This window comes from Diabrotica virgifera, chromosome 10 (assembly GCF_917563875.1).
Source record: "Diabrotica virgifera virgifera chromosome 10, PGI_DIABVI_V3a".
NCBI lineage: Eukaryota > Metazoa > Arthropoda > Insecta > Coleoptera > Chrysomelidae > Diabrotica > Diabrotica virgifera.
Genome location: NC_065452.1, coordinates 69,409,292 through 69,877,151, shown reverse-complemented (window position 1 = coordinate 69,877,151; position 467,860 = coordinate 69,409,292). Strand labels below are relative to the sequence as shown.

The following is a 467,860-nucleotide window of genomic DNA, read 5'->3' as shown; positions in this document are numbered from 1 at the left end:
ACAATAGAACAAGTTCATAGAGTGGTAAATCAAATCAATAAGGACCTGAATAGTAAAAGATATTGTTCAGCAGCTTTCCTCGATATATCTCAGGCTTTCGACAAGGTGTGGCATGAAGGATTGCCAGTTAAACTAAAGAAGCTATTACCCCATCCCCACTTTCAACTTCTAAAATCATACCTGACAGATGTCAGGTATGATTCCATACATATGGACTTAAAGATATTTAAATGCATTAGGTCAGAATCTGATTGTGAGGGTTTGCAGAGAGACTTGGATTCTTTAGTACATTGGTGCCAGGAAAATAATCTTAGATTGAATGCTTCGAAATGCTCATATATTATTTTTTCACGTAATAAGACCACCAGTGATTTTAAATACAAGATAGGAGATGTGGATTTATCTAGGGTTCAGGTAATTAAGGATTTAGGTGTGTTACTGGATAGTAAGCTAAGTTTCGTGGACCATTATGATGCCATTATTGCGCGTGCTAATCGGACATTAGGGTTAGTCATCAGAATGTCATATGATTTTAATAATTTGTTTGTAATTGTGAGATTGTTTTTGAGTTATGTTCGTTCATTACTAGAGTATTGTTCAGTGATTTGGAGTCCAAGTTATGAGAATCACAAATATCGAATTGAATCGATTCAAAATAAATTCGTTAGATATCTGCGGTATAGATTAGGTACTAGAGGAATGCAATTGAATTCCAGTCAGGTCATGCAGATGTTTCATTTGCACCGTCTAGAGGATCGCAGGCGATACTTTGACCTTAATTTCGTATTTAAGGTGTTAAATGGTATTATTGTTGCACCTAGCATTCTGGGTCGAATAGATTTTTATGTTCCAGCTAGGAATTTGAGATGTCCCTTGCTATCCGCTAGATCGTGCAATACACGTCATGCAGAAAATATGCCTTTAAATAGAATTGTTTCTAGTGTAAATGAGTTTCCAAATATAGACTTTATGGGAGTCACACTAAATGCTTTTAAAAGGACTATTTCACGTGAATTATTTTAATTTGATTTTAATTTTTTTTTATGTCGTTAGTTTTATTGTAAGTAATGTAAGTTAACTTGTGTTCAATGTTTAATTTTGACTTTTAATTGTAATTGTAAAATGGAGTTTTCCGTCAATAAATATTAATTTAGTATACCAAATATCATATATTCCTAAATAAAACATGGAAGTGAATATACAGAGCTGCATCCAATAAATTCAGGAGTTTCACAAGGAAGCGTACTTGGACCGATTCTGTACTTATTGGATACTGCAGACGTGCCATCAACACGACTTACCACTGTTGCGACATTTGCTGATGATACAGCCATTTTGGCGTCCCACACTGACCCAACATCAGCCTCTAGGAACCTGCAAACTAGTCTAGACAAGGTCCAAAACTGGCTAAAAAGATGGCGTATGGATTGAAATATATATAAAAGCAAATGGATTGAAATCAACACATGTGACGTTTAGGCCTGGTTGTTTAAACGCTAATCAAGAAGTTGATTATAATTAAGTCCCCTTAACAACCATCAAATAACAACACCCCTCGTTCGTACGTCAATCAGTTGATTGTAATCAATGATGTTAATTATCATTATGATAATTAACATAATTGATTGATTAATTAAATGTTAATTATTAATTAACATAACAATTATTAACATAATTGATTAATAAATCTCATAATTGTAATCAATTATGTTTTCAGCAACCCAAAACAAAGTTGACATTGACAGTTGGTGACAGTAATTAAATATTTGATAATGATCAGTTGATTCCATTTTTGATTAGCTGTTCGAACAACCGGCCCTTACCCTCCACAGAGAAACGTGCCCACCTGTTCAATTTCCACAATCTGGTGATCCAGGTGAATGCACCTGGATCGACGACTGACTTGGACAAAACACATATTCACTAAGCGCAAGCAACTTAGCCTCAAATTAAGAAACATGCTCATCGGTCGCAGATCAAAACTCTCCATAGACAATAAAATATTATACAAAACAATCTTAAAACCTGTGTGGACACGGCATCCAGCTGTGGGGAACTGCTAGCAACTCCAACATATCGATCTTGCAGAGGTTCCAAAATAAAGTACTACGAACTATTGTTGATGCTCCCTACTACGTCAGTAACGAAATCATTCAGCATGCGGCCCAACTAAACGTGCGAGATGCCAATGAAATCGGTAGGCTAAAACGAAAACGTCTACTGCCATCCGATCTATCTATATCACACAGACTTTAGTTTTTTTAAGGCAAATTATTGTAAAATCATACCAACAATGTTTAACTTCGGTTTAGATATATTTAAAAGAGATTATTCATTGGAATAATACTCTTCATGTCATCAGCTTCATTGTCAAAAAAAAACGCTTATTGCCTAATAGGCAGATTGCAGATCGCTCAAGGAGTTAATAAAAAAAAACTCTGGAAGCAATTATTCTTTCTTTTTTGTGGTACAGTCAAAATTGCGTCTTTGAATTATTAATAGACTGTATTTTCCGATGACTGGAATCCGTGGACATCTAATCATTTTTCGACCTTGGAAATATTATTTTTATTTCCTGAAAAATAAAAAAAACGTTGAGACGGGTCGGTACTTCGGGGAGGATAGTTTAATAGTTCGACATTTTGTTAAGTCAAAAATTCGATTGTCTTGCGAACTGAGGTCGGATTTGCATTATCTTGTTGGAGGATGATTCGTCGTTTCAAACAAATGATTTTTGAAAAAGACTAGTTCACAGATTTAACTTAAGAGCAAAATAATTTAATATGATAATTTCATCTCAGAAAACTAAAACAATAGTAATTAGCAAAGGACCAATCAGATGTAAAATAGAAATTGATGGCATCAGTATTGAACAAGTAATATAAATAAAATACCTTCAAATTACACTGTCCAGCTATGGATACCTGGACAAAGAAGTGAGTATCAAGTAAAAAAGCAACTAGACTGGCAGGATGCCTTAATAACACTGTATGGCGAAACCGACATATTAACACTGAGATGATGAAGTCAAGAATTTATAAAGCCAGTGTAAGACTAATAATGTCATATGCATCAGAAACAAGACCCGACAGAGCAACATCACAAAGACTACTGGAAACTGCAGAGGTGAGAGTACTGAGAATAATTACAAGAAATACGTTGAGAGATCGAAAGAGGAATGAACACATTAGAAGAAAATTTAACATACAGTATACAGGGTGTCCAGAAACTCTACCGGCAAACGAAGACAGGAGATTCCTCAGATAATTTTAAGACATTTTAACCCAATTCATCTAGTCCGAAAATGCTTCCTAAGGGAGCTAGAGCTCTTTGAAGATGGCGTCTTGTAATCAGTTTTTCTTAAATACCTCCAGAACGCTTCTATTTAGAAAAACAAAAATTGGTATGCTTATTTTTCTTCCAGAGATAAATCGATTCCATCCATTGCGAATTTCGAGTACCGGTCATAGGTGTCCATTTTGGGTAGGGCAACGGTTATTTTATCGCATAACTTTTTTGTCTTTAACTTTTAAGCATTTTTGATACTGGATTATTAAATTGTGAGATATTCTAATACTAAAAGGTACTCTTGATTTAAGTCGGTAGGTAGAACACCGTTTTCTAGAAAAATCGATTTGAAAATTTTTCAATTTGAAAAAAAAAATTGAAAAAATTTTCAAAAAAAAACGGTGGATTTTACCAACTTAATGCAAGAGTAACTTTTAATACTAAAATACTTCATAATTTAATAATCTAGAGTCAAAAATGCTCAAAAATTAAAGACAAAAAAGTTATGCGATAAAATAACGTTGACCTACCCAAAACGGACGCATATGACAGATACTAGAAATTCGCAATTAATGAAATCGATTCATCTCTGGAATATAAATAAACGTACCAGTTTTCGTTTCTCTAAATGGTTTTTTAAAAATTTTTGTTTGGAAATTCAAAAAACGAAAAATTTTCAAATCGATTTTTCTAGAAAACGGTGTGACCTACCGACTTAAAGCAAGAGTGCCTTTTAGCACTAGAATATATTACAATTTAATAATCCAGTATCAAAAATGCTTATAAGTTAAAGACATAAAAGTCATGCGATAAAATAACCGCTGCCCTACCCAAAACGGACGCCTATGACGGTACTAGAAATTCGCAATAGATGGAATCTATTTATCTTTGGAAGATAAATATGTGTACCAATTTTCGTTTTTCTAAATATAAGAGTTGTGGAGGTATTTAAGAAAAACTGATTACAAGACGTCATCTTCAAAGAGCTCTAGCTCCCTTAGGAAGCATTTTCGGACTAGATGAATTAGGTTAAAATGTCTTAAAATTATCTGAGGAATCTCCTGTCTTCGTTTGTCGGTAAAGTTTCTGGACACCCTGTATAAACGAGAGGACAGTAAATAGAAAAGAAAATAATGGAATAACCACATAAGCAGAATGGGGAGGCCCGTGTGGTCAAAATAGCAAGAAGTGAACAAGCACACTTGCTTATAAAGAGGAAGAAACAAATGATTTTATATAAATCAGCAGTATTAGTTCTTTTTTGGAGAAACGTCGGGAACACATTACTTTTGTCGGCTTTTCTTTACTTTGGAATAGCCAAGCAGACAAATCAGGAGCTTGGAGGAGTAAGGGCGAACTGCAAAAATGATGTTTAGGGAAAACTGAGTTAAAGTTTACAAACATGTTAGAATAGTAAGGGCGAACAAGTGATGCTACTAGATTATGCGGTTTATCGTCGCATTTCTACTATAGCGTGCGGTCTACCGAGAGATACGGTGTATATTCTGTATTATTACAATGCCAAAAAAATCTTTACACAGTGAATAAAACGTGTAAATCTTAGGAATTATTATTTTAATTTTACGGCTTGTTCCCAACTAAAATAGTAAATTGATATAATAAAGTATTACCTTATAAAATTACTATAATAGTCCTTCTTATTTATGCCTTATATTCACTTTGTAAAGATGGTTTTTGTCGGTGTCACGTTCTATCGATACATCGGCTCATTACTACAATCTTTTCTCAGAAGCATTGAACAGCATAATGAAAGGCGCTTTTGTAAGCGAAAAGTTTATCGCCAAGTATTAATAAAAATTACAATATACAATAAACTTTATGCAAATTTAGTTTCTCTACTATTATGCAAATTGCACCCTAATCTTTCGGTATGGAAATCCTTTAGGCAGATCTTAAAAACTTAAGAGGATTTTGCAAGATTTTTATGAAATAAAAAAAGAGGTTTAATACTTTTTATTTTATAAAAATAAACATCCCTAGTGTTTTTAATAAAATTCACAAATAAAGCTTCAGTTGAATTCAATTTGATTTCCATCGTCTACGGTTTCTTCGTCTTCTGTATGTCACTGTATCTCACCAATTAAAGCTACTAAGCTACAGAATTACAGAAACACCGGTGCGTTAACAGAGAAGGGGCGAACCTTGAACTGAAACGCAACGAAAGCCTGTGGGTTCGCCCTTACTCTTCTAGACGATTATGCAGTTCAGTTTCTGACATGAATGGATTGGTATATTATTTCTTACGAAATTTTAGGAGTATGAAGGGCAAAACATGCTGTTATAATATACAGACGCATTAAAAGTATCTGAGGAAGATGAGACTGTTTTTGAAATGACCATTTTTCGGGTTCGCCCTTACTCCTCCAAGCTCCTGAAATGTCGTTTAATTTTTGGCTCATGTAATTAAATTCACTACTTTCATGATGTTCTACACGTTTTTTGCCTTTCCTGCGCCGAAGAGGTCTAGAATTTTTTCGGTATCTCGGTATCTAAGGTGAAACTATTTTTTTTAAACTTCCTCTAAAATTTTTTGAATTGGGGTCTTGAGTCACATGTAGATCTTGTAAATAACTTTGCGCATAGCATCGATATTTTTCTGAGTGGTTACCGTTTTTGGTGCACCTGCTCTTGGCTAGTCGCTAAGACTCTGTTTATATGTTAATTCTCCATGCCAATAAAAAATTGTAGACTGATGTAATGCTCTAGTGCAAAAAAGAGAAACCAACTCGTTAATTCATTATTTTGCCAATAAAAAATTGTAGACTGATGTAATGCTTCATTGCACAAGAGAGAAAGCAACTATTTTTAGTTGGGTCATTCTTTTTGAGATTATTGACGTGTAAAATAAAAAAAAATGGGCGAAAATGTTCACGGTTCAATTCTACATATAGTTTCAAAACTTATGCATCACCCCTCGTATTCGCGATGTTTACGCTTTCATAAATCCGTATCTTTATCACATATTTAATGGGCCTTTTTTTATAAAAAATATACCTTTTTTGGTTTTTTATTTTATTTGAATAGGTACCCATTTAATTGACCTGGTTTTGACAAGGTGTCAACATTTGAAAAATTTATTCTGATGAAATTTTTAAAACGTGATTAAAAATGAATCGTACTTTAATTTCTGAGTTGGACCGTATAAGAATAATTATCGATTTATTTGAAGAAGGTCATTCACAGCGGTTCGTGGCGGAAAGAGTGAGCGTTTCTCAGAGTGATGTCTCACGGATATGAAATAGGTTCCTGGAGACAAACTCGATACGGAATAGAGCTCGGTCTGGTAGACCGCGAGTTACCAATGATCGACAGAATGGATATATCAGAATTTCCATCCGTAGAAATTGTTCTATGTCTGTACCAGCCCTCCAAAGAGAATTCAGGCATGCTACAGGAGTCAGATTATCGTTGGCTACAATAAGAAGAAGAATTTTAGACTCAGGTTTGAGGAGTCGTCGACCAATAAGAGTTCCTCAGCTACAACCTAGACATGTTTTGGACCGCCTGCAGTGGGCTTAAGAACACATACAGCTCCCCCAACAGTTTTGGAATTTTGTGCTTTTTTTAGACGAGACCAGAATCTGTTTAAATAGTGATAACCGACGAATTCGTGTGTGGCTAGTTGTGCAGCTCTTGTTGACTCTCGCCACACACGAATTCGCCGGTTGTCACTATTTAAACAGATTCTGGTCTCGTCTAAAAAAGCACAAAATTCCAAAACTGTTGGGGGAGCTGTATGTGTTCTTAAACCCACTGGAGGCGGTCCAAAATATGTCTAGGTTGTAGCTGAGGAACTATTATTGGTCGACGACTCCTCAAACCTGAGTCTAAAATTCTTCTTATTATTGTAGCCAACGATAATCTGACTCCTGTAGCATGCCTGAATTCTCTTTGGAGGGCTGGTACAGACATAGAACAATTTCTACGAATGGAAATTCTGATATATCCATTCTGTCGATCATTGGTAACTCGGGGTCTACCAGACCGAGCTCTATTCCGTATCGAGTTTGTCTCCAGGAACCTATTTCATATCCGTGAGACATCACTCTGAGAAACGCTCACTCTTTCCGCCACGAACCGCTGTGAATGGCCTTCTTCAAATAAATCGATAATTATTCTTATACGGTCCAACTCAGAAATTAAAGTACGATTCATTTTTAATCACGTTTTCAAAAATTTCATCAGAATAAATTTTTCAAATGTTTACACCTTGGCAAAACCAGGTCAATTAAATGTCCATTAAATATGTGATAAAGACATGGATTTATAAAAGCGTAAACATCGTGAATACGAGGGCTGATGCATAACTTTGGAAACTATGTGTTTTTTTCGACTGCTTCTAAACTTTGATAGTTCGTGATATCTACAGCCCTACACATATCGTAATAAAATGTAGGTACCATTCTGCAAAACTTAAGGTACCACTCTGCAACAAGCGACCGAGATAGGCAACAGATAGGCGAGACCGATTGTGGTCTCTCCACGTCTGCTCTCAATGCAATTATATCAGGGCCGTTCTGTAGCCCGCGACCGAGACAAAGCTACAAACGACTGCCGCTTGTCTGTGTCTCTTCGGTCTCCTACAAAAGCAGTAGGGAAGTCGGTCGCTGCGCGACACTTCTATTGTAGTACCGATTTGTGCATGTTTTTTTATTAAAAATAATAACGTCCGAAATAAAATTTATTGGTGAGGAAGACCAATTGCTAATGGAGTTAGTAGCTAAGAGCCCGAACCTAGAACAATTTCTACGGATGGAAATTCTGATATATCCATTCTGTCGATCATTGGTAACTCGCGGTCTACCAGACCGAGCTCTATTCCGTATCGAGTTTGTCTCCAGGAACCTATTTCATATCCGTGAGACATCACTCTGAGAAACTCTCACTCTTTCCGCCACGAACCGCTGTGAATGGCCTTCTTCAAATAAATCGATAATTATTCTTATACGGTCCAACTCAGAAATTAAAGTACGATTCATTTTTAATCACGTTTTCAAAAGTTTCATCAGAATAAATTTTTCAAATGTTTACACCTTGGCAAAACCAGGTCAATTAAATGGGTATTCAAATAAAATAAAGAACCAAAAAAGGTATATTTTTTATAAATAAGGCCCATTAAATATGTGATAAAGATATGGATTTATAAAAGCGTAAACATCGTGAATACGAGGGGTGATGCATAACTTTTGAAACTATGTGTATTTTTCGACTGCTTCTAATAAAAATAATAATAATAATAAAGCCACAATTTTAGTTTGATATTAAATTTATTTGACGTTTTGACTTCCACTTCGGAAACCGAAGGAGATCGTTATCAAAATACATATTTTGATAACGATTTCCGAAGTGGAAGCAAATAAATTTAATTTCAAACTAAAATTGTGGCTTCATTCCCAAATAAAATAGTAAATCATATACTGAAGTATAGACGCACATTTCGCGATGTCGTTTGTCTCGGTCGCGTACTCATTTTAAGGAGCGACAGTTCGTTTGGTGTCTCGGTCTCGTCTATCTGTCGCTTGTTGCGGAATGCTACCTTCAGTTTAAATAAAGATGGAAAGTTATTTTTGGTAGTGACATTTAAATAGGGGCCCAGTATACAAATTATAAAAGATATGTCTCGTATATTCTTGTATAGATAGTGTAGGTATATAAGGTTCTTGTTACGATATTTGAGGTCTTTAATTATTTACCTTGTGAAATTTAAGATATTATCTTAAATTTCACAAGGTAAATAATTAAAGACCTCAAATATCGTAACAAGAACCTTATATATTACTTATTAAGTGGTTTATGATAAAGGCCACTTTGTTCAGTGTTGAACTTTTCTCTATCGTCAGAATCAGCTGTTACATACTGTAACGTTATAAACGTCACATTTTTGTTATTTTGTTCAAATGATGATTTTATTCCAATTTCTTTTGATTTTATTCGTTTGTTAACTTTCTGTTGTTTTTTTCCAAAAAAATTGGCGTTGATTTTCTATCAACTAAATACTGTTATGAATGTGAAAAATACATTCAGTATTTCATTCAGAAGTGACAGTATCTCTGTATTAGCCATAAGTATATTTTTACATATTTTATTGTAAAGATTGGGTAAGATTTTCCCACTAAATATTTAATAATTATGACTACATATTACGAATGTTATAACAGAACAAGAAATGAAACATGCATTTGTAACAAGAATTAAAAACTAGCACTGGAACGCATGATTTTTATGGTTTACAAAAAGAAATGTGGCGCTTTATAAGAGGTCAAAGAGCGAATGAGAAGGAATTAATAGACCCGAAATACATCGAAAAGGATGTATGCAATGATCTAAAGAAATTATATACAGAGGAACAATAAATGCTATTAAAACCACAAACACCAGAAATTACAATAAACGAAGTTCACATTAGCAAGCATGAATTACAAAAAAACACTTGAAAATTTAAAGAATAGAAACAGGTAAAAATGACGGATAAGTTGACAACATTAATTAACAAAATTATAAGAGATATAGAGTACCAGAAGAATGGAGAACAAGCGAACTGCGAACTGATCTTATTATTCAAAAAGAGCGATAAGATACAACCCGAAAACTACAGAGGTGTCAATTTGCTAAATAAACTTACGTGCATAGAAATCGGCCCACTTAAAAATTTGGTCATTTTTGATGTCTCATATTTCCTAAACCTGTTGGCCGATTTAAGTGATTTTTTGAGCATGTTATAGCCTGATTCTTTAACAATACCACTGTAATAATATTGTTGCTAAATAGGTACATTTTCATTGTATACCGGGTGTACCAATCAAACTGTTTTTTCTCAAAGTTCGCATCACCCTGTGGAATATTCTAGCATCTATAAAATACTGAAATTAAAACCCAACTATAGCCTGAGGTTTTCTTAACATTCTGTTTTTTGATTGATTCGTTAAGTTGGATAATAAAAAATGTATGTGCTTTAACAACTATACATGTTCTTCATCAATACACGGTGTTTCTAAATAAGTGCGACAAACTTTAAGGGATAATTCTGCATGAAAAATAATTACAGTTGGCTTTATAAACGTATGTCCACAAATTTTTCGTTTCCGAGATACGGGATGTTGATTTTTTCTTATAAACTGACGATTTATTTTATTGCTATAAAACCGGTTGAGATATGCCAATGAAATTTGGTGAGTTTTAAGACGCAGTTATTTCACATTTTTTGACATACAATTAAGAATTTAATATTCACCATTAGCGCGCATACGTTCAATATGACCGATCATATTACCCGTATGCACGCTAATGGTGAATATAAAATTCTTTTTATGCCAAAAAATCCGCAATAACTATCTCTTAAAACCTACCAAATTTCATTTGCATATCTCAACTGGTTTTAAAACAATAAATAAATCGTCGGTTTGTTAGAAAAAATTAAACATCAAGTATCTCGGAAACGAAACATTTGCGGACGTACATACAGTGCCTACACTTTCTGCCAAATATGACATTTTTAAATAATTTATTCTTTATTTAACTTTCTAAGAACTATGTGTGTCCGGTACTAACTATTTGACATATCCTTATGATACTTGGCAGAAAGTGTAGGTACTGTACACCCTACTAAATTATCTTAAATAATCGTTTCTGGTTAATACCAGAGGCGTACGACAGGGGAAAGTGAATGGTTGACCCTTTCCAAATTCTACGCCACTGATGAAACTGCTATTTTAGCATAATTTTTAGATTCTCCAATACTTTCTATGCAAATAATATACTCTTCATTCGTAACGATAAAGTCATTAGTTTTCGAGATATTTGAAGTTAAAAATGAAAAGGCACACTTATATTTTGATTAATGTATTATGCTCATTCGTTTTTAGCTTAAAATATCTCGAAAACTAATGGCTTTATCGTTACGAATGTAGGGTATGTTATTTACATAGAATGTATTGAAGAATCAAAAAATTGCATGAAAATAGAAATTCCACCAGTGCCGTAGAATTTGGGAAGGGTCAACCATTCATGTTCCCCCGTCGTACGCCTCTGGTAGTAGCAAGAAACGTTTGTTTAACATAATTTAGTAGGGTGTACAGTACCAGCACCACTTACCAAATTTCGTGTTGTTGTCCCATGCCTGTCAGAAAATATTCAAAAATAAATAAAATAAAAGTTTAACTTTGACACCCTGTATTTCGGTTATTATCAACTTTTGTACTAAGATAAGTTAGCTTAAATCGACCTATTTTAACCTCAGGAATCTAAGGTTAAGCTATGGCCCATTCTTTACCAAACACCCTGTATAGGTACTATTAGTGACACTTTCCAATCTTCCGGGATTTTTCTTCATTTTTCCATATTTTATTCATTATTTTTAGTAAAATTTGTTATTCATTTTCCCATGATTCTTATAATCTCTGTTGTTATTCTATCTACTCTAGGAGCTTTTCCGTTTATTGAGTTTTGTGTCATCTTCCAATGTATTATTTTGTTTATTTATTTTATTTATTTATTTATCCACGGGAAAACCCCATTAACAGTAAAAATACAATAATACAATAAAAAATGAGGTACAATCATTCATTACAATATAAATAGTAAAAATAAGAAAAGCAAAGGCTTGAAAAATCACCAGGCAAGATATTCAAAACATAACAGTTAGAAAAATAAAATATAAAATGTACACATGTAACTGAAACAAATCAATAAAATTATACAAAGCACAAATACAATAATAAAATACAACAACATTGCAAGATGAGACCTAATTATCACATGGCAAGAGATCTCCTCAGTTGGCCCGGCTTATATTAAACAGATCCATATCAAAACCGTTAAGGAAGCACATATATCTATCTAAAGGCATGTTACTACCGTAGGATGTTCTGTGAAAGGCAGTGTTAAAGGTAATATTGTAGCGTAAACCTGGATATGGAACATTAAATCTTATACTATCCAACAAACTGGGACAATCAATAAGTCCATTAATGATTTTGAAAACAAAGACACCTCCCGAAATATCACGCCTAACACTAAGGGGAGCTAATGATAAACGTTGCTCAATCCCAGTGTAATCATGGTTCTCAATATAAGTCTGAGTTTTATAAGCACAGTATTTTAGGAACTTATGTTGGACTTTTTCAATAGTGTCAATATGAATTTGATGGTACGGAGACCAAACTACCGAATAATATTCTAATACAGATCTGACTAGACAACAATAGATCAACCTAACAGCATCAACAGAGAAATATTTAGAGTTTCTTTTAACAAATCCAAGTAATTTAGAAGCTTTTACGGATAATGAATTGATATGTTCGACAAATGAGAGCTTTTCATCCATGATAACACCTAGATCTCTAATAGACGAGACATATATGTCTCGTGATAGTGATGTGTCTCGAGAGTCTATGTGATAAGCAGTATCAATTATGTTTAACTTACGGAAAAAACTAATATAACAACACTTCTCAACACATAACTGAAGATTATTGCAAATGCACCAATCAAATAAGCGATCCATATCAGCCTGTAAAAGTTTCTGATCCTCAATATCATTCACAACTCGCCAAAATTTTACATCATCAGCCAACATTAAACATTTACTATATAAGAAGCAATTAACGATATCATTAACAAATAAGTCAAAAAACAGGGGAGACGTATGCCCACCCTGTGGAACACCAGAACTTACAGTAATAACATCAGAAAAAAGACCACCCACTTTAACTCGTTGGGTACGACCAGATAAAAAGTTTTTAACCCACTCAACAAAATGGACATGAAAACCTATGGATGCTAATTTATTAAGGAGAATTTGGTGATCAACTCGATCAAATGCCTTACTGAAATCCGTATAAATAGCATCAATCTGCTTACGATCTTCCATATGCTTTAAGATATCAGATTGGTAGCAAATTAGATTCGTTACTGTAGATTTTTGTCTGCAAAAACCGTGCTGAGATTCAGAAATCAGACCCCTGCACACCCGCGACAGCTGCTTAGCTACCAAACTATCAAAGAGTTTGGGAATTGCGGATTGAATGCATATACTACGATAATTTTCTATGTCATTCTTCTTACCTTTTTTAAATATGGGTACAACAAAACTCTCCTTCCAAGCACCTGGAAATGTAGAAGACTGTAAGGATTTATTAAATAATAACAGTAATGACCCAACAACAGTGCAGACACATTTTTTTAACAGGAAATTAGGAACACCATCTGGACCGCTGGAAGTTTTATTTGGAAGAGAACATATACCATCAAAAATATCAGTGACAGTAAAGTCAGTGATATTGAAGCAAGCACCGATGTTGCTATCTAAATGTGCACTGGGTAACTTGAGATAGTTATTACTGGGTAAGTAAACAGTCTGAAAGAAATCTTTGAATAAATTAGCAATACCTTGTCCATTAGAAGCTGACCGTTCATTATAAAACATCAAATCAGGAAGGTTGTGACTAGACAGTTTATCCCTAATATATTTCCAAAAAGAATAAGGGTTATTCTGCAATTCAGCATCTAAACCTCTAATATACAGGGAAAAGCATGCATCAGACAACCGTTTACATTCTGAACGGAGGCGAGAGAAATTGGAATAATTAACAACAGACCGATTCTTCATGTACAGAGAGTGGGCATACTTCTTTTCTCTAGTCAAACATCTAAGATCATGAGAAAACCACTTAGGAAAAGTAGAAGATCTATAGCGTTTCAAACGTTTGTTCTTCATTAATGTCGTCTTGGTTTATATCTGTTATTTCCTCAAAGTGTTGTTTCCATATTTTAACTATTTCTTTTGTTTCTGTTATTCATTTTTATATTTCATGTTTTTTTTTTGTGTTCTTATCGCCTTCTGGGTTCTGTAGTTCTAGTTACTTTTGCTACCTTCTTCCATTTTATTTATGATTTCTAATTGCTGATTCTTTATTTTGATGTCTGTCTATATGTTATAATAAAACAAACAAATATTTTTCAATATTCAATTTATATTTTATTTCATGTAAACTAAGTGAAATTTAAAAAATAAATATACAACTTTTAGATATTAGGTACGTTTATCACTGGAATATGTTCTGATATTACGTATTACCATCTATTTACTTCATATAACATTTAACTAAATCATTAATTAGAGTTTTTTTAATGTAAGAAAAATATTTAAACATAATTGTAGCTATTTATTTGGAGGGTGAATTTCCATTGTTTTGCAGACCCATCCTGCGATATCGACATCCTCCGATTCAGTTTTCCTGATCCAAGCGTGATTCTATAAACAAATAGATATAAAATTATTAGAAATACTCGCCATAATGTGTCTACGATGTGCTTATAATTTAAAATTATACTTTAATTACTGATTCGACATTTTTTCCATGTTGTGTTAACTTGAGAAAAAGTTATAATAAATAAACCTAAAATGATTTTTATGTTTTATTAATCGTTGTTTAGCTCAATGTATGTACATGGAGAGTGTTAGGCTCGATGTACATTTGCGTCTTTTTAAGCCGTAAGGAGCATTCCTGTTTCTGCTACGCCGTCACGTGTACGGAGCTTGAAAACAAGTCAGCAGTTTGGCAGTCTATGCTGAGCAATCAGTGAGTACACGTTGACCGCGCGATGGATTTCAACGTAGATACGGATCTGTTTATTTGTGGCATGTATTAACGCAGAGAAACCGCTCAAATGTGTATTGACGGGAAACTTGGCTTGAAAACAAGCAGCGTGCACGCAACTTGAAAACACGCAAGTGTGCATCGAGCCTTAGTAAATAAGTACGAAAAACTTCAGGGGACGATTCTGCATGAAAAAATAATGACGCTTTGCTATGTATGTCCACAAATGCTTGGGTTTTTCTTGTCAAAAAGTGACTATTTATTTATTACTCTGAAACCGCTTGAGATATGCAAATGAAATTTAGTGGGTTGTAAGAGGTAGTTGTAAGAGGAGTTGCACATATTTTTTGACATACTGTTAAGAATTTTATATTTATCATTGGCGCACATACACGTAATTGTTTCAATGTTTTTGCAACTCTTCACGCATATTTTTCATTTCTGTTATACATTATCAAGAACTATCTTAATTCGATAACATTAAACCAGAACAACAAGAGAAAAAGAGAAAAGCTACAACAAATGTTCAAATGATCTGCTTTAGACGTGACACAAGATTGAACTCTTCGCCTCATTGATTGTCGTATTGAAGCAAATATTGCTCGTGTATTTCTTAGTGGTCACCAATGTATTTTAGGTAAGTTTTACAGAAAAAAGTTTTGATCACTTTGTATAAACATTTTTTTAGCTGGTAATTTTCGGTTTTTGTATTACATTTTTGTTATCTTTCTTAATTTTCTTAAAAATAAATAGTTTATTTCATTTCTAAAGTAAAATAATTTAGTGCATTTTAAAGATTACATCCTAAGCTTTAAAAAAGCACTTATAAAACTGTAATAGATCTGTTCACACTTGAGTAATGCCGTCTTAAATTGGTGGTAATTCTATAAAACTACGAAGATTTCAAAAATTACGTTTTTTGAGACATTTTATCATCTGAATTAAATTTTTGAGATTTTTTTTTTGAACGAAACATCATTTAGCAAGATGCTTGAAAGGTAAGTTGTGCAAAATTGAGAGTTTTATAAGAAAAACTGTATTAGTTACACATTTTTAAATCATTTTTAAACAAAATTCATGTAAAGCTCAATTTCCGCCCACACCGTACTTATACCCATACATTTTATTTCTTTATATTATAACCATAAGATAGCTTAATTATTCTTCTTTCATGTTCACTTTGTAAAATTTCATTTGATCCATTAGTTAAAGAATTACATTAAAATAACTCAACCGTGCACTTCGCCGTACGTTAGTTTACAGTGCGCCAATGTTTGTGAGAAGGGTGACTTTAGCGTTCTTCTTCTTCTTCTTTTGCCCTTTAATTCGTCCAATTTTGAACATTCCCCAGTTCCACATAGGCTTCCCCCAGTTTCCTCCATTCGCTTCTGTTTAGTGCTTTCTGTTTCCAGTGCGTTCCTCCTATCTTTTTAATGTCGTCTCCCCATCTCACCTGGGGTCGTCCTCTTGCTCTCTTTCCTGTCCATGGTCTCCATTGTTGTATCGTGCTATTCCACCTATTGTCCGTTTGTCTAGCGTTATGACCTGCGAAGCTCCATTTTAGCCTGGCTATATGTTGGCCTGCGTCTTTGACTTTTGTTCTATTTCTGACCCAGTTGTTTTGCTTTTTGTCTGTCAATTTTACTCCTAACATTGCTCTCTCCATGGCTCTTTGTGTCTTCATTATTTTATCCATGTTTGCCTTTGTCAAGGTCCATGTTTGGCATGCGTATGTGAGAACTGGGAGTATGCACTGGTCAAACACTCTTGTTTTTAAGTATTGTTGTATTTTTTTATTTTTTATGACCCATTTTAATTTTCCAAATCCTGCCCAGGCCAATCTGACCATTCTTTTTACCTCCGCTGTTTGGTTTTCCTTATTTATTTTTATCATCTGTCCCAAATATATATAATCATTAACCGCTTCTATTGTGGTGTCGTTTAGTATTACGTTTCTATTGTCTTGTGTGTTTGTCATTGTTTTTGTTTTGGCAAAATTCATTTTTAGACCTATTTGTTCGGATTCATTTGCTAGTTCGGTTAGCATGGTTTGTAGTTCTTCAAAACTTGATGCTATGACTACTACATCGTCTGCATATCTTAGGTGGTTTAGTTTCTTTCCATTTATGTTTATTCCCATGTTTGTCCATTCCAATGTTTTGAAAACATCTTCCAGTGCTAATGTAAATAGTTTAGGAGAAATAACATCTCCCTGTCGTACTCCTCTGTTAATTGGTATGGGTTTTGTGGTTTCTTCCAACTGTACTGTCACTGTTGCTTTCTTATATATATATATATATATATATATATATATATATATATATATATATATATATATATATATATATTATGTATTAGCATTCTGTATCTGGAACCTATTCTACAGTTGTTTATAGCTTTTTCTATTGCCCACATTTCCACGCTGTCAAATGCTTTTTCGTAGTCAACGAACGCTAAGTGCAAATCTATATGGTATTCGTTGGCTTTTTCTATTAGTGTCCTAATTGTTAGAAGATGGTCAGTGGTGCTATATCCTTTTCGGAATCCTGCCTGCTCTACTGGTTGATACGAGTCCAATTTGTGTGTTAGCCTGTTGTTGATAATCCTCAATGAATAGTTTATACGTTTGCGACAGCAGTGAGATGGGTCTGTAATTTTTTATGTCCTTTCTGTCGCCTTTCTTAAATAGCAGGATTGTAAGACTTTCGTTCCATTCGTCGGGTATTTCTCCTTTATGTAGACACTGATTAAACAGATTTCTTAATGTTTGTAAGATTTCTTCTTTCCCTTCTTTCAACATTTCAGCAAGGATTCCATCTGGTCCTGGTGCTTTGTTGTTCTTTAATTGTGATAGTGCTGCTTCTATTTCATAATTTTCTATTTTTGGTAATGTTTCTGAGTTTACATTCGTGATTGTTTTCTTGATATATTCCTGAGTGTTGAAGTTTGCGTCTTTCTTTGAGGTGTATATTTATAAAACCTTTCTACTTCTTCTGATATCTTATCTTTTCTCCTCTCTTCCCGTCCTGTTTCATCCTTTATTGAAATGAGTAGTGGTTTCCCTAAATTTGGTCGTAAGCATTTTAGGCCTTTATTTCTCTCAATTACTTTCTCGATTTCATTTTCAGTGTGTTTTCTTAGATCCTCTCTGGTTTTTCTCCTAATAAGTTTGTTCAGTTCCACGTATTCTACTGTTTCTTTTGTTTTCGCTTATTAGTTTTCGTCTACTTTCCATTAATTTAACTGTCCCGCTACTTAATCTATTTTCTTTTGTTGTTAGTTTTTTGGCAGTTTTCATTCCCGCTTCCAAGAGTTTTTCTTTCATTTCTTCATTAATCTTATTAATTTCTGACTCTTCCTTTGCTACTTGTTGTTTATAGTTTTCCCTTAAAGTCTGTCTATATTCTTCTGCGTTTTGTCTTATTCTGCTATGGTCAATAGCCGTTGGTTTTCTTCTAGATTTCTGCGTCTCTAGTTTGCTTATTTCTATTTTGGCTCGTAGTATGCGGTGGTCGCTGCCAGTTGAGAATTTATTCAGTGCAGTTACGTCTTCGAAGATTTGTTTATTTTGGCAGAGGAAGTAGTCTATTTCATTTTTTGTCACCCCATTTGGGGAGACCCATGTCCATTTTCGGTTTGGCTTCTTATTAAAGTATGTATTTATTGCATGTAGGTTTTGTTGTTCCAAATATTCTAGTAGTCTTTCACCCCTAATATTCCTTGATCCAAGTCCGTAGTTTCCTATTTTGTTTTCTGAATCTTCCATTTTCTTTCCGATTTTTGCGTTAAAATCTGCCATAACGATTGTTGTTTTTATATTTTTGTCTTCCATTGCTGTGGTGATGTCATCATAAAAGTTATCAATTTCTTCCTCATCATGTGTTGTTGTTGGAGCATATACTTGTATTAGTTTCATTCTTGTCTTCCTGTTAATTTCTAGTATGATATATCCTACTCTATCTGATATGCTCTTATACTCGATTACGTTTTGTTTAATTTTCTCTTTGATCAAAAATCCTATTCCTCCATATGTTTCGTCCTCCTTTCCTTTGTAATAGAGGCGATTTCCTGATTCTAGTTCTATACACATTTCTCCTCTTCTTTTGACCTCTGACAATCCTACAATGTCCCATTTGATTTTAGTTAATTCCTCTTCGAGTTCGTACAGCTTTTCATCTTGAGCCATGGATCTGATATTATATGTCGCTATGTGTATTCTGTCTCCGTTCCATTCCTTCTTTTTCCGTTTTCTCTGATTCGTTCTTGTCGAGCTTTTGCCTCCCCCAGAATCCATGAGGCAGATCGGTTTCCCGATGTGGGACTCCGGATTTCTCCTACCCACCTGGGGTCCATTTTCGCTTTGTTGTAAGTTCGACATTGTTAGTTTGGGGAAAATAGCCATAAAACACCACGCTGGCCAGGCGGGTTGGTGAGTTGTAGGGATCACATTTCCTTGACTCCCTGTAACTGTTGTATGGTTATTCCGCTCATACTCGGTCGCCAGAGCCTCGTCTGTTATGTAGCACGAGGCACCAGGTAATTATAGACTACCAATCGTGCAGGTGAGGTTGACTTTTGGATCGATTGATGTATTGTTGTTAAGTCCGATCCCTTACCTCCCGACTTTAGCGTTATAAATAAAAAATTATAGAAGATACAGATTTAATTTTAAAAAATTCTTTATATAAGGTTTTTTTGTAAAGTTTTCTCAATTTTTTAAAATGGTCAAGTCAGTTTTTTTCTACAATTTATATTTTCGGAGTTATTTAAAAAAAACATCTAATTTTGTAGTTCATTTGTTTAATAAAAAAAGGAAGCACCTACTTCTCGAGTAGAACTTTTTGATATGTTGTTTATTAAACATTTCTTAATGAAATTACAAAAAGTTCTATCTTGTTTGATTTTTTCCGAAGTGAAAATCTATATGCACTCCGAAAATGATTGTTTTCAATACTTCCACAAAAGGACACTGCACACATCTTATGGAAAATATTAGGTCACTCAAATTAAATAAAATTTACATGAATATATCGGTTTCAAAATTACAATCATTTCATATCTAGCGCCAACTCTGAATTTTAATTAATAACGGCTTAAATTGTAATTAAAGTGTATATAAATCATATTTTTTAATTCCATGAAACTGTCATTCATAAATAGTGTCCCGAATAAAGTACATGGATATATTGGTTTCAAAATTACAATCATTTCATATCTAGCGCCAACTCTGAATTTTAATTAATAACGGCGTAAATTGTAATTAAAGTGTATATAAATCATATTTTTTAATTCCATAAAACTGTCATTCATACATAAATAGTGTCCCGAATAAAGTATGTGCCTCCTAGCGGCGAGATACGGGTAACAATACATTGGCTTATAGGGCAGTCTTTACAGTAGGGATCCTGGCCTATACAGAAAAATGCAGGCGGGTGTGGGGTAATACTGCACTTTGGCTGCATTGGTGGTGTATTGGCTAAACGTGCAGGGCAGATTCAGGCATCAAATATCCAAACGAAATCTTTTCAGGCCATAATAATGAAAAGACCTCCAATGATATAAAAAACTTATACTGAAATGATGGCATCTCCTGAGGTAAAATGTGTCGGAAGTAAAATGAGCCTCCGTTCGGATTTCCGGGTGAGGACTATCTCAGGGGGAACACCATTGCAGGTTAGAAAAATCAGGATAGGATCGTGGAATCTTGGTAGTCTTACAGGTAAGAGTCTGGAGTTAGTGGATGCGCTCAAACGAAGGAGAGTTCAAATTGCTTGTATTCAAGAAACTAGGTGGAAAGGACAAAGGGCAAAAGAACTAGGTGAAGGATACAAATTGTGGTATGCAGGGAGTAGTAACATTAGAAATGGAGTTGGTATAATTGCTGATAGTGAAATGAAAGATAACCTAGTGGAAGTTGTAAAAACGAGTGATAGAATGATTTCAGTGAAATTTGTAATTGATAAAGAGGTATTGAATGTTGTGTGTGTATGCTCCTCAAACAGGTCTGGGTGAGAATGAAAGAAGAGCTTTCTATGACCAATTAGGAGACGTCCTGAGTGATATTCCGTCAAAGGAGAAAGTTATAATAGGAGGTGATTTCAATGCACATGTGGGCCAAGCCAAGGCAGGATACGAAGCAATACATGGGGGATTAGGCTTTGGAACTACAAATGAAGCTGGAGATGATATGCTTGAATTAGCAACAGCACTAGATATGGCGATTATTAACACATTCTTTAAAAAGAGAGAAACTCATCTTATTACGTACAAAAGTGGACAACATCAATCCCAAATAGACTATTTCATGATAAGGAAAGAAGACATACGTGAATGCAAGGACTGCAAGGTAATAGTTAGTGAGACAGTAAGCCAACAACATAAGCTGCTTGTTCTGGACATCGAAGAAAAAAGTGAAACTAATCCAAAATATCGGAGAGGACCACAAAAAATCAAGTGGTGGATGCTAAAAGATGAGAAAGAAGGCCTATTCATGGAAAGAATAGTAGAGAAAATATGTTGGAGCATGAAAGGAAGCCCTACTACAATTTGGAGAAAAATGGCCAGTAGTATTAGAGAGATTGCTATTGAAATACTTTGGAAAACGTCAGGAAAAAAGTTTGAGGATAAAGAGACTTGGTGGTGGTCAAACGAAGTTCAAGGAAAAATAAAAGAGAAGGGAAAATTATATAAAAAGTGGCAAGAAACCAGATCCAACACAGATCTTCAAAACTACATGGTCGCGAAAAAGGAAGCGAAAGTAGCAGTAGTAAAAGCTAAAGCAGAAGCGTATTCAAACCTATAGGATCAACTTGATACCAGGGAAGGCGAAACAAAGATATATAAAATAGCCAAACAAAGAGCAAAGAGAGCAAAAGATTTTACTAGTTTACGAAAAAGATGTCAAAAAGAGATGGAGAAAGTACTTTGACAGCTTATTAAATGAAGAATTTGACAGACAGCCTGTGGAGTCAACGGAGACAGTAGCAGCAATTGTCACCAAAATAACAAACGAGGAAGTGGCTCAAGTGCTTCAAAAAATAAAGAAAGCAAAAGCGATAGGACCAGATAATATTCCTAGGGAAGTATGGAAAGCATTGGGAGAAACAGGAACAAGGTGGCTAGCAGGTTTATTTAATATAATTATGGAAGTTGGACAAATGCCAGACGAATGGAGAAGCAGTATACTAGTACCTGTCTACAAAAACAAGGGAGATATACAGCAGTGTACAAACTACAGGGCTATAAAACTGCTTAGCCACACCATGAAAATATGGGAGAGAGTAATTGATAGACGGATACGTGAAGAGACCGACATATCCGAGAATCAATTTGGCTTTATGCAGGGCAGATCAACAACAGACGCAATTTTCATTATAAGGCAGTTGATGGAAAAATACAGGAGTAAAGAAACAAACGCTCATACGGTATTCATTGATCTTGAGAAAGCATATGATAGAGTTCCTCGAGAGATTCTGTGGTGGGCACTCAATAAGAAACGGGTCCCTGGTGCATATGTAAAGATTGTGAGGGATATGTATGAGGGAGTAACGACTAGTGTTAGGACAGGTGTGGGAGAGACTGATAAATTTCATGTGAAAGTAGGATTGCACCAAGGCTCGGTGCTTAGTCCGTATTTATTCTCATTAGTTTTGGACCAGATAACAGCGAAACTACAGGGTAACATTCCATGGTGCTTAATGTATGCTGATGATGTCGTGTTAGTAGGAAATAGTGAAAGAGACTTAGAACAAAAACTGGAACAGTGGACACGAGCTCTGGAGGAAAAAGGTTTAAAACTTAGTAGGACAAAGACAGAATATTTGGAATGTTCATTTAAAGATGGAGTTACTATAAATAAAATGGTATCTTTGGATGGTGAACTGATTGTAAAAAGCAATAGTTTTAAGTACCTGGTATCGGTATTACAGAGTCATGGAGAAATAGATGGAGATGGAGATAAAACAGCCATAAGACCGGCTATGATGTACGGAACTGAATGTTGGGCAGTGAAAAAGAAAGAGGAACAACGAATGCATGTGGCGGAGATGAGAATGCTTAGATGGATGAGTGGAGTGACAAGAAAGGATAAAATTAAAAATGAGTATATTAGGGGAAGTCTAGGTGTGGCACCAATTTATGCCAAAATGAGAGAGCATAGGTTGAGATGGTTTGGTCATGTTCAACGTCGAGACGTTAATCATCCAATACGAAGAGTAGCTGAAGTGCAGATTCCTGGAAGGAGTAGGAGAGGAAGACCAAAGAAGACGTAGAGGGAGACGATTAGGCAGGACATGTTGGTAAAAGGGATTAATATTGATATGACCCAAGATAGAATTGTGTGGAGAAATGCAATTAGGGAAGCCGACCCCGCGTAGGGATAAGGCAAAGAGAATGATGATGATGTCATTCATAAATACTATTAGTTTAGTGGCTACTGAAAAGAGATTGCCCCAGACTGATCTAAGCCGATTCGAGCAAATATCTGCCTTAATACCCTATGAAAGATTTATAAACTGGCGATTCACAAAATCTTTTTCTCTCTTTGACTCACGTACATTCCCATTTGATTTTAGATTTATTTATATCAATTTACGCCGATATTATTCAAAATTCAGAGTTGGCGCAATGATATGAAACAATGTAATTTCGAGACCAATCGATTTATGTAAATTTTATTTCATTTGAGTTACATGTTCCATAAGATGTGTGCGGTGTCCTTTATTACAAATTAATGTCACTGCAGCTTTTTCGTCAGAGTGCCTTACTCAAGTGATGTGTTTTTGTCTACACTTTATAGTCTTTAACTGAATAAGTTGAGGAGGGGGGAGTTGTTTGTCTAGTTTTTGTTGATCATTTAGAATTTTATCTGTATTTTTTAATTTATTAATTTCCATTGATTCTAATAAGGATAGCTTTATATTATTACAAGATAGCCTTTATTATCCATTCAAAATAAAGGCCTTAAGCTATCCTTATTAGAATCTATGAAAATTAATAAATTAAAAAATACAGATATAATTCTTAATGACCAACTAGACAAACAGCCCCTCCTCGACTTATTCAGTTAAAGACTATAAAGTGTAGACGCATAGTAAAAACACATCATTTGAGAAAGGTACTCTGAAAATATAGACATATACAGCGTGATTCACTAAGAATGTCCAATCTCTGAGTTGTAGATTCTAGACCTCAAAATATTAAGATTTAAACCAGATCACTTAAATAAAATGTGGCTCCTTACTAAATTACAGGGTGTTCTATTTAAAAATTTAAATAAACTGGGTACTATTTGTGCCCAGTACTTTAAAACTATTTGATGTATGCTTATCATACTTGGAAAAAAGACTAGGTACTGTACATCCTACTAAATTATGATATATAAACATTTCTGGCTAATACCAGAGGCGTACGACAGGTAATAGTGATTGTTTGACCGTTCCCAAATTCTACGCCACTGGCGGAATTACTATTTTAATGCAATCTTTCGATTCTCAAATACTTTCTATGTAAATGATATACTCTTCATTATTAATGATAAAATCATTAGTTTTCGAGATACTTGAAGTTACAAATGAAACGGCACAGTTATTTTCATTAATGTATTGTGTCGCTTTATTTTTAACTTCAAATATCTCGAAAACCAATGATTTTATCGTTACGAATGAACATAATATGTTTATTCGTTCAAACTGATGTTTTAATCATTCATTAGATAGGTTATATTTTCTGTACTCTACTATACGTAAATAACACTGGTTAAAAATGGGTTGTCATGAGATAACACTAATAATAAAATACCTATACAAGAGAAGAAGGGGGAATGTCACGGTGTTACCGGTTAATTAGGGGTAAAGTCAGTTGTGAATCACGCAGAAGTAAGTGAAAACACATTGTTTTCGTGTGTTCCAACAGAGTAGATTTTCCAAACGTATGATTTTGAAAAAAAAACCATCAAAACATATCAATAATATTAGTCTTATAACTTTGAAAATGCTCTGCTGAAAAATTCAACAAAAGTGACATTCCTCATTTCTTCCCTGTAACCTTCATATACGGTGCGCTGGAATAAGTGTTACTCCCCCTTATTAACTTATTTGGTACTTATTAGCACATAAGCAAAACACTCGTACAGGTCGATTTTTAAAATAATCATAGTATATTATAGCATCACTTTAATTTTTTTAAATGGGAAAGTACATCATGTGACCTCATTTAAAAGCTTTTGATATACTGATTACAAACATGCATAATACTTTAATCCTTTTTGAGAGCGTAGGTGCAATATTTCGGTCGAATTCTTTTTAAACGCATTTATTTTTTTCGAATTCTGAGAAAACTAAAAAATATTTTTGAAAAATTTAAACGCAGAATGAAAGATTACAATATTACCGAGGGCTGACAGTCCCTCGGAATAAACAAAAAGTTTCTTTTGAATGATATATTTGAAATTAAAAATCAGACTAAATTTTCTCATTTTTTCACCCCTGCGAATTATTAAAATAAACATTATAGGAGTTCTCAGGGACTTTCGACCATCGAGAATACTGCAAAATATTTATTAGTTTACTCAGGATTCGAAAAAAATGAATGCATTTAAAAATAATTCGACCCAAATTTTGCGCCTACTCTGTCAAAAAATAATAAAGTATTACACATTTTTGTAATCAGTATTTCATAAGCTTTTAAATGAGATGTCACATGATGTACTTTCCCATTTATAAAAATCAAAGTTGTCTGTCACCTGAAGAGGGATTGCATAAAGTTCGAAAAATTGATGCTATAATATACTTTGATTATTTTAAAAATCGACCTGTCCGAGCGTTTTGCTTATGTGCTAAAAATAAATAAGTTAATAAGGGGGGTAACACTTATTCCAGCGCACTGTATAATTTGCATAGAAAGTATTGCAGAATCTAAAAATTACACTAAAATAGCAATTTCGTCAGTGACGTAGAATTTGGGAAGGGTGAACCATTCACTTTCCCCTGTTGTACGCCTCTTGTAGTGGCCATAAACGTTTATTTAACATAATTTAGTAGGGTGTACAGTACCCTAAGATACGTCAAATAGTTTTAAAGTACTGGGTACAAATAGTTTTTCAATTTTTAAATAAAACACCCTGTAACTCAGTAAGCAGCCACATTTTATTTGAGGGATTTGGGTTCAATCTCAATATTTTGAGGTCTAGAATCTACAACTCAGACATTGGACATTCTTAATTAATAACCCTGTATATCACAATAATAACGAAATACAGAACTCTAATCAAGCCGGTCTTCACTTACGCGTCAGAAATGTAGACGATGACAAAAAGTGACGAATCATGTTTAGGTTGTTTTGAACGTAAAATCCTCGGACATATGTATAAAGGCGTGTACGAAAACGGATTATGGCGTAGACGGTATAATTTCGAGCTTTACCGCCTTTGCGATGAGCCTAGTATTAATAGGTCCATCAAAATAAACAGGCTATTTAATAATAATAATAATAATAATAACACAACAATAATAAAACAACGAGTTGCGCGATAGTCTAGCAAACGAAATGGCTCGTGCCGTACAAGAGTTTAATGGAACAAATCCACTTAGCAGACCACCGCTACCACGAATAAACTCTTGTAAGAAACTAGGTGAGCTGTTACAAATTGTGAACACTGAAGTCCTACCCAATTATGTCGTAGAAGCCCACACATTGGAATATCTGCATATGCTAATCTACTGTGCAGCAACAGCAATTGCTAATGTAATGGGCGTTAAGATCAGAACACGACGGAGTACTAATAACGGAAGGACTGGTAACAGAATTGCACCCTGGGAAAAAAGACTTCTCGGAAAAATTGAATTACTGCGTAGGGATATTGGTCAAGTCACAGAATATGTAAGAGGTGTAACAAGTAGAAAAGTCATTAAGAGAGCTGAAGAAATAATGCGGAGCACTGCAAGACACTCGAGATACGATCCAGAAAATAACACAGCCCAACAGTGTCTGGATACATTAAAACAAAAACTCTCCGTCTATTCAGGACGATTAAGAAGGTATAAAGTTAGTAACAACCGAAAATGTGACAATGCACTTTTTGAGAACTCTGAGAAGGCGTTCTACCGAAAACTGAATTCCACCGTAGAAACTGTAGACAAGTCTTACCCAAGCCAGGAAGAGATTCATGAGTTTTGGGGAAATCAACTTTCCACACCAGCTGCTCTTAACAACAATGCTGGCTGGATAGAAGATACGACGCACAACTGTCACCACTACGTCACAGCTAACTACGAACCATTCACTACTGAAGAGGTCTCAAATATCATCAAAGAGCTTCATAACTGGAAATCTCCTGGACCAGACGGAGTCCAGAACTTCTGGCTTAAGAAGTTTTGGAGCATTCATGATTGCTTATCAACATTAATTAATCATGTTATTTCTAACCCGCAGGAAATACCATCATTTCTAACTCAGGGAACCACTTATTTAATACCGAAGGATCAAAATAACACCCAAGATCCAGCCAAGTACCGCCCAATTACTTGTCTTCCAACTTTGTATAAATTGGTCACATCCTGTATAACCCGGCGTATCTACCAACACTGTGCTCTAAACAATATCATAGAGCCTCAACAGAAAGGATGCGCTAAGGGTTCTATGGGTTGTAAAGAACAACTTATCATCGACTCAGTCATTTCTAACCAGGCATTCACCAAAAAAAGGAACCTCTTTACTGCCTTTATTGACTACAAAAAGGCCTTTGATTCAGTGCCGCATGAATGGCTTATAGATATATTAAGAATATACAAAGTCGATGATAACATAGTGACTTCTTTAAGGCATATAATGACAAGTTGGAAGACTAAAATTCACCTCCACATACCTGGTGAAAACAATATCGAAACGGAAAATATCGCAATCAACCGGGGCCTGTTTCAGGGAGACTCGCCGAGTCCATTGTGGTTCTGTTTGGCTATGAACCCTCTATCACAGCTATTAAACTCCACTGACTCAGGTTTTAGCATTAAAAACAACAATACTGTACTAGCGAAGCTTAATCATCTGTTGTATATGGATAATTTGAAATTAATGGCTTCTACTCGAGACAATCTAGAGCAGATGCTAAAAACAGTAGAAACATTCTCTAATGATATTAATATGCAGTTCGGCCTAGACAAGTGCCGTGTTTTGAATATAGTCAGAGGAAAGGTACAGCCCGGTGGATTCGATATGCAAAATGGCCAGAACATCGAAGCCATGGGTGAAAACGATATATACAAATATCTTGGAGTAAAGCAGGCGCGGAAAATTGACCATAAGCAAATGAAAACTGAAATAACTACTGAGTTTATACAAAGGATAAAACAGCTGCTTCGTTCACAGCTTAACAGTAAAAATTTGTTTAAGGCACTAAACACCTACGCTTGTTCCGCACTTAGCTATTCATTTGGTATTGTTAAGTGGACAAAAACAGATATAGAAAATCTTCAGCGAAAAGTACGAACACACCTCACAAAGGCACAAAAACACCATCCTAAAAGTGCAGTAGAAAGAACAACATTACCACGGAATCTGGGAGGAAGAGGACTTATGGATATAGGTGAGCAATTAGATAAACAAATTGCCAATTTAAGAACTTATTTTCAGATGCAAGCTGAGACATCTACTCTACATCAAGCTATTTGCGCAGTAGATGACACAACACCGATCAAACTGAGGGAACCAGAAATGCGCATAAACCACCTCACTAAAGACGAAAAACTGCGCACCTGGATGGGTAAACCTCTGCACGGGCGACATCCCAATGAGGTCAGCCAAGACTATGTCGACAATACAGCGTCGAACTATTGGTTGACATCAGGAAAGATGTTCCCTGAAACGGAGGGTTCATTACTGGCTATTCAGGATCAGGTTATACCAACCAGAAATTACCTGAAATATATCATCAAAGACCCTCAGGTTCAAAACGACAGATGCCGATATGGATGTCAAGCCCAAGAAACCATCCAACATCTTACAGGGGGCTGCCAGGCATTTGCTGCAACTGAATACAAGGAACGGCATGACGCAGTGGGAAAAATCCTTCATCAAGAGATAGCTATCAAGCTGGGACTTCTCCAAACGGATCATCTCCCGTATTATCAATACGTCCCTGAGAGTATGCTTGAGGATGGCAACTACAAGCTATACTGGGACCGCACTGTTCTCACAGACCAAACAGTGGCACATAATAGACCAGATCTCGTACTAGTTAATAAATTAACAAGACAGACAACACTAATTGATGTGGCGATACCTAACAACAATAATCTACGTAGTAAATTTACTGAAAAGATCGCCAAGTACAGAGATCTGGAAATTCAAATACGAAGGCAATGGAGAATGCAAAGTACCCAGACGATACCAATTATTATCTCTACTACTGGAGTCATTCCGAAGACCCTCTTCGAAAGCATAAAAAAGCTGGGTCTAAATGAGCACCTTTATAAGACCATGCAGAAAGCTGTACTACTTGCGACGACCAGATGCGTACGAAAATTTCTGGGAGAAACTCCAGCATACCAAGTCACCTAGGGCTCGAAAACACGGAAAGAGTCCCACCAGAGCTCAATCCTTTTGATACCGTAGGTATCTGGGATGAGTCAATTTTCCCCTTAGAGGGAGTGTGAGCCGTATGGCTAAATCTGGAATAATAATAACAACAAGAACAACAACCACAAGCGAGCCAAACAACAGCAAGAGCTCCACTCGCTGAAGGTGCTGCGCCGGAACATCAGCCGGCGCTCACTCAAGCGGGACGACCGAGGCAGCGCATGAAATGGACTGTGTCCATTAACGATAGCATTTTGCGCTTCTATTATAAGGTGACAAACCTCGGTCAAGAAACGATCGGCTACAGACAACAGCTGTATGCCGAATTTTGCAGGGAGTACCCAGATATTCAAGTATCGGAGCAAAGAGTATCAGATCAATACCGGGTAATCGTAAGAAACAACCTTATCCCAGAGACTAGACGCAATACGATCAAAAGCGAAGTCGAACGGGAGATTAATAACCAAGAGCTAGTTTTAGATCAAGTCCCTAATGAAATCCTTGATGAGCAGATTCCTGAGATTCCCATACCAGAAACTCAACCTGACAATACACAGCAGGAAAACAACGAGTTGCGCGATAGTCTAGAGAACGAAATGGCTCGTGCCGTACAAGAGTTTAATGGAACAAATCCACTTAGCAGACCACCGCTACCACGAATAAACTCTTGTAAGAAACTAGGTGCCCTGTTACAAATTGTGAATACTGAAGTCCTACCCAATTATGTCGTAGAAGCCCACACATTGGAATATCTGCATATGCTAATCTACTGTGCAGCTACAGCAATTGCCAATGTAATGGGTGTTAAGATCAGAACACGACGGGGTACTAATAACGGAAGGACTGGTAACAGAATTGCACCCTGGGAAAAAAGACTTCTTGGAAAAATTGAATTACTGCGTAGGGATATTGGTCAAGTCACAGAATATATAAGAGGTGTTACAAGTAGAAAAGTCATTAAAAGTGCTAAAGAAATAATGCGGAGCACTGCAAGACACTCGAGATACGATCCAGAAAATAACACAGCCCAACAGTGTCTGGATACATTAAAACAAAAACTCTCCGTCTATTCAGGACGATTAAGAAGGTATAAAGTTAGTAACAGCCGAAAATGTGACAATGCACTTTTTGAGAACTCTGAGAAGGCGTTCTACTGAAAACTCAATTCCACCGTAGAAAGTGTCGACAAGTCTTACCCAAGCCAAGAAGAAATTCATGAGTTTTGGGGAAATCAACTTTCCACACCAGCTGCTTTTAACAACAATGCTGGCTGGATGGAAGATACGACGCACAACTGTAACCACTACGTCACTGCTAACTACGAACCATTCACGACTGAAGAAGTCTCAAATGTCATCAAAGAGCTTCATAACTGGAAATCTCCTGGACCAGACGGAGTTCAGAACTTCTGGCTTAAAAAGTTTTGGAGTATTCATGAGTGCTTATCAACATTAATTAATCATGTTATTTCTAATCCGCAGGAATTACCATCATTTCTAACTCAGGGAACTACTTATTTAATACCCAAGGATCAAAATAACACCCAAGATCCATCCAAGTACCGCCCAATTACTTGTCTTCCAACTTTGTATAAATTGGTCACATCCTGTGTAACCCGGCGTATCTACCAACACTGTGCTCTAAACAATATCATAGAGCCTCAACAGAAAGGATGCGCTAAGGGCTCCATGGGTTGCAAAGAACAGCTTATCATCGACTCAGTCATTTCTAACCAGGCATTCACTAAAAAAAGGAACCTTTTTACTGCTTTTATTGACTATAAAAAGGCCTTTGATTCAGTACCGCATGAATGGCTAATAGATATATTGAAAATATACAAAGTGGATGATAACATAGTGACCTTTTTAAGGCATATAATGAGAGATTGGAAGACTAAAATTCACCTCCAAATACCTGGTGAAAACAATATCGAAACCGAAAATATCGCAATCAACCGGGGCCTATTTCAAGGAGACTCGTTGAGTCCATTGTGGTTCTGTTTAGCTTTGAACCCCCTTTCCCAACTATTAAACTCCACTGACTCAGGTTTTAGCATTAAAAGCAATAATACTGTGGTAGCGAAGCTCAATCATCTGTTGTATATGGATGATTTGAAATTAATGGCTTCCACTCGAGAACACCTAGAAGAGATGCTAAAAACTGTAGAAACATTTTCTAATGATATTAGTATGCAGTTCGGTCTAGACAAGTGCCGTGTTTTGAATATAGTCAGAGGAAAGGTACAGCCCGGTAGAATCGATATGCAAAATGGCCAGAACATCGAGGCCGTGGGCGACAACGATATGTACAAATATCTTGGAGTAAAGCAGGCGCGGAAAATTGACCATAAGCAAATGAAAACTGAGATAACTACTGAGTTTATAAGAAGGGTAAAACAGCTGCTTCGTTCACACCTTAACAGTAAAAATTTGTTTAAGGCACTAAACACCTACGCTTGTTCCGCGCTTAGCTATTCATTTGGTATTGTTAAGTGGACAAAAACGGATATAGAAAATCTTCAGCGAAAAGTACGAACACACCTCACAAAGGCACAAAAACACCACCCAAAAAGTGCAGTAGAACAAACGACATTACCCCGGTATTTAGGAGGAAGAGGACTTATGGATATAGGTGAGCAATTAGACAAACAAATTGCTAATCTAAGATCTTATTTTCAGATGCAGGCTAAAACATCTACTCTACATCGCGCTATCTGCGCAGTAGATGACACAACACCGATAAAACTGAGGGAAGCAGAACTGCGCATAAACCACCTTACTAAGGACGAAAAAGTGCGCGCCTGGATGGGTAAACCTCTGCACGGGCGACATCCCAATGAAGTTAGCCAAGATTATGTCGACAATATAGCGTCGAACTGCTGGTTGACATCAGGAAAGATGTTCCCTGAAACGGAGGGTTCATTACTGGCCATTCAGGATCAGGTTATACCAACCAGAAATTACCTGAAATATATAATCAAAGACCCTCATGTTCAAAACGACAGATGCCGATATGGATGTCAAGCCCAAGAAACCATCCAACATCTTACAGGGGGCTGCCAGGCATTTGCTGCAACTGAGTACAAGGAACGACATGACGCAGTAGGAAAAATCCTTCATCAGGAGATAGCTATCAAGCTGGGACTTCTCCAAACCGACCATCTCCCATATCATCAATACGTCCCTGAGAGTATGCTTGAGGATGGCAACGACAAGCTATACTGGGACCGCACTGTGCTCACAGACCAAACAGTGGCGCATAATAGACCAGATCTCGTATTAGTCAATAAATTAACGAGACAAACAACCCTCATTGATGTGGCGATTCCTAACAACAATAATCTACGTACTAAATTTACTGAAAAGATCGCCAAGTACAGAGATCTGGAAATTCAAATACGGAGACAATGGAGAATGCAAAGTACCCAGACGATACGGATTATTATGTCTACTACTGGAGTCATTCCGAAGACCCTCCTCGAAAGCATAAAAAAGCTGGGTCTTAATGAACATCTTTATAAGACCATGCAGAAAGCAGTACTACTCGCAACGGCCAGATGTGTACGAAAATTTTTGGGAGATACACCTGCATACCAAGTCACCTAGGGCTCGATAACACGGAAAGAGTCCCACCAGAGCTCAATCCTTTTGATACCGTAGGTATCTAGGATGAGTCAATTTTCCCCTTAGAGGGAGTGTGCGCCGTATGGCTAAATCTGGATAATAATACTGCTGTAATAAACAGGCGATTGACCAGCAGTTGACGCCGCGGTTAGCCGACGTTTGTATCTTAAACATGAGAGCGGTTGACTGGCGGTTCCATTCCTCCCCTAGTTAACTTACAACCGCTGCGGTTTGACGACGGAGCGGTTGCATGTGTACGGTTCCATTTGTTCCTTGGCAACTTCAACCGTGGCGGTTAAGTTTTTCAGGTAACCCGCGACGTCGACTTTGGCAAACCGCCCTCATGTGGACAAGCTGTTAGACATAATGAACGAGATGGAGCAGTCGAAATACATTTATAACCAAAGACCAGATGGGGTGAGTAGAGGCAGACCCAGACCGACGATTTAAGGACCAGATGAAACACAACTTAAAGAGTGCTAAAAAACCAAGGCGAAGGATAAGAAGGAATGGATACTTATTCTACACCAAGACCCAGCATAGGTTGTAGATCCAATGATAATGATGATGGTATTTTATTGCAATTTGGATTAAGAGAGAAAACTTATCTGTTTTTCTCTTTGTATCTACTATCGTAAATTGATTTATCTGAAAATAAATAATCGTTATTTATTTTAAGATATAATCGTTATTTTAAGAAATATTAAAGCCGAGGACGGAGCATTTGCTCCGTCCTCAAGGTGTTGAGGACCTCAACACCTTCTCAAGGTGTTGATTAGAATGTACAAGTATCCAATTTGACAGTGTCGTCCTGTTTTTATGAAAATGTGTAAACAGCTGGAGACAAATAGTTCCTCCCCCTCAACTTAAACAGTTAAAGACTATAAAGTGTAGAAGCATAGTAAAAACACATCACTTGAGAATAACAATCTGCCGAAACAGCTGTAACGACATTAATTTGTAATAAATTTTGTAGAAGTATTGAAAACAAAAGTTTTCAGTGTTTTATTGTTAGATAAAATGAACTTCCATCAAGTAACAGTCGAATTCATCACTAATTTAACTTAAGCTATTTCATGCTGCTAACATTCAAATATTATGACTTACCATTAGAGTTTTGAGGTCTGCTCTTTCATCCGGATTCTTCCTTAAACATCTGTCTACAAAATCCTTAAAATCGTCTGTAAAGATCCCAGATGGCAGTTTAGGTGGAGGTTCATTTACAATGTAATCTAAGAGTTCAAATATAGCCATAGGTCTGGGTCCTTTAGTATGATCTGGCGAATCACTATCATTATGAGGCCCGAATATGGATGCAAGTGTTTTTGCATCTGGAGGAGGAATTGGATACATTCCAATAGCCATTTCAACTAGTGAGAGTCCCAAAGACCAAATGTCACTTTGTACTGAATAGTGGGTTCCTTGTAACCGTTCTGGCTGAAGAAATACCAAATTTAGTAAACAACTTTGTCGTACTTAACTACATAAAACTTACAGACATGTAACTCCTGGTTCCAACAAAAGAATTGGCCATTGAATCAATCAGTTGACCGGATACTCCAAAATCACATATTTTGATTTCTCCTGAACTATTTATGAGTATATTACTTGGTTTCACGTCTCTGTGCATTATTGCATGTTTGTCTCTTAAGTAACTAAGCCCTTTTAGAACCGCAAATGTTATTTTACCTAAAACAAATAAAGTAGTGGAGTTTAATCTCAAACATTTAATTTTCATATTCGCTATTTAACAATCTTTTATCACCCTGTATATGACACTAACGCAATTGTACATATATTGTATGACCACATATTGCAAACATGTACGGGCTATTTAATTAGTTTAATTATTGCAAATCATAAACAATATTTTTGAATAGGACATACTAATTGCCCTGACTAAATAAAAACCTTTGTTTGTTAGTCGCGTGGGCTATGACCTAATTCAGATTGCCGCTAAGATTAAAATACCCATTCATTAAAATAATTCTTTCGAGTCAATTCGAAGAGACAACATAGTCTCATAGGATTATCAGTTCAACCATCAAACGAATCGGTCAGTAAAGCAGCGTCATTAGGTCTCCCGGGATGTTAGTGTAGTTTACAGAAATAAAGTATCATCTTTAATTTGGTGTTTCTCTAAGGGCGATAGATCCTACAGCTGAGCTGAAGTTTTTTATGCATGGTCCTATTCGAGAAAAAGAAAACATCAAGGTGGCAACATCTCTAACAAGAAGAGACAAACCACAGATCGACCTAAAACTACAGTCCACACCTAACAACACCATTAACAGCTAGACGACACTGGGCCCGGGAGACCCAACCTATAGATCCAGAGAGCCACTACAGAGCCAGAGATCGACCCACAGATCCAGAGAGCCACTACAGAGCCAGAGATCGAACTACAGATCCAGAGAGCCACTACAGAGCCCGAGATCAACACACAGAGCCAGAGATCAACCCGCGGATCCAGAGAGCCACTACAGAGCCACCACAGATCCAGAGAGCCACTACAGAGCCAGAGAGCCACTACAGAGCCAGAGATCAACCTACACAACCATGGAATTTCGAACAGGGTCGGCGTAAGGCAAGTTTAAATACTAAAATCTACTCTGAGACACCCTGTATAAGGTGTTTAAAGAAATATGGGCTAAAGAACAGATTCCCATATATTGGAAGGAAGGGATAATTCTGAAATTGTCTAAAAAGGGGACCTCAAAAAATGCAATAATTGGAGGCCAATAACACTATTACCCACAAACCCACAGTGTCAAAAGTTGTTGGAAAGATGGATAGCTAACAGATACAGAGTTTCATGCAGTACAGTGCAACGTGTGTTTGCTCGTTTTATAGAGACAGGAGCTTACATCTTGAACAGATCCCCAGGGAAGGACTACTCATAGAGACGATCGTTTTATGGTATCTTCTAGTACTAATACATCGTCATTACACTTCTATAGAGGTTACTTCATCATGTCAGAAACGTAAATATTAGCGAACCAAGCGTTAGAAGACCATTAAATGAGGCTAATCTGAATGCTTGAGGACCCGAACTTTCCAGGGAACATCGTGTATTCAGATTACATTTCGCTAGGTATCACCACAATTGGAATGTAGATGTCTGGAGAAATGTGATGTTTACCGATGTGTTCAGATTTTGTCTACGTTCCCTAGACGGTCGCGGTAGAATCTGAAGAAAAGATGGTGAACGATATGCCGAGTGCACTTTTAACCCTAGAGTAAGTTTTCAAGGGGGTTCAGTTATGGTGTGGGCTGGTATACCTTCGGAGGTGCATACAGAATTTATGTTGTCCCTAAAGGATCTCTGACCACTGAGGTATATAAATGAGATACTGCAACATTATGTTTCTCATATGCACTATTTCGTCGGCTTACTGCCAAAACCAACCAACTCCATTTTAAAAGTTTTGGGAAATCTACCTTTTAAACTTTAATTTGAAATTGAAAATCGACTGAATTTAAAAAAATTATTTAATAACTGAAAAATATTTTTTCCACCTACCTCTACCGAAAGTATACTTTTCCGGACCTGATTGTAGGGAGCAAAGTTGTACTTTTCCTCCCTAGGGAGGAAAAGTAAAAGTGACGTCATGGTATTTCATTCATGAAATATAACTTATTGACGCCCTGAACGATATCTACTTTCTATTACGTAAGTATTTATACATTTTAACGTTTATTTATAAAACACCCTGTATTTTGCAGAATGGTAAAAAACAGTAAATTTTTATTTTGATTTAACAACGGGCGCGTTCACCAGATGCAGACGTTGGCAATCAGTTTGCGCTTTATACTTCTGAACGACTTCCTAACGTCAAACATGTTTGTAAAGCGGTCGCCATTTTTGCAAGCATGAAATATTTATGTTGAACTTTGCAAACGTGTTGACAATTGAAAAATTATATATATATATATATATATATATATATATATATATATATATATATATATATATATATAATAACGGCTACTGAAGACATTCAGCTTCGTTATTATCTATTAAATCCATTTTCTTCCTTCTCTTAATAAAAAGAATAATTTCAAAAATTTATTTATTGATAAAATTATTTTTGGTTACGTTCAAACCAAACAAGCAAAATGTCAAACTTTAATCTAAACAATAAACCGTTCAGCTCACTGCCAACAAGTTTAAGAATCAAAACGCAAACTGTTATGAACGTGATTGCATCGTTTGCATCTGGTGAACGCAGTCAATGTTTACATTAATAATTTGACAGTTGACAGTTATATTGTACCTACTTGTTAGTTTTAGTTCTAATAAATTTTGTTGGTTAATTACATCACAGAATAAATAACCACACAGAAGCGAATCTGTCTGTCGTTTCCATTGATTTTGTTGGGACCGAAATATTTGACCTTGTGCACCAGTTACAGAATAGAACTTGATGTTCTAAGGAATAGACCATTCCAAATTCTTCTTCTTTAAGTTCCATCTTCTATCGAAGGTTGGAAATCATCATAGCAATGCGGACCCTGTTGACTGTCGCTCTAAATAGCTCTGCACTACTGCATTCGAACCATTCCCGTAAGTTTTTAAGCCAGGATGTTCTTCGTCTTCCCACATTTCGCTTTCCTCGGATTTTGCCTTGCATAACAAGTTGTAATAATGAGTATTTTTGCCCTCTCATCACATGTCCCAAGTACTCAAGTTTTCGTCTTTTGATAGTTAGTATTATTTCCGGTTGATTTCCTATCCTTCTAGTTACTTCCACGTTCGACATTCTTTGAATCCATGATATTCGTAGGATTCTTCTGTAACACCAAAATTCAAAGGCGGCCAACTTATTCAAATGGACTTGTTTCAACGTCCACGCTTCCAAGCCGTAAAGAAGAGTAGAGAACACGTAACATCGAAGCATCCTTAGACGTAGTTCTAACCTTATATCCCGACAACAAAGAAACTTTTTAAGTTTAATGAATGATGCACGTGCTATTTCAATACGTGTCTTAATTTCTTTGGTTTGGTCTACATTTGATGTTATCCATGTTCCTAAGTATTTGTAGTTATCCACACTCTCAATCACAGTATCTTCAATAGTTAATTGGATGTTTACTTGTGCTGATTTAGTTATGATCATGCATTTAGTTTTCTTTAAAATCATCTTCAGTCCGTACTCATGACAGCGTTCATTAAGGCGTTGCATAACGTTCTGTAAATCATTGTTGTTATCTGTTATTATTACTGTATCGTCTGCAAAACGTAAGTTGTTCAAAACTTCTCCATTGATAGATATACCTTCTATTGAATTTGAGAGCGCTTCTTGAAATACCGCTTCACTGTAGACATTGAAAAGTAGTGGAGACAGCACGCAACCCTGACGGACTCCTCTATGTATTTTGATATCTTGGGTGTCCTGGCCGTCAACTCTTACCTTGGCAGTTTGATTCCAATATATATTAGATATAATTTTCATGTCACGACTGTCAATATTTTTGCTTTTTAATATATCTACAAGCTTTTTATGTTGAACTTTATAAAATGCCTTTTCAAAGTCTACAAAGCATAAGTACATATCCTGATTCATGTCCATGCATCTCTGGGCCAGCACATTCAAGCCGAACAAAGCAGCTCGCGTGCTCATACCATTTCTAAAGCCAAATTGTGTGTCACTGATTTCATATTCGAGAGTTTTAACAATTCTACTATGTATTATTTTCAAAAATGTTTTAAGTGTGTGACTCATTAAAGATATTGTTCTGTGATCCGAGCAGGTTGTTGCACTTGACTTTTTGGGAATTGCTACAAAGGTCGATTGCAGCCATTGTTTGGGGATTGCGGCAGTCTGATATATTAGATTAAAGAGTTCAACCATTACATCAATACCATCTTCATCAATCAGTTTTAATAATTCGATGGGCACATCATCTGGTCCAGTAGCTTTACCCTCTTTCGTGTTTTTGATGGCATAGATGACTTCGTCTCTTAATATTGGTGGTCCAGTATCCTCTGTGATTTCTAATGACAGTTCTCCTCTTTCATCATTAAAGAGTTGTTGGATGTAATTGGTCCATTGACACAATCTCTCCTTCACGTCAGTAATAATATCCCCTTTATCATTTTTAAGGGTATTCGTTCTTGTGCTTTTTCTAGAACCTGTCATTTCTTTGATTTTTTTGTGTAAATTAAAACTGTCATACTTTTTATCCAGGTCTTCTATTTCTTTGCATCTGTCGGAGAGCCACCTCTCTTTTGCCTCTCGAATTTTCTTTTTGATGTTTCTCTGAATTTCTTTGTATTTATTCGGTTCTTTTGTTTTATGTTTTCTTCGTTCTTCCATAAGTTCAAGAATTTCTACTGTCATCCAAGATTTTGTTTTTTCTCCAAGTGGTTTGAGGGTTTCTTTTCCAACTGATACTAAGGCATGTTGATTTTTTCCCCATTTTTGGTCAACAGTCAGAGTTTCCCCACTATCTTCTTTGACTTTCCTTAAGTTCTCGTTTATTTTAAATTTCGTTTCCGCATAGGTCTTGTCTTGTTTGAGCCGCCTTGTATCCATGATTTTATTGGAGCTAGGGCTCTTTATCGTCTTTAGTTTCACTCTCATAGACAAAACAACCGGGTTGTGATCGGAGGATATGTCCGCTCCTGGATAAGTTTTAGATGATACTATAGAATTTCTATATCTTCTGTTGACGATAATATAATCTATTTGATTTCTGACTATTTTGTTGTTATTGTCAGCTGGTGACTTCCATGTATATAGTCTCCGTTTAGGAAGTTTGAACAAGGTATTTGCAATTATGAGTTCCTCATTGATACAGAAATCAACAAGCCTATCGCCACGTTCATTTCTTTCCCCGAGTCCATATCGCCCCACACAATTCTCCACTTCTCCTTGACCGACTTTAGCGTTCAAATCGCCCATTATAATATTTATGTCATGTCTTTTAGTTAGCTTTAAGACATTGCCAATTTGTTCATAGAAGGCCTCTATGGTGTCTTCATCCTTGTCTGCAGTGGGTGCATATACTTGGATTATATTTATTTTACGATTTAAATGAGAGTTGAGAGACAGCATTAATACTCGATCAGAGTAAGGAACAAAGTTACAAACGGCTTTCCGAGAATTGTTGTCACCTATAATTCCAACTCGCTGTTTGTGATTGGGGTCGTTGTTTCCGGAATAATACAGTGTTCCATTTCTGGTGCCATTTTCCTGATCCGGGCCATTGTATATCGCTAAGGCCCAGTATGTTAATCTTCATTCTGCACATTTCCGACACAGCGTTATCGAGTTTGCCTGATTGGTATAAACTTCTTACGTTCCATGTTCCAATTTTCAATGCTATAGAGTTATTCTTATTTCTTTGACAGGGATTTACCTTGATGACGACCTGAGAGGCCCTGTCGTCTAAATCTGATCGTCCTCCCCTGCCGGATCTTGGATTCCGAGCTCCATGATCATTAAGTAAATTATCAATTAGTGGGTCCATGATGATTGTTACTAAGGATATCCACGCGGATCTTTAATGTGGTAGTCATCCCGTGGCTTTCCACATCTCAATGCCGTTGACTAATTTAGCTCTTCCGCCTTCGGAGTTAATTTCTCGACTCCAGGACAATGAAGTGCCCTACCACGTATCGGTTCTTCCACCCGTAGCTGTTGACCAACAAGTGGGTGATTACTTATACCGGCAATCGTTCGGTTATTCTAACAGCTCCAGTATCGAATAATAGACCGATCCAGGATCATTTCCCTTACGCTCTATTTTGGTTCTGAGGCTGCTGTCTGACAGAGTAGGATATGGAAAGGGAAACTTCGGTAATTAGGTGGGAGAATGGGTTTAGGACATAATTTCTCCCAGGTACCAGGAGATTGGGAGATAATTATGGCTCACGTGGGCAGCATCCCTGAAGTAGATCTATCTTCCACCGGAGACATAAAAGAGTATCTACCCGCTACCACTAATTAGTGGCTCTACGTATTCCAAATTAGGTAATATTTTTGACAAGTAGTTATTAATTATATGAAAGATAAAATTTAACATAAATAAAATATAACATAAAACATATATAAATATAAAATTTAACTATAAACAACTGTCACGTCAGTCGCAAAAGTGAGGTTGCACCAGTTACGTTGACACATGAGCATGAAAATTATGTTACCGTTTTCGGCAGGAGTTTCGCTTCTGTGTGGTTATGTATTCTGTGGTTACATAAATAAATTAAGTAAAAATGAAAAAATTACTTGTTATTTGAGGAATGTGGAAAAACCATATGTATAACATGGGAGTAAAGTGCCTTTTCCTCCCTTGAATGATTACTGCCCTCCGCTACGCGTCGGGCAGTAAACTACATTCTCGGGAGGAAAAGTAACACTTTCCTCCCTTGTTATACAAATAGCTATTGTCATATATTTTTCAATTATTAAATCATTATTTAAATTCAGACGATTTTTCGTTTCAAATTAAAGTTTAAAATGTAGATTTCTCAAAACTTTTAAAAATGGAGTTGGTTGGTTTTGGCAGTAAGCCGACGATTTATTAGAGAAAAATTCACACTGATGCATGACAATGCACGCCCTCATGCCGCCCGCTTTGATAGAGAATACTTAAATGAAGTTGATATTCTCTAACAAAAGATTTGATAACTCGAAAGTGGCTCTTTAAGAAGAATGAGAAGCAATCTCTTTTAGAAGAAGAAGAATGGAGTTTTAAACTTAATTAACAGTATTCCCAGAAGAATGAATATCATTATAGAGGCTCGTCGGAGTAATATGAGGTATTAATTAAATCGGTAATATGTAAGTATCTAATTTGTATAGGTTTCCTTGTTATTTTTATTTTATTGCTGAAAATAATTGGAAAGGTGCCAATTTGTTTTATATTATTTTCTTCTATATTAATTTGTAAATTTGTGTCGTTCTCTTTAAATAAAGGTTTAAATAATTGGAAAGGTGCCAATTTGTTTTATATTATTTTCTTCTATATTAATTTGTAAATTTGTGTCGTTCTCTTTAAATAAAGGTTTTCGTATACATGTACAGGGTGTTTGGTAATCAATGGGGCATATCTTAATCTTAGATTTCTGAGCTTAAAATAGGTCGATTTAAGCCAACTTACCTTAGTACGAAAGTTGATAATAACCGAAATACAGGGTGTCAATGTTAAACTTTTATTTTATTTATTTTTGAATATTTCCTGACAGGCATGGGATAACACGAAATTTATTAAGTGGGGGTTTTTTTGGGACGAGAAACCGAAATTCTCTACCAAAAATTATATATTACCCAGAGGGCGCCCACATACATCTTTCAGCGCTCATTTAATACGTTCAATTTTTTATCCCCCACTTTACATAATTTTAAGACCAAAACTTTTATTCCACTATTATTTTTACTTAAAAAAGGTATACTACATTCATCTCGCTAAACTCAAACCATTTTTGAGATAAACGCATTTGAAATCTACAATGCAAAATTCAATTTTTTGCATTTCATTGTAGTTACGAAAAACAATTTAACATATCCTTGTCATACTTGGCAGCAAGTGTAGGTACTGGACGCCCTACCAAATTATGTTAAACAAACGTTTCTGGCTACTACCAGTGGCGTACGACGAGGGAAAGTGAATGGTTGAACCTTCAAAATTTTTTCCAAACTGGCGGAATTGGTATTTTAGTGCATTTTTTGGATTCTCCAATACTTTCTATGTAAATAATATACTCTTCATTTGTAACGATAAAGTCATAAGTTTTCGAGATATTTAAAATTAAAAACGAAGTGGCATCATACAACAATTAAAATAACTGTGTCGTTTCATTTTTAACTTCAAACATATCAAAAACTAATGACTATGGTTACGAATGAAGAGTACATTATTGACATAGAAAGTATCAGCGAATCTAAAAATTATGCTAAAATAGCAGTTCCCTCAGTGGCGTAGAATTTGGGAAGAGTCAACCATTCACTTTCCCCTGTCTTACGCTTCTGGTAGTAGCCAGAAACGATTATTTAACATAATTTAGTAGAGTGTACAGTAACACACCTACACTTTCTGCCAAGTAGGATAAGGATAATATGTCAAATAATTTTAAAGTACCGGGTACACAATAATAGTTCCTGAAGTTTTAAATAAAAAAGAAATTATTTAAAAAAAATAATACCTACATACTTTAAAACTATTTCACATAATATCCGTGTCATACTTGCCAAAAAGTGTAGGTGCTGTAGACCCTACTACATTATGTTAAATACAGTAGAACGCCGCAAATCCGAACTAATTAGAGGGACAGCCTGTTGGGATTCCGAAAAGTTCGGATTATCCGAAAGATAGCCTAACTAATAATTCAAAGCTTTCGTTGTCGTTGATTTTTAAGTCACTGCACCTGTCTCACTCTGTCCCTCTTCTACCCATCTCAGATTGATATCACTGATGCAGAGCCAGTGTTATTATTTGTGTTTAGTCGCTAACGTGCTGGCTAGATTTACAATTTGAAAAAGTTCAATTTTTCCACACTCCAATACAAGAAGACCTCGTAGAAGTCGTACAACAAGATGAGAAAACGAAAAATAAAGTGCAATTACACAATGGATTGAAGCTGAGGATAATGGGCACCAAGAATTTATGGATGAAGACATTGTAGACTTGGTTCAACCTCAAGGCAACCCCAATGAAGATAAAGAAAGCGAGGAAGAAGTTTCCCTGCCATATCGAGTGTCACACGCAAATGCCACTAAAGCTCTGGGTGTGGGCTCTACGTTACGTGGAGCAGAACTCTGCTGCATTACCAGTCGATTATGTTTATGCGTAATGCTTTAACATGGCTGCGTCAATTCGCTATACCTTCATGCGTCAGAAAAAAGTGACCGACTTCTTTACGAATCCTCCTTAGGACTGCAAACGTGTTCGCACGAGTGTGGACAATATTTATGGACTCAAATTGACTACACGAGAATCGACGTATGCTTATGTTTTTAGTCTGTATAGTAAACATTTTTTAAATTTTTGTATTGAATTTTTAAATTTTTTTCACTTTTCGTTTGTTCTGATTTGCCGAACGTTCGGATTAGCGGGGTTCGGATTTGCGGAGTTCTACTGCAATCGTTTCTGGCTACTACCAGAGGCGTACGACAGGGGAAAGTGAATGGCTAACCCTTCCCAAATTCTACGCCACTGACGGAACTGCTATTTTAGCATAATTTTTATATTTTCCAATACTTTGTATGCAAATAATGTACTCTTCATCTTCATTCGTAACGATAAAGTCATTAGTTTTCGAGATATCTGAAGTTAAAAATGAAACGGCACAGTTATTTTGAGTAATGTATTATGTCCCTTCGTTTTTACTTCAAATATCTCGAAAATTAATGACCTTATCGTTACGAATGAAGAGTATATTATTTACATAGAAAGTATTCGAGAATCAAAAAATTGTACTAAAATGGCAATTCCGCCAGTGGCGTAGAATTTGGGAAGGGTCAAACTTTCACTGTCCTCCGTCGTACGCCACTGGTAGTAGCCAGAAACGTTTGTATAACATAATTTAGTAGGGTGTATAGTACCAACACTTGCTGCCAACTATGACAAGGACATGCTAAATGGTTTTTAGTAACTACAATGAAATGCAAAAAATCGAATTTTGCATCGTAGATTTCAAATGCGTTTATCTCAAAAACGGTTTAGCGAGATAAATGTAGTACATATACATTTTTTCAGTAAAAATAATAGTGTAATAAAAGTTTTGATCTTAAAAGAGCCCTGAAAGACATATGTGGCGCCCTCTGGGTAATATGCAATTTTTGGTGGTTAATTTAGGTTTCTCGTCCCAAAAAAACCCCACTTACCAAATTTCGTGTTGTTATCCCATGCCTGTCTGGAAATATTTAAAAATAAACAAAATAAAAGTTTAACTTTGACACCCTGTATTTCGGTTATTATCAACTTTCGTACTAAGGTAAGTTGGCTTAAATCGACCCATTTTAACCTAAGGAATCTGAGGTTAAGCTATGGCCTATTCGTTACCAAACACCCTGTATAAAACATATCTTAAAACCCTATATCAGAGCATGCCAATCGTCAATTTACTCCAGACGCATATGTTTTGAGATGGATGTTGAGAGTAGGGCTTACAATACCGGCATTCCGGGATCCCGAATACCGGAATCCCAGACGATTTTTGTCCGGTATTTATGTAAAAATACCGGTATTTTGGTATTAAATTAGTTAATAAAAATTGAATTTATGCACAATATAAATCTAATTTTAAATAATAATAATTAATTACAAGAAATTTTTTTTAAGATAAACAAGCAATTTCGTTGTATTAAAATCTATATCAGGCATATTTATTACACATACCGAGCCAAGTATGGCACCATCAAGAAGCGGCGGGGTCGGCAATATAAAGCGATTGTTTATGTTTTACGTCTACTACCCAATGCCACATTTTCTTGTGAAATGCCACATTTCGCAAGAAAAAATAACCCGATGGAATTTTGGAAAAAATACAAATCCGCTTTCCCTGAGCTTTATTATTTGGCTATACAATATTTTTGTCAATACTTTCCATATCAGTACCTTCCGAAAGAGTGTTTTTAAAGACTGGACAGTTAACAAATCTAAGAAGAAATAAACGTTTATCGCACAAAAATTTGGATGCCACGTTTTTTTATATCTATCTACTCCTACTCTCTATGTAATAAAATAAATAATATCTACTCATTTCACAACAATATAATTTATTGGATTTCATATACTATTTGTTTAACAAGTCAATATAACAACTGAGGTAAGTAATAATATAGCTAGTAAATTTTTTATTAATAAAACCGGTTTTAATACCGGTATCCCGATATTTCAAATTTCAAATATCAAATACCGGTATTTAGATTTTAGTTCGGTATTGTAAGCCCTAGTTGAGAGATGACTCATATTTTTTGCAGAACTTACTTGGAAATAACTAATATAATAATAATTGAGTTATCCTCATACTCAAGGAGGTCCGGAACATTGTTGAAATAATCAAAATGTCAAAAAATAAAGAAAAAATTCGATGTTTTCTTCGTTTTTCGATTATAACTTTAAAAGTATTCATTTCCGAGAAAAGTTGCAAGGACATAAAAGTTGCGTAATTAAATTTCCTACAAGATAGGATTGGTTAATAATTTTAAAAATTGTCACCCTTGTTGCAAAATAGCAATTATTGCGAAAAAAAAACATAAAAACAAGTATTCGCATTTTACTTTTTTCAACCATTCATGCTACACTTAGGACCTTCATATTTTACCCAGAAAAACTTTATGATATAATAAAACAACATTGTAAATTTCATTAAGATCGGTTCAATAGATTTTGCAAAATAATTTTGCAATCCAGCTTTCGCAAAAGAAAATGAACACAAATTAAATATTAACAACAACCCATTTGTTTGTCCACAGCCGCAATATTCGATCATTTTTGACCGGTCCTTGGAATGCCCAATCAGAACAAATGTATCAGCTGTCCTGCGCGTAGCACCAAAAATTAATGTTTATTTAAAAAAAATTCATTTGTAAATTGCAAATGAAAGGTACAGTGTTCTTCTATAATAAAAAAAAAAGTTCAACTTGCTATCTGCTTTATTTTCAGTACCGCAAAATTTCGAAAAATTGCATTTTTTTGCGAAAGCTGGATTGCAAAATTATTTTGCAAAATCTATTGAACCGATCTTCATGAAATTCACAGTATTGTTTTATTATATCATAAAGTTTTTCTGGGTGAAATATGAAGGTCCTAAGATTAGCATAAATGGTTGAAAAAAGTAAAAAAGCGAATACTTGTTTTTTATGTTTTTTTTTTCGCAATTATTGCTATTTTGCAACAAGGGTGACAATTTTTAAAATTATTAACCAATCCTATCTTGTAGGAAATTTAATTACGCAACTTTTATGTCAGTGCAACCAGAGGTATAACCAGAGAAGGTTCCCATTGTTTTTCAATCTGGTGGGATGTATAGTAATATTTTTAATATTGTTTTATGTGCTATTAGATTGAAAACTTAGTCTTTTGCTAGCAGTTGCCGCTAGGGCATCCCTGCCATTCGTTCGTTGCAATCCGTAACTGCACTTTGTCCTGGTTGGGTCAGAGAGAGCAGCATATGTGCCTCCTGATGAGAGACTAATAAGTTTCGAAACCGGTAGAGGTGCTTGCTGCACTCTCTGATTGAACTAGAATATGGCGCGGCTGTAGTTTCGTGTTGCAACGAAATTGAAAATGGTTATTCATTTTCAATTATTATTATGTGAGTTATTCCCAAGCAATTTCTGCAAAAAAATATGAGTCACCTCTCAACATCCAAATGTACTCATATTTTTACAGATGCGCCCTGGACTAATTGGTGACAATTGTTTCGACAATTATATCAAAAATTCAAGGGTGCCCGTTTTTCGTGACAGTGAGTGTACATATAAAATTTTATAGTGGGCTAAACATGACAAATGAAACAAAACCATTATGTACATTAGATAATAGCATACCTAAAATATTTTCCGGGATTCGGCCAGCTCTCTTCAAAATTAGATCGAGAGATCCTGCATCCATATACTCCATACAAATACTAATTTCACCGTCACTATAAAATGCTCCATAAAAACCAACAATATGTGCGAAATTGCATTTGTGCAGTACTCGTAATTCTCTAATAATTTGTTTTTTTATTGCAGGTTTTACTTCCAGGTGAATAAGTTTTCTTGCCATTATTAATCCACTGCCCTTGTGACGGACTTTGGTAACAACACCTCCATTGCCAGAACCAAGTTCTCCCAATTTTTCGAAATCATCATCAGAAAACTCTCCTCCAATTTTTTCTTTTTGACAAAGGAAAACCTCTATTCTTTTACGCTGGGTATCATCCATTTCAAGAGTTGAATCAAGTTCTTCTATACGTGCAGTTAAATTTTCAATACTATTTCCCCTCACAAGGTTACTTGCACTAAAAACAAATATATTTATTTTATATACTTGATCAGAAAAGACTGTTACAGTAAATATTACATAGGTAAATAAAAGGGGCTAGTACAAATATTTAAATTCTTACAAAGAATAAATATATACTTAATTGAGAATATAAATCAACTAATGTTTCAATAATAAAAATACTAACAATGAAATAAATTTTAATTGCAACATAAAGTTTTATAATATGAGAGGATTGCCATTGGGTTAATGCAATATCCTGACTATTCGAGCATATAGATTGTTGTTGCTGTAGTTTATGGCTTTTTTCCTAAGGGCAATTTGCCAGTTAACTTCCTTAAATCGTGAGTTTGTTTGGTCTTTGATTTCTCAGTGGAGCATCCATGGGAGGGGGTTGGGGGGTTAAAACCCCTCCCAGGGCATATAAAAATATATAAAGAATAGTAGGAAAACCTAACTTGTCTTTCACAAACAATACAAAATAATTAAATCGGTGCCCAAGCCAACCCCCTCCCCCAGAGGAAAATTCTGGGTGCGCCACTGTGATTTGGTAATTGACATATAAAACATACTTCATGCATTATTGTTCAAGATTATAAGTAGACTTCCAATTATTCAACTATACTCCGTCCCATCTTGACTTTACAGTATAACAGTACATATAAGGAACATAGGCAATGCAGTCCTTATGAGAGTTTTTAGCGCGGTGATGCCGATTTTATCAAAAAGAATTTGTAGTCGAACATTAGAGAGATTAAATTAAAACAGTTTAAATTGGCAGTCTACAATTTTAGGATTCATATGCGTTTAAGTTTATTTGATATACTATAGTTATTACGCATATGCATCCTAAAATTGTAGACTGCCTATCTAAAACTGTTTTAATTTAATCTCTCTAATGTTCAATTATAAATTCTTTTTGATAAAATCGGCATCACCTCGCTAAAAAGTCTCATAAGACTGCATTGCATATGTTCCCCATACTGTAAAGTCAAGGTGGGATGGACTATACCTAGTATTCCAATTGACTTAAATTTTCTGATAATTATGTGCTAGCTAAGGTATGTAGTACCAAAGAAATCTATGTGTGAATGTTTTGATCACACTACATAAGACTACTTTAACATGTTCGCTATTAAGGGGGTATTTAAGTTTCGTCCTCATAGGCCATATCTATTTAAATTGCCATTATGTGCAGTGCGATCCCTGGCTCACTGGAGGGCAATGGTTATTTTATCTCATAACTTTTTTGTCTTTACCTTTTAAGCATCCTTTACACTGGATTAGTAAATTGTGAGGTATCATAGTACTAAAAGATACTCTTGCTTTAAGTTGGTAGGACGCAAGGTTTTCTAGAAAAATCGAATAAAAGTTTGTTTTTTGAATTTGAAAAAATTTTCAAATAAAAACGGTGTATTTTACCGACTTAAAGCAAGACTAACTTTTAGTAAGTACTAGAATACCTCATAATTTAATAATCTGGTGTCAAAAATGCTTAAAAATTAAAGACAAAAAAGTTATGCGATAAAATAACTGTTACCCTACCTACAACGGACGCCTGTGACTGGTACTAGAAATTTGCAATTGATGAAATCAACCTTCGCAACCTGAGAGAATGGTACGGATGTACATCAAACAAACTTTTCAGAGCAGCCGTCTCCACAGTCCGAATAGCTATGATGATTGCCGACCTCAGTCACGGATGGCACTCGAAGAAGAAGATATATCAAAAATCAGTTAGAAGATATTTTAGTAACTGTCATAAATTTATACATAAAATTTATTTTAATTTTAATTAATTAATGTCATCAGTTTATATTCTAATGGTTTATATTCTATAATATATAAAATATATGGTAACAATTACTGTTATTACTCATATTTTTTATTTGTTATTTTAAAAGAACATAGTACCCATGCAGTGAAAACTTTCACACATGATAAGTCACTGTTACACATTTCAAAAATATTTCAGAAATGATTTTAGTTGTTATTAAAAAATTATCGATGGTTTAGGCAAAATAGAAAATTTCAAAATTTGGTAAGAAGTTTCCTTGAATACTTTTTTTAAACAGGACAATTAGGTACCTATTCAATGAAATAATTTCGAAAATGTTCTAAAAAGTTTGACTAAAAAAGTCTTGACAAAGTTGAAATTTTTGGTCGAATGTATTTTGAATTTATTTAAAAAAGTTCTGTGGATGATTTTTTTGTGCAGGAATAAATTACATATAACAAAAATTTACTTGCCAGTTTTTCGTTGTGTTGGAACAAAATCATTTTTACATAATTCAAAAAGTAATGAAATTTTATTTATATACTCAATTGTTCTCTACGACAAATAAAAGTAAATATTTGTCACATTTAAACTCTTCTTCTATTTGCGTCTATATTCGTTGCTTCTACTTTCATTTAACATAAGCAGAATGGCCCTATCTTCGTTATACTCTGTCTCAGGTTATTGCAAAGCAAAGGTCTCTGGGATAAACAAATATAATAACTTAACTAATTAATGGATGGGTCTCTTTGAGGTCTTTCAAATTATAACAAAAAGTTACTTGTCGGTTTTTCGTTGTGTTGGAACAATATCATTTTTAATTCAAAGTAATAAAATTTTAACCAAAGAAAGTATTCCACCTGTTGTCAATCTGGTGGTACGGAGGCGATATTTATTGTCGTTTTCTGCGCTGCTTCGATTGATAACTTAGTTTGTTTTCCGGTAGATGGCCCTAGTTCATCCGTGACATTTCTTTCTTTGCAATTCGGGAAGGCCCTAAGCTATGGTAAATGGTTAAAGCGGAGAGAAGAGGATATGGGTTTACTGATGAGGGGAAAAAGATCTCCGAAACCGGTATAGACTCTTCCTGCACTCTCCGCTTTAACCAGAGTATTATGCAGCTGCTGCATTTTCGTTTTGCAAAGAAATTGAGAATGTTTATAAATTTTTAAAATTTTATTTATTTGCAATAAAAAATTAAATACTTTTAATATTGAAGTTTCCGTACCTTTTTAAGTTTTTAAATTATAAATGCAACAATTTAATATATTAAAAATAAAGATTTTATTGTGAACAGTTTGCAAATCAATGGCATTGAAATTTTATTTGATCTGGATGCAAAGTTAAATTGCTTTGTTTGTATTCCTTTTCCACTTTCCCCCAGGCCTAACAATAGTTTATGCTGTCGCACCGTTGGCTATGGTTTGAGTTTATGCAGTTGTTCTCTACACAAGTATTTTGAAGTGACAAATAAAAGTGATCATTTGTCACATTTAAACTCTTCTACTTGCGTCTATATTCGTCGCTTCTACTTTTATTTAACATAAGCAGAATTGCCCTATCTTCGTTATTTTCTGTCTTATGTTATTGCAAAGCCAAGGTCTCTGGGATAAACAAATATAATAACTTAACTAAGTAATTAATGGATGGGTCTCAAATTTTGAGGGTTTGTACCTAAAGTAAAACATCAAAGTTTTTATAGTTTTAATAAAAGTTGAAACAAATTGCTTTCAAATTGATTTTTAAGCTTTTTCAATGTGAAAAATCCAATTTTGTAATTTTATGTCAACTATTTAGCTTTTTAATGGGGTGCAAAATATCAAAAAAAAACAGGCCCCAACTCTAGGCAGGAAACAGGTAGGTTCTCTTCCTATATCACCGCTTTGCAAGAACGTAGGCTTAAGTCAAAATTTGACGAAATTGACTTATTAACGCAGATCTACTAAAAATAAAAGTATCTATCGCATGAATAAAGACCTATGTCGTTAATAATAATAGTCGCTAAGAGATGGCAACAAGTGTCTATATTTTTGTTTAGCGCGAAATTAGTTAAATACTTAACATTTTCGTATGAATACAGACCCAGTTAGTTACGCCGCAGAATGGCGCACAATTTGTGCGCTTACTTCTCGTCAAGGACAACCGATCTTATACTTATAATTAGTTTTTGTGAAAATTCTCTCTAAAATAAGGACCCTTTTTTAGTTAGGTCAGAGTTTTAACAACGATGAAGTAAATGTTTATGAGGAAAAAAGACCCAAATGTAATAGGGGTTAACAAAAACACTTTATAAATTTATCTCTTTACCACAGTTTGTATTTAGATATATTTCTAACAAAATTGTATATAAGTAATTTCCTTTTTAAGAACCCTTCATTATTTAACCATCACATCCCCAATCATACCCGTCACACAAGAGCTCTAAACCTAACTATCCCTAGACACAGGCTTACTCTAATAGAACGGAGTCCACTATATGCCTGTATCAAATTCAACAACAAGTTACCATCAGCGTTAAAACAAGAGATTCAATTTAAAAGACTTAAAAGAGAGTTATTTAAATATCTGGTCATTGTAGAACCATATACTGTGGTGGAATACCTGGAGTATTAGTTGTTTTGTTTTTGTAACATGTTTATAATATATTAACTTTTGGTATTCAATGTTTTATTCCACAGAAAAAAATTAGAACATCCAGCTATCCCTCTTACTTCTCTAGGGAATTAAGAGAATTGATATCACTAAAAAAGAGTAAACATAAAAAATATAAGCTGTCTTATAGTGAAAGGGACTATCATGAATTTAGTATGTTGAGAGCACAATGTAAACGATTGAGTCAAGAGTGTTACAAAAATTATCTGTCATCTGTAAATGGGGATTTGATTAGTAATCAAAAGAATTTTTGGAAATTCATTAATGGTAGGAGAACATCAAGTAATATTCCAAAAAACATGGTTCTAAATAATTCAGTTGCTACCAATGGTCAACAAATTGTTGACTTATTTGCTAATCACTTTTCTACAGTCTTCTCAAATGCAAAGGCAATGCCTCCTGAAAAATCTTATAGCCAAATTAACATAGATTGTCCTGTGATACGTGTATCTGAGGTTTTCGAAAAGTTAGGGACTCTTCCTAATAAGCTAATGATCGGTGCTGATGGCGTTCCAAATCTTGTTTTGAAACAGTGTAAATATTCATTATCTCAGCCATTGTGTTAACTGTTTAATTGGTCTGTATCTACTGGAATTTTTCCTCATATCTGGAAAGAAAGTTATATCTCTCCTATATTTAAAACAGGCTCCAGAAATGATGTTAAGAACTATCATAGTGTATCCATACAATCATCTATCCCAAAGTCAAAGTTATTTGATAGTCTCATGTATAGTTATTTGAACTGGCATTGCAAACAGATAATTATTGATGAAAAGTATGGTTTTAGAAGAGGTCGTTCCACAATGACCAACTTACTTTTATACCATGGTAAGTTGTTGGATGCCTTCGAGAGGGGGTATCAAGTTGAGGCTGTGTATACTGACTTCTCCAAGGCATTTGATAAGGTCAATCACTTATTATTAGTTGAGAAGCTGGGAAATATAGGTTTCTCTGATAGATTGGTGGAATGTGTGCTTAGTTTTTTGAGTGATAGAAGGCTAGTACATAGTTAAAATCGGTAACTTTATATCTAGAGTGATTGAGGTATGTTCAGGGGTTCCTCAGGGAGCCACTGCTCTCCTTTGTTATTTAACCCTTTAACGCTCTGTGGTATCTATATATACCATAAGCTATTAAGGCTTATTTTGTCATCAGAGTTGCGGTGAAAACAATCTTTATAGGTGCAGTCGATACACTGAGAATGTTTGCTGGTAGGTGTGAATACCGAAAACCTGTATGCGGCGTGGTAACGACGTGCTTTTCACAAAACTGGTATGATAAGCTACCAGCGCGCCTTTCTGCAACAGTCTATGTAAAAAATCGTTCAATTTTATTTTTGTTTTTTGCACAAGTGTCATTTGGAATAAACTACTTGGACAAAAATTGAAGATAAGTGTCAAGTGTACTTTTTTTTATTATTTTTAACTAGCAGATAATTCTTTAAAATCACTGGAATAGTTATTGCAAGCATAAATATGTTTTATGAGAATTCTAACCCCAAAATGCATTGTTTTTATTTATCTCGGCGTACAAACAATTTTTATTTCTTAGGTTTGAAACTTATGCCAGTTATTAAACAATATTGTGGCAACAAATTTCTATAAAAATCTTGTTGTTTGACATTAGCGATAGGAAAATATTTTTAATCATTTTGAGGATTGTACCAAATAAGAGGTTATTTTTTCACATACTAAAGCAACAAAATCTCGAGATCGTAGTTTACGCACAATACTAAATTTTTTACGGATACATTAAAGCAAAGCTTAGTATTTATTTGCAAGTATTTATATTTATATTTATATTTGCTTAGTATTTATCTACAAGGTTCTATAAGACTTCAAATTATTTATTAGGCCTATTTGTCATTACAATTTTTCTAGTACATTATTTAGGTTTGGTTAGATGTCTAGAAATCGACGCTTACAGAAGCTGAACTCCAGTATATAGTAGACCATCTAAGTGATGAAGAGTATTGTCTTTCCGAGTTTGATGGCGATGACAATTTCCCTGAGACAAGCTCAATTTCCAGAACTCCGTCACAATCCTCGACTACTAGTATCGACAGCCAGCCGACATGTTCCAGTACATCAGTACAGCTCTTGAAAAGGGTGCGCCAATGTACTAAAGACAAAAATAATTCTAGCGGAAACGAAGATTTTGGTGATTGGGATCAAGATCCTGACTTTGATCCAGATGACGGATTTGGTTTCAAGCACAACAAGTTGGCTAGGTTATTTCCTAAAAACATTTTTCTGATGAAGACGGCGAGGATGAACAACTGTTAACATTACCTCAAGCAACAAATTCCCTAACTCCTGCTGATAAAGATGAGAATGCGGAACAAGCTCCTGTTCCTTCAAATTAATCTTTTGTGTGGTCCAAGAAAAACGACCCCAATCTTCTTTTCGAATCATTTGATTTTACTGAATCTTCAAGCGTCAATGTTGACATTCGAGTAAGCCAATCAACAAAGAATCGAACCTCTACGCTACCCAGAAGAATTCAATACCACTGATGCAGAAACTACTGGAAAAGACAACTTTTGCTTGTGGCACTGTAAGGCAAACAAGAAAATATTTTCCAAAACAAATATTAAGTGTCGATAAAGAGATTTCCCAAAATCAGTCAGATTCAGTTAGTTCTTGGGAAATATCTGTTTAAAAGTGGAAAGATTGAGGTGTAAAATGTGTTAGTGTTGTCAGCAATCTACATAATTTTCAACAAAAAACTCAGGTTTTGAGAACATGCAATGTACCATGTCCTCAGGCAATAGCAGATTATAACAAATACATGGGTGGAGTAGATCTATTCGATCAATATCATGCTAACTACTCCACCTCATGGAAATCAAGACGTTATTGGTGGGTAAAATATTTTACTACCTTTTAGACGCAGCAATAGTAAACAGCTATATTTTATATAAGGAGACTCTGAAAAAAAAACTCAAGTGCTAAGCCTATGACTGCATTACAGTTCCTAGCATTACATTGAACTAGCTGATAATTTGATTAGCACTTTTACTTTCAGAAAAAAGTCTGGACCTCCATCAAACTCAACTTTGAATGCTGGTTCACACTTACCCACCAAAGGAACATAAAGGCGCTGTGCCCTTTGTGCTTCATCTAAAAAGAATCAAACTCGCAGCAATTTGATTTGTCAAGTTTTTAACGTTGCTCTATGCAAAGACTGCTTTGCACCTTACCATAGTAGATAGAAAGTTCTTAGATAATAAATTTAAAATATTCCTGTATTTAGTTTTTTTTATATTTTCAAAATAAAGTATTTTTTTTTATAAATTTTTGTAATTGTTTTTACCGGTCGCTATATATACCATTGCCCACAAAGTATTAGTTGTTTGTCAAAATGCACACTGGTAGCTATATATACCACCCTTTCCAGCCCTTCTGGCACAGAAAAAAATTTTTAAACATTTTTTGTCTTACTAATGATGCATAATAAACTACTTTTACTATTCAAAAGTATAGTTTTACAAAAACAATATTTCTGCCCGTTAAAGGGTTAACCTGTTTGTTAATGACCTCAAAAAAGTCTTGGAAGTATTGTGACTTTCTCAAGTTTGCTGAAGATCTCAAATCATTTTTAACTATACGTAATAAACTTGACATTATTTTACTACAAAAAGATCTGGATAGTCTTTCTTAGTGGTGTGAACAAAATCTTTTAGATCTTAATATTGATAGATGCTTTCAGATTTCATTTCATAGGAAAAAAAATAGAATACCATCATTTTATTCTATAAATGGGCAAAATCTTAAAATAAATGAGGTAGCTAAAGACTTGGGTATACTATTTGACTCCAAACTGAATTTTAGTGATCATATAGATGGATTAACAGTAAAAGCGAACATAATGTTAGGTTTTACTCTAAGAAATTGTAAAGGGTTATCTTTGGAGGCAGTGAAGACAGTATATTTATTTATTTATTTATTAACGGGGTACCACCCAATTTAATATATACACAAAATATTATAATTATCTAGTGATACAATAAATATAAAGATATAGTATATGTTGGATTGGTCAGATCACAGCTTGAATATGGGTCAATTATCGGGTCTCCTCAGCATAATGTCTATAAGTCATTACTGGAGAGTGTGCAACATAAATTTCTACAATATTATAATTATATGTTCAATCTGAATATGATTTCTGAGCACAACTATTCTCATATTTTAAAGTATCTTAAACTGGATACATTGGAGAAGAGAAGAACCATGTTTGATATTTGCTTTGTTTTCAAACTATTGAATGGAATTATATCATGTCCAGAAATTCTATCACAAATCAAATTTGCTGTTCTGCAGAGAATGCTACGACAAAATAATTTATTTTTTATTGGCTTTCATGCAACAAATTATGGTAAACACTCATTCATGCATCGATCCCTAGAGTTTTTGAATAGAGAAGATAGATTGGATGTGTTTAATAACTCTTTGCAGTCATTTAAGAGAACTCTTTTGGAAATATTTTAATGTTATATTGCTATTACTTATGTACCAGTTTACTAGTAATAACTTATGTACCTAATGGATTTATTATGTAACACTTTGACAATCGACGTCCAGTATACTGGACATAATGGTTCCTTAGTTATAGCCCGCGTCCAGTTAACTGGACACAATTTAAATTTTAAATAGAGATTTCTGTGATTTCAGATATTTGCGCTACATGAGATTCGGTTTTAGTTTGTCGATGTGGTGTATAGTTAAATATCAATTCGTTACATATTAAATTTCATCATCAACTCGTTACATATTAAAACTATTCATAACTTTACATTGGCTAAAATTGAACGCAGGATCTGGAGCAGGTTTTCTCCATTGCTACCCAGTGCACAAAGTGTTAAGTAACTTATTGTTAATTTTGTATATGTATATATATGTACTGATATGCATCTTTTAAGCATTTCTTAATTGGATGCTATTTAGACTAGTTTTGATATAGCCTTTAATCAAAAATGTACTATTATTTTTTGTAATGGGGGTTTCCCGTCTAATAAATAAATAAACATGCAATGTTGTCTAATTTTCAATTTTAATTTTAATTATGATAATTGTTCTATGTACTTTAGATTTATACAATCTCTTTTTTTTACTTTTACTTGACGTTATTTCCTCAAATATGTAAAAATTGTATGCAAATAAAAATTATTCTATTCTATTCTTTAAAGTAACAACTTATTCGGAATTATGCTCATAATCATATCCAAACAATTTTAAAATGCCTCTCCTCTAAAATTGTCTTTTTTGACTTAAGCCAATGTCTTCCAAAGCGGCGATATGTCTACAATAACTAAAAAAGTTATCAGATACCTGGATAATTCAGTGGGGAACATGGTTTATGTTTTGCTTATTTTCCTGGAGTAGGTGTATAGTGACAATCTACATAATTGGTAATAGTTTTTATTCATTTTTTTAACTTGTTTTTGAATAAAGTTGTAATAACAATTATGTTTTTAGTTATAATAAATCTATATCTACATAACTTACACTGGTGTTTCTTGAAATGATGATGTTGGTGTTACCGCCGGTGTTTGGTCTATTGAACCAGGAGGTAGTGTTAGGTTTAATTTATTTTTTGACATTGTAAATATTTCAATTACATTTCTACTGTAGAAATTACTGCTATAATACCTAACAACCAACACATCCACGGAGGAAGCTACAGCTACCTGAGAAAAGTAATGCCAAACGTTTAAAACGTTTTAAAATCAAACAAGGAGAGGTTAACGCGAGTTAATAGATATCGGCATGGCTCGCAACAATGAAAATACAAAATATGCATAAGATGGAATGCAACCACAGACACGTGTTTCTGACTTATTAGTCGTCATCAGTATGGTATAGCCAAACAGGAGCAACGCAACCAACTTGTGGCTGTAATGTTAGAAGACCCTCAGAATTAGAGAGCAACAACCAACACATCCACGGAGGAAGCTACAGCTACCTGAGAAAGGAAATTGAACACTATTGCAGATCTCTGACAGAATTCATATATAAAAAGGAGACACATTTAACTAGGACCCAAAATTTTTGGATAAAATCTTCAATGTCACCGATGGCTAATGACAATTGTCAATTGACAGCTGAGCTGACAAATGTGACAGTTGGCCAGGGTTGCCAGATTGGGGTATTTTCCCACAATTTTGGGGTAATTTGAAAGCGTCTAGCTAGAGCAAAGAATACATATCTCCCAAGAACCGACACAAACGGATTATATATGAACTAAATTTTTATGCGCATGTGCCAGATCGGCCATTTCTCAATTTGCCTGAATAGCAAATAATTTTGGTGACATTTGTCTTGTACAGGATCGGCATCGGCGTTTGTTGTTTGTTTGGCTTGGCTTGGCGTTAGTATTTTGTTTTTGTATCAGTTTGTAGCTCGTAATATTTTGTATAGACTTATTTTCTAGGTTTTAAGTTTAGTTTTTATTTTATTTGTGTATAGTGTATTAGTTTATTAGTGTAGTATTTATTCGTGTGTACATAGTTAAGTTTGGTTAAGTGGTTTATTTACTGTTGGAATGGCTGCGAAACGACCAGGGTTTTCTTGTATATTTCGTGGCTGCCAGACAAGAACAGGGGATGGTTTAAGCCTATTTTCAATCCCAAAAAATGAGGAAAGATATGTAGCAATTTTGTTATATGCCCTATTCCACGAACATACGCCTGTTTTGGATTACTTCGACAACGAATATTTTACTCTGCAAAATAAGAAGAACGAAAGTAAATTGCAAATTACATTGTTGTTTATTGGAATAATTATTAGCGCCATTTACTTTCGTACTTCTTATGTTGCACTGTAAAATATTCGTTGTTCAAGTAATCCGAAACAGGCGTATGTTCGTGGAATGGCCCATACCTTATTCTTTATCGATAGAGAAGTTTGTTATATATACATAGTGTGACCAACTCCAATTCAGTCGAATTCGGGACAAGGCTAAAAAAATATACCTAAAATCCGGGACTTTTCAATGAAAATCGGTCTATTTTTTTTTAAATATATCTACAACATTAATATCATCATTTTATTGATTATTTAACATTTTTAAGTTGACAATTTTTTTTACGGGATGGGTTGTAATGATAATTACATTTTTGTTAGTTTTTGACGTTTCGACTTCCAATCCGGAAATCGTTCTCAAAAAAGGAAAAAATTAACTGTTTGGATTTCCATGTAAATAGAACCTTAGGTTAATATAAAAATAAATATAATTATCATTATCTAATATCCATGTTTTTGAATCGTCTTTTCCATAGACCATAATTAAAATACATAAACGAGACGGACACGTACAGAGTTTGAGTTTTCGTAGAACTATAATACCACGATATAAAATGTGGATTATTTTACGAAATAACGATCCACAATTATTGGGATCAAAGCTAGCCGTGCAAAAAATTACGTATGTCTTGTTTTAATCTGAATTTATATCATTGGTTTATCAATTATTAATTATAAAACATAAAAATTCAGTCAAAACCTTTACACAGAAGAATAACACTTAATTCATACCCACATCACCTCATTGAAAACACCTTCAAGTCACGACTACATACATTTTACAACAACAAAAACAACAACAAAAATAATAAGGAAAAGAAGAAATATATGTCTTTGCCTTACATACAAGGGTTATCTGAACAACTTTCGAATCTCCTAGCCAAGCATAACATTACAGTTGCTCACAAAGGATGCTATAATCTCTTGAAAAGGAATTTTACTAAACTTAAAACTAAAACCCCGCAATCAAAAAAATCACATGTTCTATATGAAATTCCTTGTTCAAATTGCGATGGTGGTATATATCGGACAAACCAGCCAGCTACTAAACTCTAGAATTCGGTCTCACAAATATGACAAAAATAACACTACAGCCCTCACAAAACATGAAAACGAAAAGAAACACAAATTTGATTTCGATAAAACTAAAATCCTAAAAAGTGAACCCAACAAAAAGAAGAGGGAACTGCTAGAGTCGATATAAATTTAAAAAAATAACAAAGCTGTCAATGATAAATGGGATGTCAAAAACCTTAATAGGGTATATTTCAACTTAATCTAAAATTAACTATATAATATTTCAGCACGCCTATGAGACGAAGACAACTATTTTGACACAGTTCATTACTCTCTTAACGCAATAACTTAGTGGGTCCGTTCCTATGTTTTCACATTTTCACATTGTTTTAATTGTGACGTCTATTTGTGTACTTGTTTCAAAACTAAATTTACGATTGCATGTTAAGTCGATTTTCTTTTAAATTGTATTGTAGCTTTCAATAAATGCTGTTTTAGTCAATCCTTGAAAAAGGCATGGATTTCCTGCCAAAACGTCGGATAATATATCAATAAATATGGTCATAACATCATAGACAAGCTTTTTTTTATGAACCTAAACCCAAGAAACATTGGTAAAAAAATATATCGAAGGTTCAAGAATTAAACTCAAACTATATATATAATAAATAAGCAAAATTATTGGCTAATACTCGTAAAGTGAATGTGAATTTAGTTGGAAAGATATAAAATGATGAAGGGTCATCATTCCATAAATTTCTGTGCAACTATGTACACCGGTGTTTCGGCCTATTTGGGCTTCATCAGTATACTGTAGCAAGTTAAAAAAGTTGTATGTTAACTTGTAAAAGGATTACTACAGGAGCAAGGTTACCATTTTTGGTCATATTGTTAGAAGACCCGCATATCGCAAGGCTACAACTAACACTGCCAAGGAGGTAAGGCTACCTGAGGAAATGAAAAGCCATAACATTATTAAATAAAATGATGTTGGATAATCGAGTACAAATATGAAAATAAATAAGCAAAATTATTGGCTAATACTCGTAAAGTGAATGTGAATTTAGTTGGAAAGATATAAAATGATGAAGGGTCATCATTCCATAAATTTCTGTGCAACTATATACACCGGTGTTTCGGCCTATTTGGGCTTCATCAGTATAGTGTAGCAAGTTACAAAAGTTGTATGTTAACTTGTAAAAGGATTACTACAGGAGCATGGTTACCATTTTTGGTCATATTGTTAGAAGACCCGCATATCGTAAGTATTAGCCAATAATTTTGCTTATTTATTTTCATATTTGTACTCGATTATCCAACATCATTTTATTTAATAATGTTATGGCTTTTCATTTCCTCAGGTAGCCTTACCTCCTTGGCAGTGTTAGTTGTAGCCTTGCGATATGCGGGTCTTCTAACAATATGACCAAAAATGGTAACCTTGCTCCTGTAGTAATCCTTTTACAAGTTAACATACAACTTTTTTAACTTGCTACACTATACTGATGAAGCCCAAATAGGCCGAAACACCGGTGTATATAGTTGCACAGAAATTTATGGAATGATGACCCTTCATCGTTTTATATATTTCCAACTAAATTCACATTCACTTTACGAGTATTAGCCAATAATTTTGCTTATTTATTTTCATATTTGTACTCGATTATCCAACATCATTTTATATATATCTATATATATATATATATATATATATATATATATATATATATATATATATATATCAAACAAATGAAATAGAGAATGTGGAAAAATCCCCTTACGAACAATTCACACATCCACCATTTTATATATATATATATATATATATATATATATATATATATATATATATATTTATATATATATATATATATATATAATATAAAATATATAAAATATATATATATAAAATATATATATATATATATTTTACATACCAAATAAATGGTGTAAGATCAAATCGTTAAATCCTCCGTATATCAATGTGTACCAATAGAATAGACTAGTTTCGCGATGCCTCGCTCGTCAGTATTCGGCTAGGTACGAATTGATACACCGACGGTTCAACGATGTGTCTTAATATTTCGCACCTCAGGTGCCTAGCTACAAAAGTGCCATCTACTCTGATGACCAAGAAGTAGAAACACGACTCGAAAAGAGAAGTTTTCCACAATCTTTTGAGCTGTATTAAAAATTGCCTGCATGCAGGGCTTCGGCAAAAGCTTTGCCAATGCTAGATTTTACATACCAAATAAATGGTGTAAGATCACATCGTTAAATCCTCCGTATATCAATGGGTACCAATAGAATAAATTAGTTTCGCGATGCCTCGCTCGTCAGTATTCGGCTAGGTACGAATTGATACACCGACGGTTCAACGATGTGTCTTAATATTTCGCACCTCAGGTGCCGAGCTACAAAAGTGCCATCTACTCTGATGACCAAGAAGTAGAAACACGACTCGAAAAGAGAAGTTTTCCACAATCTTTTGAGCTGTATTAAAAGTTGCCTGCATGCAGGGCTTCGGCAAAAGCTTTGCCAATGCTAGATTTTACATACCAAATAAATGGTGTAAGATCACATCGTTAAATCCTACGTATATCAATGGGTACCAATAGAATAGACTAGTTTCGCGATGCCTCGCTCGTCAGTATTCGGCTAGGTACGAATTGATAACGCTAGTACGCCTTTTAATACAGATCAAAAGATTGTGGAAAACTTCTCTTTTCGAGTCGTGTTTCTACTTCTTGGTCATCAGAGTAGATGGCACTTTTGTAGCTCGGCACCTGAGGTGCGAAATATTAAGACACATCGTTGAACCGTCGGTGCATCAATTCGTACCTAGCCGAATACTGACGAGCGAGGCATCGCGAAACTAGTCTATTCTATTGGTACCCATTGATATACGGAGGATTTAACGATGTGATCTTACACCATTTATTTGGTATGTAAAATCTAGCATTGGCAAAGCTTTTGCCGAAGCCCTGCATGCAGGCAACTTTTAATACAGCTCAAAAGATTGTGGAAAACTTCTCTTTTCGAGTCGTGTTTCTACTTCTTGGTCATCAGAGTAGATGGCACTTTTGTAGCTCGGCACCTGAGGTGCGAAATATTAAGACACATCGTTGAACCGTCGGTGTATCAATTCGTACCTAGCCGAATACTGACGAGCGAGGCATCGCGAAACTAGTCTATTCTATTGGTACACATTGATATACGGAGGATTTAACGATGTGATCTTACACCATTTATTTGGTATGTAAAATCTAGCATTGGCAAAGCTTTTGCCGAAGCCCTGCATGCAGGCAACTTTTAATACAGCTCAAAAGATTGTGGAAAACTTCTCTTTTCGAGTCGTGTTTCTACTTCTTGGTCATCAGAGTAGATAGCACTTTCGTAGCTCGGCACCTGAGGTGCGAAATATTAAGACACATCGTTGAACCGTCGGTGTATCAATTCGTACCTAGCCGAATACTGACGAGCGAGGCATCGCGAAACTAGTCTATTCTATTGGTACCCATTGATATACGGAGGATTTAACGATGTGATCTTACACCATTTATTTGGTATGTAATATCTAGCATTGGCAAAGCTGCTTTTGCCGAAGCCCTGCATGCAGGCAACATATATATATATATATATATATATATATATATATATATATATATATATATATATATATATATATATATATATATATATATATATATATATATATATATATGTTACACTTGAAGTTTCCGCGGGACCTATATGTGCTTTCTGTTGTTTTCCGGGTTTGACTCCGCGTTGAATAATTTTGGTTTTCATTATCTTGACGACGTTTCGGCAAGATCTCACTTGCCATTGTCAAGTCAGGTAGTTCCGCTTCTCGCTGCTGCTTGAAGTAAACTGAATTCTTACTCATGATACCGTCATTTATGTAGTTGATCCTGATGCTGCTGCTGCTTGCCCTGCGCGAACTCGGGCTCTTGTTATTGGTCCGGTGTAGGTTGCAGTCGTCGGCAGGATGTTACGCTTGGATGTTGCGTCCTGATTTATTTTGGTCTTTTTCTTCAGTACCGTTTTCCATGTTGTAGGAAGCCGTTGCGCATCATCTCTTTGGTTTAAGCCGTTGGGATTTCTTTCAATTTCTATCGATTCTCTGATTCCCGTTTTCTTTTTACTTCGATGTTAGCTAACATCGTTGTTTGGTTCAGGTTTATTGTGTGTCCTGTATTTGCGACATGTTGAGCCAGGGATGACGTGGTTTCTCCCCTTTCGATAGCATTTCGGTGTTCTTCTCGTCTTACCTGGATTCTTCGGTTGGTCTGTCCAATGTACGACTTTCCACAATCCCCACACGGAATCTCGTATACACCTTGACTTTCTAACGATATTTTGGTTTTTGGTGTTGGTAAAATAGTTGAGATCTTTCTGTCCGTATTAAATATCGTTTCTATGTTGTGTTTTCTCAGCACTCCCCTATTTTCTCTGTCGTACCCTTCACATATGGCAGAATGGTTTTGCCGATCGGTTTATTGTCTTCTGTAGGGTCCTTATCTCTTCTTCGAGCATTTTGAGCTTTTTCGATGTTGTATGTTGAGAAGCCGTTTTTTCTTAACGCTGTTTTCACGTTATGCATTTCTTCATTTTGATGTTCTTGGTCTGTCAGTCTTTCGGATCTTGTAATCAAGGTTTTGATGACTGAATGCAATTGTTCAGGATGGTGGTGTGAAGCAGCATTTAGATATCTATCGGTATGTGTCGGTTTCCGATACACTGTATGGCCTATGTGTCCGTCTTGTTTCTTTATTATTAACACATCTAAGAATGGAATTTGATCGTTTTCTTCCAGTTCCATGGTAAACTGAATTTTATGGTGGATATTGTTGATGTGTTCTAAAAAAGCCTTTAGTTTTTCTTCTCCGTGGGTCCAGATGATAAAAGTGTCATCCACGTATCTAAGCCACAGTTTGGGTTTGTATTCAGCTGTTTCTATTGCCCGCTGTTCTATTTCCTTTATAAACAAGTTCGCTATTACTGGTGACAGTGAGGAACCCATCGGTGCTCCCTCAACTTGTTTATATCTTTGTTCCTTATAGATGAAATAAGTGTTATTTATACAGTGTTTGGTTAGGTTTAGTGTATCCGGTGATATTGGATACTTTTTGCTTATGATGTCCAGTGTTTCATCTATAGGAATATTCGTGAAAAGTGAGACTACATCGAAGCTGACTAGCAAATGTCCCGGCTCAAGAGTCACACCTTTTATACGCTCGATGAAGTGGCTCGCGTTCTTGACGTAAGAATCCGCTTCTTCCGCGTATGGTTGCAGCTGTTGGGCCAGAAATTTCGCCAGCAGTTGTAAGGGAGATCCGATGGAGCTCACAATTGGTCGCAGTGGTAATCCTGCCTTGTGTACCTTGGGTAGGCCGTAAAATTTTGGGCATCTAGATGACTTCTCTCTAGGTATGAGATGGACCTGTTGTTCTTTATTGATATTTGAGGCTTTGATCTTGGCTTTTGTTATTTTCTCTAGATAGGTTGTCGGGTCTGACGAGATGCTTTGATATGTTGTATCATTTAAGATGTCGTTTATTTTTGTTTCGTAGTCTTGAATATTCATCACTACCGTAGCATTGCCTTTGTCAGCTGGAAGCACGATGATTTCTTTGTTGTTCTTCAAATTATGTAAGGCTTCTTTCTCTTCCCGTGTTAAATTTCTTTTTGGTGGTTTAGCTGTTCTTAATATTTTTGATACGTCTTGGCGTATGATCTCGGCTGTTTCTGCTGGGAGATTAGTAATTGTAGTCTCGACCTCAGTAATGATGTTTTCTACGGGAATGTATGTAGGTGCAACAGCAAAATTGAAACCTTTTGTAAGAACACTATTCGTGGCTTCATCCAGTGTCAAATTTGAAAAGTTATATACTAAATTGTTTGGCAGGATTACCACTGTAAAAGTATACAAGGCAGGATTACCACTGCGACCAATTGTGAGCTCCATCGGATCTCCCTTACAACCGCTGGCGAAATTTCTGATCCAACAGCTGCAACCATACGCGGAAGAAGCGGATTCTTACGTCAAGAACGCGAGCCACTTCATCGAGCGTATAAAAGGTGTGACTCTTGAGCCGGGACATTTGCTAGTCAGCTTCGATGTAGTCTCACTTTTCACGAATGTTCCTATAGATGAAACACTGGACATCATAAGCAAAAAGTATCCAATATCACCGGATACACTAAACCTAACCAAACACTGTATAAATAACACTTATTTCATCTATAAGGAACAAAGATATAAACAAGTTGAGGGAGCACCGATGGGTTCCCCACTGTCACCAGTGATAGCGAACTTGTTTATGAAGGAAATAGAACAGCGGGCAATAGAAACAGCTGAATACAAACCCAAACTGTGGCTTAGATACGTGGATGACACTTTTATCATCTGGACCCACGGAGAAGAAAAACTAAAGGCTTTTTTAGAACACATCAACAATATCCACCATAAAATTCAGTTTACCATGGAACTGGAAGAAAACGATCAAATTCCATTCTTAGATGTGTTAATAATAAAGAAACAAGACGGACACATAGCCAATAAGTCATTTGAAATTTTGTTTGGGGATGGGGCAAGCACTATATATATTATACATTAAATATGATGTTATGATGAATATTGATGTATTTTTTGTAAATTTCAGTCATTTTTTAGGGCTAGGGGGTGCAAATGCCCCCCCCCGGATGCCCAAATGATGCCCCTGCGAATGAGCGTCGAATAATATATCACTTGTGCTATTGCGGTGACTTTAAAAGAGTACTTCCGGTCGCATTTCTAAAACGGGAAGTCCTAGGTCAAATTTCTCACCTTTAGTACCATCCTTGGATTATGTGATTCGACACCTCATTTGTGATTCTACCTGGTATGTGACGGAGGAGTTACATTTGCGGTCGGACGGACAGACAGTCTAGGTCAAATTTCTCACCTTGAGTACCATCCATGGATTATAAGCTTGCATTTGACACCTCATTTGTCATTCTACCTGGTATAGTGACCGAAGGAGTTACATTCGCGGTCGGACGGACAGACAGCCTATTAGGTCACACCAAGTCGTTCAAATTCTCACCAACTTGTTCACACTTTTTCAAAATTGGTGAAAACAACAAATTATATTTTGTATCGTTGTATCAATATAAGCCAAAAAGAATAATTAGTGAATGTCACGCCACTATAATATATTTTATTATTGATCTTTCAATGCTAAAATCAGGATCAAAAAGGTATTTTATCATGGTATATGGTTTTAATCAATATAATTCTCACCATTACTTTGTGTTGTATTTGCAACCTTTTGTAAATCAAAAATAATTCTACCATATTAAGAATGTCAACAAAAGCCGGCCCTGCATGCAACCTTTTTCTCAGTGCAACTAAAATTTTATTGATACACGCCAGAAAAGTGCGAGACTTTTCTCAGTGTACTCGTGTGTGCTCTTGCCAACTCGATACTAAAATTAAGTACATGCTAACAACAAAAGAATCGCCGTCCGTGTCGATTCTTGTGGGAGATATGTATTCTTTGGTCTAGAGTCTCTTAAGGCCGCGTCCCACCATCAAATAATTTGATCAAACTGGTTTGAGCAAACTGAAAGTGACAGTTAGTGACGTCACATCCTGAGTGTTCATTGTGGATACTAATGAAAAATTTTAATTTTAAATAAAGTACAAACAAGTTAGACAACTCAATACAAAAAATTTGATCAAACTAGACTTATAGTGAGAGCACAGATTTTTAGAATTTCAAAAAAACTGCAATTGTGACGTCACGTACTTCCGGAGTTTGTTCAAACTGTTTGATCAAATTATTTGATGGTGAGACGCGGCCTTTAGAGTCAGGAGAATTTTTCTAACCAGAAATCAGAAATGGTTGAAGGATTTTGGGGGGGATATTATGGAGGATTTTAAGGCAACGGGTCATGGTAAATTAAATTTGCGATTTTACATAAAACTTATACTCTCATATAATCGACGTTCCAGAGCCCTCTGTTGATAAGTAGTTTGGTTTACTGTTTACTGGTTTACTTTTACTGGATAAGATTTTGGTTTACTGTTTTAGCTTCGTTCGCGGTAACGATGCTGAACTAGTCCAGGATTAGTTATGAATTCTCTTAGTATTCGGTTGTACGCAAGCGCGGTTCAGAATCAGTTCACGATTGATTTACACCACGAACGAATTTAGAACTACAGTCGAACCCGCTTATTGGAATAGCCTTCGTGTTAAGTAAAAGTATTCTTATAAGAGGGATATTCTAATAACCGATCATTAGTGCCTCGTAGAAACATTACGGGACCGCAAATGTCTATTCCTTAAGCAGATGCCGCACTGCAGGATGCTAGATGGTCTCTTGGAGGGCGGATTTTAAAGGTGGATGGTGGAGGGGCGCTGCATCCTGGACGCAGTGAAAGAGTGAAATGAAGTCGGTTAATGTGTTTTTTATGTTGTTTATATTTTTTACTAGTAAAGTGATAAATTTACGAGTTTTAAATATATTTACATTGTAATTTGCTATTTTTACTCCCGAGTTGCGTAAAATATTTTTCATAAAGTTTTAAAGCAAACAAAGTGAAAATAAACTTTATATGTAGCAAAAGTGCTAACCGAAGAGCGGAAATTTAAGCATTTTAATAAGTAATAAAAAAGTAATTGGATTTTTTTCTAATAATTAAGTGTAGGTTACTATCTGATCCGACTTCGAGGGCTGCCTGTTCCCACAGTGTAGTCAATATTTTAGAATTTTTCCGTAGTGGGTCTGCTGGGTCCCAAATTGTCCTTCTTTTATACACAGCACTTATTACGCTTTCCTCGGATTTATTATCAAACACGACTGATTTGGGTGGATAGACGCCTGGCGAACCACCGGATGGTTAGATGGTAGTGGGAGGCCACTGCGGCTACCGTCGTTTTAATATTCGTGGTATAAGTAGCTGGATGGTCGCCGGGCAGGTATCTACTACCATCCACCATCCCACCAAACTTCCTGCAGGGCGGCATCGGCCATAAAGCGGGAGATTCCTTTAACAGGTATTCTAATAAGCGGGTTCGACTGTATAACTAAATTTACAATCAAGATGTAGTAGAAATAAACAAACCAAACTTTGGAAATCATGATTTTCGATTTTCGATTTACAATGTATATACATTGTAAATTATGATTCGGGAGTGCTCCTAGTAGCATTTAACGTGTCTTCATATTCTACGTTCTACCTTCATATTAAAAAATGATTTATTTGTTTATGATCATATTACTGTAAAAATTATACATCAAAGTATGTAAAAAAGATTTTATTGAAAATCAATAAATTTCTAAACTAAACAATACGTTAATAAAATAAACAATAAGTGCGTTCGCGGGTGCCTGTGGCGACTAGTCAGCGACAAATTAGCAGCAAAACGCATGCGCACTTTAAAATGATATAGGTAAATATCGTTATTAATAGATACATATGTAAATTTACTTTTAATTAATATTAATAACTAATTATTAAATTATACTAGGTAAATATCCCTTGTATATTATCTATTAATAACGATATTATTTACTATATTTACCTATATCATTTTAAAGTGCGCATGCGTTTTGCTGCTAATTTGTCGCCGACAGGCACCCGCGAACGCACTTAGTTTAGAAATTTATTGATTTTCAATAAAATCTTTTTTACATACTTTGATGTATAATTTTTACAGTAATATGATCATGATATGATCATAAACAAATAAATCATTTTTTTAATATGAAGGTAGAAAATACTGTGGGTCTCTTTAAAGTTAAATATTTATTATTAATATACCGTTAAGTAAAAAGATAAATAAACAAGGTATATTTACTTTTAATTAATATTAATAACAAATTATTACATTATACTATATACTAGGTAAATATACCTTGTATATTTATCTATTAACGATCATATCATTTTAAAGTGCGCATGGGTTTTGATGCTAATTTGTCGCCGACAGGCACCCGCGAACGCACTTTATTAGAAATATTTTGTGTATTTTAAAATTCCTACTGCGCATATTCGGACTCGGAGTTCGCTTCATCCCAATAAGGCAGGCTTGCCATGTCTAGGGATTTTCCCCGAATCTAGGGATTTTTAAAGCTTTTGGAGCTCTCTAGAGGGATTTCTTTTGAAATCTAGGAATTTTTTAAACTGTGCTAGCGCCATTTTTTGTTGCTATTAAATATCTTTTTGTTCAATTATTATTATTATTGTCATTATTTATTGTTCCCTGACATAAATATTCCTAAGTAAACATTAAAACATTACCTAATTAATGATTAAAGTGGATTAAACATAGTGTTTAATAGGTTATAAATTAAATTGACAGCTGTCAATTTCTTTTTTTAAAGGCAAAATTAATAATCGGAAACTAATTTAGGGATTTCTAGGGGAAATTGAAGCTCCCGTCTAGGGATATTCTGAAATTTCACCTGGCAATAAGGATCTGTGTATTGGACTGGTATAGCAACCATACCAACAACGAGAGTCAAATCTCTAATAATGAACAGGGTTACCAGACCTAGGGAATTTTGAGCCAGCTTAGGGAAAAAGGGAATTTTATTCAATTCTATGAAAAATCTAGGGAATTCTTAATATTTTTCAGACGATTTTAAAAATCAGTTGGATTTTATAAACTTTACAAAATTGCTTATCGTATTATTGGGGAATTCGGGGAACCACAGCGATGCGTCAAAGTTAAGAAGTGAAGAGAATATGACAGATATCTATTCAGATCGATTTTTACGATTATTCCCCATTTGTTATGCAGGCCAACAAACATCAATAAGATTATGTTATAAATCCATAATTAATCAGGGTTTCTGGGTTGTAAGATTAAATTATTGTCCATATAATATGAAATCCACGAAGAGATTTCTCTGGGATTGCGTTCTACTGTATAAACAATGATGTTGACGTAAAACTTCGAGATGCTAGAATCAATTTCTATAGTTGGACTATCATTATTTATATTTTAGTTGGACACAATATCTTATCACATTGTTGAGTCGAAAAAGAACAACTCTAATACATAAATAGAAAATATAAAAATATTAGATAACCACTTCGAATCGATCAGCATTTCGATCATTTTTAATTTTGACCATTTCGGATATTGTTCAGTTTGGGAGTACAATGCTAGAAGTGTACTACCTATATTTTCCATACAATGCTAGGATTGTCCAATTTCGGGTTTTGCTTGTAACATACACAAAAATACTAGTTCTACTCGCGGAGCACATCCTGAACGTACCCAGAGGAAGAACGCCTGCGCATTAGCTATTCAGAGGGAAAATTCGACCTATCTGACGCCCAGTTTTGTAATGCGCATGCGTTGCACCTCTGGATAAGTTCAAGATGTGCTCCGCGAATAGACCTATTGAAAATATATAGGGAAGTCTAGGGTAATAATCGTGTGCAATAATAAATAATTGAATAATAAATTTCTTAAATTTTGTACTATATTTTTTCCAATGTACTATAATAATCTCACTGCTCCTACTATAATAGCTTCCAATGGAGTTGGCAACACTGGACCTGGTTCCGAATGGACCGTGATAGTGTGACGTCAAAACGTCAAATTTTTTCCAAACACGTTGTGTCTAGGTATGCGCTACCGTGTACGCAAATAAAAAAGTTAGGTAGAATTAAACGTCATAACAAATATTTTTCTATCAAACAAACACTAAACATATCAAAATAGCGTGTATCAAAATATACAGTCACTGCCCACGCTAAATAGTCACTAGCTTGATGAAGTTTAACTTTTTTATTTGCGTACATTTTAGCGTGTACCTAGACATAACGTGTTTGGAAAACTTTCTTTGACGTTTTGACGTCACGACTATCATGGTTCATTCGCAGTTCGGTTACCGCGAACGACAAATCTGACAAAATCCCGGACGGACTCAATAGACCGTGATAGTCGTGACGTCAAAACGTCAAAAAAAGTTTTCCAAACACGTTGTGTCTAGGTACACGCTAAAATGTATGCAAATAAAAAAGTTAAACTTCATCAAGCTAGTGACTATTTAGCGTGGGCAGTGACTGTATATTTTGATACACGCTATTTTGATATGTTTAGTGTTTGTTTGATAGAAAAATATTTGTTATGACGTTTAATTCTACAGTGCACTTTACATCAACAATAAATTGAACAATAAATTGACCAAGTTATTCAAGGCCAAATTTGACGTGTTCTCAAAGCACAATTTGACATCCAAGTTTGTTCGTTATTAACTTGACGCCAATAAATTCGTGAATTTCTTGAAAGCAAAATTTTCTTGTCCTCAAAAAAATTGAAGGAACTTGGAATAAATGTTGTAAAAATGTCAATATTTTCAGTAGTACCAATGCAATGATTTTTTTATTAGAAGCTTTTGAATGTCGTTTGTTTCTTTGTTTGAGTAAAGTGTTTGATTTGAAACAGAATAGAATAGAACAGATTAATAAAATAAATAAAATAGAGAGATAGATTAGAATAGATATATAGTATAAAATAAACTGAAATAGAATAGAGTAGAATATAATAGAATAGATGTAATATATATGTAGATACTTACTAATAAAGTATTTGATTTAAAACAGAATAGAGTAGAATGTAACAGATTAAATGAAATATATAGATAGATTAGAATAGATATATAGTATAGAATAAAGTAAAATATAATATAATAGGTGAAATGATTGTGAAAAGCAATAGTTTTAAGTACCTAGGATCGGTATTACAGAGTAATGGAGAAATAGATGGAGATGCATGCAGTAGAATTAGGGCTGGATGGATGAAGTGGAAAGAAGCGAGTGGTGTGTTGTGACAGAAAAATTCCAATGAAGCTGAAGGGAAAATTCTATAAAACAGCCACAAGACCGGCTATGATGCGCGGAACTGAATGTTGGGCAGTGAAAAAGAAAGCGGAACAACGAATGCATGTGGTGGAAATGAGAATGCTTAGATGGATGAGTGGAGTGACAAAGAAGGATAAAATTAGATATGAGTATATTAGGGGAAGTCTAGGTGTGGCACCAATTGATGCCAAAATGAGAGAGCATAGGTTAAGATGGTTTGGTCATGTTCAACATCGAGACGTTAATCACCCAATACGAAGAATAGCTGAAGTGCAGATTCCTGGAAGGAGTAGGAGAGGAAGACCAAAGAAGACGATAAGGCAGGACATGTTGGTAAAGGGGATTAACATTGATATGACTCAAGATAGAATTGTGTGGAGAAATGCAATTAGGGAAGCCGACACTGCATAGGGATAAGGCAAAGAGAATGATGATGATGATAATAGGTGTAATGTGTAGATACTTATATAGAATAGGTTTGAAATAGAGTAGAATATAATAGAATAAAGATACTATATACCTACATCCCTAATAGCACAAGGATGTCCTTCACAGACTTTAGGGAGGTCCGTTTTCGTCCAAGGAACGTCCTATTTTGGTCCAAATGTCGCGCTACCGAATGTCTGTTGGACGTCCACTTAAGGTCCGAAGGGACGTACATTGGACCTTAATCGGACGTCCTAGGGGACGTAAATTGGACCTTAACAGGACGTCCTATTTTGGTCCAAATGCCACGTTGCCAAACGTCCAATGGACGTCCACCTAACGTCCGAGGGGACGTTCAGTGAATGTCAATTGGACCTTCATAGGATGTCCCTGTTTGGTCCAATGTCTTGCTGCCGAACGTCCATCTAACGTCCTGAGAGGACCTCCGGTGGACGTCTAGCATCGATATTTAGACCTGTGGAGAATGTATGGTGGGAAATAAAAAATATATTTTTAAGGAACTTATATTACATCTTATATTAAATTACAATTATTGGATATTACATTATTTACATTAAATTACAATACACTTCTCCAAGAAATTAACGCACCACCTTAAAAATAGGGCATTTTTGATGTCTCGAATTTTCTAAACCTGTTGTCTCATCTAAGTGATTTTTTTATAATATAGCCTAGGCTATAGGTTACATCCTTAAGCTTGTCATGCACTGGTAGCTATACTGTAATATATGTATATTATATCATATCGCTCTCTATAGTAATGAGTGAGCCTGCAGACAGGGAACTAATGGTTCCGTATGTGCAGGCTCACTCATTACTATAGAGAGCGACGTGATATAATATATATTACAGTATAGCTCCCCGTGCATGACAAGCATAAGGCAGTAACCTATAGCCTCAGGCTATATTATTATAAAAAAATCACTTAGATGGGACAACAGGTTTAGGAAATTCGAGACATCAAAAATGCCCAATTTTTAAGGTGGTGCGTAATGCACTGTATATATAGGTAAACTTATATACAGGCTGTAACAAAAATAAAATTTTTGTGTTTATTTAGTTGGCTATCTATTATAGTGTACAATCATCTAGAATATTTTGAACAAACTAAAAACATGAATATATCATCGAAAAAATAATAAAAAGGTCTTAAAATGCTTGGTTAGATATTAAGATCTAGTTAAAAAGAAACCAAAAACTGTATATTTCATACAGAACGTAGATTATGAATTTTTAAGCCAGCTAATCCCATTTTTTATACAGGGTGTCCCGAAAAGATTGGTCGTAAATTAAATCACATATTCTGGGACCAAAAATAATTTGAATGAACCTAACTTACCTTAGTACAAATATGCACACAAAAAAAGTTACAGCCCTTTGAAGATACAAAATGAAAATTCGATTTTTTCGAATATATCGAAAACTATTAAAGATTTTTTATTGAAAATGGACATGAAGCAATATTATTGCAGTAACATCTTAAAGAAAAATTATAGTGAAATTTGTGCACCCCATAAAAATTTTATGGGGGTTTTGTTCCCTTTAACCCCCCCAAACTTTTGGGTACGTTCCAATTAAATTATTTCTGCGGTACCATTAGTTAAACACTGTGTTTTTAAAACTTTTTTACCTCTTTCTATTTTTTCGATAAAGCTCTTTTTATCAAGATATGGCTTCTTTTTAAAATGGTTCAAAATATACCTAAAAATGTAAATCATAAATAAATTTTCATATTATTAGTCTCTACAATCGTACTTAACCATATACAAATATGTGGTGGATTTGACAAATATTCAAAATATCACGATAAAAACTGACTTCAAAAAAGTACTAAGAGGCAAAAAAGTTTTAAAAACATTGTGTTTAATAGTACCACAATAATAATTCAATTGTAACTTACACAAAAGTTTGGGGGGGGGGGTTTAAACGAACAAAACCCCCATAAAATTTGTATGGGGTGTCGGGTGTCCAAATTTCACTATACAGTGGAACCTCGATTATCTGTCTCTCTATTAACTGTTAACCATTTTGTAAGAGAGACTAAAAACTTTTTTTACAGTCACCTCCTGTTTTCATATGATATTTTTTGACATGTTTTGTAGTAAATTCAATTATCTATTTACTACAAAACATGTCAAAATTTACATGTGAAAACAGATGACCCTAAAAATGGTTTTTCGTCTCCTACAAAATTCATGAAAAAGCAGATAGGAGGTATTGTCACATCACCGACGATATACCAGAAGTATATGTGGCCATACCAAATAATACATCCTTGATAAATATAAACATTTTTATTGCACAAAATATATATATTTCTATATATATATATATATTTTTTTCCATAATCATCACTACGATGATGATTCATTTGTATTGAATTGTACATTGCAATTCTCTGATGTTTGGGAAAAAGGGCTTAAGTCAGAATTGCACATCGGTAATGTTTTGATGATTTCTGGACCAGAAAAATCGGCTCTTTTTATTGGTACATACAGTTTAAGTCTGCAACACTTTTTTTATGGTCCAGAAATCATCAAAACATTATTGATGTGCAATTCTGACTTCAGCCCTTTTTGCCAAACATCAGAGAATTACAATCTGGTCATAACTGACCAATGAGCAATTTTAATTTAACCTAAATTACTACTGTTCCTTAAAATGAAGAGCTTACCCTATAGCGTCTCTTATCTAATCTAACAAGATCGTGCACTATTCTAACATACACAGGCACACAAGCACTACGCTCTGCTTTTCACTATCACCTATCACTCAAACTAGTTCAAAAGGCTTTGTCCTCTTCAATCTTCTAGTTTGTCCAGTAGTAGATATCGAGGAGCTGGATTTCCTCAATATTCTCATACTTATGAAGTTGTTGTTGCTCATGACCTCCTGCTATCTTCTTGATGACTATATTATCCAGGTTCCATTCCTAGGTCTTGATATTTGTTTATAAAGTAATATCTTATTATGCATCGACAATGTGGAGTTTCTTCCAACTAGTCAATACACTTTTTATAGGTATCTTTCTTTTGCCTTTCATAGCCACAACAAGGCTATAATACGTTTCCTTCCTGGTTTTTTTGTAGACCACTTTCAGCTGATTCTAAAAAATTAAAATGAATGGTAATTTTTCTATTCTTTACAATTAAAAATCAAAAGAAATAGGAAATAGGTACTACTATTTACAGGTAATAATATGCATAAATAATTCGTTTCCTAAAGAATACAGAAAATTGAAAACGTTTTTATAATACTTACATAATTGTTTAAACAAAAGAGACCCAGCCAGAGCAAAACTAACACAGAACTGCAAAAAAGCCACTAATTTCCATTTTCCCACCCCTTATCTTATATGCATTTTCCAATCAAAATTTTTAGGTTGTCATGAACATGAAAGACTCAACCTCAACAAATAATAATAAACAAAAAGCTCTACAGCTCTACTTCCACTTCCCGCCAAATGAACACAGGTTGGTGACACTGAATTCACGCCAAATAAATGAAAAAATAGAACAATTTTCTTTTTCGTCAATTTCTTCACGTGAAGTTTATAACGAACAAACTTACATGTCAAAGTGTGCTTTTACACGTCAAATTTGGCCTTGAATAACTTGGTCAATTTCTTGTCCAATTTATTGTTGATGTAAAGTGGACTTACCTAACTTTTTTATTTGCGTACACGGTAACGTATACCCTAGACACAACGTGTTTGGAAAAATTTTGACGTTTTGACGTCAAACTATCACAGTCCATTACCGCGAACGCTCTTTTTTAAAGTGCGCATGCGAAGTAATCCCTGGACTAACTCAGGATAGTTACCGCGAACGATAACAACGATACTTTTTCATTTTTGTTGACTAAAGTAACAGATGTTTAAAAACTGACATAATTTTTGATAGTGCCAAAAATGAATGATCCCTCAAAGAAAGTAAAAAATCCGTTGTTTAACATATCGGTAACTGGAGGAACCTTTGAAGATTTTACTCAACATGCTATATTATTACCCGCAAAAGAAAAACCACCACCTCATACACTAAATATATCCCATGGTAAGTTTTTCTTTTTTGTATATTAAAATGTTGATACTAAGGTTTTAAATAATCTATTGGTGTAAGGTTAATTTAAATGAAACAAATTTAATAATATGTAGGATTGATGACGATCCCGTAAAAAGTTCAATCCAAAATACTTAATTTTTTTAAAAAATCGTTTTTATGTAGATGGTGGAGGCTGATTTAATAGTCATATTATGGTTATAATGTTAATTAGAGTAAAAAGATCAGAAAAGCCTACTGTTTGAATATAATATAATATATTTTATAATATTCTCCTAAAATCATTTTTATTTTTCTATTTAAATCCCCTGAGGATTGTGAAAAACTGCAATATGATTTAAATAACTTGCTAGAGTGGTGTAAAAGAAATGACATGGAACTTAATTCAACTAAATGTAAAACCATGACTTTTCCCCTTTCCAGAAGTGCTATTGTTTTTGACTATTATATTGTTCACTATAGGTAGGTACTCTTGAAAGAACTTCCCTTTTTAAAAACTTGGGGGGTCACCCTTGAAACAAACTTATAGTTTTCTCATCTAGATAACGTTGTTAATAAGGTTTTCCAGATGCTTTGTTTTATTAAGTGATGTACCCAAGATTTCACAAATATTACAGCTTTAAAAACCCCCTACTGTTCCTTGGTCTGTCCCCATCTTCAGTATGCCTCCTGTGTATGGTCTACTTTCTATGGAGTTACACCTGCCACGTGGCTTTGCAAGGCGCCAACTGCCACGTGGGGTGCTCACAGCCCCCCTTAAAAATTTTCTGTGATCTACTTGTTTAAAAAACAAAATAATGTGTTGAGTAACACAAGAATATAGAAAAACATGTTTTATTAACTTATTAGCCACTAATATGTTATAAAAGTTAAAAAAATAAAATGAAAAAGGTGTTATAAGCAAATTAGCAAGCACCAAGCCATAATAAATGAAGTCAAGTAAAATATCTAAAAATTAAGAATTTAGTGAGTAAAGAGTCTATATTAATAATTTAAATCAGTTATTGCAATAAAAAAATGTAAATTTGACCTGTTTATCAAACATACAAAAAAAAATTAGAACTTAAAGTATCAGATGATGACACCCCAATTCGACTTTAGAGCTACAAGTTCAGAATGACACTAAATAACCACTTCAAACACTAACACATGTATGCTATATAATATTATAGAAAGCTACTATGACGCACAGCCTGGTTACCAAACTTGAAATACCAAATATTTGATAAAAATGTGTTATGGGGTGCTAGTAGCACCCCACGTGGCATGTGCCGGGTTAAACATAAATTTTTAAAACAAATTAATTGCATATAAACTTAACTTCTTGGGTAACTACAATTTTCATTACCCAATCCACTGTACTAACTGTGGTCTTAACAACCTTCTCACCAGAATTACCAAACTAGCAAACCAGCACCTTAACATTGACCTTTTTTAATCTTAAAGCAAATTCCCAAGTAATGTTTTAGTAAATAATCAAGACTTATTATTAATTATTATCATCCATGTTCTGTGATTGTTATTTAATTTGTTTAACATAATTTGGTATTACCCATGTTCTGTAATTTAAAAGTTGAACACAAATTGTAATTGTGTTTTGCCCCTTCATAAATAAATAAATAAAAACCAGTAATGGACTAATATACCTGTTTTGTCCTTTGTATTTTTCTATGTGTAGGTTTTTCTTGTATTCTTGGTCGCCCATTCTTCTTAGAGATATACACTGTGAGTCATAAGTTAGGGATATAGAATAGAGTCATTGTTATTTGCATAAAATTTTTACAAACCTATTTGAGCAAATAATGTCAAGTAAAAAGTAAAAAAGAGATTGTATAAATCTGAAGTACATAGAACAATTAGTATAATAATTATAATTAAAATTAGACACTACTTAAAATTAGACACTACATGTTATAAAATAGAACAACAGGTTTACAAATAGAACAAGTCATGGAGTTTAAATATCTAGGCATCACACGGAAAGCTCGAAACAGAAGTGGAAGATCAGGTGAATAAAGCAAACAGAGCCGCAGGTTGCCTGAATGAAACAATATGGAGAAATAAAAACATCGGAAAAGAAGTGAAAGGCAGAATTTACAAAACAGTCATCAGACCAATAATGACATATGCGGCAGAAACATGACCTGATACAGAAAGGACAAAAAGAATGCTAGAAACAGCAGAGATGAAAACATTGCGAAAAATCGATGGTAAGACGATGTGGGATAGAGCTAGAAGTGCAGATATACAAAGGAGATGCAAGGTGGACAACATTAATAACTGGGTGAAAAGCAGAAGAGTAGAATGGAACGACCACATAAGCCGAATGACAACAAATAGAGTAGTAAGGACGGCGAGAGACGGTTCCCCAATAGGAAGACGATCAGTGGGAAGACCACGAAAAAGATGGAATGACAACTTACTGGAGGCACATTGAAAAACAGACAGAGTAATGTCTATATAAAAAGAAGAAGAAGAAGAAGATGTTATAAAATAAAACAACTAATACTCCAGGTATTCCACCATGGTATATGGTTCTACAATGACCAGATATTTAGATAACTCTCTTTTAAATCTTCCAAATTGAATCTCTTGGTTTAACGCTGATGGTAACTTGAGCTGCAGACTCTGTAACAAAGAACCTGAAACAGTCAACCATATCTGCATGACTGTGAGGCATTGGATCGGAGGCGTCAAACACTTTTCGGGGACATCGAAGTGACCCAAATATATATGGTACCCACCCACTAGACCTGTATAAGCTGGTACAGGGTTCCAGAATTCTGGAATGGGTTTCATAAAGGAATGAAAGCTAAGAATGTACAATAAGCTAAGTGGCTGCAGTACGACTGGTTCACAACAGACGACTTCCAGGAAAAAAAAATTACGGTACTACTTGAGATAGGTAACGAACTCAATGACCACGTGATAACTAGAACCCCTGACTAAGAGTGAGAGTGTATCAGGTATACGACCTTCCTATTTATATCTATTATAGTTAAAAACAGTGTTAATATACAGTGCGTCCATAAAGTAACGCATAAATTCATTATTTCGTAAACCGGAGACTTTGAGGAAAAATACCGAAACAGGTCGATTTTTATTTTTAAATTACGATTTTTTGGCATACATATCATACTAGTGACGTCATCCATCTGGGCGTAATGTCGTAATCAATGATTTTTTTAAATGAGAATAGGGGTCATGTAATAGCTTATTTGAAAGGGTACGTAATTCTCTATTCAATAATATAAACATTAATATAATTATTTATACAGGGTGTCCAAAAAATGTTTTTTTTAATTAAATTAATTGGTACAAAAAGATGAATGTATGTAATTTGTTTAATTCTAAATATATTTTATTGGTGCCAGAAAACATAAAAATGTTTTATTTAAAAAATAAACATTGATTTTCGCTTAAGCGTAATGTTAAACTTCCAAGAGGCAGTTGGGTGGCAGCTCTAACATTGAATTTAAGCGAAAAGCAATATTTATTATTTGTCAAATAAACATGTATTCCTGTTTTCTGACAAAAGTAAAACGAATTTTGAATTAAATAAGTTACATACATTCTTCTTTTTGTCTCAATAAATTTAATTAAAAAAATCTTTTTGGACACCCTGTATAAATAATTATGTTATTCTTTGTATTAGTAAATAGAGAATTAAATACCCTTTCAAATGAGCTATCACATGACCCCTATTCTCATTTAAAAAATCATCGATTACGTTATCAAGCCCAGATGGATGACGCACTAGTATGATATATATGCCAAAAAATTGTAATTTGAAAATAAAAATCGACCTGTTTCGGAATTTTTCCTTAAAGTCGCCGGTTTACGAAATAATGAATTTATGCGTTACTTTATGGACGCACTGTATATATTAAAATATATGGTAATGTACTACAAAAGTGTAGTAAGAATGACATTTGCTTTCATTGCATTCTTTCAATAGATTCAATACTTTGAACTTTGCTACTGTCATAATAAGTTATACAATTGCAATTACACTATTATGACCTTATTTTTATAACAAAGGAATTGGGAAAGTTCCTTGAGGGTTCTCGTGTAATACCATCACAATATGTCTTGCAAATCCATTTTACACGCTATTCACAAAGCACACTTTCTTTCCATGATGACAGTCGCCTGCAGAGGATGATAACAGTCACTCACTCTCATGCTCGTACATATACGGGCATATTCACGCTACTTGGAGTCGTGCGGCTACCCTTCCAATGGACGAAGAGCCTTAGTACTAGTATATCTGTTTTGCTACTTGCCAACTCTAGGTTCCTTCATCCACCTATTGACTTTTCTGTAATAACTTGTCACCATACCTTCAATGTCCCCGTTCATGTTAGGTTCTATTAGGATTGCGAGGTCGTCTGCATATGATATGGAGTAGGTGTCTTGATCATAGTCTATTTCTAATACCCTGTTAGACAGTACATTCCATAGCGTAGGTCCCAAAACGGACCCTTGTGGTACTCCTGATGGTAATTTTATGTCTTCTCTTAGTTATAGTAGTTCTTTCTACTTGTGTTTTACTGATTTGGTATTTGTCTAAACAAAAATGGGAAAAGCTATATTAAAAAGTAAATTCAATATCCCTGATGATAAAAATTTTCCTGGGTTGATGGTAAAGATGCCATGTGTTAGCTTTTCAATTTTTTAAGTATGCATGTTCTGATTTTTTAATTTTGTTTATCATTGTTATAGTGAAATCAGTATAGTCTAAAGCGCTGGTTTCCTCGAAAGCGGTGCCGACAAATTGCGACCGTAACACTGCGATGAATGACGTCATAAAAAACTGTACCATGTAAAACAGGGGTGTCAAACTCAATTTTGCAGAGGGCCATATATTAAATTCAGAATGTGTCGGCGGGCCAGATTCAAATAAAAAAAAAATGTACTGAATTATTATAACATTTTATTTAATAGTATACTTATAATATACGGTTGTTAAAAATCATATCAAAGTTATAAAAGAGGGTAATTATTTTGAGCTCGAGGATCCAGATACCTGACTTCTCTTGTTTTTGACAAGCTCATTGATGTCAGGTATCATATTCGTTGTATTTATTTTAAGAATTGATTGGAGATGTTCATTTGTAAGTCTTGTGCGATGTTTGTTCTTATTTATTTTCATGACGGAAAACATCTGCTCACATAAATAGGTGCTACCAAACATGCACAGAATGCGTGCTGCATGCTTTTTTAATTCCGGGTAGTTATCCAAACTCTTGAAATATTGTGTATAAAATGTAAGTGCGTTAACCTCTTTAAATTTTTCTTTCAAAATACTGTCCGATTGAAGATCTATCAACTCCATTTGCAAATGAACTGGTGCCTGTGAAGCTTCAAAATTGAATGGATTGTTGAAAATTGGGAATTCCATTTCATTCATTTTGTGGAAGTCTTCAAAACGATTGTTGAATTCCGTGATAAGATTTTGCAGAAGTTGAGAATATTGATCCAATTTTTTTTGATCCACTGTGCCAAATGATTTTAAATGAGGGAAATGATCCAAAGTTTGATTTTTTACCTGATTTTCCCACAGCCTCAACTTTGTTTCAAAGGCTTGAATACATGAGTACATTTGAGTGACAATCAGATTTTTACCCTGTAACTTTACATTCAGATCAGTCAAGTGTTTATTCATATCTACCAAAAAGGCACAATCAACCCACCAGTCATTGTCATAATCAATTGGGTTGCCTTTTTCTAACATGAAAGCTTGAATAGGGTCACGTAATGCAAAAAATCTTTCTAAAACTACTCCTCGACTGAGCCAACGAACTTCGGTGAAATAAGGGACATCAGAAAACTTTTCGTCCAAATCTTGTAAAAACTGCCTGAACTGTCGGTGATTTAGTCCTCTGCTCCTTATAAAATTTACTATTTTAATTATAGGTTGCATGACATGGTCCATTTTTAAATGTTTGGATGCCAATGATTCCTGGTGAATTATACAGTGAAATCCCACAAAATTTCCTGATGTTTTCTGTTTTAATTTAGTTACAACGCCCGAATGTTGGCCAACCATGGCAGGAGCGCCATCCGTAGTTGTGCTGCTAAGTATATTCCAATCGAGTCCATATTCTGCCATCAAATGCTCCAATGCAGAATAAATATCATTTGCTGTTGTAGTACCTGTCAATGGAACGCACTTTAATAGTTCTTCAGTTATTTCAAAGTTACTGTTAATACCTCGTATAAAAACAGCAAGTTGAGCTGTATCAACAGTATCAGTGCTCTCATCAACAGCCAGTGAAAAGTTTGTAAATTCCTTAATTTTCTCCTGCAGTTGAAGAACCAAATTTTGAGATAAATCATTTATTCTTGAAGCAACAGTGTTTCTTGACAGCGAAATATTTTGAATTATTGACTTTTGAAATGGAAATGAAACATCGGCAACTTTCAACATAGTCTTTAATAAAATCACCATCAGTGAAAGGTTTTGATCTCTTCGCGATTTCTAATGCAATAATAAAACTTGATTTCAGGGCATCTTCGCTCTCAGTATTAGCTTTAGTAAACATCGATTGTTGACCTTGAAGTTTAGATTTTAAAGATGACAATCTGTCCATTCTTATTTTTTCAGTGTAACAATCGAATTTTGATTTATGATTCGTATCATAGTGTCTCTTCAAGTTAAACTCCTTACAAACAGCAACTGTTTGATTGCAAATCAAACACAGTGGTTTACCTTTCCATTCTATGAAAAAATATGCATTTTCCCATTTAGATTGAAAAACTCTACGTTCACTATCAACTTTACGTTTTTGTGACATTATGCCGAAATCGTAACAAATATGGAACTCGACACAATTATGGATATCGCACACGCACGACACAAACAAATGTACAATACCTTCTCAACCACTACTTCGCAACTGACTCACGTGACACGTCGACGCACTTCTTTTATATCGATAAGGAAGGTTCTAGTCTAGACTTGAAGCGCATGGAAGATTCTATTGTTCTCAACAAAAATAATAGGGTGTTTCCGCTAAGAGATGGTGTTACTGTCTATCTCTCTCGCTTGTCTAGGCACGCGCTGCCTTTGAAATGACTTATAAATGTAGTGTAGTGTACGCATTTTAAAACTTCCGTAGAGCAATCGAGTGAAGTCTAAAAGCTCTAAAAAACATGATTCTTCTTTCTGTGACACATTGCGATCGCGGGCCGTATTGGTATGGCCCGGGGGCCGGATGCGGCCCGCGGGCCGTATCTTTGACATGACTGATGTAAAATAATAGCGGTGGTTTCCAAGAATGCGTTGGAAGTCACCGCTTGCTGAGTTTGCACATTCCATTGCCGCAGTGAAGAACCTTGAATTTTTCATCGTAATCTGACGTAATTCATAGCAGTGCTACGGTCGCAGTTTGTCGGTGCCGCTTTCGAGGAAACCAGCGCTTAAGAGCTAAAGCCGAAAAATCATCGTCATAAGTAATATGGAGTTTGGCATGTAAAATGTGTCTATTGTATATTGATAATTATGACCCCTTTAAGGCTGACACCTCAGTGGATACAGGAAGTAGCAATAAGGGATGAAAGGGGAAAGTTGGTGCAGTCATTAAAGGTTTTCACCTCCTATTTTGTTAAACCTCCATCGATTTGCATGAAAATTGGTGGCTAGTTAGAGCATACATCAAGAAACAAAACTAATTTGATGGCAACTTGCACTTTTACCTTGGGGGGTGGATACCACCCCTTCTCAGAGGTGGAAACTATTTTATTAAGAATAACCCCACAAATCGATAGTGGGACAAATTTTAAGTAAAATTTGTTATATCATGTTATTAAAATAAATCAATACTTTTTGAGTTATTAAAGATCAAAGGTTTGAATTTTTCGTGAAAAAATGCATCGTGTAAAGCGGTTTTTCATATATAACTCAAAAACTATAAGTTTTACCAAAAAAGTTATAATTATCAAAATTGAAGATAATAAAAAATAAAATAGATTTCTCATTCGAAAAACCTTTGAGAATTAAATAAAAGTGAGTTATAGGTGATTAAATGTATATATTTTCGGCTAGTACTAAAATCTAAGTATTCAAGCTTAAATAACGGGAAAACGATGCATTTTATAAAATATATTTACTTAACACTTGTCAAAGTAGTCAGAAATATGTATCAAATGAGCTCCCGGAGAAGTTAATCCATTAAACATTATGCTACAAACATTTTTCAAAGTTTAGGCTCCAATAATTTGGAGCTTAATTATTATATTATTTATATACCTAATTTTTTTTAAATTGTTTTAAGACATTTATGTAAAATTTAGCAAAAATGTATTCCAATATGTCAAATGTACCCATTATTCGACACCCGCAATTTCGAGACATATTCAGTTTATATTGATAGAAACAATTAAATTAAATATCGAAATAATATAAAAATAATATTTTACTATTATTTTTTTACTTACAATTAATTAATAATATTATTTTCTTTCTATCATCTGTAACTTCACGCATGTGCTCTTAAATATACGCTATTGTATAGGTTCTTGCTACTGTCATTTCGTAGTCGGCGTTTGTATTGAATATTATATACTCCAAAAAATATAACTGTTTTCAATATGACAAAAATATGAATTCCGCTCAAGAGTAAAGTACCTTTCTTTTTCACAATATTGTAAAAATTACGAAAAATTGTTTGGAATTAAAAACTATGTTCTAATATATGCAATAATTGTAATTATTATAATTAATTAATTAATAATTATTATAATAATGTAATTATTACATTCTTCTAATGAAAAAAAATTTTTTTTCTCAAATTACAGATACCCATGCCATTTTCATTTATAACTCTTTTATTATTAATTTTACGAATAAAATGTATTCTTCATAAAAAGATCTGCATGGTCTAAAACCCAAGATGCAATCATCATATAATATATAAAATTGTATCGATTTTAATTCTAAACAACTTTTCATAATAGCAATTTTCCATATTAGGAATTTTTTTTTATTACATATTTTAATTTACAATCTGCTTCATCGAAGCTATAAGCAAATAGTTTGAATGTTAAATACATGAGGGAGAAGCTGCCCTGTGGCAACCCTCCTATTATAATTTTTACATTTGATAACAATATGTATATTTAATTTATTAAATCTGTTGGCCATAGTTTCTTCAGTCGTCTTGCGAATTCGGGAGGAGTGTTCAGCAGTCTTGCTTCATCATTTGGATGACTTCTCAGTCCATCAAGGTAGCTCTTTGTGATCCTTGGAATTTCTTCCTCTACCAAGGGTGTAGCTGAGTCCTCGTGTAGGGTTTTATTGCTTACATACCAGGGTGCGTTGAATATCATCCTCAATATTTTTGATTGGACTGTTTGTATTATCTTGATATTTGATGGCTTTGAGCAACCCCAAAGTTGAACACCATAGGTCCAAATTGGTTTTATCATAGTTTTATACAGGAGCAGTTTATTTTCAATATTAAGTTTTGATTTTCGACCAATAAACTTTGTTTATTTATGTACTTATATTGGGAATTTAAGTACATAAATAAACAAAGTTTTCGTTATAATAATGCTCGCATTTTTAGCTTGTTATATTTGAATTGTAATAAAACGAACTTGATAATTTAATTATTACATTATACCTAATCCTAACTTCATTCCCGAAATTCTTTTGAAAATTATTCTGTTAACTAATTTCAAATAAATATATAAATAGCGTATGTTTTAATTTTCACTTTTTCCTAAAAAATTCGAAAGGGATCTCTTATTTTCATCACCACTTGCTTAGCATTGATGTTATCAACTTCATCTAGAGCTCACTTGATAGGTATTCTTGAGTACTTTGACAAGTGTTTAGTAAGTATATTTTATAAAATGCATCGTTTTCCCGTTATTTAAGCTTGAATACCTAGATTTGAGTAGTAGCCGAAAAAATATATATTTGATCGACTGTAACTCACTTTTAATTAATTCTAAAAGGTCTTTCACGTAAAGAATCTATTCGATTTTTATCTTCAATTTTGGTAATCATAACTATTTTGTTAAAACTTATAGTTTTAAATTATTTATGAATAAAAAAATATGAAAAAATTTTAAGAAACGCTTTTCTTTAGTTACGAGTGACTAAAATTAAAATTATTATAAAAAAATCAACTGAAAAGCAAAAAAAAATAAAGAGATTGAAAAAATCTAACACATTCGTCAAAGAAAAGCGTGGCGCGTCTTCATCGAATAAACGGTTTTCGCCCCACGCTTTTCTTTAACGATGTGTTAGATTTTTTCAACTTTTTTTATTTTTTTGCTTTTTAGTTGATTTTTTTATAATATTTTTAATTTTGGTCACTCGTAACCTAGGAAAAGCGTTTCTTAAATTTTTTTTATTTTTTACCTTTTAGTCTCACAATTTTTAAACATTAAAATATATCGTCATGTGTATTAAAATATGTATAAAACATATGATGTACAAACATGAAAAGTAGTCGGAATCGGCAAAAGAACCTTTATTGTTTATTTATGAAGCATAACGTAAACAATTAACGTAAAAAGTGAAATTATGTATAGTTCATATCATTAGCTACAATCCGTAAAAGTTTCAAGTTTCTACATTGTAAAAAACAAGAGAATTTAAGCATTTTCCGTTAAAATCGTTTTTTTGTTTAAACAATTAATAAACATAAAAAAAATTATTGACTATTCGTGTATGGTTCCCGCGAATGCATATGGCTGCAAATTTTTAGTCATTTGCATTGAAGAAAAGGCAGTCAACTTAACGTCCAAAGATTTGACCCAAACGATTGAACTAAAGAAAAGCGTTTAATTAATTAATACGCCAAAACGAATTCTAATGTTAATTGTAGCACAAAATGTCTCTACCGGTGGTTTTTCTAAGACACGAATTTTTTGAATTCGAGTTTTGGTTGAAGTTTTGTTTCGTATTGTATTGAAATTTGACACGAATAGGCGCCGATTTTTATATAAACAAATATATGAGCGTTCAAAATTTGAAACTTTATTGTTTATTTATGAAGCATAACGTAAAAAGTGAAATTATGTATAGTTCATATCATTAGCTACAATCCGTAAAAGTTTCAAGTTTCTACATTGTAAAAACAAGGGAATTTAAGCATTTTCCATTAAAATCATTTTTTTATTTAAACAATGAATAAACATAATTTTTTTATTTACTATTCGTGTATTGTTCCCGCGAATGCATATGTCTGCAAATTTTCATTCATTTGCATTGAAGAAAAGGCAGTCAAATTAACGTCTAAAGATTTGACGCAAACTATTGAAGTAAAGAAAACCGTTTAAAAAGCGCTTTACACCATGCATTTGTTTCACGAAAAATTCAAATCTTTGATCTTTAATACCTCAAAGATTATTGATTTATTTTAATAACTTGATATAACATATTTTGCTTAAACAGGGACATACTGTATATATATATATATATATATATATATATATATATATATATTTTATATCACTTAAAACTTTTTAGACTTTTTAAAAAATATTTTATTTTGAAAATACAAGAAATAAAGTTACATGAATGAAATCTAAATTATTACGAACAACAAATTAAAGCCGACAGATGGTTTTATACAATTAGCAAAATGCTGAGGTTGTGAGAAAGCTTGGACGTCGTTGATTCCGCTGACATTGACATTGATACTGGATGCGTCGGTTCAGATGGCTGACACCTGATATCTGCTGATGGGAAATAAGTAGGTACTTCATTATTAAGGTTAGTTGGTAAAAACGGATATAACAACTCCCCCTTTAAGATGGAAGTTGATGCGTGGAAGCAACTTTCAGACTGTCTGTTTGTTGCTATTCAGTTGGATCTGCTCCTCTTTGTCTCTGGAGTCACTTAGCTGGATACTGGGTTTTCATCTTGGAAGTGATGAAAGTGATTGCAGCAATTGAATGGAATTTGAACTGGGTGACTTTTGTACGTAACATTGTCATAAGCATTGATCAATTTCTGGGAGTGTACTCTTGTACTACCAATAAAGGCATCGCACGTGGTTGGTGTCGATGATATCTCTGGATTCGCATTTAATGGAAATGGGCGGTGGTTCAGAAACTGTTATGAGCCAAAGGTTCATGCTGATCTTCTGGACGTTGTGGTCTTTGCATATACTACGGAATTCTGGCATGTTCTGGGAAGACGTTCTTGTCGCTTCAGAAGTTAGGCTTTGCATACGGCGTCGCTGTCGATTGGATCGTAACAGATCTTGGTTCTGGCTCGAAGTGTTTTGCATGACTCAAGACCATTTATTGTAAGGTATAACAAAGAATCATCGTTTCGCGCAATATATTTATGTGTTTTTGTTAAAATTGAATGTAAACCTGTTCGATTATCCAGTATTGGTATTGGATAGAGACTATATAAAGTATATTGTTCTGCATCAGTTAAAGGAATATTTAAGACAAACACAATTCTTGTGTCTAATTGATAGGCCTGTAATTCGATAATATCGAGATATTGAGGGAGATTTGTAGTATAGATTGATAGGGGAAGATTATTTTTCTGTAATGATTGTGATATATGCCTAAGCGATTCAATTAAATCAAACGGGGTAATGATTGAACTATGTAATATTTTTAATCTAGCAAAAGTTATAGCATTTACTATATCATTTAACGAATCTTCGATAAATGAATAGCTTTCCATTAGCAATTCACAAAAGTTCAGCATATCGATTTGAGATTTATAGAATTTGAATTGGTCAGAGATATTCATTATTGATTTTCTAATTTCTTTAATATTATTGTTGAAGGTTTCCTCATCTATTTGTAATTTTCGGATTGTCGCGTTGAACCTCTTAATGAAAGAAGTGGTAACCGATATTTGAATTTTTAATAGGTTTTCGATTTGATACTCATCGCGGGGTATCTTATTAAATTTATACATTCATTGAAATATTCGCCATCTGACGAATCTGAGTTTCCGGTTATTGTTATTGATTTCCATATTGAACCTATACCGTTAATAAGTTCAAGTTTTTCTCGGAAAGCGTATTGTTTCGTATCAGCCATTATTTCTGTATTTTTAAGATTAACGGAACTAGAGGTTTGAGGAGACTTATGTGAGTTTAGACTTCAGATTTGAATGATTCGAGGTATATTTTATTTAGTGGTATCTAATAAATTGCCTAAGATTCTGTTATTTTTTTTGTCGATAACATCTTTGATTGGTTGCATGTCTTTGTATAAAAAGAAGGTCCATTTGTCGTTCAAAATTTTGAGATTGAAAAGATTAAGTGAAAGCGTAAAAAAAGCAGTGTTAAATATGAGTAAAGAAACATAAGTTAAAGCTAATAGAAAACAGAAAACAAATGATTTGTGTGACGAGGGAATACCAAAAAATAGTAGAAGCAATTAGAAAAATAAGAATAAGCATTTAACAATTAATAGTGATTATAGTAGACAAGAATACAGAGAATTGAGGAGAATGATGAAAATAATATGCAAAAACAAAAGAAAATACAATGAATATATACTCAAAGAGGTCGAAGAAAGATTCCATAAAAAAGGCATTAAATCCTTTTATCGGGAGACAAGAACAACGGAAAGAGGATATAAGAAAAATATCCCATACATGAAAAATGATGAAGGTACATTAATAAATGAACCAGACAGTTAATGAGAAATTGGCAAATTTACTTTATGCAACTGCTATACGAAAATGAAGAAGAAAGGAGAATAATCCATGAAATTGAATATGACCTTATAGTAATAGAAACTTCTACAAAGGAAGAAATAGAAAATGATATAAAGGGAGAAAACAATAAAAGTCTAGGAAATTTGAACGAAAATAAAAGAGCAGAAAATTTATCAGTCTTTCAACTAATAACAGAAATATCGGCGGAAATAATAAAAATAGGAGAGAAAAGGCTACCCAAAGAGATACATAACTTGATAAAAGCACATGGGAAACAAAAAAATGTCAACAGAGTGTGCGATAGCAGGGGTATGTCCTATACACAAAATTTGACGAAATGAAAGGTGAAAACTATTATAGTAGAGACAACTATAATAGAGATATCGCGCTGTTATAAGTAGTTAGTTTAGACAATCTTGACACAAATCATAAGAAAAAGCTAAATCAATATAAGGAAAATAATATTGGTCGAATATCAGGCAGAATTTAGAAATAATAGGTCGACGGCAGACCAAGAGTTTGCGCTAAAGGGAATCCGCACTACGTGCTACGAATATAAACATCAGTATTATGTCCTGTTCGTTGACTTTTCAAGTACGACTAAGATAAGGTAAAGTGGCAACAGATATACGATCTAATGAAAGAGATAAGCCTACTAATTAAAATCGTCATAATGGAAAAAAAATGCCTATGGATAACAAAATAAACGAAATAGCAAACAAGGGGCATAGGCATAAACCAAGCAATTTTGAAACAAACGAAGGATTACAGTAAGGGTACAAATTATCAATGACTCTTTTTTATTTGAATCTAATACTAGAAGGAATAATCATAAAAAGTAAAATAAAGATGCAGGAAATATTTTCTTTTAACACGGCCATCAAAGTATGGCAATGTATACCTAGATTTGACACTATTAATGACAAGTAAGAAAGAACTAAAAGGATTAATGAACAATAATATAATAATAGAAAAGAAAAGGGGTAAAAGATTTAGTCTTCTAATAAATAAGGAAATAGTAATAAATAAGGACAAAATGCATGATAATGGGAGAAAGAGATAAAAAGGAAGATGATTTCTCCTTAGAAAGAATGAGAAAAATGCCTATTCGAATGAGTTTCAGAGTTTACTCAGGTGAGTCTGAAATTATGTGAAAAGGGACAAGACATAAATAGCAAAGACATAAGGAAAGATAAAGACATAAATAGCAAAAGGAAACAATAAGTATAGAGTGTTGCGGTCATTAATGAAATTCGAATATGTCTCAAGACAAACACCAATTATAATCTGCAAAACAGCTATCAGACATACAGCTACATATGCATGTGAAACATGACAAAAATCAGAAATAGACTTTTTAGAGAGATGAGAGAGAAAATACAAGAGCGATATAAAGAGGTGTGAAAATAAATTAATAATAGAGTAGAAAGAATAATAAGATACTTTTTTTTTATAATAGCTTTGGCTTAGTCAATTAGCCAGACTATTTGTTTTTGTATGGAATAAGAGACTTAAATAACGAGTCAAAATATTTATGTCAATCAGAGCATATGGAATATGATATTTAGGACAAATTGAAAGAATGGGAAAGGAAAGAATGTTGAAAAATAGTACTATCACGAAAATCAATACATCAAGAAGAAAAGATAGACCAGGAAGGATATTAAATGTCACAGTATATGAAGACTTACGAAAAAGTAATAAATATCAAGAATTGGAAAGAAAAGGCTTTAGACAGAAAACAATGGAAACAAGTAGTTAAGAAAAAATGTATGGAAAGACTATATAAGATTTGTATGTCGTAAATATTTAATATTAAGTGTGGTATTAAGTGTTTAATAAAAATAAATTTAATATTGTCTATAGTCTATATTATAGTAGTACCGTGTAGTATTATTATGTACTTAATAGTAATTATGGGGAAAATAAAATTTCTCAGCTCTATGCATTCAAGGGTTCTTGAGCTTAATAAATAAAATAAATTCTTCAAGAAAGTAGATTCCAATGGTGTTGTTGATTAGGGTTAACATATACTGGGAGTGGATGACTGAAATGAGTCTCAAGGAATTTGAAAGAGAATTCATGGTAGATGAATTTATCAAAATTTACTTTGATTGTTCTATTGGATTTGGTATTTAATAAAGTAACAGAATTTACGTGGGTTTCTTGGGTTTCGAAAGGGACAATAATTTTAATTTGGGTTTTCCTTTTAGGATTACCTAAGTTCCTAAAGTACTTTGATATAAACAAATTTACATTAAAAGGTATTTCGGGTGGTCTAACAGAAGTATATCGAAACAGGAGTTCGTACAGTATAAATCCGTGAGTTTTTGTATTATAAAATATTTCGGGTGGTCTAATAGAAGTATATCCAAAAATGAGTTCGTACGGTATAAATCCGTGAGTTTTCGCATTATAAAATATTTCGGGTGGTCTAATAGAAGTATAACCAAAAATAAGTTTGTACGGTGTCAATTCGTGGGTTTTGTTTCTTGTGTTATTGGGACAAATAACTGCATAGGACAGAACATTGAAAGGATGTTCATCGGAATTTTCAGATTGAATGGTTCTTTCGTTTTTATATTTTAAGCAAATATTTGTTACTCGTTCTTCCTCGTTAATATGTTCTGTTCGAAGTCGAGATTTGATATTGTTGTTTCGGTCACTTTTATCAGTGCAATAATTTACCAAGTCATCGTTTGACTTAAAATTTAGGATAGGGTGATTCGAAGAGGGTTTAATTTCGGTATCGGAAAAATCGATAATTTTGGGAATTGTTTTTCCGTTTACTATGGGTGACAGAAATTCTTCTTTTTTATTCACGTATTCACGTGTACTAACGCGTTGGGGGTATGGACTTTATCATTTTCTTTTTTATACAAAATTGCATCTGTATTCGACAGATGACATGTTAGATTAAATATTTGCTCAGACCTGGGATCTATTTTAATTTGATTAGGAGATTCATTATTGTTACGCGAATTAGTTTCTACTTTGTAGAGAGGTAATGTTTTAAAATTCGTGATTAATGTTTTGTTCTTGATGTCTATTGAACATTCGTAATGTTCAAAAAAATCGAGGCCTAAGATTCCATCAAAATCAATATCTAGATCATAAATGAATACCTTATGGGGGTTTCCTTTTTGAAACGGGACTAAAGTTGATTCAGTGACAAGAAGTTTTTGGTCTGTAATACCTTGTATGGTAATACTTTCGGGAAAACGCGGTTTGAAATTTTTCGCGGTATTTTCTTTAAAGATGGAGATACCAGTACCGGTATCGATAAGTAGTTTAAATCTATTTGATGCGTCTGTTATATAATAAAGATTTTTGGAGTATACAGCATGGGATCTCACAGAAATTCCTGATCTGGAAAATTCAGAGACGGGTTCATGTCGTCCAAATTTAGAGTTTGGATCTGATTTTCTATTTGAGACAAAGGTTCGCTGATTGAAATGGCATTGTCTGGTGCGTGGTTTTGATTTGGAACCGTGAGAAAATCCTGATAGTCTTGGCTATCAATTAAGTCCGTTGATTGATCGAATGAATGGTAATAATTAGGAGATGGATAATTGTTATAGGAGAAATCATCATAGTGATAGTTTTCAATTGGATCTGAGGTATAATCATTAACATAGTCAGGTTCATAGTTAACGAAATAAGCTCTCTGTCTATCGCTCGAAAAATTTGGATTCTTATGAATTACAGAAGGGCGTATGTGTGGGTTATTTTGATTGAACTGAGGTCTTTGTTGGTCGTTAGGTCTAGTGTTTTGATAGGTATTATTCGGGCTGAAGTTTTGCCTCTGAAAGCCATTATTTTGGGCATTATTGAAGTTTTGATAGCTACTTAAATTTCGAGTATCGTTAAAATTCTGGGAATTATTTTGGGAATTTTGTCTAGAGTGACATTCGTTGTTTGAGTGGCCAATGCGTCCACAAAAGGTGCATCTAGGTGGTTGAAAGTTTGGTCTTCTAATGGGTTGATTATTTTGATTGGGTCTGGGAGGATTGGGGTGATTGGTTTTCTGTATTTCGAAATAGGATAATTGTAGCTCTCGTCTGATGCGGATCTGAGCTTGAAGAAGGTCTTTTGGATTACTAGCACGAACAATATGTGCAATTTTTGGATCGAGGCCGGTCAATAATGTATTGAGCGCCATTGATTCGATTAGTACGATTTGGGCTTGTTTCTCTTCAGGAGTGAGGCCAGATTTCTGGATATTGGCATGCATTTTTGCATTAAGGACTTGGACACGATTGAGGAATGTAAGAGCCGATTCATTTGGAAGTTGTTTGACTCTTTGTAAATCTTGTATGAGAGAAGATAGGTCTCTAGTGTCTCCAAAGTGGGAATTAAGAAGTTGTTTGATTTCAAGATACGATAATGGATTTCTAGAGCTTATGAGCTGCGCTGCTCTTCCGCGAAGTTTATTTTTTATGTGAATTACTAATAGCTGTTTTTGATCACGCGTAGACATATTATAGGCATAATCACAAGCATTTAAAAAAGTTTGTAAGAATATTTGATCGCCTTCAAATTCGGGTACGATTGAAAATATTTCGGATAGTTTATAAGGTTCTACTTCGGGTTCATTCTCGATATGAGATACGGGGACTGCGGGACGAGAAGTATTACTGTTGTCAGTCATGATGATCAAATAAATTTAAATAAAACAGGTAATCAATATATCAAAAATAAAAAATGGTCAAATAAAACAATTTAAATATGAAATAATCAAAATATCAAATAATAAAAATAAAAATGGTCAAATAAAACAATTTAAATATGGAATAGTCAATATATAAAATAGTAAAAATAAAAATGGTCAAATAAATCAATTTAAATATCAAATAATAATCAGAAATAATAAAAAATATCAAAAAATGTTTTTGTAACAACTGTCTGATTAGCGAAATGTGCGTGTTTCAGACGTGTATATAAGAACAATAGTGAAAATAAAGGAATGACGATTAACAGAATAAACGTCAAATAGTTAAAAGATAATCAGAAAAATATTTAGTGGTTGTATTTAGTATTTAAAAAAATATGTTCTTATAATAACTGCCCGATGAGCGAAAAGTGCGTGTTTCCGGCGTTTTATAACAACAATAAATAAATAAAAATTGACGATTTACAGTATAAACGTCAAGTAATGAGAATAAATATGTAGTTGTCTTTATTGATTTTCAGTATAATCAATATTGGAATATTGAACAGTATTCAATAATAATAATAATAATAATAATAATAATAATAATAATAATAATAATAATAAGAGCTCCACCCGCTGAAGGTGCTGCGCTGGAACATCAGCCGGCGCTCACTCAAGCGGGACGACCGAGGCAGCGGATGAAATGGACTGTGTCCATTAACGAAAGCATTTTGCGCTCCTATTATAAGGTGACAAACTTCGGTCAAGAAACGATAGGCTACAGACAACAGCTGTATGCCGAATTTTGCAGGGAGTACCCAGATATTCAAGTATCGGAGCAAAGAGTATCAGATCAATACCGGGTAATCATAAGAAACAACCTTATCCCAGAGGCTAGACGCAATACGATCAAAAGCGAAGTCGAACGGGAGATTAACAACCAAGGGCTAGTTTTAGATCAAGTCCCTAATGAAATCCTTGATGAGCAGATCCCTGAGATTCCCATACCAGAAACTCAACCTGACAATACACAGCAGGAAAACAACGAGTTGCGCGATAGTCTATCAAACGAAATGGCGCGTGCCGTACAAGAGTTTAATGGAACAAATCCACTTAGCAGACCACCGCTACCACGAATAAACTCTTGTAAGAAACTAGGTGCGCTGTTACAAATTGTGAACACTGAAGTCCTACCCAATTATGTCGTAGAAGCCCACACATTGGAATATCTGCATATGCTAATCTACTGTGCAGCAACAGCAATTGCTAATGTAATGGGCGTTAAGATCAGAACACGACGGGGTACTAATAACGGAAGGACTGGTAACAGAACTGCACCCTGGGAAAAAAGACTTCTCGGAAAAATTGAATTACTGCGTAGGGATATTGGTCAAGTTACAGAATATGTAAGAGGTGTAACAAGTAGAAAGGTCATTAAGAGAGCTGAAGAAATAATGCGGAGCACTGCAAGACACTCGAGATACGATCCAGAAAATAACACAGCCCAACAGTGTCTGGATACATTAAAACAAAAACTCTCCGTCTATTCAGGACGATTAAGAAGGTATAAAGTTAGTAACAACCGAAAATGTGACAATGCACTTTTTGAGAACTCTGAGAAGGCGTTCTACCGAAAACTCAATTCCACCGTAGAAAGTGTCGACAAGTCTTACCCAAGCCAAGAAGAAATTCATGAGTTTTGGGGAAATCAACTTTCCACGCCAGCTGTTTTTAACAACAATGCTGGCTGGATAGAAGATACGACGCACAACTGTCACCACTACGTCACTGCTAACTACGAACCATTCACGACTGAAGAAGTCTCAAATGTCATCAAAGAGCTTCATAACTGGAAATCTCCTGGACCAGACGGAGTCCAGAACTTCTGGCTTAAAAAGTTTTGGAGTATTCATGAGTGCTTATCAACATTAATTAATCATGTTATTTCTAATCCGCAGGAATTACCATCATTTCTAACTCAGGGAACTACTTATTTAATACCCAAGGATCAAAATAACACCCAAGATCCATCCAAGTACCGCCCAATTACTTGTCTTCCAACTTTGTATAAATTGGTCACATCCTGTGTAACCCGGCGTATCTACCAACATTGTGCTCTAAACAATATCATAGAGCCTCAACAGAAAGGATGCGCTAAGGGTTCCATGGGTTGCAAAGAACAGCTTATCATCGACTCAGTCATTTCTAACCAGGCATTCACTAAAAAAAGGAACCTTTTTACTGCTTTTATTGACTATAAAAAGGCCTTTGATTCAGTACCGCATGAATGGCTAATAGATATATTGAAAATATACAAAGTCGATGACAACATAGTGACCTTTTTAAGGCATATAATGAGAGATTGGAAGACTAAAATTCACCTCCAAATACCTGGTGAAAACAATATCGAAACCGAAAATATCGCAATCAACCGGGGCCTATTTCAAGGAGACTCGTTGAGTCCATTGTGGTTCTGTTTAGCTTTGAACCCCCTTTCCCAGCTATTAAACTCCACTGACTCAGGTTTTAGCATTAAAAGCAATAATACTGTGGTAGCGAAGCTCAATCATCTGTTGTATATGGATGATTTGAAATTAATGGCTTCCACTCGAGAACACCTAGAAGAGATGCTAAAAACTGTAGAAACATTCTCTAATGATATTAGTATGGAGTTCGGTCTAGACAAGTGCCGTGTTTTGAATATAGTCAGAGGAAAGGTACAGCCCGGTGGATTCGATATGCAAAATGGCCAGAACATCGAGGCCATGGGCGATAACGATATGTACAAATATCTTGGAGTAAAGCAGGCGCGGAAAATTGACCATAAGCAAATGAAAACTGAGATAACTACTGAGTTTATAAGAAGGGTAAAACAGCTGCTTCGTTCACAGCTTAACAGTAAAAATTTGTTTAAGGCACTAAACACCTACGCTTGTTCCGCGCTTAGCTATTCATTTGGTATTGTTAAGTGGACAAAAACGGATATAGAAAATCTTCAGCGAAAAGTACGAACACACCTCACAAAGGCACAAAAACACCACCCTAAAAGTGCAGTAGAACGAACGACATTACCCCGGTATTTAGGAGGAAGAGGGCTTATGGATATAGGTGAGCAATTAGATAAACAAATTGCTAATTTAAGAACTTATTTTCAGATGCAGGCTGAGACATCTACTCTACACCGCGCCATTTGCGCAGTAGATGACACAACACCGATCAAACTGAGGGAACCAGAAATGCGCTTAAACCACCTTACTAAGGACGAAAAACTGCGCGCCTGGATGGGTAAACCTCTGCACGGGCGACATCCCAATGAGGTCAGCCAAGACTATGTCGACAATACAGCGTCGAACTATTGGTTGACATCAGGAAAGATGTTCCCTGAAACGGAGGGTTCATTACTGGCCATTCAGGATCAGGTTATACCAACCAGAAATTACCTGAAATATATCGTCAAAGACCCTCAGGTTCAAAACGACAGATGCCGATATGGATGTCAAGCCCAAGAAACCATCCAACATATTACAGGGGGCTGCCAAGCATTTGCTGCAACTGAATATAAGGAACGGCATGACGCAGTGGGAAAAATCCTTCATCAAGAGATAGCTAACAAGTTGGGACTTCTCCAAACGGACCATCTCCCATATTATCAATACGTTCCTGAGAGTATGCTTGAGGATGGCAACTACAAGCTATACTGGGACCGCAGTGTGCTCACAGACCAAACAGTGGCACATAATAGACCAGATCTCGTACTAGTTAATAAATTAACAAGACAAACAACACTAATTGATGTGGCGATACCTAACAACAATAATCTACGTAGTAAATTTACTGAAAAGATCGTCAAGTATAGAGATCTGGAAATTCAAATACGGAGACAATGGAGAATGCAAAGTACCCAGACGATACCTATTGTTATATCTACTACTGGAGTCATTCCGAAGACCCTCCTCGAAAGCATAAAAAAGCTGGGTCTCAATGAACATCTTTATAAGACCATGCAGAAAGCTGTACTACTTGCGACGGCCAGAAGTGTACGAAAATTTTTGGGAGATACACCTGCATTCCAAGTCACCTAGGGCTCGATAACACGGAAAGAGTCCCACCAGAGCTCAATCCTTTTGATACCGTAGGTATCTGGGATGAGTCAATTTTCCCCTTAGAGGGAGTGTGAGCCGTATGGCTAAATCTGGATAATAATATTGTAAAATAATGTAATAATAATATACGAGATGATTCAATATTAGACTTACACTAAATCCAAAAACATCTAGTCGTCTTGTTCTCGACAGCGTCTCTACCAGGGGCTTCACCAGGTGTTCCTAATCCGCAGATATCTGCAAAGTGATGACGGCTCTGCCTTTTGGATGGTTCGTTTCTGAATCAAAGGATTGGAATTCACCGTTGTTAGTTAGGCTTTTCCGTGTTCTAACAACGTTTCCAGATCCTACTGACTGCGCCAATTTTTATATCACTTAAAACTTTTTAGACTTTTTAAAAAATATTTTATTTTGAAAATACAAGAAATAAAGTTACATGAATGAAATCTAAATTATTACGAACAACAAATTAAAGCCGACAGATGGTTTTATACAATTAGCAAAATGCTGAGGTTGTGAGAAAGCTTGGACGTCGTTGATTCCGCTGACATTGACATTGATACTGGATGCGTCGGTTCAGATGGCTGACACCTGATATCTGCTGATGGGAAATAAGTAGGTACTTCATTATTAAGGTTAGTTGGTAAAAATGGATATAACATATATATATATATATATATATATATATATATATATATATATATATATATATATATATATATATTGATAAGGGGTACCTTGTCGCCTCAGAAACGGTGAATCGGTAGACGTTGTCGCCTCACTTTGGTGAGGCGACAACGTTTTGGGCTGAAAATTTCAGGACAGCTTCCCAACCACCTTATGAGTCGATGTGCAAAAAATAGTTTTGAGGTGACAACGTACCCCTTTTCACTATTTTTTTGTTCGTTAGTTCGGCAGTATATCACTGGCGCTAGTATCGGCATTGCAGCAGTGACTGGCTGTATGTTATCGCCTCAGCATATAAATTCTACTTTTTGGTTAACAACCGGTACCTTGTCGCCTCAGATTTTGGCAACGTCGCTTTCAGTTTGCATTGGGTATTAGATCGTGAAATATAAAAATATGCGCCGTCGGTACCGTAACAAGGCAGCTAAAAAGTTTTTGATATAAGTTGCAACTTACGATTTAAAATTGTTGCCTTATACAGGGTGTCCAGAAACTCTACCGACAAACGAAAAAGGAGATTCCTCAGATAATTTTAAGATAATTTAACCCAATTCACTTAGTCTGAAAATGCTTCCTAAGGGAGCTAGAGCTCTTTGAAGATGGCGTCTTGTAATTAGTTTTTCTTTAAATACCGCCAGAACGCTTCTATTTAGAAAAACGATAATTATTACGCATATTTATCATCCAGATATAAATCGATTCCATTCATTGTGAATTCCCAGTACCGGTCATAGCCGCCCGTTTTGGGTACGGCAACGGTTATTTGTTATTTTATCCCATACCTTTTTTATATTTAATTTTTAAGCATTTTTGACTATGGATTATTAAATTGTGAATTATTCTAGTACTAAAAGGTGCCCTTGCTTTAAGTCCATAGAATATACCATTTTCTAGAAAAATCGATTTGAAAATTATTCGTTTCTTGAATTAAAAAAGAATTAAAAAAAAACTATTTAGAAAACAAAAACTGGTACGTTTGTTTATATTCCAGAGTTGAATCGGTTTCATTAATTGAAAATTTTTAGTACCGGTCATATGCGTCCATTTTGGGTAGGTCAACGGTTATTTTATCGCATAACTTTTTGTCTTTAATTTTTAAGCATTTTTGACACTAGATTATTAAATAATGAGGTATTCTGGTACTAAAAGTTACTCTTGCTTCAAGTTGGTAAAATACACCGTTTTTTTAAATTCTTTTCAAATTCAAAAAACGAAAAGTTTTCAAATAAATTTTTCTAGAAATCGATGTGTACTACCGACTTAAAGCAAGAGTACCTTTTAATTCTAGAATACCTCACAATTTAAAAATCCAGAGTCAAAAATACTTAAACGCTAAAGACAGAAAAGTTATGCTATAAAATAACCGTTGCCCTACCCAAAATGGACGCCTATGACCGGTACTTAAAATTCACAATGGATGGAATCGATTTATCCCTGGAAGATGAATAGGCTTACCAAATTTCGTTTTTCTGAATAGAAGCGTTCTGGAGGTATTTAAGAAAAACTAATTACTAGATGCCATCTTCCAAGAGCTCTAGCTCCCTTAGGAAGCATTTTCGGACTAGGTGAATTGGGTTAAATTGTCTTAGGAAAATATCTGAGAAATCGCCTGTCTTCGTTTGTAGGTAGAGTCTCTGGAGACCCTGTATAAACAAATTCTATAAGAGAGAGAGCATGCCGGAATAAAAATATGTTAGCTGGTCGCATAGGAATTAATAAAAATTACAAACAGAATATTAGTAATCATGGAGCGTATGTCATACTTAAGTAGTTATTATAATATGGAACTGAACAAGTCTATGCCCCAAAGGATCATGAAGATGAAAGGATAGGAAAATTCTAACCAATCATTAATTTAATCCTAAAAATAAAAAATTCATTATATTATGTGACTTTATTACAAAAGTAAGAACATAAATGATTTTTTCTGTAACCGCAGTAGGAAAAGAAAAATAACAGTTATGACAGAGGATAAACACTGATATACTATCGAAATTACAGAAAGTTGAAAAACACAAAAATGAACCTGAATGGCTTAACTCAAATAAAAAAAACTAAAACCAAAATAAATATCTTTATGTGAGTGACATGCAAAGTGCATGTGAGTGAACAGTTTCAAAAATCTCAAAAATGAAACAACAAAACACTATCCAACATCAGAAGTTTACTACTTCTGCTCTGAAAGAAAAACCCGTATTCTGACATTAAAATGTTTGAATAGAAATGACAACAGTAATATTTCAAGCAAAAAAATATAGGACGATAAAATGAGAAACTAACAAAAATAAATTGACAAGACATCCAAAAAACGTTGTCCCCAAATTAAATGTCAAGGAACAAGAGTCTTCGACAAAACGAAAGATGTATAGCATTTACATTTACGTTAATTTTGGTAATTCTTACTTAAAAAACCATAAGAGAGAGGGTATAAACTATGCATGTAGTGGAAGAATGCGAACCCTCTCTATATTTCTTATTAAGTATAGAACGATGGTAAATAATAATACGATTGCTTTAAAGCATATTTTAAGACCCAAAAATTTTGACGATCTCAAGTGTTCCAAGAGTTTTATATGTCAAAAATGAATAACCATTTTCAATTTCGTTGCAACGCGAAACTACAGGCGCATCATATTCTAGTCCAATCAGAGAGCCCTGCAAGCGCCTCTACAGGTTTCGAAACTTATTAGTCTCTCATCAGGAGGCGCATATGCTGCTCTCTCTGACCCAACTAGGACAAACCCCGGCGTGCAGTCACGAATTGCAACGAACGAAATGGCAGGGATGCCTTTGCGGCAACTGCTAGCAAAAGACTAAGTTTTCAACCTAATAGCACATAAAACAACACCAAAAATGTTGCTCCACATCCTACCAGATTGAAAACAATGGGCACCTTCTCTGGTTACACCTTTGAGGCTTCTAAAATTTCCAAGCCATAACGGATGCTGAGACTAAGGAAGATGAGGGAATTTTACAATTTATAATTCAGTCTCATCTGCTCAGCGCGGTAAAGTTCCAACGAGAATGGTTTCCTTCGTACTCCAATCAGAGTAAACATGTAAATCAAAAATGAATAACCATTTTCAATTTCGTTGCAACACGAAACTACTTAGTCTTTAGTTTTATATGTATATAATAGTTTTAAAAAGACCTTCAGTTCTCCTACTCGTATTATCGCATTGCACTTGGGTACGTATCTAAAACTATGTTGCTATGAACACCTCCATTTAATACTAAAAGGATCAGCTGATTTTACGTTTTCAACAGAAAGACAAATACAGGAATTGGCCAAGGGCTATAAATACATAATTTGAAAACGTTGCTGACAAATCGTTGGAGTTTGGAAATTGCTTCTCTCGCTAACAAAGATATTCAAGAACAAAAATTGCCAAAGCTAGTACTATTTGTAAGTGATATTAAAATATTCTGAGAAGAAAGTATTAAAATTGGTGTGAAGTGTCAGAAGACGTTTGAGAGCAATATTGATAATTTTGAAACATAAAAATTTAGTTAACTATGCTCTAGCATTAGCCATTATTTTTAACAGAAGACGAATAGGTAATGTTCAGTATTTAAAAATTCAGCACTAGTAACGAAAGGTAAACGGACTTCAGTGATTTTGAAAATGTTTTAACTGAAGGAGAAAAGGCACTTACGAGAGGACAAAAAATTCCAGTGTGTTCTGGTAAAGGTTCTTGAGCTGTTGTTATTTTACTTTCAAAAATGTTGCAAGGTTTCATAGAAACTTTAATAAAAGATAGACATAAATACATGTCTGACGTCGTCCGACGTTAATAACTATATGTTTGCAGTTCCAGGCAGTAAACTAAAATGGGACAAAGGGGATGTTTCGATCCGTAAATCGACAAGCAAAATGAATTTAACAAACCCTGAAGCTATATCAAGCAACAAATTACGCAAAAATATTGCAACAGTAGCACAAATTTTAAGTATGTCCAAAAATTAAACTAAAGAATTTGTCAAGTTTATGGGGCATGACGAAAAAATGCATGATGAATGATATGAATTACATGCTGACATTTATCAAACCGTAAAATTGTCAAAATTTTTAATAATAATGGAAAGGGATTCTCTTCCTTTAGGATATAAAGGAAAATCGCTTGAAGAACTAGATTTTCACCACGATTTAGAAATGCGGAAGAAAATAAAAAAAGCAATCTTCAAAATATAAATATTAATTTTCCAAGTATTGCAGGTATGCAAGAAGTTAAAAAAAGTAAAGCGTTGGTTGCAAAAGATAACGTTCTGGCTCAAACAAATAATAATTTAAAACGGACAGTGACGATAAGTACTAAGCAAATAAAAAACTACTCAAAGCATCAAAAAACCAAGCAAGGGAAGATTCCGAATGAGATTCATATGAGATTCATATGTGCCTTATTCATGTGTGCCAACACTTTTCAAATTATATTCAATATGGCGTATATCCATCTAGATAAAAAGGTGAATTCCAATATTATAAAATCAAAAATTCAACATCTTATAAAAATAAAATATTTATGGCATATGTAAGTTTTTTATATGATGCTTAAGTGAAAATATAGAAATATTTTATTTTATAAAGAGATATAATAAACATCTAACCAACGCCTCAATTAAAGGTTTTGACATTTAAACAAAACATAATGAAATCATTTTTGTAGAAGAAAAAAATTAAATAGGTACCTAAAAACCTACCTTTGAATTTTTCTCAAGATTTTTTGAGATTAGGATAAAAAGACCACTACACAAATTGTAGATTTTTTTATCGCCCACAGCTTTTGCGTTGAATTTTTTAAACGATGCAATGTTTAGCTAGAAATTTCAGAAAACCATTTTCGCCCTTAAAACCACCCCACCTTCACCACCTTATGGATTATTTTCGTACACTTTGCTGTAAGAATACGTTTTGATGGAACATTTTTACAGCTATGTATACTAGTTCACTGGTTTTTAATTAAAATTTTTAAATAAACCGTTGACACTTTTTTCTGTGAGATAGGTAATAATATGTTTACTGCAAATAATAAATTATATCGTAAAGAGCCTTTATAATTTTACTGTATGAGAGCAATAATTCACACAAAATAATTTGGCTTAGCTTAATTTATTGCAAAATACTAGCTTTGGAATATCTACTAATAAAAAAATTTTAAACATATAATCCAAACAAGCCATGTTCATATCTTAAGCTTATTTAACCTTCCGATGACCAACCTTTTTCTGTTACACGGATGACCAAGGGGGGGAAAATTACCCCAGGTTAAAAAGTGACAATTAACAAAAAAATATAGTTTTTTTTCTTGAGTTTTTTTTTGGCATATATTTTATGTCATTCAGCCAGTCACAACATGAGTATTAGTGTCATGTGTAGTGTGTATGTTGAGTAAGTGTCTTGTTACTTTGCAAAGTCGACGTCATTAGCGTAAAACTACTTGTAATTTCACATAATAGACGCCATTTTACTAAACATCAACTTCAGAATATATTTTTTATTCGTAAAATATAGGGAATTTTTTTTATTTCACAATATGAGGATATCTAGAATGATATTAAAGTCAAATAAAAAAATAATGAGTTAGAAATTGAAAATACTTTTGAATTTATTAAAGAAAAACATACGCTGGGGTCACAATTTCCCCCGCTTGGTCAGCCGAAGGTTAAAATATCAAAAATAACCATCCTTTATTTTTAATGTAAACAACAATGGAACATGTGAACAAATTCCCACTATTTCTTTACCTATATCCGTAATAAATACCTATACTACCTCTCGCTGTGCACCAAAGTTCGACCCACTCAATCCTTTATTCATTTTCGAATATTTGGCAACGCCGTCTGAGGCAACAACGTACCGGCTTTCATTCTTAGTCATATATAGTTGTGAGGCGACAGCGCATTGGATTTAATCGTAAATTTATATATAAAAAAACATTTAAAATCGTTTCCCCTCTTCAGAGATTCCTAATTAGAAAGTTCCCCTCATTGTATATATGCATATATTTTTTGAAAAAAAGAACTACAAAAGGGTGAGGCGAGGTCGTCATAGTTTTCACCGCGAGGCGACAACGTACCTTTTATCGATATATATATATATATATATATATATATATATATATATATATATATATATATATATATATATATATATATATATATATATATATATGTTACACTTGAAGTTTCCGCGGGAGCTATATGTGCTTTCTGTTGTTTTCCGGGTTTGACTCCGCGTTGAATAATTTTGGTTTTGAGAAAAACCATTATTTTGACGACGTTTCGGCAAGATCTCACTTGCCATTGTCAAGTCAGGTGGTTCCGCTTCTCGCTGCTGCTTGAAGTAAACTGAATTCTTACTCACGGTACCGTCACTTATGTAGTTGATCCTGATGCTGCTGCTTGCCCTGCGCGAACTCGGGCTCTTGTTATTGGTCCGGTGTAGGTTGCAGTCGTCGGAGGGATGTTACGCGTGGATGTTGCGGCCTGATTTATTTTGGTCTTTTTCTTCAGTACCGTTTTCCATGTTGTAGGAAGCCGTTGCGCATCATCTCTTTGGTTTAAGCCGTTGGGATTTCTTTCAATTTCTATCGATTCTCTGATTTCCCGTTTTCTTTTTACTTCGATGTTAGCTAACATCGTTGTTTGGTTCAGGTTTATTGTGTGTCCTGTATTTGCGACATGTTGAGCCAGGGATGACGTGGTTTCTCCCCGTTCGATAGCATTTCGGTGTTCTTCTCGTCTTACCTGGATTCTTCGGTTGGTCTGTCCAATGTACGACTTTCCACAATCCTGACACGGAATCTCGTATACACCTTGACTTTCTAACGATATTTTGGTTTTTGGTGTTGGTAAAATAGTTGAGATCTTTCTGTCCGTATTAAATACCGTTTCTATGTTGTGTTTTCTCAGCACTCTCCCTATTTTCTCTGTAGTACCCTTCACATATGGCAGAATGGTTTTGCCGATCGGTTTATCGTCTTCTGTAGGGTCCTTATCTCTTCTTCGAGCATTTTGAGCTTTTTCGATGTTGTATGTTGAGAAGCCGTTTTTTCTTAACGCTGTTTTCACGTTATGCATTTCTTCATTTTGATGTTCTTGGTCTGTCAGTCTTTCGGATCTTGTAATCAAGGTTTTGATGACTGAATGCAATTGTGCAGGATGGTGGTGTGAAGCAGCATTTAGATATCTGTCGGTATGTGTCGGTTTCCGATACACTGTATGGCCTATGTGTCCGTCTTGCTTCTTTATTATTAACACATCTAAGAATGGAATTTGATCGTTTTCTTCCAGTTCCATGGTAAACTGAATTTTATGGTGGATATTGTTGATGTGTTCTAAGAAAGCCTTTAGTTTTTCTTCTCCGTGGGTCCAGATGATAAAAGTGTCATCCACGTATCTAAGCCAAAGTTTAGGTTTGTATCCAGCTGTTTCTATTGCCCGCTGTTCTATTTCCTTCATAAACAAGTTCGCTATTACTGGTGACAGTGGGGAACCCATCGGTGCTCCCTCAACTTGTTTATATCTTTGTTCCTTATAAATGAAATATGTGTTATTTAAACAGTGTTTGGTTAGGTTTAGAGTATCCGGTGATATTGGATACTTTTTGCTTATGATGTCCAGTGATTCATCTATAGGAACATTCGTGAAAAGTGAGACTACATCGAAGCTGACTAGTAAATGTCCCGGCTCAAGAGTCACACCTTTTATACGCTCGATGAAGTGGCTCGCGTTCTTGACGTAAGAATCCGCTTCCTCCGCGTATGGTTGCAGCTGTTGAGCCAGAAACTTTGCCAGCGGTTGTAGGGGAGATCCGATGGAGCTCACAATTGGTCGCAGTGGTAATCCTGCCTTGTGTACCTTGGGTAGGCCGTAAAATTTTGGGCATCTTGATGACTTCTCTCTAGGTATGAGATGGACCTGTTGTTCTTTCTTGATATTTGAGGCTTTGATCTTGGCTTTTGTTATTTTCTCTAGATATGTTGTTGGGTCTGACGAGATGCTTTGATATGTTGTATCATTTAAGATGTCGTTTATTTTTGTTTCGTAGTCTTGAATATTCATCATTACCGTAGCGTTGCCTTTGTCAGCTGGAAGCACGATGATTTCTTTGTTGTTCTTCAAATTATGTAAGGCTTCTTTCTCTTCCCGTGTTAAATTTCATTTTGGTGGTTTAGCTGTTCTTAATATCTTTGATACGTCTTGGCGTATGATCTCGGCTGTTTCTGTTGGGAGATTAGTAATTGTAGTCTCTACCTCAGTAATGATATTTTCTACGGGAATGTGTGTAGGTGCAACAGCAAAATTGAAAACTTTTGCAAGAACATTATTCGTGGCTTCATCCAGTGTCAGATTTGAAAAGTTATATACTAATTTGTTTGTTTCTATTTGTGATTTTTCTTTCTTTTTTGGCCGCTGTTGTAGTAACAAATTTTTAAACTTTTTAATTTGTTTGGTCTTAGTGAGATCAGCATCTGTTTCTGCTCGAAAGTTTGTCAGTTGTTCAAAGAAATTCCATAATGTTGGATGGATTGTGTTACTTAGTTTAAGATGCAGCTGTAATGATTCTGAATTAATTTTGTCGATGTCTCGTCTGGTATCATGGATCGCTTCTCTAATAAGCGCCAGGCTTGCCCTTCTTAAAATGTTTTTCGTTTTATAGTTGTTTTTGTGAAAAGTGAGCTTCATGCAAGTCGGTATAATGCTTTCGTCACGGCAGCGTTCTAAAAACGTAAGGTTGCATAACAACGTCCTTCGTTTCGATCGTAGTTTTTCGTATCTTCTGATGTCTGGTAGAATTTCCCTCCCGTAGAGGTTAATTATGTTACACTTGAAGTTTTCGCGGGAGCTATATGTGCTTTTTGTTGTTTTCCGGGTTTGACTCCGCGTTGAATAATTTTGGTTTTGAGAAAAACCATTATTTTGACGACGCTTCGGCAAGATCTCACTTGCCATTGTCAAGTCAGGTAGTTCCGCTTCTCGCTGCTGCTTGAAGTAAACTGAATTCTTAATCACGATACCGTCACTTATGTAGTTGATCCTGATGCTGCTGCTTGCCCTGCGCGAACTCGGGCTCTTGTTATTGGTCCAGTGTAGGTTGCAGTCGCCGGAGGGATGTTACGCGTGGATGTTGCGGCCTGATTTATTTTGGTCTTTTTCTTCAGTACCGTTTTCCATGTTGTAGGAAGCCGTTGCGCATCATCTCTTTGGTTTAAGCCGTTGGGATTTCTTTCAACTTCTATCGATTCTCTGATTTCCCGTTTTCTTTTTATTTCGATGTTAGCTAACATCGTTGTTTGGTTCAGGTTTATTGTATGTCCTGTGTTTGCGACATGTTGAGCCAGGGATGACGTGGTTTCTCCCCTTTCGATAGCATTTCGGTGTTCTTCTCGTCTTACATGGATTCTTCGGTTGGTCTGTCCAATGTACGACTTTCCACAATCCCCACACGGAATCTCGTATACACCTTGACTTTCTAACGATATTTTGGTTTTTGGTGTTGGTAAAATATTTAAGATCTTTCTGTCTGTATTAAATATCGTTTCTATGTTGTGTTTTCTCAGCACTCTCCCTATTTTCTCTGTCGTACCCTTTACATATGGTAGAATGGTTTTGCCGATCGGTTTATCGTCTTCTGTAGGGTCCTTAACTCTTCTTCGAGCATTTTGAGCTTTTTCGATGGTGTATGTAGAGAAGCCGTTTTCTCTTAACGCTGTTTTCACATTATGCATTTCTTCATTTCGATGTTCTTGGTCTGTCAGTCTTTCGGATCTTGTAATCAAGGTTTTGATGACTGAATGTAATTGTGCAGGATGGTGGTGTGAAGCAGCATTTAGATATCTATCGGTATGTGTCGGTTTCCGATACACTGTATGGCCTATGTGTCCGCTTTGTTTCTTTATTATTAACACATCTAAGAATGGTATTTGGTCGTTTTCTTCCAGTTCCATAGTAAACTGAATTTTATGGTGGATATTGTTGATGTGTTCTAAAAATGCCTTTAGTTTTTCTTCTCCGTGGGTCCAGATGATAAATATATATATAAAGATGATATATATATATATATATATATATATATATATATATATATATATATATATATATATACGTCTTCATATCAAGGCGAGATCCGACTAAATCGAGGACAACCCGAGATCCACCAATAGGAAATTAATTATTGGAGTATATTGTTCATAAGTATCTTTATAATTAACATATTAATCATGGCACACTTAGAGGGGAAAAGATTTTTGTACTTACATTTTTCTGATAAATTTACAGCGAAACGAGATCCGTCGCTGAAAAGTAAGGGGGAGGACTTATATACGAAATTTTAGATATTTACCGTTCAACGCAAGATCACACACTGATGCCAGCTCTAAAGAGTATTAGTCGAGCGGTTGGAGCTCGTGTTGTATTGTATATTTCCCACGATATAAAGATATATAATGGGCGTAACTTTTAAGTATCGCTTCTTTTGTGTCTTTAAAGTCTACGATTGACCTTTCAGAAAGTCCCTTAGTTTTATTACATACATAAGGGTGTGAAAAAAGAAAAAGAATACTTGACAAATAATAACCATTTAATAATGATAATTATTTGCAATACAATATTTTAAAACTATACATTAATATTCTTAAAAAACACTTACTACGAAACCAAAATGTAATTATTATATTCTTAAATAATACAAATTGTTACAAAAGAATTATTTAAATGATTGCTTGTTTTAAAAATACATTACAAGAAAGTAAAATTTTTTATAAATATTATTAAAGATTAAAAAATAAAATAACTCAATATGTAATTATTATTTGATAGTTAAAAGATGATTTTAAGTAAAATGATTTAAAAGATAAAAAGAAACACACATAATTTTCAGGGTCAACTCCTAATTGCATGAAAATTTGGATTTAGATTCTACCCATCCCCCACTTCAAAGTTGAATTTGTGCCGTTGATTGCTTTTACTTGGAGGGTGAAAAAATATACGTTTAAAATAAGTCCGGAAACAGATCTGACTAATTTTAAGCAACTTTTGTTCTATAGAGTTTTGTTAACTTAGGTACTAGGTTAATTTAATAGTAGGTCTAATTCTTGGAAAAAATGTAGCATATAAAAAAAACGAAAAAATGGTATATTCTTAGTCTATAGAACCAGTAAAAGTAAATTTGTAGCTCATAAAAAAGACGATCTTATCCTTCAAATTCCAAATCAAATATTTTAACGTGATACATAGTACCAAAAAATGAAGCTCTTTTCGGGGAAAACCCATTAAAATTTTTTTAAGGTGTTAACAAAAAGCTTTATTTTATTTTATAAAAGTTATATACGGGTAGGAGAGACAACGGAACGAATTTTCGAACGTTTAAACAGACGACATCCCAGATTTACCAATTTCTGGACAATTGATCCAAAGGCTGGATTCTAACAACGAAACAGTTGTGGATTTTCAAGTTTTCAATGAGAGTTAGAATGAAAAAACATTAGTGACCTCAAGTATGATGGTTTGGAGAATTTGGCTGGTTATATCTGCCATAAATTGAAGGACTCCAGTATTCAATCCGAAGATGTTTCAACGTACACGTGGGTTGATCATTTGAGTAAGTGTGGTTTATGTAAACCATCAGACACTCTCTTGTCATATATTAAGTAACTGGAGACAATTTTTTCCTTCCACATGAATGGTGATTCCATTTTGGTAACTAAAAATTATTTAGAAAACCTTATGTCCAAAAGTGTAACTGTAGACTGTTCTAACAAAGCCAACAAGTTATTTTTTAGGTCTCGAATGTACTTCCGAATTAAAGAATTAAACAAGTCTCTTAACAACCTGACATTGCGTAAAAGAAAAATTATGAAAACTGCTACATAGTTGCTGTATGTACGTCTATTTCACATGCACAAAATTTAAATAAAGTGCATGGCATGAAAACTGTAAAACTTATTTTTGTCTTTTTCAAGCCTCTTACTTAAATCTGATGAAATACATTATTTAAAAAGTAAAAAATTTTGTTTTTTTATCAATCCATTAAATTTATGGTTTTATTTTGGGGCTTTTCTTCCCCTTGGTAAAAATTATATTTACTAATGTGTAGGCCACTAATCAATTTTTGCCAACTAACGAAATATAATAATTTTAGTAGAAATATAATATAATCAAGAAACTGGGAACTTTACAAATAACTGAAAATCAATTTAAATAAAAGTAAATAGTTTAATAATTTTCCTCTAAACTATAAAAATCACTTAGTTTCTTTTAGTCATAATTCATTCATTTCTACTATTCTCAAATTTCATTCGCGTTCGTATTACGAACGCATAGACGCGACTATGCTTTACTCTGTTGTTAACGTCATGCGCCAATCGGACGAGCTTACGCAACTAGAATATCAGGGTGTGCATATTTCCGGGTCCCGGTGAATTCGTATCTATTTTAATCCCCATCCTAATTACAGACCAACTGGCAACTCTGGTGCGCAGGTAATTTTTAAATAACGCATTAACTACCGGTGAATTGGTAACTTTCATTTTTTAAGTATTGTTGATAATCTAATATCGGTATTCCAGGTATTTAGCGCTACACTCCTAGAAAATGGAAAAAATGTCACAGGAAGTGAAACCGAGGATGAAACGAAACGCAAAAGAGAAAACTTGGATGATTGTTTTAAGTAAAATTAAAAAACGGTCACCAAGCAAAGCAGGCAACGAAAACAAGGAAGACATGGAAAATGTTATGATTACAATAATGAAAGAGCTAATGAATAAAAACGATGAAATGCTTCAGGAAATAAAACCAATAAGTAAAGAATAACAACAAACCAATAAAGAGTTAATGGGTGTAAAAGCAGAGAAACAAAAACTAAAAAAAGAAGTAAAACAGCTACATGAATGAATGGAGCAACTGGAGAAATTTAGCAAAAAGAAAAGCTTGATCGTAACTGGGTTGAAAGTAGAAACAAATGATTATAAGAAATTAAAAGAAGAAATGGAAAATTTCAGAGCCCAAGAGTTGCAAATACAAATAAAACTAAGAAGTGCAAAAAAATAGGAGAAACAGTATGCGCAATAGAAACAGAAGCCCTCACGGATAAAATGGAAATCCTAAACAAGAAACGTAAACTAAAACAGCATAAAGATCGTATCTATATAAACAACGATTGGACATCGAAAGAAAAAGAAATACAAAAGGAAATAACTAAAATAGCAAAGGACGAAAGAAGCAAAGGTAAGCAAACGAAAATCGGCTACAAGAAATTAATAGTGAATGGCAAAATCTAGATATGGGACGAAGAGAGAGAACAGCTGATAGAAAATTCAAAAAACTAATAAACGAAGAACAGCGGCTGAAATATGATATTGACATGGCAAAAAAAGACTCGGAAATGCAAACGGTTAACGAAAACAAAATAACGCACACAAAATAAAGAAAGAATCTCAATAAGAAGAAAAGAACAAAACCCATTAGAATGGGCTCTTGGAATATTAGAACCATGCTGGCAGCAGGTAAGATGCAATAAATAGCTCTTGAAATGAAAAAATATCAACTAGAAATCCTAGCCGTACAGGAAATACGATGGAAGAAAGAAGGAAAAATTGAGAAGAAAAACTTTAGCATGTATTATTCGGGAGAAAACAAACAGGGAACGAATGGTACGGCATTTATGGTGAACAAAAAAATGAGGAAAAAACTGATACAATTCAAAGCAGTTAATGAAAGGATATCTTCATAAAAAAATAAACAAGCCCACATCTCGATAGTCAATTGCTATGCACCCACCGAAGAAGCAAACCAAGAAGATAAAACAGAATTCTAAGACATCCTGGAAGAGACCTGTGAAAATATTCCGAGGAATGACATATTAATAATATTGGGTGATTTCAATGCAAAGATCGGAAAGGAGGACTATAATCGTAATGTAGCTGGCAAAGAAACCATTCATGAAACTACGAATGATAATGGAGGAGAAATCTGCAACCTAGCAGCAGCAACAAATACATATATAGTTAGTACTGGGCATAAACATAAAAAAGAAAACAAAATAACATGGATGATACCAGGAAGAATGGATGGAAACCAAATAAATCATACTATAATTTCGAAAAAGTGGACACAAATAGTACAAGACGTAAGGTCATATAGAGGGGCAAATGGAGGCACTGACCACATATTGTTGATAGCAAAACTTAAGATGAAAATAATCAAAGCAAATAATCATAAGGAAGGAAAAAGGAGGAAATGGAATATAGCCAATCTGAAAACGCAAGAAACAAAGCAACAATATACAGAACAACTGGAACAGAAATTGGGTCAGTACGAGCACATAGAAATAGAAGGAGAATGGAAAAACATAAAGAACAGCATAATAGAGACAGCAGAACAAATAATAGGATTCCAAAAAAAACAAAGAATCGAAAGAATGGTTTGATGAGGAATGTCACCAAAAAAGTCAACTGAAGCATCTCGCAAGAAACAAATGGCTACAAAGTGCCGAACAGGAACAACTGGACCAATATAGAAAAGAAAAACAAGAAGCATTGAAACTCTATAGAAGAAAGAAGAACACATGGATCTCTGAACAAATGCAAGAATTAGAAACGAATAATAAAGACAACAAGAAATTGTTCGAATAGATAAAACAACAACACAGTACCAAAAAATCTGTCACAAAAATAAACAAAAAAAATTGGGAAAAACATTTCACGGACCTATACAAAAACGACAATAAGGCATATTCAGAGGATGAGGATATAAGAGATAACAGAGATGAAGAGGAAGTCGCACCTACTTATTAGGAATTCATGGAGGTATTAAAACAACTAAAAGTAAACAAAACGCCAGGGCCAGATGAAATCAACAACGAACTGATCATCAACGGCGGAGAGGAGCTCACGAAGCGAATGCACAAGTTAATGGTTACAATTTGGAAGGACGAAAGCATGCCCATAGAATGGAAAAACGGACACATCGCACCAATCTTTAAGAAAGGAGATCCAACTAAGTGCTGCAACTACAGACCAATTATGCTACTAAATACAACGTATAAGATATTGACCACAATTATAAGAAACCGACTAAATCAATACACAGAAAAAATTATAGGACAATATCAACAGGGTTTTAGAACAATAGATCAAAGGAAGATCAACAATAGATGCAATACACGTACTGACACAAACAATTGAAAAAAGCTATGAACATAACATAGAAGTACACATACTATTCATCGACTTCCAACAGGCCTTCAACAGCATATACAGACAACAATTATTAAAAGAAATGAAAAAAATGGAGATACCGGCAAAATTAATAAGACTAACTAGAATGACAATAAAAGACTCAACAGCAAAAGTTAAAACAAATGAGGGCGATACAAATGACATCAAAATAGAACTTGAAGTAACACAAGGAGACAGTCTGTCAACGACAAACGACACTATTTAATATCGCTCTAGAAGGAGTAATTGGGGACACAGGGCTGAAAAAGGCAATTATTCAAAGCTCAACACAGCTCATAGGATATGCAGATGAACTGGGACTGGTAGCACGAGATAAAAAAAGACTAGAAGAGGCACTTTTAACCCTGGTAAGAGAAGCAAAGACGAGAGGACTAATAATCAATCAGAATAAAACAAAATATCTTATAAGCACACGAGACAATGTAAACAGAATAGCAGAAATAAAGATAGGTGAAAATACATTCCAGAGAGTAGATTGCTTCAAATACCTGGGGGTGATGGTGGACGGCAAAAACGGAAGGAGTATTGAGATAAACGACAGAATTAAAGCAGGTAATAGAGTATATTGGAAATATCACCAACTACTCAAGGAAAAAAACCTGAGCAAAAAAAACAAAATCAAAAATATACACAACAGCAATCAGATCAGTGATAGCCTATGGAGCAGAAGTAATGTGCCTTACGAAAAAAGACGAAGAAAAGTTAAAAATAATTGAGAGAAAAATTAGGATACATGGCCCAGTAAAGACAGAAACAGGGGAATATTGAAAGCTGATGAACCATGAAATAATAAATATAAATAAAGGAGAAGATATAGTAAAATTCATTAAAGCACAAAGCCTCAGATGGTTTGGGCACACACAAAGAAGAGGGGTAGAAGAACTGATCAGGAAGATAATGAACTGGAAACCAGTAAAAAATAGACCAAGAGGAAGACCAAAAATTAGATGGGAAGATCAACTGCTAGACGACATATCAAAGATGGAAATTGCAAACTGGAGAGAAAAGATTCAGGACCGGAGAGAGTGGAAGAAGATAGTAGAGAGGGCAAAAAAACATCACAACCTATGAACTAAGACCTAAAGGAAAAGCGGACTAATTTACCGCGTGAAATGGATTAAAAGAGCTCATATTTGAGCGAACTATACTCTAACAAGAGTGAACGGTCCATATAATAATTCCAGGTATGTACCTGTATAAATTACCCTCCTTGAAGTTGGTGTAAAAGGTATTCACCATTTATGTATTGTCTTTTGGAAGGATTACTAGAGAAAATCCAAATAAATTTTGAAAAAATGGCTGAAATCGCTGAAATTCTTGTAACAGATTCCGTAATGAGTGTACATGGGTGGTAAATGATTTTAAATTTCACTTAAAGAAAGTGCTAAAAAGTCTAAAACATTTATGGTACTGTTCTGCATCTGGTTTCCAGGCAACCTGTTATACCGACGGTTAGTTTTTTTAATATTTTGAGTAGTAACTATGTTGGTTATCAACAATTTGATGTCAAAAATGCACATTTTGCCATTTTTTGTCTACCAGTAAGAAGAAAAACATTCAAAACAAAATTTAAGATAACCGCATTATAGAGCATGTAAAACAATTTAAACAAGGTTTTATAAATTTCGCTATACTTAAGTGTTGCTTATAAAACTATAAATTAAGTCAGTTTAACGTTAATATAACTTATGTAAAAAATAAAACTTATATCTCGATATTACGTGAAATAGCTCAAAGAAATGAGTAAAAATACACGGTTTTTATGACACTCAGTGTAACTACGTAACAATTGTTTTAGTTTCTATATGGACGGAATAACAAAATTTATGTAAATCTGACCAATTTTTTCTCAATTTAATTATTTATTGACAATTTAAATGAAAAATAGCCGATTTTAAGAATTTTCGTCTATAAGTTACAATGTTTTACCAAAAAACTGAAAAAAGAACCGATTAGTTTATTGAAATAGCCTTAAAATGAGTTGAAGTAAAATAGAATTGGAGCTTTGTTTATCAATAAACACTAACTATTCAAATTTATTTCTTACGTTTTAAGCTAACTACCTGAGGTACCCCTAAACCCTAAAAATGTCATCAAAACGACGATTTTGAAGCTCTTCCGACTGGATTAAAGAAGCTATTATCGGTTCAAACAAAAGTTGTGTATTTTTAATTCTAAATTTCAACTATTTAATTAAAAATAAAGTGTTTCAGTTGAAATTTCAAAGTTGCTACACCCACCGCTTTCGCAGGCAGAATAAGAACCCTGCTATTGCATAAGTATATAGATTTTGAAAAACCATTCAAAAAGCATTCCAAAGTTTTTTCGATATGCCGTCTAGATCTCGAGATATTTGACAATCGCCTTTCTGGACAGAGCCCTTAAATAATGTAAACATTCTTATACAAGCTAGACATAAGCCGAGTGAGAGAGCTGACCGTGAAATTCATTTGCGATGTTTCCAAATTTACCGGATCTCGGGTTGTCTGCAAAATATATATTTACCATATACACAACGGATCGCGCGCGCTGCCCTCTACAGCGGATTTAGTGGAACCACTGCAATATAAAATTCACCAAAAGGGGTGCAAAATGAGGTCCAGGCAAAAATCGATTTCCTTGTACCCTAACCATTGTTACATCGAGATGTCACTATATACACGTGAATACAAGGTGAGATCCAAAATCGGATCTCGCCTTGCAAAACGGATCTCATCTTGTATAGCTTATGATACAAACGGATCTCGCCTGGATATGAAGACATATATATATATATATATATATATATATATATATATATATATATATATATATATATATATATATATATATATATATATGTTACACTTGAAGTTTCCGCGGGAGCTATATGTGCTTTCTGTTGTTTTCCGGGTTTGACTCCGCGTTGAATAATTTTGGTTTTGAGAAAAACCATTATTTTGACGACGTTTCGGCAAGATCTCACTTGCCATTGTCAAGTCAGGTAGTTCCGCTTCTCGCTGCTGCTTGAAGTAAACTTCAAGTTTACGCCAAGATATTTTGGCGTCTCGTTGTGTTCCAGCATCTGACCACGCCATTCCACCTCCAGCGGGCTTCGGGCATGCTTGTTTCTAAGGTGGAAAGCACATACCTGAGCTTTTTTGGGATTGGGTTTCAGATGGTTTTTATCGTAGTATATAGCTAAGTCTCCCAGGGCGTCTGTCAGTTTCACTTCGAATTCATTGAAGGTTCTTCCCTGAGCTGCCACAGCTGTACCATAAGCGTAAATAAATTGTCTTGTTTGTTGGTGTATGGGTTGGTCGTTGGTGTATATGTTGTATAGAATCGGCGCGAGGACACTTCCCTGTGGTAGCCCATTTTTTTGGTCCCTCCACCGACTGTTCTTGGACTGGAGCGTTAAGTAGAAGCGTCTATTCTGGAGGAGACATTTCACTAACCTTGTTAGTCGGAAATCCTTTGTAGTTTCGTAGAGTTTAGCGAGTAGCCGTTGATGGTTAACTGTGTCATAGGCGGCAGTTAAGTCTATGAACGTTATTCCTGTTATTTCTTTCCGTTCAAAACCATCTTCTATATGTTGGGTGAGATTAAGAATTTGACTGCAGCAGCACTTTCCGGGTCTGAATCCTGCTTGTTTTGGAATCATTTTAGTCTCCACATATTCAGCGATACGGTTCAGTATAATTCTTTCAAATGCCTTGAAAAGGTGGCACAAAAGAGAGACAGGTCTAAAACTCTTTGTATTCGCCGGATCCTTCCCTGGTTTTAAGAGGGCTACCACTCTAGCTTTCCTCCAGATTTTGGGTATTTATAATGTACGGATGCAGCAATTCATCATTTTTACGAGCCACTCTTCGGTTTTTAGTCCAAAGTTCTTTATTTGTTCTGCTCGTATATCGTCCAGGCCAGCCGCTTTATTATATTTCATTTGGTGGATCGCGCTTCTCATCTCCTGTACAAAAAGAGGTACCTAGAACATCTCTAAGCAACAACATAGATGTATGTAGTAATGTAAGATGTAAGTTAGCTTAAGATTTAGTAACAATAATGCCTTAAATTTGTTAATGCATAAATAGTGAAAATATACTTGAAATTATCAAAATTTTGTAAAGATACATTCAAAATTACAAAATTCTGCATAATTCTGCGACTAATGTTTCATCATCATTCTCTTTGCCTTTATCCCTATGCGGGGTCGGCTTCCCTAATTGCATTATTCCATACAATTCTATCTTGGGTCATATCAATATTAATCCCTTTTACCAACATGTCCTGCCTAATCGTCTCCCTCTACGTCTTCTTTGGTCTTCCTCTCCTACTCCTTCCAGGAATCTGCACTTCAGCTACTCTTCGTATTGGATGATTAACGTCTCGACGTTGAACATGACCAAACCATCTCAACCTATGCTCTCTCATTTTGGCATAAATTGGTGCCACACCTAGACTTCCCCTAATATACTCATTTTTAATTTTATCCTTTCTTGTCACTCCACTCATCCATCTAAGCATTCTCATCTCCGCCACATGCATTCGTTGTTCCTCTTTCTTTTTCACTGCCCAACATTCAGTTCCGTACATCATAGCCGGTCTTATGGCTGTTTTATAGAATTTTCCCTTCAGCTTCATTGGAATTTTTCTGTCACACAACACACCACTCGCTTCCTTCCACTTCATCCATGCAGCCCTAATTCTACTGCATGCATCTCCATCTATTTCTCCATTACTCTGTAATACCGATCCTAGGTACTTAAAACTATCGCTTTTCACAATCATTTCACCATCCAAAGATACCATTTTATTTGTAGTAACTCCATTTTTAAATGAACATTCCAAATACTCTGTTTTTGTCCTACTAAGTTTTAAACCTTTTTCCTCCAGAGATTGTCTCCACTGTTCCAGTTTTTGTTCTAAGTCTCTTTCACTATTTTCTACTAACACGACATCATCAGCATACATTAAGCACCATGGAATGTTACCCTGTAGTTTCGCTGTTATCTGGTCCAAAACTAATGAGAATAAATACGGACTAAGCACCGAACCTTGGTACAATCCTACTTTCACATGAAACTGATCAGTCTCTCCCACACCTGTCCTAGCACTAGTCGTTACTCCCTCATACACATCCCTCACAACCTTTATATATTCACCAGGGACTCCTTTCTTATTGAGTGCTCACCACAGAATCTCTCGAGGATCTCTATCATATGCTTTCTCAAGATCAATGAATACCATATGAGCGTTTGTTTCTTTACACCTGTATTTTTCCATCAACTGCCTTATAATGAAAATTGCATCTGTTGTTGATCTGCCCTGCATAAAGCCAAATTGATTCTCGGATATTTCGGTCTCTTCAGCCATCCGTATATCAATTACTCTTTCCCATATTTTCATGGTGTGGCTAAGCAGTTTTATAGCCCTGTAGTTTGTACATTGTTGTATATCTCCCTTGTTTTTGTAGAACAGTATACTGCTTCTCCATTCATCTGGCATTTGTCCAACTTCCATAATTCTACTAAATAAACCTGCTAGCCACCTTGTTCCTGTCTCTCCCAATACTCTCCATACTTCCCCAGGAATATCATCTGGTCCTATCGCTTTTCCTTTCTTTATTTTTTGAATCGCTTGAGCCACTTCCTTGTTTGTTCTGTTGGTGACCATTGCTGCTACTGTCTCCGTTGACTCTACAGGCTGTCTGTCAAATTCTTCATTTAATAAGCTGTTAAAGTACTTTCTCCGACTAATGTTTATTAATCTTAAAATAGTATATAGTAAGAAGATACAGAATCACTTTGGTGGAGCTGCCTATGCATTGCTGGCAGTTGTTTGAATACAAAAGTGGGAAATAAAGCATATTGCATGATTCTGGCGATTGTTGAGCATGTATGGGTAGTTGTACATAAATAATATGTTTTGAATACTGTACTTCAACAAAAACTGTACTGTAACAAAAAAGAAGAACTTCTGTTGGAGTGAAAGTAAAGAGGACGATAAACTCCAACAGAAGTAAGGAAAATGCAGATAACTAGTGGAATAAGAATGAAGAGAGAGTGAGGTAAACTGAATGGAGTTGGCTAGCAAGAGATGCAAGAGAACAACTTGACACTCAAGGATGGATACGGCTCGTTTGCATGCCTGTCAAAGAACAGTAGCTCAAAGTAGATAATGATAACTAGAAAGGGTATATACTAAGATAAGAATAATGTTCTGAAAATAAATAAAGGAAAATAATTGCTAAAGAAGAACAAATTAAATAACACTAACAAATCATGGGCGCCAATGCCTCCTGTACGCCCAGGTGCCAAGACGAAAATTGAGCTGGAACGCTCCCATAGCTTGCTCCGTCTGATAAACCTTATGAGTCATGCAGTAAAAGCCGTATTTAAAAGTAGTATAATATAATCGAATCTATAGAAAGTGCGAAACAATTTATCGGAGACGATCAGTTTGGATTCAGAGCCGGCAAATGCTACGACCAACAGAAAGATATATTTATATGCTTTATAGACTTCGAAATACCATTTGGTAGAGTAAGACACAACCTACGATTAAAACGTTTGTAAGAAGTCGGTTTAGATGGAAAATACATCAAATTACTAAAAAAACTTATATGTACTGGAACCAAAACGTCAGAGTTAAGATCGAAGGTTCCATATAAGGAAAATTAGAAATTAGAAAGGGAGTTAGACAAGGATGTGTTTTGTCATCCCTGCTATTTAATCTTTACTCCGAGTTTCTATTTAAAGAGGCACTGGAGGATTCCAAGGATGGAGTCAAGGCGAACGGTGTAAATATCAACAGCATCAGATACGCCGATGATACGGTGTTGATTGCGGATTCCGATTTGGGTCTACAACGACTCATCGACAAGGCCAACTCGACCTGTGAGCAATTTGGTATGAAAATAAATATTAAAAAAACATATAAAAAAGAAAACTTTTCAACACAGTGAAAGTTAGAAAAACGTACCTAGGCCATATACTGAGAAATAATAAGTACCAATATGCTCAACTTATAGTGAAAGGAAAAATCGAGAGAAAGAGAGGACTAGGAAGGAAAAGACTATTGTGGCTAAGAAACATCCGACAATGGATAGGGCTAAATTTTGAACAGCTAATAAGAACAGCCGAAGACAGAGAAGAGGTTGCAAAATTGTAGTAGCCAACCTCCACTGAGGAGAGGGCACTTTAAGAAGAATAATCTTGAAAATTATTTGATTATTGTAATAATTTAGTGGTTTGGTTATAGAGGAGTTTGGAGTGTTTGGTTATATCTGTATCGTTATTTTCTAGTAAGTATATGGAGTTTGATTGTTGAGCTTTGGAATTTTCATATCCACAAGGAAGAATTTCCTTGTGGTTTTTCAACGTAATGACCTAATTAAGAGCCAAACCACACGGACCACGCTGCAGCGCTACTCTGTGGATCCACAGAGTGGCTGACGATGATCGTGTAGAGTGGCCGGCGCACCCCACACGAGCGAGTGTAGCCAACCACAGACGCTAGTGGCGTCCACTAGTGGCAAACCCAATTCAGACGGACCACTTTTGTAGCCGCCACAGATGTTTACGAGAGGTTATAGGGTGAGCACCTAAAATGAATCTCGATTCAGAACGGTTTTTGATTGAAGTGCAAGACAGGATATAATATGTGATACAAGAACCCGAGGGCATATTTATAGGTCATTAAAAGGAAAACCGTGGGACGTCATCTTTGAATTATTTGTTTCTGATTTTAAAGAAGGTCCTATCGAAAAGAATAAATCCCATAAGCAATGTTTTCTCTATTACATATTTATATTTACCTACATTTTATTATACATTGGATGCATTTGAACTGAACAAAACAAATAAGGACCAGCACATACGGTGAAACGCAAATGTAACGAAACTGCAACCCCCAGTTACTTTTGAGTTTATGCCATAGACGTCTATGAGAAACCACATATGATGAAACCATTTTGACCGTTTCAAACCGACGATTTGAAACGCATACAGATCAGTTTCATTGATTGGCAGCCACAGACCCACATACATATAATTGATATTCTTCTCAATGTACTATGTAGGGATGTATCTGTTACCGGCCAAACCCGATTTCAGGACAAACTAGTTTGGCCTAGGCCAAACTAGTTTGTCCTAACCGCCTTAGGATAAACTATTATGGCTTAGGCCAAACTAGTTTATCCTATCGCGCGTAGGCCAAACTAGTTTATCCTATCGCGCGTAGGCCAAACTAGTTTATCCTGATATAAATAAATACACTTCAGGCCAAACTAGTTTAGCCTGATATAATAAAGATTCACACTTCAGGATAAACTAGTACGGCCTTCTTCTTCTTCTTCTTGTAGTGCCTATCCGTTGCGGATGTTGGCGACCATCATGGCAATCTCTACTTTTCACACTGCTGCTCTGAAAAGACTTTAGTGGTTGTGTTGAACCACGTACGTCGATTTTTCTAGATCTTTTTTAGATGCGTCTGTAAATACGATATGATGATTTTTAAAATAATTTTCTATGTCTGAATTAAACATCATATTTCTCGCGCGCGAAACGCGCGCAAAATGCACCAACAAGGCGCGCCTTATGCGCGAGTATTGCACGCCTTATGCGCGCCTTACGTGCGCCTTTTGCGCACTTTACGCGCGTTTTGCGCACTTTATGCGCGTTTTGCACACTTTATGCGCGTTTTGCGCACTTTATGCGCGTTTTGCGCGCCTTACGTGCGCCTTCTGCGCACCTAATGTGCGCGGTTTGCGCGATTTATACGCTAGTTTTGCGCGCCATATGTGCGGTTTGCGCGATTTATACGCGCGTTTTGCGCGATTCATAAGCGAGTTATGCGCGCGTTTTGCGCACTTTATGTGCGCATTTTTCGCATTTTATGCGCGCGTTTTGCGCACCTTATGCGCAGGTTTTGCGCATTTTATGCGAGAGTTTTGCGCACCTTTTGCGCGCCTTACGTGCGCGTTTTGCGCACCTTTTGCGCGCATTTTGCACGGTTTGCGCGATTTATACGCGAGTTTTGCGCGCCTTATGCGCGGTTTGCGCGATTTATACGCGAGTTTTACGCGCCTTACGTGCGCGTTTTACGCACTTCATGCGCGCGTTTTGCGCGCGAAAAATATTATGTTTAATTTAGACATAGAAAATTATTTTAAAAATCATCATATCGTATTTACAGACGCATCTAAAAAAGACCTAGAAAAATCTACTTACGTGGTTCAACACAACACACAACCACTACAAGTCTTTTCAGAGCAGCAGTGTGAAAACTGGAGATTGCCATGATGGTCGCCAACATCCGAAACGGATAGGCACTACAAGAAGAAGAAGAAGAAGGCCGTACTAGTTTATCCTGAAGTGTGAATCTTTATTATATCAGGATAAACTAGTTTGGCCTGAAGTGTGCGTCTTTATATCAGGATAAACTTGTTTGGCCTAGGCCAAACTAGTTTGGCCTGCAGTGTGTTTATTTATATCAGGATAAACTAGTTTGGCCTAGGCCATACTAGTTTATCCTAAGGCGGTTAGGACAAACTAGTTTGGCCGAAATCGGGTTTGGCCGGTTTTTTAAAGTACCCACAACGACACAAAAACACGAAACCCGATAAAAACACAAGTTTCCTGCACACCGGTTTCAATGAAACTGAAATATATGCGTTTCAAACGGCCGGTCTGAAATGGTCCATATGGTTTCATCATGTGTGGCCTCTCATAGGCGTCTACTGCATAAACTCAAATGAAATTCAAAAGTAACCGACAGTTTCAGTTTCGTTGCATTTGCGTTTCACCGTATGTGGTGGGCATCAAAGTTATTTAAGTATGACATTTTATAAAATGTTTAAAACTATGGACATTACAAACACTGATTTTGACGAACACACTTTTTAAAAAAATATATTAGCCGGCAAGTTTTTAATCATTTCAACAAACTTTTTTTCTCACCCATTACATTACCCGCCGCACCCTTCCAAATGATCCACTTCGCAGCGTAGTCGCCGGCGTTAGAAAATCGCCTGTTTCAGCCACTCTGTGGATCCACAGAGTAACGCTGTAGCGTGGTCCGTGTGGTTTGGCTCTAATTATTACCTAGCAACCCACGTACCACGTGTGGGAGTCATATGTTGCCCTAAGGCTATATCCATCGTGCGGTACATATTTTCAATATGATGCAAGTCTTCGGCGACGAACAGCAAGCCTCACTGGTAAAAATTTGCGACGCACCAGCTGTTCGTCGCAAATATTTGCGTGCTCGATGTAAATTGTGCTAATGTGAACGTGTTCGACGCATAAATCGGACGCAAGAATTTTCGACGAACATAACGCATACGCTCCATCGGTTGCCGGTTTTTAAGCCGCGTCCTCACTGGTAAATTTTTCGTGCATATTGAACTTATGGTTCGTCGTAAGAATTTGCGTCGCAAATTTTTACCAATGCGGGTGAGGACCCGGCATTAAATATTATTGAAACTTAACTTTTATTTTTACTGAGAAAACTAATTAGTATTTTTGAAATATTTAAATGCAGGATAAAATATTATATTATTACTGAGGGCCGAAAGTCCCTGAAAATCTTTATAATTTTTATTTGAATATCAAATATTTTATTCAAAAGAAACCTTTTGTTTATTCTTAGGGACTTTCGGCCCTCGGTAATAATGTAATATTTCAATCAGCGTTTAAATTTTTCAAAAATATTTATTAGTTTTTTCAGGATTCGAAAAAAGTGAATTCATTTAAAAAGTATTGCAAGCAAATTTTACGCCTATGCTCTTAAGTAACATTTACAAAAATTATAATTTTACCCTTCTGACTTTAATTTTGGCAAACTTGTCAATAAGATTGGTGTAGTCTAGTGGGGATAGATAGGTATAGCAGCTAGTGAGAACTCTATTGAAATAAGTGTTAATTTTTTTAGTTTTGTTCTTATGGAGCTTTGTAAATAGTATTTAATTTGAAAAAAAATTCTTAGTTTACAACTAAATCTGGGTATAAAGAAATTAGGTAATTTTGGCACAAATAGTTCAAAACCTCTAACTGTTTCATGGAGTAGTTTGAAATATATTTCGCAATTCTTTTAGAAGATCATTATATCATCAGATTTTTTTCTTTTTGTATTCAAAGTATTGAATGAAAATTGACACAATAATATTTCTGGTGTTTCATCATCTATTTCCCTTAATTTAAAAATATCATATAAAAATTTAAAAATTTTATTATGAGTTTCTAGAAGCGAAAATCGATCAATCAAAGAATTAACGGCAATGTCTAAAATATAGATGAACAAATTTATTTTAAATTTAGCTTGATCTGTTAAGAGCTCGTCCACAGATTTTTCGTAGTCAAATAAACGATTTTTTCTCCTGGCTCGAATTTCATTTTCAGGTGAAAATTGGGAAGTTATATGGAAATATTCTGCAATTTCATTAACTTTTCCTTTGGTCATTAGCCATATTGTCTGTAACTTTTCATTTTTTCGATAGTTTCTGACAATATTTTTACACAATCACGACAATTTTTTGAAGTTATACTTCTTTAGGCACGAGGGTGAATTTTTATTTTCCTGGGCGCATGCGCACACCGACAGTGTGCTATTAGTCGCTCAAACGTTATACGGGATCTGATTGGGTGTTAAAATCATCTGTCTCTTAATAACTGTTCAATATGGAGATTATGGATAAACAAAAATGTTGTGTATATTAGTTTTATTGTTGTGATGGCAGAGAAAAGCAAGCTTATAATTGTAGTGACTTTTTAAATAGTTTTTAAAAGCGACAGGTACGTAATAATTGTAAATGTTTCAGTATCCTAATAAAAAATTACATAGTTACCTACCTACTTGGAAAATTTAAAATGAACCTACCAAAATAGTATGTAATGCTTTGATTTACGTAATTTGATTACCATCAAAATTTCTACCAATATTCACCTAATATATTGTTATTATACAAAATATTCCTTTAATCCCACAAAAATCAAACTAGTTTGATTAAAAAGACTAAGAGACTAAGTTTTCACTCTAATGGCATATAAAACAACATAATGCTATTCTACATCCCACCAGAATGAAAACAATGGGAACCTTCTCTGGTTACACCTTCGAGGCTTCTACAATTTGCAAGCCATACGGATGCTGAGACTAAGGAAGATGAGGGAATTCTATAATTTACAATTCACGTCCCATCTGCTCAGCGCGGTAAAGGGAAGCATTCTCGTTGGAACTTTACCGGGCTGAGCAGATGGGACGTGAATTGTAAATTGTAGAATTCCCTCATCTTCCTTAGTCTCAGCATCCGTATGGCTTGCAAATTGTAGAAGCCTCGGAGGTGTAACCAGAGAAGGTTCCCATTGTTTTCATTCTGGTGGGATGTAGAATAGCATTATGTTGTTTTATATGCCATTAGATTGAAAACTAAGTCTTTTGCTAGCAGTTGCCTCTAGGGCATCTATGCCATTTCGTTCGTTGCAATCCGGGACTGCACGCTGGGGGTTTGTTTTGGTTGGATCAGAGAGAGCAACATATGTGCCTCCTGATGAAAGACTAATAAGTTTCGAAACCGGTAGAGGTGCTTGCTGCACTCTCTGATTGGACCAGAATATGGTTCGGCTGTATTTTCGTTTTGCAACGAAATTGAAAATGGCTATTCATTTTTAATTTGATTAAATTCATATAAGTAATAAACAACTGTCAAAAAGTTTATGGTGTAAACGTTCAGTTGGTGTATATTCCCACATGACAGATACGCGAAGGTGGCGCAATGGGAAAGCGCTTTGATTTTCGATCGACGGGTAGCGGGTTCAATTCCCAATGCAAGTTACAATTTTTTTTATTTTTTTTTATACATTTTATGATTGTAAGTATATTATTATATAATGTTTTTTAGAAAATACGTAATTAGTTAAAATTTTTGGCAACAATTATTGTTGCAGAAATAATTTCTTTGTGGCATTTTTCAATGTGTTTGGTTTGTGTGTGTTTTATTCTTTTATTTTTTTAATTTTTGGCATTGTTTTAATCAAAATATTTAAATTAAATATAAATAAACTGTTTAAAGTATGTTGATTTCGTCGATATCATATAATAGAAGTATAACTTCTTACGTGCGTACAAAGTAAACACATTCTTTTTTTATTTTACTGATTATGCCGCCCCCCTAGCCTCGCTGCATCATAGCACGGCACGGCTCTGATTATATCCATCCTTTGGATTTTATAATGTATCCATTTATGTAAGAGATTTAGTCTATTTTTAAAACGTTTTAACCTTAGTATTTTTGGGTGGCTTAGCATGATCTTGTAACACTGATGATGTTCTTTTTAAAGAGCAAAAACGTTTTGTTTTAATATTTGTGGCCCTGTTATGGGCTTTTTAAATAAATATACCTTTTACCAGGAAAAAAAATATTCAATAAATTTTACTTTGAAATTTTATTATTTGTTGTTCTCTTGTAGGATTTCGTCCATTATTTTCATTTGTTTGGAAGCTAAAGTTGCTGTCTGATTTTTTCAGATAATTATGTCTAAGTCACCTAAAGGGGTTGATGGATTCGAAATTTGATGAGACTCTTAAGCTCGGTCGGTTAGAAGTTCTTCTAAATCGGATAAAGAACTGGGGTGATTGATCATAGGTATGATATGATAATACAGTATGTCCCTGTAAGTTGTATCCATATGGAAAACTTTTTTATTATTAATTTTACGAAAAAAAGTTATTCTTCATAAAAAGCTCTACGTGGTCCAAAACCTAAGATTTAACCATCAAATATCAAATTTTTTGAATATTATACGAGGTATGTCAAAAAGTTTGTATTTCACTCAAGAGTAAAGTAGCTTTATTTTTCACAATATTGAAAATTGCTTTTATTAAAAGTACATCCTTCTAATTGAAAAAAAAAATCTTTTTTGAAAAAATTATGGATAACTATTATTTTCAGTTATATCAATTCAGATAACTCTTTTATTATTAATTTTACGAAAAAAAGTGATTCTTAATAAAAAGTTCTGCAACCATCTTATGTCAAATGTTATCAATTTTATACGAGGTATGTCAAAAAATATGAATTTCGCTCAAGAGTAAAACACGTTTATTTTTGTTAAATTAATTTGTAAAATAAAATTGTTATTATAAAAAGTTATTTAGAATTAAAAACTATGTTTCATTATGTAATTACATCTTTCTAATTGAAGTATTCTGAACTATAAAGGTACTTTACTTTTGATCTAAATTTATCTTTTTTTGACATACCTCGTATAAAATTGATAAAATTTGATATAAGATGGTGGTATTTTAGGTTTTAGACCATCCAGAACTTTTTATTAAGAATCACTTTTTTTCGTAAAATTAATAATAAAAAAGTTATCAGAATTGAAATAACTGCAAATAATGTTAGTTATTCATATTTTTCAAAAAAAAAAATGTTTTCAATTAGAAGGATGTAATTGCATATTAGAATATAGTTTTTAATTCCAAACAACTTTTAATAATAGCAATTTTCAATATTGTGAAAAATAAAGCTCCTTACTCTTGAGTGAAATTCAAACTTTCTGACATACCTCGTATAACATTTATAAAATTTGATATCTGTTGGTTGAATCTTGGGTTTTGGACCATGCAGAACTTTAACTTTTTTTTTGTAAAATTAATAATAAAAAAGTTTTCCATATGGATACAACTTACAGGGACATCCTCTATACAGGGTGTTTCATTAATAATTGTCCATATAGTAACTGGAGAAACCTTAGCACAAAATACGAAGATTTAACCTAAAACACTTTAATAAAATGTGGTTCCTTACCGAGTTACAGGGTGTTTTAACTAAAAATTTAAAAACTATTTTTGCTCAGCATTTTAAAACTATTTGACATATCCTTTTTATACTTGGCAGGGAGTATAGGTACTGTACAAAATACTAAATTATGTTAAATAAACGTTTCTGTCTATTACCAGAGGCGTACGACGGGGGAAAGTGAATGGTTGACCTTTCCAAATTCTACGCCACTGGCGGAATTGCTATTTTAGTTTAATCTTTGGATTCTCCAATACTTTCTGTGAAAATAATATACTTTTCATTCGTAAAGATAAAGTCATTAGTTTTCGAGATCTTTGAAGTTAAAAATGAAACGACACGGTTATTTTAATTAATGTATTGTGTCGCTTCATATTTAATTTCAAATATCTCGAAAACTAATCATTTTATCGTTACGAATGAAGAGTATATATTTACATAAAAAGTATTGCAAAATCAAAAAATTACACTAAAATAGTAATTTAGTCAGTGGCGTAGAATTTGGGAAGGGTCAACCACCTACTATCCCCTGTCGTACGCCTCTGGTAGAAGCTAGAAACATTTATTTATCTTAATTTAGTAGGGTGTACGTACAGTACCTATACTTTCTGGCAAGTATGATAAGGATACGACAAATAGTTTTAAAGTACTGGGTACAAATAATTTTTAAATTTTAATCATATGAATCCCTATCATAAATTAATCAAAATAACTGTACCGTTTCATATTTAACTTCAAATATCTCGAAAACTAATGACTTTATCGTTAACAATGAAGAGTATATATTATTTACGTAGAATGTATTGGAGAATCTAAAAATTCTAAACCATTCACCATCCCCTGTCGTACGCCCCTGGTAGTAGCTAGAAACGTTTGTTTATCATAATTTAGTAGGGTGTCTCGTAGTTGCACTTTCTGCCAAGTATGAAAAGGATACGTCAAACAGTTTTAAAATGCTGAACAAAAATAGTTTTTAAATTTTTAGATAAAACACCCTGTAACTCAGTAAGGAATCACATTTTATTTAAGTGTTTTAGGTTAAATCTTCGTATTTTGTGATAAGGTCTCTTCAGTTACTATATGGACAATAATTAATGAAACACCCTGTATATCATTGTCGTTCTTTTTTGATAGGGAGTTCTATCGTTTCTTCTACGCTATTCAAATCTTTAGTGTAGATTTCGACACGGAATAAAGCATCTGCGTTGGTTGGATTTGCCTTTTTTATATAGAACTTCGAATTCACATTTTTCCAACTTTAATCTCCACCTGACAAGCTTTGAGTTTAGATCTTTAAATGAAAGTAGCCATTGTAGTGGTCGATGCAGTGCCGGATTTACCACTAGGCTGACTAGGCCGCGGCCTAGGGCCGCAAGCAAAAGGGAACCGCAGCGTTTTGCAAAAAAAACTTTTTTGATAAAAAACTTTTATTACTAATTGAATTGAAATCAGTAAAAAAATTTTCAAATATGTAAGAGAATGGCTATTCTACTAAATCCGTGGTACTTACGACATTTTACAACGTTTTGACAAGAGTAGCAAAACATTGCAAAAACAGCTACAGACTTGAATGTGACTTGCAACATACAAATCTCTAAAGAAGTACGCATTGAGTCTGAGAGACAACTTTGATCCCTATGAAAAAAGGGAAAAAGTGTTGTCTAAAAATGAAAATTATATTCTTGAAATAAAAAGACGCCCGAAAAGAAAAGCTCTCTCAGGCTAACACAAAGAAGATGAATCCATTGAACCCCGCTTTAATGGCAAAGAAGACTTAAAGATTAATACATTCAATGTCGTAATTTACACGCTTTAGAATTGAATGAAAGGTCCTAAGTTTATTTCAGTCTTAATGAAGAATTTGGATTTTTAAACAACTTATCGTCAATTTAAAATGAAGAAAACAGGGTAAAAGTTTCTATTTTGACTAAAAGTATCGAATCGACATTGGATTATCAGGAGTATCTGAAAATCATTTATGAAAAACAGTTAACAACATTATTTCCGAATATGGACACGGCTTTGCGCATTCTACTATGCATGATGACATCTAATGCATCTGGAGAAAGATCATTCAGCGTGTTGAAAATAATCAAAAACTACTTGAGGAACTCGACTTCTGACGAAGATTCTAGATTGTGTCGTTTGGCTAGTTTTGTTTCAGATGCTGAGCTATTTCAAGCCTTAGATTTTAAAAATTTGATTAAAGATTTTGCAGCCAAAAAAGCTAGAAAAGTGAATGTTTAGAGTTTAGATATGATATTTTATTATGAGTATGGAGTGGAGTGAGTGTCAATGTTAATCACTAATCCAACTTTATCCAAATTAAGAACATGAGATTGACGTTTTTCAGTATAAGAGAATAATGAATAATGAATTGAACGATCTAGAAGTTTATTTGCTGTATTCTTAAATATTTTGATTTTTCAGTACCGTAGCCTGTTACTAGTAGAGTTCATATTATTTTGCTTGTTCTTTTACGTATGTCTTTTCAACTCTGCTTTTTTTAGTATTTTGTTGTCATCTGTACTTTTCCCTCCGAATGAAACAAATGGTATTTAATTTTAACAATAAACTACAATACTAATTTATAATATAATAATTTTAGCAATATTAATAATTTTACAAATAAATGCTGTTTGCTTACAAACAAATAACATTTTGAATTATATATTTTCTATCTTCTTCTTAAAGTGCTTTCTCCATTATTGAAGGTTGGCTATAACTACAGCGAATTGCTCTCTATCTTGAGAGGTTCTTAGTATCGAATGTGTGTCCATGCCTGTCCAGTCTCTCACGTTCTTTAGCCAGGAACATTTTCTTCTTCCTGAATTTCTTCTTCCTTTCACTTTCCCTTCCATTATGAGTCGTAAAAGGTTGTATCTTTCTCCTCTGTAAATTATGTCCTAGATAACTCGTTTTTTCTGTTTTTTTTTTACAATATTTAGGAGTTCGAAATTGTTGTTAGAGCTGTTTTGGGGTTTTAGCCAAATTTGCAAACCAAGATTATTTAATAATTAGTGAATACATTTCAACCTATTTATGTACGTATTCAAATAGAACATTAGTGGCATGTCTATTCATTATGTTATACTTTGTATTACGAGTTTTAAAAAGTAAAATTAAAATAAAGGTTTTAATTATTATTATTATATTATAATAATCGTGAAGTTATCGGGTATCGGGGGCCGCTCGGGGTAATTTGGCCTAGGGCCGCAAGTACCCTAAATCCGGCACTGGGTCGATGGTCGGATCAAATTTTGAATTTTCGCCCAACAAGGTATGGGCGGAAGTATTGGTAGCCCAAAATAATTGCTAACATTTTTTTCTATAGTAGAATATTTAGAGATATTTTATATTTTCTTTGTGTATAGGTGACTTCTTAAATTGATTTAGTGTCATTATCACGAACCTAACATTTTATTAGCCATGAATTAATTTATAAATTTCTTGACGCAGTGATTCAGTCATGTTGAGAGGAAAGTACTCCCATCATGACCCAGTATGCTATTATTGTGGTTTTTAAATTGGATCTGTGGTTTAGTAAGATTTCAAAGGTTCATAGAACTAATTATGCAAGGAACGTAAATAAGCTAGATAAAGTAACAGATGTTTCTACATCTGCAGCATGCCATGTTTTGACAGATATTTAAAAAAAATGATAGCTTTCTTACATATTTTTAACAGTACATGATCAATATTGACTTTCCAAGTTAACTTTCTCAAATTAAAATAAATATATAGAGAAGGCTCATTCCCAAATATCCAATATGCTTACCAAGGAAGCTAGGACAAATAATCCCCAGACAAAAAATCCCCACAAATAAACCCCAGACAAAAAATCCCCACAAAAAATTCCGGACAAAAAATCCCCAAGAAATATTTGCTGCCGAATAGTTCTCAAAGGTTTTCCAGTGAACGCAGTTGACGCAAATGTTTTTAGCGTCAGTGTATGAGAGTGTAGCAATCGACATGAAATCGCTTAATTTTCGGTACGAAAATAATGATTAGCAATTAAGGTTATGCATGAATTGCAATCTCGATTACCAAATTTCGAACTCCAATTCCATGCCGAAAACTTTTTCAAAAATCGTGGAAAATATGGAGAATGAGTTAAGGCTGTGGGAATCATGTTGCAGTTATTCGCTTAAATATTTTGCTTACTCTGCTTTGAATGGCTCGTGTTCAAAATATTGCCTATTCGTGACGATAACTGCTGGTCCTGAAAACGATAATTTTGATTGTAATGCAATAAAACCTGTTCCTTTTTGCATATTTAACGTCAAAAATATTTAGTCATCAGTTTCAATTCAATGCAAGTGGTTACTTCGATTTAATGGACTGTAGTAATCGCAAAAATAAATACTTTATTAATCAAATTTACTTGAATAGTATTGAATACATAAAAGCTTTGTTCCAACATGAACTTTTGGACGGCCCACGACGATCACCGTCCTGCGCAGTACCATGGAACGTATTATTTCGTTCCCATGGAACCCATAGAATGTTAATTATCTAGTAACGAAACGGTAATCTGACGGTTCTTGGTCGTGTTGGAACAAACCTAAAATCAAACATTTAGTTTTTGCAAATGCACATGGCTTCGTTTTTCAGGTTAAATCAGACCATAGATAAATAATATAATCAGACAGAGAATCTTCTTTTTCGTTGCACTGCACGTCGTTGTCAGTTCGCGAGAGACAAAGTTGCCACCCCGCACTGGCGCTGTCAATAATATGGAACGCATTGCTGCCACGTTTAACACTTAAGTTAAATTCTAAATTGTACAAAAATATAAACATAATTGTTCAGCAAGCAAAATCTCAAAAATCTGCTTCAAAAGCTTCCAAAGTTTTAGAACTTTCGACAGCAAATATTTCTTGGGGATTTTTTGTCCGGAATTTTTTGTGTGGATATTTTGTCCAAACAAATTTGTGGGGATTATTTTTCCGGAGTTTTTTGTGGGGGAATTTTTTGTCTAGGAATAATTTTTGGGGATTTTTTGTCCGGGGACCGGAACCCCTTACCAAGTTCGCTAAAAACTCAAAAATGCCATAAAATAACATTTCACAAAATTAATAAAACCCGTTGATTCTTTATACTATATTGGTGGTAAGTTGTCTGAAATAGGTAGAATAAGGGATTTATGGATAAAATTTGATAATCAACATTTATTAATCATATTAGTACAGTACAATATTATTAAGTACAGTACAGTATTATTAATAAAGTAAGGCATCAAAGATGATGGGATTGGTCACTCATCATGTAAAGAGGATTCGTTTTGTATTGTGCATTGATAATGTATAATTTATGTATAAGTGTTCTTTGATGATGTGGTCAACAATTTTGAAAGAGTTCACGTAAATCGCCTGTATAGATGTTAAAGAAAATATGGCTAAAGTCTCATACCTGATGCATATTACATCTAGAAATTATTTGTTTTAATTAATGGACATACATAATCATATGCTACATCAATATCCAAAAAAGCCTGTAAATAATTTATTTTTATAAAAGTTTGTTTGGATATCTACTGCAATAGTTGGCAGAGCATCTAATGTGCCAAAGACTTTTTTAATTCTAAGCTGATTATTTGGTAATAATTTATTTATGAATAACCACCATTTGAGTATTGTTTTTCGTTATTTCCAAGTTTTTGAACAAGTAACAAAGCAGAGAAATCAGTCTGCGAAACTCAGATCCATTTCAGATTTTAAGATCAGGATAAAAAGCATATTTTTAAAGTGTTTTAAATTACTCCTTTAGGACAATTTTTGTGTTCATATTCATATTTTTTTTTTGTAATTTCGTAACTTCTACTACAATTTTTTAACAACGTCTGTAAGTAGCCTTTGTGGATGATTGCCTGTATAATTTAATGTATTGTCTATTATTTACAACTCTGCTTCATTCCTACAAAGGATATGGTGCCTGACTTTTATTAATAAAAATTAAAAAATGTTTTTTCAGCTTCCTCATTTATAATTTTAACAAGAAAACTTCACATTCATGTTATCAAATTTTATGCCTTTTTAAAATAATTCTAGAATATTGTGTGTAGATTCTATTAGTTAGGTATTTTATATTCCATTTACTTTTAAGTATAATTCTTTTATTTAAAATAATATTATTTGTATTTTTTATTAAAATATCACAAAAAATATTTACTTATCTGGTCTCCCGGAGTCAGAGTTAAAAAAAATTGGCGACTCCGCTTGTAGGGTTTCTGAATCAAAAAACAAGTCTTCATCACTAGAATCACTACTACTTATTGTATCACCGTCAGGCTTCATGTTTTTAAAACTAGCCATGGCGGAGGTATATTTAAAAGACTTTACTAATTTTTAATGTTTAAACAAAATCACTCAATAAAAAAACACTAATTAAAGACTTATCGATGCTAGGCCGGTTATTCCTCGAGCACCTACTCTGTGCGAAAGTTTATACGGAACTGATGATTTGGTTTCGCCACTACAGTATTGTTTTTTGATGCTAAAACCAGAGTCAGTGGAGTTCAGTAGCTGGGATAGAGGGTTCATCGCCAGACACAACCACAGTAGACTTACCAAGTCTTCTTGGAATAGTGTCCGGTTCATTGGGATATTTTTAATTTGGATATTGTTCATCTGATATATTTATTGGTAGCTGAATTTTAGTATTTCACTCCGTCATTGTATGTTTTAAAAAAATACAATATTATCATCGACTTTATATATCATATGAATGATAGCTTAGCCATTTTTTGAAATGCAGATCTTGCTTTCGCTCCTACATTTGATTTCTAGAGAGTTGTCTCAATTTTCATTGACGTTCGTACCAAGGTAGGTGTATGTTTTTACTCTTTCTATTTGTTGACCGTTCACACTGATTCGTCCAAATTGCTGTTCGTTCTTAGATATTATCATACATTGTGTTTTCTTAGTGTTTAGTGAAAGTCTATATCGCTGACTTACTTCTGAGATTCTAATCATTAATTCCTGGAGGGCTTCATAACTGTCAGCGAATACTACCGTGTCGTCTGCGTATCTTATGTTATTGATACATTCTCCGTTAATTCGAATTCCGGCGTCAACATCATCCACTGCTTCTTGAAAGATTTCCTCTGAGTATAGGTTGAACAGTAGTGGTGATAGAATACATCCCTGACGGGCCCCACGTTTGATTTTGATATGGTCGCATTCTCCTGATAGACGATGTTTGATTCCAGTACAAATAGCTAATAATTCTTAGTTAACATGTGTTTATTCCAATATTGGTTAATATCTCCATCAGCTTCTTGTGCTTTACCGTATCGAGCGCTTTATGGTAATCAATGAAGCATGCATAAATATCGCAAATTTACGTCTCTACATCGTTGAAATAGCAGTAGTAAACTAAAGAGGGCCTCTCTCGTACCCACAGTAGTCAATATAGGCAATAAAATGGGTTCCTTTTTTAGTGCATGTCTGGTTAGAGATGACTGAGTCGATTATAAACTGCTCTCTGCAGTCCATGGAATACTTAGAAGAGATGCGCGCTAGGATGGGCAGGATGTGACTATGTAATTTGTACAAAGTTGAAAGACAATTGATTGGGCGATAATTGGCTGGATCGCGAGTGTTGTTTTAATCTTTCGGCATCAAATGTGTTGTTCCCTGAGTAATGAATAATGCTATTTCCTATGGATTAAAAATTATTGATTAATTAATACTAGTATAGTCAGAGAACGAAATAGTTGTCAGTGATTCATTTCGAAGTTCGTGGATCATTACGGAATTTGAGGTGAAAGAGGAGTAATTTCAGTGGTGTGTAAAATTATAATACAGTGTGTCAATTTTAAAACTTACAATGGCTATATCTCACGAACAAAAGCTGATATCGAAAAATGCTTGAAACCGTTTCTAGGATAGTAAGGGGGAACTAAAATGACATGAAAGAGAACTCACCCCCATCAACCCCCTAGGCCCCACCCATCACAACCAAAAAAGTTTAAATTGCAAACCCCTACTTGTGATACATCATTGAAAAGGCTATAAAAATGCTATTCAATGGTATAAATAATAATTATACAGGGTGAAGCAATAATTGTAAAACTTTGGCTTAAATGAAAAATTTAATAAGGTTTTGTTGAATTACAAATTTATTAAAAATGTCAATTAAGTAAATATTTAATGTGAATTCCGTTGTTTGGTAAACAATAATACAGCCTATTTTCAAATTCTGCACGAAATTTAGCAAATGTTCTAGTAATAGGGCGACATGCTTGAGTAATTCTTTCTCGCAATTCCCCAAGTGAAGCAAGTTGAGTTTTATAAACAACTGATTTAGGGTAACCCCATAGAAAAAAGTAATATACTATCCTACTATAAAAAGTACTATCCAATGGTATAAATAATAATTATACAGGGTGTTAATATCAGCTGGCTTACTATGACTTTTGTATTTGTAATGCTATCTCCCGGACTATTATTTTAAATGGTAAGTGTCCGCTCGTACCTTTTTTTTAATTAAAACTTAATTTGCCATTTTTGCCTTAAATCAGTTGTTTATAAAACTAACTTGCGTCACTTGGGAAATTGCGAGAAATAATTACTCAAGCATGTCGCCCTATTACTAGAAAAACATTTGTCAAATTTCGTGCAGAATTTGAAAATAGACTTTATTAGGTATTGTTTACAAAACAACGGAACTCACTTTGAACATTTACTTAATTGACATTTTTATCAAATTTGTAGTTCAACAAAACCTCATTAAATTTTTCATTTAAGCCAAAGTTTCACAATTATTGCTTCACCCTGTATAATTATTATTTATACCATTGGATAGCATTTTTTATAGCCTTTTCAATGATGTATCACAAGTAGGGGTTTGCAATTTAAACTTTTGGTTGTGGTGGGTGGGGCCTAGGGGGTTGATGGGGGTGAGTTCTCTTTCATGTCATTTTAGTTCCCCCTTACTATCCTAGAAACGGTTTCAAGTATTTTTCGTTTTCAGCTTTTGTTCGTGAGATATAGCCATTGTAAGTTTTAAAATTGACACACTGTATAATTTTACGTGTATAATTCTATAATTTTATAATTATACTATCATTTTAGTAAGCAATAAGTAACATTTCATGCAACAATTTCCTGTCTACTATTTCGTTGATTGAGTAATACTGGTTAGTACTTTTCATATTCATTAGCCAGAAGTTGTGAACTTCTGTAGTCTTCTGTTGTGTTCTTCTGTAATGAAGGGTTCGCAAAGAGTATGACTGAAAGGAGTATCAGGGTACTCATCACTATTTCTTCAGCTCTTCACCTTTTTATTTCTAAGATATTCGGTCATTTGTCCAACATCTCTTCGCAATAATTCAATTCTGTTTACTAATAGTTTTTCACAGGGATCGTCTTGAAATAAATCCGTTCGATGTTAGATATTGGTACGACTTTGATGATCGTAATAATTTCTAACATCGAACCTAGTTTTTTAGAAGAGTTTATTTTTAGTAACGGTGGTCGGTTCAGTAGATAGTTAGGGATAGTTAAGTTTAGGGATATGCTCGGATATTTGACTGTGGACTTGATCTATTATTACCTGCTGCTTACTAGTTTACCTTCGCTTATGATTTTAATGCGTGCAGTTTCTGAGATCAAATTATTTCTTATAATTACTCGGTATTGGTCTGTTATTATCTATCTGGACATTTGAACATGTGGTGCTTTCTGCAGAGTTTGACAAGCAGATGTTGTCGATAGTCGATCGACATCCCGCAAGCTGTCACGCTTAGCACCGACTCTAGACATGGGCCTTCCTTTGATTCCTATCAAAGGTATTCAATGGATGTATTAGTGTCATGAGCCCTAGTTGACTTGGTATATTGGAGTTTTTCTCACAAACTGACTCACGTAGACGTAACGAGCAGCATCGCGTTTTCCATTATTTTATAAGTCCCAGTTTTTGTTATTCTTTAGGAGGCTCTTCGGAATGATACCAGCAGCTGAGACGATAATAGGTATTGTCTGGAGTTTCCATTGGACATTATCTCCTTACTTGTTTCTGAATATCTGTACATTTGGCTATTGTCTGGTTGTATTTAACACACAGATTATGTTGTTAAGTATCGCCAAACCAATTAGCGTTATCCAAATTTCAGCCATACGGTTCTCACTCCCCGTAAGGGGAAAATTCACTCAGTCCAGATATCTATGGTCTCAAAAGGATTGAGATTTAGGGGAATCTTTTGAACCTTAGGTGACTTGGTAATGATTACTTTGGAGAAGCTTAAATTTCCTGGCTAGCTCCTAATGAAATACTTTGCCTACTCGTCATATCGTTCTTTATATTCAGTTGTAGCTAATGCCTGGCAACTACCTGTAAGATGTTGATGGTTCCATGGAGTTCACATCCATGTCAGTATTTGTCGTTTGCACTTCAGTATCTTTGACGCTATATGTCAATTAGTTTCTAGTTTGAATTACCTGATTCTAAATGAATCGTGATGAAGATGATGAAGATTATGAAGATGATGATGAATGATTTTGCAAACTTTTGAAGATACTGAATAAGTTTATTTCATCTTTCTTGGGAAAAATGTGCCTAAGTTTAAAGTATAAAGGACCTTATAAGACTTCTTATGGAAAAGTGGTATCGGTCAAATTTAACGAAACTTTGGTCAATGATAGTTCTCAGTGAGTAGATTAAAAAAACCCATGGCACCTGGGTCTGGAAAACGATTATTCTCGAGCTACAGCCTTCTGAAGTTCTTACATTCAGGTACTCGGTTTACGTTAAGCGCACTAATTCACGGTCAAGTGAATGAAAATATTTATTATTTAAAGAAGAGAGACTCATTTTCTTCATGCATGTTTGCGTGTTGCACATGAATTCGTGGTTAAAAATACATCGTATTTTAGTTTTCAGAAAATCTTGGAAAAGTACTCAGAAAACTGAAGAAGTGCGATAAAAAATGTGTTACTACAGCGACATAAGAATTATCATGTTTTCATGAATGGTTCAAACTTATCCAATACCAGCATAGCTGGAGTAGCTGAGAATAGGGTAATTCCCCTCCCCCCGCATGGGCGCCCATATAAAAATTCTTAGGGGACGCAGACGTGAAGATGTTGCACATTACATTTTGTATACTTTGGATGACAATATATAGTTTACAGCAACCGAAAAGCCAGGGGGAGCACGGCCCCCCTACCCATGGGTATGGGTGTATATGTTCCCCCCGTAACACGGTCCAGAATTAAAGGAAAAAATTTTTAAACATAAAAAAATATATTAGCTGACATGAAACTTACTACTACAGACAAATTTAACCCAATTAACTAGACAGTTAGGAAAATTAACGGAACTTATTGCACATGTTATTATTTATGTCTTGTAGTTTGGGTTTATCTATTGTATGTATTTAGTGGTTGGTGTTTTATTGGAAGTCGCCCCCTGTCCCAAGGCAAATGTTCCGCCACTGCCACTGAAGCGCCTTCAGAAAATTGAGGAACAACCACAATAAGTGCTGCTAGAGCAGAACACGACATCTCACGTTTTCACGCATGCAGAATAGAGTGCCTCTAAGAATCATTAGATATGCTGACGAGGCAGTAGTTTTTGCAATTAGCTTAAATGGTTTGCAAAGAATAGTCTTCAGCATATCAGATATGAGTAGATTAATAAATGGACTTGATCTCAATTCGAAAAGAAAAAACAAAGTACATACATAGTAGTAGGTAAACCCGAAATATTAATAATTATAATCTTCTACGTAAGAATCGTGTTTATGTCATCTTCGACTATCTGTACGTTAAGATTGTGCTGATTTTGGTTAGATGCATCAAATTTTATGTCGTGTTAACTAACGTCGTATTAGGATACTTCAGTAACAATTACGGAACATTTGCCTTGGGGGAGGGGGGCGACTTCCAATAAAACACTAACCCCAGAATATATTAAATAGATAACCCAAACTACATAAAATACATAGGTAATAACCATAGGTTGAATTTGTCTGTTTGTAGTAAGTTACACGTAAGCTAACATATTTCAACGTGTAATAATCATGTTTAAACAATTTTTTCTTTAATTATGGACCGTATTACTAGGGGAATTCCCTATTCCCCCTAAATCCGCCGATGTTCAGTAGTTTTCTAAAGACAAGGTGTAACTGCAGCTATGCTGGTATTGGATAAGTGGGAAGCATTCATGAAAGCATGATAGTTATGTCACACTATCAGCACATTTTATATCGCACTTCTTCAGTTTTCTGAGGACTTTTCGGAAGTTTTCTGAAGACTAAAATACGATGCATCTATTTTTGACCACGAATTCATATGCAACACGCAAATATGAATGAAGAAAATGAGTTTGTCTTCTTTCAGTAATAGATAGTTTCATTCACTTGACCGTGAATTAGTGCACTTAACGTAAACCGAGTACCTGAATTTAAGAACTTCAGAAGGCTGTAGCTCGAGAATAATAGTTTTTCATACCCAGGTGCCATGGACTTTTTTAATCTACTCACTGAGAAACTATCCAAAGTTTCGTTAAATTTGACCGGGATCACTTTTCCATAAGGAGTGTTGCGGGGCCCTTTCACTGATATTTTTCTATTATCAATTATATCAATTAACTCTTTCTAGTATTGTTTCACCCGTTGTTCTTTCTACTTCGATTCTTGGATGCAAGCAATTTGAACTCTTCTTCTTTTCCGTGTATTAAGTATTTGGGATATAGTACAGTTACAGCAATGAAAGTAAATATGTATATATTTACATATATCTGGTGCCTACCTAAATACATATACAATCAAAGATAGCTTACAAATTAAAAATGTATGGTCAGTATTTTAATATAGGCTTTCACGGCCTTTGTCGTGTAATGATACATAGGTTTCTAGGATTATAGACCGCCATCTGAAATTATTTTTTCCTGCTACAGTCAGCGTTTATTCGTCTTAAGGAATATTTTGATAACGTTTGCTGCATAATTACATGACCGGCGAAATAATTACAAACCATGGCCTAAACGCCCGGAAACTAATATATAATTATATTATTCTAGTACCAAAATTTTTGTTCATCTCTAATAGAGTTGATTAATTGTCATATACGTCCTCCTCTGTATGTAGGAAGATCATATTGTTTTCGTTTTTTCACACATTTTACAATTAAATAAATAACTAGTGCTACTAAAAGTAAAAAGAGCAAAATTCCTAAGATTAATGCTGCTATTTGTCCTGGGCCCCACATTGCACCTAAAAATAATTTTTATATGTAAGTATTGAAAACAATTGGAAATATATATTGTTAAATAATATGTGTTTCAACATTATAGGTGGGTAAGAATTTTCTAAAAACAGGCTATATAGTTTTTTTTATTTGTTTGGTGGAATGATTCATCAGCAGTTCGTTCAATTCTAGTTCGCATTTGTTTTACTATTTTTGTTTATTTTTTTTAATCTGTTTTTTTTTGAAAAAACACATTTAGTTGTTTGTTATAAACCTTATTCGGCATCAGCGAATACTTGGAGTTCCTTCTCAGTAAGCCAATTGGGATTTATAACTGGAATCTGATTGCATGATAAATAAAATTACTAATAAAAAAATGTTTGAGATGTGATTTTTTACATGAGAAAAAGTATTGTTTACAAAGAAAAATATATTTTGTGCCATAATGACTAAAAAACAATTGAAAGATGTACTTATATTACTATAATCGTGGCGTATATTGTCCACCACTTGAAATAACAAATATAAACTGTAAATTACGATCTTTCCAGAACGCCGATTATAACGAAACTAAAACTAATTGTAAAGCACATTCCAGTGATAGGTTGGTTAGAAAGATAAACAAGGTCAAGAATTAAATTTTTAAATATATTTGCAGTAGAATTCTTATATCTGGCGTACAAAATACGCCAGCGCGTGTAGTTAAAGGTTAATAGAAGAACAGATTTTATATTATTTTTAAAAGAATTTGGATGTGATTTTATTAATTGTAAAGGGTTTTTACACCCGAGATCTGTGGCTAAACAACACATTAAAATGTATAGATACTGGGCCAATCTATACATTTTAATGTGTTGTTTAGCAATTGCTCTTCTATGAAGGATTTATACCTATAGGACGATGCTCTGATGATGGCACGTGCTGTGCTGAAAGTACTTAGCTAATTAATACATTTTTTTACACACTATCAATTTTTTTGAGAACATACACCTGTTTGCCGGTTTGACATATACAGGGTATTTGGTAAATAATGGGCCATAGCTTAACCTCAGGTTCCTGAGGTTAAAATAGGCCGATTTAAGTTAACTTACCTTAGTACAAAGTTTATAATAACCGAGATACAGGGTGTCAAAGTTAAACTTTTTTTTATTTATTATTGAATATTTCCTGACAGGCATGAGATATCAACACGAAATTTGGTATGTGAAGTTTTTTTGGGACAAGAAAACTAAATTCCCTACCAAAAATTATGTGTTGCCTAGAGGGCGCCACATACGCCTTTCAGCACTCATTTAATACGTTCAATTTTTTTTATCCGTCACTCCGTATAATTTTGACATTAAAATTTTTATTCCCCTATTAGTTTTACTTAAAAAAGGTATACCTCTTTCATCTCCCTAAACTCAACCGTTTTCGAGATAAACGCATTTTAAATCTGCGGTGCAACATAATTTTTAGCATATCATTGTGGTTACACCAGAAAAATAACTTAAAACCATAAAATTATCCAAAAATGTATCGCAAAAAGTGGAATTTGCGATGAATTGACATAAATTTGAGAACTGGCACAATTATTATGGTTTTAAGTTATTTTTGGGGTGTAACTACAATGATATTATGCTAAAAATGATGGCGTATCGCAGATTTAAAAGGCGTTTATTTCGAAAACGATTGAGTTTAGGGAGATGAAAGAAGTATACCTTTTTTAAGTAAAACGAATAGGAGAATACAAATTTTAATGTCAAAATTATACAGAGTGGGGGATAAAAAAATTGAACGTAATAAATGAGTGCTGAAAGGCGTATGTGGCGCCCTCTGGGCAATTGATAATTTTTGGTAGGGAATTTAGTTTTCTCGACCCAAAAAACCCCCAAATACCAAATTTCATGTTGTTATCTCATACTTGTCAGGAAATATTCAATAATAAATAAAAAAAAGTTAAACTTTGACACCCTGTATCTCGGTTATTATAAACTTTGTACTAAGGTAAGTTAGCTTAAATCGGCCTAATTTAACCTCAGGTTCCTGAGGTCAAAGTTAAACTTTGACACCCTGTATCTCGGTTATTATAAACTTTGTACTAAAGTAAGTTAGCTTAAATCGGCCTATTTTAACATCAGGAACCTAAGGTTAAGCTATGGCCCATTCTTTTCCAAAAACCCTGTATAGTAAGAACTAAAAATGGATACCAAATGGGAGAAAAATTTAACATGTTAATGTCCCCACAAATGATAAATTGCATGATTATAACAACAAAAAATAATCATCCGGGGTACAGTTTACCATCAACCAAAAAGTAGTAGAACGTGTGCCAAAATACACGTACCTTGGCACTACATTAAATGAGCACTGGAACCACTCCCAAGAAATAAAAGCTAGAATAGAAAAAGCAAGGGCAGCGTTCATCCAAATGTCCAAGCTGTTCAAATCACACAATTTGAATTTTGAACTGAAACTCGGACTCCTCCGATGTTATATATTATATTCTCCATCTTATTATATTATGGAGTAGAGTCTTGGATTCTAACGGAAGCAATAACGAAGAAACTGGAAGCGTTTGAAATGTGGACGTAAAGAAGAATTCTTAATTAATTAATTATGTTGGGATATTGAAATTTAGAAAATTTAGTAGAATATAAAGAATTTACTTACGATAAGCGTTAGCTGTTACGGTTTTTCGATTATTTAGTCTATCTGTAGCAATAAGTTGTATGTCAGCGTTGCAACATGAGTCGCTGTATGTTCCTTTAACTTCTTCTTTGGTACCTGTGGTGAATCCTTCTTGAAAAATCAAGCCTTTTGGATTTGATGTTAATTGTAATAGACCTAGAGACAGAAGCAAAGTTGTACTATACACTTTAGTAAAAACTATTAAAAAAATTAATCGAAAACCTAAAACATAATAGAAAATACATACTTACATATTTATACACATTCTATAAGGATTTACATTACGGTAATTGAATCATAAGCCGGTTTAAAATCTATAAAGATCTGATGTATGTCTTGATTTTACAACACTTTTCAAGCATTTGTCTATACTAAAATCACAATAAAGATGCACTAGTATGTGTGTCTGTGTGCTATCGGATTTCTTGACTGTGGACTTATCCATTAGCCGAACTAAAATTACTCTTATGAAATATCTTTTATACTCTCATTGTATTTTTGAATATGAATGACCTATTTGATAATAATGATTTACAAATATAAGTACTTATCTATTTTAATGATAGCTTTTTTCCATTCTTTTTTTATTTATTTTTTTTTTAATTTTTGATGCACTAGTAATAAACAAACCAAGACACGTTTAACCCCTTTAGCGCCAATGGTGCGAAAACGCACCATTTTTTTGTAGAATTTTTTTTTGACAATTCGTTAATTTTTTTTTAAATCTTTGTATTTTTTAAGCAACCAGAAGATATCAGTGTAACTAAATTTAATTTTGTTTAATTTCCAAACTCATGTTTTCATCACAAACATATTTTCTAAATGTCCGACATTTTCAATCCTTCGACACAACTTTATTTTTACTGTAGTAATTTTATTGGCATAACACTTTTGTGGTCAAATAAATTAAAACATTATTTTTTTAACCTATTTGTACATCAATTGTTATAAAAATACAAAAAAAAATTTCTGAGTCATCAAATCTCGTGTTTGAAAAAAATGGTTCGATAACGAACCATTGGCGGAAGTCGACTTATAATCCTGTCTGATCAAGAATTTCAAGGTGACTCACAGGCAGTAATTTGTTGGGATATTTCTTTATTATGTGTAAAAGCACGTATCCACTATGCTTGCGCTCCGATCTCCTGCAACTGCTCCACATATTGGATACGTTTCGCGCTCCCGGACTGTGCAATTGTGCGCACTCTGTCTCGGCGCTCCAATCTGTGGCGGTTTATATGTAAGGGAGCGCATACGCGGAGCGCTATGTGCGCTCCGCCTCAACGGTCCAATAGGTGGCGGTTTATATGTAAAAGACCGCATGTTGTCTCGATGGGAGCAGTTGCAGGGAGCGCGGAGCGCAAGGGGTTTGTGAACATAGTGGATGATTGGCGCTACCGGACCGTGTAACACTGCGCGCTACGCCTCGGCCTTCCAATTTTTGTCGGTTTATATGTAGAGGAGCGCATACCATATCGATTTGAGCAGTTGCTGGGAGCGGGGAGCGCAAGACGTTCGTGAACATAGTGGATGGTTGGCGCTCCCGGACCATGCAACAGTGCGCGCTCCGCCTCGGTGGTCCAATATTACGAACATAGTAATAAAAAATAAAATTGTGTATGTATTTCAATTTTTATATCTTAGTCCCGCCAAAGGTTCGAAAACGAACCATTTTGTTGTTTTGATACCTGTCATTATCAAAGTGTAAAACAATTTTTTTACGAATGTTTAAGTTTATTTTACGTTTAGTTTACGGCGAGAAGTACGTATTACTTAGGTTAATTATGCAAGGGAAGATACAAGGGAAGAGAAACCCAGGACGACACAAAATATCCTGGCTAAGAAATTTGAGAGAGTGGTTCGGTTGCAGCTCATTAGAATTATTCAGAAGTGCGGCCAATAAAATTAAAATAGCGATGATGATTTCCAACCTCTGATAGGGGAAGGAACCTGAAGAAGAAGAAGTTTATTTTACTCTAGTTAATCAAATGTATTACATATTATTGCAGTATTTCTTTGCTTGGCGGTTAATGGGTTAATGTTACTTGGAGCACTCTTGAATCATGATTTACAGTGTATATGGATTGTAAATCCCAAATCATGATTTACAAAGTTTATACATTGTAAATCATGATTCGGGAGTGCTCCTAGTAAGATCAAACGTGTTTTGGTTTGTTTATTTCTAGTGCAGCTTTATTGTGATTTTAGTATAATGGTAAATATTTTATCAATAAATGTCGATCTTCCAAGCCTGAAGCTATACTAGTGGTAACCAACTATTTTTCGGCGCATGGAAGCAATAATAAATTATAATAATAAAAACCAATATTTTATACATATATGTAGTATTGATTATTAAAATTACTCTATAGTTCATACATGCTTATGTATGAGTCCTTGTGTCCTTTCTTATGTATTGGCAAGTATTGGTACAATAATAACAGAAAACGGAATCACCAAAAAATTTATAGAAGTAGAAATTGGAGTACGGCAAGGCGAATCTCTATCAACGTCACTATTTAATGTTGCTATAGAAGGAACAATCCCAAATCATGATTTCCAAAGTTTATACATTATAAATTATGATTCGGGAGTGCTCCTAGTAGCATTTAACGTGTCTTGGTTTATTTCTACTGCATCTTGAATGTAAATTTATTATAGAGCTCTATAAGAAATTCCTTTATAAAAATAGTTATACTGGGTGACACCTGTCAACAACGAATGAAAACTGCTCACCTAGATTAGAGCCCGTGAGAAGTACAAATAGGGGCTGGTCAAGACTGAGGCGGAAAGATGGTGTAGACCAAAACGCGAGGAAAATTAGAGCGTCAAACTGGTAACAGTTGGCAATGGACAGGAACGATTGGCGAAACAGACTAGGGAAGATTGAACTTCAGCTAGGGCTGATAAAATAATAATTTTAAATAAAATCAAAATTTAATACTTCTACAAAACTGAGTCAAGTATATTGATTCTTCTTCTTAAAGTGCCCTCTCCACAATGAAGGTTCGCTACTACAATTGCAAACTCTTCTCTGTCTTCAGCTGTTCTTATTAGCTGTCCAAAATTTAGCCCCGTCCATTGTCGGATGTTCTGAGCCACGATAGTATTTTCCTTCCTAGTCCTCCCGTTCCCTTGATATTTCCTTTCATTATAAGTTGAGCATATTGGTACTTATTATTTCTCAGTATGTGGCCTAGATTGATGTTTTCCTAACTTTCACTGTGTTGAAAAGTTGTCTTTCCTTGCCTATTCTATGCTATAGCACTTCTTCGTTTGAGGTATGCGATGTCCACTCTGATCTATTTACGGTTTATGTTTTAAGGGTCCATGTCCAACTGCATAGAGAAGAGTCGACCAGACGTAGCATTTTGATAAACGTAATCGAATTTCGAGTTTTATTCGAGAATCACAAAGTAGATTGATACTTAAGTATTAAATGAAAACTTTTAAAATCCAGAATACAGTCTAGTAAATTACGTCTTATTGACCATTATGAGTTAATGGAAATTGGTTAAATTAAATTTATAAATAATGATACTTTATAAAAAATTATTTACAGTTGTTTGCAACAGACCTTTATTTTTTCTTTCTCATTTTCTTCTTCTTTCTTTGGCCGATTACATTCACGAAACCCGTTTTAACTATTCATTTTGTAACTCTACTTACAAGATTGCAATTTTGTCAAGCTTCTTAGACTACAACGTTTTATTATGGTACGCCAGGGAAATAAGGCAAAAGTATACCATGTTCGGGACACTTGAGCAGCCAGGTTGCAAATTGGTTTCTTGGGTACTATCTGCCTAATACAATTTAAATACAAAAATGCCCGTCACAGTTTGGACGAGAAATTTAGTTATTAACAAATAAGGGTCAAAAGATGGTAGTTTTTCGTTTAAATCGGTACAGGTAAAAATAGGGCAATTAAATATCTTATTTATAATATTTTTCTTTTGGTAGATGAGCCTGGGTTTAAAACAGCGCTTTTTGAATTTTGGTCCGATCATTTGTTGCTTCGGATATTGCAAAATAAAACTAAAATTTCTAAAATAAAAAATTTGCTATAACTTTTGCGAAAATGAATTTAAGAATTTCATATTGCCGAAAAGTTTAGTCAAACAGTCCACACAATGCACAAAATTTTTTAAGACAATTCGTCAATTAGTTTAAATTTTATTCAATTTGTTTATCCCAAAGAGTTTTTTTTTTTTTTCGAAATGTTATTGTCCAGAAAATAATACATAATGATTATAGCAATTCTGTGAGAACATCATGAAAGAAGAATAGTCATATTTTCAGCGCATTTAAAAAATCATTAAAAAGCCATTTTTATCACTCCAAAAATATTTTACTAAAATATAGCCATTTTTGGCGTATAAACAATTTGAATAACTTCGTTAATATTGACTTTAGGCTAAAACTACAATAGGATTTGAGAAACTGGTATTTTTATACGAATTTTCAAAGAAAAATTTTTCGCCTAGGTTAATTACGGTCAAAGTTAGCCACATTTTTTATTTAATTGACGGCTACTTTGTTTATAATAATTAAGCAACCTAACTAGAGCCATTTTGAAACTGAAGGTATAGTTTATGTGTAAAAGTTTGAGTAAACTTTGAACCTCAACAGAGTGGTTAATAAAGTTTTAAAAATGGAGTCCTAACGGAATGGATTCGTGGTCAGTGGAGGGAAATTATTAAAATCCGTGCACTCAAAAAATGAAACTGATTCTTCAAACATATTATGCTGCGATTAATATCGCCGGAGCTTGTTGATGGACTTTGATCATAATTTTTGTAATTTGTATGTATTCGTAGTCTTATAGAGTACGTTATGTATACACATCCCCACCTAACACCTAAGACCTACCGAATATACATATATAATTTCATAAAAATCGGTCAAGCGGTCTCGGAGGAGTATGGAAACTAACACTGTGACAGGAGAATTTTATAGATGTAAATATATAGATGGCTATTAACAAATAGGGGTTTGTGATAGAAGAGTGAAAATTAAGGGTGGTATATTTTTTAATTCTACATCATATAACATTAAGGTAGATATGTCTAAAAAAATTAAAAAAAAATGTTAGGGAGGCAACCCCCCTTATAACTTATGGATATAAAAAATAGACTAAAACCTATTCTCCATCCTATAGGATATACGTATACCCTATTCCACGAATATACGCCTGTGTTGTATTATTCCGACAACGAATATTTTATTGTGCAAAATATGAATAACGAAAATAAATTGCAAATTACATTGCTGTTTAATGGAATAATTATTAGAGCCATTTACTTTCGTACTACTTATGTTGCACACTGAAATATTCGTTGTCGCGATAATCCAAAACAGGCGTATGTTGGTGGAATGAACCATATAAAATTTCATAAAAATCGGCCAAGCGGTTTCGGAGTAGTATGCTAACTAACACTGTTACAGGAGAATTTTATGTATATAGAAGGTAACTGTGAATTAAATAATAAAAGTGGCTAACTTTGACCCTAATTAACCTAGACAAAACGTTTTTTCTGAAAATTCGTGTAAAAATACCAGCTTTTGAAATCCCAAAGTAGATTTACACTATAGTCAATATTAACAAAGCTATTCAAATTGTTTATAAGCCAAAAATGGCTCTATTTTTGTAAAATGTTTTCGGGGTGATAAAAATGACTTTTTAATGATTTTTTTAAATGCGTTGCAAATATGACTATTCTTCATTCATGTTGTTTCCACAGAATTGCTATATCATTAATATTTTCTGAACAATAACATTGCGAAAAAAAGCTCTGCGATAAACAAATTGAATAAAAATTTAACTAATTGACGAATCGTCTTAAAATTTTTTTGTGCATTATACGGAATGTTTGACTCAACTTTTCATGCAATATGAAAGTCTTAAGGCCATTTTCGCAAAATTTATAGCACATATTTTATTTTTGAAATTTTAGTCTTATTTTTTAATTTTCGAAGCAAAAATGATCGGATCAAAATTCAAAAAGTGCCACTTTAAACCTTGGCTCACCTACTAAAAGAAGAATATTATAAAAAATATATTTAATTACCCTATTTTTACCTATAGCGATTTAAACGAAAAAACTGCCATGTTTGACCCTTATTTGTTAATAACGTAAGTTTCTCGTCCAAACTGTGACGGGCATTTTTGTATTTATAGTGTATTAGGTATATAGTACCCAAAAAATCCATTTGCAACCTGGCTGCTCAAGTGTCCCGACAAAAACCTTATTTCTCTGGACTATGGTTAGTGTTTGGAAATAGACTTGTTATCCGTAGTTTTACTTTCAAAATTGAGAGTCTCTGCGCCTATAAAGAAATGGCGTCAAAACATGGTATGGGATTTAAATTACATTTAAAAATTGTTTATTTTACTTATTATTTAAAAAGAAAATTCTATCACTAATATAACTCCGTTATAACTTTTATTAAAAACCGATTTACCGATTTTTTATTAAAAATATTTTTTAGACATGCAAGTTTGCTGTTACTATAACTTAAATATAAAAAACATTTAAAAATCTTTGGATACTCTACCTACAATAATTTCATTTAACACTATAAATTTATGTAGGTTGACTTATTTTTTATATAAGTAAATGTACTTATAACATTCATACATGACCTTAAAGGTCGTAATACAATAACAAGTAACTTGTTATCTATTTCTACGAGGATTGTTCAATAATTACGTGACCGGATAAAGAAAACGCAAGTGTTTCGAAAAAAATTTTTTTAGTATTAGTGTCCTCTGCGGTCCAAATGGACCAGTAAACATAATACATGTATGTGAAAAATCATTGATTTGGTCTAGAAATCTTATACAGGTATTTGAAGGTTCTAAATAGTCAATGGTATGAGGTAGCTCCCGTATGAAAAATTTTCCGATTCGTTTTCTTTACGGATTCCTGTCTAAAAATGGCCCCTTTAAACAAATCTAACATTTTTAAACAATTTTTTAAACAATTGCCTAAAAACACCTTGTTTGCCCCGGAAAATATTTTTTTATGCTTTTGGATCATACTAAATAAAAAAGGTCTCTTGTCATTTTTTTCAAGAGTAGATAGTTTTTGAGTTATAAAAGATTTAAAATCCAAAAAATGCGAAAATGCGATTTTTGAGGCTTGCAACCTCATATGTAAGTTATTATTTTTGGGGTTGTCGAGTGCCTAACTTGAGGTTTAAACATTCAGTTTCAAGATTCTGAACAGTAATTGAGGCGTATTTCAATTTAGGCCGTTGTTTTTTAATTGTGAATTATGCGCGTCCACACGATTCTTACCGCCGCCGCGGCGCGCTCCACTATACGGCGCATCTTTGTAGCACTTATACATATTATACGAAAAATTCCCAAAAAATACTTGACATTTATTAAAATTTTGTAATTTATTATTAACATAATTTTTTTTTGTAATTCATTTATATATTAAATTAATTATTGTCAATGTGCTAATTAAATGCGCCAATCATCACAATATAATAAGCGTATTGTTATATACTTATCCACTTATATACTTATGTATAATAAAATACTAGTGCGACAGAGACTCAGCATATAGTGCGGCGTGCCGCGGCGTGACGGCTTAAAAATTGAGTGGAGGCGCATAATTAACAATTAAAAACCAACGGTCTAAATTAAAATAAGTCCCGATCACTTTTCATAATCTTGAGATTTAAAATTTAAGCTTCAATTCGGACAACCTCAAAAATAATAATTTACATGAATTCTTAAGCCTCAAAAATGCGTATTTTCGCGTTTTTCAGATTTAAAGTGCTTGTAACTTGAAAATTATCAAAAATGATGAGACCTTTTCTGTTAAAATAACCCAAAAAATCTAAAAAAATATTTTCCGGAACAAAAAAGTTGTCCAAATTGTTTTCGAATTTATTTTAAAAAAGTGTCTAAAATATACAGGGTGTAACAAAAATACAGGTCATAAATTAATTCACATATTCTGAAACCAAAAATATATCGATTGAACCTAACTTACCTTAGTAGGTACAAATGTGCACATAAAAAAAAGTTAGAGCCCTTTGAAGTTACAAAATGAAAATCGATTTTTTCCAATATATCGAAAACTATTAGAGATTTTTTATTAAAAATGAACGTGTGGCATTATTATGGCAGGAGCATCTTATAAAAAAATTACAGTGAAATTTGTGAACCTCATAAAAATTTTATTGTGGTATTGTTCCCTTGAACCTTCAAACTTTTGTGTACGTTCCAATTAAATTATTATTGTGTTACCATTAGTCAAACACAATACTTAACTTTTTTGCCTACTTTTTGGATAAGCCCGTTTTTATCGAGGTATTTTGAATATTTGTCAAATCCTCCACACATTTGCATATGGTTAGTACGATTTTAGAAACCTGGTAATAAAAGGAAAATTTATTTATAATTTACATTTTTAGGTATATTTTGAAACATATAAAAAAGTAGCTTCTTCTTCTTCTTTTAGTATCATAACCCTGGATGGGTCTTTGCCTGTCTGGCTATGTCCTTCCATTCAGATCTCTCTTGGGCCCTTCTCCTCCATTGTCTTAAAAGTAGCTCCTCCATAAAAAAGTAGCTATATCGAAAAAATGCTAAGAGGCAAAAAAGTAGAGACCGACCGAATGTGATTTTTTTGGCCGAAGCCGAAGCCGATGCCGAAGTTCGGCCTGTAGGATACCTTCGGCCGAAGCCGAAGACGAAGCCGAAGGTGACTAAAAATATATTGTAAGTCGATTGTCGATGTTTTGCCATTAATATTTAGGTAGTCAAAATACCCGTAATCTTGAGTTTTAACAAATACCATAAAATTATTATAGTTTCTCAGAATTTTACTACGCCTACGTGAGAAATATTCAAATGAAGATCTTTGAGACATCTTGGCCTATTGTTAAAATTTATATCCTACCTAATTACCTGAAAGTTTGTAAAACATTTTAGTTTAGGTTATAAAATACATAGGGTGTAAATAATATTCAAATTATCAAAGACTCGCCGAAGCATATTGTTTAGATTATTTATATAGTATAGTATACTGACAGAGCATTTTATTATTCCACCTTCGGCGAAACCTTCGGCTTCGTTTTGGCCGAAGCCGAATGTTGGCCGAAGGTTTAAATATTGGCCGAAGGTGGCCGAAGCCGATGCCGAAGCCGATTAATCGGTCGGTCTCTACAAAAAAGTTTTAAAAACACTGGCTTATCGAAAAAATACTGAGAGGCAAAAAAGTTTTAAAAACACTGGCTTATCGAAAAAATACTGAGAGGCAAAAAGTTTTAAAAACATTGTGTTTAACTAATGGTACCACAATCATAATTTAATTGGAACGTACACAAAAGTTTGGGGGGATTAAGGGAACAAAACCCCATAAAATTTTTTTGGGGTGTACAAATTTCACTGTTATGTTTTTAAGATGTTCCTGCCAATAAAATGCCACATGTCTAGTTTCAATAAAAAATCTGTAATATTTTTCGATATATTGAAAAAAATCGCTTTTCATTTTGTCACTTCAAAGGGCTGTAACTTTTTTTATGTGCACATTTGTACTAAGGTAATTTAGGTTCACTCGATCTATTTTTGGTCCCAGAATATGTGATTCAATTTATGACCTGCATGTTTGTTACACTCTGTATATTTCGCTCGGTACCCCCCATATTTGTTTAAAAGGGACATTTTTGAACAGGAATCCGCAAAGAAACCGAATCAGAATAATTTTTGCACGACTCTGACTATAAAGGTATACTTATTAGGGGTAGCTGAAGCAAAATCCGTGAAGAGGTACAGCTGATTTGGCTTTGTTTTTTATTAAACAATCTTACTTACGTATTTTTTATGGGAAATAAGCCACAATTTTACTAAAAAATGAATTTATTAACGTTTCGAAGCCCAAATCGGGTTTCGTTGTCAAAATACAAAATACTATTAAAATAAACAAACATGTTGTTGCTAAGTAAAAAAAAATTCTTCTAATAATTTATTTAATCTGACTCATTTATATTGGCAATTCAGACGTATATTATACATTTTAAAGTAGAAGACTTTAAAATGATATCGCCAATATTTATGAGTTGCGTTCCTGGGACGACTTTACTAAAAGATAGTTCATTCGATTACATGAAATCAATCCCAACTCAAGAATATCCGTCGCAAAAAAATCATAGCATGTGATCTGTCTTTAAAAAGACAACCAAATGCAACGATGACAGTAAAATTCTCGCGTTAGAGATTCCATAGTAAATCACGAGGGAAAACCAGGAAAAAAACCTCGTGATACTATCCCGACATCGTAAGTATTTGGTCTTACATTTAATCTACCTTCAAAAAACTAATACCAAATTCTGGCTTTAATATGTTTAAATTATAAATAATATTAATATTACATAGATATACAATAAGTAATACTAAAATATAAAATTTGTACTAACTCGATATGTTATTGACTTACTAATCGTGGTATTTTCTTTCTATTGACTTCCTCTTTCAGTATGGGTAACCATATCCTACTGCATTCTACCGAGGAATTTGCGACACAAATAATCGTTTTCATTTTGATTCAATTCGATTCAATTTCTTTTCTTTTTCATACCTTACTCGGTTTAGAGTACAAAATGACCACGTTTCATTAAAGTAATCTGAGACGCATTATTGGAGTGTTCTCCTAGCGGCGCCGCTTGGTACTATTGTATCTCGGTTAACAGATTACTGACTCGTGGTCGAAATTATTTTCACTCATTTCGTCATTCCCCGTTAGAGGACAGTCTAACCACACTGCGCTGCAAATATTTTAATATATGCAGTTCTTCTTCGTTTCGTTATGGTTCAATTCAGTCTCCTTGCATAGCCTCTTTGAAAAAGGGTAGACCCCGAAACACGGTGTCAGAGGATGGCAAGAGACTCGAATTGAATCAAAACGAAAACGATTAATTTCTTTTCTTTTTCATACCTTACTCGGTTTAGAGTACAAAATGACCACGTTTCATTAAAGTAATCTGAGACGCATTATTGGAGTGTTCTCCTAGCGGCACCGCTTGGTACTATTGTATCTCGGTTAACAGATTACTGACTCGTGGTCGAAATTATTTTCACTCAAAATGAAAGTTGTATATCATAAAAAGTTCTTTAATTTTCAGAGTTTCCATATTAAAATATTAATATTAAATATTGACCGAAATAATAATTGCAAAAAACCCTATTTTTGCAATAATTTATAAATGTTAATAATTTTGTTTTTTTTTATTACGATATGTAATGTAACTTCTCACAATTATGACCCTTAATGAGTTATTAAAGTGTAGTAAATTTCAAACTACCAATCCAAATACACTTACTTCTCCAATAAATTAACGCACCATCTTAAAATTGGGACATTTTTGATGTCTCAAATTTCCTAAACCTGTGGTCCGATTTAAGTGATTTTTTAAAATGCTATAGCCTTATTCTTATTGAATAACGAATAGCGAAGAATATCGCTGTAATAATGTTGTTGCTAGACAGGTAAATGTCATTGTATACCGGGTGTAACAATCGTACTGTTTTTTTTTTCAAAGTTGAGGAACATCCTGTGGAATATTCTAGCATTTATAAAATATTAAAATTAAAACTCAATTGTAGCCTTAGCTTTCTTAAAGCCGGCCACTTACGGTACTGCGGTGTCGTTTGCCAAAATCGTCGATGATATTAATTCTGAAGTACTGCAGTAGACAGGACAGTCTCTCTGTAGTAAAATTGTAACGATTTTGTTGGATGCACGGTCACACACGATCAAAATTTTTGTCAATTAGTCGAATTCGACAAAATTGAACGACGCCGCAGTATCGTGAGTGGCCGGCTTAACATTTTGTTTTTTTATTCATTCAAAATATATATGTACTCTTATATTACAAATCGTCCCTATCATTTCCAACTATCGAATGTGAATGTGAAAAATCGGGTTTTTCATATTAGATACCTTGTCCTCGTATTATACGTGATACATCTTGTGGCAAATTCTCGTTATTGTAGCTTGATTAGGAGCGCGGGAAATATGCTGTTTAAACCATCGAATATGAACATTTTCCATTTGGTTGACTGCAAACTGACGAAAATGGTATATTCGATACTTTTGTTTTGTATAAATATAACTAAAAGGTATATTTTTGTACAACGCTAAATGTCGAATGTGTCACATTCGTTAGTTTGTGTTGTAATTTATAACAGTTATTCAATAATTATAATCTGAAGAACAAAATGCACGTGTTTACAATTTGTGCGAATTTTGTTTCAGTATCGCTTCCAAGAAATTCTTGTGAGGCAGTTTATGATTTCATTTTAACAGATTTTCATTATTTTGATTATACAGGTATTCGCTATTATACATTCGCTACTTTGAAACATCGGACCGAAACAAATCTTTGATTAATACAAAAAGCAAAGTAACGAATGTGCTTTTTTGGAAAGAAAAAAATGATAAGGAGTTCAAATTTATTATCAATCTAACAAGGATTAAACATTACATACAAAAAATATAAAACATTTTCCCAATTGTCAATGCGCTGATTTAGGAGTCTCTAAAAAAGAGTTATTTTGCTCTCCTGAAAAGTACCACTTTCCACATTCCATAGTTGGAAATGGCAGGGACGAAACGAGGTATGCTATTTGGTCTTGATCAATATCATTCCAAATCTGGAGAGCTACTGTTTCTACCTTTTGTAAGGTTCTAGGAGGTGGCAAACGCTGTCGTAGTCTTCTGCCAATTATGTCCTACAAATTTTCGATCGGGTTATGATCTGGACTATGCGGTGGCCAATTCAAAGTCCGAAGATATACTTGTTGTAAATATTGGGTTACAGTTCGTGCAACGTGACGTCTTGCATTATCGTGCATTAGCAAAAAATTGTTATCAATATAAGGAGCTGATAGCATGGTAGCTAAGTGCATCGCTATGTAAGATCACTGCTTGAACACACTCATCGCGGGTCAAGTTCTTTGTAGCGCGCAGTGGCGGCTGGTCAGGGTCGGCAGTGCCGACCCACACATTTATGGACACATTATAGATTTTTTTAAATATATAAGTTAATCTAACAATAAAACACTGAAAACGTTTGTTTTCTATACTTCCACAAAATTTATTACAACTATGTGACTACAGCTGTTTCGGCAGAGTGCCTTTCTCAAGTGATATAGTTTACAATGTGTTTGCCTTTTTAAGTCTTTAACTGAAGAGGTTGAGGAGTGGGGAGCTGTTTGTCTCGAGTTGGTCATTCAGAATTATATCTGTATTTTTCAGTTTATTAATTTCCATAGATTCTAAAAAAGATAGCTTAAGGCCTTTATTTTGAATATGCAGAATTTGAAACTCTTCATTGAAAGAATGATTATGATCTAGAAGGTGAAGTGCGTATGTAGAAGTGTCCTATCCTACACAACACAAATTAGCAGCCTACCATAGCATGATATATAGACTGACAGAAATTCCCATGACAAAAAATAACTTCGAGATAAAACTAAACATCATTAAACAAATAGCAGTAAACAACGGCTATAACGAACAAACAGTTAACAAAATTTTAAACCAAAAACTCCATAAGAAAGCCCTGAAATTAGTGTATCCACCACCACAGAAAGAACCCAGTACCTTCTGCTCTCTCACATATACTGGCAAGATAACAACAAAAATAGCCAGATACATAAAAAAGAAAGGAATAACACCAGCTTTCAGAACTAACAACAACTTAAGCAAATATATTAAGAACAATAAAAGTCGAAAGAGAAAGCAACTACAGAGTGGTGTGTACAAACTAACTTGTGGTGACTGTCCGAAAACGTACATCGGTCAAACTGGCAGAACGTTTGACAAACGGATAGCAGAACACAAAAGGGCTTTCAACAATAGAAAAACAGACACTTCTACATACGCACTTCACCTTCTAAGATCAGAATCATTCTTTCAATGAAGAGTTTCAAATTCTGCATATTCAAAATAAAGGCCTTAAGCTATCTTTTTTTAGAATCTATGGAAATTAATAAACTGAAAAATCCAGATATAATTCTGAATGACCAACTCGAGACAAACAGCTCCCCACTCCTCAACCTCTTCAGTTAAAGATTTAAAAAGGCAAACACATTGTAAACTATATCACTTGAGAAAGGCACTCTGCCGAAACAGCTGTAGTCACATAGTTGTAATAAATTTTGTGGAAGTATAGAAAACAAATGTTTTCAGTGTTTTATTGGTAGATAAAATTAACTTCCATCAAGTAACGGTCGCATCCATCAATTATATAACATAATGAGAGTTGATGATACTCGTTTCTGTGAAATAAAAAAAATATCTGTGAGATAATACAGACTAAATTTTATTCATCGTTTTTAAAAGAATTCGATCGATCCGATACGTTAATCCCTGTGCGCTGTGCGTAAGAGACTTTTCAAATTAATGATCCTAGCCATGCACCCGATTGCGATTGTGTGAATTCTTATAAGGCCCGCTTCGGCAAGCCGTCCCCAGATTGACCATTTGCTTTTAATAAGAAGCTATGGTATATTAGCCGATAGGCAACCAATTATACATTCCCCGTATGTATTTGAATGGCAAGTACGGCAGATAAACAATCTGCCGAGCGGTGATCTGCAAACGTCAACAAGACACGTTACCTATAAACCAGGGCGCATCTGTAAAAATGTTAGTACATTAATTTGGACGTTGAGAGGTGACTCATATTTGTTTGCAGAAATTGCTTGAAAATAACTCATATAATAATATTTGAGTTATCCTCCCACTCAAAAAGGTCCGGAACATTGTTTAAATAATCAAAATGTCAAAAAATGAAGGAAAAATTCGATTTTTTTCTTCAGTTTTTGATTATAACTTTAAAAGTATTCATTTTCGAGAAAAGTTGCACTGACATAAAAGTTGCGTAATTAAATTTCCTACAATATAGGATTAGTTAAATTTTTTCAAAATTGTCACCCTTGTTGCAAAATAGCAATAATTGCGAAAAAATCATAAAAAAACAAGTATTCGCATTTTACGTTTTTCAACCGTTTATGCTACACTTAGGACCTTCATAATTTTACCCAGAAAATATCATATAATAAAACAATACTGTGAATTTCATTAAGATCGGTTCAATAGATTTTGCAAGATAAATTTTGCAATCCCTTTTTCACAAAAAATTCATTTTTTCAAAATTTTGCAGAACTGAAAATAAAACAGACAGCAAGTTGAATTTATTTTTACGTATAGAAGAATACTGTGCCTTTCTTCTATATGTAAAAAAAAATTCAACGTGCGATCTGCTTTATTGTCAGTACTGCAACATTTTGAAAAAATTAATTTTTTTTGCAAAAACTGGATTGCAAAATTAATTTTACAAAATCTATTGAATCGATCTTATTGAAATTTACAGTATTGTTTTATTATATCATAAAGGTTTTCTGGTTAAAATATGAAGGTCGTAAGTCTAGCATAAATGGTTGAAAAACGTAAAATGCGAATACTTGTTTTTTATGTTTTTCGCAATTATTGCTGTTTTGCAACATGGATGACACTTTTGAAAATTTTTAACTTATCCTATATTGTAGGAAATTTAATTACGCAACTTTTATGTCAGTGTAACTTTTCTCAGAAGTGAATACCTACTTCGAAAGTTAAAATCAAAAAACGAAGAAAAAAATCGAATTTTTCTTCATTTTTTGATTATTTAAACAATGTTCCGGACCTTTTTGAGTGGAAGGATAGCTCAATTGTTATTTCCAAAGAATTTTTAAAATATCTATTAGACAAGTTCCTTAAAAATTATCCATCATTCTTTAATCAAATAAAATAAGAAAATGGATTAACAGGTTTTATATGCTCATCTAAATATTTTCGGAAGGTGGGATAAGTTACAAAATATGTTTAATTTTATATACAGCAATTCATTAGGTATAACAAACTGTTCCCGAAATTAATAAATTATTGTGCTCAAATGTGGGCAAATTCACCTTCAAATGAACGGGATTTATCTTTTCTCAAAAGAGTCAAAACGTATTGTCGAAACACCATGAAACAAGAGAGAATGTCAAACTTGTCTCAAATGTCAATAGAAAAAAACTTTTAAAACCTCTCCGAAACAATAATAAATTTTACAATGACGTTATAACCCATTTTGCTACTTCGAAACAACATAGACTAGAGTTAATTTATAAACAGGTTTAGGTTCTAAATTTATAGGAAAAAACAAAAAAAAAAAAATAAAAACAAACAAAAACCAAAAATCTTTTATGAAATTGAAGTCTTTTAATGATGGCATACCTATCTGAGGAGACAAAACCTTGCCGACCCTGTCCCTAAAGCCACGAGCCGCCACTGGTAGCGCGTTCGATTTCCACCAAACAACAAAAACATTACTTCTTAATTGAAACTTTAAATAATAAATCTACTTATTTTCGCAACAAACCAGAAACTTTTTAACTGTCCATGTGGCATTTATCAAATTGTTAATTTCTCATAGCCTACTTTAGGATTGTTTATTAAACTAAGCCGAAAATTAGGATATATTAATGAAAAATATGGCTAGTTTTTAAAGTACCTAACTTTTTATTATCCAACATAAGCGAATGAATCAAAAAACAAAATTTTAGGAATACCTGAGGCTATAGTTGGGTTCTAATTTCAGTATTTTATAAATGCTAGAATATTCCACAGGGTGTTGCAAACTTTGAGAAAAAAACACAGTTTAATTGGTACGCCCGGTATACAATGACAATTTACCTGTCTAGCATCAATATTACAGCGATATAGATAAAGAATAAGGCTATAACATATTGAAAAAATAACTTGAATCGGACAACATGTTTAGGAAATTCGAGACATCAAAAATGAACCATTTTTAAGGTGGTGCGTTAATTTCTTGGAGAAGTGTAGTTTATAAGTTTTTCAATTTGTTTATCTCGGAGTCGCTATAGAGGTGTTTTATAAATCTCATTCGATTCGTTGAGGTTTCATTTTTAAGGTATAATATTACAAAAACTATATTTTATTAAATTTGTCATTAAAAACAGTTTGAAAGTAGACTGACTTTCTATCTCATAAACATTTATGCTAACTTTGACATTTTTTATGTCGCACACTTGTAAGTAGATTTAATCAAAAGCTGGTGAAAAACACACTTTTCAAAAAAACATAACCTATGATCAATAGGAAACAAGATGGCATGTTTTTCTTTCTTGGTCCTATAAGTCATATAGGAACAAAGTTATTAACATTTATAAATTACTTTAAAAAATAATAACGGTTTTTTATTAAACGCTTTTATTTAGTTCAATCGTTTGCGTCAAATCTTTAGACGTTAATTTGACTGCCTTTTCTCCAATGCAAATGAATGAAATTTTGCAGACATATGCATTCGCGGGAACAATACACGAATAGTCGATCAAAAAATTTTTTGTGTTTATGAATAGTTTAAATAAAAACAAAGGATTTTAATGGAAAATGCTTAAATTCTTTTGTTTTCTACAATGTAGAAACTTGAAACTTTTACAGATTGTAGCTAATTATATAAACTATACATAATTTCACTTTTTACGTTAATTGTTTACGTTATGCTTCATACATAAACAAAGTTTCAAATTTATCCAGTTTCTGTCCGATTTCTATCCAGTTTTCAGCGAAAAAAAGTTATGGCACCGCAGAGAGACGAATTCTGCCCAGAGAGACGAATGCTGCCATTAGTATTGTCGTGGGCTTCGACTGTCTATAAAACGCAAGGTTTGACTGTTGACTACGATGTTGTGAACTTGGGCCCGAAAGTGTTTGCGTAAGGACGGGCTTTAAAGCCTGTATTAAGCCTACAAAGCTTACGTTGCATTGAGCCGAGTGCGATCATTAAGGTACGTATCCATACAAGGGTGAACCCCGCTCGGTGTGATGTAGCTGCTCAAATGGATACGGCATGCGCTCCTCTACATAAACCGCAAACCGGTTGAATTGAAGAGGGTAAGCGCCGAGCGGCAATCACCGACGTATCCACTATGTGGAGCTACTACACCGAGCGAGGTTTACCCTTGTATGGATACGTACCTTTAGACGGCTTGCGCATCGAAGAACTGCAGTGCGAGAAATTAACAGGGTCTACACCGTGCAATAGGAAAGTATTAGAAGAGATGGAAAGACTGCGAAAACTTTAATAGGTGTAAATAATGATTTTGATTTAAGAAATGTATGAAGAAATTACAGAAAATGTACAATGTATGCATCAAAAGTTGAAATAAATGCAAAAACTGTATCTGTCATATACTTACATCCTTTTTTTAAACATGACCATGACGATATATTTTAATATTTGAAAAGTGTAAGACTAAAAAGTAAAAAATAAAAAAATATGAAAAAAAAAATTTAAGAAACGCTTTTCTTTAGTTATGAGTGACTAAAATTTAACATATAAAAAAATCAACTAAAAAGCAAAAAATAAAAAAATCAAACTCGAAGGATTATTCGAAAAAAACGTTCGTTAAAAAAATGAAAAAATCCAACACATTCGTTAAAGAAAAGCGTGGGGCGCGTCTTCATAGAATAAACGGTTTGAGGATAGCGCCCCACACTTTTCTTTAACGAATGTGTTAGATTTTTTCATTTTTTTAACGAACGTTTTTTTCGAATAATCCTTCGAATTTGATTTTTTTTATTTTTTGCTTTTTAGTTGATTTTTTTTATGTATTTTAATTTGGAAATTCTCAATATCAAAAACTTTTTATGATCTACAAGATTTATTTGAACTATTTTTCTCTGATAAGTACAAGGTACAAGAAACGTTTTATAGGCAACGGCCAGTTTTTGAAACAAAAGACAATCGCGTTTTGACCAAATCTGGGGAATAGAACGAATAAGATGCTGTTTAAAAACCCAATTAATCAATTTTGACTGTTGCAGTCGTAGACGTGTAGGTAGATCCGAACCCTGGTTTCACACGCTAAGAATTTGAACGTGCGATGGTTGGAAACGCACGTTGACATTCCAATAGGGACTGGAGCAATCCTATGGTACCTTTCCATTACACGGCGGTTAGAACGTTCGGTGTAATGTGAAAGTTACCATGGGATTGCTTGAGCCACCATTGGCATGTCATCGTACGTTCTAGCGATCGCACGTTCAAATTCTTAGTGTGTGAAAGAAGCGTTATTGTGATGGTAAATCACTTTCTCCTTTGCCAAATGAAGCCGCCTCCCTTTGATTTTGTTTCTTTGAACACCATAGTAATCACGATATTGTGCTTTTTACTTTTCTAACTGTTTAACCAAGATATTGATTATATTCAATGATCCAATGATGATCTCAAACACAAAGTTTTCTGCTAAAAAACTGTTTTTGCCATCCTCAGTGATGGCAATTTTTGCTTATCCTTTATTTGGACTCTCAAAGTAAAGCCCAATTCTTGAATTTTGACCATCGCAATCGTAGACTTCTAGGTAGGTCCGTTATTGTGATGGAAAATCACTTTCTCGTTTGTCAAATTAAGCCGTGTCCCTTTGATTTTGTTGTTTTGAATGGCATAATACTCACCAAATATTTTTTATTTTTCTAACTATTTAACCAAGATAACTGATTATGTTCAATGATCCAATGAAGATCTCAAAACACATAAACCTTTCTGCTGCTAATCGTTTTTGCAATCTTTAGCGATGGACAACTTTTACTTCTCCTTTGTTTGGATTGATTTTTGATTTTGGGAGCCGCGTTTGCAAACCGTTCGTACTGCAGCCAATTGGTCTATTGTAGATTTTTTATTTAGTCATGATATCCTTTCTAGAATTTTGGAAACCAGTACCATCTTGTACGTATGTAGGAGATGGGTACCATATGTTTTTGGAATATCTTGGTAATCTTCAGAAAGTCAATAAGTGACTGTTTCATGTTCTCGGCTACAGATTCCGCAGCTTTAGTCTCCATGAACAGACCCATTTAATAAATATGTGCCTTGACTGGCGCATATGTAGTAAGGAAATCTGTTGGAGTTTAGCTTGTTTTCCGCAGCACTTCAGACCTATTAGAGGGCTGAATTAAATATATATATATATATATATATATATATATATATATATATATATATATATATATGGATCCGCTTAAGTCCAAAGCCCTCATGCTAATGTCCCTGCATAGATTGAGTAAATCTCTGTCTATAAGACATCGGCATATTCTCTTATTGGAATATAAATGTTTACATTTCCACCACTGATCTGAATTCCTGTACCCGATACTTCTGAAGTTGTAGACCTGTCGGTGTATTAGGTGTAAGTCCTGGTTGTGTGTTTTTCTCCGCGCCATCCATCTAGTGGTCAGATGTGCGCCTGGAAAGGTACTTTAGATCTGTATTTTGGTATTCCTAATTTCATTTATTATGTTGCTATGTCCTGATCTAACCATTACGTTCCTCAGTTCTTCTAGTCTATAATATCCCATTCTCCTCTCCTATATCGATGTGTAGAAGAGTGAGGACCAGTAGAGCTTTCATGTGTCCCTCAGAGCACCTCATCTATTATTACCTTAACGAACTTTACTTCACTCACCACTTTAAATTCCTCCTTCTGGTACATTTCATGATTTTGGACTTTTGGGGGCTTATGTTACGTTTGAAGTTCATTCTGTGCCTACGGTCAGAGCATGTTGCATTGCATCTCTGACTGTGCCATTAAATTTGTCGTAGGTTAAGATGACCAGGTCATCGCATAGCCCAGGACATGATAGTCTGTCGCTAGTTTTGAAATCAGTAAAAATCGAACCAGGTATTACCGACCGTTTTGAAAATCCTTTTCTGTTTTGCCTCGTTTGCAAAAAAAATCAATACAAAAATACAAGCAGGATCTTTAGCTGTGTTTTCTATACAGACAAAAACTTAATGAAGAACTGGTTATTGAATCGTGAACCTGAGTTAAGGATCTACAAAAGAGTTTGTATGTAAGCGAAACGTGAACTCTCAATTCGTTGTTCTGTTGTCGCTGAGGAAAGAAATATGTAATACGTGTAACCATTAGAGACTAAACATTTCCAACAATATATGAAAAGCAATTTGTATTGATAAATAACTTAAATTAACCTTTTAATTGGCATTGGTATATTTTCTGATTATATTCTCACCATCACAACCTTAATATCTATGTACTCACATTTCATACAAAATGCAAAATTAAAAAAAAACAATAATAAAACAGGCAACAATATCATTAGATTTTTCCAATGCTTAATGTAACATTTGCTAATAATCATGACTTTTTACCTGATCCTTGATCTCTAGCTCTAGCCTCTATAGTCCAAGTGCCTTGATCACAACTTGAAAAGATTACTTTGGCACAATCACTAAGGTATGTATAATCTAAAGTGGGTTCTACATTGTCGTTCGTTAGTTGTGATCCCACATCAACTATCACTCTTTTCTCAACATACTCTGATCCTACAGCTGCTGTAAATGTTATTAAGTCTTGATAAATTCCGTATCTTATGGACAAAATGAGAGTAACGATTGCTGTTGCTTGTGGACTAATAATTGTTCTGTAAAGAATAAGGTAACACATTAATATACTCGTTATTCATTTGCACAACTTTATATGGTGCGTCTAACAGCTCGTCCACATGAGGTCGGTTTGCGTCGACGTCGCGGTTTACCTAAAAAACCCAACCGCCGCGGTACAAATTGCCAAGGAACAAATGGAATCGTACACATGCAACCGCTCCGTCGTCAAACCGCGGCAGTTGTAAGTAAAAGGCCTCGTACATATAAGGGCGGTCTGCCAACGTTGACGTCGCGGTTTACCTGAAAAACCCAACCCGCGGTTCAAGTTAACATAGAAACAAATGTAACCGCCAGTTTACCAGCGTTTAAACTGGTAAATCGCGGCGTCGACGTTGGCAAACCGCTCATATATGAACAAGCCTCTACTAGGGGAGGAATGGGACCGCCACTCAACCGCTCTCATGTGTACGATACAAACGTCGGCTAAGGCCTCGTACATATAAGGGCGGTTTGCCAACGTTGACGTCGCGGTTTACCTGGAAAACCTAACCGCCGCGGTTCAAGTTAACATAGAAACAAATGCAACCGCTCAACATCGTACATATGCAACCGCCAGTTTACCAGCGTTTAAACTGGTAAATCGCGGCGTCGACGTTGGCAAACCGCTCTTATATTGACAAGCCCTAACCGCGGCGTCAACCGCCTGCATATGTACAATAGGGTGGATCGGTGTTATATGGAGAAAAATAAAATAAGTATTTTCACACACGCGGGGAGAATCGATGCTCCTGTGGGAAAGGATTCAAAAAGTTAATTGTCATTTTTTTTATATTTTCACACTGACATCTGCCCCAACGTGATTTTAATTTTGAAATTTGAAAAAAAATTTTTTTCATTTTTATAAACTGGAGTGAGGTATTAATCCGCTTCTAGGATATGAATCGAAAACTTCATTAACACTTCTTGCTATTTCCATCAGAATAACTGCCCCAGCGCTACTGAAATCGATGTTGCTCGATGTATTTCATCATTTCTAGTGGTGTTGTTTTATTAATCCAACTTTAGATAATGGCAAAACTTGTAATGAACGTTCTGCTTGAAGAAGAGGATGACGAGTTGCTATTGCTCTATTATGATAGCTTAAACAGGAAACCTGTAAACCCAATATTTAAAAGTAGAAATGACGAAGGATTCTACCGCATTTTGATTGACAGACATTTGAAATAAGATGAAGAGAAGTTCCGCAAGTTATAAAAGAGGATGCTGTGCTACCAAATTAATCAACACTTCGTCGTCCATTTCATTGAACGCTGACGACAATACTGAACAGGTCGACACACGATCGCACACGACGCACGACTGTACATTAGATGTAGACCGAGCGCGTTTGTCTCGTAGTACTCGGAAGCGGTGCTATGGAGTCTAATGTATTATGTATTGTCGCCACAGACACACAGCGACCGATTGCATGCGTCTGTCGCATGAGTCGCTACCCACGGAACTCTACCTTAAAAGTCAACAATCAACAGCTCCAGAGGTCGACTGGACATGTCCCAGCAGTCCGTGTATGGCTGCCTTTAAATTTTCTGTTGGAAAACAATTTATATTTTTGAGTAGCTTCTTCTATGAGAAGATACACAATTTGTATCGTGTAATTATCAGATATTCATATTTTTCTTTTATTGTGTTTGATCTTCAATACTTTTGCATTAAGTACCGACATACAGTTGAGTCCCTGAATCTTTACCCGTGCGTGATCATTTAAAGTTTAAAGCATACGAAATAAGTCGATGATAAGTCGAAAATTGAAATTTACTAAACGCAACAGCAAGTGACAGTAAGTGACTTGCTGTTGCGTTTAGTAATTTTTAATTTCCGATTTATCATCGACTTATTTCGTATGCTTTAAATGATGACGTACGGGTAAAGATTGAGGGACTCGACTGTATTGTTCTTAGTTCATTGAAAATATCCTCATTTTCCTTTAAATTGTTTCTATCAATTCTGTCAGATTAAATTAAGTTAAAGTCTAACAGCAATTGAATAAATCAAAATTCTCTCTTAATTAAGACCATATTCTAATAAGGAACTCTTTATTTAAATTCAATAGCGTACCTCACTGGAGTCTAGCTTTTCTATATACATACGTGTTACAAAAATGAGTTTTCCATTGTTTCCAATCAAAATTTAATGTATATTTTATAACTATTGAACTAGATTAGTCAACACATGATCCGTCTAAAAATAATCTCAGAATCTCAATTTTTTCATATTTAATTGGATTTCTAATCTTGTGCAATCGCGTTCACATATTTCCATCTATTGTAAGGCGTTCATATTTTACCTGTGAATTTTTCTATTCTAGTATTTTTGTTCAATATTTAAAATTTAACTGTTAAAAACTAGGTAATTAGTTATAGCCAAAATATCTCTCAAATGAGAGGCACCCTTGTTGTAGTGGTGGACTCTTCTTTTCTTCTTCATGTACCATGTCCTTTCAGAACGTTGGTTACCGTCATAACTATCTTAATTTGATTCACTGCCACCCTAAATAGCGTGTTTGTATCAATACCATACCGATCTCGCAAGTTCTTCAACCATAAAATCCTTCTTCGTCCTGGACTGCGTTTGCCTGCTATTTTCCTTTGCCTAATATTTTGTAACAACCCATATTTGGGACCTCTCATTTTTTTATTTATTTAAAAAGCTCAACAGGCCTTGGAGACCTAGGGCTAAAAATACAATTGATATAATACAATAGTACAATAATATAATATAATACCATGTATTAAAACACTTGTATCAAGTGGGGTGGCTTCTTGTCCAATCATGTTCCTTGCCTACTAAATCGACTTACAATTCTCTTCTATTCATCCCTGTTTGTAACTCTTTCTTTCCAACAAATAACTCCTTCATTCCTGAGATCTTCCTGTACAATATCAAACCATCTTTTTCTGGGCCTTCCTTTCCTCCTTTACGTGATTGGGCCCCATTTTAGGATGATCTTTGGCATCCTCTTCCTTTCCATTCTCATCACGTATCTCATTAATCTCACTCTCTATGCTTTTATAAAGCGACTGATGCTTGGTTCGTTATACAGTTCTTCTAATTCCCTGTTTGTTCGTGTTTTTCCCTCCATATATAGCTCTGAGCATTTTCCTTTCCCATCTTTCCAATTTCTCCATAATTGCTTTTTTCATTGTCCATACTTCGCGACCATACGTCACTGTGGGTCTTATTACCGTTTTATATATCCTTAGCTTTGTTTTTCTCGATACATATTTGGATTTTATCAGTGATCTTAGGCTTCCCATCTTTTTATTTCCCTTTGCTAATCTGCCATTCTGTTCCCATTCTTCCTGACCGTTCTCCTCTATAATAACCCCCAGATACGTAAAATGGACCACTCGCTCGAAATTATATTCCCTTGCTTCGTTAGATATGAAAGTTAACTGTCCCTCTTCGTTTTGCTCTGTATTTCCGAGCATGATGTATTTTGACTTTTCCTGGTTTATTTCTAAATCAAAATATCTTGCCTCCTTTTCTAATCTTTTCATAATGTTTTTTAAATATTTTCTTGTTTTCGCTAGAACAGTAAACTAAGACCTCTGTTCACTTCAGATTTGCTCCGATGAGAAACCTCTCCATACTACATGATTTCGTGTGCCATCTAAAGTCATTCTTACTAACCTAATCAGTTTTGCGGGTATACCCAAAGAGAGTAGTGCTTCATACATTTTAATCCTTCCTATCCTATCGTAGGCTTGTTTAAAATCTAGGAACAACGCATGAAGGGATATTTTATATTCATAGCAGGTAGTCTTGATTTCTTTTAGTGTGAAAATCTGATCACTGATCTATTAACTCTAAAACCTACCTGATATTTACCTAGTTTATCTTCATCAAAACTGTTTAGTCTCTCTCTTAGCATCCTGGCTAATATCTTGTAACAAGTATCTAACAGAGCAACACCTCTCTAGTTTTCACATGCCAATCTATCTCCTTTTTTGTATATGGGGCATAATAGAGCTTTGGTCCAATCTTTGGGTAGATTTTCATCTTCCCATATCCTCTTGATAAGGCTATACATCCTTTTTTGTAGTTCTTCTCCATTCTTTATCATTTCCGCCGCTATGTCGTTTTCTCCTGGTCTTTTGTTATTTTTTAGCCCATTTATTATACTTTTAATTTCTCCTTCACTAGGCAATTCTATTATTATGCCATCATCCTCTATAAGGAAATTTTCATTCTTATCTGTATTTTCCCCATTCAGTAGTTCATTAAAATGTCTCTACCATATACCCATCACTAATTCTTTTTCACTCGTGGTTTCACCAATTCTTCCCTGGTTTCATTTGTCGTTTTTGTAGAATAATTTTATCATTTGCTCTAGTTATCGCCTCTCCTGTAGTTTGCCACATTTGCTCTATTCCTAGTCTCTCTTCGTCTTCCTGGGTTACTAGCCCTTTATTTATTTCATTGATATACTTTCTTTTTATTTCCACTTCGCTTAGTTTTTGTATATCATATCGAATCATTTCTCTTTGAACTTCTTTTTCCCATTTCTTTATCTTTTTACACCATTCTGCATATAGCTCTAACCAGAAAGTGGTCCTAATCCATTTCGGCCCCTCTCATACTTCTTATATTTTTTATAAACCTCATGTGGTTTCTTTCCACCAATACGTGATCAATCTGGTTAACCGTCCTTCCATCAGGAGACATCCAGGTTCCCTTATGTATTTCTTTTCGTTCTAACTGGTTGCTCCTCACTACCATATTTTTTCCATCGCAAAACTGATTAGTCTTTGGCCATTACCATTTGTTACTTCATGCTTGCTATTTATTCCAGCTACTGTGTTATACATACCTTCTTTTCCCACTTTTTCATTGCAATCGCCGATTACTATTTTTATATTATGTTTTGGTATATGCTCATATTGATCCATTAGTTTTTCGTAGAATAGGTCTTTTTTCATCATCCTTTTGCTCAGATGGGGCGTGTATGTTAATTATACTTATATTCCTTTTTCTCTCTTTATTCGTAGTACGCACATTCTGTCTGAGATAGGTCTGAAGGACATAACTTTCATTTTTTCCAACTGCGAAACCTCTTTCCAGCATCCTATCATTCCCACCACTCTTTAAGAGGGTTATGCCTTCAACTTCTGTTATTTTATTTCCCATTTGTTTAGTTTCTTGCAAAGCCAAAACGTCTATGTTGTACTTCTTTATCTCATTCGATAGCTCTTTAAAGGCTCCTTCATAAAAGGACCCTCTATATTCCAGTCGCTAGTGTCATCTCTTTTGTCCATTTTTTTCTTTTTAAAGTCCTCTATCGGTTCTCTTGTTTCCTCTTTTGTATTATTTTTCATATTTATACTTTCCAAGCCATTATAACCAGTAATCATTACCTTGTTCCTGGCTTGGGTCGTTTCGTTTATATCATCCCTATCAGCCCTTATCAGTTTTTTGCTTTTTCTAATTTTTCATTTTCTGTTCCACTTCCATATTCCCCTTCTATTGATATCTTACTAAAGCCCGTTTGTACTTGTTTTCCAGTTTTTCTTTCTTCGGTTGCTCTTTGTCTTATTATGCTCTGCATTTTCCTTTTCTTTTTACTCAAATCGTGGTTTGTATAACCTCGTAAGTCTTTTAAACTTTATATATATATATATATATATATATATATATATATATATATATATATATATATATATATATATATATATATATATCACATAGTAATCAAAATAACTACAAATGTAAATAAATATTGAAATGTAAATCATTTTTATCACGGTAGATAGTATGATATAAACCATAGTCAATGTTTGTAAATATGTCTCTAGAGCAAAATAAGTTCGGCCAATGGATTAGCGCGCGCGCGCGCGCCCTATTCTGCATTATTTTTTCTTTTTCGGAAACATCTTCTATCTCTATCAGACATATATTTCCATTTTAATTTCTTTAGGATCTTTAAAGTCCATTTTTAATCCATTACCTACAATGTTTTTATCTCGTTTTTCTTTTTCTAACCACTCAATTGTTTTCTGTATTTCTCTTAATTCTGTCTTCATTTGTTCATTTTCTTTAGCTATTTTCTTATAATTCTGTAGTTGATTTTTATTACATTCTTTAAGTTTTTTTACCTCATCCTTGAGATTATGTTGCTCTTTCCTTTGTTCTGCCATATATTGCCTCATCTCTTTTATTTCATTTTTTACATCCATCCTCATAACCTCCATTAATTCTAACAATTTATCTAATTTTGCATCCTTATCTTTTTCTGTTTCCTCCGGTAACCTTATCGTTCTTTTACTATTTCGGAACCCTTCTTTTTCCTTTTCGTTTTCATCTTCACTTCTTCGCCTTTTATTCCACTCATCATTGCTATCACTAGCCATAATTCCAAATACACGCCGCAAAAGTCACCAATCCCGGGTCCATCCCTCAGAGGATTAATGTCTATCGGCGGTATTCGAATTTACTCAGTGAATTAAAATTCTAATTTCCACACTAGCATTTCTCCGGTAGTTATCGTTTTATTTTTAAAACCGGCAACGCCGCATAAAAATTTAAACTGGCTTTCGCGTTATACAGGTCCAGCGAGCTTTAAACGAATCATAGCAAATACATGTATTTCGACTCTAGGCGGTTGGCCAGCAAAAGGTTTTTAAATAATTATTATATTATAAAAGTCCAATACTTCAGTCGACTGCTGGATTCTGAACTAAGCTACGCAAATGCTTCCTGAACTAAGCGCGCGTCACATTTACCATTTCAGTCTGTTTTAAATCAGCCGAACGAGTCTAGAGGTGGGCTAATGCGATACAGTGATGTTTTATTCATTGTGATTTTTGTCTGTAATTGTGATTTAACAGAGCAACGAAATATTCGTATGTTAAACTCCTAATAAAAAGTGTTACCACTATGGACCATCGTAAAATTCTACACGTGTTATAATTTTGTTTAGGTCACTATTATAAAATTGGGTTTGCTATTTGAACGCATACCATGCCACCAGTGCCAACCAAAAATAGAAAAATTTAGTAGTTTATGCAATATTTGTAAAATAAAGCTGTCTTATAAAACTTGGAGAACGTAGAAAACAAAATTTTAATACAATATTGTTTCCTATAATGCACAAAATGTTAAAGGTGGTATACAAAATGATATAAAAATGAAACATTTTGGATGCTTTGCACACATAAGCTTCATTGTGAACGATGGCTTAAAGGATGAGGAAATCAGCCACAATTTAACTTAAAAAATGATTTTATTGACGTTTCGACTTCCACCTCGGATGTCGTTATGAAAAATGATATGAGGAAATCATTAAAAATTTAACCAAAATAAAAAATACCATAAGCCACTTTAAAAAGAGTTCTACAAGCAACTGTTAAACTTTTAGATTTTCAAAAAAATCCAGGAAATGGGAATCCTCTCAAATTACTGCAAGATGTTTCCACACGTTGTAATTCGACATTTTATATGTTGGAAAGATTTATTCAGCTAGAAGAAATTGTTAAGGCTATTATAAGCATAACAAATATGTACATAAACAATAATTCAACAATGTATGAGTGGAATTTTATTAAACAGATATCCCAAATAATAATATCCTGTCGATTTCAACTTTTCTTGGCACAATAAGGTTTCGACTAATTCCTTTTAAGGATCCAACAAATGCGGAAATAGCAAAGAAAATAGAATCGCTCTTATTGCAGAAAAACTTGGAATTGAACAAAAAGATAAAGGAACTGCGACTCAAATTTTATTAGAACTTGAGAAAACATCTGCAGATCCGGATGACATATGAGATCGCAGGATCAACCACGAGGCACTACGACAAGCAGAGCAATAATAGAAATGCAAAGATTTAGGGAATGCGATCGGTTGCCGCGAAATGAAGCTCCGTTAAAATGGTGGAGAGAAAATAAATATATTTTTCCTTATCATGCACAAGTAGCTCAAGAACGCCTTAGTGTCATTGGAACGTCAGTGTCTTGCGAACGGTTATTTTCCAAGGCTGGTCTAATTATTTCTGATTGAACAATGTGGTAGGAAAATATGGAGAAGAGAGAATTAACGACAATGGGATAAGATTGATTAATCTATGCGAGGAGTATTAACTTAAAATATACAACACATTCTTTGAACATGAAGATATCCATAAATTTACCTGGTACCAACATACACGTGGACTTAAGTCAATCATTGACTATCTAATCTCGAGACAAAATGCAAAATTTAGCGTCCAGGATGTTAGAGCTTTCAGAGGGGACTGCTTAGTAATCGGTAAAATGTATGTTCCATTTGTACCGAAACAAAATAACTTAGAAGAAAAAGAACATAAAATGAATTCATATGATCCAGAAATAGAAAAATATAATATTAACAGCTTACAACATGAAAGTACACAATATCTGTACCGTAACAGACTTGAACAAACACTAAATCAAGAACAAAGAACAACCGAAGAAGAATATAATCACATAAAAACATGCATAAAACAAGCAGCACAAGAAGCACTAGGAAACTTAGAAAACGGAAAGAAACCAGAATGGTGGGATAAAGATATGGAGAAGAAAATAGAGAAGAAAAAACAACTTCACCTACAACGTCTACAAAATCAGGAAAACATTGAGATTCAACAACAATACAGGGACCTAAATAGAGAAGTAAAAAGAGAAGTGGTTAAAAGAAAAAACGCAACCTGGATAAAAAAATGTGAATACATATATCAACAATTAGGAGGAACTAGGAGTTCAGAAGCATGGAAGGTGATAAAAAATGTCAGAACATCACATACAGGCGGGCCCACAATTAAGAGTATATCTTATACCGAGTGGGAACAACATTTTAAGAAATTATTAGTAGAAAAACGACCACAATACATAACAAGAATATAAGAAAAAGAGAATAATATACAGAGAGAACACGAAATAGAACTAGATAAAAGCAAAGTTGAAGAAGCTATTAAAACTATGAAATCCCGGAGCTGGAGGAATTAATCCTGAATTAATAAAATATGGACTACCCAAACTATGGGATATGCTTAAAAAACTTTTCGAAAGATGTCTGAATGGAGAAAAAGTACCAGATGAATGGCTAACATCACATATTACTCCCATACATAAGAAGGGGCCTAAAAATAACCCCAAAAACTATAGGGGAATCGCAGTCATCAGCACGATTGGAAGATTATACTTCAGGATATTCAGAAATGAAGTAGAGCAAGAAATTCAAGGAAAACAAGCTGAAGAACAAGCTGGCTTTCGTGCGGGACGTTCAACGGTAGACAATCTCTTCACTTTAAAAATAGCACTAGAAAAAGAATACAGAGAAATCAGGAAACCCACTTCGCTCTTATCGTGTTCCCATAATAGAACTATGGAAGTCAAGAAAGGCATCGGTATCGAAGGAAAACTCATAAAAGCAACTAAAATGTTATACGAGACCACTAACACCAGAATCAAAAACGGCAAAAATTTCACTGGAGCATTTAATACTTCAAAAGGCCTCCGACAAGGATGTTGTCTATCTCTCACTCTCCTTAAAATATATCTCCGTAAAATACTCCAATCCTTAGAAAGGTAGACAAAAGCAGTAAAACCGATGGGACTGAAAGTGGGAAACGACTCCCTATTTACATTATACCTTGCGGACGACCAAGTTGTTATAGCCCAAGATCAAGATGACCTAAGCTATATGATACAGAAGCTAAATGAACATTACCAACAAGCAGGAATAGTAATAAATATGGATAAGTCAGAATACTTCATAGTGGGAAACGAAGACATTGAAAACCTACCATTGGAACAAGGACATATTGTTGGTGTTAAACAATGCAAATATCTGGGAGCTATATTTAACAAACGAGGAAATAGTGAAGATGAAAACAACACAGGATCAATAAAGGTAGAAGCATCACTAGATCCCTCAATTCAATTTTATGGAACAAAAAGATCAGGAAGGAAACATAGAGAAGGATATATGAAAGTATAATGAAGAGCGCTACAATCTACGTTGCAGAAGTTTGGGACATAAGTGCAAGAAATAAAAAGAAGCTACTTAGTACAGAAATGGACTTTTTGAGGAGAAGTTGTCAGGTTTCGAGATTGGAACATGTAAGAAATGAAACAATTAGAGAACGTATGAAGGTGGAAAAAACTATAATAGACGATATTGAAAAGAGGCAGCTGACATGGTTCGGTCACGTTAAAAGAATGAATGAGACTCGCTGGCCGAGAAAAATATTAGAGTGGGTCCCACTGCACCGGCGAGAAGAAGAAGAGAACTTCCACGGAGAAGCTGGAGGGACAATATTCAGTTGGCAATGGATTCGAGGCAGTTACATAGATGAAGATATGTGTTACGATAGAAAAAATTGGAAGCTGGGTATGGAGAGGCGGCGACAGCCGTAGAAATCCATTATGTATATAATGTGGACTCGCTAGTGATAATATTCTATCATGGCTTCAAAACTAAAAGTTTCTCTGATTGTCTGATTACCACGATTTGTTTCAAATCGTGGCAATATGATAAGTATTTGGGGAGCAGGAAGCAAGAGACAGAGAACAAAAGATATTGCATTCTCAGTATATGGATATCTGGAAGTTGCGTTGGTTATACGGCTATGCATGTAGAAAAAATTTCTATATCAAAATTATAAGGCATTCGTTTCCTAGGATCATGTGATCATTGCAAAGCATATCCTCTAGTTGTGACAGAATTTTCCCATTTTTCGTTGAATCGTGTTTTCTGGTGTATCAGTTAACTGCAGTTGTACAGACTACCTACAACTTTGTTGTAAATTATAAATTAATAAAATATTAATATGTTAATTAAAATTAAAATATTCTTATTTTACCTGTAAGGCTGCATACTACCAAGAATAGACTTCTCATCTTTACAGTAGAATCGGGTGTCAGCTGCTGAATTTCTCAAGTTCGTCACTTCAAATGTAATTACAGCCGTTTTACTATTAGGGATGATAAGCTCTGAACTTACTCCTACATCTACTGATAGCACAGGTTGAGGAAATATATTATTTGAACTGTAGTCATTCACATAGGTTAACCGAGAAAAACGATTGCCTTAAAATAAAATAAATATGCATTTTTTAACTTTTTGAAATGTACGGCCGGACGAAAACGAAACAGAAGCAATGGGAGTTGAAATAAGATAATAGGTTTGATTCCCTATAAATTAGTCTTTAAATTTTTAAATGCGGTCCAATACTTTTATTTGATTTATTAAGAAAATACATTTTAAAATTAATAGTTTTAGCTGGTTACTTATTTCTTAGTTGACCAAATGGTGAACCTGATGACCTCGGTCATCCCTAAAATGATAAAGGTTTGTTCGAAACATTCTTCCACGTTCCGAAGGATTTGTGGAGTGATTCGTAGGTGTTCGTTGACATTTCATTGACGTAAATCTTCCAGAGGTACGGGTGGTGTTCAGAACGCCTGCGAATGAGGTGTTCAGGCCAATTTTGTAATGCGCAGGCGTTCTCCCTCTGGGTAAGTTCAGGATTTGCTCCGCGAATACACCTATAGATTTTACTTTTAAGGTTTCCCCGCAAAAAAATTCAGGGCAGGTCAATCTGGTGACCGAAGAGTTCATTCGATGGTGCGTCTTCTCCCAATTCAATGCCGTGGAAAATTTTGGTCTAAATATTGACGAACAAGTTTTTAACGTTTTCTTATATTATTTCACTATCTCATCTATTTAGCTATAAAAAGTACTAGGCTTAAACTACATCCTTATGTAACTCCTTGCGTTGTTGCAGATGATTGCGCTTGCATATTTTGTGTTCACCTTGTATTTATTGTTTTCATATAGGTACTCAAGTTGCTTCTATCAGGTTTTCGTTTACTTATTCCTTTTTCAGGCTCCCCATAGTTTTCCTTTCGATTGAATCAAATGCTTTTCCATGTCTATAAAACTCATTTATACTCAGATAAAAGGCATTATATTTAATTTCGATTCAGAGATCATTACCATCTTTCTATGGACCATTTCGAACTCTTTTGTTCTCATCAGGAAAGCACTGTAATGATGCTCTGAATCGAAAAATAAACACCCTTGCCATTCATGCCAATTACAAAATATAATTAACATTAAGACGCGATAGCGACCTCTATTAACAAAATGTCGAAACCCAAAAGATTCCATTTTCAAACAAATAAATGTTTAAAAATAATAAAATCTTTGGATTTCTTAATTCGGAAACAGATTCCCTCTTATACCTATTCCCATCCTTCTAAAAATTGCAAGGAATAAAGGGTGATGAATGTAGAGACATGGGGAGTCTACATAGTTGCACTCCACAACATATCAATTCACCGAGGTAAAGATCAACAAATCTGCTTCCTAGTACTCAATACGTGAGTAAAAACGCAGGTAGATAAAAGGCATTATATTTAATTTCGATTCAGAGATCATTACCATCTTTCTATGGACCATTTCGAACTCTTTTGTTCTCATCAGGAAAGCACTGTAATGATGCTCTGAATCGAAAAATAAACACCCTTGCCATTCATGCCAATTAATTACAAAATATAATTAACATTAAGACGCGATAGCGACCTCTATTAACAAAATGTCGAAACCCAAAAGATTCCATTTTCAAACAAATAAATGTTTAAAAATAATAAAATCTTTGGATTTCTTAATTCGGAAACAGATTCTCTCTTATACCTATTCCCATCCTTCTAAAAATTGCAAGGAATAAAGGGTGATGAATGTAGAGACATGGGGAGTCTACATAGTTGCACTCCACAACCTATCAATTCACCGAGGTAAAGATCAACAAATCTTCTTCCTAGTACTCAATACGTGAGTAAAAACGCAGGTAGATAAAAGGCATTATATTTAATTTCGATACAGAAATCATTACCATCTTTCTATGGACCATTTCCTATGGAGAACAAAAGAGTTCGAAATGGTCCATAGAAAGATGGTAATGATCTCTGAATCGAAATTAAATATAATGCCTTTTATCTACCTGCGTTTTTACTCACGTATTGAGTACTAGGAAGCAGGAAGCAGATTTGTTGATTTTTACCTCAGTGAATTGATATGTTGTGGAGTGCAACTATGTAGACTCCCCATGTCTCTACATTCATCACCCTTTATTCCTTGCAATTTTTAGAAGGATGGGAATAGGTATAAGAGAGAATCTGTTTCCGAATTAAGAAATCCAAAGATTTTATTATTTTTAAACATTTATTTGTTTGAAAATGGAGTCTTTTGGGTTTCGACATTTTGTTAATAGAGGTCGCTATCGCGTCTTAATGTTAATTATATTTTGTAATTGGCATGAATGGTAAGGGTGTTTATTTTTCGATTCAGAGCATCATTACAGTGCTTTCCTGATGAGAACAAAAGAGTTCTAAATGGTCCATAGAAAGATGGTAATGATCTCTGAATCGAAATTAAATATAATACCTTATATCTACCTGCGTTATTACTCACGTATTGAGTACTAGGAAGCAGATTTGTTGATCTTTACCTCGGTGAATTGATATGCTGTGGAGTGCAACTATGTAGACCCCCCATGTCTCTACATTCATCACCCTTTATTCCTTGCAATTTTTAGAAGGGTGGGAATAGGTATAAGAAAGAATCTGTTTCCGAATTAAGAAATCCAAAGATTTTATTATTTTTAAACATTTATTTGTTTGAAAATTGAGTCTTTTGGGTTTCGACATTTTGTCATTTATACTTCTTTATGTTTCTTGCTTTCTCTATTACTTGTTGTTTACCTATGTCCTGTAATTTATGTTCTATTTTTATCCTAATTTTTTTTTTCTATTATTATTTCGTAAAATTTTGCTGCACATAATAGGGATAAGCCTCTACAGTTATGACAGCCTCTTGTGTTTCCCTTCTTGCCCTTTGGTACAATTATTGCATTTGACCAATCTCTAGGCATTATTTTATTCTTCCATATTAAATTTAGGATGTATAATATCTTTTCTTTAATTATCTCCTATATATTTCAACATCTCTGGATTAACTTCACCGCTCTCGGGAGTTTTGCATTCCTATTGCTCCCTCTAGATGTTCTTCCTGTATAACTTCTGTTTTCTCTGTGTTTTCCTCTGATCCGCCAATTACGTTGTTTTCATTTTCCTTTGCTTTTTCTTGCTTTCCGTTTAACAGTTGTTCGAAATGTTCTCTCCGTCTTTCCATTATATCTTTGTCATCAGTTAATATTGTCTCGTTATTGGTCATTAAATTTTATTTCTTTTTTTTTATTCGTAGGTTTTTCAGTGTTCTATAAAACAATTTTAAATTTTCTTTACTGTTTTCTTCCATTTTTTTTTTCTCCGAATTTGTCCCAGCTTTTCATTTTCACAATTTTGACTATTTCTTTGGCTGTTATTCCCTGTATTTTTCATATGTTTGTTTCGTTTTGTCTTGTAGGTATTCTTTCTACAATTTTTTCTTTTCTTTTATTTCGATTTTTACCTCCTTATTCCACCATGGTGTCCGTTTCTTTGTCCTATTATTTATTGTGGCCCTATATACTAGTTTTGCTGTATTTATCACAGCATTTCTAAATTTTCCCCATTGTTCTCCTACTATTTCTATCTTTTCTCCTTCTTTGTCCAAATTACATTTTATAAATCAATTTAACATACTGCAGGTCCTTTCTCACTTTTCTACTATTACCTTTCCACCTTAAAATTTCGTAAATACTTTCGCTTGTTTACTTTCACATATTCACTAAAAATTTTCAATATTAGACAACATTCTATTAAAATAAAATGTATTGCAGTTACCATAACTCCCAAATATGTCAAAATAAAATCTGTCATTTCCCAAATCAATGTTCAAGGTAATGTTAAACAAATTTAAATTATTACTCTTATAGTTGTAAGTAATGAAATATTTAACGGTTGTGCATATCTAAAATGAATAAATTTACAGTTTTCTCCGGAAGAAGTCACCAAATAGTGACGAAAGTTAGTAGTTATTCAAAAATTACTATTTAACACAGTACGGTCTCTGTAAATTTAGCTGCCGCTGGATTTTTCAAAAATTTAGTTTCTGATAATGACTGTATCGTTTTCGTTCGACCACTTGTATATATATAAAGATAATTTCATTATGTAACAGATAACTGGAACTTGATTGTGGAGATCACGATAATCTGACGGGCTTGAATATTATATAGGGTGTCAATTTAAAAAGTTGCCACCCCTATAATTTGGTCCCTATAGAAAATCTAAAAATATACAAAAACACGTCAAATTTATTTGTGAGGGAGACATTTTATAGACCAGTTTTCAACTAAATTACACTAACCCTCTAGCGGGGGCGGACACAACCCCCAAAATCTTTAATGGAAATGGGGGTTGAGTGATACCTCATTTTAAAGGTCGTTCGATTACCTTTTCAAAAATACCACATACATTATATTTCTTTTCAGTAATTTTAATTTTTTTATAATTAATTTTAATAAAATTAAATATCGAGTTCAGAACTCCAAAATTTTTTTGGAGTATTGAACTCCAAATTGAATTTTTTTTTGGGGTATTTTTGGAAAAATCAAGTAAAACCGTAAAGATATTAAGTATAGAGTTCAGAACTCCAAAATTTTTTAGAGTATTGAGTCCAAGATTTTTCCAAAAGTACTGAAAAGAAACATAAGGCATGTGGTATTTTTGAAAAGGTAATTTAATGACCTTCAAAATGAGGTATCCCTCAACCCCCTTTCCACTAAAGATTTTGGGGGTTGTGTCCGCCCCCGCTAGAGGGTTAGTGTAATTTAGTTGAAAACTGGTCTACAAAATGTCCCCCTCACAAATAAATTTGACGTGTTTTTGCATATTTTTAGATTTTCTATAGGGACCAAATTATAGGGGGTGGCAACTTTTCAAATTGACCACATTGACACACTGTATACCTAATAACAGTTAATAAATTTTATACCTTTCCCATCAGTTCCTTCCACTTGTACTTGGAACGATTTTTGCGTTACATTGGTGAGTTCAATATCTAGTTGTTTGCGTTTGTTGTTTTTTATGACTAACAGATTTTTCATTATAGTATATTTTAGATTGTTGGACAATATTCGTCCATCATTACTGAAAAAACTAATATTTTCAACTGATCCTAAATCTCCGGTAAAATCCAACTTCAATATTTTCATTTTGTTTTGAGGTGCGTTATCTGCGAAACAGTAAAAATTAATTAGTAATAATTTGAATGATAAATTAATTTAATAATAATAGTATTTTTAGGAAAATAAAATTGTTTTTCATTATTTGTATTTGAATGAATACATCTATATTTGTATGATTTCCAAAATTTGCAGTAGCACGAGACTACTTGGATACAACTTGTTAATACGTTTCCTTCACATCTATATTTTTGCAAATCAACCAGAAAATGGATATGATTAGTAAATTTGGAAGCAATTGTGGAAACAATATGGAAGAAAACTTAAATTTATCTTTTTCGTCACTCCACTATTCCATCTACGCTTTTTTATTTCCGCCACATGTCGTGGCCCTACTAGGAAAATCCACTAACTCCATTTTTTTCAATTTTGACATTTTAATACCATTAAATCCACAAACATCAATATGTTAACAGGAAAAATCGTATATCTCCAAATTCGTCATCCACCGTGCTTAAATCGGTACATTCAATGGCAAAGAAAATCAACTAACTCCATCTTTTTCTAAGTTTTAATGAATAAAATAATGTTTTTTCAAACATTTTTATGTACATGTATGTGCACACCACCTGTGGTTAACATCCTTCAAAATCATATCCAGGTACCAAAACTTAAACAGCTAATGTAACCGATTTTTAAGAGGTAAGCCATAAGGTATAATAATGTTTAAATGCGTTTTTCTCAAAACTTTACTTTTGTGAGTTAGTGGATTTTCCCAGTACGCCCACGATGTATTCGTTGTTCGTAATTTCACCGTCCAAAGATATCCTTTTATTTGTAGGATCTCCATTTTTAAATGAACATTCCAAATAGTCTGTTTTGTTCTACTAAGTTTGAAACCTTCTTCCTAAGAGCTTGTTTCCACTATTCCAGTTTTTATTCTGTTCGCTGTTATCTGATCCAAAACTAATGAGACTAAATAAGGACTAAGAACCGAACCATGGTGTAATCCTACTTTCACATGAAATTTATCAGTCTCTCCCACACCTGTCCTAACACTAATTGTTACTCCTGCATACATATTTCCTACAATATTTACATATTTACTGTAACTGGTGATAATATCCCCATATTTTCATGGTGTGACTAAGTAGTTTTATAGCCCTGTAGTTTGTACATTGTTGTATATTATATCTCCCTTGTTTTTGTAAACAGGTACTAATATACTGATCTCCATTCGCCAAAGACAGAAAATTTTTTAAAATATATGGTTATCAACGTCCATGGGGGAGAGAGTACAAAGATGAAGGTGATGAACCAATTAAGTAATAACGTTATTTTAAAAACCCATGAAATTATAGTCGTTAAAAATGCAACGCAATGTTGGTTTTACTCAGATTTTACATACAGTCCTTGTAATATTCTCAAAACACTGATATTTTCTATCATACCAGTCCGAGTGTTGTGTTCGTTTAATTGAATAACATTGCACCAGAAATACATCAATATTTAGAGTATATATATTTTCAGATATAAATTTATCTGAAAAGAAAGTTACGTCAGAGTTAAATTTTTATTGGAATTATATAAAATTGTTAATATAAAGGTCATATCTTTAACACAAATCAGAGGCGTAATGGGTAATAAATAATATGACACATTGTGATAGTGTACATTTTAATGTTTGCCCATGTTTTGCCTCATATTTATTAGTGGATGATATCATATATTATATTAATGTAATTATGTTTTTATTATTAACTACTTTCCGGTTTGGGTACTATTCTCACATGTTTCCTTATATATTTAGGCCAAAATCTATGACCAACTTATACAGGGTGTTTCATTGGAAAACGGAAATACTTGAATGGCGAATAGAGTCACTGAAGCTGTTCTAGATAATATACAACATTTATTACCCCACCGATTTTTATAACAGAGTTAGCGAGTTTATCAATTTTGCCCATTTCTTTCTGGGTCCTCAACTTTAGAACTACCTTGTATATTTTTTTGATATTTGGTGCACATAATATGTCTCATGTAGAACCGAAACCACTCAACTACTGATCACAAGAAAAATCCAGGTCTGGATTAACAAAAAGTATAAATTAATTGTGACCTTGAAATAACACCCTGTATATCGAAATTTTCAAAATTCGTTTGCAAATTTGAAAAGAGCACAAAAAACTAAGTTTAATGGTTCGCTTCAATTTTTTGGCCAGACAATTTAAAGACTTTAATTTTGAAATTATACTAAAATTTTTAAGAACTCTTAGATTAAAAAGCCGGTTTAATTAAATTAATGAATAAATACTCATTTTAAAAATAATCAATACTTATTTACTTCATTGGACCCACTTAGTAATAACACGAAAATCCAGGTCCGGTTAACAAAAAAATATAAAGTAATTGTGACCTTGAAACAACACCTTGTATATTGAAATTTTTAAAATCCGTTTGCACATTTGAAATTAGCACAAAAGACTAAGTGTATAATATGTTAGCTTTAATTTTTTGCACCGAAAGTTTAATAACTTTAATTTTGAAATTAAATATATTGAAATTTTTACAAACTCTGATGCAGGTATTATTACCTTTTAATAATAAAACATTAAAGTAAATGAATAAATACTCATTTTAAAAATAATCAATACTTATGTACTACATTGGAACGACCCGCTTACCAATCACAAGAAAAATCCAGGTCCGGATTAACAAAAAAAATATAAAATAATTGTTACCTTGAAACAACACTGTATATTGAAATTTTTAAAATCCATTTGCACATTTAAAAAATGCACAAGAAACTAAGACATTACTTTTGAAATTAAATCGAAATTTTTGTTAGTTATCAGAGTTCTTCAAAATTTCGACATAATTTCAAAATTAAAGTCATTAAATTGTCTTGCCAAAAAATTCAAGCGAACCATTAAACTTAGTTTTTGGTGCTCTTTTCAAATATGCAAACGGATTTTGAAAATTTTGACGTTCAGGTTGTTGTTTCAAGGTCACAATAAATTTATATTTTTTGATAATCCGGACCTGGATTTTTCTTGTGATTAGTAGTTAGGTGGTTTGCGTTCTAAGTGAGACATGTGTGTACCAAATATCAAAAAAATGTACAAGGTGGTTCTAAAGTTATGGATCCGGAAATAAATTCGCAAAATCGATAAAACACCCTGTAAGTCGGATATAAAAATCGGTGGGGCAATAAATGTTGTGTATCTATATCCATATATGTTATGTATCCATATAATACATTATATTATATTGAAGATTCACATTTTCCTAAGATCAGTGTAGGTTTCGACTATTAGCCTAGTTCACCTCTGATATATGTTTATATGACGCACTGGTCAAAGACTATAAACTTGCTATTACCGGGCATTTCCTCTACGAAAACATCAGTTGTGTGTTGATATTGAAACATATATGTTCAAAATAATTCTATAGTGAATATAGTGTGTATCTATAATAAAAACCGGTGAAAATCTATTCTGAACGGTGAATTCTGAAGAATGTCAAGGGTAAGGAAACATTACAAGTTTATTCTTATAAAGAGGCGTGCAATCATGACAGTTGCTTTTATTTTGGAATAGGTTATTAAAGTTGTGCGAAACAAACAATGCGAGAGCGATCTTACATGAAGACTTTGGACGAGGAGTGTTGACCGTCTACTCTACATGAGATTAACAAATAATAAGTTACAATATTTTGACAAGTTTTTAAATAATATATTCACAATTCGTAAATATTATAATTCAATATTTGCTTAATTTTACCATTATTTTTCTTTTATAAGAAGTTTCCTTATTCGTTTCAAGTATGTTTAAGGAATTAAAACCGCTATTTAATTGAATTTCTTGTCTGGGAGTCCTTTATAGACCGGGGCATTTAGCACTAAAAACCCCCGAATAAATCTATTTTTAAATACAGCCTCTACTAGAGGCTTGCAACTTTTTGCATTGTGTTCAGGAGGATGTCAGGAAAAGAGTCTACTATAGAAAAATGGGTGAAAATGCATAATTGCATTTTAAAGTGCATAAAATGCATCCAAAATAGCGTAAACATGTCAAAACAAGCATATTAAGGGATTTTGTTACTTGGGGGGTTTTTGGGGTCGCTGATCACGACTATGCCGTCAGATCCGACCCCCGGAGCACCTGGTACCCAGGGTCACTGGTAAGGCACGTCATCTGAAGGTTCGAGGGTTATCGGGACTAAATTGATGCAAACAGATTACTTGGAGGTTCTTGGAGTCGCTGAACACGAATACGCCGTCAGAACCGATCCTCGGAGCACCTGGTGCTCAGTGTCACTGCTAAGAAACGTCATCTTCTGGAGTTTTGAGAGTTTTCGGAATTAAATTGATGCAAACAGATTTCTTGGGGGTTTTTTGGGGTTGCTGAAAACGAATATGCCATCAGAACGACACCCGAAGCACCTGATGTCTAGGATCACGCCATCTGCAGTTTCGAGTGATTTCGGCGCTAAATTGATGCAAACAGACTACATGGGAGATTTTCGGGGTTGCTGAATACGAATACGCCATCAGAAATGACTCCCAGCGCACCTGGTGCCCACGGTCACTGCTAAAGAACGTCATCTTCTGGAGTTTCGAAGATTTTCGGTACTAAAATGCATGCAAATAGATTACTAGGCGGTTTTTGGGGTTACTAAATACGAATACTTCATTAGAACTGACCACCGGACCACCTGGTGCCCAAGGTCACTGCTAAGGCATGTTATCTTCTGGAGTTTGGAGAATTTTTGGGCACCAGGTTCACCGTGGATCGGATCTGATGATGTATTCTTGTTTAGCAACCCCAAACCCCCCCCCCCAGTAATCTGTTTGGATCAATTTGGGTACCAGGTGCTCCGGTTGTCGGTTTTGATAGCGGATTCGTCGTCAGCGACCTCAAAACCCCGCGAGTAACAAAATCTGGTCCGTGATACACTTACTTTGACATGTTTATGCACTTTAAAGTGCAATTATGCATTTCCACCCATTTTCCTATAGTAGACTTTTTTCCTGGCATCATCCTGAACATAATGCAAGCAGTTGCAAGTCTCTAGGTGCTGTATTTAAAAATCGATTTATTTTGTGCTAAATGCCCTCGTCTATTATTCTGTGTATGTAATGTGCTTATCTCCGTAAATATTTAAAAGCTCTTATTAACAACATTGCGACACTTATTTTCAAATTCGTTTACTCTCAATATTTATTCTGTTTATTTTATTCTTTCCACCCACTTGCGCTCAATATTTCCTTGGGTAATTAGTTAAACTTTTCGTATCTTGATCAAGTTGAGCAATTCTCTTTCAGTATTTGCCCTTCTTCAGGCTTCTTCGTTTCTCGCCCTATCCGTCCATGGTATGCAGAATATTCTTCGCGGGGTGCACGTTTTGATAGCCTCCAACTTAATGGAGGATATCACTCTTGTGATTAGTAGTTAGGTGGTTTGCGTTCTAAGTGAGACATGTGTGTACCAAATATCAAAAAAATGTACAAGGTGGTTCTAAAGTTATGGATCCGGAAATAAATTCGCAAAATCGATAAAACACCCTGTAAGTCGGATATAAAAATCGGTGGGGCAATAAATGTTGTGTATCTATATCCATATATGTTATGTATCCATATAATACATTATATTATATTGAAGATTCACATTTTCCTAAGATCAGTGTAGGTTTCGACTATTAGCCTAGTTCACCTCTGATATATGTTTATATGACGCACTGGTCAAAGACTATAAACTTGCTATTACCGGGCATTTCCTCTACGAAAACATCAGTTGTGTGTTGATATTGAAACATATATGTTCAAAATAATTCTATAGTGAATATAGTGTGTATCTATAATAAAAACCGGTGAAAATCTATTCTGAACGGTGAATTCTGAAGAATGTCAAGGGTAAGGAAACATTACAAGTTTATTTTTATAAAGAGGCGTGCAATCATGACAGTTGCTTTTATTTTGGAATAGGTTATTAAAGTTGTGCGAAACAAACAATGCGAGAGCGATCTTACATGAAGACTTTGGACGAGGAGTGTTGACCGTCTACTCTACATGAGATTAACAAATAATAAGTTACAATATTTTGACAAGTTTTTAAATAATATATTCACAATTCGTAAATATTATAATTCAATATTTGCTTAATTTTACCATTATTTTTCTTTTATAAGAAGTTTCCTTATTCGTTTCAAGTATGTTTAAGGAATTAAAACCGCTATTTAATTGAATTTCTTGTCTGGGAGTCCTTTATAGACCGGGGCATTTAGCACTAAAAACCCCCGAATAAATCTATTTTTAAATACAGCCTCTACTAGAGGCTTGCAACTTTTTGCATTGTGTTCAGGAGGATGTCAGGAAAAGAGTCTACTATAGAAAAATGGGTGAAAATGCATAATTGCATTTTAAAGTGCATAAAATGCATCCAAAATAGCGTAAACATGTCAAAACAAGCATATTAAGGGATTTTGTTACTTGGGGGGTTTTTGGGGTTGCTGATCACGACTATGCCGTCAGATCCGACCCCCGGAGCACCTGGTACCCAGGGTCACTGGTAAGGCACGTCATCTGAAGGTTCGAGGGTTTTCGGGACTAAATTGATGCAAACATATTACTTGGAGGTTCTTGGAGTCGCTGAACACGAATACGCCATCAGAACCGATCCTCAGAGCACCTGGTGCTCAGTGTCACTGCTAAGAAACGTCATCTTCTGGAGTTTTGAGAGTTTTCGGAATTAAATTGATGCAAACAGATTTCTTGGGGGTTTTTTGGGGTTGCTGAAAACGAATATGCCATCAGAACGACACCCGAAGCACCTGATGTCTAGGATCACGCCATCTGCAGTTTCGAGTGATTTCGGCGCTAAATTGATGCAAACAGACTACATGGGAGATTTTCGGGGTTGCTGAATACGAATACGCCATCAGAAATGACTCCCAGCGCACCTGGTGCCCACGGTCACTGCTAAAGAACGTCATCTTCTGGAGTTTCGAAGATTTTCGGTACTAAAATGCATGCAAATAGATTACTAGGCGGTTTTTGGGGTTACTAAATACGAATACTTCATTAGAACTGACCACCGGACCACCTGGTGCCCAAGGTCACTGCTAAGGCATGTTATCTTCTGGAGTTTGGAGAATTTTTGGGCACCAGGTTCACCGTGGATCGGATCTGATGATGTATTCTTGTTTAGCAACCCCAAACCCCCCCCCCAGTAATCTGTTTGGATCAATTTGGGTACCAGGTGCTCCGGTTGTCGGTTTTGATAGCGGATTCGTCGTCAGCGACCTCAAAACCCCGCGAGTAACAAAATCTGGTCCGTGATACACTTACTTTGACATGTTTATGCACTTTAAAGTGCAATTATGCATTTCCACCCATTTTCCTATAGTAGACTTTTTTCCTGGCATCATCCTGAACATAATGCAAGCAGTTGCAAGTCTCTAGGTGCTGTATTTAAAAATCGATTTATTTTGTGCTAAATGCCCTCGTCTATTATTCTGTGTATGTAATGTGCTTATCTCCGTAAATATTTAAAAGCTCTTATTAACAACATTGCGACACTTATTTTCAAATTCGTTTACTCTCAATATTTATTCTGTTTATTTTATTCTTTCCACCCACTTGCGCTCAATATTTCCTTGGGTAATTAGTTAAACTTTTCGTATCTTGATCAAGTTGAGCAATTCTCTTTCAGTATTTGCCCTTCTTCAGGCTTCTTCGTTTCTCGCCCTATCCGTCCATGGTATGCAGAATATTCTTCGCGGGGTGCACGTTTTGATAGCCTCCAACTTAATGGAGGATATTTTCAACGTCCATGTGTCCATGCTGTATAACAATATGGACCATACCATACTAGCGGTTTAAATTTAACAAAAGTTTGTCCTGCTTTTTCGGTACGGTATTTTTATTTCTTGTTGAGGGTCCCTTTGGTCGTTCACGATCATTCCCAAGTATTTTAGTGTTCTCACTTGCTCGAGTATTATTTGCAGTTGTGCTGTTAAAAGTGTCGTGTTTTTTATTGCCATGTATTTAGTTTTTCCTGCATTTATCATCAAGCCGTATGTTTTTCCTACATTATTTCTTTTATTTAGCATCACTTGCATATCATGTTCGTTCTTCTTCTTCTTCTTAGCCTTCTATCGTCCACGTTTGGACATAGGCCTCTCCCAACTCCTTCCATCGGTCTCTATCCTGAGCAAATTTGTTCCGGCTACTCCTTTAATATCATCAACCCATCTCATCTGTGGTCTTCCTCTCGGTCGTTTACTTTGGTAAGGTCTCCAATGTTGTATCGTTGCATTCCAACGTTGGTCTTTTTGTCTAGCAGTGTGGCCTGCGAAGCTCCATTTAAGTTTGGCAACTTTTGTTGTTATATCCTTGACTTTTGTTTTTGATCTTACCCAGTCGTTCCTCTTTTTATCTGACAGTCGTATACCTAACATTGCTCTTTCCATATCTCTTTCTGTTGCGGCTAGTTTATTCATATTTGCCTTGGTTAGGGTTTGACATCCATGTCATGATAGGAAGGATGCACTGGTTGAACACTTTGGTCCTCAAATATTGAGGTATTTTGCGGTTCCTAAGTATCCAACCAAGTTTTCCAAATCCTGCCCATGCTAGTCTTGCTCTCCTAATAATTTCTGCACGTTTTCTTTGTCAAGTTTCAGGATTTGGCCTAGGTAGATATATTCCTGGACTTTTTCTATGTCACTGCCATTTATAGTTATACGTCTGGGGTCATCTGTGTTTGTCATTATTTTTGTTTTCTTCATGTTCATTTTCAGGCCGACGTATTGGGAGCTGCCTGCGAGTTCCTCCATCATAATTTGCAGTTCCTCGAATGAGCTCGCTATAATCACAATGTCGTCAGCGAATCTGAGGTGGTTTAGCTTCTTGCCATTAACGTTAAGCCATAGGTTGACCAATTTGTCTTTTTGAAGACGTCTTCTAGTGCTAGGTTGAAAAGCTTTGGCGATATTACGTCTCCTTGTATCACGCCTCTCTTAATAGGGATGGGATTTGTACTTTTGTCTAGTTGTACTATCATAGTTGCATTTTCATATACATAATATATTATATTATCTATATCTGTTAGTTGTCTATATCTCGAATCTATTCTACAATCATGTTCGTTATATGTGAGTATTCCGGAGTCGTCGGTTTAACGAATGTTATTTATCGTATTCCCGTTGACCTTTATACCACACTCAGAGCGTTTAAGTGCCCCTCCAAAAACATTCTCAATTTAAATGGGTCTTGGTGCTTTCTTGGCCAACGAGAGATCCAAATCTCAATTCAACTCTTAACTTTTGCTTCTAGGATTTTATAAAAGAGAACGGATATTATGTAGTAGCAATTATTGACGAACAACAACCGAAAAATATAATCATTAAGACGCAAATCATCATCATCATCACGGTGCTAAAGCCATTAAAGGGCCTCGCCAAGCTTTTTTGGCTCAAGCTTTCTGCACCATTCTACTCTATCCCTTACTTGGATTTTTCATTTGGCAACACCGATCTTCTCAGCATCCGTGTTATGCCGTCTGTCCACCTTAGTTTGGGCACCTCCCGTCTTCTTATTCCCACCGGCTGCGCTGTTAAAATTCTGTTTATCATTTTGATTCGGATATTTAGGATATTTGGAGGCAGGAAATTAACGGACGTAGGCTTCTCAAATAGTCATAACAGATGACGTAATAGTGACAAATGACGTTACAGAGCAACTTTGACCGATAATTTTAAATGGGACCTTATTGCAAGTGATATCTCGTTTGAAATTCCTCACAACCTGATCTTTTTAGGTTATTATATAACCTAAAAGATCAGATATTATACAGGGTGTCTCATTAATAATTGTCAATATAGTAACTGGAGAAACCTTAGCACAAAATACGAAGATTTAACCTAAAACACTTAAATAAAATGTGGTTCCTTACTGAGTTACATGCCCGATTTCACCAACAATACCTAAATATTTAAGAATTACCTAAGTGGGTTTAGGTACTTCCTAACTCTAAAACGGATTTCACCATACGATAAGAATTGCCTAAACCGCTTAAGCATTACCTTACGTTAGGATACGGATTTCGATCTCCCTAAACTTTAGGTATTACTTATCGTTGACAGTCGGGTTATATTTTTACAATTTTGACTAATGTACTTGTGACGTTTGTCAATAATTTGTTTCTTACCTTAATTTTTCTGTTATTCTGTAATATTAGGTATATTATTAGTTGTAATTTTGTATTTTCTTTTATATTATTAATATAATATGTGTTGGAAAATATAGAAAATCCTTTGGAGTTTTTTACAGGTCTGTTGACAAAATTATGTAGTCTACCTACTACCTAACAAACTAGTGTTGTGTTTCAAAAACCCATTTATGATATAACTAAAAGTGTGCCATTAAAAAATTAATAATAAAAAACAATTTTCAGCATATTATGTATTTTAAAATTATTTCAATAATGGCAATTCAACTAACTTAAATTTTTCGTCATATGTGAAATTTACAACTCTTTTCTTTTCCTCCATTTCACTGTACATATACAAATAACATACAAGACTATATTTATTATATACAAACTTAATGCACAAATAACTAACTGCTAAATAAAATAACTATAACAGTACAAAACTGAATAAAACCAAATTGGCAAACAAACAATAATGACAAATAATCGAAAAAGTAAGAAAATGTCATCTTTTTCTTCTTTTTATTTATCAAAAATTGTTCAAACGTACCCTAGGTGATACCTAGGAAGCATTTCCTAGATAAGCAGTTTTTTTAGTTGTGAAATGCGATTGTTCCTAAGTATTGACTTAAGAAGATCCTATCGATAAGAATTACTTAATAAGGCAACTGTTTAGGTATCGTTGGTGAAATCGGGCAACAGGATGTTTTATCTAAAAATTTAAAAACTATTTTTGCTCAGCATTTTGAAACTATTCGACGTATCCTTTTCATACTTCGCAGAAAGTGCGACTACTATACACCCTACTAAATTATGATAAACAAACGTTTCTAGCTACTACCAGAGGCGTACGACAGGGGATAGTGAATGGTTAACCCTTCTCAAATTCTACGCCACTGGAGGAATTACTAGTGTAGTGCCATTTTTAAATTTTTTAATACTTTCTACGTAAATAATATACTACTCATTGGTAACGATAAAGTCATTAGTTTTCGAGATATTTGAAGTTAAATATGAAACGGCACAGTTATTTTGATTAATTAATGATATGATTCATATGATTGAAATTTAAAAATTATTTGTACCTAGTACTTTAAAACTATTTGGCGTATCCTTATCATACTTGGCAGAAGGTGTAGGTACTGTACACCCTACTAAATTAAGATAAATAAACGTTTCTAGCTACTACCAGAAGCGTACGACAGGGGATAGTGGCTGGTTGACCCTTCCCAAATTTAACGCCACTGACGAAATTGCTATTTTAGTGTAATTTATTAATACTTTTTATGTAAATTTATGTAAATATACTCTTCATTCGTAACGATAAAATGATTAGTTTTCGAGATATTTGAAATTAAAAATGACGCGACACAATACATTAATCAAAATAACCGTGTCGTTTCATTTTTAACTTCAAAGATCTCGAAAACTAATGATTTTATCGTTACGAATGAAGAGTATATTATTTTCATAGAAAGTATTGGAGAATCCAATCCAAGTATATTGGAGACGAATACTACGAATTCCTTGGACCGACCATAGAACAAATAATTCAATTTTAAGAGAGCTAACAGTTAGCCAACGACTCTCCAGTAAAGTCCATCTCCAACAATTAAAATACTTTGGACATGTTATGAGAGCCAACACAGAAAACATGGAAAGACTCATTATACAAGGAAAGATGGAAGGCCGAAGATTACGAGGAAGATCCCCAACAAGATGGATCGATCAAATTACAGAAATATGCAAAAGACCTACGCATGGGTTGAAAAAAATGTCCAGAGACAGAGATCTTTGGAGACGGACAATAAACGACATCACGTGGACCACTACACTCCCTCCGGGGGGTCAGGATTAAAGAGAGAGATTGGAGAATCCAAAAATTGAACTAAAATAGCAATTTCGCCAGTGCCGTAGAATTTGGAAAGAGTCAACCATTCACTTTCCCCCGTCGTACGCCTCTGGTAATAGACAAAAACGTTTGTTTAACATAACTTAGCAGTTTGTACAGTACCTATACTTCCTGCTAAGTATGAAAATGATACTTCGAATAGTTTTAAAATGCTGAGCAAACATAGTTTTTAAATTTTTAGATAAAACACCCTGTAACTCAGTAAGGGACCACATTTTATTTAAGTGTTTTAGGTTAAATCTTTGTATTTTGTGCTAAGGTTTCTCCAGTTACTATATGGACAATTATTAATGAAACACCCTGTATAACCTAAAAAGATCATGTGAGGATGTTCGCAGAATTTCAGACCTAATTTTTCTTTTCTTAATTTAATGATGACGATTTCCAGAGTGGAAATCGAAACGTCCAACAAAATGTAATTTTCATTACACCAACAATTGTGGCTCAATCTCATAAACACAATACTAAACTCAACACTTATTAAAATACACATCATACAATACAACATAATTTGAACTGGAGGTTGATCTTGACAGCGATTGCCGAGATCTGCATTATGTTACATACGTACCAATATGGTAATCCTGTGTGAGTGATGCATTTGGTCTATTCGTGCAGCACATCCTGAACATACCCAGAGGGAGAGCGCCTGCGCATTACAAAATTGGGCGTTCGATAACATTATATTCTTTGGTTCAGGATACGTTCGGGGCATGCTGCACAAATACGGCTATTGAATCTCAAGTATCGATATATGTGCCGATATATCGAAAGTTGAATATCGATATAGATATATCGATACAATTTTAAAATACATATATCGATATATTTAATGTATATCGTGGCCATCCCTATGAGCCAATGTCCGCTCCAGGATCAATATTTGAAAATCGGCAACTGATGTGCTGCCGTTTAAACGTTTTCCTGCCTATATATACGATCGAATATCTTTTTTACCTGTATTTTCCCTCACAAAATACGCCTGCGCCGTCAGCCGTGTGCGTGCATAAACCTTCACATTGCAGGGAATCGAGGACGATGTTCTGACGTGGAGACTCCAAACTCCGACTCCTTGCGTCGCATCCAGAAAAATTTCTCGGTGACCTCGTTCTGTAAAGCCGAATGATCCAGTTCCATACGATGCAATGTCATCGTTGTCCGTTAATGTCACGCGATGTCCTGAAAAATGCATATCTTAAATGCCACTGCAACTTTGGAGTTTGACAGGTCAGTCAAAATATTTGTATGAATTTGTAAGGTACGGTCTTAGGACCAAAAACAATACAACAAAACAGTTTTTAGTATTATTACTTTAAAATATTCGAAACAAAAAGACGAAAATAGCTTTGGTAGACTGATAGATATTTTTTTAGTCTTATAAAATCTTTTTACCTGTTGAAGTTGTGAGTGTTCCTTCAACATCTTCAGGAGTTAATATTATGTGTATAAAAATGACTTCCGAATCAATGGGAAAATTGAATGTTGAATCTTCTGTGATATTTGATTTTGCAAATATAATCGACTACAACAAAAATGTTTATATTAAAAAATACCAGTATAAACACAATCTTTTGTATTATGTATTTAAGGCGTAACTCTATATCGTAGAGCCTCCATATATGGACTGCAAAGTGCGGTCACTGCAAGCAGCATCATGCGGTCGCCGTTGGGCGATCTGCAGTTTCAATACAAAATTATCATTTCGTAATGCACGGACTACTCATGCAGTTTAACTGCAAAAATGCAGTTGGCTTGCGGTCTAGTTTCGCCTAAAAAGTGGTTGGACACATTCCACACGAACCGCATGGATCAGTGTGCAGTCCGGCCGCATATTTTCTTTCGAGCAGTCCGATTAGATCATTCATTCATCGTTGTACCACGATACAGTATACTATTGTTGTGCTTGCTTTCAAGAAAAATGCAAAATATAGCTGATTAGGATAACAGTGCTGAGCTGAGCCCCCTCCCCCCGCCCCAACTTGCAAAAATTAAAAAACAAATAGCGCTGTGAAATTGTTGAAAAAAAATTGTTCTCGCAGTAAAATTTATTCTTAAGCGTTTCTATCTTGGTTATTTTGATTCATACAGAAATAAAAAGGCAAATAAACTCTTTGCTAATAAAAAAACTCCAAATTTCGTCCTCTATAATTTTTTACGTGTATCGAGTATTGTTGGAGTTATTATTATCAACAAAAAAATTACGAAAATTTGAAAAATTTTGATTTTTTTAAATCATATATATTTTATATTTTGTAAAAATATGCATTCTAAATCGGTCAAAATGTTTGTCATTACTTATGCTAAATCTTATAGGGATTGCTAAAAATTTTTAAATTTTTTGAAAACTTCGTATGTTTTATTTTTCCTATTTCCTAAAAAATTCTAAAGGGTCGTCTTATTTTGATTGTAACTTGCTATAATTTAACGATATCGACTTCGTCCGTAGCTCACTTGTCAAGTATTGCTGAGTACTTTGACAAGCGTATATTAAATATATTTTATAAAATGAATTGTTTTCTCGTTAATTAGGCTTGAATAATTAGATTTGAGTACTCGCCGAAAAGAATACATTTAATTACCTATGACTCACTTTGAACTAATAATGTTTTAATAATAAGGTTTTTCAAAGCTTTTTGGTAATGATACTTTTTTGTAAAAATTTTACAGTTTTTGAGTGCTTTACGAAAAACCGCTTTAAAGCATGCATTTTTTTCACGAAAAATTAAATTGATTGATTTATTTTAATACCTTTATACAGGGTGTCCAGAAACTCTACCGACAAACGAAGACAGGACATTCCTCAGATAATTTTAAGATAATTTAACCCAATTCACCTAGTCCGAAAATGCTTCCTAAGGGAGCTAGAGCTCTTTGAAGATGGCGTCATGTAATTAGTTTTTCTTAAATACCTCCAGAAAGCTTTTATTTAGAAAAACAAAAATTGGTATGCTTATTTACTTTCCAGAGATGGATCGATTTCATCCATTACGAATTTCTAGTACCGGTCATAGGCGTGCGTTTTGGGTAGGGCAACGGTTATTTTATCGCATAGCTTTTTTGTCTTTAACTTTTAAGCATTTCTGACACTGTATTATTAAATTGTGAGGTATTCTAGTACTAAAAGATACTCTTGCTTTAAGTTGATAGGACACACTGTTTCCTAGAAAAATCGATTTGAAAGTTTTTCGTTTTTGGCATTTGAATAAAAATTTTTTCAAAAAAGAACGATGTATTTTACCAACTTAAAGCAAGAGTAACTTTTAGTACTCGAATATCTCATAATTTAATAATATAATGCCAAAAATGCTTAAAAATTAAAGACAAAAGTTATGCTATAAAATAACTGTTGACCTACCCAAAACGGACGCCTATGACCGGTACTAGAAATTCGCAATTAATGAAATCGATTCATCTCTGGAATATAAATAAATGTACCAGTTTTCGTCTTTCTAAATAGTTTCTTTTTTTAATTTTTTTTTGTTAGTCAAAAAACGAAAAATTTTGTAATCGATTTTTCTAGAAAACGGTGTGTCCTACCGACTTAAAGAAAGAGTACCTTTTAGTACTATAATACCTCATAATTTAATAATCCAGTGTCAAAAATGCTTAAAAGTTAAAGACAAAAAAGTTATGAGATAAAATAACCGTTGCCCTACCCAAAATGGACGCCTCTGACCGGTACTAGAAATTCGCAATGGATGGAATCGATTTATCTATGGACGACAAATACGCGTACCAATTTTCGTTTTTCTAAATAGAAGCGTTCTGGAGTTATTTAAGAAAAACTAATTACATTAAGCCATCTTCAAAGAGCTCTAGCTCCCTAGGGAAGCATTTTCGGACTAGGTGAATTGGGCTAAATTATCTTAAAATTATCTGAGGAATCTCCTGTCTTCGTTTGTCGGTAGAGTTTCTGGACACCCTGTATAACAAATTTTCCTTATAATTTGTCTTTCTATCGATTTGTGGAGTTATTTTTAATAAAATAATTTTCACCCCGAGGAGGGGTGGTTATCCACCTCAGGGTACTTACTCAGGCGCAAGTTGCCACCATGTCACCTTTGTTTCTTGAGGTATCCTCTAACACTCTAACCACTCACCAATTTTCGTGAAAATCGATGAAGGTTCACCGAAATGAACAGTCGATTTTTACCGTCAGTGACTGCACTATACAAAAGAAATTGCAATTTAATGATCTAAATGCGCGTATTTTGGGAACTCATAAATTATTAAACTATATGTAGTCGCCAAATAATTAATTTAATTCAAAATAAGTTATCAATCGAAGTAGCACAGAAAACGACAATAAATATCGTTTCCATACCACCAGATTGACAACAGGTGGAATACTTTCTTTGGTTACAACCTCCCGAGATTTTCACAAATTATAAATCATAAAGGATGCCGAGGAAATTAAGATGAGGGAATTTTAAATAATTCACGTCCCATCTGCTCAGCGTGGTAATAGTTCCAACAAGAAAGATTCCTTAGTACTCAACAAAAGAGTAAATGAATGAGAGAAGAGGATATGGGACTACTGATGAGGAGGAAAAAACCTCCGAAACCGGTATGGACTCTTCCTGCACTGTCCGATTTAACCAGAGTATTATGCAGCAGCTGCATTTTCGTGTTGCAAAGAAATTGAATATGAAATTGAATATTAAATATATGAGCACCGAAAGCAAAGTCCGCATTTATAAGACATGTGTTAGACCCGTACTGACATACGCAGCTGAGACAAGGGCCGAGACAACAAAGACCAAACAGATAATGAGAACAACAGAGATGAAAACCCTAAGATCCATAAGAGGTATCACACTCAGAGATAGAGTACGAAACGAAGACACATTGAGAGAGCTAGGCGTTCAGGACGTAGTGAGATGGACAAGAGCGCGACGACGCATGTGGAGGGACCACGTAGATCGGATGGACCCTGAACGTATGGCGCATTGGGCGAAAACACAGAAGCCCAACACCAAGCGACCCATAGGAAGACCCAAAAAACGATGGTACGAGAGTTGGAGCTCCGGATCGCAGCAAAGACTGTAACAGAAGAAACAGGACATAGTCCTATTACAAGAAGAAGAAGAAGAAAGAAATTGAAAATGTTTATACATTTTTAATTTAATTCATTTTAAGTACAACTCTCTTAAGCCGGGAAGATGGGGTGGTTTTCTTGCGAAGCGGTTGTAGCTCAATAATCGAAATGCGCGTGATTTAAGAGTTTATTCTTAGAGTGTATACGCTATACCAATTATCTCCGCGATACGATATATTTTAATTTTTCTCTTAAGTTGAATCAATTAAACGGTTGTTTGGGGTGAAGGAAATGAGCTTAAGAATCGAAACAACTAGATCACTTCGAAAGCTCTTAAATAGCTCGTAATTCTGCCACAAAGATCGATTCAATATCCCTATTTTTAAGTAGTGGGGGTGGCTGACCCACTAAAATATTAAATTCCTGTCCAGTGTAACAAGCTCAAAATTTTTAATTTGCGGAATATAAAAGTTCATAAATCAGCGCCATTTTTTAAAAATTATTGCAAGTGGGGGGGGGGGGGGGGGCAGCTCAACACGGGCGATTTGGATGATGACTTGAAATATTCCATTCTGCTCTCTAGGTTGCCATATAGCGTGCAACCCCCGTTCTACGACGTCTTCTACGCATTCTCTTCATCCGAATCCTTGCAACTGATTGAATAGGTGCAGTCGCATACGACTTCAACCGGACAGCTGGGTGCAATCGAGTCCGCAACACGACCGCACTCGTGCAGTTGGGTCTCGACTACACTTTGCAGTGCGTATATGGAGGCCCTTAGTCTAATAGGGGACTATTTTTTTTTTCAGTAGGTATAGTCTATAATATTATTGCCCCATTATGTGCCATATCTGTAGGTGAAGTTATTTCACCGGTTTTATGGTCCTGTCTTTGTACAATTGCTTTTGTTTTTTTAGATATAATATGCTTTTATATTTCATAACTAACTTCTGAGATTGTTCACCGCTTATTTGACAATATGGATGTGTTGTTTTCTGCATTCCGAGATATTCGGATATATTCATTTACTTATTTTTCTTGTGGTATAATCTTTGCAATGGAATATCGTTAAACTCTTCACAAATGACCCAAATATAATACTTTTCTTTGTTGTGCAGTATCTAAAAGCGGTCTCTTTTGCCTGCTCTTCTCCAAATATCTTCGTTCATAACGTGGTCCGTCCATTAAATGCCATTAACTTGAGTATAATCCACATCTCAAAGCTTCATTTGCGATTTAGCTTTCTCATCTTTAGTGATTGGTTTCTGCACCATTATTTTTTCATGTTTCTCGAACGTTATTTTAGGTGTGTCGATTGGTGTTAACAATATTTATCATTATTTCGCATTGGTTTTCCAATTTCGTACTCTTAACATTCGTAAGTTTTCTTCCACCTAGTCCTTAAATCGTGCTCTGGTTCTTCCTCTTCTACTTAGTCCATCCGGTCTTTGGTTATAAATGTGTTTCGATGGCTCCATCTCGTTCATTTTCTTTAAGTGGCCTAGCCACCGCAACCTGTTTATTGTGATGGACCTACCAATACTAGGTTCGCTATGAAGGCGGTAAAACTAAAAATTATAGCGTATACGCCATAATTCGTTTTCCTGCACGCCTTTATAAATATGCCTGAGGATTTTACGTTCAAAACAACCTAACCATTCTTAATTGCTTTTTTTCATCGTCCACGTTTCTAACGCGTAAGTGGGGACAGGCTTGTTAAGAGTTCTGGTAACCCACACTGGTATTTGCATATTATGTTTTAACAATATGCAGATAGTCGATAGTAAAGAATGGAGTCCAATATTTTGTAGGTCACTTTTAAGGAGGTAATTCCTCTGTAGTTAAAAAACTGTTAGATTTCCTTTCTTGTGAATAGGTACAATTATACCTACGTTCCAGTCTTCTCGTAGTTGCACCTGCTTCCAAATCAGTTCTACTAGCCTACATATACTACAGGTGAGATTGTTTGCGCCATGTTTTAAAAGTTCAGAAGGAAGGCCATCTGCTCCAGGAGCTTTGTTTTCTTTCAATTTGTTTATTGCTTTGATGACTTCTTCCTCTGTTGGGAGAAGTCATCAAAGCAATACAAAAATTGAAATTAAACAAAGCTCCTGTAGCAAATGGCATTCCTTCTGAACGTTTAAGTTAGTTAGCAGTAGTAAGTTAGAGATAGTGCAAACACTCCTGACCATGGAGCTGCGCGAAGGCGGAAATTTTCACGTTGAGTACAGTGCGTTTCACATGGAAGTGCGAAATTTCGTCTACTGCGCCGTGGTCACGAGTGTTTGCACTACCTCTAACAATATTAGAATCTATTAAACTACGAAACTCGTTAAATTGGTTATCAGCAGGTTTTCATACTTATCTAAGTTCATACCAAACCCTTCTTTCAGTCCGTCAACGATAAAATGTCGAAATATACTAACCTAGAATGACAATTGTAATTTTACCCCTTAACATTGTGAAAGTATGCAATTATCCTTCCACGAATACATAATTTTCTGAGTTCTATATATAATAATCATGATAGAGAGAATTCGGTTTGGTGTGAACTTTACGTATATGTTTATTAGTTTCGGTAACAGAAGACAACATGGGTTAACTCCTTTTAGAATGTCAAATGGTTCCATCGATAGATCGTTATTAATATTCACCTCGACCATCTGATTCCAGTATATTTGAGCTGAGTTTTTTGTGCTTTCCATACCGATTTCTCGCTGTCTTTGTATCAGCTAGTCGTGCTTGACATATACGAAGAAATGCCGTTTGGTACTGTTTAGGTTTTGATCTCTTTTAAAATGGTCAGTCCTTGATTTTAGCCAATCGTCTGGTATTTGACCTATAACAAATATTTTTAGATTCATCATCATCATCATCATTCTCTTTGCCTTTATCCCTATGCGGGGTTGACTTCCCCAATTGCATTGCTCCATAAGTTTCTATCTTGGGTCACATCAATATCAATCCGCTTTACCGACATGTCTTGCCTAAGCGTCTCACCCGTGTCTTCTTTGGTCTTCCTCTCGTTCTCCTTCCAGGAACCCGTAGTTCAGCAATTTTTAAAACAGATATACAGTCGAACCCGCTTATTGAAATAGCCTTCGTGCCAAGCACAGTATTCCTATAACCGGGATATTCTAATAACCGATCATTGGAAAGAAAAGTTTCGGGATCTCAAATTTCTATTCCTTAAACCGGCATATTCCTATAACCGGTATTCTAATAAGCGGGTTCGACTCTATTTTGTATTTACATGTGTCGTCACTTCTGCGTAGACATCGTTATACTTGCATGTATAAAAGATTAAGTGGTTGCTGATATTAGTATTGTTTTATACTTACAGTGTTCAAATCTTGTGGACTACCACTAATGAAATTTCTGTAATTGTAACCTGACAAATCCTTAATATTATTAAATAAAAACAAACCGCCAGAGTAAGAACATAATTCTTGTAATAAACGTTCTTCACTGTTTCTTGTTGGATATGGTCCTCCCCAAATGACATATACCTGAAAAATATATTTAGGTATATTTGATTAGAAAAACAAATTAGTTTTTTTTATTTACATACTCTAATATTTTTCTTCTTGAAAATGGCTGTGTGTCCTGCCAAGTCTTCATCGTTAATTTTTCTGTCAATGAAAATAACTATGGCGCTATCTGTAGGTAAAGCTGCGGCAGCTTGTAGAGTAGCGAAGAAAGCAACCGCTCCCAAGGGCTGTGGAACTCCTAGTTCCAGGTTTTGATCTCTGATTTTGTAAGAAATAGCATCGTAAAGCTGCTCTGTATCACTACCTTTTATTTCCAATATTGGCGCGGAACCTAAAAGTAATTAATATAAGAAGATAATTAGATTTAAAATAGACGTTTTATAAGTTTTTCATTGTACCTACATATACATAATCGTTCGACTATTTCGTTCTAACTTGTTTAAGTATTCTTGTATTACTCCAGGGAAATAAACTAGAAATAGACCATGTTCGGGACACTTAAAGATCCAGGTAGCTGACTACTTTTTTAGTTATTGTAGACCTGTAGGAAGAAAACCTACCTGTTTCCTGCCTAGAGTTCGCGTCCGTTTTTTAATTATTAACAATTTAGTGCAAAAATCGATTTTTTTAGATTTTTTGCACCCCATACAAAGCTAAACAGGTGAAACAAAACTATAAAATTTAATTTTTTTGAATATTGGAAAACCTTCAAAATGCCGATTTTTAAAAGTTAAAAAGTTAATTTGTTGCTACGAAAACTGCAAAATAAGTGAAAATCGTTATTTGTTAAATATTATTATTATCCCGGTTATTTATAGCGTTCTTCGCCTTCCCCTTCCCAGTTTCCAGCTTCGTCGGTCGTTCCGTTCGCCAGGGCAAAGATTCCTTTCCGACATTATCTTCTGAATGCCGCCTAGCCAGGATTTTTTGGGCCTTCCTCTCTTTCTTCTTTCCCTTGGTGTCCATTTTAGAATTTGTTTTGGCAGTCTGTCGTCGTTCATTCTTTCTACATGGCCATACCATCTACATGGGCATATTTGTTAATAACTTTTACTAAAGCTTATACTAAAACTACTTTAGAACTTTAGTGTTTCACCCAAAGTTGGGTATTGGGGTAAGTACTTAACAAACCCTCAAAATTTGAGACCGATCCATTAATTAGTTTAAAAGTTATTCTATTTGTTTATCCCAGCCTTTATTTTGCAATAACATAAGATAGAAAATAATAACGATAGGGCAATTCTGCGTAAGAAAAAGTGATATGTACTATTAAAATGTACTAAAAAAAATATAAAAAAATATCTAATATAGTCAAAAATCCTAATACCAAATTTTTGAAATTTTGTAGTGTACATTTAGAATAAATTTAAAAATATTGTCCGTAGAAAAAATCATTTTACATATTAGAAAAGTTGGTATTTTACACGAATTTTTAAAAATGTAGTTCAATTGGTGACTAGTCGTGCCAAGTGAAAGGGGAGCTGGGAGCCGACAAATGCACGAGTTCAAAAACTAAAAAAGGCAACTTAAAACTTTTCTATATCTCGGGATCTACTGAATATATTTTGATCTTTCTTTTTTTAATTTGTATGTAATTTTTCTGTACATTACAAATATGCAATTTGTCTATTTGCGATTTGACATTTATTAATTAATAAACAGTCTAATTTGTTAAACAATTTTTGAAAAAATCATTTTTTCCCAAAAATCCATGTTTTTAATCATACTGTCATTATTAATCATAGAAAAAGTTAAGGTATACTTTAATGTAACAATAAATAATTATCTAATAAAAATAATTTATTTATTAAAGTGTAGGTACTTTAACTTTTTCTATGATCATTAGTGATATTATGATTAAAAAAATAGACTTTTGTAAAAAATATTTTTCAAGAATTGTTTAAACAAATTAGACTGATTATTAATTAATAAATTTATAAGCAAATTGCATATTTGTAATGTACGTAGAAATTAAATACAAATTAAAAAAGAACGATCAAAATTCATTGAGTTGATCCGGAGATACAGAAAATTATATTACATAGTTTGAAATTGCTTTTTCGGTATTTTAACTCGGTGGATTCGTAGGTTCCCATTCGTAGGACAACATTTTTAACGTTATTCTAAATTTTTATGGTAAGACCCCATTTTAACAGTCCCCGTTTCAGCGGTTCTCGATTCCACCGACTCTTTTCAGCAGTCCCCGGTTCAGCGGTACCCATTTCAGCAGTCCCCGTTTCGGCGGTTCTCGATTCCACCGACCCGTTTCAGCGGCGCGGCGTTTGGTTCTGCAGCATGCCGTTTGAGAGGCATCGTTCAGGAAAATGAGTAAAAACAGGACCCTCTTGGGGACAGTAGTTTTAACAATAAAAAATGAACATATAAAATTATTTTTTCTTTTTTTATATGCATTTTTTCATCAGCTTTTCATTGAGCCTACATACAAGCACGGAACATAAAAAATGTCTAAGTTATTTTAATTGTTTATAAGCTAAAAGTCAGGTCTTTTTCAAACAGTTTTTTTAATAACAATTTCAATAAAATGTTAAAAAAAATTTAATACGTCTTAAAATTAAAGTCTCAAATAATCGACTGCGATCTGCTAAATATCTCACAGAGTCACTGTAGGGCAAGAACAGTTGTATAAACATGCTCTCTGGGATAAACAAATTGAATAACTTACAAACTATTTGGTCGATCTGGTTGAAATTTAGCACACTTAAATAATTCAATAATTGACATAATTTAAAGTCATTAAATTTTACGTCATTGTGCAAAAAATAAAGTTATTAATATTTATAATTTACTGCAAAAATGAGGGTGTTTTGCAATTATCTCGGTCAATTGTTTATATATTACAATATGCTTACCACCAAATTAAAGAACTTTTTAAGATCTACATTTATTTGAAACATTTTTCACTAAAATGTACAAGAAACGTTTTATAGTCAAAAAACTGCTTTTTTCATTCTTTGCAATTGTTTAAAAAAAAAAGCAAAAACAGCTGTACGTCTTCACGGAATTATCATCAGTTATCCCTCATCTAACGTTTAAAACTTTGAAAACCCTGTAGAACATTTTTACCTGAAATCGATGATTTTTTTCCCTATTAACTGGGGTATATACCAAATACTTAGATATTACCTGTATATTTTCAAACAAGAATAGGTTAAAATAATATCCTACAATAAAACTAATTACTTATCATTGTCATATTATTATTTTCTTATTGAGACCGCTCTATTGGGGACCGCGTTTATGGAGACCGCTGAATCGGGCACCGCTGAATCGGGGTACCGCTGAAACGGGGACCGCTGTATTGAGACCGCTCAATCGGGGACCGCGCTTATGGGGAACGCTGAATAGGGGTGAAACCATTTTTATAAACTACAAAATTTCAAAAATTTGGCATTCGGATTGTTGATTATATTATTTTTTTATCTTTTTTTAATACATTTTGATACTATCAGTCTTCTACTTTCATTTGGCATACTCAGAATTGCCCAATGGTCATTATTTTCTGTCTTATGTTATCGCAAAATAAAGGTCTCTGGGATAAACAAATAGAATAACTTTTAAACTAATTAATGGATCGGTCTCAAATTTTGAGGATTTGAGTACCAAAATACCCAACTTTGGTTAAAACCCTAAAATTCTAGTTAAATTTAGTAAAAGTTATTAAACAAATATCGATTATCATTTATTTTGCAATTTGCGAAGCAACAAACTAACTTTGTAACTTTTAAAAATCGGCATTTTAAAGGTTTTTCAATGTTCTAAAAAATTAAATTTTGTAGTTAAATGTCAACTGTTTAGCTTTTAAATGGGGTGCAAAAAATCGAAAAAATCGCTATGTTTGCACTAAATTGTTAATAATTAAAAAACGGACGCGAACTATAGGCAGGAAACAGGTAGGTTTTCTTCCTATAGGTCTACAATAACTAAAAAAGTAGTCAGTTACCTGGATCTTTGAGTGTCCTGAGAAAATCATTATTTTTCTGGACTATATTGCATATTTATTGGCTATGGTCAATAGGGAGGAATGTTGTTCGTGGACATTTAACTAATTATATTTTTTAGTATTAGTTATAACTCCTAATTATTTTTTAGTATTAGTTGAATAATTTTGGTTTTGAGAAAAAACATTGCTCCTGTACATTGCTCCTGTACAACTCCAAAGTACAGCTCCTGGAGCGAACCATGGCCAGTGAGAGAAACCCTGTCTCCGTAAAGATTAGGTGGGTGTACGACCGACGAGAGCGTCTGTCATCGGCCATGATTCACTCCGCTAGTAACGCTTCTGGCCGGTGCTTGAAATAACATGATTCTTTATTTCTGGGGTTGAACTTGACTTGTCCCTGTCTAGGATTTTCTCTCTTCTAAGTCTCTTTGATACAATATGCGAAACAGGGCCTATACCAACAGACTGGCTACTGTCAACATTGGTCATGATACCAAAGAAAATAAACGCCAAAAAGTGTAGCGATCATCGCACTATCAGTCTGATGAGTAATGTACTGAAAATTTTCTTAAGAATACGGCATTCGATAATTTACAACAAAATAGAAGAACAACTAAGCTAAAACTTTAAAAAGGGGGTAAACCCTGTAGTTGGCTGTATACCTTCAATATAACAACGTGGAATGAAGTAAACACTTCTGTTGTGTTTATGAATTTATTAAAATTCTTAAAATTTATCCACAAGGGAGTGGAAGTACAAAACGTTTTCATGGATTGGATGATGGTCAGTTTGACCGAAAACGTTTTGTACTTCCACTCCCTTGTGGATAAATTTTAAGAATTTTAATCAATTCATATGCCTACATACAACAGAAGTTTTTACTTCATTCCACGTTGTAATTAAGCTAAACACAGTTTGGTTTCAGAAATAACCTTGAAACCAGAGAAGCATTATTCAGTTTGCAGGCCATGGTTCAAAGATCTAGGGATACACAACAACAGGTTTACATGTGTTCTATTGATTTCGAAAAGGCGTTTGATCGAGTAACCCATGACAAACTGATATGGGTCTTGCAACATGTGGGAATTGATGACCAAGACCTCCGTATTATCAAAAATTTGTATTGGTATCAATGTGCAAACATACTAATTGGTCAGAACACGACGGAAGCAGTGGAAATACGACGCGGAGTGAGGCAAGGATGTATTTTATCGCCTCTACTTTTTAATATCTACTCCTAATTCATTTTCAAAGAAGCCTTAGATGAAGATGTAGGCATTAAAATCAACGGAATTAATGTCAACAATCTTAGATACGCAGATGACACGGTATTGATTGCCTCCAATGAAGAAGACTTACAAGGACTAATAAACAGGGTGATCGAAGCATGTGATGAATATGGGCTAAAGCTTAATATTTCTAAGACAAAACTTATGGTTGTCAGCAAAACGGAGTTACAACCAATGAACAGCAGAGCGTATGGAATAACGTTAGAAAGAGTCAACAATATTACCTATTTAGGCACCAACGTTAACGATAACTGGGATATAAGTAAATAAGAATACGCATTAAAAAAGCCAGAGCCGCCTTCTATAAACTAAAGAAAATTCTTATTAATAGAGACATCACGTTAAACCTTAAAATCAGGTTAATACGCTGCTACCTACTCTCCACATTGCTGTGGATGGAGAGCTGGACCCTTACAGAGACACTATACACCAGGGAAATAAGGCAAAAATATACCATGTTCGGGACACTTGAGCAGCCAGGTTGCAAATGGGTTTTTTGGGTACTATATACCTATACATTATAAATACAAAAATGCCCGTCACAGTTTGGACGAGAAATTTAGTTATTAACAAATAAGGGTCAAAACGGGAGTTTTTTTCGTTTAAATCGCTACAGGTAAAAATAGGGTGTTTAAATATCTTATTTATAATATTTTTCTTTTAGTAAATGAGCCAAGGTTTAAAATAGCGCTTTTTGAATTTTGGTCCGATCATTTGTTGCTTCGGATATTGCAAAATAAAACTAAAATTTCGAAAATAAAAAATTTGCTATAATTTTTGCGAAAATGAATTTAAGACTTTCGTATTGCATGAAAAGTTGAGTCAAACAGTCCGCACAATGCACAAAAAAATTTAAGACGATTCGTCAATTAGTTTAAATTTTATTCAATTTGTTTATCGCAAAGAGCTTTTTTCGCAATGCTATTGTTCAGAAAATAATAACGATATAGCAATTATGTGAAAACAATATGAAAGAACAATAGACATATTTTCAACGCATTTAAAAAAATCATTAAAAAGTCATTTTTATCACTCAGACAGTATTTTACTAAAATAGAGTCATTTTTGGCTTATAAACAATTTGAATAACTTTGTTAATATTGACTGTAGGCTAAAACTACACTGGGATTTGAAATACTGGTATTTTTATACGAATTTTCAAAGAAAAATTTTTCGCCTAGGTTAATTACGGTCAAAGTTAGTCACTTTTTTTATTTAATTGACGGCTGCTTTGTTTATAACAATTAAGCAACCTAACTTGAGCTATTTTGAAGTTGAAGATATATAGTTTATGTGTAAAAGTTTGACTAAACTTTGAACCTCACCACAGTGGTTAATAAAGTTTTAAAAATGGCGTCCGAACGGAATTCGTGGTCGGTGGAGGGGAATTAATAAAATCCGTGCACTCAAAAAATGAAATTGATTCTGCAAACATATGCTGTGATTAATATCGCCGGAGCTTGTTGATGGATTTTGATCATAATTTTTTTAATTTGTATGTACTCGTAGTCGTATAGAGTACGTTATGTACTCACCCACCTAACATTACAAAATGTTAGAGGAAACTCCCCTTATCACTCAGGGATATGAAAAATAGATTACGACCGATTCTAAGACCTACCGAATATAAGCGGTCTCGGAGGAGTATGAAAACTAACACTGTGACAGGAGAATTTTATAGATGTAAATATACAGGGTGTCCCGGAAAATAGTGCGTTCCTTGAAGGTATAGGTAGAAGGCACCATGTAGAACAAAAAACTCTTATAACATTTTTTTCTAAATGCAACCGTTTGACCAAAAAATTAAAATGTATTTTGGTATGTAAATTTAAATCTGACAACTATGTGCGGTACGCAAATTTAAGCATAGACAGTCCCATGTAAATAGATAGAAGATACTAAGATACATAGTAAACAGGTAGTTTTAAAGAATCCTGTTTAGTGTTTAGTGTCAATGCGAAAATGTTTTCGAATAGTGAGTGTATTACCTATTATGTTATTACCTATGAATGGTGTTTGTGAAAGGTTACTTGAAACATCTATTCGGTATAATAATTATTTTCAAGTAAGTACAACTTAGTTATTTCAGTTCACAAGTAAACAAATTACTGAGACATTATCTGGTGTATTTAAGTTCCACTGTAAACTATTAAAACTATGTAATTCAGTTAAAGCCCTCAGGAGTACTCAGCATTCAACCCATTTAAACCTTACTAAATACATAATACTAGTTTAGTTAAAAGACGTGTTTTTATGTTAAAAGATGTGTAATTCGTTTAAAATTATGCAATAGGTATTTCAATACATTTCAAAAGAAAATAATTTTAGTAAACAAATCGTAAATACATAAGTATTACCTACTATTAGGTTGGATTATTTTAAATACTGTTAATCACAATCACAAACGAGTTTTTATTATGTTATTATTCCGTAGTGCGTTCGATGTTGCCAGTTTATTAAAATTTCCAAACATTAAAATACAGGTATATGGAAAACAATGTTAACTTTTTTTTGGAAACGGCTAACTTTAGAAAAAAATGGTATAGGACTTTTTTGTTCCAAATTGTGTATTCTCTCCATACCTTAAAGGAACGCACTATTTTCCGGGACACCCTGTATAGATGGCTATTAACAAATAGGGGTTGGTGATAAAAGAGTGAAAATAAAGGGTTGAGTGTATTTTCTAATTCTAGATCATATGAAATTAAGGTAGATAATTTTGTCCAAAAAATAAAAAAAAAATGTCAGGGGGGCCTTATAACGTATGGGTATAAAAAATAGGTTAAAACCTCTTCTCCGTCCTATAGGATATACGTGTAAAATTTCATAAAAATCGGCCAAGCCGTTTCGGAGTAGTATGGTAACTAACACTGTTACAGGAGAATTTGATGTATATACAGGGTGTCCCGGAAAATAGTGCGTTCCTTAAAGGTATAGGTAGAAGGCACCGTGTAGAACAAAAAACTCTTATAACATTTTTTTCAAAATTCAACCGTTTGACCAACAAACTATAAAACATTTTGGAATTCAAATTCAAATCTGGCAACTCTGTGAAGTACAAAAATCTAAACGTAAATAGTCCCATGTTTATTAAACAGATAATTTGGAAAAATCCTGTTTAGTGTCAACGCCGAAAATGTTTTTGAATCGTGTGTTCATGAGTAATATTATGATATTATGTTGTTTATTTATGGCAGATCAATAAATGGAGAGACATAATACCTACTAAAATTCTTTCAAAATGTTTTGCTGGAATTTCTCGTCGTATGAGTGCATGTTACTCATGTGTTCGTAATTCATGTGTTCGTGAAAGTGGTGGTTCAGTTAAAATATGTGTTTTTATCTTAAAATATGTAAGTATAATTCGTTTAAAATTATGCCGTATTTCAACTACATTTTAAAAAAAATTATAGTAAACAAAAATAGTAAGTATTAGGTTGGATTATTTTAAATACTGTAAGACACAAACGAGTTCTTATTCACCAGTGCGTAACATGTTGCCAGATTATTTAATTTTCTGAAGATTAAAGTTCAGCTATATGGAAACCATTGTATTATTTTTTTGGAAACGGTTAACTTTAGAAAAAAATAGTATAGGACTTTTTTGTTCTAAATTGTGTATTCTATCCATACCTTAAAGGAACGCACTATTTTCCGGGACACCCTGTAGAAGTAACTGGTAGGCAAATTGTGAGGTTGATTAACGTCTGTTCCGTGAATAATCCAATTTCCATTGGAATTACGAATAGATAAATCGCCAAGTTAACACAGTGTGTAAATAAAAGTACAAGTGCACTAGTGAGTGAAAATAAATCGTCCAAAGCATCGAAAAAGTAAGATCTCTCCATTATTTACTGTAAACAGGTATTTTAGATGCCAATAATTATTCGAACAATATAAATAAAATAAAACCACTGATAAGAAATTCAAGTTTTGATGGGACAAACAGACTTGATTTCTTTTCGCAGTGCAGAGTCGGACTTAATAAAATAAATCTAAAATAGTGCGAGAATTAAAAATCAATAATTTTTATTTTTACGGTGATTACGAACTGGCTTAAAGTTAATTTCTAAATTAAGTTTATAGATTGTGTCTAATATAGGTTTATTTTTAACTAACCTTATATTTATATTGTATTCTATACAGATTTTTCTAATTGTAACATTTAGCGGGGCACTCTTAGAAAATGGAAAGAAAGGATAATGACACAGGAAGTGAAACCGATGACGAAACGAAACACAAAAGAGAAAACTTGGATGATTGTTTTAATAGAAGTAAAATTACAAAACGGTCACCAAGCAAAGCAGGCAACGAAAAAAAGGAAGACATGGAAAATGTTATGATTACGATGATGAGAGAGCTCATGAATAAAAATGATGAAATGCTTCAGGAAATAAAACAAATAAGAAAAGACCAACAACAAGCCAATAAAGAGTTAATGGATGTAAAAGTAGAGAATCAAAAACTAAAAAAAAAGAAGTAAAATTGCTACATGAAAGAATGGAGCAACTGCAGAAATTTAGCAAAAAGAAAAGCTTGATCGTAACTGGGTTGAAAGTACAAACAAATGATGATAATAAATTAAAAGAAGAAATGGAAAATTTCATAGCCCAAGAGTTGCAAACACAAATAAAACTAAGAAGTGCAACAAAAATAGGAGAAACAGTATGCGCAATAGAGACAGAAACTTTCACGGATAAAATGGAAATCCTAAACAAGAAAAGTAAACTAAAACAGCATAAAGACCGTATCTATATAAACAACGATTGGACATCGAAAGAAAAAGAAATACAAAAGGAAATAACTAAAATAGCAAAGGAAGAAAGAAGCAAGGGTAAGCAAACGAAAATCGGCTACAAGAAATTAATAGTAAATGGCAAAATCTGGATATGGGACGAGGAGAGAGAGCAGCTGATAGAAAATTCAAAAAACTAATAAACGAAAAACAGCGGCTGAAATATGGTATTGACATGGCAAAAAAAGGAATAACGACTTTGGAAAATGAGGAAAAAAACGATACAAATAAGGAAAAACCTGAGGAAATAATAAAAATTGGAACCTGGAATGTACGAAGTACGTACGAAGAGGGTGCCTTAAAAAATTTAGATAATATTATGGAGAATTACAAAGTAGACATCCTGGCCTTACAAGAAACAAAACAGTTGGGAACTGAAATAGTCAAAATAGGAAAAAGAACATTTTTTAAGAGTGGCGGGACAAACAGATATTTTGGAGTTGGATTTATGGTGACAGAAAAAATAAGTAAATTAGTTATAGACTTCCAAGCAATATCAGATAGAATATGTTATTTAAGAATAAGAGGAAAGTACAGAAAAATTAGCATCATTAATGCACATGCCCCCACTGAAGAAAAAGACCTAGAAACCAAGACAGAGTTCTATGAGAAGCTAAGTAATTTGATGGATAAAATTCAGAAATATGACATAAAGATAATCGTAGGAGATATGAATGCCAAAATAGGAAGGGAAAAGAAGCAATATTGAAGCAAAAAAATAACAAAAGCGCAGGAGAAAGCGGAATTCCGGCAGAGATTTTTAAAGCAGGAGGAGAAAAGCTGCAAGAAAAAATTTTCCGACTAATATTAACAGTCTGGCAAAAAGATGAGCATCAAGTTAGCTAAACACCTATCACAAATCGATTCGAAAGTAGGTGGATAATTTGCCGCTAATTAGTCGTTAATTAGTTGTGAAAATACCGATTTTGTCGTTTCTTTTTTTTTTATTTTTTTAGGTGCTTTGCTAACTTGATATAAAGTTAGCAAAGCACACCTCCGAAAAATGACTTTAGAGCGTTCGTAGGAGAATCGGAATAGGATTAGTTTTTGCCGCTAATTAGTCGCTAATTAGTTGTGAAAAAATTAATTTTCTAAATTAATTTTTTTTTTGTTTTTTTGGGTGCTTTGCTAACTTGATATAAAGTTGGCAAAGCACGCTTCCATAAAATGATTTTAGGGATTTCGTAAAAGAATGAAAATAGAATGAGAATTTGCCGCTAATTAGTCGCTAATTAGTTGTGAAGAAATGAATTTTCTAAATTAATTTTTTTTTGTTTTTTTGGGTGCTTTGCTAACTCGATATAAAGTTGGCGAAGCACGCCGCTATAAAATGATTTCAGAGTTTTCGTAAGGGAATGAGAATAAAATGAGAATTTGCCGCTAATTAGTCGCTAATTATTTGTAAAGGAATTTTATTCACAAAAAAATTTTTTTTTGTTTTTCACGGTGCTCCGCTTACTCGATATAAAGTTGGCAAAGCACGACTCCATACAATCATTCTAGGGTTTCCGGAGAAGAATAGCAATGGAATAAGAATTCTTTGCTAATTAGTCGTGCATTAGTTGTGAACACACCAATTTTGTCGTTTTTTTGTTTTTGACGGTTCTTTGCTGACTTGATATAAAGTTCGCCAAGCACGCATCCATAAAATGATTTAGGTTTTTTTGTAGTAGCATGAAAATAGGATCAGAATTTGCCGCTAATTAGTCGCCAATTAGTTGTGAACAAATTGATTTTCTAAATTAATTTTGTTTTTGTTTTTTTGGGTGCTTTGTTAACTTGATACAAAGTTGGCAAGCACACCTCCGAAAAATCATTTTAGGGTTATCGTAAAAGAATGGAAATAAAAAAAAAATTTGCCGCTAATTAGTCGTGAATAAGTTGTAAGAATACCGATTTTGTCGTTTATTTATTTTTTTTTTATTTTTTTAGGTGCTCTGCTAAATTGATATAAGGTTAGCAAAGCACAACTCCAAAAAATGACTTTCGAGCGTTCGTAGAAGAATGGGAATAGAATGAGAATTTGCCGCTAATTAGTCGCTAATTAATTGTAAAGAAATTAATTTTTTTAATTAATTTTTTTTTGTTTTTTTGGGTGCTTTGGTAACTTGATATAAAGTTGGCAAAGCACGCTTCCATAAAATGATTTTAGGGATTTCGTGAAAGAATAAAAATAGAATGAGAATTTGCCGCTAATTAGTCGCTAATTAGTTGTGAAGGAATGAATTTTCTAAATGAATTTTTTTTTTGTTTTTTAGGTGCTTTGGTAACTTGATATAAAGTTGCAAAGCACGCTTCCATAAAATGATTTTAGGGATTTCGTGAAAGAATAAAAATTGAATGAGAATTTGTCGCTAATTAGTTGTGAAGAAATGAATTTTCTAAATTAATTTTTTTTTGTTTTTTTGGCTGCTTTGCTAACTCGATATAAAGTTGGCGAAGCACGCCGCTATAAAATGATTTCAGAGTTTTTGTAGGGGAATGAGAATAAAATGAGAATTTGCCGCTGATTAGTCGCTAATTATTTGTGAAGGAATTTTATTCAGAAAAAATTTTTTTTTGTTTTTCACGGTGCTCCGCTTACTCGATATAAAGTTGGCAGAGCACGACTCCATACAATCATTTTAGGGTTTCCGTAGAAGAATAGCAATGTAATAAGAATTCTTTGCTAATTAGTCGTGCATTAGTTGTGAGAATACCAATTTTGTCGTTTTTTCGTTTTTGACGGTTCTTTGCTGACTTGATATAAAGTTCGCAAAGCATGCATCCATAAAATTATTTGGGTTTTTATGAAAAAGCATGGAAATAGGATCAGAATTTGCCGCTAATTAGTCGCTACTTAGTTGTGAAGAAATTATTTTTCTAAATTAATTTTTTTTTGTTTTTTCGGGTGCTTTGCTAACTTGATATAAAGTTGGCAAGCACACCTCCGAAAAATCATTTTAGGGTTTTCGTAGAAGAATAGGAATAGAAAAAAAATTTGCCGCTAATTAGTCGTGAATTAGTTGTGAGAATACCGATTTTGTCGTTTATTTTTATTTTTTATTTTTTTAGGTGCTTTGCTAACTTGATATAAGGTTAGCAAAGCACACCTGCAAAAAATGACTTTCGAGCGTTCGTAGAAAAATGGGAATAGAATGAGAATTTGCCGCTAATTAGTCACTAATTAGTTCTGAAAAAAATAATTTTTTTAATTAATTTTTTTTTTGTTTTTTTGTGTGTTTTGCTAACTTGATATAAAGTTGGCAAAGCACGCCTCAATCAAATGATTTAAGGGTTTTCGTGAAAAAAAGAGAATAGAATGAGAATTTGCCGCTAATTAGTCGTGAAAAAATGAATTTTTTAAATGAATTTTTTTTTCGTTTTTTTGGATGCTTTGCTAACTTGATATAAAGTTGGCAAAGCACGCCCCCATAAAATGATTTTATGGGTTTCGTAAAAGAATGAAAACATAATATGAATTTGCCGCTAATTAGTCGCTAATTAGTTGTGAAGAAATGAATTTTCTAAATTAATTTTTTTTTTGTTTTTTTGGGTGCTTCGCTAACTTGATATAAAGTTGGCGAAGCTCGCCTCCCTAAAATGATTTTAGTGTTTGCGTAAAAGAATGAAAATAGAATCAGAATTTGCCGCTAATTAATCGCTAATTAGTTGTGAAGGTATTTCATACATAAATTCTGTTTTTTTTTTTGGTTTTGACGGTGCTTTGCTTACTCAACATTAAGTTCGCAAAGCACGCATCTTTAAATTGATTTAAGTTTTTTCGTAGAAGCATGGAAATAGGATGAGAATTTGTCGCTTATTAGTCGCTAATTAGTTGTGAACGAATTTTTTTCAGCAATTTTTTTGATATTATTTTTGTTGTTTCAGGCGCTCCGCTAACTCGATATAAAGTTAGTAAAGTACACGTTCAAAAAATGACTTCAGAGCGTTCGTACAAGAATGAGAATAGGATTAGTTTTTGCCGCTAATTAGTTGTAAAGATATTAATTTTTTCAATCAATCTTTTTGTTGTTTTTTTGTCGTAAGTGTTATTGTTGAAAATGTGTAAAAATTTGTATATATGTTGATAAAAGTGTAAAAAAAGTCTAACTTTTGTAAGTGTAATTGTTGAAAGTGTGACTCGGATGATAGAATGCTATTGATAAATTCTACTTTTATCATATGAGGCGTTTATTTTAAAATTTTCTTTTTACGGGTGCGTTTGTCATTTGATATATCTTTAGCAGAGCAGGCAATAAAAAAAAACTTCAGAAAGGGAACAAACAGTTGGAATTGGATGGTGACTTGCCGCTAATAAGTTGCTAATTAGTTGTGGAATAATTGATTTCGTTGTTTGATTGTTTTTTTTTTGTTGTTGTAATGGTTGGTAATGCATAATATAAACAATGGTTTAGACTTGTTAATATTGAAGTGCAGTTTGAACTACAGAATGGTGCTAATTAGTTGTTCTTGAATGTTTTTGTTTTATTTTTACGGTGCTTTGTAAACGTGATTCTATATTCCGTGAAGTAGGATTTCGAAAAAAATTGTGACTTGCAAAATAACTTTTCTTTTAAAAAATGGCAAAAATTTTGAGGCATTTGACTATTACAAGTCGAATAAGTTTATCGTGTGGTGTTTACGTCGTTTTCATATTAGATAGGGACATAGTTTCTGGAAACGGTATGCTGACAAAATAGTTTATTTAGCTGACAAATAGTAGGTAAGTCATTTGTTTCATAATTTCGAATAGAACAATAATTCAACTTTCATTTCAGTCATAAAATCATTTTATGGGGGCGTGCTTTGCCAACTTTATATCAAGTTAGCAAAGCATCCAAAAAAACGAAAAAAAAATTCATTTAGAAAATTCATTTTTTCACAACTAATTAGCGACTAATTAGCGGCAAATTCTCATTCTATTCTCATTTTTTTACGAAAACCCTTAAATCATTTGATTGAGGCGTGCTTTGCCAACTTTATATCAAGTTAGCAAAACACCCAAAAAAACAAAAAAAAAATTAATTAAAAAAATTATTTTTTTCAGAACTAATTAGCGACTAATTAGCGGCAAATTCTCATTCTATTCCCATTCTTCTACGAACGCTCGAAAGTCATTTTTTGCAGGTGTGCTTTGCTAACCTTATATCAAGTTAGCAAAGCACCTAAAAATAAAAAATAAACGACAAAATCGGTATTCTCACAACTAATTCACGACTAATTAGCGGCAATTTTTTTTTCTATTCCTATTCTTCTACGAAAACCCTAAAATGATTTTTCGGAGGTGTGCTTGCCAACTTTATATCAAGTTAGCAAAGAACCCGAAAAAACATAAAAAAATTAATTTAGAAAATTAATTTCTTCACAACTAATTAGCGACTAATTAGCGGCAAATTCTCATTCTATTTTCATTCTTTTACGAAATCCCTAAAATCATTTTATGGAAGCGTGCTTTGCCAACTTTATATCAAGTTAGCAAAGCACCCAAAAAAACAAAAAAAAAATTAATTTAGAAAATTAATTTTTTCACAACTAATTAGCGACTAATTAGCGGCAAAAACTAATCCTATTCCGATTCTCCTACGAACGCTCTAAAGTCATTTTTCGGAGGTGTGCTTTGCTAACTTTATATCAAGTTAGCAAAGCACCTAAAAAAATAAAAAAAAAAGAAACGACAAAATCGGTATTTTCACAACTAATTAACGACTAATTAGCGGCAAATTATCCACCTACTTTCGAATCGATTTGTGATAGGTGTTTAGCTAACTTGATGCTCATGGCAAAAAGAGGAAATGCCGCAACAATGGAACAATGCACTCATCTGTCCAATCTACAAAAAAGGTGATGAAACAAGTTGCGAAAATTATAGAGGAATATCGCTATTAGAAGTGGCCTATAAAATACTTGCAAAAATCATCCGAAATAGATTGCAAAAGGAGGTAAATAAGATCATTGGAGAATACCAAGGAGGTTTTAGACCAGGAAGATCAACAACAGATCAAATTTATTTATTAAAACTAATACAGAACAACAGCTACGAACAAAATTTGGGACTACACATGTTGTTCATTGACTTTAAACAGGCTTACGACTCAGTAGACCGAGATATGCTATATGAAGCAATGAGATCCTTGGGTATTTCAGGAAAGCTGGTTAAATTAGTGAGAATGGCGCTCAACAATACAAAAAACAGGATAACACTGGAAGGAAATTTTTCAAAACAATTCACAGTGAATAAAGGACTGAAACAGAGTGACCCTCTATCTACAGACTTATTTAACTTGGTACTAGAGCACATAGTAAGAAGGATAAAAATTAGTACAAGCGGTACCATATTTAACAACAGACAGCAGTTTATAGCTTACGCTGATGATCTAGTCATCCTAACACAAACAAAGGAACATCTCCAAAAAATATTCCAAAAGTTCGAAGCGGAAGCAAAAAGGTATGGATTAAGAATCAACCAAGGAAAAACACAATACTACATGGTAATGAAAGGAGATATAAATAAAGAGGATAACTATATAAAAATGAAAGGAGAAGGAGATGAATATAAATTTAAGGAAGTAGCAGAATTCGAATACCTGGGAGTGACTGTAACCAGTACTGGAAGGGAAGAAAAAGAAATAGATAAAAGATTATTGAAGGGAAGTCGAGTTGTGGGTGCCTTAAACACGATATTAAAAGCAAAAAATGTATCAATAAACGCGAAAATCAGAATGTATGAAACGATAATACGGCCCACAGTGTTGTATGCGAGCGAAACGTGGGTAATGAATCAACAAGAGGAGAAGAAGATACAGATATGGGAAAGGAAGGTCCTGAGAAAAATTTTTGGAGGTATACAGATAGCGGAGAAAACCTGAAGAATGCCCGAAACTAGAAACGTCAAACGAATATTGAATGACAGAGCATTGGGAAAAAGGAGACGAGGTCGCCCAAGGAAGAGATGGTTAGAGGCTGCAGAGAGGGATTTGGAAGAAATCGGGGTGAAGGACTGGAGAAAGAGTGCAGAAGACCGAAAAGAATGGAGAAATATTATCCAGAATTTAGAAGCCGTAGGCCTATAAGGCCTGTTAGCGCTGTTATATATATATATATATATATATATATATATATATATATATATATATATATATATATATATATATATATATATATATATATATATATATATATATATATATATATATATATATATATATATATATATATATATAGAAGTAACTGCGAATTAAATAATAAAAGTGGCTAACTTTGAGCCTAATTAACCTAGGCAAAAAGATTTTTTTCTAAAAATTCCTGTAAAAATACCAGCTTTTGAAATCCTAAAGTAGATTTACTCTATAGTCAATATTAACAAAGCTATTCAAATTATTTATAGGCCTAAAATGACTCTATTTTACTTAACTTTTTTCGGAGTGATAAAAACAACTTTTTAATGATTTTTTTCAACACTTTGAAAATATAACTATTCTTCTTGCATGTACTTTTCACATAATTGCTATGTCATTATTATTTTCTGAACAATAACATTGCGAAAAAAAAGCTCTTTGCGATAAACAAATTGAATAAAATTTAAACTAATTGACGAATCGTCTTAAAAAATGTAATGCATTATATGGAATGTTTGACTCAACTTTTCGTGCAATATGAAAGTCTTACGGCCATTTTTGCAAAAGTTATAGCACATTTTTTATTTTTGAAATTTTAGTCTTATATTGCAATTTCCGAAGCAAAAAATGATCGCACCAAAATTCAACAAGTGCCATTTTAAACCTTGGCTTATCTACTAAAATACAAATACTCTAAATAATATATACAGGGTGTTTCATTAATAATTGTCCATATAGTAACTGGAGAAACCTTAGCACAAAATATGAAGATTTAACCTAAAACAATTAAATAAAATGTGGTTCCTTACTGAGTTACAGGGTGTTTTATCTAAAAATTTTAAAACTATTTTTGCTCAGCATTTTAAAACTATTCGACGTATCCTTTTCATACTTGGCAGGAAGTATAGGTACTGTACATACTAGTAAATTATGTTAAACAAACGTTTCTGGCTATTACCAGAGGCGTAAGACGGGGGAAAGTGAATGGTTGACCATTTCCAAATTCTACGCAACTGGCGAAATTGCTATTTTAGAAATTTTTGGATTCCCCAATACTTTCTATGAAAATAATATACTTTTCATTCGTAATGATAAAGTAATTAGTTTTCGAGATCATTGAAGTTAAAAATGAAACGACATGGTTATTTTGATTAATGTATTGTGCCGCTTCATTTTTAATTTCAAATATCTCGAAAACTAATCATTTTATCGTTAGGAATGAAGAGTATATTATTTATATAAAAAGTATTGCAAAATCAAAAAATTACACTAAAATAGCAATTTCGTCAGTGGCGTAGAATTTGGGAAGGGTCAACCAGCCACTATCCCCTGTCGAACGCCTTTGGTAGTAGCTAGAAACGCTTATTTATCTTAATTTAGTAGGGTGTACAGTACCTACACTTTCTGCCAAGTATGATAAGTATACGCCAAATAGTTTTAAAGTACTGGGTACAAATATTTTTTAAATTTTAATCATATGAATCATATCATAAGTTAATCAAAATAACTGTGCTGTTCCATATTTAACTTCAAATATCTCGAAAACTAATGATATCGTTACCAATGAAGAGTTATTATTTACGTAGAAAGTATTGGAGAATCTAAAAATGGCACTAAAATAGTAATTTCTCCAGTGGCGTAGAATTTGATAAGGGTAAACCATTCACCATCCCCTGTCGTACGTCTCTGCTAGTAGCTAGAAACGTTTGTTTATCATAATTTAGTACGGTGTCTAGTAGTCGCACTTTCTGCCAAGTGTGAAAAGGATACGTCGAATAGTTTTAAAATGCTGAGCAAAAATAGTTTTTAAATTTTTAGATAAAACACCCACACCCACACCATTTAACTCAGTAAGGAACCACATTTTATTTAAGTGTTTTAGGTTAAATCTTCGTATTTTGTGCTAAGGTTTCTCCAGTTACTATATGGACAATTATTAATGAAACACCCTGTATAATTACCCTATTTGTACCTGTAGCGATTTAAACGAAAAAATTGCCATTTTTGACCCTTATTTGTTAATAACTAAGTTTCTCGTCCGAACTGTGACGGGCATTTTTGTATTTATAATGTATTAGGTATATAGTACCCAAAAAATCCATTTGCAACCTGGCTGCTCAAGTGTCCCGACAAAAACCTTCTTTCTCTGGACTACTAATGAAACAATTGAAGGCCTTTAAGATATGGATCAGTTTGGTTGATCGAATAAGAAATGAAACAGTCTTACATCGAATGAATAAGAGCACAGAAATAACAAAAACAATAAAAATTCGAAAGTTACAATATTTCGGCCATGTAATGAGACATCCAGAGAGGTATAACCTTCTACACCTCATCATTCAGGGCAAGATAGTCGGAAGAAGAGGCCCAGGCCGAAGAAGAACATCCTGGCTCCGAAATATCAGGGAGTGGTATCAAGAGACCACTGATAATCTGTTTAGAGCTGCCGTAAACAAAGTCATTATTGCCAATTTGATCGCCAACGTTCGATAATCGGACAGGGTACTGAAGGATGAAGAAGGATTTTCTCTTGAGGGTTTGAGTTGAGTTGTGTTTGTTGTACAAAGCAAGACCAGTGCCTGAAAGAGCCGATGTGGTAGTTGTTGGCTTGTGCCTGTAGTAGTGAGCACAGAGAAGGCCGGTAAGATGTAGTGGACGTTGTAGATTCCGAACCATAAAATCAGAAAAATTCGGTTTGCTAGAATTTGGTGTTCTTTCAACACCGTTTTCGATGATGTTGGAAGCTTTTGAATATCATCTCTTTGGTTTAGATGGTTGGGATTTTCTTTTAATTTCAACGTTACTAGCATCGTCGTATGGTTTAGGTTTATTATCTGTCCTGTATTTGAGAGATGTTGTGCAAGAAACGACGTTTTTCAACGAAAACTTCGTTTTCGTTTATAAATTCGCAAAGTCTGTTCGTTCATTCGTTCGTTTGTGCGTTGCCGCCCCTGCAATACTTTGGAGCTGATCTACCGATGAATTCCCATGTAGTTTTGTCTCCTGAATCCAAATCTTAAAACGACATTTCGATATCTCGAATCATCTTCGTGATAACCGACTTCAAAGTCGAAAAATCGAATTTTCGACTTAAGCCAATTGATATATCATGTAAATTCAAGGTATATATTGTATATAAATTTTTATACGCATTTATATACAGAGAAGTCCTAAATTATGGAATAAATTCATTTTCTCTAAAATGGACGACTGTAGAGAAAAATTCCGAAACAGATCGATTTTTATTTATAAATTACAATTTTTTGGCATATATTTCATACTAGTGACGTCATCCATCTAGAGTGATGACGTAATCGATGGTTTTTTTTAAATGGGAATAGGGGTAGTGTGGCACCTCATTTGAAAGGGCGTTTAATTCTCTATACAGTAATATAAACATTAATATCATTATTTATACAGGGTGGCCAAAATAATAATTTTTGAATTAAATTAATTGACGAAAAAAGAAGAATGTATGCAATTTATTTAACTCCAAATACATTCTGTCGCTGTCAGAAAATAGAAAAAATGTTTATTTGGCAAATAAACATTGCTTCTCGCTTAAATTAAATTTTCAAACTGCCAAAAGGTAGGTGGGAGGCTGTTTGTGATTTAATTTAAGCGAAAAGAAATGTTTATTTGTGAAATAAACATTTTTTTCTATTTACTGACAGCAGTACAATGTATTTTGAGTTAAATAAATTACATACATTCTTCTTTTTGGATCAATTAATTTAATTCAAAAATTATTTTTTTGGTCACCCTATATAAATAATATTATCGTTTATATTACTGAATAGAGAATTGAACACCCTTTCAAATGAGGTGCCACACGACCCCTATTCCCATTTAAAAAATCATTGATTACGTCATCACACTCAGATGGATGACGTCACTAGTATGAAGTATATGCCAGAAAATTGTAATTTAAAAATAAAAATCGACCTGTTTCAGGATTTTTCTCCAAAGTCGTCCATTTTAGAGAAAATGAATTTATTCCATAATTTGGGACCTTTCTGTATGTATATATCAAGGGTTGTCTACAGCTAATGCCGTTTCCCTTCCGTCAGCCAGGACTTCCATTTTTTCGATCTTCCCAGTCTCCGTCTTCCCATCCTTTCTTGGACATGTCTTCGTCGACTTCATTTTTCCAAGATCTTCTCGGTCGTCCTCTTCTTCTTGTTCCTCTTGGGCTCCATTCTGCAACCTTGTTTATCCAAGTGTTTTCTGCTCTGCGTACGTGGCCATACCATTTTAGTCTTCTCTCGTCTATATATTGCAAGGCATCTTTTTTCACTTGCATTCTTCTCCTTCTCCTCATTTGTTATTCTGCCTTTTTTGGTGAGACCACATCAACATCATTTATATACGCTAAATTGGCTAAATAGTGATATTATTATACAAATATATAGTAATATAGAAATGATGTTTGCTAACCGTAAAAAAAGTTTTCGTTATGATAATCCTCGCATTCTCAACTCGTTTTTACGCTAATTTCGATGGCATTTTGATGTTGTTCTCGTCTAACATGGAGTCTTCGATTGGTCTGTCCGGTGTAAAATACACCTAATGAATTTAATGACTTCTTCACTAATGTCGCATGTAACTTGCAAACCCAGATTCAACCCTCCTTTTTCAATCCCTTGGATTTTGATGTCACCATGTTTGGGGAAGAATTTTTCTTCCAAGAAGTTTCTCTCATTGAAATCAGAGACATTTTAACAAATATGGTGAACAAGAAAAGTAGAGACTACTTCGGATTCTCAGTTAACATAATAAAAGGAGTGAAACATCTCATTGCTGGTCCATTAACAACACTTATAAATCACTGCTTAAAGGAAAGCATATTTCCTGATCTGCTCAAAAAAGCAGTGGTGGTACCGATCTATAAGAAGGGCGACAATGATGACCCATCCAATTATAGGCCAATATCACTCCTTCCTATAATATCAAAGGTATTTGAGAAATGTATGGCAGCAATGATTATTAAGTACTTTGAATCCAAAAATTTGTTCACAAATTGTCAGTTTGGTTTTAGAAGGGGTCTAAATACGACAAAAGCCATCATGGACTTAGTGATGGAGATTCAAGAGGCTTTTGAGTAGAGCTGCTATCTGTCGGCTACATTTTGTGGCCTGAGTAAAACTTTTGATTGTGTTTCACATGAACTGCTTCTCAGGAAATTGGAGAGATATGGGTTTGGAGATAGTAGCATTGCAATGATCTCCAGCTATCTCTCCGATAGAAAGCAGAGTGTGCAGGTGGGTAGAGCGAGGTCGGCAGAGAGAGCTGTAAATATCGGATTACCTCAAGGGTTAATATTGAGACCACTTTTATTTCTAATTTATATTAATGATCTTCCACAGACAGACCTTACTAGTTCATTTACTCTTTTTGCTAATGATACTACTATTACCTGCAAAGATTGTGTTTGTAATGCAGCAATAGAGGCATCAAGACAAGCACAAGATAAGGCAGAACAATGGTTTGCAGCAAATATGTTGCTTCTAAACATCAATAAAACCCAGTCTTTGATTTTTTCAACAAGACAGCTTCCATCCGGAGATGCAGACAAACAAATTTTTGGGGGTTTACTTGGATGCAGGACTATGTTGGAAGGCTCATACACGGTCCCTTGTTGCTAAGTTAGGAACTGCAACTTTTCTGATTAGAAGACTTTCTGAGTGTGTATCTCAGTTCATTTTACAACAGGCCTATTTTGCACTGTGTCATTCACACATCAGCTATGCAATTTTGTCATGGGGTTACAGTGCTGGAGCCAAAGATGTCTTTCGTATTCAGAGAAGAATAGTAAGGATAATTGCTGGCCTGTCCTATCAGAAAGAATGTCGGCAAGCATTTGTTGCACTGCACATACTAACTCTGCCTTCGCTATTTATTCTAGAGAGTCTTGTTCATGTGAAACAAAATATAGATTGTCATCAAAGACATGAGGATGTACACCGATATGAAACCAGAAATAAGCATGCCTTAATACTGCCCTACACCAGGCTCCAAAGAAGTAGAGACGGACCAAACTCTTATGGTGTAACATTCTACAACAAGTTGCCTACTGAAATTACTGAATTGCTAATTTTACAATTTAGAAAACAACTAAAGAATTTTCTCATATGTCAAGCATTTTACAGCAGTGATGAATTTTTAAATTTTAACTTTAATGTTTGGAACTGGGTTGTGAATTGTTGAATTGTACTTTGTTTATTCTTAGGAACCCAGAAAGTGTTTGTCTTAATTGATGTATGTATTATTTCATATTATGCCTTATGTTTTTATATTTGTATTTTATATCTGAGAACCAAAGTTGTACACTATTTTTTGACGTATGTAAGTACTTTATATTAACATGAATAAATGACATGACTTGACTTGACTTGACTACAATTTGTGTACTTCTTGATTATCTAACGATATTTTGGTTTTTGCGCAAAGTAAAATAGATTTTTGTTATCGGTATTAAATATCGCCTCTATTTTGTGTTTTCTTAGCACTCTTCATATTTTCTTTGTTGTGTCCTTTATGGTAGGATGGTTTTTACAATTGGGTTTTCGTCTTCTGTTGAGTCTTTAATTCTTATTTGAGCATTATTGGCCTTTTCGATGGTGTATGTTAAGAAGCCTTTTTTTCAACGCTGTTTTTAGATTATGAATTTCTTCATTTTTATATTATTCATTTGTCTTTCTTTCGGATCTTGTTATTATGCAGGAGGGTAATGTGAATCAGCGTGTAGATATCTGTCGGTATGTGTGGGTTTTCGTTATACTGTATATTTATGTATCCATCCTCCTCCGTTATTATTAACACATTAAGAGTTACTAAAATCAATGTTATTAGGAAAAACCAGTATGTATATAAAATTAGTAGAACCACAATATAAGATATAGGATGATGAGTGGAAAGAAAGACAAGAAAGAGAAATTGTCAATCTAAAACAATTTGCATGCAGTATATTTATCAGATTATATCAAATATTTCATTAAAAATAAAAGCAATTGAATTTTGAAATAAATTTGGTATTTTGCTTTTTGTATTCCAGATCGTAGCCCGTTGGCTCCAGGCAACATTTAATTTTTCAATTAAATAGACATGTTGTTTTGCTATGTTGGAAAGACAACAAACTAATTCTATTTCATGATATGATTTTTTTCTGTGTATAATCCTTGGCGAAACCAGTTAGACAAACTTTTGTTTTAATTAAACCGACTAAATTTAATATTTGTTTGCACGTTAACATTATAATTAGTAAACATAATTGTATCGGTCTCATTTCTCTGACAACTTGAGCATACACTTTTATGTACACTGCGCATCATTAAAAATAGAATAGAATAGAATAGAAATATGCTTTATTGTCACTGAAAATTTTTACAATTTTATGGACAAAGCTTACATACAGTCAAAAGAAAAATAATATCAACAAGAAATAACAAATAACAACTACAATTCAATAAAATTAGATAAAAGAGTCCAACTAGAATTTTATAAGAATTCTTCAATAACTAAGTTTATACAATTTATTCAATTGTGACTAAACTCCCACAATGCAGAAACACTTTTAGCGTCTTTTAGGCACCGACAAACAGTGCCGATAAGTCAATTTTAAGGGTAATAAGTTTGCAGAATTGATATCAGTTTTACGACTTCGGATAATGCACATGTTATTTGTGCCTTATTTTTCTTGGAAAATGGCTATTCTGTTTTTCAAAAATCTTTCACTACTGTACAGTTGTTCAAAGAGTGAACTTGTGCAATTTTTAAATTTAAAACTATGGCTGAGAGATTTGCTAGATATGTTCAAATTGTTACTTTGATTGGTAATCGAATGAGTCAAAGAGAAGTGGCCAGACAGCTTGGAGTCAGTCGTTGTATGGTCCAAAAAACTTACCAACGATTCGTAGAGACTGGATCTCACGAACGACGACCAGGATCAGGCCCGAGAAGAATCACGACGGCCAGAGAAGACCGTTCTTTACAACGCACTTCTTTGCAAAATCGGTTCTTTACGGCTAGAGAAATCCAAACCCGTTTTCAAAATGCTCACGCGTGGATATTAAGCACTTCTACCGTGAGAAGAAGGTAGAGGAAATTTGATCTAAGGGCTCGCTGTCCAGCAACAGGACCTTTGTTAACAGCAGCACATCGACAACGCCGACTACAGTATACTAGGGACCACGAGCATTTGACGATAGAAGATTGGAAAAATGTTTTGTTTAGTAATGAATCCAGGATGGTTCTTTATGGCTCAGATGGTCGCATCAAAACATACAGAAGACGCGGGGAACAATATTCTGCTTGTGTTCGACTAGCTCATGTTGTTTTTGGAGGAGGTTCGGTAATGTTTTCGGCAGGCATTTCATTCGAAGGCCGTACTGATCTCATATTTATTGATAGAGGAGCGTTGAATGCTCAGCGATACATTACCGAAATTCTAGACGAGCATGTAATGCCTTTTGCTGGGGTTGTGGACGAAAACTTTATTTTCATGCAAGACAACGCTCGGCCACACGTAACTAGGATGGTAACGCAATACCTGGAAACCTCGGCCAAAAATGAATCTTAAAGTCCAGATTTGAACCCGATTGAACATGTTTGGGAGCAAATCAAACGAAGAGTAAGAAACAGAATATCTGCTCCAATGAATCGTGAGCAGCTTCGGTTGGCGCTCATGCAGGGGCGGATGGGCAAGTAAAATTCTACCGGGAGAATAAACAACGGCGGCCCAAAATTTAAATATATATATATATATATATATATATATATATATATATATATATATATATATATATATATATATATATTATATATATATATATATATATACACATGGGAGTTTTTTTGATTTTTTTAAACTATAGAAACTTGGAATCTAAAATACAAAGTTTGCTCTAGAAAATTCTATATTAAGATATTTAAGATATATAAATAACAAATTAATGTGTTATAAACTATAGGTGAATGAAATATCGTTTTACATATATAGCTATCACTAAATAATGGTTACCTATTATTTATTATATTAATACATTAAAGCGTCCTTCATTAATTTGGTTGTTTGACCCAAACGATTAATAATTTCATCATTGTTGATATCGCTCAGTATATCATTTTCAATATTCATCAGCATGAACGACTCGAGTCTATTATCAGACAAGGAGTTTCTTAATCTATTTTTGATAAATTTTAAAGTTGAAAACGATCGTTCACATGCCACTTGCGAGATGGGCAATGAAAGTATATATTGATAAGCCAATACCAGCGTGGAATAAGCCCCCTTAAACAAATTATATTTTAAAATTGAACCGTAGCAACAAATGACACAGTTCTGACATTTGTTAGATTCGATGCACACCCTTGATTTTGTACTCTGTTTTGTTATACAGTCATCTTCGTCTACATCTGACTGTGCAGAAGAAGAGTCGTCTAACCCCACATCAAGTCTAGCATAATTTATTTCATATGAATCTTCAATTGTTAATTTAATATGTTTCCAGTTGCTTGCAAAGCTTGCTAACTCTTCTTTCAACTTTGCAGGAGTTGCAGAAGAATCAAACTGTATTAATTTTTCTGACAATATTTTTAGAGAATTCTCAGGTAGCTCACCTTTGGCGATTTCTTCAAAATTATTTGGATCTAAAATGTTCAGATCCCTACATAATTCAGCGTTGTTTGCAAATCTTCTACTGATTGATTCTACTGCAGTATCCGCAATAACGTTAAAAAAAACAATTCTAAAATTTTCTTTTGGGCTTACTGGGATTTCATCAGAAGTTTTCTCATCAAAGAATTTCTTTTTCTTTTTTGATCGAAACTCGGGCAATTGTTCTTCAATAAAAAATTCGAAGTCTCTCCTTTCAAAAGAGAGTTTAGCCCACCCTACAAATTTATCTGCAGATGCTTCAATGTCTGGAAAATTTCTTTGCATTTTTTTTAAACTCAGTATAGAATCATTAACCATAAAGTTACATTTTAATAAATCTAACCCTGTTGTCTGAATATCTTGATAAAGGGCCTGTTATAGAGAACAGTTTTCAGAATATGTGCCCAATTAAAATATTTTCGTATTTCAGTAATTGTGCTTTGTAATTTGCAGCAGTCGCTCTTGCATCTGGCTTAATTTTTTGTGAATTTTCAATTGTATTAAGAATGTCAATTAAATCAACGTACAGTGCTTTATCAGGTTCATTAAAATTACCAAAAATTTTACTGAGCGCTGCTTCCTTTGACCACCAACGAGTTTCTCCTATCAACTGAAGTTTCTGTGATCTAGCATTGTTGCCAATGTCCAACCAGTAACCCATGCGTTGATGAGATTCTTTAAAAAATGCTGCTATACAATTCAGTAATGAAAAAAATGATGCGGCCTTAATGTGGGATTTAAAAATGTCTGTCAGAACAAGATTTAAAATATGCGCATAACACCAAACATGAACATGATTTGAATTTTCCTGGACCATGAAACTGGAGAATCCCGAATATCTCCCTTGCATATTAGCCGCCCCATCAGTAGAGTCAGCAATACAATTTTTTTCATCCAAACCATTTTTTACCAGTATGTCATGAATCATGGTATGAAATCCCTTCCCTGTTGAATTGTGACAAGGAACAACTGCAAGAAGGCGTTCGTGAATTGTTCCGTTGTAAACATACCTGAAATAAAATAAAATAAGCAAAGGTGAAGATTTTATTATACTTACAATTTAACATACCTTGTTACAACTGAACATTGGTCTGTTACTGAAATATCTTGAGTGCTGTCTATTTCTATAGAGAACATAGTGGCAGTCTGTATCTCTGAAGAAATCTTCTTTAGAATAATTTCTGTGATTATGACAATGATTGAATTTACAGTAGTTTTTGACAAAAATGTGTAGAAATTTCCAGCTCGACGTTTGATTTTTCTATTGTGATAACTTTTGCTTTTTTTAACAATGGCGTCCAAATGTTTCTTCAAAATAACATCAAATTTCGATAAAAGTAAGATTATTTCCAAAAAATTACCATGATCTAGGTTTTCATTTTCTAGATTGTATGCAGCTTCATTTGCTGTGCCCCGATAAGAAAGTCCTCGTTTGCCAATTAGTTTTATAACATCAATAATAACATCCAAAACGTGCCGATTGCTTGCAACTTTTTTATTTCTCATTTCAACAACGTTTCCAAAAAGTATTTTTTCAATTGTTTGATTTTTAATATACATGAAATATGTTTCGCAGTTTTTTCCATGACTGATTGAACTTTCATGCTCATTTATTCGCTGATATACATGTTTCCAATCAGACATACCTCTTGCAAAAGCAGAACTTTGATCTTTATTACTCTCAACTGAATAAGCAAGACAAATTGTGCAGAAAAGTGCCTTTCTTTCTTCACTATAGCTCAACCATTTCCTTTTTGTTTTATTATTACGCGTAAACGCTTTTTCCACATTGAAAGGTACATCTTTTTGTGCGACAGGTACCTTTGGATGGAATTCAAAAAATAGCTGTAATTTATTGGGATCGGGACGGTCGAAGAAATTGCCAGATTCTGTCTCTTCCGGCTGTCCCAGCTTTAGTAGCGCCTCTTCGTCTTTAAGTGCCTTTTTTACATTAGCTTCACTATCGCTTTCATCACTTGTCTCTATGTCGTCGTCCGAGTCCTCTGACAGCTTTAACTCAGTTTCAAATTTAGTTTCTGAAACCGGTAAATTTTCTTCGGATTTTTGCTCTTGCTCTTGTTTTTCCGTGTTAATATCACTTTCTACCCCTGAAGTTGAAGGAACAGAATAACTATTGAGCAAATTATCCAAAGAGTGACATTTTTTTGCTATTTCACATCTTTTTTTCTTCTCCCTTTCTAGTTTTTTTTCTTGTCCTCCTTTTCGTTTTGGTGGCATTGGTATTTGATTTTTTATTCACTTAGTATATTGGTTCTGACGGCTATCATACAAGCAGTTTTCGTCCTAACGTAACAAATTTCATAATTATTGAACAGCTAGAATAGGCGCTTTTTGAGCATGTTTATACAGAGTATTTCATAACTATACCTACAAACCTTTAAACGTGGTAGGAGACATCACAACCAACATTCTTGCTTTATAAACAAACGCCCAAAAACGATTTGTTTGCGAATTAGACGTAAAAAAACACTTGAAAGCAATAGATTTTTACAAATTTTATAGTTTTTTACAGAACTTAACAATACTACAAAACACTAAAAGTAAGTAAATTTTTTGTTTGGGAAAGAAGATGAAACAGAGTGTACGAGAATTTATTTTAATCGAATGATTTAAACAGAAAGCTTGCACCTGCCTAATTTATTAATGTGTTTATTTAAAAAAATACGAACTTTTAGTACAGAATAACACCTTGTACTGTTTATCCGCGACTTTCCGGACACGGTGTATAGTGTTGAAACACCCTGTATAGTAAAAATTATTTTAAATAATTATTTCCTACCTTAAACTTTCACTCTAATAAATCGGCTTAAGTAATATAACGTTATTGGTTAATTTAGAAGTAGGTAAATGTTTATTATTATCCTTCTACGCCACTATTCAACTAATCCCGAAGTAAAAGCGCACGTCACATAATAATTCGTGTCTTTCGGAACCGGAACTAAGTGATAAGGCGTTAGTTAATCCAAAAGATTTCTGGCGACGCGACGGACGTAGAATTTGCAAACTCGCACAACCGCTGTCTCAAATAACGACAGTCGTCGACAGTAATAAACAAACTGTAAAACGAAAAATAATCCTTAGGGTCTCAAGGTCAAGGGGCTTCCTTTACTAAGAAAACAATAACTACGATGACTGATACAAACTGTAAGCCGGGAGTGCATATTGTCCGCAGATGTTTTTAACATAGGCCAGTGCCAGACACACATTGTGTTTAAGTTTATTTTCGTGTTTCTTGCTGGGTAAATTTTAATACAATAATAGCTTACAAAAATAGCAGGTAGCATTTAGCAGGTATACGCTGTTTGAGGGAGCTTAGAAAATAACATAATCAGCGCTGGACCAGTCTTTAAAGAAAGTATACATCCTGTTTACTTTTGTTGAACATAATTTTTGGTTCTTTTCTTACTTTTATAGTCTAGTCTAGGTATTTGCTAGGTCTAGGTGCAACCGTATCAGTATTTTTACATCGATTTATAAAAATCAAGATTCATGCAGTTGAAAAATTAAGGGTTTAGGTCCGCGCGTGGCAGCCCACAAACGACGGCCCACCGGGAAAATTCCCGGTATCCCGGTGGGCCCATCCGCCCCTGCGCTCATGGAAGAACGAGCTTTTCCTCAAGACAACATCCAGAATTTGATCAATTCAATGCCAAATTAATATTTAGTTCTTGAAGCACGATTTGTACGATGTGCTGTCCATTTAATTCGTAATATCCTCCTGTATACCTACATTTCAAAGGCTTTAATTCGATTTGCGGCAGTCCACGTCTCAGAGGTATACAGTATGGTGCAAATGAAAAGAATAAATTAATTTTTTCGTGAATAGGCGATTTTGGAAATAAACCCCGAAATAGGTCGATTTTTCTTTTTAAATTATGATTTTTTTGCATATATATCATACTAGTGACGTCATCCCTCTTGGCGTGATAACGTAATCAATAATTTTTTTAATAACACTAGTTTACAACCAATTTGCGACTGGAATGCAAAATGGTGTTTTTTGTTAATTTATGCTCTCTAAATATGATTATGATGGTAAAAAGTTCCCAACACGTAAGATTTTTGAGTTATGATTTTTTCAAAAATAAATGAGTTATGATTTTTAAGTTATGAGTATTTTACTAAAAATTTTTTAAAATAGTCATTTGTAATATATCGGGGCGTGATCTTATCAAATTAACGTTTTTCCTAAAAATTGTGAATAATTTGGCCACACTGGGATATCTAATGTCTACGAATAACACATTAACATTTAAATAAAGAACAAACCAAAGGTAGTCCTTAATCAGTAAACCTAACCATTTAAACTTATATACATAGTTCTAAACCATTTTAACGACTGTTACTCTTGCATGACAAAAGTGTCTGGGTTTTCAAGGAAGAACAAGCATAAAATTAAATATCCAGATATTACCTCAGCAATAAAACCGGTTTTTCATGGAGAAGATTTACCAGTTCTAGGACCTCGACAAATCAGGAGAAAGATTTGGAAATGTATGGTGACAAAAGTGAATCTTGATGTATCAGAAAATAATGATTCTTATTTACCCGAAAGCGACGTAAAAGCACCTTATTGCATCCAAAAAGCCGAATTACATGATTTAGTTCGAGACCTTCACTTGTCCAAAGGACATGCTTAACCCATAGGCTCTATATTACAATAATCAGTGCTGTTTTTGTAACAATAAAGGTTCCGGTACGCAATGTTTCGGGGGGTCTGTGGAGGGTTCATAAAGGGGGTCTCTCCCCGGGAAAACTTTTTAAATTTAGCCTCAATAAGGGCGTTTTAAAGCTATTTGGGAGCAAGGAAAAAATTCAGGAATTTGTTAATAATTTGGTTGTTTTTTTAATTTTTTGTCCCAAAAGGTGCCGGTACGGCGTACCGGCGCGTACCGTCACAAAAACAGCACTGACAATAATGGATTTTTTTAATGGAATTTACTAGCCAGGACAACTTATAACATTTAAGAACTGTAACCAGGAACTATCCTCGTTTTTTACTATGCAGGATAAAAGTGTGTTTGTGTTAAAAATTGTGTACAAAAGAATTAATATAATTTTTGTTTCTAGTAGTGTTGAACTTATATGTATATAGTATATAAGAATTTTTTATAATAAACAGCCATATTTGATGCATTCTATAACTCCAAATATAATATTTCACACGACCAGACAATGTACGGTGGACGCATAAGCAGAAATGCGCGGCGCTTTAAGAAGAAGATAACTCAAAACATATACGTGGTGGAACATTTTGGTGTTTGAATTCGCATTCAGGATGCTTCAAACTCCCCGATACAGCCATTTTAACATCAGTCGCAGCTTTTGTTTGTTAATTTGTTGACTACTGTAATAGGGGTCGTGTGCTAGCTCATTTGAAAGATTATTCAATTCTCTATTCAGTAATATAAACAATAACATAATTATTTATACAGGGTGTCAAAAAAAATTTCTGAATTAAATTAATTGACACAACAAGCAGAATTATGTAATTTATTTAATTCAAAATATATTTTAACGCTAGAAAACAAAAAAATGTTTATTTGAAAAATGAACATTGCTTTTCGCTATAATTAAATGTTCAAACTGACAAGAGGCAGGTGGGTGGCATCTTTAATATTGAATTTAAGCGAAAAACAGTATTTGTCAAGTAAACATTTTTTCCTGTTTTCTGACAGACCATGCAAAACTTTTTATGAAGAATAACTTTTTTTCGTAAAAGTAATAATAAAAAAGTTTCCCATATTATGTCTCCAACTTAAGTAGACACTCTATTCAGTAATATAAACAGTATCATACTTATGTAAAAAGGGTGTCCAACATATTTTTTTATTATTAAATTAGTTGACACAAATAGAAGAATGTATGTAATTTATTTAATTCAAAATATATTTTACTGCGCTCAGAAAACAGAAAAAAATATTTGTGACAAATAAACTTTGCTTTTAGCTTAAATTAAACGTTCAAAGTGCCAAGAGGCAAGTGGGTTTGAACATTGAATTTAAGCGAAAAGCAATGTTTATTTGCCAAATAAACATTTTGCTCTATTTTCTGATGGAAGTAAAATATATTTTCAATTAAATAAATTACATACATTCTTCTGTTTGTGTCAATGAATTAAAACATGTTTGTGAACACCCTGTATAAATAATTATGTTTTTTTAGTTTACTGAATAGAAAATTAAATATCCTTTCAAATGAGCTAGCACAGGACCCATATTCTCATTTAAAACAATTATCGATCACGTCATCGCGTCCAGATGGATGACGTCACTAGTATAATATATAAATATGCCAAAAAATCATAATTTAAAAATAAAAATCGACCTGTTTTGGGATTTTTTTTTAAATCTCTCATTCATGACAAAATAATTTATTCCTTTTTATTTGCACCATGATATGCTGTATGTTGCAAAAGGGAATATCAGTGCACATGCAAGGCGAAGTTGCGTGGCTTGAGTTATGCCGGTGTTTTTCCAGATTTTTCCAAAATACTAAATATCTCTGTATCTAAAAGTAGGTGTGGAACCTTAACATTAGATAATGGTAGAATAATAACAAAATATCAAGACAATCTATCTGGGAGTCAATTTTTACTCAACTGGAACGGGCAACGAGGAAATGGACCGTGATAGTGTGACGTCAACACGTCAAAAAGGTTTCCAAACAAAGCAAAGTTTGACGTCTCTTATTTGATTATACACGTGATTTGTGTAATCATTTTTAATTTTATTTAGTTTTAACAATCATCTGCACATTTTTTCCAAAGACACAATCCTTGTTAGTCATATCAATCATATTGCTTTTAGTTTTATAAAAAATGTCCTTACACAAAATCAAGGATTTACAGTTACACACTACATAGTACTTACTGCGTTTCTTCAGGTTCTTAACCAGTCCTATTTGGAAATATGGTGGGAAATATACTATGAGCATTGATTACAATCACGGGTACCCAACACATTACCATTTTGTAAAAATTAAACATCCAACAAGCAATATATTCCAATTATAAAAACGAAAACAAACACCACGTGTGAATTTTTTACAGATTTTTGCTTTCTCAATGCTATGAACAGAAATGCTATTTCAGAAACATAATGCTATTTCAATGGCATTTCATGGAATAAAATAACAAAGGAAAGAAAATGTAATATAATGAAATTTTAATAAAAAATAGTTTATTGTATAAATCTGAGAATTGTAGATTAACAGAGAAATATAAACAAAGATTAGTAGCTGTTGAAATGGATGCAATTAGAAGACCACTCAGGACTCCGGATTTTAAGAAAAAGTGTAGTTAAAAATGGCAAAAGATGATGGTTATTGAAGGAACCATTATCGATGACATTGAGAAAAAACAGTTGACATTGATAATACTATCGTATGGCATTTTTGCCAGGGAGATTTTTTCGGACAGGTTCCGGGGCTAATTGCATATTTATTAATCCTTTTTCAAGTAGCTAGTAATGTCGATACACACTAGCCCAGGGGGACCGACGACTCTACGTGCCCTCCGAAGCACGGTGACCGGCTCGTATTATTTTTAGAAATGAAAATGTTGTTGGTACCGATATTCGATTTCGTGCGCTCTGGCTTAGAAGGCCAGTATCTTGCCGCTAAGCTACGGCCGTCACTGACGTGGAATGGACACACAATAATTTATACCAGAAACAAGCAAATAATTATCTTGCAAGAAACAATGTCGAAAAACAGGAAGGCCAATTGGACGTGACTAAAGCAATGAGTGCAAGATAAAAAATTCGTTGGTGGAACGATTTTTTTTCTTTTTAGTTATATCTTTATCGTAACTTCCCTTTTCTTGATTTTCTCTTGATGAAAAATGAGAATTAGTTATTGCTGGATAAATTATTGCGAAATTTTCATGCATTACAACAGTTATTTAAACTTGATTATTTTTGTTTAAAGTGCAATTTGATAAACTTGGATTTGTTTACTCTTACGCTAAGTAATTTGTTTTATTATATATCATTAACACATTTTAGAGGTACACAAGGCAATTAACAATTTTTAAGTATTATCATGCAGTACTTTGTGCTTGCATATAGCACTTTGTGCTAGCATATATTATGGAACTAATTGTTTGATTTACATATACTATTAAAACACTTACGATATTGTGTCTTAATTGTTCACAAATGTTTTTACAAGTCGAAGGATATTGGTTTATTATGTAGGTACAGAGTTAAAGTACCCTCCGGAAATATATCGTCCGTTAAAATTCTATGATTATGCTGTTTCCATGATAAAATGTAATTACCCATTACTCCTTGCAAATTAGTAATTTTTATCAGGTAATAGGAATCTTCAAATAAACTGGCTAACATGTACATATTAGTACATACAATTAATAGTTATTTATGTACCAAGTCAGTAAAGTGACTCTTTATCGAACGAGTCTTGATATTACGAGAAGAGCGTAGCGAGCGAGGCGAGTAACAGACGAGTTCGATAAAGAGTCTTTACTGACGTGGTGCATACAAAATTTTATCGCCAACATAATTTGATTGGAAATCAACATGGAATTTGCATTCCGATGATTCGCACCTTAAAGTTGTCTACGTAAGAGTTTGGGCTCTGTAATTATTTAAAAATAATATAAAATTTATAAAATTAATTGAATAAAAATCTGTCGTTTATCATCTTATTGATGTTTACCGTGGAAAATCATTATTGTGGGATCCTCAACAAAGGACCATTTATTTAAAAAACAACTTAAAGCCGATATCTGAAGGGAAATAGAAGCTGAAATAGAAAATATACATGCGGACAAATGTAAAAAAAGGTTATTTCATGTCAAGCTTACTTGACGTTTCGACTTTCACTTTGGAAATCGTTATCAATATACGAAAAACATTCATAAATTAAAAATTTAACTTTGTTTCTGGTGAAGCAACGCAGTTGGAGCAAGCAGATATATTATAATTGTGTCACCGGAAAGCGAAAAAGGTAGTCCCTAAAATTTTCAGGACTGAAACAATCCCTTAAAATTCGAGAATTTTTACGATTTTGACAAGGTAAACATTTGGTCTTTGGCCGCACCTACATTGGATCCGTTATTCTCCGATCCGATCAGGGCTTTTCATTCACAGTCATTTTTTTCGAGTTTCTGTCATATGTCGTATAATCCGTGTATATTAATATTATACACAGATTATACAACATAATATGACAGAAGCTCGAAATAAATGACAATCGATGAAAAGCCCTATTGGATCCGTATTTCTCCGATCAGATCAGATCCGATATAGACCGATTTTCCGGCGAGGGTGCCTACATTGGTTCCGTTAACTTTCGACCACCGACAATGAGTTCCGATGAAGATGTGTTAAGGAGATGATGACATTGAATATGTTTAAACATGTTAGCTTGCAACCCCCAACTTGCAACCATGTTGCAACCAACTTGCAACTCAACTTGCAACCAATCGGAATGAAACCAAACACTTCTCGATGAGAATAGGAGAAGCTACTCCCGACGTCGGCCGATATCGGATCTGATCTGATCGGAGAAAAACGGATCCAATGTAGGCACCCACATTTAATACTAATTATCTACAATTACTAAATGTTCGTAAGTTTCCTCTGGATCGAGGAAGGTTCGTCAAAATGAAAAATTTTAACGAACATTAACCGCGCCACGAACGCTAACCGCGCCACGAACGCGCGGCGCTCACACGGCGCGGAGTTCGCGGCGCGGATATGTATCTCCGCCTTAACATAATTTAGTAGATTGTACAATACCAGCACCACTTACCAAATTTCGTGTTGTTGTCCCATGCCTGTCAGGAAATATTCAAAAATAAATAAAATAAAAGTTTAACTTTGACACCCTGTATTTAGGTTATTATCAACGTTTGTACTAAAAAAAGTTAGCTTAAATCGACCTATTTTAACCTCAGGAATCTATGGTTAAGCTATGGCCCATTCTTTACCAAACACCCTGTATAAAAGAAGAAACGAAACTTCCGGCCAGATTTAATTTTAAACATGCGTTTGTTATGAAACATTACCTACAAATCCTGTGTGAATGTGATATGCTGACATGAGGCTGGCGTACAATCAAGAAAATAAATATTGAACTCAGAGAAAATCTTACATCTCTCCGTAATAAAAATGCTTATAAGAATCCTTTATACAGGATTTCTTCATCATCGTGTGCCAGTATTTTCCATTTTCTTACTCCCATTTTCTCCAGATCCTTTCTGACTGCATCTTTCCACCTCTTTCTAGGCCGTCCTACAGACCTTCTATCATCTGGTCTTTTCCAAAACACACTGTTTACAAGACAATTGTCGTTACTGCGTATGACATGTCCTTCCCATCTTAATCTATTGGTCTTTATTATCTCACTCGATTTTCCTTTCCTAGGAAATATTCTAACTCGGTGTTATGTTATCTCTGCAAGGGCCATATATCACTCGAAGGATTTTACGTTCTCACACCAACAATTTATTTACTTTTCTTACATAGGATTTCTTTGTGCAGTTTAATGAAAGGGAGGGTTTGATACAAAGGTCTCAAGACAACTGAAAGACAAGTACTGTCTCGCTAGACGTAAGAAGAAATATGTCTTTCTTCAATCAATTGCTGTTGAATTTTCCGGCGGGTGTAATTTCCTCACCAAAATAATCTTTTTCCTGCGTTTATAAGGGTATGTCATAATCCCACAGGTATTTTCCTCACCAAGACCAAAATGGTTATTTCAGTTATTTCAGGTAGATTTTCTTCTTCTTCTTGATGTGCCTATCCGTGACGAATGTTGGCGATCATCATGGCAATCTTCACCTTATCTGCAGCAACGCGGAAAAGCTGCACAGATGTTGTGTTGAACCAGGTTCTGAGGTTTTTTAACCAGGATGTTCTTCTTCTTCCTGGACCTCGCTTTCCAAATATTTTTCCTTGCAGGATGGCTTGTAGGAGGGCATATCTGGATTCATTTCGCATAATGTGTCCAAAGTATTCCAACTTTCGAGATTTGATGGTGGTTAGTATTTCTCGGTTCTTCCCCATTCTTCTAAGAACCTCCTCATTTGTGACCCTATCAGTCCATGGGATTTTAAGAATTCTCCGATATAGATAGATTTTACTAAAAGGTCCATGGGATTTTAAGAATTCTCCGATATAGGTAGATTTTACTAAAAGGCATTCAATTGAATTATTTATCTACTAATAAATTACAGTAGGTACCTCTAATTATAATAATTAATTAATTAATTATAGTATTTTATTTTTAAACACAATTGGAATTTTGACAAAAATGGCATGTTTAATAGAAAGTGATCGCGGTAAACCTTACGCGGTACCTATTGGTATTTGAAAATTTTATTTTTTATAAAGTGAAAGTTTTAAAAAGTGAAGAAGTGTTCTGGAGGATAAAACAACTTGTAGTGCGAAATTTTTTACTATTGGTGCAACTTTTACAATATCTAGAAGTAGCAGACAACATAATCATGAACCAGATTGTCAGAAGTTAGATCGAAAAATTGTTTCTAACTATTGTAAACGTAGAGCCGTAGAGAATTGAAAAACCAGCAAAAATTATACGCCAAGCACTTGCAGCTAATTTGTCTGAAACAACTACTACGATTGTTGTCAGTTACATAAGAAAAAAAATATATAATTATCGACGAAAAATGATGCCTGGTCGACTTCCTTCCAATATTGATGAGGTTCAAAAATTTGTGACGGGGTGTGCACAAAAAACAACCAAGAGGGAAAATTTTCTCTTTATAAACTGTGTCAAAAGTAGGATAAGACTTTTAGCCACATTGAATTTTATTATATGGATGGCACATTGCAATTATTCATTATTCATGGGCTAATTAATGGGCATTATATTTCTTTATTATACTGTTTACTGCCAAACACATAAACAGAAATTTACAACAATATTTTTTATTTGTCAAAACCAGAAATTTTTAAAGCTCTCAAAATTGAGTTTATTGCTAGTAAAATTTTTGAAGATTTTGAAAAGGAATGCAATCATTGAAATGTGTCCGAACACTGAAATACATGGTTGTAAATTTCACCTACACTAAGCTTGGTATAGAAATGTCTTGGTCTCTTGATCTAATATCAGAATATAAAAATGATTCTGAAAGAGGCAAGTGGCTCAAACATACTTTTGGCCTTACATATAAAACCAGAAGACGTATCAGATTGTTTTGTGTTTGATTTAATGTCATGCAAACCAGGAAAGGCAGTGTTCAAGTATTACGTAACGCACCTTGGGGGGAGGGGGTCTTGCATAACGTTACGGCGCGTTACATGGGTGGGAGGGGGGTCAAAAATCTTCAAAAACTGCGTTACGTAATACTTGAACGCCCCCAAATGAAATTTAAGATATATATGTTGATTATTTAGTTTAAACTTATATACATAAACGAAAATGCCATATTCTCCCCATATTTGTGGACAGAGGCAAATTCTTGTGTTATTCGTATTACGAATGCTTGCGAATCTTTTCATTCGCATTTTAATTTATCGTTTTGTAATACGCATCCATCCATATATATTTTCTTTGAAAAAATTAAAGAATTTCAGGTAGATACGTAGGTATGTTAAAATTTAAAGTTTGCATATTGGAAAACCTATCAAAGATAAACAAGTTAAACTGAAATTGAAAAATGTAGTAAATTTATTAATAAGATATCAGTCTAATCAAATGACTAGAATGGATTTTGTAAAGTGTCTGTCTTATTATAGTAAATATTAAATAATAATTTATACGTCTTGCATATTATCTATATTATAAACTATTATTATAATTTAAGGAAATTAATGTCTTGTATTCGGATTTCGGATGCTTTCATAATAGACATTCTTAAATTAAACCTATATTTTTATTTTATTACCTGAGTGAGTTGGTGAGGAAAATACCTGTCGGATTATATGTTTTTACTGGTTGGGGAGGAATTTACCTCCGCCCGAATTTTCAGATTCGGAATTACTTTAACCAACGAAAATGAATCATCGGTAGTATTCTGTGGCTAAATCACTTCAACGTAAGTCTATGATCATTTTCTTTTCGATGTTTCTTACTTCTTTTTGATATTTCAGTTAATGTGTAGTGTTTGGATTCACGTTATTTTGTCATATAATTGTACAAGTACCAAGAGAAGATCGACTCTCTATTTTTGAAAGGATTCAAGTTTTTCAACGATTTGTTGTTTATGTTCTAATTGATTAAGCCCCAAGCCAAACTCCTCTCAATCTTTCACTACAAATACACACACTACGCGCTCGAAATTTGAGAAGCATTGAGTATTCCACTGTGTGCCACTGTTATCGATTTTTTAGACGTGCCCGTACCATCTTAGTTGGTTGATTATGATTTCCTCTGTTATTCTTTGTTTAACGCTCACGACTTATTAAATTCTCTCGTTTCTTTGTCTAATCTTGATTTACCGGCCGCTCTCATCCACTAATCCATTTCTGTTGCTTCATTGTTTATTTCCTTTTGAAATTATTGTTTTCCGCAGAATGTTGTTCAATTGTCGAACTATTTGTTTTCCCTTTTTATTTTTGTATTAAATCTCTTCGTGTATTTGTATTTTTGACATTGGTTTTTTTGTTGGTGTTGCTCTTCCACAATTAGATTTTTTTGTTTTTCTCCACCTATATACATATATTTTGTTTTTTTATGTTTACTTATAAACCCCATTTTTTATATTCGTGAATATGTTTACGGGTTATATAAATTCTAAATCTTCGTAGTCCTGGCCAAGACCATTAATTTGGTTGTCTGCGCGAGGCATAATATAATATCTATAATAGTCTAAGAGCTAGTGAACCCTCCGACTAACGGTCTTCCTGTAAGGCTAGAAATTTGTATAGTGATAATTCATAGCACACCAAGGCTAAAAACCATGACCTGGCAGGCATCAGCCCTGCACGTGTATCTACCAGGTGAATCGAAAAGTGCATAGTTTAGGGGAAAAATAAACTTTCTCCTGTAAAGTTTAAATTTAAGTATGTGTTTGAGTAAGTCATTTAGAAGAAATGTGTATAATGCCAGGTGATTCTGAACAGCATAAACCTTGCCAGGCGAGGGAAAAGATTAGGCTTTTTTCCTAAAATTATTTTTTTGCATCGACCAAAGTTTTTTTTAGATGCAAAGTTGTTCGATGCAAAAAAAATAGTTTTAGGAAAAAAGCCTAATCTTTCCCCTCGCCTGGCAAGGTCTTATGCTGTTCAGAATCACCTGGCATTATACAGGTTTTTAGCCTTGGTGTGCTATGAATTATCACTAGACAAATTTCTAGCCTTACAGGAAGACCGTTAGTCGGAGGGTTCACTAGCTCTTAGACTATAATGTGGTGTCTGTTAGAGTGATTGCCATACCACTACATTTACTTTTCCACGTCTTCAGAGCTAAAAGCTCTCCATGTATATCAGTAAATTTCTGAGGCCTCCTAATGATGTCATCGTTGCAGGGTATTAATGCAAATACATCGGCCTGGCACACTGTAGTGTTATCCCAAACTTTAGCATTCGCAAAGAGTACTTTTATCTTTTATTGTTTGTTTGAAAATGTTTTTATTTAACTCTATCATATAATTTAAAGTGTCATGTGTGAACATGACGAGTAAAATATATTGTTTTAAAAGTTGTTTTTATAATTTTACGTTTTTAGATGAAACGTTTAGAAATGTCGTATCTAATAAGTGTTTAAAATTTATTATACCCTACCTACTCGGAATAAAACCTACTCACTCAAAATAAAATCGTGTTGGAAAACTTTTTAAATATAATATAGATTTCCGAAAATAATGCAAAAGTTGTGGCATGACATAAAGATGGTCACAGTGTACGTTACATTGCAAATCATTTGAATATTGCCAAAAGTACTGTCCATGATGCTCTTACGAAGTATCGTCAGACAGTAGAATACACTAAATAGAAGACCAGGATCAGGCAGAAAAAGGTGCAGAGACCATCTGAGATCAAAGGAAGGGGCCATCATAAAAATTACTGCTAAATAATAAGCTTTAGTGCAATTGAATATAACTTTTTACTCACCTGTGCTATTAAATCTTAAAACGCTGAAAGTGATTTGCTTAGCACCAGCAGCGACCTTGAATATGTTTTTCATGAAACCTGTAGCCGCCACAGAACTTTCTTTTGTATCGTCTACTAAAAGACCAATGGGCCTTAATGAATTGTAGCTTTTCAAAAATCTTCTGAAAGGTTCGTTTTTATTCGGAAAATTCTCAATTCGTCCCATAATTTCCGGAGTGTTTGAGAAAACCTCTACTTCGTCACTGGGGAAAAAACTTTCCGTCGCAAAAATGCTTTGTGACGCTAAGACACACGGTATAGCAATCAACACTATTATTCCGAACATTGTCTGTGATTGTAAGAGAACTGACTAATTATAATTAGTGTTTGTACTTTTGTAGATGAAGGTGACAAATTTGTGGGTAAGGCAGGATATTGTTTAACTTGAAAGTGAAAATATTACTGATTATTTTTCTGGTGATATGAATGGACCTACATAATTTGGATAAATTATTTAGAAGAGCCACATGATTACGATTATCAAAACCGCAAGTGTGAAGGAGTACTTTTCGTTTTATCAGGAATATATGCAAGCAATAATTCTAACAATTTTTTAAATGAGGTCAGGGTGGCTCCATTTCAATTGAACACATATGAGTAAAGTATTTCTGTGGCTTGGTTCTAAAAGGGCCAATGTCAAATTTTTGTTTTTTTGTACAGCTTTCTTTTGAATTTAATATTGACCAAGCAAAATGCAAAAAATTGACACTGACCCTTTTAGCATTAAGCCACATTATGTGACTTGATGTTAAAATGGACAATTTCAATTTTTTGCATTTTGTTTGGTCAATATTAAATTCAAAAGAAAGCTGTACAAAAAAACAAAAATTTGACATTGGCCCTTTTAGAACCAAGCCACAGATTTAAGGTACTAATAATAATCATTAAACATTATTGAGATTATGTTCCATTATCGAAAATAAAAGAAGTGGCAGTAATTAGTCAAATAAATAGGTTTAAGATCACATGTGATAATTGCATGAACTATTTCATATTTTCCTCTTTCTATGATGATGTCATGAATGGTCAATTTTTATATGTACATACATTCTTCTCTTCAGCTAGATTGTTTGGTTGTCTCGACTTATTCTAATCTCATAGCCCAAATATGTATAGGACTCAACTGGCTCGATCTCCTTGTCTTCAACTGAAATATTTTTTCTATGGACTAAATTGGTCATAAATTGTATTTTTGAAAAATTGATTTTAAGACCCACTCTTTTCGTGGCAGTAAGGAACACTTAGTTAGAACATTATCTACGCCTCTTCAAAGCTTTCCACAATGAGTACGATGTCATGAGCTTTCCACAATGAGTACGATGTCATGGGCAAACTTAAGGTTATTTAAAAATTTTAAAATCACATTGATGCCCTTTTCATTCCAATCTATTGTTTTACAGGCGTATTCTAGCAAAGTTGTAACCAATTTAGGAAACATATCTCCTTGCCGAACGCCTTTATCAATACGAATGGTCCCAGTATCCTCATTAAGTCTTATACAAGCTGTATCATGCATGCTCTTATACGTATTTGATGAGGGATCTGTATGGATGGTCTATTCTACATTGCGATAGAGCATGGAACATTTTACTTTGGTTGACGATGTCAAAGACCTTTTCAAAGTCGACAAAGATAAGTATCAGGGACCTATTATATTCAGCCGTTTTTTAAATTAACTATTTGATGGTTTGCAAATGATCATGTTCCGTAATCAGTCATGATTGAAGTCTAGTTAGGGTATCATCTTTTAGTTATTATCTTTATAAACAACTTATAAATGTGAGATAAGCTAATATATCTATAGTTCTTTAGCTCTGTTATACTTTCCTTTTGTGCATCACTATACTATAATAGCTTTATTCCACTGAGATGGTTGACGGTTCTTTTGACAGGGTTGAGTTATATAATGCATTAATGCCTTTAATATTGTCTTTCCTCCTGCTTTAACTGCCTCAATATCGATTTAGTCATCACCAGCTGCTTTATTGTTTTTTTTTTCTTTCTTATCTTTTTCTCTATAAAATTGTTTACCATAATTATCTTGTATTTTCACGTTATTATTTGTTCATTTCGATCTGCTAGCTTAATATTCTTCTTACTTGGAGCTGGACTTATTTTCAGCATCTTCTATTTTCTTCTTCTATATTCAGAACTTCTATTTTCCTCGACAACCGTTGTAATCTTTTTGGTGTTGTATTGTCCTAAGTCCTTTCTCACTGCTTTATTAATATCTTTATTAAGTGTCGTAGTACGCGTGCATTCGCATCGTTTTTGTTCTTAATTTCTCTTCGTGTCTCAATACTTTTCCTCCATATCCTTCCTATTTATGTTGCACGTTTTCTTTACGTTCTTAATAGTTTTTATTAAAATATAATTTATTGTTTCGGCATCCATATTGTCTATATTTGTTGTCTCCAGGGCATCTTAGAATTTTCTCTTTGAAGGACATAGTGTTTTCGATTGGATTCCATCTTTTAAATTCGTTTAAAAATTGTTACCTTTTCAATTATGAACACATATTTCGTCTATGAGTAACAGGTATTCTAATTGATTATGAGTTAAAAACAACAGTATGTGTGCAAAATGATTTTTTTGTTTATAAAAATTGATGTACATTAAAAGTAAAAGTCTTCGCGTTCTATACGGAGAATTACCGGATTGTTTCACTTCTTTAAAATCGATTTATTTAACACCAACAATATTACAATACTCAATGACAAAATGACAACTATCAACTTCAAAAATTCAAATACTACTGTTTTTTGTAATTTTTAAGATTCTATATTTATGTACGTATTCTCGCGTTCCAGATATTTCGAGATTTTTCGATGACATCTCGAATATTCTAGATTTCTTTAATACTCCTTTTTCGTCGAGGGATTTTTGAAGTGAAAACTTCTTTAGAGATGTTGTGCACTTTTTGAATAGGGAAAAAAGCATTGAATTCGCGACCGTCGTCGCGACCGTCATTGCTACCGTCATCGCTTATGCTATATATTATGTGTATGTATATATAAATTGTGTAGAGGTATTTAAATTTAACATAAATGTAAAACATATTTTAAGATGGGGAAAAAGGATTTATTTCGCGACCGTCATATCTTCGGCCAAATAATTTTTATACGTCTATACATTATGTGTATATAAATTTTATAGAAGTATTTAAATTTAAAATAATTGTAAAACCTATTTTTGGATGGGGAAAAAGGATTTATTTGGCGACCGTCATCGCGACCATCATCTCTTCGGCGAAATAAATTTTGTACCTAGATATATATTATGTGTATGTATATAATATAAATTGTATGGAAGTATTTAAATTGAAAATAAATGTAAAAAATATTTTAAGATGGGGAAAAAGGATTTATTTAGCGACCGTCATTTCTTCGGCGAAATAAATTTTGTACGTTTGTATATTATGTGTATGTATATATAAATTGTATAGAAGTATTTAAATTTAAAATAAATGTAAAACCTATTTTTGGATGCGGAAAAAGGATTTTTTTGGCGACCGTCATCGCTTCGACGAAATAAATTTTGTACGTATATTATTATAATGTACGTTTAATAATAGTAATATTGTTGAAGTGAACACTTCTTTAAGGACGTTGTGCACTTTTTAGATGGGAAAAAAGCATTGAATTCGCGACCGTCATTGCGACCGTTATCCCTTCGGCGAACTAAATTTAGTACGTATATGTATATTATTATGTCTATGTGTATGTATATAAATAGTGTAGAAGGCAAGCAACGCGTATATAATATTGGCATAACACCTATTTTTCGATGAAGATATAAGAATTGATTTCGCGACCGTCATCGTTTAGTCGAAATAAATTTTGTATGTATACAGATTGAGGCAGATAAAGGGCCTATTAGAAATATCTCGAGAACTAAAGGTAAGAAAATCACGAAAATTGTTATATAGGGGTTTTGAGGTGTGAACTATTTAATGAAAATATTTTGGTCTCTTTGCTACTTCCGGTTATACCGGAAGTTGATTGTAACTTCGTTTTTTTAAATGGGACACCCTGTATATTTTCACATTTTTTAATTCTCCTCGATTTCTTCTTTCTTTAAATATAAGGTTTTGTAATATTATACAGGGTAGGTTAAAAGATAATTACGTTTTCTTATTAATTTCGTAGCAACATTCACACCCTGTAGGCTTGTAGTAGTTTGACATAATAAATTCTATTTATGTTCAAATGATTTTTAATATAGTCTTCTATTGTTAACAATTATTAGTATAGCTAAATTTTTCGTTTTAGTATACAGGTTTGGTCGAAACACGGAATGAGTATTTTCTGAGTTTTCTTAAATGGAACACCCTGTATTTTAGTATTGTAATGAAATGTTGTTTTATGGTACATTTTAATTACTTAAGCACTCCCTATACTTAACTGCTTTAATTTGTGAGTTATTGGTGATTCAAACAAAACATTAATTGCAACACAAAATATGTAAAATTGTATTAGGTTTGCCGTGAAAATATTCAATCACAAATAATTTTTTGGAAATAAATACATATTAATCTAGACTGATACTTAAAATTGCCAATAATGGTTGAACTGTCAAAATACCATCGAAGTTAAGATTGTTGGTGCGATTAACAATTAAGCACAAATTAAAGCAGTTAGGTATAGGGAATGCTTAAAAAATAAAAAAGTACCATGAAATATCATTTCATTACAATACTAAAATATAGGGTGTTCCATTTAAGAAAACTCAGAAAATACTCATTCCGAGTTTAGACCCACCCTGTATAATAAAATTAAAAATTTAGCTATACTAATAATTGCTAACAATAGTAGACTATATTGAAAATCATTTGAATATAAATAGAGTTTATTATGTCAAACTACTACAATCCTACAGGGTGTGAATATTGCTACGAAATTAATAAGAAAACGTAAATATCTTTTAACCTACCCTGTATAATGTTACAAAACATTATATTTTAAGAAAGAAGAAATCGAGGAGAATCCAAAAATGTCAAAATATATAGGGTGTCCCATTTAAAAAAACGAAGTTATAAGCAACTTCCGGTATAACCGGAAGTACCAAGTAGATGAAAATATTTTCATTAAATATATCAGTCTTCAAAACCCCATTATTCCAGTTTTCATAATTCAGTTACCTTTAGTTCTCGAGATATTTCTAATAGGCCCTTTATCTGCCTCACCCTATATACAGGGTGTCCAGAAACTCTACCGACAACCGAATACAGGAGATTCCTCAGATAATTTTAAGATAATTTAACCCAATTCACTTAGTCCGAAAATGCTTCCTAAGGGAGCTAGAGCTCTTTGAAGATGGCGTCTTGTAATTAGTTTTTCTTAAATACCTCCAGAACGCTTCTATTTACAAAAACAAAAATTGGTACGCGTATTTATCTTCAAGATATAAATCTAATCCATCCATTGCAAATTTCTAGTACCGATCATAGGCGTCCGTTTTGGGTAGGGCAACGGTTATTTTATCGCATAACTTGTTTATCTTTAATTTTTATGCATTTCTGACACTGGATTATTATATTGTGAAGTATTCTAGTACTAAAAGGTACTCTTGTTTTAAATCGGTAGGACACACCGTTTTCTAGAAAAATCGATTTGAAAATTGTTCGCTTTTTGAATTAAAAAAAATTCAAAGAAAAAACTGTTTAGAAAGACGAAAACTGGTACATTTATTTATATTCCAGAGATAAATCGATTTCATTAATTGCGAATTTCTAGTACTGGTCATAGGCGTCCGTTTTGGGTAGGTCAAGAGTTATTTTATAGCATAACTTTGTGCCTTGAATTTTTGAGCATTTTTGACACTAGATTATTAAATTATGAGGTATTCGAGTACTAAAGTTACTCTTACTTTATGTTGGTAAAATACTTCGTTTTTTGTTGAAAAGTTCTTTCAATTTTTTTTTAAGTTCCAAAAACGAAAAACTTTCAAATCGATTTTTATAGAAAACGGTGTGTCCTACCGACTTAAAGCAAGAGTACCTTTTAGTACTAAAATACCTCACAATTTAATAATCCGGTGTCAAAAATGCATAAAAGTTAAGGACAAAAAAGTTATGCGATAAAATACTCGTTGATCTACCCAAAACGGACGCCTATGACCGGTACTAGAAATTTGCAATGGATGAAATCCATTCATCTCTGAAAAGTAAATATGCATACCAATTTTCGTTTTTCTAAATAGAAGCGTTCTGGAGGTATTTAAGAAAAACTAATTTCATGACGCCATCTTCAAAGAGCTCTAGCTTCCTTAAGAAGCATTTTCGGACTAGGTGAATTGGGTTAAATTGTCTTAAAATTATCTGAAGAATCTCCTGTCTTCGTTTGTCGATAGAGTTTCTGGACACCCTGTATATTATCTTTTTCTCCAGCCTGTTTGCATTAACTCCTGGACAAAGGCCTCCCCATGAGTTCTCCATTTTTATCTGTTTTGTGCTATTTGGTGCCAGTTTCTCCCCATTTTTGCTTTGATGTCATCTAGCCATCGTTTTTTTTTTAGCCTCTACTACGACTCTGCTCGCGTGATCTGCAATGTACAATGTTTCTCGCCCACGTTTCGATGTTTTGTCGTGCCACGTGTTCTACTCAGGTTCGTTTCATTTGCATTTCAATTCTTCCAATTACATATTCCACTTTCGTCCTTCTTCGCACGTCCTCATTTTGTATATGTTCCCTCAACCCCTAACATAGCTGGTTTGATCGTCCTCTGTGTCGTTCTAAATCTATTGGCTGATACCTCTGTAAGTGTCATCGTCTCCATTCTATTATAGGTCATAATTGGTAGAATACAACTGTTGAATACCCCTTTCTTTAGATTTATTTGTATCTTTTTGTTCTTCAACATATCACTGAGTCTTGCTACTGCTGCCCAAGTCATTCGAATTCTTCTGGTTATTTCTGCCGTTTGATTCTGTTTGCCTAGTTTGATCGTGTGACCTAGGTATATATACATACTTTTCGACACTTTCGATATCACTTTCATCTATGTCGATTGTGATATATTGATTTGTCATCACTTTTGTTTTATTTGTTTTTGTCCTCTGTCTATGTTCTCTCTCCGTTCTTATTTTGCTTGTTTTTAGACCTTCTGATACATTTATTTGCATACTTGCATTGTCGTATATGTATTTGAGGAGTATTCAATATCTAGAACCAATCCTTGCGTTATTCATTCCTTCTAATACGGCCCAGGGTTCTATGGAATCGAATGCCTTATTGTAATCCACAAATTCCAAATGAAGAGTTTCATTGTATTCGTTACACTTTTCGATAAGTGTCGTTATTGTCTGTAGTAGGTGTTCTATGGTACTATGTCAACAGGCTGGTAACTATCGAATTTATTTGATAGCCTTTTAGTAATTATTTTGGTAAGCATTCTGTACTGTACGGATGCGGCAACAGGCTTATTGGTTTGAAATTTTCGCGTTTGTGGTACCTACACATTAGGTGTATGTATATATAAATAGTATAGGACGCAATATAGGTATAGAACTTCTTTTTGGATTGAGAAAAAACATTGAATTCGCAACCGTCATCGCTACAGCGAGATATTAGTAATTTGTATACTATAGGTTGAATTGCTTATGTATAAGTTCGAACGAAGTTATATTGGTTGGAGGAGGGATAGAGTGTGTACCCGAAGGAGCTTGCGAAGCAAGCGCATAAGGGGCCACACGGTCCCTACTCCAATCATTATAGTGATTAGTGTTTAAAGTATTTTTGAAGTGAAAACTTCTGTTGCGATTGTGTGCACTTTCTGGATGGGGAAAAAGCATTGAATTCGTGACCGTCATCGCTTCGCCGAAATAAATTCTGTACGTTTATGTATTATGTGTATGTATATATAAATAGTATAGGAGGCACCCAATGGGTATATAATGTAGGTACATCACTTCTCTTTGGATGGGGAAAAAGCATTGAACTCGCGATCGTTATCGACACGGCAGATATTAGTAATTTATACTTATACTATAGGTTGAATTGCGTATAAGTTCGACCGAAGTTATAATGGTTGGAGGAGGGATAGAGTGTGTACCCGAAGGGGCTTGCTTCGTAAGAAGTTTTCACTTCTGTCGGCATTCCCACGAGTGCCCTAATTTTTTTATATGGAATATATCTCACAGAGCTGCCATAACACTGCTCCCTCCTTTATAATTATTCGTCTCGAGTAACTGGTCTATCCAGGACCGATTGAAGGCTATGGAGCTAATCTCTCCATATGAACTACCTTGGGTTTACTTCTAGCTAAAAACTGGATGCGGTAGATTAGATCGTTTATTTTTTGTAGGACAGTGTAGTGATGGGTTGCTAAATAGCAGACTGCTTTTTTAACTGCTATCTCGTTCTTAGTAACTGCTATTACTACCGGCTTCGAAATTAGCTGGTATTTTTGTACAGTCGATTGGGCTGTCATGAACCGAGACTGAATTTCAAGTTGGGTGGGTATCGATGATTTCGACTATTTCAAGTTCTGCGAACTTCTATTTTGATTGACTATTACTATGATATTGGGAACAGTGTGAGTGAACGGTAATTTGGGTTCGAGCCAATTGAACGTTTAATAATTTTAAATTGACAACGTTCAAAAACTGTATGTCCTACAGTACTCACATACTTTTCAGTACTATTTTACTTGCTTTCTATTAGGAAAGTGCAAGGCATTGCTATACAGGGTGTTTCATTAATAATTGTCCATATAGTAACTGGAGAAACCTTAGCACAAAATACGAAGATTTAACCTAAAACTCTTAAATAAAATGTGGTTCTTTACTGAGTTACATGGTGTTTTGTATAAAAATTTAAAAACTATTTTTGCTCAGCATTTTAAAACTATTCGACGTATCGTTTTCATACTTGGCAGGAAGTATAGGTACTGTACAACCTACTAAATTATGTTAAACCAACGTTTCTGGCGATTACCAGAAGCGTACGACGGGGGAAAGTGAATGGTTGACCCTTTTCAAATTCTACGTCACTGGCGGAATTGCTATTTTAGTTCAATTATGGGATTCTCCAATACTTTCTATGAAAATAATATAATATTGTGGCTTTTTACCAGTTAAAATAGTAAATTTAAATAAATACTATAAATTACAACCACCATGTATTTTATTGCAATTTTTTTTTGACATTAAAAAAATGTCCGTACTTTTATGGATGTATTATTTTAGCAACAACAATTATTATTTTTTTATACGAACGAAAATGCTTTTTGAAACACAAACAAATAATTTTATAGCTTTTGTTATAATATCATCATAAAAGCGTTGAATAATGCTAAAAAAGCCACTACTATTAAAGTGGCAGCTATTTTTAACTGCTATTTTCATTTAGCAGTAGCATAAGCAACTGCTATATCAAAATAGCGGGACGGACACATATCTAGGACAGTGTACGGGTTTTCCGAGTTTCGTTGAAGTTTCGGTCAATATCGCATCCTACATGTGGGATTGCGTAACCATACTGGGTCACCTCTTTCGAAAGTTGTACCAGTAGCATGCGTGTCGAACTGGCTTCTTTATCACTTTGAAATTTCAAACTTTTACGAGCAAATTCATCGACTTCTTTCAAATTTTCGATGTATGTCATTGATGAACGTTCTTCTTCGCAGGAAGGCAATCTTCCGAAAAGAAGATCTTGAGGGAGTTTAATTTCTCTTCCGGTGATAATTATCGATTGGGAATAATATATTATATTATTATTTTAACGTGTTTTATGAAAGTCCTATGTGCTATCCTGAATGTTTTTTAATTTTTTCACAACATGTGCTCAGAATGCTACGAAGTTCTTGCATCTCACTTTTAACGTGTGATTTTGGCAGTACTACTTGTTAAACTGTACGTACTCTATCAGCACTTTCTCACTTCCGATATAATAGACCATTGCAGTACGCCTTTATTGTTGGTTATTTCCTGCCAAATAGGTCTTTCATTTTTAAGCCATTCTGGTATGATGTTTAAGTCATTCAGTCGTGTGATGGATGACCTAGGTTAACTTTAACGTTTGAGTTAAAGTTAAGATAACTCTCAGGACTAACGATGCCCATAACTATTTAGGTAAAATTCGGTGTGATGTATCGGTCAGAGTTATGCGATAGTTATTTGATCAACGTTATATTAGAAATAAGGTTTGAGAAAAAAAGGTTGAAGTAACAAAGAGAACCTTATGTAGACATAGTACAAGTTGGTAGTGAGCGCAAGAGATGGTTCGGAACATACTACAGGATGGGTAGATGACCGTAAAAGTAAGTACCCATCGTCGGCCACCGTCGATGACCGAACAGTGCCGAACAGCAAACAGCTGTTCGGCTTCGGTGGTGTTATAAACGGCAGATAGAAACAGGGTTGCCAGGTTGGTGTATTTTCCCACAATTTTGGGGTAATTTGAAAGCGTGGAAATTTTTGTAAGCCGAAATTGTAGTGGGATTTTTTGGGGGCGGAAAATTATGGAGGATTTTAAGGGGTCATGGTAAATTAAATTTGCGAATGTACATAGAACTGCGTATATTATACCGGTGATTATACTCCCATAAAATGAAGACCATATTAGGAACTATTAATTATTTCCAGGGCCCTCGTTGATAAGTAGTATAATTTTGGTGTACTGTTCTCTTCATTTGACTACTAATTTATTAAAATGCGGCAAAAATTTAAATGTGGGGTATTTGAGCTTCAATTTGAGGGAATTTCAGTTTCCAAGTGGGGGTTTATAAAATATCATCTGGCAACTCCGGATAGAAAGCTCAGTAGATACTTTCAACTTATATCTTATATCTTAAATTTCAACTTATATCTCTCGATTTGATTTTTGTATCATTTTTAAAATTGTATTACCCTTCTATTCTTATTTATTAAATTATTAGCTTCTAAATTCACTTGATTTCTGTCTAAAAACAAGTCAAAAGATGAACCTAACCTTACATATCCTTACATAACTACAAAGTTATCTCATAACTTGAGGTTTAACGTCGCGTTATAAAATGACAGTTGATATATCAGATAACTCAAGAACTGTCAAGAAATAACGCAAGTAGTTAAGTTAAGTATTATACATCACACCAATTCGAGGATTATAACATAACTACAGGATAACTTTACGTTAACGATAACTTCGGTCATCCATCACACCGCTGATTATCTTTCTTTTGACTCTTTTTAACGGTTTCGGGGAAGTCTAATCATTCTGCCCTGTGATGGATGACCGAAGTTATCGTTAACGTAAAGTTATCCTGTAGTTATGTTATAACCATCGAATTGGTGTGATGTATCATACTTAACTTAACTATTTGCGTTATTTCTTGACCGTTCTTGAGTTATCTGGTCACTTTATAACGCGACGTTAAACCTCAAGTTATGAGATAACTCTGTAGTTATGCAAGGTTAGGTTCATCTTTTGACTTGTTTTTAGACAGAAATCAAATGAATTTAGAAGCTAGTAATTTAATAATTAAGAATAGAAGGGTAATACAATTTTAAAAATTATACAAAAATCAAATCGAGCGATATAAGTTGAAATTTTATTTTAAGTACCTACTGAGCTTTCTATCCAGAGTTGCCAGATGATATTTTATAAATCCCCCACTTAGAAACTGAAATTCCCTGAAATTGAAGCTCAAATACCCCAAAGTCCCCAAATTTAAATTGTTGCCGCATTTTAATAAATTATTAGTCAAATGAAGAGAACAGTAAAGCCAAATTCATACTACAATATCAACGAGGGCCATGGAAATAATTCATAGTTCCTATCGTCTTCGATTATATGGGAGTATAATATACAGTTCTATGTACATTCGCAAATTTAATTTACCATGACCCCTTAAAATCATCCATAATTTTCCGCCCCCAAAAAATCCCACTACAATTTCTGCTTAGAAAAATTTCAATAGACGTTTTCAAATTAACCCAAAATTTTGGGAAAATACACCAATCTGGCAACCCTGTTTCTATCTACCGTTTTAAGGCAACTTAGAAACACCAAGGAACCCAAACAGCTGTTTGCTGTTCGGTCATCGGCAGTAGCCGACGACAGGTATGTTCGGAACAATCTCTCGCGCTCACTCCAACTTGTACTATTTGTACATAAGGTTCTCTTTGTTACTTCAAAATTTGTTCCTCAAAACTTCTTTCTAATATAACGTTGATGATATAACTATTTCATAACTGGGAGCGATATATCACACCGGTGCTAGCCACCGAAGGAGCAACACGTACGAGCGGAGCGGAGCAGAGCAGCGACAACGCCAAAGAAGTGGGAGTGGCTTGACTGGGGACTTATTAGTTCTGCCCTGAATGTAAGCAGGGTAAACAGTTGAGCGCTTCTTACTCTCTGAGGCGAGAAGAGTACGAGGAGCCAAACGGTGGACGAAGTGTACGATTAGCAGGAATTTTCATTCCAACCACGAATGTAAGCGTGGTAGCGAAATCGTGCACTTCTAAGCCCTAGGCTAGAAGCAGAGGCAAAGGCCGTTCTACTGGATGTGGTGAACTTAGGGAATTTGATTTTATTGGATTTTCTGAGACGCCACAGCTAGAGTTCGGTCAGCAGAAGAAGAAATAGTGGGCTCGACGTGAGCCCACTACGGGATACCTACTGTGCCTCCGTAAGGGATGGGTGCAATTTAAAACATTGCACCTCGACACTGCATAGGTGTTGTTTATTTATCAACACTGTTGCAGCCCCGGCCCCTAGGTCAGTAGGTTGAGAACAGAAAGTGGAACCCGTACCTAGTTCTGTCTGGGTACGTGAACAACCGAGCGTGGTGCAGGGAGCCAACCCTGAAGTCGAGCTGGCGTCGGGCCAGTCGGCAGAAAAAAAGGCTTCGTCAAAACTAGGACAGTTCGCCCCCCAACCCCACAAGATTGATAGAGCTAGGTCTCAATCATTGCCCCGTTCTATGGCACATTCCCTGCCAATATATGAGGGCTCACGCAAAGTGGGCCCAAACCCTTTTCAGGAAATCAGCTCTGACACTGAGGGATACTCATCCGTGGATGATGCGAAAAGCGAGAAAGATGGCTTCAAACTCCCCAGGAGCGAGAGGAAAAAGGAGAAATCCAAAAAGAAGAGAGAGGAGACTAAGAAGGGCGGCGAAGAACCCAAGAAAGACGGTAAAAAACCAGAAGTAGAGCCCATGGTAGAAGACGAGGCCGTGCAGGCAAACAGAGGCACTACCAAACGTGCCAAAGAGAGTGACAGCGAAGATAAAGAAGACAAGAAAGAGAAGATAAAAAAGAAGAATGGCAATGAAGACACTTCAACCTTGATAGAGATGCTGAAAAAGATGTTGGCAGATCAAGAAGTAAAAAACGAGCAACTCACAATCGAAAACGAGAGACTAAAATACCAAATGATGGAAATGTCAAAAAAGATGGACGCCATGATGGAGCTCATGAAGCAGTCAAAACAACCGACGCCAGCCCCCGAAACCACTAAGCCAAAGCTACAGCCACTCCCTGAAGCATTAAAGCCAAAACCATCCGCAGGTGAGAGACTGACGAACATTCGAGGTGCAAAACCAAAAACCAAAGAAGATTTCCCAAAATTGAAATCCCAAATTTCAAAAGAAGATGCGACGTCATGGGAAAACCAAGCAAAAAATGCCATGAGGGCTGCTTCCCCCCCAGCACAAGATACCTACAACCTGCCCCGAGGTCAAATCCCACCAATCCATCCAGCCACGAGCGCAGGTGGTGGTGCGCCTCCGCCAAGACGTCCCAGTGTCTCAGAGTCGGAACAGATGGTAACAAACCAAGAAGAAGAAGCTGCCGTGTTGCCTGAAAAACAGGCAACATACCAACGTAAGCCGCCTGTAATAAAATTACAGAGCGTAAGCGAGACAGGGGCAATCCTAAATATAGCCCAAAAGCAAAATGTGGTCACGGTAAACAGGATCTCCAAGAGTGGTAGGGAAACCCTCATCCAGGCGAAAAGCCCGGAAGATTACCGCAAAATGACCCACATAATAGAGGAATATGCGAAGTCCATGAAAGACAGAAGATTACAGTGGATAGCCTTCCCATTTGAGGAAGAAGTAAAACCCAAAGTGGTAATAAGAGGGCTACCCACAAATACCACAGAGGCAGACATAAAGAACGAAATGGCAGCTCAATACAACATTGACTGCCAAGCAGCCAAAAATATGTCCTCAAGAACCGGACCAAGAAGACAATTGCCGATGTTTGTTGTGACTCTGAGCCAGGGGGACGTCGAGGCGGCGAGGCGTATAACCAACCTGTGCCACATGAAGGTCGTGGTAGAGGACCTACGCAAGGCAACAGGACCCACGCAGTGCTTCAACTGCCAAGGATTCCACCATGCCCAGAACGCGTGCCATAAGGATCCCAGGTGCGTCAAATGCGGCGAAGACCATTCCACAAAGCAGTGCCAACGTGCCAGAGAAGACAAAGCAACATGCGCCAACTGCAAAGGCAGCCATCCAGCCAGCTACAGAGGATGCCCTAGGTGCCCAACATGGGGAAGACCACCACCAAAGAGGCCACAGCAACCAACACAGCAAAGACGACCACAAGCAACCGGCGTCTCCTACGCCCAAGCCACCCAGAGTACGCAGAACAACATAGCGATCCCCCACGACGAAGACTACCTAGTCAACTTGGTCACCAACATAGTGACTAAGGTAGTCAAAGAAGTGATACTGGGCACCAGGGAGGCACAGAAGTAATGCTGGCAGACAAGGGATACTTGCGGATAGGCTCCTGGAACCCGGGCAGCATAGCAACAAATCAAAACATCATGGATGAACTCGCCAACAGATACGAGATGGACATCGTAGCAATCCAGGAGACCAAACTGACAAACAACTTCAGTCTAAAGTTCCCTGGGTACGATGTATATAGGAACGACCTCACAAGAAGATCAGGAGGAACGGCCATCCTAGTCAAGAAGGGAATCAAACACACCAGATTCACGACCCCACCACTGGTAAACATGGAGGCAACAACAATAGAAGTGAAAATGAGGCAAGGCGCAGTCAGAATAACATCAGCCTATGTAAGACCGCAAGACCCACTAATGGACGACGACCTCGATGCGTTCCTAAACATCGCTGAGACATCCATAATAATAGGAGACCTAAATGCAAGATCCCCCAACTGGAACGATAGAGCTACGAACAGAAACGGACGACTACTAAATAGCTACATAGAAAATAACGAAGATACACTGGCAATGGGCCCAGAAGAACCAACACACTTCCCAGGAAATGGACTTCCCACCCATATCGACATCGTTGTGGCCAAAAACCTAGGACTACAAGCAGAACTAATCACGCTGAACGAAGGTACAACAGATCACAACCCCATTCTACTGGAAATAGGAACATGGGAAGAAACAAACCCGCCGAAAAGAATAAAAAAGAAAATAAAGTGGACAAATTATAAAAGATTAGTGAGTGAAGGAATAAATATAGTGCCAGTTATAAATGACCCGCAACAAATAGAAGAAAAAGTCCTAGAACTAGAAAACATCATCCAAGAAGCAATCAGAAACAGCACAACAGAGGAAGAAGTCGAGATCCACACGGGAAGGTTCAAAGACATACCACAAGAAATACAAGACCTGATAAGGGAAAAAAATAGAGCGAAGCAAATAGCCAGAAGAACAAGAAACCGAGTAGACAAAACCTGGGCAAATACACTAAACAGAGAGGTCAAAACGGCTCTGCAACACCACCGCAGCGAAAAATGGGACAACTACGTACAAGAGATGGAAGAACTAGACTCAAACATGAAAAATGTTTGGAAGCTCCAGAAAATGATGAGAAGCGACAGAAAACCCATCCCACCACTCCATGGAGAAAACGGCATGGTATATAAAATTGAGGAAAAAGCAGAGGTGATGAGGTCCACGCTCGAAAGAGAATGCAGGTTAAATTTCCACCAAGACGAAGACGCAGACTTCCTGGAAGAAGTCGAAGAACAAGAAGAAAGACCAGAAGACCCAGAAGACATCATTCCACCAACATCACCGGAAGAAATTAACGAACATATTAGAAACTGTTCACCGAGAAAAGCGCCTGGTCTAGACAAAATAACAAATAGAGCCCTAAAGTATTTGCCCAGGAGAGCCATAGTGTACTTTACAAATATAGTGAACGCGATATTAAGATATAAAATATTCCCAAACAGATGGAAAGAGGCCCATGTCATCATGATCCCAAAGCCTGGCAAGAACCACACATTCCCGCAGAACTACAGGCCAATCAGCTTACTTCCAGCGATCAGCAAGATAGTGGAAAGAATCATTCTCAGCAGACTGAAAGCGGAAACAACCAGATTAGATATAATCCCAGAAGCTCAATTTGGATTCAGGGCAGAGCATTCCAGCGAGCTACAAGTACTCAGACTAACTGAGTACATAGCAGCTGGATTCAACGACAAGCAGTACACTGGAGCAGCATTCCTGGACGTAAGCAAGGCTTTCGACAGAGTATGGCACAAGGGGCTATTATACAAAATGCGGGATTATGGGTACAGCGGAGCGATGACGAGGCTAATCTCGTCGTACTTAGGCGACCGGTGCTTCAGGGTTCGGATAGGACAAGTCCTGTCCGACCTCGGAAGCCCGGAAGCTGGAGTACCCCAGGGAGCGGTCCTGTCACCTCTGCTGTACACAATATACACCGCCGATGTACCTAGAACACCAGGAACCCTTATGAGCCTCTACGCCGACGATACAGCGATAGCGGCCAAACACAGAAATGTAGACATAGCAGTGACCAACCTGCAAACAGCGCTAGAAGACATCGAGGAATGGAGCATAAAATGGAAGATAGCCATCAACTCAGAAAAGACGCAAGCGGTACTATACAAGAAGGGAAGACAACAGCCAGAAGAACAGCTAACGGTACAGGACACCCCCATCGAGTGGAAAAATGAAGCAAAATACCTAGGAGTTATCATGGACAAAGGATTAACCTTCCAAAAACACGTAGAAGCCACAGTCCAGAAGGCCAACTTCGCGAGAGCAACATTAAGAGGACTCACAGGCAGAAAAAGTAAATTAAGACTAAAAACAAGGTTAAGACTAATAAACAGCATAATATTACCGGTATTAACATACGCATCTCTCGCATGGGGACAAGTATGTAAAACCCACAAAAAGAAGATACAAGCAGTCCATAACAACAGCCTAAGAGAAGCAGCCAGAGTCCCAAGATACGTAGCAGAACGATTCCTGTTTAGAGAACTGCAACAGGTGAGAGTCACCGAAGTGATGACAGACAAGGCAAGGGTCAAATTCGCGGATCTGGAGCACCACCCAAGCCACATACTGCGAGAGATGCTAGGGTATGACGCGTTCCACCGATGGAAGCACAGACGTCCTAAACAACAAATAGTGAACTAAAGCGATAAAGTGAAAAATAAAGTAAAAGTGATAGTAGTCAGTTCGTAGCTCGAAACTCCAAGTGCCGAAGAAAACACGAAACCCAAGCGTAGGTCCAACATCACGATCAGGTAAGTAAACCAGTAGAAAATTAGAGGAAAAGGCGCAAGCCAAACAAAAAAACATAAAAAAAAAAAACAAAAAAGGCGTAAGCCAACAAAAAAATCACACAAAAAACAAAAAAACACAAAAAGATCTTGGGCTCCGAGCCATTGTACCGAGCCCAGTTGGGCCTGGTGCAATGGCTTGGGCCCCAAGCAACCAAGCAATTTTAGTTCCCGCGGATAAGTAAATAAGAGGATAAAGGCATAGAGCGCATCACGCTGGGCCTAGTTTTTGCATTCGATTAGGGCACCACAATGGAATCTTATTACCCAGGGTTCCATTGTGAAGAGCATTTGGCTACGATAGTTGTGCCCCCATCGCGCATCAGCGTGCTATGGGGGGGAAAGGGATGGCCTGGGGCATTGGAGCGAGGTGGGGTGATCCCTGTTTTACACTCGGGTCAAAACACCTCGCCCCAATGAATTGTTACACCCGAATGTACTTTTTCGATAGGGTGGACATCTCCCACAGGTCGGGTTTAATCAAATTGCTTGCTTGCTTGCTTGCGATATATCACACCAAATTTTACCTATACTGTTATGAGCACGTTATTCCTGAGCGTTATCTTAACTTTAACTCAAACGTTAAACTTAACTTCGGTCATCCATCACACGACTGATTATATTCTTCCTGTTTAACTGTGGTTATCTGGAGACTTATTTCTTCGGTTATGTTCTCTTTATCTTTAAGTATTTTACAGTAGTATTTGCCGTGCGAAACAGGGTCGCCCAATTCTAATTATAAAATTATGTTCTAGTGCTTTAGTAATAGCTAGGAGCCCTTTTCTGGTAACGCAATAACTTTTTTTTGTCCTCCTGTTCTTTTGATAATACGGCGCCAATACCAAGCTGAGATGCATCACAAGCCAACATAATTTTGCCATCTTCTCGTGGAGAGGCTAGGTTAGGTGCAGTTGTAGATAAGTCTTTTAAATCTACGAAAACATTTTGACAATCCGGTGTCCAGTCAAATTCAATCTTGTTTTCGGTTAGTCGATAAAGGGGTTTAGCAATGCGGTTAAAATCTTTACTATATTTTCGGTAATATGAACAGAGTTCAAGAAAACTTCTAATTTCCTTTTTATTTCCTGGTTTAGGACAACCTTTAATAACAGATCTTCTCTGGATCAGTTTTAATTTCTTCTGCTTTCTTTTTTTACTTACTTTAGCCGTCCCCATATACCTTACGGTGTCGAGGACAATTCTACACTTCTGCAGAAAACGTATAGGATTTCGTACTATAGATAGATATTAACGGAAAAACTCGTCAAATACTATTGCAAGTCCTGAGCACGCTTAAATTTTGTTTATTTCCATGGAGTTGAACTTGAAATGTTGTACCTTTATAATATAATATTCCTCATCATTATTTTAATATCAGCTTTACCTGTATATAAATTATATAAATACTTAATTATCTGCCTAATTTGTACCTACGTTATCTAGGAATTACACATATTATGCCCTAAGCAATATGTTATGTATTCTGTATATAAAAACATGAAAATAAATATTTAAAGCCGGATGCCACACGCCTTGCAAACATTAAACTTATCTCGGGATTTTTACTTAATAATAATTAACATTGTTTAAAAAAATGAATAAACCTAATCAGTGACGTCTGTGTTCGACTTTGTTTGTTATACCGTATTCTTACTGATGCCAATCGAAAATCCTTATCAAACTACATGTTATAAAAACAATATAGTTTAATATTTACGTTTTACATTGTTTTAAATACAATTTTTATATTATGTTTATATTATGCAATTTTATATTTTTTATTGGTGCATTTTCTGTACTATGGGAAATTATTTTTATTATACTTGCAGGTTTATATTTAGGCCAGGGTAATAAGACAAAAATATACCCTGTTCGTGACACTCGAGCAGCCAGGGTACTGAAGCGTTTTTTCGACAGGTAATACCTATGAGAACAAATTGTAACTATTTCCTGCGTAGGATCTGGCGGCTATTTTTATTTATAAACAATTTAATGTCGAAAAACGGCATTTTTTCCGTTTTTTTTTTTTCAAATCAATGGAAAACAGTGTACCTTGTGGTTACATTAGTACAAACATCTTCGTGAGCATGAAAAAAGCTTTAAAATGACGTATTACACAGATTGATATACTTATTTATTGCTAATATAATTGAGAAAAAAGGTCTAAATTGCAAAAAAATTAATTTTGCAATAACTATTGTAAAAATTAGTGTACAGCTTTGAAATTTTTGTCAAATGAGGGTTCTGTAGTGCGTAATATGTGACAAAAATGTCGAAGCGATTTATTCAATTGTTTATATTTTATTCAAATTGTTTATCCCAGAGAGCTTTTATTTGCAATAAAATAAGTCAGAAAAACAGAATGTTAGAACCATTCTGCAGGTGTCAAATACAAGAGCATAAGCTAAACTTTTAAACTTGCTTAAAAAAAGTTAATAAAAATTGCATTTATTAGTAATAAATAATTATGCAAAAGTCTCGTCAATTTTTCCTTATAAACAAATTTAATAGCTTTTTTGTTATGGCCGGTACAAACATTTCTTTACATATTCTACAAGATGGTATTTTTTCACGAACTTAAAAAAAATAATTTAGCCTAGGTCAATTGGGGCCAAAGTTAGCAACATTTTTTTAAAAATTTACAGCTAATTTGTTTATAATAAATAAGGATCGAAAATAGCGCTTTTTCACTTTTAAAAACACGAAGTATTCACAAAAAAATTTTGGCTCTATATGCTTTTCAAGGGAGTCGTCAATAAAGCTTCAGAAATGAAGTATGTAAATCCATGCGACCTAAAATTGAAATATTAACTTCAAAATCCTACAGTTTTTTGTATCTTGGGAACCAACCAATGGATTTTAATGTTTTTTTTAATTTGTATGTACTTTTAGCGTACTTTACAAGTATGGAGTCAGTTGATTCATAAATTATAATAACCAATTTAATTTATTTAAACAAAAAAAAAACAATTTATTTAATTTTTTACCGTATTTTAGGTGCACAACTACCAAGTAATGTTATGTATATAATAATTGATAAAAAATTGTTATGAATATATATAATAGATACAGGGAGGAGCTAAATTATGGAAAAAATTAATTTTCTCTAAAATGGAGGATTGTGGAGAAATCCCGAAACAGGTCGATTTTTATTTTTAAATTACAATGTTTTGGCATATATTTCATATTAGTGACGTCATCCACCAGAGTGTGATGACGTAATCGATGATTTTTTTTAATAGGAATAGGGGTCGTGTGATACCCCATTTGAAAGGGTGTTCAATTCTCTATTCAGTAATATAAACATTAATATCATTATTTATACAGGGTGGCCAAAAAAATAATTTTTGAATTAAATTAATTGACGAAAAAAGAAGAATGTATACACTTTATTTATCTCAAAATACTTTCTATCGCTGTCAGAATATTGAAAAAAATGTTTATTTGGCAAATAAACATTGATTTTCGCTCAAATTAAATGTTAAAACTGCAAAGAGGTTGTTTGTGATTTAATTTAAGCGAAAAGAAATGTTTATTTGTGAAATAATTTTTTTTTATTTACTGACAGCAGTACAATGTATTTTGAATTAAATAAATTACGTACATTCTTCTTTTTGCGTCAATTAATTTAATTCAAAAATTATTATTTTGGTCACCCTGTATAAATAAATATATTATTGTTTATATTACTGAATAGACAATTGAACACCCTTTCAAATGAGGTGCCACATGACCCCTATTCCCATTTAAAAAAATTAACGATTACGTCATCACGCTCAGATGGATGACGACACTAGTATAAAATATATGCCAAAAAAATTGTAATTTAAAAATAAAAATCGACCTGTTTCGGGATTTTTCTTCAAAGTCGTCGATTTTAGAGAAAATGAATTTATTCCATAATTTAGCCCCTCTTTGTATATATATATATATATATATTGTTATATTTCTATTTGATATGAAAATTAAAATTAGATAATTATAAACAGAATTCAATTTAATATAAAATATTTTCAATTTTCTCAACCACGGGCATATAAATTTAGAACAACCTGTATACAACAAATTGTTATATTTAATTTTAAGAAGTGATTAAATAAGACTCAAGTGAAATCGTTAATAGGTCATTATCGTCGTTCGCGGAAGGATCGGTCATTAGCCGATGCTAAATAAGACGAAGTGGAAATAGAGAATAGATCATTAAAATTTGTATATAGTAGAAAGTAATTTTAGAATGGGAATTAACTATTTTCTTTGAAATCCATTAAGCATATTTAGAAAGTTTAAAAATTGGTTTTGAGGAATACTGCGAATGAGAGTTGGTGGTGGAATTTTGATTTGTGAATCTGGAAGGGATATTTAGAAAGTAGGGGAATGAATGACAAATGGAGAGCAGAATGTTTTGAGCTGTCGAGAAGTGAAGTCGAGTAGTAGACGGTAGTGTACGGAGAGTGAGAAAGCCGGTGTAGTTCCGTGAGTGTGGAGTATCTATCGTAGAACGAGAGGTAGGCCAGGTTGAGAGTAAAAGAACCTCCTTGAGCCAAGAGTTCCCGGTAGCTGATTGCAGTTTCGAAAAAGGTAGAAGACAGCATCACGACAGAAGCAGGAAACGAGAGCTATACGAGCTAGTTTCAGAGGAGAACATTACTGGAAGCCAGGACGAGGTTTTGATTGCAGCCAAGGATAGCAGGAAACGGGTCTTGTGTGAAGACATTCTCAGTGCACCAGAAAAAGGTCAGTCTCATTTGTTTGGACATGAATGTATGGGTTTTTCGTAGTAAATACCACATTTAAAATAGAAGAAACATAATCAATAATATCAGAAAAGCTTCATCAAACTTAAATAGAATTGTTGCTAATAAATCATAATAGTTAAATGTTAATAAAAACTTTCAATTGGAAATCAAAAGGAAATAAGATTCCCATGTGTAAATATTATGTTTAAGAATAATAAGATATAGCCAATATTAAGCAGTGAGTGCCATTTAAATAAAATAAACAATATTTTGATTACAATTGTAACCCATATGTGTTATTATTTTACTCTTTTCTTTCCTATCCCGATTAGGAACCATTAAGAAATACTTAGAAGCCACGTATGTAAGTAATTAATTTATAAATAGCCCTGAGATTAAAAACATATTGATATGTGATCTGGTAAATTAATTAGATTATTAGTAATGCATTGATTAAATTAAATGACATATAAAATTATCATCTCATATCAATAATCAAGATCACATCAATATATATAGTGAGCACGTAAAGGTTGGAATAAATTCATTTTCTCGAGAATGGATGATTTTAGAAAAAAATCCCGAAACAGATCAATTTTTATTTTTAAATTAGGACTTTTTGGCATGTATATCATACTAGTGTTGTCACTCATCTGGGCGTGATGACGTCATCGATGATTTTTTTAAATGAGAATAGGGGTCGTGATAGCTCATTTGAAAGGTAATTCAATTCTCTATTCAGTAATATAAACATTAACATAATTATTTATACAGGGTATCCAAAAAAAATTTTTTTGGATTAAATTAATTGACATAAAAAGAAGAATGTATGTAATTTATTTCATTCAAAATACATTTTACTGCTCTCAGAAAACTGAAAAAAATGTTTATTTGAAAAATAATCATTGCTTTTCGCTTAAATTAAATGTTCAAACTGTCACGAGGCTGGTGGGCGACGGCTTTAATGTTGAATTTACGTAAAATGTATTTTGAATTAAATAAATTACACACATTCTTCTTTTTGTCAATAAATTTAATTCAAAAAAATTTTTTTGGACACCCTGTATAAATAATTATGTTAATGTTTATATTACTGGATAGAGAATTTAATTATCTTTCAAATGAGCTACCACAAGACCCCTATTTTAATTTAAAAAAATCATCGATGACGTCATCACGCCCAGATGGGTGACGTCACTAGTATGATATATATGCCAATAAGTCGTAATTTAAAAATAAAAATTGACCTGTTTTGGGATTTTTTATCAAAATCTCCATTCTCGAGAAAACGAATTTATTCTAACCTTTACGTGCTCACTGTATAATAAAAGAAAAATTTCTATAAAAGTGCGACTTTTACTCTATAAGTTTGCTTACAGTTGCAGTAATTTGAATTTTGTGATTCATTGTTTATCAAATCATTTTTATGTCTTAGATTTTATATTTATATGAATAAAAAATATAAAGTTTTTTTCAATTACAAATTTAAGAAGATTTTTTAAAATGTACCTATAGAGTAACTATTTATACGAATTTTCTATTAAAAAACATTCCATGTGAGAAGAACTCATTTGGAAAGTATGTACAACAGCTACTATTAAGTGGAGACATTTTTTACTTTTTTGTAAAAAGTACATGTAAACATCTATTTATAAGCTAATTTTTGAAGTATCCGAATATTTCTTTTCTTGTAAGAGTCGTAAATAAAAACACTGCTTTGAAGGTTTATTTAATTAAACATATCAAGCGCACTAAACTAAAAAAAAAACAAAACAAAATTAACAACAAAACGAAACAATTCAATAGTGAATATGTCCATCTCTTCCAGCAACGACTTCTCGCAATCTGTTTGGCATCGAATAAAGGTGTGTTAATATTGCCTGGGGAATAGTCCTATATTCCTCTACCAAGGCCATAACTGTACCAAATTTTCTGGAGGCCTGGGATAACGGCGAATAGCTCTTTTTAATTCATCCCATAAATGTTAACAGGATTGAGATCTGGGCTGCATGCGGGCCATTCTAATCTTATCAATCCAACCTCTATTTTATGAGTCAATCAGTGTTTTACTTACAAAAAATGATACAGCTCTTACAAGAAAAGAGATATTCGGATAATCCAAAAAACAAAATTTTAGTGATGTCTCTGGGATAATATGACAGGACTATGACACAAAACGAGCCCTTCCGTTTTTCCACAGAATTTTTTAAAGTTAGTAGAAAATACAACGCTTCCATTCACCCCTGTATAATGCCATGCAAACAAATTTTTTTTGTTACCGGAAAAAAACGAAACGATATCAATATATGTATCTACAAATTGGTGCAAGAATCTTAAAAATCGGAGCACAAATAATAAAGTTATAAACTATTCAACTTAATCAAAAATTTTGGGTGGCCGAATTTTGTGCCGGTGAGTGTAGTAATAATATATTTATTACAATTTCTTATCAATTATTACATACATAACATTGTAGTTGTTCACCTAAAATACAATAAAAAAAATATTTAAAAAAAAATTTTTTTTTAGGTAAACAAATTAAATTGTTTATTAAATAATTTATAAATCAACAGACTCCATATTTGTAAAGTACGCTAAAAGTACATACAAATTAAAAAAAACATTAAAATCCATTGGTTGGTTCCCAAGTTACAAAAAATTGTAGGATTTTGAAGTTGATATTCAATTTTAGGTCGCACGGATTTTATGCTTCTACTTCGTCGGTAGCAAGCAGGTCGCGTTTGTACTTCATTTTTGAAGCTTTATTGACGACTCCCTTAAAGAGCAAATAAATCCAAAAATTTTTCTGAATACTTCGTGTCTTTTAAAATGGAAGAGCGCTATTTTGGATTCTTATTTATCATAAATAAATTAGCTGTGGATTTTTAAAAAAATGTTGCTAACTTTGGCCCTAATTTGACCTAGGCTCACTTATTTTTTTCTATGTTCGTATAAAAATGCCATCTTTTACAATGTGCAAAAAAAATGTTTGTACCGGCCATAACAAGAAAGTTATTCAAATTGTTTATAAGGAAAAATTGACGAGACTTTTGCATAATTATTTATTACTAATAAATGCACTCTTTATTAACATTTTTTAAACAGGTTTGAAGGTTTAGCTTATGTTCTTACATTTGACACCTGCAGAGTGGTTCTAACATTCTGTTTTTCTGACTTATGTTGTTGCAAAAAAAAAGCTCTCTGGGATAAACAATTTGAATAAAATATAAACAATTGAATGAATCGCTTCGAAATTGTTGTCACATGTTAAGCACTAATGAACCCTCATTTGACAAAAATTTTAAAGTTGTACACTAATTTTTACAATAGGTATTGCAAAATTAATTTTTTTGAAATTTAGACCTTTTTTCTCAAATATATTAACAATAAATTAGTGTATCAAACTTTATAATACGTCATTTTAAAGGTTTTTCCATGCTCTCAAAGATTTTTGTACTAATGTAACCACAAGGTACACTGTTTTCCATTGATTTGAAAAAAAAACGGAAAAATGCCGTTTTTCGACATTAAATTGTTTATAAATAAAAATGGCCGCCAGATCCTACGCAGGAAATAGTTACAATTTGTTCTCATAGGTATTACCTGTCGAAAAAACGCTTCAGTACCCTGGCTGCTCGAGTGTCATGGAAAAAACCTTATTACCCTGGACTAATTAGAATAATAGAGAAATAATATAGTTAGTCCATATTGTGAGGCCACTCCCGTATGAAAAAAAATTTCTGATTCGGTTTCTTTGCGGGTTCCTATTCAAAAATGTCCCCTTTGTCAAAAACAAATCTGAAGGGTACCGGGCGAAATTTTTGGGCAGAAAAACAAATTCAAAAGATCACCTTTTTGCCCCCGAAAATATTTTCTTAGAAATTTTGAGCCATTTTAAACAAAAAATGTCTCCTGTCGTTTTTCTATAAAGTTGATAATTTTTTAATTATAAGCGATTTAAATTCTGAAAAATGCGAAAATACGCTTATTCGAAGCTTGAATATGGCATATGCAAATTATTATTTTTAAGGTTGCCAAGTGCCTAAATTGAAGTTTAAACATTCAATTTCAAGTTTCTGACGAGTAATCGGGGCTTGTTTCATTATATTCTACCGGTGTTTCTTAATTATGCGCATCCACGCGACTGTTACAACGTCTAGTTCAGGGAAATATGGATTTTCTCAGCACACTGAATAATCCAGGTAGGTGACAACTTTTTAGTTATTGTAGACCTCTAGGAAGAAAATCTACCTGTTTCCTGCCTAGAGTTCGGAGCCGCTTTTAATTATTAACAATTTAGTACAAAAAACGCGACCTTTTCGATTTTTTGCACCTGAAAAAGCTAAATAGTTTACATGAAATTACAAAATTTAATTTTTTAGAACATTGAAAAAGCTTCAAAATGTCGATTTTTGAAAGTTAAAAAGACAATTTGTTGCTACGCAAACTAAAAAATAAGTGAAAATCGTTATTTGTTAATAACTTTTAGTAAAACTAGCGTAGAACTTTGGTATTTCACCCAAAGTTGGTATTGGATACCTACCTAACAAACCCTTAAAATTTGAGCGCGAGCCATTAATATTTTAAAAGTTATTCTATTTATTTATCCCAGATATGTTTGTCAAATCGTTTGCAAACAATAATATTATATGGTACACTATCAGACTCAATGAAGTCTTCTGTGGGAGAACCACAAGGTTCGGTACTTGGTCCTCTCTTCTTTATTGTTTTTATCAACGATATCAACCAAGTTTGCACTACTCCTAATCAAATTATTGAATATGCAGATGATACAAGCTTCATTATATCACATCATTAGTTTGAACAGCTTGTTAGCAAGGGCAATGCAGCATCTAAGGAATTTAGTAAGTATTGCAATGACAACGGCCTTAAATTAAATATGTATAACAAAAACCAGCTTCATGAGATTTTGCTAAGCTGGGAAGATCACATAGATAAAGTAACCTCGAAACGAAGTAGTCGTTGTTATGTAATTAGAAATATAAAGGATACTGTATCCTTCCATATATTAAAACTAATGTACTATGGCTTGGTGCAGTCAGCCGTTCAGTACTGCTTAATATTTTGGGGCTCATCTCCATATATGAGTAGAGCTTTTAGCTTTTATATCTCAAAAAAATACTACGAACTATATTTGAAATATCACCAACTACATCGTGTAAGCCACTATGTATAAAAGCTAACATATTAACTCTTCCTAGCCTGTATATTTTACAACTAATAATGTAGGGATATAAAAACATGAGCAAACATTCCTTAGGAACTTTGATCTACATCCACATAACACACGCCTAAAGGACAGTAAAGGATAACATACATCAGCCTTTTTCCCGCCTGGGAGTCGCACAGCATGCTCCTAGCTACATTGAGGTCAAATGTTTTAATAAGTTCAGTGACATGTCAGTGACACATGAGATGCATCTTGGCACTATTAAATGCTTTGAACAAAATCTAAACACATTTCTAGTTAGCCATGATTTTTACTGTATCGAAGAATTTTTAAATTTTCAATGTACTTTTTGTAATGTAATTTTTTTTTCAATGTAATTTTTAATGTACTAAATTTTTAATGTTTGTATACATTATGTGTATAACATAATATTTTTTTGACTAGTCAGATAAATTTGTGCAATGTTGTATACATTGTGTAAATTTCTAGACGAATAAATTCTTCTTCTTCTTCTTCTTCTTCTTCTTCTTCTGCTCCAGAGACCCCTCTTTTGCAAAAACATAAGACAGAAAATAATGAAGATAGGTCAATTCTGCGGGAAATTTTGTAGTTTATAAACATTTAGAATAACTTTAAAAATATTGTCTGTAGAAAAAATATTTTTACATATTCGAAAAGCTGGTATTTTAGCATGAATTTTCAGACAAAAAATTGACCTAGACCAACTTGAGGCAAAGTTAGCCATTTTTTTTCACAACTAATTTGTTTATAATAATTAAGGAACTTTATTGATGCCATGTTAAAGAATGGGATTTGTATTTTTTGTCAAAAAATTTGCACAAACGTTGTACCTTCACAGGACCCTTTACGAATTTTCAAAAATGTTGTTCAAATAGTGACTAGGGGGAATCTACAAATCCACCGTGTTCAAATGCCGAAGAAGCAATTTCAAACTACTAAAATTTTCTATATCTCGATCTACTCAATGGATCGTTTTTTAATTCTTTATATTATATGTAATTTCTACGTACATTACAAATATGCAATTTGTTTATAAATTGAAATAAACAGTCTAATTTGTTTAAACAATTTTTGAAAAAATATTTTTTCCCAAAAATCTATTTTTTTAATCATACCTACTATCATTATTAATCATAGAAAAAGTAGACTTTAATCAATAAATTATCTTAATAAATAATTATTTATTACACAAATTTATTATACAAATTTTTTGTTTGAAAATTCGTGTAAAATGCCAGTTTTTCGAATATGTAAAAGATTTTTTCTACGCAAAATACTAAGTTATTCTAAATATTTATAAACTACAAAATTTCAAAAATTTGGCATTAGGATTTTTGACTATAATAAATATTTTTTTTTTTACCTTTTTTTAATACATTTTGATGGTATCACTCTTCTACTTTCATTTGGCATACGCAGAATTGCCCTATCTTCATTATTTTCTGTCTTATATTATTGCAAGACAAAGGTCATTGGGATAAACAAATATAACTTAACTAATTAATAGATTGGTCTCAAATTTTGAGGGTTTGTTAAGTACCCTAATACCCAACTTGAGTGAAAAACCAAAGTTTTACGTTAGTTTTAACAAATTATTATCTAACAAATAACGATTTTCATTTAGTTTGCAGTTTGCGAAGCAACAAATTGCCTTTTTAACTTTCAAAAATCGGCATTTTGAAGCTTTTTCAATTTTCTAAAAAATCAAATTTTGTAATTTTATGTCAACTATGTAGCTTTTTGAGGTGCAAAAAATAGAAAAGGTCGCGTTTTTTGCACTAAATTGTTAAAAATTTAAAAAACTGCGAAGAATTCTAGGCAGGAAACAGGTAGGTTTTCTTCCTATAGGTCGCCAATAACTAGAAAAGTTGTCACCTACCTTGCTTATTCAGTGTCCCAAACATCGTCTACGTATTGCTTATTTTCCTGGAGTAGTCTGTATGGTATGTGGTGACTCGTTGTCGCACTTATACATATTATACGTAGTTATGCGAAAAATTTCCAACAAATACTTGGCATGTATTAACATTTAAAGGGTCATAGGGAAAAACGATGAATGTCAATTTTTGTAAAACTTACAACTAAAATTTTACAAGACCTAATCAATCAGAGGATAAGTTTAGCAGATGAACAACAGGGTTTTCGTACTGGAAGATCGTGTACAGATGCAATATTCGTCATAAAGCAGATTACTGAGAAATCACTAGAGTACCTATAATAGACCAGTATTTCTATGTCTGATTGACTTGAAGAAAGCATTTGACAGAGTAAGACTCAAAGATGTAATCCATCTTCTGTTTAATAGAGAAGCCCCCTAGATATCATAAAAACTATTGAAAACATCTACCAAAACAACAAAATGGAAGTCAGAATAGATAGACAACTTACAGAACCTATAGATATAGGCAGCGGAATAAGACAGGGAAACTCATTGAGTCCTGTGCTCTTCAATTTAATCATGGATGAAATAATCAAAAACGTCAACAAAGGAAGAGGATATAGAATGGGAAACAAAGAAGTAAAAATACTCTGCTACGCCGACGACGCAATATTGATAGCCCAAGATGAAGATATTCTGCAAAAATAAGTCCACAGATTTAACATAAGAGCAAAAAAATTCAATATGACAATTTCATCTCAGAAAACTAAAAAAATAGCAATCAGTACAGAATCAATCAGACGCAAACTAGAAATTGATGGTATCAGTATTGAACAATTAATGGAAGTAAAATAAAAAGACTAAGTTTTCACTAATGGCATATAAAACAACATAATGCTATTCTACATCCCACCAGAATGAAAACAATGGGAACCTTCTCTGGTTACACCTCCGAGGCTTCTACAATTTGCAAGACATACGGATGCTGAGACTAAGGAAGATGAGGGAATTCTACAATTTACAATTCACGTCCCATCTGCTCAGCGCGGTAAAGTTCCAACGAGAATGGTTCCCTTCGTACTCCAATCAGAGTAAATGTAAATCAAAAATGAATAACCATTTTCAATTTCGTTGCAAAACGAAAATACAGCCGAACCATATTCTAGTCCAATCAGAGAGTGCAGCAAGCACCTCTACCGGTTTCGAAAATTATTAGTCTCTCATCAGGAGGCACATATGCTACTCTCTCTGATCCAACCAAAACAGTCCCCAGCGTGCAGTCCCGGATTGCAACGAACGAAATGGTATAGATGCCCTAGCGGCAACTGCTAGCAAAAAGACTAAGTTTTCACTCTAATGGCATATAAAACAACATAATGCTATTCTACATCCCACCAGAATGAAAACAATGGGAACCTTCTCTGGTTACACCTCCGAGGCTTCTACAATTTGCAAGCCATACGGATGCTGAGACTAAGGAAGATGAGGGAATTCTACAATTTACAATTCACGTCCACAGGAAGTACAGGAGTAAAGTTACAGGAAGTAAAATACCTTGGAATTACATTGTCAAGTTACGGAGACCTGGACAAAGAAGTGAGAAATCAAGTACAAAAAGCAAATAGACTGGAAGGATGCCTTAATAACACTATATGGCTAAACCGACATATTAACACTAAGGTGAAGTCAAGAATTTATAAAGCCAGTGTAAGACCAATAATGACATATGCATCAGAAACAAGACCCGATACAGCCACAATACAAAGACTACTGGAAACGGCAGAGATGAGAGTACTGAGAAGAATTACAGGAAATACGCTGAGAGATCGAAAGAGGAGTGAAGACATTAGAAGACAATGTAACGTACAGTGTATAAACGAATGGACACTAAATAGAAAAAAAGAATGGAATAACCACATAACCAGAATGGGGGAGTCACGTGTGGTCAAAATAGCAAGACATAAATCACCAATCGGTAGAAGACATATCGGCCGACCGCGCAAAAGATGGAGTGACAACCTTCCATAGAGGTATCAATCCGCCAATGAACAAGCAGAATTGCTTATAAAGAGGAAGAAGAAGAAAAAGAAAATCGAGAAAACTGGAGAGCAATGAAAGAGGCCTATATCGAAAAGATTCAACGGCTAAAGCTAAAGAAAAAGAAGACAAATGTTACTAACATTACTTTGTTATAACTAACTTTGGATTTATTTATTAAACAAATAGATTTTAATAAATGCAGTTATGTATCGGAAAAGAAATGAGCAAAACAGTCATCATACCATTAATGACATACGCTGCAGAAACAAGACCTGATACAGAGAGGACAAAAAGAATTCTAGAAACATCAGAGATGAAAACCCTTCGAAAAATCGATGCTAAGACAATGTGCAGATATACGACGAAGATGCAACGTGGACAATGATGGCAACAAATAGGCAATTGTAGGCCAGGGTAATAAGGCAAAAATATACCGTGTTCGTGACAGTTCAACAGCCAGGGTACTGAAGCGTTTTTTCGACAGGTAATACATATAAGAACAAATTGTATAAAATTGTAATAAAAGTGATTCATTCAATTGTTTAAATTTTTTTCAAATTGTTTTTCCCAGAGACCATACAATACAATGTTTTTTACAGTAACATAAGTCAGAAAAAAATGATGTTATAACCTCTTGAGCCACAAGAAAAAAGTTTTTATTATTTTAACAATATCTTCTATTTTCTCTCCTCATTTGTGAAAACAATAAACGAAAATCTATAAAAAACTATAAAAAAAATTATTTGACAGACATAATATGACAGGTCCAGCATAATGGACATCAGGACTTAGCTTTCATATAATTTAAGTATGAAACTGAAAAAACATTCTGGTTCAGGAGAAATACACATATACATTTTGCATTTTGTACAAAAGAATCTCGTCTTCTTAGTGCATTCAAGAGGTTTAGACAATGCGATAAGAATTTCTATTGCTGACGGAGCATATTGGAAAATGGTCATTACTGGTTTTTCTTACATCTATAGGCGGTAACTGGAAAACTGTAGATCTTTTTACAGGAATTATGGGCACTTCATCTTCAGATGTCTCCGTTTTTCTTAAAATAGACGCACTAGCTTGTCTCTCACTTGCAGGCTTTCCACCTAGAGCTAGTGACCTTCCAATATACAGCTTAAATTCCTGTAAATCCATTTCCTTTGATCATTATCGCTATCTTCACTGACGAAAAAATCGTTATCTGTCAAAATAGCCTCCAATGAACTTTACATCAATATCCTTTTACTATCTGTAATTAAACTTAAAAAATGTGAGTATGGTAACATATTTGGCTAACTAAGTCCCAATGTCCAAAATGCTGGACAAAAAGTTTAGAGGACCGCTAACGTGTCCAGTTGTAGCTATTTTCAAATATATATTTACCACAAATACGTCCAATCATCAAGTAACATACATTAAAAACAATAAATACTTTAAAGTACAGAAAAACACTACAACTTACTGTATTTTTGTGGAGCCACCATCATAACTTAAAAAGTTTCACCACATGTAACAACAAACTACCGAGGTAGGCGCTGTTGTCGAATTTTTCAAATGAGTAAATTCGACTGATAAATGGGAAGTCCAATATGCTGCAATATATGTAGGACGCAGCGATGCCCAACCCGAATAGTCACCGTGTAATAAATTAGTAAACATTGTCCAGCTGGCTGGACCTATGGACTGAGGAGGATAACCATTCTGCAGGTGTCAAATGGTTTAAAAAAGTGAACAAAAAATGCATTTATTAGCAATAAATAATTATGCAAAAGTATCGTCAATTTTTCCTTATAAGCCTTTTAAATAACTTTCTTGTTATTATAAAAAAAATGTTTTTTTTTTATTATAATAACGCATCGATCACGCAGGGTCATTAGCGCATTTAGGTTAATGTAACAATCATTTATATAAACAATGTAAATACATAAGTTAATAATGATAAGTATGTGTTACAATATGGGTTTTAGATCTTTTGAAGTATTTGACAGTTTTTAAGGTACGAAAATATATTTTTAGTATCTGTATTTTCTTCTAGGGCATCTTTTAGGGAGTCGGGTATGTTATACTTCCGTCGTTCACTGTTATATTTGGGACACTGTATTAAAAAATGTTTTACCGTTAGTTCACTGTTGCACACTTCACACAAAAAAAAGCACATTATTTTTACACGAATGTTTGCAGATCATTTTTACACGAATTTAAAAAAAAAGTTTTGTTATACAATCAATTACAAGATTCAAATTACTACAACTATAAGCAAATTTATAGAGTAAACGTCGCATTTTTATTGAAATTTTTCTTTTTTCATATAATAAATTATACATATTTATTACAATTTTTTATCATCAAGTATATTCAAATGGGAAATAAGCCACAATTTTACCTAAAAATGATTTTATTAACGTTTCGACGCCCAAGTCGGGTGTCGTTGTCAAAATACAAAATAATATTAAATAAACAAAAATGTTGTTGCTTAGTAAAAAATTCTTCTAATAATTTATTTAATCTGACTCATTTATATCGGCAATTCAGACACGTATTATACATTTTAAAGTAGACGACTTTAAAAATGATATTGCCAATATTGATGAGTTGCGTTCCTGGGACGACTTTACTAAAAGATAGTTCATTCGATTACATGAAATCAATCCCAACTCAAGAATAGCCGCCACAAAAAATCATAGCATGTGATCTGTCTTTAAAAAGACAACCAAATGCAACGGTGGTACTGAAATTCTCACGTTAGAGATTCCATAGTAAATCACTAACGAAAATTCATTTTTAGAAGAAAAACAATTGTTAACATCTGTTTTATTAAAAAATGATTATCCCATATCGTTTATAAATAAAGAATTGTCAAGATTGGATCGAATGGAACAGAACAACTTAGAACGGGATCCTACAACATTCACAAGAAATAATACGAGGAAAATATCAATACCATATGTAAAAGGACTATCCGAGAAACTTAAAACAATAGGAAATAAATTCAACATATCAACAACATTCAAAACAACAAACACATTGAGATCTATTCTATCTAAAACTAAACCTAACAGTGAACAAGAAAGAACAAAGAATTGTATTTATAAAATACCTTGTGAATGCGAACAATTTTATATAGGTGAAACGTCAAGACCATTAGACGTTAGAGTAAATGAACATCAGTCTTATATAAAAAATAGAGAATTTGATAGATCTCAAATATGTCAACACGCATGGGATAATGAACATAGAGTTCAGTGGAGAGATTCAAGTATAGTCCTAAAAGAAGCAGATAGTAAAAAGAGAAAAATCAAAGAAGCGGCTCTAATTATGCTAAATGAAACCAATTGTGTCGCAAATTCCTCGGTAGAATGCAGTAGGATGTGGTTACCCATACTAAAGGAGGAAGTCAATAGAAAGAAAATACCACAATTAGTAAATCAGTAACATATCGAGTTAGTACATATTTAGTATTTTAGTATTATTTAAAATTTAAAATACATGTCAGAATTTGGTATTAGTTTTGAGAGTAAACTAAATGTAAACCCAAATACTTGCGATGTCGGGATAGTATCACGAGGTTTTTCCTGGTTTTCCCTCGTGATTTACTATGGAATCTCTAACGCGAGAATTTCAGTACCACCGTTGCATTTGGTTGTCTTTTTAAAGACAGATCACATGCTATGATTTTTTGTGGCGGCTATTCTTGAGTTGGGATTGATTTCATGTAATCGAATGAACTATCTTTTAGTAAAGTCGTCCCAGGAACGCAACTCATCAATATTGGCAATATCATTTTTAAAGTCGTCTACTTTAAAATGTATAATACGTGTCTGAATTGCCGATATAAATGAGTCAGATTAAATAAATTATTAGAAGAATTTTTTACTAAGCAACAACATTTTTGTTTATTTAATTTTATTTTGTATTTTGACAACGACACCCGACTTGGGCGTCGAAACGTTAATAAAATCATTTTTAGGTAAAATTGTGGCTTATTTCCCATTTGAATATACTTGATTATAAAAATGCCACAAGAAAATAGCTTCAGAACAACAATTTTTTATCAATTAATATATACATAACATTACTTGTTAGTTGTGCACCTAAAACACGGTAACATAATAGATTTTTTGAAAAATTTTTTGTTTAAACAAATTAAATTTTTTATTAAATAATGTATGAATCAACTGGGTCCATATTTGTAAAGGACGCTAAAAGTACATACAAATTAAAAAAAAAACATTAAAATCCATTGGTTGGTTCCCAAGATACAAAAAACTGTAGGATTTTGAAATTGATATTTAAATTTTGGGTCGCACGGGTTTTATGCTTCTTGGTCAGTTGCAAGCGGGCCGCGTTTATACTTCATTTTTGAAGCTTTAATGACGACTCCCTTGAAGTGCAAATCAAACCAAAATTTTTTTATGAATACTTCATGTCATTGAAAGCGAAAAGGCGCAATTTTTTATCCTTAATTATTATAAACAAATTAGCTGTGTATTTTTATCAAAATGTTGCTAACTTTGGCCCTAATTGACCGAGGCTAACTTTTTTTATTATAAAATTCGTGTAAAAAGGCCTGCTTTTATAATATGTAATTTTTTTTGTATGAAGAATAACAAGAAAGTTATTCAAAAAGTTTATAAGGAAAAATTGACGATACTTTTGCATAATTATTTATTACTAATACATAAATGCATCTTTTATTCACTTTTTTTTAATCAATTTGAAAGTTTAGCTCATGCTTAACATTATTTTTGTCTGACCTATGTTATTGCAAAAAAATCTCTCTGGGAAAAACAATTTGAATAAAATTTAAACAATTGAATTGGATCGCTTTGAAATTTTTGTCACATATTAAGCACCACAGATCCCTCATTTGAAAAAAATTTCATAGCTGTACACCAATGTTTACAGTAGGTATTGCAAAATTAATTTTTTTGCAATTTCGACCTTTTTTCGCTATTATATTAACAATAAATAAGTATATCAATCTTTATAATACGCCATTTTAAAGCTTTTTCCATGCTCTCGAAGATGTTTATTCTAAAAAAACCATAAGTTTCACTGTTTTCCATTGATTTGAAAAAAAGGAAAAAGGCCGTTTTTGACACTAAATTGTTTATAAATAAAAATGGCCGCCAGATCCTAAGCAGGAAATAGTTACAGTTTGTTCTTATAGGTAGGTATTACCTGACGAAAAAACGTTTCAGTACCCTGACTGTTGAAGTGTCATGGAAAAACTTTTTTACCCTGGACCAGTGGCGCACCTAGAATTTTCATCTGGGGGGCTGGCTTGGGCACCGAAATTTTTTTGTATTGTTTGTGAAAGAAAAGTTACATTTTCCTACTATTCATTGTATATTTTTTATATGCCCTGTGAGGGATTTTAACCCCCAAACCCCCCTAAGTGCGCCACTGCCCTGGACTATAGGAAGACGATCAGTGGGAAGACCACGAAAACGATGGAATGACAACTTAGATACATGAGGCCCATTGAAAAAACAGACAGTCATGTCTACAGAAAAAAACGAAAAAGAAGCAGTTCCCTATGAAAATCGTGATTTATTTCACTAAAACAATCATTAAAATATTTTAGTTTGTTTTGATCAAACTTTATCATTTCGTCGGAAGTAATCCATTAAGTAAATTTTCTTATTGTATGCATGCCATCAGCTAATCAACAAAACTAAAAAACACGTTTTGTTTACTTATGGTTTTATGATTAGGGTACACAATGTTTAAATATATTGTACAGCAATTCGCACACATGTGACCGTGTAACGTTGTTGATGTTCTATAAAAATATTCTCTAAAAATATCCACTTAGATACAGTCCAATTACAATTATTTGTAGACAGTTATGGAGACAGAAATGGGTAAGCACGTATGATTGTTGCATTTTTTCGTTAAGGGAATTCGTGAGGGTTTTCGTTAAGTGGAATGAGATATTTCTCAAATGAAATTAATCTTTTATAGTCACATATTATTATATTTTCTTATATATTTTCGTTTCTGGAGATGTCATAATGTAAAAGTCCTTCTATGTAAGTATATAATATTCATCATAGTTCATAACTTTCATACCAAATGAAACTTTTTTTATTGACCTTGGATGTAAATATTATATATTTCATCAATATTAGATATTTTCATAATGATCTAATCTAGATTTTAAAGATTTTAATGTAGTTGCTCCACAAATATCTAATATTTAGCAATTAATAATTGGACAACGATGTAGTCGTTATGGAAAGTTCTTTTTGTGAATTCCGTCTTATTATAAACCGGTTGTAGAGCACCCAATTGGCTTATTGTTCACCTTCGTCTTCTTTTACCATCATAATCCTAGATGAGTCTTTGCCTGTTTAGCTATGCCCTTCCATTCAGATCTCTATTGTGCCTTTCTTCTCCATTGTCTTACATTCATAGTTTTCAGGTCGTCTTTCACGTTATCCAACTATCTCGTTCTGGGTCCTCTTTTCTTTCGTCTTCCTATGGGCTTTAATTGGAACATTTTTATGTTTTTGAATCTTTTTGTCTCTGGACGTGTCCCAGCCGTGACAGGCTTTGACTTTTCACAAATCTTACAAAATCGTTCCTTTCTTTTAATTAATTAATTTCGTCCTTTTTCCAGATTCTCCATGTGCCGTCCTCCTCTTGCACCGAGCCGTATACCTATCTCAGTATCTTTCTCTTGAATTTCTTGACATGGGCTTCATCTTTTTTGTCATTACCCAGGTTTCACAACCGTAGGTTACTACGGGTCTAATTAATGTTCACTAGATAGTCATTTTGGTTCTTTTATCTAATAATTTCAATGTCATCAATCTTTTATTAGCTTAGTATGTATGTACGTATTTCCATTGGAGATTAATTTCACTACTTATATGGAATTCTTTTGATTGATTTCTCTGCCCAGATACACTCAGGTGCAAAAAAATCGATCCACTTAAAAATTTGGTCAATTTGATGTCACGAATTTCCTAAACCCATTGTCCGATTTAAGTGATTTTTTACCATGTTATAGCCTTATTTATTAACAATATCGCTGTAATAATATTGTTGCTAGACAGGTAAACTGTCGTTGTATACTGGGTGTACGAATCAAACTGTGTTTTTTCTCAAAGTTCGCATCACCCTGTGGACTATTCTAGCATTTATAAAATACTGAAATTAAAACCCAACTATAGCCTCAGGTCTTTTTAACATTCTATTTTTAGATTCATTTGCTTATGTTGGATAATAAAAAAGTTAGGTACTTTAACAACTGGCCATGTTCGTCATCAGTACAGGGTGTTTCTAAATAAGTGCGACAAACTTTAATGGGTAATTTTACATTAGAAAATAAAAACAGTTTGCTTTATAATCATATGTCCGCAAACGCTTCGTTTCCGAGATACGTTCAATTTCTTTTTACAAACTGACGATTTATTTATTGCTTTAAAACCATTTGAGATATGCAAATCAAATTTGGTGGGTTTTAAGACGTAGTTATTGCACATTTTTTGACATACAATTAAGAATTTAATTTTTACCGTTGGCGCACAAATTGGTATTATGACCGATCATATTACCTGTATGGACGCCAATGGTGAATATTAAATTCTTAATTGTATGTCAAAAAATGTGCAATAACTACGTCTTAAAACCCACCAAATTTGATTTGCATATCTCAACTGGTTTTAAAGCAATAAATAAATCGTCAGTTTGTAAAAAAAAATTGAACATCCCGTATCTCGGAAACGAAGCGATTGCGGACATATTATAAAGCAAACTGTCCTTATTTTCTCATGTAAAATTACCCCTTAAAGTTTGTCGCACTTATTTAGAAACACCCTTTACTGATGACAAACATGGCCAGTTGTTAAAAGTACCTAACTTTTTTATTATCCAACATAAGCGAATGAATCAAAAAACAGAATGTTAATAAAACCTGAAGCTATAGTTGGGTTTTAATTTCAGTATTTTATAAATGCTAGAATAGTCCACAGGGTGATGCGAACTTTGAGAAAAAAACACAGTTTGATTCGTACACCCAGTATACAATGACAGTTTACCGGTCTAAAACAATATTATTACAGCGATATTGTTAATGAATAAGGCTATAACGTGGTAAAAAAATCACTTACATCGGACAACAGGTTTAGGAAATTCGAGCATCAAAATGACCAAATTTTTAAGTGGATCTATTTTTTTGCACCCCAGTGTATGTGAAGGCATCTACACCTTCGATGGTATAGTTTTCTACTGCGATGTTATTTTTATTGTCAGGTGTTCTTTTGACGGTTAGGTACTTCGTTTTTGTTTCGTTTATTTTAAGCCCTGTCTTTTATGCTTCATAATCAATTATTTCTTTGAACGGTTCCATTAGTCGTTTGCTCCTACTAATGATAGCTCCATGTCTGCATATGCAGTAATTTGTACTGTTTTGGTATTTATATGGCGGGTTACATTGGTTATTCTGATGACTGCCTAGGTTGAAAAGCATGGTTGATAGTGCATCTTCCTGCCTCAATCCCACACTGATGTCAAATAGGGGAGTTAGTTCTCCATCTAGTATAACTGCGGATTTTGAACCCTGCAATGTCATTTTTATAAGGCTGATATATTTGTTAGGTATACCTAGACTACAAGTGTCTTCCAGCATTTTGTTTCTTTTCACACTATCAATAGCTTGTTTAAAGTCTATATACACATTATATAGTTCTATGTCGTATTCATAAGCTTTTTCTTGAATTCTTAAGTGTGAATATATTGACTGTGTGCTTTCTTTTATTCTTCTATAGATTTTTGTGCTTTCGTGTCTGTTGTTATGCTCTAGGATTTCTTGTACCTACTTGTTTTTTTAAAGCTTCGCTTTCTTTTCTTCTGCATATTCTAGTTGCTTATGAGGGGTATAGAATCAAAACTCACTTTCTCCATCCATGGCCGAAATTGAGTTGTTTATATTTTCTGAATCTGCTTGTTGAACCATATACGAATCCAGAACTAGTTTGACTCAAAATTAGGTTTATCCAATATAAATTAAATCTTAAAAATAGCATTTTGAATCAAACCCGTCTTTCTCCTATGGCAGTTCTGCATGAAACCCGTCTTTCTCCAATCAACCAATAGGAAGCTTGTAAAGTGTGTGGAGGGGACTCACTCAGATTTAATCACTCTATTTATTTGTTTAATGCAATGTGTTTGTTTACTATAATGAGCCATCAACTTTAATAATAATTATTTGCATAGTTCTTTTTTTAAAACCAACAAGTAACGGCTTCACTCATGACCTAGTAATAGGTATACAAGTAGCGATCTGGCACTTTTGATGACTTACTGAAAGAGAAAAGCAAAGGTATTCTTCTATTATCATTTGGTTGTCAGAAAAATCAGCCTTCGCCAAAGCTATCAGATCAGGCTACATGCTACAATAGCCAGATACATCTAAATAATTTCATTATAATTTCAGGGTACTCGAAGTCTACCCATTGTCTACAAACAATGTAATTGATTACTGTTATTATATTAATATAAGCAAAAAACAATCATAAAATTTCATCTTCAAAACATGAAATTGTTTCAAGTTGCTTTCTTCAAATGAGTTTGTTTCAAAACGTACTTTCTCCAAACCAATTTGTTTCAAAACTTGCTTTCTCCAAAAGTTTGCTTTAAAACTCGCTTTCTCCTAACAAAAAAGCTAATTATTTAATTATTGAGGAAAATTGAAGTTCGTTAATTATGTAATACCAATTTCTATGGTCAAATTCTATAATATGGAACTTAAATTCGTGTGATAACTGTAAGGGCTTAAATGAAAATTTTGGAGAAAGCGAGTTTTGATTCTATACCCTTCTTATATTCTCTTTTCATTATAAATTTCCCTGCTATTGTACATCTAGTCCAGAGAAATAAGGTAAAAAAGTACCCTGTTGGGGCCTTGACCGTGCCAGGTATCTGACAAGTTTTTTGAGTTTTCTGGACCCCAAGAACCAAGACCTCTATGTTTCCTGCAGTGGGTTCGGTGGACTTTTTAATTTATTAACAATTTTAGGGCAAAAATGCACCACTTTAAGAACTTTCTTCTACCAGTAAAGCATTTTGAACGTATTTGTAGGTAATAATTTGATAAAACACATTTAAAGATTTAAAATGTCAATTTACTAATTTGTTGCTTAGAAAACTGTAAAATAGGGTGGTTCGAAAAAAACTTTCTTTTTTTATTTCAGATCGCTATAGTGCGCAAAAGTTGCCATTGGTATAGACTTGAAAAAAGCACAAATTATTATTTTTTTATTAATTTGTCTTCCGGTCGCGCAATGCCATCGAAGTTAGCAAAAATTGTGAAAAACCTTACTTTTTAAATATATTTTTTTAACAGGCCACATGGTTTTAATTGCGTTCCTGTACCATGAATTAACTACTAAAAGTATGTAAAATCAATATAAATGCACTTATTATACATTTGTTTCATATCTTCCGGTCGCGCAACATAATACAAAATGAGTAAAATTAGTAGTTTTTGCAAAATTTCAAAGTTTGACTCTTTGGTACAATTTAATCATACGACTTTTAGAGATGGTATAGTTTAATTAAATTACAATAATATATTTAAAATCCAAGCATATAAGATAAATTTTGATATTCAAGTGGAATTCGGTCGCGCAGCTTCGTCAAAAACAGCAGATTACCGAGAGAAGAGGCGCAAGTGACGAATGCCAGCGAAGCGCGCTCTACCACAAATAAAGATACATGTGGGAATACCTCTACAATGGAGTATTTCTCTTCTCCATTACAACGAACTGCCATTCCACCACCTTTCCAACACTTATATGAAAATACAACAGGCCCAATAGGATATTCCGGACCAATTGGAAAGGCCCTACCTGATTGTGAAAGACTACCACTTATTGATTTTAATCCTATTGATTGTGAGATTCCAAAAGTTGACAAACGTATTCTTAGCAAGCACCAATAATTGTACTTGTTTGAGAGATCAGAAGTCATCAAGTCAGGACATTGTTCAGAAGACTTTGTAGTGGGTACGTGATCCTATCCCAACGTCACATTCAAGATGGCTTACTACTGCAAACCGAGTTTTGCGTTTCTACATCAGTGTGTCCAACCCTTCTGAAAATCTGAGAGAGATTGTCACATTCATTCTCAAATGTTATAATATGCCTATGTGGTTTGCCACAAAAATAAACCACAAATTCACAGATGAGCCTAGACATGATTACAAAATCATTGAATATTCAAGGTACTTACCAGAAGAGCTTATTCAAGTTGTTGATCCCGTTTTACAACGGAATGCTTACTTTGCCGATCCTGAAAATTTACTTTTGGCTATGGTAACTGATGACAGAAACCATATCCGAGAGCTGGGCTTTAGGCGTATCATGAAGGAAAAGCAAGCAATATCTGAAAGTGACTCTATCAGAATCTTTAAACCACCAAACTTAAACTTTGAAGCTAAATAGTATTACGAAATTATCAAATGGAACACCAGTACACTGACTCCCCTCTACTGCTAAGAACATTGACTAATGAAGAGATAAAACAGTATGTGAGCAATGACTTCAAGCCTGTTATGAGTATAGATATTTTGCCATGCCATACACAGGCAGTTGAAAGATGCGTTAAGCTAGTGACCGTAGCTTCAAGTAAAGTCTGTGGACACAGTTCCAGAGACAGCTATATTAGAACCACATTATTGCACCGCTCAGCGATGCCAACGATTAAAATCAACAACAACTGGTAGTCTTTCACAATCAGGTAGGGCCTTTCCAATCGGTCCGGATATCTTTTAGTGCCTGTTGGATTTCCATCTAAGTGTTGTAAAAGGTGGCGGAATGGCAGTTCGCTGTAATGGAGAAGACAAATACTCAATTGTAGAGGTCTTCCCACATGTATCTCTATTTGTGACTGCGCGAGCTTCGCTGGCATTCGTCACTTTCGCCTTGCCTCTCGGTAGTCTGCTGTTTTTGACGAAGCTGCGCGACCTAATTCCACTTGAATATCAAAATGTATCTTAGATGCTTGTATTTTAAATATATTATTGTAATTGAATTAAACTATAGCATCTCTAAAAGTCGTATGATTAAATTGTACTAAACAGTCAAACTTTGCAAAAACTACTAATTTTACTCATTTTGTATTACGTTGCGCGACCGGAAGATATGAAACCAATGTATAATAAGTGCATTTATATTGATTTTACATACTTTTAGTAGTTAATTCATAGTATAGGAACGCAATTAAAACCATCTGGCCTGTTTAAAAAAAAATTGAAAAATTAAGGTTTTTTACAATTTTTGCTAACTTTGATGGCATTGCGCGACCGGAAGACAAATTAATAAAAAAATAATAATTAGTGCTTTTTTCAAGTCTATACCAATGGCAACTTTTGCGCACTATAGCGATCTGGAATAAGAAAAAAAGTTTTTTCCGAACCACCCTACTGTAAAAATGAATCTACATACAACCTTATTTCGTAGAAAGTTAGGTCTTAAAGTTTTTAAAAATGCGGTTAAAATTTTAGCGTGATTCCAAATAACTTTTTTTGCAATAACATAAGTCAGAGGCAAGCTGAACTTATAATGATTCTTCGTACAGCATAAGCAAAAGAGATAATTATATCTACGTATGGCATAAGCAAAAGAGATTATTATATCAAAAGAATTAAAAAAAAAGTTATAAAGAATCCATTTCCAACATTTCAAAACATTGCAATTTTTTGCTTCATCATATTATGAGTGAGTCACGGAGTCATCTAGTGATTTTGTGATTTAGTTTTAAACTTACACTATAAGTTATCTTTTTCTTTTGGCATCATAATCCTGGATAGGTCTTTGCCTGCCTGGCTGTTTTTCCATTCTGACCTCTCTTTTGTCCTTATCCTCCATTGTCTTATATTCATGGTTTGCAGTTCGTCTTCTAACCATCTCGTTCTAAGCCTTCCTTTATTTCCTTTAATTACTTCTCCAAGAAATTAACGCACCACCACCTTAAAAATGGGTAATTTTTGATGTCTCGAATTTCCTAAACCTGTTGTCCGATTTAAGTGATTTTTTAATATGTTATCGTCTTATTCTTTAACAATATCGCTGTAATATTATTGTTGCTAAATAAGTAAATTGTCATTGTATACCGGGTGTACCAACTACCAATAAATCTGTGTTTTTTCTCAAAGTTGGCATCACACAGTGGAATATTCTAGCATTTATAAAATACTGAAATTACCACCCAACTATAGCCCCATGTTTCCTTAAAATTCTGTTTATAATTCATTCGCTTATGTTGGATAATAAAAAAGTTACGTACTTTAACAACTAGCCATGTTTTTCATCAATACAGAGTATTTCTAAATCAGTATGGAAAACTTTAAGGGGTAATTATGTATGAAAAAATAATGACAGTTTGGTTTATAAACGTATGTCTGCAAAGGCATCGTTTCCGATGTAGGGGGTGTTAAAAATTTTCTTACAAACTGACAATTTATTTATTGCTCTAAAACCGGTTGAGATATGCAAATTCAATTTGGTGGGTTTTAAGAGGTAGTTATTTCGCATTTTTTGACATACAATTATTAAGAATTTTATATTTGCCATTGCCGCGCATACTGGTCATATTACCCGTATGCGCGACAATGGTGAATATTAAGTTCTTAATTGTATGTCAAAAAATGCGACATAACTACCTCCTAAAACCCACCAAATTTCATTTGAACATCTCAACCGGTTTTAGAGCAATAAATAAATCGTCAGTTTATAAGAAAAATTTCAACGCCTCCTATCTCGGAAACGAAGCATTTGCGGACATACGTTTATGAAGCAAACTGTCATTATTTTTTCATGCAGAATTACCCCTTAAAGTTTTCCATACTTATTTAAAAACACCCTGTACTGATGAAAAACATGGCTAGTTGTAGGGCTTGAACTCCCGGAATTCCGAGATCTCGGTATTGCGGGATCCCGCGTCATTTTCCAATCCCGCGTGATGCGGGATTACAGGCACGGGATCCGCGGGATTTGCGAGACTGAAAAAACAGTACATTCGACCTCGAGCCAGCGCTTCGCCCGGTGCCTTTTGTGAGTTTTGATGCTTTAGTAAATCTAAAAAATATCTTGAAGCCGGTAAAACTTGCTGTTGAACTCCTTTACCGTCAAGATGCCAATCTCATTACTGCTGAAGCTACGCTCAAATTTATTGTCAAGAAACTGGAAGATAATCATTCAACGTTAGCTTCAGAATTAGCTTTGTCTACAAACAATATAGAAATGTGACTACACTACTGATTTATCACGCATCGTGTGACGAAGAGGCTGATCAAGTAAGAAACGTCAATGTAGAGGTTCCGTCATGCGGTTCCGATCTTGACATGGGGTTCCGATCTTGATCTTACATTGCAAAAGGAGTTGTAATGTATCAGGCTAATACATTTAAGTCCATTATAAAAAAAGAAATGACTCTATGAATCTGGGGGGGGGGGGTCAATGGGAAAATATGTTACATTTACATATATATAAAACCTTAAAAGGAATACCGCCGACAAGTGTGGAAGCCGAAAGGGCATTTTCTGCTGCCGGCTATATTGCCTCTAGTAGTAGTAGTAGTTCGGCAGACGGCAGTTTAGATATGTTGTGTGTTTCCTTCACATTGAAATAATTGAAAGCTTTAGCCAAATAATAGTAACCTATAGCTAAGTAATATATCAACTAAATAAGTAAAGTAAATTACATGTCAATTTTCAGTTGAAAATGTGTTTTATCTACTCTATGTCATAATATGTATAAGTTTTTAGTTTGTGAAAACTGTCATTATAGATAGCAGTGCTTGAAGGGTTTAAAATGTGCATGAAGTAACAATGTATTTTAAATGGGATTTACTTTTTCGCACACTTTCAACGGGTTTTTTGGCACACTTCCATATAATCAAATATCCTTAACTTTCGCGCTGTCATGGTGATGACAATATGAGCAATGACTTTCAACAAAATTTTTGACAGTTTTGTGGTTTGAAAGTAGTTAGGATTTTTAAATGTCAAAGTTCTAAAAATTATAGAATAGAAAATATTGTATGAAACTGTGCGTGAAGTACTTTTTGCGAACTTACGCGATGTATAGCACTCGCTCCGTTGTCGCTCGTGCTCTAAAAACCGCGTGCGTTAGCAAAAAGCATACTTCACGAACTGTTTCATAAATAACTATTTTTGTTGATTTTTAAAACTTGGTGTATTTTTTGAAGAAGATAGATTTTTCGTTTTTTCAGTATTTCTTACTGTTTTTTTTTTGTGAAGAATAAATGGTGTAATTTGATTGATCTCATACTAATAGTAATACTTAAATAAATGTGGAGTTAATTGACTAATTCATTGTTTTATTTGCCTTATATAAATACGACTATTTTCAGTATGCGGGATCTCGTAAACACCGAGATCCCGGGGGATTGAAAATTGGTAGTCCCGCAAATACCGAGATTGAACTCATGCTGCGGGATTGGAAGCCCTAGCTAGTTGTTAAAGTACCTTACTTTTTATTATCCAACATAAGCAAATTAATTAAAAAACAGAATACGAAGAAAACATGGGGTTGGGTTTTAATTTCAGTATTTTATAAGTGCTAGAATATTCCACAGTGTGATGCGAACTTTGAAAAAAAACACAGTTTTATTGGTAGTTGGTACACCCGGTATACAATGGCAATTTACCTATCTAGCAACAATATTATTACAGCGATATTGTTAAAGAATAAGGCTATAACAGATTAAAAAAATCACTTAAATCGGACAACAGATTTAGGAAATTCGAGACATCAAAAATGGCCCATTTTTAAGGTGGTGGTGCATTAATTTCTTGGAGAAGTGTAGTTTCTGTGCTGTTTTCCATTTTCTTGGCACTGGAGATGCCCCAGACATGACAATCTTTGACTTTTCACAAATCTTACAATATGGTACCCTTCATTCAATAACCTCGTCGTTTCGGTTGATTCTCCACATGCGTCTTCCTCTATCGGGCCGTATACTTTTATCGGTATTTTTCTCTCGAATGTCCTGAGTTGGGCTTCATCTTTTTTTGTCGTTACCCAGGTTTCACAATCATAGGTTACTACGGGTGTAATCAATTTTCTGTAGAGTTATTTTGGTTATTTTGTCTCTATTAATAACTATATATTTAAACTATTAGCAAATCTATACACAAGAAGTACGATATTGTACGGAGGGCACAAAAAAAGATTTTATCACTTCCTAAGTAAATAAACAGGGAAAATATTTAAATGAATACTACACCATATTAGCTTTTTCTATGTTTTTTATTTACTAAAAGTTTTTTTACCGTTTTTTTTTTTGTTTCAGAACAAATTTTAAATGATATAATCTCCGGATCTTCAAAATCAAGTGAAGTTGTTTCTAATCAAGAGATAGAAACAGTTGTGGAAAATCAACAGCATCTTCCCGAAGGAATTAATCAGTCAGAATTTACTTATTCACAACAACTGCCAGATCTGTCAACTTTGCAACCTCACTTAAGTGCTGCCCCGCAACACAGTTCGCACTTGTCTTCGGTATTTTCATCTTTTTCTAGTATCTTGAATATTGGAGGTTCTAATAATAATCCTAAAGAAGAAGTGATAGTATCTCCACCTGCAGGAATAGAAAGTCTGATTAGCCAAAGTAACAACAACCCTGAGCCAGTGCCGCTTTTTTCGGCCAGTTTACCTGAATATAGTATCCAACAGCCTCCTCCGCCTACAGGTAAAATATATAAAATACTAAATATAATATAAACATAGACGGTTTCGATTTAATTCGAGTCTCTTACCATCCTCTGACACGTGTTTCTAGGTCTACTCATCATCATAGATGCTCGTAAGAAGACTGAACTGAATCAAAACGCACCGGCTGCGACTGGTTCATAAATATATTCAACCTCTAACGAGGAAATGTGAAGTGAGTGTCGATAACGATTAAATTAAAAATCCACAAAGAAAAAGTTTTCCTGTAGTTGGCTGTATACAATATAATACAAAAACCAATAAAATCCTTTTGAAAGGTATATATTTAAAAATCCCTAAAAAGGGCTACATCACAGAACTAGTTTTCAATCATCATAAGTGCTTACCTAAAATGAATATAACCTGATAAAATAATGCAAAGGTTTTAAAATTTTGACGACGGCTAAGAAAAGTTGTAGGTTATACTTACGTGATCTAACATGCTAACCACCAAAATACAATATTACAAAAATATGTGGGTAAAAACCCTTTAAAAGTAATCCATCAAGGAAACATCGATGAAATATGCGAACTTGAGCATGGATGTTTAAAATATACCATGTAATACGCTCTAGGTACCATCTGAGCTCTGATTCGACTTGTTCACATAATGACAGTATGCTGGCAAGTGACGATGAAATGGATAGGGACTCCTGAACGATGACATGACAGAAGTGACAGTTCCACAGGAAGTTGAAAATTTAACCTGTCGTATTTGAAGACTATGGTGTATAGCTTGTTAAATTAAGAAATGTAACAACACTCACTCCACTGTGATAAATAAGCAATTAAAATAAAATAAACTAGATGTTGTAGTTATAAAAATGTATTCGCGTATATTGCCAATGGAGGTGGTAGGCAAACCACATTACACAAATTTTTATTCGAAAACTAAAATCAGTTATTAAAACCTATTGGGTGGAATGCATAAAACGTAGTAGATGCTATTGCTTCAGCAAATAGTAGCTACTTTGTAGCATTTTCTTTTACATAAAAGTAGGTGCTTTTGTTGAGAAGAACATACTACACAACAGAAGTACCTACTACTGACCTAAAGTATCTACTACAAAGCGTAGCGCCAGCCGTGTCAGCATTACACCAATTGTGATGGAACTAATTTTCGATGTTCTTGTGATTTGTGAATTCACATTTTTACGTACCAAATTATTAGAATTGTACATGAATAAAAATAAGTGACTCAGATTCCGAAGCGACAAAAGAGTTAAGCGAGGATAAAAATGAACAATTGTTATTTGCTAATATTCTTGAGAACTATTAAATTTTATTTGATAAAAGAATAACCCCAAAAATTAAGAATCTTCTTCCTAGTTTGTAGATTTTTCTATGACACACATTCATAAATGCTGCCATGACGCCGAAGTCGTCCATCCACCACCTTCACTTAAACTGAAGTAAATACTACTAAACTAGCAAATACTTCAAAAGCGTAGTACAGTCTTCTATGTATCTGGTAAATAGGTAGTAGATGCTACGGAGGAATGTAAATGCTTTGTAAGTGTAGTAAAATCTTCAAAAATGTAGTACGTACTTGAAGCATTAGCAGGTACTACGTTTTATGCATTCCACCCATTGTCAATAGACCCAGGATTTAAAAAAGCAATTTTGTGTTGATTTAAAGTTATCGAATTTATTTAACTTATTGGTAGATGTTGGAATTTGTGTAAGTTTAAACAAGATGTCACAGTAGGGGTGACTGAAGTGTAATTAAGACATTTTTACACTTCAGTCCTCTTTTTTAAACAGTGACCTACTGTGACCTCTTTTTTAAACTTACACAAATTCCAACAGCTACCAATAAGTTAAATAAATTCGATAACTTTAAATCAACACAAAATTGCTTTTCTAAATCCTGGGTCTATTGACAATAGGTTTTGATTACGAGCGATTTTAATTTTCGAATAAAAATTTGTGTAATGTGGTTTGCCTACCACCTCCATTGACAATATACGTGAATACATTTTTATAACTACAACATCTAGTTTATTTTATTTTAATTGATTATTTATCACAGTGGAGTGAGTGTTGTTACATTTCTTAATTTAACAAGCTGTACACCATAGTCTTAAAATATGACAGGTTAAATTTTCAACTTCCTGTGGAACTAACTGTCACTTCTGTCATGTCATCGTTCAGGAGTCCCCATCCATTTTATCGTCACTCGCTACCATACTCTCATCATGTGAACAAGTCGAATCAGAGCTCAGGTGGTACCTAGAGCGTATTACATGGAATATTTTAAACATCCATGCTTAAGTTCGCAGATTTCATCGATGTTTTATTGGCGGATTACTTTTAAAGGGTTTTTACATATTTCTGTAATATTGTATTTTGGTGGTTAGCATGTTAGATCATGTGAGTATAACCTACAACTTTTCTTAACCGTAGTCAAAATTTTAAAACCTTTGCATTATTTTATCAGGTTATATTCATTTTAGGTAAGCACTGATAATGATTGGTCAACCAATCGAAAATAATTCTGTGATGTAGCCCTTTTTAGAGATTTTTAAATACAGTAGAGTCTCGGTTATCCACCATAAACGGGCCGCCGGAAGGGCGGATAAGCAAAAATGGCGGATAATAGGGAGCGGTAAATGAAACACAAGTTTAGAGCTTGATGATTTCCAGTCTCCGATAGGAGTGGCACAAGAAAGAGAAGAAGAGAATTAGTTTAATTTTGACATTGGACATTGTAGATAGAATGATTTAGGATGAACGAAAAAAACTAGCGATTTTCATCTGCCTTGCCGATGTATTTCGTTTTGTTGCTGCCAATACTCGCCAACTTGTAGCATCATAATATCGACAGCTCTGGCTTCTTGTTGCTCGGCGTATTTTATCATCTTAAAAAAAATTTACTCGTTCTTTAATATTTTCAAAGTTATATAAATTTGAAGAAAAAAAATTGCTTAAATGGTGCGGCGGATAAAACGGAACGGCGGATAACCGAGACGCTACTGTATATACCTTTTATAAAGGATTTTATTGGTTTTTTTGATTAAATTAAACTTTAACACCAAGCTTAAGTGGGGGGGGGGGGGTATAGTTTGAAATTTTCGATTATTTTTATTATTTTAAATAAAAGTATATAACATCAAGAATACTCTCTGAAATTTTCAGATTGATCGGAGCAAAATTATTACCGGAAATACAGCATGTTGAATATCCACAACTTTCACTTACTTTACAGCAGCTTCGAGCCAGCGCGCTTGAGTGTAGTGAGAAAAGTTCAACAGCTGTTCGCCTTCTTTTTTGTAAATTACTCCGCGATTCAAAAACATATTCCGGGTACATCACTTTACGATTTAACTGACAAAAAAGAGATTGAAAATAAAAGTTATCAAAACTTTAAACGCATCTTTCTCAAAACTGCTTTTTTCAAAGGCTTTGTAACTCAAAAACTGCTTAACCGATCCACACAAAATTTTGCATAGATTTTTGTTGGACATTGCGTGAGGTAACGTTATCGAGATATTTTTTGTTTTATGCTTATTTTTTGTTTAACAATAATAAATATGTTTATTTTCACCCTTTCACCCAAAAATTTCATTATTTTGACTTCTGAATGCTACCAAAAACTCAAAAATCGTTAAAACTAAAAAACTCGACAGCGTTACCTCTAGAAACTCATAAGCTATTAAAATCATTTTGAATTTTTTGTTTCAACATGATCCCACGACGAGTTCTGATATCCACCGCAAAATTCATTTTTTTGAGGTGTCTAAAAATTTGCCACCATTGGCTTATTTTTTAATATATTGCCTTGAAATTTGTTTTGAATATTTTTTAACTGTGCTGAGTTTGTTTATTTAATTTAAAAATAAACCATAGTTTCAAAAAAAATCACAAAGAAGTGCTTGAAATGTTGATTTCAAACCATACCCCCTTTAACGGGGAGCGATGTTAGGAATCTTTTCCACTAATGCATCAATAGTGCAGTCACTGAAGGTTTTCACCTCCGATTTCGTTGAACCTCCATCGATCTTCATGAAAATTGGTGAGTAGTTAGAGGATACAATTGAATACTCATGAGTACTCAAGGTGACTTGCGCTTTTACCCTGGGGGTGGATGCCGCCTCTTCCCGGGGCTGAACATTATTTTATTAAAAGTAATACAATAAATCGACAAAGGGATAAGTTGTAAGCAAAATTGATTATATAAAGTTATTAACATAAATCAGTACTTTTTGAGTTATTACAGATCAAAGATTTTATTTTTTCTTAAAAAAGATGCATGTTTTAAAGCTGTTTTTCACGTATAACTCAAAAACTATAAGCTTTTACAAAAAAATTATTATTAACAAAATTGAAGATAATAAAAAACTGAATACACTCCTCACTTAAAGAACTAAACTAATGTTAATGTAAAGTGAGGTATAGGCAATTGAATGTATATTTTTTCGACGAGTACTCAAATCTAAGTATTCAAGCTTAAATAATGGGAAAGCGATGCATTTTATAAAATATACCTTCTAAGCACTTGTCAAAGTACTTCGGAATACCTATCAAATGAGCTTCAGAAGAAGTTAATTTCGTCAAAATTAAGCAAGTTATGATGAAAATAAGAGAACCCCCTTTCGAAATTTTTAGGAAAAAGTGAAAAATAAAACATACGCCATTTCCACAAAAACTAAAATTTATAGTATTCCTTACAAGAACTGCTTTATATTATCATGAGTAATGACTTTAACAATTTTGACCGGTTTAGAATACATATTTTTGGAAAAAAGATATAATTTAAAAAATTCAGAATTTTTAAAATTATCGTAATTTTCATTTTCTTTTGATAATAATTCCTAAAATACTCAATATACGTAAAAAATGATATTTAACCAAATTTTAGTTTTTTCTGTATCAAATATTTTACCTGTTGTACTATTTCTGTAGGGTAAAAAATAACCGAGATAGAAACGTTTAAATCTTAAATTTTACTGGGAGAACCATGTAACCGGGGCCATTTAACCTTTTATTTTTAAAAAAGTAAGGGGTCTAAAAGATTAAGTTCAACGTGGTTTAATAGCCCTTAGAATTGACTTTCAAATGGTTTTTAGGTGAATCTGATATCGTAAAAATTAACGGAGTTATTTAAGAAGAACAATAACATTTTTTGGAAAAAATTTTAAAGAATAAATTTTGAAAAAATTTTGGATCATAAATTTTAATGCTATTAACTTGTACTGGGGCTCATTTAATAGATATTTCTAAGTACTTTGACAAATGTTTAATAAGTTTATGTTATAAAATGCATCATTTTCCCGGTATTTAAGCTTGAATACTTAGATTTGGGCACACGCCGAAAAAAATTGACATTCAATTACCTATAACTCACTTTACTAAAAGTATTTTTTAGTAAGGAGTTTATTTAGTTTTTTATTAGCTTTAATTCGGATAATAACAACTTTTTTGTAAAAATTTATAGTTTTTGAGTTATCTATAAAAAATCGGCTAAAAACATGCATTTTTCTCACGAAAAATTGAAATATTTGATCTTTACTAACTCAAAAAGTTTTAATTTATTTTAATAACTTTATATAACAAATTTTGCTTAGAATTTGTCCCTCTATCGAATTATGGGGTTATTTTTAATCAAATAATCTTCACCCCCAAGAAGAGGTGGCATCCACCCCCAGAGTAAAAGCGCAAGTTGACACCATGTCACCTTTGTTCCTTGAGATATCCTCTAACCACTCAACAATTTTCATGCAAATTGATGGAGATTCAACTAAATCGGAGGTAATAGCTCATATCCACCTTCAGTTACTGCACTATGTACTAAAACAGTTTACCCATTTTGTACTCTGCACCGAGTAAGATCGTGAAACAAAATTAAAATAGACAGTTGCGTTTTGATCCAATTTGAGTTTCTTACTATCCTCTGACACGAGTTTTAGCCATTGACCCCATACCCCCAATACCCTAAATCCGATGCGTCAGCGCCTGAACTATTGTCGACCTTATTTCAAAACTGCAACTTGTGTATGATTGCTTATAACTAAGTACAAAAAACTGGAAGAAGTATCACAAAAATTTTATATCAATAGGTCATACAAGGACGCGTTTCGGCTCATCACAAGCCATCATCAGCTTAAAATACAGGAACAGAAAACAAAGGACTGACCAGACTTCTTCCTTCCTGGTATGGTCAGTCCTTTGTTTTCTGTTCCTGTATTTTAAGCTGATGATGGCTCGTGATGAGCCGAAACGCGTCCTTGTATGACCTTTTAATATAAAAATTTTGTGGTACTTCTTCGAGTTTTTTTCTTCTTACTTTTCTTCGTTATTTTATTTTTCTTCTTTTTTTTTCTTCGTTACCTCGAGACCACATTTGAGAAATATGGATACTTCTCTTCATATTATTGCTTATTTTGAAATATGTAATGTATTTCATTTCATTGATTATAATTCAGTCTGATATATACCTTTGTACAGTAAAGTCGTATTTTTAACATTGTAACTGTTAAGATCGCAATATTCTCGCATTTGTAAATTAAATAAATATTTTTTAAAAATCGTCCCAAAAGGACAGAAACTATTAGTCACTTGTTTCTAGGTCTTCATCATCATCATCATTCAACCCGGATCTATCCACTGCTGGATATAGGTCTCCCTCAGTCTTCTCCATGCATTTCTGTCCTGTGCTGTCTGCATCCAGTTTCTGTCGATCCGTTTGATGTCATCAGACCATCTGGTTGGCGGACGACCTCTACTTCGATATGCTTCTTGTCTTGGTCTCCAGTGTATTATTCGCTGTGTCCATCTGTTATCCGACATTCTAGTTATGTGTCCAGCCCAGTTCCACTTTAGGGTCATAATTCTTTCTATGGCATCCGTCACTTTTGTTCTCCGTCTTATCTCCCTGTTCGTAATTCGATCCCGACGAGAAATGCCTAACATTGAGCGTTCTATGGCTCTTTGGGTAACACAAATTTTTTTCTTACTTTCTTGGTTATTGTTTCTGCACCACACACTGATAAAAGTCTTTTCTTTTGAAACACATAGGTAGTTCTGACTTAAGGACATAGCTCAGCTTTCCGAATGCCACCCAAGTGAGTCCTATGCGGCGGCTTAGTTCGCACGTTTGATTATCTCTTCCTATGCGTATGTCATGCCCTAAGTACTTATAAGAGGTGGTTTCTAGGTCTTACCGTCTACTAAATATAATGCTCACGTTCGGTGCCCATCTTGATCAAATGCCACATGGCTGGTACCAGTGGTACCACGTACTTAAATGGTTCATTTAGTAATGCAGTACTACCGCTGACACTCGTGCGTCGTCGGCACCCTTGATGAAACGCTCGTAACGACACACTGTCCTCGTGGGCACTGAACGAGTTAGTCAAACAGTGCCAGGAGTATTTTTTATTTATTTTTTTATTTAAGTTGACACACCCGCATAAGGCGGTTATTATTACTACTATCTGATCACAACGGCCTAGAACTATCTGATCACAACGGCCTAGAAAAAGGTGGAGAGATGCAGTCAGATAAGATCCGAAGATGATGGAAGTACAGAGACAAAGGGAAATAGTGGCACAGGACCGACTAACATGAATGTAGAATGTAGAAAATGGGGCGGCCAATAGAGTCTGATACACTGCGACCTTAGTAGATCTATTGTGTTTCCCCTTTCTTTTAAAGCACTTCATCTAGCTTAGTCCTCTTAATGAGACTTAACAGCCTTGAGAGTGGCCTTTTCATGTAGCCTGGTGCTTCCGGTTTTTCCTCACCGAGTTCTAGAAACCGCACTCGTGCGAGACCTTCACAATGACACAGAACGTGTAGAGCGGTTTCCTCTTCTTCCAGACAGAACCGACAGGTGTCCTCTTCTGTCAGGCCTATGAAACTCAAGTGTCTATTGAGTCTACAGTGTCCAGTCAGCAGACCCACTATCATTCTGACAGTGCTTCGACTGCGTGAAAGTAAGTCTGTTGTAAATTTAGCCGAATGTCCTTTGATGAACTGTTTGGCCTGCCTCTGTCCTGGGGAGTTGTTCCACCATTCAAGAGACTTCTGTTGCGCCCATTTTTGTATAGCTGCTCTTTTTATCGTATTTGCGATTCCAAAGACGGGTTCCGGACCAACCAGTGGCGTAGATGCGCCTTCTCGGGCCAATTCATCGGCCTTCTCGTTGCAACGATGACCCTTATGTCCCGGCACCCAGGCAAGTGTCAATCTGTTTCGACTTCCCACCTGAGAGAGGACACTCAAACAGTTCCATACCAGCCATGAATTGACCTGTACCGAACTGAGAGTCTTCAGAGCCGCTTGACTATCCGAATAGATAACGATGGAGTCGTTATCTAGATTTCGACTGATTAGTTCCATAGCGCACCTTTGTATAGCAGCTACTTCGGCTTGAAATACGGTCGCATATGTCCCTAGACATACCCGGACTTCCGTCCTTGGTTTTAAGCCATATATTCCAGCCCCTGTACTTATATCGGTTTTGGAGTCGTCCGTATACCATATTGAGTTTGCCGTTATCGGCGGACCAGTTTCCCAGTCCTCTCTTTTTGGTATTGTGACTTGAAAATTTTTGTTAAAGCTATACCTCGTAACCATTCGGTCTACAGGCATTCCTAGAACGGGGTCTGCCTTTATGTCCTGGTATAGCCTTAAGTTATCAGTTCCCTGCATCATACTTATTGGAGCTTGGCACTGGATCAACCGATGTACTGTTGATCTGGCTTCACTCTGTATGTATATATGTAGAGGTGGTAGGTTTAGTAGAACTTCTAGCGCGTCCGTTGGAGCTGTTCTCATGGCTCCTGTAACACTCAAGCATGAAAGTCTTTGTGTGCTACTGAGCAATCGAATCGCCCCGGACTGTTGCGTTTTGTTCCACCACGCCACTGAACCGTAGGTTATCATGGGCCTTATAACCCTTGTATATAACCAGAGGTTCATTTTAGGATTTAACCCCCAATTCTTACCACACATTCGTCTACATCTGTTCAGGACCATAATGGCCTTCTGTGTGACTTTTTGAATGTGTGCATTCCATGTCAGCCTCTGGTCGAATATTACACCTAAGTACTTAGCCTGACTTGTGAATGGGATTTCTACTCCCTTGAGCGCTAGTGGCTGTAAGCCTTGCAGTGCTCTTTTCCTGGTGAAGGGAACAACGGATGTTTTTTGAGGGTTAACCTTCAGGCCTTCTTCCCCACACCAGCTGTCCACCATCCTCAGAGCGACTTGAAGTCTCTCTGAAATTACTTTGGTAAAGCGTCCTCGAACTACAATTACCAAGTCGTCCGCATATCCCAGACAGTAAAAACCCTCCCTGGACAGCGTGTTAAGTAGGTCGTCCATAAGCGTAGCCCACAGTAATGGGATAGAACTCCTCCTTGTGGGCAGCCGCTTACTGCCTTCGCTTCAATGGTGGCTTCACCTAACGAGGACACCATGATCCTGTTTGCTAAGGTCGCCTTTGTCCACTCGCATATGAAGGCAGGAACTCCTCTCCTTTTAAGCGCTTCCGTTACAGACTCGAAGGAGACGTTATTAAACGCTCCCTCCACGTCCAGAAACGTCGCCACCGCTATCTCTTTGTCATCTAGCGACTTTGAGAGCAGTCTGTTAAGATCATCCAGTGCCAAGTCAGTTGACTTTCCTGGCTGGTATGCATATTGACGATCACTAAGTGGTTTTTCCATCAGCACATCGTCCCTAATATACCTGTCTATCAATCTTTCCAGCGTTTTTGCTAGGAAAGAGGATAGACTTATTGGTCTGTATGACTTGGGGGTCTGGTCCATTACCCTACCAACCTTGGGGATATATGTGACTTTCACCCTTCGCCATGCAGTTGGAATATATCTCCATGCCAAACTAGCTTTAAAGATCTTTGTTAGATGCGGGATAATCACATCCTGTCCCTTCTGTACGAAGGCAGGATAGATCCCGTCCATTCCAGGTGATTTTTATGGCTGGAATTTATTGATCGCCCACCTGACTTTTTCCGGTCTCGTGATGTCGGTAGCTAATTTCCAGTCCGCCTTAGTAGGCCTTCTGGGATAAGCTACCTCTACCGGAGGATTATTGTCAATAGATGAGCCGGGGAAATGTGCCTTGGTGAGCATCATTAAGCTTTCCTCCAGGGTTTCCACATACGTTTCGTCCTCTTTCTTCAAGAAGCCGACCTGATTCACAATACCATCCTTAGCCAGGACCTTGTGGATTCTGGAGCATGCGGGAGTCTGTTCGACTTCCTCGCAGAACTTTCGCCACGAGTCTCTTTTGGCTTTTCGGATCTCCTTATTATATTGCGTCAGTTTTTCTCTATAGATGAACCACTCCTGGTTGAATTTGGCTTTATTGAATAGCCTTCTTACATCTGCCCTAAGCTTTTGTAAGTGTTCATTCCACCAGAGTGTGTTTTTCTTTCCTTTTTTTTCTCTCTCTCTGGACAATTCTCCTGGTAAGAGGCCAGAACAGCTCCGCTCACCGTTTCAACTGCCAGCTCGAGATCTTCCCTATCTCTTTTGGTGCCGATTCCTCCCTCGAGAGACTTCTCGAGTGAGCCTCTAGAGCCTTCCCAATCCGTCTCTCTCGGGTTCCTGAATCTTGCCACCATTCGAATCGAAGTAGCTAAATCGAGTCGAATGTGCCTATGATCGGAACATGAAGGTTCCTCTGACACATGTCAATTCTTTATAGTATCGTACGTTTTTTCACTGCAAAGTGTTACATCTAAGACTTCTCTGCGCGTGGCCGTAACGAAGGTAGGTTTATTTCCTATATTGGCTATTTCTAAACCCATGCTTAAGATGAACTGTAGTAAAGACTCACCTCGACTATTGATGTTCGTACTCCCCCATGCCAGATGGTGGGCATTGGAATCACATCCCAGTATTAGATGAAGGTTCTCCCTTCGACTGTAGGTTATAACGTCCTCTACTATGCCCGGGCGGAAGACCTTCTCTCCAGCGAAGTAGGCAGAACAGACCAACCATCTTTTACTACCTTCCTCGGTGGAAGCGGTTAGAATACCTGTAACAAAGTCTCCACAGCAAAGATCCGGAATCAGTGTACAGTTTACTTCGTTGCCATATACAATGCATGCTCGAGGTGTCTCTCCTTTCGCATCGTATAGTAACTTACCTTGTTGCGGCTTCAAGCCTGCAACTCTCCCTCCGTGGAGCCATGGTTCCTGCAGTATTGTCAAGTCCAGGCCTTCCATATCAAATCTTCTGCACAAAACCGCCGACGCAGATTTGGCATGATGTAGGTTGACCTGCAGGATCTTTATTCTGCCTTCCTCTAAATTGAAGGCTATCTTTCGGGTTTTCCCGTGTCCTCTACCCCTTCCATGGGAGAGACCACACGCTCAGTGGCTTCTAACCTTCTGGGCGGGTCTGTAGCACTCCCCTGCAAGTCGGTGCAGACTTCTTCCGGGATTTTTCCTTCTTTTGCTCCTTCCCTTGACTTATCATCCTTAGGGGGAGCCTTGCTTTTTATCGAAGTCTTACCCTTTTTTGGCGCTACTTTAGAGCTTTGCGCCTCTGAAGGTTTGACTTCTTTTCTTTTTTGCTTAGACTTAACTGCCGAGGTTGTGGCAGTTACGCCTTGCAACCCCATTGGTCCGGCCTCTGCAACCTTCTTAATGTGCCCATCATCCTTGACACGGAATTTAATTCTTCCTATGCCAAAGTAAGGACACATTTGAAGTTTTTTGAGTTCCTCAAAGGACTGTTTGTCCATTGAGAGGACCCATACCTGCCCTTTTTCTGCAGGTGTTTTGTCCAAAACGGTCCATAAAAGAGTGTTGTGCTTTCGGTTGCTGACACTTAATCGAGTCAGCACACTTTCCGCCTCCAACCTCTTTCCGTCCTCGTCTGGGATGTAGACAGTGCAAGAACACGGCCTCTCGACTTCACTCTCGTCCTTAGCCTGGAGGTTTGCACCTTCCCAAGGCTTTAGAGCGGGAGTAGTGTCGATGAGCCATTGTGCGCTTGCACTATCCGCGCACGTCATTACCAGGTAACCGGGTTTGAACGTGCTCTTTAGCAGCCTGATTTGCGGCCCTCCTTCTGGCGTTCTCTCCAAAGCCTCCAAGATGGATGTTTGCACTGCCTTAAGCTTTGTGGGTTCCATCTTGACTTCGGGGAAGCCATCACATACTACCGCCACCTTTGCCGAGCAAAGGGCTTGTGTAAAAGTCATTTCTGACTTTCTCGGCCTCTTTTTGACTTCCGCTGGCGGCGTACTGTGGTCCGACCTTTGTCGTTTCTTTGTAGGCTTTTGCGTAGCCATTTCCAGCTTTTGCTCCGCCTTCTCTTTAGACTTAGGGGGACTGTCCTCCTGTCGTCCAAGGACCTTGGTGAAATTGGCCTTGATCACCGAGCGTTTGGCTTCAATGTAATCCTGGCCTTTCTAAGGAGGTGACTCTGACTGCCTTCCTTGTGGTCGGCTTCGCTATCTGCGTAGTAGTGCCTTCAGGGCTTTCTACTACGGGTTGTTCGGGAATATCGGTTTCCATATTTTTGTCCATATTGTTCCCACGAGTAGCTAGGGAATTGCAGTCCACTCCACCAGAGCCCCGCATGCCGGAGTAAGGCTAATTACTGTGAGGTGTCGCCTGGTTCCTCGCAGGAATCGCTCTCGACCAATTACGCATGGCCATTCATCCTTCGCCGCGATGTCTTCCAGCTTAGATTGCGGATTTTTTTAAAGCTGATTTTCTCCATCTGGACTGTTCGGTCTGGGTTACCATTCCATAGCCAAAAGGTCCCCGTTTTGTGGCGCCGGGAATTCGCCATTCATCCCCCCTGAGGGTAAGGACTAGTCGGTGATGCATGCTGATATGCAGTTGGGCTGGTCTTCTCTTCTACTGGTATTTATCGGGGTCACTTATTTGGCGTCAGTGATCCCATCAGTGCCCCGCCGACAATTTCCGAGCTACAAGCTCCTGTGGGGTATGGGTGGGGGTGAAGTTGGGTTGGGTGAGACATGTCGGCTACTCCTAGATAGTGCGTCGAGAAAGACTCGAAAAAGTGTGTGTGTGTGTGTGTGTGTGTGTGTCGGGGGCGAGGGCGGGGGCCCGCGCACCGACAGATGCGGCCAATGCGCGGGACCCCACCGCCGCTCCCGGCGGCTTGGTTTTGGAGCTTGGCGACTGAGATTAGGGTGATTTGGAGTAGCCGTAGAGAAGTTGGAAGGGTAAACTAAAAGCTGAAGGCGAAGGCGCCGCAACTGTTCGCCTCAATTGCCACGCCTTTTTGCGTCCAGCGGCGGTGTCCGGCGGCCACCCGGTGCACAGGCGCTGGACGCTTAGGGACTGCGTTTAGTTTCACTGGTCGTGCTCCCCTCACAATTTCAAGGACCAAGTTACTCGGCCCTCCCACCGACGTCGAGGAAAAATTGCAGTCCCGGGGAGGGGACTAACATGAAAGGCAATAGTAAACGCGGCAAAGACTCACGAAGAGTTGTAACGCCATTGATGATGATGATGATCAATGTATAGTTATGTTCTAATTTACATTACTACAGGGATATATAAACTAAAAACTTAGTAGTGTTCCTTCGGTACTAACGAACTTATAAATACACTAAGCCGCATAATGCTCTGGTTTTAAAACTGATTACATCACAAACTCAAAAGACTTCTTCCTTATACCGGCATCATGTAATTTACTTCTACCGCAGATCTGATGATGCTGTACAAACTGTAGACAGCGAAACCGGTCGTCCTATGTAAATAAATTGATTGTGAGAATGTTTGTTATTTCATTACCTAATTATTTTTGTATTATTTTTATACGGTTGTTGTTAAATAACAAAACCAAACTTTTATATGTAAAATGTTTATTCTGTTTTAGGTCCAACAAATTTATTCAGAAGAGCTGGTCTAAAAAAACCGGCTTATGCACAAGTACCAGGTTTATCTTCAGCCCCCATAGCACCCCAAAATTTGAATGTCCAAAATATTCCTCCACCAAACCTTCCCCCATTACCTCCAGCAGCGCCAGTACCATCAGCAGCATCACAAAACATATTAGTACCAACAGCCCCTTCTCCATCCACTTCCATTTCATCAACTTCTAGTGTAGACCATATAAACCAAGGATTACCAAATCAGTTTAAACCAATATCTCCGCCTCCTTCTAATTTGCAATCCTTCCATCCTATCACCCAACCTGTAGCTCCTGTGCCGGTACAACCTTTTGCCCAATCTGTAGCGATAACGCATCCATACAGAAATATAGTAGGCCCAGTTATGGATGCCATACCAGCTAGCGAACTATCACAAAATGCTAATTTCAGTAGTTCCCTCGTGAATTCTCCAGAGTCTCTGCCAAAAAATAATAACACAGGTGATGCTAGTGTAAGTATATAATGATTTTATTATGTGATTTTTCACCACTTTTATACACTAAGCGTCAAAATTAACGCACCACCTTAAAAGTGGAACATTTTTGATGTGTCGTATTTCCTAAGCCTGTTGTCCGATTTGAGTGATTTTTTTAATATGTTATAGTTATATTATTAAGAATATCGATGTAATAGTATTGTTGCTAAACAGGTAAGTGTCATTGTATACCGGGTGTAACAATGATTGTGTGTTTTTTCCTCAAAGTTCGGAACACCCCGTGGAATATTCCAACGCATATAAAATATTGAAATTAAAATTAAACTGTAGCCTTAAGCTTTCTTAATATTTTGCTTTTTAATTTATTCGCTTATGTTGGATAATCAAAAAGTTAGGTACTTTAACAACTAGCAACGTAAGAACATAAATACAGGGTGTTTCTAAATAAGTGCGAGAAACTTTAAGGGGTAGTTGTACATGAAAAATAATGACCGTTTGGTTTATAAACATATGTCCGCAAATGCTTCGTTTCCGAGATACGGGATGTTGAATTTTTTCTTACAAACTGACGATTTATTTATTGCTCTAAAACCGGTTGAGATATGCAAATGAAATTTGATAGGTTTTAAGAGGTAGTTATTGCGCATTTTTTGACTTACAACTAAGAATTTTATATTCACCATTGGCGTGCATACGGGTAGTATGACCCGTAAGCACGCCAATGGTAAGTATAAAATTCTTAGTTGTATGTCAAAAAATGCGCAATAACTATCTCTTAAAACCTTCTAAATTTCATTTGCACACCTCAACCGGTTTTAGAGCGATAAATAAATAATCAGTTTGTAAGAAAAAAATTCAACATCCCGTATCTCGAAAACGAAGCATTTGCGGACATATGTTTATAAAGCAAACGGTCATTATTTTTTCATGCAGAATTACCCTTTAAAGTTTGTCGCACTTATTTAGAAACACCCTGTATTGATGAAGAACGTTGTTAGTTGTTAAAGTACCTAAACTTTTTTATTATCCAATATAAGCGAATGAATCAAAAAGCAAAATGTTAAGAAAGCCTAAGGCTACAGTTGAGTTTTAATTTAAATATTTTATATACGCTGGAATATTCCACAGGGTGTTCCGAACTTTGAGGAAAAAACACACTAACATTGTTACACCCGGTATACATTGACACTTATCTGTTTAGCAACAATATTATTACAACGATATTCTTGAATAATAAAGCTATAACATGATGATGGTGCGTTAATTTTGATGCTTAGTGTATGTGTTAGTAGATTTTGGCTTCAGTTCAATGAGTTGTAAACAGTTTTTTTTTTGTAAATCATACTTAACCCGTAAAATTTCTTATTTATAGACTTCATATTTCAGAACTCATATTTATTTCGTGTATTGTTTGTAAAATTTTTAAAAATACCAATTTTGGTTTATTGGGTTTTCTTTAAAAGAGTACACCACATTTTTTAATAAACAATAAACTAATTTCGTTATTTTAATACTTCATCTAAATAAATTAAAATAGTTCAATAGTGCATAATAATTAAAAACTAAAACCATTATTATTACTACTTTATAAAAACTAAAAAGACCAATAAAATGCAGCAAAATTGATCTAAAAATATCAAAATATACATCAAGACATACATGTTATAAACAATTTTTGCACATATATTACGAATTCTTTAGACATAAACTTTTTACAAGTTACACAAAATAATCTCGTTTTACTTTGATTTGCACAAAGATAACACCTCATTTTAATATTTGGGTTGTTAGGATCCCCTCTGGACAAATCAGTTGACGTACTCTACTACCTCTTCTCTCCTTTGACGTACTTGGAGCGATAGATTTTTCATCAAGGACTTTGGTTTTAATTGATTTCCTGTTAATACTAACGTCAGATTATTCAAATATACGTGTCGATATAGTTTTTCATTGGAATTTCGCATGTAAGACTTTATGGTACCAATATTCATTAAAGTGTAAAAAATATCCATGGATCATCTTCTGATGAAATAAAATCAGAATTATATTTCTCATCACTTTCTGGATCAATTTGGTTGGTCATCGTGATGTATTGAAAACACTAGTCTACAGTTAGACGACTGCTTTTTAGAAAGAAACTCACTCATATAATATATTATATTATAATAAACCTAACGTACATACCTCTTATTCCGACTGAATATATAGGTCTAGCATCTCTTTCTCTTGTGTAGTTGTTTGCTATTTGTTGAATATATTATTTCTTCCCATTTTCTATAATTATATTTAGCAATTCCTCTGGAAAAACGATCTCTCACGTTACCAAAACAGAAGAAATAAGGCAAAAATATACCATGTTCGAGACACTTGACCAGCCAGGTTCCAAATTTTGATATCTATAGTATTTTCCCTTGGGATTAGCTGGAGCAAATAATATTTTCTTCCTATTTACTACATTTATTTAAATCAAACTTTTACATTTTTATCTTTCATATACAATACAAATCTGCTGTCTAATATTGACATGACAATTAACATTAACCAAAAATAGCCTGTATGACACAGAATGGAACTAGGAGGTTTTTAGGGATTCACTCAACACCCTCCCTCGCTAAAAATCTCTAAGACCTAAATTCAATTTAAAATTTGAGAATGATATATATGGTAAACCTTTAGTTAGAATATCGGCTTCCTGACATTTTGTATCGACATATTTCAAGTCTATCTCATTTTTCTTAAACTGTTCATTTACAAAATGATATTTTAAATCGATTTGCTTAACCCTACAGTTATTCCCTGGATTTTAATAAGAGCAATGCATCCCTGATTATCTTCTAAGTAAATTATTTTATCAAAATGAATTCCAAAATCCATCACCAATTTTTTTAACCAAATGCTCTCAATAACAGCATTACATAAAGTTTTGTGTTTTGTGTTAAGGCGCTCGTCCCACCATCAAATAATTTGATCAAACTGGTTTGAGCAAACTGAAAGTGACAGTTAGTGACGTCACATCCTGAGTGTTCATTGTGGATAATAATGAAAAATTTTAATTTTAAATAAAGTACAAACAAGTTAGACAACTCAATACAAAAAATTTGATCAAACTAGACTGATAGTGAGAGCACAGATTTTTAGAATTTCAAAAAAACTGCAATTGTGACGTCACTGACGTACTTCCGGAGTTTGCTCAAACTGTTTGATCAAATTATTTGATGGTGAGACGCGGCCTTTACACAGTTTTGCTTTTTAGTAACCTAATGTATAGTATTCCCAAATAGCTTGAACAAATAACCAGTTACAGATTTCCGGTCATTTACATCATTTCCCCAATCAGCATCCACAAAGCAAATTAAACTGTCATCGTGTTGCCGCTTAAATTCTAATCCCACATGTTGTGTTTTCTTTAAATATCTTAATACCTTTTTTAAATATACCCAAACTTCATCTGTTGCTTTATCTTGATATCTACTAAAGAAATTTAATGCATAACAAATATCTGGACGAGATTTTAACATTAAATACATAATGGAATCTATATGCTGCCTAATACGCTTGGTTGTTAAGGTATCATTATTAGATATAACGATTTTTAATTTTGGGTCAATTGATAAATTACAACCCTTACAATTCTATCATGTTGAACTTATTAAGAATTTTATCAATGTATTTTGACTGATTTATTTTTAAAATTCCAATATCTCTTTTATATTCTATTTCAATTCCCAAAAAATTCTTAAGCTTCCCCTTATCCTTTATTTCAAATTTATTCATTAGTTTACTGTCAACTTCAATTAATTTTTGTTAAGTCTGATCGTACTATCATTATGTCATCAACATATATCAGTAAATATATTTTAGTATTTTGGTCAATTAATACATACAAACAATGGTCATTCATAGATCTATTAAACCCTAATTCAATCAAATAATTATTTATTTCATTATTCCAACACTTAGACGATTGTTTTAAACCATATAAAGATTTCTGTAACTTTAAAACTTTATTATTCTTAGTAAAAAATCCATCAGGTGGATAAATGTAAATATCCTCATTTAATTTTGCATTTAAAAATGCTGTCTTAACATCTAACTGTCTGAAATGATAACCATATTGATTTCCGATACTTAATAATGCCCTGCTAGTTGTTAACCTCACCACTGGTGAATATATCTCATTATAGTCTAAATTTTCTTGTGCAAAGCCCCTGACTACTAACCTAGCTTTATATTTATCCTCCCCTTTCTCTTCATTCATCTTGTAATTAAATACCCACTTGGTATCTAATATTTTGTCATTTGGCCTATCCATTACTAACCAAGTTTTATTTTATCTGTCCTATTTCTTAGATCATTAAAGTTCTCAGGAACATCATCAATAAATCTCATTGCATCATATGCCATGCAAAGCTCATAATCGTCATATTTTGGATGAGGTTTCACCTGACGTCTGCTTTCTCGGTTATTCTCAGTTTCACTATACCTTTTATGCATGTTCTCATTCTCCTCAAAACTTTCAACTTTGTTATTTACTGAATTCTTAGATTCATTTAATTCATCTTCCAAGGTTTCTCCCTCGACTTCAATTTCTGTTTTACTTTTACCATAAACAAAACAATTTTCTTTTAAAATGACATCCCTCGATACAATAACCTTTTCCTTTTTAATGTCCCATAACCTATATCCTGTTGGAGCATATCCTATCATTATACATTTATTTGCTTTTGAGTCAAATTTACCTCTTTCTTCTTTTCTTACATGACTGTATGCCAAACTTCCAAATACTCTAAGATTACTTACATTAATTTTCTTGTTGTCCCAAATTTCAGCAGGTGTTTTATTTTCTTTTAATGTATTAGCTGTACATCTATTTATTACATAATTTGAATACCATATTGCTTCTCCCCATAATTGTTTTGGTACCCCTGATTCTGAAATAATTGCTCTAGCCCGTTCTACCAATGTTCTATTTTTCCTTTCAGCTTTGCCATTTTGTTGTGGCGTATATGGTGTAGTATAGTCTAAACAACTCCATTATCTAAACAAAATTTTCGTAATTCTCCCGATACATATTCACCCCCATTGTCGCACCTTAATTTTGAAATTCCAAAACCAAATTTTTTCTACAAATTTTTGTAAAACTTCATTCTTTTGTTTTATCATAATACACTGGGGAGCAAAATTAACCGGACACCTTAAAAATGGGTCATTTTTGATGTCTTAAATTTTCTAAACCTGTTGTCCGATTTAAGTGATTTTTTAATATGTTAGAACCTTGTTCTTTAACAATATCGCTGTATGAATATTGTTGCTAAACAGGCAAATTTTCATTGTATACCGGGTGTACCAATGAAACTGTGTTTTTTCTCAAACTTCGCATCACCCTGTGGAATATTCTAGCATTTATAAAATACTCAAATTAAAACCCAACTATAGCCTCATGTTTTCTCAACATTCTGTTTTTTGATTCATTCGCTTATGTTGGACCGTAAAAAAGTTAGGTACTTTAATAACTATCCATGTTTTTCATCAATACAGAATGTTTTTAAATAAGTTTGGCAAACTTCAAGGGGTAATTTTACATGAAAAAATAATGACAGTTTGCTTTATAAATAGGGTTACCATACGTCCGGATTTAGTCCGGACAGTCCGGATTTGAAAGACATGTACGGATTGGCGTCCGGACATGAGAAATGTCCGGATTTTTTTCTTTACTAAAAAAATGTAAAACACTTGGCCCAACGGTGGAAAATTTCATTCTTTATGGTAGTAAATCGACTTTACTACCTAAATAAGAAACCCCAAACACTCATGACAAATGGAAAGAACTATTTGAAGCATTTTCTAAAAGCAACGTTTAATTGTGCCATATGCATTTCGCATATAGGTATGTACAATGTAGATTATGTAGAGGTAGCAACACAGACAAATTCACATTTTACATTTTCTACAACCCCTTGGATTATCCCTGTCCGGATTTGGCCGTAATAAATTATGGTTACCCTATTTATAACCCTATGTCCGCAAATGCTTCGTTTCTGAGCTAGAGTGTTAAAATTTTTCTTACAAACTGACGATTTATTTATTGATTCAAAACAGGTTGAGATATGCTAATGCAATTTGTTGGGTTTTAAGACGTAGTTATTATACATTTTTTCACATACAAGTAAGAATTTAATATTCACCATTGGCGCACATACGGGTAATATGAGCTGTCATTTAAAACATTCCATATACCATACGCCGTCTTCTGTTCTCGCAATACTTCTAAATGGACATCAGAAACACACTGAACTATTATAGACTTTACTTTGTTATCATTGCTTTTGTGTGCTTTCTTCTGAGGTTCTGTCAGGGTGTTATCTTCTGCATCTATACATTTTTCAATATAATCAGTCACTCCAGCTTCTGCTAATATCATATCCATTCGGGACTTCCAATTGAGATAATTATCGTTTGATAATAGTTCAATATTATATGATTTACTGTTCATTGTCACGTTTCTGGATGGATAACCTCAAAACTTTTTTATTCCTTCTTTTATTTTTGTCATCAGCGTCTTGAGCACATAACCTTTTGATATATATAGTATTTTCCCTTGGGATTAGCTGGAGCAAATAATATTTTCTTCCTATTTACTACATTTATTTATATCAAACTTTTACATTTTTATCTTTCATATATAGTGTGACCAACTGCAATTCAGTCGAATCCGGGAAAAGCCTAAAAAATAGCTCAAATCCGGGACTTTTCAATGAAAATCGGGCCATTTTTTGTTCCAGAAGACGATAATTAAAATACAGAAGCGAAAAAAGTCCACCGTTTTAGTTGTCGTAGAACTATAATACCACAATATAAAATATATGCGTTTTGGATGTGGTATTAGTATTACACTCTAGAAATTGTCGACCTTTTTTCGTCCCACCAATTCAATTTGATGTGAATTTTCAGAAGAATACCGTATTCAAAATTTCAAAATGGAACTTTACCAAAACATTGAAAATTCGAAAGTCCCGGATTTTTCGGACTAGTTGGTCACACTATTCATATACAATACAAATCTGCTGTCTAATATTGACATGACAATTGACATTAACCAAAAATAACCTGTATGACACAGAATGGAACTAGGAGGTTTTTAGCGATTCACTCAACACCAAATGGGTTTTTGGGTACTATATACCAGAGGCGTGCGGTGAAATTTGAACCCAGGGAAGCAATTTATAAAAAATTGTAAAAACTCACTTTTGTAATTTAACTCTCCTACCATTTTTCGCAAACTGGTCTATAACTTCAGTGTACAAACGTGGATATTGTGACATTTTTTTAACCAGATTATTGTCAATTGCTAAAAGGGAAAAATTAGAGAGTCGATCCGGTCCTGTCGAGTTTCGCAAGTAAGTCTTTAGTTGTTTTAGAGTTGAAAAACCACGTTCTACAGAGGCACTAGTAGTTGGAATGGTCAGTACTAACTCGCATAATTTCACTACCTCCGAATATGCTTTGTCCAAAGAAGTTGGTTTTAAAAACATTAGTAACTCACTGGCATTATTTTTCCATTCAATTTGTTGGAATATTTGATCTAAAATCTGATAGTATAGTCGGCGATAGCACGATTCAACATCTCCAATATTAGCAGTACGTATGTGTTTCCATTTAGACTCAAAACTTGCCATCATATTCTAATTTTTTTACACAGAAACTAATCTCGTTTATCTTGCTTTGCAATACATTAAATAAATTATCCGAGAATGGACATATTTCAGAAAAAAGCAAGATTACAAAATCAAAATTAAAATTATTTTTTAAACTATCCAAAAATCCTCTCGAGTTATTTATTATGCTTTCTGTATCCCAGTTTCACCATTCTCCAAAACAGTAATATTTATATACTTATATAAATATTTAATATTTATATAAATAAGTCAATAAAATCAATCTTCATAATTCCACAAAATCAGTCGACGAACCCACCATCGTCAAGTGCTAGTAAATTCCATTTAAATTCACTAAAATATCTTCATGTATGAAATGGACAGAATTGCTTATATATGATAGATATGCCCGAAATTGAACCTCGCTACTCAGCGTGTAACCCCGGTGCTTTTTACATAGGCTGGGGAGAAGCAAATTTAAAATCAGATTATTATGCCGACGTAACTCCGAGTATCACCCCAAAAAGACGATCATGAGTCAGCCGGTCCGCGTATTACAAGGAAAGCTAGAAGCAGCATGCAGCGCTGCTTACGAGTATTTCATCGCGTTGTTATTTACTGTATGACAAAAATAGAGTAAAATGCGTTTGTCTTTTCTGGTTGCTTGCTGCTCCTACTATATAATTATTTTGTCGTATGCAACCCTAAATCCTGCTTATGTATTTGTAATTTTTTTTTAATAATCTCAGTTACAAAGTTGGTACGGTATTACCTACTATGTAAACCTAGGGAAGCAATGCTTCCCTTGCTTCCATGGACCGCACGCCCCTGCTATATACCCTACATTACAAATACAAAAATGCCCGTCACAGTTCGGACGAGAAATTTAGTTATTAACAAATAAGGGTAAAAAATGGCAGTTTTTTCGTTTAAATCGCTACAGGTAAAGATAGGGTAATTAAATATCTTCTTTAGAGTATTCGTCTTTTAGTAGATGAGCAAAGGTTTAATGGCAGTTTTTGAATTTTGGTCCGATCATTTGTTGCTTCGGAAATTGCAAAATAAGACAAATTTCGAAAATCAAAAATTGGCTATAACTTTTGCGAAAATGAACTTAAGACTTTGATATTGCATGAAAATAGAATCAAACAGTCTATATAATACACAACAAATTTCAAGGCAATTCGTCAATTATTTTAAATTATATTTAATTTATTTATCCCACAGAGCTTTTTTGCCATGTTATTGCTCAGAAAATGATAATGATACAGCGATTTTGCGGGTACCACATGAAAGAAGAAGACCTGTAACAAGGTCGTTCCAGGTAACTAAATCAGTCGAAGAAAAGAGTTCGTTTTTTTAAGACATTTTTATTTGGAATCAAAACATACAAAAGATAAGATAATTAGCCTTAATTACTAGTTAATTTCGTTAATAAAATATATTTATAATCTACGCATCGAGCTTTCTGTTCGGGCCGATGTGACGATATTTTGTACATGAATGATGAATGATTTTTACGATCGAGTGAAATAGGAATTGCTTTTATTAATACGACATGATTGTATAAGGAAATGGAGAAAAGGAATCCCGCTCAGCTCGCCGGATGAAAAGACATATTAGGGATATGCCATCACCGCTCGTACAAGGAAAGGTAAAAGGATAGGTAAGAGGAAAACTGTCTGATTCGCTCAGCTCGCCAAAACGACAGCGGAAAATGGTCGGGAAATACTACCTACATAAACTCACCTCTTATACCTCGCTGTTCTTTATTATTCTTCGATCAACGCTCCAAGAATAATCAACTAGGTTTTTCGATCCGATTTTTATATCGTTAGACACAGTACAAAAACGTGTTTTACTTAATTCATTGGCGTACTCTAGACGATAAAATATATTATCGTCACGGACCTATACATATTTTTATTATTTTTAATAAAAAATCAACAAACGTCATTTTTACCATTGCAAAAACATTTTTGTAAAGTAAAGTCAATATTACCTGTAGACTAAATCCACTTTGTTATTTGTAAAACTAATATTTTTACACAAATTATCATAAAAAAATTATGGTCAATGTTGGCCACTTTTTTTATTTAATTCACAGCTACTTTGTTTATAACAATTAAGTAACCTAACTAGCGTCATTTTGAAGTTCAAGCTATATAGTTTATAGACAAATCCGCTAGATTTGTCGATCGAGCTCGCCTGATCCCACTGAGCCGTCTGACCGACTGAATTTTATAGATGTAAATAAATATATATGGCTATTAAAAATAGTGGTTGTTAATAGAAGGGTGAAAATTAAGGGTTGTGTGTATTTTTAATGCTACATCATATAAAATTAAGGTAGATAATTTTGTCCAAAAAAAAATGTCAGGGGGCCCTTATAACTTATAGGTATGAAAAATATATTACAACCTATTCTCAGTCCTACAGGATATACGTGTAAAATTTCATAAAAATCGGTCAATCCGTTTCGGAGGAGTATGTAACACTCTTACAGGAGAATTTTATATCTATAGAAGTGGCTGCGAATTAAATAAAAAAAGTGGCTAACTTTGACCGTAATTAACCTAGACGAAAAATTTTTCTTCAAAAATTCTTGTAAAATACCAGCTTTTCAAATTCCAAAGTAGTCAATATTAACAAAGTTATTCAAATTATTTATAAGCCATACATGATTACTTTAGTAAAATGTTTTCGGAATGGTAAAAATGACTTTTTAGTGATTTTTTTAAATAGGTCGAAAATATAAGTATTGTTCTTTTATGTGGTTTCCAACTGGCTTTCCTATGCAACTAATTGTCAATAATGAACCTTTAACAAAACTAAATCCGGATGGAGAAATTAAAACTCGTATAGAAATTGCAAGATGAGCATTTATGAAACTTAGATCTGTTCTGAGCAACTCTCAGCTGAATTTACAACTAAGAATCAAGTTCCTAAAATGTTATGTGTATCCTGTATTACTGTATGGATGTGAAACTTGGATCATGAAGGTTAACATAATGAACAAATTAGAAGCCTTCGAGATGTGGTCATATCGTAGAATGCTCAGAATAAACAGAGTAGGTCAAGGCGAAGGTGAGTTAATCAAGATGATAAAAAAGAGAAAACTTGAATATCTCGGGCATATAATGAGAGGTAGCAGATACAGGATGCTGCAGTTAATACTCGGAAAAAATTGGTAACCGAAATTGTAATTGAATGTAATTGTAACCGAAATTGTAATTGAATGTAATTGATTGTAATGGTAATTGAAAACCGAATTGGTAGGAAGAAATCGTCGGTTTAGGGACACACAAACCTAACTACATTTCGGGTAAGGGCGAACTTCCTATGATATTATCATAGGAAGTTCCTAAGTGTGTCCCTAAGCCGACGAAATATTTAAAAGGCTAAGACTCCGAAACCTTCGTCAATGGACTGGCTTATCAGCAGATCAACTATTACATGCCGCACAAGATCGAGAACGATATCGGCAAATTGTTATGGAAGCTACCTACGCCTAAAATTTGGGCACGGTTCTTGAAGAAGAAGAAGTGGTTTCCACAGAATTGCTGTATTGTTATTATTTTCTGAGCAATAACATTCCAAAAAAAAGCTCTGTGGGATAAACAAATTGAATAAAATTTAAACTAATTGACGAATCGTCTTGAAATTGTTTGTGTATTATGCGGACTGTTTGACTCTACTTTGCATGCAATATCAGTCTTAAGTTCATTTTCGCAAAAGTTATAACAATTTTTTGATTTTCGAAGTTTTAGTCTTATTTTGCAATTTCCGAAGCAACAAATGATCGGACCAAAAAAATGCCATTTTAAACCTTTGCCCATCTACTAAAAGATGAATACGCTAAGATTACCCTATTTTTACATGTAGCGATTTAAACGAAAAAATTGCCATTTTTAACCCTTATTTGTTAATAACTAAAATTCTCGTCCGAACTGTGACGGGCACTTTAGTATTTGTAATGTATTAGATGTATAGTACCCAAAAAGCCCATTTGCAACCTGGCTGGTCAAGTGTCCCGACAAAAACCTTATTTCTCTGGACTAAGTAGTAATATTCGATGCGTTTACTTCGTAAACACTAACTCTTTTTTCTGATATTTCTGTTACTACGTCATCGTTACTGGAATTATCTTCTTGTTCCGTAGCAGAGTGTTCTTCACGTAGGTACCTCAATTTTATCTTATTCATCCTTTGACTCAGTATCTTCAAACTGTACATCAGAATTTATTTCATCAAACAGTCGCTATAAACGTTCGCATTTCTTTTCGTAATTAATTTTTATACACAATAACTGAGAATTACTTAAAAACAAAAACCTATTTTTGTAAATAACTATACAATACTGACTTACATCACACGTCGCGCCACAGACGCGGCTGACAGACCCCACCCACCCATTTCACGAAGGCCAGTCATCTGATTTAGTTATTATTGAGGAGTGTAGGTATGTACTAATATTTTAAGAAGGTACTATAAACAGTGGCGCTCTAATGTTGCCAATGTTTGAATTATACGAAAATTACCAAGAGCATGGTCTGTCAGACTAGGTGCGACAGATGCAGGGTTAAATAATAATTGAGAACTCATAAAAATTTTTACATTTTAGCCCCCTGTTAACCAAGTGTATAGACCTGTCTACCATCACTGGTTTCATCAGAGAGAAATAGAGGGAAGGAAATTATGGGAACCGTTTTCTATGTTGGATTCATTAGCTTTAGAACAAGCTTTCACTTCAAGTAAGATATTTAATAAATGACTAAATATACTCAGTGACATTAGAAGTGTTACACCCACAAGGAATCATTTCTTGAACTTAATTTTTTGGCAGCACAATGACTATATTTAAAGCATGCTATGATAACCATATTAATGTTTTATCTTTTATAAAAATCCACAAGGAAAAAGTTTTCCTGTAGTTGGCTGTATACCATGTAATACAAAAAAATAGTAAATCCTTTATAAAAGGTATATATTTAAAATCCCTAAAAAGGGCTACATCACAATCACATAACTAGTTTTCGACTGGTTTACCAGTCATCATAAGCACTGATGATGACTGGTAAACCAGTCGAAAACTAGTTATGTGATTGTGATGTAGCCCTTTTTAGGGATTTTAAATATATACCTTTTATAAATGATTTACTAATATTTTTTTTTATCTTTTATAGTTTTTGTAGAAATAAAGTTTTATCTTTAAATTTTTTTTCTGAAATAACCAATTTATGAAGACCGGCTGGTACAGAAATTTTAGATTTTATTCCTCAGTCTAGTTGTATTCAGTGCAAGAATATGCCTCGAGTTCCAAGACACCAAAATTACCACCATTTTAGCGATTTTTTCAGGGGTAGAATTATTGCCTATAGAGATATGGGTTTGTCGTATCGCGAAATTTGCTGTCGTGTTAATTGTACGGCAATGACAGTTATGTGAGTGTGTCATGTGTGGACAGACGAATGTAGAGGAACACGAAGAAGACCAACTGGTCAACCGAGGCGTACCACAGGGCGTCAAGATAGGCGCTTTAGACTCCTGGCTCTGCGAGACCGTTTTGCTACTACTCGTCAAATCACTGACCAGTGGTTTGTACTAGAAGGTAGACTTGTTACTATACGTACCCTTTACCGTAGCATTCGAGCCTTTCAACTGGTTTCGTTCCGCCCACAGCGAGTGCTTTCTTTGACAGCAGACCACTGTCATCAACGTTTGAATTGGTGCAGAGAACGGCAGCATTGGGTAATAGAATGGCATAATACAGCATTCAGCGATGCATCGCGATTTTGATTAGGTATGCATGATGGTCGTAAGATGATAAGACGCCGCCGTGAAGAGCGACGACATATCGGGGTTGCTGTTGAGAGGCATCTACACAGGACAGTTGGAGTAATGGTTTGGGGAGTTATTGCCTATGGTAGCCGATCACCACTTTTGTTTATTCGAGGCAGTATGACAGATGCGCGTTATGTTGATGACATCCTACAAACCACTTTACTGCCTTATCTAGACGGTCGTCGAAACGCCCTTTTTCAGGAAGGCGTGCTCATATTGCTCGACGAACTATGGACTTTCTCCAAGAAGCTGGTGTTAATTTTTTGCCGTGGCTACCCCGTTCACTGGGTTTAAATCCTATCGGATATATGTGTAAGGGATAGTGACGCGCAACGTATAGCCACTCCTATCCAAAAGTCAACTTAACCTGCTCGTGTGATGATCCAGATCATGGTCATCTGGTACATCCTGCTAGATAACTAACGAGGCTCTTAAGTCCGAGTGATTGCCGGTATAAGCAATCCCCCACTTACTGATCAACGGCTTCGGGCGGATGAGTTGGTAAGTGGTAGGGCACTCTTTTGTCCTGGGGTTGGGAAACTGACCCTAGAGGCGGATGAGCTAAGATATTAGCCAACGGCATAAGAATACAGAAGGCAACGGGAAACCACTGTATTAAAGGTTGTAAGATATTCCTAGTCGAATCATCATGAAATGAGAAGACAGAGTAAGCAGACGGGTACTGATCATGGGTATCGGAGACCAAGATCCGGCAGGAAAGGAGTCCGGGCTTTTCAGGTCGTCAACCAGCGAAATCCCTGCCAGAAAAAGAAAAAAGCAGGCCGTGAATTTAAAATTGGAACGTGGAATGTAACCAGTATGTTCGAATCAGGAAAAACACACAATGTAATCCAAGAATTGATACGAGATGGATAGGAAATGGAAAATGTCAAGTTAGAGACCATACGATATACTATTCTGGTAATAATGACACACAACATCGACATGGCGTAGCAATAATACTGAACAATGAAGTCTCACAACACGTCCAGAATTTTCTACCTTTTTCCGAAAGAGTTATGCTACTACAACTGAGCTGTTGAAAACCAGAGTGGTCTAAGTCAAGAATTTCAAGTTTCGCGTTTTCTCGGTATATAATTCTGTTTAACAGTGTTCTATTTTGCTACAAAATTTGAAAAATAGCATCCGTTCACTCACAGATGACACTACTGTAATATATGTCAAATGCTATGAAGGTTGCCGTTTTAAGGCAAAATGGTCTAAGTCTGACTTAGACCATTCTGCCAGAAATTCTGTCACGAATTTGTTATAAGTTATTTGTTATAAATTTCTCAGAAAAAAGGAAAGCTATGTTTACAAATTTCTGGAACATAGCTAATTTTTCAGCACAAAATGCTTTTCTATATGGTATTGTAAAATTGTCTAAACCAGCCACTCATCGTCCAAGAAATGACACAAGGCAGAAAAGGCAGTATCCTACACTGACGTCCTAAATACCCCGAAAGAGTCTCATAAAGTGTGCAAAATGTACTTTTTGGAAACCTTTGCAATAAGTAACGGTAGGTTCATGCGTGCATTAAAAATGGGCAGATATCATTTCCTGGTGAAGATTTACGGGGCAAACACCTAGCAATAAAACTCCTGAAGGAAATATACAGTTAGTACGCCATCACATAAACAGCTTTCCTTCGTATGAATCTCAATCTCATTATACACGAGCTCATAATCCTAATACATAGTTTTTAGATCCAGAGCTCAATGTACGTACAATGTATACCTTGTACAAAGAGAAATGTGTAGAAAACAACGCTTTTCCTGTGTCAGAAAGTTTATACAGACAAATTTTCCATCGCGATTTCAATCTTTATTTTTACGTACCATTAAAAGATACATGTTATAAGTGTGACAAATACAAAAATCAGGTGCGCCAGGAAAAGGACGATAATATGAAGAAAGTGCTTCAATCACAACACGAACTGCATTTACGGCGTAGTGAAAAGGCCAGAGAGGCTTTGAAAGACGCTAAAATTACAAGCATACGTGAAAAAGGGAGAGTGTGTGCATTCATGTTTGATTTAGGAAAGGCCTTACCGTTTCCAACTTTGACTTGCTCTGTAGCCTACTATAAATGAAACATGTATGTGTACAATTTGGGTATTCACGAGTTTAGCGACGAAGACAATGTGTTCCTGTATGCCTGGGATGAAACTATAGCCTCTCGAGGAGCACAAGAAATAGGATCTTGTATTCGAAAGCATGTTCTAGAAAATGCAAAGGACGCAAGACACATCATTGTATTTAGTGATGCCTGTGGGAGGGGGGGGGGGAATAGGAACTTATAACTGTGGTGTTTGTTTTGGTTGAAACTCATTGCAAATTCCGATAATTTGGAAATGGTAGACCATAAGTTTATGGTATCCGGACATTCCTTTCTCCCGAATGATCGCGATGTTGGTGTAATCGAACAATACGCAAAGAATAGAGTGAAGTATGTGCCGGACGACTGGTACAGTGTGTTTGAGAAGTGTCGCACAAAGAAACCGTATCGCGTTTGCAAGATAAATGGAAATAATTTTGTATCGTCACAAAACCTGGAAGCAGCTGTTACCAGAAGAAAGAAAAATGAAGATAACGCGCCAGTATCGTGGCTTAAAATTCAATGGCTACAATTTAGAAACAGTGATCCCTATAAAATATTTTATAAAGAAACATTAGATGAGGAGTTTCCTTTTCATGTCATAAACTTGCAACCTGTACGAAAAGGACGTATCGCCAATTTTCAAAATATTCAAAATTTTCAAAACTGTATGAAGCTCCAATACCAGTTACGATTAAGAAAAAAATATATGGAAGATCTTTTGGCGTTTATACCGCCGATTCATCACGACTTTTTCAAAAATTTATCCGTAAATGGAAACAACACAGCAGAAGTAGGTCCACTGGAAGATATTTTGGTGGCGGATGGAGACGACGATGTTTTTTATGAATAAAAACTTAATTTGTAATATAATGCATATAAATACACGATCTTTTGTAAGTCTAACTTTTTTGATTTACTCCAAAATATTGAACATATTGAAAACCAGAGTGGTCTAAGTCAAAATATTAACAAAAAATATAAAAATGTCGAGTGCTGGCCGATTGTTCCGCTGGAATTACTTAAGTTTAAGCTTTTTTTATTGAAAATCATTCTGATCATAGTCAGTGTTTATGTTCCCATTTAAAGCCAACATGTTAACTTTAAGTCATTGTTTCTCGAATTTCAACATTTCTGACTTAGACCACTCTGGTTTTCAACGGCTCAACTAAAAACGACAGACAGAAAAATAAAACTAATTCAAGTCTATGCCCCAACGGCCGAAAAAGATGACGAAGCAGTGGAATCGTTCTATGAACAAATTCAAGAGGCATTGAGAACTACCAAAGCACGTGACGTCACAGTAATAATGGGTGATCTAAACGCCAAAATTGGAAAGGGTAGCACAAGTAACTTAGTGGGAAATTTTGGATTAGGTGATAGAAATCAAAGAGGAGATAGGTTGATACAATTCTGCCAAGATAATAATATGATTGTTACAAACACGTTCTTTGAATTACCTAATGGACGTTTGTACACGTGGAAATCGCCAAGAGATAATGAACATCAGATAATGAGAAATAAATAGATATATAATGATCAAAGAAAGATATCATCTAATCATAATCTCTTAGTAGCTCACATGAAAATTAAAATGAAAAGAATAGAGAAAACAGCAAAAGAAGAAAGAACTGATATAAGTGCACTAAGGAATCCAGAACTCAGAGAAAATATCAAAGAAAGAATTAACGAACGTCTAAATACCGTACAGATTGAGGGGGAATACAATGAAGAAAATATCAACAAAAACTGGGAAAAAAATAAAGGCAGACTTAATAGAACCTTCAAAAAAGTATCTACGCAAACCCAAAGAAACGAAAAGAGATTGGATGACAGACGAAATACTAAACTCAATGAACAAAAGAAGAGCATATAAGGACAAAAATAAATCGTTATACCAGCAAACACAAAACGAAATACGGCAACAAATTCGCATAGCAAAAGAAAATGGGTTAAAAGAAAAATGTGATGAAATAGAAGCGCTACAACATAAACATGACAGCTTTAATGTACACAGGAAAATAAAAGAATTAACTAGCAAACCAGAATACAAACAAAATATACTAGTTGATGAAAATGGAGACATAGTAATGGATACAGAAAACAAATTGATGGTATGGACAAACTATATAGAACAGCTGTTTAACGACAACCGAGACACAATAGATAACGAATATTTCGTTGAAGAGACTGGACCAGAAATATCAGAAAGTGAAGTAAAACACACCATTAAAGAAGTGAAAACTGGGAAAGCTGTAGGACCGGACGAAATACCGACAGAAAGATTGCAACTTATAGCCGACTGCAATATACATGTAATTGTCGAATTATTTAATATCATATACAGAACAGGTATATTACCTAAAGAATGGCTTCTATCAACATTCGTGACTATACCGAAAAGAGAAACGCCAGATAATGTTGCGAACACCGTACCATCAGTCTAATGTGCCACATACTCAAAGTATTTCTAAAGATTATTCATCGTAGAATATACAAAAAGTTAGAACAAGACATTGGACAAACTAAGTTCGGATTTAGAAATGCTCAAGGAACCAGAGAAGCATTATTTGCAGTAGATGTGCTAATACAGAGATGTTTAGATGTAAACTAGGACATATATGTCTGCTTCCTAGATTATAACAAGGCATTCGATACAAGCATTGAGAACAAAGAACATCGACACACGGGATATAAGAATAATAAATAATCTGTATTATGAACTGTAACACCAGCGTCACGAATGGAATCTATTTTGTATAACAGCCCCAGCGTGGATAACAAAGGCAAAAAAATAATATGAACTCGACAAATTAAACAAACATGAAAATATACTTGGTGCTACGTAACTTTACGAGTACATCGGTAGCTCTAAGTCTTCAGAGATCTAGGGGTGTGAATTCTTAATAGATTTTAAATAAATATAATATAAACTCAAATGCTCGGGGGGCGCCATAATTAAAAGAAAATAAAAGCCGAAACATACTTAAAACTTAAAAAAAATAATTAAAGTAACAAGTTAATAAAAATATATAGTCATCATAAAATACAAACACATTTACATAAACATAAATATATCATAACCTTACCTTTTTTTTTGAGGTCGTCTGACATATGTCTCCGATGGCACTGCAGCCTAATGGGCTTATTATGCCAACCATCCTACCTTTTATGTCACCCAATCCACAAGCTTGGTTCCACGTACCAAATTGTATATCCCTAGCATGGGTTGGGTGGCATATTCTGCTGGACTTAATTTTGGTTGTCCATAAATAGCCTCCAAACAGCCTGTGACCCAAAGCCTCACACTCGTACAGTACATGATATGCTGTTTCAGTTCCCCTATTGCACAGTCTGCAGTTAAGGTTCCCTTCGTACAGCCCAATTCTATTCAGGTGTCCTTTCAGGGCACAGTGACCCGTGAGAAGACCTGTAATTATGCGGAGCTGACTCCTATGTAATTTTATTAGTTCCTCAGCTCTCCGTTTTGAGGGTTCCCTTATTAAGGGCCTCCCGTGTCGCTGACCAGGTACGTTCCCCCAGTATTCTTTGTGTTTGTTTTTGACCCATTCCCTGACTTGTCCCCTAATTATTGGTTTAGGTACTCCTAGAGCAGGTTCTGGGCCAAAATATGAAGTTGATGAACCGTTCCTTGCCAGCTCATCTGCTTTCTCATTACCGTCTATCCCGGTGTGTCCTGGCACCCAAAATAGAGTTACATTATTTCTTTCGGCCAGTTCTTGCCGGCATTCCCATACCAGCCTTGACGTCACTTTCGGGCTCATTAGTGCCTTCAGTGATGCTTGGCTGTCTGTGAGTATATTGATCCGTCTATTTTCATAGGCTCTCAAGTTGTTCATTGTGACACACTGCAGAATTGCGTACATTTCCGCTTGAAACACAGTTGTGTATGTTCCTAGTGAGAAACTGAGTCCTACATTCTCTGTTTCACTAAAAATACCGGCTCCAGTGCCTTCATCGGTTTTTGATCCGTCCGGATACCAGATCGTTCCCCTGATTTTGCTACTGATGCTGTTCCACTCCATTCGGTCATTGATTTCTATTCCGAAGTTCCTATTAAATGTGTATTTTGGTACCATGTGGTCAGTGTATGTATCAGATATACTTACCCCACCTTGGTTCCAAATCTGATTATGCCCAAGGTTCTCGTATTTATCCTTTGGTTTTCCTTGCAGCCTGTATGCTCCCATCCTCGCTTCCCCTTTGATAAATATATCAAGAGGGGGTAGGTCTAACAGGGTTTCCAGTGCCGCCGTCGGTGTTGTTTTTATTGCTCCCGTTATTCCCAAGCATGCAAGTCTTTGTATCCTGCTTATCTTGTTTATAGCGGTTCTTTGCTGCATCTTTGTCCACCATACTAAGGGTGCATATGTTATCATGGGTCTCACTATCGTTGTATATGTCCCGTACGCCATTTTCGGACAGAGTCCCCATGTTTTTCCATGTGTGCGTCTGGTCAGCATTAATGTCGCCTCCGCTCTTTTAATTACTCTTTCAAGCTGTCGGTTCCAGGTAAGTTCTGGGTCCAGTATAACCCCTAGATACTTTACCTCTTTAGACAGCTCCAATTGTTCACCATTAAGGATCAGAGGCCCTAAGTCCTCCAGCTTCCTTCTTCTGGTGAACGCAATTGTGACTGTTTTGGAAGGACTGACTCTCAGCCCTTCTTCCTCAGTCCATTTGGTGACAATATTAAGGGCCTGCTGCATGCGTTCCCTTACTATGTTTTGGAATTTTCCCTGAACAAGGACTACCAAGTCGTTTGCATAGCCCAGGGTTTCATGGCCGTTCAATTCCAGGGACTCAAGCAAATCGTCCATGACAAGGTTCCATATTAGCGGGGACAGAACACCTCCCTGCGGACACCCTCGTCGGACCTGGGCGATAATGCTCTCCCCTAGAATGGACGTATATACGAGTCTCTGTCGTAGCATGTGGTCTATCCACTTGCAACAAATTTCATCGATCCCTTTTCTCCTCGATGCTCTTGAGATTGTTTCTAAGGATATGTTATTGAACGCTCCTTCTATGTCCAAAAAGGTCGCTAATACTACCTCTTTGTGCTTGAGAGCATATTCAGCTTTTTCTACAAGCTGATGTAATGCTGTCTCTGTTGACATTCCTGCTCTATATGCATACTGGTTCTTATGTATCGGTCTCTTTTCCAATACGCCATCCCGTATATGCCTATCTAGCAGTTTTTCTAGCGTCTTAAGCAGAACAGACATAAGACTTATTGGTCTCAAAAGCTTTGCCCCATCCTGTCCAGTTTTTCCAGGTTTTGGTATAAAAGTTACTCTGATCATTCTCCATGCCTTTGGAATATATCCTAGAGCCAAACTGTTGCGAAGCACTGTACATATTCTATTTGCCAGAAGGTCGGAACCCTTCTGCAATAGTACTGGATAAATCCCATCTAATCCTGGCGATTTATAAGGTTCGAATGAGTGTAATGCCCATTTTACTTTTTCCCCAGTTACTACTTTCTTTGCTGCCTGCCATTTCTCCTTGGATGCCCACAGAGGGATATCTAGTTCTAATTTCTGGCAGTTCTCCAAAGTTAAGTCTGTAACTTGGGAACCGGGGAAGTGGACTTTCAGCAGTTCTCTGATAGTTCCTTCCCCTGTTTCTGTGTACTCTCCGTTTTCTGTTTGGAGAGTATATATCGAACTCTGAGGTCCTTTTGAGAGAATCTTATGGAGTCTGGCGTATTCTGGAGTTCTTTCTATATCCTCACAGTACCTTCTCCATGATTCTCTTTTCTGCTTCCTCAGAGTTTTATTGTACTCAGTTAGGGCCTTTCTGTATTCATCCCAACTGATATTCTTGTTCATTACGTTGTTGAATTTTTTACGAACTTTCCTTCTTAATTCTTTAAGTTCCTCATTCCACCAGGGCACTTTCCTGTTGGATTCCTTATTGATTGAAGGACAGTTGTCATTATACGCCGAGATGATTGTGTTTTACAGCTGCTCCACAACCATTTCGAGGTCTGTTGTATTTCTTATCGTATCCTTAGTCTGTTTTAAACTATATTCCCGGTCTGCTTTATACGCCTCCCAGTTAGTTTTCCTAGGGTTACGATAGATTTCTAGGGTACATGTTTTTTCCCCTACTTTAAATTGTATGTGTCTGTGATCCGAGCAACTCGCATCATCAGACACACGCCAATTTGTAATTTTATTGCTAACGTAGTTGGTGGCTATCGTTATGTCTATGACCTCCTTTCGAGCACTAGTCACAAAAGTCACCTAGTCACCTCTTACATTCGTGTTCGTACTTCCCCACGTTGTATGATGTGCATTAGCATCACAGCCGATGATCAGCTGGGTTCTGGATCCCCTGCAGTCTCTTACCAGCTGCTCCACTTCCTTAGTTGGAGGAGAACCAGGTGCATCATATGTAAGGTACGCCGATGCGAGCGTAATCGCTCTTGACACCCTTCCCTTCCCTGGCCGTTTCTTTTTGATAATAATGCAGGTTCGAGGTACCTCGGAGGTTCTGTCATATATGAGTTCCCCTCCAACTCCCCCTAACCCCATATTTCCCCTGTTCACCCAGTGTTCCTGAATAAGGGCCACATCGAATTCCCTTTTTTGCAGCCGAAGCAGCCTTACTGTGCTGCAAGTTAATTTGGAGGATTCTGATTCTCCCCTCCATCTTTTCCTCCAAGGATTTTAAAGATGACCATTCCGAGTCTGTAATAAGCTCGGAAACGGTTCCTCTCGAGGGCCCTGAAGGACACTTCGTCTATAGAGAAGGCCAGGAGTACTCCTTCATTCTCTACTTTTTTGTTTAGAAGGAGCCACTCTCCCACTCTTAGTTCTGGGTTCTGTTGCCCTAGTCGTGTTCGGATAGCTCCCTCTTCCTGTGCCTGGCCTGGTATGAATACAAGAACTTTGGGTCTTTTGGGAAGATCTTTGGATTCGACAGCCGTCAAATCCGCGTTCTCCCACAAACGGCCCAGCCGTTCCACTGCACCTACCAGCCAGTTTTTGGTGTGTTCATTAGCGGGGGTAATCCATAAGACGCCTCCGCTAAAGGTAGTTCTGGCGAACTGCGGTGGATTACTGCTCCCCGAAGGAGCTTCATCCATTGCATCCGCAATCCTACTCTGGATCAGGTCAGCTTGAACCTGATCCAGTGTTACCTCAGGATGTCGTCGATCTATGATCGCCATCCTGAGTCTTTGTGCGGCCTCTGTATAAGCGTCAGCAGGTCTGGGAGCCTGCTTCGTCTTTTTGGAGACCTGGGGTGGTGTAGCAGAGTACTCTCGGGGTCTCTTCTTACCTTCTTTATCGGGTCCTTTGTCTGTCCCGATAGCAGGTCTAGAAGTGCCCACTTTCCTCTGCATCCTTTTCCGTGGTCGTTGTTCCCACGTACCTTCTGCCATTTTTCTTTCCTTTGTCTGTTTCCTCTTCTGAGCCCCAGACAAACGTTTTTTGTCCGACAGGTCCATTCTTTCATCCCCTGTCGTGATTGTATCAGCGGTTTCCTGAGTTCCCGCTGATGCTTCACTGTCGTGTTCTATTATCTCCACGACAGTGCTTGAGCTGGAGGACTCGTCCGAGTCCGAGATCACTCCAGCCTCTTTTCTTTTATTTTGTTCTTGGTCCATGTTTTATCCCACGAGTAGCTAGGGAAGTTTTGGTCACCTGTGCCAGAGCCCCGCATTAACACAGGAAGGCTAATAAAACCAGGGATTCGCCCATTTCCCGGAGTTCGCATAATAGCGGCTTAGCAACCCCTAAGTCCCGTAGGAGCATCCTCTACTACGCCAAACCTTCGGCTTATGCTGTTCCACCTTAGCTTGAGGGGATTTTTATTGTGGTTACCTTCCACTTGGCCGGCCGGTTAAGGCAAGCCCCCACACCTGGCAAACATTTCCTCAACAACCACCCGTCTACCAGGCACGGTATGATAGCAGTCATTCACTCTCTCATGGAAGGGCTCATGTGTCGCACGATTTGGGCTGATACCAGGTCCTGCCTCCTGCGACACATGGGTCCTCGTCATTCATCCACTCAAAGCACAGGTCAGCTGCCTCCCCTAAACTGTGCTACCACATGATCCGCGGTGCCTATTCTGTGGAAACCCACATTATTTAGCAATATTACCAGCGAGTGTGCGAGGAGCGTCATGCTTCCCGACAAGTCCGGAACTTCATGTCGCACCTCCCCCTCTCACTGGCTCACCCTATCAGCCATTGGGACTCGCCAGATGGGTCGTGGTCAACCCCCCGTGGGTTTGCAATCCGCATGAGGAGGGAACTAGTCCCAACTACTGCAGACTACAATCCCCGGCTGATGACCTTACCTTAGTGTTCTCAGTTGAATATCATTTAGGAACAAGAGAAAGGGATCAAATAATAATATGTATTATCAAGCAAAAAAAACATTATTGCAAAATGATATAAATTTTATTAAAATTGAAAAATAAAAAAAATGAAATGATGGATCTCTTGTAGACAATAAAAGAGATTCTGTTTACAAAAACATTAAAAAGGTTTGCAAACAATACCTTGTCATATAGTCCTGTCCTTATCTTCACGTTGTGGATGTCCAAAGCACGCACTTTTCACTGAATTTAGATAAAGAATAGCACAAAAATGTTTATTTTTATGAAAAGTTTCAGCAAAACTAAATAAACTTCTAAATCTGCTCATATTGACTTTTTAAAATATTTAAATAACTTCTGATTAACTTGAAGTATTTATTATTAATACTGACACCTAAAGCATGACTTTATGCATGACTGCTTCCAAAAAGAAACTTAGGTAGTGTAGTACATATACACTAAAATAAACTGGCTCTTTGCCTAACAGCGGCATTTGGCTTGTGACTAGGAAGTCACGAAAGAAGAACAGTTTCTAACACTACATTTTCAGGAACTTAAAAACTTGATTAAGAACTATGTCGGAACTTAATCTTCGAACTTAACTTTCTCAGAGAACTAAACTCTTCAGAAAACCGCGCCGTGGCGGCTCCTGCCGAGGCTGGAACTAAACCTCTCTCTTTGAAAGCTCAAACTTGAATTCTCAAATCTCAGAACTTGAATCTTTCTTCCCAAACCAAAACGATTCCTTCCAAAAACCCACTCCATTTCCCATTCTACTCTACTCATCCAATCAAGCAATAAGAAAAAAGTTTAATCCTTCCCTCTTTCATCATTGACTAATAAAAAAAAATAACTAAGCTTCCTACACTCTCCATCGACCAATAGAAAAAAACAAAACATGTTCTAAGCCCAACCTACTGGGTATGGAGTCACCCAAAATTAGTTTGCAAAGTCAGCAAAACTTACTCCGTTCTACAGTTCTAAGTAAAGATATAGCTGAGTCCACAATTAACACATGTGCTCTCTAATAATGATATGAGCACGTTTTGTGTATCTAAACTCCAAAAAACCCGGCGCCAAAGGCCATTATAATATACAATGTAACTCTTTTTTACAACAAAACTGAACACAGGAAATCGAATATATGACCGTAAAATATAATAACGTCTTCCTTTAACAAGACAGATAAACTCAAATTCTCACGTATTTTTTTGAAACAGAGATAAATTCAATGAATTTACTTCAATATGCATATGAAGCAATATTTTTATGTCTACAGGGTAAGCCAAAAATAGGTTACGATAAATTTACAATTTGTGGTTTCTGCATAAGGCAAAATAATTGCGTTCTTTTAAACCGTTTCAGAACAAGAAGCTGTCATAAGAATAAATAATTTAAACACCAATAAAATAAAAATCAAAAGAGGCGTTAGACAGGGTTGTGTCTTGTCGCCATCACTGTTTAATGCATACTCAGAAGATATTCAAAAAAGCATTAGAAGATGAAGTAGCAGGCATAAAAATAAATGGCCTATCCATATGTGAAATTAGATACGCCGATGACACAATACTAATAGCAGAAACCATTACAGATCTACAAAGAATTCTAGATAAGGTTGTTGCAACGAGTGAAGAATTTGGTCTGTCACTAAACATAAAGAAAACGAAATTCATGGTTATATCAAAGAAAAATATTAGAAATATCAATCTACACGTAAATAATAAGACGATAGAACGAGTTCAGAATTATAACTATTTAGGGACGAACATTAGTGAAACAAACGATTATACCAAAGAAATCCGAATTAGAATAGAAAAGGCTAGAAGTGCATTCACTAATATGAAACAAATATTATGTAGTAGAGACCTCAGCCTAAATCTTAGAAGGTACTAAAATGTTATGTATTTTCTGTTCTTTTGTATGGTGTGGAGACATGTACTCTCAATAAACAATGCCTCAATAGATTGGAAGTATTTGAGATGTGGACGTATCGAAGAATGCTGAGAATCTCCTGGACAGACAGAATAACCAATGAGGAAGTACTAAGGAGAATACAGAACAGCAGGGAGATACTGGATTCCATCAAAATAAGAAAACTTCAATACTTGGGTCATATAACACGTGGTGACAGATATGAACTCCTAAAATTAATTATGCAGGGAAAGATTCAAGGAAGGCGCAGCATAGGTAGGAGAGAAATGTCCTAGCTGAGAAATCTCAGAGAATGGTTTGGATGCAGCTCAACTGAACTCTTTCGGGCTGTAGTGTCGAAAGTGAGAATAGCAATGATGATTGCCAACCTTCGTCGCGGAGATGGCACGTAAAGAAGAAGAAAGGATATGTGTGGGATATGATGGGGAGGAGACTGTCCAATTTGCACCATCCTCCACAGACTCTGGCACAGTTATTCCATGAAATTCAAGTTGCTTGGAACGAGGTGCCACAAGCAGACATCGATCATCTCATTTTGTCAATGCCTAGACGTGTACAGGAGTGTATTCAGCTACGGAGTGGCCAAACACATTATTAATTTTTTTTATTACATGTCAATAAAAAGTCTTGCCAATGTTATCGTTTCATTCTTGATGAAAATGTACCATGTTGCCAAAAAATTAAGTTCCAGAAATGTTTCCTTCTGGGTGTAACACTTCTAATGTCACTGAGTATAGTTTAACATATTTTGCAATAAGTTTAAAAAATAATGAAATATTTTTTAGATGATTTAGATCCAGATAAAGTTATTGCTACTGACGGCGGTCGTTATGATGTGAATATTTTAAGAAGACAAAGGAATCCTGTGTATTGGAAAACGAATCCCAATGAAGTACGAAGATGTTCTTGGTTCCACAAAGCCAGTTCAGACGGAAGGTTGGTCCCATATGAAGAAAATATCGCTACAAAGTTAGAAGAAGAATACAAATCTGCGTTTGAATCTAATAAGTGGCACAAAACAATCGAATTACCTCAAGGAGAAAGTATTGTCTTTCATGGACCTGATGTTTTAGTACTTTTCTCTCCCACGCAGGTTCCTGACGCATGGGGCAACACAACAGTATGTATACAATAAATGATGGTGACTAAGGAAAATTTGATAATTTTATTTTTCAGAACCAGTCCCGACCGAGAGTTGTAAAAAGGGGTATGGATGAATTTGATATAGATGAAGGAGAACCTGCTCAAGTCGATCACATCTTGTTCATGGTACATGGGATTGGTTCAGTCTGTGATTTAAAATTTAGAACAGTAGAGGAGGTAGTTGATGAATTCCGCAGTATTGCCTTTCAGTTAGTTCAGTCTCACTACAGATCGTCCTGTGACCAAGGAACAGTCAACCGTGTGGAAATTTTACCTATAAGTTGGCACGATAGGCTACATTCTGAAGAAACTGGAATCGATGATCAATTAAAAAGTATTACTCTGGAGAGTATACCTAGACTGAGAGGCTTTACAAATGACACTTTGCTCGATATTTTGTTTTATACTAGTCCCATTTACTGTCAAAAAATTACTACAACTGTGGGAACAGAGCTTAATAGAATATATGACCTTTTTAAACAAAGAAATCCTGATTTTAAAGGGGGTGTTTCACTTGGTGGTCACAGTTTAGGCAGCCTTATACTCTTCGACCTCTTGTGCCACCAGCACTCTAAACCTGAATCTGACGGAGAAGAAAGTAAGTTTATTGATATCATAAGTGTCTCATTATGTTTTCTTCTTTTTGTGTAGATATGACAGCCTGTTTTTTCAAAGCGCCTCCAGTAAGTTGTCATTCCATCATTTTCATGGTCTTTCCACTGATCGTCTTCCTATTGGGGAACCGTCTCTCGCCGTCCTTTTTTTTTTCTGTGGAATTTATGGCTTTGGTGAGAACCAATTAGCCAGACTATGTTAGATTGTATAAATAGTTTGTGTAAATTGTTTCATAGTATCAAACTTGAGCATGATGTATTCATTTGTTTTGTTAGTAATATGTAGCATTAGTAAAGTGTAAGGTGTTTAATTTTTTTTTTCTTCCGCGCTAGAGCATCAACCCGGTTCAACGCCGCGGAGGTTTTAGCCCTCTTTGTGTGTGTTTTTATTTTTTTTTGTTTTCTTTTTTTTGTTTTTTTTTGTTTTTTTTTTGGTTTATTTTTTTATTACTTTTTTTTATTTTTTTTTTGTATTCACCTTTTTTTTTTCTTTAATGCTTTACATTTAGTTTGTTTTGCAGAATTGCTTACAAAATTGGTTAGTAATTTTACAATTTTAGTTTACAGTTTATGATGTGTTGATGAAGTACATAAAGTATATTATTATTTCCTGAAAAAATAATACAATTTAGGTCTATTGGACACTTAGCTTCCATTCGTCGTGGTAGTCAGACGTGCGTAGGAAAGAAGCTTGTTTTTTAAAACCGGTGTCTATAAATTAGATATTTAAATAAATATTTTGTGAACTTTAAAAGTAAATTAATTACACCAAATAAAAAAGCGAAATCGGAATAAAAACATTAAAAAGTTATGAGTGCAGTTAGCGGGGGCGACGCCCCCGATAAAAATGTTTTAGAAACCCAAATGGATACAGAACATGCAACATCTTCAAAGGAGGAGCTATTAGGATTCCAAAATCTTGTTCCAGTTACACAGATAAGTACCACAAAACTTGTTAATAATAAACCCATTATCGATAATGACTTTGCTAATGTACACACTTCAATAACAAATAACATTAACAAAGAAGTAGGAACAAAAAGGGAGGAATTTCTTTACCGACAAAACGACCTAGGACCTTTTTACGCGTATTTAGAAAATAATTCACCCGATTTTAAAGGCAGATTAAACGCGTTAAGGATAGGTGACATTATTATCACAAATTTTAAAGAAATTGATGAAAAAATTGTAAGCATTGACGCAGTAGGAAGAAATAAAATACGTATAAAATTTAAAGATTATAAATCGGCTAACTATATCATATCTAAAAAAAATGAAGCAATATTTATAAAAAATAATCTAGACATATACATTCCTAAGTTTCTTTTAGTTAGACAGGGCGTAATAAAAGATATTTCCACAGAATTTTCAGTAGAGTATGTTAAAAACAGAATAAAAATGTACGATTTACACTGTAAATTTGAAGTCCTTCAAGTCACAAGATTAAATCGAAGACAAGTAGATGAAAACGGTACTCAATACATTCCAACAAAAACATGCGTAGTTAGTTTTAAGTCACAAGTGCTACCAAAATATATAACAATCAACAAGGTACTAAAGGAAGTCGAACCATACAAACAAAAGGTGCTATTATGCTTTAATTGTCTTCGATTTGGACATACAGGTGGGCAGTGTAAGAGCAAGGCTAGGTGCGATAAATGTCAAGAATCCCACAACTCAAAAGATTGTAAAAAGACCGATCTCACCCCAAAATGTTTTAACTGTTCGGGGGATCATTTTACTACAAATTTAAGCGCGTGTCAAGAATTTCAGCGTCAAAAACTTATTAAAGACGCTATGTCTTCCAATAATATTAGTTATCAAGACGCAAACAAACAGTTCCCCAGAAACTCCTATGCAAAAGTAACATCCATAAATACGGAACAAACTACAAACCTCTCCTGCCTCAAAACTTTCCCTCCATTAAATCCCAATAATTATACACCCACCCAATTCCCATCAAATCCAATTAACAAAATGTCAACTAATAATATATTCTACAATAATAATTCAAATAGTACAAATTCTCGAACATTCAAAAGACAGAGACCAAATAGTCCAGATCCAACATTAATTTTGCATAATGAAATTATATCTTCCCCTAGATCTCAATTACCTACGGGAGGAATATTAGACAGCATTAACTATAAGGGAAATATTAATAATAATCCAGTTGCATCTCCTTCAGACTTGAGCATGATAAATTCAATATTAGAATTAGTTATAGAAATTGTCACAAAAGTTTTAGTAACAAAAAGTATAAACATAAATAAGGAAGAACTCGAAAACTTAGTCAAATTAACTATAAATGGAAACACGTCATCACATTCTCAGACCTCAACCATGCAATAAATATCCTTCAATGGAACTGCCGTTCGGCAGTTTCTAATAAAAATAACTTAGAATATCTACTAGATAGGGGCAACTACTCCGTTGCACTTCTATCGGAAACATGGTTTAAAGCAGAAAAATACTATAATTTTAAAGGCTTCAACAATATTCGCTGTGACCGGGACGACGGGTACGGCGGCTCTGCCATTTTATTAAAATCAGACTTAATATACCAAGAAGTCTCAATTCCAACTACAATCAACTTTGAGCATACTTGTATCTCGGTAAATTTTCCATATATACATAAAAAAATTTACTTTGTTTCACTATACCTTAAACCGAGAACTAGAATATCATTACAACAGTGGATTAACTTTTTGGAACAAATTCCAAAACCATTCATAATTGGGGGCGACTTTAACGCACATAGTTTGGCATGGAACGATGGATATGACGATATCTATGGCAAGATTCTTTTGGAAGCTATCGAACAATGCAACCTAGTAATTATAAACGACGGATCACCTACATTAGCAAACAATAAGAAGTCAGCTGTAGACTTGACCCTCTGTACACAGGATCTGACACAACTAATTACGTGGTGTACTTTAGAAGAACCTTATGGCTCTAATCACTTACCAATACACATACAATTTGGAAGGAATATCCCACCTGCGCAAATTAAACAGACAAAACATAATATATGGAGACTCAAGGCTGCTAATTGGGATGTATACACCGCTACCCTTGAAGCAACAGAACCAAAATCATCACTAATGGGCATTATCGACAATATTAACAAAGCTGCCGACAAAGCAATTCCGTTACGAAAATCAAACGCACAAAATAGAAATCATTGCTCAAAGGACTGGTGGAACGAAACCTGTAACATAGCTGCTAAAGCAAGAAAACAAGCTTTCTTAACCTACACACAGGCTCCAAATCTTAATAATCTAACAGAATATAAAAGACTTGATGCAGTAGCTAAGAAAACTTTTAAAGAAACTAAGAAAAAAAGTTGGATAAATTACTGCCAAAATCTAAATCAAAATACACCAATTAAAGAAGTCTGGAACAAAGTAAACCGATATAAAAAGCGAAAACAAGCGAATAAACCCCTAATGGACCCCAAAGAAGACTGGATAAACGAATTCCACACAAAAATCTCACCTCCATGGGTCGAAAACAACATTACTCAACAAATAGCTACTGTAAATAGGAACACTTCTTTCCTACAATCGTTATTTCAATTATGGGAACTCGATCATTGCATTAAATCAACAAATAATAAATCTCCCGGGGCGGATAACATTTCATACAATATGTTGCATAAAATGCCCTTAGACCATAAGAAAGCCCTGTTGGAATTGTTCAATTCGATTTGGATAAATAGGATTCCTTTTCCACCGATGTGGAAAGAATACATCATAGTACCTATCAAAAAACCTGGAAAACAGAATGGAAATGCACATTCATATAGACCCATAGCTTTATCATCGTGTATATTTAAAACCATGGAAAGAATGATAAAGAACAGGCTTGAATATTGGCTAGAAAATGAAAAAATATTACCTGACTCACAATATGCTTTTAGAAAGGGAAGATCTTCCTTGGAACCCCTAAAGATACTAGTAAATGACATCTATCTAGGATTCACACACAAATACAGCACTTTGGCCACATTTTTGGATATAACTTCAGCATATGATAATGTTCAAATAAATATACTAGAAGAGAAGCTCATCAATATTGGTCTACCAACCTCCTTTGCCAACTTCATAAAATCAGCTTACTCTAATCGATCAGTTTCCTTAAAGATAAATCAAGAAATTTCGGAATCAAGAATATGTAGATCTGGATTACCACAAGGTAGTATCCTGAGCCCAATTCTCTACAGCCTGTACACAATGGATATAGAAAATGTTATATCACAAAAGTCTAAAATTATTCAATACGCTGATGATGTTGTTATTTACACCAGTAGCAAATCAGAGGACAAATGTATAGAAAATATCAACACTGAATTTATAAAAATCCAAAAATACCTAGACAACATGGGACTTTCCATATCCGAGTCCAAAACCAATATATGTATTTTCTCTAGAAACAGAAACAACTATCAAAGACAATTAACAATAGGAAAATATAAACTCTGTATTAGTAACTCTGTAAAATATCTTGGTCTGCATCTAGATAGAAAACTATTATGGAAGGACTGTATCCACCAAATTATCAAAAAAACAAGTAATTCTATAAATATCCTAAGAGCGTTTTGTAGAGCAAAGTGGGGAGCAGACCCAAATACGGCTTTACTATTCTACAAAACAATGGTACGATCAATAATGGATTATGGAAGTCAACTCTATGGAACAGCAGCAGATACACATCTAAATAAAATCGAGATACAACAAAATAAATGCTTAAGAGTTTGCCTGGGATATCTTAAGTCAACGCCCATAAACATTATACAAGCTGAAGCCGTGGAACCTCCTCTTAAACTAAGAAGACAACTATTGAGCAGAAAATTCATGATAAAACCATTTCAAAAAAATCTTCTTACCTCAATAGTGTACAGTCACTAACAGTTCAAGTTTTGACCCATAGATACTGGCACTTCAAGAAAACCCCCCTCATAGTAGAAACTTTCTCAGAAATAGCTGACATTACAGATATACTCTATTCCAACCAACTCCCTCCAGTTTTAATTTACTCACCTGAACAAATTTTTTCACGTGAAATTAGAACCTACTATTTTGAAAGTGAATCAAAAATGCAAGTATCAATCAAACAAAGTTCAACGAAACAAAAAACAAATACTGGCCAAACTATGATTCTATATTCACTGATGGATCAAAGTCAAAAGAATATACCAGTTGTGCCTTTTACCATTTTGAGGAAAATACTGACAAAAAATTTATTTTACCAAAGGAAGCTTCCATATACACTGCAGAACTAACAGCAATAGTGCAAGCTATGAAATACGTACTCGGCTCTAACCACGACAAATTTATAATATGTACGGACAGCAAAAGTGCAGTAGATAAACTTAAAAATGTTAAAATAAATAGATCAGTTAATCATATTGAAGCAAAAATCCTGTATTTACATAATGAGATACACATCAAGAATAAAGTCGTCATATATCTATGGGTAAAGGGACACGCAGGCATAACAGGTAATGAAATGGTGGATGCCTTAGCAAAAACAGCTCCAACATCAGGAGAAGAACTAAATCTTAAACTACCCCCGTCCGATTTATTCTTAAATCAAAGGAACAAAATAAATGAGATGTGGCAAAACCTATACAGTGCATCAACAACCGGAACAAACTTTTGTAAACACCAGCCAAGGATCCCCAGAAAACCATGGTTTCACAAAATACCAAACAGAAACTTTGTCGCCACAATAAATCGAATACGTGCAAACCATGCACTAACACCTTATTATAAGCACAAAATAAAAATTACAGACGATCCACTGTGTAGTTGTGGTAAAATGGGTACATTGGTACATGTTTTACTTGAATGTCCAATAAATATTGTAAACATTAATAATCTATATAAAAACTTAATTCACTACAAGATAAACCTTCCAATAGACCTTTTTTTTTTTTTCCGTGGAATTTATGGCTTTGGTGAGGACCAATTAGCCAGACTATGTTAGATTGTATAAATAGTTTGTGTAAATTGTTTCATAGTATCAAACTTGAGCATGATGTATTCATTTGTTTTGTTAGTAATATGTAGCATTAGTAAAGTGTAAGGTGTTTAATTTTTTTTTTCCTTCCGCGCTAGAGCATCAACCCGGTTCAACGCCGCGGAGGTTTTAGCCCTCTTTGTGTGTTTTTATTTTTTTTTTTGTTTTCTTTTTTTTTTTTTTGTTTTTTTTTTTTTTGTTTTTTTTGTTTTTTTTTGTTTTTTTTTGTTTTTTTTTTTGTTTTTTCTTTTGTTTTTTTTTTGTTTTTTTTTTAATTGGTTCATTTTTTTTTACTTGGTTTATTTTTTTTATTATTTTTTTTTATTTTTTTTTGTATTCACCTTTTTTTTTCCTTTAATGCTTTACATTTAGTTTGTTTTGCAGAATTGCTTACAAAATTGGTTAGTAATTTTACAATTTTAGTTTACAGTTTATGATGTGTTGATGAAGTACATAAAGTATATTATTATTTCCTGAAAAAATAATACAATTTAGGTCTATTGGAAGGTTTATCTTGTAGTGAATTAAGTTTTTATATAGATTATTAATGTTTACAATATTTATTGGACATTCAAGTAAAACATGTACCAATGTACCCATTTTACCACAACTACACAGTGGATCGTCTGTAATTTTTATTTTGTGCTTATAATAAGGTGTTAGTGCATGGTTTGCACGTATTCGATTTATTGTGGCGACAAAGTTTCTGTTTGGTATTTTGTGAAACCATGGTTTTCTGGGGATCCTTGGCTGGTGTTTACAAAAGTTTGTTCCAGTTGTTGATGCACTGTATAGGTTTTGCCACATCTCATTTATTTTGTTCCTTTGATTTAAGAATAAATCGGATGGGGGTAGTTTAAGATTTAGTTCTTCTCCTGATGTTGGAGCTGTTTTTGCTAAGGCATCCACCATTTCATTACCTGTTATGCCTGCGTGTCCCTTTACCCATAGATATATGACGACTTTATTCTTGATGTGTACCTCATTATGTAAATACAGAATTTTTGCTTCAATATGATTAACTGATCTATTTATTTTAACATTTTTAAGTTTATCTACTGCACTTTTGCTGTCCGTACATATTATAAATTTGTCGTGGTTAGAGCCGAGTACGTATTTCATAGCTTGCACTATTGCTGTTAGTTCTGCAGTGTATATGGAAGCTTCCTTTGGTAAAATAAATTTTTTGTCAGTATTTTCCTCAAAATGGTAAAAGGCACAACTGGTATATTCTTTTGACTTTGATCCATCAGTGAATATAGAATCATAGTTTGGCCAGTATTTGTTTTTTGTTTCGTTGAACTTTGTTTGATTGATACTTGCTACTTCTTCACTTTCAAAATAGTAGGTTCTAATTTCACGTGAAAAAATTTGTTCAGGTGAGTAAATTAAAACTGGAGGGAGTTGGTTGGAATAGAGTATATCTGTAATGTCAGCTATTTCTGAGAAAGATTCTACTATGAGGGGGGTTTTCTTGAAGTGCCAGTATCTATGGGTCAAAACTTGAACTGTTAGTGACTGTACACTATTGAGGTAAGAAGATTTTTTTGAAATGGTTTTTATCATGAATTTTCTGCTCAATAGTTGTCTTCTTAGTTTAAGAGGAGGTTCCACGGCTTCAGCTTGTATAATGTTTATGGGCGTTGACTTAAGATATCCCAGGCAAACTCTTAAGCATTTATTTTGTTGTATCTCGATTTTATTTAGATGTGTATCTGCTGCTGTTCCATAGAGTTGACTTCCATAATCCATTATTGATCGTACCATTGTTTTGTAGAATAGTAAAGCCGTATTTGGGTCTGCTCCCCACTTTGCTCTACAAAACGCTCTTAGGATATTTATAGAATTACTTGTTTTTTTGATAATTTGGTGGATACAGTCCTTCCATAATAGTTTTCTATCTAGATGCAGACCAAGATATTTTACAGAGTTACTAATACAGAGTTTATATTTTCCTATTGTTAATTGTCTTTGATAGTTGTTTCTGTTTCTAGAGAAAATACATATATTGGTTTTGGACTCGGATATGGAAAGTCCCATGTTGTCTAGGTATTTTTGGATTTTTATAAATTCAGTGTTGATATTTTCTATACATTTGTCCTCTGATTTGCTACTGGTGTAAATAACAACATCATCAGCGTATTGAATGATTTTAGACTTTTGTGATATAACATTTTCTATATCCATTGTGTACAGGCTGTAGAGGATTGGGCTCAGGATACTACCTTGTGGTAATCCAGATCTACATATTCTTGATTCCGAAATTTCTTGATTTATCTTTAAGGAAACTGATCGATTAGAGTAAGCTGATTTTATGAAGTTGGCAAAGGAGGTTGGTAGACCAATATTGATGAGCTTCTCTTCTAGTATATTTATTTGAACATTATCATATGCTGAAGTTATATCCAAAAATGTGGCCAAAGTGCTGTATTTGTGTGTGAATCCTAGATAGATGTCATTTACTAGTATCGTTAGGGGTTCCAAGGAAGATCTTCCCTTTCTAAAAGCATATTGTGAGTCAGGTAATATTTTTTCATTTTCTAGCCAATATTCAAGCCTGTTCTTTATCATTCTTTCCATGGTTTTAAATATACACGATGATAAAGCTATGGGTCTATATGAATCTGCATTTCCATTCTGTTTTCCAGGTTTTTTGATAGGTACTATGATGTATTCTTTCCACATCGGTGGAAAAGGAATCCTATTTATCCAAATCGAATTGAACAATTCCAACAGGGCTTTCTTATGGTCTAAGGGCATTTTATGCAACATATTATATGAAATGTTATCCGCCCCGGGAGATTTATTATTTGTTGATTTAATGCAATGATCGAGTTCCCATAATTGAAATAACGATTGTAGGAAAGAAGTGTTCCTATTTACAGTAGCTATTTGTTGAGTAATGTTGTTTTCGACCCATGGAGGTGAGATTTTTGTGTGGAATTCGTTTATCCAGTCTTCTTTGGGGTCCATTAGGGGTTTATTCGCTTGTTTTCGGTTTTTATATCGGTTTACTTTGTTCCACACTTCTTTAATTGGTGTATTTTGATTTAGATTTTGGCAGTAATTTATCCAACTTTTTTTCTTAGTTTCTTTAAAAGTTTTTTTTGCTACTGCATCAAGTCTTTTATATTCTGTTAGATTATTAAGATTTGGAGCCTGTGTGTAGGTTAAGAAAGCTTGTTTTCTTGCTTTAGCAGCTATGTTACAGGTTTCGTTCCACCAGTCCTTTGAGCAATGATTTCTATTTTGTGCGTTTGATTTTCGTAACGGAATTGCTTTGTCGGCAGCTTTGTTAATATTGTCGATAATGCCCATTAGTGATGATTTTGGTTCTGTTGCTTCAAGGGTAGCGGTGTATACATCCCAATTAGCAGCCTTGAGTCTCCATATATTATGTTTTGTCTGTTTAATTTGCGCAGGTGGGATATTCCTTCCAAATTGTATGTGTATTGGTAAGTGATTAGAGCCATAAGGTTCTTCTAAAGTACACCACGTAATTAGTTGTGTCAGATCCTGTGTACAGAGGGTCAAGTCTACAGCTGACTTCTTATTGTTTGCTAATGTAGGTGATCCGTCGTTTATAATTACTAGGTTGCATTGTTCGATAGCTTCCAAAAGAATCTTGCCATAGATATCGTCATATCCATCGTTCCATGCCAAACTATGTGCGTTAAAGTCGCCCCCAATTATGAATGGTTTTGGAATTTGTTCCAAAAAGTTAATCCACTGTTGTAATGATATTCTAGTTCTCGGTTTAAGGTATACTGAAACGAAGTAATTTTTTTTATGTATATATGGAAAATTTACCGAGATACAAGTATGCTCAAAACTGATTGTAGTTGGAATTGAGACTTCTTGGTATATTAAGTCTGATTTTAATAAAATGGCAGAGCCGCCGTACCCGTCGTCCCGGTCACAGCGAATATTGTTGAAGCCTTTAAAATTATAGTATTTTTCTGCTTTAAACCATGTTTCCGATAGAAGTGCAACGGAGTAGTTGCCCCTATCTAGTAGATATTCTAAGTTATTTTTATTAGAAACTGCCGAACGGCAGTTCCATTGAAGAATATTTATTGCATGGTTGAGGTCTGAGAATGTGATGACGTGTTTCCATTTATAGTTAATTTGACTAAGTTTTCGAGTTCTTCCTTATTTATATTTATACTTTTTGTTACTAAAACTTTTGTGACAATTTCTATAACTAATTCTAATATTGAATTTATCATGCTCAAGTCTGTAGGAGATGCAACTGGATTATTATTAGTATTTCCCTTATAGTTAATGCTGTCTAATATTCCTCCCGTAGGTAATTGAGATCTAGGGGAAGATATAATTTCATTATGCAAAATTAATGTTGGATCTGGACTATTTGGTCTCTGTCTTTTGAATGTTCGAGAATTTGTACTATTTGAATTATTATTGCAGAATATATTATTAGTTGACATTTTGTTAATTGGATTTGATGGGAATTAGGTGGGTGTATAATTATTGGGATTTAATGGAGGGAAAGTTTTGAGGCAGGAGAGGTTTGTAGTTTGTTCCGTATTTATGGATGTTACTTTTGCATAGGAGTTTCTGGGGAACTGTTTGTTTGCGTCTTGGTAACTAATATTATTGGAAGACATAGCGTCTTTAATAATTTTTTGACGCTGAAATTCTTGACACGCGCTTAAATTTGTAGTAAAATGATCCCCCGAACAGTCAAAACATTTTGGAGTGAGATCGGTCTTTTTACATTCTTTTGAGTTGTGGGATTCTTGACATTTATCGCACCTAGCCTTGCTCTTACACTGCCCACCTGTATGTCCAAATCGAAGACAATTAAAGCATAATAGCACCTTTTGTTTGTATGGTTCGACTTCCTTTAGTACCTTGTTGATTGTTATATATTTTGGTAGCACTTGTGACTTAAAACTAACTACGCATGTTTTTGTTGGAATGTATTGAGTACCGTTTTCATCTACTTGCCTTCGATTTAATCTTGTGACTTGAAGGACTTCAAATTTACAGTGTAAATCGTACATTTTTATTCTGTTTTTAACATACTCTACTGAAAATTCTGTGGAAATATCTTTTATTACGCCCTGTCTAACTAAAAGAAACTTAGGAATGTATATGTCTAGATTATTTTTTATAAATATTGCTTCATTTTTTTTAGATATGATATAGTTAGCCTATTTATAATCTTTAAATTTTATACGTATTTTATTTCTTCCTACTGCGTCAATGCTTACAATTTTTTCATCAATTTCTTTAAAATTTGTGATAATAATGTCACCTATCCTTAACGCGTTTAATCTGCTTTTAAAATCGGGTGAATTATTTTCTAAATACGCGTAAAAAGGTCCTAGGTCGTTTTGTCGGTAAAGAAATTCCTCCCTTTTTGTTCCTACTTCTTTGTTTAAGTTATTTGTTATTGAAGTGTGTACATTAGCAAAGTCATTATCGATAATGGGTTTATTATTAACAAGTTTTGTGGTACTTATCTGTGTAACTGGAACAAGATTTTTAAATCCTAACAGCTCCTCCTTTGAAGATGTTGCATGTTCTGTATCCATTTGGGTTTCTAAAACATTGTTATCGGGGGCGTCGCCCCCGCTAACTGCACTCATAACTTTTTAATGTTTTTATTCCGATTTCGCTTTTTTATTTGGTGTAATTAATTTACTTTTAAAGTTCACAAAATATTTATTTAAATATCTAATTTATAGACACCGGTTTTAAAAAACAAGCTTCTTTCCTACGCACGTCTGACTACCACGACGAATGGAAGCTAAGTGTGCTCGCCGTCCTTAGTAATCTATTTGTTGTCATTCGGCTTATGTGGTCGTTCCATTCTACTCTTCTGTTTATTACCCAGTTATTAATGTTGTCCGCCTTGCATCTCCGTTGGTTATCTGCACTTCTAGCTCTATCCCATAGTGGTTCTATTGAATAAAAAGAAGTATTTGCTTTTACTTACAAATATTTAAGTATTTACTTAATAGTAATTGAATAAAGTCATTTCTTTAATGCTTTGTTCAATTACTATTAAGTCAATACTTAAATACGAGGAAGTAAAAGCAAATACTTCTTTTTATTCAATGGACCCATTGTCTTACCATCGATGTTTCGAAGGGTTGTTATCTCTGCTGTTTCTAGCATTCTTTTTGTCCTCTCTATATCAGGTCGTGTTTCTGCCACGTATGTCATTATTAGTCTGATGACAGTTTTGTAAATTCTGCCTTTTATTTCTTTTTCGATATTTTCATTTCTCCATATTGTTTCGTTTAAGCAACCTCTGTTTGCTTTATTCACTTGATCTTCCATTTCTGTTTCGAGCTTTCCGTAGCTAGATAGTGTGATGCCTAGATATTTAAACTCCATGACTTGTTCTATAATGCGTCTTTTTTTGGGGAAATTAACATGTTAAATTTTCTAGCGGTTATATTAAATTGGTGCAGTATATGTTGTAAATCATCTTCACTTTGAGAGATTAGTACTGCGTCATCTGCGTAGCAGATTATTTTAACTTGTTTTTCTTATATTTGGTGTCCTTGTTTAGTTCTTACTTTTTTATTATTTTATTCATGATCAGGTTGAACAATAGAGGACACATCCCGGTCTTATCCCATTGCCAGTTTCAATTGGGTGAGTTAGTTCTTCTTTTACTTTTACTGTGTTGTTATGGTAGATATTTTACCGTTTATATTATTCGTAGAAGTACCTCTCTTGCGTACAATAAATGGATCTTCTTCTTCTTCATGTGCCATCTCCGCGACGGAGGTTGGCAATCATCATGGCTATTCTGATCTTAGATGCTGCTGCTCTGAATAGTTCGGTTGATGTGCATCCGTACCATTCCCTCAAGTTACGCAACCACGAGATTCGTCTCCTTCCTACACTTCTCTTGCCCTGGATTTTCCCCTGTATAATCAACTGAAGTATGTTGTATCTATCATTACGCATAACATGTCCCAGGTACTGCAGCTTTCGTGTCTTGATGGTTTCCAATATTTCCAGTCTTTTGTTGACTCTTCTCATGACTTCGTTGTTTGTTATATGCTCGGTCCATGATATCTTCAGGATTCTTCTATACACCCACAGTTCAAATGCTTCCAACTTTTTAGTAGCCGATGCGTTAAGTGTCCATGCTTCTATCCCGTAAAGCAGAGTCGAGAAAATATAACACCTTGCCAGCCTAACTCTCAAGTCTAATTTCAGTTCTCTTGCACAAAGTACCTTTCTCAGTTTATTGAAGTTTGTTCTTGCTTTCTCTATTCGAACTTTGATTTCTTTGGAGTAATCGTTTGTGTTATTAATTATTGTGCCAAGATAGTTGTAGTTTTCTACTTGTTCTAAAGTTTTACCTTTAATTGTCAGGCTTTCATCATTATTTTGGGTTTTTGATATCCTCATAAATTTAGTTTTCTTGATGTTTATTGATAATCCATATTCTTCGCCATACTCAACTATCTTGTTCATTAGCTTTTGAAGGTCTTTAAGGTTGTCTGCTATTATGATAGTATCGTCCGCATATCTAATGTTGTTAATTGGCATTCCATTTACCTTTATTCCTGCTGTTTCTCCCTCAAGAGCTCTTTTCATAATTTCTTCAGAGTATGCATTGAATAGTAGTGGTGATAATACACACCCCTGTCGCACTCCTCTTTTAATTTCGAACTCTTCTGATGTGTGTTCGTTAATGCGTATGTGTGCTTGCTGTTTATAATATAGATTTGTTATAATTCGAAGGTCATTGTATTGTAATTGTTTTGCTTTGAGGACGTCCATTAGCTGTTTGTGGCGAACTTTATCGAAAGCCTTGTTGTAATCTATGAAACAGACGTACATATCCTGGTTCACGTCCAAGCATCTCTGGATTAGTACGTTGCATGTAAAGAGAGCTTCACGGGTACCTACGTCTCTACGGAATCCAAATTGGGTTTCTTCAATATCCATATCAAGTGTTTGGTAAATGCGTTTATGAATGATCTTTAAAAACATTTTAAGTGTGTGAGACATCAGGCTTATGGTGCGGTGGTCGGTGCATTCTCTAGCATTTTTCTTTTTTGGGAGACAAATAAATGTTGAGGTCAACCATTCGTTGGGTATGTCACCCGACTGATAAATTTCATTAAAGAGCTTTAAGAGGACATCTATGTACTCATTTTCTATTATTTTAAGGATATCGATAGGCAGTTGATCTGGCCCCGGGCTTTTTCCGTTACTGGTGTTTTTTAGTGCATACAATTTTTCTTCCTTTGTAATTTCTACACTTGTTTCTCTGTTTTCGAAAGATATGTCTTGTAGGTTTCCTCTTTCGTCGTCGAAAAGCTCTTCCATATATTCTTTCCATCGGTTTAGCTTTTCGTCAGTCGTTATAATAGTGTTTCCATTTTTGTCTAAAAGAGTTGTGTTGTGGTTTCTTTTTTGCAGCCCGGCCATTTCTTTAACCTTTTTATGCAGGTTGAATAGATCGTATTTGTTCTGAAGATCTTCTATCTCTTTACATTTTTCCTCATAGTAAGTTTGTTTTGTCTCTCTTATCTTTTTTCTGATTTCATTGTTAATTATTTTGTAATTGTGATTGTCTTTGTTCTTGGCTTGTCTTCGTTGGTCCATCATGCCGAGTATCTCGTCGGTCATCCAGTTGTCTCTCTTTCTTATCGGTTCTTTTAATATCTCTTCGCATGGAACAAGTAGGCAATTTTTTAGTGTTTCCCATTGATGGTTTATCTCGTAGGTGTTAGTATCTAATTTATCAAGGTTTTCGTATATTTTCTGTTGCAGTTTGTTTTTTATATCAACTTCTTTCAGTTTTCTAACATCTATATTTGGAGTTCTTTGGCGTTTTCTAATACGTTTAAGCTTAAGTGTGACATTAGCGATTAGTGGGTTATGGTCTGATGTGACATCTGCTCCTGGATGTTTTAACGGATTTGATGGTGTTACGATATCTCTCTTTAATCAGTATATAATCGATTTGGTTTCTTACCACTTTTTCCGGTTTATCTGCTGGTGAGCGCCATGTATATAACCGTCTCAAAGGTAATTTAAACAACGTATTTGTGATTATTAGATTTTGTTCTTGGCAGAATTGTATTAGACGATCACCTCTATCGTTACGTTCCCCTAGTCCTTGATCTCCCATTATTGTTCCAGCACTTCCCTTGCCGACTTTTGCATTAAAATCGCCCATAACTACCGTGATTTCCCTGCTCTGTCATTTTCAGTGCATCTTCAATTTGTTGGTAGAATGTTTCTACTTCATCTTCTGTTGCATCCGTCGTTGGTGCATATACTTTGATCAAATTTAGTTTCGTGTGTGGTGTCCTTATTTGTAGTAGCATCACTCTTTCTGAGATTAGGACAAAACCCTCTATTGGCTTGTTGACCTCTGTATCGACAATAATTGCTACTCCACGTCTATGGATAACGTCCTTTAATTTGACCCAGTTTTCTTAAGGTTCACGAAACATAAATATGCCGGTTTGTTGTATTCTAATGACTTCTCTTGAACCTGTCTCATAAATATAACATCGGTGCATGATCTTCACGACCTAAAACCTTGTTGTTCTGCTAATGTTATAATTTTATTCAGTTTATTTGTTATATTAATTCCTCTGTAATTTTTCGGATCTGATTTGTCTCCTTTTTTGAAGAGTGGTATTAGGATGCTTGATATCCATTCTTGTGGTGTTCTGTTTTGTTCTATTATTTTTTGGATTAGTTTTAATAGTTGTTTGGTCAGATCTTGTCCTCCATACTTTAGGAGTTCATTCGATATTCTGTCCTCTTCTGGCGATGTTCTATTTTTTATTTTCCTTAATGCTTCCTTTAGCTCTGCTTCTTTATTGTTTTTATTTTGTTTGTTCTATTTATTCGTTTATTGTCACTTCAGGTGTTGGTGGTTCATTATCGTCACATTTAGCAAATATATATCGAAAGTAGTCTGCCCATGTTTCCTTTTGAATGTGTTTAGTTTTTATTAGTTTGTTCATCTCTGTTCTTGGTCCTCTGATCATTCTCTATATTTTCTTTTGTGCTTTGTAGAAGTCCTGTTCCATCTGTTTTGAGAAGCTCTCCCAGTATTTTTATTTGTCTAGCTAAAGTGTTCGTTTCTGATTCGTTTATAGCGGTTGTATGCATGTTGTGTTTGTTTTGTTCTGTATTGTAAAAAGACTTTATTTTCTTCACATTTTATTTTCACTGGCTCTCTAAGCCATGGCGTTTTCTTTTTTGATATGTTAGTATTCATTACTTTTCTCTTAAGTGATTCTATTGCTGCGTTAATTATATTAACTTTGAGTTTTTTCCAGCTTTCCTCGATGTTATCGTTTTCTACCATTCCATTCTGAGCAATGTTTTCTGATATTCTCTTTATGTATAAGTATTTCGTGGATTCCGTATTTAGTCCTTCGACTCTGATTTTTGTTTGTGTTTGTGCCACTCTCTTAGGTGTGCAGTATTTCAAGATGATTCTTGTTTTACCTACATAATACTAATACATAATGATGACGTCAAAATATATTTTTTGTAGGTGATGAAATTCTTTCTAGTAGTCCAGGCTCGGTCAAACCAGCTCCACCTCAGCGAAAGATGAGTAAAAGAATAAGCTATATGATGGGTGCTATCGGTACGGGACAGCCGGAAATACACTACACTCGACTTAATTTCGAACCAAAGAATTTCTTTGCTTTGGGATCTCCAATAGGTAAGTAAATTTTACAATTGCTTTATTGTTATTTAAAGCTTTTTCATATTGTAGCTGTTCAAGATGATAAATTACTTGCATACAATTATGTCTCATGACATCGTATAATTATAGAGCGAGTAATAACGAGCAAACTAACGCAAAAGATAGAAAACAATACGTTGTGAAATAAAAAGAGATGAAACTAGTGGAGTTGGGAAGATGTCGGTAGATACCTATAATGTAAGTTAAATTACATTACCACTATCGAGAGTTTCCACCTTTAGATGTTAGCTTAAGAGCTAGTTGACTTCAGTCATAATTGTACGTATGTCGTTCTTCCTAACCTAGTTTTATTAGATAATGTATGTCTTCTTCTTCTTCTTTGGTTTATTGGCCTCCACCTACTTGGCTATTTTGCAGCTCATCGTCTCGGAATAAAGGAAAAATCCCTTATTCACCTACAATTTAAAGTTGATATGGAACAAATACAACAAAGGTAAAAACTTTTCTCGCTCAGGAATAACTCCCGGCCATTACAACAATCTGCTTTAATAAGCCACAATTTTAGTTTGAAATTAAGTTTATTTGACGTTTCTATTTCGATTTGACGTTTAATTGTGTTAAAACTGAATTTTGACGTTTAATTGTGTTCATTGTTTTAAAAAAATGTTTTTTCGACAATTTTACGTATAAATATGACTGAAGTGAACTAGCGACGTGTAAGAACAAGCTTTATCGAATACTATCTCACAACTTAATGTGTTTTCCATCTTTTGCGTTATTTTGCTGGTTATTAGGGCACTCATCACTGTATAGGAGGTAGACCGCTTATCTCTAAAAGTAAATAAAAATCTACAAAGATTTTAGTCAAATTAGATTATGCGTGGCATTGTATAGAGTAGCTATTCTCAACCGCTGGTCCGTCGGACCAACAGTGGTTTTTGGACCAACGCGGAGAAATTTTACTAAACCAAATGTTACAATTAAATTTAACGAGAAACCTAAAAATAAAAATCTGAAAGATTTCTTAAGTCGGAGACAGATTATGATTTTCACCTGTACCCCATCCTTATATAATTTGCAAGGAAAAAGAGCGATAAATGAATAGACGTGGAGAATCTACCATATGTATTCCACAACACATCAATTTATCTAGGTAAAGATCAAACAAATTCTGATTCCCAGTACTCAATTCAGAGTAAGAACGAAGTGTAAATAAAGACAGTTAAGATTTAATTTCATTGCAGAGACCACCACCATCTGTTTATCTACATTTTGACCTCTTGATCTCTTCAGAACAGCCCGTGGTGTGCCTTGACACAGCTACAGTAGTACTATCTACTTAAACATCACCTCAGCACTAGGCTGATTAAAATTTACCTCTCCAAGATTTAAATATTAAAAGAAAAAAGCAAAAGAAAGGCACAATCATGAAATATGTAGAATATCTAGAATGCAAGCAAGTATCTAGAATAACCGTCGACTTTTCGGTTAGTCCTGAATCAAGCCATTTGGCTCATTTAAGGATACTCATATTATCTGCTACATTTTAATAATTATTTTTGGTGCTGAAGTAAGCTTTATTTGCTTCTTATTTTAAGGATGGATATTACCCGCGAAATACACAGAATGTGATTGTTACTTTACGTGAATACACATCAGTGACTAAAGAAATATTCCTAAAACGAATAAAGTAAAGAGTACTTATTTATACATAAGAATACCAAATTATGATTCTTTCGTTCTTTTTTCAATTTTAAATTGTTTATAACTCGAAAACGACCAACTTAAGAGAAAACTTACAAAAGTCCTTTTTGTTTAGAATGATCCAAAAAATTAAAATAATATCTGCCCGGGTCGAATTTTTTTTATTTATAAAAATATCATTTTTTAATTATTAATTCATTATAGTCAGAACAAAATTAGATCGGGCACCTCTTGTTTTTTACAATTGTTAATATACGAAATTACATATCCAATAATTTTTATCCGTTAAACAGATCGGTGCAGATCGGCCTTATCTTAGACCAGTGGTTCCCAACTTTTTTCCCATGATCGCCCCCCCCTTAGACAGATTTCACCAGTTGTGAATACTATAAAAATTAAATATCTCATTATTTTCTTCATAGAGTGTACGAAATATTAGATCATTCTTTGGTTTTGCTTTAATTTTATTTACCGCATCTATGACAAGATGACCACAACTTCGGCCGTTCGCTTTCTGTTCGAGTCAGATCGGCAGGGTCGGTACCTACTCTCATCATTCTTATCCCACTTCTATCTCTGTCTCTTTTGTGCGGATGTTCGCACAATACGAAAGGTCGATCAAAGGAAAACGCAGAATTTATTATAATGTATTACTTACCCATAGAATTAAATTATATCATGATTCATAGCCTTCTGTTACTAGACGAGATGTTTGTGTTATTATTACCTGCATTGGTACACATATTTACTTTTTATTATCCTATGGATATCCGATGGAAAGTATTGTATTTCTTTTTCTCAATTACCCATTTCTAATTTCCCGGATTATCGCCCCCCATATCGCTCCCTTCGCTCTATCGCCCCCCTGAAAATCTTAAATCGCCCCCTGGTTGGGAATCACTGTCTTAAACTACTATTAATTAGAAGCATTAGTGCTTTTCATATTAATATACCTTTCTTTAAAGGAAATTAAGAAACGAAATATAATTCAATCGGCAGGAAGTTGAGATGGCCATAAGTTCGCTAAAAAATAGGAAGTTGCATGGACAAGACGGACTAATGAGCTCCTGAAATATGAAGGAGATCATAACCCTAAAAATTTCAGATACTTTAGAACAGAATAATATCCACAGATACGTATGTAGGTGTCATAAACCTGATGGCAACTAAGAGGTGCCCTCAAGATATTGCCACCAAGATTATGTAATATTGTTATTGAGAGCCTGTTTTATGGGTTTAGCAGCCAAGGAATCTGGGTCTAGGGTTTCTCAGACGATATTAACTAGAGTGAGGAATAGAAGGAATACTGACTAGGGGAAATCCCCCAGTACTGTTGCGGATCAGATTCAACAGGCCCTTCACAATGCTTTTCTTGCGGATAAAAAGTTCTATGAGAACGCGGATAAAAAGTCATGTTTTTCAGAGCACTGGTAAACTGAAGAAAATCTAAAATTAATTAACATCTCCGGCTTTTCACTAGCTAACTTTTTTTGTAGGGTTAAAAAGAAACAAGGTGGAGTTGCAATTTATGTAAAAGAAAATCTTATGTATTCTTCTCTTAATCTAAATGAATATAATGTAGAGCAAACTTCAGAGTTTTGTGCAATTTATATACCTTCAATAAAAACCAATGTTTTAACTGTATACAGATCAGGTAATGGTGACTGTGACTTGTTTTTGGTGAATTCTGAGAATGTTATAGCGTTTTTACTTAATAAAGCAGACAAACTGATTATACTTGGAGATTTTAATATAAATTTTAAAATTAAATCTGACTCTTCTTATGATATTCAAAATCCGTTAATGTCTTTTGGTCTAGAAATAACGATAAACGATTATACTAGAATCACATCTCAGTCCAGTAGTTGCATCGATAACATTATGACAAATTTTTCTGAAAATATCTACAGAGTGGGCGTACTTGAACCTTGTTTCTCTGACCATCGAGCACAATTATTTATATCTATTGATTCTGAGCTTAAAGTTGTTGACACTAATCAATCACTTCAACGGTCTATTACTTCTTCTGGTTTGCAGAAGCTTAAATATGCACTAGCTAGTACAAAGATGGACTTTTTCTATGACGCCAATAACGATCCCGATGTTTTGATGTTCTTTCTAACTGAAATTTATAACAACTTAATATTAAAGTTTTTTCCATTAAAAAAAGTACGACAAACTGCTAAAATAACACCAGTGCAATGGTTTAATGACGAATTAAGGTCTTACAGATCTAATCTTTCTCTCATTAAACACATTACAGATGTCACTAATGATCCCGATATTATCAAACTATATAAACAACAAAAATATGAATATAATCGGCAGTTACAAAATGCTAAAAAGTCGGCTTACTTTGATTTTATTACTAACTCCAATAATAAACCTAGAGACTGCTGGAAAATATTAAACTTCGAAAGAGGCAATACAAGATCCAGTTCGGTACAACCAGATCTATCTCCAGACGAAATAAATCAATTTTTTATTACAATCGCAGAGAATATAATTACATCCCTTCCCACTATTAATAACGATATCCTTTTCAGTTACAGAAATTATCTTTCACCGAGCAAGTCCTTTTGTTTCCGACGAGTTGTGGAAGATGAGATTTCTCAAATAATTAAATCTCTTAATAATTCTAATTGTAAGGACGTTCACGAAATTAATAGCAGGATTTTAAAAGAAACTTACCAAATAGTTTTAACACCTTTCACTCATCTTATTAACTTAATTCTATCAACTGGAGTATTTCCAGGAGCACTAAAGTACTCAAAGGTACTACCTATCTATAAAAAAGGTGATTCCTCGAAAACTGACAATTACAGTCCCATAAGCTTGTGTCTACATTCGGGAAAGTGATTGAAAAGGTGATTAAACAACAATTATATTCCTATTTTGAGTCTAAAAGTTATTTTAGCAACTCGCAATATGGATTCAGAAGTGCTCGTTCTACTACAAACGCGGTATATAATATTGTGAGCGAGGTGATTGAGGGGCTTGAACGTGACAATCGCATAGCAATTTCTCTCTGCGATTTGTCGAAGGCTTTTGACTGCGTTTCACATGACATTTTGCTCCACAAATTAAATTATTATGGAATCAGAGGCATCCCTCTTAAGCTTATCTCTTCGTACCTATGTGGCAGACACCAGGCTGTAGTGTCTAAAGGTCATCTCTCCGATTTTCGACCCGTAAAACATGGAGTCCCACAAGGTTCGGTCTTGAGACCTCTTTTATTCATTATATATGTCAACGATTTGTATCATTTCATATCTCCGTACAAATCAGTACAATTTGCGGATGATACGACATACGTAATATCAGGTAATAATAATGAGGATTTAAAAATGGCTTACTTAATAAGTTTTTGATAAATCTAGCACATGGTTTGCTGCAAATAAACTAAAACTTAATACTGATAAAACGCAGGACTTGATTATATCTGCAAGTGGTTTAAATGGCGATCCAGATGACAAAGAGACTGCTAAACTGTTAGGAATAACCATAGACAATCGATTGAACTGGTCGGCTCATATTTCAGAAGTAAAGAAGAAGCTGTCTTGTACATTGTTTGTTATTCGTCAACTATCAAGGGTTGTCAACTTTGAGACATTGAAAGTGACATATTTTTCTTTATTTCACTCACACCTAAGCTATGGATTAATCTTATGGGGCAATTCAACAAATGCTCTTCAAATTTTCAGGATGCAAAAGAAAGCTATCCGGATTTTAGCAGGGGTTAGTTATCTGGAACATTGCCGACCTCTCTTCATCAAATTAAAAATTATGCCGCTACCTACTCTGTTGATATATCAAGTTCTGATTGAAATTCGCAGAAAACGGGCCCATTTAATAGTCTGATGTTCACGTTCACAATACGCGAAACTCTCACTATTTGCTAACAAATCGCTGTAGATTGCGTCTTTTAGATAAACATTGTCTTAATTATAACTATTACAATATTTTACCAAAAGATATTAAACAGCTAAGTTGTAACAGTTTCAAAAAAGTCATAAAAAGGTATCTGTTGAAACATTTCTTTTATTGCTCGGAAGAATATATGACGCATTGCAGAACATCCACTGAAATGCTTACCGTGACACAAAATATTTTTTGTTAATCTATGTTCTTGTTTGTGATATTTATAAGTTGTGTTTTATATTTCTATTTTATATACCTTGTAATTTTATATATATATATATATATATATATACAGGGTGTTTAATTAATAATTGTCCATATAGTAACTGGAAAAACCTTAGTACAAAATACGAAGATTTAACCCAAAACACTTAAATAAAATGTTGTTCCTTACTGAGTTACAGGGTGTTTTATCTAAAAATTAAAAAACTATTTTTGCTCAGCATTTTAAAACTGCTCGGCGTATCCTTTTCATACTTGGCAGGAAGTGTAGGTACCGTACAAACTACTAAATTATATTAAACAAATGTTTTTGGCTATTAACAGAGGAGTACGACGGGGAAAGTGAATGCTTGACCCTGTTTAAATTATACGCCACTGGCAGAATTGCTATTTTAGTTCAATTTTTGGATTCTCCAACACTTTCTATCAAAATAATATACTCTTTATTCGTAACGATAAAGTCATTAGTTTTCGAGATCTTTGAAGTTAAAAATGAAACGACACGGTCATTTTGATTAATGTATTGTGTCGCTTCATTTTTAATTTCAAATATCTCGAAAACTAATCATTTTATCGTTACGAATGAAGAGTATATTATTTACATAAAAAGTTTTGGAAAATCAAAAAATTACACTAAAATAGCGATTTCGTCAGTGGCGTAGAATTTGGGAAGGGTCAACCTGCCACTATCCTCTGTCGTACGCCTCTGGTAGTAGATAGAAACGTTTATTTATCTTAATTTAGTAGGGTATACAGTACCTACACTTTCTTCCAAGTATGATAAGGATACGCCAAATAGTTTTAAAGTAATGGGTACAAATAATTTTTAAATTTTAATCATATGAATCATATAAATTGTTAATCAAAATAACTGTGCCGTTTCATATTTAACTTCAAATATCTCGAAAACTAATGACTTTATCGTTACCAATGAAGAGTATATTATTTACGTAGAAAGTAATGGAGAATCTAAAAATGGCGCCAAAATGGCAATTCCGCCAGTGGCGTAGAATTTGAGAAGGGTCAAACATTCACCATCCCCTGTCGTACGCCACTGGTAGTAGCTAGAAACGTTTGTTAATCATAATTTAGTAGGGTGTATAGTTGTCGCAGTTTCTGCTAAGTATGAAAAGGATACGTAGAATATTTTTAAAATGCTGAGCAAAAATAGTTTTTAAATTTTTAGATAAAACACCCTGCACCGAGAGAACAATTTCTTTTCTCCTAAAACACCGATTTCTTTGAGTAATATTTCTTAAAAGTTAACATATCCTATTAACTTAAACATACCGGTTCACATATAAAGAAACGAGTTTTTTAAACACAACTCAATAATTTCTTACAGATAATTTCTTCAATACTAAGAAATGCATTAATGGTTACATTTAATTTTCTTATCCTAAAGTTTTTATTTCTTAAATTGAAAACTACAAATATTTTGCAGTATAAGAAATATAATGTTAAGTTAATCCATATTTATATTTGTGAACAAGAAATTTTCTTGCAATCAAATAAATATTTTAAACCACAAGAAATAATTCTTCAGAAATACCCTCTGTAGTAACTGTGGTTATAAAATAAAAACTTTGTCATTAATGCCGAAATGTTATTTGCAAAGAGATTTTCTTCCACAAAAGAATTGCGCAGATTAACTATTTATGATTTAGTCGTCAGTGTTTGTCAAGATGGCGTGATATGTTCATGTTCATATAGATGGATTTTTGATTTCCGAATTAACGGATATTTTGAAGGTACGTACATTTATAGGTATTAAATAAAAGTAAATTGAGTAATTTAAGATGTAATAATAATATTGTTGCGTATCCGAATGGTTAAAAAAGAAACATAATAGTATCTTTATATGCTTTTTAGGTATAATGATGAACGACTCTGAAATAAAGGAGCTTATTATTCTAACTGGGAAATATGCCACAATTTAAAGCTGCGATAGAATGATATAATATATAGCTTCAGAAAAATATTAAGAAAGGAGTTATTAACCAACTGCGGGGTCTTCCAGAAATGGTAGAACTTCATATATGTAAGTACCTTTTAAAAAATGTGTATACTTATGTATCAACTATAATAGGTTTCTTGAATGTATCGTCTTCTATAAAAATATACAATACAACGCTATATCACACATGGCGGGTGCAACGCTGAGGATGTTTTCTGTTAATTTATTTGAGATAAAGAAATCAGTTAGTCTAAAAGAAATATATGTTTATGGTTAAGAAATGTTATTGCCGAAAACCGTGAATTAGTTAATATATATTAAATTACTTAGATGTAAACTAATAATACTTTCCCGTAATAAAATTTCTTAATGATTAGGTATGCTCTCCCTTTTAGATTATAAAAATTAAGAAAATTATTTATTATTATGTCTGCTTCAGTGTTTTATATTGGTTGTATTTTCCCTCTTGTTTTAGCTAAACAATGTTTATTGTGTGACTTCATATTATACAGATAAATAATTAATATTTCATTAACAAAAAGAAAAAAATAAACAAAGATGTGTAGATTAAATAATGCCATGTTTGAACTAAATATGATTGATTATTATTAGTATTAATAGTTTTTATGTGGGGCCGTGTATTTGTTTTTTTCTTGTATTTCCTAAATTTGCCAAAATAAATATCTATATCTTTATAAAAAAATTTTATTAAAGTAAGTTTACTCTTTCTACATAACGATTTTGTTTTAGTAAATTGCTGATATAGATACAAAGTGCTATTAACAAAAGTAGGAAAATTTGAGGAAGTTGGATTTGCCTCTCCATCCTCTTATTGTTGTGTAGAAGCCAGTGGTTTTAGAGTGAAGAAAATATTTGTATGTAATAATAACGTTTAATATCTTGTTTTATTAATAAATAATGATTTTACCTTAACACAATGATTTATTTCGCCGTATGTAATATCACTTTATTTTCAAGAAATATTAACTTAACTCTAAATATACGTTTATCTCTGCGAAATATATTTATTAACATTAAATACATTAATTATTAATAATAAAATAATAATATTCCTTACTAAGAAATATTATTGCTCAGAAAGAATAGTTTATTAATGTGTAGAAAATATATTTTTATGACTAATAAAATTAATAAACATCAAGTGTAATTTCTTTCTGATAAATGGGTTTGAAGTTTGCCAGAAAGTGATAGTTCAATCATGTTTAAGATATATTTCTTTGGCTATAGTAGAATTTATTTGAAATATTTTAGAAAATTATATCTTACATACAAAGATATATTTCTTAGGCAATATGCCAAGTCGATCTTTCTTAAATATTAATAAAGTTTCTTTATGTCAAGAATTTTTTTCTCTCGGTGTGTAACTCAGTAAGGAACCACATTTTATTTAAGTGTTTTAGGTTAAATCTTCGTATTTTGTGCTAAGGTTTCTCCAGTTACTATATGGACAATTATTAATGAAACACCCTGTTTAAGTTAACGACCCATATTCCGCAACATCAGCTGTAACACGGTAATGACCGTGAGAAGAGGAAGTCCCTGAACCAGAGAAACGCTGATGAAGACATCATACGTTCATAGTTACTATGGTGACTATCACAGTTACTATGGTGAAATATCACATTTTCATTTCTTAGTTTAAAATTATAATTGTTTAGTTCAGTTTCTACCTTCGTATTGTAAAGACCTACTTTTAGAGTTAAATAAATCTTTTTTAAAAAGGGACTTTCGGAAAGATTTTATATTTCTTATATATATATATATATATATATATATATATATATATATATATATATATATAAAACAAGGCTGAAATATTGGGGTAGCAGCAATCTCAAAGAAAACTCTTTATAATAGTTCCAAGCTTTCGAAAATGTTTATTTTCATCATCAGGGAAATTACAATCATAAATAGACAGTATTTAACAAATAGGCTAACTGAAATCAATAATAATTGCTATCTTTGTGTTACCAAAAATCCAGAACACCATAGTTTCCTCTCACTAAACCAGGTGTCGAGGATCCCCAAAAATACAAAAACAACAAAAAATTGTTTTGAGAAATGCAGAGTCAATACTTTCACTAAAAACACTGCATATCACAAAACAATCTTACTAAAGAGTTACTTATATGTTTGTACTTACGTTATTTGAGGATGTTGAGCCTAGTTGTTAAACACTGACATATAAAACGAAATTTTGTCCTGGTACAAATCGTATATAAAAATTAAAATTAAAAACTATATATAAAAAATTGTTCTAAAAATCGAGTATAAATTGAAAAATGGTAAAATATTTTAAAAAATGATGTATGTCAAATGGCATTTTTGAAAATGTCTAACAAATGTTATATCGATTTTTATTAAATTTTGTTTGAATTCATACGGAAACGTCACTACCACTGAACCAATTATAATTATTTAATAAATGTTTAACAACTAGGCTCAACATCCTCAAATAACGTAAGTACAAACATATAAGTAACTCTTTAGTAAGATTGTTTTGTGATATGCAGTGTTTTTAGTGAAAGTATTGACTCTGCATTTCTCAAAACAATTTTTTGTTGTTTTTGTGTTTTTGGGGATCCTCGACACCTGGTTTAGTGAGAGGAAACTATGGTGTTCTGGATTTTTGGTAACACAAAGATAGCAATTATTATTGATTTCAGTTAGCCTATTTGTTAAATACTGTCTATTTATGATTGTAGTTTCCCTGATGATGAAAATAAACATTTTCGAAAGCTTGGAACTATTATAAAGAGTTTTCTTTGAGATTGCTGCTACCCCAATATTTCAGCCTTGTTTCCTAACTTTTCAGCAAATATTATATACCTGTTATATATATATATATATATATATATATATATATATATATATATATATATATATCGCACCATCAATGCAAGAGTATCACAACTCAAAAATTGCCATTTTTTGTTTTTTATGAATCTGTAATGGTAATGGGTAGCCTAACATAATGAAAGAGTATTATAACTCAAAATTTAATATAAGACATTATTAAACAATATTAATGTTAAGTTATAATACTCTTGCATTATGTTAGACTACCCATTACCATTACAGATTCATAAAAAACAAAGAATGGTAATTTTTGGGTTGTGATAGTCTTGCATTGATGGTACGATATATATATATATATATATATATATATATATATATATATATATATATATATATATATATATATATATATATATATATATATATATATATATATATATATATAGGGTGAGGCAGATAACTGGCCTATTAGAAATATCTCGAGAACTAAAGGCAACAGAATCATGAAAATTGGAATAAAGGGGTTTTGGAGGATGATCTATTAAATGAAAATATTTTCATCTCTTTGCAACTTCCGGTTATACCGGAAGTTGCTTATAACTTCGTTTTTTTAAATGGGACACCCTGTATATTTTTACATTTTTGGATTCTCTTCGATGTCTTCTTTCTTAAAATATGAGGTTTTGTAATATTATACAGGGTATTTTAAAAGATAATTACGTTTTTTTATTAATTTCGTAGCAATATTCACACCCTGTAGAATTGTAGTAGTTTGACATCTAAAACTCTACTTACGTTCAAATGATTTTTAATATACTCTACTATTGTTAAGAATCATTAGTATAGCTAAATTTTTAATTTTAGTATACATGGTTGGTCGAAACTCGGAATGAGTATTTTCTGAGTTTTCTTAAATGGAACACGCTGTATTTTTGTATTGTAGTGAAATGATATTTTATATTACTTTTTTATTTCTTAAGCATTCCCTATACCTAACTGCTTTAATTTGTGAGTTATTGGTGATTCAAGCTAAACATTAATTGCAACAAAAAATACGTAAAATTTTATTAGTTTGGCCGTGAAAATACTCAATCCCAAATAATTTTTCAGAAATAAATATATATTAATCCAGACTGGTCCTTAAAATTACCAATAATGGTTTAGCTATCAAAATACCTACGTAGTTAAGATTGTTGGTGCGATTAACAATTAAGCACAAATTAAAGCAGTTAGGTATAGGGAATGCTTAAGAAATAAAAAAGTATCATAAAATATAATTTCATTACAATACTAAAATACAGGGTGTTCCATTTAAGAAAACTCAGAAAATACTCATTCCGAGTTTCGACCAACCCTGTATACTAAAATTAAAAATTTAGCTATACTAATGATTCTTAACAATAGTAGAGTATATTAAAAATCATTTGAACGTAAGTAGAGTTTTAGATGTCAAACTACTACAATTCTACAGGGTGTTAATTTTGCTACGAAATTAATAAAAAAAACGTAATTATCTTTTAAAACACCCTGTATAATATTACAAAACCTCATATTTTAAGAAAGAAGACATCGAAGAGAATCCAAAAATGTAAAAATATACAGGGTGCCCCATTTAAAAAAACGAAGTTATAAGCAACTTCCGGTATAACCGGAAGTTGCAAAGAGATGAAAATATTTTCATTTAACACCCAATCCTTGAAATCCCCTTTATTCCAATTTTCATGATTCTGTTGCCTTTAGTTCTCGATATATTTCTAATAGGCCCTTTATTTGCCTCACCCTGTATATATATATATATATATATATATATATATATATATATATATATATATATATATATATATATACATATATATATATATATACATTCATTTATAGTACAATCCTGAGCCTTCGATAGTAAAACTTAAACACAAACCTGAACCACGTTAACCATCCTGAACCTGTATATTGGTTCAGGATTGTTTTCCTTTTATAACTGACATATATTTTTAAACTTACAATATAAATAATTTTTTTAAACTAGTGGTGTCATCAGCGGACAAAACTGATTAACTTTCAATTCAATATGTCACTTGGAATCCGAGAGAAACCTGTTTGTAGTATGGTTCAGCATTGTATCTTTTAGTTCAGACATTTGCCACTTTGGCGCTGGAAACAATTTCTCGAATATACATGATCTTTATGTATATATCACAATTAATACCATCCTGATCCATACCATGTGGCAACATTGCTTTGTCGTTATTTTGTGTAAAGATTCGGCGAATTCTATTTTTAGCCAGACAGATTTGTTAATAGGTATATATTATATACTTTAGTTTTGCAACTTTGCAAGATTCGTTTGTTTTGGTTCAGGAACGTCGCTGTGTGCGCTCGATGTAAAAGTGAATATGAATAATAAAGGACGTTGTAAATTGATGGTTGATATGTGTTTGTAAGTTAGGTAAAGTTTAGTTATACAGAAGGGATTAAAATAAATTCTCACTTTGACAATAATGGTTTAAGGATTAAATGTATATTAAATTTATTTCTAGACAAAACATAACAGAAAATTTAAATCTTATTTAACAAAACAAAAACAACTTTGACATTTATTAATGTCAAAGGAACAAAATTGGGAACAAAAAAATTGAAGAAAATTGCTCCATGGGAAGCCGAGAAAATGCAATTTTTTTTAACGTATACCGATTTTGAACGTTGACATTCCATTTTCTCCAACCTGATGTTTTATTGAAATTTTGGTATTTTTGGTATTTTTCACTCGTAATACCGATAGTTTTATTATTATAATATATGTTATGAGTCTTTTGACGATATGAAAATTTGTGCGGAGAAAGAGAACCGAAATAGAAAGGTGATGATTCGAAAATTACCATCCTATTATGTATATCTTCGCCGTACATGCCGGTCAACTTTGACCGGTTGTATCTCAGGAACCACTCATCGCAATTAAATAGTTTTTCTTTTAAAAGAAGCGTCCTGCCGCTTTCTTCCCAAGACCGTTTTCATAATTTAATTTAATTTAATATTTTCCGAGATATTATATTTGTTTATAAGGCAAAAAATTGTTTATAATTTTAAAATATTCCTAAGGCCGCTCAAATAGTCCAATTTCAATTCTGTAAAGTACATTAGATAGGTATAGTGCCATTTTATACAAAAATCATAGTTATTCTTATGCATCATAATTACTGTGGTTATTATGGCGACCCTAAATTTTTAATTAACAATTTAATTGTTGCTAAACTGTAAAAGCTCTTTTGGTAGATAGATCTATTTATTGATAAATAATTACTAACCTAAAATTTTAGTTGAAATTAAAAATTTTGTTGAAAAAAACCCACATTTTCCGAAAAAAAATTTCGTCGAAGTAAATCGAGAAAAATCTGTCTATGCAGAATTTCATTACGGTGAATTTTTATTTGGGTGTTTTTGGTGTAAAGTTAAAATCTTTGGAATTGTAGTGCAAAGATTGAAAAAACACGATTTTCGGGCGCCATTTTGTTTATAGAAAAGTAGCACACTGTCTGTGGACTTTGCCTACCTATATTATTAATATATAGGATCATAAGATTCGATTCCAGCAATAAAATTGCTGGTAAATAACTTTTCCCAAAAATTGCTTATTCTCCGATAATCTGCCCAGACTATTCTTGCAGTTCTCAAATTTAAATATTCTACTAAGAAAGAGCCATCCACATAATATATGTGAAGAATTGGTTGACAGCAAGCAGCGTGAGAACGATTCGTTAATATTTGAAGAAGTGGTTGATAGAGCGGATCACGGGAATAACGTTTCTTCAATATCATTTGAAAAACCGGTTGAAAGAGAGAAGCGCGAGAAGGACGAATCCCTAATAATAAAGAAACTCTTAAATTTTGATAGTAAACAAAAAAGTGAACAGACAAGCAGCAGTTCTGTAGTTAAAAGGATATCATCTCTTGTTTTAGAAGAGAAGGTAATAACTCAATTAAATTACGATCATCATCATCATTCAACCCGGATCTATCCACTGCTGGATATAGGCCTCCCTCAGTATTTTCCATGCATTTCTGTTTTGTGCTGTTTGCATCAAATTTTTGTCGATCCGTTTTATTTCTTCAGACCATTTGGTTGGCGGACGACCTCTACTTCGATATGCTTCTTGTATTGGTCTCCAGTGTATTATTTGCTGTGTCCATCTGTTATCCGACATTCTAGCTATGTGTCCAGCCCAGTTCCACTTTAGTATGGCATCCGTCACTCCTCTTCTCCGTCTTATCTCCCTGTTCGTAATTCGATTCCTACGAGAAATGCCTAACATTGAGGCTCCATTCCATGGCTTTAAATTACGATATAAGCAGTATAATATGGCATCCAAAACAATTTGGTACTTTACGTTTTCCTAAACTCCAATAATTGTCAAACTAATAATCTGTGAGAAAGCCTATAACGTAAGGAAAGAAGCAGAATTGATTTTAATCCATTAGACATGACATACCCTGGTAAGTTTGTTTTGTCGTTTACGGCTCGTAAGACGGTTTTTTGTGTCCAACAAAACAAACCAAACTCAGCTGCATGTATAAAAAGCCTATATGACAAGTCGTAAATGACGAAATAACTTGGTCACAAGATTCTGTGTCTAATAAGTTAAAATCAATTATGATTATTTTTTTAATGTTACTTTACTTAAATCTTTCCTATTTCTTTTAACGTGTTCGATTCATTGTACATTTTTTTAGCCACTTGTTGAAAAAACGTTGAGGAAAAATTACAAAGATCCAAGGGATTTTTGCTTCTATTGCGAAAAGGATGTACAATCTCATTTTGCTAGACATATTTCTAAATGGCACTCAGAAGAAATTGAGGTAGTTAAAATATTATGTCATAAAGTTAATTTGAAAGAGAGACGATTGGCTTTATCAAACTTAAGAAGGGAAATTTTATCAGAAATCGGGCAGATGCCGCATTAAGACCTGTTAAAGGACAAACCTTACTGATAAGTCGTCAAGTGCAGATATATATCTACCGTGCAAGTATTGTTTGGGATACTATAATAAAAAATGTTTACTTAAGCATACCAAAATTTGTCCGTCTAATAATTATGATAAGGATAATAATAGAAGACAAACGTCCCAAAGCGACGGACAAACTACTTTGTTTCTACACCATTTTCTTAAACATGACGATTTATTAAAATCAAAAAAAAATTCAGGATGCACGCAGATGACATAAATATTATTGCCAAAAAAGATCCCTTAATTTGTCAGTATACATATTTGTACATAAAAGGCCGTCAAAGTAAAGGCAATATGGATTTGGTAAGAAAGAATATGCGAAAACTTGAAAAACTCTTACACTTTGCAAGACTACAAAATCCAGAGATTAAGAAACTTATAGGTATTCTTCGCCTAAAGCATTTTCAACTAATAATTTTTGGAGTTAATAAACTGGCAAAATATAATCCAGAAACAGAAAATTATGAGTCACCAACGTTGGCCATAAATTTTGGGACACTTATAAAAAAAATCTTGCGACTTAGCAGATATTAATCTTGTTCAGATTGAGGACACAAGCGATGAGAGAAAAGACCTTAAAATATTGAAAAATCTTATAGAATCCCAATGGTACAATAAAGTTTCTGCACAAGCATGTACCAACTTCAATCAGAATAAATGAAACAAGGAAGAACTTCTGCCGCTTACTAACGACCTCAAGAAACTTAACATTTTTTTGCAAACAACTGCAGAAGAATTATTTGACAAATTGAAATCAGATGAGTATGATTTTAAGACCTATAATTCATTAAAAGACACACTGTATGCGCAAGTCATTCTTCTTAACAGACGAAGACCAGCAGAGATGGCTCAGCTAAAGATCCAAACGTTTAAATGTATTAATTTAGGGGGTGAAAGTGCTCCGAATTCGAAAAATGTTTAACTCAAGCTGAAAAATGTTTATTAAAAACTTACAGTCGTTTAGTTAGAGGAGGTAAGCGTGGAAGAGGAGTAACCATGTTGTTATCACTATCAATGAAAATGCATTTCGATTATATTTTACACTGTAGAAATAGCTTTGTAATTGAAAGTGACTTTGTATTTCACACCACTGGAAGAGGATTTGTTGATGGAACTAAAATTATTCATAAATATGCCAAGAAATGTCAGTGCGAGTATAACAGCAACAATACTTTGAAAGCATTTGGCCACCATTACTCAACTTCTCCAATTTTACAATAATGATATGGAGCAATTAAGCAAATTCATGGACATACATTACAAACGCATTGCAATTATTATCGTTTGTCTGAAAAAGTATATCAAACTGCTAAAATTTCTAAACTTTTACTTTTAATGATGGAAGGAGCTGAAAAATACAAAGGTAAAACTTTAGACGAAATTGACATTAACTTACCTCCTCTCTCTGACGCGCAAGGTGAAGAAATGGAAAATATATATTGGATGATAATCTAAACGCCGATTACCAGATTCCATCTACTTCAGCTAACTTAGATAATAATAAAGAACCACCAAAAAAAAGGGCCATTTAAAAAAGAAAATATTTATTGATAGGAGACAACCATGGAGAAAGCAACAAAAAAGCATTATCGCAGAATATTTTTCCGACCATATTGAAAACAGAAAGCCTCCCGTTGAGGTAGAAGTGCATCAACTTATTGGAGTCTCGAGGTATTTAAAGAAAGAAAATGCACAAGTATCAAAGCTGTCGTTTATAATATATGTATAAAGGAAAACATTAAATATTAAACACTATTTTTCAAATATTTTTTAGTTGATGTTTAATTTTTTTTTCACTATTTTGAAAGACATTATTGTTTTATTTTTGATCTGTATCACATTATTCTTACGCTTGCAGGCAATTGAAATTGCCATTACTTAAGCTATAATCAATAATAAAATCAAGTAATGTACAAATGTACCTACTTTTGATAATAAATTATTGTACCGAAAACTTTCCTGATTTATTCCTTTTTTGTTAATCTGCATAAATTGCTGTCAACATAGGTACGTCATATTTTTGACATTCATTTCTTTATAAGAACTGGAACCTATAGTTTATAGTAATATGATGCTGCCATTGCTGTTAATTCGGTGGGACATAATATCGTTTTGCAATATTATGATGGGTTCGCCTTCTTTATGATATTCATTATGTGGGACGGATCTTTTGCAGTAATGTGATACCTACGCCGACAAGTTTGTTACTGTTTAAAACCCTTTTTTAACTAATGAGTTTTATATTAGGTATTATTTTTAAATACTATATAACGTTACTGTGCAATCCACTATGTATTTCATTTTTTTGCATTTTTAAACATTTGTTGTTGTTGAGATACAATCAAAACTTACGCCAACGAGTTTATCATTTTGTTTGATAAAAGAGGTTGCTTTAATTTCTTATATATAATATTTTATTACAATCAGTTTAATAGTTTGTTTTTTTGAGATATTTATAATTTGTAATTTTTTAAAGCCTGTATGTTTATTATTTTGAAAAATAAACTAACTAACTAAATAACTAAATAAATTACTGCTGTCATTACTCCACAGGCGAGTGTTCTTGTAATCTGAGATCCCAATCCCAGGGACCACCATTATAAGACACTAAGTTTTATTCAATTTATTCTTCTCCGGAAAATAAATAAACAGAGGGGTTTGTCTATTTGTTCACTTCATGAACAATACAAATAATTTACTAGATAAATTGTAACTATCCAAAAAGGTGTAAACTTATGCATATGTAAAAGATAATTCTTGCATTTCTTTTGTTAATTTTTATTTTGACTACTTATTGAAGCCATACGAAAATTTCCCTAAGAATCCCATTTCACTTAAAACTGGCAACATCTATTAGGCTCAGGTTTGTATATATACACATATGTTTGGGTTCAGAATTGACTGAAATAACAAGGGGATCAGGATTATGTCAATAATATGTAAAATCCCTATTTATATATCTTTAAAAATATTAAAAATTTCTTTTGTATATATACATTTTTGAAATCCCCGCTAGAATTAATGAATATAAGCGTGCCGCGGGCAACTATAAATACTCTAGATAATTGAGGTTCAGGATTGTACGGTTTTCCAGATGGTTCAGGTATGATATAAAGATGTATATATATATATATATATATATATAAACTAGAAATGATCACAGCTGATTAGTAATTATCAATTTACAAATTATTGGGTTAACAGCTGAAATGGAAGACTGATATTATATATATATATATATATATATATATATATATATATATATATATATATATATATATATATATATATATATATATATTGATGTGATCTTGATTATTGATATGAGATAATATTCTTATATGTTACTTAATTTAATCAATGTATTAATACTAATCTAATTAATTAACCAGATCACATATCAATATGTTTTCAATCTCAGGGCGAATTATAAATTAATTACGTACTTCCGTGGCTTCTAAATATTTCTTAATGGTTCCTAATCGGGATAGAAAAGAAAAGAGTAAAAAAAATACACATATGGGTTACAATTATAATCAAAATATTTTTTATTTTATTTAAAAAGGCAATCAATGCTTAATATTTGCTATTTCTTATTATTCTTAAACATAACATTTACAAATGGGAATCTTATTTCCTTTTGGTTTTCAATTGAAAGTTTTTATTAACATTTAACTATTAGGAGTTATTAGGAACAACTCTATTTAAGTTTGATGAAGCTTTTCTGATATTATTGATTATGTTATTCAATTTTTTATGTGGAATTTAATACGAAAAACCCATACATTCATGTCCAAACAAATGAGACTGACCTTTTCCTGGTGAACTGAAAATGTCCTCACACAAGACCCTTTCCTGCTATCCTTGGCTGCGATCAAACCTCGTCCTGGCTTCCAGTGATGTTCTCCTTTGAAAAACTAGCTCGAATAGCTCTCGTTCCTGCTTTTGTCGTGATGCTGTGTTCTACCTTTTTCGAAACTGCTATCAGCTACCGGGACACTCTGGGCTCAAGGAGGTTCTTTTACTCTCGACCTGGCCTACTTCTCGTTCCACGATAGATACTCCACACTCACGGAACTACACCGGCTTTCTCACTCCTCGAACACTACCGTCTACTACTCGACTTCACTTCTCGACAGCTCAAAACATTCTGCTCTCACTTTGTCATCCATTCCCCTACTTTCTAAATATCCCTTCCAGATTCACACATCAATCTTCCACCACCAACTCTCATTCGTAATATTCCTCAAAACCAATTTTTAATCTTTCTAAATATGCTTAATGGATTTCAAAAGAAAATATTTAATTCCCATTCTAAAATACTTTCTAACTATTTACAAATTTTAATGACCTATTCTCTCTTTCAAATGAGTCTTATTTAGCATAGGCTAATGATCGAAACCTTCCGCGAAAAACGATAATGAACTATCATCTATTTCACTGAGTTTTATTTAGCATAGGCTAATGATCGACCTTCCGAGAAGAACGATAATGGTACGCGTCATTCACTTTGTTTATCTAAGCACATTGTTCCGAGTTTCGTACGCTTATTCTAATCACTTCTTAAAATTAAATATAACAATTTGTTGTATACAGGTTGTTCTAAATTTATATGCCCGAGGTTGAGAAAATTAAAAATATTTTATATTAAAGTGAATTTTGTTTATAATTATCAAATTTTAATTTTTATATCAAATAGAAATATAACAAATCCCCGCCTTGTATTCGATAAAATTTATCTGCATTTTTAAATAAATTTTCTCGAGGCAAAACCAACTCCCTGTATATTTCCTTACTTTAATGTACGTCTTATATCCTAACTTACTATCTACTTCATGTAATTCTGTCTTTTATTCGTGATATTTGTATACATCGTGAATATTATAAATTCCTCGGATCTTTTCTGAGTTCCTGTGCCTCAACTCATAACTATTTATCCCATTTTCATTATTCACGATGTACGGGCCTTCGAAAACAGGCATCAACTTTGCGCAAATGCCCCCAGGAAGATTTGATACTCGTAATGCCCTCACGAGTACTTTTTCACCCTTTTGGAAAGTCACTGGTCTTCTTTTTCTATTTTGTTCCTGTCTTTGGATATATTTTTCGTTGCTTCGCCGTAATCTTCTCTGTACGGTTTCAATCACCTGTTGATATTCTTTTGGCTCTTGGTCTTCCCATGGCCTTATCGGCAATACACCCTTCATGATGTATTCTGGGGTCTCTTTTGTTACTGTGCTCGGAATTGTATTTAGATACCTTTCTATTTCCGCCATTTTCCTGTTCTATTTCCGCCATTTTCCTGTCCCAGTGGCGATGTTGACCATCTGTTGCAATGCGAAGAAATTTCGTCACTTCCTGTATGAATCGTTCCGAAGGATTACTTTGTGGATGCCTGATGCTGACAAAATTTGTCTCTATTCCTCGTTCTCGAAGTTGTCCCTTGAAACGATCATTTCGGAAATACGTTGCATTGTCCAGTAGAATCTTTTTTGGTGTTCCTACTATGGCTATAAAATTGTCGATTTTTCTTAATATGTCCTCCCCCTTTGTGGTGCGGCAACTATATAATTTTACGTATTTTGAAAACACATCCACCATTACCAGAATATGTTTGTTCCTTTTAGTGGTCATAATTAGATCGCTTAACATATCTATTGCCACAATGTCTAGTTTGTTTCGGGCTTCAATATTTTTGGCAACATTTTCGTTTTTGAAATTCCGACTCTTATATTTTTGACATACATCGCACTTCTGGGTAATTTCCTTTGCAATGCGGTAATCCTGTCGGCTGATGTAATTTTCCCTAAAAACGAGCCAAACTTTTCTGCTACCGATATGCCCATTGTCCTCATGTAATTTCTTTATTATCTTTTCGGCCAATGTCTGTGTCACTAAATATAGTTCCTTTCCGTCTATTCTCTTAAAATATATGTCATTTTCTACTTCCGCTCTTCTTTTCTCTCTTTCCTCTAGGTCTTCTTGGTTTGTCCTTATCTCATTTAACGAATATATCCCTTCTTCTTGTATTAATCTATTTAGTCCCACCTGTAGAGTAATTGTTTCCTTTTTTCCCGTGTCCTCATCCCGTGTTAGAGCGTCGGCTATTATGTTGTCTTTTCCTTTTATATATCGGAACTCAAAATCATACTCCTGTAATAATAGAATGCCTCTATGTATTCTATTATTTACTAATCTATTCTTCATGATATGTACTAAAGCTGCATGGTCTGTTTCGATTGTGAATTTTGCTCCCAATATGTAAAACCTCAATTTGTTTACGCAATATAGTACACTGGCAAACTCCAATTCTGTAACACTATATTTTCTCTCATGTGTTTTAGTCACTCGAGATATAAAACATATCGGCACTTCTTGGTCGTTTTGTATTTGAGACAAAACTCCTGCAAATTTTTGTATGGACGCATCAGTTCGGAGTATAAAAGGTAAATTGTAAATGGGGTGGTATATTTTCGTTCCTTTTGCGAATTCTCGTTTTAATGTTTTGAAAGCTTCCTCCTGTTCTTCTTTCCAATTCCATTTTATTCCTTTTTTAAGCAACTTTATCAGAGGGATTTCCTTTTGGCTCAAATCGGGAATCAGTTTTTTAAAATAATTAATCGTGCCAAGAAAACCTCTCAATGTTTTCAAATTCGTTGGTCTTGGGTATTCATCTATGAGCTTGACTCTGTCTTCGGCTAATCTTACTGTTTTGGTGTCCAATTGAAAACCCAAATAAATGACTTCTTTTTGAAAAAATTGACATTTTTCAATGTTTAATTTCAATCCCGCTGTGTCCAATTCTTCCAGAATTATTTCTATGTGTTTCAGATGACTCTGAGTATCTTGTGAAAAAATTAATAAATCATCGATATAATGAACTATGAAATCTTCGTGGCGATTCAAAATGGTATGTAGAGCTCGGACGAGTGCAGCACAAGCACTTTGCAATCCAAACGGCACTACCTTAAACCGGTAGACAATACCATCAATAGAAAAAGCGGTGTAGTTTCTACACTTTTCAGCTAACGGTATCAACCAAAAACTGTGTTTTAAGTCAATTTTCGAAAATATGTGTGACCCGGTGATTCTTCCAAAAATGGCCTCGATGTTTAGAGGTGATTCATATTGTGATACAGTGTGCTGGTTGATATTCCTGGCATCTAAACATAATCTCAATTCTCCACTGCTTTTCTTTACTATCACAATCGGGTTAACATACGGTGAATCACATCTTTCGATGATTTGATCTTCCAACATTTTATTTATTTCTTCTTTCACCTCTTGTCGATACTTGTATGGAATCGGGTAAGTCTTTGATCGAAAATTTCCCAAGTTTTTCACCTCAAATGAATGTTCGTACTTTTTAGCCACTCTGTTTTCCTCATTGATCAAATTTTCGTAGTTTCTTAACATCATCCGCAATTCTTTTTCTTTCCCTTCTCCACATATCAATTTTCTGTCTTTTTTCTCAGATTCTTCACACATGTTTACCGTGCATTCTGCATCCTCGTTTGCATATACCTCCTCTTCAAATACCACTGTTTCAATCATATTCTTTTCACTTTCATTTTTTAGCTTTATTTCTTCTTCTCCTGAGCCCGTCTCTTCTTTTGAGGAATCCCAGGTTTCCTTTGTTTCTGATACTCTCAAATTTTCTTCTTCTGGGCTCAACTCTTCTTTTGAGGAGCCACAGGTTTCATTTTCTTTTATCTTTTTCTGACCTTTTCTCCTTTTTTTTCTTTGTCCTTGCTTCGCTGCCAAATTCATTTCCACTGTTTGTTCTTTACCTGATTCGTCCGTATTTTGTTTCTCATGTTCCTTGTCCTGTTCTTTTTCTTTTTCTTCTGTTAGTTTCATCGTATTATTTTTAAAATCTATCACTACATGTTTTTCTGCCAATTCGTCCACTCCTACTATCATGTCATGTGACATGTTTGGCATTATTACACATTGTAGTGCATACATATTCTTGCCCAGTCGTACCATTACTCGTATGCCTTCATTTATAGTTGCCAATGTCCGTTTGTTTGCGCCCACTAAATTTACCCTAGGTATTTTATAAATTAAATTTGTTAAGTTAACTTCTTCTATTAGTTTTCTGTTGACCAATGTTATTTCAGATCCAGTGTCTATCATAATTTTAATTGGTTTCTCGTTGATAAATCCATTCACAAATTTTAAATTAACTCCATTTTTCTTTTCGTTGTTTCCTGCCAATTTAATAAACTCCTTGGGGTGACAAAAGATTCCTGTTTGATTTTTGGTTTTTAGTGAGCGCCGTCGTGAAAAGACGCCGGTTGCTCATCGTTGTTTATATTTTCGTCATAATGTCTCTCTCCGTCATATTCATCTGTCTGGGTATTATTTACTTCTCTTCTATTTTCTCTTGGTCTGTCGGATCTGTTTCGGTTTTCTCGATATCCCTGTTCATTTTGTCTACCATTATTTCTGTTTTCTTGATTTGAGCGTGTGGTGTTTCTATTCTGGTATTCTCGATTTCTGTCCTCATTCCATTGCCTATTTCTTTGTTCATAATTTCCTCTTCCGTTGTCTCTATTTTCGTTTTCCCTTCTGGGATTAAAATCTCGTCTTGTATAGTCCCTCCTATTTTGATTTCTATCTCTGTAATCTTGTGTTTCTCGGGGCCTGTAATCTTCTCGCGACCTTCTTGATTTTCTTTCTCTTAGACGTGATTCTCTTATTTGTAAGAATTGGCATAGACTATCTATGTCTTTGTAGTTTTGCAATGTGATATGGTCTTCCAGCGTTTCTTCGAAATGTCTTGCAATCAGTTCGACTAATTGTTCCGATGAGTAATTATATTGTAAATGTTTTGCATTATTGTAAATTTGTAAAGCATATGTCCTTTCTGATACCCCCATCCTATCATTGTATTTCCCATTTTGCAATTCCTTGTTAATTTCCAATTGTTGGACTTTTCCCCAGAAATAATTCAAAAATTTTTGTTCAAATTGTTGCCAATTGCCGAATTCTTCTTCTTTACTATCGAACCATAGGCTTGCTTCATATTTGAGATGGTTTCTGATAGTTTCTTTTGCTGTTTCGAAATTTCCGATGTGCTGTATTTTCTTTTTTAGGCTATTTATGAACGGCACTGGGTGTAATCTTCTTACATCCCCGCCAAACCTTATCTTCACGTCATCTGTGCTATGTATAACCATTTCTCTTCTTTCTCCGACATTCTGTTGAGTATTGATTTCCGCAATCTTTCTTTCCACTTCTTCTATGTCTGCTTGAATAGCGTTTTGCAACTTGTTTTCCAAACTTTCCATTTCTTTTTTCTGGCAATTCGTTAACTCCTTCATTTTATTTTGAATTTTCATTTCTTGTTCTTTCATGTGGTCCTTCATTCTCATTTCTTGTTTTTGCATGTGATCTTTAATTTTCATTTCATACTTTTCTATGCGTTCCTCTATTTTCTTATTGTTCTCTTCTATCGCTTGTTTTGTTTCCTGTTGATTGTCATCCATTTTTTTCTCCACTTTATCCATTTTCTGTTCCATTTTTTGTTGTGATTCATCCATTTTTTTTGATGTTTCTTCCTGATTTTCTTGCATTTTATCCATTGCCTGTTTTGTTTCCTCCTGATTTTTATCCATTGTCCTTTTTGCTTCATCCATTTTTTGATCCACTTTTCGTTGATTGTCATCCAGTTTTTGTGACTGGAGTTGCATCAGTTGTAATAGTTTATCTATTCCTGATAATTCTTGCTGTTCTGATGCCATGATTGTCGTGTCTAAAATATCTTCTTGGTCTGAATGTTCTTTTTGTTTTTTGTTGTCCTTGCTTTGGCTTCTTGTCACAGACATTTGTTTTCAAGAAGTATTATCCCCGCCAAATATGAAATTTTACTAGTATGTTACCAAGACGACTTTCTTTTTTTTTTACCCAAATATTATAAATTGTCAATAAATATATCAAATGTAAATATCGTAAAAATAAAATATTAAATCAGTTATGTAAAATTTGTACCTAAAGAGATCTAAAATTTTATGTTATCAAATGTAAGTATCTCACTTTTTACCACAGGCATATAAATTTTCAAATACCGGCTTTACTCTTTCTATCCTTCAAATTTGCCACTAGAAATACTTTACAATGCTTTCCACGTTGGACGACAGTTGATGTGATCTTGATTATTGATATGAGATAATATTCTTATATGCTACTTAATTTAATCAATGTATTAATACTAATCTAATTAATTAACCAGATCACATATCAATATGTTTTCAATCTCAGGGCGAATTATAAATTAATTACTTACTTCCGTGGCTTCTAAATATTTCTTAATGGTTCCTAATCGGGATAGAAAAGAAAAGAGTAAAAAAAATACACATATGGGTTACAATTATAATCAAAATATTTTTTATTTTATTTAAAAAGGCAATCAATGCTTAATATTTGCTATTTCTTATTATTCTTAAACATAACATTTACAAATGGGAATCTTATTTCCTTTTGGTTTTCAATTGAAAGTTTTTATTAACATTTAACTATTAGGAGTTATTAGGAACAACTCTATTTAAGTTTGATGAAGCTTTTCTGATATTATTGATTATGTTATTCAATTTTTTATGTGGAATTTAATACGAAAAACCCATACATTCATGTCCAAACAAATGAGACTGACCTTTTCCTGGTGAACTGAAAATGTCCTCACACAAGACCCTTTCCTGCTATCCTTGGCTGCGATCAAACCTCGTCCTGGCTTCCAGTGATGTTCTCCTTTGAAAAACTAGCTCGAATAGCTCTCGTTCCTGCTTTTGTCGTGATGCTGTGTTCTACCTTTTTCGAAACTGCTATCAGCTACCGGGACACTCTGGGCTCAAGGAGGTTCTTTTACTCTCGACCTGGCCTACTTCTCGTTCCACGATAGATACTCCACACTCACGGAACTACACCGGCTTTCTCACTCCTCGAACACTACCGTCTACTACTCGACTTCACTTCTCGACAGCTCAAAACATTCTGCTCTCACTTTGTCATCCATTCCCCTACTTTCTAAATATCCCTTCCAGATTCACACATCAATCTTCCACCACCAACTCTCATTCGTAATATTCCTCAAAACCAATTTTTAATCTTTCTAAATATGCTTAATGGATTTCAAAAGAAAATATTTAATTCCCATTCTAAAATACTTTCTAACTATTTACAAATTTTAATGACCTATTCTCTCTTTCAAATGAGTCTTATTTAGCATAGGCTAATGATCGAAACCTTCCGCGAAAAACGATAATGAACTATCATCTATTTCACTGAGTTTTATTTAGCATAGGCTAATGATCGACCTTCCGAGAAGAACGATAATGGTACGCGTCATTCACTTTGTTTATCTAAGCACATTGTTCCGAGTTTCGTACGCTTATTCTAATCACTTCTTAAAATTAAATATAACAATTTGTTGTATACAGGTTGTTCTAAATTTATATGCCCGAGGTTGAGAAAATTAAAAATATTTTATATAAAAGTGAATTTTGTTTATAATTATCAAATTTTAATTTTTATATCAAATAGAAATATAACAATATATATATATATATATATATATATATATATATATATATATATATGACCGATATTATATATATATATATATATATATATATATATATATATATATATATTATCGGTTTACAACGTACTTCGACGTCTTCCGATTTCCAATTTCCATCTCGTTCTGTCATTCCATAGATCGTCCTCGAGTTCTCTGTCTCTGATTTCTCTATCAACTCCTTCTCTCCAACTTCTTCTAGGCCTTCCTGGTCTGCGCCTTCCTCTTGGTTGCCATTCGAGGATTTGTCTTGGTATTCTATTCTCCGGCATTCTCCTTACGTGTCCGTACCAGCTGAGTTATTTCGTCCTGATGTCGTCAACAATAGTATGTGTAACCCCCATGATTTCTCGGACTCTCTCGTTTGTTATTCTGTCGCGTCTAGATATTCCCGCCGAACGGCGCCAGAAGTCCATTTCTGTTGCTCTAAGCATTTTCTCTGTTCTGTCTTTTAGGGGCCAAACTTCGCATCCATATGTTGTGATGCTTTTTATTATAGTGTTATATATTCTTTTTTTATTTTCCTTAGAAATATTTTTATCCCACAGTACGCTGTTCAGTAAGGATATGCCTTGAGTGATCTTTACTCCCAGGTATTTGTAGTCTTCACATAATTTTATTTCTTGATTTTCCTCTACTCGGAGGCTATGTTGGTCTCCTCCGATATTCATGTATTCAGTTTTTTCCATATTCACTTCTAGGCCACACTCTGTAAACTCTTCTAATAGTTTTCGCATCATGTAACTAAGATCTTCAGAGTCCTGTACGATGATCACCTGATCATCCGCAAAGCACAGCGTGTACAAAGTTGAGTCCGTTATTGGTATGCCCATATTCGTACATTTTTTCTTCCATTTGTTGAGTGCTGCTTCGAGGTATATTTTGAATAGTGTTGGTGAGATACAGCATCCTTGCCTTAGTCCTTTAGTTACTGTGAATCTAGGTGTTATGAGATTTCCCGTTTTAATTCTTGTTGTTTGTTGGTAGTACAACGTTTTTACGGCTTCAGCCAATTCTATATTTACATTTGTTTTCTCCAGTGCCTCCCATAATTTAACCAGCGGGACACTATCATACGCTTTTCTGAGGTCTACAAACATCAGATGGACTTCTTGGCAACGAGCAACTTTCTTTTCAATAATCTGAGTAATGGAGAAAACATGATCTATTGTAGATCGACCTGCGCGAAAGCCAGTCTGTTATTCGGCTTTCATATTTTGGTATTCTTCTTTTATTCGATTTTTAATAAGTTTTCCATATATTCTGCTGATACTACTAGTGACTGCAATTCCTCTATAGTTTTCAGGTTTTTATTTATCTCCCTTTTTGTGGATAGTGCTCAGATGTGACTCTTTCCATTCTTCAGGTATTTCATGGTTATTCAAGCATTGCTGGAAAAGTTGTCTTAGTCGCTTAATTAGAACTTTAGGTCCATATTTGATGAGTTCCAGAGCTATATTTCCTGGCCCAGGTGATTTGCCATTCTTCAACTGTTTGCATATGGTTTCGACTTCTCTCTCATTTACTCTGATTGGTGATCCTATCAACCTGACGCCTTGTATACCGTTGGATTGTATCTGTTTGAAGGGCTCTCTTGTATCTGTTAGTAAATCTTCAAAGTATCCTTCCCAAGTTTGTGGTGATATGGACTGAATAATGTCTTTCTTTCTGTCGTTTCTTAATTTTTTTAATAGTTTCCAACTTTCTGAACTTTGGCTTCCACCTATGTATGTATTTAGCATGGTACACTTTTTTTATCCAGGATTCGTTTTTCTTTTGACATATTTTTCTTCTGACCCTCGCTTGCATTCTTTTATAATGTATTCTGTCTTCCACGTTTTTTGTGTTCAGATATTTTTGATACAATTCTCTTTTCTTTGTTATTTCCTGCGAAATATCTTGATCCCACCAATACGGTTTTCGATGTACGGTTTTTCATATCGCCCTAGTGCTTCTAAGGCAGCGGCGTGTATACATTCTTTGATGTTTTCGTATGACTGATTCACATTTCTGGTATTATCTTCCGTTTCAATTAGTTTTTCTTCCAGTCTACGTTTATATAGGTTTTTAACACTTTCTTGGTGTAAACTATTCAAATTGTATCTTACTTCTTGGAGCTGTTCATTTGAATGATTACCTTGCGGCGTTTCTTTTTCTATTTTCGGTGGAAATGAAATATCTGAACGTAGGAGATAGTGGTCACTGCCGCAAATTGGTCCTCTACATGCTCTCACATCTGTTGTTTTCAGTCGAATTTTTTGTTTAAGAATGACATAGTCTATAACTGATTTTAAGTTGCGTGTTTCCTGAGTGCACGTATATTTATGAATATTTCTATGCTGGAAATATCCATTCATTATTTTAAGTCCATTCTGGTCGCAGATATCTATTAACCTTTCTCCGTTATTGTTTGTGTTATCTTCTCCATATCTGCCAACTACTTTGTCGTTGTTCTTTTTCCCGACTCTGCTGTTGAGGTCTCCTAGGATTATTATTTCTCTCGTGTTTCCCACCTTTGTGATTTCTTCACTCAGGTGTTCGAAAAAGTTATCTTTCACATTTACAATAGCATCGTCGTTGATTGCATATACTCCCAGAATCGTCATTCTGTATCCTTTTATACTGTATCCTTGTAATTTTATATACCTTGTAATTTTTATATACTATGTAACTTTGACTTGCTACAAACAATATTTTTGTAAAATAGTTAAATAAATCTATCTATCTATCTATCATCACATAGAGAATTAATGGATGAAAGAGAAGTTCTTCGTGAATTTGTCTAAAACTAAACTATTAGCCTTTATCAATAAGGGGAATCTTACCAGATTAAGTGAGCTAAAATTATTTATAGAGGAATTAGAAAGAACCAATGAGGTTAAATATCTACGGGTAACTCTGGATTATAAACTCAATTGGAACACATTAATAAGAAACGCAACAGTAAAGCCTGGGGGTTGAAACCAAAAGTAATCTACAGATCAGTGATACAGCTGACAGTAACATGGTTCAGTATTTTGGTGGAAGAAGATGGCTTTGCAATCTTGTGTGACCTTTCTCACCTTGTTAATAAAAGTTTTCACTGCCGTCGTCACTCCCCAAGTGCAATATATTTTTTTAATATTGTTGATTTCCTTTTATTCTTTATAGAATTATATTTCTAGGTATGTTCGTGATCGTTAGAGGTCTGGACACATTAGGTGAACACTTTTCGTTACCCACTTGTCCAGCGTTCTTCAACATTTTTCATCCATACGATCCAATAGCATACAGGATAGAATCTTTAATCAAACCAGAATTTGCAAAGTTAAAACCAGTATTGATTCCCCACCATAAAGGAAGGAAACGAATGCATTTAGGTAATATTTGTTACTAAAATCAATATTTCCATGTAAATTTTAATTTTTACTATTGTAGAGTTAAAAGAAACGATGACACGTGTTGGAGCTGATTTAAAGCAGAAAGTAATCGATTCTATGAGAAGTACTTGGAATTCCGTTTACCAATTGGCAATGTTTCACAAACAGTCGCCCCCTAGTTTGGAAGAAGAGGTGTCTAAGGCATTTAAAGATCAAATGGGGCAACTGGAAAACGAGTCCATCCCAGAATCTACGGGAACTCCTGTAGGGAATTTGAATAGTGGAAGAAGAGTTGATTATGTCCTGCAGGAAGCACCTTTTGAGTTCTTCAATGAGTACGTGTTTGCCTTAACGAGTCATGTTTGTTATTGGCAATCGGAGGACACCATATTGATGATGTTAAAGGTAAATTTATTTCGTAATAAAAATATCTTATTAAAATCATAAACGTGCTATATTTACTGATATTATTTGAATCAATTCATATGTGATATATTATACATGTCCAATTAAGTCGGCACCATATGGAAACTTTTTTGTTTTTAGTTTTATGAGAAAAAAGTTATTCTTTTTGAAAAGTTATGCATGTTCTAAAACCTAAATTACAATCATCAAATATTAAATTTTTTTCAGTCATATACGAGGTTTGTCAAAAAAGTGACATAAATAAAAAAATAAAATTCATAATTTTTGACAAACTGCGTATATGACTGAAACAATTTAATATTTGATTAGATTTGCATTGTAGGTTTTAGAACATGCAGCACTTTTTATAAAGAATGACTTTTGTTTGTAAAACTAAAAATAAAAAAGTTTTTCATAAGGTGCCGAGTTAATTGTATATATGTATACATAGTTTCAAAAGTATATATTTTATACATCACCCCCTAGTAGTCACGATTTTTTACACTTTTATAAATCCGTATCCTTATCACATATTTAATAGGCCTTTTTTATATCAAATATACCTTTTTTGTTTTTTTTTTTATTTTATTTAAATACCCATTTAATTGAATTGGTTATTCTGGTAAATTTGTGAAAACTTACTTTATAATGAATCGTAATTTAATTACTGAGTTCGATCGTGCAAGAACTATCGCTTTAGTTAAAGAAGACCATCCATTCACAGCGGTGCTTAGCGCAAAGAGTGGGTGTTTCTCTGTGTGTCTCACGGATATGGAATAGGTTTCTGGAGGCAAATTCGAGGCAAAATCTGATCAAAATCTATTGTTAGCCGAAATAAAATTAAAACTTAAACGGATCAAACAACAACGATCCTCTAACAAACTGGATACCGATTTTATTAGAAACAACAGTCAGGGGATTGCAAACAATTTAGAGAGCAATTTTGAGAATAGCGACCAACAAGAATCCATTGAGGATCATTGGGACCAAATCAAAACGATTATAAGCAACTCAACTCCAAACTTCAAGAGAAATCAAAAGAAGCAACAGTGGATGAACGATGAGATTTTGAATTTGATGGAAAAAAGACGCAAATTTAAGAACCAAAACATCGAAATGTATAAACGCATTAATAAAGAGATAAGGACTAAAATACGAGCGGCAAAAGAAACATACTTTGAAAACAAATGTTTAGAAATTGAAGAGTTGCAGAGAAAACATGATTCATTTAATATGTATAAAAAAATAAAAGAACTCACCGGTCAGAACAAAAAACATGCAAATAACATCGTTGATAGAGACGGAAAACTGATTATGACTGATTTGGATAAAATAGACAGATGGAAACACTACATTGAGGAACTGTTTAATGATGAAGGCCCGAGCTTGAAATTAACGAAGTAGTGACAAGACCTGACATAACTTACTCCGGTCAACTTACACATCCGAGGTTACAAAAATTACCATCAAGCTGAAAATTGGCAGGATTGATCAAAATAGCATCGTAAATGGAATCTAAAAAGTCCTCATAAATCCGACCCCAGCTAAAAAATTTACGCGGTGTCAAAGATCACCAAATATAGTTTTTAGCGATTTTCAGCGAAACGATAAGTTTGATCATAAAATTAGTTCTAACAAGAAATGTAGATTAGATAATTATCTATAAAAAATGTCTTATTACTTTTTTTACTAAGAGCCACTGTTTTTGAGATACAACGATTCAAAAAGTTGTAATCGTCATAATATGCGCACACGTTTCCACACCACCTTTGAGGTAGTGTACTTAGCGCGTTTTTTTAACGTGGTTTCCCCAGTAGGCCTATTCCACGGATCTGTTATGATTCTGTTTAATGTTAAGCTATTGAATAATTGATATTGGCAAGGGTTAAAAATGATAAAACTTTTTTGCAACCACATTTAGCACTACATCCCTTTTTACAGTTGCAAAAAATTGTGTTCAGGAGTTTTTCCGGCACATGTGGGAGTAAAGTTTGAATTGGTTCTAATGAACTGTCGACTAATTTCCATCCCCAGTCTTTTGGATCTAGCTGATAACCAAGCCACACTTAAACTTAGTAATATACCCGAAAAAGATGTTGATGAGCAGCCGCTGAGGTTGGAGGAAGACAAGATAATTGCCCTTGTTTTTTATTTCGAGTATTTTTAAAGAAACATGCATATCGAAACTTATCTAAGCACGTAGTTTTTTAGGCGCTCCATACATAGAGACAAAAAGGTAATTCCGTTGGAAATAACTTCTTGGGGAGTTGAATTAGTTTTAAACTTCAGCACATTCAAGTAATAATTAGGTTTAACACGTATTTTCACTCCGGAGTAGTAGTGATTAATACCTCGAGCCTCGAGGATGTCATCTACCTGAAGGATTTCGCCACCCAGGAAGATAACGGTGTAATTTTGCATAATAGTAAACAAACTAAATTTTAGCCCAGGGAAATAAGGCAAAAATGTACCATGTTCGGGACACTTGAATAGCCAGGTTGCAAATGGGTTTTTTGGGTACTATATATCTAATACAATATAAATACAAAAATACCCGTCACAGTTTGGACGAGAAATTCAGTTATTAACAAATAAGGGTCAAAAATGGCAGTTTTTTCGTTTAAATCGCTACAGGTAAAAATAGGGTAATTAAATATCTTATTTATAATATTCTTCTTTCAGTAGATGAGCCAAGGTTTAAAATGGCACTTTTTGAATTTTGGTCCGATCATTTGTTGCTTCGGATATTGCGAAATAAAACTAAAATTTCGAAAATAAAAAATTTGCTATAACTTTTGCAAAAATGAATTTAAGACTTTCATATTGCATGAAAAGTTGAGTCAAACACTCCACACAACGCACAAAAAATTTCAAGACGATTCGTCAATTAGTTTAAATTTTATTCAATTTGTTTATCCCAAAGAGCTTTTTTCGCAATGTTATTGTTCAGAAAATAATAACGATATAGCAATTATGTGGAAACAATATGAAAGAAAATTGGTCATATTTTCAACGCATTTAAAAAAATCATTAAAAAGTCATTTATATCACTCCGAAAACATTTTACTAAAATAGAGTCATTTTTGGCTTATAAACAATTTGAATAACTTTGTTAATATTAACTGTAGGCTAAAAATACAATGGGATTTGACAAACTGGTATTTTTATACGAATTTTCAAAGAAAAAAATTTTTGGCCTAGGTTAATTACGGTCAAAGTTAGCTACTTTTTTATTTAATTGACGGCTACTTTGTTTATAACAATTAATCAACCTAACTAGAGCCATTTTGAAGTTGAAGGTATATAGTTTATGTGTAAAAGTTTGAGTAAACTTTGAACCTCAACACAGTGGTTAATAAAGTTTTAAAAGTAGCGTCCTAACGAAATGGATTCGTGGTCGGTGAAGGGGAATTATTAAAATCCGTGCACTCAAAAAATGAAAGTAATTCTTCAAACATATGCTGCGATTAATATCGCCGGAGCTTGTTGATGGATTTTTATGATAATTTTTTTTATTTGTATGTACTCGTAGTCTTATAGATTACGTTATGTATACACATCCCCACCTAACATTACAAAATGTTAGGGGGAACTCCGCTTATCACTAAGGGATATGAAAAATAGATTAATACTGATTCTAAGACCTACCGAATATACATATATAATTTCATAAAAATCAAGAGTGTGACGAGAGAATTTTATAGATGTAAATATATCATCATCATCATCAGCCCATAGTCGTCCACTGCTGAACATAGGCCTCCTCGAAAAACTTCCATTCATGTCTATCCTGCGCTGCTGCAATCCAGTTGGTACAAATCCTCTTTATGTCGTCAGTCCATCTTGTGGGTGGTCTTCCCGGGTTTCGTCTATCCGCTCTCGGTCTCCATTCCAAGATTTTTTTGGTCCACCTATCATCTCTCATTCTAGCGACGTGTCCTGCCCACTTCAATTTAATTTTGGCTATGTGTTTTATTATGTCTTCTACACCACTTCGTAAATATATAGATGGCTATTAACAAATAGAGGTGGGTGATAGAAGAGTGAAAATTAAGGGTTGTATGTATTTTTTAATTCTACATCATATAAAATTAAGGTAGATAATTTTGTCCTTCTAGTAAGGTGGTACGAGTGCAGGCACAGGCGCGTCAATTACTACTTTACACAGTTCTTGACGGGACATGGATCGTTCAGATCATATACTTATCGTATAAAGAAGACCGCCGACGATCTATGCCCCGAGTGTGGAGTGGTGGATGACGCGCAACATGTCGTATTCGTATGCCCGGCATACCGTGCGGGGCGTACCGAGCTGCAGTTGGGTCTGGGGTCTCCTCTAGGCGAGCCTCACGAGCTTATGGATAAAGCTATCAATAGCAAGAGTGACTTCGACCCGGTCGTTGCCTTTGTTACCAAAACAATGAAGCATAAAGAGGAAAAAGAGAGGCGACTGCAAGCGGGATGACCCTTATTATTTATTTTTTTAACGTGTTTGTGTTGTAGAGGGCAGCCAGGGTGGGAGGACCTTTTACATCCAACCTACGCTGACTGCTTTATCATGTTATTTTACTTTGTTTTATTTATTTGTGTATTTAATTTTATTTATACAAATATTTTATCGATTTTACCTTTTAATTTTATATATTTATTATCGTACCATAATTTTATCCATACAAAAATTTTTTATAATCGTTTTTCATTATTTCTCATAGGGAAGTCTATTTACGTAATAATATATAAGGTATGAGTGTGAGAGTGAGTGTGAGTGAATGAAAACATGAATGCTTGGAGTTACTCGTAATTGCCGACTGGTATCTTCTTGCTAGTTTCATGCTGGATGGGGGGCACCCCGGTTGCCTCACCCACACATGGGTTGCACAGGACGGTCGTCTTCACTGGCCGGTCTTTTGCGAGGTGTGTGTGGGGCGGGGCAGCTAGGGGGTCACTTAGTCTGCGGAACGCACGCGAAAAGTGCCAGGGGGAGTTAAGAGTAAGGTCGACGGGTCAGTGTATATATTCGCTAAGAGTGGTCCCAGACCCGTCGACTGGAGAAAGAGTGGCTCCATCCCAGACCCGTCGGCTCCAGTGGGCTCAAGAACACATACAGCTCCCTCAACAGTTTTGGAACTTTGTGCTTTTTTCAAACGAGACCAGAATCTGTGTAAATAGTGATAGAAGGCGAATTCATGTTTAGTGAGAGCTAACAAGAGCTGCACAAGTAGCTCATGCCCGTCCCAGACTTCCTTTCTCTGATGGCAGTGTTATGTTTTGGGCATGCATTATGGCAGGTGGACGCACCGAATTGGTGGTTATTGACGGGACTCTTACAGGACAAAGGTACATCACACGGATTTACTAACCTCATGTAAGATCATGAGGATCAAGCGGTTAATAACTATCTTGAGACAGAATGTATTCGCCGCTTAGCCTTCGAAGTCTCCATACATGAACCCCATTAAACATGCATAGGATGTTCTCTCCAGAGCTCTTCATGTCCAAAGGAAAATCCGAAGAAGGTTTTTTGATTCTACAATCACTATTTCTTCTTGTGCTTTGGCACAACATGTGATCGACAAAGACCATATCGCCGGTCCGGAAGAAGAATGACGTAACTGCAAAAAGCCAAATTTCTAAGGAGAGCAAAAAACGATTTATTTTTAAATATTTAAAATAGGGATTAAATGAGGGGTAATCGTCCAGGAGCATCGGTATGGCGTTTATTCTTACAATGATGGCTTTTATTTTTATCCCTATTGGTTCGAGTTTCATTATTTTAATTTGATCCCCCCATTTTAAACACTATCTACAATTGCGTCATTGTTCATTTAAAACATTTTAAATATTTGAAATGGTAAATTTTTGAGAGTAAACTGAATGTAAGACCAAATACTTACAATGTCAGTATAGTATCATGATGTTTTTTCCTGTTTTTTTCCTCCTGATTTACTATGGAATCACTAACACGAGCTACTTTCACCATTGCATATGACTATCTTTTTAAAGGCAGATCATATGCTATGATTTTTCTGTGACGGATACTCTTGAGTTAAAGTTGATTTAATGTAATCGAATGAACTATCTTTTAATAAAGTCGTCCCAGGAATGCAACTCATAAATATTGACAATATTATTTTAAAGTCTTCTACTTTAAAATGTATAATATATGTCTGAATTGCCGATATGAATGAGTCAAATTAAATTATTGGAATTTTTTTTACTAAGCAACAACATTTTTGTTTAATTTATTAATATTTTGTATTTTGACAACGACGTCCGAAGTGTATGTCGACACGTTAATAAAATCATTTTTCAAGTTAAATTGTGCCTTATTTCGCAATTAGAATAAAAAATTGCATAAATGCCGCAAAGAAATAGCTTCAGAACAGTATTTAAAATAGTGATTAAATAAAGAGTAACCGTCCGGAGCATCGGTATGGCGTTTATTCTTACAATGATGGCTTTTAGTTTCATCCCTATTGGTTTGAATTTCATTATTTCATTATTCCCACATTTTCAACCCTATTTACAGTTGCGTCATTATTCATCTAAAACAAGGTCCAAAATGGTGCGTATTTCAATAACGACGCAACTACCCTGTAGTGGCTCAGCACATAGTTACAGTTCTGTTGCTTTTGTATCATTTGTATACAGTATTTTAGAAGTTAATTACGCAATAAACAGGAATTGACAAAATTTACAGTTACGTCATTCTTCTTCCGGACCGGCGATATCATGGATTTTGACATTAAAATTTTGTGCAATGAAGGTAATAAATTCAAAATGACTTTTTTGGAAAATATAAACAGAAGTGATCATAGTTTAAATAAAAGATCAGCCATTCAGAATTTAAGTAAAATTTATAACTACATTATTTCTTTGTAATTCATTCATAGCACAAAAAGTACATCACATTCGTTGCTTTCTTTTTGTTTTTTCATATCCTTGTAACATCTTTTTGTGCTCCTGTAAACTACGAAAATATGTTTCTACTCATTTCAATCTTCTTCTTTTTTAATAAATTTTCACGTTGGTAATATATTTAAATACATCCCACTTTTAGCTACTTGTCGATGTAGGCTGGGTTTTTCACTGGCATTGACTTTGATTTAAAAAAAAATCCATTTTACCGATAATTCATATTCAAAACATTGAAATCTTCTGACCATTACTTTGTGTTATGTAGCCTGAGAAAACATTATACAAGCTGAAGCTGTGGAACCTCCTCTTAAACTAAGAGAACAACTATTGAGCAGAAAATTCATGATAAAAACTATTTCTAAGAAAAATTTTTACCTCAATAGTATACGGTCACTAACAGTTCAAGTTTTGACCCATAGATACTGGCACTCCAAGAAAACTCCCTTCATACTAGAAACGTTCTCATAAATAACTGACATTACAGTTATACGGTTTTAACTTACTCACCCAAACATATTTTTTCACGTGAAATTGGTACCTATTATTTTGAAAGTCAAGGAGAAGTAGCAAGTATCGATCAAACAAAGTTAATATAAAAGTATATAAAGTTAAAATACTGGCCAAACTATGAATGCATATTCACTGATGGATCAAAGTCAAAAGAATATACCAGTTTTACCAGATTTCAGATTCAGAAATGTTTATTGCTTTAAAATACAGTAATGCAACAAATCTATTTTAAAAAAAATTAATGTACAGGGTGTTGTTTTTGGGTCGGAACATTTTTCCAATATTTTTTAGTCCGGACCTGCACTTTTTACAATTTTAAATAAATTAATTGATTGTACACCTTAAATAATATTTGCCTGCCAAATGTAAAATAATAATACAGTGTGGTTAAAAACTTATGAACCAAATAAGAAAAATGGAAAAATAGATAAAACACCCAGTAGCTTTGTTATTAATGAAGTAAGAAGTATGGTATTTTTGCGACCGCCTAAGTGTCCTCCTTCTACAGTTAGCGTATGTTAATTTCCCAATGAAACACCCTGTATATATATATATATATATATATATATATATATATAAAAACAAAAGATGTAAATCTTTGAAACACACTCAGTGATCAAAAGATCTAAGTTATTGGTTTACCGACCAAACGTAACTAAATCAACAAATGAAATAGAGAATGTGGAAAAATCCCCTTACGAACAATTCACACATCCACCATTTCAGGTTGGGAAAAATTTCTTGAATAGAATCAAAGATCCAAACACCTGTTCTTAGAAATGTGTTTCGCCCTCTTCAACCTCTCTGGGCTTATCAATAAAGATGAGAGGTTGAATATCTTTAGACACATTCCATCAAAAAACAACATTCGAGACCCAGACATAGCAGGAGCGTATATCTACGCCGCATAATTTGTTGATTTAGTTACGTTTGGTCGGTAAACCAATAACTTAGATCTTTTGATCACTGAGTGTGTTTCAAAGATTTACATCTTTTGTTTTTTTTGTTTTTCAAACATATATTTTACTTATAGTAATTAGGGAATTAAAACGTGAGGCTGTCATGGTCAGATTATGCGGCGTAGATATACGCTCCTGCTATGTCTGGGTCTCGAATGTTGTTTTTTGATGGAATGTGTCTAAAGATATTCAACCTCTCATCTTTATTGATAAGCCCAGAGAGGTTGAAGAGGGCGAAACACATTTCTAAGAACAGGTGTTTGGATCTTTGATTCTATTCAAGAAATTTTTCCCAACCTGAAATGGTGGATGTGTGAATTGTTCGTAAGAGGATTTTTCCACATTCTCTATTTCATTTGTTGATATATATATATATACATATATTTATGTAAATACTTTTTTCTTTTTGGGTGTAGTAGTCAAATAAAAAACAAGACTTCGCTAAGGCACACTATTTATTCTAATTCCAAGCTTTCGAGGGTGATTACCCCCTTTTTCAAGGTTCTACAAAGAAATTACTTGCTAAGTATTTAGAAATAGGTAACAAAAATTTTAAAAGACTTACCAGAAAGTTAGATTAAAGCAAAAACTGAACAAATGTTAAAAATGAACTCATAACGGTTAAAATTAGTTAAGAATATAAAACACATGACACATGACTAGGTATAACTAAAAAAAAGTGTAAATCGAGATCATGGATGTCGTTACTAGTCTAAAAATTCAAGCCATCTCACGAAACAGAAAGAGGAAATAGGAGAGATTTAACTGTATAAATAGTTAAAAAACTATGAAAAAACTTTTGAAACATGAAACGTATCATTGACTGCTATGGGGAAATTATGAGTACTACCAACTGTAATACCAAATTAAAATGTGCGGGAATTTCAAAAAACATATTTATCAAAAAGAAAATAGTATTTAGTAAATAGGTTTAGAAAAAATACACTGAAACAGTAACTAATTTGATCAAAAATTAAATAATAGAAAAATTAAGATGGATTACTGAGATGCAGAGTCTGACTGATCGAATGTCAAAATGTAGTTGTAGATTTTACTAAGATTCTGAATCTCAGATCTCTTATTAAGATTGTTGTTATCACTTTTGCTGATATGTACCATCTCCAAAAAGGTTCTTTTGAACTTATTTTTCTCTCTGGCTAATATTGTAGCATTATTGAAATCTATCTTGTGGTTAGATTGATTGTATGTTCTGCCAGAGCACCTGTAGGCTTATTCAATTTGCAATCGCTCCTGTGTGAGATGATACGACTAGACAGGTTTCTTCCGGTTTCGCCTATGTAAGTTGCTGGACATTCAGTACATTTAATGCAGTAAACCACATCTGTACTTTCTGATGTGGTTAAAGGTTGTTTAATTTTACTGTAAAGCTGACGTATAGTTTTGATGTTTTTATTAGCTATTTTGATGTTTTTGAAATCTTTGAAAATCTTAGTGAGTTCAATGGTTAGTTTAGGAATGTACGGGAGGGCATAAAAATACACACTTGTCTGCACCGAGTTATTTTGTGCTGAAGGCATCGTTTGTGATATGGTGTTGGTGGTGAGATTGTTGTTTCTATTATTGAAAGGAACATTAAAAATTAATTTATTAATCAGTCTTAGAGGATATGAATTTTCAACAAAGATGTTGCGTAAAAAATTAAGATCTTGTTGGAGATAGTCAGGATGAGACAACCTTTTGACACGTTCTTTCATTGCTAGAACTAAATTGGTTTTCATCCTAGGGGGTGGTACGAATGGTAGCTGATGAATCGGTTGCTACATATGGGTTTTCTGTACCATTGTGTCTTTACAACATTATCCTCACATCTATGAAATCTCATGTCAAGGAAGGGCAAAGTACCCTCCGCCTCTTCCTCGCATGTGAACTGCAAGTGTGGGCTTTGTTGATTGAATATATCTAAAGTAAATAAATAAATAAATAAATACTTTATTTTCTTTTAGACAGACAGAGTCTGTATAGAATTTGTCAAAAGTAATACATTAAGTAAATATAACAAACAAATAAACAATTTCACTACACAAACTAACAATGAAAATACATTTAAAAATGAAAATACATTTAAAATTGAAGAAATTCTTCAACCGAATAAAAAATGTGTGTCATCAGAAATTCCTTTAAATTTAGTTTAAAGCTTGTCAGGCTCTTACACAATTTTATATGGGTTGGTAAACTTAAAGTATGTTGTATTAGGTCTGTGGGTAGTGCCAAGATTAAATCATCCACATATCTCTTAATGAATGGTATTTCAAAATTAATTTGATGGAGACAATCTTTGATCAAATCATCTAAGACATAATTACATACTATTGGAGAAATAGTGGACCCGATTGGGGTACACACGAAGACATGTTTGTAATAACTGCCATTAAAAATGAAAACATTGGAATCAAAAACAAAAGTAATGAGTTTTTTAATATTAACTAGGTTCAGAGTTGTGTGCAAAGATATGTCACTCCAGTGTTTCCCAATACTAGCCTTTCTCAATACTTGTTTTTGATTCCAATGTTTTCATTTTTAATGACAGTTATTACAAACAAGTCTTTGGTACCCCAATGGGGTCCACTATTTCTCCAATAGTATGTAATTATGTCTTAGATGATTTGATCAAAGATTGTCTCCATCAAATTAATTTTGAAATACCACTCATTAAGAGATAATATGTGGATGATTTAATCTTGGCACTACCCACAGACCTAATACAACATACTTTAGATATATTCAATCAACAAAACCCACACTTGCAGTTCACATGAGAGGAAGAGGCGGATGGTACTTTGCCCTTCCTTGACATGAGATTGCATAGATGTGAGGATAATGTTGTAAAGACACAATGGTACAGAAAACCCATATGTAGCAATCGATTCATCAGCTACCATTCGTACCATCCCCAAAGATGAAATCCAATTTAGTCCTAGCAATGAAAGAACGTGTCAAAAGGTTGTCTCATCCTGACTATCTCCAACAAGATCTTAATCTTTTACGGAACATCTTTGTTGAAAATTGATATCCTCTAAGACTGATTAATAAATTAATTTTTAACGTTCCTTTCAATAATAGAAACAACAATCTCACCACCAACACCATATCACAAACAATGCCTTCAGCACAAAATAACTCGGTGCAGACAAGTGTGTATTTTTATGCCCTCCCGTACATTCCTAAACTAACCATTGAACTCACTAAGATTTTCAAAGATTTCAAAAACATCAAAATAGCTAATAAAAACATCAAAACTATACGTCAGCTTTACAGTAAAATTAAACAACCTTTAACCACATCAGAAAGTACAGATGTGGTTTACTGCATTAAATGTACTGAATGTTCAGCAACTTACATAGGCGAAACCGGAAGAAACCTGTCTAGTCGTATCATCTCACACAGGAGCGATTGCAAATTGAATAAGCCTACATGTGCTCTGGCAGAACATACAATCAATCTAGACCACAAGATAGATTTCAATAATGCTACAATATTAGCCAGAGAGAAAAATAAGTTCAAAAGAACCTTTTTGGAGATGATACATATCAGCAAAAGTGATAACAACAATCTTAATAAGAGATCTGAGATTCAGAATCTTAGTAAAATCTACAACTACATTTTGACATTCGATCAGTCAGATTCTGCATCTCAGTAATCCATCTTAATTTTTCTATTATTTAATTTTTGATCAAATTAGTTACTGTTTCAGTGTATTTTTTCTAAACCTATTTACTAAATACTATTTTCTTTTTGATAAATATGTTTTTTGAATTAGCCGCACATTTTAAGTTGGTATTACAGTTGGTAGTATTCACAATTTCACTATAGCAGTCAATGATACATTTCATGTTTCAAAAGTTTTTCATAGTTTTTAAACTATTTATACAGTTAAATCTCTCCTATTTCCTCTTTCTGTTTCGTGAGATGGCTTGAATTTTTAGACAAGTAACGACATCCATGATGTCAATTTACACTTTGTTTTTTAGTTATACCTAGTCATGGGTTTTATATTCTTAACTAATTTTAACCGTTATGAGTTCATTTTTAACGTTTGTTCAGTTTTTGCTTTAATCTAACATTCTGGTAAGTCTTTTAAAAAAATTTATTTTTTTTATTTTACAAAATAGTCGCATCAACCTCTGAGGTTATTAGCGACATATATACATATAGATGAGATGGTTTACTTACAAATGTTAAATTTTGTTAAATATATTAAAATATATTAAATATATTTAAAATTTTTGTTACCTATTTCTGAATACTTAGCAAGTAATTTCTTTGTAGAACCTTGAAAAAGGGAGTAATCACCCTCGAAAGCTTGGAATTAGAATAAATAGTGTACCTTAGTGAAGCCCTGTTTTTTTATTTGACTACTACACCCAAAAAGAAAAAAGTATTTACATATTTTTTCCAAACAAGTCAAAAAACTTGGACTACTTTTCTTTACTATATATATAGGGTGTCCCAAAAGTAGTGGAACGGTCGAATATTTCACGAACTAAACATCGGATCGAAAAACTAAAAAATACGTGTTCAATCATTTTCAAAAATCTATCCAGTGACACCAAACACCAACCCCCACTACAACCCCTGGAGGTGGGGTGGGGGTAACTTTAAAATCTCAAATAGAAACCCCTAGTTTTTCTTGCAGAGTTGGATTCGTTACATAAAAGTAAGCAACTTCAAGACATTTTTTCGAACTGTGGATAGATGGCGCTATAATTGGGAAAACCGATTTATCCTGATACCATAGTAAATTATAGAAACGGTCTAACATCTCAAAAAATACACTTCCAAATAAGAAACCAAAAAGCAGGTTTTTAATATTTTTTGAAAACCTATCGATAAACACCAAAAATGACCCTTCAACCCACCCCCTGGAGACGGGGTTGGGGGTAAATGTAAAATCTTAAATAGCAACCCCCACTTTTTATTGCAGATTCGAATTCGTGATGAAAAATTAAGCAACATTTATTTGAAACATTTTTTAAAATTGCTGATAGATGGCGCTAATAAATCGTATTTTTCCAATTAAAGCGCCATCTATCAACAATTCTAAAAAATGTTTCGAATAAATGTTGCTTAATTTTTCATGACGAATCCGAATCTGTAATAAAAAGTGGGGGTTGCTATTTAAGATTTTAAAGTTACCCCCCACCCCACCTCCAGGGGGTGGGTTGGAGGATCATGTTTAGTGTTATTCGATAGGTTTTTGAAAAGTATTACCTTTTTTTGGTTTCTCATTTGGAAGTGTATTTCTCGATATATTAGACCGTTTCTATAATTAACCTATGGTATCAGGATAAATCGTTTTTCTCAATTATAGCGCCATCTATCCACAATTCAAAAAAATGTCTTGAATAAGAGTTGCTTACTTTTACGTAACGAATCAAAATCTGCAAGAAAAACTAGGGGTTTCCATTTGAGATTTTAAAGTTACCCTCCACCCCACCTCCAGGGGGTGTAGTGGGGGTTGGTGTTTGGTGTCATTGAATACATTTTTGAAAATTATTGAACACGTATTTTTCAGTTTTTCGATCCGATCTATAGTTCGCGAAATATTCGACCGTTCCACTACTTTTGGGACACTCTGTATATATATATATATATATATATATATATATATATATATATATATATATATATATATATATATAATGATGTTGAATAATCTAGTACAAATATAAATATAAATAAGCAAAATTATTGGCTAAAACTTATAAAGTGAATGTAAATATCAAAGGAAATATATAAAATGATGAAGGGTCATCATTCCATACATTTCTGGGCAACTATTTGGGCCTCATCAGTATAGTGTAGCAAGTTATGCCAGAGTCTTCTAACAATATGACCAAAAATGGTAACATTGCTCCTGTAGTGATCCTTCCACAAGTTAACATACAATTTTTTTAACACTATACTGAAACGACCCCCAAATAGGTCGAAACACGTGTATATAGTTGCCCGGAAATATATATTGCCTTTTATATTCACATTCACTTTACGAGTTTTAGCCAATAATTATGCTTTTTGAAATTTAAAATTACCCGGTATGGGCCTCTTGGAGTTTGAAAAGAAATACAATATTAAGAACACCTAATTACATTTTAATCTGATTTGTTTTTTTCTTTCTATTCTCTTTGTATCACACTTAAAATTCACCGTCCAAAGATGTCACAGAACAAATATAAACAATAATTATGCTTACCAAATTTTAGAATGTATTTTGTCCATTATGTCGTAAAGCTTTTTTTAAATAATCTCGACGACTAGTAAGTATACTGATGAAATGTGATATTTTGTAAATATTTACATATTCTTTTTATCTATATTACAGTCTTGATAAAGGGACTAAACAATCCCGAAAGCTAGGCAAAAAGTCAAAAGAGTGTTTCTTTGATATCCTGGCCAACCTTCTGACTGCAACCCTAATAAACCAGTTGTTTGTTGATATCGACAGTCACTAATATCCAGTATTTCTTATACAGGGTGTCCCGAAAAGATTGGTCATAAATTATACCATAGATTGGTCAAAAATATGTTGATTTAATCTAACTTACCTTAGTACAAATATGCACATAAAAAAAGTTATAGCCCTTTAAAGTTACAAAATGAAAATAATTTTTTTCCAATATTTCAAAAACTATTAGAGATTTTTTATTGAAAATAGGCATTTGGCATTCTTATAGCAGGAACATCTTAACAAAAAATTATAGTAAAATTTGTGCACCCCATAAAAATTTTATGGGGTTCTGTTCCCTAAGCCCCTCCCAAACTTTTGTGTACGTTCCAATTAAATTATTATTGTGGTACCAATAGTTAGATACAATATTTTTAAAACTTTTTTGCCTCATAATATTTTTTCGACAAACCAGTTTTTATCGAGATGCGGCTTCTTTTTTAATATGTTTACATAAAAATTGTATGGGGGTTTCGTTCCTTTAAACCCCCCAAATGTTTGTGTACGTTCCAATTAAACTTTTATTTCGGTACCATTAGTTAAACACAGTGTTTTTAAAACTTTATTGCCTCTTGGTATATTTTCATATTATAAAAATGTAAATTATAGATTTTTCATATTATTACGAGATCTCTATAATTAGTAAGTGGTACCTTCTATAAGTTATAAGTAAATCGTACTTAACCATATACAAATAGGTGGTGTATTTGACAAATATTCAAAATATCTCGATAAAAACTGGCTTTTCGAGAAAGTACTAAGAGGCAAAAAAGTTTTAAAAACAATGTGTTTAACTAATAATACCTTAACAATAATTTAATACGAACATACACAAAAGTTTAGGGGGGTTTAAGGAACAAAACCCCCATAAATTTTTTATGGGGTGCACAAATTTCACTATAATTTTCTGTTAAGATGTTCCTGCCATAAGAATGCCACATGTCAATTTTCAATAAAAAATCTCGAAATAGTTTTCGAAATACTGAAAAAAATTAATTTTCATTTTGTAACTTCAAAGGGCTATAATTTTTATGTGCACATTTGTACTAAGGTAAGTTAGGTTTAATCAACATATTTTGACCCCAGAATCTGTAGTATAATTTATGACCAATCTTTTCGGGACACCCTGCATATATTATGGTTATTTTAACACGTTAACAGCATAGCAAATAAAACTATTTTTTATTTCTTTTTTTTTTTTAGGAAATTTATACTTCTATGGGAGTAACTTCTGACAGTCAAATTCCTCAGCAAACCATGACAATAGAGAGACCACCATCATCTCCTACAGCAACAAGGTCCCCAAATGTTCAAATTCGTGCATTCCAACAACCTATTGGAGTTGATCCAACAAAGCCCATGCAATTGAACTCGTCTCTTGAACCACCACCAGTAAGTGGCTTTGTTCGAAAAACATAGTATATGCTCTACGAGTGGTTGTACAAGCCACTTGCCGAACGTTATGCTCCATATTTGTTGCACAGTAACACCAACTCTAAAATTACAAGAAAAAAAGGCCTGAAGGAATTTGGAAAATTGTAAATGTTTTAGTTAAGATGAATAAAAAATGTAGCTAATTTAAATATAATATAGTCTACTTCTCCTTTCAGGTTCCCATTAACACAACTAGATGTTAGGATGGTGTAAAAATATAGTTGACAAAAATGAGTTTTGTAAATTAAACCATATAAACTATTATCTAAATGTTATGTCGTCATCATGATCATGTTCAAAGTTATATCTTCGACGCCATAGCCCATTTTCATTTACGATCCCAAAAATATTTCTAAGAATTTTTCTAAGAAGACTTTCATCATTTTGAGGTAAGGTTCACGTTTCAGCCTCATATTATGAAAACCGGTCTTATTAAGGTCTTGTATATATTGAGCTTTACTGCACGTTTTATATTTTATTTTTTAAATGTTTCTGGAGACCGTGAACAGTTCTGTTGGCTATTACTATGCATCTTTTTATTTCGTCACTTATCGTGTTTATTGAGTTTACTAGCGTTCCAAGATATGTGAATTCCTTGACTTGCTCGAAGGTATGGTTGTTAATTTGAATTATCTGTTGGATATTTCGGGAGTTTTTAGAAACCAACATATATTTGGTTTTTTCCTCGTTTACCACAAGTCCTAATTCACTTGCCGCATCCGCAAGCCTTGTCAAACACTGCACCATGTCTCTCATACTTCTGACCACTATAACTATATCGTCAGCGAATGCGAGAAGTTGCGTCGATCTATTAAAAATAGTTCCATTCATTCTAATATTTAATTTTCTGACTGCCTTTTCCCAGGCAATATTAAAGAGGAGACACGCCAGCGCGTGCCTCTGTCTTAGACCATTATTAATGTCAAAGAACGTAGAGTTTTTTCCTTGAATTCTAACGCACGAGCTTACATTTTGCATTGTTAGTTGTGTCAAGTTAACTAACTTAGGTGGGATCCCAAACTCTATGATTGCATTATATAAAGCAGTTATTTTAACACTGTCATAGATTGCTTTGAAGTCGACGAAGAGATGGTGTGTATCTATGTTATGTTCTAGTGACTTTTCTAGAATCTGCCTATGTGCTTGAATTTTATGTATAGTTGACTTTCCAGCAGTAAATCCGCATTGATATTGACCAACAATATCCTTTGTAAAAAGTATTTCAAACAATACATTGCCGTAGATTTTATACGCAGATGCTAACAGAGTAAAGTTCTTACAATCCAGTTGATCACCTTTTTTATGAAACGGCCATAATATTCCTTTAGCCACTCTTCTGGTACCAGTTCATTCTGCCATATAAGTCCTATTAGTTTATGGATCGCTGCAAAAAGTTGATCACCACCTTTTTTATACATTTCCGTACAAAATGTTATGTCATCACATTATTTAAATTACACTCATTGTCAGTTTTCGGGATAAATTTCACTTTCACCATCTTTTTTGGTCGTTCGATCTATCTCACTCTTAGAAATTAATAGTAATCGTCATTTCCTCAGTCCTCTCTTAACGTGCGTATACCCCTACTTAGTTTCTCGATACAATGTGCTAGAAAGAGAGAGGACGAACAAACGTAAGAGATCTTGTCATCAGCACACGCGGCCGGTATGCTCGGTCTATGTTAATATATTATATGTCTATGGTTGAAACTCGTTAAACCAATTGTTGACGGTCGCCATCGAAGGAGAAGAGTCACCGTACACAGCACACAAGTGCTCTTTTATTTCACTGCATAATTTCCCTTCCAAAAACGAAAATCGAATCACTGACCGATATTGCTCTCGATTTTTGATGACATTATTTTGTCACTAAAAAATGATTTGAAAAGAAGTTTAGGACTAGGAATTATTCGAAAATATGGCAAACTTATAAACTGATCAACTAATTGCGAAACTATTCCCATATGGCTACACCTGTTTATGAGTTGTGTGGAACCTATTTAGGAGTCTATAAATGAGGGGGCCAGACGTAAAAGGGTTTAAGTGCAGTTTTGATAGTTCTGAGATAATCAGCTTCAAAGTTGTTTGAGTTTTATAAATTCTAAGAGTTATTAAACTAAAATATGTCTAGTGTACAGTGTACTATAAAATTATAAAAATGTAAGGGTATATTATTATTCTTACTATATCCTTCCTTTTTTTCAATTATTAAAAAAATGTACTTGAATCGGTACATGGTGTTAATAAATGTTACAGGTAAAACGGTTCAAGTGCAGATGTTAACTACATATTACTAATCATTTTTGTCCCAGCTGTTACCCACAGTGTAACTACAACTGGCACGATGCATAATACTTAATTAGTCTTCAAAATTGGTCACAAATCTAATATTGATTTACTTCAAACTAATTCTGTATTAACATGTGTTTACACATTACAGAATACTAAAAATAGTTTTGTGGTAAAATGGTTCAAGCGCACTTAAACCCGTTTATTACTATTTGTTTTTACAGAATACTAAAAATAGTTTTGTGGTAAAACGGTTCAAGCCCACGGTTAAACCTGTTTACTACCAAAGCAAACTGCAATTGTTTTCAGTGAACTAAATGTAATGGCGATAGATGGCGACTGTAGGGCGAAATATGCTTAAATCGTTTTACAACCAAGCTCTAATACCATTTAAGTATGCGAATCTGTACTTAGAGTAAAATTTTAAAAAAGTGCACTTAAACCCTTTTACTTCTAACCCCCTCAATTCGTTTCAAGTAGTTATTAACCATTTTGTATATTTATTTGAGGTAATTCAGTTTCATAATATATACCTGACATGTCTGTCTTTTGATTGTAAAAATTTCAATTAGTCCTGAGAAATAAGGTTTTTGTCGGGACACTTGTGCAGCCAAGTTGCAAATGGGTTTTTTGGGTACTATATACCTAATACATTATAAATACAAAAATACCCGTCACAGTTCGGACGAGAATTTTAGTTATTAACAAATAATTTGCAAAATAATACTAAAATTTCGAAAATAAACAATTTGCTATGTATTTGATATACAGTTTCAGCGACCAAATTTCGGAACATACCACTGACGACATTTACAGTTGAACTGCATTTAAAATAGTGGACCAATATAAAACTTCGACACACAGAAACCCATACCACGTTGATTCACATAGTATAAAATATCGTTCAACTATCCGTCTCCTTTTCAGAGGGCCACAGCCCATAACGCCGCCCAAAGTCAATGTTGCCAAGCCGCGTATAATAATCCGATTTGCGGATCTGTTTAAGAGTTGTAATCAGTAAAAATAATCAGATATTTGCCTATATTTTTAAATGTAACTACCAATCTACTACAACAGACTAATAACAAAAATAAACTTATGGTTTGTAGTTATTTCCTTTCTTTCCTGTAAATATTTTATGGTTAAACGTTATTATACCTTGTTTGAGAGAAATATTATCTAGAGAAATGCGATTGGCAACACTGCCCAAAATAACCGTCTGACTGTTTAGAAAAGGATAAACTAGAAGAAAGAAAACTAACGAAACTTACATGTCTGCACAGCCCCAAGAATTATAACCAAACTAATTATTACAAGCACAAGCCGATTGTATAACCTCTTGCTTTCTACGCATACGCGGTAAGAATGGATTAGTATAAGTTTATGATATGTACCTACTTAAATCGTATAGGTAATTTCACGTAAAATACATCAAAATTTTAATAATTCTATAAATTAATATAATTAGGTAGGTACCTACATTAACTCCTTCAGTCATACCTAATCGTCGCAGATCTTTACATACCTAATTATATGAAACTTCGTAAAAAGTCATGTTAATAGATTGAAATTTTTACCATTTATAAAAGCAACTTATTATTTACACGAAATATTGATTAATACTGACAACTTAATTTATAAAAATATTCATTCGTTTTAAAGATAAACTTTTAATGGAAGGCCTTTTAAGGCCTTAAAGAATAAAATAAAATAGTTATTTATGAAACAGTATGAAGTATGCTTTTTGCGAACGCACGCGATGTTTATAGCACGAGCGACAGCGGAGCGCAACTTCTATTCGAGACATTTTTCCGAATTGTGGATAGATGGCGCAAAAATCGGGAAAAAATATTTATCGTGATAACATAGGTAAATTATAGAAACGGTTTAATATATCGAGAAATGCACTTCCAAATGATAAACCAAAAAATGCATATTTAATATTTTTTAATGACCTATCGAATAACACCAAAGATGACCGTCGACCCCATCCCTTGAAGATAGAGGGGAGGTAACTTTAAAATCTTAAATAGGAATCCGTATTTTTTATTGCAGATTTGGATTCGTCATGAAAAACTAAGCAATATTTATTCCAAACATTTTTTAGAATTGTTGATAGATGGGACTCCACCCCACCTCTAAGGGGTGGAGTGGGGGTCGTGTTTACTGTCATTGGATAGATCTTTGAAAATTATTCAACACGTATTTTTCAGTTTTTCGATACGATGTTTATTTCGCCGAATATTCGACCGTTCCGCTACTTTTGGGACACCCTATATAATAGTTATTTATGTATTAAGAGCGAAGAGTGATACATTATTGCTTGAGAGTAATAGTTACCACATGACGTGTAGCGGAGCGCGGTAATTACTCGAAAGTAATCATGTCACTTTATGCTTGTAATACATACAACATTTTTTCTACAATCATTTAATAAAATGAAACTACATATTTTTAAATCATTAACTTTATAAGTTTGAAAATTCAATTTGTTTGTGTATGGATTTATGATTGCTACGGACGACGCGCCTTTATGAGTATGAATGTTTAATTTGTTTGTATTGTATGGTGGTATGATTGCTACGGACGACGCGCGTTTTTCAAACTTTAACGCGCTACAGCGATAAAGTGACGGTACTCACTAAACGTCAACTTTTCGTTGCCATTGACAAGCGAAAAAGTCTTCTTTATCAAGTGATTGTAGAAAAAATTATTAAAACTTTGATGTATTTTAGGTGAAATTATGTTTTAAGTACATATCCATAATATGTAGTCCATTCATACCGCGTATTCGCGTAGAAAACTAGGATCTGCAATCGGCTTGTGCTTGTAGTCGGTTCGGTTATAATCCTTGGGCTGTGCTGACATGCAAAAGCAGTTTTGACACGTTAGTCAGGTTAGAGGTTAGTCTAGTTTTCGCCACAGGTGCGACTTTCAATTTTTTTACGTGATGGGCGGAGCCGTGGCAACTATTTGGGTGGAGTTAAATTTTGACTTGTTTTTGAATGAGTTCAGAATCCAGTAGCCCGATGAAGTATTGTATGATGAATTATAATATAATTATTTGAAAAACTTTTGTTGGTCCACTGCCTAGAGCAGAGTTGAACCCAAATACCCAAATGTATCTTGTATGATCCGAAATTCTCTCGTCTTCTCTGTATGTGTATGTGTATGCCAAATTTCAGGTCAATCCAAGCGGTTCTTTAAAATTAAGAGGTTTTGAAATACCGTGAGTGAATGGACTGTGACTAGAACCGACAAAATGAATTACTCAATTCACCCACGAGTGACAAAGGCAGAGTTCTTAAATAATGATACTTTCTTTTAAAATGAGAATACAATACAAAACCAATAAAAATGCATAGGGTACATGATTCACTGGATAAAATCTATCATTTAAAATTCAACTTACTGTGGCAACACAATCATGAAAACCTAATTTAACTACTGATTGTTTCTAAAATGACTGTAGCTAATGTTTCAATTACATTAACATATTGATGTAATTGCGTTAATTATTAGAAGAAATTTATGTTCACTAGTTAGCAGATAATAAGAGGCCATAAAATTTTTGTATGACTTTCGTGTTTATAGTGTGAAAGTGTTTAAGGTATCTTAACATTGCTGTCGCAAAAACACCAAAACAATATTTACATTATTTAATCATTAGGACTATATTCAAAATTAAACATATCAAAAATAAAATTTAAACAAACTTGATTATGTTTCCTAGGTAGCAGTGTTAAGTTATTATAAAAACGCTATGTATTATCCACAATTTTAACAGTTTTGAAAGGCCTCGAAAGATTGTGATTCAGATTAAATTATATTTTTCTAATGTTGAGTATTTATATGACTATGTAGCTTTTGTACAAGTAAATTTTTCGTTTTCATTCCATTGTATATTAGATGTTAAAGTACTATAAGAAATTATTATTTTATCGTTAATATATTACTAAAATTGTTTGTTATGATGGAGGGGTTGATTTAATCAAACTTTATATATATATATATATATATATATATATATATATATATATATATATATATATACAGGGTGCGCCAAACCTCTGGTCTTCTTTGATTACGGCTAAACTATGAGATATACAAAAAAATGTTTATAACAAAACTAATGTGTATCAAAGAGGTCTATAATTTAAAATTATTTTCAATTATACAGGGTGAGTCAGAACGACGGTATGAACCAAAGTTGTATTTTTTTAAATGGAACACCCTGTATATTAAATCATTTTTGAATATATCATTTAAAAATATGAAAAATTTGTATAAGGTCTTATAGGCCTAAAGTTAATAATTTTCGAAATATTTACATTTTTATTGAGAAAAATGGTAATTAATATTTATAGGGTTGTGGATTATGTTTCCAAGGAAATAAAAATTTAGGTCATAGGTCAAAGTTTTTAAAATATAGTGTTATTTTTAAATAATTTAATATTTTTTACTTTTAGCCATAAAATATACAGTGTGATCACTATTTGCAAATACAAAATTTTCTCATTTTTTTTAAATGGGACACCCTGTATATTAGTTTTGCGTTTTGTAGTAAATATTACAACCTTTCTTTTGGTATAAGGTTGTATGTACCTAGCATGTTTCGTTTTGTAGATATTTTAAAAAAACTATAGATTTTACGTGTTTGCGGATTTTTTATTTAAAATTTTTTTTGCAAAAAAAATAATTATAATCTGGTTTTAGAAACATACACTAAAATATAAAATATGAAAATAAAAACGTAATTAAAGATTAAAATAAATCGTATGCTAGTACAACTCAATTGAATTTAATAACTTTAAATTATTTTACAAAAAATATTTTACCATATTAATGAATGCATAAATTAGTTACTAAATTAAATAAACAACCAAATTTTAAATCAACCGTAGTAATTTTTCTACTACAGCAACTTTCCTGTACCAAATTAATTGTTAGTTAAATTGTATTTAGTTAAACTTTTAATTTACCTTTTAAATTTACTTACATACATCTTGAGAATATAAAAATTATTATAAAGTATTCTTTGAAACAAATGAATGTTAAATGTATCATCCAAATTATTTATTAATATAAATAGTATTTACTGGTGTCATAAAAACTGGTAATACTTTTGTAGTTGAAATTTTTGTAACAATTTTTTATATTTTAAATTTTAATTTTTTAACCGAAAAATTTTTGGATACGACATTTGTTTTGGGCGAAACCATTAGAAATTATTACCAGCTTTTGTGACACGAGTAGGTACATAGATACTATTTACTTCTTAATATACTTCCATAACGTTCATTTGTTTTAAAGCATACTTTATACGTTCTCAAGATGTAGGTAAATTAAAAAGTTATTAACTGATCTTATTCGTAAATACAATATAACTAACAATTAATTTGGTACAGGAAAGTTGCTGCGGTAGAAGAATTACTACGATTGATTTAAAATTTGGTTGTTTATTTAATTTAGTAACTAATTTATGTATTCATTAATAAGGTAAAATATTTTTTGTAAAATAATTTAAAGTTATTAAATTCAATTGAATTGTACTAGCATACGATTTATTTTAATCTTTAATTACGTTTTTATTTTCATATTTTATATTTTAGTGTATGTTTCTAAAACCAGATTATAATTATTTTTTTTTGCAAAAAAATTTTTAAATAAAAAATCCGCAAAAACGTAATATCTATAGTTTTTTTAAAATATCTACAAAACGAAACATGCTAGGTACATACAACGTGATACCAAAAGAAAGGTTGTAATATTTACTACCAAACGCAAAACTAATATACAGGGTGTCCCATTTAAAAAAATGAGAAAATTTTGTATTTGCAAATAGTGATCACACTGTATTTTTTATGGCTAAAAGTAAAAAATATTAAATTATTTAAAAATAACACTATATTTTAAAAACTTTGACCTATCACCTAAATTTTTATTTCCTTGGAAACATAATCCACAACCCTATAAATATTACCATTTTTCTCAATAAAAATGTAAATATTTTGAAAATTATTAACTTTAGGCCTATAAGACCTTATACAAATTTTTCATATTTTTAAATAATATATTCAAAAATGATTTAATATACAGGGTGTTCTATTTAAAAAAATACAACTTTGGTTCATACCGTCGTTCTGACTCATCCTGTATAATTGAAAATAATTTTAAATTATAGACCTCTTTGATGCACATTAGTTTTGTTATAAACATTTTTTTGTATATCTCATAGTTTAGCCGTAATAAAAGAAGACCAGAGGTTTGGCGCACCCTGTATACAGTATGTCCCTGTAAGTTGTATCCGTATGGAAAACTTTTTTATTATTAATTTTACGAAAAAAGATTATTCTTTATAAAAAGCTCTGCATGGTCCAAAACCTAAGATTTAACGATCAAATATCAAATTTTTTGAATATTATACGAGGTATGTCAAAAAGTTTAAATTTCACTCAAGAGTAAAGTAGCTTTATTTTTCGTAATATTGGAAATTGCTATTATGAAAAGTTGTTTGGAATTAAAAACTATATTCTAATATGCAATTATATCTAATTATGAAAAAAAAATTTTTTGAGAAATTATGGATAACTATCATTATTTTTTCAGTTATTTCAATTCTGATAACTCTTTTATTATTAATTTTACGAAAAAAAGTGATTCTTAATAAAAAGTTCTGGATGGCCTAAAACTTAAAATACAACCATCTTATATCAAATTTTATCAATTTTATACGAGGTATTTCAAAAAAGATAAATTTAGATCAAAAGTAAAGTACCTTTATAGTTCAAAATATTTCAATTAAAAGGATGTAATTACGTAGTAAAACATAGTTTTAAGTCTAAATAACTTTTCATAATAACAATTTTCGATATTGTCAAAAATAAACGTGTTTTACTCTTGAGCGAAATTCATATTTTTTGACATACCTCGTATAAAATTGATAAAATTTGACAAAATATGGTGGTATTTTAGATTTTAGACCATGCAGCACTTTTTATTAAGAATCATTTTTTTTCGTAAAATTAATAATAAAAGAGTTATCTGAATTAAAATAACTGAAAATAATGTAGTTATCCATAATTTTTCAAAAAAAAAATTTTTCAATTAGAAGGATGTAATTGCATACTAGAATACAGTTTTTAATTCCAAACAACTTTTTATAATAGCAATTTTCAATATTGTGAAAAATAAAGCTACTTTACTCTTGAGTGAAATTCAAATTTTTTGACATACCTCGTATAATATTCAAAAAATTTGATATTTGATGGTTAAATCTTAGGTTTTGGACCATGCAGAGCTTTTTATAAAGAATAACTTTTTTTCGTAAAATTAATAATAAAAAAGTTTTCCATATGGATACAATTTACAGGGACATACTGTATATATATATATATATATATATATATATATATATATATATATATATATATATATATATGTATATAATTCTAATATATCTAATTGTTGTTTCGTTAAATTTTAAATAAAGTACAATTTTTAATCCGTTATATTTGATTTTTTTAATGGTACACCTTTTATACGCCAAAAAAGTAATTTTTAATAGTAGAAAGGCATTGTAATGAAGCCAGTTCTTTATAGATAAAGACGAATTAAACATCAAACATACTTCAGCACTCTAGATAATCTAACAATAAAACACTGAAAACGTTAGTTTTCTATACTTCCACAAAATTTATTACAACTAAGTGACTACAGCTGTTTCGGCAGAGTGCCTTTCTCAAGTGATATAGTTTACAATGTGTTTGCCTTTTTAAGTCTTTAACTGAAGAGGTTGAGGAGTGGAGAGCTGTTTGTCTCGAGTTGGTCATTCAGAATTATATCCGTATTTTTCAATTTATTAATTTCCATAGATTCTAAAAAAGGTAGCTTAAGGCCTTTATTTTGAATATACAGAATTTGAAATTCTTAATTGAAAGAATGATTATGATCTAGAAGGTAAAGTGCGTATGTAGAAGTGTCTGTTTTTCTATTGTTGAAAGCCCTTTTGTGTTCTGCTATCCGTTTGTCAAAGGTTCTGCCAGTTTGACCGATGTAAGTTTTCGGACAGTCACCACACGTTAGTTTATACACACCACTCTGTAGTTGCTTTCTCTTTCGGCTTTTATTGTTCTGAATATATTTGCTTAAGTTGTTGTTAGTTCTGAAAGCTGGTGTTATTCCTTTCTTTTTTATGTATCTGGCTATTTTTGTTGTTATCTTGCCAGTGTATGTGAGAGAGCAGAAGGTACTGGGTTCTTTCTGTGGTGGTGGATACACTAATTTCAGGGCTTTCTTATGGAGTTTTTGGTTTAAAATTTTGTTAACTGTTTATTCGTTATAACCATTGTTTACTGCTATTTGTTTAATGATGTTTAGTTCTATCTCGAAGTTATTTTTTGTCATGGGAATTTCTGTCAGTCTATATATCATGCTATGGTAGACTGCTAATTTGTGCTGTGTAGGATGGGATGATGAATTGTGTATAGTTGTGTCAGTATGGGTAGGTTTATGATATACGGAGAACTCATGTTTGTTGTGTAGTCTGGTAATCGTTACATCTAGAAAGTTTATGGAATTGTTCTGTTCTGTTTCTATTGTAAACTCAATATTACTATGAAGTGAATTAATGTATGATAGAAATTGGTCAAGTTGTCTGTTAGTTCCTGTAAAGCATACTAGTATATCATCCACGTACCTCACCCAATATAAGAACTGTTTAAATACGGGATGTTTAGAAATTTTTGTTTCAAGTTAATTCATAAATATATCTGATAGCAATGGGCTTAGAGGATTACCCATAATAAGTCCTGCACTGCTGTTTGTGTATATTTGATTATTGAATTCAAAATAGTCTTGATTTATGCAAATTTCAAGAAGGTGTAAAATTTCGGATGCAATGATCGGATTTGTACTCTTATGGTCTAAAAGATTTTTAACTAAAACAAAAGTTTCTGTAGGAGGAACACTAGGAAAAAGAGTAGAAAATAACTTCGAGATAGAACTAAACATCATTAAACAAATAGCAGTAAACAATGGCTATAACGAACAAACAGTTAACAAAATTTTAAACCAAAAACTCCATAAGAAAGCCCTGAAATTAGTGTATCCACCACCATAGAAAGAACCCAGTACCTTCTGCTCTCTCACATACACTGGCAAGATAACAACAAAAATAGACAGATGCAGAAAAAAGAAAGGAATAACAGCAGCTTTCAGAACTAACAACAACTAACAGCAAATATATTCAGAACAATAAAAGCCGAAAGAGAAAGCAACTACAGAGTGGTGTGTACAAACTAACGTGTGGTGACTGTCCGAAAACTTACATCGGTCAAACTGGCAGAACCTTTGACAAACGGATAGCAGAACACAAAAGGGCTTTCAACAATAGAAAAACAGACACTTCTACATATGCACTTCACCTTCTAGATCATAATCATTCTTTCAATGAAGAGTTTCAAATTCTGCATATTCAAAATAAAGGCCTTAAACTATCTTTTTTAGAATCTATGGAAATTAATAAATTGAAAAATACGGATATAATTCTGAATGGGCAACTCGAGACAAACAGCTCCCCACTCCCCAACCTCTTCAGTTAAAGACTTAAAAAGGCAAACACATTGTAAACTATATCACTTGAGAAAGGTACTCTGCCGAAACCGCTATAGTTACTTAGTTGTAATAAATTTTGTGGAAGTATAGAAAACTAACGTTTTCAGTGTTTTATTGTTAGATAAAATCAACTTCCATCAAGCTAGATAATCCTTTATTATATCTTCTGTGGTGTTGGAAATCGGATTTAAAAGAATAACTTAGTTCTGGATTTTTCGCCGGTTTACATGAATTATCTTGAATATTATACAATAGCTAAATAGAGATCAGATCGGTTATTGTTATGGAGAGTTAGTCTATGCTGAATTGGAGTTTATTTTATCTATGTAGCCCTAAATAGCGAGGAGCCGCGAGAAATGCATATAAGATAAAACGAGGTACAAGATGAATAAAGGAAAGATTATTATTTAACACGTTCAAAATTGTATATAGAAAATTATTGTTACGACAGTTCCGTAGATTGATCCTACATAGAAAAAGTCCCTTGACGTGAAAGAAGAAGTAGTCACGTACGAGAATGTTCTGAATCTCATGGAATAACCCAGAAATGTCTGGTGACGTCTCGAACGTCAGAAAATAAATCAATAGGTTTGTTCTAGCAAACAGCCAAACTAGTCAGAAACCGTCAGCAAACAGTTGGTCAGTAAGAGAACATAATACCAGTGCTATCCCCTCTACTCGCGCTGGTAGACTATTCGCTGATGGTTTCAAACCGTTTGAAACTGATGCTAGAACAAACCTTATATAAACATATGTGTTTGACATTTTATAGAACAATTGGGCATTCCAATGAACTGTCAAACATGACCGGCTGAGGGCAAAATCTAATGTTTACATCGACATTAATTTGTAAAGAAAATCCTGTTTGGTTGTTTTTTTATGTTAATTGTGTAGGGAAATCTGCGAAATTGTGATAACAAATTAAATATGAAGTGGTTTATCGCCTAAAGAACTGAATTATCCCATAGTAGTTACCAGTTTGTGTCAATAACTACTATGGGATAATTCAGTTCTGTAGGCTATAAACTACTTTGTATTTATTTGCTATCACAATTTCGCTGCATAATTAACAATAAAAAACAAAACCAAACAGGATATCCTTTACAAAAACTGATGTAAACCCTATATTATTAAATTTTTGCCCTCCTCCGGCCATATTATATCACGTGATTTGTGATGGTCAATTGTAATTCAGATTTTGAAGTTCCAAGTTGTCAGTTTGTTTAAGTTGTAAAAGTATTGTAATTTCTATTAAAGTTGAATCAATTTATTTCCAAGAAGTGTAACACTGATTAAATTAAAATAATAAGTGTGTGTAATAAAAGAATATAAATTGTTTTTATTTAAATACAAGTATTAAAAACTATCAAGTAAATAAATATTACACTACCATGAAAAACATTGATCTTATTTTGCATAATAATGTTATGACAGTTCCGTATATTGATCCTACATAGAAAAAGTCCCTTCTAGACGTCACCAGACATTTCTGGGGTTATGGGACGTTAGCACCTCATTGATCGAATTTCGTAAAAATAATTATACCATGTATCGGAACGGCCACGTTTCGGTAACAAACGGTCAGTTGTAGTTAATTTTTTATTAAGGGTTGAAAATTCAAGGACAAAAAAAAGATGTTGGTACCTCTTTAAAACAAATGAGTGTATTCGATAGGAAATAAAGCGCTAACAAAAGGTCGGGTATATTGAATATTGGTCAGGCTTTTTTTGCAGTGAAAATAATTATTAAAGTTGCAATAACCTTAGCACGCACGCGCAGTCCATTAAAAAATTTATATTTAACAGCAACCCAGTTCTTTAGCGCGGTAAAAATTTTAAACGTACCATGAAATCAGTGCATTCCCGCGTTTTGCTAAATTACTATGTTACGGCTTTTCTGAAATATATTTATACCTGAAAGTTAACAAAGTGCCCACGAAAAGACACACATTTCCAGAGTTTAGTCATTAGCAGATAATTTTGTATTAATTATTTGAAAAATTTTCAAGGGCAGTGTCTCTTGGATCTACATCACAATTCTTGCATGCTTTTTAAGCTTCGAACAAATCTTTTGTACTAACTAATAAATTAAGTTCTCACCAAGAAAACCCAGAATTGGTTTTTACATTCTAATCACACGAAGCGGTTATAGTTAAATTTGGTGCTATCTACAGAATGTAACGGTTAATCATGATAATAAGAATTGCAATATATTTCTTTGTTTCGGATATTAGGACTAATATACATATTCCAAGGAGATTAAGTCAAATCACATATCTTTCATAAACAAATTCGCTATTACTGCTGACAGTGGGGAACCCATCGTTGCTCCCTCAACTTGTTTATATCTTTGTTCCTTATAGATAAAATATGTATTATTTAAGCAGTGTTTGGTTAGGATTAGATTATCTAGTGATATTGGATACTTTTTGCTTATGATAACGAGTGATTCCTCTATAGGAACATTCGTGAAAAGTGAGACCACATCGAAGCTGATTAGTAAATGTTCCGGCCCAAGAGTCACACCTTTTATACGCTCGATGAAGTGGCTCGCGTGATTGACGTAAGAATCCGCTTCCTCCGCGTATGGTTGCAGCTGTTCAGCCAGAAATTTTGTCAGCGGTTGTAGAGGAGATCCGATGGAGCTAACAATTGGTCGCAGTGGTAATCCTGCCTTGTGTACCTTGGGTAGGCCGTAAAATTTTGGGCATCTTGATGACTTCTCTCTAAGTATGAGATGGACCTGTTGTTCTTTTTTGATATTTGAGGCTGTGATCTTGGCTTTTGTTATTTTATCTAGATATGTTGTCCGGATAAGATGTCGTTTATCTTTGTTTCGTAGTCTTGAATATTCATCACTACCGTAGAGTTGCCTTTGTCAGCTGGAAGCACGATGATTTCTTTGTTGTTCTTTAAATTATGTAAGGCTTCTTTCTCTTTCCGTGCTAAATTTCTTTTTGGTGGTTTGGCTGTTCTTAATATTTTTGATACGTCTTGGCGTATGATCTCGGCTGTTTCTGATGGGAGATTAGTAATTGTAGTCTCTACCACAGTAATGATATTTTCTACGGTAATGTGTGTAGGTGCAACAGCAAAATTGAAACCTTTTGCAAGAACACTATTCGTGGCTTCATCCAGTGTCAGAGTTGAAAAGTTATATACTAATTTGTTTGTTTCTATTTGTGGTTTTTCTTTCTTTTTTGGCCGCTGTTGTAGTGACAAATTTTCAAACTTTTTAATTTGTTTGGTCTTAGTAAGATCAGCATCTGTTTCTGCTCGAAAGTTTGTCAGTTGTTCAAAGAAATTCCATAATGTTGGATGAATTGTGTTACTTAGTTTAAGATGCAGCTGTAATGATTCTACATTCATTTTGTCGATGTCTCGTCTGGTATCATGGATCGCTTCTCTAATAAGCGCCAGGCTTGCGCTTCTTAAAATGTTTTTAGTTTTATAGTTATTTTTGTGGAAAGTGAGCTTCTTACAAGTCGGTATAATGCTTTCGTCACGGCAGCGTTCTAAAAATGTAAGGTTGCATAACAACGTACTTCGCTTCGATCGTAGTTTTTCGTATCTTCTGATGTCTGGTAGAATTTCCTCCCCGTAGAGGTTAATTATGTTACGTGCTTTTTGTTGTTTTCCGGGTTTGACTCCGCATTGAATAATTTTGATTTTGAGGAAAACCATTATTTTGACGTTTCCTACGATGATGAAAGACGACGTTTCCCTGATGAAAGAAATCACAACGGCCTAAACCGAAGAAATGATGCTCAACGGCTTCCTAAGACATGAAAAACGGTACTGAAGAAAAACAGAAAAAGACCAAATTAAATCAGGCAACAACATCGACGCGCCCCTCCAACTTACAGTGGGTGGGCCAATCACCAGAGCGAGAATCCACGCAGGCCAAGCATTAGGAGCAATTATATAAGTGACGGTATCGTAAATAAAAATTCAGTCTACTTCAAGCAGCAGCGAGAAGCGGAACTACCTGACTTGACAATGGCAAGTGAGATCTTGCCAAAACGTCGTCAAAATAATGGTTTTTCTCAAAACCAAAATTATTCAACGCGAGGTCAAACCCGGAAAACAGAAAGCACATATAGCTCCCGCGGAAAATTCAAGTGTAACATAATTAACCTCTATGGGGAGGAAATTCTACCAGACATCAGAAGATACAAAAAACTACGATAGAAACGAAGTACGTTGTTATGCAACCTTACGTTTTTAGAACGCTGCCGTGACTAAAGCATTATACCGACTTATATGAAACTCACTTTCTACAAAAACAGCTATAAAACTAAAAACATTTTAAGAATGGCAAATCTGGCGCTTATTAGAGAAGCGATCCATGATACCAGACGAGACATCGACAAAATGAATTCAGAATCATTACAGCTGCATCTTAAACTAAGTAACACAATTACAATTCATCCAACATTATGGAATTTCTTTGAACAACTGACAAACTTTCGAGCAGAAACAGATGCTGATCTCACTAAGACAAACAAATTGAAAAGTTTGAAAATTTGTTACTACAACAGTAGTCCAAAAGCAGGTCAAAAATTAAGAAAAACCACAAATAGAAACAAACAAATTAGTATATAACTTTTCAAATCTGACCTGGATGAAGCCACGAATAGTGTTATTGCAAAAGGTTTCAATTTGGCTGTTGCACCTACACACAATTCCGTAGAAAATATCATTACTGAGGTAGAAGCTACAATTACTAATCTCCCATCAGAAACAGCCGAGATCATAAGCCAAGACGTATCAAAAATGTTAAGAACAGCCAAACCACCAAAAAGAAATTTAACATGGAAAGAGAAAGAAGCCTTACATAATTTGAAGAACAACAAAAAAGTCATCGTGCTTCCAGCTGACAAAGACAACGCTACGGTAGTGATGAATATTCAAGACTACTAAACAAAAACAAACGACTTCTTAAATGATACAACATATCAAAGCATCTCGTCAGACCCGACAACATATCTAGAGAAAGTAACAAAAGCCAAGATCAAAGCCTCAAATATCAAAAAAGAACAACAGGTCCATCTCATACCTAGAGAGAAGTCATCAAGATGCCCAAAATTTTACGGCCTGCCCAATGTACACAAGGCAGGATTACCACTGCGACCAATTGTTAGCTCCATCGGATCTCCTCTACAACCGCTGGCAAAATTTCTGGCTGAACAGCTTAACTATTTTACCAACACCAAAAACCAAAATATCGTTAGAAAGTCAAGGTGTATACAAGATTCCGTGTGGGGATTATGGAAAGTCGTACATTGGACAGACCAACCGAAGAATCCATGTAAGACGAGAAGAACACCGAAATGCCATCGAAAGGGAAGAAACAACGTCATCCCTTGCACAACATGTCGTAAATACAGGACATACAATAAACCTGAACTAAACAATGATGTTAGCTAACATAGAAATAAAAAGAAAACGTGAAATCAGAGAATCGATAGAGATTGAAAGAAATCCCAACGGTCTAAACCAAAGAGATGATGCTCAACGGCAAAAAGACCAAAATAAATAAGGCAAAACATCGACGCCTAACACCCCTCCATCGACTGCAACCTATACTGGGCCAATAACAAGAGCCAGAGTCTGCGCAGGGCAACTTCAGGGCCGCGCATCAGGATCAACCATACAGGGTGTAACAAAAATACAGGTCATAAATTTAATCACATATTCTGGGACCAAAAATAGTTCGATTGAACCTAACTTACCTTAGTACAAATGTGCACATAAAAAAAGTTACAGCCCTTTGACGTTACAAAATGAAAATCGATTTTTTCCAATATATCGAAAACTATTAGAGATTTTTTATTGAAAATGGACATGTGGTATTCTTATGGCAGCAGTATCTTAAGAAAAAATTATATTGAAATTTGGACACCCCATAAAATTTTTATGGGGGTTTTGTTCCTTTAAACCCCCAAACTTTTGTGTACGTACCAATTTAATTATTATTGTAGTACCATTAGTTAAACACAATGCTTTAAAAACTTTTTTGCCTCTTAGTACTTTTTCGAAAAATCAGTTTATATCGAGATATTTTGAATATTTGTCAAATCCACCACATATTTGTATGTGGTTAAGTACGATTATGGAGATTTGGTAATAATATGAACATTTATTTATGATTTACATTTTTAGGTATATTTTGAACCATATTAAAAAAGAAGCCACATCTCGATAAAATATGCCTTATCGAAAAAATACAAAGAGGCAAAAAAGTTTTAAAAACACTGTGTTTAACTAATGGTATCGCAGTAATAGTTTAATTGGAACGTACACAAACATTTAGGGGGTTTAAAGGAACAAAACCCCCATAAAATTTTTATGTAAGTGAACATATTAAAAATGAAGCTGCAACTCAATAAAAACTGCCTTATCGAAAAAATACTAGGAGGCAAAAAAGTTTTAAAAATCTTTAGTTCAACTAATGGTACCACAAAAATAATTTAATTGGAACGTGCGCAAAGTTTGGGGGAGCGCAAAGGGAACAAAACACCCATAAAATTTTTATGGGGTGCACAAATTTTACTTTAATTTTTCTTTAAGATGTTCCTGCCCTGAGAATGCCACATGTCCATTTTCAATAAAACATCTCTACAGGCCGTGTCTCACCATCAAATAATTTGATCAAACAGTTTGAGCAAACTCCGGAAGTACGTCAAAGCGACGTCACAATTGCAGTTTTTTTGAAATTCTAAAAATCTGTGCTCACACTATCAGTCTAGTTTGATCAAATTTTTTGTATTGAGTTGTCTAACTTGTTTGTACTTTATTTAAAATTAAAATTTTTCATTATTATCCACAATGAACACTCAAGATGTGACGTCACTAACTGTCACTTTAAGTTTGCTCAAACCAGTTTGATCAAATTATTTGATGGTGGGACGCGGCCTTAATAGTTTTCGATATATTCGAAAAAATCGATTTTCATTTTGTAACTTCAACGGGCTGTAACTTTTTTTATGTGCATATTTGTACTACGGTAAGTTAGGTTCATTTGAACTATTTTTAGTCCCAGAATATGTGATTTAATTTATGACCTGTATTTTTGTTACACCCTGTATAACTGACGGTATCGTGAATAAAAATTCAGTCTACGTCAAGCAACAGCGAGAAGCGGATCTACCTGACTTGACAATGGCAAGTGAGATCTTGCCGAAACGTCATCAAAATAATGGTTTTTCTCAAAACCAAAATTATTCAACGCGGAGTCAAACCCGGAAAACCACAGAAAGCACATATAGCTCCCGCGGAAACTTCAAGTGTAACATAATTAACCTCTACGGGGAGGAAATTCTACCAGACATCAGAAGATACGAAAAACTAAGATCGAAACGAAGTAAGTTGTCATGCAATCTTACGTTTTTAGAACGCTGCCGTGACGAAAGCATTATACCGACTTGCATGAAGCTTAGTTTTCACAAAAACAACTACAAAACTAAAAACATTTTAAGAAGGGCAAGACTGGCGTTTATTAGAGAAGCAATCCATGATACCAGACGAGACATCGACAAAATGAATGTAGAATCATTACAGCTGCATCTTAAACTAAGTAACACAATTCATCCAATATTATGGAATTTCTTCGAACAACTGACCAACTTTCGATCAGAAACTGATACTGATCTCACTAAGGCAAAACAAGTTAAAAAGTTTGAAAATTTGTTACTACAACAGCGGCCAAAAAAGAAAGAAAAACCACAAATAGAATCCCAATAGAAACAGCCGAGATCATACGCCAAGACGTGTCAAAAATATTAAGAACAGCCAAACCACAAAAGAAATTTAACACGCGAAGAGAAAGAAGCCTTACATAATTTGAAGAACAACAAAGAAATCATCGTGCTTCCAGCTGACAAAGGAAATCTGGAAGAATCTGAAACATATCTAAAGAAAATAACAAAAACCAAGATCAAAGCCTCGGACATCAAGAAAGAACAACATCTCATACCTAGAGAGAAGTCGTCAAGATGCCCGAAATTGTACGGCCTACCCAAGCTACATAAGGTAGGCTTACCACTGCGGCCAATTATTAGCTCCATCGGATCTCCTCTACAACCACTGGCAAAATTTCTGGATGAACAGCTGCAACCATACGCGGAAGAAGCGGATTCTTACGTCAAGAACGCGAGCCACTTCATCGAGCGTATAAAAGATGTGACTCTTGAGCCGGGACATTTACTGGTCAGCTTTGATGTGGTCTCACTTTTCACGAATGTGTCGATAGATGAATCACTTGACATCATAAGCAGAAAGTATCCAATATCACCGGATACGCTAAACCTAACCAAATACTGCTTAAATAATACATATTTCATCTATAAGGAACAAAGATAAACAAGTTGAGGGAGCACCGATGGGTTCCCCTCTGTCACCAGTAATAGCGAACTTGTTTATGAAAGAATAGAACGGCGGGCAATAGAAACAGCTGAATACAAACCCAAACTTTGGCTTAGATACGTGGATGACACTTTTATCCTCTGGACCCACGGAAAAGAAAAACTAAGGGCTTTTTTAGAACACATAAAAAATATCCGCCATAAAATTCAGTTTACCATGGAACTGGAAGAAAACGATCAAATTCCATTCTTGGATGTGTTAATAATAAAGAAACAAGACGGGCACATAGGTCATACAGTGTATCGGAAACCGAACATACCGACAGATATCTAAATGCTGCTTTACACCACCATCCTGCACAATTGCATTCAGTCATCAAAACCTTGATTACAAGATCCGAAAGAGTGACAGACCAAGAGCATCAAAATGAAGAAATGCATAATGTGAAAACAGCGTTAAGAAAAACGGCTTCTCCACATACACCGTCGAAAAAGCTCAATATTCTCGAAGAAGAATTAAGGACCCAACACAAGACGAAAAACCAATCGGCAAAAAAATGCTGCCATATGTGAAGGGTACAACAGAAAAATAGGGAGAGTGTTGAGAAAACACCAAATAGAAACGATATTTAACACGGACAGAAAGATCTCAACTATTTTACCAACACCAAAATATCGTTAGAAAGTCAAGGTATATACGAGATTCCGTGTGGGGATTGTGGAAAGTCGTACATTGGACAGACCAACTGAAGAATCCATGTAAGACGAGAAGAACACCGAAATGCCATCGAAAGGGGAGAAACGACGTCATCCCTTGCACAACATGTCTCAAATACAGGACATACAATAAATCTGGACTAAACAACGATGTTAGCTAACATAGAAATAAAAAGATAACGTTAAATCAGAGAATCGATAGAGATTGAAAGAAATCCCAACGGTCTAAACCAAAGAGATGATGCGCAACGGCTTTCTACAACATGGAAAACGGTACTGAAGAAAAAGACCAAAATAAATCAGGCCGCAACATCCACGCGTAACATCCCTCCGACGAGTGCAACCTACACCGCACCAATAACAAGAGCCAGGGTTCGCGCAGGGCAAGCAGCAGCGGCATCAGGATCAACTACATAAGTGACGGTACCGTGAGTAAGAATTCAGTTTACTTCAAGCAGCAGCGAGAAGCGGAACTACCTGACTTGACAATGGCAAGTGAGATCTTGCCGAAACGTCGTCAAAATAATGGTTTTTCTCAAAACCAAAATTATTCAACGCGGAGTCAAACCCGGAAAACAACAGAAAGCATATATATATATATATATATATATATATATATATATATATATATATATATATATATATATATATATATATATAATATATATATATATATATATATATATATATATGAACACTCAGTTCTGTTCATTCTGTTGTTTATCAGAAAGCATATATATATATATATATATGCTTTCTGTTGTTTATATATATATATATATATATATATATATATATATACAGGGTGGTTCACCTTATTCGCCTCGGTCTCTGTACGGAAAACCACTTGATATTTTAAAAAAATTTCTTCACAGAAATATACAGGGCCTTTAATACTACAACCTAAAAATAATGTGAATTATACAGGGTGCTCCAAAAAAGAGTGGTATATCAAAGTTATATTTTTTCTTATGGAATGCACTATATCTGATGACATTACTGAATTGACCTTAAAAAATAAGCTATACTTTTATAAGGGTTCCCTATACCTAAATACAGGGTGTTTTGATTTATTTCGATTTTTATGAAAATGTAAGGTTTTAGAAAAAAATAAATATCTACGAATCTAAGAATCAGTAACAAATTCCTTCTTGGATCTTAATAATAGACTATTTGGCATACTTAAACAGATGCTTGCTGCAACAAAATTTCTTACAGGGTGGTCAAAATATGAGATTGTTCTATTAACAAATTCAAGCTGTAATAACTTACTTATTTTAAATAGAACACCCTGTATCTTACTAGTCTATCGCGTAGAAAATTAACTTAGCTTTCAATTTATATTAGAGTTTCCTATACCTATCTTTTACAGGGAGGTCAAAATATTAGATTGTTCTATTAACAAATTCAAGCTGTAATAACTTACTTATTTTAAATGGAACACCCTGTATCTTACTAATCTATCGCGTATAAAATTTACTTTGCTTTCAATTCTTATTAGGGTTACCTATGCCTATCTCCCTTCATTTTTGAAATATTTAAAGATTTCCTAATTTGTAAGCTTTAAAATTTCGAATTAAGTACCTATGTCGTGGTTATGTACAACACATCACCAACACCGGCAATATACTTAAATATCTTAGTCAAAATACTTTCGTTAATAAAATTCATATTTTTATCATTTAATCACACAGAGTGTTCTTATTTTAAATGACATACTCGATATTCTATTCTTTATAATGGAAGATATTTAAAATCTCTTGAATTCCATGTAAACATTCTCAATACACATGTTATTCTGTAAATGTTAATTCCCATGCTATTCTGTAAATACCCATTTTTACATATTTTTGTACAATAGGCTCGTTTTCGTCATAGTAGCCATTGCATTTAATTGTCTGTAATTGCGATTCAAAGATTCAAACAAAAAGTGGTGTTCTTAAATTTATTTAGTAACCATTGGTTTAAGATATGGAAAATACTTATACGGAATAAAACATAATTTAAGTATCTTCCAGAATACGGCATATAATATAGGGTATGCAGTTTAATATAAACATATTATTCAATGTCACATGTAGGCCAAAATCAACTAAAATAATACAACACTCTGTGTGATTACATGATAACAATGAAAATTTTATTATTGACAGTATCATGTTTAAGTATATTGCCGGTGTTGGTGATGTGTTGTACATAATATGTAACCACGACATATTAACTTAATTCTAATTTTTAAAGCTTGCAAATTAGGAAATCTTTAAATATTTAACAAATGAAGGGAGATAGGTATAGGAACACCTAATAAGAATTGAAAGCTAAATAAATTGTCTATGCGATAGGCTAGTAACATACAGGGTGTTCTATTTAAAACAAGTAAGTTATTGCAGTTTGAATTTGTTAATAGAACAATCTAATATTTTGACCACCCTGTAAAAAGACAGGTGTAGGAAACCCTAATACAAATTGGAAGATAAGTATATTTTCTACGCGATAGACTAGTAAGATATAGGGTGTTCTATTTAAATTAAGTAAGTTATTACAGCTTGAATTTGTTAATAGAACAATCTCATATGTTGACCACCCTGTAAGAAATTTTGTTGCAGTAAGCATCTGTTTAAGTATGCTAAATAGTCTATTATTAATATCCAAGAAGGAATTTGTTACTGATTCTTAGATTCGTAGATATTTATTTTTTTCTAAAACCTTACATTTTCATAAAAATCGAAATAAATCAAAACACCCTATATTTAGGTATAGGGAACCCTTATAAAAGTATAGCTTATTTTTTAAGGTCAATTCAGTAATGCCATCAGATACAGGGCATTCCATAAGAAAAAATATAACTTTGATATACCACTCTTTTTTGGAGCACCCTGTATAATTCACATTATTTTTAGATTGTAGCATTAATGGCCCTGTATATTACTGTGAAGAAATTTTTTTAAAATATCAAGTGGTTTTCCGTACAGACACCGAGGCGAATAAGATGAACCACCCTGTATATATATATATATATATATATATATATATATATATATATATATATATATATATATATATATATATGTTCGGAAAGATTTCCGCGGTCAGGTAAATGAAAATTACTAAGTTCTCGGGAAGAACCGCGTTGAGAATTTATAACTCGACGTTTCGGCACCCTTTTTGGAGCCATTATCAAGAGGGGTATGGTTCCGTTCGAGTTCGGGGTCTCAATCTGCCTACTCCCCTCACTCGTGACGTACCAGTAGTGTCTTGTTCTCTAGGACAACGGTCAAGCGGCACTGAGGTCTCAATCTGCCTACTCCTCAGTGTCGAGTGACGACCTGTCTTCGCCTGTGTAGCTCCTTTTATACTCTCAGTGCGCGCGGGAACTGTATGCGCGGGAGAGGCCTGAGTGGGATCGACTGACGTGGGGATTCGCCGAAGCAGCGGTCGCCATGTTGCCGGCAGTCTTTTGGCATCATCGCGTGTGTTTAGGCTGTGAGGGCGTTTTTCAATTTCGATGGCTTCACGGATGATTCTCGATTTTAAGGAGCGGACAGGGGCGATGGTTTTTGCTTTCTCGAAATCTATTTGGTGACCTGTCTGAATATGATGTTGGGCAAGGGCTGAAGTAGTGTCGGAATGTTTTACAGATATCGAATGTTCGTAGATACGGTTTTGGATTCGTCGGTTTGTCTGTCCTATGTATGTCCGTGGGCAACTGGAACAAGGTATCTCGTAGACACCATGGTCTTCATTGGGGATTTGGTTTTTTACGGATCTGACAAGATTGCACAACTTGGAGTGAGTAGTGAAGACGGTTTTGATATTTAGAGGGGTAAGAATTCTACTAATCTTGTCAGTGACACCTTTAATAAAAGGTAGAAAGATTTTGGGTTGATCGGGCGGCAAGTTTTCTTTATTAGATGGAATGGGATTTAGATGTTTCTGAATGCTCCTATTGATTTGGGTTTTATGGTAGCCGTTTTGTAAGAGTGTTTGCCTTATTGAATTTATTTCAGATGGTCTGTGATTGTCGTCACTAAGCCTTATAGAGCGAGAAACAAGAGTGTTGACAACTGAACTGAGTTGGGCGGGGTGATGATGTGACTGGGCATTGAGATACCGATTTGTATGGGTGGGTTTTCGGTACACGGAATAGGAAAAACTGTGAGGTGGCTGTTTTTGAATAAGTACATCAAGGAATGGTAAAGACTCCTCAGACTCAACTTCCATCGTGAATTGAATACTGGGGTGTATTCCATTCAGGTGGGAGAGGAAGAGATCTAACGTATCTTTACCATGGGGCCAAATGACAAAAGTGTCATCAACGTACCGTAACCAGCAAGTGGGTTTGAGATTTGATGATGAGATTTGATGAGTGAGGGGAGTAGGCAGATTGAGACCCCGAACTCGAACGGAACCATACCCCTCTTGATAATGGCTCCAAAAAGGGTGCCGAAACGTCGAGTTATAAATTCTCAACGCGGTTCTTCCCGAGAACTTAGTAATTTTCATTTACCTGACCGCGGAAATCTTTCCGAACATTTTATTCGCCTCTACGGGGAGGAATTTTTCATTCTTACAAAATCCTTTTCTAATCTTCTTTCACGCAAATACCGTCTTCTCTGCGACCTTGCTTTTCTCAAATCATGTCGTGACCATCAGGTTATTCCAATATCTCTTCAAGTAAAACATCATACTAAATCTCCATCCATTTCCAGAATTCTTAGAACAACGGGCTTTTCACTTCTTCGAAATTCAATTCATTCCACCCGCCGCAACTTAGACACAACAAATTCCCGACTTTTCAAAACCTACAATGATATCCACTCTCACAATATACATCCATTATTATGGGACACTTTCGATCGCCTTTCTCATCAAAAAGCTCAACACATTTCTGACACCAAAACCCAAACCCAGAAACGCAAACTAGCCACACTCATCGCTCATCAAAATCCACAGCCACCTTCAAATCAACAACCTTCTACTGTTGTACGTAATTTCTCAGATGTTAACATATCCGATTCAGCTACCAAAGCTCTGTCTAAAGGCTTCAATTTTTCTGTCACTCCTCTTTCAATCCCAACGGAGAAAATTATTTGTCAAACTGAAGAAGCTATTTCTCATCTTCCTTCCGACCAAGCCGAAATTGCCAGACAAGATGTCGCCAGAATTCTCCGTACTTCCAAACCCCCACCGACAAATATCAGTCTTTCAGAAAGACGTGCCCTTAAAGAACTCTACAACAACCCTGACATCGTCATCCTTCCGGCAGACAAAGGTAATGCCACCGTCATTCTCAACACTTCTAATTATTTCGACAAAATGTCCGAACTTCTTAATTCTACAGAATACAAACGAGTCCCAAACGATCCCACTACCTATCTAGAAAAAACGACCAAATCTATCATAAATAAGTCCACTCTACCTCCAGACATCAAAAAATCTCTTACACCCAGAGAAAAATCGTCCCGAATTCCAAGAATATACGGACTTCCAAAAATTCATAAGCCCAACGTTCCTCTAAGACCCATCGTCAGTGCATACAATTGCCCCACTCAGAAATTGGCAAAACATCTCGCCTCATCCCTACAACCACTAGCCGAAAACGCCTTGTCATTCGTCAAAAATTCTTTCCATTTCATTGATCTTCTGAAAAATATTTCTATCTCATCCTCAGATATTCTAGTCAGTTTTGACATTGTTTCTTTATTCACCAACATTCCTATTGATGAAACCATTTCCATCTTGGACTCCAAACATCAAATCCCCCAAGACACATTATCTCTTATAAAACATTGCATGTCTAACACATACTTTTCATTCCAAAATCAATTCTACCGTCAAATCAAAGGTGCCCCAATGGGATCCCCTCTCTCTCCCGTAATAGCTGATATCTACATGGAGCATTTCGAAACAATAGCCCTGTCATCATCAAATCTCAAACCCACTTGCTGGTTACGGTACGTTGATGACACTTTTGTCATTTGGCCCCATGGTAAAGATACGTTAGATCTCTTCCTCTCCCACCTGAATGGAATACACCCCAGTATTCAATTCACGATGGAAGTTGAGTCTGAGGAGTCTTTACCATTCCTTGATGTACTTATTCAAAAACAGCCACCTCACAGTTTTTCCTATTCCGTGTACCGAAAACCCACCCATACAAATCGGTATCTCAATGCCCAGTCACATCATCACCCCGCCCAACTCAGTTCAGTTGTCAACACTCTTGTTTCTCGCTCTATAAGGCTTATTGACGACAATCACAGACCATCTGAAATAAATTCAATAAGGCAAACACTCTTACAAAACGGCTACCATAAAACCCAAATCAATAGGAGCATTCAGAAACATCTAAATCCCATTCCATCTAATAAAGAAAACTTGCCGCCCGATCAACCCAAAATCTTTCTACCTTTTATCAAAGGTGTCACTGACAAGATTAGTAGAATTCTTACCCCTCTAAATATCAAAACCGTCTTCACTACTCACTCCAAGTTGTGCAATCTTGTCAGATCCGTAAAAGACCAAATCCCCAATGAAGACCATGGTGTCTACGAGATACCTTGTTCCAGTTGCCCACGGACATACATAGGACAGACAAACCGACGAATCCAAAACCGTATCTACGAACATTCCATATCTGTAAAACATTCCGACACTACTTCAGCCCTTGCCCAACATCATATTCAGACAGGTCACCAAATAGATTTCGAGAAAGCAAAAACCATCGCCCCTGTCCGCTCCTTAAAATCGAGAATCATCCGTGAAGCCATCGAAATTGAAAAACGCCCTCACAGCCTAAACACACGCGATGACGCCAAAAGACTGCCGGCAACATGGCGACCGCTGCTTCGGCGAATCCCCACGTCAGTCGATCCCACTCAGGCCTCTCCCGCGCATACAGTTCCCGCGCGCACTGAGAGTATAAAAGGAGCTACACAGGCGAAGACAGGTCGTCACTCGACACTGAGGAGTAGGCAGATTGAGACCTCAGTGCCGCTTGACCGTTCTCCTAGAGAACAAGACACTACTGGTACGTCACGAGTGAGGGGAGTAGGCAGATTGAGACCCCGAACTCGAACGGAACCATACCCCTCTTGATAATGGCTCCAAAAAGGGTGCCGAAACGTCGAGTTATAAATTCTCAACGCGGTTCTTCCCGAGAACTTAGTAATTTTCATATATATATATATATATATATATATATATATATATATATATATATATATATATATATATATATATATATATATATATGCTTTCTGTTGTTTTCCGGGTTTGACTCCGCGTTGAATAATTTTGGTTTTGATAAAAACCATTATTTTGACGACGTTTCGGCAAGATCTCACTTGCCATTGTCAAGTCAGGTAGTTCCGCTTCTCGCTGCTGCTTGAAGTAAACTGAATTTTTACTCACGATATCGTCGCTTATGTAGTTGATCCTGATGCTGCTTGCCCTGCGCGAACTCTGGCTCTTGTTATTGGTCCGGTGTAGGTTGCAGTCGTCGGCGGGATGTTACGCGTGGATGTTGCGGTCTGATTTATTTTGGTCTTTTTCTTCAATACCGTTTTCCAAGTTGTAGGAAGCCGTTGCGCATCATCTCTTTGGTTTAAGCCGTTGGGATTTCTTTCAATTTCTATCGATTCTCTGATTTCCCGTTTTCTTTTTATTTCGATGTTAGCTAACATCGTTGTTTGGTTCAGGTTTATTGTGTGTCCTGTATTTGCGACATGTTGAGCCAGGGATGACGTGGTTTCCCCCCCTTTCGATAGCATTTCGGTGTTCTTCTCGTCTTACCTGGATTCTTCGGTTGGTCTGTCCAATGTACGACTTTCCACAATCCCCACACGGAATCTCGTATACACCTTGACTTTCTAACGATATTTTGGTCTTTGGTGTTGGTAAAATAGTTGAGATCTTTCTGTCCGTATTAAATATCGTTTCTATGTTGTGTTTTCTCAGCACTCTCCCTATTTTCTCTGTCGTACCCTTCACATATGGCAGAATGGTTTTGCCGATCGGCTTATTGTCTTCTGTAGGGTCCTTATCTCTTCTTCGAGCATTTTGAGCTTTTTCGATGTTGTATGTTGAGAAGCCGTTTTTTCTTAACGCTGTTTTCACGTTATGCATTTCTTCATTTTGATGTTCTTGGTCTGTCAGTCTTTCGGATCTTGTAATCAAGGTTTTGATGACTGAATGCAATTGTGCAGGATGGTGGTGTGAAGCAGCATTTAGATATCTATCGGTATGTGTCGGTTTCCGATACACTGTATGGCCTATGTGTCCGTCTTGTTTCTTTATTATTAACACATCTAAGAATGGAAGAAAATATCGTTAGAAAGCCAAGGTGTATACGAGATTCCGTGTGGGGATTGTGGAAAGTCGTACATTGGACAGACCAACCGAAGAATCCAGGTAAGACGAGAAGAACACCGAAATGCTATCGAAAGGGGAGAAACCACGTCATCCCTGGCTCAACATGTCGCAAATACAGGACACACAATAAACCTGAACCAAACAACGATGTTAGCTAACATCGAAATAAAAAGAAAACGGGAAATCAGAGAATCGATAGAAATTGAAAGAAATATCAACGGCTTAAACCAAAGAGATGATGCGCAACGGCTTCCTACAACTTGGAAAACGGTATTGAAGAAAAAGACCAAAATAAATCAGGCCGCAACATCCACGCGTAACATCCCGCCGACGACTGCAACCTACACCGGACCAATAACAAGAGCCAGAGTTCGCGCAGGGCAAGCAGCATCAGGATCAACTACATAAGCGACGATATCGTGAGTAAAAATTCAGTTTACTTCAAGCAGCAGCGAGAAGCGGAACTACCTGACTTGACAATGGCAAGTGAGATCTTGCCGAAACGTCGTCAAAATAATGGTTTTTATCAAAACCAAAATTATTCAACGCGGTGTCAAACCCGGAAAACAACAGACAGCACATATAGCTCCCGCGGAAACTTCAAGTGTAACATAATTAACCTCTACGGGGAGGAAATTCTACCAGACATCAGAAGATACGAAAAACTACGATCGAAACGAAGGACGTTGTTATGCAACCTTACGTTTTTAGAACGCTGCCGTGACGAAAGCATTATACCGACTTGTATGAAGCTCACTTTTCACAAAAACAACTATAAAACTAAAAACATCTTAAGAAGAGCAAGCCTGGCGCTTATTAGAGAGGCAATCCATGATACCAGACGAGACATCGACAAAATGAATGCAGAATCATTACAGCTGCATCTTAAACTAAGTAACACAATCCATCCAACATTATGGAATTTCTTTGAACAACTGACAAACTTTCGAGCAGAAACAGATGCTGATCTCACTAAGACCAAACAAATTAAAAAGTTTGAAAATTTGTTACTACAACAGCGGCCAAAAAAGAAAGAAAATCCACAAATAGAAACAAACAATTTAGTATATAACTTTTCAAATCTGACACTGGATGAAGCCACGAATAGTGTTCTTGCAAAAGGTTTCAATTTTGCTGTTGCACCTACATACATTCCCGTAGAAAACATCATTACTGAGGTAGAGACTACAATTACTAATCTCCCAGCAGAAACAGCCGAGATCATACGCCAAGACGTATCAAAAATATTAAGAACAGCTAAACCACCAAAAAGAAATTTAACACGGGAAGAGAAAGAAGCCTTACATAATTTGAAGAACAACAAAGAAATCATCGTGCTTCCAGCTGACAAAGGCAACGCTACGGTAGTGATGAATATTCAAGACTACGAAACAAAAATAAACGACATCTTAAATGATACAACATATCAAAGCATCTCGTCAGACCCGACAACCTATCTAGAGAAAATAACAAAAGCCAAGATCAAAGCCTCAAATATCAATAAAGAACAACAGGTCCATCTCATACCTAGAGAGAAGTCATCTAGATGCCCAAAATTTTACGGCCTACCCAAGGTACACAAGGCAGGATTACCACTGCGACCAATTGTGAGTTCCATCGGATCTCCCTTACAACCGCTGGCGAAATTTCTGGCCCAACAGCTGCAACCATACGCGGAAGAAGCGGATTCTTACGTCAAGAACGCGAGCCACTTCATCGAGCGTATAAAAGGTGTGACTCTTGGGCCGGGACATTTGCTAGTCAGCTTCGATGTTGTCTCACTTTTCACGAATGTTCCTATAGATGAATCACTGGACATCATAAGCAAAAAGTATCCAATATCACCGGATACACTAAACCTAACCAAACACTGTTTAAATTACACTTATTTCATCTATAAGGAACAAAGATATAAACAAATTGAGGGAGCACCGATGGGTTCTCCACTGTCACCAGTAATAGCGAACTTGTTTATGAAGGAAATAGAACAGCGGGCAATAGAAACAGCTGAATACAAACCCAAACTGTGGCTTAGATACGTGGATGACACTTTTATTATCTGGACCCACGGAGAAGAAAAACTAAAGGCTTTTTTAGAACACATCAACAATATCCACCATAAAATTCAGTTTACCATGGAACTGGAAGAAAACGATCAAATTCCATTCTTAGATGTGTTAATAATAAAGAAACAAGACGGACACATAGGCCATACAGTGTATCGGAAACCGACACATACCGATAGATATCTAAATGCTGCTTCACACCACCATCCTGCACAATTGCATTCAGTCATCAAAACCTTGATTACAAGATCCGAAAGACTGACAGACCAAGAACATCAAAATGAAGAAATGCATAACGTGAAAACAGCGTTAAGAAAAAACGGCTTCTCAACATACAACATCGAAAAAGCTCAAAATGCTCGAAGAAGAGATAAGGACCCTACAGAAGACAATAAGCCGATCGGCAAAACCATTCTGCCATATGTGAAGGGTACGACAGAGAAAATAGGGAGAGTGCTGAGAAAACACAACATAGAAACGATATTTAATACGGACAGAAAGATCTCAACTATTTTACCAACACCAAAGACCAAAATATCGTTAGAAAGCCAAGGTGTATACGAGATTCCGTGTGGGGATTGTGGAAAGTCGTACATTGGACAGACCAACCGAAGAATCCAGGTAAGACGAGAAGAACACCGAAATGCTATCGAAAGGGGAGAAACCACGTCATCCCTGGCTCAACATGTCGCAAATACAGGACACACAATAAACCTGAACCAAACAACGATGTTAGCTAACATCGAAATAAAAAGAAAACGGGAAATCAGAGAATCGATAGAAATTGAAAGAAATCCCAACGGCTTATACCAAAGAGATGATGCGCAACGGCTTCCTACAACTTGGAAAACGGAAGACCAAAAAAAACGGATTGAAGAAAAAGACCAAAATAAATCAGGCCGCAACATCCACGCGTAACATCCCGCCGACGACTGCAACCTACACCGGACCAATAACAAGAGCCAGAGTTCGCGCAGGGCAAGCAGCATCAGGATCAACTACATAAGCGACGATATCGTGAGTAAAAATTCAGTTTACTTCAAGCAGCAGCGAGAAGCGGAACTACCTGACTTGACAATGGCAAGTGAGATCTTGCCGAAACGTCGTCAAAATAATGGTTTTTATCAAAACCAAAATTATTCAACGCGGTGTCAAACCCCTCAAAACAACAGACAGCACATATAGCTCCCGCGGAAACTTCAAGTGTAACATATATATATATATATATATATATATATATATATATATATATATATACATATATATATATATATATATATATATGAAAAAACAAAAGATGTAGATCTTTGAAACACACTCAGTGATCAAAAGATCCACAGGTACTGGTTTGGACGACCACTCGAACGAAAACAAACAAATGAAATAGAGAATGCGGAAAAATCCCCTTACGAACAATTCACACATCCACTACTTCGGGCTGGGAAAAATTTTTTGAATAGAATCGAAGATCCAAACACCAGCTCTTAGAAATGTGTTTCGCCCTCTTCAACCTCTATGGGCTCATCGGTGAAGATGAGAGGTTGAATATCTTCAGACACATTCCAATCAAAAAACAACATTCGAGACCTAGACATAGCAGGAACGTAAATCTACGCCCAACCTGACAATGCCATTCTCAAGTTTTAATTCCCTAATTACTTTAGAGTAAGTAAGATAATGTTTATGAAAAAACAAAAGATGTAGATCTTTGAAACACACTCAGTGATCAAAAGATCCACAGGTACTGGTTTGGACGACCACTCGTACGAAAACAAACAAATGAAATAGAGAATGCGGAAAAATCCCCTTACGAACAATTCACACATCCACTACTTCGGGCTGGGAAAAATTTTTTGAATAGAATCGAAGATCCAAACACCAGCTCTTAGAAATGTGTTTCGCCCTCTTCAACCTCTATGGGCTCATCGGTGAAGATGAGAGGTTGAATATCTTCAGACACATTCCAATCAAAAAACAACATTCGAGACCTAGACATAGCAGGAACGTAAATCTACGCCCAACCTGACGTAGAGATTGAACGTAAATCTACGCCCAACCCAGTCAGGTTGGGCGTAGATTTACGTTCCTGCTATGTCTAGGTCTCGAATGTTGTTTTTTGATTGGAATGTGTCTGAAGATATTCAACCTCTCATCTTCACCGATGAGCCCATAGAGGTTGAAGAGGGCGAAACACATTTCTAAGAGCTGGTGTTTGGATCTTCGATTCTATTCAAAAAATTTTTCCCAGCCCGAAGTAGTGGATGTGTGAATTGTTCGTAAGGGGATTTTTCCGCATTCTCTATTTCATTTGTTTGTTTTCGTACGAGTGGTCGTCCAAACCAGTACCTGTGGATCTTTTGATCACTGAGTGTGTTTCAAAGATCTACATCTTTTGTTTTTTCATAAACATTATCTTACTTACTCTAAAGTAATTAGGGAATTAAAACTTGAGAATGGCATTGTCAGGTTGGGCGTAGATTTACGTTCCTGCTATGTCTAGGTCTCGAATGTTGTTTTTTGATTGGAATGTGTCTGAAGATATTCAACCTCTCATCTTCACCGATGAGCCCATAGAGGTTGAAGAGGGCGAAACACATTTCTAAGAGCTGGTGTTTGGATCTTCGATTCTATTCAAAAAATTTTTCCCAGCCCGAAGTAGTGGATGTGTGAATTGTTCGTAAGGGGATTTTTCCGCATTCTCTATTTCATTTGTTTGTTTTCGTACGAGTGGTCGTCCAAACCAGTACCTGTGGATCTTTTGATCACTGAGTGTGTTTCAAAGATCTACATCTTTTGTTTTTTCATAAACATTATCTTACTTACTCTAAAGTAATTAGGGAATTAAAACTTGAGAATGGCATTTTCAGGTTGGGCGTAGATTTACGTTCCTGCTATGTCTAGGTCTCGAATGTTGTTTTTTGATTGGAATGTGTCTGAAGATATTCAACCTCTCATCTTCACCGATGAGCCCATAGAGGTTGAAGAGGGCGAAACACATTTCTAAGAGCTGGTGTTTGGATCTTCGATTCTATTCAAAAAATTTTTCCCAGCCCGAAGTAGTGGATGTGTGAATTGTTCGTAAGGGGATTTTTCCGCATTCTCTATTTCATTTGTTTATATATATATATATATATATATATATATATATATATATATATATATATATATGTTCGGAAAGATTTCCGCGGTCAGGTAAATGAAAATTACTAAGTTCTCGGGAAGAACCGCGTTGAGAATTTATAACTCGACGTTTCGGCACCCTTTTTGGAGCCATTATCAAGAGGGGTATGGTTCCGTTCGAGTTCGGGGTCTCAATCTGCCTACTCCCCTCACTCGTGACGTACCAGTAGTGTCTTGTTCTCTAGGAGAACGGTCAAGCGGCACTGAGGTCTCAATCTGCCTACTCCTCAGTGTCGAGTGACGACCTGTCTTCGCCTGTGTAGCTCCTTTTATACTCTCAGTGCGCGCGGGAACTGTATGCGCGGGAGAGGCCTGAGTGGGATCGACTGACGTGGGGATTCGCCGAAGCAGCGGTCGCCATGTTGCCGGCAGTCTTTTGGCGTCATCGCGTGTGTTTAGGCTGTGAGGGCGTTTTTCAATTTCGATGGCTTCACGGATGATTCTCGATTTTAAGGAGCGGACAGGGGCGATGGTTTTTGCTTTCTCGAAATCTATTTGGTGACCTGTCTGAATATGATGTTGGGCAAGGGCTGAAGTAGTGTCGGAATGTTTTACAGATATGGAATGTTCGTAGATACGGTTTTGGATTCGTCGGTTTGTCTGTCCTATGTATGTCCGTGGGCAACTGGAACAAGGTATCTCGTAGACACCATGGTCTTCATTGGGGATTTGGTCTTTTACGGATCTGACAAGATTGCACAACTTGGAGTGAGTAGTGAAGACGGTTTTGATATTTAGAGGGGTAAGAATTCTACTAATCTTGTCAGTGACACCTTTGATAAAAGGTAGAAAGATTTTGGGTTGATCGGGCGGCAAGTTTTCTTTATTAGATGGAATGGGATTTAGATGTTTCTGAATGCTCCTATTGATTTGGGTTTTATGGTAGCCGTTTTGTAAGAGTGTTTGCCTTATTGAATTTATTTCAGATGGTCTGTGATTGTCGTCACTAAGCCTTATAGAGCGAGAAACAAGAGTGTTGACAACTGAACTGAGTTGGGCGGGGTGATGATGTGACTGGGCATTGAGATACCGATTTGTATGGGTGGGTTTTCGGTACACGGAATAGGAAAAACTGTGAGGTGGCTGTTTTTGAATAAGTACATCAAGGAATGGTAAAGACTCCTCAGACTCAACTTCCATCGTGAATTGAATACTGGGGTGTATTCCATTCAGGTGGGAGAGGAAGAGATCTAACGTATCTTTACCATGGGGCCAAATGACAAAAGTGTCATCAACGTACCGTAACCAGCAAGTGGGTTTGAGATTTGATGATGACAGGGCTATTGTTTCGAAATGCTCCATGTAGATATCAGCTATTACGGGAGAGAGAGGGGATCCCATTGGGGCACCTTTGATTTGACGGTAGAATTGATTTTGGAATGAAAAGTATGTGTTAGACATGCAATGTTTTATAAGAGATAATGTGTCTTGGGGGATTTGATGTTTGGAGTCCAAGATGGAAATGGTTTCATCAATAGGAATGTTGGTGAATAAAGAAACAATGTCAAAACTGACTAGAATATCTGAGGATGAGATAGAAATATTTTTCAGAAGATCAATGAAATGGAAAGAATTTTTGACGAATGACGAATTCTTTCCATTTCATTGATCTTCTGAAAAATATTTCTATCTCATCCTCAGATATTCTAGTCAGTTTTGACATTGTTTCTTTATTCACCAACATTCCTATTGATGAAACCATTTCCATCTTGGACTCCAAACATCAAATCCCCCAAGACACATTATCTCTTATAAAACATTGCATGTCTAACACATACTTTTCATTCCAAAATCAATTCTACCGTCAAATCAAAGGTGCCCCAATGGGACCCCCTCTCTCTCCCGTAATAGCTGATATCTACATGGAGCATTTCGAAACAATAGCCCTGTCATCATCAAATCTCAAACCCACTTGCTGGTTACGGTACGTTGATGACACTTTTGTCATTTGGCCCCATGGTAAAGATACGTTAGATCTCTTCCTCTCCCACCTGAATGGAATACACCCCAGTATTCAATTCACGATGGAAGTTGAGTCTGAGGAGTCTTTACCATTCCTTGATGTACTTATTCAAAAACAGCCACCTCACAGTTTTTCCTATTCCGTGTACCGAAAACCCACCCATACAAATCGGTATCTCAATGCCCAGTCACATCATCACCCCGCCCAACTCAGTTCAGTTGTCAACACTCTTGTTTCTCGCTCTATAAGGCTTAGTGACGACAATCACAGACCATCTGAAATAAATTCAATAAGGCAAACACTCTTACAAAACGGCTACCATAAAACCCAAATCAATAGGAGCATTCAGAAACATCTAAATCCCATTCCATCTAATAAAGAAAACTTGCCGCCCGATCAACCCAAAATCTTTCTACCTTTTATCAAAGGTGTCACTGACAAGATTAGTAGAATTCTTACCCCTCTAAATATCAAAACCGTCTTCACTACTCACTCCAAGTTGTGCAATCTTGTCAGATCCGTAAAAGACCAAATCCCCAATGAAGACCATGGTGTCTACGAGATACCTTGTTCCAGTTGCCCACGGACATACATAGGACAGACAAACCGACGAATCCAAAACCGTATCTACGAACATTCCATATCTGTAAAACATTCCGACACTACTTCAGCCCTTGCCCAACATCATATTCAGACAGGTCACCAAATAGATTTCGAGAAAGCAAAAACCATCGCCCCTGTCCGCTCCTTAAAATCGAGAATCATCCGTGAAGCCATCGAAATTGAAAAACGCCCTCACAGCCTAAACACACGCGATGACGCCAAAAGACTGCCGGCAACATGGCGACCGCTGCTTCGGCGAATCCCCACGTCAGTCGATCCCACTCAGGCCTCTCCCGCGCATACAGTTCCCGCGCGCACTGAGAGTATAAAAGGAGCTACACAGGCGAAGACAGGTCGTCACTCGACACTGAGGAGTAGGCAGATTGAGACCTCAGTGCCGCTTGACCGTTCTCCTAGAGAACAAGACACTACTGGTACGTCACGAGTGAGGGGAGTAGGCAGATTGAGACCCCGAACTCGAACGGAACCATACCCCTCTTGATAATGGCTCCAAAAAGGGTGCCGAAACGTCGAGTTATAAATTCTCAACGCGGTTCTTCCCGAGAACTTAGTAATTTTCATATATATATATATATATATATATATATATATATATATATATATATATATATATATATATATATATGTATATATATATATATATATATATATATATATATATATATATATATATATATATATATATATCGTCGTTGCGCGAGCAAAATCTGCTATGTGTAAAAAACTAAATTTTACAGTGGAGACATAAAACTGTGATTTTACCTCACCTGAACACATAGCAGATTTTAACCAAATGTTTATAACTTGGTTAATTCTATTCATAGCCTATAGCAGATTATACCAATGTGTTAAGAATTAAATTTTGAGAATTTCTGTGCTCATAACTCAATTTCACCAAAAAATGAAAAATGTACATAGCAGATTTTACCCGCACAACGACGATATATACAGTATGTCCCTGTAAGTTGTATCCATATGGAAAACTTTTTTATTATTAATTTTACGAAAAAAAGTTATTCTTTATAAAAAGCTCTGCATGGTCCAAAACCTAAGATTTAACCATCAAATATCAAATTTTTTGAATATTATACGTGGTATGTCAAAAAGTTTGAATTTCACTCAAGAGTAAAGTAGCTTTATTTTTCGTAATATTGGAAATTGCTATTATAAAAAGTTGTTGGGAATTAAAAACTATATTCTAATATGCAATTACATCCTTCTAATTGAAAAAATTTTTTTTTGAAAAATTATGGATAACTATCATTATTTTTTCAATTATTCAGTTCTGATAACTCTTTTATTATTAATTTTACGAAAAAAATTATTCTTAATAAAAAGTTCTGGATGGTCTAAAACTTAAAATACAACCATCTTATATTAAATTTTATCAATTTTATACGAGGTATGTCAAAAAAGATAAATTTAGATCAAAAGTAAAGTACCTTTATAGTTCAGAATATTTCAATTAGAAGGATGTAATTACATACTGAAACATAGTTTTTAATTCTAAATAACTTTTCATAATAACAATTTTCGATATTGTGAAAAATAAACGTATTTTACTCTTGAGCGAAATTCATATTTTTTGACATACCTCGTATAAAATTGATAAAATTTGACAAAAGATGGTTGTATTTTAAATTTTAGACCATGCAGAACTTTTTATTAAGAATCACTTTTTTTCGTAAAATTAATAATAAAATATTTATCTGAATTAAAATAACTGAAAATAATGTTAATTATCCATAATTTTTCAAAAAAAAAATTTTCAATTAGAAGGATGTAATTGCATACTAGAATACAGTTTTTTTATTCTACACAACTTTTCATAATAGCAATTTTCAATATTGCGAAAAATAAAGCGACTTTACTCTTTGAGTGAAATTCAAACTTTTTGACATACCTCGTATAATATTCAAAAAATTTGATATTTGATGGTTAAATCTTAGGTTTTGGACCATGCAGAGCTTTTTATAAAGAATAACTTTTTTTCGTAAAATTAATAATAAAAAAGTTTTCCATATGGATACAACTTACAGGGACATACTGTATATATATGTATATATATATTATATATATATATATATATATATATATATATATATATATATATATATATTGCATTGCTCCTGTTTAGCTATATCATACTGATGACGACTAATAAGTCAGAAACACGTGTCTATGGTTGCATTCCACCTTGTGCATATTTTGTTTTTTATATATATATATATATATATATATATATATATATATATATATATATATATATATATATATACAGGGTGGTGAATCGGACAACGGACCATAGGAAACTCAATGTTAAATTTTAAACTGTTGAATTCCTGCTTCCCTAATTATGTTACATCAAAAGTCATGAGAAGTTATTTGTAGAGGATTGAAATCTGTATTAAAAACAGAAGTTACAATTGTTCTACGATTTAAACACATTCCAAAATTTTGAAAAATATAATGTATTTACCGCAGTAGGTACGTGTGGACATGTTAGGCCACACGTTACTATTTAACTGACAGTGAGCACATTATTGACTGAAGAAAATATCTTTTTAATACTTTCTCCTTAACTGAGGGTATCTGATCAACTTTATTGTGTTTTAACCAATAAATGATAAAATAAATAAAGAAATTGACAGTTCAAATTGTTAATATAATAAATTAATTGTCACCGAATGCAATCTTATACACATTATTGCACTGTGTGTGGCGTAACTTTGGCGTATTTCTCTGAAAATTGTATTATATTTTTACAAAATTTTGAATAATTATTGTTCGTAGAACAATATTAACAGTTGTTTTCAATACAGATTTCAATTCTCTACAAATAGTTTCTTATGAATTTTGATGTAAAATAATTAGGAAAGCAGGAATTCAACAGTTTAGAATTTTACATTGAGTTTCCTATGGCCCGTGTTCCAATTCACCACCCGGTATATATATATAAAGTAGTTTGGTAATATTGACTGATACTATGTATAATAGTTTTGTTTTGGGGTTGCAGTCACTTATTTTTTAGGGGTAATAATAATATAATAGTAATAATAACATCTACAATTACATTTTATCTTATGATAAATAATATTTTAATTAAAAAACACTAAATTCCTTAACTAAATTTCATAAATTAAATTTTCAAATTTTGGCACCACTTTAATTTTTTATTAACTAAAGAATAATTGGCAAAATTCATATATCTAGATATACCTACTCTAATTTAAAGTATACTAATATTGAATAATCTAATACTAGTTTATAACAACTTCAAATAAACAGATATTGGTATTCTTTTTGACATTACTTGAAATGTCTTTCTGGCATTAGTCAAATTTAAAACTAAATTAAATCAGATCTTTCCTCATATTTTTTTACAAATTGGAACATTGTTATTTGGATTATATAAAATAGAAATTTATATACATTATGTTTTGTAAAAATGTTTACTTTATGGAATAACCTCAAGTTGTAAGTTTTTTATGCTTTTATATACAATGTACTTTATCTCTAATTTCATTGTATTTATCATATACTTATTTTAGCTTATCTTGAAAAAGCAAATAAATTTTGCGAAAGCTCGATAATAACAAAGAGTTTTACTTATCCTGCCCCTAAAAAATAAGTGACTGCAACCCCAAAACAAAACTATTATATATATATATATATATATATATATATATATATATATATATATATATATATAAATATATATATATATATGTATATAGTAAAGTTTTGAATATTGGGGAAATCTGCAAACCAAAACTCAATGCGTATCAATTGTACGGCCTAACGTTTTCGTGAATGATTATTCACTTCTTCAGGGCTGAAATAAAGAAAATGTTAATTAGCCATATACAGGGTGTAACAAAAATACAGGTCATAAATTACATCACATATTCTGGGACCAAAAATAGTTCGACTGAACCTAACTTACCTTAGCACAAATATGCACACAAAAAAAGTTATAGCCCTTTGAAGTTACACGATAAAAATCGATTTTTTCCGATATATTGAGAACTAGTAGAGATTTTTTAATGAAAATGGACACGTGGCATTCTTATGGCAGGAACATTTTAAAAATAAATTATAGTTAAATTTGTGCACCCGATAAAAATTTTATGGGGGTTTTGTTCCCTTAAACGCCCCCAAACTTTTTGTACGTTCCAATTAAATTATTATTGTGGTACCCTTAGTTAAACACAATGCTTTTAAAACTTTTTTGCTTCTTAATATTTTTTCGATAAACCAGTTTTAATCGAGATGCGGCTTCTTTTTTAATATGTTTACATAAAAAGTTTATGGGGGTTCTGTGCCTTTAAACCCCCCAAATGTTTGTGTACGTTCCAATTAAACTATTATTGCGGTACCATTAGTTAAACAGGATGTTTTTAAAACTTTTTTGTCGCTTAGTATTTTTACGATGAGGCACCTTTTATCGAGATGTGGCTTCTTTTCTAATATGGTTCAAAATATACCTCAAACTGTAATTTATAAAAAAAATTCATATTATTACCAGGTCTCTACAATCGTACGTAACATGTATACAAATATGTGGTGGATTTGACAAATATTCAAAATATCTCGATAAAAACTAGCTTTTCCAAAAAGTACTAGGAGGCAAAAAAGTTTTAAAACATCCTGTTTAACTAATGGTACCACAACAATAATTTAATTTGAACGTACAAAAAGGTTTGGGGGGGGGGTGTAAGGGAACAAAACCCCATAAAATTTTTATGGGGTGCACAAATACAACTATAATTTATTTTTAAAATGTTCCTGCCATAAGAATGCCACTTGTCCATTTTCATTAAAAAATATCTAATAATTTTCGACATATCGGAAAAAATCGATTTTTATCTTGTAACTTCAAAGGGCTATAACTTTTTTTGTATGCTCATTTAGACTAAGGTAAGTTAGGTTCAATCAAACTATTTTTGGTCCCAGAATATGCGATTTAATTTATGACCTGTATTTTTGTTACACCCTGTATATTCCATGTAAAATGTTAGTTTTCATTACCAGTACGTAGAATTGTAGAGTTACGTTGTTAAGTAATAAAAAGACGATATATATCTCTTTTTGTTTGAAGTAAAAAAGAAAACACACACTTCACTTTGGAAAACTATGGCTATATGGTTACAATCAATGAATTATTTACTCAAGGAACCAATTACACTAGCATATAACTACATTTTATGTTGGAAGTAACTTTACATGTAGATGAGAACAATGAATGTTTAAATATGTCCTTCTTTTTTTGAACTTTCCCGTTCGGTGTTAACTATATTGAGCGCATGCTCATGAATAGACATGTAGGTTCATTTGACCTACGCATAGAAGTACCAAACACCTAGTCGGTACGGTCAAAAGGTATTATAAAACAAAAATATTAAGGTTTATTTATTTAAATATTTCAAGAGGATGTACCGCAAAATTAGTGTCATGTTACATAATTACATATTCTATTTATTTAAAGGTTTTTAAATTTTTTTTTAAATTATTGTTGATTATTGGCAAACAAAAATTATTTTTTATTCGAAGAACTATTAATATTGACAATTACGTATTATCAGGCAAGTTGGAGTCATGTAAATTCGATCTGTGGCTGGTATCTGATCTGAGTAAAAGATGATAAATATCACTCAGATTTTTGATGTCACCTTTAACATTAATAGAGGAATCATTAAGGAAGATATAGGACATTTCGATAAATTCCCTTTTGAATTTATTGTTCTCTTGATGAAGAACGATGGTGTTTTCAAAGTCCATGGAATGACCTGTGGTATGGACGTGTTTAGCCAATGCACAACGGTAGGTCTGAAGACGTGAATCACTTTTGTGTAAGGTGATCCTAAATTTAAGAAGTTGAGAAGTTTGACCAATGTACGATTTGTTACAAGACGAACAGGGAACTTTGTAGACAATATTATTAAGCTTACCTATTTCTGTTTTATCCTTGATTTTTGAAAAAAGGTTGTTAATTGATTTTAAAATGATTATCATTGCTGTTATTGTTACTTTCTAAATGATTAAATATCCTAGTCAACCCCGGAGTAATATCTTTGATATAAGTTATTGAAAAATATCTATTTAAAGTTGGAGTATTAGAGACCCTGTCATTGCCTAAGCCATCAGGATCAACATTGTTAGTCGCGGGGGAAGGTGTTAATTCTTCATTATGGACTGTGTCCATAAGATCTTATTTATTAGTGTGGTTGGATAAGAATTTGAGATGAATAATTTAGTTAGTATTTCCAGGTTTTTGTTATGGAAGCAAGGATCTGATAATTTGATAACTGCTTTTCATCTGTTTTACTAAATTAACTTTGGTGGAATTGTTATGATATGAATGGTAGTTTAAATACCTGCCCGAATGAGTAGGTTTTTGATACCAGTCAATTTTAATTATATTGTTTGCATCCCTTATCATTCTGATGTCTAGAAAGGGTACTGAAAAGTTCGTATCCTCTTTCTCTATAGTAAATTGGATATTTGGGATGAAACTGTTGAAGGTGTTTAATAATTCATCAGTTTTATCAGATGGCACAGCCAATATTATGTCATCAACATATTTTTTGATAAAGGGAATGTTGAAGGATAAGACAGGAATGACAGTGTTTAACACATAATCCATAACATAAGCAGCACTAATAGGAGAGATCTTTGCTCCCATAGGAGTACCGAAAGTTTGTTGATAGAATTTGTTGTTAAAAGAGAAATAAGTGTTAGTAAACAAAAATTCGACGATGTTGATAAGGTTGTCAAACAGAAATAGAGCAACAACCTCCAATACGGTCCCAATTAGCTTATATGACCATTAAGCTTATTCTTAAGTAAACATTACTAAATAAGGATACGACATCCAGGCTGACGAGAACATAGTTATCTGGTAATTTGTAACCATTAAATTTTTCCACCATTTTAAATGAATCTTTTACATAATACCTATTTTCATAATCGTACGCTTTAGTAAGAATGTCTGTGACAAAGGCAGAGATGTGTTCAGTAGGAGTTCCAATTGAAGCTACTATTGGTACTCCTTGCTGACTTTTCCTCTAAGTCAGCAAGGAGTAAAAATAGTAACTTCAATTGGAACCCCTACTGAATACATCTCTGCCTTTGTCACAGACATTCTTACTAAAGCGTACGATTATGAAAATAGGCATTATGTAAAAGATTAATTTCAAATGGTGGAAAAATTTAATGGTTACAAGTTACCAGATAACTATATGTTCTCGTCAGCCTGGATGTCGTATCCTTATTTAGTAATGTTTACTTAAGAATAAGCTTAATGGTCATAGAAGCTAATTGGGACCGTATTGGAGGTTGTTGCTCCATTTCTTTTTGATAACTTTATCAACATCGTCGAATTTTTGTTTACTAACACTTATTTCTCTTTTAACAACAAATTCTATCAACAAACTTTCGGTACTCCTATGGGAGCAAAGATCTCTCCTATTAGTGCTGCTTATGTTATGGATTATGTGTTAAACACCTGTCATTCCTGTCTTATCCTTCAACATTCCCTTTATCAAAAAATATGTTGATGACATAATCTTGGCTGTGCCATCTGATAAAACTGATGAATTATTAAACACCTTCAACAGTTTCATCCCAAATATCCAATTTACTATAGAGAAAGAGGATACTAACTTTTCAGTACCCTTTCTAGAGATCAGAATGATAAGGGATACAAACAATATAATTAAAATTGACTGGTATCAGAAACCTACTCATTCGGGCAGGTATTTAAACTACCATTCATATCACAAACATTCCACCAAAGTTAATTTAGTAAAACAGATGAAAAGCAGAGTCATCAAATTATCAGATCCTTGCTTCCATAACAAAAACCTGGAAATACTAACTAAATTATTCATCTCAAATTCTTATCCAACTACAGTAATCAATAAGATCTTGTTTAACACAGTCCATAATGAAGACTTAACACCTTCCCCCGCGACTAACAATGTTGATCCTGATGGCTTAGGCAATGACAGGGTCTCTAATACTCCAACTTTAAATATATATTTTTCAATACCTTATATCAAAGATATTACTCCGGGGTTGACTAGGATATTTAATAATTTAGAAAGTAACAATAATAACAATGATAATCATTTTAAAATCAATGTGGCTTTCAGATCAGCTTTAACAATTAACAACCTTTTTTCAAAAATTAAGGATAAAACAGAAATAGGTAAGCTTAATAATATTGTCTGCAAAGTTCCCTGTTCGTCTTGTAACAAATCGTACATTGGTCAAACTTCTCAACTTCTTAAATTTAGGATCACCTTACACAAAAGTGATTCACGTCTTCAGTCCGACCGTTGTGCATTGGCTAAACACGTCCATACCACAGGTCATTCCATGGACTTTGAAAACACCATCGTTCTTCATCAAGAGAACAATAAATTCAAAAGGGAATTTATCGAAATGTCCTATATCTTCCTTAATGATTCCTCTATTAATGTTAAAGGTGACACCAAAAATCTGAGTGATATTTATCATCTTTTACTCAGATCAGATACCAGCCACAGATCGAATTTACATGACTCCAACTTGACTGATAATACGTAATTGTCAATATTAATAGTTCTTAGAATAAAAAATAATTTTTGTTTGCCAATAATCAACAATAATTAAAAAAAAAATTAAAAACCTTTAAATAAATAGAATATGTAATTATGTAACATGACACTAATTTTGCGGTACATCCTCTTGAAATATTTAGATAAATAAACCTTAATATTTTTGTTTTATAATACCTTTTGACCGTATCGACTAGGTGTTTGGTACTTCTATGCGTAGGTCAAATGAACCTACATGTCTATTCATGAGCATGCGCTCAATATAGTTAACACCGAACGGGAAAGTTAAAAAAAAGGACATATTTAACCATTCATTGTTCTCATCTACATGTAAAGTTACTTCCAACATAAAATGTAGTTATATGCTAGTGTAATTGGTTCCTTGAGTAAATAATTCATTGATTGTAACCATATAGCCATAGTTTTCCAAATTGAAGTGTGTGTTTTCTTTTTTACTTCAAACAAAAAGAGATATGTTTTTATACATATCGTCTTTTTTATTACTTAACAACGTAACTCTACAATTCTACGTATTGGTAATGAAAACTAACATTTTACATGGAATATATATGGCTAATTAACATTTTCTTTATTTCAGCCCTGAAGAAGTGAATAATCATTCACGAAAACGTTAGGCCGTACAATTGATACGCATTGAGTTTTGGTTTGCAGATTTCCCCAATATTCAAAACTGTACTGTTTAACTTATATATATTTATATATATAAATATTTATATTTAAATATATATATATATATATATATATATATATATATATATATATATATATATATATACAGTATGTCCCTGTAAGTTGTATCCATATGGAAAACTTTTTTATAATTAATTTTACGAAAAAAAGTTATTCTTTATAAAAAGCTCTGCATGGTCCAAAACCTAAGATTTATTCATCAAATATCAAATTTTTTGAATATTATACAAGGTATGTCAAAAAGTTTGAATTTCACTCAAGAGTAAAGTAGCTTTATTTTCCGTAATATTGGAAATTGCTATTAGGAAAAGTTGTTTGGAATTAAAAACTGTATTCTAATATGCAATTACATCTTTCTAATTGAAAAAAATTTTTTTTGAGAAATTATGGATAACTCTCATTATTTTTTCAGTTATTTCAATTCTGATAACTCTTTTATTATTAATTTTACGAAAAAAAGTGATTCTTAATAAAAAGTTCTGGATAGTCTAAAACTTAAAATACAACCATCTTATATCAAATTTTATCAATTTTATACGAGGTATGTCAAAAAACATAAATTTAGATCAAAAGTAAAGTACAGTGGAACCCCGATAAGTCGGCCCCCGATAACCCGGAAGTCCGGCTAACCCGGACCGATTTTCATCAGATAAACATTTTGATTTTCAATATTTTGTATTTTTCAATTTAATTGTGGCTTATTTCCAATCAAAATAGTTAATTATCAGACAATCCTTTCAACAATAAAAGTGTATGTAATATAATATTTGAGAGATAATGTGTCTAGACTCTCTGTGTCGTGTACTTATGTGTGTAATTTGAACACGAGATTAAAAATTACTCATAGTACACGCCGCAGAAACAACAGCCAGCTGTCTGTAGTATATATTCCTTTTTATTTCAAACTGTCAGCATTGTTTAGGAAAGACTATTTAAAAAATTCTTTTATAAACAATGGTCTTTAGTATTGTGTGTCTTGTATTGTTTGGGTTTGGTGTTTTTTTTAGAATTGTAATGAGTAGGTAATATGTACTGTGCATATTTATAAAAATATTTCATGTTATTTCAATTCTAACGGAGTTTATCTGTAAGTATACCGTATTTTATTAATTTTTACCATATTCTCCGGCTATCTCGGATTTTCGATAACCCGGATCGGTCGTGGTCCCGATTAATCCGAGTTATCGAGGTTCCACTGTACCTTTATAGTTCATAATATTTCAATTAGGATGTAATTACATACTGAAACATAGTTTTTAATTCTAAATAACTTTTCATAATAACAATTTTCGATATTGTGAAAAATAAACGTATTTTACTCTTGAGCGAAATTCATATTTTTTTACATACCTCGCATAAAATTGATAAAATTTGACAAAAGATGGTTGTATTTTAGATTTTAGACCATGCAGAACTTTTTTTTCGTAAAATTAATAATAAAAGAGTTATCTGAATTAAAATAACTGAAAATAATGTTACGTTATCCATAATTTTTCAAAAAAAAAATTCAATTAGAAGGATGTAATTGCATACTAGAATACAGTTTTTAATTCCAAACAACTTTTCATAATAGCAATTTTCAATATTGTGAAAAATAAAGCTACTTTACTCTTGAGTGAAATTCAAACTTTTTGACATACCTCGTATAATAAACAATAGATTTGATATTTGATGGTTAAATCTTAGGTTTTGGACCATGCAGAGCTTTTTATAAAGAATAACTTTTTTTCGTAAAATTAATAATAAAAAAGTTTTCCATATGGATACAACTTACAGGGACATACTGTATATATATATATATACAGTATCTTACATAACAAACAAATCAACACAACCCATATTCCGAGATTTAAAGCTTCAAATAATTCTGCCACATTATTCTACCCTTCGAACAAAAAATTTCTCTAACACCCCTGTATAAGTTAAGTCAATATTCTACCTCTTACTCAAGGGCTTGAGCCATAAATCTTACAAACATGCGTGTCGTCGGCCAGTGGGTGGATTTGGCATAGGGAAAAATAACATCTCATTTGCCGCTAATTCGTCTAACGGTGAATAACTACAAATGAAGGCTTCAGTGAGATTCAAATCACCGAATTAAATAACTAGCCAATGAACATTAATACATGGTGTATTTTTCCGCAGTGTATCGTTAAGTTGTTGTTATAGAATGAGTAGTATCTGTAGAGTTTTTGTTTTAACATCTTAAACATACTACAAATTGCTTTGTAAGTATTATATCACTTTTGTTAAGGTTATTTATACTTATAGACTTCATCCTTTATTTGTAGTGAACTGATGAAGCTTTCGAAATTGTAAAGCGAAACGTTTTCAATATATCAATGAAGTAGTTGACTTCTTTATTTAATTGCCAACTAAATTGACCGATTCAACCTCTGAATTCACTAGCTGAATACCTTTAAATTTAAATTAACGGTCGCATACCGTGCAATATATATATATATATATATATATATTTATATGTATATATATATGTATATATATATATATATATGTATATATATATATATATATATATATATATATATATATATATATACATCCCGCTATCATTATGTCATCTTTTCATGTTACAGTCATTTGGCATCACCAAGAAATACTATCATTTTCGAATTTTAATTCGTGTATGTTTGTTGAGCGCATTTTTTAACGCCCTGTATCGTTCTCAGTTTTCTAAAATTTTAATTTTAAAAATTTAAATTATATACAAAAATTTTTACACTTCATAACCATTTTGACTTCCACCACATAAAAATGTGTATTTCCCATCATTTTGCCGCTTTTCGACGTTGCCACGAGTTAAAAATACCGATCTTTTGAGGACAGGTAGAAAAGGTCTATTGTAAACTTAGAGGATGGAATATTTTGGTAAAATATTCCATCCTCTCAGATTATAAACTACATAAAAGGTAGGTTCTTTACCTGTTCAGCTGGATTACCAAGCAAGGGTCTAAATATTTTACGAGTTGAATTGTGTTTATTTGGTTTCATCTGTTAAATTAAAATTTCTCATACCGACTTAAAATATTTGTTTGAAAAATTCATTTTATATTTTCGTTTAATTTACTTAGGGTTTTTGGTCAGAATTTTGAAGAAACGCTTGGTTTGACATAAAATTTGGGACACGTACCTATAGCTAATATGTTAAAGAAAAAAAGTGATATTGTGCCGATATGTGCTTTTGATCTGGAGGTGAGTTTCGTCGGTTATAGGGTATGAAAACAAATACGTTCAAATAAGTCCGGAATTGGATAAACTGACTAATTCTAAGCAACTTCTATTTTATAGCGCTTTTCACTAAGTCAATACTTTTAGAGATATTTGCGAGTGAATATGTTCATTTTTCAACAAAAGAAAAACGTTTTTATACGGTTTTTCGCAAATAACTCAAAAAGTAGGTACTTTATTGAAAAAAAAATTAGCAAATAGTAAATATAGCTTATAAAAAAGTGAAAAAATGGTATATGTGTCAGGTCTGTAGACCCAGTAGAAGCAGAGTTATTGCTAAGCTTTGTTTTAAAACCAAGAGGAGTAGGTAAACTAAATGGCAGATTCACACCCAAGAAAGTCACTAGAAATATCATCAGATAAATCTTCTTTTTTGGTTGATCATATCGGCCTTTGACGGTAATCTTGACTAAAAATCTAAAAATAAAAGGAAGAACGCAGAAAATACAAAAATTGCTGATAAAATAAATAAACTAACCTATGAAATGCCAATAGTGTCAAAATTTGATATGAGTAAAATTGCCTGAGGTTGTACCAATTACAAACAAGGTGTACGGCGCGGGAAATTTGAATGACTCCTCTTGTTTAAAAACAGACTATAGTGAAAAATAAGCTCTTATATCTCAAATTCCAAATCGAATATTTTAACGTGAAATAAAAAAAATGAAACACTTTTCTGGGAAAACTTATTACAACTTTCTTAAAGTGTTTAAGAAAACGTTTATTTTTATTTTTTTTTTTTAAGTTTCCAGCAGCAAGAGTAAGCAGGTTACGCTCAAAATACAGTTGTTCCTTTTTTTTTGGTTAAAAATATTCTAAAAACTCCCTCTAATTAACAGCCCAAATGGAATTAATCGTTACCACTTCACAAGTAACTTTATGTATTGTTTGTGTTTGTAAGTTTCATCAGTTCAAAGTGCTTATTTGTGGAAAAATTTGGTTTTAAAGTAAATTTTTTTAAATCTTTAATTTTGAAAAAAAGACTTTTGTCAAAATAACTTAAAAATTATTAGTGATACCAAATATCTTAAAGAGTAAAAAATGTAGGTGTTGCTTTTTTAAATATTTGGAATTTTTTGATTTTCTGGAAGACAAAAATTGGTTAAGATATGGCTGTTCAAAATTTGCATATACATACTCGTGACTAGTGATTCGTTCGAGGCCTTTCAACAAAACCCCTTTCAAAAATAAGCATTTTGAACCAATGCAACTTACAGATCATATACAGGGTTTCCCCGAAAATAGTGCGTTCCTTAAAGGTATAGATAGAAAGCACAATGTAGAGCAAAAAAGTCTTATAACATTTTATTCTAAATTCAGCCGTTTGACCGAAAAACGAAAATACATTTTGATATACAAATTGATACTCAATTAGTAAATAAACAATGGGTCCCATTAGATTCAATTTCACAGTCACAGGTTCTTCTACGCCATGTTGCCAGGTCATATAAATTTATGAAAATAAAAATTTACTCTTATGGAGAACAACGTAATTTTTGTTGAAACGGTTAACTTTAGGAAAAAATGTTACAACACCTTTTTGTTCTAAATTGTGTATTCTATCCACACCTTAAAGGAACGCACTATTTTCGGAGACACCCTGTATAAACAATACATTTATCTAAAGTAACGTGTGAAGCGGTAACAATTAATTTTCATGACTTTCTTTTGCCAAAAAAAAAGGGAACGATTTTATTTTCAGCGTAACTTGCTTACTTTTCACGCTAGAAACTGTTTTAAAAACACCAAAAAAAATTTTTTTTAAACACTTTAAAAGAGTTATGATGAGTGTTTCCCGAAAAGTTCTTTATTTTTTTGGTTATTTTACGTTGAAATATTCGATTTGGTATTTGACGAATAAGAACCTATTTTTCATTAGCTGCAACCCTGCTTCTACTGGGTCTACAGACCTTATACTGACACCTCTTTTTCATAAGCTATATTATTGCTAGGAATATTTTCTTCGATAAAATATGTACATACTTACTTTTTGAGTTATTTGCGAAAATCCGTCCAAAACGTGTTTTTCTATGAAAAATAAACATATTCACTCGCACATACCTCGAAAAGTATTGACCTAAAACTTTTATAGAACAAAATTTGCTTAGAATTAGAATTAGTCAGTTTATCCACTTCCGGCCTTATTTTGCACGTATGTTTTTTCACCTCCAAGAAGGGGTGAAAGTCACATCCAGGACAAGAGAACATATCGGCATAATCTCACTTTTTTCTTTGGCATTTTAGCTACGTGTGTGCCAAATTTTATGTCAATCCAAGCGGTTCTTTAAAATCTGGAGGTTTTGCGATATTTTATCGTGAGTGAATGGAATAATAATTATTACAACGGCAATTATTGCCGTTGTCACTTTTAGATAAGAAGTCATTATCACAATGATATAGTCAGGTTAACTGAATTGTATAATTATTGTTTTTATCATTAAATGTGAAAACCTAGAATTATCCATGTCTGTCCGTCAATAAACACAACTCGTCTATTAGTAGGACAGAAAGAATGACAAATAAGGTGTCAAATGAAAGCCTATAACCAAAATATGATATTACATGTGAGAAGTTTGACCTCGGACTGCCTGTTCCAGAGTTGCAACCGAAAGTACTGTTTTAAATTCGTCGAAATAGTACAAACTATTGGTCAACACGACTAAGAAAGACCAGAACAAATACATACTTCCGGTTTCATGCCTGTCTGTTCGTCCATATCTGTAGGTGAACAAAATTCATCCGTCATATCAGCTGACAAAAAGTTACACGAAGGGTTCAAATATCGACTGCCGGTTTAACTTCCGGTCGCTTTTTGTGAAAAATTAGAACTTACGATGTCCAATTGCTTGTTACAATTTTTTTTATAAGTGTTCTACTCTATCTATTCTGACTTTTCATTAACTTACTTAGATCACATATAATTTAATACAGTTTTGATGTCAGGGTCTTCAAAATTTATGTGGTGAGTTCCGGTATGTGATGAATGAAAAACGACTCCATAAGCAGAAGAAAAAAGTGTTCTCAAGACCTAAGACAATACATCGACTCACAAGAGCGTTGTGACAGTAGCAAAAATTCGAGTTGGGGTTCTAATTACTTTCTCATGCGGCTTACTCTCCTGACTTGGCCCCCTCCGATTATTAAGTGTTCCCAAATCTGAAGAAATGATTTGCGAGTCACAAAGTTTCACAAAAAAGCGAATATTTCGCGAAATGAACGTCAGATCGAAAAACTAAAAAATGCGTGTTCAATATTTTTCAAAAGTCTATCGAATGATACCAAAAACGAACCCCCACGGAAAGGGGTGAGGAGTAAATTAAAAATTTTAAATACGAACCCTGCGATATTTCGCGAAATGAACATCAGGGTGCCAGTGTGTGCTTTTTTTCTGGGGATGAGTACCACCCCCTTCTCGAGTGTGAAAAAATATAGGTCCAAATAAGTCCGTAAGTGGATAAACTAATTAAATTCCTTGTAACTTTTGTTTTTAGATGGTTTTTCGCAAATAAATCAAAAAGTAAGTATTTGATCGAAAAACTATTCCTAGCAAATATAAAGCTTATAAAACAGTAAAAAAAATGATGTATGTATGAAGTCTGGACACACAATAAAAACAGAGTTGGAGCTAATCAAAAGTTGGTTCTTATTCGTCAAATTCCAAATCGACTAGTTCAACGTAAAATGTCCAAAAAATAACGCACTTTTCGGGGAAAACCCGCCACAAATTTTTTAAAGAGTTTAAAAAAAGTTTTATTTTTGTTATATAAAAAGTATCTATTCTATCACCATCAGCATCAAAAGTAGACCGGGCAGTATCGTCGCCCCCGCTAGCGAAATTATTCCGATTCGATTTTTTTGCACAAACTTACTCAAAAAGAGGTCCTTATAACATATCCAAAGGGTGCCGGGCGGTGCATTGGTCGAAAAATTGTTAAAAAAATTTTTTTGAAACAAATTCACAAAAACAATTTTTTCATTTCGAACAATTTTTTTTAGATAACTTGTGTCATTCTGGGCAAAAAAGGTGTCTTGCCATTTTTGTTTAAAATTGATTGTTGTCGAGTTATATGCGATTAAAAATTTGAAAAATGCGAAAATGGCCATTTTTAAGTCTTAATAACTCGATTAAAAGTTATTATTATGAAATTAAAAAGTGAGCAGATCAAGTTTCAAACCCTTGCTTCAAGGTCCTTAAGAGATTTTTGTCATTATTTTATTACAAAGCTGTTATTTTTAATTATTAATAATTAGCGCTATAGTCCCGGATTTATCGTCGCCCCTGTTAGTGAAATTATTCCGATTCGATTTTTTTGCACAAACTTACTCAAAAAGAGGTCCTTATAACATATTCACAAGGTGCCGTGGTCGAAAAATTGTTTAAACAATTTTTTAAACAAATCCACAAAAATAATTTTTTCACTTTGAACAATTTTTTTTTAGATAATTTTGGACATTCTGAACAAAAAAGGTCTCTTGTCAATTTTCTCTAAAATTGATTGTTGTCGAGTTATACGCGATTTAAAACCTGAAAAATGCGAAAATGGCCATATAACTCGACAAAAATCAATTTTAGAGAAAAATCTCAAGATACCTTTTTTGCTCAGAATAACCCAACTTATCTAAAAAATCGTTCGTAATGAAAAAATTATTTTTGTGAATTTGTTTAAAAAATTGTTTAAGGTGATACAGTAGCGATCAACAGGTAGCCAAAACGCGTTCCAAGATTGCGGCTGTAATTTTGAATATTTTTTCAAGATATTTGGCACACGTATCCGTAATATAATAAACAATGGCGGTACAGAGCCCAATTTGAAAAATATATTAGGTAATATTTGAAAATTATTCTGTAATTAAATACAATATTAAAAAAACGAGCCTGTACCGCCATTAAGAAGAACAAAAAAATACACTTTCTTCAAATAAACTTTTTTATCCGATGCCTAGATTTTGTGTCATTTTGGAACTACTAAAATGTTTTATTTCATTAGTCCAAAACAAAATTTAAATTTTTTAATTCGACAAAATATTTCCACGCACAGGCTGTGGTCTGTATTAATTCGAGAACCAAGAGAGACAGCTCATTAACCGCCTTTCATTTTTTCTTAGAAAATAAACGATCTCTACACAAAGTACTTATAGGATAATACGCCGCCGTTATGAAATGATTGTAGGATGTTAAAATGACGAAGGATGTTTTACCCGGAAATACGAATTTTATATACTTTTGTTATATTTAATACCCTAATAGCACACGACGTCCTTTGGACGTCCAAAATAGGTCAATTTTTGGTCCTAACGTCCATGGACCATAAACGGACGTCCTTTGGACGTCCGACGCTGGACGTACTTCGGGTGTACTAAATATGTACGTCCTTTGAACGTCCGGCGTTGGACGTCCGGCGTTGGACGTCCTTCAGGTGGATTAAATATGTACGTCCTTTGGACGTCCGGCGTTGGACGTCCTTCGGGTGGACTAAATATGTACGTCCTTCGGACGTCCGGTGTTGGACGTCCTTCGGGTGGAATAAATATGAACGTCCTTTGGACGTCCGTACTCGGACGAAATACGGACCTTTTCCAATCGTCCATATTGGACATATTCTACCAATAAGGGGATTAAACAGCAAAATTATTTAATAAAATATTAACTTAATTATGTTAATAAAATAGTTTAAATGGAAAAGATTATAAATCATATTTAATTCAAAACTGTATATGTAGTTTAATATCTAATACATGTTTTTGTTTTTATGTAAAGTGTGAAAATCTGATCGGTAAATTATTCGTTATGTCCACTCTACATCAACAATAAATTGAACAAGAAATTGACTAAGTTATTCAAGGCCAAATTTGACGAGTACAAAATGTATGATTTGTAAAAGAAAATGAAGGAATTTGATGAAATAGAACAATTGGATATGTTTTATTTTGTCAAATTTCTTTATTTTCTGTTTATTCACGGCAAAATTGGAAGTAGAATTGTGTTTTGTATAAGCCAAATTTGACCTTAAATAACTTGTCGTCAATTTCTTGTTCAATTATTGTTGATGTAAAGTGGACTTTATAATGTTTTATTATTCCCGTTACCAAGATGATAGAAGTTTGGTGGTTAATTCTAATAAGCAAAAATATAATTTTTATCAATGTATCCTTACTACAGATGAATATTGAGAGCATCTTTTTGAAGTTGAGCGTACGTGTGCCCAAAATAGGTCCAGTTTTAGTCCTAATGCGGATGGACTATAAATGAACGTCCTTCGGACGTCCGACGTTGGACGTACTTACGTGTTGAATAAATATGAACGTCCTTTGGACGTCCATTGGACGTCCGTGCTCGGACGTCCGTTGGACATTGACATCGATCCGTGAGCGTCATCTGCAAAGAAGAAAATCACAAGCCAGGACAACCAATCCAAATAGTGAGTGTTTCAAACTTTTGTGTTGTGTTGTCAAAAGTTTATTTAATTATTTATGTTTTTCCTTACATACTTACATATTTTTTCAAGCTTTTTGGTATATTTTTCATATTTTTTACTATATTTCGATAAAAAAATTCTTCGCAGTTTTATCCTAATCAACATCATCATCATTCTATCCAAAAAGGCAAATCGCCAAAATCGCAATTTTATCATAATATGATAATTTACCACATTTTTTCGATGTTTTGAAACATTTTTGTATATCTTTTGTGTATCTATCTATATTTTGTATATCACCCCTCCTCGGGGTGAAACTCACCCCCCAAATTCACATACTAATTTGTAAGTACACATACTTTGTAAGTATGGAATAAAGGTTGCTTAATATTAATCAGTTTATCGAAGTCCGGACTTATTTTGAACGTTTTTCACCCCAGAGAAAGAGTGAAACTCACCCCAGGGCAATAGCACACATTGGCACAATATCACTTTTTTTCTTTGGCATGTTAGCTATGCGTATGCCAAATTTCATGTCAATCCTTTAAAATTTACAGCAAAAACCATCAAAGAATGTAGTAATACTTGTTTTCATGAAGTCGGTGATAGAGTTTGACAAATCTTTATGGTTGTTAAATATCTTTTAATTTGTGTATTCGATTTTTAAAGGTAGGTACTATATACGTCCATTTGGCACAATAAAAAATAACCTTCGACCGGTACATATTGCTTGTATCGATGCTCGGTGCATTGTTCAGTCATAAATTTTACCTGTCCCTATAGCGTCGGCCGTCGGGTCCTATTGTAAATTATTATAATAATAGTCCGTCTCGGTATTTTATTATTTCTGTCATAAGTATCTCTGTGGAAATGCAAATGCTGCTTGTAACATCCCAAAAACCAGCTCTACTATTAATTGTACTCGTATAAATAAGTGTATAATATGTACCTACCTACTTATTTATTGTATTCATTTATAGACCTGGATCCCGCGTAATAAAAAAAGTTGATTAACAGCAAGCTGAAAATTTGTTAATAGCTTCACGGTGTCTAGTCGGACAAACTTTGATGTACGGGAATACTGGAACCGGGGAAGTTTTAATTGTGGAACAGGTTAAAAACTTGGAACATCAGACTACCGAAAACGTTCCATGTATTTTGTCGGACAGATCTTCCAATTGATTTGTTACCATTTCATTAAACTCTTATGCAAAAATCAGACTGCGTACCAGTCTACTTTTATTCTCTTAATATTTTTACTTAAAAAAAGTGTACTACAATCATCTCGCTAAACTTAATATAACTGTTTTCGAGATAAACCCATTTTAAATCTGCGATATAACATAATTTTTTGCATAATATTGTAGTTAAATCCGAAAAATCAACTTAAAACCATAATAATAATTGTGCCAATTCTCATTTATGTCATTTATATTTTTGGAGATTTTTATGGTTTACAAGTTATTTTTCGAGTTTAGCGAGACGAATGTAGTATATATTTTTTAAGTAATTATATTAAGAGAATAAAAGTTTTGATTCGAAAAGTATATGTAATGTAGAGTTCCCTCAGCGATGTGATATAATATTATTACAGTATAGCTCCCCGTGCATGACAAGCTTATGGAGGTAGCCCATATAGCCTAGGCTATAATATTATTAAAAAAATCACTTAGGTGGGACAATGGCTTTAGGAAATTCGAGACATCAAAAATGGCCCATTTTTAAGGTGGTGCGTTAATTTCTTGGAGAAATGTAATTATAATTTAATGTAAATAATCTAATATCCAATAATTGTAAATTAATATAAGATGTAATATAAGTTCCTTAAAAAATATATTTTTTATTTCCCACAATACATTCTCCACAGGTATAAATATCGTCTCTAGACGTCCACCGAACGTCCTCCCAGGACGTTAGATGGATGATCGGCAGCAATACATTGGACCAAACTGGGACGTCCTATGAAGGCCCAATTGACGTCCACCGAACGTCCCTTCGGACGTTAGGTGGACCTCCATTGGGCGTTTGGCAACGTGGAATTTGGACCAAAATTGGACGTCCTGTTAAGGTCCAATTCACGTCCCCTAAGACGTCCGATTAAGATCCAATTTACTCCGATTAAGGTCCAATTTACGTCCAATTAAGGTCCCATTTACGTCCGATTAAGGTCCAATTTACGTCCGATTAAAGTCCAATTTACGTCCGATTAAGGTTCAATTTACGTCCGATTAAGGTCCAATTTACGTCCGATTAAGGTTCAATTTACGTCCGATTAAGGTCCAATTTACGTCCGATTAGGGTCCAATTTACGTCCCCTAGGACGTCCGATTAAGGTCCAATTTACGTCCGATTAAGATCCAATATATGTCCCCTCGGACATTAGATGGACGTCCAATGGACGTTCGGTAGCGCGACATTTGGACCAAAATAGGACGTATAAAGGACGTTCCTCGGACGAAAACGGACGTCCAATGGACGTCCCTAAAGTCCGTGAAGGACGTCCATTGGACGTCCTTGTGCTATTAGGGTAGGTACCTACCTATAATTCTGGTGATTTTTTAAATCCTCTATTGTTAAGAGAATTTACACCTTTAGCCAAAGTTTTACGATTTTCTAACGGAAATTAACAAGTTATTTTAAATACGCACCAATTATCGATGTTGAAAGGAGTTTTTCAAGCTATAAAAATATTTTGTCTGATCAAAGAATATGTTTCCTCGTAAAGAATTTGGAAAAACACATTGTAGTGAATTATAATCGAAGATATATTTATAGTGATATTGTTGTTTTATTTTAAATAGGTAACTATTGGTAGCAGTTTTTGTAAAAACTGTGAATAAATTGCATATATAAAAAATGATTTTATTTGAAAAATAATAAATAAGATTACTAAATAAGACAGAAAATTTGTGGTTTCCCGAAATGCGCATTTTTTGAATTTTTGTGCATATCTTGCGCATATTTCGTAATTTTTTACCGCATATATATGCGAATATTTCATCAAAATTGATCGCATATAAATCCGCTCCCTAGTCATTGTATTCTGTTGGCTGATTCCAATGATTTGAGCCGCCGTACGACACGTTGGGACCAATGGGAGTGAAGATACGTAACTAATACCTATCAAGAGGTTTACTCAAACTTCTTTTCTGTACTTATACCTACCACTCGGTATAAGTACAAAAAAGAAGTTTGTGTAAACCTTTGCACAACTGTGTAAATACTAAAGAAAAATCTAAAATATTAAAAAAAAATAGTGGAATCCGTTAATCTGTTCTCGAAAAAATTAGCTATGAAAATGAGCATAATTTTCTATATCCCTAACTTTTGACGAGCAGTTTAGCTTAAATGGGGAAAAGCGGTAAGCTTAGACCAAACACCAGTAGGAGGCATTCAATTAATTGAGGAAAAAAATTAAATGGATAGCAATATTCATTTCAGTTATAGAAAAGGCATTGCCCCGCTAGAATGGTTGAAACCAAAAGTAACAATTAATAGTCCTACAAAAAAGACAGGCGCTTGAAAGTGATAAGACCATTGAACAATAAGCCTGCGAACTGCCTTTTAAACACATTCTTAAAAATAATCCATAACACAATTAAAAAAAGGTTTGTTAAGAAATTCTTTTATAGACTTCAGAAATTCAGCAACTTCTCCTGATTATGTTTAAAAAACGTACGGAATGCACTAAATGAAAAAAAGAAGAAAAAGATTTATCATACCGTTATACTCTAATATATTCTTACGTTGAATATTTGATGCTTCCCTGTAGAGTATAAAACGGACAGTTGTGTTTTTCCCGTGAGCTGCCTTGTTTAGTCTTCTTTGTCGTTCTATTCGTTAAATCCTATCCTCTCAAGTCACAGCGTCAGAAAGCAGTGGGTATATGCAGTGAACGGGAGGCCTATGTCGAGCAGTGAACGTTGGGGCCCTTTCGCGTTTATCATATGTAGAGAAGTCGCTTGTCAAAAACTGGACGTATGTAATCGTATTCTATTTGTTAAATACTCTCACCTAATATGTCATACCATGTGTGTTAATCCATTTTATTTCTACAATTTTAAAGTGTTATTACATGCCGTCATTTTCATTTGTCTACACCATCTTATTCTGCCAGTTAAATCCCATCATTTCAGACGCTGTACGTCACGATTGAACCAATAGAACCGTAGATACAAGACTAAGGCCCTTTTGACATGATGCTGTAATTAATTTTCATACGTCATTGTATTATATTAGTCAAATCCAGTTATTTTAGGTGCTGTACGCCACGATTGGACCAATAGGAGCGAAGATACGTAAATAAGGCCCTTTTGACATATTGCTGTATTTGATTTTTCTGTGTCATTGTATTCTGTTCATTAAACCCTACCATTTGAGCTGCTGTACGTCACAATTGGACCAATAGGACTAGATATACATAACTAGGGCCCTTTTGACTTGTTGCTGTATTTGATTTTTCTGTGTCATTGTATTTTATTTGTCAAGTCCTATTATTTGAGATGCCGTACGTCACGATTGGTCTTATAGGACCGAAGATACGCGACTAAGGCCCTTTTGACATGAGGTTGTATTTGATTTTTCTCTCATTGTATTCTGTTTGTCAAATCCTATCATTTGAGGTGCTATACATCACGATTGGACCAACAGGACCGAAGATACATAACTAAGGCCCTTTTGACATATTGCTTGTTTGTTTTTTCTGTGTCATTGTCTTCTATGATGTCTAAGGCATATCTCTGATATGCCCTATTTTTAAATTGGACTTCGTAAGTCCTAGGTTTTCACCCACAAGCTTTAATTTGACACCTCATTTGTCATTCTACCCGGTATAATGGCGGAGGAGTTATATTGGCGGTCGTACGGACCGACAGAAAGAGTACCCAGCTCAAATATCTCACCTTTAGTACCATCCTTGGATTATAAGCTTTCATTTGACACCTCATTTATTATTATAGCTGGTATAATGATAGAGGAGTTACATTCGCGGTCGGACGGACCCACCGACAGACCGCCTAGGTCAAATATCTCACCTTTAGTACCATCCTTGTATTACCAGCTTACATTTGACACCTTATTTGTCATTCTACCTGGTATAATGACGGAGAAGTTATATTCGCGGTCGTACGGACCGACAGAAAGATTGTCTAGGCCAAATATCTCACTTTTAGTACCATCCTTGGATTATAAGCTTTCATTTGACACCTTATTTATCATTCTACTTGGTATAAAGACGCAGAAGTTATAGTCGCGGTCGTACGGACCGGCGGAAAGACAGCTTAGGTCAAATCGCTCACCTGTAGTACCATCATTGGATTATCAGCTTTCATTTGACACCTCATTTGTCATTCTACTTGGTATAAAGACGCAGAAGTTATAGTCGCGGTCGTACGGACCGGCGGAAAGACAGCCTAGGTCAAATCGCTCACCTGTAGTACTATCATTGGATTATCAGCTTTCATTTGACACCTCATTTGTCATTCTACCTGGTATAACGACGGAGGGGTTATATGCGCCGTCGTACGGACCGACGGAAAGACAGCCTGGGTCAAATATCTCACCTTTAGTACCATCCTTGGAATATAAGCTTTCATTTGACACCTCATTTGTCATTCTACCTGGTATAATGACGGAGAAGTTATATTCGCGATCGTACGGACCGACAGAAAGATTGCCTAGGCCAAATATCTCACCTTTAGTACCATCCTTGGATTATAAGCTTTCATTTGACACCTCATTTATCATTCTACCTGGTATAATGATTGAGGAGTTATACTCGCGGTCGGACGGACCGACGGACAGACCATGTAGGTCAAATATCTCACCTTTAGTACCATCCTTGGAATATCAGCCTTCATTTGACACCTCATTTCTCATTCTACATGGTATAATGACGGAGGAGTTATATTCCCGGTCGTACGGACCGTCGGAAAGACAGCCTAGGTCAAATATCTCACCTTTATTACCATCCTTGGAATATAAGCTTTCATTTGACACCTCATTTGTCATTCTACCTGGTATAATGATGGAGGAGTTATATTGGCGGTCGGAGGGACCGGCGCACAGATCGCCTAAGTTAAATATCTCACCTTTAGTACCATCCTTGTATTATAAGCTTTCTTTTGACACCTCATTTGTCATTCTACCTGGTATAACGACGAAGGGGTTATATGCGCGGTCGGAGGGACCGACGGAAAGACAGCCTAGGTCAAATATCTCACCTTTAGTACCATCCTTGGAATATCAGCCTTCATTTGACACCTCATTTGTCATTCTACCTGGTATAATGACGGAGAAGTTATATTCGCGGTCGTACGGACCGACAGAAAGATTGCCTAGGCCAAATATCTCACCTTTAGTACCATCCTTGGATTATAAGCTTTCATTTGACACCTCATTTATCATTCTACCTGGTATAATGATTGAGGAGTTATACTCGCGGTCGGACGGACCGACGGACAGACCATGTAGGTCAAATATCTCACCTTTAGTACCATCCTTGGAATATCAGCCTTCATTTGACACCTCATTTCTCATTCTACATGGTATAATGACGGAGGAGTTATATTCCCGGTCGTACGGACCGACGGAAAGACAGCCTGGGTCAAATATCTCACCTTTAGTACCATCCTTGGAATATAAGCTTTCATTTGACACCTCATTTGTCATTCTACCTGGTATAATGACGGAGAAGTTATATTCGCGGTCGTACGGACCGACAGAAAGATTGCCTAGGCCAAATATCTCACCTTTAGTACCATCCTTGGATTATAAGCTTTCATTTGACACCTCATTTATCATTCTACCTGGTATAATGATTGAGGTGTTATACTCGGGGTCGGACGGACCGACGGACAGACCATGTAGGTCAAATATCTCACCTTTAGTACCATCCTTGGAATATCGGCCTTCATTTGACACCTCATTTCTCATTCTACATGGTATAATGACGGAGGAGTTATATTCCCGGTCGTACGGACCGTCGGAAAGACAGCCTAGGTCAAATATCTCACCTTTATTACCATCCTTGGAATATAAGCTTTCATTTGACACCTCATTTGTAATTCTACCTGGTATAATGATGGAGGAGTTATATTGGCGGTCGGAGGGACCGGCGCACAGATCGCCTAAGTTAAATATCTCACCTTTAGTACCATCCTTGTATTATAAGCTTTCTTTTGACACCTCATTTGTCATTCTACCTGGTATAATGACGGAGGAGTTATATTCGAGGTCGGAGGGACCGACGGAAAGACAGCCTAGGTCAAATATCTCACCTTTAGTACCATCCTAGGATTATCAGCTTTCATTTGACACCTCATTTGTCATTCTACCTGGTATAATGACGGATAAGTTATATTCGCGGTCGGAGGGACCGAGTCACAGACCGCCTAAGTCAAATATCTCACCTTTAGTACCATCCTTGTATTATAAGCTTTCTTTTGACACCTCATTTGTCATTCTACCTGGTATAATGACGGAGGAGTTATATTTGCGGTCGGAGGGACCGACGGAAAGACAGCCTAGGTCAAATATCTCACCGTTAGTACCATCCTTGGATTATATGCTTTCATTTGACACCTCATTTGTCATTCTACCTGGTATAATGATGGAGGAGTTATATTCGCGGTCGTAAAGACCGACGGACAGACAGCCAAGGTCAAATATCTCACCTTTAGTACCATCCTTGGATTATCAGCTTTCATTTGATACCTCATTTGTCATTCTAGCTGGTATATTGACGGAGGAGTTGTGGTTACAGACAGACGGACAGACGGACGTGGATAATACAAAGTTTTCACATTTTTTCAAAATTGGGTGAAAACAATAAAACATGATGCCAGACTGATTTCTTTATGAAAATAATATATACATTCTCAAATTGTCTATTTTTCGTTGTGAATAATATTGTATTCAACAGTGATGCCAAATTTCTGATGCCAAAATGATTGATAATGAAAGTGGGATATACGTTTTCATGTATATAACGGCAGCGACAAAACGGTAAAACACTGAACTAAATGTATATAATATTTTCACTGTACGATCATTTTGGACTCAAACATTTTATGGAATAAACTTATATAACTTAGTAAGAGGTAAACAAGGAAAGCTGATATATTAAAGTAACATCAAGGAATAAAATCTCTAACTACCGAGCTGATTAGACTTCTGGTAGCAAGTACAGGAATAAAGTTATTAAGGTAGTGTAAAGTGGCATCGATATACAGATGCCACTTTGCAAGACGATGCCAAATCGATGGTAAATGCATAATGTATCGATGCCAAATTGATAGTAGGATGTATATATATATATATATATATATATATATATATATATATATATATATATATATATTAGTGATGTAACGAATGTCATTTTTTGAACATTCGCGAATACGAATGCGAATGCGAATATCTGCTACCGACATTCGCGAATGCGGATGCGAATGCGAATATTCAGTTTTTTTAATTTGTTTCTATTTTTGTAATATTTCCTAAATTTATAATGAAAAGTTAATTGATATTTAGTGTAAATCAATCTGAATCTTAAGCTTTATTACATAATACCAAATAATAAAAAAAGTGAAGGCTGATAATGTGATTATACAAGGTTAAGTTTTATCTATCTATTGCCCTTCATTTGTTTAAAGTTGAACGTAGGCCTCCCCTTATTTTTCCACTCTTCTCGGTTCAGTGCTAATGCTGTCGATCTGGTCCCTGCGTATCTTTTTATGTCATTCGACCATCTCGTATGTGGTCTGCCCCTTCCTCTTTTGTAGTCCCAAGGTCTCCAGTGAGCTATCGCTTCATTCCATCTTCCGTCTCTTTGTCTGCTGTTGTAGAGTAGCTGCATGTTTGAGGTTAAGTTACCTTTTCGGTACTAGTACACTTTAGAAAACCAACAATAATAATTTTTTTCAAGAATTTTTTCTCAGAACCTTTATTAGAAATGAACATAAAACTTTTTACATATTAATATCTAACTCTTAGAGAGTACAAAAAATATATATATTTTCATTTATGCACGTACACTAATATTGTAGAGGGCGCAAAAGCCGGGGCCTCGAAAAATGATGGCGGACAGTTAATCTCATGATTGGGATATCTGAAACAAAAAAATCATACTGCATTTGAAAAAGGAAGGTTTCTTACGTGACAATTTACCACAATTTGAGCAAAAAATAATAAATAAATATTTTTTAAGATAAATAAAAATAAATTTCGACCAAGAGTCAGGATTCTGTTAACCGAGATACGATAGTACCAAGCGGCGCCGCTAGGAGGAGCACTCCAACAATGCGTCTCAGAATACTTTAACGAAACGTGGTCATTTTGTACTCTAAACCGAGTAAGGTATGAAAAAGAAAAGAAAATAATCGTTTTCGTTTTGATTCAATTCGAGTCTCTTGCCATCCTTTGACACCGTGTTTCGGGGTCTCTACCCCTTATCAAAGAGGCTATGCAAGTAGACTGAATTGAATCAACTCGAAACGAAGAAGAACTGCATATATTAAAATATCTGCAGCATAGTGTGGTTAGACTATCCTCTAACGGGGAATGACAAGATAAATAAAAATAAATTTCGACCAAGAGTCAGGATTCTGTTAACCGAGATACGATAGTACCAAGCGGTACTATCCAAATATTTTTTAACCATGAAAAACTGAAGAAAAACGGGCGATTTTTTCACAAATTTTTTTCAAATTTCCGTAAAATCTTTTGCTTTGCAGAATTTTTCACTAACGGTGGTAAATTGTCACGTAAGAAACCTTCCTTTTTCAAATGCCGTACGATTTTTTTGTTTCAGAGATCCCAATCCTGAGATTAACTGTCCGCTATCGGAACTAATTTTTTTCGAGGCCTCGACTTTGACGCCCTTTACAACATATACGTGCATAAATGAAAAAAGATATATTTTTTGTATTCTCTAAGAGTTAGATATTAATATGTAAAAAGTTTTATGTTCATTTCTAATAAATGTTCTGAGAAAAAAAAATTCTTGAAAAATTGCTTATTTTTGGTTTTCTAAAGTGTACTAGTCCTTAATAAAAAAAGATGAGAAGTGAATAGATTTTGATTTTATTAACCTAATATTATCTTAAAATTATTTTTTTTCTGGTTTTCATATTCGCAAAACATTCGCACAAATTTCGCGAATGCGGATGCGAATGCGAATATGCAAAAACATGCGAATATTCGCGAATGCGAATGCGAATACGAATATTCGTTACATCACTAATATATATATATATATAATTCCAAACAACTTTTTATCATAAGAATTTTCGATATTGAGAGAAATAAAGGTACTTTACCCTTAACCGAAATTCATATTTTTTGACATACCTCGTATAATATTGAGAAAATTTGATATCTGATAATTGAATCTTAGGTTTTGGGGCATGCAGAACTTTTTATAAAGAATAACTTTTTTTCGTAAAATTAATAATAAAAAAGTTTCCCATGTTTCCAACTCAAGTAGACACGCTGTATATATATATATATATATATATATATATATATATATATATATATATATATATATATATATATATATATATATATATGTTCGGAAAGGTTTCCGCGGTTAATACAATGAAACTTAAAGCTAAAATCAATATCAACAAAAGAATTAATATTAAAATTAAACTCACCAGGCTTCCGGGTTGAACCGCGTCGTTGGTTTCTAGGCCGAGCTTTCGACGTCCTCTCTGACGTCATCTTCAGGGCTTCCGGGGTCTCAGTCTCCTGAGGCTCCAGACACT

The 467,860-nt window shown here is 34.2% G+C and overlaps 3 protein-coding genes and 1 long non-coding RNA gene across 7 annotated transcripts; 1 reads left to right on the top strand and 3 right to left on the bottom strand.

Annotated features, from left to right (window-relative positions):
• Positions 1 to 14,259: 14,259 nt before the first annotated feature.
• LOC114343473 (dual specificity mitogen-activated protein kinase kinase dSOR1) lies at positions 14,260 to 137,134 on the bottom strand. Of its 2 annotated transcripts, none has more exons than XM_050663478.1 (5): positions 136,977 to 137,134; positions 47,602 to 48,056; positions 34,596 to 34,789; positions 34,208 to 34,537; positions 14,260 to 14,560 (listed from the first exon to the last, which is right to left on the bottom strand). In XM_050663478.1, the coding sequence occupies exons 1-5, from the start codon at positions 137,117 to 137,119 to the stop codon at positions 14,468 to 14,470; spliced, it is 1,215 nt and encodes a 404-aa protein (XP_050519435.1). In that variant the 5' UTR covers positions 137,120 to 137,134; the 3' UTR covers positions 14,260 to 14,467. The 2 variants fall into 2 exon arrangements, with proteins under 2 accessions (XP_050519435.1, XP_028150110.1); XM_028294309.2 differs by lacking the exon at positions 136,977 to 137,134 and adding an exon at positions 57,980 to 58,134.
• On the bottom strand, positions 75,908 to 77,288 carry LOC126893368 (uncharacterized). Its single transcript, XR_007701153.1, has 2 exons — positions 76,890 to 77,288; positions 75,908 to 76,734 (listed from the first exon to the last, which is right to left on the bottom strand). It is a non-coding gene; the product is annotated as an uncharacterized LOC126893368 (long non-coding RNA).
• Positions 77,446 to 401,075, top strand: LOC114325118 (phospholipase DDHD2). 3 transcript variants are annotated; one of them, XM_050663474.1, is made up of 10 exons: positions 77,446 to 77,680; positions 294,566 to 294,964; positions 308,823 to 309,328; positions 321,592 to 321,721; positions 335,985 to 336,319; positions 336,376 to 336,940; positions 353,509 to 353,682; positions 384,038 to 384,232; positions 384,291 to 384,637; positions 400,691 to 401,075. In XM_050663474.1, the coding sequence occupies exons 1-10, from the start codon at positions 77,539 to 77,541 to the stop codon at positions 400,904 to 400,906; spliced, it is 3,009 nt and encodes a 1,002-aa protein (XP_050519431.1). In that variant the 5' UTR covers positions 77,446 to 77,538; the 3' UTR covers positions 400,907 to 401,075. The 3 variants fall into 3 exon arrangements, with proteins under 3 accessions (XP_050519431.1, XP_050519433.1, XP_050519434.1); XM_050663476.1 differs by lacking the exon at positions 77,446 to 77,680 and adding an exon at positions 197,468 to 197,645; XM_050663477.1 differs by lacking the exon at positions 77,446 to 77,680 and adding an exon at positions 284,000 to 284,106.
• On the bottom strand, positions 143,519 to 247,172 carry LOC114325689 (uncharacterized). The gene is made up of 10 exons (XM_028273824.2): positions 246,810 to 247,172; positions 205,028 to 205,278; positions 204,798 to 204,965; positions 197,811 to 197,940; positions 197,376 to 197,597; positions 184,103 to 184,342; positions 179,025 to 179,250; positions 167,915 to 168,186; positions 146,651 to 146,824; positions 143,519 to 144,024 (listed from the first exon to the last, which is right to left on the bottom strand). The coding sequence occupies exons 1-10, from the start codon at positions 247,132 to 247,134 to the stop codon at positions 143,873 to 143,875; spliced, it is 2,160 nt and encodes a 719-aa protein (XP_028129625.1). The 5' UTR covers positions 247,135 to 247,172; the 3' UTR covers positions 143,519 to 143,872.
• Positions 401,076 to 467,860: the final 66,785 nt, after the last annotated feature.

Coding starts and splice junctions, on each gene's coding strand:
- LOC114325118 (XM_050663474.1), top strand. CDS start 77,539: ATGAATGATCCCTCAAAGAAAGTAAAAAATCCGTTGTTTAACATATCG. Junction 321,722..335,984: donor AGAACAAGCTTTCACTTCAA/GTAAGATATTTA, acceptor AATATTTTTTAG/ATGATTTAGATCCAGATAAA. Junction 336,941..353,508: donor TGAATCTGACGGAGAAGAAA/GTAAGTTTATTG, acceptor TATTTTTTGTAG/GTGATGAAATTCTTTCTAGT.
- LOC114343473 (XM_050663478.1), bottom strand. CDS start 137,119: ATGGCTAGTTTTAAAAACATGAAGCCTGACGGTGATACAATAAGTAGT. Junction 48,057..136,976: donor GACTCCGGGAGACCAGATAA/GTAAATATTTTT, acceptor ATTTGTTTTTAG/TGCAAGTAACCTTGTGAGGG. Junction 34,538..34,595: donor GAACCAGGAGTTACATGTCT/GTAAGTTTTATG, acceptor GTATTTCTTCAG/CCAGAACGGTTACAAGGAAC.
- LOC114325689 (XM_028273824.2), bottom strand. CDS start 247,134: ATGTTCGGAATAATAGTGTTGATTGCTATACCGTGTGTCTTAGCGTCA. Junction 205,279..246,809: donor TTTAAGATTTAATAGCACAG/GTGAGTAAAAAG, acceptor AATTACTTTTAG/GTTCCGCGCCAATATTGGAA. Junction 204,966..205,027: donor TCAAGAAGAAAAATATTAGA/GTATGTAAATAA, acceptor TATATTTTTCAG/GTATATGTCATTTGGGGAGG.